The sequence below is a fragment of the Heteronotia binoei genome, chromosome 3, assembly GCF_032191835.1.
Source record: "Heteronotia binoei isolate CCM8104 ecotype False Entrance Well chromosome 3, APGP_CSIRO_Hbin_v1, whole genome shotgun sequence".
Taxonomy (NCBI): domain Eukaryota; kingdom Metazoa; phylum Chordata; class Lepidosauria; order Squamata; family Gekkonidae; genus Heteronotia; species Heteronotia binoei.
In genome coordinates, this window is record NC_083225.1 from 101,073,472 (window position 1) to 101,557,024 (window position 483,553).

A 483,553-nucleotide genomic window follows, 5' to 3' on the forward strand; every position below is an offset into this window, starting at 1 on the left:
TCTTGCTAACAAGACTTTGCAGTTTAGAGGGAACATTGGTCAGGATATTGCATGTTTTGGGGAACCACGCATGCGTCAAATCGGTTAAGACGCTCCCAGAACGTACTCCCGGAGAAATTTGTTATTAAGCCATCGAAGAAGAGAGATAAACTTCTGAAAACAGTTTGAAATATTTGTGAAAGGAAGCAAGACTTGGAGGGCATCAATCAGAGTGAGTCTTTGGAAGTGTGATTTCTTATCATCTCTTTACTCTCCGCTCCCTGGGAGGAGGCCAGAAAGCGAGAAGAGAACATGGCGACTAAAAAGGAGCTGAAGGATTTAACACAGCTCATTGCTTCTTCAGAACAGAATGTAAGGGGCGATATTAAAGCTCTTAAAACAGACCTGAGACAGATGGCTATAGAAATTAAGAACATAAAAAAGGTGGCTGATAAGGCAGCCAAAAAAGCTCAAGTTAATGAAGACAAAATTAAAGAGCTAACGAGCAAATTAGCGTTTGTAAGCGATCGTCAAAGGAGAAGAAACATTCGCTTATCAGGCATCCCTGAAGAGATTACACAGAAAGACCTTGAATCAAAACTACTGGAATGGCTTGAGCGATATGATTTAAGGATACAAACGGAAGATATAGAAAGAGTACACAGATCTCTCCGCCCCAAGCCAAGCCTGGGAGCAAAGCCAAGGGATGTTATTATGGCTTTTGCAAGAGAGAAAATAAGGGACAATATTTATAAATGTTTGAAACTTCAGAAGGATTTACAGTTTGATGATAATAAAGTTATAGTAAGACAGGACCTCTCTCCAGAGACACTCCAGCAAAGAGCAATACTAAGACCTTATACGCAAAGTCTTGTTGAAAATGGAATATTATTTTCATGGGGCTACCCGGCAGTGATTTTGGTTTTTAAAGAAGGCAAGCTGCTGCGAGCTAAAAATCCAGAAGAGGCAAGAAAAATGTTGGAGAGATTGGGAATCAACATGAGGCCGTTAGAACCAGGAAATGTGGAGGAGCAAGAAGACGAGCAACAGGAACCTTGTGAGAACACTTCAAGTAGCAGTGAAGAAGAAGGAGAGTCGAGTCAGACACTGCAAAGCAAGCCAAAGCGTTTGAGAAAAGACACTGGGGGCTCTTAGTAATGAGAGTCTCCAAGGAAATTTAATATTGCTTTCAATTTACTTTAAAAAAATCTTTTTTTTTTTGGAATAAGATGGCTTATAGAGAAATATTGAAATGAGTTATATTAATTAGATAGGGAGGAAGGGAAAGGAACGTGGACCCCAACTTAGCAACGAAGAGGTCAGGAGGTTATGCCACCTGTACACCCTTTGAGGGTTCTTCTTCGGGGAGGGGGAAGGGGAAAGGTAGTGACCATCAAAGTAAGAGAGGATAGAAATGAGCACATATGTATGAAATTTACAAAGGAAAATGGTTGAGACAATTAAAATATTATCTTTAAATATAAATGGGTTGGCTTCAGATTTAAAAAGGTATAGATTGAAAAATATGCTAAAAAAACAGGGAATAGATATAGTGTGTCTCCAGGAGACCCATAAAGGTAAAAAAGATAAAAAAAACCCTACTAAACTCTACACTATGGGAAACAAGGGTGGAAGCAAGAGGAACTAGGAAGGCAAGAGGGGTAGCGATACTTACACATTCTAGCTTGAAGTTAGAAGTACTGGATCAAATATCTGATTTAGAGGGAAGATATGTTTTTTTGAAATTTAAGTTGAATAGTAGGAAGTTTACAATAGTATCTATTTATGCCCCAAATATGGGTCAGGTAAGCTTCTTAAATAAGGTATTCCAGAAATTGCAGAACTTTTATGAAGGGGATGTGGTAGTGGCAGGGGATATGAATTATGATTTTAAGAAAAGTAAAACCTTGAAATTTAAGAAATGGAAATTGAAAGATGTGTTCACATATGAAGGGAACAATTCTCAACCTACATATTTCTCTAATAGATTTAAGACTTTTTCATATATAGATTACATTTTAGTAAAGGAATCAAATGAGTTAGAGGTGATGAAGGCAGTAACTGAGCCATTATGGATTTCGGACCACGCTCCTTTAAGGGTGCAATTTAGAATAAGTGAAGAGAGAAAAGAGTTTACTTGGAAATTTAAGGCATATCTGCCCTTGACAGGAAAAGATCGGATGGATTTAAGAAGGGATATAGAATGCTATTTTAGAGAAAATAGGAATTCAGCCACAGAAGGAGTAGTTTGGGATGCGGCTAAGGCAGTTATAAGAGGAGCTTATATAGCTAAGGAAATTAGAATTAGAAAGGAAAATAATAAGGAAAGAAGTAGGATAGTAAATGAGATTAAACGAATACAGAAAGACCTACAGGGAAATTATAATAGGCAGTCATATGAATTATTCAAAAAACTTAAAAAAGATTTAGAGAACTTGGATTCATTATCTATGTGGAAAAAGGATATATTAGTTAAGAATGAGTACCATAGAATTAATATAAATACAATGAGAAGAATGGCGAATTATTTAAAGATGAAAAAGGAAAAACAAAAAATTGGATGTATTAAGGGAAATGGGGATAAACAATTTTTTAAAAATGCTCGGATAAGAGAGGAATTTGTTACATTTTATCAACAACTATTCAATTTGGGAGAAAACCAAAGATTCGAGGAACAGCTAGATAATAAATTAACGATAGAACAGAGAGAGAGCCTGAATAAAGAAATTACCCGGCAGGAAATAATAGAGGTATTAAAAAGGTTAAAAAACAGGAAATCCCCTGGTTTGGATGGTTTTACGGCAGAATATTATAAAGAAATGGCAGAGTTAATAATACCAGAAATGCAAAGTTTATTTAATTATATTTTAAAAGGGGGGAAAATACCAGATTCATGGAAAAAAGCTGAAATTTTACCAATTTTGAAGCCTCAGAAGGATCCCCTAGAAATAAATTCATATAGGCCAATTAGCCTGATGAATCAAGACTATAAAATATTTACAAAAATTCTAGCTAATAGACTAGAAAAATATTTACCAAACTTGATTAAGGAAGATCAATATGGTTTTGTTAGAGGTAGATTTATTGCAGATCCATTGAGAAATATATTGAATGTTTTGTTCTGTAAGGATAAGAAAACTTTGGCCTTGTTAAAATTAGATGTGTATAAGGCGTTTGATACGGTAAATCACAATTATTTAATGCAGGTATTGGAAAACTTTGGTTTTGATGGGCCCTTTTTAAATGTTGTAAGGGAAATCTATAGGGGGGGTAAAGCAGTAATTAGAATAAATGATGGGCACTCTAGAGAAATTTCGATACAGAGAGGAGTAAAGCAAGGTTGCCCATTATCTCCTTTGTTATTTGCATTAGCAATTGAACCCCTAGCAGATAGGATACGAAATAGTGGTAGGATTCAGGGATTTCAAATAGGTAAGGAAGAATTGAAATTAAACCTTTTTGCGGATGATATTTTGTTGACAATAAGTAATCCACTGCAGGCAATACGAGAATTGTTAGTTATTTTAGAAGATTTTAAGTTATGTTCGGGACTTGGAATAAACATTAAGAAATCAGAAATAATGTTTATTAATGTAGGTGGGGAAACCAAGAAGGCAATATTAGCCTTAACGGGGATGAAATCAGGAGTTAGCAAAATTAAATATTTAGGAGTTTATCTTAATAAAAATATAGAGAGGCTACAAAAAATGAATTATAATAAGGTGTGGTTAAAGATTTTAAAGAAATTGAAGGAATGGAAGAACAAAAATTTGAGTATCCTAGGGAAAATTAGAGCAATAAAAATGTTTATACTCCCAAAGCTGCTATATTTATTCCAAGTACTTCCTATAAGATTAGATCAGGAAACGATAAGGAAATGGGATGAACATATTAAAAATTGGGTCTTTGGTCGGAAAAAAGCAAGAATACAAAAAAAGTTGATATATATGCCCCAAGATGAATTAGGATGGGGAGTTCCATATTTACAAGCTTATTATGATGCAGTTCAGTTGAAAGCACTGATGGAGTTAGAATGGAGGAAAGGGGATAAATGGGTAAGACTTGAATCTGCAGTCAATAAGGGAGCAGGTAGTAGTGGAATTTACACGAGAGAGATAAAAAAGGTAATGATACAAACCGAAGGTCCAAGAAAAATAGCTTTAATTGTGTGGAAGAGGTGGAAAAAGATCTTAATGCCTTTAACCTCGAAATGGACCCCACTTAAGGATATCTGGGAAAAAGAGATGAACCCAAAATTTTATGAAGAGCTGCAAAGGGAAGACATAATAAGAGTCAAGGATTTGTACAATAGCCAAGGGGCCTTATTACCACTTCAGGAGTTGAACTGTAAGATAGGGAAACAATATTGGTTAAATCTAATGGGATTATATCAAACAATCCGACAAGAAAAGTATAAAGATGCTATTAAAAGAGATGACAATTTTATAGAAAAGGCACTATATGTGGATGAAAGGAAGAAAGGACTGTCAGGGATTATTTACCTTGAATTGGTAAAAGATAAGGAGTTCATGTATAGAACCTTAAAGAACAAATGGAATAAAGAAAAACAAATAACTGATGAGGAGGTGAATAAGTTAATGATGAATTTGAAGAAAATTAAGATAGAGAAATATAGAGAACTTGAAAGGAAGATAATCTTGAAATGGTATAGGACGCCGGCTCAATTGGCATATATGATTAAAGGGATGAAACCAAATTGTTGGCACTGTAATGCAAAAGAAGGGTGGTACTCCCACTTATGGTGGGAGTGCCCCAAGGTTATAGAGTTTTGGGGGAAAATTCGGGGAAAAATAGTGGGGGCATGTAAGTTTAATATTGATATAGATGGGGAGTTATTATTTATGGGGGTACTGGAAAACAATAACATTGAGAAACAAAACCAGAGCATTTTCAAAGCAATGATATTAGCAGCACATGCAGTGATAGCATATGGTTGGAAGGAGAGCTTAAAATGGACCCTGGAAAGATGGAACAATTATTTGTATGAATATATACAATCAGACATATTAGAATGTTTAAAACAAGATAAGATATGGGATAGAAAAATTGAAGAGATAAAAGAGAAATGGGATATATACTTCTCATGGGTATTTAAGGGGGAAGCCAACAAAGCTATATTTGAAAAATTGGGAAAAGTGTGCTCATGGTTAAAAATTTAATTGTAACTTTAGTATGGTCACTTGGTGGGGGGGAGGGATATAAATAGGGGTAAAAATGGTGTCATAAGAGAATTGGAAATGTATTCTATGTAATGTAATATTTGAGACACAATAAAATAAAATAAAAAAAAAGGATATTGCATGTTTTGAACTCTGTTGATGGTATGATCCACAGAATGAGCCCTAAGCCCCATAGGAATGCATCTCTCAAGAGGTACAGAAGGACAAATCTATAGAGCACTTCAGAAAGTATAGGCTATCTCTTGTTTTATGGATCCTGATACATCAAAAATGAACATTTTATAAATTAGTAATGCATGAAGGACAATGGAAACCATGAAGCCTGTTAAGGTGCTGGATTCTGAACACTGACTGGGTCATATGTCAATGAAATTGTGGCTCTCAAACTGGATCAGATGTCAATGAAATAGTGGCTCTCAAACTGGATCAGATGTCAATGAAATAGTGGCTCTCAAACCCGTGAGCCAAGAACCACAGGCGAAGGTAGCTTCAGGCAGGTGAGATTATTTGCATCAATTTGATTGTTCCCAATAGAATTTGTGTCTGATGACATACAGGCCCAGCAATTCTAAATGATTTTAGGTGAACTGTCAACACTTCAGCACTCAGCTGCTAGTAGCTAGGCATCTATCTAGGAAAAAGCATTAAGCTCTGTTTGGGGAGGGAATGGCCATTATCCTAGAACTGTCAGTAAGACAAAAAGTAGAACCAAAATTGTATTGGGGCCAACACTCATTTTCCATGAACACAAGAAGGCACTTTTAACAAAGCCCACCCTTTAAACACATACCCATATGTAGAGATTCTAGGCTCAAATCAGTTTTCTAAGTACATGTACATGTATATATACAGTAAGCGCATTTATTGGGTCATTGCTGGAGCCACCCTTTGGTCTAAGGCTGAAAGTTTCAGTATTTACCACCAGTCCCACTAAGCATTTTAATAATAAAGTATAGCTCATGTATTTTAACTTATTCTATTTACTGTAGACATGGAAATTTTGTAAATATGCACTCCCTTGTGTTTACTTATGAGAAATAGGGACCCACACAGATATACAAGAGATCTGAAATTAGATGTCATGTAAATCCTGGGCTTGGACAATTAAATTTTGCCTTTCTTCATGGTTTGTTGCTTAGTATTGAGCACTGTATTCAGACACATTTTTCATTTTTGGGCTGAACACTGAGAAATGGAAGGTTGTCATGTTTTTCTGCAGGACACTGAACTAGACATTCCTTTGATGTCTTTCAGCTCCATGACACTTTGAATATTCTAGTGGATGCTTGCTTCCTTTACACATGAGGCCTTAAATTATTGATGGATGTCTTCTTTTGACTTATGTAGTAAGGATGCAATCCTACTCCTATTGAAGTCAATTGACCTTAAAAGAGCAGTATTGCAGCTTCAGACAGCAATTTTCTTCTGATTAAATTTTCATTAGTAATCATTATTCTATTACCTAACATTCTGGCAATGAACACTGGAGAGGGCAGTAACTCTAACTTCAAATATTGAATCACCTACAGCTACAATAGTGAAGGTTTATTTTCCACAATGGAAGCCATGTTTGCTATGCCAGTGAAAACAGAATTTCTACAGAAACTATAGACATTGTTGCCCCCTTGCCCTTTAATGTAACCCATCTTATTTAAATTGGGGATCAAGAAAACGTGCACATTTTGCCCTTTGATTTTAAAGGCATTTAAGCCAAGGAAGTTTTACTTCTTGACTTTTCCTTAAAAAACATGCTTTGCTAATCTCATACCCTACACCCCTTAAAGCAAAGCGTTAATAAACTTACATGTTAGCAGTATGCTGTAGTGAGTGACGTATTCTGCTTAGGAGGTTTGTTCTATTTAAAATACAAAAATAATAACCAGCAGCCTCTGCTTTGCTACCTGTTCTTTTTGAGGCCCAAGCTCTTTGTAGAGATGCTCCAATGTCTGTAATTTTCCCATTGTCCTTTTTCCATTCTTCCATTTCCATTTCCTTTTTCCATTCTTCTCCATGTCTGTAACATCATTTCTGAGACTGTTGCAACTAGTTTATACCCACACCATTTCAAAGTTGATCCTACCCTTAATCTGTATGACAATATTGCAGTAATTGATTTACTTTCAATGCCTTCCTTAATGATTCCCAAAACTAATGCCTTCCTTAATGATTCCCAAAACTATCTGTAGCACATTGACGATTTTAGTGAGCTGTCTAGTATGAACCCCAAATCTCATACTCATTGTGAAAACCAGTTTAAACTTCTGTGTATGTGTAATTGTTTGGTTTCCTGAAACACTTTGTATGAATTTATACAAGCATTATTATTCTGCTTATCTGCTTTTGGAGCCTATTAGGAATTTTACTGAATAGTTTCGTGCCCTCAGCTGCAAAGTGTGATTCCAGATCATTAAACAGCAGTGGATCATTAAACGCAGCGGCCAGGCTGCTATTAGGACTCCCGAAATGGGAGCATATACAGCCGGGGCTGCGTCAACTGCACTGGCTGCCAGTTGCATACCAGGTTCGCTACAAAGTGCTGGTCATTACCTTTAAAGCCCTATATGGTCGAGGACCTGCCTACCTGAAGGACCATCTCTCCCCATACGAGCCCCAAAGAGCACTGAGGTCAGCAGGGAAGAGCAAGCTGACTGTCCCTGGGCCAAGGGAGGCAAAATTACAGACCACACGGGCACGGGCTTTCTCCGTGGCAGCCCCCAGCCTGTGGAATCAACTCCCAGAGGAGGTGCGGGCCCTGCGGAGCTTAGACCAGTTCCGCAGGGCCTGCAAGACCATCCTCTTCAGGCAGGCTTTTTTAGAATGCTGATAGAGGATGACTGAACGGAGGATCCAATAAAGTGATTCTTCAATGACTCTTGCCACTATTTAAATATGTAACAGCGCCCAGAACACCTCTGCTGCTGTTAAACTATAGAATAAACTATAGAATAGATATATTATAGATTATAGATGCTGGATTAGTGCTGTTTTAAAAAAATTTTATGCTGTTTTATAATTTTAATGTGTCTATATGCTTAATGCACCTAATGTATTTTAATTACTGTATTTATAACATGTTTTATTGAATGTTGTTAGCCGCCCTGAGCCTGCCTAGGCGGGGAGGGCGGGATATAAATAAAATTAATAATAATAATAATAATAATAATAATAATAATAATTAATAATAATAATAATAATAATAATCCAACAGTACAAGTCTGCCTATGGAGAGCACAACTGGCTACTTCCTTCACTAATGCAAACTAGTCATGCCCACTCCAGTCTTCTCTTAGCATCCACCAATTTCCAGGTATGGCATCCCAGTTCTCCCACTCAGCGTCTTTCACCCATTCTTCTATAGTTTCTATTTCCAAACAGGCTTTTTGCCTTGCTAACTCTTAAGCACTGCATGAGAAAAGGGGGCAGAGGGGAGCTTGGGAGGATAGGCCAACAAATACAAACTAGATCCTGCCTGACATTGCCACATCATCTCAATCTGTCCTTCCCTCACCAGCTCATATCATTTTATATACTGTTAAAGTGCTACCACACTAAGTATCAGAAATTTTAGTCACTAATAATGCTGATACAAATAAAACCCAGTAACTTTTTATGTTGTCTTTGTTATTTTAGAGAGTTTGTTACCGAATAATTATTTTCCATGTGTTTCATGTGGGTCTTATTTGCACACTCAGGCTGAAGAACATAGTGCTAGCTTGCACATACAGCTGCCCTTTGTTCAGCTTTTTTTTTTTTAAACTAATTACTCAGGACTATGCGAGCCTTTTGGCAGAAGGTAATGTACACTCCAAACAGAGCTCCAGTTATACGGGGGCTTAAAAGTTGTTATATGCTAGCAGCTTAAAATAGTTAATTACTGACTTGGGGAGCAAACTCAGTTAATTTATATTTGTAACCGAAAAAAAGAAAGTGTGAACTGGGTATAAAAAGGGGGAAGAAATGAATGGGTATTAATGTAAACTGTTTACACACACATTTCTGATTTAGGGGAAAGGAATATTTAGAATATTTATAGTAGAACATTTTGTGGTAGTGCATAGGTTGAGTGGCCAAGATGTCTGATTAATATTTTGAAATTTGTGGTTCTCTCTTGACTCTTGTCAATTAGATTAGACATCAATAACTTGTTTCTATTCAAACATTTTTTAAGCCTGGTGGCCTGCTTTTACCTTAAGGGTGATATTTTCACAACATTCCTGTTTTTACTTAAATAAATAGAACATAGGTGCCATTAATTAAGACTAGACCAGGACATATAAAAGGAGGAAAGTAACTTTGCAGGGTCAGGATAAAAACATAAGAGCCCTGCTGGATCAGACCAGTGGACCATCTAGTCTAGCATCCTGTCTCACAATGGCCAACCAATTACAATGGAAGGCCAACAACAGGGCACTGAGGTAGAGGCCGTCTCCTGGTGTTGCTTCCTGGCACTATTCACAGGTTTACTGCCTCTGAATGTGGAATTTCCCTTTAGTCATTAATCCGTCTAAACCCCTGTTAAAGCCGTCTTTACATCTGTGACCATCACTACATCTTCTGACAGCAAATTCCACATTTTAATCACTTGACAAAAGAAGTCTTTCTTGTTATCTTTCCTAAATTTACTGCCCACCAAATTCATTGGATGACCTCAAGTTCTAGCATTTTTATACCTGTTCTTTTTTCATGCTGTTTAACCAATTTTTAATCCATAAGACATGTCCTCTTATCTCATTATAAGCTTATTCAGGAATCTTTGGTGAGGTACCTTGTTTTTATAGTCCAAGTATATAATGTCTACTGGGTTGTTGTTATCTATGTTTGCTTAGTTTCTCAAATAACTCCAAAAGAGCGGTGAGGCAGGACTTCCACTTATAGGAGCCATGCTGATTTTCCTTCAGCAGGTTTTGTTCCTCTATATGCTTAATAATTCTGTTTTTGATTACATACTCATCTAATTTGCCTGAGACAGACATAAGCAAGCAAAGGCAAATGGAACCACACTGTACAAACAATTGATGGCAGAAAAAAAAACAGGTTGCTTACCTGTAACTGATGATCTTCGAGTGGTCATTTGTGCAGTCACACACATGGGTCTTGCCTTCGGCAACGGATCCATACCTCGGAGATTCCAATAGCTCGCAGGAGCGTCTTTTTTGGTGCAACTGCCATTTCACTCTGGGGAGCAGGCATCGACTGTGCATGCCTGGAGTGACCAGAAGACGCCCCCCCCCCCACTTAGTTTCTTCCAGCCTCTACTGGCAAAGTAAAAAGTATGTGACCGGGAGGAGCCAGCAGAGGGAAAGGCTGGGTGTGACTGCACAGATGACCACTCGAAGATCATCAGTTACAGGTAAGCAACCTGTTTATTTTCATTGTGGTCTCTGTGCAGTCCCACACATGGGTGATTAGTAAGCTGAAACAAAGAAAGGCGGTGGGTGCTGGCTCATTTGCACACTCACAGTTTCAGCAGGCACTCACCTGAGGCTATATCAGCGGAAGATGGATTTGAAGACAGCTTGGCTGAAGGAGGCGTCCCGCCTAGCATGAACATCCAAAGCATAGTGAGAGACGAATGTAGACGGGGAGGACCAGAATGCAGTAGCGCGGATGTCCTCCAGGGGAACACCCTCAGGAACGCTGACAAGGTTGAGATGGCTCTGGTCGAGTGAGCTCTAAGACCTTTAGGTAAGGGTTGTTTCGCAGTCTCATAACACAGACAAATGGCATTGGCTACCCACTTGGATAGTCTCTGGGTAGATATTCTAAACCCCTTATGCAGGTTGCCATAGGCCACAAATAGGTTAGGGTCCTTACGGAAGGACTGCCCAAAGAACCACCTTGTTGTTGTGGAAAAGGACCACCTTGTTGTTGTGGAAAACCATGTAAGGTGGGTCGGAGCGGAAGGCGTTGAGATTGCTGGCTCATTTGCTCGACATGAGTGCAACAAGGAGAGTGGTCTTCCAGGAGACAAGATGCAGGGCTGCAGACGCTAAGGGCTCGAAAGGTGGCTTCATCAGTTGGGAGAGAACCAACGATAGACTCCATGTTGGTATAAGAGGTTTTACTGGGGGGTGCAGATGAAGCATCCCCTTAAGGAAGGATTTCGATAGACGGTGTGAGAAGACAGTTTGGCCCTCGACGGGAACATGGAAGGCAGAGATAGCCGACATATGGACCTTTAGGGAAGAGTAGCTGAGGCCAGATTGTAGGTGTATGCCGAGAAATAGGTAGTTGTTTATCCTGGAGTTGGTGGTGGCCAGGGAGTAAACTTTACATGCCACGGTGTCTAGTTTTCAGCCTTTGCGATCGGGAGGGGTAGGATGTCTGGAAGGTTTAGCCTTTGAGGCTGAGTGGACAATTACAAAAGTCAGCACTAGATGAGACATAAGGAACTTTGACTCTAGCATGGACCCTGTATAGGGAGCCGAAACGTTTTGAAGTTGGTGGCAAGGAGGCAGGCTTATCCCAAGGTTCTCTCAGACCTTCGAGGTGCACCAGAAGCATGGGGAGGAGTGACCCTACTGGGAAGTCCGACTGGACCAGGTCGTGGACTACATCCGATATCTTTGGAGAGTCAAATGGGAGCGTGATATTCAGGGCCTCCGCCATGGTTGTGACCAGGTTGAGGTAGGCCTTGGAACTGTCTGAAGGAGAGAGACGGCTTGGTTTGGTGATGTCTGAGCCCGGTGAGCGAGGCAGTTCCAAGTCCGAGCATGAAGATCGAGCCTCATCCGAGTTAGAGTCATCCGGATTCGGAGGAGGCATACGAGGATTGGAGGGGTCCGCCTCTGCCTCTGGTGTCAGGCGAATTGGTGCCAGTGAGACCTGAAGAGGGGATCTGGATGGCAGCAGGGTTGCGGTGGAGACCATGGCTGTAGTGGTAGGAGCTATGGGCTGACGCTGCAGTGGCTAGAGATCCCATGGGAAGGACTGATGCTCTCGGATTCAAGGAGGTACAGTTTCAAAGTCTCAGGTTCGGTAATACCTCGAGTCGAAGTCACGGATCCAATCATAAAGTTCATGATACCGAGGTCATCTGTATCCATCGTCTGAGGGTGATCGTGAATAATGTGTGAAGGTCCTATGGGACCGGGAAGATGGTGATCGAGGTGCCAAGAATAATCGCTATGTTGGCTGTGGTGGTGGTACTCTGTGGTCTCGATACTGTTCTCTATCATACGGTGAGTGGAAGCGGTACACGTCACGTTCATGTCTGTAGCATTGAGGAGACCTGTGTAGAAGACTCTCTGTACAGGGGAAAAACCCCGATGTCTTTGAAAGCCTCAGAACGGATAAGGTTACAAGGTCGTACCTGAGGTTCGGGTTCTAGAATGTCCAGAGGAACAGTGCTGTGAACTGAGGGTGATATGGAGGGTATAGGGATGATATCCATTGGGGTCATGGACGGGACGTGTGGCATGTCAGTGATGACGTCAGTCAGAGGCGAAAGCTCAGGTGGAAGGAAGCGCTGTATTGATAAGAGTCGAAGCCGATATTTGAGACGGGTTCGCAGGCTGGGTCGAAGTCGAGGTCAGAGACGATAGGGTAACAGTCGCCGTCAGAGTCGTCTTCGAGATGGTCATTGTAGGAGTTGACTTCGTTGTAGATGTTGTTGGAGCCAATTTGGACGATGGAGTCGAGACGGTTGCTAATGGTTTGGAGGCTGGAGTCGGCTGGGCTGTCGAAGCGGATGATTCCTGCGCTTTTTTGGAAGCCGAAGACTCAGGGTGGTGTCGAGATTTTTTGGAGGACTTATGTCCGGCCTCAGAGTGACAGGAAGATCCCTTGTCGGGCTTATGCTTTCTCAGAGACTTAACAGTGGCCATGGCAGCCAAATCTCCTGCTCTTTCTGGGGGAGGCAGCAGAGAAGTTGATGCAGGCATCGCCCGGAGGGATTTCTCGAGGAGGAAGCTCTGTAGCCATGCTGCTCAATTTTTTCGCGCCCGTTTCCCAAAGTTGGCACAGTGAAGGCAGGACTCGACTAGATGGGCTTCACTCAAACAAAACAGGCACTAATGTCCGTCAGTCGTGGGGATTTTAGTCCCGCACCTCTGACACTTTTTAAAAGTTGTTTTCCCTTCCATACGCTCCGGACAAGGGAAGGGCAAGGGGGGAAAGGAAAGCGCAGTAACAGGGCCTCATTTATTTTTTTTAGGGGATGAAGGAATATGAAGCAAAAGACACACCATAGAGGAAATACGATACCAGACGAACATAAATAAAATGAGGAAATACGATACCAGACGAACAAAGGAGAAAGAACACAAGCCAAAGAGAGGGAACGCAGCGAGGTAAGTGTTGTCCGGGCAGCGGTTAGGAAGAAACTGAGTTGGAGGGGTGTCTTCCGGTTGCTCCAGGCATGCGCAGTTGATGCCTGCTCCCCAGAGTGAAACGGAAGTCACACCAAAAAACGCTCCTGCAAGCTATTGGAGTCTTCGAGGTATGGATCTGTTGCCGAAGGCAAGACCCATGTGTGGACTGCAGAGACCACAATGAAGATCCATAAGCACCATGCATGCAAAATATAATGACACTCAATATTGAATGTAAAGAATAAATGAACAAACAAAACAAATCAATGTGTATATTGTATTGAAAAGAGTTACAGAAAGATTACCAAAGGTAATTATACAATTATATAAACATGTACACATACACATCAAATAAGAAATGAACACCAAGACGGAAAGATAAATCCAAAACTCTCAAGAAATCCAAGTAAGATGCTGACGTGCAAGAAGGTAGCAGGAGACTTTGACAGCCATTCAAGTAAATGGTGTTTCTGTTCCTTCTTCGGAAATCCCAATTAATGATTTACAAATGCACAGACTGGCAGACTTCACATCTGAATAACATAATACAAAAGATCCCCACAGTTGCAAGCCAATTTAAAATATAAAACAAATTATACTTTAACTTTGGTCCCTCAACTGGACATATGTTTAACTTAACACAATAATTCAGTGATAACTATAGATGTGTCCGAGTCAAATTCATTAAGACTTGGGTTTTTTTTTCTAATCTGATTAAGTGTTGTCAACAATATCTATGAGAATGTTCAAGTCTGTGGATGTCACATAGGATCATTCTTTCAAAGGTAGATGTATATGGTTTCTGGTTTTAACCATTCTGGCCACCATCAGAATGATTAAAACAGAATTTTAGAACATAAACCAAGAATAACCTGTGAGCCGCCCTGAGCCTGCCTTCAGTGGAAAGGGATGGATATAAATAAAATAAATAAAATATACAACAGAGTTTTAAGAGGCTACATTAGTCTCTCATTTTTGAGTCAACAATTAAATTAAGAATTCAAGTCAAGAACTGAATTAGGAATTCATTGTAGGAATTAAGAATTCATTAGAGTACTGAATGGACTTTGGAGAAATCGTGTATTAGCTCTTATATAAGAAACAATTCATCACTTGAATGGACTTTGTTGAAAAAAAGTACAACGTACAACAGCATCAGTTCTCAGATAATTTATTATTGATTAGTGGGTTTTGACAAAACAAATTCTTTGGACTTATGATAGTTTATTCATTTTGTAACACATATTTTTGAACTGTGGATACATTAGATCATTGAACAGTTAACTACTTTATTAATATGGCCAATAAACATAGTTTATTGAAATACCTTATGGTCATTATTTTTGTACAAAGTGTTTTTCCATTTTTTTCAGTTTCTTGCCACTGTAGACCCTTTATATCTTTGCTTCAATTTTTTCCTCAGTAGCTTTTGTTCATCATCATGCCTATTAATTCTCTTTAAAAACAGATTTCACCAACTGACCTGTAATTAATGTTAAACAGACTGCCCTGTAATTTCACGGATCTCCTCTGAAATTTTTTCTAAAGATGGCAGTTACATTAGCTACCTTAATGTCCTCAGGAATGCAGGCATATTTTAGTAACAGATTGCCTGTTTTTGTTAGGAGATTCACAAGTTCACATCAGAGTTCTTTCAGAACTCTTGTATGTATGCCATCTGGGCCTGGTGATTTATCAGTTTTTAATTTGTTCATCTTTGGTAGGACCTCCTCTCTTGTCACCTCAATTTGACTCAGATCTTTCAACACCCCTCCCCACTTGAAATCAGCAGTTCTGTAGTGGGCAGGCACCTCCCATCTTCCACAGTGAAGACGGACGGAAAAAAAATGCATTCTGCTTCTCTGCCATATTTTCCTATCATCCTTTCAAAGGAACGTTAGTGTTTGTCTTGATGATTTTAGCCAACTGTCCCTCAAATTCTCTTTTTAGATGCCTAGTTATTAACTTGCACTTCTTTTTCAGAGCTTGTTCCATCCACTTTGTTCACTCAATTGTGGCAGATCTTTCACTTTTTAACAGCTTTTAATGCTTCTTTGACTTGCATTGTTAATCATGCAGGCTGGTTTTAGACTAGACAATACCTTTCCTAATCTAGGAAACACATTTTATCTAGGCTTCAATATGAGTGAATTTAAATAGCTTCCAAGCATCCTCTAGGAATCTGACTTGTATTTCCCTTTCAGCTTTCTGACAGCCATTCTTCTAACGTTTGTAAAGATCCCTCTTTTGAAATCAAATGTTGCAGTTTTGGACTTTAGGGGTAATTTTCCAATGACATGAATGCTGAACTTCCAACTGGTGCAATAATATCTACATCTCTTACCAGGTCTTGAGCCCTGCTCAGAACAAAGTCCAAGATCATCACTACCCCTCTTGTTGGCCCTGTGACCAACTGTTCCAGTGCACAGTCATTTATGATATCAAGGAATCTCATTTTTACAGCATGACTTAAGCACATATTTACCCAGCCATTGTGAGGATAGTTGAAGTCACTCAGTATCATAATATTACCTGCTTTAGTCACCTTCTTCATCTCAAGATCTGGTTTGATCAGATAGACAACAGTACACTACGCTTTTAAGTTACTTCTAAGGTGCAGTATCTCCACCCATTATGTCTTCTGTCAGGGAGTTCTTTCTCCTCATGTTTTCTAATTTATCTGATCCAATGCCCTCTGATATATTTATTTTACAAAATTTATATCCCACTATTCCACCTTTCTGCCTTTACAAGGGCCACCAAGGCAACTGGCTATACAACACAATACTTCTGCTGGGAGAGGGAAGCCACTCCCAACCCAACCTGTCACTGGCAAGGGGGGGAGGGGTGATTGAATACATGAGAGGCTTCTTCTTACCCAGTCCCAAGGCTTCTGGGACTGAAAGAAGCCAGTGAATGGCTACTCAGCTGTGGAGAAGAGAAGCCATGAGAAGGAAAGACTGGCAATCGCAGCCAAGGAGGAACTGCTGCAATTGCTAATAATATCATCAGCCAGTGCCAGGTGCCTTGGAGATTCACAACCTTTGCCAACACCCTGTCTTGCCTACCAAGATTTTACATAGGCGTGACTGTATCTCATTGATTTTCCCCATTTCACCATCTTTCTCAGAGATCCACTATATCTAAATTGTCATTTATCACCAAGCACTACAGCTTTTCCATCTTGGTTTGGAGGCCTCCAGCACTGGCATATACACACACCTAAAATGCATTTCCTCTCCAACAGTCCCCACATCCCTAGGCCCTTTTGTCTCTGCACATGGCCCTCTGTCTCCATACACTTACTCCCAAGTTGTACTGGAAGATGTACATTGGGACTATCCCTGTTCTTACGTTCTAAATAAAGCATGCTCTTTAGCTTTAAGAGTTATAAGGATCAGTCTGGTGACTCTTCTGGGAATGGCTAATACTAGAGCAGCGGTGAAACTAAGCCATTGTTGACCACATCAGATCCCTAGCCTATCAAAGGCATTCTGATTGCATCCTTTCTCGAAGACATTCAAGGACCGTTCCCTGTGTTATTTTCACAGTAACCCTACGAGGTAAGTTTTAGTTCAGGGGTGTCAAACATGCATCCCATCAGCCACATCCGGCCCGCACAGGGCTCCAATCATGCCCTCAAGTAACCTCCTTCTTCTGTTTCCTTTTCTAGCTGCACTGTAGCTTGTTTCCCCCCCCAAACTCCCTCAGTAGCTTTTTTGCTTCCTATTTCCTGCCTATTAACTCCCTCCCCTGCTGTTCCTCTCTCTCTCTCAGACACACACACAGGCAGCTCTGTGGCTGCTTCCTGCTTCATGCAGGAAAGATACGAAGACAAGCCTCTCTCTCTCAGACACACACACAGCTTCTGCTTCCTTCTCCCTGGGTGCTTCTTTTCTTTTGGGGAAGGAGGGGGAGGAAAAAGAGAGAAAACAAAGTTAGAGTAAGTCCCAAGGCAGGTTTAAGACCAACAATGTTTTATGCCAGGTATATGCTTTTGTGTGTAAGCACACTTCTTTGTAGGGAGGGTGGGTGGGCAGGTGGACGGATGGATTCTTCTAACAAGCACAATGTACACTGAAGAAATTATTTTGGCGTATTTTTAAAAGTGTTTTTTTTTTTAAAAAAAATTGGATTTTTCTGCTCTTGTCTGGATTTATTTTCTTTCAAAAAAACAAACAAACCTTGATTAGGAATTAGACCACTTGGATTGGTCCTTATATCCTGAAGAGTGGAGTGATTTCAGATGCCAAATGATAATAGCACACATTGGTAATGAGACAGGAAAACTAGCTTTCAATTCAATCCAGCAGGATGCATTGTCTTCAGCTTCATTATCAAGTGCAATTCTGCAGTCCCTCTTTCTAATCTCCCTTTGAAATTCCTTTGTAAAAGCACTGTTACTTTTAGACCAGCAACTGAATATTCTGGTTTCTAATTCAGACATGTCAATTTATTCTTTGCATCCTCCTGGACTGAATCCTCCTGGACAGAACTGAGACCTAGGATTCCTGTCTCATTACCAACGCTGCTATCTCCATGCCTACTATCCCTCTGCATATCACATCTGAGCCATCAAGCCTGCTATATCACCTTTATAAAGTTTATATCTCCAGTGTACCTTGTGTTACATTTTATGGCACTCATGGCCTGGCCTAGCAAAGTGCCACTTGTGTCAGATCCATTCCTCATATCAAATGAGTTTGACACCTACGTCTTAGGTCCAATATTCTAACCATTACAACTTACTGAATGGGATGGGGGACCAGTAGAATCCCCAGTATAAGAACTATAATAAATTAACAAAAGGAATTACAGGTCTAAACTCTCTAATATATGTAGCCCAATAATAAAAAGGAGACACATTACATTTATTCACAGCTGTATTTCACTCTTCCTTTTCTTCTCAAGAGTTGGTTCCTGAACACAGATTAAAGTACTGAAGAATAACCAGATAGAAACTCAGTCAAGAATTCTCTTCTGGCTTGAAAAGGGAACAATGGTAGAAATCTTACTGAAGACCCGAAAGAGCAAAGAAATGAAATCTACAGAATAAGAACAAAATTGCTTTTAATCGGTTTATACACAGAAGATGCCTGGAGGACAGCACCGGGGAAGAATATATTTGTTAGTGCTGTCAAAGCCTACCTGTTGCTTTCCCCACTGTAACAACCAACTGTGGGAAGCTTAACACCTGGCCTAACATCTTCCCAAATGTAAACTACTATTTCACTTTGCTTTAAAAAAAAAAAAAAGCTAAAGCATACATAATGCATGTTCACCCACATAATTTCCATGAGTTCCATGAACTAACACCTAGAATAGCATTTATGTTACTGAAACTAAATCTCTGTTTTAGTCAAGGAACAGAACTGAGAACAGAGCACAGAAATGTTACTCTAACATTTCTTCTAAATTCTGTGTCTGCATACCCAACTTTGCGGTGGATTTGTAACTTGTCTTTTAAAATATGTCACTGTACACTACAGAGGAGTTTTACTGCTGTTTGTTCAAAGTTGTAATAGTCCAGAAACTGAAAGTTTTACAGCCTACTTCTATACATTTATTTGGAATCAAGCCCCATTTTGTTCAATGTGGCTTAGCTCTGAATAAGTATCTATAATATTGCAATCTTAAACAGGTTTCCAAACCTTTCTGAGTCTGCTGAATCAACTGGCTTAGAAAATTACAACTCTGTTTTGGATTGTATTGTTAATCTTCCAAACAGCAGATTAAATTTAGAAATACATTCATTTCTATCAATTTTCACACTAGCTATCAAATAAAAACAGATTGTTTGATTCACAACAAGAATAACCAACATCTCTATTGTGCTGAAATAGCATTATCAATCACAGTATTATGTATTGACTTTGCATATGCTATACATATGTGCTTACAACTGGATTCAGGTGGCAAAACAGTCTCCATGGCTTTCAAATCTTTATTTCTTCTTCGTATTCAGTTTCTCTTCATAGTTGACTGGGATTATACCCATACATTCTTCGGTCTTTATCACATCATGTTTCAAAACTGTAGACCTGATTACATCAATGTCACGTCCTAAATACTCCAACATCTCTGAAACAGCTGTTGTCGGAGAGACAAAGTCTATCAAAAAATACCTGTAATGAAAGACACACAAAAAAAATTCTAGATCATCAATCACAAAAGCTTTTTTATACCATACAATTTTTTCATATAACATTGTTTGGACTTTCAGAAATCAAAGTCCTAATAAGAAAAAACAATTTATAGGTTTTAATTGACTGAAAGAAAACAAACCAGCAATATACAAGGTCATATTCCTATTTATTTATTTATGTACATATTTATTGGTATTTCTATCCCACCAAGGCAGGCTTAGGGCCCATATAACATAACATTATTCTAGTTCTATGCAATACAGTTGCAACATTTGTTTCTAGGGTTTTACATCTGTGGTTTCAAAACAGTACACTAACTCTCCATAATAAAGATTCTTTACCTGTAGTTTACATTAAAATGAGTGTCTGTACAGTGAAAAACAAATGTTTTATATTGCACAGAGCATCTCTGGGTATTTTTTAGTCCTCTAGTTTTGTACATCTTCCGGTTAGCCTACGCCTGACTGGATAATGTAGCTTATTAGACTCTGTGAATTATACTGTATAGTTTTAATGTTAAGATTTTAATGTTTTTAGGCTTTTAAATGCTTTGATTTTTAAATGTAATAACTCTGCACTTTGTTTTATTGTTTTATCGTTTGCTGTGAGCCGCCCTGAGCCATTTTGTGGGAAGGGCGGGATATAAGCTATAGAATAAATATAGAATAGAATACATAAACAAACACACACATTCTCCTTGAGGGACGATTTATGATCAGATCTACAGAACAGTAGCTTTTCAATCTAATTGTAACTAAGGAACTTTTTTTTCTTCTCCATTGTCTCTGTCCAGACATACATTTAGGAGATTGGTGAAGAGTCCTCCATGGGAATGCTACTGTCTGCTCTTGAATGCATGTCTAGTACTTCATAAATAGATCCTGAAGTTGGAATGGCATCCATCCATTCCCAGTGTTGATACTGAGCAAATATTTTTGTGGGTACTCACAGATTGAGGTGACTTGGGTTAGTCAACTACTGAGCCCCTAAGAGCCACATATATCTCCAAGGCTCTTCCCCAAAAAGAAGTCCTAGATAAATATGTGAAATGGTTGTATATTAACAGCCCAATCCAGAGATACGTGGCAGCCGGCTGCTCGGGCGTGGACGTGGGCGGATCTACAGTGCCGCTCGTTAGCTTCCAAACGGGTTTGGGGCAACAGAGCACGGCGCACCCAAGCCCAGGCCACTACCTGTAGATGTAGCTGGAGCGTGGGCTCCCAGAGCGGTGCAAGGGCAGGGACAGGAGGGGGCGCTTCCACAGGGATTGGCTGGCAGCGGCCGGGGAGCCAGCCCACGTGACACTCAGCGGCGCAGAGAGCACTCCCCGACGATAGTCTGCCCACATGCCCCACCCCCTCATGCACACACCCAACCCCATGGTGTGGCTGTGTAATCCTTGGGGAAGTATCCAGTTAGCACTTACCGCTAGCTCCACGGAGCAGCCTACCCACCAAAGGGGCGAAGCCCAGCCCCTGTCAGTGTCCCTCCCGTGGGTTGCATGGCCAGATGGCATCCCAGATGCCACGAGAGCCCTCTGCCAGGGCACAGTAGGCCACTCGCTGCAGGCACCCATGCAGCAAAGGTGCCAGCAACAGTCGCCGTGGTGGCTTGCACTAGTGCCTGCCAGCAGAGAATCAGACACCCATGAGGAGCACGAGGCGGTTTCGAAGTGGCTGTGTGCAGGACTCACCTTCCCCAATCCCCCGATTCCCCTTGAATAAGAACTCAATGCAATGTGCAGGGATAAGATTTATTAAAGCGCCAGGCTGCAGAGGGGCTGCCGCCCAGCTCCCTCGCAAGAATAATACTTTTTTTATTTATATCCCACTCTCCCCGCCGAGGCAGGCTCAGGGCGGCTCACAACACATAAATAGAAGAAGCCGCCTCAAGCCACGGTGGGGAGATACAGCCGCCCGGGGGGTGGAGCTGTGGGGTGGTCAGGCCCGTCAGGGGTGGGCGTGGCATCCTGGACATCGTTCCCAACGGTGCCCGTATGCAGCGTCTCCCTGCCTGCCTCGCTGGGGGGGCCCATCTCGGGAGCGGCAGGAGCAGCACTTCCGCTGGCCACCAGGGACTGGTCGATATTGGAGAGCAGTCGCTCCACCCTCATGCCCCACTCCTGTGACTGCCTTGCCATGGCCAGGAGACTGGACAGGTGGCCAGTGGCCGTGGAAATGGTCCCCTCTATCCCCGCCATCCAGCGTTGGCCTGCGGCCTCCCGCCATTCCTGGTGCCCCTCCAGCTGGTCCCGCTCTATGGTTGCCCACATGGAGGACAGGGTTCTGGAGGTCTCCCAGTTGTCAGCCAGTCGCTGCCTCCACTCCTTCCTAGACACCATGCTTCAGCGCCTCCAGCAGCATGTGCTTTTCCCAACAGGTGAGGAGGAGCTGCGGATTGCCAGAGCTGGCTTTGCAACGGGGTTCCACAATGTCGTGGGGGCTGTGGACTGCACGCATGTCACCCTGCTGGCCCCGCAAGAGGATCCCATGGTGTACTGGAACAGGCACCACTTCTACAGCCTCAATATGCAGGCATCCTGTGACCACCAGGGACTCTTCACAGATCTGGTGGCAAAGTTCCCAGGGAGGGTACATGACGCCCAGATCTTCACATCCTCGGGCCTCAATCACCTTCTGGCAGCCTGGCCGGATGGGCAGGGGTGGTTGCTAGGTAAGGCCACCAGGTGGCGACGTGGGGCACCCTTCCCATCCCCTGCCCTCACCTTCCTATGCTCCACAGGTGACCGAGGATACCCGTTGCTGCCCTACCTGCTGACGCTGTACCAGGACACGCCCGAGGACCGGGCAGCATACAACCAGGCGCACAGGGCCACTCGCATGGTCATCGGGCAGCTGAAGATGAGGTTCCGCTGCCTGCACCACACAGGTGGCCAACGCAGCATGCAGCCCCTGCCTGTGGCTAAGCTGGTCACTGTGTGTGTCATGCTACACAACATCGCCACCCGTCAATGCCTGCCGGCCCCCCAGGACCTTCCCCTCCCAGACCCGGGTCGCCAATGGGGGAGAATGAGGCAGGGGCATGGGCCGCCCCCCCAGCAGGACTTTGGGGGGCACTTGCATCAGGAGCGTGTGCGAGCTCACATATGGGCCAATCGGCGCATGGGCAGGGTACCCAGGGACGACAGCATGCCGTGAGTGCGGCCGCTCACACACCCGGGGCCACTGGGGGGACACTGCGCACTCCCATGTATGCTGATGCCTCTTGGGCACTTCATTCTATAATTAAACCAGAACTGTCAGGACTACTCTCAGGATCCCTTCAAAAATTGATGCACTTGTTGGAAAAGGCATGGGGAAGATGATGGCAAGTCGCTGGTTGGCTGGGCTGCGGAAAGCCGGGACACATGTTGCACCCCCTTTACCCCTGCACAGGGATGCCCGAGACACAGGGTGGGTGGGCCACCAGCAGGATGGACGGCCAGGGTGCACCCCCATATGCACATGTGCAGTGGCCGGCACCCCGGCCGAAGCCGCAACCATGCTGGACGGTCTTGGGGGCTGGGGACTCCTAGCCAGACTTACCCGTCCATACAGGGGGCTCTGGAAGCGAGACTTGATAGGACTGGGAAGCACAAGTGGTTAAACAGGCAGCCCAAACTTAACTCACCTCCCCCCAAGTCCAGTTGCTCTAACTTAACTAACATCCTTCTCTGTGTCGTTCCCTCCACCAAGTGCACCCCTCCTTGTGCTAAGTCCACATGGCCTGGTCCTCCAGAGCAGAGTGCCATGCCATGCGCCCTGCCCTCCCTGGGGAGTTGTGCGTGGCAGGAGTCAAAACCTTTGTAGGGGGCGGGGCACTGATTGGGTGCAGGAGGAGGCCGTGCCCAGCCCAGAGCGAGAGGGGATTGATGGGGTGATAACACGGCTCCCAAAAAAGTTTGTGCACTGCCGCACCGGCATCACTGGCATGTGCTTCCTGCTTCCACTAGTGCCTATGGGGTACACCAGCATTTTGTATGTCGCAAGTTGGCACCTGGCAGAGGGGGGCATTCCCACACTCTGGGAGCCTACCAGCAGCGGTCACGTGTCTGGGTCGGCCCCTTCCTACGCCTAAGTGCTGCCCTGCACCTCTGCTGCGCCCCAAGTGCTGCAATAGCCGGAGAGTGGCACATCCCCCATTTCCGCTAGCGTGGAGTAGGATCAGCTGGTGTAGGTCTCCATACCGCTGGCGTAGGTCTCCATATCGTCGGTGTAGTGGTAAGTCTGCCTCCACAGCGCTTTCAGCACCCCCCCCCCCGGATTGTGCTGTAAATGTCAGGCAATGTTCTTTTCAGATAGAAAATAGGCAATGACTGCACCTATCTGTGGCAAGATGTTTTTCTCCATCACAAGTCTAGAATTTTTTACAAGAATTGCATGCTGGAAACACCCAGATGTTAAAAAAAAACAACCCTTGAAAGAAATGAAAAAGCAGGGAATTAGCTAGTAAAACGTACAATCAAGAGAAAGAAATGCAACCTTTAAAAATCAAAAGACACTAAACTTCTCAAAGGAAGAAACCCAGAATGCATTCCCTGTGTTGCTATTCCTCACAGTAGAATAAGGTCATCTGAGCAGGAAAGAGCTCACCCTCTCTCAAGCAGGTTGATCATAGATCATCCTCTGAAGAGAACACCAGTTTCCTGACTAGACGCCTAAAACGCTCCTGAATTTACAGAAACCATGTGTGAAACAACACCAAGAGTACAAAGAAACATATTTTGTAGAAACACTATTTTCCCTGGGAGATCACTATAGTGATGCAAGTGAAGATGCTCAGTATCAGAGATCTACTGTTACACAACAGGTAAGACAACAGTCTCATTTAAAAAAACCCCTGCTATGTCAAGAAGTGAATTCTTTTCACAAAAGGAAAAAATAAAAGAACATAAGAGAATACTGAGGTGATTGCAGATGCCTTGATGGCCACTGGGGTAGCTTCATGGGCCTTTCTTAGGGCAAAATTAGCTCTTTTGTCCACGGTGTCTTTAATCATGCCTTTGCCATCCTCAGGTAGGAGTCCAGATTATTGTAGCGCTGCAACTGGAGCATCCATTAAGAAAATCCATTAAAACTGATTAGTGAATGATGGCAATGCATATAGTTTTTTGATAAAACTAGGAAACTGCATGTTGGCCATAGGTTTTGCCCATTGTGCCTTTAGTTGCTTTGCTTCTCAAAGAATTTGGGAAAAGGGAACACTTTCTCCATTACACTAGATCTAGGGAGGAATTATTTATTTCCTTTTGCTCTGCCCTTGAATTCTGCTGTAGAAGACCCTTGTTCATCCCCTAAGGGATTCTCTTGTGATTCTAATGCTGCCATGGTCTTGGAGAGGAGGTAATGGTAGTCCTCTGACTTAAAGAATCTTATGGATTTACCTGGTACTTCTATCCTTTGCGAGAAATTCCCTTTCTTCCCTTTCAGTCAATTCACTATCTGAATCTATGTCTGGGTCCCATTAGACAGTTATCTCTCTTCCTTTTTCTACTGTAATTTTCCTTTCTAGCTGCCTTAGTGGGCCAGCTAGGTCTCTCACTATAAGAAGGAATTCTTTCCCTGTTCCTTTGTCTTGAAGAGGAGGGACTGGATGAGTGCCTAGAGCTGGTTCTATGACCTCTGTCTTCCTCTTGTCAGAAACTGGCACTCTTCTCCTTCAAGGTTTATCTGACTAAAGATAAAAATTCAGGGGGAAACGCTGCAGTTCCCGACCCTTGCATATTATTCACAAGTAGACCCATTGCATCAGTTTCAGGAGTGGAGGTGGCTGCCACTGCTGTGTAGTCTGAAGCATGGTTTGTATAACCTTGCTCTAGGTCCTGTTGCCTTTATATGGCTTATGGATGTAGGGAAACCCAGCCTCCTCCCAGTTGGTTGGCAAGCTTATTGCTAGGGGCAGGCTCAGACTTGGTCAGCACTAGCTCTGAAGAAGATATTGGATTTATATCCCGCCCTCCACTCTGAATAGTCTCAGAGTGGCTCACAATCTCCTTTACCTTCCTCCCCCACAACAGACACCCTGTGAGGTGGGTGGGGCTGGAGAGGGCTCTCACAGCAGCTGCCCTTTCAAGGACAGCTTCTGCCAGAGCTATGGCTGACCCAAGGCCATGCTAGCAGGTGCAAGTGGAGGAGTGGGGAATCAAACCTGGTTCTCCCAGATAAAGAGTCCGCACACTTAACCACTACACCAAACTGGCTCTCCCTGCAGGCAGGGAGGTATGGGGTCTCTTTTGGCGTGCTTTTGGTCTCACTCTTCTTTGATCCAGAGATGGAAGAGAAATTGGGTCCCAATTGGTCTGTAAAGGTCTTGTCAGTATTTAAAACTGGAACCTGCAATGAGAGAGGTTTCTAACTCCCCTTTGGAGAGGAAGCTCTCCACTCTTATGATGAGCCATTTAGAGCAATTAAAGATGCACTCAATGAACTGGCCAGTTGAAAATGGCTGCTGCCGCCAATAACAGCAGAATAAAGCAGTAAATATCTCTTCATGGAGGAACAAGAGGAAATAGAAATCAGAGTGAGAGATAGTAAGGAATGAGAAAGGCAGTAAACAAAGATAAGACTTGAGATTAGAAAAAAGCTCAAGATGAAAAGAAAAAAAAGTAGGAAAGACACTGCCTATTCCATCCTGCTCTCTCTGTCAAGACAGAAAAATAACTGGAGAGATGGGTGATATCATGTATTTGCTGTGTTAATAAACCGGTTATGTATCTGCTGTTTTAGTAGGCCTGAGCTTGAAGCATGCTTCCATTAGTCTCCAGGATCTAGATGCCTGCATTCTGATTGGCCATTCTCTTAGAAGTGGCCCATTGGGACATGAGGCATTTCTTCCAGGAAATGCAAATGAAGAATTCTGGAGAGACCAATAGGAGGGATTGTCGCTGACTAAAGAGAGCATGTTTAACTCATCCACAGTGTATATAACGAGTGAAGTGCCTGCGCTGTTTTTGATTGTTTCTTCTTGTAATAAAGTGTTTTTGGTTGATTCAGAGCTGGCTAAACTTACTTTATTTCAGGTCACTCCCACCAAGGAGACAGGAAATGGAAGACATTGTTCCTGCTTCCCTGATTGGAAGGTGGGAATCACCCACCAAGATGTCCTCTGCCTCAGATGTTCTTATGAGAAATTAGGTTCCTTATGTGAATTCTGAAAAAAAGATCAATTCTTATTGACAATTAGGGATTTACTCTTAGAAAAAAATGAACAGTTTTTAAATGAGATGCTTTAGAGCATTTGATCTTAAATAATTCTTGCAGCAAACTAAGGAACAGAGAACTTTAAGATGAAATTAAAAAAAAATTGGAAGAGATTTACTCCCAGTGTACCACTGGTAGTGTCACTTTAACACACCCCACCTCAAAAAGGTTAGTTTAGAACATCACATTGCCTATTCCTCACTATGACAGGAAGTGGAAATTTCCACTGATGTGCTGTTGATAACTAAAAGCAACAAGAAGGATGGGAGAGATTATTATCTTTGTTGTGCTAGAAATTTTATTTAAAGATATAAAACTGCAGCACTGGGAGAATAAGGTTTCTAGTTGTATCAAACATCCCTATTTTCAGCACAAGAGTAAGGCCACAGGTCTGACTGCATTTATGAACAAAAGGATTGTGAAAAATCCTCCTTTTCCCTTCATAATTATAGTCTAGGTATGCTCAAAATGAGCCAAAAAAAGATTTTAATGCATAATGAAGCTGCCTTATACTGAATCAGACCCATCAGTCCATCAATGTCAGTAGTGTCTATTCAGACCAGCAGCAGCTCTTTGGGACCTCAGGCAGCTCTCCAGGATCTTATCAGCTACTGCCTGGTCTTTTTAACTGGAGATGCTAGGGATTTGAACCTGAGACCCATGCACATGCAAAGCAGAGCCTCTTCCACTGAGCAACAGCCCTTCCCTGACATTTAGGAGGTGAGCTAAAATTCTGTTCATCAACATAAAATGTTTTCAAGACAACCATGGATGTATTTCTGTGGAATTCAGGCTGCTCTATAATACACACAGCGGTTTAATGTCTGCCTTCATTTAAAGCAACAAACTGATTGGGCACACATCCTTTATTTGCTAATAAAGCTGCTGTAAAAGCAGTTCCCAAGTCTCCAGAAGAAGTCAGCAGCATCAACCAAGCAAGAAAAAAGAAATCAGAAAAATTCCAGAGATTCATTGCAGAGACCAGTTATTTTGGCATTGTATATTGGACAACTGAAACTTAAGACCACAATATCTTTTTTTCCTGTCAAATACCAGAAAAAAAGATATGAAAATATATTTAATATTCACTTAAGATCAGAGAAATGATGGGGAGCTGAATATATAACCTTACCTAGGCCATGTTTAGGTTTTTTTAATTCTAAATATACTAAACTAGTGAATTCCCAAAGGGACTTTTCTTAATCAACACCAGAGAAGCACCTGCATCAAAGCTGGTTTTATAAACCTAGTGGGAAACAACTTTCAAATGATCTTGTGTGACTGAGTGCCCAAAGGAAAACTACATCTCCATATTTTGTAAAGAATAAACTTCGTTTTTCAAGTTCCACTGTCGTTTTTAGACTCCTCCACAGAAGCCTTATTAAATAAAAAGGACATCTATAAATCATAAGAATATAACCTACAGAATCACTTATCTACTGTCAGGCAAGAGCCAAATTAGGAGTCCCAGAGGTACTTGGCACTTCTGGTAAACATGAACCTGGGGGAAATCAAATCAGTCACTTTAACATCTTGAATAGTGTAAACTTTCACTTACAAATCAGTCCTATAGACCACTGAATTCCATGCAAGGTAAGTGGAGCAGAGCTCTCTAAGTCAGCATCTCTTAAAACAAACAAATAAAAAACAGGCAGAAATAAAAACTCTGGAACAGGGCAGGGCCTTTTTCCAGCACTGGAACAAAAGGACTAGGGCCTTTTATGCTGGAATGGAGAGACTGTAGATGCCTCAGCAAATTCACTCACAGGACAAGGCTTTCAGTTCCTCTTTTTGTAACTATTAAATTAAGTGTTCACAGACTTGCAAGCTAACATCACAAATCCATTTCAGAAAAGATCAGGTGTAATTCCAATTCAATGAGCTAAAGTAAATTTTGATTTGGTTTTATTTAATATTTTTAAAACAAGCTTACGCTCAGAAGAAACAAGCAAGGTCCTTGTAAGGACAGTTATATCTAGTAGCCAATATCAATTCATGACAATTTCTGGACTCCAATAATATTATTTGGTTGTTTCTGAACAAAAAGTATATTATGTGAAACAGCATACAGTGGAGTCCTAAGTTCCTAGCAGCGGGGTTCTATGAATTCAATCTGCTAGATAACCAACCAACATCATTTATGATATTGCTGATGTCAGTAACTGAAGTTTAAACAAATTAAAGACATTGCAGTGCTTCAGAGAAAAAGAAAACACAGCAATCCTTCTCAATATCCGGTGATTGTATTTTCACTGAAACAACAGGTACCTGCTTACTTGGCATTGTTCCCCTCTTTCCACAGTTAAAAGACCTTGCTAAAACACAGAACCTTCATGTGTGCACCTTAATACTGTGATGGCTACAGAAATGATGAGGTGCAATTTAAGCACATCACTGAAGCATACACCAAACACAATTAGCTTCTGATCACTGCAACAAAATGACTCATATCCAACAAAGTACTGCTTCTAACCTCTATCCCTTCTCACACAGGATATGATAATGGAAAATATGTTGATTTCATGTACATTTAGACATAGTTCAAACTATCACAGCTTGGCAGCCAGAAATAGGTGCAGCACTATAGCAAAGTAGGTGCTATAAAACAGAACTTGGTGTGCCTTTCCAGCTCACGCATATGCATCAAAACAAATGTATGCATGATCATTGTATGTGCCAAGCAATTTCTCATGTTCTTTTCCGCATGGGACTTTCTATTTAGGGTATTTGCAAACCTTTTCCCCCGTGTTCTTGTTTAGAAACTAAGGTATGCTGGATGTTTTCTTTAGCAATATACATGAAATTGATATGTTTCTTTAAAAAATATTCCAAAAATCTGAACCAAATTAAAGTTACCAGTTTAGAGACTTATCTCTGCAGTTTATATGACAGTGTTATGACATATCTGCCAGAGAAAAAATGATAAACTGCAAAGGCTTTCCATCCGGTTATACATATTTTATGTTACATTGTTAGATAAACATATTAGCTTATTTTTTTATTACTAAATGCAACCTCTATGCAATGTCAGTTGCCTAGTAACATTCCACCATACTTAATGAAAGGCAGTTTCCTTTCCAAAAGTATTCTAAAGGAATTTATCAGCAAACAAAACCTAATGATAAGCAAATTAAAGGTGAATTTTGTAGTACATCCTCATTATACCTCTAAAGCACCTTGATTTTTAACATGACAAAATTGTACATTTTCTTTCATTGAAGATAATTTATCTCAAAAGTAGCTAGTGTCATGGCTATAACATTTTATTCCTTTGTTTTCCACCAGGAAAACATTTTATTCCTTTGTTTTCCACCATTTTATTCCTTTGTTTTCCATCTTTAATAATTAAGCAATATGCCAAAATATGCTATTAGTTTATTCTAAGGAAGATAAACTAATATTCCAAATCAACATCATCATCTTTCCAATGTCACTGGCTACTGGGCAGGAAAAATGATCCCCCTCCCAGTTGAAAGCAAGGGTCTGCACAAGGAGGATACTATTCTGAACAAATTGCCAAGGGAAGTCTGAAATACAATTGAGCTACTGCTGGGAAAAAACAAACAAACCAAAATGCTATATTGTATTGTATTACATTAAAACTGGCAAATAAATCTGAGCAATATAACTATCTTCCTGGTTCCCAGGGTAACTAATTTTGTGATCATTGAAACAATTGATTTATAGAGACAACAAACAGAGGGAAAGTTAGATTCTCATACATGAAAGGGCATAGATTTCTAAGCTGTCCTGACTTCTTAATATTACTTTATTAATAAATATCTCCATTGGGAATATTTACTGCCCACTTTTCCAATAAGTTCCAATTAGAAGCCCATAACAATACTGTTCAGTCATAAACCACACCAAAAAAACACCCCACTATGGGCATGCAGAGGTGAACTACATATATAGCTCTGGCTGATGGCCAGCTTGTCTCCTGAGCTGTGGGAACAGCTGCTGAGACAACATCAAAGCTGCAGCTGCATGCACTGCTCTTCTGTACATTCAAAGATCACTTTTTTGGATGGCAGCCTTACGCATTTGTTTTTTAACAACAATACAAAAAAGGATGTGAGACTTATGTGACACATACCCTCCTCTTGTGTGGCGTTGATTATGCTTTGAGATTTTATACGGCAGGGTCCTTTCTCCCAGGCTTTCCAAATTCCTCACCACAGCTCCTCTCTCCAGCAAAGCCTCCACTGTGCGTTTCAGCGTTGCTGCCACCTCAGGCTTTAAACAAAAAAAGAAGACACAAATGTGTTTTATGATACAATAATGGCAGTTAGCAGCACCATACACTTACCTGGTGAGAAAAGATTTGCAAGATGATTGAAGAAACTAGAAATCACGTCCAGTGGGAATGAACTCGTGAACATTTCATTCTTTGCCATCCTCTCACTGCCAATATCAGTTAGTTATCAGTAACGAACATGGAGACAACCAGGGCTTCTTTTTTTTAAAGCAGGAATGCACAGGAACACAGTTCCGGCTAGCTTGGTGTCAGAGCGTGCAGTCTAATATGCAAATGAGTTCCTGCTGGGATTTTTCCACAAAAAGGCCAGTGCAAAATAACAGTGACATCAGTGGGTGTGGCCTAATATGCAAATGAATTCCTGCTGGACTTTTTCTACAAAATAGCCCTGGAGACAACTTTCAAAACACCTTTGGAAGCCACAACTCAGTTTACATTTCATTTCTCTTTCAGATACATATTCCTGACAGGCTGTTATTCTTGTTCTAGGAATTAACAGTTATGTAGGGTGCCAAGCTAAAGTGAATTATATCCCATGAGTACATCTTTAATACTCTCAATGGTTCTTATAAACATTTAAGCAATGAACCCTCCCATACTCCATATAACTATTAATCCACATAAAATGTATAATGCTAATTGCTATTCAGTACTGCAGCATCAGAAACAAAGACAGAATACAAGTTTGAGATACAACTTCTGAAGTGTGTTTAAAACTTCACCCATGTTATAATTATGACGTTAACATAACCAATACATTGGCTGATAATAATTTAGTCTCCAATTCCAGCTAAATATCATAGAACAAATGTAACTTTAAAAGTAGATATATTTTGGATGCGTCTGTAGAAAACAAATGATCATAGGAAAAGACCTCTATGGCAACAATGAGAAAGAATGTATACACTGTATGCACAGGTCATTTTGCACATTTCATCCTCTAATGCAAAAGGGACTAAGATGGAAATTAACATTAATAAAAGCCACTTGTCTAGGAAAAAAACTCATGACTACACTAAACTCAGGAATACAGTGCAACAAAAAGTAACCCACAAGTTCAAGAACTCTACTGAGCATACCGTACCAAGAAGCTAAGAATGTTTTAAAAATAATACCACAAAGATGTGACTAGCTAAGACTGCAGCACGAGAGTGATTTATCAGTCCTGTAAGAACTACGTGAAACACATGTAATACATTTACAGTACAAAGTTTTGTGAGACTTAGTGTTCATTTCCTACTTTTAGAGCCAGTCTTCCCTGTCAGCATCATACTATGAATAAGGGGACACAGATCTCTCATGATGCAAAAACAGGAAGAGTGTGCTCAACCTTTTCAATAACTAATCTACATACTAGAATCCAAGTTGTGAATGGGATTCCAGGGGATACAATATATTCTTCACTTGAAGCTGCTTTAAGGAATTCACAGGATAATCATAGTTTCATACCTTCCTAGCTTCCCTACAAGTGTGTCCCCAAACCTTCATATCGGAGATCCCATATGTATTACACCCCACATTCCCACCTTTATTTATTTACAATAAGCCTCACTGCTGTTTCTTTCTTCTGTAGTATTCCAGCCATATTGACTAGTATTTCTTCCTGCATGCCTCAATAACTAGACTGATTGCAAGCATTTTACCCACTTGCAGTCACTTCCATGCTATTTCCAGGCCACTTTTCTCTCTCCATCAAAGTTTGCACTCTCTTTCCATTCTGACCCACAATGCCTGCAGGACTCTTGTCTTGGAAGCCCATGGACCATGCTATGTTTCCATCATCTCTTTATGTTCCAGGCTGCTCTCAGACTGTGAGAAGAAGCTCCCACTTTGCTTGGACCTAACAAATGGCCTGGGAGTGATCACTGCTACAGCCTTTTCAAAGGTAAAGGAGTCTGGAATCTTAGAATATAGGCCATGAAGATCCATTTTAGAATGGGATACATTAAATGTATTTTTTTATTTTGATTCCACCTTGCATGCATGCTAATGTATTCACTATCTGCTGTTCGCTTTCTGCAAACTGTCCAAGAGTCACAATGACATCTCTCATGAACTACTCAAGATTCACAAACTGAAACTGAGCCATCTTTTTAAACAAAAAGTTTAAAAGCTTGATTATAGTGAAATTACTTCTCCTTTAAATACAGAATAAATAGCCATCTCAACAAAGGCAAGGTCATTATTTTAAATATGCATGAGTAAATTTGCAAAGTAATTGAAAACAGAACCTACAGATGTTACAACTCCACAGTACTTGCCAAATGATCAGGATGCCTACATGTGAAGGGTTTCATACAATAAGCTGTAGTGGGGCCAGTCTTCACTGTATAAAGCCTATGTCTGCTCATGGCCATATGACAGCAACAGGTATGGCCTACCTACCACCACCATTTTCATATCCTCAAACTACACCAATAAGCTGCTATTGACTCCACTGAAAAAAACTTCTGTGTAGCTGTGTAAGTAACATGATTTTTGCAATGGTGCCAATAGCAGAGCCATAGTGGCTCCATAGGGACTACAAAAAAAAAACCCACAAGGGACTGGAGGCTAAAACGTCTCCTTCCTGCATTCTTCAAGCAGAAAAGGGCCAGTGTGCACCTGGAAGGCACAAAACTCCCACTGCACACTAGACACAAAGTCTTCATGTTGTCCTCTGACAAACACAAGGACTTAGGTGAAGACTGGCCATTCTTACTCCACAAAAGCACACAACTAGCATCAAATAGCAAATCAAATCATTCATTACTTTTATGCATCTTAAATTGATGTTCCACTTTATCAGTATACTCGTATGTTTTATTTAGCTTGTACCACAGGGGACTAAAGATGGAAAACATTTAATTGCATACCACTGAGTGTTAGAAGATAGCATTGTTTGAACGGGAGGGGGGCTAAATCCAGGGGACATACTTGTATGAACAGCAATCTGCCCACCCCCAGCATGTTTGAAGTTCAATTGTGTTTAGATGAAATACAAATATTTCAGTGAAACAGTAAGGATTTTTCTTTTCCCTCTTTTTTGCTAACTGTGAACAAGACATGGTTTTGTTCATCTCTGAAAATTCCTTTTTCCCTCTTGATTGGAGTTTACTTCAGTTGTGGCATTCTTCACAAGCTCATAATCTGACCAAACATTTGGTTTACAGAGTAAATACAAATCTGTTGTTCAAATAAATGTATTTAATCTTGCAAGACTACGTTTTTCCAAGGGATATCATAAAAGGGGAAATACCTTAAATTTCCATACAAATTACATTTTGAATATATAATACTTTAAAAAGAGATGAGTCATTGTCCTTGCAAGTAAATGAGGTATTTTTACAGCACGTGCCCCCATTCACCCAGCCTTAGCAGCCGAGCATGGGTACAATTCATCTCTGTTTCCGCATCCTGGCTCTGAGAATCTCAAGGAGGTACACTGGACTCCCCCCCCCATCTCCACCAACAACAACCCTGTGAGGTTGGCCAGGCTGAAAAACCAGCCCTGGGCGACCCAGTTGACAGGGTCCGGGCTCCGGGGAGGGGATTCTGAACCTGACTCTCCCAGATTTCCCTACCCCAGCTCTCGTCCCTCCTGCATTTCCTACAAAAGTGTGTGGGGAGAGGGTGCCGAGGGGAAGCCCTGACAGAGGTGTTTTTGAAAACTCCAGGGAGTGCTTTTTGTCCTCCCCTGACCTTTTCCCTCATGGACTGAGAACAGGTGGGGGGAAAGAGGAGGTTGCTATCCCCCAACCACTCCAACATTAACTCTGCCTCCTATCTCTTTGGCTGTTCAGATGTGTGGCGGCAACATCAGTGCCCCTTTTTTCTCTTTGCAGCTCCCACTAGTTTCGTAGGCTGGGAGGTCTTCCCCCTCAAAGCGCATGTACAAGACAGCTCAGTTGTCTCTCAATTCACAGGCCAACCCTCCTCCTCCCCTCTTCCCTTCTGGTCCCATCCCCTTGTTGGCAAATTGCTGCTCTGCCTGCTCTCATGCTCACCATTTTAAAAACACGAAGCTGGTTGCTGAAGTGGTGGGAGTGCTAGCCACTCAGATCCATCCCCTATGTAGTGACTTCACCAGTCCTTGCTGAGATGCAGTCAGAGAAGGTGGAAGGGCAAAAGCACCATGCTTCCTCTTTTTATGCCTTTGCTCCCATTCCCCCTATTTTACTTCAGCTTATTAGTCCTACTTCCTAGCCATTTCCTTTCTGTTTCTTGACAGCTTTGACCACACACACACATGTTGCTTGTGGGCCAGGTAAGAGTGCTGGATGGACCAGTTCTATCCCATGGGTCATATGTTTGACGTCTTTGGTACAGGGCATTAACTTGGCAAAATTTATTGAGTAAAATGGTCCAAAATTCTCACTCTCCAATATTATATGCTTAGAGGCTCACAAAGCATCCGTTTATTAAATGCACTGAAATTGCTGCAATTTGTTTATGCACATGTGTATATTAAGTGGTATGAAAGCAGGCACTACTTCTCAGTACAAGAAGCAGTTTGGGGGCAAAGTAGAAACAATGATACTTTGAATAAATATCCAATTTAGCAGTGATGTGTTTTATGGAAAAATTAATTTTGATAAAAGTTTTTAACCCTAAATATTGTTACCTAATTTAATAAGTTTATTTTGACTTCTAAACTACACTAATCACATATTTTGTTTCAAGCTGCTGTTGCTGTTGAGACATAAAATTAACATGGGTTACTCTTTAAACTTGCTTACTGAATAAAAGCCCCATGGCGCAGAGTGGTAAAGCTGCAGTACTGCAGTCGGAGCCCTCTGCTCACAACCTGAGTTCAATCCCAGTGGAAGCTGGTTCAGGTAGCCGGCTCCAGGTTGACTCAGTCTTCCATCCTTCCAAGGTCAGTAAAATGAGTACCCAGCTTGCTGGGGGGAAAGTGTAAATGACTGGAGAAGGAAATGCCAAGCCACCCCGTAAAAAGTCTGCCGTGAAAACGTTGTGAAAGCAACATCACCCCAGAGTCGAAAACGACTGGTGCTTGCACAGGGGACTACCTTTACCTTTTAAATAAAAGTCAAAACAAACTTGTTAAATCAGGGAACACTATTTAGGGTTAAAAACTTTTATCAAAATTAATTTTTCCATAAAACACATCACAGCAACAAATACTTGAAACAAAATATGTGATTAGTGTAGTTTAGATGTTATGTTGACACTAATTATTTTCCTTTACTTTTTTTGAAGTTTGAAGACAGCAGGTTCCCAAATTTAGGCTGGAGTAAGTTTCTCGAGCCCTGACTGACCTGGATGGCCCAGACTAGCCTGATCTCATCAGAACATGGAAGCTAAATGGGACTGTCCTTGGTTAGTAGCTGGATGGAAGACTGCCAAGGAAGTCCAGGTGGCTCTGCAGAGGCAGGCAATGGCAAACCACTTCTGAACATTTCTTGCCTGGAAAACCCCAAAGGAGTCACAAATTGGCTTCGACCTCACATCACTTTACACACAAGTTCGTCCAGGCTAAGAAGCCTTCCTGCAACACAGGCCCTGTATCCCTTTCTCCACACAATTTCCTTTCCCTCCTCCTAGCAACCTCATTATCCTCACCTTTCCCTGCTTTCTTCTCCCCTTCCCACCTAGTAACCAACTTACCCTTTTCTGCCCCCCTCCATCTTGTTATATTAATTTTTCACTTCATTTACACCTAACTTCTCTCTCCAAAGCAGCTTACATCATTCTCCATTTTATTCTCACAAGAACCTCAGAGAATAGGCTGACAATGTGTAACTGGCCCAAGATCACTCAGAAGGCTTCCACGGTAGAGCAGCGGTTTGAACATGGGTCCCCCAGATCCTAGTCTGAAACACTAGACAATACCTAACACTGGCTTTTGTGGGGTGACTGTCCCCCTTCCATTTCATTGACAGAAATCCAGCCTTGAGGGTGAGAAATACTGTTGTGGTTGCCTAGTAATTCCCATAAAGGCCAGTGAAAGAAGCTACAGGTGCTACTTCTATTATTTGGGGGGGGGGGGGTGTTAAATTCAATGTATTTCTGGAAACTTTTTTCAGGTTTGTAGGAACATTTGTCTTGCCCACTTCTCCAGACTTCAGATTTAAGCATCCATCAATTTGGCCATGTTGAGGATTATATTAGCATAGTAGCAATTTTGTTAGTGATTTGTCCTCAACCAGCCTGCTAATGGTGTGATAGGGGATCCTGTTGCATCTGTCAGCATAAAAACCTAGAGTATTTTGCCCACGTGTATACTATTGTTTCCAGTTTAGCCCCAAGCCCCTCAATGTTTGTGTATATCAAACCCATACTTTACAGGAAGGTTCACACTTCAGTTGCTTTGGGAGTGGTTAATCTTCACATAGGCAAACAGGCAGCCACCAAGGCAAGAGAATTTTCTCACTAATCTCCTTGCCATGCTCCACTTTCCATGCAGAGGAGATCTGCTACCACCAAATATACTAGCTGCCAAAATACTCTTAACCCTTTCAACCACCTATCCAGCTTACTCTGACTATATTTTCTTCCTCCCTTCACTGTGTTGAGGGGGACAGTGAGGGGAAGAATGAGAGAGCAGCAGCGAGAAAGTGGGAGAGCAACAGCGATGAGGAAGAGCAAGAGAGCGGCAGCCAGAGAGAGAGAGTGTGAGAGAGAGCTGGGTCTGGGTGGGCGGCTCTAGAGAAGAAGCAGCCATGCCCTGCAGGGCTCCTCCACACAATTTTTTTTTTTTATCTCTGAGGCCCCTCCACGCAAAATTTTCTGGCTACAGGGCTGTCCCTATGGTAGGGTTGCCAAGTCCAATTAAAGAAAAATCTGGTGACTTTGGGGGCGGAGCCAGGAGACTTTGGGGGTGGAGCCAGGAACAAGGGTGTGACAAGCATAATTGAACTCCAAGGGAGTTCTGGCCATCACATTTAAAGGGACAGCACACCTTTTTAAATGCCTTTCTTCCATAGGAAATAATTAAGGATAGGGGCACCATCTTTTGGGGCTCATAGAATTGGAACCTCTGGTCCAATCGTTTTGAAACTTTGGGGGGTATTTTGGGGAGAGGCACTAGATGCTATACTAAAAATTTGGTGCCTCTACCTCAAAAAATAGCCCCCCCAGAGCCCCCAATACCCACGGATCAATTCCCTATTATTCCCTATGGGAAGCGTTCTCCATAGGGAATAATAGAGTGCCCAGTAGACATTTCCCTCCCCCCACACTTTCTAAAGGGGGGGAGGGCCTCTAAACCAGGGGATCCCCTGCCCCCTCCCTCTCTCACACACAAATACTTACTGCAGAACTTTACTCGCTGTGAAAAAGAAAGCAAAAGAAAGGAAGGGGCCGTTCTCCATGGAAACTATTACTGACCCTTTCCAATGAAGCCCTTCCTGTTTCCTGCGCAGCCTTAAAGGCACACATTTTACAAACTGATCAGTTTGCAGGTTTCTAAACCTGCAGGAGCTCTACAACTACATGATGACTGTGGGGGTGGGGCTTCCCCCACTGGCCAGCTGGCTGGGGGCGGGGAGAAGCCTGTAAAAACGGGGGATCCCCGGCTGGAACCTGGGGATTGGGAAGCCTACACGCATGTCCTTTTCTCTCACGGGCCCAGAGCGAGTGGCACCAAAATTTGTGCCGTTTCTCCCTCCCCCCCCCCCCCCCCGCTTCTGGATTTTTGGAGAGCGGGGGAGGAGGCTGCCAATCCGTGGGTTCCTTGCCAGGGCGGGGAGGGAGGGGTTGGAAAGCCTACCCTATGGAATGGAGTTCCTGATTTTTGTGAGGTGGGAACCCATCAGCAAATTATTCAGAGTTTCACAAGAGGACTTTTGAAGGTGGTTAGTGGCTATGTTCTTCAGCTCCTGCTAAATTAATGTATGGATTGTTAAGCTATTGTTTGTTGTAGATTGTTGTGACTTTCTCCTTCAACTTTTAAATGAGCCACTTAAGGTTTCACGGAGGGAGAAAACTAGAATCAAAATGATTTAAAATGATAGTGCAGTTGCTGAAAGCTACTAGTGCCAGGAATAAATGTGAGGTCTGCAGCAAAACCTTGTCTGTAAGAAACATGGGGCAGATAAAATGGATTCTCAAGCCTCAATTATACAGTTACTAATGCAGGAAGAGACCCTCACTTTTTTGCAGATTAGTATCAGGAATGCACACTGGTTCCTTTATAAACAGGCTGAAGTGTGAAGCATCCCCAAAGTTAAGTTTATCTGACACGTACTACGTAAGATATGTGTCATTAGAAACCTCTACAATTAAAAAATACTACTAATAACATAAAAGATGAGACATTGGCACATGCAACTTCACTTGATACTGTATTTCAAAAACAGCAAAACTACTTGTACATGTTTTTGTATTTTTATTGGAACTTTGTACATAAGTTTTTAAACATACAGTAACTTCAACAGGACAAAATGTTCTAAAGTAATGTAAACTGCAAGAAACAGTTTTAATTTATCAAAATACTCTAATAAGAGTTTTAGTTTGAAAACTAATGAAAGAAGTAAACAATATAAATACAGTATACACAGGGTGAGGAATGAGAACTGAGTTTTTCATCAGAATTTACTTCAAAGCCATTTATAGCAATATTTGATACACTGCATTAAACAATTCTATGACAAATTGAATAGTCGTTGGATAGTAGTAATATATGATTAAGGTATTACTTAACATTTCTAGATCTATATTCCTACTAAGTTTCACATAGATCTCCTTCTCCAATCATGGACATTTTTAAAAAGTGACCGAAAACTCTGGAACCAAATTGGATAAAAAATTATTTCCAGAGTTTGGGTAGCACTGAAATTTTTTTGACATGCTGCACAATATCATTCATTTTTGGTCAGTAATATCTTTTTATCTATTAAATGTCTCTTTAAAAAAAAGAACAGAAAAAGAGCAGGTCATTTAATTATCTTTTATATAAAAGCTGCAGAAACACAAGAACAAAAGGAAAACATTTCACATATCTAAAAACATTTAGAATACTTATATCAAAAGGTACAAGGTAAAAAGCAGCATCACATTGATACTGTACTTAAAAATAAGATGAAAAACAAGAATTTCTCTAGCAATATTAGAAAAGGATTTGCTTTCTTCCTGAAGAAGACTACTAACATTTTTGCACAGCAACTATTTTTATATCCTCATTGAAAAGTGTGACACTCAGTATTGTCATATATCTTCATCATCTTTACTCAGTGTCCGACTTTGCCCAGTGAAGCTGATAAATATCATGGGGAAAGTGTCACCAGATGTCACTACATAACACATTAGACTGGATATCATCAGAACAGAAATAAATTATTGGTTTTAAACCAAACATCCAAAAAGTTGTGTTTTTTTCAAAACAAAAACCTGTTCTATGGGGGAGGGGAAGAGATGTTATGCCAAGTGATTTCTCACAGTGAAAGTAAAAAATCCTAAGTATAACTACTTGTATTCTAGAGCTACTGTTTAACCTATAGCTAATTAAAAGCACACTGGAAAAAATATCAAGTTAGACACAAGCCATTTCTCTTAGAACATTTTACGCATCTTTGATTTTGAACATTACATGTAACAGTGTTAGCTTTATTTTCAAAACATTTACTTTTAAGGGCACAGAACATACAATATACTGAATAAACAATGAATATTTGCATTTTAAATACATAGGCATGTTTTAAGATTTCCCTTTTAAAAAACTATACTTGTGATGCCAATGTTTCCAACGTCTATGTATACATTAAGAAATATTACAACATACTATACCAACATAACCCCAATGAATCATAATTTAAAGGTTTAAAATATATCTGTAAGACTTATACAGCCAAACTTCTCTGACTTACAAGGACTTTTATCAGTGATAGCCCATCCCATATCCCTTTCCTTCTTTGGGGAAATTTTTACACTAGTCAGGTGATTGAGACACGAAAGTACCCCAGATGAATGAGACACAAAAGTACCATCCTCTGTTTTCCACAACAGCTAAAAAAAGAGAAAGGAGAAGAAACAGAAGAGAATACACAGACACATGTAGCCTTCTTCATTTTTAAAAACAAAAAACCAAGCTTTGGTAAGAAAGGGAATTTTTTAAATATCTTCCCAACACAGAGAACTATATCTTCTCTGACTACAGTGCAAGAAAAAAAAAGGCCTCATACTTTACAAAATAAAGCTATTATTATCTTGCCCATTTAAATATGCAATTAAAAAAAGATACACATTATTTTAAACCAAAATTGAGTCCAGTAGCACTTTAAAACCAATGAGGTTTAATTCTGGGTATAAGCTTTTGAGCAGACTTCAGAGGGTGGTAGAAGACAGGACGGCCTGGCGTGACTTTGTCCATGGGGTCGCAAAGAGTTGGACTCAATTGTGCAACTGAACAACAACGAATAAGCTTTTGTGTGCATGTACACTTCTTCAGATACAAACACAGAATTGTTTGTATTCTATTGCTTCCGACCAACACAGCTACCCACCTGAATCTAACATCATTTAAAAGCTATGAATGTCTGAATTAGTCTTAATCAAGTGTCACATTCATGTGCAAGGCAATAAATTGCCACAGAAGTCCAGAATGAACTCCTACAAAACTAAAAGGTCCATTGTTAGAATTTTTCCATGGTCCTGAACCTAGGCTATAGCCACTGATAGAGGGGCTGACACCAAAAGCTTAAGTCCTATGAGTCAGTAGCAGTTTATAGGAAATAGTCCCTTTACAGTGTGCCTCTTACAGAAAAAAGAATCTTAATAAACACTACTATGAGTGGTGTCTTCTATCTACACTAAAAATCACAAGACCAAGAAGCATATTTATGGAATAGTATGGAATGAAACCAATCTATATTTCGCGATTTAAGAGTCCAGGGTCACTATGTAGAGGCAAGGAAACCACCTCTCAATGTCTCTTGTCTTGAAAACCCTATGGGGTCACCATAAATCAGTTGCAACCTGAAAGAAATGTTGGAAGGATAAAGAAAAGGAGCAAAGATTTTACAGTTTATACGTTTATGAACATTTACTACTAAAACAGCTTCCACTTAGAAAACTGACAATAAATAGGGTCCCACTAACAAAGTTATATAAACTTCTATGGTTAGGAAGCAAAACAATTATGCTGCTGAACCATTTCTCTTAAGGGGATTTTAGAAGTTATACTTAGCACTGTTCAGACGAATTATATATCAGAGGGCTATACAAACAGAAATCTGGAGAAAATTTTCTGAAGAATAAAGTGTATTTGTTATTATTTATTCTACGTAACCAGATCTTCTGAAGAATAAAGTGTATTTGTTATTATTTATTCTACATACCCAGATCTTCTTTGAAAGCAAAACAAATCATCACTACCGAGCAATAAGCATTACTATTTAGCTTAAGCTACAACCTGCTGTGAAATAGGCTTTAGTCTTAAAAGACTAGAGAAGACACAAAGAAGTTATCTAGAAAAATAGAAATGCTCCTTCATGGCATAGGTAGACATGTAAAGAGCCATGGAAGTAATTTCATCACAGATGAGATGCACTAACCTAACAAGGTTATATTTTGCTACTAAAAGGCACTGTAACAAGCTACCACACACTTTCTTACTTTAAGAAAAAAGCATAATTACAATGTATTCTAGGAGGAATATTCAGTAGACATAGTAAAGAAATAGTAGAAGTGAAGACATACAGGAAGCCCAATTAAATATGGTTTTTGCAGCCATTGGAGGACTGAATCATGGGATACCCCATAAATTACACTTCAAATATTTTTCTACTAGACAAATCAACGGCAAGAAATATGATTGCCATGTTGCATCATAGAGATGATGCTCATCACCCTTGTGCACCACACAATGGTATGTAGAAACAGTTCCTCTCTCCCTATCATTCTAGCAATATACTATGCCACCCCATATTTTCCCCAACTGCTGTGGTAATCTGAACTAGAGTGGGCCCACTGATGCATTCCCTAACTACTTTTGACAAGTTAAATTATTGGCAGAGATTCTGGGTTAGAACCTGGCAATCCCCACTCAAAGGCAAATGGAGGTAAATATATTCCAAGAAAACCAATAGAAGTTGCCTTATTAGACAGATAATACTGTAGGCCACACAAGACCAGTACAGATTACTGGAGAAAGCCAATTTTTGAAGATCGATATACGTCAACTAGCAGGCAGTTTTCTTCCTTGGACTTTGGCCAAGTTCTGTGCTGCTGTCTGAACTGTCAAATGAACCAATATTGAGGTGTATATGCAGAGTAATGTCACTTGAACTATGGCAATATTGCATGAAGAGTCAACATAAAACCAATCAAAATAAATTATGCCATACATTCACAATACTGCGTAAGTATTAAGATAATTGGGATTAAGACAGAGGGAGTATTGGACATTGCTATTTTACTGTGGCAGTAAGGCCTGAAACATGGCTTAGTTTATACAAGGCATCTAGGGGAACAGCAAAGGGTGGGAGCCATACAAAGGATCCCTGAGCTAGCCCACCTGCACAGAACAGCTAGCAATGCATTCAACACAGTCATTTCTGCAAGTGCCAGCATAGCACAGCAACAGCCATTCAACTTAGTGACCTTTCCCCAAGCTGACAGATCTCATTCACTCCCTTTAGTCCTGGAAAGTCACTGGTTAAAGTAGGAGCCTTGGCCTAGTATACCAGGGAATCTCTCAGTTTGTCATTACTTGCTATGAAATTTCTCTGGTGTTACAGGGCATTCTGCTCATAACATTACAAAGCTAAATAAGGTTCTTTACCTGCATCTTTTATCATATTCTACTACCAGTTAATAACAAGTGTTACCTTACTAACCAAGGGATTCTGCTGAAGCACCGTGATTTCTCTCATAGTAACATGATTAAGGATAGCAACACTACCAATAATGCTTTCCCAGTTTGACCATTACTTATTCTATAACATTGTAAGCTACTCCAAGAGCCTGGCTCTGGGCTGAGTATTTGGGGGTGTAATTAACAGGAAAAAGCACTTTTTAATAATCAGATTTGAGACCTCTCAGATCTCATTACTATACCTCACAAAAATACACCTTTTCCAAAAAAATGGAGCACAATCTTAAACACATTTCCGGACCTCAAAAAAGCATAAAGGCTTCTTGGCACCAGAAGGTGCTTTTTAAGAAGTATATGCAAGACATTTTAGTCTCCCTCTATAGCCATGTTCATATATTTGATCATGTGCACACACTGAATGGCCAGAGAGGGAAGCAAGGCAGTGTCCACAGACCTCACCTCTGACCTCTGTATAAGTGGAAGGTCTGATAAATTTGTATGTAGGTTCTTCCACATGACCACAAATGTTATAGTAAGCAATGCCCCAACAGCATACACACTTGTATATGCATGACACCTTGGTCTTATATGCCCCTCCAAATCCACAGAAGTGGCAGCAGGGTCAAAAGGTGCATCCATTTCCTTCTATATACAACTATTTGAACATGGCTATTATCCATCAGCCAAGAAAAAACCCCAAGTTTTTAAAAGCAAAAAAGGCATACAAAATTCATTTTCCGCCTTCCAGTACAAACTCATTGTCATCTGACATGGAGTTGTGCTACTCTGTTATTCCACATCTCTAAACAATTTTAGAAAAATCACTATATGGCTGTTAATGTGGAAAAGACCTTTTAACACAGACTTATTAAAAGATTTATGTGGCTAGTTTTGTGAAGGGTTGCTAAATTGTTCTCTCTTAGAGTCTGTACTGTAGAACAAGTGAATAATAACGGACAAATTCCAATATCTGGAGCCCCATATCTAAAAGTATATTTTGTTTCAATATGCATTTATGAAGAAAATACTAAAGTCCATCTTCCCTCTCAATCTCCCTTCCCTCACCACCTAGAATCATCTCAGTCTTGTATGGACTGAGATCCACTCAATTCTTCATCCATCCTATTGCCATTTTCAAGCTCTTGGTCAGAACATCCCTTATCCAGCTAATTCTGATGAGAAGTAGAATGGGATGTCATCAACATTTTGATGACATCAGATTTCTGGACCAGATCCATATGTAGATGTTCTGCTATTATTCATTGCAACTTGGACATCAAATACAAGAAAGCAAGAGTAAAAGAACTTTTTTAAAAAGTTATCTAGAAAGGAGAAGCAATTTTAGGATTCTGCCATGCAGATCTTCAGGCCATTTGAAATACCAAGAGATCAGATAAAAATCATGTAAAATATGCTGATTTGTTGAAAACACTATTATACCTGGTGTTTGAAGAATACAAATGAAGAAAAAAATAATTTGAATAATCCAGGACATGACATCTGGCATTCAAAATATTCTAAAACATTCTTCTTACTTTAAACATTCTTGAAGAGTTACATTGTAATATCAACACAACTGTTACTTTTGCTTAACTTTTGACTGAGTACTTTCACATCCCACCTCCAAAAACTACAGATTTCTTTTTACTTTGGTATCTTAAAATCCACCATTTAGTACTGTACCAACCAACAGTGCTGTTCTAAGCAGAATTACACCATTCTAAGCCCACAGACTTCAATGGAATTAGAAGGCTGCACCTCTGTTTAGGATGGCACAGTAAATCCCTCAACATTCTGCACTATAGCAGCAGCTTTCTCATATTGGTTGAAAAATAATTTGGCTGACATTAATAGTGTAAAAGATGCCTGAGATGGATGACAGACAGACACACGCATAAGATATAGATAAATATTTTTCCAAGGACTATTTGTATTTGACCATGCCCTTAAACTCCTCATTCACTCACAAAGAGAAATAAACAAACATGAATATTCCAATTGAGCACACACAGACTAGTCCAGTATTTAGTAGTAATTTAACTTTTGGAGGCTCTTCCAGCATTTGTAGACAAACAGTCTCTTCTTCTTCCTTATCATGGTTACCTCTTTTGTTCATATTTTTACTTTTAAAGCCACAGAACCAATTTATTAATTTCCAGCGTTTGTCACTACTTTCAGCTTCTTCCTCAGTCTTCTTTTCACCCATAAGAGCTGCTTGCCCATTAGAATAGCAATCTACTGGTGTCTCAACTTCAGAGCTACTCACAGAAATCACTGGATTGATGTCATCTGTGCAAGTAATTAGAAGGTTGATATTTTCAGGCTGATCACTTTTAACATTTTCTTCAGATTTACCATTTGAAGAGATATGATTAGGAGTCTCGTATTTTAAGATGGTCTTCTCTTGTGCTTTGAATGAATCCTCTGCTGAAATGCTTTCCTTTACAGTCCTGTTTTTCACAGACCAGTATGTGGTTGTCCTGATTTGTTCCTTTGAAGGTGGTGCTGTAAGAAGGCTTACAACTATAGCCACAATTCCAGTGATCCAGAACAATGCAGTAGCAACATACATGTAATGAATACTTTTGATGAAGACTGGCCTAGTATCAGGTTGGTCACATTCAGGAACACGATAGATAAATGCAAGTATCAGTCGTATAGCTCCCAGGACAAATCCAGCTATTCCACCATAGAAGGCGCCTTGCTCATTGCAGCGCTTCCAAAATATGCCCAAAAGGAACAGAGCAGCCACTGGTGGGGTCAAATAGTCTGCTACCTCTTGAATATAGAGATACATTTGGCCTCCTTGCATTTCCACAATTATTGGGACCCAAGCAATGCTTATAACTACCATGAAAGCAACAAACATCCTTCCTACAACCATCAGTTCTTTAGACGATGCATTCTTGCGTATGAGGAGTTTGTAGACATCAAGTGTGAATATAGTACTGGCACTGTTAAATATAGAATCCAAATCACTCATTAATGCAGCAATCATGACAGCCATCATAAGTCCTCGCAGACCAACAGGAACAAGCTTCATAACCAAACGTGGATAGGCAATGTTAGAGCATCCAGCTCTGCTTCCACAAACTTGCATGCAATGTTCTGGATTAATACATGCAATATCATCAGCAAACAGTATTCGTGATATCATACCTGGAACAACTATAATGAACATTGGCAAAAGCTTTAGAAAGCCTGCCATTAGGGTAGAGCCTTTGGCATGAGAAATATTTTTTGCTGCTAAAACCCTCTGAACAATGACTTGGTCTGCACACCAGTACCATACAGAGGCTGGAGTCTGTCCCAAAAGGAACCCAGGCCAAGGAATGTCTTCGTCAGTTGGTTCCCGCAACATTTTAAGTGAATCAGGCTTTGGGTCAACATGACAGGAATTTGTATTTGAAAGATTGTATGTCAGCATGATTGATGTAATATTTGGTGATGCTAACATGTACCTTCTTTTAACTTCTTCGAACCCACCAACTTCTGTAATACTTATGATCATAAGCGTGAGGGCACCAATAATCATAAGCAAAGCCTGAACAGTGTCTGTATAGATAACTGCAACAAGACCCCCAGTCACTGTCAGCAATGCAGTCATTCCAATCAACAGTATAACTGACAAATAAAGATTCCAGCCTAGAGATTCTTGAATAAACAATGCACCTGAATACAAGTCTACTGAAAGTTTGGTGAAAATATATAGAATCAGAGACAACACTGCAAAGTATAATTGAATTCTATGCCCTCCAAAACGTTTGAACAAGTACTCTGGCATGGTGTATACTCCAGATCGTATGTAGACAGGAACGAAGATCCATCCTAAGAACTGCAAAAGCATTAAGGCGTTGAACTCCCATGCCCCTACTGCAAATCCACTTGCTGCTCCAGATCCTGCAAGCCCAATGAAGTGTTCACTCCCAATGTTGCTCACAAACAAGGAAGCACCAATCGCCACCCATGTCATAGATCGTCCTGCCAGGAAGTACCCACTTACAGTGCTTCGATTGTATTTCCACATGGCAAAAAAGCCTATGCACAGGACAAGCACAAAATACAACACCACAATGGCAATGTCTGCTGTTTCCAAAGCCGCCCTCATCTTTGTAAATAAAGTAATTCCCAATGTTCAAGTCCAGGTCACAGACCTTAAGCTTTAGTAACACCAATCAGTTTACTTTTACAAATACTGTGGATCAAATTCTTTGTCCATTGGTTTGCTGTCTTGATGGCAGTAGTTGTGGTACAAACTTTGAGAAGACAAATTTGTTTTCTCCGCTTCTTAAATACTTAGCGCGCACTTTTATTCGATAATCCACAAGAGCATCACCATTAACTTTGTTGATGTAGGAGAAATTCTTAGTTGCAGCTAAGTCTAGTGAGGCCTACTGTACCAACCCTGCAAGGCAGCAAAGACAAAAGATAAAGATTTTATTAGAGAAGAATTTCACTAATTATCAGAAAAAAATGAATTCTGTCATAGCAAGTAGTTGACTAGAGACTTTCTTCCCTTTTGAATTTTAGGCAGCATTTTGCATGAGAAGAAATGTATTTCAAAACAGTGATCAGGGTTCACTAACAAGCTACAAGGACAGTTGTTTATTTTGAATAAGAAGCCTGACTTGCAGCAACAAGATCCTTCTGGTTAAAACAAACAAACAAACAAAAAACTTCAACCAAAACACAGACATTGTCAAGCTTTTATTCTGGTCATATTTGAACATATTAAGTTTACAATTCATTCAAATATACAGTTTAAATTGTATCACTATACAATTCAAAGTCATTAGAAAATGTAAGATAGATGCCAAAATACATGGCAAGAACTCAGTTGCAAACTACACAATTGTGTTCTCACCAACTGCCTTCACTGACTTCTCTAAATTTTGACCACTACTAAGTTGCCCCTAAACAGAGAAATGTAACCCCACATGGCAGCTACATGGTGTATTTTCCCCCTCCCCCACAATTTACATCTCTACTTTAAAGCCTGGAGTGAGAAACTGTACTGCATTTATTCAACTGTAGTGCTGACAAAGTAGAGAAAATCCAGCAGGCCATGGGAAGTCAGATGGTACAATGGTGCATGGAGGGAAACTAGAAATGATGATAGCAGGGCCTCGGGCAACTAAACAGAAAGTATACAACTACCCAAGACAGACTTTAGCATCAGAAACAGTAAAATGTGTGACCAAGTTATGGCACACACAGTAACAATTTTTATTGGCTCTGACTAGGGCATATATCAGTTCTATACTTCTCCCCAACTCCCCTAGCTCAGTAAAAGAGATGAACCCCCCACACCACGCTGCTAAGGACTGTATACAGTAGAGGCATACTGTATACAGTACAGTACATACAGTTTCTCCTATTTTGGACTCAACATACTGACATACCTCAAGAAGAGATAGGTGGGTCTGCAATTAAGCAATAGGGAGAAAAGGAGAAGGAGAAGAAGAAGAAGAAGAAGAAGAAGAAGAAGAAGAAGAAGAAGAAGAAGAAGAAGAAGAAGAAGAAGAAGAAGAAGAAGAAGAAGAAGAAGAAGAAGAAGAAGAAGAAGAAGAAGAAGAAGAAGAAGAAGAAGAAGAAGAAGAAGAAGAAGAAGAAGAAGAAGAAGAAGAAGAAGAAGAAGAAGAAGAAGATGATGATATTGGATTTATATCCCGCCCTCCACTCCAAAGAGTCTCAGAGCGGCTCACAATCTCCTTTACCTTCCTCCCCCACAACAGACACCCTGTGAGGTGGGTGGGGCTGGAGAGGGCTCTCACAGCAGCTGCCCTTTCAAGGACAACCTCTGCCAGAGCTATGGCTGACCCAAGGCCATGCCAGCAGGTGCAAGTGGAGGGGTGGGGAATCAAACCCGGTTCTCCCAGATAAGAGTCCAGACACTTAACCACTACACCAAACTGGTGTAGGAAAGACCAGACAAAAGCTACAGAATTTATATGCAAGTTTAGGCTAGGGGTGGCCAAACTTGCTTAATGAAAGAGCCACATAGAATAAACATCAGATGTTTGAGAGCTGCAAGACAAGGAAGAAAGGGAGGAAGGAGGTGGAAAGAAAGCAACTTTAAATGCATTCTTCAAGCCGCCAGCTGGCTTGAAGAAGTGATTTAAAGAGAGAAATTACTTCTCCAAGCCAGCCAATGAGGCACTGGGGGTTCGAGAGCCACACAATATGTGTGAAAGAGCCACAGTTTGGCCACCCCTGGCCTAGGCTGTCATATTCTATGGCACTAAATGCAAATCCATCAGCTGTGGTTCAATATTTAAAGACACTACATTTACAACCCTTTCTAATACAGGCAAAGCTGCAGTTTAGCCTAGTCTACTTCAATCATCTATTCAGTTCTAGCCTTCTCCTACCTGTACATACATATATACATGTGTGCACACACACACAATATTTAACCCTATCAGTTTATAGTCCTTTGTGTACTTGGATAGGATAGGGAGACATTTTATCCAGAATATTTCTCAGTATAGCAACTTTAGAAAGCTGTGTCTTTCTCCTCACCCCTTCATTTAAAGGTCAGGGAACACATTTTTCTAGTAACACAAAACCAAACTATGAACACAAAAGACACACAAACTCATTAACAAGTGTAAAAGAGGCGGAGGCAATGTGCAAAAGGGATACAGGGTGAAAGTATGTGGGATGAGGAAGCCAAGCAGAAGAAAAGAATTTAAGCATGTGCAAAAGAAAGGAGCAGCAATGAATAAAGCAGAGTAGCAGACCATACAGAAGAATACAAATAGATATGAACTCAAGCTTAACCATTAAGTTAAGTCTTAGCTCATAATGTTCTCAAATCAGGTACAGAACATACACTATCTTTTATGTAAGAAACAAATTTAAGTAGCTGAAATTCCATTCCCCCTTGCGTTTAGGACAATGCTCCCACTCACTAGAAATCCAAAAAGCTCATGCCCTGAGTCTGGGAATTGCTTATAACCAGGAGTGGAATTCTAGCAGGAGCTCCTTTGACTATTGGGCAACATGCCCTGATGTAGCCAATCCTCCAGGAGCTTACAAGGCTCCTTTTAGTAAGCTCTTGGAGGATTGGCTACATCAGGGGATATGGCCTAATATGCAAAGGAGCTCCTGCTAGAATTCCACCTCTGCTTATAACATCATCCCTTCCTTCACCTAAAGATGTGTAAGCATATAAATCCATTTCAGGGCAGCATTACTGCAATAGGCAGTTGAAGGTACACACAGGGAAGAGAAGCAAACAGTGAGATGATCTGGAGTGACTCAGAACATCTCAAAGGGCAGCAAAAAGCTTTAGACAACAATTAAAGGTTGTGGAGACGGCATGCCAATATAGCACAGATATATCTGTGGCCACAGTGCAATATCAGTTTCTGGCTATCCCACCCCAGTTTCTGGCTATTCCCCCTTACATGCATAATACGGGGAATACACACAGGGAATTCTACACAAGGATTTACATTCTCTGGAGCAAACAGATCAATGTACAAATGTAATACCTGCAAATGTTAAATTCTATGATGCTCAAGAAAATTCAGTGGTCATTCCTGAATATATTTGTTGTAAGTAAGAACACAGCAGAAAGTTGTTAAATGTGTTCAGTAACACTTGAGACCAATTCAAGGGACAAACCCTAAGCAGGTCTACTCAAAAGTGAGTACCATGTTATTCAGTGGGGCTTACTCCCAGGTAAGTGTCCTTTGGACTGCAGCCTAAATCAATTAAAACAGCTACAACCGTAATGGGAAAATCATGTTGTCCAACGAATAGCAAATGTAAGCACATGGCAACATATATAAAACCTTATTTAACACTACATATTACAATGTTTGTGTGCGGGAATACATTTGTGTGTTTGTGTGCGGGAATACATTTTATTTAAATACTGTTTCTCAGCCATAGTTCTGCATTCTTTGTAATAATCCCAGCAAACCAACATCCAGAAATCAGTCAGTAATCCGTCATGGTCTACCTCCTAACCATCCCAGTCTTGCAGCATGACATATCCATTATTAATTGTCACATAAAAGAATTTGGCCTCCAAATAAGCCAAACAAGAATTCAATTAAAGTAAACAATTACTCTAGATAAGATTCCCATAGAGGTAATTTTACCTGTGCAACAAATTATTTATACACTAACGCCGTCAGTGAATAGTTGCTATCAAATATTCTCCCATAGCGACAGAGGCAACATCTTTTCAACATTACCATTACAAATAAACCAGGTAATTTAAATTGCTTTTCGTTGGCGCTTACTCTTGACTGGAAGTAAACAGCTATTGATCAGCAATATTAACTTTTAATGCAGATACAGATGCCACAAATAATTTTAGTATATCTTCAGAACAAACTTTTAGGATTCAGGCACAACATGCTAACACTGTATGATAACTAACTTTTAAATATTACTCAGTGCCTGTGAGGACTGTCACTTGCAATTTTCTTCATACGTTTCATCAACACTGACAAGCTGCAACTAACATCAGGTGGCAGATCTCAAAAAAACAAAACAACTTTGTCTACCCATTAACAAACCATCTTGCAGCTACTACAAAGCACTTTGTCCTAATCCTAAGTAGTGAATCCAAAAGAATATTATAAACAAAATGCTTTGTTCATCAATAGTACTGACTTTTTACATTCCAAGGATGCCCTAGTTCTGACTTATAAATGCCAAAACACAAACAATAGCACCTAACAGTACATACATTTTCTTGCTATGGTGCAGTTAAGTATAAGGAATGAACATATACAGGGGTGGCCAACGGTAGCTCTCCAGATGTTTTTTGCCTGCAATTCCCATCATCCCCAGCCATTGGCCATGCTGGCTGGGGCTGATGGGAGTTGTAGGCAAAAAACATCTGGAGAGCTACCATTGGCCACCCCTCATATATGACATTTTAGGCCATTAATCCTGTAGTTTTTTACTATAGCTTCATAATCATGGTTTACATCTTTTGTTTTATTTTCATGGTGGGTTTGATTTAAATCACGTAAAAAAAAAAAACCCTTCAACTTTATCACATTTTCCTACATAACTTCTCACACTGATTTTTTATTCAAGCAAGTAGGCCTTGCATTTCTTTGCTGCAGGGTTTGCATGCCTATCTTGTTGTTTATTATTTGTCATGTTTATTATTATTTGTTGTTTATTATTTGTCTATGTATTTTTTAAATTACTGTTAACAAGCATTTAATCCACAGTTTGAGAACTATAAAACTAAGCATCTCTGTGTGGCATATTTTAGACTGAGCACTCAGTTCTATTAGGTAGAAATGTTAACCTAAAAAATCTGTACAGAAACTTGTGGGAGCCCATAAGTGTGGATCCTAATCCTATTTAAATTCATCTACAAAACTTTTCTTAAATGTTATGAATATATATCACCTGACACTATAGAATCAAAATTTACAATCTCTATTCCATGTTAATTATCTTTGAGCTATGTGTCTTAATTAAATCTATCTTTTCAATCATTTACCTCAAAAACAATCCCTTTTAAAGACAGATTTAAAAACTATTTTAGTTGCTTTAAAATCACACATTTTTTATCCAACTTCTTTTCCCCATGTCATGCACTGCATATATATAAAATTGTTTCTAAGCTCCCAAATCATTTGAGATGTTTAACTTTATATTAGACATTTGAGTCAGTGGGTCACATAAGCAGTCTTGTGTGCTCTAGACAGATAATGGTGTGTTTTTTTCTGCCTTAAAACTGCTGTCACCCTCTCCTCTCCTGTCTATTACCCAGAGGAACAATGAAGGCTGACATCTCAAGCCTTTTAAAAGCATTTTTACTTCAAAGGGAGTGCCAATGGAATTAAACAACTTAATCCTAAAAAGGTTCTGGATACAAGCTAAAATACTCATCAGAGGCTAAACTCACCTCTTAGCCATGAGTGAGCAAATACTATGAATCTGTCTGCTTTACAACCATGTTGGGTATTGGTAGTAATAAAAATAAAACTTTACACCAATTGTTCCAAGTATATCAACCCAGAATTTATATGAATCACAGGGACCACTTATGGCACTTCATCAACTATGCCTACATCTCTAAAGAAATTAGAGTGAAATGGTGTAATACTCATGGGGGACTCTTAGAAATAACCCTGAAGTTACTGGCAAATAATCAAACCCAATCTTAAGCATGCATTCACATGTGGGGCTTGTGAAGAAATGCCTTTTTTTCCTTTGGAGGTTTAAAGCAAGTTTTATTGTGAGTTTTAAAAGTTTTTTTTTCTTTTTCTATATGGGCAGAGAACCAGAAGAAAGAGAAGAAATCAGTTCAATTGCTTTCCAGGCTTACCTCAGCCCACCTTCACACAAATGCTAATAGGTCTAAACAATGGGATAGTTAGGACTACCCCTGCCCCAAGCAGGGAACAGAGATTTGGAGGAATTAAATACTAGAGAGGCTCCAGGAAGGAAAATTCTAGAGACTTCAGGAAAAGCTTCACTGACATGGCCTGACCTGGTTAGTGGGTGGGGAAAGGAAAGGTGATAAAATTCAGGTAACATGGATGAATCCTCATCGGATAATAAGTCTAGCAGAGCAGAAAGAACTCTTAACTGAGGTCTGAAGGAGGCAGTTGTTAGCCATCATTGGCCTCAAGAGCTGGAGAAAGCTTCAAGTTAATGCAAACTCTGTATAGATCTGCAACTTCCAAAGCTAAGGAGCCTGTCATATATTTCAACATCTGATAGGGCATGTACAGAGAGAGGGACAGAGGAATTGTATTCTACCCATTTCTTTTTTAATCCCTTACACAGTCTGGTGCTGTACATGAAAAGTATGCTTGTGAGCTTTTTATTTTTAATTAATACTTTATACTTTAGATACTGGTAGTGGTTCTTTGTACCACACAGTCCTTCTCTATCTTGGACATGATATTTTAAAATGAGGGCCAGTTAACTGTCCCCGTGTCTGGCCTGCACAACGCTCTTAACTGTCCCTGTGGTGACCAGGTGCTGGGTAGCATAAGATACAATGGCAAGGCCTCAGAACTTGGAAGAGAAGTTGGGAGTCCACACTCTCCCAGTGGGTAATTCCTGCAAGGGTCAGGTGGTGGTTAACGAAGACAGAGAAAGGCCTAAGAGCCGGGTAAAAAGGGCTGCAGGCCAGAGCAGGTCCATTCAGCCATGGGCTTTTTCTCCCAATGGGGACCCAGAATTTTCATACCTGCTTACAACTTCACATATATTCATTCACAAATCTCCAATGAGGGAATCTTAACACGACCCCTGGACTCTGATCCAAAAATCCCACAAGCTGCTGTACAGGAAGATGGTTAGCACTGGCAGTTTAATAGCTTTTAAGTTTTCTGCCAGATATGATTACTTTGAAAATAAATCAGATGTAGTATGTGAATGACAACTTTTTCATACTTCAGAAATTACAGGTTTCAGAGTATCAGAGTTTTTTTGAGGCCACCGTACTCTAAATCGTGCTTGAAATATTACTGATTACTGTTCTCACATGTAGAAACTTCTGAGAGGATGAGGCAGGGAAATCAGATATAAAATTAATGGAAACATGCTGATACACAGAACAAGCAGAGAAGTAGGGGACCAAACATTCCAATAATTATGACAGTATGTTAAAAAAAAAATCCACAACACATATATATGGTCATTCAGCTGGGAATAAAATATTCAAGACTGTAATTTCTAACTTGAATAGCTCAACTATTCTTACAGAGAAATCCTAAACAGGTCTATTCAGAATCATACTCAGGTTTATTAAATTGGGCTGACTCCCAGGAAAATGTTCCTAAGATTTCCATAAGCACAACTACAGGCTTTCTACAATTCTGTCAGAACACAGGGCAATCCTTACAATGTCCATCAATTGCCTGTGTTATGAGTACACATTAAGCTAGTCTGAAGAATTTTCAAGAGACTACTTCCCACTACAAGTGATTTTTAACAGCATTAAGACACCCAAGAGCACACAGCAGCCACAGTTGCTAGAATTTTAACATACCACTATTTACACTCACATGCTACAGGAGTGGAACAATGGGCCTGCTTTCTACTTTCCAACATCACCATTAGTGGAATATCTCAATGAGTGTAAACAATGGCAGAAAATGTTCAGGAAAATTCCCTGCTACACACAGCCCTATCAAAACTCTTCCCTATAGACAATGATAAAATCTGTGTTTGCCAATTACTGGAAATCCAATCCTCCATAGAGGATTAAAGGGGTGATCTGTCAATAACATATTCCAGCATCTCTTGCAAATCCTTATAACTTTCAACAGCAACACAGAAATTACCGTACCTGTTCACCTGAAAGGAAGATGAGACTTTCCCCCTTCACATAAGTCGTCAAAAAAGAGTGTCTGTCTTAAATTCACATACCAATTAGAGTCATGTACAGTAATAAAAACCCATTTGCTGTATAACTTTTTAAAAGGAGAATCGCCTGAGATTGCAGGTCATCTTTCTTTCGGATAAATACAGTAACTGATGCGCAGCAGCGGCAAGCAAAGGCGGCAGACAGGCCGGCCAGTCAGCTATCGACACAGCCAAACCGGGAAGAGAGCATGGAAGGAAGCTCCTTCACGAGGTTGGGGGCCCTTTATGTTACACGGCTTATCGGGCACCCGCATAGACGAGTGCGAAAGCAAAGACACAAATTAAGTAGATGACCTTCTTTATAAACTAAGAAGCCCGCGTCTTTTGACACATGTGCCCTTTAGATGTTGAGGGAAGCGAAAGGCGGCTTCTGAAGTCGCAGGATGGTGCCCTCAGAGTCCAGAAAGCTCTTCTTCCAATAGTTGCTTCCCATCCTTACAAAAGGAAAGAGGACAGCAAAGAGTCCTTCCAGCGCCAAACGACAGCGGTGAAAACGGAAGGGCACCCCGAAGGGGAAGAGGGATCAACCCAACAAGCAGAGGAATGGCGAGAAGCGAAGCCGGGGCGGCCCACCGGCGAGGAAAGGTGGGAGGGGGCGGGAGAAGTCCTGGAGACCGCAGGAGCGAGGAAAGGCAGGGGCAGGAGCCGCCGAGAGGAAGGAGACGAGGACAGGGAGCAGGACGAGGGCCTCCCTCATGCGCACATTCACTCACTCACCCTTTGCATGGCTTTCAGGATCAAAGCCAGCTCGTAGCGAGGCATCCTTTGAGACGGGGCTCGGGATCCTGAACGAGGAGAAAGCGGCGGCTGTGCAAGAGGGGCGGAGGGAGATGACTGCGGCGCCCACCCGTCCCACTTCCAGGCTTCTGGACACACAAGGAGTCAACGGGCGTGTGTCGCTGTTTAAAAGGCGCCGGCAGCAGCACACACGGCCTGGGGCCGCCCCTTTTGCTCTCGTCAGGCGCCTCGGCTGCTTTGCGCCTTCCCTCGCCGCCGCCCCCCCTCCCTTTTCTGCCTAAGCCAAGTGGGCTCTTCCCGCTCAGCTCCTCTTCGCTGCGAGCGGGCGGCGGCGGAAGAGGGGAGCGATCTTCAGCCGACGCTTTTCCGTATGGAGGGAGGTGGCAGGACGCCGCGCGCGAAAACTGGGCTCCGAGCGCCGCCTCCTCTTCCCGTAGTCATGCCCAGCCCGCCTTTCTGGATTTTTCTGGGGCTGCAACTACTACCGCAAGAAGTGGAAATTTCCACAGAGCCGCCCTCCTCCCCAACGCTTTGCTACTCCCCTCCCTCTCGAGGCCACACATGGGAAGGCACCGGCAAACGAGCCCTTGCCTGTGCAGAACCGCCTCTCCAGTGTTACACTGGCAGTTTATGATACTGGAGGTATCCAAGCATGTTCAAAACGCCCACAGACAGAAAGACGAATCAGAACTGGGAACTGTCTTAACGTCGACAGTGCTAGACTTCTACTCGCCCGAGCTTCCCGGGCTTAGAAGCGTCTAGAAATACCTGCATCCTCCTAAAGGTCCTGCACTAGAGAACTCACAGAGAAAAGGATGTGCCTACAAGCAAACACCAGTGCCTCGGCCATTCCCACAATAAGTGATAGGAGGATGAGCATCTATAGAACTTGGTTCCCCATTTACCAGAGAAGCTGCCACACCTTTTCCAGCACTGCCATCTGTAACAAAGAAATTAGGACAAAGGTATGCTAGAAAAATATATGAAAAGTTACAAAACCACCATGCCCCCAAAGGACAATTGGTTGATACAGTCACTACACTATGGACAGATTGGCAACTTCCTGACAACCATGAATAGAATACCCTCACAATAAGCACCATACATACATTTCCAATATGTTCCAGGGGGAAAATTTGTAACATCTGGATCAAACTTTGTTGTCTTGAATAATGACAAATATCTAAATGGCTTGTATATTTTCTCTGCATGTCCATGGCATACACTATAGTCAGTGGTACTGATAATGCCAGTAAATCTCAACCACAAAATGTTTCCAAATATCCAATTAAGCACATAACATTTATTTAAAATGTGTTATGTGTCACCTTTCTGTGAGCATCTTAGGATCCAACAGGCCACAATACCTACGTTGTACCAGACATTAGCTTCCATATTATATGCACTTCAAACAGCATATAAAATTACATTCAAGGAGCGGCTGCAGGTATTCTGTGCTTTGAACATTTGCACACTTTATTTCTCTTACAGTGCAATCGTAATAACACTTTTCCCAGAATAAGCCCAGTTGGACAGATCTGAGCAGAATTTTAAGTAGACATGCTTAGGATTGTTTTCTTATATGCATTTACATGTGCTCCCTTCATCCATTTCAGTTCCATAACTATGATGATGACTTATTTTTAAAATGTATATCCCACTATTCTCTGTAACTGGGACCCAAAGCAGCTTATCACTTTGTTCTCTCTTCCCCCACCATATCCTCACACTAACAACCTTGTGAGATACGTTAGGCTGAAAACTCACCTAGTGAGTTTTCATGGCACAACAGCTATTTGGACCTTCATATCTGACACTAACCACTATGCCATAGTGGCTCATAAGACACCAGAATCCTGATTACCAGTCTATACAAGTGTTTTGCTTATAAAAAGGTGGCAGTGTTCCATAAAATGTATGTCTTAAGTGGTCACAGCATACACAGAAGTGCCAAAATGCTGAAATATGCTTTCCCCATACACTTACCTGAATTGCTTCCAGAGCACCCTTTAAGCTTCTAGATAAACAACTACTGTTGCCATTTCAAAATATTAAGATGGCATAATTATTAACTTTAAGATTGTAAGATGGTGCTATGTTTTCCAAATCCAGTTTGTAAAGTCCTTTTTCTCCTGAAGTTGTCCCCAGAACAGCAATTATGTTGGCATGGATCAGTTATGTCACCTTGGAAACTAAAAACATACAAATATGTGTAAAGACTGGCATCTCAAGTTAACTCTATACTTGACCCTTCAGAATTGCTGTGTGTTGACTTTATACCTTTCCATTCCTTCCCTTTTCCCTGGAGGTCTTTGGCCACTCTTCCTGGCATATCAGGTATGCTTCTGTTTTCAACTAGTTTCCATGGAGAAGGGAGAAGGAAAATTGTTATTTGGAACAATAATTGAATGTCACATATCAGTACAATTTCTCACATGGCTGAATTAAAACAAATATTCAAATTTTAGGGATGTGGAATGATATATTATAGTCTGACCTCATCAGATCCAGGAAGCTAAGCAGGGTCACTACTTGGATGGGAAACCACCAACAAAGACTTTGTGGGAAAAGGCAATGGTAAATCACCTCTGCTTACTCACTTGCCTTGAAAATCCTATGGGATCACCATGTCAGCTGTGTCTTGACCACTTTACACACAAACATTCAAATTTTAACAAGATGTATGACAGTGGCAGTAAAGCAACCTCACCCTTGGATGAACCACCATTCTTAATTTAAAAAAAAAACTAACTCTACCTGTGTTTTATGTTTGTTTTGGATGTTTCATTAGACCAGGGGTGAGGAACGTTTTTTCTGCCAAGGGCCGTTTGGATATTTATAATTTCATTCACAGGCCATACAAAATTATCAACTTAAAAACCAGTGCTCTGCCGAGGGAGAATGATTCAGGCTGGCAAAATTAATGTAAATAATCATTTTTCTATTTGATGTAAGCCGAAATGCCCTCAAAACGAGGTTGGGGAATTAGTTAGGTGGGCACCTGGCTCACTAGGGATCTTTTACCAATGTATACAAGAATACACGTCCAGAAAAGTGATGCTTAAATATTTGGGAACTCTAATTTAGTAAAACCAATTATAATTTATTAAGAAAAATATAGTCTTCCATACAAGATAAAAATACACATCCAATCACACATACAGTCCTAGAAATATAGATAGATGGATAGGGGAACATAAAGGGTAGACACACAGGGTAATATTACCTATCGTAGTCTTCGAGGAAGGCTCCAATGGCGACATAAGAGGACAGGGGAAATGGACCCAAAACTGTGGCCAGAATTGGGGATGGATCTAGACAGCGGAACTGGGGTACTGCTAGACGCACACATGAGTGGAGTTGGGTCAGAGGTTAAATAGGCTACCTTAGACCCTCGGGGGCTGGGAGGTAGGAGGGAGGAGAAAGGGGAGGCTCTGCAATGACCAGGAGGGCTGGACTATTGCAGAGCCAATAGCAAGTCCCTTGGTGGCACCCAATTGGGTACCTGCTCTTGACCAATGAACTTGCCTGGGTCCTGTGTACCTGAAAGAAGTTTCAGATTGAAACAGGCCGTGGGGCAGGCTCCAAAGTGATAGAATAGAAGTGATTACTGAGTGGGGAACACTTAAGATTAGATGGACTTATCTGAAAAGGTAACAATAGAGAATCAAATATTGACCTAGGTATCCCCCGGATTAGACAAAAGACTTGGCTCTAGCAGGAGATGGTCTTCCTCTATTTCTATCTTCTTCCTGGCACCAGTCTTTGTCCTGGGTTTCGTTAGACAAAAGCTTGAGTGGTCTGGCAGGATCCATGCCTGGATAAGCTTGATTGCCTTATGAAAAAGCTGAAGCAGATGCTGGAGATGGATTCAGGAAAACAAGATGGATTCTGGTGGTGTTAGCCTTTGGTTCATGGAAACAGGCTGGAAACATGGTGGCCTGGCTTCTTCCACTGCAGCGGCCAAGACTGGGCACACAAGGAGCAGAGTTCTGGCTAACACCCATCCAGAGGTGTAGAATGCTGCTGCAAAGCTGAGGCTTATAGTATCCACATAAGCCTTAGAAACCATGGGCAAAGTCCACTTCTTAGAGCAGATGTGTGAGAGTCAAAACTCCAGGCACCCTGGTGTGAGGAAAAGACCCCTCTTTCCCCAATATTATAGTCACCAGCATGGTTGCCAGGGCGCCTGGAGAAGTGAACTTGCACCCGTCTGGCCAGAGAGTGCGAGTAAAGCCATCCAGGAACCAAAAGGGACTCATGTGTACAAACAGTCTAAGTGTGCAGGCATTCTAAACAGGTATAGAGTGCTTCCAACATGCACAGACGTTTCCCCGTCACTGCGCGGGCCCGCCATGGTGGGGAAGAAGCTGCGCCGCCACGGAGCTTTCCAGGCGACCGGTGTTGAAGCGCTGAGCATGGAATCCACTGTGTGTCGCTAACACCACTCGTAGCCATCTTCCTGCCAGGCTGGACTTCATTCCTTCATAGTGGGGATCTCACGTACACACCCTGAGTCACTCCTAGCCCGCAAGCAACCCATTCGTTCTATGAATGGATCAACAGCTCAACTGTTAGTCCTAATTGCAGGGCAATACCCTCAACAATAACTCTTGCCCAGAAGATGATGAGAAAAGACGAAGTACATCTCCTGTCATGACTAAGTCTTTTGTCCACACCGGGGATACCTAGGTCAATATTTGATTCCCTATTGTCACATTCCCAGATAATCCCATCTAATCTTAAGTACCCAGCCATTTCCATACTGACACTCCTGGAGCCGCCTCAGGTCCTGTTGCAACCTGGAAGTTTCCAGGTTGCCCAGGACGAAGGTGAAGTTCATTGGTCAAAGCAAACACCCAATTGAGTGTCACCAAAGGACTCACCATTGGCTCTGCTGATGTCCAGCCTTCGTGGTCATCACAGAACCTCCCATCTCTCCTCCCCGTCACCTCCCATCCCCTCGGGACTCAGGTAACTCTTCATAACCTGTGGACTAGCTACCCACAGGTGTGCTTCTATTCAGCAACCTACCTTCCGCTGTATAGATCCATCCCCGATTCCTGATCAGTTTCGGATCCTCCCCCATTCCCTCAACTGTCGCCATCGGAGCCTTCCTTGGAGTCTGCGAGAGGCAAATATTGCCCTGTCTGTCTACCCATATATGTTTCCCTATCAATCTATCTGTATTTCTTAGACCTGTGTGAATGTGTGATTGTTTTGTATTTTTATCTTGTATGAAAGAACTATTATTCTAAATAAATTACAATTGGTTTTTATTAAATTAGAGTCCTTTTTATTGAGCATTTACCTTCTGGATGGTTGAGCCTGGTATATATTGGTAAAAAGATTCCTGATGAGCCAGGTGCCCACCTAACTAATTCCCCAACCTCGTTTTGAGGGCATTTCGGCTTACACTGGCAACCATACTGGTGATCACGATGTCCATATGTATGAAAAGTAGAGGGCTTTCCTTACATTGAAGGCATGTCTAATTTGGCAGACACACACCCCTGACCGCTGCCCTAGGCAAATGCGTAGCTCCAGGGCTTTTTTTTTTTTGTAGAAAAAGTCCAGCAGAAACTTATTAGCATATTAGACCACATCCCCTGATATTAGCATATTAGGTCACACACTAATATTAGCATATTAGGCCACACCATTTGGGATAATCAAGTGCAAATTGAACTGATGGTAGCTGGCTCCCCACCCCTGAATCCCTCCTTCCCTTCATGCGGAAACTGTAGCTGCTCCCAGCAGACCTTTAAAGGCACCCACATACCCCAGCAGCAGTCCTTCACAATGCCCACCACTCATGCTCCACAGAGAGAGAGGAGGGAGGAATGGAGGGAGAAAAGGAAAGAAATGGGGGAAGAAAGGGAAATGAAATGGAGGGAAGAAAAGGTAGTAAAGGAAAATAAAGAAATGGGGGAAGAAAGAATAAAGGAAAACAAAGAAATGGGGGGGAAAGGGAAATAAATGAAAATAAAGAAATGGAGCCAAGGGAAAGAAAGAAAGGGGGAAGGAAGGGAAAGAAAGGAAATTAAATAAATGGGCGGAAGAAGGGGGAGAAGAAATGGAAAGAAAGGGAATTAAATAAATGGGAACAAAGGGAAATAAAGAAAAGGAAATAAAGAAATGTGGGGAACAAATGGAAAGAAAGGGAAATAAAGAAATGGGGGAATAAAGGAAAAGAAAGACATGGGGGAAGAAAGGGAAATAAAAATGGAGGAATAAAGGGTAATAAAGGAAAATAAAGAAAGGGGAGAAGAAAGGGAAATAAAGAAAGGGGCAAAAAGAGGAATTAAGGGAAACAAAGAAATGGGGAAAGAAATAGAAAGGGAAATAAAGAAATGAGGGGAAAACTTACCGGAATTGTGACAGTGACTTTACCAGGCCCCTCAGCAATCCTGGCTGGTCCCAGGGAGGCCACAGCACAGCTGGGCCCTGCATTCCCTGCCGGCCAGCTGGGCCCCAGGGTGGCTGCTGCACAGAATGGCTGGGTCCCACAATCCTCGCCAGCCAGCCAGGGCAGGCCACATGGTTCGGCCCAGTGATCCCTGAGGACCAGTCCAAGTGGTATCAAGGGCCGTAAATGACCCTCGGGCTGGACATTCCCCACCCATGCATTAGATTCTAATCTTATGCATTAGACAGTAGGCTACTTATGGAGCAAATCAGATATAGAACTTGGTGTACTATGTTGAAGAAATTCCTGGAAAAAAATAGTAGTGTAGCATTCACCTCTACTATAGTCACAGGGCCATTTTGCCATTCAGGAAGAATACAGTATTGTGGTTTCTAGGCAATCCCCATGTAGTTAGGGATTAATATGTTACTTCTCTGCATATAACCCATCTGTTCTGCAATCTCCATACTTCACAGGGGTGCATAAATACACTTTCAGCAGACAACAACAGGTAAAATTGCTAATTCTCTGTACCAAAATTCTAAAGAAGAAGAAGATATTGGATTTATATCCCACCCTCCACTCTGAATTTCAGAGTCTCAGAGCGGTTTACAATCTCCTTTATCTTCCTCCCCCACAACAGACACCCTGTGAGGTGGGTGGGGCTGAGAGGGTTCTCACAGCATCTGCCCTTTCAAGGACAACCTCTGCCAGAGCTATGGCTGACCCAAGGCCATTCCAGCAAGTGCAAGTGGAGGAGTGGGGAATCAAACCCAGTTCTCCCAGATAAGAGTTCACACACTTAACCACTACACCAAACTGGCTCTCTCAATTGTATGCTAAGAAAACCCAGAAGGAAATCAGGTTGATAAAAAATATCACACAATTTAAAAAATATTGCCAATAAAATAAGAACATTTTTATGCTTTAAATTTTGTGATCTATTTTTAGTTCTGACAAGTTTTATAAAATTTGTATTTTTTAGCCTGGAGGGGTGTGTTGACATTAGGAAAGATATGGATAAGTAATAGGTATTACAGGTGCATAAGGTATGCAATTTGATTGGAGGCAATTTGGGAAGAAGTCATATCCTTACAGAAACACACACAAGCCCAGACCATTTTAATGCACAAGCCACCAATAAGTTTTCTTGCACAAGCCCCACTGAGAGCTTGTCCAGATATTTATGGTTCTGGGGCTTCTGCAAAAAAACTTTCTGGTAGACATCATCCATTGATCAGAGTTAGCCATGCTGTCCTAAATGATGTCCAAAACCATGAAATCCTAGGAAGTACATATCACATGGCTGTTAAGATTGCTTATTACTATCATCATCATCATCATCAATAATAATCATTTAATATAATATCCCCTGGTTTGGAGGCCCTCCCCCCGCTTCCAAGCTATCATAAAGCAGGGGTGGAGTTTTTGAATGTCTGCTGAACACTCCATCTCTACAAAGAAAAGCAAGTGTTCTGACTGACTTATCAGTGCTGCTTTATAGGCTGGACTCTGTATCATTATTCCCTGCTGAGGTTGTTTCCCTCCTGCTTTGGTTCACACTGTAATTTCAGACCGCTCACAGACTTTCAGCCTAACCTACCTCACAGGGTTGCTGTGCACACCAAAAAAGGAAGTTGCTCGAAACCAGAATAGGCATTTTTCATAACAGTCAGTATGGTGATTGAGTTTATAAATCTTTCAAAACCAAAACACCCTTCCTACCTAAAACAAACAAACAAACAAAATTAGAGGTAGTTAAATGCCATAGTGAAACATGGGTTTCAGGCTAGTTATATCCTATGGAGACTGGTCCCCATAGGTATAATGGAGAATCGATCCATGGACATCTGGGGCTCTTGGGGGGAGGCTATTTTTTGAAGCAGAGGCACCAAATTTTCAGCATAGAATGCTTCCCCTAAAATCTCCCTCACAGTTTCAAAAAGTCTAGGCCAGGGGATCCAATTTTATGAGCCCCAAAAGGTACCCCCATTTTTCATTATTTCCAATGAAGGGAAACATTTAAAAGGAGTGTGATCCCTTTAAATGTGATGACCAGAACTCCCTTTTGAGTTCAATCATGCATGTCACTACCTTGTTACTGGCTCCATCCCCGAAGTCCCCAGATATTTCCTGAAACAGCCCTGGCTACCCTAGTTTATACAGTAAACCATATCTAAAAATTCTACAATATATCAGTTAAAACCACAGTAACAACAATGACATGGCATTCTAAAATCATGTTATCCTGGGTCTGTTTCAGATTTTAATGAAAATGGTCTTATCTATGGGTTTCTAAGTTGCCAGTACAGCTCACCTCTGGCTACAGCTCTTTCTAAGCTCTAGATCGTTTGTAGACCAAGTAATATCTAGAACCTTGAGGATAGGAAGACATTTTCTTATAAAAACATGCAGACATTTAACACTAAGCGCACCAAATTATGAACCACAACTCTGAAAATAGATTAACAGGCTGTTTTGTATAAATAAACTAAGAAAAATTAAGAGGCCAACTTTTTTTTTAAAGTTGTTTCTTTAAGCCTCAAAATACAAAGTGACATTATGATTTAGTAATAAACATCACATAAAATCCCATCAGATCTACAATATACTTATATACTATTTATATTCTATCAAGAAGCTCCATGCCATACCTGACCCCAGCAAACTACTCTCAGATAGTATTTCAAGGTGGAGAAAGAAAGGGAAGCCACCCTACAGCTTCCAGTCAGTTTCACCCCCAGGAAGCTTGGAAACTGACTATATGCTGCAGCTCCACTATCCTGGACCCTGCCCTTCTGCTCAGTTTCCAGTGAAACTGACTAGGAGCCACAGGGGGCCAGGGAGAGTGGAGCTACAACATCTACTTAGTTTCACAGGAAACTGACCAGAAGCACAGGGGTCAGGAGAGCAGAGCTTTGGCCTCTAATCAGTTTCAGTGGGAAATTACCAGAAGTGCAGGCTGTTGGGGAGAATGGAGCTGCAGCTTCTAGTCAGTTTCATTGGACCGATGGACCGATGGACCTCCGCTCCATATGTTTATCCAATCCCCTCTTGAAGCTGACTATGCTTGCAGCTGCCACCACTTCCTACGGCAGTGAATTCCATATGTTAATCACCCTTTGGGTGAAGAAGTACTTCCTTTTATCAGTTCTAACCCAATTGCTCAGCAATTTCATGAAATGTCCACAAGTTCTCCTATTGTGAGAAAGGGAGAAATGTACTTCTTTCTCTACATTCTCTATCCCATGCATAATCTTGTAAACCTCGATCATGTCACCCCGCAGTCAACATTTCTCCAAGGTAAAGAGCCCCAAGCGTTTTAACCTTTCTTCATAGGGAACATGTTCCAACCCTTTACTCATTCCAGTTGCCCTTTTCTGCACTTTTTCCAATTCTATAATACAGGGGTGACCAACGGTAGCTCTCCAGATGTTTTTTGCCTACAACTCCCATCAGCCACAGCCATTGGCCATGCTGGCTGGGGCTGATGGGAGTGGTAGGCAAAAAACATCTGGAGAGCTACCGTTGGCCACCCCTGCTATAATATCTTTTTTTGAGGTTCAGTGACCAGAATTGCACACAGTATTCCAAATGAGGCTGCACCATTGATTTATACAGTGACATTATGATAACTGGGTGTTTTTTGTTTTCAGTTCCCTTCCTAATAATTCCCAGCATAGCATTGGCCTTTTTTATTGCAGTCACACACTGTCTCAACATTTTCAGTGAGTTATCTACCACAAGACAAAACTCTTGGTCAGTTTCTGCCAGTTCACACCCCATTGACTTGTATTTATAGTTAGGATTTTTGGCCCCAATATGCATTACTTTGCACTTGGTCATGTTGAAACTCATTTGCCATATTGATGCTCACTCGCCCAGCCTCAACAGACCCCTTTGGAGTGCCTTATGATCCTCTCTGGTTCTCCCCACCCTGAACTATTTAGTGTCATTCACAAACTTAGCCACTTCACTGCTTACTCCCAACTCCAAATCATTAATGAACAAGTTAAAAAGCATCAGACCCAGTACTGAGCGCTGTGGTACCCCATTGCTTACCAACCTCCACTGCAAAAATTGTTTCCTATTATTTAGCCAGTTTTTGATCCACAAGAGGACTTGTCCTTTTCCCCATGACTTACTAAGGAGCCTTTGATGAAGATCTTCTAGCTCTTCCTGTGACTCTTCAATATGGCTCCGCAAGATGGAGGAAGGTTCCTTAGCTGAGAGGAAGATTTCTGATTTCAGATAGGATGCAGACCACCAGATTCCTCAAGTGGATTTCTGACTCCTTTTTAAGATATCTTAAATATATTACCAAGAGATCTTTTTAAAACAACTGTGTCATATGGACAGATGAAGCTGCCTTATACTGAATCAAACTCTAGGTCCATCAGAGTCAGTATTGTTTACTCAGACTGGCAGCAGCTCTCCAGGGTCTCAGGAGCCGGCCTTCCACATTACCTCCTATACCTGGTCCTTTTTTAAAACTGAAGATACCAGGGATTGAATCTGGAACCTTCTACATGCTTCAAGGAGATACACAGCCCCTCCCTAATTTTTCCTTCTGTTGTTAGAGTTACCAGCTTTTTAGTAAATTTATTTATTAAATGTCTTGTATTACAGATTATGGTACAAACATAGCCCAAGGCAGAGTACAATAAAGCATCAGTAAAAAATACAGTGAAAATTAAAATAAAATAACAGAACAACTAGCAGATTCAGCATTTAAACTAATGGAGCCACCAGGCCATCATTAAAACAAGCAGAAAACTTGATGAAATTAATACATTTTCACTATGTGTTTTTAATACAAGTTTATTAATTTTTTTCATCAACAACAAGAAAATTCAAAATCAAAATGGGCTATAACAATATAGTATTACTTAAAAAACAGCAAGAAACCAGTACATGGTAAAATAGTGATTAGAGATTATGGCTGTGACAGGTTTTTACTTTGTAAACTGGCAAAATCCAGTTTGAAAGTGCACTGGATGTGGATTGAAACTGCATTATTCAGCATGTGTGATCACAGCCTTAGAACAATAAAGTTTTAACATTTGGAATACAATTACAGAAAGAAGTACAAACAAGTTAAATTGGTACCTCAATTATAAATAATCCAGGAGTTTTTAATTACCGTATTTTTTGCACCATAAGACTCACTTTTTCCCCAAAAAAATGTGGAGGGAAAAGTGTGTGCGTCTTAAGGAGCGAATACTGCAAAAAATTCACACAAATGCCTCTAAATTCACACAAACAGCTCTAAAAACTAGGTGCGTCTTATGCTCAGGTGCGTCTTATGGAGCGAAAAATACGGTAAGTAAGGAAAATATCTCTCAAAAATCATGAATTTATAGCAGCTGTGACTTTTTACTAATCAGATTGTGATCCAACCTTTCCAGTACCAGGAACCATTTGCTAACAAAATCTTGATAACCTAAAGAAGAATCAAATTGTGAAATATTAGTTGATATTTTGTCCATTATGAAATGGTTCCATGTCTTGCTATATCATTGTTTAATCACTGGGGGACCAGTTTCTTTCTACTTGCATGTGATGGTTGTTTTAGCAGCTAAAGGACAGGATGTATTTTTGACATTGCTACTGTTGTTTAATAAGCTTCCGATTTTTTAAAATAGATTTATTTAGCCAATGAGAAAAGCAATTAATGGTGATAAAATCTTAACCAGGAATCCTTATATCATGATCCTAGATTCCTAGGCCTAGTGAGGCCTACAGGTTCCAGGTAAGCCTGTGTTAGAGTAGCTACAGGGCCGACATTTTCCAGGATTGCTTCTGTCCTTCTGATTGGGAAAACTTGTCCAATGAAGGCTAGAGGGGTGGGACCTGGGAGGAGAGCATAAGAAGGCTAGCTATAGACAGAGAAGTGTTCTCTCTGGGAAGGCTAGGCTGGAGTGAGGTTGCAATTGGAAGAAATCCCCCACCCAAGGGGTGGTGAGTCTGTTTGCATAAGAGGAAGGGAAAAAAAGGCTGCTTACCTGTAACTTATAATCTTTGAGTGGTCATCTGTGCAGTCACACACTGGGGTACTGCGCCTGCGTCATGCCTTTCTTCGGGAAAGTTCCAAAGCTAAAGAAACTTTGTGGCAGGCTTTACCTCAGCACAGATAACAACAGTGCAGTTCACATGCTCCTCGCTGATGTAAAGCCACGCCCACCTCAGTTCCTTCCTTACACCACTAACCCATGCCAGGAGGGAAATATAGGAAGAAATGAAGAAGATCAGCAGTGGAGAAGGATAGGTGGGTGGATGTGACTGCACAGATGACCATTCAAAGATCATAGGCTACAGGTAAGCAACCTGTTTATCTTCTTCATGATCTCTGTGCAGCTCACACACTGGGTGATTAGCAAGCTAAGATAATGTGGAAGGTGGGTGCTGGGTGAAGAGAACCCAATAAATGAAGACCATGGAGACCAGGTAAGTACAATGGTAAGTTATAATATAATAAATATATAATATTTATTTTATATATAATATAAATATAAATTTTATATATAATAATAAAAATATAATAAAATAATAATATAAGGAGCCGCCAACGCGGTTGAAGAACTATACCGCAGAATAACTGTATTTATTGAACTGGTTTTTAATGTTATTAAGTTTATTGTTGATGTTTTATATTGTTAAACTTAAAGGTTTTGTTATTATTATTGTATGTTTTTATAAAATGTTGTTAGCCGCCCTGAGCCTGCTGAGGTGGGGAGGGCGGGATAGAAATAAAATTTATTATTATTATTATTATTATTATTATTATTATAACAGTTAGCAAAAAAGGTAACAGCAACAGTAAATTTGTTTTATGTTATGTTAAATGCATTTTCCTCTTTCCATTTGAACGGAAACAGTAAGAAAGAAATACAGAAATTGTCGTAAAGAACATTACTAATGGAGCACAGAACTCAACACCCAAATATGAACCCAAATGTCTAGAGCATAATGCGTGGTAAAAGTGGATGGGGTGGACCACGTAGCAGCCTTACCTATATCCACAAGGGGAAGACCTTCCCAAAAAGCAGAGAAGGTGGATACCACTCTAATAGAGTGACCCTTCGGTAAGTGTGGTAGTTCACAATGTGCAAATTGATAACAAAGGACAATCGCCTGAGACACCCATTTTGAAAACCTTTGGGTAGAGATTGGTTTACCCTTAGTAGGGCCAGAGTAGGAAATCAATAGTCTGGGGTCCAATCAGAACTCCTTGGTTCGACTAATATACACATCGAGAGCCCTTCAGACATCTAGTATATGTAAAACCCTTTGTTCCTCAGTGTCAAGCAATGTGACTCTTTCTTTTAATGATATAATGCTAATAGTATGATGCTAACTGAATGTATCTGTAAAGCTCCATGAACGTTACTAACCAAGAACTAAGCTGGGCACATCAAAGCGGGGAATAGCCAGAGTGTAGTTCGCGCTTCTTTTGCCTCTCTTGCTTTCACTAACAAATGCAGGAATTTACTCTTTGAAGATAAGCACCTCCAGGTTCTCAGGCCTGGTCCCAGGAAAAGAAACCACAGGGGAGATAAGAAGTTTACCGTGTGAAGATTCACACATGAATACAGCTTTGTTTAGAGAATGTAGCTTTGTTTAGGAAACCTTTGATGTGCCACCTTTAAGTATGCCCTCCACTGTTACTATGTATCAGTTCCAATACCTAGCTCAATAGAAGCATCTTGGATTATCAACAAATCAAGGCCTGATTACTTTGAGATCTAATTGCTTGACACTCAGTCTCAGGAGAAGGGGAAAAGGAAGGCAGGACAATGGGTTGGGACATGTGGAAAGAGGACATGACCTTGGGGAGGAAGGTCGAATCCGGACAGAGAATCACCATGTCCACATTGAAAACCATGTAAGGTAGGTCAACCCTTAACGCACACAATTCACTAGCAGGTCTAGCTGAAGTTAAGGCTACTAGTAAGGCCATTTTCCACGGTAATAAATGTATGGGGCATGTCGATAGTTGCTCAAACGGGGGCAACATCAGTCGGGACAGAACCAAAGAAAGACTCCAAGGAGGGGTTACATTTCTTTTTGGTGGTGAGAGATTACGGAGCCCCTCCAAAAAGATTTTAGTTAGATGGTGTGAAAATACTGTGGAATTGTCAATTAATACATGGTAAGCTGAAATAGCAGCTAAATGTACTTTAACAGAAGAAAAACTCAAACCAGAACCATGAAGTTCTGCTGCGTATGCAAGGATGTCTGTGAGAGGCATGTCTCTTGGAGAGAGTGCATTCTCTATGGCATATGATTGAAATCACCTCCATTTCAAGCAGTGCGATTTATTCTCCGAACATGTGACAGTAATTCAGTATGTGAGCTTGTAGAATGTTGGGTCAGGATGCAGCACTTGACCCTCCTGTTGCAGATCCGATGAGCATGGAAGATGTATGTAATTCCCCCTGATGAGGTGGAGAAGCATCTGGAACCAAGGTTGTCTTGACCATCAAGGGGCTAACAGGATACAAGACATCTCGTCGTGCTGTATTTTCTCCAGTATTCAAGGGATCAGAGGAGGGAATATATAATGAAGACGCCCTCTCCATGGACTCAGAAAGGCATCTCCTAAGGAACCTGGTAAAGTGTCTATCCTGCTTTGATACAGGGTACATTTGGTGTTGGTGTTTGTAGCAAACACATCAATCGATGGCATACAGAAAGTTTTGAACACCGGGACTAGATATTTTGAATTTATGGACCACTTGGTTGGGACAGAGATGCGACTTTTGCTGGTTGACCTGCAGTCCTAAGTCATTCAGCAAGTTCAAAACCATTTCTAAGTCATTGAACAATTTTGTGACCAAGGGGGCCAGAAGAAGCCAAACATCTGTAGATGGAAAAACTGTGATGTTTTTCGTTCTGAGGTAAGCCACTACTGCTCCCATACATTTCTTGAAGATTCGTGGTGCAGTCTCAGTGCCAAAGAGTAACACCTTGTATTGGTAGTGGATGTGTCCGACGGAAAATCGGAGAAACCGATGGTGCTGGGGACGTATTGTTAAGTGAAAATAAGTGTCTTTCAAATCAATTGACACCATCCAAGATTTTGTGGGGATGAGAGGTAATATGGTTTGTAAGGTCACCATCCGGAACTCTGGGACTTTGATGTAGAAGTTCAAGTTCCTGAGGTCAAGGATCGGCCTCTTGGAGCCATCGGATTTGGGAACCAGGAAATATCTGGAGTACATTCCCTGTTTCAACTGGCTTTTCGGGACATGCTCTATAGCGTCCTTCTGCAAGAGTTCTTGAATCTCTTGTAATAGTATGGTGGATGGTGGCATGATGACAAAATGTGGGGTATTTGGTCTGGCTTGAAATTCTATGGCAAACCCTGGACGTATTATGGTGAGGATCCATGGATCTGAAGTGATATGTTCCCTAGCACTTACGAAAGGAAGCAGCCTGGTGCCCGTATGTAGGGTGTGCGTGTCGGCTTCATTGTGGCTGGAAGGTGTATCAAAAGGAAGATTTCAACTGTTGAGTGGCCTTTTTAGGGACTGATGACTTCGATCTAGGTTGGTAAGATTGTTTAGGGGGCTGCTGCCACCTCTTCCAACCATCTTGAGCCGGAGTAGACTGTTGACGTCTGTCGTAAGACAGTTCCCACTGCTTCGTTTGAAAAGATCGTTGCGAAGAAGGGTGCGACATCCCCAAGTTTTTGGCTCTCTTTTGGCCCTCATCCACTGACTTTAGGGCATCATCAGTGGAGGCATTGAATAGACCCTCCCCACCATAGGGTAAATCTTCAATTTTATTTTTAGCATCTGATTGCAGGGATGTTGTGCATAGCCAAGTGTGTTGTCTAAAAGCTACTGTAGATGCCAAAATCCTCGAAAAACTTGAAACAGTGTGTTTCACCATTGAAATTTGCTGCTTGCAAACCTTTGTGAGGTGTTGAGTAATATCCAGTGCCTGAGTCTGAGATTCAGATGGAAGCTTAGACATCAAGGGCATCAAGTTCTTTAACAGAACATGGTTGTAGGCTGCAAAGTATGACAAGTATATTTGCATATGGGAAGCCAAGTAGGTAAGAGAGTAAACTTTTTTTGCCAGAGTATCAAGCTTACGCCCGTCTCTATCAAGAGGTGTAGTAGATCTAGATTGCTTTGTTTTAGATGAGGAATGTAGCACAACTGAGTTTGGTTCAGGTGGATTCTATAAAAACTTTGCTTCCCCCAGATGAATCTTATACATCAATTCATACCGTTTAGGCACCGGTGGGGTAGCACTTGGCTTATTCCAGGCTTCCTTCAGGGTTTCAGTATGAACCGCAAGCATAGGAAGGATTGGGGTCACTGGCATATCCGTGCAAAGGATGTCATGCACTAGATCAGAAATGGGAGGTATATCGGGTGTCAGCTGGATTCCCAAAGTAGAAGCCATCTTCTGGAGGAGGTCCAGAAATACCTTTGTTCCTGCAGAAGGGAGCGTGCCTATGCGGTCAGGGACCTCGGGTCCTGTGGTTGCTCAGGAGCAGGAATCTCTGGAGAGTCCTTCCCCTCAACATCGGAGTCGCCTTCACTCAATGGGGGTGTTGTCAGAATTTGGCTCCAGAGTATCAGAAGAAGCAGCAGCATCTGTTGGGCCAAGAGGTTTCATTGGCGCTGTAGGTTTCTTCAGGGTGGTGCCTTGCTGTGCATCAGAATTAGGATCAGTTGTGGCTTGCGATGAGGAGTTCTTTCCGAGCATGGTGATCTAGATCATTCCCAGTACCAGTAATGATGGGAAGGTGATCGCTGGTAATGGTACATATTAGAGTCATCATAATGGGGGTGGGCATAATACTGTTCCGGATGGCAACAGGAGCAAGGATGATGAAACTCTTCATAGCAGGTATCATTGTAACAAGGTTCTCTAAGCGGAAAATGCTGATACATTGGTCTGTAGCGAGGTGGAGTTTGCTATGGAGGTTCCCTTTCATAATCTGAGCCCGGATCATTGTACAATCATGGGGGTGGAGACTCCTCCCTTGGGTTCAGCGGGTGGGATGAGGAACATGGGGCTTGTCTCTGCTCCAAAGGTTGTTCACCTGTGGAGACTTCATGTGGCATTGAGGGCTGAGGGGGGAGATCCCTCGGGTTTGATGAGCCGATCGCCTTGCCGATGCTGTCAGAGCTTTGCTGATCAACAAGGGGGGGATCAGAAGTTTGTGCTGGTGCTGATAGAACTGAGGGTGTTGCCGATTTAATACCCGTCAGAATAATAGGCTGGATTTTGTGAAGGGCAGGCGCCAAGGCTACGGAGCCTGTCACCTTACACTTCATCTTTTTTGGTCTTGTCGGGGTCAATTTAGAGTGCTTCTTTCTCTTCAAAGGCTTTGGTGTCATAGCCTTATGTTTCAAAGCCTCGGAAGAGGAACTTCGGTTCCCAGACAAGGTCAAGGCAGCCAGATCTCCCCGCATATCAGGTGGGGGAGGTGCGAAGACCGCGGACCTTCAGAATGGTGCATAACAGGTCTCAGTGCGGTCTCAATGAGGTAAGTTTGGAGTCTAGCTGCTCTATTTTTCTTAGCCTGGCGTCCGAACTCCGCACAATGAACAATGAGTGCAGGCATCCACTCTATGATGTTCCTCCAGACAAAGGAGACAATTACTGTGCCCATCAATTGGGGGGATTTTAGCGTTGCAAGACAAGCAGCGCTTAAAAAATGGTGTTTTTTTCCATACACTGCCCCTCAGTGTAGTCCAAAGGGATAGGGAAAGGGGGGAAGGGGACTGTGGAGAAAACAACAAATGTGATGGATATATTATGTAACTTTATGTTTTCACTTATTTGTTTTATTTTTCAGGAAATCAAGTGACATTGATGCTAATCAACACGAATAAAGACCAGAGGAGAGATTTTTTCTAACCAGCCGGCAGGCGGTAAGGAAGGAACTGAGGTGGGCATGGCTTTAACTCAGTAAGGAGCATGCGCACTGCGATGTTGTTATCTGCACTGAGGTAAAGCCCGCAACAAAGTTTCTTTAGCTTTGGAACTTTCCTGAAAAAGGGAATAGCGCAGGCGCAGTACCCCAGTGTGTGAGCTGCACAGAGACCACAAAGAATATCATTTAGTTAGTCGCATCAGGGCTGGGTTTTTTTATTATTATTATTATTATTTTGCATCATCTTTACTGTTTCTACCTTTCATTGTTGCACTAATAATTAAAACCACTTGATCACTTAAAATAAACTTATTATTGTTATACTGTCTGGGTCCTCACACCTCTTTAGGCACGGATAAAAGGTATTTGCTAAAAAGGAAGACACAGGGATTAGGTGGGTGCTCTGGGCCCTCCCAGACAGACCTTTACCAGAGTGGTGGCAGACAATAGAAGGCCCTTCCTGGTCCCTACTGTGTGACACTTTAGGATAGAAAGTTTGATATGATGCTTTCTCAAAGAGATGGGTTGGAATGATAGTGAACTAATGAACTAACTTGATGGCAAAGAACAGAAGATTTGTGAGTTCTGAATAATGATGACCACGAGCAGTCTTCCTTGCTAAGTAGATATGCCATTTTTCCAGGCAAGGATTCAAAGACATCATTGGAAGATTAGTATCAGCAAAAGCGTATCTATGTGTATTTTAGTATTAGGGAATTGTTGGTGTCTGGACCATGTAAGTGAAATTAGTGGAAGGTTATAATTAGGGTTCCCAGATCCAGGTTGGAAAAATCCTGGAGATCTGGGAAGCCAGCATGACAGATCTCAGTGGGGCACAATGTCATAGAGTCCAGCCCTCCAAAGCATCCATTTTTCTAGAAGAACTGCTCTCTGTAGTCTGGGAATAAACTGTAATTCCAGGGGATCGCCAGGTTTCACTTGGAGACTGGCATCCCTAGTTATAATGCACTTACAGAGTTACATACCTTTAAGTCTTAAAGTCAATGGGTGTAACTTCTTAGGACGGTACCACTAGACACATTTACTTAATAAATATGCTTCTTATATTAAACCTTAATTCCTTCAAGCACACTGATTTATTTATTTAGTTTGTATCTAGGGTTGCCAATCCCCAGTTGGTTTGGAGGCCCTCCCCCTACTTCAGGGCCATCAGAAAGCGGGGGGGGGGGGGATGTCTGCTGGGCACTCCATTATTCCCTATGGAGAACAATTCCCACAGGGAATAATGGAGAATTGATCCACGGGTATCTGGGGCTCTGGGGAGGCTGTTTTTTGAGGTAGAGGCACCAAATCTGCAGCATAGCATCTGATGTCTCTCCTTAAAACACCCTCCAAGTTTCAAAAGGATTGGACCAGGGGGTCCAATTCTATGAGCCCCCAAAGAAGGTGCTCCTATCCTTCATTATTTCTAATGGAGAGAAGGCATTGGAAATAATGAAGGACAGGAGCGCCTTCTTTGGTGTGCTGTCTCTTTAAATGTGATAGCCAGAACTCCCTTTGGAGTTCAATCATGCTTGTCACAACCTTGTTCCTGGCTCCACCCCAATATTTCCTGGCCCTACCCCCAAAGTCTCCTGGCTCTACCCCCAAAGTCCCCAGATATTTCTTTAATTGGACTTGGCAACCCTATTTGTATCAGCTATTTTTCTATTCTAAAAGTATTATTTTTTCTTCAGAGGAAGTAATGTATGGGAATTGAGTAGAATGCAGTTGAATTCATATCCCTCCAAGACAGAGAGTAATCCCTTGCTAAACTGAGGGTGCAATGCCTTTATGGCTATACAGTGCAATCCTTTGAACACATTTCTGGGAGTAAGCCCCATTGAATAGACCTCAGCAGGTTGTCTGGTGAATAAAATTATTCTCCATTATATGATCATATAAGCGATCGGCCATCATTGAACATACCATAATTGTAAGATTGTTATAGCATCTGCAATATTTTAATGTTTTAATGTATTATGTCTATATCTGGGTTTTAGCGGTTTACGTTTGCTACGCAAAAGCTGCACCACTTCCTGTAACTTTGGCGCAGATGGTGGGAAATCCGACCGGACGCTGAGGAGGGAACAGGATTGTGGCTGCGAGGTAAGCTGTGTGCGAAAATGGTCATAGATTCAGATTGGCAATGTCAATCTGAAGCAACAGAAAAAGTTTGAGCACCTTTGAGACCAACAAAGTTTAATTCTGGGCATAATCTTTCATGTGCATGCACACTTCTTCAAATATATTGAAACAAACTTCACCAACCTTACATACTGTATAGGTGGAGGGGGTAGTTGCCCGAAAGGGTTAATTAGAGTCAAGATGCATAACTAACTGAGCAATAAGTATAGCTAATATTGGATTAAGGCAGTGGGTAAGACCTGTGAATAACTATTTTCAGGGCTTTTTTGTCAAAACAGCCCAGCAGGGACTCATTTGCATATTAGGCCACAGCCCCTGATGCCAAGCCAGCCAGAACTGCATTCCTGTGTGTTCCTGCTCAAAAAAAGCCTTGACTTTTATTTTAAGATCTGTTAACTCTCTTATTATCTGTATGCTAGTTTGCTGCTACTCAAAGGTGTACTTGTATTGGTTTTTTTCTGATTAAACAGTTTAAAAAATTTTAAGAAGTCTTACCAACTCCTTTAATCCAATTTTAGCTGTACTTATTGCTCAGTTACTTTGTTGGTTTTAAAGATGCCACTGGACTCAACTTTTGTTCAGTTATTAATGTCTTTTGGTATTTAAATTAATGGGCTTGACTGTGATTGATTTTTCATAGGATTAGACTGTGAATATTATTTATCCAAAGTATATATTAAAAATCTTAGGAACAAAATAGATTTGAACATGTGAGACAACTGGATTAGATTCTGTCTATAATGGGAGGAAAAATTGGTAATTGCATATGTTGTTTTTGTCCAGGCTATAAGATATTGGGTTATTACTTGAATACATTTTAATGAAAACTACAAGCACATTATGTTGCCTTCCATTTTAATCAGCACAGAGTGCTGCCTTTGTCCCCCACCCCCTGCCCCCACCCACTATAAACTTTACTAAATTAAGCTATCTGTTCTTTTTGTTGTTGTTGTTGTTAGGTACATCTACATGTTGCCTCAGAACAAACACCTGAGGGTAGATGTCTACTGAGGTTATGCAAAGTGCTCAGACAGCAGCCAGACTGCAGTGTCTTGGTTCAGTTTATTGTAACAATTTTGTTCTTGTTTGTTTTGTTTTTAAAGCTTTCCCTACCACTGGGGGAAACATGTGCAAATAGTTCTACACACATCTAAGGTTTTCTGCCAGCATTCATCTGAATACTTAGACATTGGGGACAAGGCCAAGAGCTCCATCTTACTCTCCTTTACATGATTTTAAGAGGTTAACATGAGAGAAGGATTAACTAATCTTTGAGGAAACCTTTAGTGCCATACAACTACCCGTATTTTTCGCACCATAAGGCGCTCCGGAGGATAGGACGCACCTTCCTCCTGGGGGGGCGATCCGCTGCCTCTTCCTCCGATCCAGCGCTTCCCCTGCGCCTGCTTGCCTGGCTCCATCTTCTTCAGGCAAGCACTGGGATTGCTCCACGTGGCCCCAGTGCTTCGCAAGCGCTGGCTGTGGAGGGGGCAGCGTGCTTCCTACTTGCCTGTGTCCTTGCCTTCAGCTGTGATGTTTAAAGCAAGCGCTGGGATCGCTCCCTCCCCCCTCCGATCCCAGCGCTTGCTTTAAACATCACAGCTGAAGGCAGGAACACAGGCAAGTAGGAAGCACCCGCCCCCTCCGCAAACGCAGCGCTTTGCGAGCGCCGGCTGTGGCGAGGGAAGCGTGCTTCCTACTTCCCTGTGTGCCTGCCTTCAGCTGTGATGTTTAAAGCAAGCGCTGGGATCGAAGGGGGGAGGGAGCGATCCCAGCGCTTGCTTTAAACATCACAGCTGAAGGCAGGGACACAGGCAAGTAGGAAGCACGCTGCCCCCTCCGCAGCCGGCGCTTGCAAAGCGCTGGGGCCACGTGGAGCGATCCCAGCGCTTGCCTGAAGAAGATGGAGCCAGGCAGGCAGGCGCGGGGAAGCGCCGGATCGGAGGAAGAGCAGATCGCCCCCCCCCCCGAAGGTACGTACCTTCGGACTATAAGACGCACACACTTTTCCCCCCACTTTTTTTGGGGGGGGGAGTGCGTCTTATAGTCCGAAAAATACGGTACATCCAGTGCTTTGCGGGACTCTTTCTGAAAATCTGTTACAATTTAATCCTGTCTACATTAAATTTTAGGGAGATTTTAGACATGGGGAAGTGCAGAAATATAAAAGAACATGCACTCACCTTTATTATAATGTGTTTAAGCAATATGTTTAACTGTTACAGTTAATAGGCTGGCAAGCAGAATGCAAGCAACAAGTACAGGCTGAGAAATAATATTTTAAAAAGAACCAGCATTATTTCAGTCCACAGTGTGAATTCCATGGGTTTGTGGGATCTGTTGGCAATATATGTATTCACAAGGCAATCAATGGTATTTATTCTCATTGTGCTATCTGGAGGGGGGAAAGCTAATGTTCCCTCTAAGCTGAGTTAGTGTGAGCTAGCTCACAATCTTTTAGCCTCCAGCTCACACATTTTTGTCTCAGCTCAGGAAAAATGACCTTAGAACAAATTAATTTATGCAGTAGCTCACAACTTTAATTCCAGCACCTCACAACTTTAATGCCAGTAGCTCACAAAGTAGAATTTTTGCTCACAAGTCTCCACAGCTTAGAGGGCACATTGGCTACAAGATGTAGCAATAAGGCAAAGACCTTTTTAAAACACTGTAGAACATAATTATTGTTTAACTTCATTAATTTTAAAAACACTGTATTCTTATTTAAGAAGGTATAATGTAATGTAAAATAAATAATGACCAAATACTGTATTCTGGCCCTCTCGCCATTGTAAAAGAACCAGTGTGTGGTTCAGTGAAGAGAGATTTGCACTTAGGAACCCGGGATCACTTCTTTCATGATTTCACCTTAACTGATCTTTATGGCATCAGTATAGAATTGTATGTATGCCAAACTGTGCTGCATGAAAATGCTCCAATGGTACTAGGCAGTCACTGAGATGGGAGCCAGATTGTCATTATATCTTGGGTGGGGGGAATTAATGAATTGTTGGGGGGAAAGAGGCAGATACCCCTTCAGTAGTGCCTCTTCCCTTATTCATGAGATCAGTCTCTCTATCCAAATGGGAATTTATAAAGGAATTTCAAAATAGATACTAAGAAAATTTATCTGAATTTATCCCATATCTTTGAAATTCCAGATAGAATATGTAAGATATCCATTTACCTAGAGTATTTGTTCCTATCCAGAATAAAAATGCTATTCAGTGGGTCATGCTTGCTGGCAAACAATTCCAAGTTTAAAAGTATATTTTCAAATGGGGCAAAAAAATTTAAAAACCTCAAATTGGTCTTGGTGAAATTCATATTGTTGTTCCTTTTTTCAGTCCTTGTTTCTCAGAGCAATAAATGCTATGGAGTTGTAGTGTATCAGGAGCTTCAAGGAAAGACCCTTTGTTTGAGAGGATCCTGGCAGCTGCACTCAGATTGGCCACTCTTGCAGAGTCAGTCAATCAGGAAATATCCATTTGAAAGAAGCGCATTGCTGAGCCAATTAATTAGATAATATCCATTTGAATGAAGCCCATGCAAATGAAGGATCGAAGTGCCTGTTTTTCTATTGGGCTGTTTATTGCTGGAGGTCTGTTTTGAGTGGAGTTTCTATATATATAATTAAGGAAGGCTGCATGGATAGTCAGTTGAGTTTTTGCTAATATAAGAGCTATGCTGAAATCACTCTAGCATCTGAACCCACTATTTTACAGAGTCTTTTTTAAAAACGTGAGTAGGATTTCTTTGTCTTTCACTATGTAATCCCAAGCCAGTGAGGGATCATGGAAAGAATTCATGATAACATAGTCAACATGCAGACAATGAAATTTTGCTATGTAACAGCATCACTGACGGCTAGTGAAACACTGCCCTCCAAATGGGGGGCGGGGTTACTCACCAAGTAATTAAATTGTGGGATTCACTACCAATGGCTTAGTGATGACCATAAGCATAGATGGTTCTAAAGGAGGGTAGACAGATTTATGGAGGAGAGGGCCATCAAATTAAGCCATGATGCCAGATGGGAACGGCAATATACAGAGGCAGCAAATCTTTGACTACCCATGCTAGGAGACAGCTGCAGCCAAGGGCCTCAGTCTCTGTGCCCTGTTTGTTTGGGCCTGTGGGGCAATTGGTTGGCCTCTGTGTGAGACAAGATAATATATATATTATATATATATATAATATTCCCAAAAAGTGGGGGGCATGTAAAATATAAATCTTTGTGATACAGTTATTAAATATACACTAGCGAATGAGATTTTATGTCACCTACTGTTTTATGCTAAGCCTACATGGTATATTCCCAAATCTGCATTTTCCCATATGTGGGGTAGCATTTGTAGAGCAGAGCCACCAAGTATTGAAAGAAATGCTTAAATTCTTCCACCCATGATTTCTCCTCTGGAAATATATTTTTACCCCTCTGTTTCCCTTTCCACCCCCCTCCTCCTTCGCTCCCTTTTTTGTGTTCTGACAGCCTAGTGAACAGTTTCGGAGAACCGAAAAGCCTGCAAACTATTCTATGACACTTTGGTTGGCACTAATAAATGTATTCATTATTTGTTTTTACAATTTTCTATGGACCAATGTAACCACCTACAACTTCTGTGCTTAAAAAAAGTTGTAAGATCTATTAGACGGATGCTTGCCAACAAAGTTTCTCAGGAGGATACAAAAGTAAACCCTGTGCAATAAGTTCTAAATAAGAAATAAATGATAACCATATGCTGCTCTCTGGATGTTAGTGTTTCAAAAGTTCTTCTGTGCAGAAGTGAAATTATGCAAAACAATATTGCAAAATTAAAATATTTACACATTGTGGATAGATTTTTTTAAAAAAAATCTGGGATCATAACAAGAAAACCAAGTGAACATGACTTCCAGTTATGCTCAAAGAAGAAGAAGAAGAATTGCAGATTTATACCCTGCCCTTCTCCCTGAATCAGAGACTCAGAGTGGCTTACAATCTCTTATATCTTCTTCCCCCACAACAGACACCCTGTGAGGTGGGTGGGGCTGAGAGAGCTCTCACAACAGTTGCCCTTTCAAGGACAACCTCTGCCAGAACTATGGCTGACCCAAGGCCATTCCAGCAGGTGCAAGTGGAGGAGTGGAGAATCAAAGAGTATCTCTCGTTTATGTTAATTGAATTTTCACCAAGTAATATGACTTGGGACCAAGGCTTTTTTTGAGCAGGAATGCACAGGAACACAGTTCTGACTGGCCTGGCATCAGGGGTGTGTGACCTAATATTCAAATGAGTTCCTGCTGGGCTTTTTCTGAAACAATGCTGCTGCCAGGGGCTGTGGCCTAACATGCAAATGATTCCTGCTGAGCTTTTCTACACAAAAAGCCTGGTTTGGGACTATAATGCGCGGGTGTTCACTCTTGCTTTCATTGTGCATGCTCATCATTCTGCATTGATTTTCCTCCCTTCAGCACTCAGTTCACTTTCTAGTCACTGTTTCTCCAGGTTTTCTTAGAGTGCTTTTGGACTGATTTTTCCCTTGTTTTACTTCCAAAAGTGTACAGATTCCAAAAATGTACAGATTCCCTCAGATTTTCCCTCTGTCCTTTTGCTCAAAGGTCATTCCCCGCCCACATGGTGGAAACATGATAGGGGATACAAGAAGCTATTGTGGATGAACCATGAACTCCCTAAGGAAGACAAAGGAAATGTTTGAGAAATGATGGGAAGGCTTTACCTCCAAACAAAGGTATCTGAGGGTTACTAGGTATGGTAGGTCAGCCATCAGAGAAGCCACAGGTCAAAGTGAGCTGAGGTTGGCCAGAGAGGCTCACCTCAGCTTTATCAGGAATAAACACAAAGTAAAAAGAGGCCATAGCCCACTGTTGAGTGAAAATGGAGAAATTCTCACAGAGTAATAGAGCATAAAGGCCCAGGGCCAATTTTGCCTCAGTTTTTTTCCCTGAAGAAAAGAACAGGCTTTTCTAAAGATTATCGTCAAGGCATGGTGTCTGGGCTGCAGGTTGACATGGACAGAGAAGTTGTTGAGAGGCACCTGACTGCATTGGATGAGTACAAATCTGTTATGTATTGGAACTGGAGTTTGGCCTTAGGGCCAGCAGAGCCTAGGCTGAGCTGGAGATCCTAAAACAATAGCCACCTGGATTCAGGAAGGAGGCCCATCAGGGATCGTTAGGCCAGCTATTAACCTATAGTTATTAACCTATAGTTGTGTGTAATGCGATGATGGTCATAGCTTTTTGGGTGGGGAGGTTTGCATGCATATAAACAAGGCCATTGGTCCTGCCAGACCTGTTCCTATCTCACTATGCTGAATCACTTAATAAAGAGCTGAACTCACTATCTCTTGGGTGTCCTCATGCTTTGAACCCAGTACATTTTAAAATCCATCAGGCCAGATGGTGTACACCCAAGAATGCTCAAATAACTATTTAGAGAGCTTGCAAAGCCTTTGTTCATTATCTTCATGACCTCTTGGATGACAGGGCATGTGTCACAAGACTGGAGGAGAGCAAATTACCCCCATCTTCAAAAAAGGATTTCCCAGGAAAATATAGACCAGTCTGACCTCTGTCCCAGGGAAGATACTGGAGCAGATTTTAAAATGCTTGTCTGCCAGCATCTGAAGGACAACTTGGTGATTTGGGAAAGTCAGCACAGATTTGTCCCCAATAAGTCCTGCCAGACCAACCTTTTTTCCTTCTTTGATCAAGTGACTGGCTTACTACATTGTAGGAATATCATTAATGGTGTTTACCTAGATTTTAGAAACACTTCTTACAGGGTTACCCATGATGTTTTGATGGATAAACGAGAAAACTGCAGACTCCAGGATAGTTAAGTGGATAGGAAACTGGTTAGAGAACCATACCCAAAGAGTAGTTATAAATGTCATTTTATCTGATTGGAGGGAAGTGTCCATTGTAGTGCCAAAGGGCTCAGTTCTTGGCTCAGTACTTTTCAATGTTTTTATAAATGATCTGGATGAGGGGACTGAGGGGCTACTCATTAGATTTGCAGATAACAAACTGGGAGGAGCAGCAAACACACCTGAAGATATAGAATTCAACAAGATCTGAACACACTAGAAAAGTGGGTAGATGTGAACAAGATGCAATTTAACAAGGATAAGTGCCAAGTTCTATATCTGGGTAACAAAAATGAAGAACACACATACTTCTGGGTAACATAGGGCTGCCAAGCCCTCGGAGGTTCCCAACCCACCAGCCCACATTGGTGCAATAGGTACCATAGAGTTTCCCCCTCCCAAATGGCTAGAGCATCTGGGAAAACCATAAGAGTTTTCCTGGAAACACCTAGAGCAGCCTCAAGCAACATTGCTGGCATGATGACGTCACTTCTGGGTGATGTCATTACGTGTGCTTTGTGCATGCACGAAAGTCCCCTGCCTAAAAAGGCTGGGGACTTGGCAATCCTAGGATAACAGTGTGTGAGGGGTTCAGGTATACTAGGGTAACAGTGTGTCTTGGGGTTCAGGTATACTGTAAACTAGATATGAGCAGTCAATGTGATGCAGCAGCAAAAAAAAGCTAATGCAGTTTTGGATGTATCAACAGAGGTATAACATCCAAATCACAAGATGTCATAGTCCTACAGTACACCACAATAGTCAGGCTACACCTAGAGCACTGTGTGCAGTTCTGAAGGCCTCACTTCAAAAAGTATATGAACAGAATGGAGTGGCTGCCAAAGAGAGAGATGAAGATGATTGGGGGGGGGGGGGGGCGGGCTGAGGGACTTGGGAATATTCGAACTGGAGAAGAGGAAGTTGAGGGGGACATGAATGCTTTCTTTAAGTATTTGAAGGGCCATCAACTTAGAGGAGGGCAGAGAGCTGTTCCTGTTGGCAGCAGACCAGGCAGAAAGATACCAGCTGGATATTAGGAAAACCATTTTTACAGGAAGCATAGTTCAGCAGTGGAATCAGCTGCCTAGGGAGGTGGTGAGCTCCCCCTCACTGGCAGTCTTCAAACACTTGTCAGAAATGCTCTAGGCTGATCCTACATTGAGCAGGGGGCAGGGGGGAGGGAGGTTGGACTGGGTGATCTGTATGGCCCCTTCCAACTCTATGATTCTATGATTTCCCAAATCAAATTGAAAATCAAGGAGCATGTAATATTCTCTAGGCTCATTCCCACACCCTGTATCCTATCCCTGCCTCAGTCCTCCAAGTCACCTCTCTTGGGTGATAGTCAAGTTAACAGGTGTGGACTAGGGATGTGCAAAAAAAAAAAAATTCGGATTGACACGGATTCGGAAGTATACGGGGTCGAAATCCCCATATACTCCTGAATACCGCATTCGGAATAGCCGCATATACGGTAGATGCACGGCTATTACCGAATATACGGCCCTATTATACCCTATGGGCCATTGAAATCAATGGCAAATAGGGTATATTTGAAGCCGCATGGAGGGGAGGGGGTTTGAGATAGAGCCCCCAAATTTGCAGGGGACCTGCAGGGGACTCTCCCCTCCAAGCCCCCCAAGTCCCAAAAAGATTGGGCCAGGGGATCCCATTCCAGGGGCACCCAAAGAGGGTGCCCCTATTCCATCATTATACCCTATGGGCCATTGAAATCAATGGCAACATAGGGCATAATTAGAGGCTACTGGGGGGCAGGGGGTTTGAGGGAGAGCCCCCAAATTTGCAGGGGACCTGCAGGGGACTCTCCCCTCCAACCCCCCCAAGTCCCAAAAAGATTGGGCCAGGGGGTCCCTGTCTTTGGGCTCCCCCAAAGGCCCATTGCTAACAATGATGGGGAAAGCCCAATTAGCCACTTCCTCACTGTAATTGTCGTGGGAAAAGTGGATCTGGGGAGCAGGGGGTTTTGAGGAGAACCCCCCAAACTGCTGTGCAGCTTCAGGGCACTGCCCACACAAAACCCACAAGGCCAAAAAAAATTGGACCAGGGGGTCCAATTCCTGGGGCACCCAAAGCCAAACCTAACCACATCAGAGAATCTCTATCACCCAAATGCACATCCCTCTATCTACTCTAACCCTGCAGGGCAGGCCTGGAAGCAATATAAAACCCAGTTGTCAATGTCACTGCCACACAAAATACAATCTGCTCAAGGTCTGCTCTGCAGACCTGGCTGCAGCAAACCCAGATGCCAGCTCTCCAGCCCTGCCCCAAACAACACGGGGAGAGCTGGCCAGCCACAACAAACCTGCTGGTTCTGGGTCTCTCACCCAGGTGCCAGCTTCCCTGCCACAGAACACACAATCTACAGATGCCAGCTCTCCAGCCCTGCCCCAAACAACATGGGGAGAGCTGGCCAACCACAAAAAACCTGCTGGTTCTGGGTCTCTCACCCAGGTGCCAGCTTCCCTGCCACAGAACACACAATCTACTCTATAAAAACAAGAAAGTGACCCAGCCCACACACACCCTCACCAACCCCCACACCAACCAGAGGCAATTTAAAAAAACCAAAACAAAACCAGCAGAATCACAAAAGGCCAAGTGTTAAACCCAAAAGAACCCAAAGAAAAGAGTAACAGCAGCAGCACAACACAGCAGCAACAAATCAAACACTGAATACTTTTAAAACAGTAAAAAAAATAACTTTTAACAATACAGGAACTTTGCCACCCCCTCCCCCCCCAAAAAACCCTTCACCCTAACCCCAAGAAATCCAAGCCACCCAAATCAGGAGAAGTAAAAGGACACTGCACTTTTAAAAGTCCTCTCACTAAATTAAGATATGGGCAAATTGGCAAACCCCGCCACCCCAGGCCCCCTCCCCAAGCAAAAACCCCCAAATAAGCTACCCCACCACCACCACCACCCAAATCTGGTTAAGTAAAGGGACTTAAGTCTTTTAAAAAGTCCTTTTACCAACAATAAATAAAAACAAGAACCCCAAGAGTGTCTTACCTTGTCTTCTCTAGTCCAGGGAAGTCTGGTAACTTGGTAAGGCTGAGTGAGAGAGCTGCAGGCAGCAGTTTAAGACAAGGGGCAGCCAGCCCTTTGCACAATCTCTCACACACAACAGCAATGGAGGAGTTAATCCAGCCAGGAAGGAAAACTCCTTTAAAAGCCCTTCAAAGCATGCATTTGCAATGCATTTTGCAAATGCATGCTTTGGATTGGCTGCTGGGGCTCCTCTTCCCCCTCTCCCCCCTCCCTGATCCCAGGGAGAGGCGGGAAGAGGCCACTAAAGGCACCAGAGTAGGCAAGCAGCTCCTTTGAAGCTGCAGACAGCCTTTTGAATTGACAGCCGCATACTTACGAATAGCTATTCGTAACTATGCGGCGAGCCGTATTCGGCTGCCGTATAATGGGCGCCTATGGGGATCGGCTTCAGCCTATTCCGCATACAGCCGAATCAGTGCTGATTCGGCTGTAAATACGGTTCGGCCGAACTGAATGCACATCCTTAGTGTGAACCTGGCATCTCTTCCTAAGGAATTACATGAACCATGCTTTCTTTGTTTGTTTTTGAGCCACAACACAGCAGAAAGTTTTCTGGTGCACTATCAACTTAAGCAGTCATCCTTTTCCCATGGTATAGACCAGCACACAAAGATTCTTAATTGCACAATCTGTATCCTGCAAAATAATAATAATAATCAGGGGTGGGATTCTAGCTGGAGCTCCTTTGCATATTAGGCCACACACCCCTGATGTAGCCAATCCTCCAAGAGCTTACAAAAAAAAGCCCTGTAAGCTCTTGGAGGATTGGCTACATCGGGGTGTGTGGCCTAATATGCAAAGGAGCTCCTGCTAGAATAATAATAATATTATTATTATTGTTCATGTCACACGATCTGAGATTACACACATAGTGACCTGAGAAGAAGTTACAGTAAATGCATGGAAGGCAAACAGTTTGGTGCTATCCAGACCATCACCCCTATACACATTCATATCTATTCAGTTTAACTGTCTGTATGAGGCTTTTGGCTCTAAAACAGATAATTCCCTAAAGGAGCAAGTTGTCTTTGGCAATATTGCTGTTGGGTCAGCAGTACTGATGCCCTCTTTATAGCTTACTGAAAGGCATAAGTAATTCCCATATGCAGAGTATTTAATCACCTAATGACCTCACTTACAGCTGCTTACACAGAAAGGGAAAAAGTATGACCCATACCTGAAAGTGGCTTTTGAATGTCTGTAAAATGTTAGAATTTGTCACAGATTAAAAATATTGGGCTTCTCTTAGTGGATTACGAAATTAATGTTAGGTGTCTTTCCTCTTGGCTTTCCTGCTGACTGTGTTCTGTAATTTGACACTCTTTTAGAGACTAGTTCTCTCAGGCAGAAAGGTGAGCAAGCACCTAGCAATGGAATTTTCCTTTGTTTCTTATGTATTCAAGCCAAGCCGGTGTGGTACATTGAGCTGTAAATGTACAGACTGGCAGGACAATCCTATGGCCCAGCAAAGATAGCTACCTGTTATGTATTGCATCCAAGTCTTCGGGTATAACACAACGAACGCTACAGAGGCGACCAGGGGAAACCCACTGGTCCCCGGATGTAGCTCGCTAATACACTCCGCCAATTAAGATCTGTGGCGGGAAGCTTAACTGGCCAGGACTGGACCTGGCCAGATGGAGGGTTGTTCCGGGGCATGTATATAATTGGGACCAGGACCACGTTTCACCCTCTTGTGATGTACCAGCTAATAAAGTATATTGCCTTCAACACGTCTCATCACTGAGTACATTACACTACCATTACGTCAGAGGTGATACTTGTCTAATTAACTGATATCCGTTCCTAAATTCTCTAAGCAGCATTATCAAAAGCCCATAGAAGCAGCAGGAGAAAAGAAAACTATCTGGGCAATTCAGTTGTGAATGGCTGTTACAGTGCAAAAGTGTAATATCCAACTGTGTGTGAATACAATCATACAAATAAGTACGGCCACTTCCACAGCAATACCAACATCACTCAACCATCTGAACTCCCCGCCAGCTAACATAAGCATCAGTCAACACAGAGCAATGGCAGGAATGCCATTATGGCCTCATTCCAAGTTGTCTCCCATACCCAAGGGACAAGCATGCTACTCAAAATGAGTTCATAGTGCCTTCTTCTGTACATATTAGTTGTTGGAAGCCGCCCTGAGTCACTTGTGGGAAGGGCGGGATACAAATCCCAAATAAATAAATAAATAAATAAATAAATAAATAAATATCAGAGGTGCAGTACCTGATGCCTGCAGCCAACAGTGTTCCCCCCATCAGGGTCTCAAATTCTCTAGCAGAAGAAACACAGGCAGCTGGCAAACAATCACCTTGTAGCCAGGGTCACACAGAAAAGGAAGGAATGGCATTACAATCAGAATAGTCAGCCAGATCTATCGATCATTGGGTAGGAGGCATGAATGTATAGCCTGTGACTTTCCAGAAGAAGGGTTACAGTTTCTTAGTTGGAACAATACCCACCCCCCCACAGGCACTAATCACAATATTCCATGCGACTCAGTTTTATTGGTATGTATAATATAGTGGGTTCTATACATGGAGGAGTCACTAGTATAGTGATAACAAGCTCTTTAATAGGTATGAGATAGTATAATGCTACATTGCAAGACTGGGGATGGGGGCCTACCGGCCCAACTTATATCTCTGGGCTCCCGTGCAAGCACATCATTGGGTCATTCAAACCAGTGGGGGCTTGTCATTGGTCTAGGGCTGCAGAGATGTGGATCCTGCAGCCCTTTGTTCCCAAGTCCCCAAGCCATATGGCTCCAATGAGCCCGGCAGGCACACCCAAAGTCTTCCCTTGAGTCCACATACATAACATCCCTCCATCCTTAGTTTGCAAGCCCCTAGTGGACAGACTTTTAGGTAGTGGGCTTGCGATACTCTCGTGTCGACTGCCTGAGCGCTGGCATGGTGGGGACGCGGCGGCAGCTTCCGACACCGTGGGTGGAGGGCTTGGCACCAAAGGGATCTCGGCTGGCAAGTTCCCCCCGGTATCTTGTTCTGGTGGTAGTCCCGGCTGCTCCACTATCTCGGGTGCATTCAGGGGTGTTGCTGCTGGTCTTCCTGCTTGCTCTGGCTCGTACGTGGCCATCGGATTTGCGATGCTGTCATCCCCCTCCCTTCCGGGCGACTCGCATGCCCGTAATTGGTCAATGTGCCACCTCATCATGAACACCCCCCCCCCCCCTCGGATGTAACCTCATACATGACGGCACCTAATGCTCTGGAGACCCGTGCTGGAATCCATGCTGGCCCACCCCTGAAGTTTTTAGCAAACACTAAGTCCCCTGTGTCAAACTCCTGGGATGCCCGGACCGCTTCTGGCACCTCTTGTAGGTCGGGAGCTCGGTCTGGGTGCATGTGGTCAAGCAGGGTAGTCAGCCGCTGACCCATGAGAAGCTCGGCTGGGCTGCGGCCAGTGACGGTGCTGGGGGTGGAATGGTGTCCAGAAGGCCCGTTCCACAATCACTAATTGGAAGGGGTGTTGAAAGACCTGAGTCAAATTGAGGTGACAAGAGAGGAGGTCCTACAACTGATTGACGAATTAAAAACTAATACGTCACCAGGTCCGGATGGCATACATCCAAGAGTTCTGAAAGAACTCAAAGTTGAACTTGTGGATCTCCTGACAAAAATATGTAATCTTTCATTGAAATCTGCCTCCGTTCCTGAGGACTGGAAGGTAGCAAATGTCACCCCCATCTTTAAAAAGGGTTCCAGAGGAGATCTGAGAAATTACAGGCCAGTCAGTCTGACTTCAATACCAGGAAAGTTGGTAGAAAGCATTATCAAGGACAGAATGAGTAGGCACATTGATGAACACAAGTTATTGAGGAATACTCAGCATGGGTTCTGTAAGGGAAGATCTTGCCTCACTAACCTGTTACAGTTCTTTAAGGGGGTGAACAAACATGTGGAAAAAATGGGGCCCAATAGATATTGTTTACCTTGACTTCCAGAAAGCTTTTGATAAAGTCCCTCATCAAAGGCTCCTTAGTAAGCTCGAGAGTCATGGAGTAAAAGGACAAGTCCTCTTGTGGATCTCTCCCTCTGCCCTCCGATCCCAGCGCTTGCTTTAAGCATCAGAGCTGGAGCCAGGCAGACAGGCACAGAGGAAGCACCCGCCCCCTCCGCAAACTCAGCGCTTCGCGAGCACCGGCTGTGGAGGGGGCAGCGTGCTTCCTCCGTGCCTGTCTGCCTGGCTCCAGCTCTGATGCTTACAGCAAGCGCTGGGATCGGAGGGCGGAGGGAGCGATTCTGGCGCTTGCTGTAAGCATCAGAGCTGGAGCCAGGCAGACAGGCACAGAGGAAGCATGCTGCCCTCTCCGCAGCCAGCGCTCGTGAAGCACTGGGTTTGCGGTGGGGGAAGCGTGGAGCAATCCCAGTGCTTGCTGGAAGAAGCTGGAGCCAGGCTGGCAGGTGCGGGGGAAGCGCCGGGATCGGAGGCGGAGGCAGCGGATCGCCCCCCAGGAGGAAGGTGCGTCCTATGGACCGGAGCACCTTATGGTCCGAAAAATACTATATATATATATATATATATATATATATATACACACACACACACACACACATATATACATATATACACACGCACACATATATTGGCCACTGTGTGACACAGAGTGTTGGACTGGATGGGCCATTGGCCTGATCCAACATGGCTTCTCTTATGTTCTTATGAGGCACTCAGCTAAGCGGGCTTCCCACTCCCCATGTATGATGCGGCAGAATGTTTCCTTCATAACCTACACCATTCTCTCTGCTTGGCTGTTGGTGGCGGAATGAAATGGGGCCAACCATATGTGCTTTATTACGTTCCGGCCACAGAAATCCTGGAACTCGGCTGAGGTGAAAGCCATCCCATTATCCAATACCAATGTATCCGTGAGGCCATGAGTGGCAAAAACCCTGCAGAGGGCCCCTAGTGCTGCCCGCGTGAATGTGGATGCTACTGGAACCACCTCTATCCACTTAGAGTAGGAGTCCACAATAATGAAGAATACCTGCCCTTGGAATGGCCCTGCAGAGACAAGGTGCAAGAGGGACCAGGGGTTGCGAGTGGACTCCAAATGTTGTGCTGGTCGGGTCTCCTGGCATGGCTGACATCTGGCCACCCAGGATTCAATTGCTTCGTCTATCCCAGGCCATCACACATAGCTGCGGGCCAGTGCCTTCATGTGCACAATTCCTGAGTGGGTCTCATGCAGGGCTGTTAGGACTCACTGTCGCAGTACCGTGGGCACCACCACCCTACTTCCCCACAACAAACACCCTTTATGCACCCTGCCGGACAAAAACACCGAGAATTCCGAGCCTACCCGGCCTTCCGGCCACTCCCTCTGCACCCAGTCCAGAACTCAGGATAGAGTTTGTCCTTAGAGGAGCAGCAGGTAATGTCCTTGGCGTGCACTGGGAGGTGTGGGAGGGACTCTAGCGACATGATCTGGAACACTGGGGCTGGATCCAGGTCCATTGAGGGCAGTAGCAGGCGGCTCAGGGCGTGGCTCATCGCCTTTCCCAGGCAGTACTTGAGGTCATACTGGTATCCCACGAGGAAGATGGACCACCTCAAAACCCAGAGTGAAAGCATTTGGGGTGTTTGGAGGTCAGGGGTGAACAGGCCTAGTAGGGGCTTGTGGTCCGTCAAGATGGTGAAGGGCCGGCCATACAAGAAATTGTGGGATTTTTTAACCCCCACCACGATGGCCAGGCCCTCTTTGTCTATCTGAGCATAGTTTTGCTCCAGTTTCTGTAGAGTCCTAGAGTTGTAGGCTACCAGGACCTCGCAGCCATCTGATAGCACATAGGCCAGAACAGCGCTTACCCCGTAGGGCAAAGCATCACACACTAAAATAACAGGCAGCTGCTTGTTGAAGTGCACCAGCAAGCTGTTGGAAGTTAAAATGTCCTTCACAGCCTGAAAAACATCGGCTTGCCAGCGATCCCAAACCCATGGTGCCCATTTGTCCCAACAGTCTGTGTAAGGGCTCTGCTACCACCGCCTTGTGGGGGAGGAAGGCATGGTAGAAACGGAGGATTCCCAAGAAGGATTGTAATTCCGCCTTGTTGGTAGGCGCCAGCACATCACAAATGGCCTTTATTTTATCCTGGGCCGAGTGAATGCCGCTCGTGTCCACCATATACCCCAGGAAGTCAATGGAGGGCACCCCCAACACACATTTCTCCCGTTTCACCTTCAACCTTGCCCCATCGAACCTCTGCAACACAACCCGGAGGTGGCCGGCAAACTCCTCTTCTGTGGCGGCTGCTATTAGCACATCATCGAAGAACGGCTGGACCCCGGGAATACCTTTAAGAAGTGAGCCCATCAAGTTCTGAAAGATCCCTGGGGCCATGCTGACCTCGAAATGTAAGTGCATTTCTTTGAAAGCCCCCCATTGTGTAATGATCGTTTGCGGCTCTGCTGTGGTGGCATTCACAAGAAGCTGTGAATGCTTGCATTTCACTTAGTATATAGAGGTTGTCCGAGGGTACACCTATGGAATGTATTTTCTTCTGGATCTGACTATACCAAGTGGAAATGAAGGAATCCGCTAGCATCATATAGATATAACTAGCAGGGTCTGCCCTAAAGTGTAGGCGTAGCCAAAACTTTATAGTTAGCAGCCATGCCCTGGACTCAATCAAATGGGTTCCAGTCTCTAGGCACATTGCAGCATAGCTGACACAGTTGGGGACCCCTAAAATAAGGCGTAAAAATGCTGCCTGAATTTGCTCAAGTTGGAAATTGAGGGCGCAAACCCAAATGGGGATCCCATATAACAACCGAGAAACTGTTTTAGCATTAAATACACGAATGGCAGCTGGGACAAATTGGTTGTCATTCTTGTAAAAAAAGCTAACCACCGCAGATGAACTACACCTTGCTGAGATGACTGCTTGCTTGCGTTGTACTGTACAGCTATGATTATATTGGAAAAAGACCCCCAAGTATTTGAAAGATTTCACCTGTTCAATATTATTTCCCTTGAGGCACCAGCTTTGTGGTTTCCAGGACTTTGAAAAAACTAAAATTTTGGATTTTACATAGTTTATAGACAGGAAATTTGTCTCGCAGTATGAAGTAAAAGTGAGTAAAAGGCTCTTGAGGCCTTTCTGCGAACGTGACAGTACAACTGCATCGTCGTCGTAGAGCAATAAAGGGATAACGGATGGCCCACGTTTGAGGGAGTGACTATCAATAGCATTTAGAGAGGGGGCCAGATCATTCAGGAATAAATTAAACAAATAGGGGGCTAAAATACAGCCCTGTTTGACTCACCAATTGGAAATGATCTTTATAGTTAATACACCTAGGTCGTTATATCACACTTGATAGCTATTAAGGGAATACATTTTATGAATAAGAAAAAGTAGGCGTTTATCCAGACCCATGATGTTCAATTTATTCGAAAGAAGATCCCTGGGAATAGAGTCAAATGCTCCTTTTAAATCAAGGAAGGCCGCAAACAGCCTTTTCCCCCCTCTACCACTGTATTTCTCTATTAGATGGTTAAGAATTATATAGTGGTCCATTGTAGACTTGCCAGGACAAAACCTGATCTGTTCCCTACTTGGGAAATTTTGCTCTTTCATCCATGGAGTTTTCTGAAGAGGTGTCTCGCATATAATTTGCCTGCTATGTCAAGCAGACTAATTGGGCAATAATTCTCTGGTTCCTGTGGGTCACCCTTCTTATAAATTGGGACAGCTATGAAATTTGTCCATGATTCAGGCATGGTCCCTGTTTTATCGATCACTGTGAAGAGTCACCAGAGGGGAAGCCCACCAGTCAGAATTATTTGTAAATAATTCTAGTGGGAGTCCATCTGGGCCTGGGGCCTTCCCTGCCTTCAAATGATTGATTAGATTATTAATCTCATTAGAACTAACGGGGCCATTCAGGTAGATCAGAAGGGATTTGTTCAGATCACGCATGAGCCCTAAGAAGATTTAAGGGCAGCAATGAGCTTTGTCAACCAGAAAGACTCTGCTGTTTGCCAAGTCTTTGCAAACAATAAATCTGTGCCTTACTTATCAGATCTGCTATCAGATGTGACTCCAGAGGAAGCAGGTATCCAAGATGCATTTGTGGAACTCCCCGAGAGAGAACAGCAATGGATCATAGACAGATTAGAGCTATTGAAAACCCAGTTGCTCAAGTGCAGATCAGAGCAGAACCGACGTGCTAGTTTTGCAGATGTTACGCTGCATGAGAGTATGGAGGCAGACTGTGCTATTCCTACTGCAGTCCTTTCTAACCAGGAGCCAGATGGAGGGCTGCTTAAGGGGTTGGCAATGCAAACAAATCTGCACCAGAACTGCGTCCCGGCCCTGCAGGACAGTTCTCAGATTGGAGTGAATAACAATTGTACAGTGACTACTGGTCCCCTGTATGGAAGCACAAGTTAAGTCCCCATGTCGTGACGTTGGAAACTATCCATCCTCCCATGATACTGATTATACTTCACTATCCTCAATAGAGCCCCAAATCATCTCCAATTCTGATGATTTATTACATCTACCCACAGAGGCTCCTCTCCCAATAATGACAGTCAAAAACTCCACCAAAAATGGCAGTGTATTTCTTGACCAGGGGAGATTTCTGGATAAGATATCAGAGTCCAACTGACTATTCAAAGGTGCCCAAGAACCAGCCCTAAAGATTTTATCCTGGAATATTGCAGGTTGGAAGAAAAAGGTGGCTAGCACAGATTTTTGGACTTTCCTCAAACAATTTGATATTATATCATGCCAGGAAACTTGGGATCAGAGTGAAATACAATTTGAAGGTTATAAGTCCTATTCCACGCCAGCAATTAAGCTTAAGCAAATGGGCCACTATAGAGCAGGGCTGTGTTGTTTAATTTCTTAGCAGATTAAAGCAGAAACTACCTTTCTGCCCCCTTGCTCTTCACTGGCCCAGGCACTTTTGCTTAAACTATCAGCCCTAACATTAATAATGGTTAATGTATATTTATCCCCTTGTCTAAACAGAGGAGACCTTTCAGCACAATGGAACAGTTTTAGCATATATATTGAGAACCTGGAGCAGGAGTACCCCTCTGCCAAATTTATAATTATGAGTGATTTTAATGCTAGAATAGGTAGTGATAATTACACATTATGTAAATCCTTGGGTCTTGACCTGCATGACTCCCTCCCCGAATTCCTGATTTTTTCAAAGAACTCTAAGGACCCCCATGTTAATGCAGCAGGAGTATTTCTGGCAAATTTTTGTATCCCCTCTAATAGATCTATATTAAATGGGTCTATGCAACATGACTTGCTGGGGGAGTACACATTTAGTTCCAGATTAGGCAGTAGTGTTGTCGATTATGTTATTGTTTCTCCCAATCTGAGAAAATTTATTGTGGACTTTTTAGTGGGTGAGAGCTTGGACAGTGACCATTTTCCATTGATTAACTTACTAAAATTTGAGGCTGTTAGCCATTCATCTCTGGGTCCTGTTGATATGCCTGCCCCTCCAAGAGTCAGATGGACAGAGACAGTTGGAGAAAGCATTAACCTGTCGCTCCAAACAAATAAATTAATGGAATTAAATCAGCAACTGGCCGAAGCTGCAGACCCTTCTGAGGCCCTTCAAATTTATAGCAATATAACTTCTTCTATAATTAACTTTTATAAACAGCAATTGACTGCTAAATCCAGAAGACAGACCCATGTCTGTCAGAAGACAGACCCATGGTATGATAAGGAATGCCAATAACTGAAACGCCAACTGCGTGCAGTATATCACACTTATCGTAACAGCCTCACTGCCAATATCTCCCTGAGCTACTTCGAACTGAAAAATAAGCTTAAAGATACAGTGGCTATAAGAAAAGACAATTATTAAGAACTGGGATTTACTTATTAGTGCCTCTACTGCCTTTAACAGTAAGCTTTTCCGGTCATTAGTTACTGGTGCTTCTGATGTGAAGAGCCACTGTTCTAAACATTCCATTCCTCCCGAGGTCTGGATAGACCATTTCCATAATTTACTTTTTGACCCTCTGACCATTTGTCAGAACTTAAGAACTTCAAACGGATCCCATACTTGGTTACAAAGTTAGGATTTTATTAGAGAGAACTAAGCACTGGAAGAGGCAAGATAACAGTGATGGCGAGAGCCAGCACCAGCTCAATTTTATACACGTAAAGCAAACATCTCACAAAGCCACAATTCACACCGTTACAGGCACATCTGTCTTCTCACCATCACTATCAGTAGAGAGGATGCCTCCCTACTCCGAAGGCCATGCTGTTCGGCTTCAAAGGGTCCCAGTGTGAGAATGTGCAGAGACATAACATAACTCATTCTACAGCCCCAAATATTTTGGATACCAGTGGGGCAAGGTTAATTACTATTCAAGCACTTTGGGTCAAGCAAGGGTTACAACATGGAGTCGGTTTGGTTCAGTAACAAAGCAGCTCTAAGCCACAGTAAAAGTACAATACAGCATTGGTCACATTATAGGGAACCAGCAGTAAAGATACAAGTTCTGACATACTGCCCCCCCTAAGCGCCCCCTCCCGCGGGGCCAACCTTGGGCTTGTGCGGGTACAGTAGGTGAAACTTTTTCAGCAGTTGCGGAGCGGCTACGTTCTGAGATTCGACCCACTCGTCACAGCTCGGGGGGAAGTGTTTCCACCTGATCAAATAATACAGTTTCCCCCGTTTGACTTTGGAGTCCAGGATCTCCTGGACTTCATGGTGACTCTGACCCCTCACTGTCGTCGGAGGGGGCGGTGGGGCCCTGGGATGGAAGGACGTAGCACCAGGGTCTTTCCGAAGCAAGCTGCAATGAAAAACAGGATGGATCTTACTTAGAGATTTGGGTAGTTCGAGTTCCACCGTTACTTTGTTTATTACCCTTTTTATTTTGAAAGGCCCAAGAAATTTCAGTGCGAGTTTACGGCAGGACTGGGGAAGGGGAAGGTTTTTTGTCGACAGGAAAACTGTATCCCCCACCTTTAGGTCCCACTCTGGGGAGTGTTTTTTGTCAAACTGCTTTTTGTAGGCTTTTTTCGCTTCCTCCAGGTTTTCCTGAATACCCTTCCAGCCTTCACGGAGGCCCTCCCACCATTGTTGGCAGGATGTGGGTTCGGACGGGCTGGCAGGGAGGGCGAGTGTGGGAAACGGCTTGCCCTCGTAACCATTGATAATTTGAAAAGGGGAGGTTTTGGTCGAGCTATGGAGGCTATTGTTGTAGCCATATTCTGCAAAAGGGAGGAGATCCACCCAGTTGGACTGTTGGAAATTAATGAAGCAGCGGAGGTACTGTTCCAGAAGACCATTAACCCTCTCCGTCTGTCCGTCCGACTGGGGGTGGTAGGCAGAGCTTAGTCCTTGCTCGATGCCAGCAAGTTTGCAGAACTCCCGCCAGAAGTTGGCAACGAACTGCGTCCCGCGGTCGCTAATGACCTTGTCTGGGAATGAGTGTAGGCGTACAATGTGGGTGAAAAAGAGCTGGGCGAGTTTTTTGGCCGTGGGTAGCTTTTTGCACGGGATGAAGTGGGCTTGCTTTGAAAATGTGTCGACTACGACCAGGATGACTGTTTTGCCCTGTGAAGGTGGGAGTTCGACAATGAAGTCCATGGAGACTACCGACCAAGGCCGGGTGGCTGTAGGGAGGGGAACCAGGTGGCCCGGGGGTTTACCCCCCCTTCGTTTTGCCATGAGGCAGGTGGGACATGAAAGAACAAATTCCGACACATCTTTTTTAATTTTTGGCCACCAGAACTGGCGGGTGAGCAAGTTGAGGGTTTTGACATAGCCAAAGTGGCCGGCCAGGCGACTCGAGTGGCAGCGTTCCAAGACTTCTTTTCTGAGGGGAGTGGGCACATAGATTTTTTCATTGTGCAGCCAGAGCCCGTTTTCGGCTTTAACCAAATTAGGTGGGCGGTCAGCCTCCTGGTTATATTCTGAGAGGAATCGAGGCAGCAGGTCTGAATCCGGAGGGCTGGTCTGTTTGCCGGAGCGGGTAGTGACCCCCCCCCGAGATGGCTGAGGGGGAAATTAGTGAGTCCACTACCTCCTCCCGGAGACTGTCGTGTTGTGGCATGCGAGAGAGGGCGTCTGCTAAAAAGTTCTTTGAGCCTGGGATGTGTTTCAGCACAAAGTCAAATTTAGCAAAGAAGCCTGCCCACCGGATTTGTTTTGCAGTCATTTTGCGGCGCCCGGTGAGGGCTTCAAGGTTTTTATGATCGGTCCAGATTTCAAAGGGGACTCTCGCTCCCTCAAGCCAGGAGCGCCAGGTTTTTAGGGCAAACATGACTGCAAACGCCTCCTTGTCCCAGACCGACCAATTTCTCTGTTCATTGGAAAATTTCCTTGAGATATAGGCACATGGTCGGAGCACCCCATTTCCCCCTCTCTGCATTAATATGGCTCCCACTGCGGCGTCGGAGGCGTCGCATTGGACCACGAAGGGTTTCAGTTCATCGGGATGAGCCAACACGGGTTCGGATGTGAAGAGGCGTTTCAGTTCAGTGAAAGCTTTTTGGCAGTCAGGCGTCCACGTTAGGCGCGCGCCTGGCTTTTTCGCCTCGTCACCCTTCCCTTTGGTTTTGAGGAGTTCCGTGAGGGGGAGCATGACTGTAGCGAACCCCTTAATGAAGTCGCGGTAAAAGTTAGCGAACCCGATAAAACTTTGTAATTGTTTGCGGGTTCGAGGGGGCTCCCAGTCTAGTACCGCTTGGACCTTTGCGGGGTCCATAGACAATCCCTCCCCCGACACCCGGAAACCCAAGTAGTCCAGTTCGGTCTTGTGAAACTCGCATTTCGACAATTTGGCATACAGTTTGTGTTTGCAAAGGGTGCTTAACACTTTTCTGACCAGGGGCACATGAGACTTTAGATCTTGTGAATAGATAATGATGTCATCAAGGTACACCACCACCCCCTTAAAAAGGAAGTCCCGTAGCACTTCATTGATAAAGTTCATGAATACACCAGGGGCCCCTTGCAGTCCGAAGGGCATAACTAGGTACTCAAACTGTCCCAGAGGGGTGTTGAAGGCTGTCTTCCACTCATCCCCCTCCTTGATGCGGACGCGGAAGTACGCGTCTCGGAGATCAAGCTTGGTAAATACTTTCCCCTTTGCTACGGTGTTCAACAAATCCTTTATCAACGGGATCGGGTAGGCGTTGGACATGGAAATCCCGTTTATCGCACGAAAATCTGTGCAAAGTCTAAGAGACCCGTCCTTTTTCTTTCGGAAGAGGACGGGGGCGGCATGGGGGGCTGTGGCCGGTCGTATGAAGCCGCGCTTAAGATTCTTGTCCAAAAACTTTCGGAGTTCAGCTTTCTCCGCCCAACCCATGGAGTACAGTTTCGCCTTGGGAAGCTGCTGCCCTGGGATCAGCTCAATGGCACAGTCCGTAGGGCGGTGGGGCGGTAGCTCGTCTGCTTCTTTCTCGCTAAACGCTAGCCTTAGATCCCGGTACTCCTTGGGGATTGAGGCGACTTCCTCGAGTGTGAGGCAAGCCCGCATGTTTTGGGGGGGAGCGTGCGGCCCCCATTCGGGGCGCCAGTGGTGGTGCTCACACCTCCAATCCGGGAACCGGACGATTTGTTCCTCCCACCTTATGTCTGGTTGGTGGCGGGTGAGCCAAGCCGAGCCTACCACCACGTCGAAAGAGCAAGAGGGGGCAATTACGAAAGTCTCAATCCCCCAATGCTCCTCGGTTCCTACCGGGACCGCCTGAGTCTCTAAAGTACATGGCTCCCCCCTCATGGGACCCCCGTCCATCTGCTGGAACTGCATCGGTTGTGGCAGGGGCGAGGTGGCTAATCCCAACGCCTCAACTAGGCGGGGGGTGATCAGGTCCCTGTTACACCCTGAGTCGATCAGCGCTCGGGCGTGCATGAATCTCTTCAGGTTAGGGTTAAGGAGGGTAACGGCCATAAATAGTAAACCCCCCGTGGCTCTCACCGTGAGGAGTGCCGGCTGTTGTTGGACCTGCTTTGCGGCACCCATTAAAGCAGGTCGCTGTCGTTTCCCGCCGACTCGGTGTCGTCCGACTCCTCGGTCGATTCTTCCACTGTCGCCAGGTCGGTGGTAAAATCCTCGTCAGTCGCCAAGGAAGTGGCGACGGAGCCCCGACTGGGCTCCTTCGAGCGGCTGCTCTTTTTCTTTTTCGGCCCCGGGGTGGTTGGCTTCGCCGTGGGTGGGGTGGACCCCGCTTTCACTGGGCAGTTGGCGGCGAGATGATCTGGGTCTCCGCATTTGAAGCACTTGCGGGCGGGAGACGGGGTTAAGGTCGCCGGGGTCTTCCGCCCTTCGGATTTAGTCGGGGTGTGTTTGGCCCCCTTCTTCGCCAGCTGCTGTCGCCGCATCCCCACGTGTTGGAGGTTGGTCTCCACTTCTCCGGCCAGTTGGATCCATCCGACCAACGTGTCGGGCCTCCCTTGACTGTAGCAGCGGTCGAGGATGTTCGGGTTCAGACCATTGATGAACGCGGTATATTTCATGACCTCGTTCCATCCCCTCGCTGCTGCGCAGTACCCCAGGAACTCGGTGGCATACTCGCGAGTGGAGCGGTTGCCTTGCTGTATGCGCTGAAGGGCGGCGACAGCCTTCTCCTCCCGTAGAGGATCGCCATACTGGCGGAGCATCGCGTGCAGGAACCCCGCCACGGTAGCTAATTCGGGCTTTCTCCCCATGAAGAGCCCCACGTACCACTTGCGGGCCGAGCCTCTCAGTCGGGACGCGATGTGGTACACTCGGCTGGCTTCGGTCGGGTAATCTGCACCCCAGTGGGTGAAGAACGTGTCGCACTGTATCGTAAAGTACTCCACGTCCTCGGGATTCCCATCGAAAGTAATCTTCAACTCTCTTCCTCGACCCTCGACCCCCCCCGGGGCTCGAGGCACCACCGGCGGTGGCGCTGGGCCCGGTAGGGCCGGCAGGATCGGGGCGGGTGGCGCCGGGGGCCCCGGAACGGGCAGAGCCGGTGGCGCCGGAGCAGCCGGGGCCGGCGGGGCCGGGGCCAGCGGAGCTGGTGGCGCCGGGGCAGGCGGAGCCAGCAGCGCCGGGGCGGCCAGAGCCGGCGGGGCCGGGGCGGCCGGAGCCTGCGGGGCTGGGGCCGGTGGAGCCGGCGGGGCTACGGGCGGTTGCCCCAGTGGTAGCCCTCCAACCGGGACCCCCAGGACCGCCGTTTGCAAAGTGCGGAGCTGATCGTAAATCGCGCCCAGGTTCTGCTGCAACTCCTCGGCCATCGTCACGCGGGACCGATGCACGTCGTCGTGGATCTCCCGCACCCAGTCGAATAAGTCGTTGCGGAGGGTCCGGATCTGGTCGTCTCCCCCTCGGGGCTCCGGGCCCTCTGCCTGGTCGTCGTCGCCGTCTCCGGCTCCCCCTTCGCCCAACATGCTTCTGTACCGTTGCTCCGCGGCGTCGATTGCTGCCGTGGACTTCCGCGGGCTCCAGGTTCGCGGGGCGGGGAACGCGTTGACCGAGAAAGGCGCTGGGACCTTAATTTTGCGCCGAACCCCCGTCACTTTTGGGTCGAGCGGCGGGTCCTCCGTTGGGGTGGTGGGCTCTCCGTCGTCTGGCACTTTTGCCGCCATCAGGCCAAGCCTCCAGTACAGATAAGCCACGAAACAATGGGATCACTGTTATAATGTCAGAACTTAAGAACTTCAAACGGATCCCATACTTGGTTACAAAGTTAGGATTTTATTAGAGAGAACTAAGCACTGGAAGAGGCAAGATAACAGTGATGGCGAGAGCCAGCACCAGCTCAATTTTATACACGTAAAGCAAACATCTCACAAAGCCACAATTCACACCGTTACAGGCACATCTGTCTTCTCACCATCACTATCAGTAGAGAGGATGCCTCCCTACTCCGAAGGCCATGCTGTTCGGCTTCAAAGGGTCCCAGTGTGAGAATGTGCAGAGACATAACATAACTCATTCTACAGCCCCAAATATTTTGGATACCAGTGGGGCAAGGTTAATTACTATTCAAGCACTTTGGGTCAAGCAAGGGTTACAACATGGAGTCGGTTTGGTTCAGTAACAAAGCAGCTCTAAGCCACAGTAAAAGTACAATACAGCATTGGTCACATTATAGGGAACCAGCAGTAAAGATACAAGTTCTGACACCATTGTATCTGGAACCGGCAGGTGCGTCGCTCATGCGGTTCCCCACAGCTGACGCAGGTCTTGGGGGTGGACGTTTCTGTTGCCCATGCCCGTGGCTTTTGTCGAACCACCTGATGCAGCTTAAGGGCATCATCCCCATCAGAGTCTTCTGACTCTGTGGCTGGTTGCAGCTGGTGAGCGTTGGTACCCAGGCGATGGGCCTTCTCCTTACTCGCATCCTTGGCGGTGGCAGCTATCTGTAGGGCCTTCACCTGGGTAGGATCTTCTTCCGCAGTGATTTTCTGACATGCCTTCATGTCCCAGAGGCCATGAGTGAACTTCACGAGCAGGGCATCTTCAAGTTGTGTCCTGTAGTCAGCCTTCCTTCCCATGTTGCACAGGCGGGCTAGGAAGGTTGCTGCTGTCTCATTCGGTTCCTGGAATCTGTCGAAGAACTGTAGCTGCCGGGTGAGGCAGGTTGGATTCAGGACGAAATGGCCGGTCACCGCCTTGATGATCTCATCAAAGGAGGATGCTTCGAGCGTTCCTGGCGGGACCAGGCCCTCCACAAGCTGTAGGGTTGGGATCCCACAGTTGCTCAGCAGGATAGCCTTTTTGATTTCTGGTTTGTCATCCTTGATTTGTTGCACCATGAGGTGGTACTTGAGTCTTTTGACCCAGGCTTCTCAGGCTGTGCTATGTCAAACCCCAGAATGGAGTTTTGTGATCCAGACATGGTGTACATGTTCGGGCCAGGTGGTGGTGCCTGTTGCGTGGTAATACTGGAGTTCTGCACGCTTGGCAATGCCGGTTGGTCCTGGGCCTTGCTCATCCGGATCCCATCCTCATTGCCACTATAATATAGTGAGTTCTATGCATGGAGGAGTCGTCAGTATAGTGTTAAGCTCTTTAATAGGCATGGCAAAGTATAAGGCTACATTGGAAGACTGGGAATGGGGGCTACCGGCCCAGCTTATATACATCTCTGGGCTCCCATGCAAGCACATCATTGGGTCATTCAAACAAGTGGGGGCTTGTGATTGGCTAGGGCTGCAGAGATTTGGATCCTGCAGCCCTTTGTTCCCAAGTCCCCAAGCTCAGTCTGTATGGCTCCAATGAGCTCAGCAGGCACACCCAAAGTCTTCCCTTGAGTTCACATACATAACAGTGTGTGTGAGGAATAAGGTTTTTTCAAGGATAAGATAAGAAAGAATGAATGCTCTACAGAATGAAGGATAAGAAAGAATGGATGCTCCACAGCAAGCTCATAGGAACATCCCTGTGAACTGTCTAGTAGCCCAGTAGGCAGAACATTTACCATGGGAAACAGAAGGAAGTTTGAGTCCCATCCTAATGAGATAGAAATGCATTCACTGTGTGCTCCCTATTGACCTTCACAGTGCATGCTGAGAGCCTACGTATATTTAGGCAAAGTCTACCTTTGGGGTCTACTGGTGAGCTGGGCACGGGGTGGAGATAGGGAATATCTCTTGCCTTTGTAGATATTGAATAACCTCCTGATTGCCCATGAAGACAAAATGAACATGGAAATAGTTGTGAGTAACGGGTAGCCATTGCAAGAGTTGGCTCCTAAGTGTTCATTAGAAAGTTGCTGAGTATGACTAAGTTTCCGTCACCTCAGTGCTCTCTTGCATATATATTTCTCAAGTTATCAGGAGAGCAATATTGTGTTGCTGATGCCTGCATGGGGCACACTTGTCAGAGTATAGTGTGTTGGTGTGTGGACAATATTCTCCATCAATTAGAGAGAACCAACTTGTGGATTGAAGCAAATAAATAAATAAATGAACAGTTCCATCTACTCATGGCAACTGCAAGGGAATACACTGCACGTGGTTGTTTGGCCAGTATATCAGCCGTTGAATTAGAGTGCTGAATATTTACCAGCAAAAGAGCCTGCATACCCCTTCTTTACGTAAAGGTTCCCGTTCTTTAGGTAGAGGTTTATATGCATTTGCATGAGTACCCAGCTTGCTGGGGGGAAAGTGTAGCTGACTGGGGAAAGCAATGGCAAACCACTCTGTAAAAAGTCTGCCATGAAAACGTTGTGAAAGCAACATCACCCAAGAGTCAGAAACGACTGGTGCTTGCACAGGAGACCTTTCCTTTCCTTTACATGCATTTGGGCATCAAAAGGGCCCATTTGTGCAAATACTGTTACCCTGTATCCTTAATGCAGGGGGCACAAATACTATCCATTAAGGCAGGGGTGGGGAACCTTTTTTCTGCCAACGGGAATTTGGATATGTATAACATCATTTGTGGGCCATATGAAATTATCAACTTAAAAAACAGTTCTCTGTCAAGGGAGAATGATTCACGCCAGCAAAATTAATGTAAATAATTGTTTTTCTATTTGAAGTCATGTGGAGAGAGCCTAATTTGGCACACACACACACAGACACAAACCCCTGACCTGCCAACCTAGGCAAATGCCTAGGTCCAGGGCATTTTTTGTAGAAAAAGCCCAGCAGGAACTCATTAGTATATTAGACCACATCCCCTAATATTAGCATATTAGGTCACACACTCATTAGCATATTGGGCCACACCATCTGAAATAATCAAGTGCAAATTGAACTGGTGGTAGCTGACTCCCCACCCCTGCCACCCCTCCCTCCCTCCCTTCATGCACCCCGGCATGTGCGAAAGAGAGAAAGAAAGGGGATGGGAGAAGGGGACAAATAAAGAAATGTGGGGAAGAAAGGAAAATTTAATTTAAAAGAAAATTTCTTTTAAAAGGGTTTCAGAGGAGATCCAGGAAATTACAGGCCAGTCAGTCTGACTTCAATATCAGGAAAGCTGGTGGAAACCATTATTAAAGAGAGAACTAGTAGGCATATTGATGAACAAAAGTTATTGAGGAAGACTCAGCATGGGTTCCGGAAGGGTTAGTGTCTCACTAACCTGTTAGAGTTCTTTGAGGAGGTAAACAAACATGTGGACAAAGGGGACACAATAGATGTTGTTTACCTTGACTTCCAGAAAGATTTTGATAAAGTTCCTCATCAAAGGCTCCTTAGTAAGCTCAAGAGTCATGGGGTAAAAGGATAAGTCCTCTTGTGGATCAAAAACTGGCTAATTAATAGGAAACAGAGTGTGAGTGGGCAATTTTCACAGTGGAAGGTGGTAAGCAGTGGGGTACCACAGGGATCAATACTGGGTCCAATGCTTTGTTCATTAATGATTTGGAGTTGGGAGTTAGCAGTGAAGTGGCTAAGTTTGCAGATGACACGAAATTGTTCATGGTGGTGAAAATCAGAGAGGATTGTGAAGCACTCCAAAAGGATCTGTCAAGGCTGGGTGAGTGGGCATCAACGTGACAAATGAGTGCAAAGTAATGCACATTGGGACCAAAAATCCTAACTATAAATACAAGCAGATGGGGTGTGAACTGACCGAGCCTGACCAACATGGCCGGTGCATAGGAGTAGGCGAGGTAGGCAGCCGCCTAGGGCACCACCCTCCCTCACCCTGCCAATCTTCAGCTTGAAATATATCACACTGCACAGGATTATTTGAAGTTATTTGTGTACTACAACTATTTTCTACTTGAGAAATAAAATCAAAGACTGATGATATCATATTACTTACTCTCACAATTTAAAAAATAAATAAAATTAAAAATGGTAAATTTAAATTTAAAAAATGGTAAATTAAAAATGTGAAAGGTTTCAAGTTTGGTGTTCTCCATTTTTCTTACATTTCCCCTGTTTTTTAAAATTGGTGGGTGGGGACTAGTACGAGTCTTGCTTAGGGCGCCAAAAAGCCTAACACCAGCCCTGCTGACCACGAGAGAGATCTTGGGGTCATAGTAGATAACTCTCTGAAAATGTCGAGACAGTGTGCAATAAAAAAGGCCAACACCATGCTGGGAATTATTAGGATGGGAATTGAAAACAAATCAGCCAGTATCGCAGTGCCCCTGTATAAATCGATGATGTGGCCTCATTTGGAATATTGTGTACAATTCTGGTCACTGCACCTCAAAAAAGATATAGCATTGGGAAAAGTGCAGAAAAGGGCAACTAGAATGATTAAAGGATTGGAACACTTTCCCTATGAAGAAAGGCTAAAACGCTTGGGGCTCTTAAGTTTATTCCATTTTAACATATCTTCATCCATTTTACGCCATAGCTTCTCATAATTATTTTTAAACAGATCAATATTCTTCATTGTTATCTCCACACCTAAATATTTTACCTTGGAGGTGACTTCACAGCCCGTTAGTCTCTGCAATTCTTGTTGCTTATTTATTTGCATATTTTTACATAGAAGTTTTGATTTTTCTTTATTAATACAAAGGCACGCCAACTCCCCATATTCTTGTATTTTGGCTAACAACAAAGGTGTAACTTGTATGGGGTTTTCATTTATAAACATTATATCATCTGCAAATGCTCTGTATTTGTAAGTAAATCCTTTTATTTTTAATCTTTCTATTTCTTTTTCTTCTTGAATCTGCATCAGTAATATCCAAGAGTCGTTATAAACAACAATGGGGAAAGTGGACAACCTTGTCTTGTACCTTTGCTGATAATCATATATTCTGTAAGATCTGCATTGATACATAGCCTTGCACGTTGTTCAGTGTATATTGCTTTTATCATTCTTATAAAGCTTTCTCCCAGTTCCATTTTCTCCATTACTGCAAACATAAAGTCCCAATTTAAATTGTCAAATGCTTTCTCTGCATCCGTAAAGAATAATGCTACTTCATTTTCTGGATGTCTTTAATAATATTCTACAATATTTACAACAGTTCTGATATGGCCTCTTATTTGCCTTTTGGGAAGAAACCCCGTTTGATCTTCCTTTATAAAATTTATCAAATGTTGTTTAAGCCGTTCTGCCAAGATTCTTGTATATATTTTATAGTCATTATTTAATAGAGAAATTGGTCTATAATTTTTTACATTTGTGACATCTCTATCTTCCTTAGGTATCACGAAATAACAGCTTCCTTCCATGTGTTTGGTATTTTCCCTTTTGTTCTTATCATGTTCATCAACTTCTGCAATTTTGGTGTTAACTCATCTTTAAAGGTTTTAAAATATTTAGCTGTATATCCATCTGTCCCAGGTGCTTTTCCATTTTTCATTGCATTAATTGCTGCTTCAACTTCTATTTTTTCAATTGGATTATTCAAAACTTTTCGCATATTTTCAGTTAAGGGTTCTATTTTTATCTTTTGTAAATACTCATCCATCTTTTCTTTATTTATTTTAACACCTTTAAACAACTTGGCATAGTACTTAAAAAATTCTCTTTTTATTCCCTCTTGGGTAACCACTTCTCTTCCATCTACCACAATTTTATTAATAATTTTATTTTGTCTCTTTTTCTTCATTTGCCAAGCCAAATACTTTCCAGGTTTATTTGCTCCCTCAAAAGATTTCTGCTGCAGTCTTTTCAAATTCCATTCCAATTCTTTATTTAACAAATGTCTCATTTGTGTTTGTAATATTGTAATTTCCCTTATAAGTTTCTTTTTCCCTGGCCTTTTTCTCAACTCCCCTTCTTTTTTCTTTATTTCATTTTGAATGTCCAACAACTGTTTTTCTTTTGCTCTCTTATCTTTATTATTCAAAGTAATCAATATTCCTCTCATTACTGCTATATAGGCATCCCAGACAGTCTGAAATTCTATATCCTCTTTGTCATTTATTTGAAAGAAAGCTTTTGTTTCATTTCCTAGATATGTCACTATTTCTTTATTCTGTAGCAAATCTTCATTCAATCTGCATCTTCTCAACTTCTTGGACAATTTTGTAATCCACATGATTGGGTTATGATCAGCCCCAATTTTGGGTAAAATCTCTATTTTCCTTGTTATAAGACCTAAATCTTTCGTGCCCCACAACATGTCAATTCTGGAAAAAGTTTTGTGTCTTGCTGAATAAAAAGTATAGTCCCGAACTTCAGGGTTAAATTTCCTCCATATATGTTCCAAATTTTCTTGTTTGACCAATTCAAAAAAAGACTTTGGCAATTTTTCTTCTTTGCTGTTATTTTTTTTTCCCTCCAGACCTGTCCAATTAGTTCTTAACTGTTCCATTAAAATCTCCCATTAACAAAACTTGGTCATAAGTCAGTTCATCAAGCTGTTGTATAATGTCTTTAAAAAAACATCCTTTGCGCCATTAGGTGCATACAATCCCAATAACAACTTTTTTCCCATTTATCTCTGCTGCTACAAATCTTCCATCTTTATCTTTAAACACTAATTTTGGCTCCGATTCTTGTTTAATATAAAAAACCACTCCCCTTTTCTTCTGTTCAGCCAATGAAAAAAATTCCACTCCCAATTGTTTGTTCCATAAAAATTTATAATCCTTTTGTTCAATATGCACTTCTTGCAAACAAATTATATTACAATTTGGTTCTTAATCCAATGAAACGTTGCCCTTTTTTGTGGTGAATTTAGTCCATTAACATTCCAAGACAGTAATCTGTAATCCATCATGGTGCAAATTCTTTATTTTCTTCAAAAAAATCTATGCATATCCTGTGCATTTGTAATTGTGATTCTTTTACCCTGGAGTTCAAAACTCAAACCTTCAGGTTTATCCATCTAAACTTCATTCCATTGTCTCTCAATTTTTCTGTCAACTTTTTATATATTCTTCTATCATTTATCACTTGCCTTGGCAACTCCTTCATGATTCTCACTCAACTGCCTCCCACTATCAGTGTCTTTTCAAAATTTTTATTCATGATTCTTCCTACCATTTCATTTGTCATAAATCTTATGACAACATCTCTTGGTAAGTTATTTTTCTTGGCATAAAGTGAGTTCACTCTATACATATAGTTATACATGTTTTTAGTCTCTTCAGGGTTTTCCTCTAAAAATTCTGCAATTATTTTTATTATAAATTCCTTTAAATCACAATCCTCCTTTTCAGGTACTCCTCTCAGACGTATCTGAGTCTCCATCAATTTGCAGTCATGGATTGTCACTTTTTCTTGCATTTTCAACAAGGTGGAATCATATACATTTATTCTGCCTTCTACCTGCTGCACTTTCTTAGAGGTTTCCTCAGTTTCCTTTCTGAGATCTTCCATGTCTTTTCTAATCTCTGCAATAATTTCTTTTTCCAATTCATCTATCATCTCTCTCACCCCTTTAATCATTCTGGCTTCTATTGCCTCTAGTTGGTCCTGCATTTTTTCTAATGAAGTAGCCCTTGTACAGGGCTGCTTGTGTTCATACATTTAAAAACAGCAAAAATTTGGACCTCACCAATATCAAATTCAATTATCAGATTCAAAAGAGTAGGACTTGCCCTTTACAACAAGCCCAATTTCGCTGTCCTCGGAGCTCCCAAAATCAAGATATTTATTTTTAATTTTTTTTAAATCTTCCAAAATGGCGTCCGCAACTTTTTACTGCTCCCTTCAATTTTTTCCCCCTTTTAAAAACGTTCAAAGTCCACACAAATAATATGATCAATAGTATTTATCTTTTTACCCTCTTCTCAGTTAACTCCAACAATTTTTAATGTCCCAAATTCTTTAAAAACATTGTTTTTATTTTGACCTCCCAGCAATGGCTGCCGATGTTTCTCAATGGTATATATTCCTAGAGTAGGTTTTCCTTCCGCTACTTCCTGCTTTTGTTGCCACAAAGTCTCATTCACACTGGTAAGGAGATCTCATGATACTTGACGTACTTCCTGTCTTGCTTGAATGTACTGCAGGTCTGTGACGATGTGACAATTGTTGCTCTTTTTTCAAAACCGCAAGTAGACTAAACAATACATTCCTTTCACCTTTTTAGCTCTTTTTAACACTGTCCCTTATATTTATAAAGTCCAAATTTCATCTCTTCCTCCCCTCTTCTTCCGGACTTTCTAGATTTTCCTTTCCCACCTTTTAAATTTACTTCATTAAGCTGTAAAAAGTTCCAGAATGAAAGATAGTAATCTGCTGGGTAGAATAGCTGCAATTAAAATGAATATTCTACTAAGAATAATGTATTTGTTTCAAACTATTTCCATTGTGAAAGATAGTAAACAATTTGATAAATGGTGAAGGAAAATTTCAGAATTTGTGTGGGCTGGGAAGAAACCAAGGTTTAAAATGAAAATTTTGACAGATGCAAAAGAGAGAGGTGGCTTTCAACTACCAAATTTAAAATTATATCAGGAAGCAGTTTGTTTAGTGTGGATAAAAGAATGGATAACGTTGTTAAACAAAAAACTCTTAGTGCTGGAAGGTCACGGAAATAAATTTGGCTGGCACGCATATTTGTATTATAGAAAAAAGAAGATGGACGGTTTTTTCTCTCACCATTATAGAAATAATTTGCTAAATACATGGATGAAATATAAGAAATATGGAGATGAGAGAAGACGGTTATGAATAGTGCCAGCTGAAGGAATAAAAATAATGGCTGAGATAGGTGAAGAAAAGCGGTTGTGAAATAATCAATTATTAAAAATACAAAGTGGCAAAATAGAACTGAAAACTGATGAAGAGTTGAATAATAAATATGATTGGTTCCAAATGCAACAAATAAAGAGCTTGGTGGATAAAAATATCAAAACTGAAGGAATAAGAAAAGAACAAACAGAAATGGAAAAAGTTCTGCTTGGAGATAATGAAAAATTAATTTCAAAAATATATAAATTACTTCTGAAATGGTCTACGGAGGATGAATTAGTGAAATCTCAAATGATTAAATGGGCAATTAATGTAAATAAAGAAATACAGATGGAAACTTGGGAATACTTGTGGAAGAATTCTATGAAGCTCTCGACGTGTCATAGTATTAAAGAGAACTGTTTTAAAATGATGTATAGGTGGTATATGACTCCTAAAAAATTGGCAAAGATGAACAATAAGATGCCAGACAGATGTTGAAAATGTAAAAAACATGAAGGTTCTTTCTACCATATGTGGTGGACTTGTGAAAGAGCAAAAAAGTATTGGCAGATGATTCAGCCAGAAATTTCTAAGATCTTGGGATATGAATTTAAGAAAGTTGCAGAGACTTTTCTATGGGATTACAAATGGAAAAATTTCCAAAAGAAGATGGAACTGTAATTTGGCACTTGCTTTCAGCTGCTAGGACATTATATGCGCAGTTGTGGAAGCAAGAAAAAAATACCAGAGAAATGGGATTGGATTATAAAAGTTATGACATGGAGTGAAATGGACAAATTAACAAGAAGATTAAGAGACTATGATTTAGAAGTTTTTAAGATGGAGTGGGAAAAGTTTAGAAGATATGTAGAAAAAGAGTGGAAAATAAAAGGACATAGGGCAATTTTTGATAATGATTAAGTTTAAAAAAAAGAATATAAATTTTTGTTTTAATAGTTAAGGGTACCTTTAAATATTAGCATTTTAAGTAAATAACACCGGCGTGGATCAAGTAATGGGGGGAAGGGTGAGTAGAAAGTAATATATGGGGTAGATAAAAGAAGTTTTTAAAGATGTAAGAAATAGATTTATTACCATATGTTACCAATAAAATTGTTTTAACCACAAAATGCTTGGGGCTCTTTAGCTTGGAGACACATCGACTGAGCGGTGGCATGATTGTTTAAACAGGCTTTTGCTGTAGATTGAAAAAGGGCTGCCACCGGACATCTTATAGAATGCTGGTGATCACAGTCAAGAATTCATTACCGCCTATATTGTACTGAAACAGCGCCATAGAATGGTTTTAAAACTGAAATAAGTAAATTATGGTTTTATATGTTTTATTGGACTGATTGTATTTTATGATGTTGTGAGCCACCCTGAGTCTGCTTGCGGAGAGGGCGGAATATAAATTGAAAGTAATAATAAATAAATAAATAAATAAATAAATAAATAAATAAATAAATAAATAAATAAATAAATGATAGAGGTTTACAAGATTATGCATGGGATAGAGAAGGTAGAGAAAGAAGTACTTTTCTCCCTTTCTCACAATACGAGAACTCATGGACATTCCATGAAATTGCTGAGTAGTCAGGTTAGAATTGATAAAAGGAAGTACTTCTTCACCCAAAGAGTGAACACACACATGGAATTCACTGCCATAGGAGGTGGTGGCGGCTACAAGCATAGCCAGCTTCAAGAGGGGGTTGGATAAGCATATGGGGCAGAGGTCCATCAGTGGCTTTTAGTCACAGCTTATTGCTGGAACTCTCTGTCTGGGGCAGTGATTCTCTGTATTCTTGGTGCTTGTGGGGGCACAGTTGGAGGGCTTCTAGTGTCCTGGCCCCACTGGTGGACCTCCGGATGGTACTTGGTCACTGTATGACACAGAGTGTTGGACTGGATGGGCCATTGGCCTGATCCAACATGGCTTCTCGTATGTTCTTATGTTCTTAAAGTAATAGAGGGAAGGAAGGGGAATAAAGGAAAATAAAAACAGGGCTTTTTGAGCAGGAACACACAGGAACGCAGTTCCAGCTGGCTTGGCATTGGGGGTATGACCTAATATGCGAATGAGTTCCCACTGGGCTTCTTCTACATGAAAGCCCTATGTGAAACAATGGTGACATCAAAGGTGTGACCTAAGAAACAAATGAGTTCCTGATGGGCTTTTTCTACATGAAAGCCCTATGTGAAACAATGGTGACATCAGGGGTGTGACCTAAGAAACCTAAGAAGAGTTCCTGCTGGGCTTTTTCTACAAAAGAAACCCTGAATAAAGAAATGGGGGGAAGAAAGGGAAATGAAATGGGAGGAAGAACAGGAAATAAAGGGAAATGAAATGGGGGAAGAAAGGAAAATAAAGAAATGGGGGAAAGAAATAGAAAGGGAAATAAAGAAAGGGGGAGAAAGGGGGTGTTAGAGAATTTACACGCAGCAGAAGATACTGAAGAAGAGGGACAGAGAACACAGGAATTAATAGACAAGAGAGACAACTGTATGCAACGGTGGAATATATTTACCAGGACAGTATCCAATATTCAGAGTCGTTGCCAGGCCAAGGTCACACACAGTAATCAGTTTACACTACAGTAGATCGCAGTATACACCAGTAAGTATACACAGAACAATCCAAGCACAGTAGCACAGGATCAACACCAGCAGTGTTCTCTGCCACCTGGATGGTAACTAACACAGTACCCACAATCCTTACAGGCAGGAAGAGCAAGCTCACTGAGCTTCCCTTAATACACACATCAATCATGCAATCTCACCAGAGGTTGCATCAGCTCTGTGAGTCAGCACAAAGCCTAATTACAGGTGAGGTCATTCCACCTTACCTCAGTAACAAGAAACAGCTGGTCCATGATTCAGCATGACTCAGCATGACATTTGCAGAAACAACATCACAATTACTAAGATGGAGTCAGTCAGCCATTTTAGAACTGATTCCCAACAGGGGGAATAAAAGGAAAGAAAGAAATGGGGAAAGAAAGGGGAGAACAAAGGGCAATGAAGAAATGTGGGGAAGAAATGGAAAAAAAGGGAAATAAAGAAATTGGAAGAAAGGGTAATAAAGGAAAATAAAGAAATAGGGGAATAAAGAAAAATAAAGGAAAGGGAAAGAAATGGAAATAAAGAGGAATAAAGAAAGGCAGGAAGAAAGGGGGAACAAAAGGAAATAAGGAAAGAAAGGGAAAGAAAGGGGTGAACAAAGGGTAATGAAGAAATGTGGGGAAGAAATGGAAAAAAGGGAAAGAAATGGGTAAGAAAGGGTATGAAAGGAAATAAAGAAATGAGGGAATAAAAGGAAATAAAGGAATTGGGGAAGAAATAGAAAGAAAGGGGAATAAAGAAATGAGAGGGAAACTTACCTGAACGGTGACAGTGACTTTTCCAGGACTCACAGCAAACCTGGCTGGCTAGCCAGGCCCCAGGGAGGCCGCCGCACAGTGTGGCTAGGCCCCACAATCCTTGGTGGCCAGCCAGGCCCCAGGGAGGCTGCCATGTGGCTTGGCTCAGCCCAGCAATCCCCAAGGGTCAGACCAAATGATCTCGAGGGCCATAAATGGCCGTCGGGCCGAACATTCCCCACCCCTGTCATAGGGTATAATGGAGAATTGATCTGTGGGTATCTGGGGCTTCAGAACAGCTGCTTTTTGAGGTAGAGGCACCAAAATTTCAACATAACATCCTGTGCCTCTCTTCAAAACACCCCTTAAGTTTCAAAAAGATTGGACAGGGGGTCCAATTCTATGGGCCCCAAAAGAAAATGCCCCTGTCCTCCATTATTTCCTATGGAAGGAAGGCATTTAAAAGGAGCACAGTCCCTTTAAATGTGATTGCCAGAACTCTTTTGGAGTCCAATCGTGCTTGTCACACCCTTGATCCTGGCTCCACCCCAAAGTCTCCTGGCTTCACCTCCAAAGTCCCCAGATATTTACTGAGTGGGACTTGGCAACCCTAGTCATCACATTTAGGGACCGCATACCTTTAAAATGCCTTCCCTCTACTGGAAACAATGATGGATAGGAGCACCTTTTGGGGGGGCTCATAGAATTGGACCCCCTGGTCAAATCTTTTTGAACCCTGGAGAGTATTTTGGGGAGAGGCACTGGATGCTATACCGAAAATCTGGTGCCTCTACCTGAAAAAAACAGCTCCCCCAGAGCTCCAGATACCTGTGGATCAATTTTCCATTACACCCTATGGGAATTGGTTTCCACAGGGAATAATGGAGTGCCTAGCAGACATTTCCTCCCCCCCCCCCACCCCAGCTTTCTGATGACCCTGAAGCAGGGGCGGGGAGGCCTCCAAACTGGGGGATCCCCTCCCTCCACCTGGGGATTGGCAACCCTATCACCACTCCAGTCAGCTAAGTTTGAAGCCTTCCTCCAGCCTGAGGAGCCTGCCTCCAACTTCAGTAGTCTGAAGGAAGGCTCCTTAGGCTGAGAAAAAGAGTAGTAGCATACTGTGATGAAAAGGCCTAGCATACTCTGCCTATGAACATAAGGAAAGAGTGTCTACCTAATTCATCTGTACTTTGGCCTGTAATGCTGGCAAGATTTGTTCCATGTGGTTTAGAAAAGTTTTTCAACCAAAGTGTGTAGGAATGAACAGAAAGTATGAAAAGAATATTTGTAAAGTTAGAGAACCCTTTGGCTTTAAGTTAAATATTTTGAAATCTGAAATTGTTCTAGAAAGATTCCATGCTCTGCTAGATACCTGAGCAGCTAGACAATATCAGCAACATGCTGCATTTTGAATATTGTACAAAATAGGAAACAGTACTACATATTAAATGGCAGTGGACTAGAAGAGATATAAACATAGCAGAATTTAAAAGATGTTACCACATATTTTACTTTTGCAATCCAATGGATGTATCATAAAATTTTTACTCTGTCAAATATCAGATAGGTCATTTTCAACTCCACCCTTCGTTGTTTATGACATTTCCCTAATTCCATTACAGCTCACCATTAATAGCTTGGGTGATACATTAGCCCTTCAGATAAAATCTATACATCTAGGAAAATTCCACTGTCTGACTGAACTTATTTCCTGTTTGATTGCAATTATCATCTATCTCTGTCTTTCACACACACTGTTATAACTGTCTCTGCTTCCTAAATGAGCTGGGGAAACCCTATGACAGGACCAGTGTTCTAATAAGTACAAAGAGAAGAAACTGTTGCAAGAAAGGGAAATAACAATAGCATACAAATTGCTGGGGAATATTGGACTAGATCCAAAGAACTATGTGAATATCTTCATACACCTGAGAGAGTTTTGGCTTCATGTTTCTCACACAGCTATCTCCACTGCTGCAAGGCAAATGATTTCTGAAACTGAGGAGAGTTTGAAAAAAAAATTGTAAAATGCACCAGGGTAGTGTGTGTAACTAATTCATTTACAAAAAGATGGTCAGAATGCAAACTTATGCTTCTAGCACACACCAGGATTTAGGTATGTTCAGTGGAATTTTGACATCTGAAGAATATACCCAGAAGTCTCCCTTGAATGCATAGAACTGGTCACATTGTTCTTGCAATCCAGTATCTCATGACTGGATTAACATCCTGAATAGATATTGTTTTCCCAGATATCGTCTCTATAGAAAGTTCCCTTAACAGTACTCTGTTTAAGTAGACTCTCATTTTTCAAATAGAATATGCTGTACTTTCAAGGGGACTTTACTCACTCTCCCAACTTTGCCAAAATTATCTTGCTCTGCCAGTGTGGTGCATTTCAATAAGAAGTGACAATTGGATCAGACCCATTTATTATCTCTTTACCATCCCATTTAGAATCAACCCAGCCATATCTGTTTTCTCCCAAATCACAAGTTGAGGAGAAAAATTATAATACACACAGAGCACTGGTTATGGTATAGAGCAGGGGTGGCCAAACTGTGGCACGGGAGCCACGTGCAGCTCTTTGACACATATTGTGCAGCTCCCAAAAGTTCAAGAGGAACTAAATGCAGGCTTACTCTCAAGTAAGTGTGCTTAGCATTGGGACCTTAGTCAGCTTCTGAGTGCTGATCCATACGTAGGTGACTATTTGAATTTCCATCGTGTGTTAAGTGGGGAAGGAGGGGGAAATAGGCAGGCTTGCAAGCTCTTCTCCTACACTACAGAGGTCACCCGGAGACCTAGAGTGGGGAAAGAGTGCAAGAGCCAAGGAAGCAACTGGAAGGAGGGATGGAATTAAAGAGGGTGGTGCAGGGTTTCCCCATAATTTCATAGCTCTTGCAGGAGCTGTACTTACTAACCTTAGTGTCAAGGCAAAGAGAGATGCATAATTTTTTAAAATTTAAATCAGAGTTTATTGATAGATTAAGGCATTACAGAAATTAAAAAAGAACCAAAAATGATACTTCATTTTAAAGCAATACTATGCACTCCTAAACAATTATAGAATCAAATTTAAGAATTAAGATACACACTATAACTTCCTGAATCATCTATTCCCTCTACCCCCCCCCCAGAAAAACCCCTCCACTTAGAAATAAATCAGTAGTGCAAATTATTGGGTAAGATATCATGATCCATTAGGTATGTGACTAAGGGGAACCAGTCAGATATCACTCTCCGTTCATAGCAATCTGTTGGATAATCAAACATGTTATAGGCTAATTTGTGAAATAGGAATAGATCTCAAAGCTTAAGATGCCATTGTTCTATAGGTAGAGGGTTTTTGTTCACCCATTTTGAGGCTATTAAGAGTCTGGTGGCAGCTATTAAAATATTAATTAATTCAGTTTGCTTTTACTAAGAGAAGAATCACTCCAGTTATGAAGTAGAAAATAATCTGGTTTTAACAGAAGATGATGACCCGTTATGAGAATTATTTGTCTTTGTTACCAAAATTCTGATATAGATATGGACAATTCCTCCATCCACGTAAATATGAAGCAATTTCCCCACATCCCTTCACAGATGTTCAGTTTATCTTAGGATCCATCTTGTTTAATTGTGAAGGAGTTTGATACCATCTCATCATTGTTTTAATAAACTGAAATTTGATATTAAAAACTTTTATCTTCAGGCCATATGAGTTTCATATTCTTTCCCAGTGAGGAGAGTCTAAATGTATTTGGCAATCTTGGTTCCAACATAATTGATAACCAAAAGGTTTGGTATTTGAGGATTGCAGAAGAATTCAGTAAAGATAAGAAAGAAGTCCCCTGAATTGAACTTTAAGTTTATTAAATAAAGTTTCAAAGGTGGTAAGTGGTCTGTTACATATGTCTTGGATATAAGAGGAATGAAACATGTTTTAGTTGATGATATTGGAACGAGTGCAAAGCTGTGTCAATTTTTTTCTCCAGACTTTTATCTAAGAATCTACCTTTGTACGTAAGATCTGTAAGACGATAGTAACCTTTGTTTCTCCATCTATGTATAAAAAATTTGTCTTGATCTAAGGGGAACCAGCCCTGGTTTAGAAAGGACATATACAAGGAGCAATCAGTTGTTAGTCTATTCTTTTTGTGATGCCAGATAGTGAGGAAAGCTGACAGAAAGAGATTCTGTGATGCCTGTGTAAGAGCCATAAATTTGTGATTCCACATTAAGTCTGAGTTATGATAAAGAACTATATATGTCAATTCTATTTATTCCCAATCTGAGGGAGAGTCACTTTTTATTATTTGTATTGATTGAGTTAGAATGTTTGCCTCATAATAGGTTAATAAGTCAGGGAAGGCCATACCACCATTTGAGATATTGCATATCAAAGTTCTGTGGCTTATTCTAGCTGGTTTATAATTCCAGAAAAATCTATTTAGCTCTGCTTGCCATTTAGCAATCTTAGTTTTAGGAATAAGTATTGGGAGTGCACGAAATAGAAACAAGTATTGGGCAAGATAAAATTTTTAATTAAAAAGTATCTATCAGGCCAAGACAATTTCAAATTGTCTCAATTTTTCAGTTGAGTTTTTGCTTCCTCATTAAGTTTCTGAAAGTTGTGTTGCATAATTACTGAGAGATCGAGTGGGATATGTACTCCTAGCAATCTCCAAGAGGTTTTTGTCCAAGTCCAATGGCACACCATAATGATGCATAATGATGCAAACAGTGGTCAGTTATGTGTGTTTCCTTTTCCCACTGGTGCCAAAAAATATTTCCTTAAACTTTCCCTATCCTCGTCTTATGGGAACTGTTATTCCCAGGTTTTGTTTTGTTTTTTTTTAAAAAAAGTCTCCTTCTAGCATGGTTGTGTTGTAAAGTACATGCATATGTATTTTACCTTTCTGTGCAAGGAAAGTATTAAGAGTTTTAATAAGACATGTAATTTGTTCATAGGAGCCCCATGGCGCAGAGTGGTAAAGCTACAGTATTGCAGTCCAAGCTCTCTGCTCACAACGTGAGTTTGATCCCGGTGGAAGCTGGGTTCAGATAGCTGGCTCAAGGTTGATTCAGCCTTCCATCCTTCTGAGGTCAGTAAAATGAGCTCCCAGCTTGCTGGGGGGGAAAGTGTAGATGACTGAGGAAGACAATGGCAAACCACCCCATAAAAAGTCTGCCATGAAAACGTTGTGATGCACCCCAGAGAAGGAAATGACTGGTGCTCACACAGGGGACTACATTTACCTTTTAAAATATTTGTTCATGTCTTGCAGCTCTCAAACATCTAGCATTTATTCTATGTGGTTCTTATGTTAAGCAAGTTTGGCCATCCCTGATAAGGAGGAAGGAGATGAACCCATCTCATCCTAATTAGCCATACACTGTGTTCATGCCACACATCAAAGCTACTACTGATAATAAACATATTGTTGTAAAATATTGATATTAAATTAACAATTTTAATACATTAGGTTTGAGGGCTGCAATCTTCTTTAAAATGGCAGACTTAAACAATATTTGTATATCTTTCTTGTCTTCCTAATGAGGATCCAAAGTAGTTTACAACTTCATTTGCTCCTCCTTTGTTTTATCTTTGTAACAACAAGCCTATAAGACAGGTTAGGCTGAGAATATGTCACTGACTCAGGTTCATTTAACAAGCTTCCATGGCAGAGTAAGGATTCAAACTTGAGACTCATAGATCTTAGTCCAACACTCCAACCACTACATCACATTGGTTGTCTCATTATAGCCTTACAATGGAATTCTGTCCTCAATTTATATATATTATATCAGTAAGGTGCCCGGTGGTGCAGAGTGCTAAAGCTGCAGTACTGAAGTCGGAGCCCTCGCTCATGACCTGAGTTTGATCCCAGCAGAAGCTGGTTCAGGTAGCCGGCTGCACGTTGACTCAGCCTTCCATCCTTCCGAGGTCAGTAAAATGAGCACCCAGCTTGCTGGGGGGAAAGTGTAGATGACTGGGGAATGCAATGGCAAACCACCCCGTAAAAAGTCTGCCGTGAAAACATGAAAGTAACATCACCCCAGAATCGAAAACGACTGGTGCTTGCACAGGGGACTACCTTTACCTTTTAAATAAAAGTCAAAACAAACTTGTTAAATCAGGGAACACTATTTAGGGTTAAAAACTTTTATCAAAATTATTTTTTCCATAAAACACATCACAGCAACAAATACTTGAAACAAAATATGTGATTAGTATAGTTTAGATGTTATGTTGACACTAATTATTTTCCTTTACTTTTTTTGAAGTTTGAAGACAGCAGGTTCCCAAATTTAGGCTCGAGTAAGTTTCTCTAGCCCTCACTGACCTGGATGGCCCAGACTAGCCTGATCTCATCAGAACATGGAAGCTAAATGGGACTGTCCTTGGTTAGTAGCTGGATGGAAGACTGCCAAGGAAGTCCAGGTGGCTCTGCAGAGGCAGGCAATGGCAAACCACTTCTGAACATTTCTTGCCTGGAAAACCCCAAAGGAGTCACAAATTGGCTTCGACCTCACATCACTTTACACACAAGTTCGTCCAGGCTAAGAAGCCTTCCTGCAACACAGGCCCTGTATCCCTTTCTCCACACAATTTCCTTTCCCTCTTCTTACCAACCTCACCTATGGTGCAATTGGGGCAAAGGCAGTTACACCGCATATGAGTGGGCTGCCCCAGGGGCATGGCCAGCGTTAGTCGGCTCCCTAAGATCTTTCAGCCTAGGAATGCCCCCCACGAGAGGCATAAAGTTACGACAAGGAAAATGCTGATGTATCCATAGAGACCCATGTATCCTGAAAACAAAGTTTGCTGCTGCTCTCAATGCAGCCTTGAAACCCCTTAGGGAGCCAACTAAATGGTGCACCAATCTCCACACACCCTGGACAGGATGAGCCCCTTCTCCAGCACCAAATCATAGCCCCCACACACAAAGCCTTCCGCACCAGCCCTGTACAACTCTTTAGGTAGGACGTGCGGTGCGGGACTCTGCCACAGAGCTCCCTGCCATGCGGACGTAGAGTGATTCGCAAGGAGGAGGACGAAATCTCTCCTCTGTGGCTAACCTTTCCCATTTCCAAGTCCCAACAGGTACCTGGCCTCTGGGGACTCAGTGCACAGTGTACTCAGTGCACATGGACGGGTAAGTGCAAGTGCGCATTCCAAAACTGCCCCCCTTCCCTTGCTTGAGGCAGGGCGGCATGGCAGCGTATCCGGCACTTGAACAGGGCAGCGAGCTCAGGCAGGGGGTGGTTGCTGTGGCCCTTGTGTGCCGCTGGTGGCCCCCCCTTGGTCTGTCTTCTGCCTCGTTCCCACCCTGGCAGGGCACCGGGGGGGGGGCTCTGGCAGCTGCTCCAATGCCTGTGGGGAGGTGGGTCAGAGATTGTTCCTTTAAGAGAGTCCCTGGCCAAAACATAGCCTCATGCTGCGGCTGCCACCCCTTTGGGTGCTCTTGGCCTCTGTCTCTGTTTTCCAGGTGGGGATTCAACAGAGAAGCTTCCGTTTGAGGTGATTCAACCCCCCACCCCATGCTCTACTCAGTCAGCTGTTCCTGCCCTCCTATCTGAGTGGAGCCTCACACCCTGCAAGACTATCCAAGTTGCACCCAGGATGCTGTTGCACTTAGTTCCAGCACAATAAAGTCTGAGATGTGCACTACTTTGTCTCTCCTGCTTTGCATCTGCTGCATGTTCCCTGTGCCCTTCTCCCTCTCCACCCCCTCTGCCACTCTGTCAGTGGGCTCCCCGAGGAAATGTCTGGGAGGGAGGGTTCACTTGTTTCTTGAGAGGAGGCAGGTGGAATTATGAGTCATCTTGCTGCTGCAAAACTGGACAGGGGAGGGGGGTTCTTTGCCCCACTCATCCCATGTGAGGGAGGGTAGCCTTGGGCCGGGTGCCGCACATCTGCCTGGCTGGCCCAAGAGCCTGCCCAACCCCACGGGGATGTTCAGCTTATGGCACAACCTATGGGGGGCGCTAATGGAGTGGATGCTTGGCTGGTGCCTCACACTCTGAGTTCTGCGGGCCCTGGGGGAGGAGTTCCATGCACACAGCAGGGGGCATTTGGGCAACATGGAGGGTCTCCGCTGCCATGTGGGGGGAGCCCTGGCAGGGGGCAGACTTCTATTCTTCACTGGGAGAATGCCCATATCCCATACTGGCATGCAGGGAAAACAGATGGTCAAATTGCTCCAGATAATCCTTAAGTGTTTTTTCTTGACAGGGAGCACCCGTCAAACTGGATGGCACATTTTCCAATTAAATGTTTGAAGGGTACTCAGTTGTTAACCCTTACATCGCAAACTGAAACAGGCCGGGAAACAAATCAGGCCTGAGTATGACACACAAGGCAAAGTCCCATCTCCCATTTATGTCAGCAAACTAGGTGTCATAATTAAACACACACCCAATGAAGTAACTGGAGACCCACAATGCTCAGCTGTCTCTACCACACATGGTACAGCCTCAGGTGTCTAATATATTTTCATATTTCTCAGAGTGGCATATATAGTTTTGCCTTCCTCATTTTATTCTCACAACAATCCTGTGAAGTATGTTAGGCTAAAAGAGAGACAGGCCCAAGGTTACACAGCAAGCTTTCATGGCAGAGGATGTGAACTTTGATCTTCCAGAACTTAGTCTGACCTTCTAACTACTATAGTACACAGGTATATGTGTTTTGTTCCCAAGAAAGCTCCTAGGGAGTATTGCTTAATTCACCATTTATCCTACCCAAGAGGTTTGTTAATGGGGCCCTCATAACAAAATGTGATATTCAGTCTGCTTTTTGCTTTTCCCTGTACACCTCAGCAATCACTGCTTATTGGGTTTCAAGCTGAATGGATTATGGGCTGTTCTGTTGTGGTGGTCCTTGAGACTTTGAGCACTTTTTTTGGAATCAGCAATTAAATGTTGTTCCCATTGTTCCACTCACTACTGGATGACTTTTGGTTTGCTGAGCCAGAAGACAATCCTGCATATGCCAGTTATTTAGTTGCTTTTCAGGCCTCGGCTGAAGAGTTGGGGGTACCTCTTTCTCATGAAAAAAGAGCATCCTTGCACACATCTAGTATATCTTCAAATCTTACTGTATTCTGAGGAGAGCTCCTCCTAGTTTCCTGAGGATAAACTAGTGCACCTGAAAGCTCTGATAACCCTTACCCTGGCTCGAAAAAAGTGCACAGTTAAGGAGATTCAAGCCTTGCTGAGCCACCTTAATTTTGCTTATAGGGTGTATAATATAGGGGTTCAATGCATGGGGGAGTTACCAGTTGGGTGATAACAAGCTCTTTAATAGACATGATATAGGATAAGCTACATTACAAGACTGGCGATGGGGCCTACCGGCCCAACTTATATACATATCTGGGTTCCCATGCTAGCACATCATTGGGTCATTCAAACCGGTAGGGGCTTGTGATTGGTCTAGGGCTGCAGATATTTGGATCCTGCAGCCCTTTGTTCCCAAGTCCCCAAGCTCAGTCTGTATGGCTCCATTGAGCCCAGCAGGTACACCCAAAGTCTTCACTTGAGTCCACATACATAACATCCCTCCCCCCCTTATTTTGCAAGCCCCTAGTGGACATAGTCTTTTAGGTATACGGGCTTACAATGCTCTTATGTCGACCACCTGAGCGCTGGTGAGGGTGGAGATGCGGTGACAGCTTCTGGCACCCTGAACATAGGCTGGCGGAGCCGGGTTCCCCGCAGCCTCTTGCTCTGGTGGTAGTCCTTGCTGTTCCGCTGTCTCGGGTACCGGCAGAGGTGTTGCTGCTGGACTTTCTGCTTCCTCCGGATCATATGATGCAGCTTCTGACGAGGTTGTCGGATTTGAGATGGTCTCGTCCCCCTCCCCTCTGAGCGACTCGCGTGCCCGTAATTGGTCAGTGTGCCGCCTCATCATGAACCCCCCCTCAGATGTAATCTCGTACATAACGGCACCACATACTCTGGAAACCCGTGCTGGTATCCATGCTGATCCACCCCTGAAGTTTTTAGCTGAGGTGAAAGCCATCCTGTTATCCAATACCAACGTATCCGGGAGGCCATGCATGGCAAAAATCCTGCAGAATGTCCCTAGCGATGCCTGCATGGATGTGGACGCTACCGGAACTACCTCCATCCACTTAGAGTAGGAGTCCACAATAATGAAGAATACCTGCCCCTGGAATGGCCCTGCAAAGTTGAGGTGCGAACGGGACCAGGGCTTTCGAGTGGACTCCCAATGTTGTGCTGGGGCACGGGGTGGCACTGGTTGGGTCTCCTGGCATGGCTGACATCCGGCCACCCAGGATTCAATTGCTTCATCTATCCCGGCCCACCACACATAGCTGTGGACCAGCGCCTTCATGCACACAATTCCCAGGTGGGTTTCGTACAGGGCTGTTAGGACTCACTGTCGCAGAACCGGGGGCACCACCACCCTTTATGCACAGACAGTTCGTCCCTGCAGGACGCAAATACCACAAATTCTGAGCCCACCCAGACTTCCGGCCACCCCCTCCACACCCAGGCCAGAATTCAAGACAGAGTTTTGTCCTTAGAGGAGCAGCGGGCAATGTCCTTGGCATGCACCGGGCAATCTGGGAGGGACTCTAGCGATGTGATCTGGAATGCTGGTGCTGAATCTGGGTCCATTGAGGGCAGTGGCAGGCAGCTCAGGGTGTGGGCGTGGCTCATCGCCTTCCCCGGGTGGTACTTAAGGTCGTACTAGTATCCCGCAAGGAAGATGGACCACCAAAACACCCGCGGTGAAAACATTTGGGATGTTTGGCGGTCAGGGGTGAACAGGCCCAGTAGAGGCTTGTGATCCGTCAATATGGTGAAGGGCCAGCCATACAAGAAATTGCGGAATTTTTTAACCCTTGCCACAATGGCCAGGCCCTCTTTGTCTATTTGAGCGTAGTTTCGCTCCTGTTTCTGTAGAGTCCTCGAATAGTAAGCTACCGGAACCTCGCGGCCATCCGGTAGTACATGGGCCAGCACGGCGCCCACCCCATAGGGTGAAGCGTCACACGCTAGAATGACGGATAGTCTCTCGTCGAAGTGCGTCAGCAAGCTGTTGGAAGTTAAAATGTCCTTTACAGCCTGAAAAGCAGCAGCTTGCCTGCGACCCCAAACCCATGGTGCCCGTTTGTCCAACAGTCTATGTAAGGGTTCCACTACTGCCACCTTGTGCGGGAGGAAGGCGTGGTAGAAATTGAGGATTCCCAAGAAGGATTGTAATTCTGCCTTGTTGGGGGACGCCAGTGCTTTACAAATGGTCTTTATTTTATCCTGGGCCTGGTGAATGCCGCTGATCCACCCCTGAAGTTTTTATACCCCAGGAAGTCAACAGAGGGCACCCCCAACACACATTTCTCCCATTTCACCTTCAACCCTGCCCCTACGAACCTTTGCAACACAGCCCGGAGGCGGCCGGCGAACTCCTCTTCTGTGGCGGCAGCTATCAGCACATTGTCGAAGAACGGCTGGACCCGGGAATACCCTTAAGAAAGGCGTCCATCAGGTTCTGAAAGATTCCTGGAGCCACACTGACCCCGAACTGCAAGCACTTTACCCTGAAGGCCCTTCGGTGCGTGACTATCGTTCGTGCCTCTGCTGTGGCGGCGTCCACAAAGAGCTGTTGGTATGCCTGTGCCAGGTCCAGTTTCCCAAAAATCTAGGCCCCCGCCAATAACACTAGTATGTGGCTCACCACCGGAACCGGGTAGGTGTGGTCCTGCAGCGCCTTATTGATCGTGCATTTGTAATCAGCACAAATGCGGATGCTGCCATTAGCCTTGATCGGGGTGACGATGGGGGTTTCCTACTTCACATTCGCTACTGGTTCCAGGACCCCTTGGGCTACGAGGTGGTCTAGCTCCTTTTCAATCTTGGGTCTCAACACTAGGGGCAAGCGCCTGGCCTTCAGCCATATGGGCTGCATGTTCGGGTTTAGCTGTAGCGCTACAGGGTCCCCTGTGTACGTCCCCAGGGTTCCGTCGAACACAGCGGGAAATTCCTTGCACATGGTTTGCAAGTCTCTTTGAATGGGGACGTGATGGATACCTGTTACTCGTATCTCGAGGGCCTCGAACCAGGCGCACCCTAAGAGACTACTCAGTTCCCCCTCCGCTATGATTAGTGAAAGCTTGCCCTTGAACCTCCCGTAGGTAACCTGGACCAGGCCCACTCCCAGGACCGCTTGTGGAAATCGCGGACTATGAATGGGGATGGCTGTAGTTTTGCCTCTTCCCTTGGGCATAACCTTCTAAAAGTGCGGGCTGAAATGACCATCTGGCCAGTCCCCGAGTCTACTTCCATTTCTACAGGTGTTGCCGTCAATGAACACAGTCACGTGGTACTTATCAGGGGATCGAAGGGACAGTTGGCATACCTGGGTCTCCGTCGTGGAGAGTGCCTGGATGTCGTCCATGAGTGCGACCTCGTGGTGGTGGCCATCTTGTTGGCATGGAGGTTTCCCTTGCTGTGGCACCGATGACTGGCAGACCTGGGCCAGATGCCTGGCCTTTCCCCACATGTGGCAGGTTGTGCTCCGGAACCTGCAGGTGCGTTGCTCGTGCAGCTCCCCGCATCTGGCACAGGTCTTGGGGGTGGTCGTTTCTGTTGCCTGTGCCCATGTCTTTTGTCGACTTGCCTGATGCAGCTTCAGGGCGTCGTCTCCATCGGAGTCTTCCGACTCTGTGGCCAGTCGCAGCTGGTGAGCACTGGTGCCTGGATGGCGGGCCTTCTCCTTACTCGCATCCTCAGCAGCGGTGGCTATCTGTAGGGCCTTCACCAGGGTAGGCTCCTCTTCAGTGGCAATTTTTCTACATGCCTTCGAGTCCCGGAGGCCATGAGTGAACTTCACGATCAGGGCGTCTTCAAGTTGTGCGCCGTAGTCCGCCTTTCCTTCCATGTCGCTCCGGTGGGCCAGGAAGGTTCCAGCCATCTCGTTTGGTTCCTGGAATCTTTCGAGGAACTGTAGCCGCTGGGTGAGACGGGTAGGCTTTGCGACAAAATGACCAGTCAGTGCCTTGATGATCTCGTCGAAGGAGGATGCTTCGAGCATTCCTGGTGCTAACAGACCCTCTGCGAGCTGTAGAGTTGCAATCCCGCAGTTGCTCAGCAGTATGGCCTTTTTGATTTCTGGTTCGTCATCCTTGATTCCTTGCACCACGAGGTGGTACTTGAGCCTTTTGACCCAGGCTTCCCAGGCTTCAGGCTGCACTATGTCAAACTCCAGAATGGCGTTTTGCGATCCAGATGCGGTGGCCATTGTCGGGGCGGGTGGCGGTGCCTGTTGCATGGTGGCACTGGAGCTCTGCATGCTTGGTGATGCCAGTTGCTCCTGCGCCTCACTCATCTGGATCCCTCCTTCATCACCACTATAATATAGTGTGTTCAATGCATGGAGGAGGCACCAGTTGGGTGATAACAAGCTCTTTTATAGACATGATATAGGATAAGCCACATTACAAGACTGGCGATGGGGCCTACCAGCCCAACTTATATACATATCTGGGTTCCCGCACTAGCACATCATTGGGTCATTCAAACCGGTGGGGGCTTGTGATTGGTCTAGAGCTACAGAGATTTGGATCCTGCAGCCTTTTGTTCCCAAGTCCCCAAGCTCAGTCTGTATGGCTCCAATGAGCCCAGCAAGCACACCCAAAGTCTTCACTTGAGTCCACATACATAACAGGGTGGTTACACTTGAGCATGCATTTGGTGCCCATTTAGCCAAGTCCACAGCTGGAGTCCCTTCCCCTCATCACCATATTTAGATCACCAAGGGCATAAAGGCAGATCTGGCACTTTAGCATTCCACCTTCAATGGCATTTCTAGTTAACAAACCCCATTTGATCTAGGTTCCTCCATGCAAATTCATTCTGACACTTCAGGCAGCATTGATTTTGGTTTATATCTTACTGGCCACTGGTGTGCTCAGTGTTAGCCTGCCTCCTGGTCTGGGTCAGACATACTGAGAGATCCCACCTTCTTGGAATTCTTTCCAGGGGTAGAATTCTAGCAGGAGCTCCTTTGCATATTAGGCCACACCCCCTGATGTAACCAATCCTCCAAGAGCTTACAAAAAAGGAGCCTCATAAACTCTTGGAGGATTGGCCACATCAGGGGTGTGTGGCCTAATATGCAAAGGAGCTCCTGCTAGAATTTCACCCCTGATTTCTTTGCAATATCTGTAGCTGTCACCATCTGGGATGAAGACCTCAGAAATCAAAAGGTCTGGTTGGTGTGGTAACCAGGCTGCTGTTCAGTTAATCAGTCACCAGACTTTTTGTTCTGAGTGGGTCGTGCTTCTTGTGTGCAGATTTGACCTCTGATGCTTGTCATAACATCTCTTTTTCAGCATAATATATTGCAAGCACAGACAATGACATTGTGGACACTGCATGTTACTGTCAGGAGAGGTTTCAGACCTTGGCCCATTGGCAAACCACCCCTCCCCCAGACCCCTTTTTGAAGGACCTGTAGCCCCTTTGCAACATTTGATTATGTAGGGAGTTTTCAGTTCCATTGCTCATCAATCTTATTTGTGGGCTGTGGTGGCCTTCTGGCATTCTCTTCTGCTAATGTTGGCAGTGGGTCAGAGGCCTTGGTCCTTCAGTATCTAGTTTCATTAAAGGAGTGGGGGCTAGCACCCAGGACCATGGCTATACACCTTGCAGCCATATCATTTTTAGCAATGCACAGGATTACATGGACCCCTGTAACACTCTTTCAGCTCATAGGGCCACTGAGGGTTGGAAGCAGCTTACCCCATGTGCATCTGATGCACACGCTCCTTTGTTGGCTTCGGATTTTTAGGAGGTTTGGTGGGAGCTGGGCAGTTTTATGCATTGGGCAGGATCCATTTTGCAGGGAGGCTGTGCCTGCATGCCTGCCTCCTATGATGGGGACCCCCTTAAGGGATCTTGGAGTCAAGCTTTATAGCAGAATGCCCAGCTTGGAGGCAGTTGTTCAGCTCCACTTCCAGGTAGCAAGAATTCCATACAGAAGCTTGTGGAACCACTGCTACTCCTGCCCCCTCCACTGCATCAGCCAGGCTGGGGTGTATTCCATCAGCTGACACATGGGTCGCCCAGTGTACTGGATCCAGTGTACAACTCCAAATCCTGGCATTCTCTGTGTTTGTGTTTTATTCTCCTTCCTTTTCTTCCTCCTTGATGGCCCATCTGCCCTTACAATCACAATTCAGATGCATTGAATATGGCTGCTGTCCAGAAGGTATACCTCACCAGTTCCACCTTTCACCAGGCATAGTGGTGCATCAATGGGAACCACAATGTGTAATTCTAACATTTGGATCCATTGGCCAGGTAGTTGTGGCGGAAACTGCTGTTAAGTCACAGCCATCTAATACTGAACCCATAGGATTTTCAAGGCAAGAGATGAACATAGGTGGTTTGCCATTCCCTACCATTGCATAGCAACCCAGGTCTTCCTTAGCGTTCTTACAATCAAGCAGGGCTTTTTTTCTGGGGGAATATGGTGGAACGGAGTTCCAGAACCTCTTTGTGGATACAAAATTCTTTTTAAAAAATTTGAAAAGTTCATGAAGGGCACCTGTGTGTTTCATTTCCATCTTGAGAGTTCTGGTACCTCTTTTTTCAGGGAAAAAAAAAGTCCTGCATCCAATTACTACCCAGGGCTGATCCTTCTTATTTTTCCAGATCTGACAAGATCAGGCTAACCTGGACCATCGAGGCCATGTAGTTATATTCTACCAAATTTATGACAGCTGGTTTTGATAGCCTAAAAGAGGTGGTCTCCCCTGCAATGCCTTAATATGTCAGGGGAGTGCTTGGGCTAAACTGCAGATCTGTCAATAAAGTTGTGGCATTGTTAAACCCAAGTCATGTGTCACATGCTCCTTCTTGGTTGCTGGGCATCCCAGGGCTGTACTGCAGGATTTATAGCACAATCCTAAAAAGAGTTGTATCCTATATCTAAGGGTATTAATCTTCTTAACAATTGCATAATCAGTTTCATTGGATGTGACCTATGTTCTCTTCGTCATATTTGCTCTCTCCCCCAAGGTAATTCAACTTCAGCCAACTTGTAGCATTAAAATGTTTTAAAAGGTAAAGGTAGTCCCCTGTGCAAGCATTTGGTCCTCTCTTATTTACTGAGTAGAAATTCAACTGCATAATTTCTTCTCAATAATATAGGGGGGTAAGTGTTTTTACCTTTGGAAGTTGGATTTCAAATCAATAGGAAGAATATTAGAAATGCACTAACACAAGCACACCCAAGTCATTATAGACCATTATGTTTTGAATTGTTACTGTTGTTATTTGTTAATTTCTGCATGACCAACTGAGGATTTATCAGCCAACCATTTTGGACCATTAGCCCATATCAGTCAACAGATATTAGAATATACAGATACATATCTCAGAAAAGTCAATTTGACAGCTGAGCTTGATATATGGTCTAATATTTCCTGTATTCCATCGCAGCAGTCAAAGTGGAGTTGAAGGTGCAAGGGAAATATGGAAATATTTGCCTTCTGTTTGCATTATCTTTAAAGTCACTTCCCTAATGCACATTAAATAAAAAGCCACTTGTTCCTTTTAGGAGTGAATTTAAACTCTTACATTTTCAGCCATAGCTCTTAATTTAAAAATTACTCCCTCGTGATAGCTCAGGGTTCCAAAGGGTAGCCAAGCAAATACCCCAGAGTTTATAGTGTGACTGTGCCAATTTCAGTACTGATTTATTGAAGCTCTGACTGGAGCATTTAGATTTTGCTTCTGCCAAATAATGTGGTTGGAATGCCTAGTTATTTTCCCATGAGAATAACAAGGATACAAAAAATAGATCTGGAAAACTTCTGCAGTTCAGAGAATTAACTGTCCCTTGTGTGCAAAACTTAACCTCTCTACCTTTTTGACTGTAAATTAAGCAAATTCTCCATTGCCTTTTCTTTAAAAAAAATAATTTGTGGTTATATAATATAAATAAAACAACACAGTTTTGAAGTGATAGAATCATAGAGTTGGAAGGGACCTCTAGGGTCATCTAGTCCAACTCCTTGCACAATGCAGGAAATTCACAAATACCACCCCCCCCCCCCCAAATTCACAGGATCCACATTGCTGTTAGATGGACATCCAGTCTCTGTTTAAAAACCTCCAGAGAAGGAGAGCCTTCTCCCCCAAGGAAGCCTGTTCCACTGAGGAACCGCTCTGTCAGGAAGTTGTTTCTAATGTTCAGCTGGAAACACTTTTGATTTAATTTCAACCTGTTGGCTCTGGTCCTACCTTCTGGGGCCACAGAAAACAATTCTGCACCATCCTCTATATGACAGCCCTTCAAGTACTTGAAGATGGTGATTATATCACCTCTCAGCCACCTCCTCTCCAGGCTAAACATGCCCAACTTCTTCAACCTTTTCTCATAGGACTTGGTCTCCAGACCCCTCACCATCTTTGTTGCCCTCCTCTGGACCCATTCCAGCTTGTCTATATCCTTCTTAAAATGTGGTGCCCAAACTGAACACAATACTCCAGGTGAGGTCTTACCAGAGCAAAGTGATACCATCACTTCACGTGATCTAGAGCCTATACTTCTGTTAATATAGCCCAAAATTGCATTTGCCTTTTAAGCCACCACATCACTCTGTTGACTCATGTTCAGCATATGATCCACTAATACCCCTAGAACCTTTTCGCAGATACTACTGCTAAGACAAGTCTCCCCTTTCCTATAACCATGCATGGGATTTTCTTACCTAAATGCAGAACTTTACATTTATCCCTGTCAAAATTCATTTTATTGGTTTCAGCCCAGTTTTCCAGCTTGTCAAGATCATCCTGGATCCTATTTCTGTCTTCTACTGTATTTGCAACCCCTCCCAATTAAGCATTCCCTCTATTCCTAAATCCAAATCATTTATAAAGAAGTTGAACAAAACAGGCCCCAAGACAGATCACACTGCCCAACATACAATTTCAAGACCCTTTTCCCTGTGTTTTCCTCCTCTCATCTTCTGCCCTCTTTTACTTGATTTTTTGCCTAAAACTGTAAATGCTTCTGCCAAACTGCTCACTTTGGGCTCTTACTATGTGTGCTACCAAGTGGGTGGGTATTTTGGTTTTTTTCTGTAATGAAAGAGCCAATTTATATCCTTTTATGGACCTTTTAGTACTAACTGCAGTGGAATGATTTTCTAAAATAAAGACTCTTTTGTTTATGAGCCTATTGTGTTGCAACAAGCAATACCACTTGTTACATTTGGGAGTGTCTTAGAAACTCTGTTAAGGACAACAATATTTCAGGCATCTGTGTATACATTACTTTTCAAAGGATTACATACTCCTGTATACAGACTGATGACCTAATAAAAATATATATAGTAATCCATTATTCTGTGTTTGGGATTAGGCAGAAATATACATAAATGATGAATAGGATGATCAAATGTGTCTAAACTTACCTTCTTAAAAATCTAGAGCTTTCTTGTTTCAGCCCCCTTTCAGTTGAACACACTGTTATGATGTATATGTGGTGGGGGGTGACTTTTCTTGCTGTGAAATTCCCTTAGAGCAAGTTTCCTGGAAAACACGCTGGTAACCAGCCACCACCACCCAGTGCCTCCTGAAAACATCTAGACTGTCCTGTTGAGAAGACATCCTAGCACAGTACCAGAACAACAATCCAGTGACAGGGTAGAAAACTTAGAAAATACTTTATATTTAGCTATGTAGCACCTGTATGATCTAGCATGCAGGGAAGAAATTCAGAGAAATACCCCTGGCATGTAAATTGTACTAAAACAAGCAAAAAAAAAAAAGGTCTTTATAAAGAGGTTTGTTACAAAAGAAATGGCGGAGAGGGAAAAGGTGTTTGGATTTTTAAAAAAGTGGTGGGGAAAGGGAAAAACAAAATACAAAGAAGCAGCACAGACAGATATGTTCAAATTTATAATAATAATAATAATAATAATAATAATAATAAATTTTATTTGTACCCCGCCCTCCCCCGCCGAAGCAGGCTCAGGGCGGCTAACAACACAGTGACCAATGGTACATTAATAAATAAAACATTAATAAACAACATAGTAACCAATGGTGCATTAATTAAAACCATTACATTAAGAACATTAAATTAAGCATTAACTTAACCTTAAAAACCAGTAGAACATTAATTAAAACAAACTATAACATTATCATTGACGCTATTCTAGTTAGTGTATTTAAAGCAATACATTTGAACTAGTTCCACTAAACATATATTACCTTGACTGTAGCAGGTTCCTTGGAGCATATACAGAGTTCATAGTACTAACATGTGCCCTTAACTGCTACGTAACCTTCTGGGGACCCCAGCCTGAAGATGAAAAACTGCAGACAAGGGAAAATCTCAAATGTCCAGATATTTATGGTAAATTGAATTGGGCCTGAGCCAGCCTCCTTTCTAAGAGGTTCATGGTGAGGTTGTATGTTTAGTACTGTCCTTTATAAGAGTGACATGCTGCTTTAGCAAATCCCAGGCAAAGCTCCATCTATGATGTCGGAGACTACTGTTACCAATCAGAGACATATAAAATATAGTTCCATCCCCATCAATTATCTGATAGTCGCTCAGAAGTTGCATGGCAATTGGAGGTTTAGCCCAAACCAGATTGTCCTTTGTCCAAAAGGGATTAATTCTGTCAGGATGGTCCAGTGTAGAATGGAAATGAATGGGTCATTCTAATGTAAACCCCAAGGGGTCCAAGATCCCAGACACTCTAGGGCGGGGTTTGTTATGAGGGCCGGATCTGACATAAATGAAACCTTGTTGGACTGGGCCATGCATGTCATAAAATGCAATGCCAGGTAGCAGAGATATAAACTTTATAAAGGACACAGACAAACACAATTAAATATTTTTTTTAAAAAAAACTTTAAATAAAACTTGCTTAAAAGATTAGTACTCTGCAATATTTTGTTTATTTAACCATCTCTGATAACTGACACCTCTTGCTCTGAATAACTGCATCAAAATCTGGAGACAATGTATGTGCTATAGCAATCTTGAGTATGCTGTTCAGGTATGTAACTGTAGGTTGTAAACCCACTTTTGATTTATTGACATTAATTACAGAAATCTCATGGTCAATGCTTTGAGCCTAAGACCCAGAGGAAAACATGAAATGGCTGGGCATTGTGAGCTTTTGTACACAAGTTGTTTCATATGCTAGTCAAAAACATGTGAAGGCACCATGACACAGACTGAAGGCTATGTGCCTACAAAAGTATAATCATCCCTAGATAGATAACTACAAATTCTAAGAGGCAGTACAAGAATACAGAGACAGCAATGTGTAGTGGTCAGCAGGGCTTTTTTTTTTGTAGAAAAGGCCCAGCAGAAACTCATTTGCGTATTACCTCACTGTTGTTATTCCTCATCTAAATAGTTCACATTGCTTTCCTACTAAAAAGACTAGATCACAAAGGCATGAATACAGTGAAATGGGGGAGGCAAACTCAGTTGTACCTAGGAGTATCTCTACTGTGCAATTGAAGAGCCTGGCAAAGCAAGCTCTCCCTCCCCATCTTCCTCTGCAAGGGAGGAGCCTCAGCCAATAGAGAAGATAGAGGCTTTGCTCTGTAGTTCCTGTGCGATTGAGCAAGCCTGGAAAAGCAAACTGTGATGCAGAAGGAAGCAAGGAAGAGGAAAAAGGAAGCAAACTTGCTTGTGGTCCTGATAGGAGCCCTCTGGGGGCCTTATTTGGCCCCCAGCCAACATGTTTGACACCCCTGCTCTCTCTCTCTCCCTTTCTCTCTCTCACACACACACACACACACACTCTTACAGGGCCATGTGTCTTGCTGCTTCTGGGAGGAAGGATCATGCCATTGGAGAGAACATATGAATAATACAGCCATTTGCTTATATTACTCCAGATATCCTTAAAACACAATGCCAGTCTTTTCAATCTGATTAATACCAAGAAGAAAAAACACCAGTTGGATAGGAGAGATGAAAAACCTACACCATTTGCTCTTAATGTTTTCTATTTTCAACATTTATTTTTTCCTAGCTCTCAGATGGCAAAAACTATAACAGTTTGCACTTTAGAACTGAATTTATTTGTAGTTTTGCTTGTAGAAAATAAAAATTAAGGCATTTATACTAAGTTTGCCAAATGGTACAATTTTATATGGTAACTAAGACCAGTTCCCCACTTGCTTTGTCCTGGTATCATGCTGCTCTTCTCCGTGGAGCTTCCTTCCAATTTCATACAAGCTGCCCCAACGCTGCAACTCGCTCTGCCTCTTTCATGTGGCAAGCAAGATCCTCTAAAAACCGGTTTCTGCTTGCCCTGGCTGCAAAAGAGGTGGAGTGAGTTACAGCTCCGGGGCAGCTTGTGTGAAATTGGAGGGAAGCCCTGAGGAGAAGAGGAGCATGAGACCAGGACAAGGCTAGTGGGGAATCAGTCTTAGTTACAAATTATTCATTTTATGATTTAAAGCAATAAAATAAATTTAGGCTTGATATGAAAGTATTGCATATATTTAATTTTTCTCTAAATGTCCAGATTTTTTTAAAAAAGAAACATTTTCCCATTCTTTTTAATTTTCCAAAAATGTTATATCTCTAGTTTACTTTAGCCACATAACGCCAGGTCAGAGAGGACCGCAGAGAAAGGCATAGCACAATGGAAATGTGCAGGTATAACACACTTATGGCTCCAGAGTCAAGCCCTATAGGAGCTTACCTATAAGCTAGCCCTCAAGTTTACTTGGAGTATTGCACCATCAAATATAGTCACAAGGTATGGACCACTGTTGACTATTCCGCAAGCTGATCATTTGGTAAGCAATCCCCAAACATCATAAGAACATAAGAGAAGCCATGTTGGATCAGGCCAATGGCCCATCCAGTCCAACACTCTGTGTCACACAGTGGCCAAAAAAAATTTACACACACACACATATATATATATATATATACACACAAACAGTGGCTAGCCACTGATGGACCTCTGCTCCATATTTTTATCCAATTCCCTCTTGAAGCTGGCTATACTTGTAGCTGCCACCACCTCCTGTGGCAGTGAATTCCACATGTTAATCACCCTTTGGGTGAAGAAGTACTTCCTTTTATCCGTTTTAACCTGACTGCTCAGCAATTTCATCGAATGCCCACAAGTTCTTGTATTGTGAGAAAGGGAGAAAAGTACTTCTTTCTCTACCTTCCCCATCCCATGCATTATCTTGTAAACCTCTATCATGTCACCCCACAGTCAATGTTTCTCCAAGCTAAAGAACCCCAAGCATTTTAACCTTTCTTCATAGGGAAAGTGTTCCAACTGTTTAATCATTCTAGTTGCCCTTTTCTGGACTTTCTCCAATGCTATCCTTTTTGAGGTGCGGCGACCAGAACTGCACACAGTACTCCAAATGAGACCGCACCATCGATTTATACAGGGGCATTATGATACTGGCTGATTTGTTATCAATTCCCTTCCTAATAATTCCCAGCATGGCGTTGGCCTTTTTTATTGCAATCACACACTGTCTTGATATTTTCAGTGAGTTATCTACCACAACCCCAAGATCTCTCTCTTGGTCAGTCTCTCACAGTTCACACCCCATCAACTTGTATTTGTAGCTGGGATTCTTGGCCCCAATGTGTATTACTTTGCACTTGGCCACATTGAACCTCATCTGCCACGTTGATGCCCACTCACCCAGCCTCAACAGATCCCTTTGGAGTGCCTCACAATCCTCTTTGTTTCTCACCACCCTGAACAATTTAGTATCATCTGCAAACTTGGCCACTTCACTGCTCACTCCCAACTCCAAATCATTTATGAACAAGTTAAAGAGCATGGGACCCAGTACTGAGCCCTATGGCACCCCACTGCTTACCGTCCTCCGCTGCGAAGACTGCCCATTTATACTCACTCTCTGCTTCCTATTAATTAGCCAGTTTTTGATCCACAAGAGGACCTGTCCTTTTACTCCATGACTCTTGAGCTTTCTAAGGAGCCTTTGATGAGGAACTTTATCAAAAGCTTTTCGGAAGTCAAGGTAAACAACATCTATTGGGTCTCCTTTGTCCACATGTTTGTTCACCCCCTCAAAGAAATGTAACAGGTTAGTGAAGGAAGATCTTCCCTTACACAACCCATGCTGAGTTTTCCTCAATAACCCGTGTTCATCAATGTGCCTCCTCATTCTGTCCTTGATAATGGTTTCTACCAACTTTCCCGGTATTGAAGTCAGACTGACTGGCCTGTAATTTCCCGGATCTCCTCTGGAACCCTTTTTAAAGATGGGGTTGACATTTGCTATATTCCAGTCCTCAGGAACGGAGGCAGATTTCAATGAAAGATTACCGTATTTTTCGGTCCATTGGACACTCCGGACCATAAGACGCAGGTGCCTGGCTGGCAGACAAGGGCGAGATCGCTCCCTCCGCCCCCACCACAAACCCAGCACTTCGCAGGGAGCGATCTCGCTGCTTGTCTCCCAGCCAGGCACGCAGGCGCTGGCGTGCTTCCCCCGCGCCTGCGTGCCTGGCTGGGAGGCAAGCAGCGAGATCGCTCCTTGCGAAGTGCTGGGTTTGCGGTGGGGGTGGAGGGAGCGATCTCGCCGCTTGTCTCCCAGCCAGGCACACAGGCACGAAAAAAGCATGCCGCCCCCTCCGCAAACCCAGCGCTTCGCGAAGCGCTGGGTTTGCGGAGGGGGGGTTGTGCTTCTTCTGTGCCTGGCTTCAGCTGCTGTTTATAGCAAGGGCTGGGATCGGAGGCTTGGCTGCCTCTGATCCCAGCCCTTGCTATAAGCAGCAGCTGAAGCCAGGCAGACAGGCACAGAGGAAGCACCCCCCCCTCCACAAACCCCGCGCTTCGCAAGCGCCGGCTGTGGAGGGGGCGGCGTGCTTTCTCCCTGCCATGGCTTCAGCGCTGATGCTTAAAGCAAGCGCTGGGATCGGAGGGCAGAGGGAGCAATCCTGGCACTTGCTGTAAGCGTCAGAGCTGGAGCCAGGCAGGCAGGCGCGGGGAAGCGCCGGGACGGAGGCAGCGGATCACACACCACCACCCCCCCCCCCGAGGAAGGTACGTATGGTACCTTTGCTCCATAAGACGCACACACTTTCCCCCCCACTTTTTTTGGGGGGGGGGGAGTGCGTCTTATGGTGCGAAAAATACGGTACATATTTTTGTACAAGATCCACAAGTTCACCTTTGAGTGTTTTCAGAACTCTTGGATGTATGCCATCTGGACCTGGTGACTTATTAGTTTTTAATTCGTCTATCAGTTGTAGGACCTCCTCTCTTGTCACCTCAATATGACTCTGGTCTTTCAACACCCCTTCCAAAATTAGTGGTTCTGGGGCGGGCAAAAAGTTCTCATCTTCCACTGTGAAGACGGAGGAAAAAATGCATTCAGCTTCTCAGCCATTTCTCTATCCTCCTTCAGTAATCCTTTTACCCCTTGGTCATCATCATTTTGCTGCAGCTCAGTAGGTTCATTGCTGTCACGTGCTCTTATTCTTCCTAGCAACATTTGTGCTCAACTTTTCTTCCTACCCATCATGCAGGATGCATGGCTTATAAATTGCCAGATGTGATTTGGGGGCTTGTGTACTCTGAAAAGCCTCCCCCACCCCTTGTTGGAGCACAATAGTGTGGACAGCAGATGAAACCCTCATCCCTTGAGAGGCAAGTCTGATACTAAAGACACCTGAGGCCAACTGGGAGCAGGCAGCAGACACTAACTGATACCTATCTACCAAATTGTGAGCAGATTTAGACACAATCTGAACAGCATCATGCATCTTGAAAGGAAGCCAGATGAATGGGTTGCCAAATCTTTTGTTCCGGCAGGGTTTCTGTGCCTTTGCAAGCTGCACTCAAAGAATTTAGGAACATAGAGAGAACTGCCCCTATCCCTGAATGCCCATGAGAAGTGCAACTATGCTGGTCATACTGTGTTAAGCAATGGTGCAGGAGCTAGGCTAGAATAAAGGAGCTGGCAGGACAACTGGAAATACTCTGGGGAAGCACTAAAAGCTATCATTGCCTGAATCTCATCAGGCAATATTAAGTGGCACATACCTGTTTCCACAGAAATGCTGAATAGTGTTTTGTTAGCCTATAGTATATAGGACAATGATGAAGGCAGTAAAATATCTGAGTAACTTTCTGATCAAATTACCCAAAGAAACTGGAGATTTTTCTCTCCAACATATAAGCAAGAGAGATTTGCAGTTTCATCCTTTGAATGGTTATATGGTTATTGTATATAAGTTCTACTAATTTCAATTGAACTTAGGACAACTGGAAATACTCTGGGGAAGCACTAAAAGCACTAAGAGCCAGTTTGGTGTAGTGGTTCAGTGTGTGGACTCTTATCTGGGAGAACCGGGTTTGATTCCCCACTCCTCCACTTGCACCTGCTGGAATGGCCTTGGGTCAGCCATAGCTCTGGCAGAGGTTGTCGTTGAAAGGGCAGCTGCTGTGAGAGCCCTCTCCAGCCCCACCCACCTCACAGGGTGTCTGTTGTGAGGGAGGAAGGTAAAAGGAGATTGTGAGCTGCTCTGAGACTCTTCGGAGTGGAGAGCGGGATATAAATCCAATATCTTCATCATCTTCTTCATCTTCTAGGTGTGGACAGGACTGCAACCCTGGCTGCTCTTCCACCATACACACATCCTGGGAATTTGGCCCTTCTGAAATCAAGAGAATGTACTTCCAAGGGAAAATACTTAACAAGTCTGCAAGCTTGATAGTTTTCAGGAATGTAGCCTTGACCAGTGTGGTACACATTCCACACTAAGTAGGTTGAATCATATATTGTGGAATTTCACCACCCCCTTTTTAATGAGAGTTTACAGATCTGTTATACTAGTTGTTTAATTTCATAATTTTTTAAAAAGTGAAAACACTTTTAATAAAAATTTGAAAGATATAACATGTAAAGCAATCAGTTCTTTACTGGCAAACCTATTACTGGCACATAAACATCTGCCCTGAACCCATTCCAATCTGGGCCAGGGGACAGAGACGGTACTAGTTGCCCTCACAGATGACCTAAGAAGACATCTGGACCAAGGCGAATCAGCGCTGCTGATTCTTCTCAACCTGTCAGCAGCATTTGATGCGGTCAACTATGATCTATTGACCCACTGGCTCGCCGTCAACGGAATATGGGGGTAGCTTTGCAGTGGTTTTCCTCTTTCCTCTGGGGATGAGGACAAAGGGTGATGCTAGGCGAGCAGACTTCCCTACGACACCCACTTATATGTGGAGTGCCACAGGGAGCTATTCTCTCACCCATATTATTTAGCATCTATATGCGTTCCCTTGCTCAGATTGCCCAAGGTTTTGGACTGCATTGTCATCAGTATGCTGATGACACCCAGCTCTATCTGTTGATGGATGGCAGACCGTCTTCTGCCCCCAAACATCCATCTGAAGCATTAGGAGCCTTAGCAGGATGGTTACAGCAGAGCCGACTGAAGTTAAATCCAACTAAGACGGAGGTCCTGTGTCTGAGCCGAGGGGGAGTGGGTTTGTGCACCCAGCTCCCAGCCTTGAATGGTGCTGTTTTAGTGTCAACCCAACAGGTGAAGAGCCTGGGAGTGATCCTGGATGCCTCACTTTCTATGGAGGCCCAGGTTACGGTGGCTGCCAGGTCTGCTTTCTACCATCTATGGCAGATCAGGCAGCTAGCACCATATCTATCCCCCCAAGACCTGGCCACAGTGACCCATGCAATGGTCACTTCCAGACTAGATTACTGCAACTCGCTTTACACTGGCTTGCCCTTGAAACTGATCCGGAAACTGCAGCGGGTGCAGAACACAGCAGTTCGCCTGCTGACTGCATCACCTGTATGGGTGAGCATGCGGCTGCTCTGGCTACCTATAGCGTACAGGATCTGTTTCAAGGTGCCAGTTCTGACTTTTAAAGCCTTATGTGGCCTGGGACCAACATACCTACAGAACCATCTCTTCCCATATATGCCCCGGAAGTTGCTTCGTTCGACTTCCCAAGATAGGCTGACTGTCCCCAACACAAGAGATGCCCATCTTGTCTCTACCAGGGCCATGTCCTTTTCGGTCCTGGCCCAAACCTGGTGGAATCAGTTCCCTATGGAGATCTCGGCCCTACCTGGCTTGTTAGCCTTTCGTAGGGCCTGCAAAATGGAGCTGTTCCACCAGGTCTTTGAGTGAGGCAGCGGACATCTATCCATTAGATCAGTTGGCCTCCCCTACCACACTACTGTACTACCCTACTGCGCTGATTTGCTGTACTGTCCACTACATCATTTTATTATACTGTCCTACTGGACCATTTTGTTGTACTGAATATTGTAATTGGGGGTTTTATTATTATACTGTTGTTATTTTATAGTGGTTTTATTATTTATGTTGTACCTCTGAGCCCCTGTGGGGGAATGGACAAAATATAAATAAACAAATAATAATAATAATAATCCCCCCCATATCTATAACTGTAAATAGAAACAATCAGCTAGCAAGTAACTACAGAAAGCAAAATAAAACTGACAGAATTATAACACTCCTGTGGGGACCTTCATAATTTCTTGATACAAAAAAGATAATCAAGGGGTTACACAAAAAGCCACTTCACAATATTTTGAAGTAGACAACCGCCTCAGATTTAGCAGCAGCTAATAGTTTTTCTTAGGGAATCAGTCTTAATTCTAGATGTTACCATAAAGTAGGTATTCTTGGTGTCAAAAATACTCTTTACAAAGACTAGGAAGAGTCAAGCACCAGGCTTAGAAGAGGCTCCACTGATTTGTTTAAAATATCCATCAATGGCTTGGGCTCTTTGGCAACAATTGACTTGGAATTTGACTTTGCAGAATGATTTCATCCCTGCTTCTCCTTATAGTACAATATGAAACTAAATCCATATGCTTCTGAAACATATTGTAAGCAAAGTAGGTTGTTTCTTGTCCAAGCTCTTCTGGTTTGGACTAGTTATTAATCTAACTAAATAAAAATATGACCCTATCTGTAAGGAGACCACTCTTTTGACCACTCTGATGTCACAATGAGCCAGGAAGCTGAATATTTTGCAGCACTAGAAGATCTCAAAATTTTATTTCACAGTGCCTTGACAGTTAGTTCCATATGACATGAATACTTGTGGGCTTGGGTATGCCCAGAGGAAATTTTTTGCTTATATTACTTCTAGGGTGGCCAGAACGTCTTGCCCTCCCGGGAAAGTCCCGCCCCCTCCTCCTGAATCCCGCGTCCCAATTGGCCAAGCTCGGGACTCATTCAGAGTCCCGGATTGGCCAGTGCCCCTGTCCGTCATTTTTTCTCCATTATTTTTTTAATGATGAAGCCAATTACAAGGCAGACTGCCTCCCCCAGCCAATCACAGGGGCACCAGGAAGGTGAGGGGGGGCATGCCAGGCACCAGGGCTCTCACCAGATTGGGCCCTGGTGCCTGCCCTGGAGGCTCTGCCTCCAGGCTTCCCACCCGACTGCAGTTAACCAGAGAAAGAAGAGAGGAGAGAGAAGACGGTACGATGGGGAGGGGAGGGGGAGGGAAAACTGGGGTGTTTGGGGGAGGAGGAGAAGCCCCAGGACCATGTGCTTTTGCACCTCCTGTGGCAGCAACTCGTGAGTAGGGAGGCCAATCCCCCCTTCAGAGGCAACTAGCCAGGAACGGGGAGGAGGGGAAGCCCCAGGACCATGTGCTTTTGCACCTCCTGTGGCAGCAACTCGTGAGTAGGGAGGCCAATCCCCCCTTCAGAGGCAACTAGCCAGGAACGGGGAGGAGGGGAAGCCCCAGGACCATGTGCTTTTGCACCTCCTGTGGCAGCAACTCGTGAGTAGGGAGGCCAATCCCCCCTTCAGAGGCAACTAGCCAGGAACGGGGAGGAGGGGAAGCCCCAGGACCATGTGCTTTTGCACCTCCTGTGGCAGCAACTCGTGAGTAGGGAGGCCAATCCCCCCTTCAGAGGCAACTAGCCAGGAACGGGGAGGAGGGGAAGCCCCAGGACCATGTGCTTTTGCACCTCCTGTAGCAGCAACTCGTGAGTAGGGAGGCCAATCCCCCCTTCAGAGGCAACTAGCCAGGAACGGGGAGGAGGGGAAGCCCCAGGACCATGTGCTTTTGCACCTCCTGTGGCAGCAACTCGTGAGTAGGGGGAGGCCAATCCCCCCTTCAGAGGCAACTAGCCAGGAACGGGGAGGAGGGGAAGCCCCAGGACCATGTGCTTTTGCACCTCCTGTGGCAGCAACTCGTGAGTAGGGAGGCCAATCCCCCCTTCAGAGGCAACTAGCCAGGAACGGGGAGGAGGGGAAGCCCCAGGACCATGTGCTTTTGCACCTCCTGTGGCAGCAACTCATGAGTAGGGAGGCCAATCCCCCCTTCAGAGGCAACTAGCCAGGAACGGGGAGGAGGGGAAGCCCCAGGACCATGTGCTTTTGCACCTCCTGTAGCAGCAACTCGTGAGTAGGGAGGCCAATCCCCCCTTCAGAGGCAACTAGCCAGGAACGGGGAGGAGGGGAAGCCCCAGGACCATGTGCTTTTGCACCTCCTGTGGCAGCAACTCGTGAGTAGGGAGGCCAATCCCCCCTTCAGAGGCAACTAGCCAGGAACGGGGAGGAGGGGAAGCCCCAGGACCATGTGCTTTTGCACCTCCTGTAGCAGCAACTCGTGAGTAGGGAGGCCAATCCCCCCTTCAGAGGCAACTAGCCAGGAACGGGGAGGAGGGGAAGCCCCAGGACCATGTGCTTTTGCACCTCCTGTGGCAGCAACTCGTGAGTAGGGGGAGGCCAATCCCCCCTTCAGAGCCAACTAGCCAGGAACGGGGAGGAGGCGAAGCCCCAGGACCATGTGCTTTTGCACCTCCTGTAGCAGCAACTCGTGAGTAGGGAGGCCAATCCCCCCTTCAGAGCCAACTAGCCAGGAAGGGGGAGGAGGGGAAGCCCCAGGACCATGTGCTTTTGCACCTCCTGTGGCAGCAACTCGTGAGTAGGGAGGCCAATCCCCTCTTCAGAGCCGACTAGCCAGAAAGGGGGGGGGGGCGGAGAGAGGGAAACATCTTCATTTCCTATGAAAGGAAGACATTTTAAAAAGGTGTGCTGTCCCTTTAAATGTGATGGCCAGAACTCTCTTGGAGTTCAATTATGCTTGTCACACCCTTGTTCCTGGCTCCACCCCAATGTCTCCTGGCTGGCTTCACCCCCAAAGTCTCCTGTCTCCACCCCCAAAGTCCCCAGGTATTTCTTGAATTGGACTTGGCAACCCTATCCTTAGGCCAGCTTGCTTTTTAAAATTGGGGTTTCCTCTCCCACTTTGCCGTGTAAAATTGTCTATCACAGGGTGCTTAGGCTGTTTGGTGTAAAGGTTGCTTGTTGGCTCTCTGGATGTTGTTATGGTGGTGGTGGTGTATATTTTTTTAAAAAAAGAGAAATAATATCTGTCTCCTCTCCGACAAGAGGCTTGTTGTGGAAAAGACCAACCCCCTGTTGTCTTTTTTCCCCTCCTTCTCTTTCTTTCTTTCTTTCTTTCTTTCTTTCTTTCTTTCTTTCTTTCTTTCTTTCTTTCTTTCTTTCTTTCTTTCTTTCTTTCTTTCTTTCTTTCTTTCTTTTGTTTGTAGGGATCCCTGGAGGTCCCTTCCAACTCTGTGATTCTTTGATTCTAAGCAAGTGCTCTGCCACTGAGCCACAGACCCTTCCAGTCTGATGTAGACTGACCTTTTGTCTAGCGAGATGGGTATTGTCTGCTCAAGCTAGCATTGGCTCTCCAGGGTTTCAAGTGGAGGTCTTCACATGACATGACCCTTTTAACTAGAGATGCCAGGGTTGAACCTGGGACCTTCTGCATGCCAAGCCAAAGCCGCTTTCTAGCTGCTTATACTGCTTTCTAGCTGTCTTATACTGCTTTCTAGCTGTATCAAGATGGGTATTATTCAGAGGTGGAATCAAGATGGGTATTATTCAGAGATGGAATTCTAGTCGGAGCTCCTTTGCATATTAGGCCTCACCCCCTGATGTAGCCAATCCTCCAAGAGCTTACAAAAAAGAGGGTCTAGTTCCATAGAACTTACAGCAAAACCCAAAAAAGAGTTATAGTGTTTCAAAGGCAGTCTTTATTTGTGTGTGAGTGTGTGTGTGAAATCCTTTTCTGTTTGCCATTGGAAGTTGTGGAAAGTACTTCTGAGCATCTTTTAATAGAGGCATGTGAGAGTCCTGAGATCTGGGGTGGCAGGGTGGCATCAGGAAATACTTCTTAGTTTTAGGAAAGGAGAATCTAGGTTGTTTTTGTAATAGTTATTTGAGGGTGGAAGATAAAGTGAGTAAAAGTTTTACACTGCCCACAAATAACGTTCCTGAAATGACCAATAATATTAGTACTGGGATGAATGACTAGGAGTTGTTGCATTCATAGGATGTAATAGAATGCGGGCAGAATGAATTACTACAGAAACTCTGAATGTGCCAGTATTCTCTTAAATATTATGATCAAGTTTCACTGTCTTGATTCTGCACTTGCCCTGTGCATGCATAGAGACCATGTGATCACATTTAAAGGATTGTGCATTATTATTATAGTGAATAATAATCCTACAGTGGAAATCTGTTGCTCATTCTAACCAGTGTATGTGCTGCAGTATCTTAATTCTTGCTCCCAGAGTTGTGGTTAACCAAGAGAAGACTGTGCAACTTTATTCAGTTTTCTTTCTTTTTTGACAGAGCAAGCAAAGCCCTTCTTTGCATCAGATTGCATGTCAGCAGCATTTTTGAAATTATTAACTTAAAGGGTCTATGGTGTGATTCCAAGAATAGTTAAGCAAGCACGTTGTGAGAAAATACAGTCAGTTTATGGCATAGTTGACCATGTGTCTATTTTTAAATAGAAGAATAAACTTTTAACTAAATTGAAGTGGTCTGAGTATCAAAATCTTCTAAATTTTGTTTCTTAAAATGAGGCTTCAGGTTATGAGCTCTTCTGCCAGTAGGTAGAAATGTCTTTTTAGGTTTTGGCTAAGCAGGATTGGCATTTGGAAGACCACCAAGGACAACTGTGCAGAGAAAGGTAATAGCAAACCACCTCTGCTTCTCACTTGCCTTGAAAGCTCTTGCTGGTTTCGCCATAAGTCATCTGCAACTTGACTGCACTTTACACACATGCACACACACAGTTGAACAAACATTCTGCTGGGATATGGGACCTTTAAGGAATTCTTTATATCCCCTTTGGACACTGGGTGTACTGTTTTCCACTTTGGGAGAAGAAAAATGAAACTGGCATATGACTCATCCGTGGGAAGGGAAGGTGGCATGGTATAGCTAGATCTTGTCAGTCTTAGTTAAGTCTTTGGATGGGAGACTTCCAGGAAGGCTGCTGAGGAAGACAATGGCAAACCACCTCTGCTTTTCACTTTCCTTGAAAGTCCCTTGCCGAGGTTGCCATCAGTTGACGGCACAGTACACACACACAGCTTATCCATTACACTGCATCTGGCGATCTTTGCGGACTCCGCTTCCTTCAGCTTGCGTGTTTGGAAGCTCTCTGGGGCGGGGACCTGGCAGAAGTCCGGCAGCTGGAGGCGGATGGGAGCACCCCTAAACGGTGTTCCACCCCCGCTCCCCGAAATGCGAATCTGGGAGCACCCTATGGATTGCAAAGCAGGTCTCTCTGCTGGGAGGGAGGGCTGCTTTTGCTCTTTCCCCAGGATCGGAGGAGCGCCTGTGGGGGGAGCGCGGCAGGGAGGAAAGCCGGACGAGAGTCGAGATTGGCCAGCTGCTGGCCGTGAAAGCAGTCTGAGGGGATAGGGTTGCCAATCCCCAGGTTGGGGGCAAGGGATCCTCCAGTTTGGAGGCCCTCTCCCCACTTCAGGGTCATCAGAAAGCAGAGGGGAAGAGGGAAATGTCTGCTGGGCTCTCCATGATTCCCTATGGAGACTGATTCCAATAGGGTGTAATGGAGAATTGATATAGGGTATAATGGAGAATTCTCGGGTGTCTGGGGCTCTGGAGGGCTGTTTTTTGAGATAGAGGCACCACATTTTCAGCATACCATCTGGTGTCTCTCCTCAAAACACCCTTCAAGTTTCAAAAAGATTGGACCAGGGGGTCTTATTCTATGAGCCTCCAATGAAGGTGCTCCTAGCCGTTATTACCAATGGAAAGGAAAGGTCCCCTGTGCAAGCACCAGTCGTTTTTGACCCTGGGGTGACGCTGCTTTCACGTTTTCACGGCAGACCTTTTTAGGTGGTGGTTTGTCATTGCCTTCCCCGGTCATCTACACTTTCCCCCCAGCAAGCTGGGTACTCATTTTACTTCCTGTTTCCGGCAGTGGCATTTGGGGGAAATGATGTCACAGGAAGTGATGTCACTTCCTGCTTCCAGCAGGTGGCGCAGGGAAAACAATGTCACAGGAAGTGATGTCACTTCCTGTTTCCGGCGGTGGCATGACGTCACCAGAAGTGACATCACCGGAAGTGATGTCACTTCCTGTTTCCGGCGGCGCGCACTTTGCGTGCGCACACACACATTCATTCCCCCCTCAAGGTGTCCCTGGCTGGCCTGCAGATATTATGGCCACCCTAATTACTTCAGATAATTTATTTTTGAAAGTGTGCATTATATATTAACATGTGAACTTTGTAATATTACTGTGTCCAATAATAATTTTCAATGTATTTTCAAAATAGCATAGATTGTAGCAGAAAGCAAACTATTGTACAATTTAGGGAATGGGGGGGGGGGGAACCAATACTGGATTATAGATCATTGCAATGAATTTAAATATCTCATGTATTTAGTACATTTTGTCCTTCTAAACACCTTTCATCTTCCATTTTAACTGTATAGCAGAGTGGGGAGTTGAATGGGAGACTTCCAGATACTAATTTAACACTCTAGCCATTCTAACTGTAAATATGGTGGGTTTTTTCCTTTTATAAGCTGGATAATTTTAATAATTTCCACCATTTCAGCAGATTTCCATAGCCCATATGTATTTTCCACAGACTATGAGCTTTCAGAAGGTACTTTGAGGGTACAGATAAACTGGGTAGATTCAAAACCCGTCAGTAACAAGACTGACAGGTAAATGACATTTGCTACTTTCATGGATGATAATAGTAATAGTGATACTAGTACAGATTTTTAAATCTACAGTGCCACTGAAACAAACTTGTTTTACACACAGCAAGAAATATCCATATTGGGGTAGTTGTATTTTTGTTGACTTCTTTTTAGTTTTTTTCACCTTAAAGTTTGTCATGAATTGAAACCCATAGAGCATCTGATTGTATTGGGTGGTTTGTAATGATAGTTAATTTTGATTTTATGGGGTTTTTTGTGACACACCCCTGACACATTAAGGCATTGCAGGGGAGAGAGGCTACTGGCCACCTATTTTAGGTTGTCAAACCAGCTGTCATAAATATCCTTAACAGAGTGGTACCAATGTCAGTCTAGCAGAGAAGGAATATACATTCTCTTTCCAATCATAAACTAGTATCAATAAATATTCTGTATGCACAAGGGTTCTCAGAACAAGATACAGATGTGCTTTGAACTTTGTACCAGTCAAGAAACTGGGGACTGACTGGAAAGCAATGCAGCTATACTCCATCCAAGGCTATTTTTAAATAGAAGAAGCAATTATGCCACTGCAAATGTACAATACAGAAAGCAAAAATCACTTCTCTGAGAGGCAAAAAAGGATCATCATCCCAGAAAGCAAAAATCACTTCTCTGAGAGGTAAAAAAGGATCATCATCCCAGAAGGCTCTCATGGCTATTACTGAACTCTGACAGACTTTTTAGTGAACAGGTATAAAGAGAGGATTAGAAAATCAGAGGCCAAAAACAAGATGCTAGAGATGGTTGGCCTTCAGTTAAAGAAAATTCAGAGATAAAGGAGTGACAGTATCTGCTTTGGGAGTCTCCCAAGTTCCCAGGCTCAAGGTTATTCCCAGCATTCTTCATCAGGGCAGCATAATTTACATTCCTGTTCCTAACTATTTTTTTCCACAGGGCTGAGTGAAGATTCCAAACTCAGGAGGCAACTCAATAGTCCTACAAGGTAGTTCAAACCAGCCAATAACAAGATCTGAGTGGAGAACCTGGCCCTTTTTAAAGAGGAGAGAGGGAAGAGGACCCACTAATGAACTAGTGCAGAATGTAGCATGGAATATTTTTGTAGCATTATCAACTTTTCCAAACCTGAAGCAGGAGACCTGGAGATCTCCTGCTTTTACAATTGTTCTCCAGCTGGCAGAGATCAACTTCCTTGGAGAAAAATGGCTACTTTGAAGAATGGACTGTATGGCATTTTACCATGCTGAGGCCCCTCCCCTCCCCAAACCCCACCCTCTCCTGGATCCAACCCCAAAGTCTCCAGGTATTTTCCGACCTGGCAACCCTAGAAGCAGGGGGAAAGAGATCAATATTCTATTTGGTAGTAGAGACTATATTCTTCTGAATGTGAATATGTATTTATTTAATTTATACTCTTCCTTTGTCCCCTTGCAGCATTCTCTTGTCCTCCATTTTAATTCTCACAACTCTGTGAGGCAGATCATGCTGAGACTGCATGACTGGCCCAAGGTGACAGCGTAAGCTTCTGTGGCAGAGTGGGAATTCAAATCTGGGCAACCAAGATCCTAGTCCAATACCCTAACCACTACACCACACTGCTTCTCACTCAATACTGAATTATTCAACATGGGAGAAACAATTGGAAGTATAAATGGTTTATAGGTTAGTGCTACAAGAATCTCAGAGGAAAAACAGAAAGTCGTTATAAATAGGATACTGTTCTTTTTTTTTGTCCTTAGAACCACTGAACATAAGCTAAATCGATAGAAAAATATATCAGCAATCTGTTCTAGTCATTTCAAAATGAGATATGCTCAGAACTTTGATGGCTTACCTTGATCGAAGCTGAGATGAGCCTCTTTACCAAATGACCTTGCCATCAATGTTCAGTGCTCAACTTGGACACACTGCCAAGCAATGTTGCATCTGTGAAGCAGCTGCTTGTGCCTTGGTAGGTAAGTTTAATTAACTTCTGTATTGCAATTTATAGTTGCAAATCAGTCTTCTGCATTACTGGAGAAGACAGTACATATTCCCCAGGGTCATGGTCAGGTCATTAAAGGGACTTGGAAGTACAGATCACTTACAGGTCATCTCCTCTTTACACAAATTTATCCTTGATCAGGACAGTTCTGCTGCCTTTATTTTTGGTTGTTAGAGTGGACCCTTGTTCCAGGAACACTGCTTTGCAACAAACTCTAAAACATGTCCCTTTAGTGATTTTAAAAATAATGTTTCCTATGAATGTGGGGGGGAGGAAGAGGAAAACCAATTACAACTCTCATGAGGAAGTATCCCATGTGCAAATTAATCTGGGCACCTCCACAGCCATTTGATGGTAATGTTGTATTAAGGCACACAGAGATATGAAAGGAGTGAATCTTCATCCAAAATGTCAAATGTTATTCTTTTCCCTTTTAACCAAGAGCCTTTTATGTAGGAGGCAGCACAGTACCAGGCATGGGGGCAGGAGGATGGCAGCTGTTAGAGGATGTCTGGTATAGTTGTCTTTCCTTACAACCAGACACATTTGAGCTATTCAGATGTAAACATTCTGTCAAACATTTGGCTTCCATGATTGCAATCAACAAGTAGGATGTGAACTCACTTGGTGGGTAATATTTGATTTGATTTCTTAGATTTGTATCCTGCTCTCCCAGTAGCCAGGCTCAGAGCAGGTAACTTCTATTATCAACGCTCATATAAAACTTCAGTCATAAAGAGGTAAGATAGATTTCACAATAGCTGTTGCTTATACCTCTTTTTGGCCTCATCTGAGACCATAGTGCTAGAGGAAGATTTGTAAAGGCAATAACCGATTTCCCACTTGCCTTATGCCACTCTCATGCTCTTCTTCTCAGCGGGGCTTCCGTTCAATTTCACTCTATCTGCCCCAGGGCTGCAACTAGCTTTGCCTTTTTTGCGCAGCAAACAGAAACCTCTAAAAACCAGTTTCTATTTGCTGTGTGAAAAAGGCAAAGCTAGTTGCAGCCTCGAGGCAGATAGTGTGAAATCAGTCAGAAGCCCGCTGAGAAGAGGAGCGTGAGAGCGGCATAAGGCAAGTGGGAAATCAGTCTAAGTCTGTGGTAGCCCAGGCTAGCCTTGTCAGATCTCAGAAACTAAACAAGTTTATCCCTGGTTGGTATTTGTTTGGGGTTTTTTGAACAAGAATGCACAGGAATGCAGTTCTGGCTGGCTTCGTGTCAGGGAGTGTGACCTAATATGCAAATTAGTTCCTGCTTGTTTTTTCTACAAGAAAGCCCTGTGCAAAACAATGGTGATGTCAGGGAGTGTGACCTAATATGCAAATGAGTTCCTGCTGGTTCCTGGAGACCACCAGGGAATGTCAGGATCCCTATGCAGAGGCAGGCAATGGCAAAACACCTCTGGACATCCTTGAAAACCTTACAGGGTTGCCATAAATTGGCTGCAACTCGACAGCAGGGGAAAAAAGGTCTGTGTGGTTGAAGGGGGCTACACTTCATTTAATTGTGTGAGTGGTGCTGTCAATGTATTGTATTGGCAGAGGGAGATAATTCAGGGAATGGCCAAAAGGCATTACATCTTTGCCACATCTCATTTTTCTGTTTGTTCCTGTGGCTATAAGCCAGTCAAAGGTGAACAAACATGGGATGGCTTCTTTTAGTCCAGTTTTGGTAAAGATCTTTCAGTCCTCACCGTATTTATTTATTTGGTTAATTTATATTCCTCCTTTTCCCAGGCGGGCTCAGTGTCATGCCTGCCCCTGACCCAGCCCCTGCTAGCTCAGAGCAGGCGCCTTTAACAGCCCTGGACGTAAGTCCTGAAGAAGCAAGCCGGCAGCAGGAGCCACCTGGAACTGATCAGGCCACACCGGGCCCCAGCTCATCCCCTCCGGAATCACCACCACCTGTTAGCCGGCTCCGTGAAAGGAGACGACAGGAGATACGAAGCAGAAGAAGTGAGGCACACATGCGGGGGAGAAGAGATCTAAGCCCGGCATACTAATGAGCTAACAAGCCAGCACAGTATATCTATAATCTTGGCCCTAGGGCAAACTGTGCTGGCAACGAACGATCCTACTGGGACGTGACCACGCTCTGCACCCTCTTGCTTGCTGAGAGAACCCGTGTACTCCTGACCCGGCTTGAACCTTGGACTTGAAACTCTGGACTTTGACTCTGCTTTGTGGACTGGCTTAGGTATTTGGACTGTATTTGGCTTTGCTTTCTCTGGCTTCCGACCCTCTGCATTCCTGTGACTACGCTCTCTGTTTCATCCTTCGGCCGGACTGATTTACGGTGTTGAGTAATTGGACTGTTTATGATCACCCCTGCGCTACTCCCCAGCCGGCTGCGAGAGTTCTGGCCAGCTGCCGGGACGTTGGCAGCCGTCGTTCCTTATCTGAGACTCGAGCCATGACACTCAGGGCGGATTACACTCAAATAAAACCAAGCAAATGCAATACAATAAAACCAATAAAATACAATTAAAACAGCAACACAACACAGTACAGTATACAAAGGAGAGCAGGCTCATAGTGCAGGTTGGCGTATAATCAGTGGCCCAGATACAATTGTTCAATAACAGATCACTGTGGGGGAGGATAGCCGATGATATAGGCAATAAAGCAACGAGCGTCCGCCCGCCTCAACCAAATGCCTGGCGGAACAGCTCCGTCTTACAGGCCCTACAGAAAGGTAACAAATCTGTTAGGCCCGCATCTCCACTGGGAGCTGCTCCACTGGTCGAGGCAAGACGGACGTCCTTTGGGCCAGGGATAACCAGAAGATGTTGGTTGGTGGATTGCAGCTGCCTTCGGGGCTCATATGGGGAGAGGCGGTCCCGCAGGTATGTCGGTCCCAGACCATGTAAGGCTTTGAATGTCAGTACTAAAACCCTGAAGCGGATCCGGTACTCAACTGGTAACCAGTGCAATGTGCACAGCATAGATATGGGCCAAATTCTCCATTCAGAAGCAATGTGCGTATGAAACAAAAGTAACTTTAAGCCATTTTAAGCCTTTTATTTCCCAATCCCAACATGCCTTAAATTATGCTGCTTTTGTAACAGGCCCTTAGGGATAGCTATGCAAACCCAAAACAATTCATTGTATTGTGTCCAGTACCCTCAGGCTGTCTTTTCAGTGAAGGCCTGTGGAGCTGTGGTGTGGAACTCATTTAGCAGACAGGCCTAACTCTCTTCTTCACTGACTATTTCCCTCACTAGTGCTGCTTCCATTCTTTCATCTTGTCTGGATATGAGCCAATGCCTTTCTAGTCTATGCATCTCCATCACTCCAATCCAGTTCTTTCTATGGACTTTGATTTTGGGCATATAGCTAGCCAACTGAAGGCAGAATTACAGCTGCTGCTTTGAGGTTCAGGAGGGAGCTTTATAGCAGAGAGTGCTTAGCCCTTTCTTGCCTGCCATTTTGCTTTTGCAGCTTTCCTGCTCCCATTGGGTTCCTCCCACAGAGACACAGACACATTTAATTCACAGCCACTTGTCTAAAATATCACAGGATGAAATATGTTTGCCAACTCCAGGTTAGTAAATTCCTGAAGATTTTTTTTAGGGGGGCGGAGTCTGGGAAAGGTGGGGTTTGTGGGGGAGGTCATCTTCAGTGGGATATAAGGCCACAGAGACCACTCTCCAAAGCCACTGTTTTCTCCAGAGGATCTGATCTATGTGGTCTGGAGATCATTTGTAATTCTGGGCAATTTCCAGGTCCCATGTGGAGGTTGGCAACACTAGGAAGAAATGCAGCCAGTTCATAAATGAAGCATTTTGCAACAATTTCCTCCTGCCATTTCTCCACAGCCACATCACTTCCTGCATCTACTTTACCCAGAAGCAGCAAGAATTCTGGGAAGCCGGTAGGTGCCTAGTCCAGTCTGGGTAGCCAGTCCAGGCTGACTCTGCTTTATCTCTTTAAATACTTCCCAAAAACACAAACAGATGAAATAAGATTCTGAATCTTTTCATTGCATATTTTAAGCTGCCGGAGTGTTGACTGCCCTGGACTTTGACTTAGGCTGATAATATCTTTATGATTAATATAATCTTGTTGCTATGCAGCTGGCAACCCTACTTAGTAGGCAGTCACCAAGAGGTCACTTGAAATTTACACAGCTGGGTCTCAGGAGAACACACCTATACCCATACACTCCCCTGAGGTAAGGGAGGGGGAAGATCACAATGGCACAGGAGTGCAATTGGAGATTTTCAAAATAGAGACAGGGAAGTGACTTATGGGGACCTGGCCCCATCAAAGATAATTCAGTCTTTCTCCTTGAGTGTTGAGCTTTAGTTTTATAAAACAATCTTTTGCTCATAGAGATTTAAAAAACACACAAACCCTGCTCCCACTTGCCTGTATTCTGGCCAATGAGCACAAAGGCAGTGGAACAACTGTTAAGAAGTTGGCACTTATTTTTGAATGTTAGAAAATTAAATGTTGTTTTATTCATACCTAATAAAGTTCAATAACTTAGGCGAACCTGAATTAGATTGTGGTAGTTCTTCTCCCCATGTCCTTGAGTGTGGGAGGGCACCTTGAGGCCCCTTCACCACAAATTATCCAGTTACAGGTCTGCTCAATAAAAAATTCCATTGCAGGTTTCCCTTGTGTTTAGGAGCAACCTTAACCCTTTACCATTTGGGGATGCCTTCTTGCCTGGGGAGAGCCCCTTCAGGGATCCAAGCCCCTTTGCCAGGTTTCCACAGGGCCACTTTCTCTAGGATTGCCAGGTCCGTATTGCAAAATACCTGGAGACTTTGAGGCTGGATCCAGGAGAGGGTGAGGTTTGGGGAGGGGAGGGGCTTCAGCATGGTACAATGCCATAAAGTACACCCTTCAAAGCAGCCATTTTCTCCAGGAGAGTTGATCTCTGCCAGTTGGAGACCAGTTGTAAAAGCGGGAGATCTTCAGGCTCCACCTGGAAGCTGGCAACCTAGTCACTGAATTGTTAGGCAGCTGCTGGTGCTACCTGCAGAGAACTCACAGGCTCTCCCTTGTGCTGGATGATTCTTGCTTGCATGCTGGGTGGCCCCATTGAAGATAATTCAGTCTTTCGCTTGAATTTTGAGCTTTAATTTTACAAAACATAGAATCATAGAGTTGGAAGGGACCTCCTGGGTCATCTAGTCCAACCCCCTGCACAATGCAGGAAACTCACAAATACCTCCCCTAAACATAATCTCTAAGTTTTACTCATAGAGGGTTCTGGGAAGGGTATTCTGACAATGGCTGCTCAGGAGTATTTTATCTTCCTACAGCAAGATTGTGGGGAAGCCCCTGGATTCTTCTGCATCCCCCTCACACATAGGTTTGCCTTGGCCTGTCAGTCCTTCCTTTGGTAGCTGGACATGGCTGCTTGTGTTGATCCATGAACTTCTAACAAGAAAGAATAAACAAGTGGTTCTCTGTTTTAGAACATGACAGATAAAACTAGATGAGAAAATTAATGGAAGTGAAAGCATTTGGGGAGAAGAAAGAGAAAATGCTGGAAAATTTGTGCAAGGTAAAGTTTTCATGTATAGTCTATTTGATTATTAAGTTTTAATGCTGAATTGCAGTTATGTTTCTGAAAGATTCCATGTTCTCTTCACCAAAGAACCTGTATAGTTAGCACTACAATTAATACAGAACATATTAAAATACTTCTCTAATTCTGAAAATAGAAATAATACATTGTTAGGAAATTATAGTTAAATATGTGCATTAAACATTGTCAGTATAAACCCAGCTAAAAATTGTTTTCCTACTGATAAAGTGATGCCAATCATTGTCATATTTAGCACTAGCCCAGTGGAAAGGCTGTATGAGTCAAGTTTAAATGGTTGATAAAAGCACAACACTTTTATATCAGTGGGATGTGGGGGGAAATTGATTGTTAAATAAATTAACATGTTTGAAGTAGAGTTTTAGGTAGTCAGTGCTGCTATAGCTGGGAACGGGGTAGGCAGGGGGTGTGGCAAGGCCACTGTCTGCTGCAGACTGGACAGTGTTCCATGGTGGTGGTGGGGCGTTACCCAAAGGAAAGAGATGCAGAGCCAACAATGTTTCAGACTCATCTCCCTTTTATTCTACTTCAGAATACCACAGAGTATCCTAAAATGGGGCCAGGAAGTAGCTTCTGCACTCTTCCATCCAGTGCCCTTCCTATTCTAGCCATATCTCCTATTTGTCTGCCCTTTTAAAGTCCCATCCTTGTCTATGCAGTCAAATAGCTCAATGTGCCACTGCCCCATTAGCCCCATTAGCATCCTCAATGTCTTGGCCCACCAAGCGTGCATCCTCACGTACTGGGTGGCATGCCTCAGGCTAGCCAGTCATGCCCTAGACCAGGGGTGGCCAATGGTAGCTCTCCAGATGTTTTTTGCCTACAACTCCCATCAGCCCCAGCCAGCATGGCCAATGGCTGGGGCTGATGGGAGTTGTAGGCAAAAAAAATTTGGAGAGCTACCATTGGCCACCCCTGCCCTAGACATCCTGTCCACAGCCACACCATGTCTACAGGGTTACCTGTCTGGGTCCCTGCACCTTCATCCAGGAAACCTCAGTCGCAAGATTCTCCCATCTCTGAGAGCTTACTGAAAGACAGAAAAGTCTACTGATTTCTTTCACCACACACACCAAGGGCTTTCCTCATTAAGAATAAAGGTTTTGCCACAATCAATCAAGCAAGTAAGCAAACAAGGGAATGACTGGGTGCTGATTTAAACAGGTGACAGAGAAAGGCTAAACATCTTCTGTTGCATGAGTCTCCCCCTTAAAACTGCAGACCAGAGACTATGTTTTTTATTGTCATGAAAAAGTATCATAGTTCCTTCAGTAAATCTGAGCTAAATCAGCTTTTCCCATACATTGTGGACATTTCTACACATGTTATCTGACCCGCATTCAATACTTTTGGGAAGCAAGTATTTTTCCTCCTCCTGCTGCTTTTTTTTTTTGCTGGCATTTTGCTGATCTTTTGCCATCCTGCTTTGCTTCAAAGTTTTGGGAAAGATTACAACAAAGCTTGGTAGATGCGCGGCTGTTTCCATACGGCCCCATTATACCCTATAGACCATTGAAATCAATGGCAAATAGGGTATATTTGAAGCCGCCTGGAGGGAAGGGGGTTTGAGGGAAAGCCCCCAAATTAGGAGACCTGCAGGGCATCCAGTTTCCCTTACAGTCCCTGTAGCAGCCATTTCCTCCCCTTCTAAAAGGTAAAGGTAGTCCCCTGTGCAAGCACCAGTCGTTTCCGACTCTGGGGTGATGTTGCTTTCACAACATTTTCATGGCAGACTTTTTAAGGGGTGCTTGGCCATTGCCTTCCTCCCCTTCTACCAGGAAGTTTTTTGTTCTTTTAAAAATCAGCACAAGAAGATTGTTATACCAATATAGCACTGTTACAATAGATACTACAGGCTTCCTGAATTTTCAGCTTTCATTTTTAAAAAGTAAATTTTTATGTTTCTCCCCAATTCCGGAGATGTAAGGGGAAAGGCATATCATTACAACAGAAGGAGAGACTTCCTTATTTTAATGAAAAATTGATATATGAATATATAATAAGCTATCCATTGTTATTTTGATTTCATTTCATGCAATTCCTTTTCCATCATGCTGTTTTATTATTTCCTTTCCTAAAATAAGGAAATCTGTTTTCTGTTACCTGTTATGACAGAAGTGCTGTATTTGACCTCAGAGTTTGGAAGAGTGGATGTTTGGTTATTTTTAAATTAAACATGAACAAGGGCCAGTTGCAATCAGTAAAAGACAGTTCCACTATTTACTGGTCAGAATTCAAGTCTCTCCCAAGCCTTTCCAGCATATCAGGCTACAATATATATCAATGACCAGTGGCCTTTGTAGCCGGTTCTGCCATTTGCATGGACTAGAGGCAGCCTTCTAATGTAAAACGATGGAAGAGATGCCCCTATTGCTTGACCATAATCTTCTCAACTGATCTTCTTCAAGCATACCTGAGTAACACCTCTTCTCTTCATTTTCTTCAGTTTCAGTTTAGCAGAGACAGTTTTAGTTGTCCTGGTACATTCATGTTAAGTATTTAGTTCGATTGTTAATGGATTTAATAGGCCAATCTGATAACTATGACCGATTTCGCACTCAGTTTACCCCGCTCTCCCATTCGTCTTCTATGCAGGGCGTCCGTCAGATTTCCCACTATCTGTGCCGGAGTCATAGGAAGTGTTGCAGCTTTCGCACAGCAAACGGAAACCGGTTTTTAGCAGTTTCCGTTTGCTGTGCGAAAGCCGCAAGAAATCCAACGGACGAACGGGAGAGCCGGGTAAGCTGAGTGCGAAATCAGTTTATAACTCGCTTTTTCTTCTTCCCTCAAAAAACACTGTGACTATTGAAATGGTGGCAATTTTTTAAAAATCTGGCTTCAAAAAGGCAAGATATACGTTAATTGAATTAAGTACTCCTTATCTTCTGTATACTTCGTAGCATATAATGCCAATAAAGGTGGTGGTGCTGGTAGTGGTGGTGGTTGTAGTAGTTGTCCTGGTAAACGATTCCCAATTATAAGCAAATATGGTGAATTTTCCTATTACTTTGTTAGACCTTTCAGATAGATTATCATTTGATCTTATTAGGCTACTTATGAGATAATTTTGAGAGTTCTGGAACCATTCTGTGATGCTTTCAGTCTTTTGGTCTCTCAAACAGATAGATGATAGTTTCCAACAGGGTCGGTATGTGTGCTTAAGTATGGTGGTCCCAAAAGGTTCCATTCTTTCCCCTATACTCTGTAACAACCATCACTAACCTTCACTGTTTTATCCCACCCTTCCTCCAAGAAACTCAGGACAGCACTACTTCACAGGGTAAACTCCACAACACTCATCTGAGGTATGTTGAAAGGAAGGGGCCAATGTCACTCAATAGCTGGTTGGGGATTTGAATCCTGTTCTCCCGAGCCCTAATTCAAAACTCTAACCCAGGGGTGGGGAACCTTTTTTTGCCAAGGGCCATATGGATATTTATAACATCATTCACGGGCCATACAAAATTATCAACTTAAAAAACAGTGCTCTGCCGAGGAAGAATGATTCAGGCCAGCAAAATTAATGCAAATAATTGTTTTTCTATTTGAAGTCATTTGGGGAAAGCCTAATCTGGCACACATACACACACACACACAGTCTGCTGCCCTAGGCAAATGCATAGGTCCAGGGCTTTTTCTGTAGAAAAAGCCCAGCAGGAACACAGTAGCATATTAGATTACATCCCCTAATACTAGCATATTAGGACACACACTCATGAGCATATCATCTGGGACACACTATCTGGGATAATCAAGTGCAAACTGAACTGGTGGTAGCTGGCTCCCACCCCCCATCCCTGCCACCCCTTCCTCTATCCCTTCATGCAGAAACTGCAGCTGCTCCCAGCAGACCTTTAAAGGCACCCACATACCTCAGCAGCAGTTCTTCACAATGCCCACCACACAGGCTCCAGAGAGAGAGAGAGTAGAAAGGGAAAGAAAGAAATGGGGGGAAGAAAGGGAAATGAAATAAGAAATGGGGGGAAGAAAGGGAAATGAAATAGAGGGAAGAAAGGGTAATAAAGGTAAACAAAGGGGGGGGAGAAATGGAAAGAAAGGGAAATAAAGAAATGGAAGAAATAGAAAGAAAGGGAATAAATTTTATTTATTTATTTATTTATTTATTTATTTGGGATTTATATCCCGCCCTTCCCACGAATGGCTCAGGGCGGCTTCCAACAATTAATCAAACTTAAAATTTAAACAATTTCAAATATAAAACAATTGAATATTTAAACAGTTAAAAACATTAAAAACAGAGTAATTCAGTTTCCTGTAAACAGATGGCTGGCCAGTCACCTCAAGTTGTTATCCTAGCTAAATATAGGCTAGGTATAGGCTAGCCGGGAGAGGGTCGTCTTACAGGCCCTGCGGAACTGCGCCAAGTGGGAGAAGAAAGGGAATAAAGAAAGGGAATAAAGAAATGTGGGGAAGAAAGGGAAATAAAGAAATGGGAATAAAGGTGAATAAAGGGAAACAAAGAAAAGGGGGGAAGAAATGGAAAGAAAGCGAAATAAAGAAATGAGGGAACTTACCTGAAATGTGACAGTACCTTTTCCAGGCCCTGCAGCAATTCTGGCTGGTCAGCCAGGCCCCAGGAAGGCTGCCGCACAGTACATCTGGGCCCTGTGATCCCTGCTGGGCCCTGGGGAGGCTGCATAGCACGGCTGGGCCCCACGATCCTTGCTGGCCAGCAGGCCCCAGGAAGGCTACCACATGGCTCGGTTCAGCCCAGCAATCCCCGAGGGCCACATCAAGTGATCTCAAGGCCCTCGGGACGGAGGTTCCCCACCCCTGCTCTAACCCCTATGATAGAACATGCCATCAAGTCACAGCTGACTTACTGTGACTTGGTAGGGTTTTCAAGGCACTAGATGAACAGAGGTGGTTTGCCATTGCCTGCCTCTGTGGAACAACTTTGGACTTCATTGATGGTCTCCCATGCAAATAGTAACCAGGGCCAACCCTTCTGAGATCTGACAAGATTGGGCTAGCCTGGACCATCCAGATCAGAGCACTCTGACCACTGCAACACACTGTATAACCTCAGAGTAAGATTATCTAGAAGCTGGTGTTATCAATATGACATTGACACCTATCTATACATTTGATTAACAAAACTTCTAGATGCTGGCTGAAAGGGAACAAGTTGCCACTGAATACAGACTAGGCAGGGATGGTGCTGGCTGAGAAAGCTGATGTTCAGTATAGGAGGTCTATCTGTAATGATTAAGTGGTGTAAGGTTATAATTTTATGTATTTGTTTTTTACTTTATCTGTCTCTTCCTCCAAGATGCTTTGGGTGGTGTACATCAGTCTCCCCATCTCCATTTTACCCTCACAACGACCCTGTGAGGTGGGTTAGGCTAAGAGTTTTTGACTGGAGGTTACCCAGCAAGCTTCCATGGCAAAGTGCAGATTTCAGGTCTCCCAGATCCCAAGCCAATACTTTAACCACAATAGCAGACTTTAGCCAGTAAACCTCATGAGATCATTAGAACTTGGTAAAAAGTCTGGGAGAGCTCTTGCTTTTGAAAGATCAGGTTGGTGTAGTTGCCTGGATTGCTTTTTATTACCCATGCACAATTCATAAGCTACCTTTCCTTCTAACTTAGCTATGTTGCTCCACACTTTTGCAAGTTTAAGACTGGATTACTGTTATGTGTCCTCTTTGGGGCTCTCTTCTAGTTATATTTAACTATGCTGTAAGCCATTTTGAACATTGGATGAATGCAAGATTATTTTATATATAAATATATATATTGCATATAAATGCAATATATATTGCATCCTTCCTACCTATTTCTTGTCTTTGGCTATCGAAAGTAAGGGCAGCAGGTTCTGAGACAAAAAATTTCCCCATCTTTTCTCAAGCTTATGAGAGCTGTGAGATATATTCATGTGCAATCATCACATGTTCACAGGTTGCACACCAGCTCATACAAAATTCTCTTAGTTTAGATTGATGCAAAACAGATAAATAAATTAAAATTCAGAGCTTTGTTTATTCTAAGAGCCCATTGAGGAACTACTGCTATTACTTCTACTTCTACTCCATGATGTAAATATTTCTGATGCTGTCTGGGAACTGAGCTCTGACAAGCTGCATTTCTGATATTTGCAGTGGCTCCTTTCCCATTTGACAAAGGAATAGCTGCTGATCATATTTGTGATTGCCTGAGTATGCATTATGTTTGTCCCCATAAACATCTTCTTGGAATTGTCATGACCACTTAAATAGTGAAAAAAAATATATTGTGCAAACTGGCCCTTAGAAGACATGGAAATAGGTATTGCTATACCAGAAAGGGTATTTTGTGTCAGGTTTTACTGTTTGTTTACCTGATCACCACACAGAACAGCAAAGACTAGAACAAAGTCTCTCTGATAAGAGATCAGAAAGCTTGTGTTTGATACTCTAGAGGCCAACTTACTTTGTTTGATCATACAGGAAGAGAACCATGGTTCTTTATGGTCTGCTTACACCTGGACCCCTTTTCTGTGTCCATCTAAGTGCCTCCTTTCCTTCCTTCCTGTGAGCCACTTGCCAACTGTTTTGCAGAAGTTCCACTACCACAGCAGTGTATGTAGTTTTAGTGTCCACTGTTTCTGAGCTGCTGGCTTGGATAGGAGCCAGCCCTCCCCAGTTTTCTCCTCCTAGTAACTGGAGGCTGCATTAATGGTTCAGCAGAGGTACAAATCCAGCTGCAACTGGAACTGGAACTGGCTAGGGTCCAGGAAGAAGTCTGAAGAAGACTCAAAAACAGAGCCGGTGTTCCAGCCACCCCAAGCCTCTCAGTTATTCATATACTGTCCCATGGGAAGCTAAAGAAAAATGGCATAAGGCAACAGATATTCTACATTTAACTTTAAAGCTGCTCTTACAATCCCACAAAAACTAACTGGGAAAGGTTTTGTGTATGTGTGTTTAGAAGAAGAAGTGAAAAACAAATAGCTTAAAAAGCAACAGCTGCATAGAATGATATTGCGTTCCTATTTAGTTATTGGCTAATAGTATAATATTTGCTTAAATGTAGACTCAAAATATGTACTTTAGCAGCAACAGAGAAAGCAATTTAAACAATCAACCTAGAGGCAATAAAATCCAGTGTAGCAACACTGGCACCATAGTAATTGGTGGAAGAGAGACTGATGCTATCCATGCATTACGGCTCATGGGTGAGATAAGACTGCTTCTCACTTTCCCTGCATCGGCACATAATGCTATTTTGAGGAGAGAAAATATACAGTGGTGTAATGCTGCCATTTTACCAGTGAGACATTGCCACCTACATAACTCTTCCACTGGCATAGCATTACCAGCGCCATAGAGAAAAGTAGTTGAGAGGGGACAGGGTAAGGGAGAAGTGTTCAGAAGAGAATCTGATCCTTAATTAGGACTTGCTTCCATCCTGTGAACATAATATTATGCCTGCAAAAAGGATTGCATAGTTAAAACACTTCAACCAGAGGCATAGATGACTTCATTAGGCTCTAGACTTCATGACCTTTTAGTTTTATTCTAAGTGACTATATTTCCTGAGGACTATGCAGTTGACTGGGAGGAAGGAAGTGGATTTCAGGGATCTTAGGTCATAGAGCCTTTGTAACAGCCCATCCGCTCCTGTGTCTATGCAATTAGAAAGATTTGTGGTAGAGTGGAAGATCTGGCTTGAATTTTGCCTCCCCCCCAATCAAAGCCCATTGTTGTTATCTCCAAGGCAAGCTTTGCTTTGCAGAGATTACTTTAAACCCTTCCAATAATGGGTCTCAGCTCCATGCTTCTTTCGTTTAGCATTGTTCCTTCTCACTAAGCAACCACAGGGTTTCTGGTACTAATTTCTAGTGTTGGTCCCTGGGATCTTCCTGTCATGGTTTTCCCTCTTCTTTATCTTGTGCACAAGGCCTTCTTCCTTGCAAAACACTTCACTTCATGAAGACACTGCTACCAGTTGGTTTGTTATGCCATTGGCTATGAAGGAGCATGATTCTAAGCTACATAATCTTCATGGAATAATTTTCCAGGGCCTCTGCCAGCATGCAGCAGTATTGAGGGCCAGGGCTTCTCACAGAGCCTTGCCATCAGCTCCCCCTGTGCCTCTCCTGTCACCTTCCTGTGTGCCTTTCACTCATCCATTTGCTTGTGAGAGCTGTGCCACCCAGCATTGACAGAAAATGGATAGCATAGTGTAGGTCACTACAAACAGGCCATATGAAGATTTGCAAAGGGGGGTAGGCATGGCTTTTTTGTAGCAGGAACTCCTTTGCATATTAGGCCACACACCCCTGATGTAGCCAATCCTCAAAAAAAAAATAGCCAATCCTCCAAGAGCTTACAGGGCTCTAAGTACAAGGCCTACTGTAAGCTCTTGGAGGATTGGCTATATTAGCGGTGTGTGGCCTAATATGCAAAGGAGTTCCTTCTACCAAAAAAAGCCCTGGAGGTAGGCATGCAGGTGAGTGGGTTGCCATTTCCCAGCTGGGTCCTAAAGTTCTCCTGGTATTACAACTGATTTCCAGACTACAGAGATCAGCTCTCCTGAAGAAAATGGCAGTTTTGAAGGGTGGACTCCATGGCATCACAATTGAGCTCCCTTCCCTCTCCAGACCCCACCCTTGCCAGGTACTTTCCCCAAATCTCCAGGAATTTCCCAAGTCAGAACTGGCATAAGGCTGCTGGTGTTCTCTCTGCCCAGGGCCCCATAATACTCTTGCACAGATATTACTCTTAAACTTATTTATGGCTACCTCACTGTGTTTCCGTACTTCTGCCATACCAATGGGTATGGTCAAGAGAAAAAAAGTGAGTACTATTCCTGTCACAACATTCAGTTGGGTCCTAAGTTCCTGCCATTGGCTATGGAACCAGTTGGTTGGTATTATTATAATGATCCCCATTCTTTTTCTGCTGCCCCTGCCTATTGTTACGGCAAATGGATAGTTGTTTGTAGGTTATATACATTTGTGCTCAGAGGGGATTAAAACTCTTTTATAGAGTATGCCTTGAACTCAGCAACTAGAGGCGTTAATTGCTCTCCTCCTACCTAATGTGTTATGTTGGATTGCACTGAAGAGGGCACTATGACCTATTTAGGGCTGCCTCATTGTGTTTTATAAGTGTTATGGGCTGGGTACAGGATAACCCCATCGTTGCTGTGCATTGATTAGGTGTCTTTCTCTTCATGGCTAATTGTCATGAATATTTAACCGATGAACAGGTATCATTGAGTTTTCCACCTATTTTTCATGCAGTTTTTCACCTGTTTTTCTGGTTACAGCTCTGTTCCCTCCTAGCTCTAAAAATATTTGTAAAGAAAGCAAGAGAACAAGAGAAAATGATCACAGTTACCTTAGAAGAAAGAGAGGGATTGTATATGTCAGCTGTTTGCTGAGTCATGAAATAATGGTCGATAGGCTTAATTCAGACTTCATAAAATTTTATTTGTCATCTCTTTGTTACCTGCCATAGGAGAAAGAAATTGAGCACACAGACGTTCAGATCTTCTCAGATAAAACATGAAGAATTGTATGCTTCCTGCTGCTTTTAAAAAACCTTAATATTAAACTGAGCAATACAGCCACTTTATGGTAATTACACAACAGAATTTAGATTTGACAATACTAATAGAACAAAAATCAGAGTCAACATACATAGTTAGAATGATCTAGTTATTTGTTTTTGGCTGAGTAATATAAGGTTATTTTTACATCTTAAATTCAAACGTTTATTCTCAAAGAATAAAGGAAAATCCTTTTTGTCTAAGTTTTAACAATGATTTTTCATGGGATACAGGGGAAGTAGTGTATAAATAGCTGTCCAATGTGTATCAGAAGTGATGCTTCATTCATGATTCCTTGGGACACTTAACCAGCTATTGGATTTGGGAATAAGACATGCTCCTGATCAGCTTAATACTTCTGAATCACTAAACTTCTCAGATCTTTGTAATTTTTTTTTTGTTCTATGCAGTGATTATAACTGTTCCATATTTGAAATAAAGTAAACATTTAAGGAATTGTGTCTCTTGAGTCTTGGTATAATTACATATAAACACTGCAAAAAGTGCATCTCCTGTTCACCGTGGCTCAGTTAGAGTTGCCAACTCTTGGTTGGGAAATGCCTGAAGACTTTGGTGGGGGGGGGGGGGGAGTCTGACTTGGGCTTATCCAGAAAGGGACCACTGTCCCCCCCTCACTCGCCTTGGTTGCTCCTGGGAACGCCAAATAGAACACTTCAGGGGTTTTATCTTTTTCTTTAAGATCACACCCCCTTAAATTGGGAGGTGCTCTTTTCCCAATCCAGAGGTACTAATCCAATCAAAGGATTCCTCATGGAGGAGAAATCTTACCCCTGTTTGTGGGGACTTTGTTCCCAATCTTGCTATAGAGGCTGCCCAAAGACATTGCCTATTTGGGGAGCTTAATTAACACAGAGAATCATGGATAGCAGGATGGGACTCATGACAAGGATAAACACATGTCTGAGTTTCCTGAATAGCCAAAGGTCAATCTTAATAAGATAGATGTGTTACTCATACTATAGGAGGCAAACATATATTGCAGCTGTTGGTGAAAGGCAGTGGACTTAACAAACAGGGTAGTGTTAGGGTAGAAGGTTTCTCTGTGATACCCATTGGTATGTGGAATTCCACAGAAAGCTATCCTGTCCCCAGTGCTATTTAACATCCTTATGCACCCCCTTGCCTAGCTGGTGTGAAATGATGGGCTGGGCCCATGTCACTAGTATGCTGATGATACCCTCCTCTATCTGTTGATGAGCAGCTGACCAGAGGCTGCCCCAGAACACCTAGCCAGGGGTTTGGAGGCCATGGTTGGTTGGTTACAACAGAGCAGGCTGAAACTAAATACAACAAAGATGGAGGCCCATCAAGAGTTTGGGAGTGATCCTGGATGCCTCCCTTTCAATAGAAGCCCAGGGCACAAAGGTGGTTCAGCTGGCATTTCACCATCTTCGCCAGGCTAAGCACTTGGCCTCATCCCTGTCACCCTCTGACCTAGTAATGGTGATCCATGCAATGGTCACCTCCAGGATAGATTACTGTAACTCACTCTATGTAGGGCTTCCCTTGTAGTTTGTTTGTTTGTTTGTTTGTTTGTTTGTTTGTTTGTTTATTTATTTATTTATTTATTTATTTATTTATATTTCGATTTATATCCCGCCCTTCCCACCAAAGTGGCTCAGGGCGGCTCACAACACGTAAAAATTTAACATAGGGTTTAGCTTTTAAAACATCAATTAACCATCATTTTAAAACAATAAGTTAATAAAACATAAACATAAAACCAGCGGTCTATCAGTGCCCCTACCACCATCCGAAATTCCCAGTGTCAGTTAGTTGTAAGCCAGCTGGAAGAGAGCCGTCTTGCAGGCCCTGTGGAACTGCCCAAGATCCCGCAGGGCCCTCACCTCCTCCGGCAGCTGGTTCCACCAGTAAGGTGCCGTTACTGAGAAGGCCCGATCCCTGGTAGATTTCAACCGGGCCTCCTTTGGCCCGGGGATTACGAGCAGGTTTTGAGAGCCCGATCTCAGTACTCTCTGGGGAACATGTGGGGAGAAACGGTCCCTAAGGTAGGCAAGTCCTAAGCCATATAGGGCTTTAAAGGTAATAACCAGCACCTTGTACCGGACTTGGTATATTATCGGCAGCCAGTGCAGACCCTGAAGCCCTGGCCAAATGTGCTCCCATCTTGGAAGCCCCAATAACAGCCGGGCAGCGGCATTCTGTACTAACTGCAACTTCCGGGTTCGGCACAAGGGCAGCCCCATGTAGAGGGCATTACAGTAGTCCAGCCTCGAGGTGACCGTGGCATGAATCACCGTTGCTAGATCGTCGTGCTCCAGAAAAGGAGCCAACTGCCTCGCCCGCCTAAGATGAAAAAATGCAGACTTGGCAGTGGCTGCTATTGAGCCTCCATTGACAGTGAAGGCTCCAATAGTACCCCCAAGCTCTTGACCCTGCGCGCCGCTATCAACGGCACACCGTCAAAGGCTGGCAGGGGGATTTCCGTTCCCGGGTCACGGCGACCCAAGCAAAGGACCTCTGTCTTCGCCGGATTCAGTTTCAGCCCACTCAGCCTAAGCCACCCAGCCACCGCCCGTAACGCCCAGTCCAAATTATCTGGGGCGCAGGCAGGCTGGCCGTCCATAAGTAGATAGAGCTGGGTGTCATCAGCATACTGATGACAGCCCAACCCATACCTTCGGGCAATCTGTGCAAGGGGGCGCATATAGATGTTCAATAACATCGGGGAAAGCACTGCCCCTTGAGGCACTCCGCAATCAAGCGTGTGCCTCCGAGACAATTCATCCCCAATCGCCACCCTTTGTCCCCGACCGTTAAGGAAAGAGGAAAGCCATTGTAAGGCCAACCCCTGAATCCCCACGTCGGCAAGGCGGCAGGCTAGTAACCGATGGTCGACCGTATCGAACGCTGCCAATAGGTCCAACAACATCAGCACCGCCAAGCCGCCTTGATCCAGATGCCGTTGAAGGTCATCCACCAGGGCAACCAACACCGTCTCTGTCCCATAGCCCGGGCGAAAACCAGACTGGCGGGGGTCCAGGATAGAAGCGTCCTCCAGGAAACCCTGTAACTGCAACGCCACTGCCCTCTCGATAAGTTTGCCCAAAAAGGGCAAATTCGAGACCGAAAATGTATCCAGAAAATGCAACGCGTCCAGAATGCAGCTGCAAGGGGACACCCTTTAGAATGCATATCCAACCAGTTCTCTTTCAGCTCCAGATTAATGATCTTGACCTTCAAAGCCCTTAACAGTCAGGGATCAGCATACCTTTGTGACTGCCTTTCCTGGTATGTCCCTCGTAGGGTGTTATGCTTGAGTGATCAACATTTGCTGATGGTTCCCAACCCAAGGGGTGTCCAACTGTCCTCAGCCGGGGCCAGGGCATTTTCAGCCTCACTTCCTAACGGGATTGTTTCCTGTCCTTTTCTTGCAGCCACTGCCAGAGACTTCGCCATACTATATTCAGCCATATGACTTAGATATGTAATGACACATTTCATGTTGGTTTTCTGTGAACTCAGGAGGGAAAGTTTGTCTATTCTGATTTGTTATGAATGTTTTGCTATTGTAATTTTGACACATGAGACTGTTAGGATAGCAGACCAGATGTGGAACAGAGTGAATCACTCCATTCTCATGACTTTGCTTGTTTTCTGAAATTCTTCACTGTTACCTTTGAAAAACTCTGAGGCTACATTTATTTTCATTTTTAAGCCCATCTTTGGCCCTAAATTTGGCCCCTTAAGGAGATTTGTAACTCCAGTTAAAATAAATTTAAAGTACAGTTTATTACAAAAATGAGATCAAAAGTAGTATCAACATTGAAAGTATTTGCCTCTCTACACATTCCATTAAGGATGAATGTTTTTATTACAGTAAATGGTATATTTATGTAACTTCATTTCTATTTTCCATGCCCTTTTGCTTCACTACTCTTTTCTGGAGACTTTTAGATATTATTGTATTTCTTTCAAGTCTGTTCTGTTTATGGAGCAACAAAAACAAATACTGATTTGTTGTGTAAGATCCTGAACTGCTTCTATTTTGGGGGCAAAGCATTTTACTATAATTCAGAGTGTGATTGCTGGGAAAAAGTGGAGTCTTTCTCAAGTGAATGCCTCCATTGCCATAGATATTTCTATGTGACATGTGGGTTGGTCTAGCATCATTGAGCAACTCAGTCCCTGGCACAATTGAGTGCAGGATTTAAGCAATAGAGGAAAGGTTTGGAAATGGTGTAATGCTGATATTGTAAAAAGAGAAAGATTGAGGAAATGACTGGCCAAATACAATATTTGTGCTATGCCAATTGGTGGAAAACAGGACTAAGAACAGAAATTTTAAACATATAGAAGACAAAGAAAAGCCTTTTTGGGAGAGAATCAGCGTGGCTTTTACAAAGGAATGTCTTGTCTCATCACCCTCCTAAAAGTCTGTGATGATATCATAAGAACATAAGAGAAGCCATGTTGGATCAGGCCAATGGCCGATCCAATCCAGCACTCTGTGTCACACAGTGGCCAAAAAACCCCAGGTGCCATCAGGAGGTACGTCAGTGGGGCCAGGACACTAGAAGCCCTCCCACTGTGCCCCCCCCCAAGCACCAAGAATACAGAGCATCACTGCCCCAGTCAGAGAGTTCCAACAATACGCTGTGGCTAATAGCCACTGATGGACCTCTGCTCCATATGTTTATCCAATCCCCTCTTGAAGCTGTCTATGCTTGCGGCTGCCACCACCTCCTGTGGAAATGAATTCCATGTGTTAATCACCTTTTGGGTGAAGAAGTATTTCTTTTTATCAGTTCTAACCTGACTACTCAGCAATTTCATGGAATGTCCATGAGTTCTCGTATTGTGAGAAAGGGAGAAAAGCACTTATTTCTCTACCTTCTCTATTCTCAAGCATTGCACTCATTCCTGTAATTTATACTGTGCACTTACAAACCAGAATTCAAAGAAGCAGTTCAGAACTGACAGCCAGATTAATATAATAGAACCTGGGTTTGGAGCAACAAGCATCTGAAAAAAGGCACAAAGATCAATGTTTACAAAGCGGTTGTGATGACAACCCTCATCTACAGCTCCGAATCGTGGGTTTTATACCTTCATCACCTGCGACTCCTTGAGCGCTTTCATCAGCGCTGCCTTCGCACCATCCTCAACATCCACTGGAGTGACTTTGTGACCAACACTGAAGTCCTCAAGAGGGCGGAGGTTACAAGCATCGAGGCACTGCTGTTGAAGACGCAGCTGTGCTGGGCAGGGCATATTTCTAGGATGGAAAACCACCGCCTTCCCAAGATTGCTCTGTATGGCGAACTTTCCACCAGCCATCGAAATAGAGGGGCACCAAAGAAGAGGTACAAGGACTCCTTGAAGAAATTCCTTGGCACCTGTCGCATCAACCATCACCAGTGGTCTGACCTAGCCTCAGATCGCAAAGCATGGAGGCACACCATCCACCAGGCTGTCTCTTCCTTTGAGAACGCACGCATAGCTGGTCTTGAGGACAAAAGGAGATTGAGGAAGAATCGCACTGCTACAGCACCAACCCCAAATCAGACTTTTCCCTGCAGCCACTGTGGCCGGATCTGCCTGTCCCGCATTGGTCTTGTCAGCCACCAGCGAGCCTGCAGCAGACGTGGACTACTGCACCCTTCTTAAATCTTCATTCGCGAAGTCAAGCCGAGAAAGAGAGAGGGGGTTTCAGTCTCCACTCAGCAATGAGGATTACTGGGAGATGTTGGGTCAGTTAGTTTCCTGGCTGATAGGATGGCTGTTGTAAGGAGAACCATGTATACTGCCATGAAGTCCTTGGAGGAAGGATGGGAGAAGCTGAAACATGTAACATATGGATAATACATATGCACACACCGTAGGACTGTGAACCTGGAAACAGTTTGGTATCTTTTAGATTCAGATTTTGGTAAGGGCTTAAATACCAGTATTCTGGGTTAGTTGTGCCCCAGTACTGGTTTGGTGTTCAGACTGGTCTCGGGTGATTGGAGGGCCTAAAGGAGCAGACAGCTTTTTTCAGGAGGACTCCAGCTTGTAGTTCTCTCCTACAAATGGGCAGTAAGCTGAATGATATATTATTCAGATTCAGGTGAGGTAATCGTGTGTATCAGAACAAAGTTTGAGTCCAGTGGCGCCTTTAAAAACAACAAAGTTAGAGATTTATTATTCAGATTCAGGTGGGGTAATCATGTTCTTCTGAAGCAGCAGAACAAAGTTTGAGTCCTGTGGCACCTTTAATAACAACAAAGTTTTATTTATGGTATAACCTTTAGTATCACTGATAGATCCAAGTGGGCAGCCGTGTATCTGATGAAGTGTGCTTGTGCACAAAAGTTATACTATCTCCCTGTTTGTGGAGAGGAGAGGAGGTTGCATGTGGTATTTTCCTCAGTTCTGTTTCCTGGAAAATTAATGCTGTATCAGTGAGTTTACTGGAGATCTATTTGTGGAACTGGTGTTACCATGCTACTTTAAAAAACCCTTTTAAAATTATTAGCCAGTGTTATTTCACAGCAAATTGTCAGGAGACGTTAATCACATGCCACAGAGCCATCACTCCCAAAGCATTAAAGTCCAAACACAAACTAGAATTTGGACAGTAGTCAAATTAAGATCCACAAAATCTGCATGTATGATACAAAGGAATATAGCTCTTCTCCATCTTTTATAGTTTTGCAAAAAAACATTTGGTGGAAAATTTTGCCATTACATTTTTGTTCGACTAATGAGATAATTTCAAAACATTAGAAAGTATATTAATGATCTCAGTCAGGACTTAGGGATGGTTCCATTAGAAAGTACATATGAAGGCTCCCTGTTTATGATATTAAGCTTATGTTGTGTCCTCCATTGCTGCAAGTCAGTTTCAATAACACACCAATTTGTTACCACTCCCACTCATCAGGCAGGACACATGTTAGATTTGGTCTTTGCGGCTGGGGTTTTGGTGGACGGTATTACTGCTGAGGCGGTGCCATGGTCGGACCAAAGAAGGACTACTTTGCGGCTAAGATTGCATCTGCAAATTTGCGTCCAGCACAATTATTTAGAATAATTGGGAACCTTACAACACTGCCTCAAGGCAGACCAAATATGAGAGAATTAGAGATTGGCTGTGAGGCTTTTGTGAAATTTTTTACAGACAAAACCACGTTGCTCCGCCATGACCTTCCCGCCACATTGGATACAGTGCAAGAACTCGAGGCTCCATGCCTGTCTTCTGGTTTAGTTCTGGATCACTTTGACACACTTAGCCTGGGGGAAGTTGACGGAATTCTCTCTACTGTACGCCCAACAACTTGTGATCTTGGCCCATGCCCCTGTTGGCTGATTAAATCTTGCCAGAGGGAACTTAGATGTTGTAAATAGATCCCTCTCAGAGGGATGTTTTCCAACACCTCTTAAAGAGGCTATGGTCCACCCTCTCCTGAAAAAGTACAGCAGATCCGGCCAAATTGGCAAATTATCGACCGGTCCCAAATTTACCATTTTTGGGTAAAATTATTGAGAGGGCAGTAGTGTTACAGTTGCAGGGTTTTCTGGATGATGCTTTCATCTTAGATCCTTACCACTCCGGCTTTCGCCCGGGTCATGGGACGCAGACAGTGCTGGTCGCTTTGGTAGATGACCTCCAGCGGCTTCTGGATTGAGGCAGCGTGGCAGTGCTGATGTTGTTAGATCTGCTGGCTGCGTTCGACACGGTCGACCATCAGTTACTGACCCGCCGGCTTGCCAATGCAGGGATCAGGGGGCTGGCCTTACAGTGGCTTTCCTCCTTCCTTGACGGACGGGGACAAAGGGTGGCAATTGGGGGAGAGCTGTCCCAGAGGCACTCACTAGATTGTGGGGTGCCGCAAGGGGCAGTCCTCTCTCCGATGTTATTTAACATCTACATGCGCCCCCTTGCCCAGATTGCCCGGAGGTATGGGCTTGGGTGTCATCAATATGCAGATGACACCCAGCTCTATCTACTAATGGACAGTCAGCCTGACTGCGTCCCACAAAATCTGAACCTAGCATTGCAAGCCATGTCAGGTTGGCTCAGGCTGAGTAGGTTGAAGCTGAATCCAATGAAGACGGAGGTCCTTTGCTTGGGTCGTGGATCTCTAGGAAGAGAAGTCCCCCTCCCAGTCTTTGACGGTGTGTCACTGAAAGCGGCACACAGAGTCAAGAGCTTGGGGGTTCTACTGGAGCCTTCACTGTTAATGGAGGCCCAGATAGCGGCCACTGCCAAATCCACGTTTTTCCATCTGAGACAGGCGAGGTAGTTGGCCCCTTCCTGGAGCGTTATGACTTAGCAACAGTGATCCATGCAACGGTCACCTCGAGACTGGATTGCTACATGGGGCTGGATTGCTACATGTGCCGAACCCGGAAGCTGCAGATGGTGCAGAATGTGGCAGCTAGGCCCAAAGTGAGAGCACATACAGCCAGGGCTGCGCGAGCTGCACTGGCTGCCAGTTGTATATCAGGTTCGTTACAAAGTGCTGGTTATTACCTTTTAAGCCCTATATGGTCGAGGGCCTGTCTACCTTAGGGACCATCTCTCCCCATATGAGCCCCAGAGAGTACTGAGGTAAGCAGGAAAAAACTGGTTGACAATCCCTGGGCCGAAGGAGGCCAAATTGAAGACCACACAAGAACGGGCCTTTTTGATTGTAGTTCCACACTGGTGGAATCAACTTCCGAATAAAATGTGGGCCCTGCGGAGTCTTGATCAATTCCGCAGGGCCTGCAAGACCACTCTTTTTAAGATGGCCTTCGTCTAAATATGGAGTTAAGTTAGATCCGCTATTGACGTTTCCGCCACTAAATTCACTGAAAGTCTGAGATGTAGCACCATAAATATTAATTTTTTAATAGTAATGTTGGGTTTAAATGATGGTTTTATTTAATGTATTATTTATTGAATTGTATGAATGTTTTATTGTATATCGAATTTACATGTTGTGAGCCGCCCTGAGCCTGCTTTGGCGGGGAGGGCGGGATATAAATAAAATGTATTATTCTCTCTCTCGGCTTGACTTCGCGAACGAAGATTTAAGAAAGGTGCAGTAGTCCATGTCTGCTGCAGGCTCGCTGGTGGCTGACAAGACCAATGCGGGACAGGCAGGTCCGGCCACCTTTTTATTATTATTATTACACCATCAGTCAGCATGGTGGGAGAGCAGGAGGGAGAAGTATTCCTTAGCTCATTCTGTACTTGGCATACCATTTCCATCTTTGACACCAGAGTTATAATCTTTGACATCAGAAATGTCTGCACATTGCTGCATTGCCCAGTTTTATTCACAGTTCTGCATGTGTCATTGAAATCCTATGTTTAATGTGATGTGGCACCCACATGGCCGGTGTGTGGGAATACGCCAAGTAGGCAGCTGCCTAGAGTGCCACTTGGCCTAGGGCACCCCCTCTCTGCATGCACAGTGTGTGCGCTTCTTGGAGTCTGCCTCCCCTAATGGAAAGCAGGCTCCATGGAGCACAGACACCACCCAGCCAGTTTCTCATTCCCTGGGTCAGACAGCCCCTGCGCAGTATGTAAAAGCTGAAGAAGAGCCAATTACAGTTTCTAAAAATTGGCACCTGTTGAAGTTATATGTTGCCACTCATCCTTTCTACTCTACTTTAACAGAGCCATGCAGTGGGAGTCATAGCTCAGTGGCAGAACATCTTTCTTACATGCACAAGGTCTTGTCACTGGCACCTCCAACTAAAAGGATCAAGTAGTATTTTCAGTTTTTATTGCTTAATCTCACAATTTTTTAAAAAACATTAAATTTAAAATAAAAATCTGTAAATTAAAAATGTAAATAGTTTCAAGCTTCTTCATTTCTCCTACAACTCTCTGTTTTTTACATTTCTGGGGCGGCGCTAGTGGGCAGCTTGCCTAGGGCACCAAAAACCCTAGTACCAGCCCTGGGCACCCAGAAGTCCTGTTTTACCCACAAAACTGTTTCCTGGAGCTTGCATGCTCCTTGAGTCTTGGGGATGAGATGGGACAGAAAAAAGGGGCATTTTTAATCCTTGGCAACTGAATTCTAAGACCATCCTAGGCAGGAGCATCATAGCCTTTGGCCCTCCGTTTGGCCATAGTCACAGACTTTCTTCTCAGGAAGGCAGCCATGTTGCTCTTCAGTAGAATAGCTATGTTCAAGTTCAGTGGCACCTTAGAGACCCACAAGGTTTTCAGGGTATAAGCTTTTGAGAGTCAAAGCTCTTTGATATCTAATGAAGGGTGCTTTGATTTCTGAAAATCTTGTGAGCCTCTAAGGTGCTACTGGATTTGAATCTAGACTTTCTTGTACCTCTCTTGTATCCACAAAATATCCTGAGACTGGCTGCTGCATGTCAGCCATTTTGTGGCAAGTGCCAACTACCCTTTCCATGCTTCCCAGAAGGGACTGCAGTTCAGCAAGGCTGGGGCACCACAGATCTAGGATTTAATCATGTTATAATCTATGATAAAAGAGGGCTGCATATGTGATTGTACTGCTACTTAGAGCTGATTAGGTTCCCAAGATCTGTAAAACCGCCCTAATCAGTTCATCAGATATAGGGAGTAGTGCTGCAGGCTGATCCTAAATGTTAGGCTTGGACATTAAACCCCATGGCTTGCTTGTAATAAACAAGTTTACAGTCACAGCTTGGCTTATCTTTTCCAACCCAATGTGTTCACAGATTTTTTTAAACATAGATTTGCCTAACTTTCCATCTTCCTCATAGCAGAGTAAGCATATTATTAAGTAACTGCTACCTTCAATAAGAGCATGCAAAATATGCACTGCAAGGATTTTGAATTGTAATTGCCAAGGCTATTGAGAGTAATTTCACAGGCTATATCCTGTGGGGACCTGTGTTGTGCTGGCAGGGGGTTGATGAGCTAATAGATTTTCCCATCATTATATTATATGATTATCTTTTCGAAATCACCTAGAGGACCAGTAGGTAATTCATCACACCCAGATGTTTCATATTTGTTATTTCAACACCTCTATCCTAAGTGCCTATGCTGCCTTGCACCGACCTAGCCACTCAGCTCCAACAATCATGTTGTACCTGCATATGTGTAATATTGTGGTGTTTGGCCTTACATGAAAAGCTAGTGGGCACAGAGAATGGTATGAGCTAAGGCCAAGAGAAGATGAATACCTACTGCAGGAAGGAAGGAAGGCTGTTTGATAGTAAAGAAGGGGCACTTAGTGAGTTTCCCTTCTGCAGGAGGCTACTCAGATTGAGTTACAGCAGCAGCACTGGGAGTTTTATAGCAGACCAATGGTGCAAGAGTGGCTCTCTGGTATCACTTGACTACCCCAGCCAGTGGATGATGGGTTATGATGTGATTGTTCTAGCTGGAATGGGAAGCCCTGAGTGAATCCCCCCACACACACACACACACCTTTTACTGAGATCTGCATTTATAGTTGTGGGATGGAGCACAGGAAACTTCTGGCATGGACACTTCATCAGTATATCTGGCTGTCCCACTGATCACAGGCATGGATGATTCTTTGGAGCATTACTGGATTTTCTCTTTTGGCCATCTACTGACGCTTTGCACCTGCATCACGAGCTTTACCATTGTACAGCATCTAATGCAGACTCCTGCAATTGAGTCCTGCACACTGAATAGCAGTGCAGTTATGAGTAACCGTAACTGAAATTAACAGCTCTCTGGCATGTTGTTGGTAAAAGCAAATTCTAGCATAGTTGTGCCTATTTTGTTCCCTTTATAGAGCAGAGCAAACCTCTTTCCTTATTATTTTAATACCACTGGAAAATATAAGGTTTATTTTCTTCCACCTGCTTTAATACTTGCACATAAATGCCAATTTGCACAACGTTACCTTGAGGGGAGTTTGCACCTTTCATTCATTTTTACCCCAGGCGTGAGAATTATTTGTAGTTCCTGAATTTCCCCCATATTTTATTATACATTGTATAAAACTCAGCCTAGGATTACCTATAGTCTCCATTAAGTCAACAGGAGCTGTGTGGCACAACTGGAAAGTAAGGGGTGGGGGGAAATAAACTCAATCTCTTAACATAGTTTCTATTTGCAAATTGCAAATTAATATTTTACAGTTAAAGAAACAATAACTGAGATTTGACCTGCACAACATAGTAGCCAGCTATATGCATGATGCATATAGCCTTGCTGCCTAGAAGTGTTGCTAAGCAACATGGCATCATCCAAGCAAAATCCAGCATTAACTTGAAGTGGCTGGTAACCAGGGCTGGTTAAACGTGACACTCAGCATGCCAAGCTACACAGAAATAGCTGTGCACATTTTGCTCAAGGAAATGTTGGCAGAGTCTGGATATTATTTCATTTTCTTTCGTATTCCTTGAGGAATTGTTGGACTGCATCTATTATATAACATTCTATAATTATTCTTTGATGGAAAAATACCCTTCGTCTCTTAATTCTCTAAAAACCTGATTTGAATAGTGGAATTTTACAGCTTAATCCCATAATGCTTTGTCTTAGTCCCTTGGCCTGCATATTACCTCAGCCTAGCCATGCATTCAGATCACAATGATGTGATTCACTATTGCAGCTAAAGATAGACATTGTCGAAGAAGTCTTGAATTCTGTATGCCAAGTGCATTCATTTTCCTTCTTTTCTGAAGTTCATTATGACATTCAGGGGAGTTTCTTTCAGGTTAGCAAGTGGATGAGTAAGCAGGTATTGTAAATATTGTTGCAAGACCGAGAGAGGGAGGACAGACTGTACACATGAAATGCTTAAGGGCAGGGCTAAGCAGAAGGAGGCCATGCACAATTCAAACTGGGATTTTTAAAAGCAGCTGAATGTCTGATCACTATCACACCTCGCAAAACTGCAAATCTGGAAACCTTAGGGTAGAGGGGAAAGGATGCCAACAACATGGCAGCCTAAAATATTATTTAAAAGGTAGGGGGATGAAGCATTGAATGTAAACCCTAAACCTGCATCCCAATGCACTCATAACCCTATGATTAAAAACAGTGACATTGTCTGGTTCTCAGAATTGCTTCCCTAAGGATATAATTGTTTGATTGTTATGGGAGGTCCTGTGCAATTATACATAGCCATCACAACTCCCTGATGGCAAGAGACAAAAAATGAGCTAGAATCTAGTCTGCCATCCTAAAGTAAGCCAAGTCTCATTCACATCATCCCATGAAATGATTTCCCTCTTGTGTATTTCATGCTCACCCCATTGCAATCTATTGACTTGAATGGGGATATAGAGGAGTGATTAAATTCCCTTGCTCCAGCAGGGATCAAAGCTAACAGAACTGCCGAACTAGTGTGATGTAGGGAGAATAAGAGTGACTTCCCAGTGCCCTGCAGTTTGGAATGCCCCATATTTCACCACAGAAATTATCAGTCACCTGGAGGATGGGCTGAGTACAGGGTGAGGTTGGCGTTCAGGGTCCATGTCAGCATGCACTTTCAGTCCCAAGCCTATTGCTAACCCATCTGTGAATACTGCATTAATTGCCAAGGTAACAGAAGTCTTTTAAGACCTGGAAGTCTCACCAGGCTGGTGGGAGGTAGGAGGAGCCCCTCACCCTTTAGGGACAGACTTGACTTCTGGCAGAAGGCGCACAAGTGGGCAGAGGTGAGGCAGGGTTGGTGGTCACTCAGAGGCTGGGTCCATCCTGACTTGGTGCAGATCCTATAACCACTGTGCTATGGTTTATTCTAACGTCAGTCGTTCTTCCTCTGTGTATCCCTGGCTGCATTCCTGGCAAAAGAGTGGTTGTTAGCATTGTGCAGGATGGCAGGCGGTTCAGACTATTTGAGAAGGGTCTGGACTTTTGGGGTGGAGTTTACTACTACTACCTTCTTTTCACTGCACCATGGGGGTTGGCTTGGGAGAAGTGGTTGCTTCCCTAGCTATTTGCTTGTGAATTGTGCTTTCATGGGGGAGATCAGCCATGACAATACTTTGATTAGTGGCTTCCCTTGATGGGTAATGTAGAGACATCATTAGTGCACAAAACTGCAATTGGTAGGTGGCAGCAGAGGTGACATAAACACTGCAGGAGTGGCTGGCAATATTGAGGTATTGGCTCTTGTTTCTACTGTTATTTGTGTGTATTTATTCTAGAAGCACAGTGGATTGTGACTACATTATGCCCGTGTAACATTGATACCAGGAGAATATCTTACAGTCCAAAGCAATGTATCTGAAGAAATGTACATACACATGAAAACTTATACACAAAATAAAAACTTTGTTGGTCTTAAAGGTGCCACTGGAGTCAAACTTTGTCCTACTGCTTCAGTCCAACATGGCTGCCCACCAGAGTTCAAAATATTGACTGTTTTTCTGTAGCCAGAACAATTTCTTAATGGTATCCATTGCTAGTTGCTATGTTATACTGTACCTATTCTGCTCTTGACATTAACTGGAGGTGCACTGACCACTTCATGAAACCAATAAAAATATGTGCTGCAAGAATGTTGTAGCATAAACTGAACTTTAAAAGCCCTCCATCATCAAAACAAGGACTATTTGCTCATTATCACCTGTCCAGATAATTCAGGCCATGAGGCCTGCTTGGTGGCTACCTTTAGTGGGAAGGCTTGTCAGATGCCTACAAAAAAGGAGTTCTCATCTTAAACAAAGAGGCTTATTTTCAAAAGATGAAGTAAGTCCAAGAACTATGGGATTTGTTAGGAGTATTTACGCCTTACCAGTTCTTGAGCACCAAGGTCAAATGAGGGGGAACAGAATTTTCATTTTACTGGATTTAACTCAAGCCAAGTTTCCCCCTACTTGTGCGTAGGCTGTTCAGCTTCACTACAAAAACAACTAAATTGTAGCAATACCAACTTTCAGCTTTATTCATGCTGCTTGGACATTGCAGACAAAACCCTTGGAACTTGTTTCACACTACATTCAACAAATGGAATGTGAAAAAATCCTATACCTGTCCTTTGAAGTGCACAAATGCACACTTGCTTTGAGGAAAAGAGCGATTTGTCAAGTTTGCTGTGTGCAGTATGAAGAGAGAGATGACCTTATTCTGGCATTCAGTTGTCTTGTGGTGCTCCTCCTGTCTTATCCTCCAGTTCATTATAAGCAATAAGGTCTCAGTCCTGAAAATACACAGGTGCCCTCCTGCCCATTGATTAATAGAACAACCAAGAGCCTGTTAATGCCTATAAAGTCTTGCAAACTAATTTGCTCCAGATGCTTCCTACTACTAGATATAACCAGACTGCTTGGTATACCTCACACACACAATAATAAGCAAGGGTTCTTCTCCAGAGTAATTCCATTATCTTTAATTAAAACCCAGCAGGTATACACAGGTAGGGCAGATTGCCCTGCAAGATCAAGAAGGAAGGGGGGGGGGTATTTGTTTTTGTTCACATTTGAGCTTTGAGGAAGAAGAGGAGGAGTTGTTTTTTATACCTCACCTTTCACCACCCAAAGGATTCTCAAAGAAGGTTACAATTGCCTTTCCTTCCTCTCCCCACAAAAGACATTCTGGGAAGTAGGTGGGGCCATGAAAGTACCAGAGAACTTTGACTGACCCAAAGTCACCCAGCTGGCTGCATGTAGAGGAGTAGGAAACCAAACCCCATTCTCCAGATTAGTTTCCACTCTTAATCATTACACTGCACTGGCTCTCAACTACTACACCACATTGGAATGCCAGCAGAGTAAACATCATCAGCTAAAACTGTACATGATAACAAAGCAATGGGGGTGGGAATTTTCCAGCCTTGGACTCTTCCCCCCCCCCCACTCTGTATTTCTGGTTTTGATGGGCTTCCAGTAGAAATGTTGCTCATTTATCAGTTTCAAGAGGTTCCCTCTCCTTTGCAGGAGGTTCCTTTGGGTTCCCTGCCCATTTTCTTGAACAGAGCTTGCAAAATCCCCCCTCCCACACACACACACACACACACACACACTTGGAGTGTGTCCTGTTGAGCTGGCATTGCCACAATGGCACAGGGTTCCGCTAGACACTCTTTGATTGCACTGGTACTGCTGGGCAATCTGTACATTGCATTGGTTCTGCTGGGCTTGCAAAAATACCTCTAGTGCAGAGATTCTCTGGCTTGACTATAGTCCTGTCGGATTTCCACTGACACAATGGCACTGGTTTTACTGTGCTTGAAAAAATGTCCCCCTTCACTTTGTATTGCAAAGATTCTCTGGTTTGACATCAGTCCTCATTTGCTTGCATTGCCACAGTGGCACTGGGTTCTGCTGGGCTTTCAACCTCCCCCTCCTGCTTGGGAGTGTGATTCTGTACTTCATATCAGTCTTGTTGAGCTGGCACTGTCACAATGACACTGGGTTCTGCTGGGCACTAGTACATTGTACCGGTTCTGCTGGGCTTTCAACCTCCCCCTCCTGGTTGGAGTGTGATTCTGTGCTTCACATCAGTCCTGTTGAGCTGGCAATGCCACAATGGCACTGGGTTCCATTGGGGAGATGTACTAAAAGGAATAACAGGATTTCCCATTCGAAATAATGGCAGCCAGGAATGCCAATTGACTTGCATGGGCTCCATTGAACTATATTACAACACAACATAGCTGCAATGAAAATGAGTGGATTTTCATTTAACATCTCTGGTATGTCTGTGGTATACCAGCAGCCTGACTAAATTCAGAATGTGGCCACTGTGAAGACTAATCCAGGACTACTGGAGCAGACTTGTGAGGTCCCTCATGGCTTGGTGTTGTTGCCAGCACTCTTTAATACAAATAAGAAGCTGCTGCGAAAAACCATCTAGGACTCTGGGGCTGGGGGTGTCATCAATCACCTGATGACATCCAGAAACAGGCAGCCATTTCAGTCCTAAACCAATGCCTGGATGGATGAAATTAAACAAACTAAGATTTAATCCAAATGAGACTAAGATGACGGTAGGTAACCACAGTGTGATTGAGGAAGTTGTTAGGTTTGCTTTGAGTAGAGTGGTGCTCATTTTGTCAGAGCCAGGTTTGAAGCCTTAGAATTCTGAACTCTTAAGTAGTAAGCCAGGACCAGGAGTGCCTTTTATCAGCTGCTCCTGATAAATTAATTAAACTTTTGAAACAGAGGGATCTTGCCATGCTTATCCACACTTGAGTAACCTTGAGATTTACTACAACAGTGTGCTTTACATAGGACTGTGCTGGAAGATGATTTGGAAGTTGCAGCTGGTGGTTCAAGACACAGTTAGCTTTAAAATGAATATGGGAAGTAATAACATATGTCACCAGTTTTGTGCCAGCTGCATGTGTGGTTGCACACTTTAGGGCCCAGTTCAAACGATTTAATTTTATGGGTCAAATTGGGCAAACTAGCCTCCCTTTTTTCTTTTTCTTTTTTCTCTTTCCCTCTAATTTTTTATTCTTTCCCTTTGTGTCTAAAAAGAGGCACCCTTTCTTCTCCAGTAACCTTCGTTAGAAACTTCATCTGAGGCAGGACTTCCCAGAGCTCCAGAATTTCTTTTAGTTTTGCTGTTCAATAGTAGAAGTAGCAGTAATCCATAGAGTCACTATGAGTCTCTGCTCCATATGCCACTGTCAACCCAATCAAAAACCAACATTAGGATAAAGGGCTTCCAGGTCAGAAGTACAGTTTCCAAGTGTTATTGAACCCTAACTCTTAAATATCGTCTCTGGAATAAAGGCAGGAAAGAGGAGGAAGGAGAGACCGGGTTGAACCAGCAGTATTAAGTGATGTTTATTTTCTTCTTACTGTCTGACTTTATGGCAGCTTTTAACCAAGCCTAAAGTATTTCAATAGCATCGTTCTTCAAATTTTACTCTATTAGTGCTCAAGTCTCTCAGATCATAGCAACAGCAACATCTAGTGTTGAAAGAACCATCCGCACAGTGTGTAAGATACAAGTTAAAGAAAATTATCTACACTTGAATACTAACATGTATACAACCTACTTCATTATGAACCTACCCAAGCACTAAGGGCATATTAAGAGGCCCTGCTTCAGGCGCCCCAGTCTTCTAAGATAAGATGGGTGGCATTGCAAGCAACCAGAAAGTGGGTCTTGATAGTGGCACCAAAACTCTGGAACTCTCTCCCCCAGGGAGATTTGTCTATCCCCTTATGTTGCCTTCTTCAAGCAGCAGGTGAAGACTTTGATTTGTTTGGCATTCTCTCAGTGATCCCTCCTTCTTGCCAAATTTTTAAACTTTTTTTTTTCTTGGTACATATTTTAGCTCTGGTTTTAAATGTTTTAAAGATGCATTTTTGTTTGTTAAGATGTGGTTTTGTTATGCAAGTTGGTGGCCTTTATGAGGGCAGAAATATAGGATATGCATTTTTTCAGAATAAATAAATAACAGTACAATCCTAAACAGAGTTACATCCTTCCATGACTGACTTCAATGAACTTAGAATTCTGCTTTGGATTGCAAGTAAGAGACCTGACCTGCTATATAGAAAGCCTAATGATCTATTAAGCAGTAACATAAGGCAGACAGGTCCACTCTCCATGGGTGGTCTGAATAATTCTGTGACCATGGGCAGAACTAATAGATAGGGCCCCAGAATCACTATGGGGCTCTGCTCCTTAAAGAAAAATGAGGAAGACAGGACGAAAGAGCCAGCCCCCAGCCTGCCTGTCTAGCCAGTCATTTGGGCTTGGCCAAGCAGAGCACATTACTTGAGTCTCTGGGCTTGGCCAGGCTGGGTGGGCACATCCTTCATGTTGGAAGTGAAGGACTTTGTGCTTTCTCTTAGCCTCAGACTTCAGAGGGGGGTTTATGGAAAGCCAGAGTGACAGATTGGTCAGAACCTATGTATCTCTTCCTTTCTGCTGCTCTATAGTGTCCCTTTGATGTGTAGATTGCTACTTTCAGGGAACCTTCCTTTCAGCTAACACCTTCTGTCTCTCCTCTCTCCCCCTTGCAACCAAGAGAGCAGGACATGCTTTCTGTAGCCCCTTTCATATTTTATCTGGATTTTATCTGTTGTTGGCCTGGTTCCAAATAAAGTGATACAGCGATGGAGGTTTCATACAATAAATTCCATTCCATCAATGAGCCATCTCTGAAGCGATCTGGCCCTTTCAAAGAGCACTGCACGCCTTTTCCCAGGCCCCTTTTCACCACACAATCTTTCTTGAACTTTTTTAAAAAAAATTCTAAGTTGTGCCAAGGCATCTCAATGGTGCTGCTGTAGCACTGAAGTGTGATATTGGTCTAGTGCTATAGCACTCAACTTAGAACGTTTCTTTAAAAGTTTGACAAAGATTGCATGGCACTATTGAAAGCACTGCAGGCAGCAGTGCAGAAATGCAAAGAAGAGGTGAAAACAGAAGAAAGCAGTTTACCTCAATAACCACTCAACCATGCTTTGCAAATTGGACACAAACAGCTTTGTATAAAAAGGTAAATAAAATACATTAGTAGCTGGTTGCTAAAACAGTTGAGTCAGAAATGACACAAAAAATCCATTAGTAACTGGCTACCAAAACAGATTATTAAAGCTGCCTGAAAGGGCCCTGCATCTCCATCCATCCGACTTTAGCTAGCTAGTTTAGAAAGCTATCTCTATCCTATCTAGAATGGAGTTCCTTAATAAATTATTCATATTAATTTACCAAGATAACTTTATTTCCTCAAACTGCAACCTTACACAATTCCATTGTGCTTTATGTACTGTCACTCTGCAAATCCTGTCACTCCACATATGGTAAGGGGCTAGGGCAGGCAGTTGCCATCTGTCAAGAGACTGGTCATGTCATAGCCATTTCTTAGCCTTCTCAAAACTTTGGCTCAGGCTTTTGAGCCTAGTAAGATACAGAAGACCCCTCCCTCCCAAGAAACTAATGTAATGATGTAGGCTTCCCAGTCCCCAGGTCCCAGCGGGGGATCCCCCGTTTTGACAGGCTTCTCCCCACCCCGAGCCAGCTGGCCGGCGGGGGAAGCCCCGCCCCCACAGTCATCCTGTAGATTTAGAGCTCCCGCAGGTTTAGAAACCTGCAAACAGTGTACCTTTAAGGCTGAGCAGGAAACAGAAAGGGCTTCATGGGAAAGGATCTGTAACAGTTTCCTCAGAGGATGGCCCCTCCCTTTCTTTTGGTTTCGTTTTCAGAGTAAGCAGGAATATTCTGCAGGAACAAGACCCAGTAAGTATTCATGTGCGTGTGAGAGAGAGGGAGGGGCAGGGGATTCCCTGGTTTGGAGGCCCTCCCCCGCTTTAGAAAGCATGAGGGGGGAGGGAAATGTCTACTGGGCACTCTATTATTCCCTATGGAGAACGATTCCCATAGGGAATAATGGGGAATTGATCCGTGGGTATTGGGGGCTCTGGGGGGGCTATTTTGGGGGGTAGAGGCACCAAATTTTTCAGTATAGCATCTAGTGCCTCTCCCAAAATACCCCCCAAGTTTCAAAAACATTGGACCAGGGGGTCCAATTCTATGAGCCCCAAAAGAAGGTGCCCCTATCCTTCATTATTTCCTATGGAAGGAAGGCATTGAAAAGGTGTGCTGTCCCTTTAAATGTGATGGCCAGAATTCCCTTTGGAGTTCAATTATGCTTGTCATACCCTTGTTCCTGGCTCCACCCCCAATGTCTCCTGGCTCCACCCCCAAAGTCCCCAGATATTTCTTGAATTGGACTTGGCAACCCTATAATGATGACTTGCAAATTCAGAGAGAGATAGGAGTTGAAATGGATGCAGGCAAAAGTGAGATCATGGGAGCTTCAAGACTGAGACTAAGAGGGAATCTTGCACTTGCATTCTATCTCATTACCACAGACAACCCAAACAGGGGCGAGTGTTTGCTTGACTATATGGCCTGGGACCTGCCTACCTGAGGGACCGTCTCTCCCCATACGTTCCCCAGAGAGCACTGAGGTCAGGAACACAAAATCTCCTCTCTATCCCCGGGCCAAAAGAAGCCCGCCTGAAAGTCACTCGAGATAGGGCTTTTTCCGTTATGGCCCCCACTTGGTGGAATCAGCTGCCGGAAGAGGTGAGGGCCCTGCGGGACTTGGCTCAATTCCGCAGGGCCTGTAAGACGACCCTCTTCCGGCTAGCTTACACCTAGCCGGGATGGAACTTGACGTAACTGGCCTGCCATCTGTTTATATAAAATGATATGTTATTGGTTTTAAGCTGCATTGTTTTTATGAATTGAAATGTATTGGTTTTAATGTTTAAATGTGAAGTATTTAATTGTTTATATTTAAATTGTTAAATTGTTATTGTTGGAAGCCGCCCTGAGCCACTCCTGGGAAGGGCGGGATACAAATCCCGAATAAATAAATAAATAAATAAAAATAAATACTAGCTGCAGAAATATGTTGTTAGGTATCTTAGTTGTACGCCTGATTTGTCAACCAGGAACAGGCCACCCGCTGGCAACTTGGCATAAAGAAAGATAATTCATTCTAGTTTGTACCTTTGGGTCATCCTGTAATGAGAATTTGCTAACCTCTCCCCCTCCCTTATCTGAGATCAATCTGGGAGAGAGGACTCATTCAAGGATTTGGCTGACAGAGCATACAATTCTATTAAGAATGATCATTCTTACACAAGATGAAGTTGTAAAAGCTTGTATGGTCCAATGGGCAAAAAAAATTGGTCCTATTATTACATTAGAAGAATGGGAGAGATTGTGGAAGCTTAATGTTAAATTAACTAGGTTAGCAACTTTTAAAGAAAATTTGTATAAGATGTTTTATAGATGGTTCTGTAAGAAAAAGCCCCTACTTTTCATACACATGGACATGATCACCAGTATGGTTGCCAGGGTGCCTGGAGTTTTGACTCGCACACATCTGCTCTAAGAAGTGGACTTTGCCCACAGTTTCTAAGGCTTATGTGGATACTATAAGCCTCAGCTTTGCAGCAGCATTCTACATCTCTGGATGGGTGTTAGCCAGAACTACAGATGAGCTTCCAGCTGTTCTTTGCGTGCCCAGTCTTGGCCGCTGCAGTGGAAGAAGCCAAAGGCTAATACCACCAGAATCCATCTTGTTTTCCATTACAGCAAAGCAAGAAACTCACGTATCCAACAGCTGCTTCAACTTCTGCATAAGGCAATCAAGCTTTTCTTAGGCATGGATCCTGCCAGACCGCCTAAGCCTTTGTCCAACGGAACTAAGGACAAAGACTGGTGTCAAGAAGAACTCTGAAGAAGAGGAAGGCCATCTTCAGCCAGAGCCAAGTTCCTTTGTGTAAACCGGGTGTTACCTTAGGTAGCAATTTGGCCATCTATTGTCACCTTTTTAGATAAGTTTAATAGTCTTAAGCACACCTCCACCCAGTAATTTCCCCCATTCTTTTCCCCAACAGTCATCCTGGAGCCTCCCCCTTGGCCCATTGCTACCTAGACAGCCAATCAGGTAACTAAGGCCAAGTCTGCTCATTGGCTAGCTATGAGCGTCCAATCAGGGGTCGCCAACTAACTGGCTATTGGCTACTGCACTAGTCCAGCCCTTATGGTCACAGCAGAGCCTCCCCTTTTCTTAGGTCATGTACCAGCTGATCACCTGTCATGCACCCCTGTACCTCCCATCCCCTGAGGGTCTAAGGTGGTCTATTTAACCTCTGACTCAACTCCACTCATGTGTGCATCTAGCAGTACCCCAGTTCCACTGTCTAGATCCATCCCTGATTCTGGCCACAGTTGAGGGTCCCATTTCCCCCATCCTCTTTTGTCGCCATTGGAGCCTTCCTTGAAGACTACGATCGGTAATTATCACCCTGTTTGTCTACCCATGTGTTGTCTCTATAGCTCTCTCTATTTTTCTTAGGACTGTATGTGTGTTTTGTGAATTACTTGTCTTGTATGTAAGCGTATATTTTTCTGGAATAAATTTTAATTGTTTTTACTTAATTAGAATCCCTAATATTTTTAAGCATTAATTTCTGGACGTGGAATCCTGTATACAGAGGTAAAAGATCCTTATTAAGCCAGGTGCCCACCTGACAATTCCCCAACCTCGCTTTGAGGGCATTTTGGCTTACAGTACCTGACCCCACAGAAATTGTGTAAGATTTATACTAATATGTCTAACAAATGTTGGAAATGCACTAAACAGGTTGGTTCTTTTTACCATATGTGGTGGACATGTGAGATGGTGAAGGGCTATTGGAAAATGGTGCATGAAATATTACAGAAGATTATGAAGACACAGATTCATTTCAAACCAGAACTATTTTTATTGAACATATTTCCTGAGGACTATTCCAAAGAAATGAGACATTTGTTGGCACACTTTAACACAGCAGCTAGGAATCTCTTGGCGCAGAGATGGAAATCTCAGGAAATTCCCACGAAAATGGACTTGGTGGGGAAAATTCTGGAAACAGCAGAGCTGGACTTTCTATCCCAGCTGTTGGTTGGGAAATCTAAAGAAGCAGCAAGAAAATACTGGATGAAATGTTATGCCTTGTTAGACATTCAAGACTCTTAAGACTCTCTGGTATGAACTTATTTCTCCTCCCCCCCCCCTGTATGTTATATTATAAAATTGCCTTTACTGGAATTGTCAAAACTAATAGATAACTTTAACAAAAGATTTATGCTACAAATTTTAAAATGTGGATAATGTTTAGTTTAGACATAATAATATGGGACAATTTATGTAAAGAAAGTATTGTAAAACTAAGCTTTTACTTTTTGAAAGTATTTTTATGCAGAACAAGGTCAAAATGTATTGTGCTTTCTACTCCCCCCTATTCCCTACCCTCACTCTTTTTGAAACCAATAAAACTTTTGAAAACTGGTAAGAATGATCATTCTTGATGCAAAGCTCAGGAGAGTGTTCAGGTCTTCCTACCCAGCTGGCATACTGAACAAGATTCAAAGTTCTTCTTTTATAGGATAAAAAAGGCAAAAAATCAGGGCCTGGGGTTTTTGGGGGGGCAGGGGGGAATCTCCAACCATTCTGTTCTTAAACATAATTCATCCTGCTCTTTGTTTACAGTACATTCCACATTCCTAAGAGACATAAAGAAAACAAAATACACTTTTCTTTCAGCAAGATAACATGGGATCAGCCCTTGACTAAGGTATAGTTGCTTAGAAACCAGAAGGTCAACGAACAGATTTTGGTAAGGGTGAAGGCGTAAGAGGCTGGTGGTGGCTCATTATCCTGGGCAGTGAGGATTTACCCCTCAGTCTCATGTGTTTGTTCTGACCTATCATCATCCCTTGACACCTCGTCCTCACAGGGCTCAAGGTGCTGGCTCTCATGCCCCGTAGACTCTGGACAGCTGATTCCGCCCCCCCCCCATCAAGAAACTGTAATCCATCTAAGTGTTTGTGTCATGCAATGGTCTTTGTTTGTATGTAAGTTTACCAGGATTTGCACCAGCATTGTGCTGAGAAAACAGGTACTTACCTAATTAAAGCAAAGGTAATCTGTCATACCTATGGAGTCATCCTGAAGTGACAGGTAGATCATTTTGATCTAGCCTTGACAGTTTAGTATCTAGATCCAAAGCTAGATGACAGCTCCTTAATTGAATCACATCAGTGATTGGGTGGCCAATTGACTAGCCAGGATAAATTCAGGCTAGGTGCCCACCAACATTAGTCAAGTGTCAACCTCAAGATATCATTACAACAGAAGAACCAGTTCAAGAAGGATGTGACTCTGAAACATCTCCTGAGGCCACTGGCATTCTCCCAGCATAAGTCCACAGAAGCAGCCATGTTAGTCTGATGTAAATCACCCAAAGCCTGGCCTTGGCCAGGATAGGGTGATTAATTAAATATTATTATTAAAAATAAAACAGAAGTCCACTAGCACCTAAAAGACCAAAAACATTTATTCCAACATGAGCTTTCTTGAGTCAGAGCTCACTTCCTCAGAAGTGAGAAGTGCAATGAAGAGAAAACCCCCAACATTCTTGTTTAATGTGTATGTGTGGCCAGTCAGCTAATAAGGGAGCTGCCAATTACAATTGATTAAAGTTAAAGAGGCTGTCTACTGTTCCCACAGTTGATGTTGCCATCATCTCTTTCGCTTTCCCCTCAAACCAGTATTTGCCCTCCAAACATAATATCACTATGGAATATTTCCTGCTTTTTCTTGGAGTAATAAGACTCTCACAACAACTTAATTAGAACATTATTAAATATCAGCTATAAATGCAAATAATGAAGGCCAAAGTTTTGCCCAACAAAGATTAGAACTGATGCTTTATGCATCCCGCTACCTATCTCTCTGTGAGGGCTGACCCACCTCAGTCTGAGAGAACTACTAATTTGTCTCAGACTTGAGACCCTGGAGCAAGACTCTGATAACATAACCAAGCCTATCTCAGGTTTGGGCAAGTGAACTCACAGCAACACACCCTAAAGCTAAAATAGGCTTTATTGTAAAGAAAATAAAGGAAAAGCTTTAAAAACAACCCTTCTAGTGAAGGGTTCAAGGACACCAAAATAACAAAGCTAACGTCTTAAATACACTTACTGAGAAAAGCTCTTGCAGTACAGATGTTCTTAAGGTACTTCTTAAGGCTCTGGCTAAATTCAGTTCAAGAGCAAACATGTGTTCGATACACAGCTGTCACTCACATCCAAATATATGTAACACGTGGAACTTGAGTGATAAGGGGTAAAAGAGGGGGATTGGGTAGGTCTAACAAAATACACTACATTTATAGAAAACTTGGGCCACAAAAACTTTTGATATCTTTCAACCAATCAACACACTGTTTTGAGAGAGCCTTCTGGAAAATGACTGAACTCACCCCCCACTCCTGTTTTTATTCCAGTTGAAACCAGTGAGCTAATTAGCAGGCTTGCTCAAAAGCCCTTGGGATGCTAGCAGTTATGAACACCTGTTGTTGGCTCAGTCCAACAGGAAAAAATATTGCAAGTGCCAAGTGGAATTTTACTTAGGTTGGCTCATGCCCTTGACACCCTTTTTCCAATAGAAGTTGTATTTGGAAATCATGCAAGATCCTTTCACTCTGTAAAGTTAGCTGGGCAGATTACTGTGGCAGCAGAAACAGCAGGGTCAAGGGACTTTGTAAAGGCATGGATCAGCAGAGAGAGAGAATCTGATTTGTTTTTGCTTTCTACTTTATTTGATGATGGCAGACTATATCACAACTATATTTAACTATTGCTCTCATATAATGTAGAAGTTTCATTGAAATATATAACTAGCTAGATGGCCATCTGACAGTGATGAAGATCCCGTGAATTTGGGGTAGGTATTTGTGGATTTCCTGCATTGTGCAGGGGGTTGGACTAGATGACCCTGGAAGTCCCTTCCAACTCTATGATTCTAAATCGAGTCTCCCAATTCAGGTTACTGTTTCTTCCCAATATTTATTATGTATATATTCACATAAGTAAATGAACAGTTGTTAGTAAATATGTTTGAATTCTGATGAATAAATACTCTGCTTTATGTCAGTACTAAATACACCAGGAACTACAAACAAGGGATCAAGAAACATCCTGGCCCCCATCTTAGTTCTTGGAGAACGCAGGGAGGGCTCTCCAAAAGGCACCTCAGTGGATGCTGCGGAGTAGTTTGTGCATTCTCTAGAAGACCCAGGAAGAGATCACAAAAAAGCTCTAGGCTTTTTTTTTTTTTTAAGTTTTCCTTTAATAGGATTTTCTCTGTACTGCATTGCTTAATGATAGCTTCTTTTCTGGTTCTTTTCCTGGTCCAAGTTCTTTTTCCAGGAGTGAATAAAACATAACATGGGTCATAGGGGATAGGGAAGGAATATTTCTCCACTCATAAGTAACTCTAATTAAAGAAAAAGTAGGCGATCCCTGCTCTGTTTTAAATATACCGGGTGAGAACAGATGGGGACGGGAAGCAGGCAGACCAAAAAAGCGCGTCCAACGAGCACATCTGTCTGCCGTCCACGTCCAGCCCATGAGTTGCCAAGAGCTGGCTCGAAAAGGCACCACTTTTAAAGTGATGCCTTTTCGCCGGAGCTCGTCCGAGGCGCCTCTCCGGCCGTCTGGAAGGCCGGGAAGTGCCCGAAGAGCCGCGGACTGGGCGCGTGAACGCTCCCCGGGGGCGACTATGGCCTTTCCCTCCACCTAGCGCCTTCGGGACGCTGTATTTCCGGCCGACTCTGTCTTATATCAGCCATCAAATGCATTTCTGACAAACATGGAAGCAGAGTGGGAAGGATCCTACCTCTAAAGAAAGTAGTCTAAATACAGCCATTGGGGTTTAGGGAAACAAGTACAGCAGTAAAAAGGTAAAGGTAAGCACCAGTCGTTTCCGACTCTGGGGTGACGGTATCAGGAAGTAATAAGCGAAGGCCCAGCTACATGAAAAAAAGACATCATACAGTTCGTTTTTATTAGGCATTCTTTGTGGCAAAATTGGAATCTTACGGGTGCAGCAGAGTGTTAAAAACCAGCAAGTCTTGTCGATTTTCTGAAAATCAAATTACAGAGGATTTTTTTTAAATGTGAAAAATCGAATATATTAATATTCGTTACACTACAATACGTTTTGCATGTGTTAAATAAACGTGATTGCAGAGAACACATGAGTTTAGCTTACAGCTCAGACCGTGGTGCTTCTTTTCGAAAGGGGAAGGGAGCCCACGCTGATTTCTTGAGGGAATCGCGCACCCGTTTTAGCTTTATTAGAACTGCTGATGGCAAAGCCGGATGCTTTGAAAGCGAAACTTCATGCCTCGTTGATATACCTGGAATCACATGACGTCTTATCTACCCAAGATCATTGTCCCTCATTTTGTTGACCTTGACGGCACTATTGGACTCAAACTGTGTTCGATACACAGCTGTCGCCCGCATCTCATTTTTGTAGGACGCGAGGGTAACTTGCTCTAGAGAAACTATAATTCCCAGAAAGCTATTTTCCAAGGTACCCTGCGCCGAGCCGGTGCGCATGCGTGTTTGTCCCCTGACTTGACCTAGAAGAGAAGATGGCAGCCGCCGTGGGGTTGTCTCAAAAGGTGAGTGGTGGAGAAAAGGCTTTGGGGGTAATTTTTTGTGTACAAGTCTCATTGTCTGAGGAGGAAACAGGAGCGGGTGGCGATGGGGACTGCTGTCGAAGGGCTTAGGTGTCCTTTTCCTTGCTTTTGAGATTTTAATACAGAAAGCAGTACGTTCCGGTACTTGTTAGGACTAGGTCGTGTCTGTCCGTGTGACTCTCTGCGTCTAAAGTAAAGGGCTTCCATTAGTGAGGATCTGCAAAGCAAACCCTTGGTTGCTTCCAAAATGTTTTACGACGCCCTCATGTCTCTCCATTATACCCTATGGGAATCAATTTCCATAGGTAATAATGAAGTACCCAGCAGATATTTCCCTCCCCCCCCCCCAGGTTTCTGATGACTCTGAAGTGGGGGAGGGCCTTCTCCCACCTGGGGATCAGCATCTCTGCTCTCAAGTTGCTGAACTTCCAACTTCTTCAAAGTAACACAGAGCAACCAAAGGTTCAAGTTTACCTTTCCTATGCAAACAACCTCTGAAAAGATTGTGCAACCAATGGAGCGTCTGAGCTGCTTTCACAGCTACTGGGAGCAACCATGTTGTTATGTCTGCTTTCCCTGCCCCTGTTCAGCCTTAAAGACACAGACACACCATCCCAAGAGGAAGCCTTTACAAGTGGAGTCTGAAGCCTCCGGAGGTGGAAAGGCACATGGTGGCTGTGCGGGTGGGGCTTCCCCCCACCAGCCAGCTGACTGGGAGCAGGAAGGAGCCTGGGAAAGTGGGAGAAATCCCGCTGGGAACTGGGGATTAGCAAACCTAATTTGACTTCATTGGTGTTACTTCAGCCCCAAACCCAATTTGCCAAGGCATCTGAATGTGGGGCTCTTGACGGAGGCATGCAAAGTTTCTTTCCAGATGTAGCATGGTAAACAATAAAGAAGATCCAGGTTTCCAATAAATGATTTAAAAAAAAAATCCAGTGTAAATGAAGAAAGATGCAGCAGCTATTTTGTGTGTACTTTTGTTTATGTTCTTTGTAGGCCGCCTTTCTCACTGAAAGTGCATTATAGAGTGTTAATCAATGCAATATATCTATTAAGAACTATAACAGGACTAAAAATTATAGAAATTTGAAATGGACCTGTAGTCTGAATAGAGCATAATTATTAAACATGACATGTTAAACAGTTCAGAGCATGATACTGTATCAGTAACAGCATAGTGTATTTTCCTGGGCCTGTGATTTAGCCCTATAACAAGAATGTTCTGTAGTTCTGTTCTGAACAACTCTGTAGTTTGTGAAATACCAGGGGTGTGGGAGCTTTCCTGATCCCTTCTGGCAGCCACTGCAGAGTTGGGGCTACTACAGAGAAGGAACATGTATGAGCTGCTGTGGATCTTGCCCATTTGCAGGGTGCCACCTCTAGAAGGCCCTGCTCTGATGACTGAAATTGTTGGAAAGTGGTAGGTAGGGAACTGGTACTGCAGATATTTGGGTCAGAGGTCTTTGTAATAGCCAGTACCTTGAATTGAGCTTGGTAACTCATGGTGTGATTGCAGAATAAATATATGCATGTAGAGCCTTCTGCGGGTGCCACCTGTTGTTGATCTTGCCCATCTACAGGGTACTGCTCCCTGATTACTGCTCATATTTTACATTCAGTTGAATAAGTTGCAAATGAAAAGCTGATAATCTGACTATCTAATGCATGATGAGGCCTGTGTGTTTTGCTTGAGTATGAAGAGTAAATTCTTTAGTGACCTAAGACTTCTTGATGTTAAGTAAGAAACTTATTGTTAACTAGAATAAGATCTGTTGTGGAGAAAAATACAATGGGCTCTAGAAAGAGGGTCTGGGTGAGTGCCTCCCACTCTTGCTGTCTTCCCACCCACCCAAGTGAAGGCATTCACTCCCCCCTCCACCTCAAGGGGAGCTGATCTCTGCGATCTGGAGAGCAGTTGTAATTCTGAGTTGTCCCCAGCCCTCACCTGGTGATTGGCAACAGCAGTTCCCCAGGAGGAGGTGGCTGATTTGGAAGATGGAGTCTATGGCATTGAACCTGTCTGAAGTCCCACTCCTCCTCAAAACCTACCCTTTCCAGGCTCCAGCCTTCAAATCTCCAGGAGTTTGCCAAACTGGAGTTGGCAACTGCTAAGTCACACTGGCTGTCATAGGGGAGCTGCTGCTGAACAGGAGCAAGCATCCAAGCCTAGTTAAGTCAGGCCAGTCAGGTGGCATCACCCAGAGGGTGCTGTCATGCCTAAGGTAGCCAACTCCAGTTTCCAGATTTAGCATGGTAAACAATAAAGAAGAAAATCCAGGTTTCTCATAAATAAATGATTTTTAAAAAAAGAATCCAGTGTAAATGAAGAAAGATGCAACAGCTATTTTGTGTGTACTTTTGTGGAGCGTGAAGATCTCCTGGGATCACAACTGAGCTCCAGACAACAGAGCTCTCTCACCCTGGAGAAAATAACTGTTTTGGAGGGTGGACTCTATGGCATCTTATTCAGCATAGGGCTCTCCCTTTACTGACAGAAGCAATAGCCTCTGGCTAGCAGCTTCCCCAGGCTGAGGGGAGGAGGGAGTGACAAGAAAGAGGCGGCTACCATGGCTTCTGAGAAAATGCTTTGTGAGGCCACAGTAAAACAGCAGCCCTTTCTGAGGCCTTTTGATGGAGAGGACACAAAAGCATCAGATGTGTCTGAGGTAAGATTGTTTTGGTGGTTTATTCAGTGTTCCCAGGCCTACAGGGGAGTCAACCAATGGGAACCCAGACTGATGCATGTTGGGTAAGCGGTTTGTTGAGTGCACCTGTCAACCAATGGAAGCACTCCATTTGGCTACCACCATAGGGGAATTATTATCTATGATACTTGTTTCCTTTTGTCATTTGGTTGTAAATAGGAGTGTATATGTGATTGTATTTGCCAGCATAAATAGTTGGAATCATTTGCCCCATTGACAGGGCTGCTAAAATATCATGTCCTGTCCCAAAATCCAAACATGTTTCTGCCCTACCCTTCCTTCAAGGACCCCAGAGTGACATATATGTTCTTTCTTCCTCACTTTACTCTGTCTGTAAGCCTGTGAGGTAGTCTAAGAGTGACTTTCAGAATTTGTTTGCTAGCTGTGCTTGTATCTCTGAAAATCATCATGGAAATATGTGTATTCTCCCCTCCCCCACTTAGTTTTAGAAAATTGAAATTGTTAATTTCTTTTTATAGGTGCGGCATTTCAGCACCTCTTTGGTCAGGCCAGCATCAAAGTTGGTGCGGGTAAGTTTGCATAACATTTTTCCCCATTATATTGACAGATTGCTCCAAAGTTTTAAAATTCAATTTACATAGGGAATCTATAAGATGGGAATTTGGAACAGTAACTTAGTTTATTATATGTCTTTACATGGTGTACTGTAACTACTTAGGAAGCTATGGCTCAATGCAAAGCTAGATGTATATGAACACATTATAAATATTTCAACAATCCTGGGTGTACATACTGAAAATGCAAATGCATTTTGTATTATGAACATTGCCTAACTGGAGGTTGTTGATTTCCTAGGTCAGGATCCAAAGACCTACACCATGGGTCCCCAGACTTTTTGGGTCTCAAGGCACCTTTGGAATTTTGAGAGGGGGTGGTGAGCATTACTCCAAAATGGCTTGTACAAGAAGTAGTGTGGAAAAAAAAAAACTTGCCTCCTCGCTTTGTCAAATAATCACAGAAGGGAATAATAAAATGAAGGCAAGCCTATGGGAAAGAGAAGAGGGAATAAAAGGAAGAAAAGCTTGAAGGGGAATAGAACCATAAGCCTGGGTACTTAGTAGTCCTTCTGATCTTCTAGTGGATGCAGCTGCTACTGCAGCTGTGGAAAACACTTCCGTTTGAGTGGGGGCCAGCAACAACGGTGGGAATAGACAAAAATATAAGGGAAGGAGACAGAGACGAAATGGTGCTCGGCCACCTTCCAGTCTACTTCCCATCCCAATGGTAGCAGGTAGTGGGACCAAGAGGAAATGCTCGCCTCTGTCATTGGTGTTATGTAATGCCAGGTCCATAAATAATAAGACCGCAACCCTTAGGGAGTTTCTGCTACGGCAGAACATGGACCTGGCTTGCGTGACCGAGACCTGGGTGAGGGACGGGGAGACAGTAGCCCTCTCCCAGATGTCCCCCCCGGGATACTCGGTCTTTCACCAATCACGGATGAGCGGGCGGGGGGGAGGGGTAGCACTACTCATACGGGAGGATTACTCCTTTCGGGCCCTCCCGGATCCAAAGATTGATGGGATTGAATGCACCGGTCTGGCATGGGATGTTGGAGAGGGGTTGGCGGTTTGGCTGGTGTACCGTCCGCCCAACGCACCAGCTAACGCCTTACCATCACTATTGGAGGCAGTGGCGGGCTGGGCGTTGGAGTACCCGAGGCTTATGGTCCTGGGTGACTTCAACGTCCATGCCGACGACACGGCCTCCACTCAGGCGATGGACCTAGTGTCGTCCATGGCGACACTGGGACTCTCTCAATTTGTCACGACTCCCACGCATCAGGCCGGGCATACATTAGACCTGATCTTTGCAGCCGGGATTTTGGTGAACGATATCGCCGGAGAAGCGGTACCATGGTCGGATCACCTAGCCCTTAAGGCCCGTGTGGGGATGCCGCCCCAACCCTGTATGGGCGGAGAGCCTATTTTGGCTCGCCCTCGGGGCTTGATGGACCCGGAACGGTTCCAAACGGCCCTAAGGGATCCCTGGCCCACTGGCAATTCCCTCGATGACCTGGTGGAAATCTGGCAGGGCCAGCTGTCCAGGGCTATCGACGAAATTGCACCCCGGCGCCCTCTGCGCCCTCGCACGAAGCTGGCTCCATGGTATACCTTGGAGTTACGCCAGCTGAAACAAGGGCTCAGACGACTAGAGAGGCAGTGGAGGCATACTCGGGACGAAGCAACGAGAACATCCTATAGAACGTTTATGAAGTCTTATGAGGTGGCAGTCAAGGCTGCAAAGAAAGATTACTTTGCAACCAAGATTGCATCTGCAAACTCGCGCCCAGCACAATTATTTAGAATAATTGGGGATCTTACAACGTTGCCACAAGGCAAACCAAATGTTAGAGAATTAGGAATAGGCTGTGAGGCATTTGCGAAATACTTTGCAGATAAAATCTCGCTGCTCCGCCAAGACCTGCCTACCACATTAGATACAGTGAGTGAAATTGAGGCTCCGTGCCTGTCTTCAGGTTTAGTGCTGGACCACTTCGACCCACTCAGCCTGGAGGAAGTCGACAGAATCCTCTCTGCTGCTCGCCCGACAACATGTGATCTGGACCCTTGCCCCTCCTGGCTGATTAAATCTTGCCAAGGGGAGCTTAGATGCCCTTTACGGGACATCATAAATAGATCCCTTTTAGAGGGGCATTTTCCAACACCTCTGAAAGAGGCTTTGGTCCGCCCTCTCCTGAAAAAAGCTACAGCAGACCCGGCCGAATTGGCGAACTACCGGCCGGTGTCCAATTTACCGTTCTTAGGTAAAATTATTGAGAGGGCCGTGGCGTTGCAGCTACAGGGGTTTCTGGATGACGCTTCTGTCTTAGACCCATGTCAGTCTGGTTTCCGGCCGGGCCATGGGACGGAGACGGTGCTGGTCGCCTTAGTAGATGACCTCCAACGGCAACTGGATCGGGGCGGCGTTGCGGTACTGATGCTGTTAGATCTGTCGGCTGCATTTGATACAGTCGACCATCGGCTACTGACGCGCCGCCTCGCCGACATTGGGGTCGAGGGGTTGGCCTTGCAATGGCTTTCCTCCTTTCTCCTAGGTCGGGGACAGAGGGTGGCTATCGGGAGCGAGCGGTCCCGGAGGCGCACACTGGATTGTGGGGTGCCCCAGGGAGCAGTTCTCTCCCCGATGCTGTTTAACATCTATATGCGCCCCCTTGCCCAGATTGCCCGGCGGTTTGGGCTGGGTTGTCATCAATATGCAGATGACACCCAGCTCTATCTACTAATGGATGGCTGGCCCGGCCCCGCTCCAGGGAATCTCGACCGGGCATTACAGGCTGTAGCGACATGGCTCAGGCTGAGTGGGCTGAAGTTGAACCCAGCGAAGACAGAGGTCCTATGCGTGGGTCGCGGCGCTCTGGGAAGGGAAATAGCTCTCCCGGCCTTCGATGGTGCGCCATTGAAAGCAGCGCGCCAGGTAAAGAGTCTGGGTGTTTTACTGGAGCCTTCATTATCGATGGAGGCCCAGATAGCAGCCACTGCCAAGTCAGCATTCTTCCATCTGAGGCGGGCAAGGCAGTTGGCCCCTTTCCTTGAGCGCCGGGACCTCGCAACAGTGATCCACGCAACGGTCACCTCAAGACTAGACTACTGTAACGCCCTCTACTTGGGGCTACCTCTGTGCCGGACCCGGAAATTGCAGCTAGTGCAGAACGCGGCGGCCAGGCTGTTGTTGGGACTCCCGAAACGGGAGCATATATGGCCGGGACTACGTGAACTGCACTGGCTGCCGATTATATACCGGGTCCAGTACAAAGTGTTGGTCGTTACCTTTAAAGCCTTATATGGCCGAGGACCTGCCTACCTGAGGGACCGTCTTTCCCCATATGAACCCCAGAGAGCACTGAGGTCAACGGGGAAAAACTTAATGACTATCCCTGGGCCGAAGGAAGTTAAATATCAGAGCACCAGAATACGGGCCTTTTCGATCGCGGCCCCTACCCTATGGAACCGACTCCCCGAGGAGGTGCGGGCCCTGCGGAGCCTTGAACAGTTCCGCAGGGCCTGCAAGACCATCCTTTTTAAATCAGCATATTCGGACTGCTAAGAAAAATGGTAATTAAAGATCCGCCAATGCGGTCCAAAGATCTATACCGCAGTATAATTGTATCTACTAGACTGGTTTTTAATTTAATGTTTTAATGTTTTATTGTTCTATAATGTAATTCTAATGTTTTATTTATTATGGTGTGTTTTTATGGATTGCTGTTAGCCGCCCTGAGCCTGCCAAGGTGGGGGAGGGCGGGATATAAATGAAATAAATAAATAAATAAATAATAAATAAACCCCTGCCTTACAAACAGACCCAGCCACTTTCTGAAAAAATTGACACCCATGGGCACAACATTGGGGAACCCTGAAGTGTTACAATGGTTCTGCAGATCTAAGGAGGATTTGAGTGTTTCTCAGAGAGCAACCCCTGCCACAGAGGAAGCTGCTCTTGAAAATGGTGGGCTTTGGAAAGGATATTGTATTATGGCATAAGGTAGATATAAATTTATTGTGCAATCACTTCTGGATTCTCACAGAGGCATAACCTGTAATAAATGACAATGTACAGAAATGTGTGGGAAGTTTTTGTAACCATACAACCACTCGCTACAGAAAAACAGCTTTTTCTGCACTTGCTGCTGCCATGAAGTAAATTTACTGGCCACCACATATTGCACAGTCCTGATTGGCATACTGGTAAACCACAAATATATTCCTGTTGGATCAGCTAATACTGGACTAAGTGTTCCTTGTCTGGTCCTTAACTTGCAGTGTTCTGTGTATACATTGTTCCTTTGTAAACAAAAAACCTGTCATGGACAATGGGATTCTAACAAAAGCAAAAACACCATACAATACTGAAGTTGGCCTATGTTGGTTTTATAACTATCTCATTGATTTAAGGTTGTAATGTGTTAATATTTTGAAAACTATCTAGCATCTTCATTGTTGTATGCATTATTTTTGCCATTTACTGTTTTGTATTCTTTGTCTAATTTTTTTTACTCCCATGAAGCCGCCAATCCAAGTGTACGGACTGGAAGGCCGATATGCCACTGCACTCTATTCTGCTGCTTCTAAGCAGAAGAAGCTGGATCAGATTGAAAAAGAGCTGAGTCGAGTGTCGGTAATAAGATTTGTTGCATACACTAATTATACCCTCTTTGTATTTATTTCCATTGAAAATGTTGGTTCATTTGGGAAAGATCCTGCCTATATGTTATTTCCTCCCATTTTATTGCTGTCAAGTTACATCTGACTTATGGTGACCCCTGTGGAGTTTTCAAGGAAAGAGACAGTTGAGATGGTTTGCCATTGCCTGTCTCTGCATCATGACCCTGGTCTTTGTGGTGATCTTCCATCCAAATTCTAACTAGGGCTGACCCTGCTTAGCTTCCAAGGTCTGATGAGATTAGGCTAGCCTGGGTATCCAGGTCAGGGTGCCACACCAATAATAAACCAAAATTATGTTCTTTAATACACTTTTACATATGTTCTGAAAACATTAATTGTACAGTTGGTTGGTAAATTAATATATTGGAGATTTAAAATCAGTTTTTCAGATAAATTTTGGAATATTTTATTTGAATACATGTAAATTGGTGTGAGTCATTCATGTAATGTTGAAGATGCTTTCTGAACATTATTTTGTCCATGATAGTGCCAATTGTCATATCATTAAGCAGCCCCTTACATTTGAGATACTTTTAAACTAAAACTACATTGTGAACAGTTTTGATTTTTAGAACTAACTGGAAGAACTTTCTAATTTTGACCATAATATTTCTGTTGTTCCCATTGCAGGCACTTATCAGGGACCCTAAATTGTCTGGTGTTGTCATGAACCCTCACATAAAGGGCACAGTAAAGCAAAAAACTGTGAATGATGCTTTAGTGAAAGAGAAACTGTCTCCTATCACTGTCAACTTTGTCAGTAAGTAGTCTTTCTGGAATAGGAACTACTAGTCTTGCTGCATCGACTTGTTATTGAAAGTACAGTATTTCTTTGTTCTTTAATAGTCACAGTGTTAAAAGTTATCTTTATAATTTCTCATTTTGTTGTACTTTCTATACAACTTGTTTATAAATTGCTGGTAATCCTTTAATCTTTTCTTTAAGATGTGCTTGCTGAAAATGGTCGCTTACGTTACACTCCAGGTGTAATTTCTGCATTTGGTAAGATCATGAGTGCGCATCGTGGAGAAGTGCTATGTTCTGTTACCACTGCCCAGGTAAGCTAATGGCACTGAAGACTCTCTTTAGCTATTTCTGTGCTGTCCAATAGCTTCCTATGGTGAAAACAAAACAAACAAAAAGAAAAGTCCTACATCTGCCAAATGAATGGCACTTTATTGATGATCCCTGAGGGGATTGTTTTGAGGTAGCTATTAAAAAGGTAAAAAGAGCCACAGTAGTTATGGCAGAATGTATCCTTGTTTGTTCCTTTGGTTTGCTTGGTCCATTCAATCAAACTTAATCTCTGTTAAAAGCCAGCAAACATTTCTCCTTCTGGTACCTTTGGCTGCCTGCCTTCTTTTAGACATTCTGGGATAAGAGTTTTCATCTGTTATGTGTTACACCTGAAAAGCTAAACATTTACCTTTCTATTGTACCTTATTATTTAACTTAGAGACCTCTCTCTCCTCCCACCCTTGTTTCTCTTTTGTTTTTGGCCTGCATTTTGTAGCCCTTGGATGAGGCCAGTCTTACTGAATTGAAAACAGCTTTGAATGGCTTCTTGGCTAAAGGAGAAATACTGAAACTGGAAGTCAAGGTATGGGAGCTGTCTTAGCAAACTACCTGTAATTAAAGCTTTGAAAATATAATTACTATTGATCAGACAACCAAAATGCAAACATGCTAGTTTTTTCCTTCTTTAAAATAGGAGACTGATGTGAGTATCCTGCTTGATTTTTTTTTCTAGACTGACCCATCAATCTTGGGAGGAATGATTGTCAGTATTGGGGATAAATACGTGGACATGTCTACAAAGTCCAAGGTTCAAAAACTGACCAAGATAATGAAAGAGGCTGTCTAGTGTTCATCACAAAATGTTTTCCCATTCAATGTAAGGAAAAATTAATAAAGATAATTATTTAAAAAATGGTTATTTCAATGGAACTTAATTGGTACTTGGAAAAGATCAGTATTTCATTAAAGCAAATCCCAGTATCTAACCAGTGTTCCACCAGCTTTCCACAGTTAAGAAGACACGTCTGGCCATCAGTCTCTGTTTTTGATATGATTTCCTTTACTATTCCCCTCCCCCCAAATTAAACCCAAACAAATGGTGACCATATGTCCCTGAGCAAGAATGACACACAAATTCGTGGTGACCTTATAAACTGTTATTCCTGTATGCTAATTTGCTGCTCATTCTCTACCTATATGTATAGACTGGTAAATTCCATTTCAGTGTATCTGAAGAATTGTGCATGAGAGTCAGTTTGGTGTAGTGATTAGGAATAAAGACTCTGATCTTGGAGAACTGGGTTTGATTCCATGCTCCTCCACATGCAGCTGCTGGGGTGACCTTAGGTCAGTCACAAGTCTTCTCAAAGCTGTTCTCTCAAGAGCAGCTCTCAAAAGACCTCTTCCAACTCCACCTACCTCACATGGTGTCTGTTGTAGGGAGGGCAAAGGAAAGGAGATTGTAAACTGCTTTGAGACCAAGTGAAGGGTGGGTAATAAATCCAATCTCCTCTTCTTAATCCTTTAATAAAACTTTGTTGGTCTTAAAGGTGCTACAGGAATCAAACTTTGTTGCATTGTGTAATTCAGCTATTGGATGGGATTTACAGGGGCAGAGATGTGGACAGCACATTTCATAGTGAGCAGAAATGGTTCTACAAGTCCTGCTCAATTATTTTTTAATTCATAAAGGATATAATTAATGGTGGCATCCTGCATTTTTTGCTGCTTGCACTAATGGACAAATTTATAAGGCACTGTCCATGGAACAGGTGTACACTGGTGCAGTATTATTTAGTGAAAGTGTGATTTCTCTTAAAATGCACAATCACCACCAACCCATCAACTGTGAAAGTGTTTTCTTAGGGCACAACATTAAGAACTACCAGTCTACTTTGTAAATAACGAACATTTGCATACATTTTACAAGATGTTTCAGACTTTAGGGGAGGACAGTGTGTGGCATGATATATACACTGCTTCCTATACCATGATCTCTGGCTAGGCAAAAGATTTGTGAACTGATGAGGAGGAGGAGGGGGAAGCCTTGGGGTATGGAGGAAGCGCACAATGCAGTAATTGGTGTGGGCCTGAACCGCCACATTTATGGCCACTGACTGGAAAGCTGGGATAATTGATCTTTTTTATTGGCTCCAAAGGGAAACAGTGATTTAGATCTGACAGAGTGACTTTTTAAAAAAAACTCTACCAAAGAGTTGTGAAATTTGTCAGCCTGTGCTCAGGATGCTGGCTTGTACCTATATTGTGATTTTAGTTTCTTTTGCCATATTATTTTTGAACAAAACACAGCTACATACACCTTTACAAGCCTTTAGTAAAAAGTAGGACAGCCATAGAAGGTTAGAGTAATGACATTTAATATTGTTTTTCCACCAATAGAAGTATTTGTACCTTTTCCCCTCTACAATGTGTTATTTTCATATACATTATATTTCATAAAATGTACTGATATGGAAAAAAGGAAAACATGGGTTTTGTTCTATTTACATACTTTAATTCAAACATTATATAACAACATTGAAAAATAGAAACTTAAATTCATTTTAAATTGTTTTTCAGCCAGTCAATTGTATGCCTGTAAGTTAAACTTCCTCTAAAACTTGGTCAGTCAAAAGTTTCTAACTGAAGTGTGTCTCTGTTCAAAAGAATACATAAGTATGTCATTTCTCATACAAAATTCTACACTATCTTAAATAAATAATAAAGCAATTAAAAGTATGAAATGTAAACTTTTTATCCTTCCAACAAACAGGATTTTTAAAAAAACAATTGCTGAAAATAATATAGTGGTCTCCTTGGAAATAATAGTACACAGACACTTTCAAGCACAGTTTACACTTATCACCAGACTGTAGCTACCTATCAAGTTATCCTAATTTCCTAATGGAAATCAAAAAAAGAGTTTCTGTGCTCAAGAACACCATCTCTATAGGAAACATGGAAACTGGTACCAAAACATGCAAACAGCATCAAAGCCAAAACGTCTTACAAGAACATTGACATGCTAATAGAACAGTCAACACTTCCAATTCTGAAAGTCATTACAAATATACCCATTTATGCATGATCCTTGGGCATCAAAATGAAGGGCTGGAAATGAGAAAGTATGTACTTGGTACCAAAAAGAGCACATAATGTCTACCATTGATGTTCCTACTTCAGCAGAGTTCAAAGAACATGTTCCTGCTCAAAACACTTTTTTGAGCTAAGATTTTTATGTACATTACAGTGAACAAATCCTTACATTTGCAACATAAGCTCTTTTGACGTTGGGATGTCTTACTTTGCAGAATCTTGTCACACCTACTAGTAAAACTGACTTGTTTACAGTGAACCAGGATAGCAGTTGTCACCTTGATGGGCTACCATCCTGATTAATAGACAAAGGTATCCATGTTATTTAGGCACAGTACAATGTAATCATCCCTTCTGACTGCTTTTTCAGTCTTGCCTATATAGAAAATAAATTAGCAAACCTGAGCCAGAGGAACCACTTCCTTTCCAGCTTTTTCAAAATCCAGCAGTTCAAATGAGTTAGTGGTACAGTAAAACACACAGCAGGACTCAGTCATCTTTACTAATTGCAATTACAGTCATTTACGTACCCATTAGAAACATAACTGCAAAAAGCACTGAAGTGCGGACGCAGGCTAATCACTTGGGGTGACATACCTCAGTGCTGATGACGAGAACAAAGCATTGGTCCCATTCAAAATCTAAGGGAGCTTGGGTACAGAGGCCCTTGGACCTGGAACTCAGACTTTAATTCACAATGCTTTTGTTTTTTTGCAAATGAGATCAGCTCTTGAAAGCCTTACACACTGTGCACTTGTCATTTATACTTTGATTCATTATATTATCCTTGAGATTATTTTTCTTCCTTTTTAAAAACAGATTCAAATATTCATCACAAACTTTCTAAAAGAAATTCCAGTATCTTACATGGCAAGAATGCTTTCATGTTATATGCATTTTCTATATAAATATATTCACATTTATACACCACTCTGTGGGGCAATAGGCACAACGTTTCTAGAGGAAATTTACAGAGGGCCGCCAAAAACACATCAGTAGCACCCTCTTTTGATTAATTTGTATACTGCTGTAACCAGAAGGAGGTGCGTTGTTTTGTTTTATATGCGTGGGTCAAATGGTTACATCCTGAAAACTATAGCAAAAAGTTCCACAGAGAAATAAAACAAAAATATAACAACATTTTCCTCACAAAGTGGGAATTAGGTTTTCTATAGGGATTACCAAGGTACAAAGTGTGTTCTTAGCATTGTGGTATTTATAATCTTTTTGACAAGTATTTGTCTCCTGTAAGAAGTATAAGGATTTCTAGACAGATTTGTGGACACATTGCAATGTCGAAGAAGCAGCTCCATTTCAAGGTTCATCAAACAGCTGCAAATCCAGCCGGACAACTATCTCTCCGGTTGGTACTTCATGGAGAAGAAGACACTTCGTAACTGGTCCCTTTGAGCCCTGATCTTTCTTAATATCTGCTACCCGGATTTCTGTTCGGCCCAAGAAGTCTGAAATATAATACATACACAGTGATCAGAAATACCACCTGAACTCACCCAGAGATCAGTCTTTGGCAAAAATGCACAAATAGCATGAACCTTCGAAGTCATATCGAAAACTAAGCTTCAGTGACAACTGGGAATAAAACTCTGCCTTGTCTTCAGGAATCACCCTATTGCTTTTTCTAACTCTTCCTGCACTTCCTCCAACAACAACTTTTACCTTGCCTTCTGCACTGGATGAGCAGAAATGGCCAGTTTTCAAGGAATCATCTGTATGGTAGATTTAAGCACTATTCTTCACATCTCTAACCTCAGTGCCTTCAGGAAGAAAAAGGACAGCTCCACCAGCTTGTTTTACAAGCACTTTTCACCACCACCAGAACTTAGGAAAAGCAAAAGGGGCACTACTTACCATCTGGGGAGAACTGATCCCTCTCAAACACCGTTATGCAAAGGACATCCTGCTCTAAATCTTTGATAAAGAACTGGCAGTTAGAATTCCACTTGGGGTTGAGAGTGTCCTGTATAGTCTTGGTGATATGACACTGAGAGCCCATCGTCACTTCACAATATGGGTTACTTTTTCCTGAAAGAATTCGGATAGATGCACAGCTGTGATGTTATTTTCCCATGTCTGGGTTTAGCAACTTGTCTCTTGTACTTCACCTTCTGGGCATCAACAAACTGAGTGCCCAAACCAGAATCTGGCATCAAACGAGGTTGATCCCAATGGCAGGCCCGTTCAGCTTGTGATCAGCAGCTATCAGTGGTGACCCACCAGGAGCTCAAAACTCCTCCTGAGTTTATTGCTTGCCTATGCCTGCAGAAGGGTACAGTTGTCAAGCTTTCTCAGACTCCAACATGTGCCCAGTGAGACATGTGAGGCTAAGTAAGTCCCAAGTTGTGCAGGCCTCCATTATATGTACCAGCTAATGGAGTCCAGATAAAAAGAATTAAAATAGCTTTTTGTCTGGTAGTTTTGTTTATGTTAAATAGATCAGAGCAAATCCCAGAGAGAAAGCCATGTAAGTCAGCCATAGTCAAAACAAATAATCACAAATTTATTGTAGCACAAGCTCTGTCTCTGATGGAGCACATTCTTACTTGTAAATGCTATGCCACAATTATGGGTTAGTTTTTAAGTTGCCACAAAACTTTCTTCTTCTGGAACAAAAAAATCTATGAAGTCTTACCATGGGATCTGCATGGCTTCAGTTCAATACCTTCAACAATGTTCACCATTAGCCTTCCAATACCAGTTGCCCTCTGGGACCGGACTGTGGTAAGAACAGGCAAAATGCATTAAAATACTCTTTGTGACATTTCTGGAAATCTTATGAAGGCAGTCCCCAGTGCCATACCTAAGTACGCCTTTTCTCTTTTCTTCTTCTCAGTTTCTATGTAAAGTTCAGAAGCTGCTTTGATTTTCTGAACCCAAGCCGTCCTTCAGTCAAAACAAAACAGAACAAAAAAGGAAGACTAGACATCAGCAATTATAAAATGTATGCAGAATGAACAAAGCTGTTGTTTTCATGTGACAGATAGCATTAATCCTTTTGCCCGTGGGCAACAGGTAGGATGAAAGCATTCTCTTGAATTAGGCTAGGTTTTCAGTGGCAAACTTGGATCTGGGCTGGATGGCTTTTGACGGTCAGTGAAGGAGGGCTCAAAACATTGATTGCTCCTCCATATAAAAATGCACTCTGCAATGCTAGCATAGGCAGCCAGATATCTAGCCACTTTCCCTCACATGCTAACCTTTTCATGTACAGGACATTTTTTGGTAAGGAACATTCAGTCATTCTGAATTGTCACTTGCAGTCTGCAACCCATTCACAGGCTAGCATTATATATACAGGGTCCTCTTGGTATTTCTGGTGGATATGAACAGCCTAATACATTTCAAATGTGCTACAGCACACCAGATGTTTACAAAATTTTCCTACCTTATTCATTTCTAAGCAAAGTAGATTACATCTGAATCATAATTTCTATCTATGTTTTACAAACTTTCACTAGGCCTTTATCAGATTATTTGGTAAACTCATGCTTAACTATTTATTTATTCAAAAACATTTCTATGTTATTTTTCAAACCAACTCAAGCATTAAAACATTCAAAAGAAAAAAGAGGGAGGAAGCCCTTCAAACAAACAAAAGTACAGAAGGGTATAACACATAAGTGGAAAAAATGTTCAATAAACCACTTTGAGCCCTTAACTGAAAGTGATAAATATATTCATATAATATATACAAAGAAGATAAGCCAATTTTTACCACTTCCACAGTACATATGTAGTATCAGATGCATAAAAGAAACATACAAAAATGAATAGAAAGAATTAAAAGGTGACAAAGGCACAGGAGAAGTCTTTGTCAGCATTGGGAACTGGAGGAATGCTATACTGAAACAAAGCATGTGCTGTTGTGTGTAAGAGCTGTTTCAGTGGTTCAGTTCAGCGGTATCTTACCTTTCATTTATGCTTTCCGCACGGAGTGTATAGACTCGATCAATGTGAGAAATGTGAAAGATGGGCTCATCTCCAGAAGGATCCGTGGGTAGTTTAACCAAGACCTCATTTAAAAATATGGGCTGCAAATGCATGAGGCAGTGTTAGATTAGGCAAACTCAATTAATACAGTACAACAGGTATACTGCTCATCATACAGCTGAGTGGCATGTTCATTCTAATAGGTATTATTTCTTTACTTTCACAAAAGTAGTGCACTATAGTGGTAGTACATTATAACTGAAAGATTATAGTCCCATCTCACAGAGGTCTGAGAGGAGCAGAACAGAGCAGAGCAGCTCTGATAGCTGAGACAGCTGGAGAAGTTGCTGAGAATTTCTGAGTTTTGAAAGACTTCATTCTGAGGTTTGTGGGGCTGCCTAAAATTCTGAGTTGTGATAGCTGGGGAACTGCTCTTTGTTTGGTCTTTGTTTGGTTGAGTGGGCTAAAGGTGAAAGAGATTGAGAGTTATTGCTGCTGATTGCTTAGGAGTGCCTCTGCTCCACCCTCTTTGCATTTTAAGCTGCGCCTTGCCAGGCGCGAGCCTTTGGCGCAAGCCGAGGGCTCTTGGCCTGTGGCTCTTCGCCTAGGGGCTCCCTAAGGACGAGGAACTCAGATCCCTGATTTCCTTGTTCTCCCAATAAGGTAAGTAGACCCTCCAGAAGGGGAGCCACATAAACAAACAGCATTTAAAGAGAACTGTATATTTATATATATATATATAATATATAATGAAGATAGAATGCCAGCAGGGGGTTGGGGGCTTTCCAGTGTTTTGCACTGAGTGTCACATGTACGACTATCTGCCCAAAGGACAGAAGTCTTGGGTGTGTGCTCGATGCAAGGAACTCCTGGTCCTCAGGGAACTAGTTTGTACCCTTGAGGTCGAGGTGACTGCCCTGGAGAAGCAGAGACGGTCAATTAGGCACTTGGGTAAGACTCTCGGGGGCATATTAGATGAGCCCCGCTCTGAACGTAGAAGCCCCGTTGCTGCCAGAGAGCATGAGGTTTGAGAGAGAACAGGGCACCGTGCTGAGGATAAGGGGAATGCGCCCTCAGAAGGGACCTCTTCTTCAGTTGATGAGCGGGAATCCTTTCGTGCCAAGGAACCATCCCTGGGCAGGGAGAGGGGGGGTTGGTAGTTGGTGATTCGATCCTTAGGCAAGTAGACAGCTGGGTGGCGAAACCGCATACTGACCGTATGGTGACTTGCCTGCCTGGTGTGAAGGTAGTGGACATTACGCATGTACTAGATAGGCTGATAGACAGTGCTGGGGAGGAGCCTGTGGTCGTGGTGCATGTTGGCACCAACGATGTGGGGAAATGCAGTCGTGAGGTCCTGGGGGGAAAATTTAGGCTGCTATGCGGGAGACTTAAGGCCAGGACCTCCAAGGTAGCCTTCTCAAAAGTGCTACCTGTTCCACGTGCAGGGCAAGAGAGATAGGCACAAATTAGAAGTCTCAATGTGTGGATGAGACGATGGTGTAAGGAGGAAGGGTTTAAGTTTGTTAGGCACTGGGATGCTTTCTGGAACAAGCGGGAGCTGTACAAAAGAGACGGTCTCCACTTGTCCCCGGATGGAACCAGGCTGCTACCGCTTAAAATAAAAAAGGTGGCAGAGCAGTTTTTAAACTAAATCTTGGGGGAAAGCCGACAGGAGATGAAATGTCTTTGGTTCGGAAGGACTCGTCTCAAAGAGATGAAGGGTTGGCTGCTATTTTTCTACTGGGTAACGGATCAGAGTTGTCCACTGTGATGGTGATAAACAGTACGGACTGTCTGCCAGAGTCTCGAGGCGGCAGGAGGAAGGTGGCGGGCCTAGCTTGCCTGGGAAATTATAGATGTTTGTATGCAAATGCTAGAAGTGTTCAAAGTAAAATTGGTGAATTAGAATGGGAGAAAACTTAGACATTGTGGGAATTTCAGAAACTTGGTGGAATGAGAATCAGTGGGACACGGTGATTCCTGAATATGTTATATCGGAAGGATAAGGAGGGAAGGGTTGGAGGTGGGGTGGCTCTGTATGTCAGAGAGGATATACGGTCCAGTAAGACTGAGGTCAGAGAATTAGATTCACTTTTAGAAATGCTTTGGGTTGAAATAGAGGGCCCAAAAGGAAATTTAACTATGGGAGTTTGTTATCGCCCACCAAATCAAAAGAGAGAGGACGATTATAATATGATGGAAGGCTTAAAGATAGCGGCTAAACGTAAAAACTGTGTCGTAATAGGTGATTTTAACTACCCGCAGATTGATTGGGTCAATATGTGTTCTGGTCAAGATAAAGAGATTGAGTTTCTTGATGCTCTCAATGACTGTGCTATGGAGCAGATGGTCTCAGAACTTACCAGGGGTGGGGCGATCCTGGATTTGGCCCTAAGTAATGCCCAATACTTGGTGAGAGATGTAAAAGTGATTGCGCCGCTTGGGAGCAGTGACCATAATGTTATTGATTTCACCGTTTGTATAAATAGGGAGTTGCCCAAAAAGACCGCCACAACCACGTTTAAAAAGGGTAAATTTGGCGGGGGAGGGCGGGATATAAAAATAAAGTTGTTATTATTATTATTATTATTATTATTATTATTATTATTATTATTATTATTATTATTATTATTATTATTATTATTAAATTCACTGAGATGAGGAGGCATGTGAGGAGGAAACTGAAAGGAAAGGTAAATACGGTCAAAACCCTTGGGGAAGCTTGGACACTATTTAAAACTATAATCCTAGAAGCTCAGATAAAATACATACCACAAGTTAGGAAAGGCACAAACAGGCATAAGAAAAGGCCTGCATGGTTAACAAACAAAGTAATGGAAGCTGTAAAAGGTAAGAAGGACTCCTTTAAGCAGTGGAAAACCAGTCTAAGTGAGATTAGTAAAAGGGAACACAGGCTGTGGCAAATCAAATGCAAGACTGTGATCAGGCAGGCATAAAGGGACTATGAGGAGCATATTGCAAAAAACATAAAGACCAACAATAAAAATTTCTTCAAATATATTAGAAGTAGGAAACCAGCCAGGGAGGTAGTGGGGCCCTTGGATGACCATGGGGAAAAAGAATTACTGAAGGAGGATAGGGAAATGGTTGAGAAGGTGAATTAATTTTTTGCCTCCATCTTCACTGTGGAAGATGAGAACTTTTTGCCCGCCCCAGAACCACTAATTTTGGAAGGGGTGCTGAAAGACCTGAGTCAGATTGAGGTGACAAAAGAGGAGGTCCTACAACTGATGGACGAAATAAAAACTAATAAGTCACTGGGTCCAGATGGCATACATCCGAGAGTTCTGAAAGAACTCAAAGTTGAACTTGTGGATCTTCTAACAAAAATCTGTAATCTTTCACTGAAATCTGCCTCCGTTCCTGAGGACTGGAAGGTAGCAAATGTCACTCCCATCTTTAAAAAGGGTTCCAGAGGAGATCTGGGAAATTACAGGCCAGTCAGTCTGACTTCAATACCGGGAAAGTTGGTAGAAAGCATTATCAAGGACAGAATGAGTAAGCACATTGATGAACACGGGTTATTGAGGAAGACTCAGCATGGGTTCTGTAAGGGAAGATCTTGCCTCACTAACCTGTTACATTTCTTTGAGGGGGTGAACAAGCATGTGGACAAAGGAGACCCGATAGATGTTGTTTACCTTGACTTCCAGAAAGCTTTTGATAAAGTTCCTCATCAAAGGCTCCTTAGAAAGCTCGAGAGTCATGGAGTAAAAGGACAGGTCCTCTTGTGGATCAAAAACTGGCTGAGTAATAGGAAGCAGAGAGTGAGTATAAATGGGCAATATTCGCAGTGGAGGACGGTAAGCAGTGGGGTGCCGCAGGGCTTGGTACTGGGTCCCATGCTCTTTAACTTGCTCATAAATGATTTAGAGTTGGGAGTGAGCAGTGAAGTGGCCAAGCTTGCGGATGACACTAAATTGTTCAGGGTGGTGAGAACCAGAGAGGATTGTGAGGAACTCCAAAGGGATCTGTTGAGGCTGGGTGAGTGGGCGTCAACGTGGCAGATGCGGTTCAATGTGGCCAAGTGCAAAGTAATGCACATTGGGGCCAAGAATCCCAGCTACAAATACAAGTTGATGGGGTGTGAACTGGCAGAGACTGACCAAGAGAGAGATCTTGGGGTTGTGGTAGATAACTCAATGAAAATGTCAAGACAGTGTGCGTTTGCAATAAAAAAGGCCAACGCCATGCTGGGAATTATTAGGAAGGGAATTGAAAACAAATCAGCCAGTATCATAATGCCCCTGTATAAATCGATGGTGCGTTCTCATTTGGAGTACTGTGTGCAGTTCTGGTCGCCGCACCTCAGAAAGAATATTATAGCATTGGAGAAAGTCCAGAAAAGGGCAACTAGAATGATTAAAGGGCTGGAACACTTTCCCTATGAAGAAAGGTTGAAACGCTTCGGACTCTTTAGCTTGGAGAAACGTCGACTGCGGGGTGACATGATAGAGGTTTACAAGATGATGCATGGGATGGAGAAAGTAGAGAAGTAATTTTCTCCCTTTCTCACAATACAAGAACTCGTGGGCATTCGATGAAATTGCTGAGCAGACAGGTTAAAACAGATAAAAGGAAGTACTTCTTCACCCAAAGGGTGATTAACATGTGGAATTCACTGCCACAGGAGGTGGTGGCGGCCACAAGCATAGCCACCTTCAAGAGGGGTTTAGATAAAAATATGGAGCAGAGGTCCGTCAGTGGCTATTAGCCACAGTGTGTGTGTGTGTGTATATATAAATTTTTTTGCCACTGTGTGACACAGGGTGTTGGACTGGATGGGCCCTTGGCCTGATCTAACATGGCTTCTCTTATGTTCTTATGTCCAAATATGTGACAATTTTTAAACTGCAAATCTGCACAGTCCAATTAAAATACATTAACTAGAGCCACTGCAGTAGTTGGGCTACTATCCCCTTAAAACTGCCAGAGCAAGACTTTTGATGTCAAAGGTGATTGATAGAAAACACAAGGGGCATTATGTGCTCTCAAGAGGGAGTCCAAGAAGCAAAAGAAGCAGATGCTTTGCCCCTACCATTAATGAACATGGCTGCCAGTGCAAAGCATGGAGAACATTTATAGTCCAGCTTCATACAGAAAACCTGAACTTAAGGAAGGTAAGGGAGGAGTCATGCTTTGGCCTCTGTAGGATGAACCAGCTTTGCACACCTTATCTTTAAGACATTAGGAAATGATGAGAACTTCCTTCCAATTGCTGCTTCAGCGGAGGCCATAGTGTGGATCTTATAGTGTCGAGTGAAGGTTGAATGGAGGACCAGGTTGCTGCTTGGCACACCTCCTCAGCCAATGCCTGATTGAGAAATGCTGCATTGGTGGCTGCAGATCGTAGAGAATGGGCTGTAACGCCTCGAGGCGCTGGAAGCCCTAATGCCTTGTAGGCTTCTGCAATGCATAATTTCAATACTTAACTGATGGCACTCTTGGACATCTTGTCCCCAAGCCTGGGTGGTGTCACGTTGATGAACAGGCTATCAGATATGCAGATGTCCTGAACTCTGGCAATGTAGACCTTTAAGGCCCTCCTGACGTCCAAGGTATGTCACACAATCTCCCTTGGATGCTTCGGTTGTGGACAGAACATTGGAAGACATGAAACCTCGATGCTGACTTAGGAAGGAAGGAAGGAAGGGTCCACCTTATCTCTGTGGAAAACACAAAGTCCATATTTGATGGATAAGGCACTGATCTCCGAAACTCGTTGAGCAGATGTGATAGCTAGCTACCAGAAACATTCATCTGAAGCCACTTCAGCCCGACCTCTCTGATGGGTTCAAAAGGAGGCTTAGTAAGGGCTGTAAGGACTGCATTGAGTCTCCAGATAGGGAACCTATGAACCTGAGTAGGATACTTAACAGTAGCATCCTGCAGGAACAACTTGATGTGTGGATGTCAAGACAATCTGTACCCGATAGAAGGAAGGATGGTAGATAAGGCTGCGACTTGCCTACAAAGTGTGGCTGGCTTCAGACTGGTCTGGAGACCTTCTTGAAGGAAGGAAAGGATTGCAGAGATTGATGGAGACAAGGCATCCACCTTCTTGCGTCTGCACCACCGGATGAACGCCTTCCAAGTCGTGTTATAGATGCAGACCGTGGATTGGCAACGAGCTGAGAGAATGGTTTCTGTGACCTCTGACGAATATCCTAATCGTTGGAAGTTGCCCCGCTCAGCCTCCAAGCAGACAAACGCAGCCACTCTGGGTTGGGATGCCAGACCAGACCTTGGTGTAGCATATCCGGAGACACTAGGGGATCCTCAAATGACATCTCTTGTAGCATGGAAAACCAAGGGCGACGTGGCCACCAAGGAAATACTAGGATGATCTCTGCTCTCTGTTCCCATATTTTCTGGATCATCTTGGGTAGAAGAGGCAGGGGAGGAAATGTGTAGAGCAGTTCCTGTGGCCAGATGGATGTTAGAGCATCGATTTGCTCTGCTTCCTGATGCTGGTATCTGGAGAAGTGGGGAAGTTGTCGGTTTGATGGAGAGGCAAATAGGTCCACTTGCGGATGGCCCAGCAACTGCTGAATGAGAATAAAAATTCATCGGTGGAGACTCCATTCTGCTTCACAGATGGTCTGTCTGGTCAGCCAGTTGGCTTGAGTATTGTCTAGTCCCCTGATGTGTTCGGCTCTGATGGATTGGAGATTTTTCTCTAACCACTGTAGAATGTGCAGAACTTCCCGGTGAAGTTGGGATGACCGAGACCCTCCCTGCTTGTTTATGTATGCTTTGGCGGACATGTTGTCTGTCCAGATTAGCATGTGGTGATTGATGATTTGAAGTGATGGAGAAACAGACGGATCGCCCAAAGTTCCAGGACATTGATTGGTAGAGCGGATTCCACTGTAGACCAAAGCCCCTGAACCGGAGATTCTTGCAGTACTGCTTCCCAGCCCTGTAGGCTGGCATCTGTAAAGATCTCTTTGAGAACAGGAACATGAAGTTCCCTTGAAGTAAATTGTTGAGCTGTGTCCATCAGGAGAGACTGACTGACATCCTGTGATATAGTCAGAAACATGTCCCAGCGCTCCATGATCGCCCCCTGATATGGTCTCAGGAATCTCTGAAGCTTTCTGGAATGTAGACGTGCCCACTGGATCATGTCGATGGAGGAGATGAGAAGGCCCATGAGCTTGGCCAAATGGGCAAGGGAGGAGGAGGTGCTTCAAACAACCCGAGAGCTGACTCCTTTATCTTGTTGGCCTTGGTCACTGGGAGATACAACTTGTTGTTGCGGGTATCTAGGATTGCTCCCAGATGTTCCAGACACCGGGAGGGTTGAAGAACGCTCTTGGAAAGATTCACCAGGAATCTGTGGGACTGTAGGCACCTGATGGTGGTTTCGGTATCTTCCAAGCACGCCTCCCTTGTGCTCGATCGGATCAGCAGATCATCGAGGTACGGATAAACATGAATGCCCTGCTGTCTGAGGTGGACTACTGGGTTGATGAGAAGCTTGCAAAAAAACCTCAGAGCTGAGGAAAGACTGGATGGCAGTGCTTTGTATTGGAAGTGTCAACCCTCTATGTAGAAACGCATAAAACACCTGTGAGATGGGTGGATTGGTACATGAAGATAAGCTTCGGTCAGATCTATGGATGATAGGAAGTCCCCAGATTGAAGGGAGTCTATGATGTATCTCAAGGTTTCCATCTGAAAGCATCGCAACCTGACATGACGATTTAGGAATTTGAGGTCTAGAATGGCCCGCCAGTTGCCATTTTTCTTGGGTACCATGAACAGGATGGAGTATACTCCCTGGCCTTGCTCCCGCTGAGGAACAGGTTCAGTGGCTTGGATGTCCAGGAGATGTTGTAGGGCCTTGGTGATGACTGATCTCTTGTTGAGATTCCTGGCTGGGGGGGGGGGATCTGATAAATCTGTCCGGTGGAAAGGAGGAGAATTCGATGGAGTAACCCTGAGAAACAACCTCTATTGCCCAAGAGTCTGCCTGTGAAGCCTGCCAGGCTGGGAGAAAATGTAGCAGACATGCTCCAACTGGAGGGATGGGATAGACATGCTTGGTTTTGCTTGTTGTTGTCCCGGTCAGATCTGTCAGACTCGTTAAAGGTGGACTTGCTGAACTTAGATCCATACGAAGTTCTTTTGGAGTTGGACCTGGCTTCCTACGAGGACTTCTTAGTATCTTGTTGGAATCTGGACAAGGTATGGTGGGAACGAAAGGACTGGAGCCCCCTTATTTCGGGACGGCAGATATATCTAGGCATGGCCTTTTTCTTATTGCAAGTTTCCACCAGGATGCTCTCTAGGGCTTCTCCGAAGAGCTTTTCTCCATAGAAAGGATAGGCTGCTACAATGGACTTAGAGTATAGGTCAGCTGGCCACAATCTCAACCATAGTAGTCTTCTGGCCACTGTGTTGGCTGCAATGGCTCTGGAAGCACCTGAGATGATGTCAAGGGTTGCATCAGCAGTAAAGAAAGTCGCCTTATGGAGGCAGTTGACTCCCTCTAGACCACGCCTGTTGTCTTCCGGAATTGTCTCCAAAAGTTTGCGAAGCCAAACAATGGAGGCCCTGGAAACTAAGGTGGCTGTGGAAGATGCCTGCACCATCATGGCCACTGACTCATGGACTCTCTTGAGTGCAACCTCCACCTTCTTGTCCAAGGCATCCTTGATGTTGCTATGCCCGTCCTCTGACAACAGACCCAAATACTGCAGCCCTGCCACTGGACCATCCACTGTTGGTACCTGTAAGAACTCAGCAGTACACATGGGTAAAGCATACAATTGTTTCATTAAGTGAGAAAATTGCTTAGTGGAAGCCGGTTTTTCCTACTCAGACCTGTTTTGTTTCTCAGAATATTGAGGGAAGGGGAAGACTTTTTCTGATGTTTCCTCCTTGGGTAAAAATTCAGTGTTGCCACTGGTTCTAGACCTAAACCTCCTAGCTTGTAAAGGTTTAGGTTCCTCATCAGTAAGCAGATCACATATTTCTAATGCAGTCTGTGTCTTCGCCACCAAGTACTGCTAATCCTCTGATTTAAAGAGGCGGCTGGGTAATTCAGGCACATTAGACTGTTCCTCTTGTTCCTCATCTGAGAGGAATTTCCCCCTCCTCCCTCTCAGACTCTGAAGAGTCTGACTCAGTCTCTGCATTAAGCCCGGGGTTAGGTAATAAGGGTGCTGCCTTAGTCAGCCAGGGATGGCGGGGCTGAAGATTAGGAAGCCAATAGGTCTTTAAATGAAAATTAGAGTAAGGTATAAAATCAGAAAAGCAACTTCCTGCATAAGTTGCTGCAGGGGGAAGAGGGAATCGGGGCTGCCTGGTTCCGGGGTTGCAGGGGAGTTACCCGATCCAGCACAGGTGGAAGCAGCCGCACCAAAATGAAGATGCCGCCAAGCGCTACCTCTGGAGGCGTTATCTGCAGAGAGGGGGCTGGGCTGGGAAAGTGCAAACTGCTGGCTTGCAGAGCAGCTGCCGCCGCTTGTTTTCGTGCACGCTGAAGGCCCTGGGTCATCCTCTGTCCTGCGCCGCTTCTTTTTGGGCTTGGCGACCACAGCTGCAGCTCCTGCTGAGGAGATGCACTCATGCCCTGAAGGCATGTCGGCCACGTTTGTCTCCTGCGTAGCCGCAACAGCGGCTCTGCAGCTTCCTTCCTCTCCCTCCAAGAGGAAACCGTCGGAGTGTCTGCCGGCCATGGGCAGCTGCACTTAGTTCATCTTCTCCGTGGATGGTGGAGGAAGATTGAAAGTGAGGGAAGGAGAGAGAGGGTTCAGGAAGAGAAAGGAGGAAAGGAGCTTAATGGAAGCTGGAAGAAGAATGGGTGAATTTTGGAAAGGTTAGAGGAGAGGCAGAGCCTAGCCCTACTTGCTGCTACTCCCTGAGAGGCAGGAACGAAACTGAAAGTCCAGGGTTATTCCGACGGCGCCAAAGGGAAGAAGAAAAAAAGTATTTCCTGTCTCCCAAGAGAACCATGGGAATAACCCACTAGGATGTCTTCCGACTCTGACGGAGAACAGCAGGATTAGGGGATACATATTCCTTTCACTCTAAACTCCCTGACAATTCAGGATGCTGTAAATGTGAGAGATGGACAAACCTTTCTGGGCTTGGACAAATAGCTGCCAATCAATCAGCAAACTAGATTGGAATAGGAAGATCTGACCTAGGCTTCCCATGTCCTCACCACCTTGTGGTGACAAATGATAGCATATGGCTTGTAAACTACATTTGCAAAGGTCTCCAGATACTTTCATGATACCACTGAAACAGTGCCTGAAGCACTGGGCTGGCGTGGAGAAGGGTGAGTGTGGCTGGGATACTTCAGGAGAGACCTTCCTGCACATTCATAACCCAAGAATTTTCTTCAGTGATAAAGGTTCTCTAAAGTAGGCATGTGAAGAAATGCATTTTTTTCCTGGGAGGTTTGAAATTAGCAAAAGATCCATTTTGAGTTTTAACAGGTTTTTTTCCCTCTGGGCAGGGAACAGGCTTGAAAGGAGGAAGTCAGTGCAACTGTTCTCCAGACTTACCTTCATACAAATGCTAATAGGTCTAGTCAATGCGATGGTCAAGCTTCCCCCTGCTCCCCCCTCCTAGCAGAGAACAAAGATGTGGAGGACTTTAGGCTAGAATGGATCCAGGAAGAAGCCCTAGGAAATGATTCTTTGACCTGGGTTGACCTGGTCAGTGGGTGGGGAAACAGATATGGTAAAAAGTCCTTGCAGCAAGAAGCAGGTCTCTTTTCCTTGGATGCTGAGTCCAGGAGTGCACACTGGTAAGGCAGCCATTAAACTTGTCTCAAGAACTGGAGCAAGCTTAAAGGTAATGTTAACTCTACTACAGGGATCTGTAGCAGCCTTAAGCAAAAGATGCCTGTTCTATTTTAATATCTGATATGGCATAGAGAAAGGGACAGAGTATTTGGGTTTTACTCAAATACTGCAGGCCAGAGCAGACATGTTCTGCCACAAAGTATATGAAATCAGAACTGAGGAATGCATGCAAGGCCTGATGAACATCTTCCTTCTCAGCAGTCCTTCCCCTATAGGCCAACCAAACTACAAGCACTAAGCTTCTGAGCTTTAAGTACTAATGAAAAGGAAGCAACTCATCTAGCCCTGGATTGTAACCACTTTTTATACAATTGGGAATGACAGTCCAAATCAGTGATGGCATATAAACACACAAAATAGCGTAGCCAGGTCCCCCCCAACTACCAGTGGGGAATGGGATAGCGCTACCAGATTCATGTTAGGAAACTCCTGGAGATTTGGGGATGGAGCCTGAGGAACCTCAGTGGGGTACAATGCCATATAGAGTCCTCCCTCCAAAGCATCCATTTTCTCCAGCAGAACTGATCTCTTAGTCTAGAGATGAGCTGTAATTCCAGGGGATCCCCAGGTCCTCCTGGAGGCTGGCATCTCTAACATAAAATTCCTCATGGTCTCAGTTTGTTCTCTCTATGCTTTGTTTCTATATGTTATGCTCCAAAAGCATGGAGTTAACCACCATACAGATTTGTGTCAGTGATTCTTTTTAGTGGCATTTACAGACTTCACTGGTAAAATAACATTTCACTAACCATGGAATGCAGGAGCCCAAAGGCCAATCCAAAGGGATGAACAAAACTAACCAAGCATACCACCTATAGACAGTTAACAAAATACAGTGGGAAAGGTAAATTTTAACATGGGTTAAGATCTAAATTATAATTGCATTTTTCTCGCTGAAGTTTAACCACAAGTGCAAATATTTGCAAATTTGTAATTTGGGCCTTGACCAATGTCCACATACACATTTTACCACAATAATGCTAAGAGAAGGGGGAAGGGACACTCTCTCACAAGTAATATAGTTAGTGATGCTTAGGCTTGCCAATCCCCAGTTCCCAGCGGGGGTTCTCCCACTTTTCCAGGCTCCTTCCCACTCCCAGTCAGCTGGTCAGCAGGGGGAAGCCCTGCCCCCACAGCCACCATGTGCCTTTCTACCTCCGGAGGCTTCAGACTCCACTTGGAAAGGCTTCCTCTTGGGATGGTGTGTCTGTGTCTTTAAGGCTGAATGGGGGTGAGGAGAGCAGACAGAACAACATGGCTGCTCCCAGTGGCTGTGAAAGCAGCCCAGACACTCCATTGGTTGCACAATCTTTTCAGAGGTCATTTGCATAGGAAAGGTAAACTTGAACCTTTGGCTGCTCTGTGTTACTTTGAAGAAGTTGGAAGTTCAGCAACTCATGAATAGAGATGCCAATCCCCAGGTGGGAGCAGGCCCTCCCCCACTTCAGAGTCATCAGAAACGGGGGGGGGGGGGATGTTTGCTGGGCACTTCATTATTCCCTATGGAGGATTCCTATAGGGTATAATGAAGAATTGATCTGGGGGTATCTGGGGCTCTGGAGGGGCTGTTCTTTGAGGTAGAGGCACCAAATCTTCAGCATAGCATCTGATGACTCTCCTCAAAATGCCCTCCAAGTTTCAAAAAGATTGGACCAGGGGGTCCAATTCTATGAGCCCCTAAAAAGGTGCCTCTATCCTTCATTATTTCTAATGTAGGGAAGGCATTTAAAAGGTGTGTGGTTCCTTTAAATGTGATGGCCAGAACTCCCTTTGGAGTTCAGTTGTGCTTGTGATGGCTCCACCCCCAATGTCTCCTGGCTGCATCCCCAAAGTCTCCTGGCTCCACTCTCAAAATCCCCAGATATTTCTTGAATTAGACTTGGCAACTCTAGTGATGCTATAAAATATTTTAATGTTGCTCTTTGTTTCAGTTCCCATCCCCTCATTAATCATAACATGTAGTGACTTCTCCTTAGAAAGAGAAACATCATGTATTTCCATGTGAAAATCGTCAGAACTTGTTGATCAACATCACTCAGTATGACTTTCGTAGGAATTCAAGAGATAATTGACTGAGGCAGCAGACGCCCTTGTATAATGACCTTCCCTGTCTCCCACACTGCCTTGCTTCTCCCCTGTATGGAGATAGGTTATAGGTGGTCAGTATCTATTGCCTAACCCAATCCATTTGGCATATACACTGTCTCAACCAGGAGTTTCTGGTAATTGCCATCTTGATAATGTTTTGTTGTCCTGATATTGTGTTGTGATTTATTGATTTCTTGGAGCTGTATTCTAACTATTTTGATTGGTTGTAATCTGCCCTGAGCCCACTTGCAATATAGAAGTATAACAAACAAACTACATTTATCATGATATGAACAGAGATTAGCTAAATTTATTTACCTCCTAAATGGACATTTATCTCTGCTGTATACAAGTATGGTGAGTTCATGGTTATGTGACACATTCACCTGTCTATTTCACTGCATTCATGTGCAACAGGAAACTGTGAGTGAAATTTGGTTCCTCACTACATATACATAGAGCACAACAGACCCATTTTGGTTTGTTACATATTGTAGTGTATATGTAGTGTGTATGTGGTTTTTTGTGCACAAAAGTGAGCTCTATATAAGAATTATGTCTAATGAGGTAGCCCATATGCAGCAACAACCAGCATTACTTTCTATACTTTAGTCTTTGGATTGTCATCAAAATATCACCAGTTTACTTTGAAGTAGTACTTACTGTTTTGTACATTTTATACTGCAGATTTGACTTGGGGCTAAAAACCTTATCTGAGCCAGATGAACCAAGAGGTTTTATTATCTGTGTTAGCAGGAGGAAGTCGTTGAACAGAAAGCCATACAATTCCTTGTTGCTCTTGGCCTTGTAGAGTTTCCCGCTGTGCAGAAATTTGCGTGGCCCCAAACAGTTTGTAACAGAATTAAAAACAAGTTGCTGAAGGGGAAAAAACAACAACAGTGAAATGTATAAAATATACTTATTGTTGTATTATTGGATGCTGCTGAAATTATGACAACTACTTTGGTTCCTTTCGCAAAAATGGCAGCTAATATTATGGTCTCATCAGGAAATGCATCTGCTTAGTGGTCTGGCAGAACTTACTATTTTTGCTACAGCTGCTCCTTTGGACTTATGAAGGAAAGTTGAGCTTGCTTATGAGAGTGAGGAAGAAGGTACAAGTATCAATGCCTGATAATTTTATCTGAGGCTGTGGTTGGCATAGAAGACAGGAGTAATGAGTTATTAAAGCTAGAAATGTTTATTTAAAATAAACTGACCCATGCTGACTTTTTTGCTACTTGCTGACCCAGTTCTGCTTTTTAAGGTTACCTTATACTTGACTTTCACCTGGCTTCTCTACTCAACAGCGCTCGCGTAAGCAATAAATATCCTCCCCAAGTGATCAACAGGAATTGGAATAGCAGCCTGTTAGTATCCTGCTCAACCAAATTTTTCAGAACTGGCCATTCTCAAAGCAGGATTTCAATACATTCAGCACATTACAAATTACAGCTCCCTCGTTTAAAAAAAAAATCCATGTGGTGCTTCTGCAGTTTGTTTTGTTTTTGTCACTTAAATGCTCCAGAAAACTGTTATATTACATACTGCATTCATGGTTAGCATCACAGTCAATGCAAAGCACCACACAGCCATCCCACTTCTCCTTCCTTCTATCCCCCCCAACCACAACAGATGATTCAAAGTACCGTATTTTTCGCACCATAAGGCGCTCCGGAGGATAGGACGCACCTTCCTCCTGGGGGGCGATCCGCTGCCTCTTCCTCCGATCCGGCGCTTCCCCGCGCCTGCCTGCCTGGCTCCATCTTCTTCAGGCAAGCACTGGGATCGCTCCACGTGGCCCCAGCGCTTCGCAAGCGCCGGCTGCGGAGGGGGCAGTGTGCTTCCTACTTGCCTGTGTCCCTGCCTTCAGCTGTGATGTTTAAAGCAAGCGCTGGGATCGCTCCCTCCCCCCTCCAATCCCAGCGCTTGCTTTAAACATCACAGCTGAAGGCAGAAACACAGGCAAGTAGGAAGCACCCGCCCCCTCCGCAAACGCAGCGCTTTGCGAGCGCCGGCTGTGGCGAGGGCAGCATGCTTTCTACTTCCCTGTGTGCCTGCCTTCAGCTGTGATGTTTAAAGCAAGCGCTGGGATCGCTCCCTCCCCCCTCCAATCCCAGCGCTTGCTTTAAACATCACAGCTGAAGGCAGGCACACAGGGAAGTAGGAAGCACGCTGCCCCCTCCGCAGCCGGCGCTTGCAAAGCGCTGGGGCCACGTGGAGCGATCCCAGCGCCTGCCTGAAGAAGATGGAGCCAGGCAGGCAGGAGCGGGGAAGCGCCGGATCGGAGGAAGAGGCAGCAGATCGCCCCCCCCCCCCCGAAGGTACGTACCTTCAGCCTATAAGACGCACACACTTTTCCCCCCACTTTTTTTGGGGGGGGAAGTGAGTCTTATAGTCCAAAAAATACGGTAATTCTGCAGCTTATCACAGTATACCACAAGGAGTATTTAAAGCTAAGCCCAGGAACACAGATATCATGTTTCAATGCATGACATGAGGCTCTTTCCCATTTCATTAGAACTATGAGCACCTTGGTGATGGAGAATGTTAAACAAAAAACATATATTAATTTTCCCCTTCCTAATTAAACTTCTCAGAAGGCTTACAAGAATCCAGTCTTATAGATCCAGATACTAGCATCTGCCTGGAAACTCAACTCTACTATTTCACCTAGTGTTCTAAGGACAAGGCATTCTGTACTGTCAAAGGAGAAACCTGTAGAGTGTGTGGCAATAGGGTTCAATTGTTGCCTCCTGTTCTCTGGGCCTTGCAGTCTTCTGCCAAGGGACTCAATATTCACTCTGACACAACGGATACCAGCACTTGACCACAGCCTGCTTGCCTCTGAAGTAATTCATAAATCCTTCTTGCTGTAGCTTGAAATGGAAGTGTTACTTAAGACATTGCTAGAACTCACAAATTATATTGGAGTGATACAGAAGTAATAGTTCATTGGGTTTTTCCCACAATCTGGGATGAAAATGAGCTTCAACAAACTTGATGTAAAATTAGCTTATTAGGAGGGTGGATATACTACTACTATGAAGAAAAGTTATGGACTGAACAGAAATGGCAACTTTAATTTCATCATGGGAGGAGAAGGCAATATTTGGGTAGAAGTCAATAAAATAGGGGAAAAGAAAGAGAAAATTAGCTGATTTAAAAAGATTAGTGAAGAGCAGTGCAAAATTTTAACTTGTGAAAATTGCTACATTATTTCATAAGGCTACATTGGAAAACTAATAAGCATACTCTGATGCAATACTTTTTAGCAGAGCTGCAGGTTTACCTCAGATAATCCTTCACACTGAACGTGAGCCTGTATCCATTCAAGTCTGTCTGAATTCTCCTTCTCACGTACACCTTCATTGACCTGAGAACAAAGTTCCTCTGCTTTCTCCAACGCATGTTTCAAATGGCTATGATCTGGATGGTTTTCAGGAGTATTTTCTAATATCTTCAGGAAGATGAATAGTTTCAGTTTCTTACAAAGTTACAAAACCTATTCCTTTTACCAGATTTAGTCCATCTTGCTCTACCAAATACGCATAAATAAGCATCCAACAATGTTACAAAATGTTTGTTACAAAACAAAAATTATTAAACAAATCACATCTCTAAATAAGTTTAAAAAAATCTTAGTTTACTCTCTGCTTCCATTAATGGAAAAGCATCAATTTTCACCAGTTCTTCCTTGTACTTACAAACTTGCAATTCATCCCTCATGCAGCTCTTGTCATTCATTGTCACTCAGGAGGAACATTTCAGGGAGCTCAGTAGGCTGCAGTGGGAGGGGAGAGGTTGGAAAGTGCCATTCGAGTGATGGGAGCACCTTCTACTAGCAGAAAATTACTGCTGGATTCAGCCCCTGGATCTGATCAGCACTCATTTGAATTATCTCCCTATCCAGAAACACGGGGTCCATTCTTCTGATAAAGCTATTTTACATCAAATGGGTACCCCAATTTTAAAAAGCAGAATTTGACTCTCATTTTTCAATTATAGCAGTTCTGATACCTCATTTCCACATGCCACTAAAAATACTTACATTTTTTATTATTAGAGGATATCGCGTAACTCGTTGCATAGGCTTTAGCAGAAAGCTTGACAAGGGCATCCCTTTGCAGCGAGGGTCCATAGCTAATCTCTAAAATAACAAAAATGTTCATAGCTTGTTTATCGAAGTATAACATAAAATTGCCTCTCTCTCTCTTTCTGCACACTCTGCATTTAGCCAAAGGTGGTGTCCTGATAGCACTTAGAATGGAAAGGACATGCTGGAAATCCTAGAATTCATTGTTAGTGGTTGTTCACAGCTTATGAAAGCATGACAAAATGTGGGCATCCTCCAGAGAATCTGAAGGACTTGGCTTCTTGAGCCACAGTTGTGAATAGTAAAAGATGAAGAAAAGAAAAAGTTGAAAAGTGAAGGTGCTTTGTTTACATTTGTTACACATCAAGGGTTCATAACACACCAAGAAGTAAGTGAGTGAGCTCCTGCAATGAACATAAAGTACCAATACTGATATTCTCTTACTTTAACAAATTCCTTGAACTCGGGAATTTCATCTGTTTTCTGCTGGATGAGGGCAGCCCCATTAAGCTGACAGCTACAGAATCTGATGTAAGGCTGCATGTGCGGAAGCTGAGCTGTCAGAATGTCTCCTATCATTTTTACTGGCATCCTTTCTCCTGACATTTTCTTACGAACACGCAATGCCCTAAGCACAAAGCAGAAGAATAGCAGAGAGATTATTAAATGTGCTAAAGGTGAATAAATGCACATTAAACCAGTAGAAATTTATTGCTGTAATAAAAATTATGGAACAACTGAACTGCCATCATTTGAGTAGTAAATTAATGAAAAGGATAGCATGAGCTCTAATCTCCTCTAGCTAACTGACTTCTCCTACCGGAACATCTTTCAATATATCTTTAAAATGGATTGGATTCAGATAATAATGTAATGAACCATGTACAGAACAGAATTATAGATGGTGACCAGTTGGTTATTTAGGCAACCAAGAGAGTTAAGTGGTAACCAACTGAGGGAAGGTCATTTCTTCTTTCTGGGGTATGGGAATGTGGTTGAGGTAACAAGACAGAAGAGGTAAGACTAAAAGACAAGGTCTTTTGCTGAAGATGATAAGTAACTACACACCTGGAGGAAAGAAAGTCCACGCCTCCAGTATAAAGATAAAAATGGAAACTATCTAAAACCCTCAAGGGGAACAACCTGCCCTCCTTCCTAAGACAAGCAAAACTGTGGACAAAAACTGGAAGGATCGAAGACCAGGTTAGGTGAGCTAAGACAATGTTCAGAATTGTGAGGCATAGCCCGATGAAAACATCTCAGGGTGAGGGGAGAACAGGATATTTGTACTGTTATCTGTACACACCACAATGTGTTCTAATGGTTATAATATTGGATTTGGACTGTGGAGAGCTAGATTCAAACACCTCCTTGAACCATATTTTGAGTAACTTGGAGAAAGAGTGGGATATAGATTTAGAGAATGAAGGAAGGAATGGTTGTATTTATTGTTGTTCCTTCTGTCAATTTTCCCATTTCTTTCTCCTCTAAGAGTATGTTGGTTTATGTATGTGTATTGTGTCATCAAGTCACTTCTGACTTATGGCAACCCTATGAATTAACATTTTCCAAAATGTCCCATGTTAGCAGCCATTCTCCTATGATGTTGGCTTATATGCACACTTTTGCCTTCCTCTCTCTTACATGATATATATACTTTGTCACATGAATACGTTCAACTTTGTGATGGTTTCACTGTTATGTTGCCACTAGTTAGAAATTCCAGGGATGTGGAATGGCAAAATATTTGTGAATATTTTAAAAAATCTACAAGTAGATCTCTTCCTTACGAGCTTGTCCCTGCCATCCTACTTCTGATGTGGTAGAAACCTCAAAAGCTTTCTTGAATTCAATTAAAATATAAAACAGTTTGTTGTGGTCAAAGGAGCTTCAGGATTCTATTGATTTTGCTACAGCTGAGAATTCATCTCAAATATATAAGAAATGATACTTAGCAAAGCATTATATAGTTAATTAGTGTGCTTCACATGTGTCATCTTGTTCTAAGCCTTATGACATCCTGGTATGCATGTCAGTACTATTATCTACATATTGCAGATAGAATATTGAGAAAGGGTAGCTTTCTAAGGCTACCTAATACATTTATGGAAGTGGTAAGATTCAAACTGGGGACTTTCTGATTAATAGTTTTAGCCATCAAACCACAGCAGCTCTTTAAGCATTACAGTATTTGTTTTTTTCAAAATAGTTTATGAAAAAAACAGGACTAGTCTAGCACCGCAGATCTGTACCAAAACCAAGCAAACGAAACAGCTTGAGATAAGGAAAACAAAACAAAACTGGCAAGTAGGATTTGTAATGGTAGTTACCTAGGACAATTCTGTAAATGTGCTCACTTAAATCTGCCTTTAATTTGGATCTGGTAGAAGCTTCCTTCAAATACACATTATTCTTAAAGCACTGCATTTTGCAAAACATCTGTACTTTCCTATCTACTGAAAGCTATAATGCCTATATATTGTTCTTGACTTTTTAAGGAAGGAAATATTTGAGCAGTGATTCCAATCAGAACAAAAGGTGACTAGAAAAAGAAAATTTCTCTTGAAACATGCAAAAATTTACCTAGGATGCATGTCATCACACCTGAATTGTGTTCATAGAAGCCTATGAGAATTTTCCTGGCTGGACTGCAATTATTATCCTCTAACCAGAGACTATGAGAATTATTATGTTAAAATCTGTAAACCCAACTTGTGCCAGATTGTAATATTTGCACTGTGTAATAAGTGTGTTACTTCTTTATATTGGTGAATGAATTAATATAGTGCATACTGAAGCGTCATCACACAAGTCTTAGTGGATCATACGCTGAACATGAGTCAACAGTGTGATGCGGTGGCTAAAAAGGCAAATGCAATTTTGGGCTGTATCAACAGAAGTATAGTGTCCAAATCACGTGAAGTGATGCTGTCGCTTTACTCTGCTCTGGTAAGACCTCACATGGAGTATTGTGTTCAGTTTTGGGCACCACATTTTAAGAAAGATATAGTCAAGCTGGAACGGGTCGAGAGGAGGACAACGAAGATGGTGAGGGGTCTGGAGACCGTCCTATGAGGAAAGGCTGAAGGAGCTGGGCATGTTTAGCCTGGAGAGCAGGCGGCTGAGATGTGATATGATCACCTTCTTCAAGTACTTGAAGGGCTGTCATATAGAGCAGGGGTGGCCAACAGTAGCTCTCCAGATGTTTTTTTGCCTACAACTCCCATCAGCCCCAGCCAGCATGGCCAATGGCTGGGAATGATGAGAATTGTAGGTAAAAAACATTTGGAGAGCTACCGTTGTCCACCCCTGATATAGAGGATGGTGTGGAATTATTTTTTGTGGCCCCAGAAGGTAGGACCAGAACCAATGGGTTGAAATTAAAAGAGTTTCCAGCTCAACATTAGGAAGAACTTCCTGAACATTAGAGCGATTCCTCAGTGGAACAGGCTTCCTCGGGAGGTGGTGGGCTCTCTTTCCTTGGAGGTTTTTAAACAGAGGCTAGATGGCCATCTGACAGCAATGAAGATCCTGTGAATTTGGGGTAGGTATTTGTGGGTTTCCTGCATTGTGCAGGGAGTTGGACTAGATGACCTTGGAGGTCCCTTCCAACTCTATGATTCTATGAAATGGAGTGATTTGTCCATGGTGTTATCTATGTGATTGCTCAACCTTACACTGTGTTGTTTCTTGTTTTGTTGGAACCTTCCTATCTAGAAGCACTTTTCTTATGCCTCACCTTTTTGCCCATATTTCAGACTTCATCAGCAGCCAAACATAAACTACAGTAAAAGCCAGTTATTTTAATTTTCCACAATACTTTTTCTTCCTATGTCATGTTAAAATATTGCAAATCTTGAGAAGACACCCTCCCCAATAAATCTTACTGCTGATGATTTTTTTCAAAAAGCAACTTACTTCAGTAGTTTAATATTGCACATAATTAGCTCCTTCCAATTTACAAAAATCATAGCACCTTCCTTTTCTGTCAACAGCTCTGAATCCATTAGTGGTTTCTGGAAGATCTGTAGATTCAGAAGGAAAAGACTGTATAATAAACTTGTTCATGGTGTCTACATTACCTTTGAGATCTCGCTTTAAAGATCTGCAAACCCAGAGGTTGCTGCTCCCCCAAATCTACCACGAGACCACTATTTGCTCAACTGTCTTTCAGATTAAAATCAATGGGACCTTAATAACCGTAAGTTCATCTGGATCACATCCAAAGCAATCAGAATAAAATGAAACAACAATGTATGTCCTGGCAGTACACAAACACAGAAGTCCACAAAGCAGTGGGCTCTCTCTTACTCTCAATGAGTAGCTATACAGCCTATTATTATTATTTTCAGATTTATATCCCACCCTCTCCATGAACAGACTCAGGGTGGCTAACAGGCCAAACATACTGGACCCAAACTTAGCTCTCACATCTATTTGTTAACTCTTGTATTTGTATGCTAATTTGCTGCTATTAACAACTGCTTTAATCCAGTCACAGCTATACTTATCACCCAGTAACTTATGTATCCTCCTGATATATAAGTAACTGGGCAATAAGTATAGCTGTGAACTATGTTCCCTCTAAGCTGCAGAATCTTGTGAGCAAAAATTCTACTTTGTGCATTACTGTCACATTCTCAGGGTGCAGGCAGGCAGGAGTCCAAAGCCAGTCCAAGGTCAAAGTCCAGGAAGTCAAGCAGGAGCCAAGTCACCAATGCAGAATCACAAATCAGAACCAGAAGTCAATGTCCAAAAGCCAAGGAAATCAAGCAGGTCAGGATCAGGAAGGAGCGTGGATGCAAGCAGAGAACAGATTTGTTGCTTCCACAAGGTTACCAGGACCTTGGTGGGAGCTATATGGGAGTCTCAATCAGCCTGCTGCCTGGGAGGCAGTGACTCTGCTAGAACTCAGGGCTGAGAGACCTGAAGCATTGGCGTGCCTCATGTCTTCGCTCTGAAAGTTCTTTCCAGAGCCTATTTCGAACTCTTGAGATGGGAGGAGGAGAGCTTGGAGGAGACTGATTGTCAACAGCTGACACCAGTGCCTAGAGAGTGATTGATGGGCCAGCTGCTGTTTGTTCAGCTGAGGAACTGGCTGGCAACTCTTCCAGGTCTGTTAACCCTTCCAGCTCCTCCTTGTCAGGGCTCATGACAGCTACTGGTATTAAAGTTGTGAGCTACTGCATAAATTGTGTTCAGGGGTCAATTTTCCTGAGCTAAGACAAAAATGTGTGAGCTGGAGGCTAAAAATCTGTGAGCTAGCTCATGCTAACTCAGTTTAGAGGGAACACTGGCTATGACTGGATTAAAGCAGTTGTTAATAGCAGCAAATTAGCATTCAAATTAGCATACATCTACCCCCCCACACACACCTTTTCTCTAGTCTCTACCTACATATAAGGCTTGAGAAAAACTGTTTCAATGTATCTGATAAAGTGTGCTTGCACACTAAAGCTTATACCCAGTCTTAAAGGTTTTAAAGTTGGTCTTAAAGGGGCCACTGGACTCAAACTTAGTTCAGTCCTAAACAGAGTTAAATCCTATTACTTTCAATGGACAGATGGCTGTAGCTATGCTAGGATTATATTGTGAAAAACATAGGTATTAGGCATTAGTTAACCTTGCTATGAAATTTGTGAGGATCTGTTAATGTTATTGATCCCTTGTCAGTGATTTCAGTGCAGTTATAGTTAACTGAAGAGCCCCATGGTGCAGAGTGGTAAAGCTGCAATACTGCATTTGGAGCCCTCGCTCACGACCTGAGTTTGATCCCAGCAGAAGCTGGTTCAGGTAGCCGGCTCAAGGTTGACTCAGCCTTCCATCCTTCCGAGGTCGGTAAAATGAGTACCCAGCTTGCTGGGGGGGGGGGGAAGTGTAGATGACTGGAGAAGGCAATGGCAAACCACCCCGTAAAAAGTCTGCTGTGAAAACATTGTGAAAGCAATGAAACACCAGAGTTGAAAACAACTGGTGCTTGCACAGGGGACTACCTTTACCTTTTAACTTTTATAGTTAATTGTCCTTGTGTTGATGAATTCTCCAAGACTGCGCCCTTGAAAGACTTTCTTCAAATTATCCTGATTACAAAACAACTTATATTTTTGCCTGTATGCACTAAGACTGTTAAAAATCAGCTGCATTCATATTGGTGTGATAACCCAACAACAGATTGTAAAAGTTCCCAGAGAAGCACTTCTAGGCATCTTTCCTGCAGAAATGAACGATCTCCTTCTGCTGATGACAGCTGGAAACATAAGCTAGGAAAGAAAAGGAAAGGTCCCCTGTGCAAGCACCAGTTATTTCTGACTCTGGGGTGACGTTGCTTTCACAACGTTTTCACGGCAACCTTTTTATGGGGTGGTTTGCCATTGCCTTCCCCAGTCATCTACACTTTCCCCCCAGCAAGCTGGAGACTCATTTTACTGACCTCGGAAGGATGGAAAGCTGAGTCAGCTACCTGAAAACCCAGCTTCCATCAGGGATCGAACTCAGGTCATGAGCAGATCTTCATAATAGGGTATGTGAGATCCAGGTTTAGATCCCCATCTTGCTATAGAGGTTCAGGGGGTGATTTTGGACCAGTCACATATTTTAAGCCTAACCTACCTCACAAGGTTGTTGTGCTGATAAAAAACAGGAGAGGAGAAGGCGCTCTGGCATCCACTGTGGAGAAAGACTAATTTTCTTAGGTAAAGGGTGCAGGTGGGGAGGAGACAGAATGTGGAATGCCCTCCCTGAAAACAACAGGGCCCTGCGGGACCTGCCACAGTTCCGCAGGGCCTGTAAGACCAAACTATTCAAACTCGCCTTTAATGGTTAGGGGGAGGTGGCTATTACCTCCAGCACCGACAATCTCACTGAACTAATATAATGGAAATCAGAAGCTTGCCATCTTGGATTTTTAATATGTATGGAAATGTTTTCTATACAGTTAATTTTAATATATTTGTAAATTGCTAATGTTTTTTGGATTTAGAAGATTTTGGATTTATATCCTGCCCTATACTCTGAATCTCAGAGTCTCAGAGTGGTCACAATCTCCTCTACCTCCCCCCCCCCCCACAACAAACACCTGTGAGATAGGTGGGGCTGAGAGTGCTTTTACAACAGCTGCCCTTTCAAAGACAGCTTCTATGAAAGCTATGACTGACCCAAGGCCATCTCAGCAGGTGCAAGTGGAGGAGTGGGGAATCAAACCCGGTTCTTCCAGATAAGAGTCCGTGCACTTAACCACTACACCAAACTGGCTGTTGTTAGCCGCCCTGAGCCTGTCGGTGGAGGGCGGGATATAAATCTGATAAATAAATAATGTTAAAGACAGGGACAGATAAAGGTAGGCTGGCTGTTGGGTGGGAAGGAAACAGTGTTGCCAGCTCCATGTTGGGAAATTCCTGGCTATATGAGAGGTGGAGCCTGGGGAGGGTGGGCTTTAAGGAGGGGAGGGACTTCAGAAGGGTATAATGACATAGACTCCACCCTCCAGAGCAGCCATTTCTTCCAAGGGAACTAGCATTAACAACATCCAGGTGAGAACTGGAGGTCATCTGGAGTTATAACTGATCGCCACATGACAGAGGTCATTTCCCTTGGAGAAAATGGCTGCTTTAGAGAGTGAACTCTATGGCATTAAACCCTACTGAATTCTCTTTCCTCCTCAAACCTCACCTTTCCAATCCCAAATCTCCAGGAATTCCCCAACATGGAGCTGGCAACCCTAAGAGGAAATGATCTCTGCAGTTGGGAGAGCCATTGTGATTCCTGGAAAGCCACTGTCACCACTGTTGCAGCTGTGAGGGGGGAGGAAAGCAGGTGGGTGTCTGGGAGGATTGCTCACACTGCTGTTGCTGTGGGGGAGGAGAAAGCAGGAGACCAAGAGAGCGGTAGAGGGAAGAAGAAGGAGAAGAAGAGTTAGATTTATACCCCATCCTTCACTCAGAGTCTCCGAGTGGCTTACAATCTCCTTCCCTTCCTGCTCCCACAACAGACACCCTGTGAGGTAGGTGGGGCTGAGAGAGCTCTTTCAAGAACAGCTCTGAGAAAACTGACTGACCCAAGGCACCCAGCTGGCTGCATGTGGAGGAGTGGGGACTCAAACCTAGTTCTCCAAATTAGAGCTGCTCTTAACCACTACACCGAGCTGGCTTAGAGTGATGGGGTGGGGACACAAAGAGAGAGAAAGACTGATGGAATGGGGAGGCAGAAAAAGAAACAGAGAGTGATGACTGCAGAAAGAAAGTGACCAGCATGGAGAGAGAGAGTAAACAAAAGGACGGTGGGGTGGGGGAGAAAGAGTGAGATTCTGAGAGAACTAGTGGGAGAAGCAAAGGTGAAGGGAATGGGATTGCTACTCATGCAAGTTTCTTACAACACACGTAAAAACCAGTAAAGAAACAACAAGTATAAAGATATAAAACAGCAATAATTTCTAAAACTAGCAATGTAAACCTCAGAACTAGAACAAGAAATGAACAGACCCTTAAAAAAAACACAAACCTTTCACATTACATGGTTTGAAGAACAAATGAATCTTCACCTGTGCCAATAATATATCTGAACTCGTGCCAGGCAAAGCTCCAGGGGAGGGCATTCAAAAATTGAGGTGCTGCCACTGAAAATGCCCTGCTCTTTGCTGTGATCTGCTGAACTTCCAAAGAAGGGAGGAGGCCTAGCAGGGCCTTATCTGATAATCTTAAAGGATGGGCAGTAAAACATAGAAGAGTAGGGTTGCCAGCTCTGGATTGAGAAATACCTGAAGATTTTGGGGATGGCGCCTGAGGAGGATGGGGTTTGGGGTATAATGCCACAGAGTCCAACTTCCAAAGCGACCATTTTCTCCGGAAGAAAATCTGTGCATATGTATTTCAAGAATCATGGCTTAATGAACAAAAACAGGTTTCTTTAATAAATAAAGCAGGTTATGTTGCAAGTTTCATAATTGGTCACTGAACTGACTGGTTTGGTTTTACAAACATTAACCCACAGAAATTTTCATACAACACTCAACATGTTACTAGAGCTCAGAACGTTACAAAATTCATTCACTTATGACCCAAGCTGAACAATTTATAAAATATGCACAATTAGCCTCACCTCTGTTACTAACTGAAGGTCATTCACATAGTTTTCTTCTGTTACAATGAGTTCATGGATATACCCCTGCCGTTTCCTTTCAATAGGAGTCAACATGTCCAGGAGATGCAAATCAGCACACCCTGGAAGGGACATAAAATTCATAGTGTTGAACATTAACAATATTCCTAATAAACACCATCAGACTGAAGTGGTATTGCCTAGATAGCCTAAGCACCTATCTAGGCAGTACTAGGAGAACTAATTCTGGTAGCTAATATTTATGATCCCAGGAAAATCTGTTCAGAAAGCTGAGGAGGAGATTGGATTTATACCCTGCCCTTCACTACCCAAATCTCCTTTCCCTTCCCCTCCCCACAACAGAGACCCTGTGAGGTGGGGCTGAGAGAGGTCTCCCATAACTGCTCTTGACCAGAACAGCTTTGAGAGAACTACTGGGACAGGAAAGGGGAAAATATAAGGCACTGTCTGGGAGCACCTTCATTGCAAAGCTCTGTTACACATTATGACTAAACACACAGGGAAGAAAATTCTCCCAATTGTGTATTCTAGGATCCAGCTCTCAGTTGATACATCTAAGAGGTATCTTCCTCTAAGAATTTTCTTCCTGATGGTCAATGTTATATCTGATCAGTTCCCAGCAGAATATACAAGGAGGTGTCAGAGAAAGCTTTCATATTGGCAGTGAGAAAAGACCATATGGTTCATGGACTTTAAAGAAGGCAAAGGAGCAACATCCATAATATCATGCCTGACAAATACACTACAAGGATCTTCCTAGGGATAAGTCTGAAGCTATGAAAAAGGAGGCCATAATATTTAATTATGTAATGATAAAATGATAACTACAAAGAGATTCAAATCTCAAGCTTATGGTGATTGCTGAACAGGAAGGCCCCCCCCCCAGCAGAATGAAAATTGTAAACTGATCTTGATTAAAGTCTTCAAGGTCATGGGATTTGATATTTTTCTTTTCATGAGATTTCTGTGGTAACTTTTTCTGATAGTTTCGACAGTATTCTAAGGAGCAGACTAAATAAATAAACCACTAATTCATTTTTCTTTTATTTTCACAGAACAGAAAAAAAGAGTATCACATGCAATCATACTAAGTATGGATCTAATAATCCACTATACTCTAGGTTAACCAGTCCCATTGCTAGATCAACCTGTTTCTATAGTATCACTTTTTTTGTGGGGGGAGGTGGTTCTTTAAACCCACTATTAATTGATAGTCCTTCAGCATAATGAGAAGCTAGGGACTTGGAAGGAGAGACTTTCATGAAAAGATCAGGAATGTTTTAATACTACATACTCTAGGAGTCTCCAACCTTTTCTAGACTGTGAGCACCTTTAGAATTCTAATACAGGGTGGTGGGTGCAGCAACAAAATGGCTGTCACAAGAGGTGGAACCAACCACAAAATGTCAGGGAGTGAGATTATGCATAATTCTAATAGTAACTCCCTAACATTTTAGGCAGAAACTTTGTAATGGGATGCCTTTTAAAACGAACATATTGTTTGAAAATATTTTGTTGCATACACAAAGCTTACCTTCAATAACACAGCAAAGATCCTTGTGCTATGGGGGCAGCTGCTGCCAAAGTAACTTTTTTAAAAGTCTGCAAAGCCAACTAGATCTTCAGTGGCCAATCAGAAGCCCTCCTGGCTGAAAACCCCCACCTGCCAAGCCCACTCAGTAAAAACACTTGGCAGGCATGAAGAAAGGTGGCAGTGGGCGCCACAGCACTCACAGGCACAATGTTGGGGACCCTTGCTTTAGAAGATGGATAATCTGTTCAGAGGTTATGTAATGTGGACAAAGTACCCAAGCTGTATTTGGGTCATCACAGCTGGTGCAGTTTATTACCTACCTGCCATTGTTAGGGAAACACCAGATTGCCAGTTCCTCCCCAACCATCCCTTGTCCTAATGTATCAATGTCCTTCCAGTGCACTGGTCTTCCCACCAGTCATACCAGGGAACAAACTAGGGGAGAATCACAGTGTCTTTACTCAGAGGCACTGTCTCCCTGCTCCTTTGAAGAGTCCATGATAGCTTTCATGCTTCATGTCTTTTTTCTGTGCATACCTCAATGAGAGAGGAAGGTGAACCTTGCCAGATCAGTGACAGACTCCTCTTTTGGCTTTCAATTATAGAAACATGAAAATAAGCTGGGCTTTTTTTTTTAGCAGGAACTCACAGGAACACAATTCCGGCTGGCTTGGTATTGGGGGTGTGGCCTAATATGCAAATAAGTTCCTGTTGGACTTTTTCCTGTTAAAAAGCCCTGTGTGAAACAATGGTAATATCAGGGAGTGTGGCCTAATATGCAAATATTATTCCTGCTGGGCTTTTTCTACAAACCCTCCTGAAAATAAGTATCTCAAACATAGAATGTAAATATTTTATTGATCCAAATTATGTTAGCAGTGAAGTAGACTCAAAAAATACACTTCTTAAGTAACATCTACCTCTAGATCAAACTAGAGTAGGTTTTTCAGGTTGACTAGAAATGCATACCAATCCATTTACAACCCTGAGTTGCATTAAATTGATAGTTTACCAATATATTCCTATTTATGTCATGGCATTTACCCTAGGAGTACATTCACCTCCCACAGATCAATATTTTTAAGGTACATGCTACAATTAAGGGTACAGCTGGCCCCTCAAACTCTAATTTCCGTCTAGAACTCTATACACCATACCAGTCTTTGCAAGCTTCATTTCTTGGTGCTCTTCCCCATTGCTGGCATTTCCTTGTCTCTTTCCTGCTGTTTATAGTTGCTAGCAAATATACCAAATTAGCATGACATACCTTTGTAAGGAGTATTGCCACTGCTGCTATAAAATAAGCACTGTTTGTTTACATTGTACACGTGTGAGGTTTGCACAGAAATGTCTTAGTCTAATACGTCCTCTTTCATTTTACAGTATAGGGATGCTACTATCCACAGTTTCTCCCCCACACCACATATACATATTTGCCAGCTGTTAATAATACTTCACACGAGAGCCAGTTTGGTGTAGTGGTTAAGTGCGTGGACTCTTATCTGGGAGAACCGGGTTTGATTCCCCACTCCTCCACTTGCACCTGCTGGAATCAGGCCCGTAGCTACATTAGGGACTTGGGGGGGGGGCACAGCCCCTCTGTTTAAACCCTCCTTCCCTCTGTAGGGCCCCTCCATTGGAGCTGCCCTCTAGGAACCCGATGCACTTTCTTTCCAAGCAGGGTCTGCTGAGTGGAAGTGGTGAAGCTGAGTTAAAAGGGGGGGGGAGGACAGCGAGTGAGCAAGAAAGAGAGAGAGAGAGCAACAGCGCACCGGGGGGGGGGAGGGAAGTAAAAGAAAGATGGACAGCGAGAGAGAGTGAGGGGGAGAGTGAGAGAGAGAGCGACAACACCTGGGGGCTGCAAACGCCACAGACATCTTGGGGCCCACGTGAACAGGGGCTACGTGCTACCACAGGCCCTTTCCCAAACTGTCCTCTGCCTCTGAGGCGGCGGCAAAGATCTGGAAAGGCAAGCGAGCTGAAGCAGGAAGTGGTTGCCTGTTGGGCCAAACAACTTGCATCCTAAAAGGGGGGGGGGGAGAGTTATGTCCTTCCTGAAGCCCTGTGCAAAGACAGTATGAAGAGTTTTAGTAAAGATGTGTGTAAATATTTGTTCATGTCTTGTGGCTCTCAAACATCTGACATTTGTCCTATATGGCTCTTATGTTAAGCAAGTCTGGCCACCCTTTGTCTAGGAGGTGAAGTTTTTCTCCATCTCATAGTCAGGTTCTAGTTAACTCTTTACTATCATTTCTCTACACAAATGACTTCTGAAAGGAATAGAAAACAAACAGAGGGACTGTGCTCCCTTCCTCTCTCACACACTCATCAGGAAGAACAACATGGCTTTGCCTGCTCATCTGCCCATGCAGCTTTCATGTCCTGCTGAGATTTGAAAGCACACATCCATTCCAAAACACAAAAAGTTTACAAGCTTTTTCTTAACCTGCCAAGATCTAAAGGCACATCTTGACTGTTGGGTCAGGTCTTCCCTCCACACTGGCCAGCTGGCTGAATGTGGGGAGGAGCCTGCAAAACCAGGGGATCCCCTGCCCAGACCTGGGGTCTGGCAAGCCTACCTATTTAATGGAATTAAAATATTTATAGGCCACTTTCTCTCCACTGATCACTGTAGCTCAAGAATAGGAATCCGAACTCCAAGTTGGGAAATTCTTGGAGATTTGTGAGTGGAGCCTGGGGAGGGTGGAGTTTGGAGAGCAAAGGGACCTCAGCAGGGTATACTACCATCCACCCTCCAAAGCAGCCATTTTCTCCAGGAAAAATGATAACAGTCATCTGGAAATCAGTTGTAATTCCAGGAGATATCCACAGTGTTCCAAGTGGGCCTAGAGGTTTGCTGTGGAACCTTCCAAGCAGGAAGGGGAGCAGTTGGGCAGTGCTGAAAAACCAACTGAGGGGACTGAGAACCCAAACCAAACCTTGACTGAGTGTTCTGGAAACAGTGGGACTAGGGATGGCTTGGAGGAATAGATGGCAGAAAGTCTGGGGGAGCCAGAAATGTTCCTGTCCGAGGTTCAAAGTGACCCTAGTCTGGAATAGGGCTGCCAAGTCCCCAGTCCAGGCAGGGAATCCCCCGCCAGGAGGTTCCTCCCCCTACATCGCTGGCACAAAAATGTCACCCGGAAGTGATGTCATCAAAATGGTGGCACCCGTGCGGGGACGCTCTAGCCGTGCGGGGACAGCCCTCTTCCGGCAGGCCTATAACACCTAACTGATAATGAGAACATCTCTGGGTGGAACAAAATGCTTCTATAGACCGCTGGTTTTATCTTATCTTGTTTTATTAATTATGGTTTTAATTGTATTTGTAAATGTTTTAAATCGAATTGTATGAATTATTATGCTGTGAGCCGCCCTGAGACACTTCGGTGAGAAGGGCGGGATATAAGTCCACTAAATAAATAAATAAATAAATTTGGGAGAGAAAACTCTATGGTACAAGAGGTGATTATCAACAGGTCCTTAATTGAAGAAACCTTTCCCACACCCCTTAAGGAGGTGGTGGTACGCCCTCTCATCTTCAGACTTGGCTGTATTGGCAAATTACCGGCCGATGTCGAACTTGCCCTTTCTGGGTAAAGTCATTGAGAGGGCAGTGGCAGTACAGTTACAGGGATTCTTGGATGATGCTTCCGTCTTACACCCATTTCAGTCCAGCTTCCGGCCAGGCCATGGGACGGAGACGGTACTGATCACCCTCATGGATGATCGCTTGAGACATCTGGATCAGGGTGGCTTGGCAGTGCTGTTGTTGTTAGATCTGTCAGCTGTGTTTGACACCAGCTTCTGTCTTGCTGCCTCGCCGACGTAGGGATTTAGGGGTCTGCGCTTCAATGGCTTACTTCTTTTCTCCAAGGCTGGGGACAAAGGGTGGCTATAGGGGAGCAGTCGTCCCAGAGGCATCCTCTTGTATGTGGGGTCCCTCAAGGGGCAGTCTCTCCCCGATGTTGTTTAACATCTATATGTGCCTCATTGCCCAGATTGTCCAGAGATTCGGGCTGGGTTGTCACCAGTATGTGGATGACATCCAGCTCTATCTATTGCTGGGAGGCCAGTCCAGCTGTGCCCTGGAGGATCTGGACCTGGCATTGCAAGCCATAGTGAAATGGCTCAGGCAGAGTCAATTGAAATTGAATCCAGCGAAGACAGAGGTCCTGTGTCTGAGTTGCAGCGGCCTGGGTAGGGAAATCCCCTTGCCGGCCTTTGATGGGATGCTACTATCGTCAGTGTCAAGGGTCAAGAGTTTGGGGGTGCTCCTGGAGCCTTCTCTGACAATGGAGGCCCAGGTAGCAGCCACTGCCAAATTCTCATTCTACCATCTTAGGCAGATAAGGCAGTTGGTTCCATACCTGGAGCATGATGACTTGGCAACAGTGATCCATGCAACGGTCACCTCGAGAATAGACTACTGTAAAGCCCTCTACATGGGGCTGCCCTTGACTCAACTTCGGAGGCTGCAACTGGTGCAAAATGTAGCAGCCAGGTTGTTAATGGAGCTACCTGTATGGGAGCACATTCAATCTGTGCTGAAAGCGTTACACTGGTTGCCTGTGGCGTTCCGGATTCGCTTCAAGGTGCTGGTTATAACCTTTAAAGCCCTATATGGCCTGGAACCTGTCTACCTTCGGGACCGCCTTTCCCCATACGCATCCCAGAGAGCACTACATTCAGGGTCTCAAAATCTCCTTAAGATCGCTGGACCGAAAGAAGCTTGATTGACCAGCACTAGAGCCACAGCGTTCTCGGTAATAGCTCCCGCTTTGTGGAATGCCCTCCCACCAAAAATCAGGGCCTTGCGGGACCTGCCACAGTTCCGCACGACTGGTAAGACCAAACTATTCAAGTTCGCCTTTAATGGTTAGGGGGAGGTGGCTATTACCTTCAGCACCGACAATTTCACTGAACTAATATAATAGAAATCAGGAGCTTGTCATCTTGGATTTTTAATATGTATGGAAATGTTTTTATGTACTTAATTTTAATATGTTTGTAAACTGCTAATGTTTTTAAACTGTTGTTAGCTGCCCTGAGCCTGTCGGGGGAGGGCGGGATATAAATCTGATAAATAAATAAATAAATAAATAAATAAATAAAATGCTGTTTGTTTACAGTGGAGTCCCTCTGTACCACATAGTTCCACCAACTGCTTGGTACACTAGGAGTGGGTTGGGGAATCCCTAGGGTGGGAAGATGGCACAGCAGCTGGTTGCCAACTTTCTAGGGGACCCCCAAAGATCCATGGGAAGCCCTGGGCAGGGTTCCTAGTGAGTCCAGAGTCTCACCTAGCTAGAGCCCTAGACAGTGGTGGCAGTGAATACCCTGAGGCAGCAAAGTGGAGCAGCCCTTTCAGGTTAGCATACCAGGAAGGGCTGGGTAAGGCCAGGGCTAGCAGATGCAGGACCAGTCCACCACACATGATGTGCCACCAGCACACAAACTTCTAGCAGTATCATTGAGAGCTCTTCTGCAGGCCACAAGTCAGGAACACCTGGTTTTCATAAATACTTGTGGAGTATGAGCTTGCGGTGAGCTATCTGAAGAAGTGAGCAGTGGCTCATGAAAGTTCATACCATACCACAAATTCTGTTAGTCTTAAAGGTGATGCTGGAGTATTACTTTTTTCTACTGCTACAGGTAGACTAACACGCCTACCCATCTTGATAAATACTTGGATATGCTTAACGAATGAAGCTGTTTTGGGTCAACACACAGCTTTGAGGAAGTTCAGAAAGGCCAACAGGCAATTATATGTATGAGGACTTTGTTAATCATCATTTCTGATACATTGAAGTCATGACTGAAAGTACTAAAAGTGTGTTATATATAAGTTTAGGGGATTTGTGGGAGAATATTCAAGTACAGGCAATATTTTAAGGTGTTTTAAGTCTGTCAAGAAAATTACCGTAGTTAAGAATGAGAGACCAGTTAAGTGGGACAGCTAGGTAATGTTGGAGACAATTTTGATATGAAGTAATCTTTTTAAAATGTGTTAAAAATTAGCTGCTTCAATCCCAATGTCCCTTTCCAGTGTATCTGTTGGGTTGGGAGCTGCATTTATACAAAAGGCCATCATAGACTCATCTGTGTGGAGTTTGCTGTTAGTATTTTTATTTTAAGATAGCAAATGTTGAAGGATCATAAACATGGTGTCAATCAGTTACTGGGAAGTTAAATAAAAGACTATGAAACAGAAACTGTTATGCTAATTAACATTACAGGTTGATAGCAACATGATGCATTAAGGGAGGGATGGTGGCTCAGTGGTAGAGCATCTGCTTGGGAAGCAGAAGGTCCCAGGTTCAATTCCTGGCATCTCCAAAAAAGGGTCCAGGCAAATAGGTGTGAAAAGCCTCAGCTTGAGACCCTGGAGAGCCGCTGCCAGTCTGAGAAGACAATACTGACTTTGATGGACCAAGGGTCTGATTCAGTATAAGGCAGCTTCATATGTTCATGCATCAGAACCTTTGACATTTGGATACTTCTTCATTAGCCTTCATTTGCAAAGCAGGATTGAACTAGATATTTATCTAGCTGGTTACGACTGCAGAGTTTTAAAACTGGAAAACATTAAAAACCAACATTTCAAACAAAAACAAACACAGGTACACAAATGTTTGGCACTCTTTTCTTTGGAGAAAGCCTGAGGTGATAAGAGGTATTTTTCCTTAGGCCAAACAACAAATTGGAGGTCCAAAAAACAAAAAAGTACTAAAGCAAAGTGTATTAACATATTAAATAATTTAGCAAGCTATACATGGTAGTATAGACCACAGTCATTAATATTTATCCGAATAATTTTGTAAAACCTTTAGTACAGTGTATTACCTGAGTGGAAAAGCCTTCTTGAATAATTCAGCTTTGCATAGTTTGTGGAAAGCCAGGCTAGCAGGAGCCATCCTGACATCTTCAGGGAGGCCATTCCATAAGGTGGGAGCTGCAGTTGTTGATTTTGCCCATTTGCAGTTAGCAACTGCAGAAGACCCTGCTCTGATGGGGGGAAGAGGCAGCCTTACACATATAAGGGTCCAAGGCCATGTCATAGCTAACACCTTAAACTGGGTTTGGTAACAAATGGGCAGTCAATGGAACGTGGGAAGAACAGGAGTATGATGTATGCTCCATCTAGCTCCTACTAATAGCCAAGGCCACAGTATTCTGGACCAGCTGGAGTTTGAGATGATTTTGAGGGGAAACCAATTATAGTGCACTACAGTAGTCTAGTCTTGATGTTACTGTGGTGTGGATCCAGGTGGCCAGATCAGGTAAGGGGCCATCTTTTGGTCAACATGGAATTAGAAGAAAGCCTTTTTTAAAAGCAGCTTTAACTTGCTTCTCCAGTAATAACTTTGGGTCCAATACAACCCCAATAAACCAGAGTCAGCAATGGTCAACTGAACTCCATCAAGAGTGGGGAACACAATTACCTTCAAGATCTCTGCAGTTAAGCAGTGGTGCAAGATATCTACACATCATCAGGGGATCTGGATAAGGCTATGTGAAGCTGGGCATCATCTGCATATTGACTTTAGTGGTACTCTGTTGTCACTGGGTTTGCAGACCTGAAGACTATTCATATATACATACGCACACATTCACAAATGGAACCATTTTCTTTCTTCAATGAGTATAACTTTCACAAGTAACAGAAATTAAAAGCAACTATTTTGTCTAAAGGGATTCAAGGGGTGGTGGATTGAGGGCTAAAACAGATGATTCCATGGGATTCAAGGGGTGGTGGACTGAGGGCTAAAACAGATGATTCCATGTGCCCCTGAATCCACCATTGTGAAATGGCGCCATGTTATCTTTTTGAAAGTAGGCTTGTTTGGCCCTCAATGGGGACCTCTAACTGAATAAGCTGCTAAAACCCACCTTATCCAGTAAGTAGTAACTAAGAAGTTGATTCATTTGAAATGTAATGAAGAAGAATTTTAGAGATGCCATGGCCTGGCAAAAAAGACAAATCACTTGGTTCTAGATCATATTCCTAGAAGCTGAAACTCTCCCTAGAAGCTAAAATGACTGAGGCTATTATACTTTGGTCACATTATGAGAAGACAAAGAGTCACTGGAAAGGACAATAATGCCTGGAAAAGTTGAGGTAGCAGAAAAAGACCCAACATGAGATGGATTGACTCAATCAAGGAAGCCACAGCCCTCAGTTTGCAAGACCTAAGCAAGGCTGTTAATGACACAGGATGTTTTGGAGGTTCTTAATTCATAGGATTGCCATAGGTTGGAAACTACGTGACAGCACTTACCCCACAAAGTGTCTATGAAAGCTATCTATCAGTGGACACTTTCAGTCTTCTACTTGCTCTGAAAACTATCCTTGTAAACTTTTGTCTAGTAATTTCCCAAGCATATCTTTTTGTTTCCAGCCACTTAACAATATCAAGTCACTGCTTGTTGGGTAAAAGCAAAACATATGGGCTCATTTAAACCACTAGGAATTATTTCAATATGGGAAGAGATTTTTATTCTTCAGATGACTTAAAACTAGTTTATTTATCTACAATATTTCTATTCTGCTTTAACACAATTCATCCCTAGTTTAACAAATTTATCTTCACAAAACATAATGAAAGCCAATAAAAATAAAATTCAGTCAACTGACGATTTTAAAAAATCAAAACCTGAAGCAAAATAACTTAATTGACAATAGTCACTTCCAAAGGCCCATTGGGACCGATACACTATCAGGTCAGGACCACCTTGATTCTGATGGATACCAGCCTTGCATACATACTATCGTAAGAAAGGCCTCACTGGTTACAAAAGCTATATTCGGATTCACTACGCTCTGCATTCTTCTCCCTTTCTGTATATTAGTGATTAAATTTACTTTATCATGAGTATTCATATTTCTATGGAATTAAAAGTATAACAATCTAGTACAGTTTTACATTAACAGCCTATCTATGAAGTTCATTAATATTCCTCAACTGAGGTTCAAAATATAATTTTCCAAGGCTGCCCAGTGTTTTATAGCTTAATAGGATCTGAACCCAGGTATATTAATCCAAGTTTGATTTTTACCCACAGTTTCTGTATAAAAGAGAGAAACAAAGATTATTAGAGAGTTGGGGTATCTTTTCTAAGGAAGAAGAGATTGGATTTATACCCCACCCTTCACCTGGGAGTCTCAGAATTGCTTACAATCGCCTTTCCCTTCCCCTCCCCACAACAGACACCTTATGAGGTAAGTGGGAGCTGAGAGAGCTCTGACAGAAACTGCTCTTGAGAGGACAGCTTGTAGCTAACTCAAGGTCACACCAGCAGGTGTATGTGGAGGAGAGGGGAATCAAACCTGGTTCTCCCAGATTACAGTATGTGCTCTTAACCACTACACCAAGCTGGCTGGAGATTCTGGGACTTTACAGTCTAGGGAAAAATGGATAAGGGGAGACATGACAGATTTATAAAATTATGCATGGGATGAAGAACCTGGATAAACAGAGCTTTTTCTTTCCTCTCCCATAATACTAGAACTTAGGTGCACCCAATGAAATTGTTGGGAAATAGGTTCAGAATGGACAAAAGGGAATACTTCTTTATTCAATAAGTAGTTAAATTGTGGGATTCACTGCCATTGGAGGTAATGATGGTCACCAGCATAGGCAGTTTTAAAAGGTTAGACAGATTCTTCAAGAAAACGTCCATCAATAGCCACTAGCCAGTTACATAGTCCCTCTGAATACCAGTGCAGAGAGTCATCAGCAGGAGTGGGCCTCGGCTTCTGTGTCCTGTTTGTGTGGCCTCTACAGCAACTAGTTGGCCACTGTGTGAAATGGTGTGTAGGACAAGATAGGCCTTTGCTCTGATCTAGCAGGCTCTGATGTTCTTACTGATGTTCTGATGTTTCTACATAGCATGGTTCCTTTAGTCCAATGCAGGACAGAGTGACAGAGGTAATAAAAGTATTTCCCTCCCCCTGCCCCCAACTATGGAGATACTTTTGCATCAGCCTGCTAAAGTTTTATAATGATATTTTAAACACCATTAATCTCAGTATCATACTAGAATGCTCTGCACAGTCATGAACACGTAGCTGAAGAAAAACAGTTGACATAGAACAAATAAATATTAGACTAAATGATCTCAAACAGAAACAGCTGGAGAAAAGCCAGCACCATCACAGGCAAGCTGTGTACTAGTAAGTGACTGAAAATCCGTATCAACCATTTTAAGCTGGCCATTTAGAAATCTGAGAAGCAGGTTGGAAAAAACTGCAAGTATTAGCTGTATACAAGGTACTGCTGTAGATTACTTTTAGTAGGTGAAATCTGAGATTTCAGTATTCTCTTTTAAATAATGTGACTTCCTACATTCGATATGAACTCAACCAACAAGAACACAGAGACGTTTATTCTAGATTTTATATGAAGAATTTAATTATCTATACATGTAGCTAATTGTAAAGGCTGTATTACAGTTGTTAAAGCTGCAAGTTTTATATATTTATATATTTTACATTCATATCAATGAAAATACTGAAGTGCAATTGAATAAGGAGCTTCACTTGTTCTTTGCACCACATCAATGGAAATAAAATAATTCTACAACATTGCCAGAATAAATTTAAGAACATAAGAAATACATAAACAGAAATGTTAAAGTCATTAGTAAAGTTTCTATATTGTGCTTGAGGCATAGGGCTTTTCTACCCGTGTGCTGGCCACACCAGGCATTTCATTAAAAGCTTATAACTAATGTATGAATGACGAACATAGCTTAGACTACAGAGCATCTACACAAATTTCACTGTAAGCTCCATTTAATATTACTTGTATAAATTCCACAGTCTAGTTTTAAAAAATGTAAACATTGGAAATTAATTGCAGGAATATATTTCTATACATTCTTTTTGTCAAGATAATTGTTCAAGGGATGCTGTTCCATAGTCATAAAAAAATAACAGTGATAATAAAACTTTACTTAACTTGAAAAAGGTTATGTTAATTCTCAAGAAATGTATGAGTGTTGTGATCTACTGATTTTATATGAAAATGTAAAAAAAAAAATCAAATCTGAGACAGAACAAAAAGGTGCTTACTATATGTAGTTACATGTGTGCAAAATATACCGTAATGGGAATAACTGCATTATACATGGATATTCTCTCTTGTACATGGAAGGAAATTAATTTCTTCTGTCCATGATGTATTACAAACATATACTACACCACCACCCAACACATAACAGTACAAGAAAAAAAAATCTTAGCTGAACTTGTGACTGAGAATATTTTAATTTCCTTTAAACCAGACTAAATTCTGTTTGTTTTTAATAATGTACAAAAGGAAAAAGAGACAAAGACACCAACAACACTGGACAAGTGAAAAATAAAAAATACAAGTCCCAGATTTATGAATATTTGGAACAATTCTAATAGCACATGCAGCATTCCTTGATAGTGGGTCTTTTTGCAATAACAAAAATTGCAGTGACAAAAGGTTTTCCTTTAAAAGACTAAAATAGGCATTTAATAATAATTGTACTACTAAAGCACCTGTGGGAAAAAGGTGGATAACTAATGAAAGCCACAAAAGGACCCACTATCCTGTGTTCTTAATTTTTTAATTTTTGTAATTTTGCTTCTATATCTGTAGATATTAAGAAAACATTGCGATGACATGCAACTAATGTAAAATGAGGTAAACTGCTCTGCAGTGTGTTCTTCTACTCAGAAGGCAGTAGATGATCATGCTGGAAGTCACATGATCAAGGCTGCATCTCCCATCATCCCTCTGGACAGTGATATGGGATAGTGGGTCTCTTTGAGGACTTTCAAGCCTGAGTGGGGGATGGACAACATATGATTCCTAGAAAAAGGAGGAAAACAACACATAAGCAAAACAAAACAATGAGCATAATTCAAGCTAGGAAAATGAGCCAGGCATGTAAACAGCATGGTGCAAAAATGATAAAGGTAACATGCTACAAGGGGAATGGAACTAAAAACCAACACATGTTTAGGCTTGCAATACAGAAGGTCTTCAAAGAGAGTTAGGTAATAGCAGTGGCCAAGCTCCAAGTTCTGCAAAACACAGCAGAATACCAGCAATGCTGCATGTCTTATAATACTATGTAAGCAACTACTATGAGAAAATAGTCACTTACATTGCTGGCTTGGGTCCATATCTGTTGTCAGTTTCACATAGTTGGATGGGAAGAGACCCACTTGCCCATTCACTTCTCCTTTCCACCAGTCAGGGTCTTCCTTATTAAGGACGTTAATGATCTGGCCTTTGTTGAATGCCAGTTCATCATCATTCTGTGCAATGTAGTCATACATACCAATTACTTGGCACACTGTAAGACAACAAACAGCATTTCAGACTGAAACTAATTATCCATAGGCTTAAGATGTTCTGGTTTACTTATTTTGGCCTGATAGGGCAGTGCTTTAAGCACTAGGCAAAAGTATTATTCTCTCACAAAATACTAAGCCATGGGGTCAATGGTGATCCTTAGTCTTCTGGCAAGTTTTTGCCTTCTGAGGGCTTATGCAAGCCTATTTCACATGAACAGTAAACCCCACTATGCAAGCACACTCACAATGTTTCATTCAAATATGCAATCTCCTCTGCAGGATCAAGCTCAAGGAGAACTAGTACTACATGTCTATTGCAGAACTCAGCTGTGTACACGGCTGACAGGGGGAGGGAGGAGCAGAGAAATGGTTGCTTAAACTGGAGAAGCAGAGAAATGTTTAAGGTGAATAAATGTATGATACTTTGACCATTTTTTAAAAGTGACAAGAAAATCCAGCTGAGGTATGGGGATTGAGTCAAGATAGACAACTAAATCAGTACTTGGCCAGTATATTTGTTAAATGTGTTGCAGTGGGAAGGGAAGAGAAAGTTCCCATATATCTTGATTTGCATGTACTTTTTTATATAGACCCTTGGAATCAATCCCTTTTCTAGGGATTTTGAAGAAAGTTGGGAGTGAGATTTTCCTTTAATGTGATTGTTCCTTTGCCAGCCTGAAGGAAGAAATGAGAACTGACAGGCACATAAGTAATTTGTTACCATTTTCGCACACAGTTTACCTCATAGTCACAATCCTGTTCCCTCCGCAGCGTCCGGTTGGATTTCCCACCATCTGCGCCAGAGTTACAGGAAGTGCCGCAGCTTCTGCGTAGCAAACATAAACTGTGTTTTAGCGGTTTACGTTTGCTACGCAAAAGCCGCAGCACTTCCTGTAACTCCAGCGCAGATGGTGCGAAATCCAACCGGACGCTGCGGAGGGAACAGGATTGTGACTGTGAGGTTAGCTGTGTGCGAAAACAGTCAGTGTTTTATCTGAATTTGGAAGATATCCTGTTGCATTACAGATTAGTGTACTGCACTATTCTTCTATTAAGAGATGTCCTAAATTATGTGGTTTACATCTATCTCAAACCACATTGGGCATATGCCATACTAACAAACAGGCTAGCAAGGCAACTCTCTGTTCCACCCATTTCAAAATAAAGTTATCACTAATATAGTTAAGAAAGAAGAGTAATTTTTGGTAAGACATCTGTAAATGCTCATTAAACAGCTGAGGTTTCACTCTATATAAATATGTTTCCTGTTAATGAGCAGTGTTTTGAGCCATATTGAACCACCTCATGATTCTACCAGTCTTAAACCATATTCAATACTGTTGTATTGAATGCCACAAATAATGGCAGCTTTAACTACAAGGTTTTGTGATCTCAGAAAAGATACGGGAATTTGATAATTAAAACCATATAATAAAGAGGGACGATATATGAACACCACATAAGAATTAATGTGTACAAAAATATCAGATCTCTAAACACGAACACTTAACAGGCAACAATCTCACACACAATGAAAAGTGAAAACTGTCCAATATATGAATTCCAGGGAAAACAATTAACACCTGATTAAACCATGACATTATTTGAAGGGGATTAAAACACAAATTGTGTAGCACATCAGTATTGAGATATATACAGCCTAGAATGCCATCAGGAACAGGATGCATATCCATGTAAAGCCACTGATGTAAAGCCTTTGCTCACAGCCTGAGGGAATGTGGTTCTGTAAACCCATCTTGAGTGAGCAATTGTGATTATGAATCCACAGTGCATCATGAAAATATTTCAGCAGGGCATCAATGCAAAGTTAAATAAATGGATATATAATTCATCTGAAGCAAAGTTCCAATAACATAATAAACTATTGTTCTTACTGAAGAGTCATCTTGATTCAATCACAGCCTGCTGAAGAATTTAACTGATCGTGCTAATCCAAGTGTTTACTGGCAATATTAAGCAGTTTCCATTTGGAGACTGACATCCCTGTTTCATCCTTCAAGCTGGGTTGGTGAAATGCAATACACACTGGTAAGAATGTATATTGTTCTCCATATGTACTCTTTTTGAATTGATAGTATTTTAAGCCACCAAATCTTATTTGTTAAAAGCCTGAATAAAAATGTAATGCTAAATTATTGAACTACAGCCCTCTTGGTAAATTCTCCTACAGCCCTCTGCAAAGACAGTTAAAAATGAAAAAATAGTTGTTACTGAAAAGGGGAAAAAAACTACATATGCTTTTAGAGAAGCAAATATTGTTCAAAGACCTGTGAGAACAAGACACAACTTCATCTCCATAACCTATCTGAGCAATTTTCCTTAGAAGCTTACCAAGGGTTCTTCAATGAGAACATCAATAACTGTGAACAAGTTTCCTGAACAGCAATTTATTCCCCACTATCAATATTATCCAAGGTGTGGGATGTATTTTAAGGTCTACTCTCTAGTCTCTTGGGATAACAAAAGGCCTGGCTAGTGCCACAAATGAACTTATCTGTGCTCTCTGGAAGATGCCCTAGAATCTTCTGCAACAAACAGTGGTTTGTGGCACAGTCTCATACAGCAGACTAATCCATGTTAAAAGGGTTGCCTGAAGGGAGAGAATTCACCTAAATCAAAGGTAGAAAACTTGTGGTTAAATATTGCTGTTCACTTACCTGAAGGTAATGCTACTGATTTAGGTGGCTCGGTTGGTGTTATTTTACTAGTACCAGGGCTCAAGAGTTTCACGTAATTAGCTGGAAACCAACCTATCTGCCTTTTTTTCCCACGAGCCTAATGAGAAAATACTACTTTAGAATTCTGTCTATGAACATTACTCTACACAGACAACCAGAAGCAAAACAGTCTAAATGGCATATCTGAACTTCAAACAAGCAGACAGATTATTTAACATACTGTGCCATCCTAAGAACAGTTACATTGTTCTAAGGCTACTAATGTCACTTGGTTTCATAGGTTCCAATCCTGTTTCAAATGGCACTGAAAATGAAGTATTCTCAGCTTTTCAAGAGTCTAGAGACTCCATAAGAATATATCAATATTTTTAGTAGTTTCCCAAAACATCATTCTCCAAAAAGCATCACTTTTGCCATTATTTATTTCTGTAAATATAATTCTGTTCCTGTATAGGACATGATTAAGTCCCATGAATTCAGTTTCTTCCATTATTGCATTGCACAAAGAATCAAGAAAACTATGCCCTAGCAAAGGGGTGGCCCAACTTGTTTAACATAAGAGTCACATATAATAAACATGAGATATTTGAGAGCTACAACATGTGAACACATCTGGATTTGCTTTGGCCTGCCAACTTGAGACACCGACCATACCCCCATCCAATTCACTGTGGGATTATATATTATTACACAGAGAGAGAATAAATATATATCCAGGCAAGAATAAAAGACAGCTTTGAGCTGCTGGCACAACATCTTATTCATTTCAATGTTTTCTGATCTGTGATGTTAATAAACTGAACTACTAGATAACTAGTTTGTTTCCTGAAATTTTTTTTGAAAGTGATATATTTTGGCAGGTGTTCTCTAGCTCTCTCAATTGGAAACAAATGAGAAAGTGAGAGAGAAAAAGAGAGGTGGAAAGAAAGAATGAATGAAAGAGGAAGGAAAGAGATTGAGAAAGGGGTGGAAAGAAAGCAACTTTAATTTTAAATGCCTTCTCTAAGCCCCCTATGCCAGCTGGCTTGCCTTGGAGAAGGGATTTAAAGGGACAAATGCCTTCTCCAAGCCAGCTGACAGGGGGGTGGGATCTTTGAGAGCCACACGATATGTTTTAAAGAGCCACAAATGGCTCCTGAGCCACATTTTGGCCACCCCCTGCCCTAGCACATCAAAGGCCAAGCATATAAAGTACCTGTGGTCTTTTAACTCTGACCATAAATTACAAAGGCCAAGAAGTGAATTCATTTTCTATCATTGTGCTATTTTTCCCCTCTATCTACCTCTGACTACATATTTAATTCTTAAATATATACCATCTTTGCGGGTCTGGTTTATTTTAGGCTGGGTTATCAACAGTATTTCTATAGATATTTCTTTGCTCTACACTTTAGTGCTGTGAAATGCAAAATATGATTAAATGTAGTTATAATGTAAGATGTATGCATGTAGGATTTTTTTTCAAAGTCGAACAGCACAATGTCAGGGAACCTCTCTCTTCAACTATGAGAGAGCTACCAGCCCTTTCCCTGTTTTCTGCCCATATTCTGTGGTATAAGATATTAGCCAAACAGGTTAACAACTTAAAGCATTAGGATACATTCTTTCTCAATCAAGTGCCTGAAAAATTAGCCCAAGAAAATGCTGACAACTGAAAAAAAATGTGTCTGGTTTGAAATGTCATCTATGAATTAGTAGTGATGTGAAGAAAAAGTGGGGAAAGAGACCCCCCCCCCCGGACTTTCCCCTCAATTTTTTAGCAAAAAATTTCCAGCAATATTTCTGTGAAATATTTTTTTTTGAAATAAGAGAAGTGTTTCTTCAAATTAAGTTTTACTCTATCAAAATTTTAGTATATACTACATAAAATATACTGCATTAGAAAATTATAATTTTGGGACTTCCGGAGTTGGAACATGGAGAATCGAGCCACTTCTCTTAAGAGGAGTGGACTGGAGCCTCTGTTCTATGTAGAGAAGGCAACTTCAACGCCTGCTGCCTACTTTTCTCAGCTAGGGAAAAGGCCAAGACATGCACAGGAAATTCTGAGGGGATTTACTTTGGCTGACCAGGAGTCCCAGTGGGGTTCCTTTTAGGCTTTGAAGAGTCCCCGGCGAAGGATTGCATTCCAGCATCTACAGAGGGTCTCCGTGGTCATTAAATCGACTTAAATTCATCATGATTCAAGCTTTCTTTGGACTATTTTAATATCTTAATATCTATTTTTACAAAGGACGGTGTGAAGAAGGATAAATCTGGTTTCAAGGTAAAGATTTTTATCTATCATTCCAGGACTAAAATAAATTTCATGTGGGATAAAGATTAAGATTCAAATATAATATCCTAAAGTTAAGAAGAAAGGAAAAGGGGTAATTTTGGGACTTTTGGAATTTAAGAAGCAAAGTTAAAAGACGAAAAACAACTTTTGTTTGGAATACTTGCGGTTTCTGCAAAAAATACCCATCGTCACAGAGTTGATGAACGGGAAGATGTCACAGGAAGTGGCGTCACAAAAGTATCGTGGGATTTCTCAACCATCGAAAACGAGAATTCGTGGCAAGAAAGGAAGGAAGTAGCCATTGGAAGAAGGGAAAGTTTCAAGCTTCCTGACCTTCTTTAGGACTAAAGTCCATAGAAAAACGTTGGCAGCCATTAAAGGAAGGTCAACATTTTAAAACTTTTTTTAAAAAAAGAACGGGACTTTAAAAATCAGTGGAGCCAGCAGATATTATCATTGCAGGGTGAAACATACTGGAGTATATAATTGGAGCAAATTTCGGAGGTCTCTAAGAGAAAAAAGGAAAATTTTGCAAAAAGGAGCAGAAAAACCGCGAGCACCATTTTGTGCAAAATTAATATCTTGGGCTAGGAGGCTCTGAAGATGACGATTTTGGTCTCATTGAAAAGGGCATGCTTTAAGCTACAAGACCCTGGGATTTATTTCTGATTTGGAGAGACCAACTTTTGAGCCTATTTTTTTATTGGGAGGACAGTAATGTCTGAACACAAGCCGGGACCAAAATTGACATGTGCAAGGGCCAGTTCGCTTGAAGAGGAAAAAATGGCTAAAATACAAGAGCAACTGGATGCTATGGAGGCAAGATTTGTTAAAGTGATGAAAGAGCAGATAACTGAAAAGCAATTAATTAAAGAGTTAAAAAAAGATATTGAATCAAGTGCAGAAGTGGTGAAGACTGAAATTAAAAAAGAAATTGAGGAACTCAGAAATGATTCACAAGCAACATTAAAGAAAGTACATGTGGTTGAAAATAAAGTGAAAGATCAAGATTCCATTATTAATAAACTGCAGGAGAAAGTAGTTCTACAAGACTGTAGTTAATGGAAAACCAGTTATGTCTGAGAGGAGTGCCTGAAAATGAAGGGTCTGATTTGAGGACTTATATAATAAGAATTATTGCTGAGTTTTTTGGTGTGGATCCTGATGAAACTAGCTATCTCTATGACTATATATACAGGGTCAATTCAATGTTTGCCAAGAAAAATAAGTTACCAAGAGATGTGGTAATAAGATTTGTATCAAGAGATACGGTTGGAAAAATCTTAAGTAAACAATTTGAAAAAACAATGGAAGTAGATGAAAGCAGAGTGAGAATTATGAAAGAGTTGCCAAGAAAGGTCATAAATGACAGAAGAGTGTATAAAAAATTAACTGACAAACTGCGAGAGAATGAAGTGAGATACAGATGGATACTGCCAGAAGGTTTAAGCTATGAATATGGTGGGAAGAAGATTACAATTACAAATGTTCAAGAAATGAGGAGGTTGTATGAAGAACATAGGGACTTTGGGGATATAGACTAAAAGAAGAATCACTATGGATTACAAATTAATATCTTGGAATGTAAATGAACTAAATTCACCGCAAAAAAGAAAAGCTAAATTTCATTGGATTAAAAAACAAAAATGCAGTATAATTTGTCTTCCAGAAGTACATATCAAACAAATGGATTACAATTTTTTATGGAACAAACAATTGGGTATGAAATTTTACTCGTTGACTAAGGAGAAAAAAAGGGGAGTGATTTTTTATATTAAACAAGAATTGGATCCCAAATTGATTTTTAAAGATAATGATGAAAGATACTTAGCAGTTGAAGTGATGTTGAATGCCAAAAAGACGTTGTTACTGGGACTGTATGTCCTAAATGGGGCAAAAGATACCTTCTTTAAAAACATTCTGAAACAATTAGACCAAGTGATGTATGATCAAATAATGGTAATGGGACATTTTAATGGAATAGTTAAAAATACTTTGGATAGATCTGGGAAAATAAATAAGGAAGGGAAATTACCAAAGTCATTTTTTGAATTAATAAAACAAGAAAGTTTAGAAGACATATGGAGGGAGTTCAATCCCAAGGTGCATGACTATTCCTTCTTTCCAGCAAGGCATTACTCTTTCTCAAGAATTGATATGCTAGGGGCTACAAAAGATCTTAGACTTATGACAAAAAAAATAGAGATTCTTCCTAAAATTGGGGCAGACCACCATTAACGTGGTCTGCAAAATTTGTGAAAAAGACTAGGTGGTGGAGGATAAATGAAGATTTGCTACAGAAACAGGATACAGTGGTGTCTTTAGAAAAAGAAACCAAAACTTTCTTTCAAATAAATGAAAAAGAGGACATTCAATTTCAAACTGTGTACAAAGCAGGAATGAGAGGCATTTTAATTACACTGAACAATAAAGATAAAAGATCTAAAGAGAAACAAATGTTAGACATTCAAAAAGAGATTGGAAAAAAAGAAAAGAAACTCAAAAAGAGACCGGGAAAAAAGAAAATCATAAGGGAAATTACAGGGAAATATTACAGAACCAATTGAGACATTTGTTAAATAAAGAGGAAGAATGGAACCCTAAAAGATTACAACAGAAATCATTTGAAGGAGCAAATAAGCCTGGAAAATACCTGGCTTGGCAAATGAAAAAAAAAAGGCAAATAAATGTATTAATAAAATTACATTGGGAGGTAAAGAAATTGTGGACCAAGCAGGAATTAAAAGGGAATTTTACAAATATTATGCTAAGTTATTTCAAGGTCAAAAGGTGGAAAAAAGTAAAATAGATACATATTTGCAGAAAATTCAAGTAAACCCCTTAACAGAAGATATGGAAGAGGTTTTAAATGAACCAACTGAAAAAACAGAAATTGAAGCAGCAATAAGTTCAATGAAATTGGGAAAGGCACGGGGCCAGACGGTTTTACAGCAAAATTTTATAAAGTCCTCGCTGAGACGTTAGTACCAAAACTCCAAAAATTGATGGATATTATAAGGACTGAGGGGAAAATACCAAATACATGGAAGGAAACAGTAATATTATTGATACCGAAGGAAGATACCGAGACACCACAAATGTAAAAAATTACAGGCCAATTTCATTACTTAATAATGACTATAAGATATATGCTAGGATACTAGCAGAACGACTCAAACAGCATCTGAATAACTTTATCAAAGATGAGCAAGCAGGGTTTCTTCCCAGGAGACAAATCAGAGACAATATCAGAACTGTTATAGATATTGTTGAATATTATGAAAAGCACCCTGAAAAAGAAGTGGCATTATTTTTTGTGGATGCAGAAAAGGCTTTTGATAATTTGAATTGGGACTTTATGTTTGCAGTGATGGAGAAAATGGGATTGGGAGAAGATTTTATTAGAATGGTTAAGCCGATATATACTGAACAACAAGCAAGACTTCGTATAAATGCAGATTTGACGGAAAAAATGGTAATTAGTAAAGGAACAAGACAAGGTTCCCCTCTGTCTCCATTGATATTTATAATGACTTTAGAAATTTTGCTTATGCAAATACAAAAAGATAAGGAAATAGGGGACCTGAAATTAAAGGTTTTTCTTATAAATACAGAGCGTTTGCTGATGATGTAAAGTTTATTAATGAAAATCCCATTGATGTAACACCACTGTTGCTTTGTAAGATACAAGAATATGCAGAACTGGCAGGTTTCTATGCAAAAATATGACAAGGAGCCAACAGGAAGCATTACAAACTGTAACTGAGTGTGAAGTTGTTTTAAAAGTAAAATATTTGGGTGTGGAAATTAGTATGAAAAATATAGACTTGTATAAAACAATTATAAGAAGCTTTGGCGCAAGATTGATGAAGATCTGATAAAATGGAATAAATTGAACTCGTCTATGCTGGGCAGAATTTCTGCAATTAAAATGAATGTTCTACCAAGAATTATGTTCCTATTTCAAACAATTCCAATTGTGAAGGATAATAAAATATTCATTAAAGGAAGATTTCAGAATTTGTATGGGATGGGAAAAAACCAAGAATTAAAATGAAAATTTTGACTGATGTAAAAGAAAGGGGTGGTTTCCAATTACCTGATTTAAAGCTCTACATGATGCAGTATGTTTGTTGTGGATTAAGGAATGGATGTTGTTATTAAATAGAAAACTACTGGTACTAGAAGGTCATGGAAATATTTTTGGTTGGCATGCTTATATGTATTATGGGAAAAATAAAATGGATGGTTTGTTTTCACACCATTATATAAGAAGAAATTTGTTAAATACTTGGTCAAAATATAAAAAGTATGGCGATGAGAGAAAACCACTATGGATTGTACCAACAGAAGTAATAAAGTTATCTTTAGATACTGAAGAAGGGATGCAGATAACATATAAACAATTATTAAAAATACAGGGAGCAAAGGTAGAACTTAAATCAGTTGAAGAATTACAGTATAAATACAATTGGTTTCAACTGCAACAAATACAGAGTTTGGTAGAACAGGACATTAAGAGTGAAGGTATAAGACAAGAACAAAGAATTGGAAAGGATGCTGTTTGGTGATAATGAAAAGTTGATTTCAAAAATTTATAATCTATTATTGAAATGGTCTACAGAGGACGAAGTAGTTAAATCTCAAATGATAAAATGGGCGATTAATATAAATAAAGAAATACAAATGGAGTCATGGGAGCACTTAAGGAAAAACTCTATGAAGATATCGACATTATAACATTAAAGAAAATTGCTTTAAAATTTTATACAGGTGGTATATGACACCAAAGAAACTGGCAAAAATGAACAATCAGGTGTCAGATAGATGTTGGAAATGTAAAAAACATGAAGGTTCTTTCTACCATATGTGGTGGACTTGTGAAAAGGCAAAACAATTTTGGCAAATGATTCAGAAAGAAGTGTCAAGAATTTTAGGTTATGATATTAAGAGGTCTCCAGACATTTTTTTGTTGGGATTACAAATGGAAAATTTTCCGAAACAAGATAGAACGATTGTGTGGTATCTGCTTTCAGCTGCAAGGACATTATATGTGCACTTATGGAAGCAGGATAAAATACCAGAAAAATGGGACTGGATTTTAAAAGTTATGACATGGAGTGAAATGGACAAACTTACAAGAATCTTAAAAGACTATGACTTGGAGAAGTTTAAGAATGGGAGAAATTTCAAAGATATGTTGAAAAATACTGGAAGGTAAAGGGACATTTAGTGATTTTTTATAACAGTTGAAGTTTTGTGGAAGAATGGACTAAAATACTAAAGGAACATTTCTTTTTTGTTTTTTATTATATTACTTTTCTTTGGAAAAGGGATAAAGAAATTTTCTTTGGAAAAGGGATAAAGAATGAAGATGTATTATAATTATTATGTTATATGGTTTTTCTTTTTTTCTCTTTATATACTTATTCTTTTCATCTTTTTATTATTTGTTATAAGATTTTTTTAATATGAAGATTCTATAATGGATAAAACTACCTTGTAGTTAGATCTTAGTTAAAAACACTAGCGGGGGTCATGGAAAGCGGGGAGGGGAGGAAGAAAATGTAATGTATTAACTTTGTATTAGTTTGTTTTATGAATATTTACAATATATTACAGAATAATAAAATTGTTTTACACAAAGAAAAAGAAAATTATAATTTTGGTACATATTTTCAAGATAACGTTTATTTGTTAGCAGGGCTTTTTTTGTAGCAGGAACTCCTTTGCATGTTAGTCCACACCCTGCTTATGCAGCCATTCTCCAAGAGCTTACAGGGCTCTTAGTACTGGGTCTACTGTAACTCTTAGAGGATTGGCTACATCAGGGGTGTGTGGCTACAACAAAAGTTCCTGCTACAAAAAAAGCTCTGATTGTTACTATTCACAACACGCTATAGTGCATGATGACAATAAACCTCTGAAGAAGTAAATTTTGTAAATTTTGTAATATTCTGCTTGTCTTATTGTGATTGTATGAGATATTTTCTGTCAAAATTATCTAATTCTTTTTGTTTACTATAAATTGGTATTTTCAACTTTTTTTTTTCCTACTGCACACACAAATTCTAAGATATATGTGCTAAGGTAGCAAAGGATGCAGCAGTTTTCAGTGCACACAGTCTGTAATATTGGGTATAATCACAACATGGTATTTTTTGTTAAAGAAGTACAAATTATACACTAACTAAATTACAAAATGATTCCTTTTGTGTTTTTAACTATGTTCAGTTTTGATTTAAAAAGTACTGAGTATATTTCAATTTTTCCCAAACTCAAAGAAAAAAAATACACATATCCCTCTGAAACAAATTGTTTTTCCTTCCTCGACTTTAAAATTCCTATAAATGTTATATCTCCAATTAAGGTGTAACACCTTTACTTCAGAATGATGTTTAATTAAAATTATTAGCTTTGTATTGTACTCAAACCAACAAAAACTTTTGCCTTATATAATATAAAATAACAGAGTGACTCACTTGAAGCTCTCCTTCCCACCATCCACCAGGATTCTTCTTTCTTATAAGAATCAGCTGACCAGGGGCAAGCGTAAGCTGCTCAGGGCCTGTTGCAGTATATGAGGCAATAACCTGAGCAATTTCTGTTAATTAAAATAAAAAATTTCATTTATCATTAATCTGAAAAAGTAGTATCATCTAATTTAACATGTTTACTGTGCCAGCATGTAAACATGCTGGCACAGTACACCGCAATAGAGTTAACTTAAACATTCATGTTCCGATACATCTTAATGTTTTATTTATTTATTTATTTATTTATCTATCTATCTATCTGGGATTTATATCCCACCCTTCCCACCGAGTGGCTCAGGGCGGCTTACAACATATTTTCACTATAGCATAAATTGTTTAGAAAGCATTTAGAAGAAAAATACTAGAGACAGTTAAATATATTACTCAAGGGAAGAGTGGTAACTGTCACATTGAGGGTATTAGATCCTTGAAGAAACAGGAACTGTTTTGCCGAAATGGACAGCAATCCCAGAAAATGGTTTGCTCTGGGCAGTTATTAAGGTTACCAACTGAAATAAGAGATCCAGCCGAGGATGGGGGAAGGAAGGGGGCAGCTAAAGCTGGAGCTTGCTGATATTGGACACAAGCATGATACTAAGCACAACATTTTAAAAAATGGAAGTAGCTGCAAAGAGAGTAGAACTACTGGGACAGTGAGAGAAAAGACTATAGCTCAATGCAAAGCAGATTTAGAGTTTCAGTAACTGAGATCAACCAAGGAATAATGCCTCATTTCTGAAGAGTTTTCACAGGACAAGTGAAATACCTCTATGGCAAGCTGATATCCATTCTGGACATAATCCACTATATATTTTCAAGTATAAAAACTTACTGAGTCTTTTAGTACTTTTAAAATTATCCTCTTGCCAGTGGTTTGTAAATTTAAAAAAAAGAATATTGATGCCTTAGAAATCCAAGTAACTGTTGGATGGAAAGAACTAAGCAGACTTTGCCTGTTTCCAGCTCCCTGAGTCTCTCTTCCCAAATCTGCTGCTGAGGGTGAGAGTGATGCAGGCTCAGCAGAAATCATCCCTCATTTGAACTATCTCCTGCCCTGCTTGTGCAAGTACTTAACAGGGAGGAGGAAGGAGAAAAGAAGTTGGTTTTTATACCCCACTTTTCCCCTATCCTATGGACTCTCAAAGTGGCTTACAAACACCTTCCCTTCCTCTTCCTACCACAGTCACCTTATGAGGCAGGTGGAGCTGAAAAAGTTTTGAGAGAAGACTATGACTGACCGAAGGTCACTCAGGAAGCTTCATGTGGAAGAGTGTAGAATCAAACCTGGTTCTCCAGGTTAGAGTCTAGCACTCTTAACACTAGCCATGCTGGCAAAATGGGTCATTTCCTACTATTCTTGAGGGATCACACTTTCAGAAGCACCATTTTGGGGCACAAAGGGGGAAGAAAGGTGGTAACAATATGTTTTGTGAAAAGCACTCCACTCACAGGTCTCTAGATTCAGCCCATGCAATAATTAAACATGAAATTCCTCATTTTCACTCACTGTTTAGCTCCTCTGATCTATTTATTTACTTCATTTGTATCTGCCTTTCTCCCCAATGGGAACCCAAAGTGGCTTACATCATCCTTATCTCCTCTATTTTATCTTCACAACAGCCCTGTGAAATAGGTTAGGCTGAGACAGTATGAATGATTGAAGGTCACCAAGCAAGCTTCCGTGGCATGAAGGGGGATTCAAATCCAGGTCTCTAAGATACTAGTCCACACTACACCACACAGGCTGACTGTTTTGCAAATATCTGTGAAGAGACTTCAAAATTATATCCCCTTTCCTTGTAGATGAATATATTTAGCATAGATTAGCACAGAGCCAGTTTGGTTAGTAGTTAAGTGCATGGACTCTTAACTGGGAGAACTGGGTTTGATTCCCTACTCCTCCACTTGCAGCTGCTGGAACAGCCTTGGATCAGTAGCTCTTGCAGAGTTGTCCTTGAAAGGGCAGTTTCTGTGAGAGCTCTCTCAGCCCCACCTTCCTCCCTCATTTGAACTATTTTTTGTTTGTTGTGGGGAAGGAAGATAAAGGAGGTTGTGAGCCGCTCTGAGATTCAAAGTGAAGAGCAGGCTAAAAATCCAATATCATCATCTTCTTCTTAAATATGATTCTTAATGAAAGTGCAATATAAAAATGTAATTTCTAGTCCCAGTCTTCCCAGCATAGGAACAATGTTAGATGTAAATCTAAAGAAAATATTCATTAAAATACATGGCCATAATAAAAACTGAACATATATTGAAACAAAGAATTTTCAAGGAAGGGAGGAATTTAATCAGAAGTATATTTCAACCAGCAAGCAATTTCATTGGTAAGTAGAAAAAGAATTATTCTTCAACTGAACAGGCATTTTTGCATTCTGAGTGCCTTCCTTCCAACAGTTCTAAAGACAGCTGTCTTGCCTTGTCACTCAATTAAAGATTTACTTGCAATTGAGAAGTGCAACATGGCCCAAACATCCTGCCACACTATTTGAATTTACACTTCCTCTCAGCTGGTTTTCTAAAAGTCAGCTGCAGGCCTTGAATTCAGCAGGAGCTCACAGAAGCACAGCTCCTGAACCTTTCTGAGGGTTCTCCCCCCTCCTCCCCACCTACCTTGTCCATTGAATAGTAGGTGCAGCTGCATAACAATCCCTGGATTATGAGAATGGGCAGCCAGCCAGCCACCAGGGGGTTTGCCACATGCTTAGCAGCCCTCATTAACCCCTGGAGAAACCCATGTCACCCTTTCTCCATTTCATATGTGATTATGGTTATGGGTGGCTTGCTAGCCTTTTGACCATGAGGGGGGGAATAGGCCAAGGAGAGCCCCAGGTGAGTGAGGCCTGCTTGGGCTGGCTAGAAAACCAGCCAGCCGAAGTAGGCCATGATCGCCTAGGGCTCTCCTTTCTAGCGTCAGGTTGCTTTTGGCTGGTGGGGGGGGGCAGCATATGCTAATGAGCTCCACCACCTGTTTGTCTACAAAATGACCCCCAGTCAGCTGTAACAGGAACTCGTATTTCAGCTCTGAGTAAAATGTAAAACCAGTCCTCAAAATGTATGTCTCAAAACAATGACTAGGGTTTCAAACTGGAAGTTAAATAATCAAAAATCTCTAATCTAAACCCTTGTCACTAACATTAAAAGGAAGTAAGCTATTTCAAAGCTATAGCAGACAGACTAGCCATGAAAGCAGTGAGAATGACATTTTATAGGCATTATTTTAATTTCCCTCAGAGCAAAACTCACCAGGTTTCTTGCCTAGGCTTCCTGTTTTTCCAGTAGTTCCAGGAACCTTAAATAATAAGAAAAATGTTATTCATATTTTCATAAAGCTATGGTTGTATACTGAGGACAGGATCTATAAAACCATACACAGGAAACTGCCTTATTCCGATTGACTGGTCCATTGACAAAGATTCCAGCAATGAAGGCACAATTTTTACCAACTCCTCCCCTCCCATGGCAGACCTAAGACTCACACTCCCAGTAGTTCCTGGCATTTTGGGCTGCAGTGGTAAGTGAAGAAGTCCTGCACCGCTGAAAAAAATCCCTTCCACCCGCAGAGATTGTGTGGAAACTAACAAAAAATTGGTACTGTATTCTGTAACTGGCAGCAGCTCTCCAGGGTCTCAGATTGAGGTCTCTTACAATACCTAATACCTGACCCTTTTAATTAGAGATACTGGGGAATAAGCATGGGATTTCTGCATGTAAAACAGATATGAACTAATGAGCTGCAGCCGCACCCCACCGCGCCCATGTAAGCCTTTAAATTTGCATTTCATATCAAAACTCTACTCCTCTCCTCCCACAGTGATGCATGACAGAAGACAGGTTCCAAGATAACATGTGGCATAACAAAAATTCACCAGAACACACCAAAACTCTCTCCCAAGCCTAAATGCTTTGTTATGGAAAACTTGTCAGTGTGGCATTAAACTTTGTATCTAGAGCATGTTAATTTCATCTCAGATTACAACTTTGTGGTCACAGGCTGCGCTTAAATAATTACCGTATGTACCTAGACAAACTGCAGCCTGCACCAAACCACCTGTTTCCTAAAGCCTACATATATCCTGCAAACTGAATGTAAATTTGCAAAATTGTTGCTTTATTTTGCACTTTTCTGTTTAGCATAATTTAATCTGATTTTCCTAGTCAGGATAAGAAGTAATGGACCTAGCAGAACACCAAAGCTCCACCTCAAACACTGCTGTTCCTATTCCTACTTATGACTTCTGAGATCTCAGGATATCATATGTGTAATATGTTTTAATATTGCTTATTGGTTATTGTGTATTTTATGTTGTTAGCCTCCTTGAGTCTGCATAGAAAGGGCGGGATATAAATACGTAAATAAATAAAATAAATAAATATCAATGCAGCTTTTTAATGTGTTCCCACATAATTGTGGAATACACAGAGCTATGGTCAAAGTGGATGTATATAAAAGAATCAGTAATACGCATTCTGTAACATCACAGCACTGTTGAATGAAACTAGTAGCCTATCTAGTCCAGAATCCTGTTTCACACAGTGGTCAAATAGTTGTCCTGGAAAGCCAATGAACAGGGCACAGACACCACTGCCTTCCTTGACATTGGTTCCTACAACTGGTATTCCAGAGGTTTATTTTCACTTAAACCCTTTCATAACTACAAACTGTCCCACAGACCAGAAACAGCAATTGTTTGGAGACCTGCAAGTAACCTAACATTCATTTTTTTTTCTTTTTGCTAAATTCTTATTCTAAATGTATCCTCAGATATTCAAGTACACAAAAAACATTAAGATGGTATTCTTTGCACTGAACAATGACATTCCCTATATAAGTCACAGCTATAGGAACCAATGTATATGAGACATCCAACATGTATATACAAAGCAATTTTACACACAGGTAGAACTGTCACACTGCCTTGCCCATTTATATGCTAACCCTTTTAAACCTGTTGCTTCTGTGTTCAAATATTATAAAATGTACAGCAATGGAGATGGGAAGGAATACCAAAGGGGGTGCTAAGCGGCAAGGTGATGGCACTGGAGGTGGGCCCCTTTGGTGATATTATTCATTTATTTACGATGACCAGGCTAAAGCCCAGATGCTAGCAAAGAGCATTCCAAGTTTCTGCCTCTGCATAGTGCTGAAATCTGGTGGAAAACTATCAAAATACCACCAGAACTCCAGTCAGACTAGTATACCATTTTTTGAGAAATTGTCATCACTGCGTGTCTGTCATTTTTCAAGACACATGGGAAAGATCAATGATCCCTGTACCCACAGATCACTGGGTCTAATCTACAATGAGTAATGTGTGTGTTTCAGTTAACAGAGATTAGATTTAACAATTTGTTCTATTTCATGTTTGCAACAGTATATTGAAAAAATCGTAAATCTGCAGTGCTGAAGGGTTTAGAAAAGTGAAATAACCCTGTGAATAAGTTTTATCTCATTAGGAACCAGACCTGGTACTTAGATTCACATGAAGGATTGTATTTGTCTTTTAAAAAATGAATTAAATGAATTAAAAATGTTGAAGATTTAGTAATATTATAGTTGCCAGCCTCATACTTTCTCAAAACAAATAACAAGATTAAACACTGGTCACATACCATCAACTTACATTGCCTAGTTCAATGCGGGAAATGGTGCATTACAATCCAGAAGCAAATGCTAATGACTTCAGTGGGATGTATGTATTACGTCATTCACTAATTCTGCAGGAAGAGTGTCTTCTTAAGAGTTCAGTCACATATGTCCCATGCTGAGAATTCCCTAGTAACATGGGAACTGTACAACTGCTAGGACCTTGTTCAATCTACGATGGCCCATTTGTCTTAAGACCTCTCTCTTTGGCTGATAAGACAAGTAGTTGAGATCATTCCTGTAACTACTTTCTTCCCCTGGTGAAAGCAAATGTCAGCAACAAATCTCACACTGCGCTGTGACCACAAAGAACTTCTGAGTCCCTGTATGTTGCTCACAACATGAAGATCACCCAATTTATCACAGGGGTGAGGTAATAATAGTAACAGTTGTGTCCTGTCAAGTTGCAATTGACTTATGGTGACATCAGGACCATGGTTTGCAATAAAAAAGGCCAATGCCATGCTGGGAATTATTAGGAAGGGAATTGAAAACAAATCAGCCAGTATCATAATGCCCCTGTATAAATCGATGGTGCGGTCTCATTTGGAGTACTGTGTGCAGTTCTGGTCGCCGCACCTCAAAAAGGATATTATAGCTTTAGAGAAGGTGCAGAGAAGGGCAACTAGAATGATTAAAGGGCTGGAGCACTTTCCCTATGAAGAAAGGTTGAAACGCTTGGGACTCTTTAGCTTGGAGAAACGTCGACTGCGGGGTGACATGATAGAGGTTTACAAGATAATGCATGGAATGGAGAAAGTAGAGAAAGAAGTACTTTTCTCCCTTTCTCACAATACAAGAACTCGTGGGCATTCGATGAAATTGCTGAGCAGACAGGTTAAGACGGATAAAAGGAAGTACTTCTTCACCCAAAGGGTGATTAACATGTGGAATTCACTGCCACAGGAGGTGGTGGCGGCCACAAGTATAGCCACCTTCAAGAGGGGTTTAGATAAAAATATGGAGCACAGGTCCATCAGTGGCTATTAGCCACAGTGTATGTGTGTATATAACATTTTTTGCCACTGTGTGACACAGAGTGTTGGACTTGATGGGCCGTTGGCCTGATCCAACATGGCTTCTCTTATGTTCTTATGGTATTTTCAAGGCAAGTGAGGAGCACAGGTGGTGTGCCACTACCTTCCTCTTCATAACAATCCCAGTCTTCCTTGATGGTCTCCCATCCAAGGACACAAGCTGTAGAAATTTCATGTACCCAGCAATCCTCTCTGCTGATCTTCTGGCTGATATTAGTGACAACAGAGGGCTTCCTGCATACCTTCATGTAGCTCTTTGCAAAGCATGGAGGTATCAGGGCTACCATGTACTGGCATCAGGAACAGGCAGCCTAATTCAACACAATTGATGACTGTCTACTTATTTCTTCCTGCAGTGAAAAGAGCATGAAGATTTTCTATTTTCCCTAAATGAGTGCAAATACATCTAATGATTCTTTGTGAAATTTAACAGATTTTTTTCAGCATTGTCAGATGCTGGCCTCTATGGTTCTATTTACTCTTTTGACAGATACACATATAATCAGTTAGAAATGGATATCCCAGGATTGTCCGATCTTGGAAGCTAAGCAATGGTTAGTACCTGGATGGGAGACCATCAAGGACGTTCAGAGTTGCAACACAGAGACAGGCAAAGACAAATCACTTCCATTAATCCCTTGCCTTAAAGAAACCCTTTGAGGGGTCACCGTAAGTTGGCTGTGACTTGATAGCAAAGGGGGGGGGGAGGAGTTGACACACAGTGGCTGGCAATAAGCAGGAGTCCAAGGGGGGGGGGACAAATGCAATTTTGGGCTGTATCAACAGAAGTATAGTGTCCAGATCACGTGAAGTGATGGTGTCACTTTACTCTGCTTTGGTAAGACCTCATCTGGAGTATTGTGTTCAGTTTTGGACACCACATTTTAAGAAGGATATAGACAAGCTGGAAGGGGTCCAGAGGAGGGCAACGGTGATGGTGAAGGGTCTGGAGACCAAGTCCTATGAGGAAAGGTTGAAGGAGCTGGGCATGTTTAGCCTGGAGAGGAGGCGGCTGAGAGGAGATATGATCACCATCTTCAAGTACTTAAAGGGCTGTCATAGAGAGGATGGTGTGGAATTGTTTTCTGTGCCCCCAGAAGGTAGGACCAAAACTAATGGGTTGAATTAAATCAAAAGAGTTTCCGGTGCAACATTAGGAAGAACTTTCTGACCATTAGAGTGGTTCCTCAGTGGAACAGGCTTCCTCGGGAGGTGGTGGACTCTCCTTCCTTGGAGGTTTTTAAACAGAGGCTAGATGGCCATCTGACAGCAATGAAGATTCTTTGAATTTGGGGTCAGTGGGTTTCCTGCATTGTGCAGGGGGTTGGACTAGATGACCCTGGAGATCCCTTCCATGATTCTATGATTTTCCCACCCAATTCAGCTGTGGTTCAGAGGAAGATCACCAGCTTGGCATGAAAAAGGTCCCAGGTTCAATCTCCGGTATTTCCAGTTAAATGGATCACGTAGCAGATGATGTGAAAGAATTCTGCCTGAGACCATACAGAGCAGCTGCCAGTCGGAGTATACTGACCTTGTTGGACCGATGGCCTGATATAAGGCAGTGTAAGACAGCTTCATGTGTGTTCATGTGTACATTTCTCCCCAAACCATTCCAGTTATTCATTTTGTCAGCTTGTGATTATCTACAATAATAGATGTGAAGAAAGAGATTGTGCATTAGTGTGCACATGCGCACACACTGACTTTACCTCAGAATCTTTCAGTCTGACATAGTTAGATGGAAATACTCCTGATTTTTCACCCAGTGTTCCTGTCCACCAATCTCCATCCTTCTTGGTCACTAGAATTAAATCCCCTTGTTGAAAAGTTAAGTCTCCTTGTTCTGAGCTCTCGTAAGTGTACATGGCAATATATTCTAAAAATGTAAAAAGATACAGAAGTGAGAAATGGCTGTGAATTATCAGTTACATTGCACATCTATTTTACAAATAAGAAGTGATGCACTATAATTCTATTTCTACTCTTCAGTTTTCTGAGGAACAGTATTTTTCTTCTCTCAAACTGACTTTAAGGTATTACTTAAAAGGGAGCAAGGCCGTCTTCAGTGGAAAGCACTGTACCAAGTTCTTCAAAGAGGACTTAATTTCACTGTGGTGGGTAGATCCCCCCCTTGAGTTATCAAAACTTCAGAAACTTACACAAATTATTGTTCTGTAAATAAATTTTACAGTCAGAACTTAGAAAGTGTTCCTACAAAAATAACCAATACATTTATACATACCACACTTGAACTACTAACAGTTCTATCCTAAGGACAGTTCCATAGGAATAAGCCTAAAGGAATGGACTTGTTTAGGATTCCTAGTAGACCTGCTTATTAGCTAATCATCACAGAGCCAAATTTAACTGAAAAGGGCAAATTTTTGCCTGAGATATTAAGAGTTAAGGACACACTTGTTTGTTTTTGCTTCTGTACTATTTCCTTTATACCACAGGTTAGATCCAAATGTGCAGGGAAAGACACTTCTATTTGTGCAAGGAAAATGTCCAGGATTTCCCAGGAATTTACATGAAAGGTGCAGCTTTTCATTCACGAAGTTCCTTAAAGTCCCACAATCTTTAGGAATAGTTTTTCTGGTGGCATGGGAGTAAGGGACACAGAAGAAAGGGGAGATGGGTATAACAGCGCGCCTCGCGGTCTCACTGGATCACTTCTATATGCGGCTTATGGCTAGCCCAGCCCCTCTTCAGCCTCAGTTCTTCCTTTTGAATTTTACCTCACGACTATGAAACGCAAGGGGTGGGTGTAATATGGATTTCTCACTACTAGTCTCTTCGGGGGTTTTATTTTGCTTTCAGATGGATATAAACTCAGTTTGTAGGGGACCACCACAGCTTTGATAGCTTTCCCAATATACTGGCACCAGAGAACTTTAAAGTAAACCACAGAAGTTTATTAACGTACACACACCGTCTTCAACTGGGGGAATGGGAAATATATACATGGGCTATATTGTATCTCAAGCAGTTAAGAGTTTCTTCGTAGATCAGGCTTTATAATATCAAATTCACTTAGGTCTCTCAGGTTTCACAGATCATACAGCTTCCACTCTCCAACACTATTCTGGGTTGCCCTCTTGGGCATAATGTGCCAAGTCCCTTAAGTCGACTGGTGTCTCTTCTCCCAGCCCTTGAGACTTCTAGACCCACATCTTTCCCTCAACCACCTCTTTATCTCTTAAGAGAAGTGCCTCTGTGTCTGTGACCTCTCAGGTCTTTTACAGTGACTCTTCTCTAGTCACACACAGCCCCTTGGCTGTCTTTATAGAGTGAACAGTGAGCTTTGCTTCTCTCAAAGACTTTCCTCAGCTCCTGTCTCAGCTCCTTCTCAGACCAAATGCTCTCTTCAGCAGTCTCCCTCAGACTCTCTCTGACACTAACTGCCCTCAGCCGTTAGCTGTCAATCACCTCTGAGAGTTCCGAGCACTCTGGCCCCCACCCTCAGATCATCTGACGAGTCCTTAGTTTTCTTGTTAACCCGTTCATTACCGTCACAATGGGAAAGATCTGTTCAGGTGGTACTCTGGTTGCGGTACTTTGGATTCAACCAATGAATGGTTGATTTTGCCTTTGAAGTTTAAAATACCTCTTAAAATGGCACCTACGTTGATATTTTAGACATACACAAGTATATTTAAATGTAAAATCATTTTAAAAGGTGATCAAACTAAACATTCTTCTTTTGGTGAACAAATTTAGTTTATGTTCTTCCATCTATTTATGCATTCTACCCAATCCAGCAACTCTTCATGGTACACAAGCTTCCCTTTCCATACAGCTAGTAGCTCCAGGGAATAAAGGAAAGCATGCATATGAAGCTTCCCTTTCTAAACAAAGGCATGCATATGCAGGAATTCAAAGTTCTTATCACAATAAATGAGGGCTGGAATGAACCCTCTCAGAGTGGACTTCTCATTCTTCACATCTATTTTTACCCCATATATTTCATTTTAGAGTCTTGGGGTTTTTTCAAGTATGTTTCTCTAGATATTCTTCCCATTATAGATAGCCAAAACACTTAACATCTTTCTGTATTCCTTACTCATGGAAAATTGTTAAAGATGAGCTATAAAACAGGATGTGAAGTGTATTTGCAAACCACGGCTAACCATTACCTCATTACCTCTGCATTGAGCACTAGGTTGGTCATCCAGATGAAACTTTGGAGCTTACCTGAAGGTTTATTCTTTTCAGTGGGGTGAATTCATCAAAACTGGTTAGGTCACACCTCCTCTCACTCTAGGTAGGGCTATGCAAATTTGTACTGGCTCAATGTGAGGATGCACCTCCAGTTTTAGTATAGCCCAGTTTAACAACAGATTTTGTTTCCCACTAGATTTTTATTTTATTTGTTTATTCATTCATTCATTTTGTGATGGGGTATGGATGACTTCACCTAACTGAAGAGAAGAAACCTTCAGGTAAACTGGTTATATACCCAAGCTACAACTTGGATGAGATTTTTATTTTAATTTTTATTCTGTTCCATCAGTATGTTGTACATCCTTCTACTAAATGAAGTCTCTGCAGATTTTAACTAGTCCAACCTATAGGGTCTCACACAGGTATAAAGGAGGATCAGGTTGCAGCTCTACAGATTTCTTCCACTGGAGCCCTGGTGGAAAGGTCACTGATGTTGCTGCATATCTGATGAAGTGGCCTGTAACATCATTTGGAGGTCTCAGGCCCAGCACTTCATATGCTTTTCAGATACATGGCTTGATCAATAAGGTGATCTCAGATTCTGAGACCTTTTAACCTTTACACTGTGAGACACAGACACAAAATCCTTTGCCTTATCTGTGCCATCCTATTTAAGCAAATGTGTGGAGTGCTGCACACATCTAATTTGTGCCAGACTCGCTATTTGAGATAACATGACACAGGACAAAAGAATAGTAGTACCAATTCTTGGTTCACATGATCAAGGGTAAATACCTTTGGCACAAAGGAAGGATCTATCCTGAGCAGGGCTTTCTTTGTAGAAAAAGTCCAGCAGGGACTTATTTGCATATGAGGTCACACCCCCTGACACCAAGCCAGCTAGAACTGTGTTGCTGCTTAAAAAAAAAAAAAAAAAAGCCCTGGTCCTGAGTACCACTAAGACCTTGTGAAATATACACAATTCCTTCCTGACCACTAAGACCCCTAATTCAGACATTCTTCTTGCAGAAGTAATCTCTGGGGAAAAAACGGTAACTAGATTACGATGATTTGAAAGGCTCAAATGGTGGTTTGTTCAACTCTGTAACACTTTAGAAAGGTTTCCAGCAGGAAACTTATGCCTAATGGGAAGTGCCAATTGTATGGTTCCTTTGAGGAAACTACTAACATGCCTATGAGAAGAAAAAATTATTGAATCTTTGGCAATTCAACATAGAGGCCAGTGCTACAATCTGTCTTTTAAGGTTTCCATTCTTAGAAACTGATTCCAGTCTTAAGGAGATTTTAATGGATCCAGCTTTTTAGTACTGGTCCACTTTTGAACGTCAGCCATGTAAGAGTATGCAGATGACTGAAAACAGATTTGTGGACTGCACCAAGATATCAACTACTTAACTTCAAAGGCCCAATCCTTCTAAATCCAATTGTTCAATTTCTAATTTGTCAGTTGGAGTTTGATATGATCTGGGTGGTGAGCTGATTCTTTTACCTCCTCAGAGCCCATTTGGGAAAGGGTGGGCTATAAATAGAAAATAATAAATAAATTTTACATGAGAACCCATCTGCCTGCAATCTCCATGGTGGAGATACTGTCATCATTAGTTATGAGGCCCAAAAAAACTTGTGTGCCAGAAGGGAATTATGAAAATCTCCTCTGCTGCCTCTTTTGACACCTTATTCATGCCTCTGCTGATCAGCATGGTTGGAGGGAAGGCGTAGAGCAGACCACTGGGTCAATGGCAAGTGCATGCATCCTCGCCACCTGCTCTGTGATCATAGAAACTGGTTAGAAACCTGGCAACTTGATTGTTATTTGATAGTATAAAAGGATCGAAGATATGGATCCTGAAATGAAGTGTGATTTTGCTGAATGATCTTTTTGTTTAGACTCTATTCGCATCAATCAAAATCCTTCCTGCTCAAATAGTCGGCTAGGAGATTTGTAATCTCCCCTGCTAAAGTCATCATTCCGACACAGCTCAGATTACACAAATCCTCACAGTCCAGCAGCACTAGTTTGGAGACTGTGCACGTAATAAATGATGCAATTTGTTTTTAAATTGTTTTATTTTAATGTGTTTTAATTATTTATTAATTTATATAATTATAATGTTGTTGTGCTGAATGGCCCAGCTATCTGTTGTGATTTGCCCTGAGCCTGCTTGCAGGAAGGGTGGAATATAAATTTGAAAAATAAATAAAGAGTTATTCTACTCTTAGAACCACCCCAATTTTTTTCTACCCAATCGAACAGAATTCTGGACTCCCAGAGTAGCACCACCAATCTGATGCTTTCTTGCCAACTGATGTTCAGCTTGGCCAAAGTACTGTTCTTCAACAGGTTCTGGAAGACAATCAGTGCTAGTCTGATTGTCCCAAGTTCCAGCCAGTTTATACTGTTCATTTCTTCCAATGGGTTTCTTCTGCCTTAGACAATTTGATCTTTAACGTGCTCTCTGGTCCCTTCTGCCAGTGTCCATAATTACCATCATAAGGAAGCTGGAAGAAACTGACTCCCCCCTTGTCAGATTTGGAAACCAGCTTAGTTATTCCTTTGTGGGGGAGGGGCAGTACCTCGACCTATTTGTGCTTTTTTTTTTGCTCCTTCTGAAAAGGAAGAAGAGTTCATTGAAAAATGCCTGTCGTGGAAGCAGGCCAAAAGCACCAGATCAATGGTCTACATCATCAGCCCCAGTATTGCCAACTGGTGCATGAGGTCCATCAACCCCTGTCAGATTGTTTTCACTGTTTCCAACAATTTTACCTGCTTCTTTGCAAATGTGAATCCTGGCCACTAAGTGGACTATTTCCCTGGAGGATGTAAGATGACTCTTGTTTTTTACATTGATCAGGCAGCTGTGTGCTGAAGAGACTGCATAATGGACCTGGTGTCCTTGCTCACCTCATCTACCTCCTCGGCTCTGTGTAGCATATCATCCAGTTTGTAGGTAGGCTATTAGAACTATCAAGAACTTGATAAACACCCTCAGAGATGATGCCAGCCGAAAAGGTAAGACCTTGTATTGAAAATGCTGGCCCTGAATGTCAAAAAGGGAAGAACTGTCTGGAAGGTGAGTGGGTGAATTGCAATATCCAGGTAAGCATCTCAAAGATCTAAGGACGTCATGTAATTATCCTGCTGAATTACTCTACAGAATGCAGTGAAGTGATTTCATACAGAACTTGTGCATCTCTACCATAGGTTCAACTCTTTTTTTTAAAAAAAATTTCCCCCTTCAGTCCCCAGATCTCTTTGGAACTACAAATAGAATGGAATAATTCCCATGGAAATGGTGTTGTAAGGGTACTGATTCCACTGCAATAAAAGTTGAATAGGTCTGAACAGAAGAAAGGCATCTCTGTTGTGTTTTGGGAAGTGGGAAGTACAGGAGCGATGGGTGGGGGAAGAGGGAAATTCTATCCTGTATTCCTTCCAGATGATGGAGAGTACTTACTGGTTGGTTGTAGACTCTATCCAGCTGTTGGCAAACTGCTGGAATCAACCCCCAACCATACAGTCAAGTAGTTGCTCTTTGTTTTGTTGGTTCCTATTTGTTAGGAGGGAACTGACGCTACTGGAATCTGGACCTATAGCTGCAGGTGCAGGAGCTCCTAAAATCCTTTTTTAAAAAAATTGATAGACCTGAATTAGGCACCTTCCAAAGCTCCATAGTTTCCTATTAACCACTATATTGGTGGCCTGTTCTCTTGCACAGAACTACATGGCCTCTTGGGATGTGTCTGCTGCAAATTTCACAGCCCTTATAATTTTTAGGATGGATCTCATAAGCATCATAGAGTCAGTATCTCCTGAAAGAGGTTATCAGTCCAAACCATAATGGCCCTGGTGAAATTTGAGAGCATTGTCAGACAGGCTGTCCCATGGAATTGCCTAAGGCTGTCTTATTATTACTTTTATCCACTGAATCCTTAAACATCCCCACACTTAGACAAAACTGCTGCTGAATGTAAGACTACTACTAGAGCATACAGCAGGGGAGCCTGAGGTCTTCCATGTTGCTTGCTGGAAGGGTGAAGATTTTTTTTAAAAAAATGCCTGTAATAAAGTGCTGCTGTTTGGAATTGCCCATTCTGCCTTAAAAATTCAGAGAATGGACAAACTTTGGGTCTCTTAAACCTCTAGTATCTAAATTGGCTGAAGCTGATGGTCTAGATTTTACTGTTGTATCCAACTGGTAGTTAAAAGCAGGGGTGGGGGGAACTACCTTTTTAATTTCTAGAAAAGTTCTGGCTGGAAAGGCCTAGAAGAATTTCCTGACCACTTCCTTTTGTCTTTATCAGAACTTGCTGTCATAGATCATATATTTGAAAAGAGCTCCTACATCCCTGAACACAGGTGGTGAGAGAGAAAGGGAACATCTATTTTGACCAGCATTTGAAAGCTCCAGATGTCCCTAGTGCTAGCATCTTTATGGGAGATATTAGCCACAGCCACTGCTTAGCCAGGTGCTTCTAGACACAGCAATGCCAACATGATTCTTGGTTGGATACACATGGGATTGGGGGAGGTCCAGGCGGGACTAAAGGCATGCATCCTCCAATCTGCAGAGGGATGGCAGAACCCCCCCTCACCAACTACCCTACTGGAGTTTTCCTGAACTGCTGAACCCACTGGGAAAGGCACCAGGGAAGCGGGGAGGGGGGCTACTCTACCACACTGCTGCCCCTGCTTGGATCGACCCCTTGTTCATACTGGAGGTCTTTATCCCACTGCCCCTATGTAGCTTGGGGATAGGGGTCACACCTTCATACAATCCTCTCACTCCCTGTAGGCCTGGAAGCCTCTGAGTTTGTACATGGCGAGCCACCTGCTGTGATTTTTCTCGTGGCTGTTCAGACGCAGCAGAGCTCTGCCAGGATTTTCCAGCACAGCTGGGGGCCAGCTGCAGAATGACTTGAAGCCCCAGATCTGCCAGCACCAATGACAGTCCATGCCACTGCAGATGCATCTGCTGTTGACCAGTCTATGACACCTGAAGCCTCAGGCAGACAAGGCCTGTCTCAACGATCTCCCTGTTTTTTCTAAGACTGACAATGGGTCCATTCCTGAAGGCCTTTCTGTCTACTGTACCAACAAGGTAAAAAACTCCAAGAAAGTGGGCCAAGGCTCAGACCCAGTATATCTATGTAGAACTTTTCCTGTGCAGTTCGGCACTGGCTGTGGAACAACTCAAAGCTTTGGAGGGTTTGTCAGTAATGATGGCAGCTTGTGCCACTGTAGATACAGTTGGCCAGTCTTCTGATGCTTGGAACCTCAAGCTGGAGAGGCTTGTCTTAATAGTCTCTTTTTTCTTTTTTAAGAATGGCCATGGGGCCTTGCTTCAAGGCTTTTCTGTCTTCAATACCAATAAGGTGGACCTAGGCTCAAGTGTCCTGCTGGAGTGGCAGGGCTACTGAAACTGAAGTGTCAGCCTCATTCTGAGCCAATACAATCTACACAAATTTGCATAGCCCTGCCTAGAGTGAGAGGAGGCATGACCTAGCCAGTTTGAAAGACTTCCCCTACTGAAGGAGAAAATCAGGTTCACCTACAATAAAATATTTCTAAGTTATATTTTAAATGCGGATTTAGGCTACTTTAGAGTAATAGTGCTCATATTTAGCTGTGATTAATTTAAGCAAGGATTCTGCATAAAACAGTACCTCTTTATATCCCTACAAAATAAATCCCTACAAAATAAATAAAAGGTTAACATCACCATCAATATCAAAAAGTTTTCTGATTGGGCAATATAATAAGAATTTTTTATCGTACTTCCGGAGCTGGGAAGATTATATTCTTACCTTCTCCTGATACAGCAGATTTTGCAACTGGTGATACTCTCTTTAAATTTGCAGGACTCTCTGAAGATCCTGAATCCATGCTTAAAGCAAAACAAGCATATATTGGTAAATTAACATTGCTGTAACCAGGATGATCTGAAATCAGCAAATTAATGCAAGTAAAAATATATATATTTGATAAAGTTACCAGTGAAAAATAAGATAAAATTCAGTACTACTTCAACAATGTTTTTAACAAATAGACTATAAATTACAATTTTACACAACCCCTTTTCAAAATTGCTTGCTAGCTTTGCTACTGTACTGATATTGCTATTTTAGGATAGAAAGAAATCTTATCATCTAAAGCACATTAGGATGCTGGCAACTTAAAGATCTTGTAAAAAAAAAGGCAAAGGTAAAGGTAGTCCCCTGTGCAAGCACCAGTCATTTCCGACTCTGGGGTGATGCTGCTTTCACAATGTTTTCACGGCAGACTTTTTACCGGGTGGTCTGCCATTGCCTTCCCCAGTCACCTACACTTGCCACCCAGCAAGCTGGGTACTCATTTTACCAATCTCAGAAGGATGGAAGGCTGAGTCAACCTCGAGCTGACTATCTGAACCCAGCTTCCGCCGGGATCAAACTCAGGTCATGAGCAGAGCTTAGACCACTCTGCACACGGGACTCTTATAAAGCTCTTGTAGTGTCTAACTAAGACAAGTAAAGAAAATACCTTGTTGATTTCCTTATAGGACCTGAAATAAGCTTCACATATGATTTAGGAAACCATCCCTTTTGACCTTGAACCTCTCCAAACCACCACATATCTTGCTGTTCTAATACCGTGATTATATCATTCTTGTTAAAATTAAGATGGTTGTCCTTCTTGGCTCTCCAAGGATACAGGGCTTGAGCTTGAAGTCCCTCCACTTTTTCACCCTAGTTCAATACATGAAGAGAACAGTAATTTATGAAGTGTCTTTTAAGAAATGTTGTGCTTGAAGTGATTGACATGGTTTAGCCACAACTCCATTATATATAATGTCAGGTTTTAGTTCTGAGTTGTATGACATGTCTATTATATGCGTTCATGTAATTATTGTATAAGACACTACTTTGCTAACATGGGTTGGATTCTATGAACTGTGAATGTACAGCAATCATGGATCTCTTTTGCCTCCCCTAGGAGCCACAAGGCTTCTAAAAAGCTGATGTAAGGAAGACTGTGGGAGCATCATAGATGAAATGTAGTGAGGTCAGGGACTGCAGAGAGAAAGGAAACTCAGCAAGATCACCGCCAATCCCCTCTTCTGCCAGCAGAAACTGTTTGTAGGAGAGGGAGTTGGACTGTGTTGCCTAATTTCCCCTCATTTCTGCTGTCTCCTGTGCCCAATGAAATTCCCATGATTTCCCATATCAATTTTGTGGAGGTCTAGTGAAAGAGAAATGGAAAATAGCATTTAATCATTATTAAATAATGCCAGTATGTTTTCCAAGCACTAAATCAAGACAGTATTACTATGCATTTCTCACACTTAATGATTAGGAATTCTTGTTTTACCAAACTGCTTTTTGAATTTCTGTTGCCCACACATATTGCTGACATGTCTACTTTTAGTGTTTTGAACACACATGATAATGAGTCGGTCCACTGTCCTACCAAAGTTAGTATTGTCTACTCTGATTCGCCATGGATCTCCAGAGTCTCAGAGGTCTTTCACTTACTGATTAACTGAAGCCAAGGATTCAATCTGAGACTTTCTGCATACAAAAAAAAAGTTCCACCTTAACAGTCACAGCCTCAGGATCAATGAAGGATTAAATAACCATATATGGAGAACATATTATTTGACATATACAGTACACAAATGTAAAACATCACCAGGCACAGAAGTGTGTAATGCTTTTCCCATAAAAACAGCAACTCACCTGACCCAAAACTGGAGAAGGAGAAGATCCAGTGACAGTGGCAGGAGTGAAGGCAGATCTCTGCCTCAGCTGCCCTGCACTTGGCACAGTAAGGGAAGGCTGAGTTGCCCAGGCATCCCAGTTATCTGTCTCTTGCTTATCATTAGTACTCACTGGCCATCTGAAAAAGAAAGATAGTGGTACAACTACAGTCAAGAAGAGACCAGAATGCTATTTTATTTCTGTACAGATTGTGACTATGATATACACTTCAAAATATTGGCTTGTGTCCCAGATGTTATTTAGCTGAAAGCCATTCCACATTCCCCTCTTCTCTGAAACACAACTACTACTGTGACATCTGCCACAGTAATCAGAAAACGTATGAGCATGCCAGGCTAAACTATTTTCATTCTCCTAGCTTTTTCAGGTGATTCCCTTTCTCAAGCAGTATCAAACATATCCAACCTCCTTTATTCTGGTGATTGGGGATGTTCAGCTGTGAGAACTGCAATTTTTAAAGATGTTTTTAACAGTTACCTGCTTCTTTTTTAATATACTTGTTTTTTGTATGTTATAGATTACTTATTTTATTATTTTACTCTGGTACGCTCAAGCACATCATTATGAAGAGTGTTGGATACAACTATTTTAAACAAGCTGGTAAACACAAGAAGCGCTCGGAAGCAAGATGCTTTCTGACTCCACTTCTCATCTTTGCATGTAATCTCACTGAAAGTCATTACTGCTGTTTTTGGCAGCGAAACTGTGTGCCACAGTTCTTACTGTGCTTCTTCCACAGGTCTTTTGCCTCTACCTTGAAACTTTGGGGTATTTATAATATGGGGGATACACTTACTGCTTTCCTTCCTGTATCTTTAGAGTGGTCAGAAATTGCTTGCACAGCATTTGAACAAGCAAGAAATCTGTTTGTAATACACTACATTCTGCAAGGACCCTATTCTATACAAATACCTTTAAGAGGATGTCAGCCAAACTTTGTGCGTGCACACGTACACACAGCACACAACCTATAAACATGGTTCAACTGGAAAAAGGTTAACTGTGGCCTAAAGTAGATAGATCCAGGTGGGCAGTCGTGTTGGTCTGAAGCAGTTAAACAACGCAGGAGTCAAGTTGCACCTTTAAGACCAACCAAATTTTATTTAGAGCGTAAGCTTTCGTGTGCTCTCTAAGCACACTTCATCAGACGAGGGGATCAGGTATTGTGGCTGGAATACATGTGGCCTAAAGTGTGACATGTTGCTATTTTTCTAAAGAGCAAATTCATTCTTTTAAATCATGATCCTATTCACTTTGCCCATTTCCAATTTATTACAACAATCTCTTTGTCTCTTTGATTCACTAAAATCAATTTTAGATTGGTAAAGTACAATATAATCTCTGGATACCAATATTCAACCAGACTTGTCATTACTCGGGAGAACTCAGACATAACAATGGCAGATTGCTTCCTTGTGTTAGGTGATGACTCCCAAGCTCTGAGCACATCCCTCAGCAGCAGCAGGTATCTAAGCCTTTAAAATTAAATCCACTTAACGTAAGCAATTCAGCAATGACTGAACCCTCCTTGGTTATTCATTCAAGCCAATACATTGTGTCAGAAGCCCCAAGAACAGTGCTCTATTTGTAGCCTTTGTACACCCTATAAAGACTTAGTAAATTACAACAATGGCTAATCAGTAGATTGTCAGAACTATGTGAAGACAAAACTAGCTCTATAAAATTTCTCAAAATTTTGAAGCTATGGGGGAAAAATAGAAATTTGAGTGGAAACAAATGTATGTAATACTTATCAAACAAACTTTTTAAACTAACAACAAAAATGCATCATTCATAATGGAGTTAATATATAAAATTGTACTATTTGGCATATTATGGAATTTAACAAATATGCACATTATTTGAGAGCACATTGCAAACTTTGCCACTCTATACTACCCTGCACATTTTTCCCATCTGAGAGATAAGGAAAAAATGAATGTTGAAGTTAGAAAACAAAAGAAAGTATTATTTCAACAGAAGCTGCCTCAGTCAGAACAGGTACAGCATATATGGATATTCTAGCATATCAATTTTGCCAAATTATTTACTTTTAAACCACAAACAACTTTTGAGAATATATTGTATATCTACAGTATACTCAATTAATATTACCTAATGCTATAGATAGCCTTACATAAACATTTTCATACTAACTTTTTGAATAAATCCTTGTCTTAAAATCCATTTTACACATCGCAAAAAATTTAAATATTTTGTAGAAATTCTTTTCAGTGTACCTCTGTTTTTCTGAAGAAAAATCAAAGAAGTCCTGAAAAAAACAGTATGAGAACCTGTGTCCCTTCCCACCCCCCCACACTGGGGATTCGATGTTTCCACCCGGGACCATCAAATCCCTACATGTAAGTAAAAGATATACAGCAGATCTACGATTTTATAACATCTAAAATAAACCGGATGGGGGGGGAAGGTACTGGATTAGGGCCACAGTACTAGAAAGCTTAATCTTCCCCTTCCTGGACACAACTTCCTGGGTAGAAAAAATGGAATTTATTTTTTCCTGCTGAGGCTAACGGCAACTTTGAGGAACAAGAGGAAACAACACAGGGGGAATACAGTAACGTAACAGCAATAATAATGCTGTGTGAAATCCTATTAATGTCACTGAATAAAATTGACTGAGTTTTAATAAATTTCAGTCTCATATGCTCTTAATTCTATTTCATAAATTTCAACAATAATTATCAAGTAACAATTCATGCAAACATTCAACAACACATATGGAAACAACCAGTAGAAAATCCCTTTCGAACGGAATTTACAAAATCTCCATAGTTATCAGACTTCATGAGAAAAATATTTCTCCACCACTGAAGTGCCCAGTATGTGTTGCATAAAGTAATTCCACTAAGTCCAACACAATATTTTCTTCCTTGGAATCTGTTCAGGGTAGAGTGCACCAAAGCACTTCCCTCCAAAGCAGAGCGTGCCAAAATTTTGTTTTGTTATTGAATGTCTGGTATGAATTATTATTTGATAAGCATTGTTGAAATTTAGGAAATAGTATTCAGAGCATATGAGACAACTTTATTAAACTCAGTAAATTTTATTCAAATATCTGTACAGTGGCATTAATAGGTTATTAGGCAACTTTGGTAGTAAGCAAATGTTATCCAGTGCAAAGGACCCTGCACCTAAGCACTATGGCCCCAATCCAAAATACATCCACAGCTGCTTTTAAATAAATAAACTGAAAGATGCTGATCTCTCACATCTCATCTAGTTGCACCCTTTAGTGAAGAGTATATTTCCTTGATGTTGAATCATGGGTTGTGAAGTGAATTCTAATCAGGTTTGTTGATTCAAAAAGCGTGTGCTGCTTCCTTAAGATTATGCCTGTGTAGCAGGAGTTGGAGGATAATGCAAGAGGGTTTATAGTTACCTTATGAGTAAAAAAAATACTTAAACAATGTTTAGAGACCATTTTTACATCTCATGTCCCTAGACAGAGTCCAGGGGAGGGGGGGCAACAACTCTAAAGTGCAGAGAGGAGAGGAATGTTTTACTGAACAAAAGAGGCAACTAGGACAAAATATTACTAGGTTAAGATAACAAATATATTCATCCACCTTGAGGGGTTTTTTTAAATTTTCAAACTTTTATTAACTTGCTATTGTACAACAGGTTTACAACAATGTGATTTTCAATTACTAATAAAATACACAACACAGCTTATTACCTGCACAAAAGAGGAATTTACACTACACCTTTTCATAATTAGAAACAACTTATCAGTGTTACTATAAGCTATGCTATTTTACTATTGTTTCTATTAACTTTTATAACATATGTTATATCTTATAACATAAAAAACAACTCCAAAAATAAATCATTTTTTCATAAATGGATTTTTTTGGCAGAATCTGTTCTTCAGAAAGATAGGAGACCACTGGCAACCATTGTATTATTACATTATTTTCATGTGTTTTCGCCGAAACAGACTGGTTACCATACGCTATTTTAGTCAAAATGAAGTACTCCCAAATTTTTTCTTTCCAGGCTTGTAATGTAGGTTTTTCCTTCCATCTGATGGCTATCATGGACTTTGCTATAGATAGTAATAACAATATAATGTTTCTCTTATTCTTAGGCATATTGTTCGGGGTCCAGTTGTCCAATACAATCACTCCAGGTTCAAAGGGAATATTTACTTGCAGCATTGTATCTACAACCCTAATGATCTGTTTCCAGAATTGTTGTGTAGCTGGGCATGACCACCAAACATGTAAATACGCAGCAAGTTGTCCACATTGTTTGGGACAATATGGGGAGCTGGATGAGTTGAAACAGTGTTGCTTTGATGAGGTTAAATACCATCGTGTTATTAATTTGTTTGATTGCCATTTTATTCTTCTGATTTTTGCTGTAAAACTAGGCAATGGCCAGATATTAGCCCAGTTAGTTTCATTCAATTGGATTGTGAGTTCCATTCAGGATGTTGTATAGTGTTGTAATTAAGCATGGTTCTTGCATTCTGTTTTGGTGTAAAAGTTGTTCAAAAGTGGTAGGAGTACCAATGAATTGGGAACTGAAGTTTTTGTTGTGGGTTTGCTTTGTACAGCACTTTCCCTTTTTCGCATAGGTGTATTACCTTTGAGATTCCTGCCGTTTTCCACTTATCAAATTCACTAGGGCTTTGACCCAGGGGAACCAACTTTGATTTAAGAACAAGGCTTGATTAGAGATTTCTGGAGGTTGTCTGTTGCAGTTCCATATTTTGATAGAGTGTTCTAACAGATTATAGTGTTTATTTGTTACGTTTTAAATCAAACTTTTATTCCATAACAGGTCATATATTGCCTTTTCCGGTAACGGGGCCAAATCAATACCGACCCAGTCTGGGGGTTGGTGTGAGGTAGCCGTTCTCATAAGGTTTCCAAGGACTGCTGCATGGTAGTATAGCCTTAAGTTGGACAAGCCCAGGCCACCTGTCTGGGTAGCTCTGGTGAGCGTCTTAAAATTAATTCTTGCCTTTTTATATTGCCAAAAGAATTGACTTAATTTGCTTTGTCATTTGTGTAGTGTTTCCTGTTTGATATAAATTGGTAAGGCCCAAAATAAAAAAAAGGTATTTGGGTAGAAAAAAACCTTTTAAAATATGAATCCGTTCTAGCTTCGGGTTTGCCTTGGCATTCCATTTATTTAAATGTTGTTCAATTGATTTTTGTGTTTGAGCGTAATTTTCCTGCAAATAAATCTGTCAATTTAAGCAGTATGTTGATCCCTAAGTACCTCCATGATTTGGAAACTAATTCGCAGGGGAACTGGGATAAGAGCTTTCTTTAGCGTCTATTTAATGGATGTAATGTCGATTTCTGGTTACTGAAAGACAGTCCAGAAATTTTTGAGAATTGTTGAAAGCATTCTTGTAACACCTGAATTGACTGTTGGGATTTTGTGAGGAGTAACACTACATTGTTTGTGTATAATGCAACTTTATGTGTTTTGTGGCCAACTTTTATACCATGTATATTTGCTTGCGTGCGTATTAGTTCTGCTAGTGGTTCTAGCGCTGTGATAAATAGGAGATGGGAAAGGGGGCATCCCTGACGTGTGCCCTGTTGTAGAGACAGCCAATTGGAATAGGTATTGTTGATTTTTAATTTTGTTACTGGGTTGCTGTATAAGGCATTGATAGACTTTGTGAAGTTATTTCCAAAACCCATTAATTTTAAGACTGTTTGTAAATATATGATATTGACGCTGTCGAATGCTAAAACTGCTGCTTTTTTCCCAGTAGTTTCACAATGGGATCTTAAACTGGTGACTTGTCTGGTGTTGTCTAACAGATTTCTACTGAGAAGAAAGCCAGTCTGGTCAGGTTTAATGTAATCAGGTAATACTAGTTTTAATCTGTTGGCCAAGATTTTAGTAAATAGTTTATTGTCTGCATTTAATAGGGTGATTGGTCTGTAAGATGCTGGAGAGCTCAAATATTTGTCAGGTTTTGGAATAGGGATGGTTTCAGATTGCAACCATGACTTAGGTACTTGGCCTGAGTCAAAAATGTGTTTACATAGCGTTTCAAATGGTACAGCCAATTCGGACTTGAAGGTTTTAAAAAATTCTGGTGGGATTTGAAAAACTGTCCGTTCCCAGGGCTGTATTATTTTTAAATTGCAAAACTGCTGCTAGAATTTCTTTAGCATTGATTGGTTTCTCTAAAATTTCCTTATGGGATTCTGATATAGATTGTGACGCTTTATGTTCTTGAAAAAAGGATTCAATTTCTTTTTGTGAGATGTTTTGGTGGGAATATAATTTTGAGAAAAATTGGAATAATTCTTGAGCAATATGGTTGGTGTTCGTATATAATTTGCCAGATTTTGCTTTTATACAATGAATTTGTCTGGCATTTGTTTTTTCTTATAATTTCCACGCCAATAGTTTGATTTGCCGTGGGAACTTTAGCCAGTATGATTACTTAACGTAAAGTAGATCTTTTTGGATTTTTTCAGTTAGTAATGATTCTAAGATTTTTCTTTCTGCCAGTAATTTTTTGTAAACTTTTTTACTACCTGATTTTTTGTGCTGGGATTTCAGAATTTTTATATTATCTTGCAATAATTTAATTTTTGTCTTTTTCAGGGAGGTGGTGGTGGCTATAGCCTGGCCCCTAATAACTGCTTTCATGGTATCCCATGTATTTTGAGCAGTGGTGCCTCCAATTTTGTTTTCTTAAAAAAGAATTGTGATATTTGTCGCCATCTGTTCTTTAATGTCTGATTTTAATAAAATTGATTTGTCTAAGGACCATTTATTTGAGTTGTTTTGTTATGTTTTCAAATGAAAAGTAAAGGATATTGGAGTATGATCTGACCAGGATTTTTGTTCAATATTGGTTTCTGTGATTCGACTAGCTAGAGTCGATGAGGTTAGCAGGTTGTCTATTCTGGTGAAAGAATTATATTTAGCAGAATAGTAAGAGTAGTCCCTTTCACCTTGATGTTTGTTTCTCCATACATCATGTAGACCTGCTTTGTTTATGACATAGAATAACTCTGTCGGGGAGTCCTTTCTGTTTCTTCTCTTTTTGAAATTTGACCTGTCCCAACAATTGTTCATGACCTGATTGAAATCTCCACCTAACACTAATTCTCCTTCCTGAAAATTACTTAGTTTGTTTAGAGTCTCTTTTATAAATTGAACCTGGTTTGTGTTCGGGGCATATATGGATCCTATTGTTATAGGTTCCCCTTTCAGCATGCCTTTTATAAAATGAAATCTGCCTGGGGGTCTGAGAGTTCTGCTTTTAGGTCAAACCTAACGGTTTTGGCTAGCAGAATTGCTGTGCCTCTAGATTTGGACGTACCTGGTGAGGTAAATTGGGCAGTGTACCATTTGAATGAAAGTAGTTGACAATTCTTATTGGTATGATGGGTTTCCTGTAATAATATTATCTAAGGCTTATTTTTTAAGATATGACCAGTAATTCTCCACCTTTTGACATCATTATTTAGGCCTCTCACATTCCAGGACCATATTGAGATCATTGTGATAAATTAAGTCAAAATTACAAACTCAATTTGCTATTACCAATCAGAATTTACAGATGATTATCAAATGGTGCAATAACTGCGTCTATTGAACAATTACAAAGTAGACATGACTAACTGAACAAACTCTGCCTGTCACTTTAAAATGCTGCTTATGTTATTTTACCAAGCTAACAAAACACTCTAAGCACAAACAACACAAAACAGACCCTCTCCCTCCCACCCTTGTTGACTTAGTTTGTGGCCTACCTAAACCTAGAAGAAATTTTTCTTAGCCAATATCAACACTTTCAGAGGGGAATTCTTACATTCCAGGACCCTCCCTCCGCCCGCTTATGTATAATACAAAATTATCTTTTGTTGAGCATCTCAGTATAAACCAAACTTGTGACATATTTACGTATTCTTCCGGCCAGTCTGTCAAGCTTTCTGCGAGGTAGCAGAACAAAAATCATGGGTGTTCTTTTTCAGGAGAATCCGATAGTGACAACTTTCTTTTTGCAGATTTTCTATTTTGCGATGATGGAAGATCAATGTTCAAAGCTTGTAGCAGTCCTATTCCCGAGTCTTCGTCAGTTGCAAAATATTGGTTCCCATTTTTGTAGCCCATCAACTTTACTGGAGAAATCCATCAATATGAAACACAGGCTTCTCTCAGACTTGTTGTGATTGCCTTGAGTTTCTTCCTTGTTTCCAGTGCTGCTGCAGACAAATCTGGAAAGATCTGTATTCTGATATCTTGGAATAAGAGGTAGCCCAGTTCACGTGCTTTGTCTAGAATAGCTTTCCTTTGCCTTATATCCGCAAATGTGACTAAGATGTCCCTCAGGAGTTTACTCTGAGGCTTGTTTGGTGTTCCAATGCAATGAGCCTTCAGTAGAATAGGGTATGTATCCTGTTCCAGGTGCAGAATTTGGGCCAGCCAGATGCTCATGTCTTGCAATAGGGTTGATGCTTCTTCCGGTATCTCTGTGAAGCCTCTAAATTTCAAATGCTGAGAGAGGGCTTGTGTTTTTAATATTATAACTCTATCTTTAAGATCTTATGTTTCTTTTTAGAGTATCTGGTTTTCTGTTTGCAAAGTCATACCCAAAGTCAACACCGATTCTGCTTTTGCATCTGTTTTTTGACTTGGAGAGACAGGTCTTTAAGCTGTTCTGCTATGGGTGCTATTTTCTCATTCAGCGTGGAGTCCATTTTGGAGTCCAGCGTGGAGTCCATTTTTCCATGTTCTCCAGAGAGTCTTTTAGAATTTTCTGAAGGAGACTAGGAGATACAGAGTCTTTCTGAGGGGCTTTCTTCTCTGCGGACTTTTTGGCTGCCATTTTGTGAATTGTTCTGTTTGCGCTATTTCCAACTACTTCCCTGGCTGATTCTAAATGTCTCCTTGTTTTTGCGGGGGTTTTTTTGTGGCGATTTTTGTAGGGATTTACTCACTCCATTCTTCTGTTGCATGCCAGGGAGGTTTTTTTGAGTTTCCCCACGATTGTTGCTGGCGGAGGGAGGTTCGGTTGGGAGCTGAAGATTCAGGCGTCCGCCATCTAGCGTCCCAATGCCCCACCCCCATCCATCTTGAGTTGAGGTGCTTGGGAGAAAGTGGGCATACAAGTATTTAAAGTATATTCCTTTTTAAAAAGTCATTTTGTTTTGGCTAGACTCTAAAGGGAAAACAACACTAATAATCCCTTGGGCAACTATAGCCATTTGTTGATCATATTTCTTTATACAGTGTTAATATTACATTAAGATAAAAGTCAATATTCCCCCCACTGTTAAAACTGAAACTCTAAAACTGCCAGGCTTTCTAATTTTTTTCCTTCTAAGGTCATAGATGAAAAATGTTTTAAAACAGTTTTTAAATTGTCATATAACAAATCTACTAACATCTTTCAAAACTGTAATTTTTGTTATCCTGAACTAGCTACATTGTTCCGTGAATGTGCCAAAAAGCACTATGTATGAGTAGGTGGAATTGATGTATGATAATTTATTGGCAATGGTACATAACCCTCTATGGATAATTTCATTCTAGAATTATAAGGAGTATTGAACCCCAATGAAACCGTACGTTGAACTGAAGTCTGCCCAGTTGTTGGCAGCAGTACTTGATTCTGCAGGGAGAGGTGGTGCCAGAGGAGTTGTGGGGGTTTCACGCACTGAAACTTTAGGGGCAGCTGCAGTGTCGATAACTGGCTTTACAGAGTTTGGAGTTTCACTTTCAGAAATTCTTTCTGCATAGTTTGCAGGAAACCATCCAGTTTTCCCTTTCAATTCACCTCCAAGCCATCCAGGTTCTCCAGTTTGGCTCTCATCCACCTGCATGCAAAGTAACAGTTTAGCAATATGGAAGATAAAGATATAATGCTATTCATAATTAATTATATTCTTCAAAACCATGACATTCAGCCAATTAAAGGTACTATAACTACTTGCGTGAAACTGAAGTATACATATAGGAAACATGGCAAAGGTCTTTGATACAGTCCTGACAGGAAAGCAGAAATTTGGAAATGCTGCTATTTCTTCAAAACAACCAATTTTTTAAAAAAATTATTATAGGCTGTAAGCTTAAATAGCAGTGGAGTAGATCTAACCACCAAGGAGTCTGCCTTCAACCAAGAAACCCCTTACACAGGAGGAGGACTTCAAACATAGCTCAACAGAATGGCAGGATAGGAACCACCTCAATAATTTTGACAAGGATTATTTAAGTAACTGGTTATTCTAAACTTTCCTGAGCAATAAGCCACAGCACTAAAATATACAATGTTGAACATTTCAATCTGCAATTAACATTTACACATTACTGTCTTTTCCACATTCTCAACTAAAACTTGCAAGTGTACTTTCAAAAGCTAACAGGTTATGCTGACTGAAGAGCAGCTTGGATGACCAGATCTGAATCTATAGTAACAGGAACCATTTCCATCAGCAGTATGGGAATATCTCACCTCCCCCTGCCAAATGCAGCTCAATAAGCTGCCCCTTGGGGGACAGAAGGCCCTCAGGACTCACAGTTTAGTTCCCTTTCACCATCCCACATGTTTACACTTTTTTGTTCTTACATTACCAAGTTGAATACCTTTATTGGTTTGTTGCAGCAGACACATAAGGAAATCGTGTCATCTTAAACACCAGGATATTTATTTAAAATAAGCTTTCACAGGCAGCAGTCTAGTTTATCAGTAAACCTTTCAAAAACCTAGCATGCCTTTCAAAACCTTTCAAAAACTTAGCATCTTTTCAGTCATTAGAAGCTAAAAGTTCTGCCTGAGTTAGGCTTGCACATATGGCACTGACTGTGGCACTGACTGAAGCCCAGTTCATCACTGAAACTTGTCACATGAATTTCTTTCTTAGAATTATCTAAACCAGGAGTCAAACAACAGCCCGAGGGCCATATCAGGCCCATGAGCATTTCACTGTCATTTGATTCCTTCTCTCTCTCTCTCTCGCTTCCTTCTACATTACAGCTTGCTTTGCCAGGCTTGCTCAATTGCACTGGAGCTACAGAGCAAAGCCTCTATTTTTTTCCATTGGTTGACTAGCACATGAAGCCATTTCATGTCTTCCGCTGGGTCTTAGGCTCAAAGCACTTACCATGAGATTTCTGTAATCAAAAGAAATTTGCAACTTACACACATCTGAACACCTGAACTGCATATTCAAGACTGCTATAGCACAGATATTGTCTCCAGATTTTGATGCAATAATTCACAGCAAGAGGTGTCAGTTATCAGAAACTGTTAAATGAACAAAATGTTGCCAGAGTGCTAATCTTTTAAGCATTATTTATTTTCTTAAAAAAATCTTTGTTTGTGTCCTTTATAAAGTTTATATCACGGCTACCTGACATTACATTTTATGACACACATGGTCCAGCCTGATGAGGTCTCATTTATGTCAAATCCAGCCCTCATAACAAATGAGTTTGAAACCCCTGATCTAAACTATAAAGAAGTTATCTTCACCTGTGTTTTTCTTCTCCATTAAGGAAGCTATGGAAGAGCATCAGTATGCCTCCCCCCTAAAAACAAACTATAAAGGTTAGAGGGGGCATGCCGAACAAGCTTTCTGCTATGTGATTGCCTCTAATAACTACATCTCCCCCTTCCAACTGCCTCAGAAATTGAATCCTTTGTGTTAGAGCTATTCCTGTTAATAAGAAATAAAAATTAATCAATTTGTCAAACTTACAGAGCACTGGAACAACATCTTAAATGTAACTAAGAGTAGGCAAAGAGTAACCAACAGTAAGCTGGTGTCTTATGATATGAATAAACAGTAACAATCAAGTCAACTTTCTAAATAATTAAGACAATGGAATCAGTAACAGTCAATTAAATATAAAACCTGCTTAGCAGCAATAATAGCAACCATTCAAATGAAGAATATAATCAGTTAAACTAATTCCTAAAAGCCTGGGAGAATAAAGCATACGAAACTTAGCAAAGCTTACATATGGTAAATCTCACCTATCCTTCGTATCCATCTAGTTCACTTTGGTAAACAGTGGTACACTCAACAGCCTCTGAAGCAGATCTAATATTCAGGCAGATGATATGGGAGATGCCAGTTGTTAAGATCTCATTATGTTGAGATTATCAACCATGCTTGGTAGGATTTACAACTCAGCATAGCTATTTCAGAACTGGCAAGCCATGTTAGTTTCAGGGATGTTGGCAGCCTTGCTGCTGCACTCTGTAACTAATGGATGTGCTACTGGTAGCCAAAAAGACTGACCCTGGGACTGATGTGTCTCCTGTTCTGGATAGGGTTGCATTCCCCCAAAGGAGCAGGTTTGTAGTTTGAGGGTGGGGTGCTGCTGATCTACTGCTGAATAACAAGGCAGTAATGGTCAGAGGTGCCTTTCACCAGCTTCATCCACTTTATAGTGGTTCTTATTTAGCTTTTGGGTCCAATTCAAGGTGCTGGTATTAACCTTCAAAGCCCTATACAGATTGGGGCCGTAATATCTGAAGGTTACCCTACTGTCTGACCACTGCAATTATCTTCAGGGTCCCTTCTTTGGGTGTCATTGCTGTATGAGGCCAGATGGTTGGCAAACTGAGAAAGGGCTTTCTGAGCCATGATACCAACATTATGGAATTCCTCCTCAGAGAGATTTGTCCGTTTCCCTCTATCATTAGTTTCCACAAGTTTCATTTGGCATTGCTTCACTGACTCTCCTTTCTGTGTTTTAACTGTGGTTTGTATCTGTCTTTCAATAGCTTGTTCTGATGTCTTTGATTGTTTGCCATCTTGGGGACCATAAACTGGGTGTAAAGGTGGCATTAAAATGCTTTAAATAAACATTTTGAGTAGTCTTCAAAGGCAATCCCATGTAGAAAGATTTACAATAATCAAATCTGGATGTAACCAGAGCCCCATCCGTACACCTTTATTCCATAGTCAAGCACTACTTTGTTAACCAGTGAAACCTCAGTTTTTCTGGATTGAACTTCAGTTTATTGGCTCTCATCCAGCTCATCACCACAAGGCACCTTATCATAAGTAGTGTTAAAAGTCTGATTTAATAATGCTACATTATTTCCTTACCATGATGATGTCTCCTGGCTGGATAGTGATCTCATCATGGCTTCGGGATTCAAAAGGATATAGTGCTCGATAATATACTATTTTTACATCTTCCTGAGCAGAAATTGTTAGTGGAGCCTTTTCTATATTCATGAAAACAAAAGTATTTAAAAAGTTATATTTTATGTGAAAATCAGGTCCTATTGACTTGCATAGAAGTGTCTGATGAGTTCTTATGCTACCATAATACTTCATGTTTTTATCCCCTGCTTCACCGAGAAGAAAAGCAGAAGTACTCTACCAAAATTAATACAATTTCATGTGTAAACTTATACATGCATATTAATTGTCTCCCATTATTTTGTACCTGTGCTTGACCAAGGAGCTTGGATAGTCAGCTTTGCTGGATCTTTATGCTGATGCAAAAGTTTATTCAATTTTTCTTGTACTTCTTGTTTGTTCTTGTCTTCATGTTCTTTCTTTTTACTTAACTCTTCCCATTTTTGCTTTTCTTCTTCTTGAATTTTTTTTGGCCTCTGGTGCTCTTCTTCCTGCTGTATTCTATCAAGCCACTGTCTCTCCCGTTCTTGAATTCTTCTAATGAAAATACAGAAAAATAAAATGGGTATGACACAAAACTGTATTTTAGAATCTGAACATACCTCTTGTGACTATGTATTAGTATCATTAGCAAAACCTACTGAAAGCACTATAATAAACACATTCACTATTGATAGAAATTGACATATAAGAGAAACTTATTATGAAGTTTCTCTGTTGAATGAGCAAGAGGACAAGACAGGAATGTTTATGCTTCTTCCAGCTAACACGAAGTTAACACCAATTCCCTGGAGAAGTATGTCCCTCCAAGCTTCAGAATGACCAAACAGTAGCCTGTTTTTTAAAAAAACAAAAAACAAACCAACCCCGCCATAGAACAATAAATAAGAAATCAACACACTTTTATTCTTGTACAAGCTATCAACAAAAGAAAGACAAAGATGTCTTGTTCAAATAAAGAATCCGCAGATTTTGTATGATGAACATACAAAACTCCTAAGACTTCCCGGGCATCCCTCCAACAGTTCAGGATCTACCAAGGTCCCAGGCTACCAAGAGAAACTGATATCAAAGCTCAGGCTGCAACATTATAATGCTGAACAAATTATGGGGCCCGTAGCTGCTCTTCAGATATCTTCCAAAGGAGCATTTATTTATTTATATTCCATTTTCACAAATATGTTCAATTTCACTTCCATGGGCAGTACTATGCAGAGTATAGAAGATTTCAATGGACGAGTGGGTTCATATATCAACAGATCAGGGGTGTCGAACATGCAGTTTGGGGGCCGAATAAGGCCCCGCAGAGCTCCTATCAGGCCCCTGAGCAACTGGCTGCTTCCTTCTCCCTATCTCTTGCTTCCTTCTGCATAACAGCTTGCTTTGCAAGGCTGGCTTAATCATACAGGAGCTAAACTTCTATTTTCTCATTGGCTACAGCTGCTCCCTTGGGGAGGAAGTGGGGAAGAATAGCTTGCTTTACCAGGCTCTCTCAATTACACAGTGGAACAACTGAGCCAAGCTTCTCTTCCTTCTATTGGCTGAGGCTCTTCCTCCCCAGTCCCCTGGGGAAGGAAGGAAAGAGCCAGATTTTCCTTTGCCCAGTTCCCTGGATCCCATGGGAGAAATACAAGGAAAGCATCTTTAAAACCAATGAATGCTAGCGTTTTTAGCATGCTTTAAGTTTTAAAATATATATATTTGGGTTTGTCTGTGTTCCTTATAAAATTTATATCTCTGCTACCTAATCTTAAATAGGTACACACAAAGCCCAGTCTGGCATGGCTCGGTCCAACCCGACATGGTTCGGCCCCAAAAGGTCTCATTTATGTCAGATCCGGCCCTCATAACAAATGAGTTTGACACCCCTGCAGTAGATAATACTTCAGGAATCCTGGGCCTAGGCTACACAGAACTTTTAGTACATTTATATGCACCCAGAAATAAACTGGGAACACATACAGATCTTATTCAGGGCTAATATGATAGTTTCCCTGTCAACATCCTTTCTTAAACCCAATAAACCAGCTGAAGTTCCCAAGAGATTTCCAAAGGCACAGACTATATTACAATAATCTAATCTTAACAGTGCTGAGAATAAGGGCAATCACAGTGAGGGTTTTTTTTTTGGAAAGGGTGCAGTTGGTATATAGACTGGAGAGGTTCAATAGGCCAGGTCACTATATACCCTTATCTATATGTAAATAGCGGATATAGCAAGCCATGAGCTCGATTTTTAAGACACAAGGAGTGCAACGTCTAGATGTTACCTAGACCAAGCCCTGCATATAGTTAGGTGGTGCTAGAAATTTGCTTTCTGGGTAAATGTGCAGAAATCCTGGAAAACCATTTTTGGACTGCTGTGAAAAACCATATTGAGAAATAAGGAACTTTCAGTGCAATGCCTCATGGAAAATGACTAGTTCTGATAGGGTTTCCCAACTCCCCACCTTCCTGCCTGACATGACTGAATATGTACTCATCTCAATTGCACAAGGTCATAGCATGAACTACAACAGATTCAATGGACAGAATATATAGCAGCTACTATGTTATTTATATATTTTATTGAATTTTTTGAAAGTATACAAGTTAATATCAATATTAATATACAATTAAACTTATGGAATCAGGTTATAAACAAGCATAAATACTTACATGCATACAATAAAATATTGAGTAAGGATTTTAAGTTATAAAGATGTATCTAGATATGTAGACCATTTTCTATCCAAGGAGAGAGGTCAAGATGAAAACAAAATTAAAATTAAGGCAAGAATTCCTGTATCAAAATACAATCAATCTAATTGAACCCATATCATCATTAAACTATTAATTTTGTATTGCTATGAATTCTAAACTGCCTAAATATTCTCTATGAAAACTATTACAGGTTGTGCCAAAATTTACTATCAGGTAATTATAATTAGGAGCAATCCATGACTAGCATAGTAAAAGAAAAGGGAGAAATAAAAAAGCGTTACTAAATAGAAAAGAAACAAAAAACACAACTGAAGGAAAATATTAAAAGCTTATAAGTAGAGAAGATCAAGATATTCTGGTTTGTGGTTGAATGTCATCTGCTGTAATGAACTCAATAAAAGGAAACCATTTCTCTGTGAATTTCGAGTTATCATTGTCTGAGTTTGAATGTTGGATATGATCTGTAATTTTTTCTAGTATGAGATTTTTTCTAGTAATTTTTTCTAGTATGAGAATGTCCCAAACCTTGGATAACCAGCTGGAGACTGATGGAACATTTTGAAGCAATTAGGGTTTTTGCTGCTATTAGCATGTTAGTTATCAGTTCTCGCCTAAATTGAGGTACTGCTGGATCTTGCCAGATGTCCAGGAAGATCAGTTGAGGAAGAAATGGAATTTCATATCCCATTATAATTTTGATTTGTTGCAAAATCTCATGCCAGAATGAAGTAATATGAGGACACTTCCACCAGCAGTGGGCAAAATCACCGATTTCACCACAGCACAGCTACTATGTTTATTTAAAAGCAGTGTAGCTTTATGGTCCAAATCACACATTCTAATGCATGTTCAAGGAATGTCTACTTACTTCTAAATGGACCAGTACATACAGAAAAAAGGACTTAAGCAAATGTTGAAGTGCATTCTCTCAGGAAGATGGGATAGACAGGCTCAAAGAAAGGGCCCAATCTAAAGAACTAGGAAATTCCAGATAGGGAAAAAAATTATGAAGAATTGGGGGGGGGGGGGGGGCGGAATGAGAGAATGACTTCTTTCAGTACATTTGTAACATGAGTGGTGGGCTGAAATATATAATTTGCCAAGACATCTACCCCTCATAAAGACACTATCTAGAGATATATACTGATAAGCTATGCCCATGTAGGAATTAACACAGTATGTTTAGTAAACCAAAAACTGGAGAAACATGACCCTATATTAAACTTAGTCTTCTTTCTATACATAAAGGGAAGTGAATAAGAGACTGGCCTTTCATACAGAGTCTCAGAGTGGCTTACAAACTTCTTTCCCCTCCTCTCCCCACAACAGACACCCTGTGAGGAAGGGGGAGCTGAGAGCGCTCTGTCAAGAAGTGCTCTTAAGAGAATAGCTCTGAAAGAACTTGTGACTGACCCAAGGTCACACCATTAAGTGCATGTGGATAAGTGGGGAATCAAACCTGGTTCTCCCATATTAGAGTTTGTGCTCCTAACCGGTATGCCAAACTGGCTCTGGATCGTCTTCAAAATGTCAAAGTTCCAGGTGTTCAAATTTGCGGGAGTCATGGTGGGAGGGCCATGACTCAGTGATAAACGATCTGTTTTGTATGCAGAAGGTCCTGGGTTCAATTCTGGTTATCTCCAGCTAAAAGTATCAGGAAGCAGGTGATGCAAAAGACCCTGGAGAGCAACCACCAGTCAAGACCAAACAGCTGATTTAGTATACGTTAGCTTTATGGTCCACAGCAATTATGAAATAAAGTTTCTATAAATTAACTTACCTCTGACTATCTTTTTGTTTTTCCAGTTCTGTCTTTTTCTCTTGCTCCTTTTGTTTTAGCTTGTCAGCTTCTATGCTTTTTTGCTTCTGCAGCTGCTGCTTATTATGTGTTTCCCTCAGCTCCTGCAATAAAGGAATAGTCCATTACCTTATACTACACAAATATATCTTCAATAGCTCCATGTTTCTGAAGCGTGAGGAACCATATTTTGAGGAGCAAAGTAATCTTGCATCAACCACCAGACCGTTCAAATTTATGATGCTTTAGTCCAGTGGTCCCCAACCTTTCTGGCACCAGGGACCAGTTTTGTGGAAGACAATTTTTCCATGGACCGGGGGAGGGTGATGGTTTCGGGATGATACAATTGTGCACTTTATTTCTATTATTACATTGTAATATATAATGCAATAATTATACAACTCAAGGTCTGGTTGCTAACAGGCCACGGACTGGTACTGGTCCGCGGCACGGGGACCCCTGCTTTAGTCTATTAGTTGTATCAAATGTCTTCAAACTACCACAAGTCACTGTAGGTTCATCAGGTACTACAATAGGAAGATACACTGGTTTCTTTTCAGTTCACATAAATTGGAACAGTGGTTTTTAACCTTTAACCCATTGCCACCTCCAAATATCCAGTATCACACCACTGAATACTCCCAATGTATTCAAGTATTTATATGCCACCTTTCCTACAATCACACCAGCTCACAAAAAGCCTATTTCACAGAAAATTAAAAGCAGCACAAAACTACATAGCTTTCCCTCAAAATAATACCGTGATATTAACAGAAAAATACCCACCTAAAAAGAATCATCTAACATTTATTATGACAGATAAATCATAGCATAAGTATTAACATTATAAAAATTACATAATAGGATCCAACTTCTAATATGCTATACACAGCAATAAAGACCACAACTCTCAACCATTTAGCCAAGTAAGTTTGCAAAACTATTTTGTAGTGGGCAGTCTTATTAACCGTGCAGAAAAGCCCTCTTGAATTTTGCATTGTTTGTGGAACATAAGAACATAAGAGAAGACATGTTGGAGCAGGCCAGTAGCCCATCCAGTCCACCATTCTGTGTCACACAGTGGCCAAAAAACCCAGGTGCCATCAGGAGGTCCATCAGTGGGGCCAGGACACTAGAAGTCCTACCACTGTGCCCCAGCAAAGCACTAAGAATACAAAGCATCACTTGCCCCAGACAGAAAGTTCCAACAATAAGCTGTGGCTAATAGCCATGGATGGACCTCTAATCCATACATTTAACCAATCCCCTCTTGAAGCTGGCTATGCTTGTAGCTGCCACCACCTCCTGTGGCAGTGAATTCCATGTGTTAATCACCTTTTGGGTGAAAAAGTACTTCCTTTTATCAATTCTAACCCGACTGCTCAGCAATTTCATTGAATGCCCACGAGTTCTTGTATTGTGAGAAAGGAAGAAAAGTACTTCTTTCTTAAAAAGGCGTTGGCCTTTTTTTAATGGCAGTCACACACTGTCTCAACATTTCCAGTGAGTTATCTACCATGACCCCAAGATCTCTCTCTTGCTCTCTACTGATTTATTTAAAAATGTATAGCTTGAACAGATTCAAAGTAGTTTGTAGCTAGATTATCACAATTTAAAAAAAATCACAATTATCCCAAAGTGCCAGGCAATATATTAATCAGGCAAAACAAACCTAAAAAACTGCATTTTAGAATCATACTCATAAGAGAAGCCATGTTGGATCAAGCCAATGGCCCATCCAGTCAAACATTCTGTGTCACACAGTGGCCAAAAAAATTATATATATATATATATAAACACACACATATATACACACTGTGGTTAACAGCAACTGATAGACCTCTGCTCCATATTTTTATCTAACCCTCTCTTGAAGCTGCCTATGCTTGTAGCCGCCGCCACCTCCTGTGGCAGTGAATTCCACATGTTAATCACCCTTTGGGTGAAGAAGTACTTCTTTTTATATGTTTTAACCCGACTGCTCAGCAATTTTATCAAATGCCCACGAGTTCTTGTATTGTGAGAAAGGGAGAAAAGGACTTCTTTCTCTACTTTCTCCATCCCATGTATTATCTTATAAACCTCTATCATGTCACCCCGCAGTCAAAGTTTCTCCAAGCTAAAGAGCCCCAAGCGTTTTAACCTTTCTTCATAGGGAAATTGTTCCAAACCTTTAATCATTCTAGTTGCCCTTTTCTGGACTTTTTCCAATGCTATAATAGCCTTTTTGAGGTGCGGTGACCAGAATTGCACACAGTATTCCAAATGAGACCGCACCATCGATTTATACAGGGGCATTATGATACTGGCTGATTTGTTTTCAATTCCCTTCCTAATAATTCCCAGCATGGCGTTGGCCTTTTTTATTGCAATTGCACACTGTCTTGACATTTTCAGTGAGTTATCTACCACAACCCCAAGATCTCTCTGTTGGTCAGTCTTTGCCAGTTCACACCCCATCAACTTGTATTTGTAGCTGAGATTCTTGGCCCCAATGTGCATTACTTTGCATTTGGCCACATTAAACCTCATCTGCCACGTTGACGCCCACTCACCCAGCCTCAACAGATCCCTTTGGAGTGCCTCAGAATCCTCTCTGGTTCTCACCACCCTGAACAATTTAGTGACATCTGCAAACTTGGCCACTTCACTGCTTACTCCAAACTCCAAATCATTAATGAACAAGTTAAAAAGCATCGGACCCAGTACTGAGCCCTGTGGTACCCCACTGCTTATCACCCTCCACTGTGAAGATAACCCATTTATACTCACTCTCTGTTTACTATTAATTAGCCAGTTTTTGATCCACAAGAGGACTTGTCCTTTTACCCCATGACTCTTGAGCTTACTAAGGAGCCTTTGATGAGGAACTTTATCAAAAGCTTTCTGGGGGGCGTGGCGTCGCACGCATAGGGAATGGACGCCTGAAAACAGAGCTCCTTACTTACCCCTGCCAAATCCACTTAAGCAAGCGCCCAGCGTTGTTGTTTGTTTTCTTTTTTTTCTTTAATTAGTATGGGAACAGTAGATGGTCAAAAATCCAGATCAAAAAGAAACTCAAGGAACTCTGTTAAAGACTATTTTCCCAAAAAGCCTAAGGCTAAGGCCTCAGGAAAAGCAAGCAGCCCTGCAAGCAAGATGGCGTCGGGAGAAGGGGAAAACACAGCAGCAGACCTAGCTTCATTTCGTTCTGAGGTAATGGAGGCTTTTCAAAAACTGGAAAAAAATATGACTGACAAAATATCTGCCATGATCCAGCCCCTTTCTGCTCAGTTGGAGGGTTTCAAAACGTCCTTAGAGAAGGTGGCAGAGACTGCAGATTCTGCTTTTAACATGGCATGTGCTGTGCAGGAGGACACTCAGTATTTTTATAAAAGAGATGAATGGGCCACTGATAAAATTATTGCACTTGAGAACCAACTGAAAATGGGGAATGTTAAAATTCGCGGGCTCCCCGAGAACTCTGCCTCTCCCTCTGACCTAAAATCTCTTATAGCCTCCTGGCTATCAAAGGCATTGGGTTTTTCTGAATCTGATCTTTGTGCCCTGGAGGCTGCATATAGAATTGGCCCTTTGCGCACACAGAAAACTTCGTTGCCTAGGGACATTTTAGTCCGTTTCTCTTCTGCCTCAGTTAAATCCAAGCTGCTGCAAAAAGCCCGGGCTATAAATCCACTTCTGCTAGGAGATTACAACATCCAAATTCTACAGGATTTGTCTTCTGAAACCTTGCAAAGGCGGAAAATTTTGAAGCCAATTATTGAAATCCTGAACAGGGAAAACATCAGATATCGATGGGTTGCTTCGTACAAGCTGCAAGTTACTGTACAGGATCGGTCGTTTGTCGCTGGAGGCCTTGACTCAGGCCTAAGCATGCTGAGAGATTTGAATCTTCCTGTTCCCACCGGCCTTATAGAAGCAGTCTCACATGTTCACTCAATAACTTCAGACACTAGATGGCGTCGTGTGCCTATGAACCGTCCTGATCGGCCTGTTTCTCCTAGAAGCTAAACGCTGGAACTGTTGCTATGCAGAAATCTTCCCTTTTTTGTGTGGATTCTTGACGTCCTCTTTTTTTTTTTTTTTTCCTGACATATAAGCTTTGCCTACTGAACTGCTGACTTATAAGCTTTGCCTACGTGTAACTCTGTCACGGCTTAGAAATATGCTGATGATTGTTTCGTGCCTATGAAGCAATGTTTATATACGAAATTGGGGGGTCCCCCCCCCTTTTTTTTGGTTATTTATATCTTTTGAACACAATGTTATGAATGTGAGGGAGTTATTAATTCAAATCAACTCATTAAAGGAAATCTTCTTGGTTGATTGGGTATGCATGATTGGAAGAATGGGGTGACTTGGAATATATGGTTTGAGTAGGAGCTGGAATGGGGAGGCTGGGTGTTGAGTGAGGGAGTGGGAGAGAGGGAGGGAGAGAGAGTGAGTGAGGGGGGGTAGATCAGAGTGAGAAACTTGAATAGTATGATTAGGGTTTTATATCAATATATTTCTTTCTACTATGAGTTAATGAATTGTCAGGACCTTTTCCCTTCCTGTGTGAATTGTTGAATGGAAATGAATCTGTGAGACAGAGGGTGGGTAGGGAATGTATGTGTGTGTCAGTTTGTGCCTTATGCTACTATGAAGGTTTGGAAACTTGTTTCCCTCACCATCATATCTCCCTACATAGGCTTATAAGTGGCTGAAGGATAGTTGGTGGGGAGTGTTTGGGGAGACCAGTATTTAATAGCGTTCATAGTTCTGTTTAAAGTTTCATTGTATTTTTATCATAGTGTCTTAAGTCTTACAATAACTTTGGGATCGAGATCTGATGCTGTTACACATGGTATATTAGTTTGCCTGTAATTATCTTTAATTCACTAACCTGAGTTGGTAAAAGGCACAGGTTTTATTATATGTGGCTTTCTAGGCATTTTAGCCTTGACTCGATCAGCTTTGTTTGGCCTTTCATTATAAACTTTCTATACATTCGGCTCTGTTATTCTGTTTATAAATTTTATTTTTGCTGGGTTGATAGTGTTAAATATAAGCATTTTTGGCAGAGAGGGAGAATGGAGAACTTCAGTTTTTTTTAATTAGCTCCATTTGGTAGTTGTTGCTAGTTGTGTGGTGTCTTCAGTAACGAAGACTTCCGCTTCAAATTTATCCTTTTAAGTAAATAGTTGTTGTTTTCCCAAGTTTGGGTTAACAGAGTTGGAGGGTGAGTTAGTGGCTAGTGTCTGTTAATGCTAGACCACTGGTGTTGGTTATGGTTTTTTGTTTGTGTTACGGGCAGCATAACTGTATTGAATTATTATGGATTTAGTTGGAAGTTTTTTAAAGCCTTTGATCTGAAATCTGTCCTCATACCTTTGAAATTTGATCTACAGGATTCGCCTCGAGCTATCCTGGTGGCACCTGGGTTCAAAGCTATGAATTGCAATAATTTTGATAACCTTGGTTATTTCCTCTTTCAATTATGGCAGAGTGCCACTTGAAATTTCTATCTCTAAACTGTAATGGGCTAAATAATTTAATTAAGAAAAAACGGGTTGCCTCTGCCATCTCTCATCAGAAACCAGATATAGTTTTTTTGCAAGAAACTCACCTTAAGGGTAACCAGCCCAAGGTCTTCCAGTCAAAATTTTTTGCTCATCAATTTCAAGCTTACGGGTCCTCCAAAGCAAGAGGTGTGGCCATCTTAATAGGTAAATCAGTCCAATTCACTTTTGAAAATTCCTCAATTGACCCTAGGGGTCGGTATATTTTTATCAATGGGGTCTTTAATGGTAGCCCTTATACTCTGGCATCGGTGTATGCTCCAAATGATGGACAAATTGCATTTATTAAAGATACGTTGTCACAACTTCAAACTTTTCATAAAGGGCCCATTATTTTGGGAGGAGATCTCAACTATGTTGTCAATCCTTCTTTAGATAGATCTCAAAAAAGCCTGCTACCTCTATCTGCCAATAAATGGTCTCAATCAAAAGATTCGAATGGCCAAAATGATTTAGCTCAAATCTTTCAATCCTATAATCTGTCAGACATTTGGAGAAGCAGGCATCCAAAAGAAAGAGACTATACCTTCTTTTCTTCTCGTCATCAAACTTATTCCAGAATAGATTTTCTTTTAGTTTCGGATTCTATTTCTAACCTTTTTTTTAAAGTAGACATTGGCCCAATGATTTGGTCTGATCATGCATGGTTGGAAGGTTATATGTCAGGAATCACTGAAAGATCTTTTTCTTTTAATTGGAGATTGGATAGTAAACTTCTGTCTATGAAATCGGTTACAGATTCCATTGAAAAAGACATTAAAGAATTTTTTCAATTCAATACTGAGTGTGGAGTACCTCAGCATATAGTTTGGGACTCGTTTAAAGCTGTAATTCGTGGCAGATTTTTGGCTATTGCCTCTTCGTATAAAAAAGAAAAAGACAAAATTAGATCAGATTTGGTTGCCAACATTACCAAATTGGAAGAGAAATTTAAAAAATTTGGTAGCAAAAAAACTTATTCAAAACTTCTTATAGAAAGGAAAAAATTAGAATCTTTTGACGTCTCCAAGATTCAAAAACAAATGGCTTATATAAAACAAAAATATTGGTTTCGAACTCCTCAATCCCTTTAAACTCCTATCATGGAAGGTTAAAAAGAGAATATCCTCAATGGCTATTTCTTCCATTCGTTCTAAATCCGGTACCTTGAAACATTCCACTAAGGATATTGTAGGAGTTTTTAAAAAATACTATTCATCTCTATATTCCTCCCAGCATCCAGCATCAGACCTTATTTCATCTTTTTTAGACACTCACTCAGTTATTAAGCCTGTTTCTCCTGAGGTTAAATCCCTTTTGGACAAACCTTTTACTGCACTTGAAATACAGGAGACTATCAAGTCTATGAAATCCAATAAATCTCCAGGCCGAGATGGCTTTATACCAGAATTTTATAAATTTTTTAATACTTTGTTGGCTCCCATCTTGGCGGACGCCTGTAATCAGTTTGTACAGTCTGGTTCTTTTCCAGTTACTTGGTCACAGGCAAAAATCATTCTTCTTCCAAAGAAAGACAAAGACTTGCTAGACCCTAGTTCATACAGGCCGATATCGCTCCTTAATTGCGATTACAAGATTTTTACAGCAACCCTGGTGGCTAGGCTTAATACTTTTATAGGGAACTACATTCATCCTGACCAATCGGGCTTTATCCCACACCGTGAGTTAACGGACAATACTAGAATGGTCCTTGATGTTATTCAATACTGCCGGAAATTTAATATTGAGTCTTCCTTTATCTTGTCTATTGATTTTGAAAAAGCCTTTGATTCCGTTGAAGTTCCTTATCTTACAACCTTACTGCAGAAAATGAATTTTGGCCCGAATTTTCTGAAGATAATCCATTCTTTATATAAGTCGCCTTCTGCTATTCTTTCTATTAATAATTTGGATTCTGAAGAATTTAATCTTTTCAGAGGGACGAGGCAAGGTTGCCCCTTGTCTCCTCTGCTTTTTGCAATCGCAATTGAACCTCTTGCTAATGCTATCCGTAATACCAATATTATTGCTGGTATCCCTATTAGAAAGAAACAAATTAAGGTGTCTTTGTTTGCAGATGACCTAGTGCTTTTTGTTACAAAACCTAAGACTTCTTTACCAGCTGTCTTTGATTTATTATCTGTATTTTCTTCTATATCGGGTCTTCGAGTAAACCCATCTAAAACCATTCTTTATCCCATCACAATTTCAGATGCTCTCCAAGATTCCATCTACTCAAATTATCACTTCAAAAAAATGGATAGATATTGGACATATTTGGGGATCAATATACCTTTAAAATTGGGAGATATTTTTAAAGTCAATCATCATTTATTGATTAAGGACATTCTTACTATGCAAAAGAATAAAAATTCTTCACTCATTCCCTGGAATGAAAAAATTCAGATTATTAAATCTTTTATTTTTCCCAAATTTCTGTTTTTATTTCGAGCCATTCCTATTCTTATTCCTGAGGACTTATTTGTGGGTTGGCGTCGTTCGTTCTTAAGATACATTTGGAACAAGGGCTTATCTAGAATAGGGTATGCAACTCTTATTCGTTCTAAATCCTCAGGTGGTCTGGCTCTTCCGGATCTGCATAAATTTTATGAAGCTGCCATTTTAGGAGGCCTTGTCAGATACCATGATGCTGATTTAAATTCAGGCTGGAAGGTCCTAGAAGATACCTATCTAAATAACAAATCGTTTCAATCTACATTATGGGAATTTCCAAAGAAGAGACCTCCTAATATCTCCTCCAACCTTTTCCTTAAAGCCATTTTTCAGATTTGGGACAAACGCCGCCTCTTTTTAGCCCCTCCTATGTCTCCACTATCTCATTTTATGGATGTTTCTTGGTTTCAACCGGGGTTTTTTTACAAGTCTTTTCCAATTTGGAAAAAATATAATCTTTATAGGTTTGTGGATATTTTGTCCAATGGAAAAGTGCTCGACAAAAAATCTTTAGAAGAGAAAACTGGTGGGACAAAAATCCCATGGTTTGAATACTTGCAAATTAACAACTTGGTGACATCACTCTCAAAGAAATACAATTTCAATCGACCTCTTACTTTCTTTGAATCCTTGCTACAATCTCCTTTTTTAAAGCGGAAGGGACTGATTTCATTTATCTATAAGGGTTTGCTAGACATTGATGCTGTTGATTTGTTATCCTATCAAGAAATTTGGCAAAGGAATAGTTCAATTAATTTTCAGGAGGATGTTTGGCAACAAATCTGGTCATCTCCTTCGTTTGTTTCAAAATCATTGAATATACAATTACAAACTCAAAAAATTTTGTTCCGGTGGTATTTAACACCTCAGAGATTAAGCCATATGGCGATAAATCAATCCTCCAAATGTTGGGAAAATTGTGGAGAGGTGGGCACATTTATACACTGCTGGTGGTCTTGCCCGAGGGTGCAGTCGTTTTGGGCAGTAATTGTGGCAAAAATCAAGGATATCACGGGCTATAGTTTACCCTTAAGATTGGAACTCATTTTGCTTGACTGTTGGAAAGGTATTTCTATTACTTCTCTCAATAAATCCCTGATATCCCTTTTACTAGCTGCTGCTAAAATGGTGTTAGCCCAATTTTGGAAATCTCCCAATATTCCTCCAGCTAAAGCCTGGTATGCTAAAATCTGGGAGGTCTATGCTATGGACAAGATAGCAGATAGTTTATGCAATATAAATAATTCAGAAGGTAACGATTCTCTGATGTACAAGTGGCTTCCATTTCTTAAATTTTCTTTTAGTCCTGTAGATCAGATGCGTACATGTATTCCTGGTAGATATTATGACATTATTAATTTGATGTAATTAACATATGGACAGAGTACTTATTTTTTAATTCAGCTGCCAAGTATGTATGTATGTGTGAATGTATGTATGTGTTGTTTTGTTTGTATTTTGTGTATATATATATATTCTGTTTTCTGCTGGTATGCTATGCTTATACACAAAGAATGATTGCAGATACAGTCATTGATTGCTTTATTTGTATGTTTACTAAATTCAATAAAAAAGTTTTTGGACATTAAAAAAAAAAAAAAAAGCTTTCTGGAAGTCAAGGTAAACAACATCTATTGGGTTCCCTTTGTTCACATGTTTGTTCACCCCCTCAAAGAACTGTAACAGGTTAGTGAGGCAAGATCTTCCCTTACACAACCCATGCTAAGTCTTCCTCAATAACTTGTGTTCATCGATGTGCCTACTAACTCTCTCTTTGATAATGGTTTCCACCAACTTTCTTGGTATTGAAGTCAGACTGACTGGCCTGTAATTTCCCGGATCTCCTCTGGAACCCTTTTTAAAGATGGGGGTGACATTTGCTACCTTCCAGTACACAGGAACAGAGGAAGATTTCAATGAAAGATTACATATTTTTGTCAGAAGATCCACAAGTTCAACTTTGAGTTCTTTCAGGACTCTTGGATGTATGCTATCCAGGCCTGGTGACATCAGTTTTTAATTTGTCTATCAGTCATAGGATCGCCTCTCTCGCCATCTTAATCTGACTCAGGTCTTTCAACACCCTTTCTGAAATCAGCAGTTCTGGAGTAGGCAAACACATCTCATCTTCCACAGTGAAGACGGAGGCAAAAAATGCATTCAGCTTCTCAGCCATTTCCCCATCCTCCTTCAGTAATCCTTTCCCCCCTTGGTCATCCAGGGACCCCACTGCCTCCCTGGTTGGTTTCCTGCTTCTAATGTATTTGAAGAAATTTTTATTGTTGGTCTTTATGTTTTTTGCAATATGCTCCTCATAGTCCTTTTTGCTTGCCTGATCACAGTCTTGCATTTGATTTGCCACAGCCTGTGTTCCCTTTTATTAACCTCACTTGGACTAGATTTTCATCGCTTAAAGGAATTCTTCTTACCTTTTACAGCTTCCATAACTTTCTTTGTTAACCATTCAGGCTTTTTCTTATACTTATTTGTGCCTTTCCTAACTTGCGGTATATATTTTATCTGAGCTTCTAGGATTGTAGTTTTAAATAGCCTCCAAGTTTCCCCAAGGGTTTTGACTATATTTACCTTTCCTTTCAGTTTCCTTTTCACATGCCTCCTCATGTCAGAGAATGTACCCTTTTTAAAGTTAAAAGTGATTGTGTTGGTCTTTTGGGGCAACTCTCTATTTATACAAATGATGAAATCAATAACATTATGGTCACTGCTCCCAAGTGGTGCAATCACTTTTACATCTCTCACCAGATCTTGGGCATTACTTAGGACCAAGTCCAGGATCGCCCAACCCCTGGTAGGTTCTGTGACCATCTGCTCCATAGCACAGTCATTGAGTGTGTCTAGAAACTCAATCTCTTTCTCCCGATCAGAACACATATTGACCCAATCTCTGCAGGTAGTTAAAATCACCTATTATGACACAGTTTTTCATCTAGCTACTATCTTTAATTCTTTCATCATTTTATATCATCCTTTATCTTTTGATCTGGTGGGCGATAACAACCTCCCAGAGTTAAACTGCCTTTTGGGCCCACTATTTCAACCCAAAGCATTTCTAGAAGGAAGGTTTTGCATTGTTTGTGGAAGGCCAGCAGTGGGAACTTTCCTGATCTCTTCAGGTAGGCCATTCCACAAGATGGGAGCTACAACAAAGAAAGCACATGTATGTTGATTTTGCACATTTGTAGACTGGCACCTGCAGAAACTCTTGCTGATATGAGTAGAGGAGTTGTGGTGGAGCATAGAGAGATAGGTAATACTATAAATAAAAGAAACCAAGACCATGAAGAGCTTTATATGTGATAGCCAATACCTTAATCTGAGCTCTGTATCAAATGGGCAACCAATACAGGGTAATGTACATGCTCCATCTAGCTCCCACTAATAGTTCAATTGTGGCATTCTGGTCCAACTGGAGTTTCCGAATTGATTTTCAGGGGTGACCAAAGTACAGTGCATTACAGTAGTCTAATCTTGATGTTACGGTGGAATGGATCCAAGTGGCCAGATCAGCTGTATCAAGGTATTGAGCCATATTTCAGGCTGCAATGATTTGAAAGAAAGCCTTTTTAAAGCATCATTACCTTGCTTCTCCAGTTATTCATCGGGTCGAAAATAACCCCAAGGCTCTTAACTAAAGTAAGCAAGGGTCAGCTGAACTCCACTGAAAGTGGGGAAAACAATGTTCATCAGGGCGTCCACCTTCCCAACCAACATTACCTCTGTCTTTTCAGAGTGTAGTTTCAATTTGTTCATTTTTAGCCAGTTAACCACTGTGGTTAGGCAGTGATTCAGGACCTCTATGATATCACCAGAGGATTTGGATAAGGATTTATAGAGCAGAGTATCATCAGCATATTGATAACCAACCTCAAAACTACAAATGATCTCTCCTAAGGGCTTTACACAGATTCTGAAAATCATGGGAGACAGAACCGTGTGCGTACACAAAAAATATTATTTTTCAGGTTTGGGTATATTGAACTCAAAAATATTGGTATTTCCTGATATTCCCAAATTCCAATATTGGTATGGTATTGAGATTCAAGAAATATTCATGACTGCCTAATTTTATTCTGTTCCAATATACCCTAGGGGGACTTATGCTCAGTGGTCCCCATTGGCTATAATGGAGAATCGCTCCATATCTGGAAGTATCTGCAGCATAGCTGCTGGTGCCTCTCTTCAAAAAACCCATCACGTTTCAAACAAATTGGACAACAGGTTGTTTCCAAATGGAGGGGGAAAGGCGTTTAAAGGAATGTGGTTCCAAGAATCTGGAGTTCATTCCAAAGGCATTTAAATGGACTGAGAGCCCTTTAACTGGTGGCCCTGAAAAATCCCAGATGTTTTTGGTTTTTTTCAGGATGGCCATTTTTGGATAACTGAATCACAAGCCCACTCGGTGATTGGCTGAGAAAATACCTGATAAATACTGATAAGGTATTTATTGGGTATTTTTTTTCAGCTCAGTTTATATTAAGTGTGGAACTCCACACTTAGTTTATACTTATGTGGAACTCCATAAGATAGGTCCCACACTGATGACAACTAGTTTCCAGTAGCAACCCTTTGAGGAATGTTTTTAATTAGTTCAACACACAGCTCTGATTCCCTACTTCCATCTACAGGCACCTCAACAAGATGGCATGACCTACCACTGTATCAAAAGCTGCATATAAATCCAGTAAGAGCAACAGAGAGGCCTGGGCTTTGTATACACTTAAGACAGATAAGTGGCAAACAGGCCCATGACAATATAAAAACAGCATTCTTGGCAACTTTCTTATATATCTGGATAAATAAACACAGATCTTAATAATATTTAATTTATATCCCGCCCTCCCCGCCGAAGCAGGCTCAGGGTGGCTAACATAGCATAATATAAAATGCAAACATTACAATAAGACAATAATAAAAGTTCACTGGTTACATGTCAATATATATTACAATTCAATTATATGTATTATTACATTAAAACCATCTAATTAAAACCATCAAATTTATGTAAACATTCAATGAGATGGTTGGCCTGATGGCCATTTACTCTGTGTCATTTTGTAAAGGGCCTGTGACAGAAATCTAAGCTCTGGGATTCCAATCTTATGGCTAGGTGAGCAGAAAAAAACTGTCCTTAACTTGCTGTCACAGAAGCTATTGGAAGTAGGAAGGAGGAGACTAAACAAAATCCCGAAAGCTGCCCAAGCAGGGGTGCACCATTCCCATAAACCTTCACTCCAAGTTTCTGGGCAATCCATCCTCCCCAGCAGATAAGTTCTTGTACTAACTAAGTATATTCAGATGCACTGTCAGGTTGAAAGCTGGTACATTTCTGTTGATGCCAATGTTGGTTTTAGGAGCTGTACTCAAACATTTACATAATTTATTCTGCTTCTTCTGAACTTGCAGAATTGTATTTGCTTGACTATGTAATCAGGACTTTTAACTTGCAGAAACAATAAACTAAAATGTGTCAATTATCTAAGTCTATTCAGTAGTCAAAGATATTACTTTATCTACCTTATAGCATTTTAGATTTACTTGGACAACAGAAGTTGACATGGTTACCTTTAGCTGATTATTGAAAATATCAATCTCTTGAAGTTTTGATCTGGTTTCTTTCTCTACTTCATCTAACTGGTCACGAAGCTGCTGGCGTGCTAACTCCTTCACTTCTAAGGCTCTTTTGACTGTGAGAAGTGAATCTCCTATTATTGAAAAATAGATATTGTATTACACTGAGATATTCCTTAGTGGTCAGGGACCCCCATACCTTTAGGGCTACCTTTCCCAGTATGCCTGTTACACTATGCTCTAGTAGTAAGAATCTTCTGGTGGTCCCCAGCCCAAGAGAGGTCCAGCTGTTCTCAGCTAGTGCCAGGGCCTTTTTGGCTCTGGCCCCCACCTGGTGGAACTCTCTGCCTAAGAACATCCTAAGAACAGGATTTGTTACCTTTCAGTAGGGCTTGTAAGGCAGAGATGTTCCACCAGACATTTGCATGAGAACAGTGACGGTTTGGCTTTCTCATATCCCACCACCTCCCTCCTTATTCTTCCACATCCCCATTACCCAGGGGTTGGTGGATATTAAATTTTTTTCCTGACATTTGGGTATTATAGTGATTTTCTGTTGATGTTTAACATTTTTATGTTGTTTAAATTCTTATATTTATTGTACATGTTTATGATGTAAGCCGCCCTGAGCCATATTTTTAGGAAAGGATGGCCATAGTTTTAGTTTTTAAATTGAATTTAATAAATAATAAATGATGAATGAATGCATTCCAATTTCAGAACACTTTTTAAATAATGCCATTAAGGGGCTGGAGCCTAAGAACTATAAAGTGAAATTCTGCTTGCGGAACTATGGTTTCTGGCTTCTCTGCAGTCTTGTTCTACCCCCTCCCCCTTCTGGAAAAGGATTTAATAGAGCACTGAAGAGGGAAAATTGGCAGAGACCCCCTTGCATAAGTGCCATCTACTCACGTTAAGGCACTAGTGGATCTACACCAAGGTTTGTAACACACACTCAGGCACTTAAAGTATAAGCAATGGGTTGCAACCCACCAGCTTTTTTGCTGCTGAAAATGAGGAAGGGCTCACATAGACCACCCAAAAACAACCAAAACCTATGCTGGATCTGAATGTTCAAAGTCCATATTAGATGGGGGCTCTATAGGGAAGGTGACTGGGTGAATGAAAAAGCTGGTTGAAACCAGCCCAATGTTTAAAATATACTTACTGTGCAAACTATTTTGTTGAACCTGTTTTAAATGATCATTAAGTAGCTGTTTTTCTGGAATTAGCCTTCCAAGCATTTGCTGAGATTCCTGAAAAGAATAAAATAGGAATGCTTGCTTATCTTCAGTTTTGCCTCAGCCATATTTTAGACCAATTTCAATCATACATGGAAATAATTTGTTCATACTTCATTAACAAAATACTTAAACTACATGTGAAAGTAAATAGTAAAACTTTTTATCCCACTACTATTAGTATTAATAATTAGACCCATGCCAGTCCGGCTTCCGCCCGGGCCATGGGACGGAGACAGTCTTGGTCGCCCTCATGGATGACCTCCGACGACAACTGGATCGAGGCGGCTCGGCAGTATTGCTGCTGCTAGACCTGTCGGCTGCGTTCGATACGGTCGACCATCGGCTGCTGACCCGCCGCCTCGCCGACGCAGGAATTCGGGAGCTAGCCCTACAATGGCTCTCCTCCTTCCTGGAAGGTCGGGGACAAAGGGTGGCAATTGGGGGGGAGCTGTCTCAGAGACACCCACTTCATTGTGGGGTGCCTCAGGGAGCAGTTCTCTCCCCTATGTTGTTTAACATCTTTATGCGCCCCCTTGCCCAGATTGTACGGAGGTATGGGCTGGGTTGCCATCAGTATGCAGATGACACCCAGCTCTATCTATTGATGGACGGCCGGGCTGGCAATGTCCCAATAAACCTGGACCGGGCGCTGCAAGCCGTGGCTGACTGGCTCAGGCTGAGCGGGCTGAAGTTGAATCCAGCGAAGACTGAGGTCCTTTGCGTGGGCCGCGGCGGACTGGGAGGGGAGATTACGCTGCCGGCTTTTGACGGTGTGCCACTGATACCAGTGCGCAGAGTCAAGAGCCTGGGAGTGCTACTGGAATCCTCCTTGTCAATGGAGGCCCAGATAGCTGCCACTGCTAGATCTGCCTTCTTTCACCTCAAGAGGGAGAGGCAGTTGGCTCCCTTCTTGGAGCGCAGCGACCTAGCAACTGTGATCCACGCAACGGTCACCTCGAGACTAGACTACTGCAATGCCCTCTACATGGGGCTGCCCTTATACCGAACACGGAAACTTCAGGTAGTCCAGAACGCGGCGGCCAGGCTGCTATTGGGACTACCACGGTGGGAACATGTGCGGCCTGGGCTGCGGGATCTGCATTGGCTGCCGGTTGTGTACCGTGTTCGCTATAAAGTGCTGGTCATTACCTTTAAAGCCCTATATGGCCGAGGACCCGCCTACCTAAGGGACCGCCTCTCCCCATATGTTCCCCAGAGAGCACTGAGATCTAGCTCGCAAAATCTCCTAATAATCCCTGGGCCAAGAGAGGCTCGATTGAAGGCAACCAGGGAGCAAGCCTTCTCCGCAATGGCCCCTCGATGGTGGAATCATCTACCAGAGATGGTACGAGCCCTGCGGGACTTGAATCAATTCCGCAGGGCTTGTAAAACATTTCTTTTCCAGCTGGCTTTCGAAACAGAACCTGGCTAAACTGATGAGATTGATGTGTAGCCATCCAGCCATCTTGTGGATATTACGACCCATAGTATAGCCACCTTCAAGATGGGTTTAGATAAAAATATGGAGCACAGGTCCATCAGTGGCTATTAGCCACAGTGTATGTGTGTATATAACATTTTTTGCCACTGTGTGACACAGAGTGTTGGACTTGATGGGCCGCTGGCCTGATCCAACATGGCTTCTCTTATGTTCTTATGTAATGTAGCACCTTTTATCTATTTTAACTAACTTATCTACTATGTTATTGATTATTTAAAATTGTTGTTGTATTGTATTGTTTTATTGAACCATGGAATTCCATGCTTGTGAGCCGCCCTGAGCCCGCCTTTGGCGGGGGAGGGCGGGATATAAGAATAAATTTATTATTATTATTATTATTATTATTATTATTATTATTATTATTATTATTATTATTATTATTATTATTATAAGCCAAATATGGATGAAATGCTTTTTAGATGTCCTTCTGCTTATAAAATGTCATGATACTTCATACAGTCCAAATTAAACCTAGGCCTAAGGACCACTTATTTGTCTTTATATATCAAGCTTTATATATCAAGAACAGATTACATACCTAGAGAAGCCTATTTTCCTCAGGATACAGAATGAAGAATTTACTAAAAAGGTAATAAATTCTCTCTTTCGTAACATGTTGTGACCAACACTGTGCGCCACATACAGCTACTACAGTGGCCAGTGCATTGCTGTGTAATGGGAATGTAAAGGCTGCATGTAAAAATTTACAACCCAGGCCTGTTCCAAGCAAGACCGGTGATAGATAGCAGCAACCTAGTTAAGTTAATAAATGCTCAACATGGCTAATGACCCTGTCACTCTGCCTCTATGCCTGACTTAGAACCTTTGCTCCTTATCGCCCAGCTAACAAGACTTTCAGGATAGCAGAAGAGTTCACAGAAAGAGTTGTCTCCCTCTTTTCCAAGAAGCATACTATTTATCCCCAAATCCCTCTCTGAGAATCAGGAGAACCCCTTGCAACCAAAATGTGCCACAGATGCAGGTGCAGTGTGACAAGATGGGGAGAAGACAACTAAAACTGCCTCCTCCTCCATCCTCTACTGATTAAAGGCACGACTTAAACAGAGAGAAAAAGGCAATTTTATTTAATGTTCCATACTGCTACAGAGCCCCATCCTGTGGTGCATTTTTTTTGCAAGGCTCATCTGATCCTCAGATACGAGTTTTAGGACAGAGTGGAGGAAGAAGTCAAGCTGGAGAAAGTTCTACAAACTCTACCCAGTATCAGTTCAATCTTCAGTGAATTTTACCCCACACATGGACACTTCTTGAGGGCTAGCCTTTATACCCCCTGAACCTATATTTCCTAATACAGGTAAGCAAGTCTAGGCAAAGTTTTTGCTAATTCCAGCTTCACACAACATGACAGTTTTCAGTCTTATGTATTTCAATGGAAGAGATTCAAGCACAGTTTTAAATCTATCATTGAAATCAACAGGATTTAAGAGAGCCTTGGCTGGACTGAGACTTGAGACTTGAAAATAAAAAATATTATTCCATGTGATACAAAAGAGAAAAGCAGAGTCTCAGAAATGAATGGAATAAGGAGTTAGATCGACCTACTTCGCCAAAGCAACAGGATATGTCCCTAAAGTCTATACTTACTCTCTATGAATCTTGAGACTTATTCAGCAAAACATTATATTTAGGATATACTAGACATCGAAGTGACTCTTTAGCAAAGGACTGAGTAGAGCGTCTGTTGGCATTGTAACTTCCTGGCTATGTCCCTTAAACATACGCTTTGGGAATGTCCGGTTCAATGTTTCCTCTAAGCGGAGTTAATGTGAGCTAGCTCACAGTTTTTGTGAGCCTCTGGCTCACACATTTTTGTCTTAGCTCAGGACAAATGGCCCCAGAGCAAACTAATTGATGCAGTAGCTCACAACTTTAATGCCAGTAGCTCACAAAGTAGAATTTTTGCTCACAAAACTCCACAGCTTAGAGAGTGTATTGGTCCAGTCATTTAGTATTTCTGTGAATAAGTTATTGCTCATATTGATCTTGTATTAGAATGTATTCATTGATTCATTGATTTTTGAGGATCCTTATGCACTTTTAAACTATATGCCCATCTTTTGAAGGCTGATGGTCAATGAAAATGGAACACCCTCCGTCGCCTTTACTACAACACTAGAAAGATTTGCCTCCAGTAAATCAATAGATTGAAGACCTTCTATCAACATTTGAACACATAGCATATAGAAGGCAATGACATATGGACATCTTTTTTAAATATCTGGAAATGGTTTGCAGAGACTTATGTGTAGAGCTGCCATCACTGTTATATTTTTCTCCTGTCTTTATTTTATTTATTTTCTCCCACCCCCATTTCTTTCCCATGTTCTTTTCCCCTGTATCTGTGAAAGAAATTTTAAAAATGGGAACCAAAAGGGTTTACAAAGTCAAATCAATAAATTTCATTGTTATGCTAACATTTTTTATAATTACCAATTCATATTATTGTCTACTATGTGCCATTCTGCACTGTCAATATAAGAACAGAGTGGATGTAATAGCTGAATATTTCAAGACTACCACACACTTACTTGTAACTGCTGCTGCAAATGTGTAATTTCTGCTATTCTTAGCTCTCTAGATTTGTTTGTGCTCTCAATTTCTTGTCTTTGGGTAGATAATCGACACCTGATATCCTGAAGTTTACCTTCCAGTTGATGCTTTTTATCATTCTTCAACAAGGGAAAAAAATTGGTTTACTCAAGTTTGAATTAGAATGCAATATGGCTACAAATATTCTTAGTCTAAGCTTAGTCTGTCCTGTAAATTGAAAGAAAAGATGATTATTTTATTTTTATTTATTTTATTATATTTATAATGAACGCATTTTACAGCAGTTTTAAATAATCAGTATGGAAAATGGAGCATCAAATTTCTTGCAAGCAGTTTCACTTACTAGAGCTTCCAATTCAAATTCTAAAGTTTTTTTCTTGGCTTTCAGAACAACTATATCCTCTTGTTCTCTGTTCCTTTGATTCAGGAGTTCTTGTCGGCGATTGCGTTCCCACTCAAGCTGTCTTTGCCTCTCAAGTTCCCTTTTTGCAGCCTGCAATAGAGTGCATATGAAAGTAATTCATTGCCTTTTATAATGCGTCTCTCCTTATAAACCAGTTAAACACAAAACTAGTATTTTGGATGAACTGGATAACAGCATACTCTTACAGTCTGTTCAGATATACCTCCCACACACACTGTTTTGCCTCTGTGGTTCAACAACTGTGAGAACATTTCTGTGCCTCTTCACTGTGTGTAAACAATAATGTTTGAACTGGAAAATTCTGTGGTTAATACATCACTTTCACTATGCTGGATATATCATATTTATTATTTCACATTTTTATCCTGCCCTTTCCAAAATGGGTCAGGACCGGTCACATCAATAATAAAAAACAATTATAAAGGTTTTAAATCAGCTAACTAAAACATACAACCAGATGTATGCTAGAGAATTCAATGTAATGTCTAAACAGGCTTCCCAACCCTCCCGCTCTGGTGGGGGACCCCAGGATTTCCACCCTCTTCCCCCGCTCCCCCCAAAAATGGAAGCGGGGGGAGGGGGGGAAATGGCGGGCACCAGTTCTGGCAGCTTTAGTTGGTCTCAATAAAAGATACTGCGTTATTACTAGAACTTAGCTCCAGTTCCTGTTTGAGAGTGCGCATGCGAGAAGGAAATTCAGTAAGTCCTGCTTGTGTGACTATTTCCTCCCGCGCAACAGTTAGAATTACGAATGACAGCAGTTTTTTGAGTGAAGTGCTTTATGGGAGTTGTAGTCATAAAACGCTTTCACTGCATTTGGTATATGAGCAGGGAAACTACTTGTCCCGGCATCCCTCGCCAGCGAGGGGTTTTACGACGACTGCTGCTTCTTCCTCGTGTATCCCTAGTTATGCGGCGAGCGTGTTTTGGTGCATCAACATGCCGAAAGTGGAGACGAAACCACGGTCGCGGCAGCAGCGCCCTGAAACAAAAGCATCGGGACCAGGTGGGTCCCTGCTTGGTAGTGAGAAGGAGATTCCTGAGTGAGGACAGGCTTAGAGGGCAGGGCAGCCATGGCTCTTCCCCGGAGCAGGCAAAAGTTGTGTGAACCTTGCTGGTCTAGAATCAAAAGACGAAACGCAAACTGTTTATTAGAATTAAGAAAAATGACACAAATCTCTGTACAAGATTTCGGAGCCCTTGCTGACTCCTGTAGCCAGCCGTTCTGTCCTGTACCGACCTCGACAGGCAGGAATTTTAGCAGTTGCCGCAAAGTTCTCAACTGTAGATGTATCAAGAAAGAATCCTGTAGCACTTTAAAGAGGAACAAATTTATTATGGTAGATGTTTTCGTGTACTAGATCCATTAGATGCATGAAGACCTCAACTGGCCATACTTGGTCAGAATGAAGTGCCGTTTATCTGATGGTTGAAAAGCTTCCATCACAATGAAACTATTACCCTGTAAAATGACACAAGCTGAAATAGGAAGGCCTGGTTTTCTTTGATGGGCAGGACTGCCTCTTCTGATTTTATTATTCTCAGCCTTCATATTTCAAATAGTCCCTTGGTTGGTCAATCTGTGTGTCGTTGCTAATCCTTTGGTAGGCTCTTTCTAATCTCTCTTCAGTTCCTTTTGCCACCTTTCTCTGCCTTCAAATGTGATGGCCAGAACTCCCTTGGAATTCAATTATGCTTGTCATAGCCTTCATCTTGGCTCCACCCCAATGTCTCCTGGCTCCACCCCCAAAGTCCCCAGATATTTCTTAAATTGGACTTGGCAACCCTATGTCTAAATGTAAGGAGATCCCACATAGAAATTATATATACCATCTCCTTAGATGCTATTACTATAGAGCTGAAGGTTAAAAAAGTAGAAAAGGAGACACAACTGAGATACGGCCTGATGAAGAATCATTTGGGCAATGTTAAAGCAGGCTGAATTAGAAATAATACATTATTTCTACAATCATAAATTATATATTTGAAATGAAAGAGAAGTCAGGTCAGATAAAGAACAGTCAACTTAGAAAAGAAAGCAAACTGCTCTCTACTGATTTATTTTAAAATGTATAGCTTGAACAGATTCAAAGTAGTTTGTAGCTAGATTATCACAATTTAAAAAAAATCACAATTATCCCAAAGTGCCAGGCAATATATTAATCAGGCAAAACCCCCCTAAAAACCTGCATTTTAGAACCATACTCATAACATAAGAGAAGCCATGTTGGATCAAGCCAATGGCCCATCCAGTCAAACATTATGTGTCACACAGTGGCCAAAAAAATTATATATATATATATAAAAACACACACATATATACACACTGTGGCTAATAGCAACTGATAGACCTCTGCTCCATATTTTTATCTAACCCTCTCTTGAAGCTGCCTAGCTTGTAGCCGCCGCCACCTCCTGTGGCAGTGAATTCCACATGTTAATCACCCTTTGGGTGAAGAAGTACTTCCTTTTATCTGTTTTAACCCGACTGCTCAGCAATTTTATCAAATGCCCACGAGTTCTTGTATTGTGAGAAAGGGAGAAAAGGACTTCTTTCTCTACTTTCTCCATCCCATGTATTATCTTGTAAACCTCTATCATGTCACCCCGCAGTCAACGTTTCTCCAAGCTAAAGAGCCCCAAGCGTTTTAACCTTTCTTCATAGGGAAATTATTCCAAACCTTTAATCATTCTAGTTGCCCTTTTCTGGACTTTTTCCAATGCTATAATATCCTTTTTGAGGTGCGGTGACCAGAATTGCACACAGTATTCCAAATGAGACCGCACCATCGATTTATACAGGGACATTATGATACTGGCTGATTTGTTTTCAATTCCCTTCCTAATAATTCCCAGCATGGTGTTGGCCTTTTTTATTGCAATTGCATTCTGTCTTGATATTTTCAGTGAGTTATCTACCACAACCCCAAGATGTCTCTCTTGGTCAGTCTTTGCCAGTTCACACCCCATCAACTTGTATTTGTAGCTGGGATTCTTGGCCCCAATGTGCATTACTTTGCATTTGGCCACATTGAACCTCATCTGCCACATTGATGCCCATTCACCCAGCCTCAACAGATCCCTTTGGAGTGCCTCAGAATCCTCTCTGGTTCTCACCACCCTGAACAATTTAGTGTCATCTGCAAACTTGGCCACTTCACTGCTCACTTCCAACTCCAAATCATTTATGAACAAGTTAAAGAGCTCAGCCTCTGGCGAGGCACAGCTTAACAATGCCAATACTCAACTACAAACAAACCTAGAAGGCCCCTCTGAAGAACAAGCACGCAGCAAAGAACCAGCTCCTTCAATTTTGAAAGCAAGATTCCTTGGATACCTTTAAAGCATTCAGAGATCTATACAGGAGTACACGGTCCTTCAGGGAACCTGTTCACAAACCACATAAACCTTTAAGGGTCAATAGCAGCAATACAAATCATACCCACAAAATAAATTGGGAGGCAGCATAATGCAGCTGTCAAGGTAACAAACATAAATATGAAAGGGCTTGGTTCAGTGTAGAGTCAAATCTCACATGAATGTATAACAACTTCAACAAGTGAGAAATGGGTAAAAGAAATTTACACCTTTAAGAAAACCATGCATGGAAGTTAGATCATTTCTTCCTGTTACAATTTACTAAGGAATGGATTTCCTCTTATACATTAAAAACAGGTGCATTAATATATGTTTCTCAAAATCTGTTTTAGACAAAATAGGTATTTCTTGAAACTGTCCAATTACCTCACGTCTTTCTATTTCTTTCCTCCTTTCTTCCTCCCTTTGACGTTCCAACTCACGTTGTTTTTCTAACTGTTTCTCTAACTCCAGCTGTCTTTTCCGCTCCTGTTCCTGTCGTTCACGTTCCTTTCGTTCCTGTTCTGCCCTTTCTAATTGTGCAAGGCGCTCTTGCTCTTTTCTCTGCTGTTCCAAAAGGGCTTGTCTCCGCTTTTCAAGCTCCAGATTGCCCCGTTCAAAGTTCTCACGTTTTTTATCTTCAAACGTAACTTACATAAAAAGAAAGTTACACAAGATGGTGTTAACTAGAACATACTTTGTTTCACATTTTTAGGAATGAGCGTTTTACACAGTTTTAGTACCAAAGATACTTAGAGCTTCATAATTTTCCATTTGCCCACAGTGTGCCCTCATGGTGACTCCTGTGAAGTATGGAGACAAGAATGGACAGTTAACAGATCTAGGAATAAGTTTTCAGTCATGTTTTCAGATATGCTTTTCCTCTTCATATATTCTGGTAGTTACTTCAGACATTCACAGTGGAAAAATAGGAACTGGTCTCCTGGCCTACGAGGGTATTTCTGTCATGCATTCCTGGCAAAATAACAAATATGAAAACCAGAACAATTCCTTTTGGACAGAAATATATACCATAAAGTACCCAAATAGTTTGGTAATCCCTTGGAAATTTATTTTACAATGTAGAAAGAACTCACACATTATTTATTTAGAAAATTATTATGTCACTTCTCTAGGATCCTGCTTGAGACAACAGCTCCCATGCTGCAGAAGTAATGTCAGAAAGCCCAATCATGTGGGAAACTTATTTTCAAACCCAGCACCTGTGCTGGGGTACCTGCCACCCTAGGTAAGGCTCCCACCTCACCCTCAACTTTCCACCCCATCATGTGCCCTTCCTCTCTCCCACCCACGTGCAAAGCCAGGGCTCTAAAACTCACCCTAGCATGTCCCTGAGCAGGGGGAGGGGGGGCTGGAGGTGGCGAGGATGAGTGCAGTGATGGTGGGCCCACAGTTGCCACCCCCATCGGGAAGGGCTGAGCAGCTGCTGTCTGTGGCTCCTCTCTTGCTGCCTCTTTCCCTCGGCAGCGGTGGTGAGAAGAAGCTTCTTCAGCCTCAGAGGCCTTAGCCAAGGCAGGAAGATGTGGAGCAGTGGCGGGGAGGAGCTCAGAGCAAGGACACTGAGTGGGCATGGTGCTTCCTTCCCACCACGCCACCTCTTGATGCCAGCTGCATTTTATTTGCGGCCGAGCTGGGGAAACCAGGCTGGCAGCTCAGCCTTCCACAAAGGCTGCTTGGGCTGCCTGTGGGGAGGAGGAGGGAGCACCCAGCACCCCTGTAGGCCAGGTGGTGCCCTAGGAAGTCACCTACCTGGCCTACTCAGTAGCACCGGGCCTGTTCCAAACCTGTAGTGTTTCAAATCCAAAAGCAGTGGCACTAGAGTGGGAAGAAATTAGGATGTGGACTCCTTCTACATGAGCAATCAAATCATGGGTGCTTCTATATCACTTACCAGTGTTCTCCCGGGCATGCTCAAGGAAGATCCAATTCACCAAAATCGTACAACACACAACCACAAATTCTGCTGTTGGTTCCAACCCCCCACCCACAACTACAGCTTACTCTTATTTAAACATGAACTCACCAGGCAATTTCTTTTCCAGCTGTTGCTGTTCTTCTTCTAATACTGGTTCTTCTGGTAACCTTTGGTCTACAGACACTGAGCTTGTGACAGATACTCCACTGCCAGAACGAACTCTTCTGCCAGTAAAAAAAAAGGTTGTAAGTTCTAAATATGGATCTATGCTCTGCCACTCAACTACTATTCCACTCAATAATTTTGCTGTGATAAATTTTTGCCACAGAATTAGCTACTCAAAGTATAATAAAGATTACTAATTTCCTGGTGGATATGCTGCTTATGCTGTCTCTGAGTTTGTTTTATTAATATCATTTCAGTTGTAACCTGCTTCAAGCAGGATTCTGAGAATTTCAAGCCTGTTTTGCTGTGATGCAGCTCCTTCTCAGAAACAAGCTATGGATCAGTTCATAAATGCACTTAACATATCTTGATTTCTTATCAAGTGATTAACACAAATACGTGAACTAAATCTACTTAAATGCAGGGCATTCAAGAAGATGAAAACATTCGGTCTTGAGATGGTTCATTCACACATGCAAGTTGTGATGTGACCAGGGCCAGTGCGTGGGAGTAGGCAAAGTAGGCAGTTGCCTAGGGTGCCACCAGGCCTAGGGGGCGACACTGGGTGCCCCCTCCCTGACATACGACTCTGGCTCCTGACCGCTGTCACCTTGTCCTCTCCCATCACCAAGCTGCCCTCAACAAAGCCAAGCCACCCCCCTCTCTCCGATGTGTGACTTGGCCTCCCAACTCATCCTATCCTGCCACCCTCCTTCCTAATATGACCGGCAAGCACTTATTCTCACAATTTCTTTTTATAACATCATTTTTGAAAAAAAATTAAAATTAAACATCAGTAAATTAAAAATGTGAAAAGTTTCAAGTTTGACACTCTTTAATTTCCCTATTTTTTTAATAATGGGAGGGCGCTAGTGAGTGATTTGCCTAGGGCGCCAGAAAGCCTAGCACCGGCCCTGGATGTGACTTTGCGGCAACTGATAAAAGCCACCTTAACTGTTTACAACAGACTCAGGAGACATTTTTAGTGTAGAGTAGCTTTAGGCAGACTGAATTCTTGTGAAACTGCCATGTATACAAGAGAACAAAAAAGCCAAGTTCACAAATTCAAAAACTACTGTGGATGGCTGCTTGTCTGTCAGTCCCTTTAAAGGTAAAGGCGACTAGTCCCCTGTGCATGCACCAGTCGTTTTTGACTCTGGAGTGACATTGCTTTCATGTTTTCACGGCAGACTTTTTATGGGGTGGTTTGCCATTGCCTTTCCCAGTCATCTACACTTTTCCCCCAGTAAGCCTTGTGATAAATTGGTCATCTGAAACATTTGTTATGATATCACACTTCTGTGCTCTACCACTCAATAACTTTAAAAGCATTTGCCAAGCCACAACAAATTACAATTTGCAATCCTGAATAATGATTCAGACAACCAGTTGGATGTGAACAAAAGAAAAGCAGTAGGTCACAAGCACAGAAGAGTGAACTGATCTCATGAGAATTCAAAAACAATTAACCTGAACTTCCAAAGGGAACAGAATATTGAGGTCATCTGTAATAAATGAAACCATTATGAAAAACCATAATAAAGCATGCTTTCTAGGGAATTCATCTCCACACATGATAATACTAAATCCTTTTACTGAATTCCTCACAAAACACTGTATGTATTGCCTTCTAGTTTACTACTAAACATGTCAGAATTAAATGCAGTGTTGCAGTAATTTTACCTAAATGAGGGAGGAATATATTCTGGAGACAACACAGGTGGCAGTGGCTGGCCTGACATAGCCATGTCGATTAAGTGCATAGCCAAAATGAATTCTTCTGCAGTCAATTTTCCATCCTGGTCAATGTCTGAAAGATTCCTATTGAAATAAAATATATTTTGGTCTTTTGTCTCTCAAAGCCAGAAGACGACATATCTACATGCCTCCTCCAAAACAGTAGAGTCCAGTAATACCTTTAAAAAAACAAATTTTACTGTAGGATTATGAGTGCTGCTGGACTCTTTACTATTTTGCAGCAACAGACTAACACAGCTAACTCCTCTGGATCTATGCCTCCTCCAGTATCAGCTGGGAGTTGCCTCAATTGATGCCCCTAATCCCCATGTTCAGACAAACTAACATTTCTCTGTGTGTGAGAGATGAGGGTTTTGCCATTATCAATAATTTACAGTTGCTTTCTACATTATTACCTTATTTTCCCCCTTCCCAGGTCCATTTATATTGTGAGCATCTTTTAGGGGAATATGTTGCCAGTAGATACGCCATTCACTCACCTGAAGTAAAAATTAAGGGGTACACTAGAAACTTCTGAGTTGGGGATAAGTCTGTCCTGTAACCTTGCTTTTTGGGAAAAAACACATTTTTTTGTCCTTTCCTAACAATCTTTATTATTTATGCACTTTTGCTAGAAATAAGGCCTGTTGTGAAGCAAAATACAACAGGCTCTAGAAAGGTGCTCTGGGCGAGTGCCCCCCCAAGTGTCTTCCCACCCAAGTGAAGGCATTCATTCCCCCCCACCTCAAAGGCAGCTGACCAGATATCTGGAGAGCAGTTTTAATTCTGAGCGATCTCCAGCCTTCACATGGAGATTGGCAACAGTGGTTCCCCAGAAGGAAACAGTTGGTTGGGGGTGTGTGCAGTGTATGGCATTGTACCTGGCATTGTACTCATCCCTCCTCAAACCCCACTTTCTCCATGCTCCATCCCTTAAATCTCCAGAATTTTTAACCTGGATTTGATAACTCTATCTCCTTCCTTTTATCTGCCCCTCTGACTTCAGCTTTCCATTGCCTCCCCCCTCTCTGCAGCCTCTACATAGGAAAAGGACAGTCTTGGGGGGGGGCAAAGTAGCTTACATTCTTCTCTCCCCCCACCCTTGATCTGCACAACAACCCTGTGAGGTAAGTTAGGGTGAAAATCTGTGACTGGTCCGAAATCACCCAGTCAGCTTCCACAGAAAGAGCCTGGGTCTGGCAGACCCCGCTTTGAAGCCCTAAATCCTATGTCTTCCTCAAACTCCACCACAGAATCTCCAGGAATTTCCCACCAAAATGGAACTGGCAGCCCTAGTCAGGACTGACCACAATGAGTTTTCCCCCAGAGGTCTTTAGTGATAGTTTTCAAACCAACACTTTGTCTCTGATAATGTTGTTGGTCTTAAACACAGGACTTCAGTCTCTCTCTGCTTCTCACTTTCCCTATCTCTATCTCTGTATCTGGTCTGCTGCCACAGGATGCCATCTCCCCCCCCCCACCATCTCTGGCTGTTTCCCTTTCAGAAGAAGATAGGGAGGAGCCCTCAGCCAATCAAGAGAAGGTTTTCTCTGGCTCTTTCCCTTCTCCTCCATCCCTCAGCCAACTGAGGAAAGGCTTTGTCCTCCGCAAAGCAGTGTAATAAGCAGCTCAGCCAATGGTAAAGTAGGGAGAGCCAGAAACTGCCAGAACCAAGACTGGGTGCTGTTTACTAACAGAATCAGCTTGGCTGTCAGGCAATAGTCACTCAGGCGGGAGAGAGGAGCAGACTCAACTAATGGCACACAAGTACTCTTGATTGACGGTTTGATGAGCCAAAGGTTGATGCAACCAATAAGGGTGCTCCATTTTGCCACCATGAAAGGGGTTTTATTATATAAAGGATTACACTATTTTATTCTGTCCTGGAGGACATATAGTTGTCCCCCTCCTCCATTTTATCCTAATAATTGCCTCATGAGACAAGTTGAGAGAGAGTAACTGGTTCAATATCAACCAGTGAGTTTCATGGATGATGCAGAAATCTAGAAAATAACTTGCTAGTGAAAATCTTCTTCCACAAAACTGAAATGCGTACTAAAGAGAACAAGGCCTGTGCACAATTTACAGGCTATACACGTTTGTTCACTTAAAATTTTAATGTTGAGTCCTAGTATAATGCACTGTATCAAATTAACCATCTTCTCTACCTAGAAAGTCATGGGACCCACATGAAAAAAGTCACTTGGGTCAGGTGCTAAAACAACAAAAAAACTGAGTATAAACTGCCCCTTTCCTCCTGCCTCCACACAATGAACTGTTTGCAAACAATGGAGAAAATGGCAATTTTACCTATCTCTTTCTTCTCACTCATATGACTTTTTTCCAGGCAGGTCCTGTGAATCCAGTCATTAATGGTGATTGGTCTTCAGCTCAAAACGAAGTGCAGACTAGGCTAGCTATATGTATATAGCTATATATATAAACAACTCACAATTAGACATATTAAAAAGAATTTAAAAGGTCCAAATGGAAGATATCTAATCTTAAAAATGAGACTCCCTGAAGGCAACGTTTACAAAATAGCAACAAGTATTAATTTTATTGAGATTTTTTTCCAAATTATGCTAGAATTTCAAGATGAGGATGTAATGATCTTCAAAAGCATGAATGGAATACTAGATCCAAAGAAGAAGAAAAAGAAGATATTGGATTTATACCCCACCCTTCAGTACCTGAAAGAATCTCAGAGCAGCTTACAATCTCATTTCCCTTCCCCTCCCCACAACAGACCCTGTGAGGTAGGTGGGGCTAAGATTTCTGACAGAAGCTGCTCTTTCTAGAACTGTTATGACTGATCCAAGGTCACTTTTGCATATGGAGGAGTGGGGAATCAACAGTTGTATGTAGAGGAGTGGGGAATCAAAGCCGGTTCTCTCAGGTAAGAGTCCCCACACTTAACCACTACACTAAACTGGATATATCAAGAAATCTTAACGGTGGGAGATTACCCCAAAACATATTCCAGTATGGGAAATGTTGAAATTAGAAGATACCTGGATGATCAAACACCCAAATTGTAGAGATTTTACATTATTTTTAAATAGACATCAGACATACTCAAGAATAGATATGAGCTGGATACCAAAAAGTCTGCCAATAAACCTAGACAAAACAGAGATTCAACCAAAGATATCTACAGATCAAAGTTGTTTGGCAATGGAACAGAAAGTCAAGAGACAGAGACTAAATTATGCTCTTTTACTTCAAGATGATGTAGTAAGCAAATGTAAAAAGATTTTGAATAATTTTAAAAAATAATATGGAAGGAATGTCCTCAGCTACAATTTGGGAAGCAAGCAAAGCTTTTATTAGAGGAATTTTACTAGCAGCTACTGGCAAAAAAAGAGAGAAATCAGAACAAACCATGATAATAGTAGGAAAAAATACAGAGATTGGAATATGAACATTTTAAAAACACAGAAAAATCTTAAACAAAACAATAACGATTCAAGAAATTTCCTAGGCAATAAAAATATGAAAAAGAATAAAATTCCAGGTTAACAGCAACATATTACTGTCAGGCTCTGTAACTTTATCATACTGAAATTATAGAATACTAACCAAATGGACTCTCCATACTAACCCATAGCCTTTTGTTATATTGTAGCTAGCATGCATATCAAAGGGGGGACGTTTGAAGTGTTAACTTTGTTTAGGTTGTAAAGGGAGCAAAGGAATGTGACCGTTAATAGATACCACCGGTGGCCACCATCTTCCCAGAGGCAACGAGATAAGCAGAAGCTCTCGTGTGAAAGTTTGCACCATCACTCCCTGTTGTTTTGAGAATAGTGCCTTTGTTTAGATATCACTTTGATGTAGATTCCATAAGACTAAGAGACACCCATTCCCAGGTATTAGTCTCAACTTTTGTTTCCAGCTATGAGTTTCCAATAAAGTATTACATTGTCTCAATGAATACCGCCTTGAGTCTCCATCGCCTGACAATTACAAACATTTTGAAGATACCATTACAAAAAGTTATGAATTCGATAAAAAGGAAAGAAAGTTCTGTCAGATGCGTTTGATACAGCTGACCACCAGTTACTGACCTGCCACCTTGCCAACACAGGGATTCAGAGGTCTGCCCTTCAATGGCTTACTCTTTCCTCCACGGTCAGGGACAAAGGGTGGCAATAGGGGAGCAATTATCCTGGAGACACCCACATACGTGGTGTGCATCAAGGGGCAGTTCTCTCCCTTTTAAAAATGTTAAGTTTCCATACAAACAGAAATAAGGGGCAAAGGGGGAGAAAGGATATAGAGAAGAAACAGTATACAGATCGACAGGAAACTAGTCCATTCTGCATGACTATCTGTCCTTCATCATACAAAAAACCATAACATATTTCTGTATTTTCAGCATACCATCTCAATGCTCAGTGTTGTGTATCGTTAATTCTTGCTTAAACTTTCTTAATTTGGATCACTGTCTCAATATACATACAATGCCGGGTAATAGTAGTAGGTGAAAAATAATTATGTTTCACATCAGACAGTCTTAATCAGAAAATTAGCTAAGAGTGTCAAACCAAACGTATAATGGCTCCCAATTTTTTCTTGCTTCTTCTTTAGATTTGCCACTCAGTAATGAAGACAAATAATCCATCTCAGCTGTCTCCAATATTTTCCCAATCAACTCTTGCTTTGTAGGCACTAGTTGTAATTTCCATTTCTGCGCGAACAAAATTCTGGCTACTGTATTAAAATGTACCATTAAATGTCTTGTCTCTTTTGTATATTCATTGGAGTATAAGTTCAATAAAAATAACTCTGGTTTAAATTGGATCTGTATTTTCAATATATTCTGTAATAGTTCTTGCACCATCTTCTAGTACCTTTTCGCTATCTTGCAGGTCCACCAATACGATAAAAAGATCCAACATGGGTCATACATTTCCAAAACTTATTTGAAATATTAACATACATGTTTGATAATTTTTTTGGGGTTATATACCATCTGTAAAACAACTTATACATATTTTCTTTAAATGCAGTTGCCTTAGTCAATTTAATGTTAAATTTCCATACTGCCTTCCACTTGTCTAAAGTAATATTACGACCAATATTCTTGGCCCATTGTAATATACAATCTTTTTCGGTCTCATCTTGCATTCTCATCTGCAGTAAATGAGTATATTTTCACAACCAATTTCTCCTGGGGCCCCAGAAGAATTTTATCAAATGCATATTGTTCCACACTAAAACCTGTTGTTTTATCTTTTAACATATCAAGATTCCAATTGAGTTCTCAACCACCAACTCATAACAATATTCATACCCTCAAGTTCTTGCCTGGATTTCAACTGATAGTCTTGTTTCAACAAGTCTTCGTACCTACAGATCTTATTTTGCATTAGAGGATTTGGTTATGTAAAGGCTTCAATTGGTGAAACCCATCTTGGTATCTTCTGATAAATCTTTGGCTTCAACCATGCCCATGTCGAGTAAAGAGATTTCCTTATCCAATGATTTTTAAAATAAAAGTGATCTTCCAGTCTTTGATACCACAGATACGCATGCCAGCCTAGAGTAAGATCATACCCTTCTACATATAACTGTCTTTTATCTTTCAGTAACACCCAATCTCTTACACAAGTGAGTACACAGGCTTTATAATATAACTGCCAATCTGGGAGATCCATATCTGCTCTGGCTTTAGAGTCCTGTAATGCTTTTAGTTTAATTCTTGGTTTCTTCTTCCTCCAAATGAACCTCCAAACCATCTTATTCAATTCTTGAAAGAAAGTACTTGATAATAAAACCAGGATGGTTTGAAACAGAAACAGTCTTGGTAAGAAATTCATTTTTACTGTGGGTATTCTTCCCATTAAGGATATGTTCAAGTCTTCCCATTTCTCTAAGTCTTTTTAAGTAGTTTATCATAGTTATGTCTTTAAACTACTACATTTATTTGAAATATAGATTCCCAAATAATTCAGTTTTTTCTCATATGAAAATCCTGACTTTTCTTGAAATAGATGTATTTGATCTGCATTCATATTTTTGGCTACGAACTTTGTTTTTCCATAATTTATCTTCAATCCTGCCCAATGGCCAAACTGATTAATCTTATTCATCAAAAAATCAATAGAGTCCAATGGTTTGTCTAGGATAAACACCAGATCATCTGCAAACACTCTCAATTTATGTTGTTCCCCTTTAATCAGGGTGCCTTTGATATCTGAATCCTCTCTAATTTGATTGTTCAGTGTATTCAAACATAAAATAAAGAGCAGTGATGATAGCAGTCAACCTTGTCTAGTCCCCTTTCCAATAGTAATTGCTTCTGATAATTCTCTATTTACCATGATTTTTGCATTCTGAGAAGAGTATATGGCCTGTATAATTTTTAAACAGCTCTAACCGCAATCCACCATACTCAACTGTTGTAGCATTGCTGTAGCTCATGTTGTCAAAGACCTTCTCAGCATCTGGACAGATTAGTTCTAATTGTTTCCCTGGGTGACTTTCATAGTATTCCAATGCTGCATATTGCTATGACACTGTCCTTCAAATATCTTTTTGGAAGAAATCCTGCTAGATCTTGATGTATGAAAGACGATAAAACTTCCTTCAGACGCTGGGCCAGAATTTATTTATTTATTTATCTATCAGATTTATATCCCACCCTCCCAATAGCAATTTACAAACATATTAAAATTAAATAAATAAAAACATTTCCATACATATAAAAAATCCAAGATGGCAAGCTTCTGATTGCCATTATATTAGTTCAGTGAGATTGTCGAGGCTGAAGGTAATAGCCGCCTCCCTCTAACCATCAAAGGCGAGTTTCAATAGTTCGGTCTTACAGGCCCTGCAGAATTGTGGCAGATCCCACAGGGCCCTGATGTTTTTGGGGAGGGCATTCCACAAAGTTGGGGCTATTACCAAGAATGCTCTTGCTCTAGTGCTGGTCAATCAAGCTTCTTTCGGTCCAGCGATCTTAAGGAAATTTTCAGACCCTGAACGCAGTGCTCTCTGGGGTACGTATGGGGAAAGGTGGTCCCAAAGGTAGACAGGTCCCAGGCCATATAGGGCTTTAAAGGTTATAACCAGCACCTGGAAGTGAATCCGGAACGCCACAGGCAACCAGTGTAACGCTTTCAGCACAGGCTGAATGTGCTCCCGTACAGCTAGCTCCATTAAGAACCTGGATGCGTTTTGCACCAGTTGCAGCCTCCGAAGTTGAGTCAAAGGCAGCCCCATGTAGAGGGCGTTACAGTAGTCTATTCTCAAGGTGACCGTTGCATGGATCACTGGTGCCAAGTCGTAGCGCTCCAGGTATGGAACCAACTGCCTAAGATGATAGAATGAGAATTTGGCAGTGGCTGCTACCTGGGCCTCCATTGTCAGAGAAGGCTCCAGGAGCACCCCCAAGCTCTTGACCCTCGACGCTGGCACTAATAGCGTCCCATTAAAGGCCGGCAAGGGGATTTCCCTACCCAGGCCACTGTGACTCAGGCACAGGACCTCTGTCTTCACTGGATTCAATTTCAATCGACTCTGCCTGAGCCATTTCACTACAGCTTGCAATGCCAGGTCCAGACCTTCCAGGGCGCAGCTGGACTGGCCTTCCAACAATAGATACAGCTGGGTGTCATCTGCATACTGGTGACAACCCAGCCCGAATCTTCGGGCAATCTGAGCAAGGGGGTGCGTGTAGATGTTAAACAACATCGGGGAGAGGACCCCACATATAAGAGGATGCCTCTGGGATGACTGCTCCCCTATAGCCACCCTTTGTCCTTGGTCTTGGAGAAAAGAGATAAGCCATTGAAGGGCAGACGCCTGAATCCCCACGTCGGCGAGGCAGCAAGACAGTGTCAAACGCAGCCAACAGATCTAACAACAACAGCACTCCCGAGCCGCCCTGATCCAGATGTCTCAAGAGATCATCCATGAGAGTGACCAGCATCGTCTCTGTCCCATGGCCTGGACAGAAGCCAGACTGAAATGGGTCTAAGATGGAAGCTTCATCCAAGAATCCCTGAAACTGTACTGCCACTGCCCTCTCAATGACTTTACCCAAAAAGGGCAAGTTCGACAACGGCCAGTAGTTAGCCAATACGGCCAGGTCCAAAGATAGCTTTTTGAGGAGAGGGCATACCACTGCCTCCTTAAGGGGCCTTCAATCAGGGACCTGTTGATAATCACCTACAACGGGGCTCGCAATTCTGTCTAGCAAGCATGTATCAACCAGGAGAGACACGAGTCCAGATTGCAGGTAGTGGGATGTACAGTACAAAGGACTTTGTCCACTTCCTCCAAGCTGAGTGGAGTGAAATGGTCCAGGATCAAACCAGAAGACGCGCTTGGGGCCTCAAGTTCACTCACTGGTATCAAGGTTGGCGGAGAGATCACAGTGGAGCAGCAGGACCTTATCTGTGAAAAAATCAGCAAAAGCCTCACAGCCAATTTCCAATTCCTTATAATTTGTTCTGCTCTGCGGCAAGTTTGTAAGCATCCGAATTGTTCTAAATATTGGGCCAGGCGAGAATTCACAGATGCAATCTGGGTTGCAAAGTAAGCCCTCTTTGCAGCCTTAACTGCCATCTCATAGGACTTCATAAACAGTCTATAAGATGTTCTTGTTGCTTCGTCACGGGTGCGCTGCCATCGCCTCTCTAGCCGTCTTAGTTGCTGTTTCATCAGCTGCAATTCCGTGAATGGCAGTGAAAAAGGCACTGGGGAGTGATCTCGTTGATGGCTGTGGAGAGTTGTTGATGCCACATCTCTGCTAGTTCATCCAGCGAGTCGCCAGGGGGCCAAGGATCCTGCAGAGCCATTTGATGCTGCATAGGGTCCATCTGGCTTTGCGGGCGAGCCAAAATATGCTCACCGTCTAAACAGGGTTGTGGCGGCACAACCATATGGGCCTTCAGGGCATAGTGGTCCAACCATGGCACTGCCTCAGCAGTAATCTGGTCCATCGCAAAGACTCCCACCGCAAAGATCAAATCCAGCGTGTGCCCGGCCTGTTGGGTGGTAGTTGTTACATATTGGGAGAGTCCCAGTGTCGCCATGGATGACACCAGGTCCGTCGCCTGTAAGAATTGAAGCAAATATCTTATAATCCACATTCAACAGTGAGATTGGCCTGTAGTTTTTATATCCTTCAAATCTGCCCCATCCTTGGAATCAGCGATATAGTAGCCTCTTGCTACGAGGTAGGTATCTCAAGGGGTGGTTCTCTCCATGATGCTGCTTAACATTTATATGCGTCCCTTTGCCCAAATTGTCTGGAGATATGGGCTGGGATGCCATCAGTATATGGATGACACTCAGCTCTATTGATGGGTGGCCAGTCTGTCTACACCCTGAAAAATCTGGACCTTGCGTTGGAAGCCATGATGAAGTGGCTCAGGCAGAGTTGAGTGAAACTGAATCTAGTGAAGATGGAGGTCCTGCACCTGGGTTGTGGTGGTCTGGGAAGAGAAGTCCCCCTACCGGCCTTCGATGGGGCAGCGTCTAAAGTTAAGAGTCTGGGGGTACTCCTAGAGCCTTCATTGACAACGGAGGCCCAGGTGTCAGCCACTGCCAGATCTACTTTTTTTCACCTTAGGCAGATAAGGCAGTTGGTCCCTTTCCTAGAGTGCAGCAACCTGGCAAGTGATCCATGCTATAGTCACCTCGAGAATAGACTACTGTAATGCCCTCTCCAGGGGACTGCTCTTATCTCAAATCTGGAAGCTGCTGCTAGTGCAGAAAGAAGCAGCCAGGTTGTTGTTGGAGCTGCCTGTATGTGTGCATATTCAACTTGTGCTGAAAACACTGCATTGGCTGCCTGTGGCATTTTGGATTCATTTCAAGGTGCCGGTTTTAACCTTTAAAGCCCCATTTGGCTTGGGACCTGCTTACCTTCGATACCACCTCTCCCCACATGTGCCCCAGAGAGCTCTGTGTTCAGGATCCAAGCTTTTAATCCCTGGGCTGAAGGAAGCCCAACTAACTACCACCAGGACCAGGGCTTTCTCTGTAGTAGCTCCTACGTGGTGAAATGTGCTTCCCGAGAACCCATCACAGTTCTGTAGGGCTTCCAAGACTGAACTTTTTTGCATATACACTTTTCTTTTGCATATATACTTTTTCTAATGTATACAATTACATCACATACTCCGGTTGAATTCTCTTTATATTATCACACTGTTTTCTAAAATAAAAAAAAATTAAAAAGGGATTGATGTGTTGAAGAAGATCCTCAAGACACCCACCAGCACCTTGTTGGTGACTAGATAGATACAACCCAATAGGGAACACTCTGGAGTGCACAATGAGTTTTGTTGCGAAAAGACAAATGAGAAATAAATTAAAGTGAATTAAAGGTGACTAGAAGACTAAGTAATATAAGAAATATTTACCAAATTGTAGCCAGCTGGGTTTGTGGTAAGCTTGATTGCATAAGAATAGTTCTTGCTTGTGGACCTAATGAATTAGAAGTATCAAAACATGTAATATACAACACAGATTTAGTCTTTAGTACACAACTTTCAAAACAACCACATGGAATAAGGCTCATATGATTTATTTACAGTAAACAGTAGTGCTAGCATATCAGTTCTTTAGAGGCACTCAAGTTTCGTGAGAAATCAAGAAAGTTACTATATTCTCTCCCTATATTCATTTTTGAACACGGCTAACTACTGGTATGGAGATGCTGTATAAATGAATGAGTGCAGATTTATACAGCATTTAGTTCTCAGAACTATATATGGTCTTATTTTAGATATAAAAATGTGGAGTGTACCTATGTATGCACTTACATGAGATAGCAGTCTTCATAAACATGGGATAGCATTCTTTATATATGTTTTCATCACATACACTGGGTACCAACACACAATTTGCCATATAATTATAGTCTGCCTTTCTCACTATGACTTAAGGTAAATTATATAATATAAACCAGTACAATCAACAGGATGAGGAGAGATCTAATCAACAATGTAATAGGATTGGATTACAGAAATCTGAAATAAGTCATAAGTATTAAACATGACTTATTAAACAATGCAAAAAATGATACCCAATTCCAAAAATGCAAAACAAGTAGAAATATAATACAGCAAGAACAAGATAACAACATATAGCAACACATATTAGTAGTAAAGTCTACAGTTCTGTTCCCTCAATTGAAATGTCTTTCTGAATCATTCTGGTGTAATGCAGCCGTATGTCCTATATAAAAATGTCCCCTGTGGGAACCATAGAATTTTCCTCCCATATTGAATCCGAGAAAACCATAGAGTTTTCCCAGAAGCTCCCTCAACTATGTTAGCTGGTCTCCAATAATAACCCTTTGAGTCATGCCTATAAGAAATAATTTAAACCAATACAAGGACATTTCCCAATATCTGTTTCTCTCTCCAAACATTTCCACATGTTAGCATGGCCTACTGTATCAAAGGCATCAAATAAATCAGTTTAAGGCAACAAAGAGGCATGGCCTTTGTCTACATTCAACAATATTATCAACTAAAGCCCCCAGCACTATCTCTTTCCCATAGCCTGGCCTGAAGCCAGACTGAAAAGCTTATAAGTTATCCAAGAGAACCTGGAATTGGTCCACCACTGCTGTCTCAATCATCTTGCTCAGGAACGGCAAATTAAGAGACTGGGTGATAACTGGCCACATCACACTTCTAGGTTTTTTGTTTGTTTTTTAAGCAGAGGATAGATTGCCCCGTCTATGAGGAACGGTGCCCTCAGTGATTGATTTATGATAGACATAAATGACTTATGTGGTTAGCACATGACTTTAGTAACTGGGTCAAGCTGACCCCAAAACATGAATCAGCCTTCTATCACAGATAGTGACCACCCTAAACCAACAGCTTATTTGGATAGTTATGGAATCAAAGTATATTATCAAATGTGATCTGCTGACAGAACCAAGGCGGTTAAGGGGTATAAAAGTTTTCTCTTTTTTTTTAAAGGTAATGTAAGGACAAGGTAAACGAGATCTGTTCCATTTGCACCAGTTCTATACCTCACCTTCAGACAATCAATGGGAATTTGGAACTTGCCTAGCCTTTGCTGGCAAGAGGCTTTTAGCACACAAATGTATCCTGAGTACGTTTCTTTTAAAAAAAAAATATTCACTCTGCATTGAAATAAAAACAGTCCATTGAGTAATAGGCAGCTCTAGCAATAATAACAGAGATGAATGAAAAGGGAAGGCAATTGCCATGTTTGCTTTCCCATAGATCAGACAGTTTTATGACTTTTCTATAATGGTATGATGCCCTCAAACCAGCTAGCTTGGAGCATAAGTAGTCCATGGTCTTGGGATGGAGTGAGGAGGCTGCTCTGTGTTGCTGCAGTTTCTTTATACCGAGCCAATCTGTATACTACAAGTACCTAAGTGCAGCAGGCTCTAGGGCTAGAGGTGGCCAACTGTGGCTCTTCCACACATATTGTGTGGTTCTTGAAGCCCCCACTGCCCCATTAGTCAGCTTGGAGAAGGCATTTGTACCTTTAAATCACTTATCTAAGCCAGCCAGTGGCTTGGAGAATGCATTTAAAGTTGCATTCTTTCTACCTCTACCTCCCTCCTCCCACCCCTGTTTTCTTCCTTTCTTCCCTTCCTTCCTCCCTTCCTTCCTTCCTTCTGGCTGTCAGACATCTGCTATTCATGTCTTGCAGCTCTCAAACATCTAACGTTTATTCTATGTGGCTCTTATGTTAAAGAAGTTTGGCCACCCCTGCTCTTGTTTACCTTGTCCTTGCATTACCTTTAAAAAGAAGAGAAAATTTTTATACCCTTAACCACTTTGGTTCTGCCAGCAAATCGCATTTGATATTTTCAATCTAGCAGTCAAATGAAAGAATGCAAACAGAAGTTAGTTCATTCTTTCTGATAGTCAACTTTATTCACAGCAGAAGCCAGCAAAAACAATACAGATAAAACAAATGTTGGTTACAGTAACCCATATAAATTATGCTGAGAGAACAGAAGTAAAATTGCTATAATCAATTATAAAAACATACATACAGTTTATAATGGGATTAAACATTTTAAAAGCTACCAACTAAGAAAGATAGAATATGTATCTATTACCCTTCTGAGCTATGAGTGACTTTCTAGTTCTGGTGGCAAGCCAGCCAAATTTAGCTAATTTGAGTATAACCATAGGGTTCCTATCATTCAGAAGATCCTTCAGTCATTGCATTTTTTGATTAAGAGTGATAGGCAAGATTGCAGGAAAAGAGTGATAGGCAAAGATTGCAGTGAATGTTGTACACCTTGCAATTATACAGGATATGCACTAAAGATTCTATCCCTTCATTACAGCAAGGGCATATATGATCTCCAAAAGGTATTTTGTTATATCTTCCCTCCAAGACTGCAAAAGAGAGGGCCTTCCACCTCAAAATTCTCCTGTACTCATTATTTTCCAGCTGGTATAAGTATGGCATGGGTGCTATCCTGTTAACCGGTTCTACAGGAGCATACCATTTCGAGGCACTATTAAGATAATTCTGTCTGGTAATATCTGATATTCTCTGTTTCACCAGCTCTCTGGCTTTATTGTATGTAAGAGAGCTAAGATATTGTTTTGTAAGGCCAAAATAGGGAAGTTTTTCCTCTACGACCCTAAGCTATGGTGCAACCGAGATGATGATGATTATATTTGTTTATTTATATTCCGCCCATTCCCTCATTGGGGCTCAGACCGGAGTACATCAGTTTAAGATAAAATCACAATAAAATCACAGTAAAACCCATCTCAACATTCAGTAAGGTGCAACAAGATGATACAACAGGATAACATGGCAGCAGATGATTTAGTACAAGATGGTATCACAACATAGTAGTAGTTCAGTAAGGCAGTAGGGGGAGGCCGATCGATCTAGTAGATAGATGCCCGCTGCCTCATCTGAAAACCTGGCGGAGCAGCTCCATTTTACAGGCCCTACGAAAGGCCAACAAGCCAGGTAGGGCCTGGATCTCCCTAGGGAGCTGATTCCACCAGGTTGGGGCCTGGACTGAAAAGGTCCTGGCCCTGGTAGAAGCAAGACGGGCATCTCTGGGGCCGGGGACTATCAGAAGATCCTGGGAGACCGAGCATATATGAGATATCTTGGAAGATTAAGCTTGTCAGTCTTGTCGGGAAAACGATTAATTTCAGCCAATACTGTATGGTCATGATCTAAAGTCTCGCCTCCACTGAGATCATACCTGTTTCTATCCGAATCAAGGAGTTTGGAATGCCCTGAGGTATCTGAAGAATTGAATGCAAAAATTTAAATTGAACAATTTCCAACCTTTTGTGTTTTGCTGTGCTATTAATTGGGGCACCATATGTAAGTTGATTAAATACTTTGGCTTTAAACAACCTGAGGGCTGCTATTACGCATCTGCCACACTCGTGTCAAAAAAAATTTTGGATTGCTCCCATGCTCCTGTTAGCCTTTTTAAAAAGTTGCATTCATATTACATGATCTTGCACCATTTGCCTGGAAGTATACCCCAGATATCTAAAACTTGAAACTTGATCTATAGGATTATCATCTAATGACCAAAGATATACTCTGGGGGACCTTTCTGAAACATGATCTTGCTGAGGCAGCTATTCTGGTCAAAGAGACATCATACTTTGGCATTTGAAAGCACTTTTCAGTGTGTATTATAATCACCTTCAGTGATTCCCAAAACAAACTTGCAAATGGATGCCAGTTTCACTACTGCTGTATTACCAGGGTAAGTGTATGTGCTAAGAAATCAGGGGCTTACTTAAGTTTGCCTAATAAGTAGATGATAAAGCTAAAGACTTCAAAGTGCACATTTTATCCTGTTAACCATGATATTAAAACATCATCAATCATATTTATTTCAGAGTCCTCAATTCTAAAATTAATTATTTTAAACAAAAGCATTTTCTAATACCTGTTAAGTGTCCACTCATTGTTTTATCATGGCTATTGAACAGCTGCCTATATTTCAATCTTGATGACTGTGGAACAGCCCATTCTGCTGCAGGAGATGTACTAGAATTATTTTAGAAGAAACAAGGAATTACATTCTTACAATCAAAACACAACTGAGTAAAAACAGTTATGGTTTTAAAAAATTCTAACAGCTTCTCAATTGCTTTTATTTACCACTGAAAATTATTAAATGAGCTTGCCAAAGTCAACATGTTTTTCCAAAGAAAAGTTCTCATCCACCTAAAAGGCTTTTCTTATGTTCTTTTGGTGCTGACCTCTCCATAAACATGCACATGTACTATACAAACACTCCATACAGCCTTCAAGCTTGTCCCTTCTTTCCCTGTGCCCCATTTTTCTTTATCTTAATTTGTTCTGAACTGAGTTTGTTGTGCATTGCTTTTGGCTTTTTTAATAACAGAAAATCAAAAGTTAAATCAGTTGCCACTGAAAAAATAAATATTATCGAAGATAATACAGGCAGCTATAATACGCTAGCAACACATAAAGTATGATCAAACAATAAGACAACACCTAGACAATATGTAAAAATGTCAACAGGCAGGCCTTACGTGGCATTCCAGAGTGTGGCACAACTTATTTTATTTGTTTTTATTTTATCAGATTTATATCCCGCCCTCCCCAAAACGGGCTCAGAGTGGCTAACAGTTAAAAACCACATAGAATACTAAAAAAACAATATACAATAAAATCAATTTTACATATATTAACCATAAAATCCAAGATGCACGTTGGTGTTTCTCAATATCTATATTTGTCCAGTGGGACTGTCAGTGCTGTAGGACATTTGCTACCTCCCCTTAATTATTGAAGGCAAGCTTAAATAGTTCGGTCTTACAGGCCCTGCAGAATTGTAGCAAGTCCCGCAGGGCCCTGATGGTTTCAGGGAGAGCATTCCACAGAGTGGGTGCTATTGTTGAGAATGCTCTGGCTCTAGCGGTGGACAATCTAACTTCTTTCAGTCCGGGAATCTGAAGGAGATTTTGGGACCCTGAACATAATGCTCTCTGGGGCACATATGGGGAAAGGCGGTCATGAAGGTAGACAGGTCCCAGGCCATATAGGGTTTTAAAGGTTATAACCAGCACCTTGAAATGAATCTGGAATGTCACAAACAACCAGTGTAACGTTTCCAGCACAGGTTGGATGTGCTCCCGTACAGGTAGCTCCAACAACAACCTGACTGTTGCGTTTTGAACCAGTTGCAGCCTCCGAAGTTGAGTCAAGGGCAGCCCCATACAGAGGGCATTATAGTAGCCTTCTTGAGGTTGCATGGATCACTGCTGCCAAGTCATTACGCTCCAGGTATGGAACCAACTGCCTTCTCAGCCTAAGATGAAAAAATGCAGATTTGGAAGTGGCTGCTATCTGGTCTTCCATTGTTAATGAAGGCTCCAGGAGCACCCCTAAGCTCTTAAGCCTCGATGCTGGCACTAGTGGCATCCCATCAAAGGCTGGCAAAGGGATCTCTCTACCTAGGCCACCGCGACTAAGGTACAGAACCTCTGTCTTCGCTGGATTCAATTTCAGTCGACTCTGCCTGAGCCATTTCACTATGGCTTGCAATGCCAGGTCCAGATTTTCCAAGGCACAGCTTAGAGAACTTAGCTTCTCTTAGATTCCAGAATGATGCCAGAGAATTCCGACATCATGCCAATCACAGTTAATGTCAAAGGCCCACAAAATGCACTCAACAGCTTACGGATGGCCAGCATGCTTTTTAAAAATTATGGTTGGATTCACCTCAACACCACGAAAAGAGCAAGACATTTTCCTGACATTGCTCTAAGCATCAGAGAGGTGTGCGCCTGCTTTTTTCCCTAAACCACACCAAAGCTCAATGCAACAGGAATAAGTCACTACTCCCCTTGGCCTTGGAGAAAACTGGAGTACCTATGGAACTGAGTATGGCACTCAGTGGCAAATACAATTTTTGGCCAGCTATCAAGGCTAGTCAAGATTTGTGAACCACTGGTTAGCACAAACCAATGTTTATAAATTCACTTCAAACTCTGATTCCTCAACTGATCACAAAACAGTGAATTCAGACATCACTCAAACCATAGTTAAGCTACCTTGACTACAGTAATGATAAATTGTATTTCCACATGGGGACATGTTTCTGTAGTTGCTTGTTGCTGCTGCAGGTGTCAATACAGCATAGCAGCAGTGGGACTTGAACATGGCAGGTTTCCTTGTAGTTTCCCTGCCCCAGTTCCCCAGTAATGGTCAATTTAGAACATTTTTTTAAAAAAATCTTCCCTCCCCATGGCAAACAATTGATGTAGGGAGAAGGGACATGGCACCCTACTAGAGTAGGGCCAGGAATATCTAAACCTTCTAACCCACATGGCAGCTCTTCAGGCTTTGCAGCAAAGCAGGTCTGGGAAAGATCAGAGAAAAACTAGGGAAAACTTGGGGGGGGGGGCGTGGATACACAATGATGCTGTGGGGAAGAGGGGAGAGACTTTTGAAAAGCACTGAATCTGAGTAAAATAACTTGCTGGAAAATGGCCAAAGTCTGGACTGAGCCTGCCATTGTTACCACCAATGTCCTACTTCAGTCCACCTTTATATGTTCTTAGTGAGGCTGAGGTACCCCACACAAAATGTTCGCTATTCATCTTCAAGGATAGGGCAATTCATATGAGCAAGGAGGTACCTAAGATATGCTGGACCTGGGCCTTTATAGGTTATAACAAACATAATGACTTTTACTTAGAATTCTGAAGGCAACCAAGTCAATATTGAATTAATCACTTTAATAGTTTATTCTTGACAATGGATAAGGTATTTCATTTTGCACTACTGAAGCTTCTGGGTTAACTGTCATTTAGTGAGAAATAATACAGCAGTAACAAATTAAAAGGTTTACTATAGTATGAATGAACACACCCAGCTCCTCACTCTTAGAAAATGGGTTCATTTGTGCACCAAAGGAAATGAAGAAAACACTCCCGGCAAATGGCAAACTTTGTCCTTAAATAAGCATGAGATACCATTCAATTTTTTTAGACCCTGACCAGCCCATTACATTCTCCAGAGTCCAAGCATTTCTTCAGATATACCATTGACACTGCCAAATTGGTTTAGAAAGAAAGAGATGGTGGTCAGGTCAATATAACCAGGGAGACTACACTAAGCAGATGTTTCACTTAACGAGCTCATGCAGAAACAGTTAACACCACAGTTCTTAACAGCAAATTCCATAATTTTGTTATGTGATTGAAAAATACTTTCCTTTTACTGTCTAAAAACTACACAAATAAATTTCATTAGACAGTACCAGTTTTAGTGTTATGAGAGGGTATAGTGTAAGTCATGGAGCTGGAGCTACACCCAAGCTACAAACCACTGCCTCAAGAAATCTGCAACAATCAGACTAGAATTGTCTATCATAGCTACTAATGTAATCTCTGCTATGTCTCAGCCTGAATCCAGAGCAAAAACCAGTCATATATAATTTCTTTAATCCAGAAATGGAAACTCAACACCCTGCCCCTTTGAGCAGGGGAAAAGGTTACTGATGCAACAGAGCCTTCTGGAGTCATGCTATCTCCTCAGGTGATCAATGGCCACAGGGGGGAGACGGAGTGGTGTAAGGGCCAGGTTTGGGAAGAGAGCCCAATGTCTAAGGCAGTTCTTGCAACCTGCCTACTGCCAATGCAAGACATTGCACACGTTTAAAACAGGGCTGGGAAGGTGTTTAAGGAGGAAGTATGACTTCCCACTCAAGGCAGCATGTGACAGAAATCACCAGAAGAAAAAAGATCTGAGCACTATAAACATTCTTCTCCTTCAAAGTTGAAGACCCAGGGAAAGCCAGAATGCAAGGTATGTGTTAACTAAGGCAAATTAGGGGCAGGCTCATCTGCATTGGGCACTCTACCCAACACCTTCCTAAAGGTATCACTTTGTATTTATCAAACTTTGTGCATACCACAATTTGCACAGTAAACTGATGTTCCTCCCTCTTCCCATTTTTTTTCTTTTTATTCTATCCTTTGAAAAATTCTAAGTACACCTTTAGGTGTTCCTATATAAAAATAGGAAATGTCTGTTTTAATCAGTTTATTGCAATACCGTTAGAAATAAATTGTGATATAATGTTTATTTTTCCTTTTTTTATTAGCTGCCGTTGAGATTCTTATTGAAAGTTTAGATATTCCCCAAACCCCAGAATCCATGTTGTAACTGATAGAAGCAAAATTCTTCATTAACAATAAACCATGTACAATATCAGAGGAAACCAGTAACTAGCTCACACTGCCACAGCAGATGATTTTTTAAAATAAATGCATGGGAGGAAGTAAAATGACAAGCATAAGAAGGAAAACATGGAAATCTAGAGTACATGAATGCAGAGAGGTTCTGCCGCTAAAAACAGAAATGGAGGAAAGACAACAATTTTAACAAAGCAATGGTTCAGAGCTTAGTCCAAACAGCAATGGCAAATTGCAGAACGTGGGCACCATCTAGAAACTGAACAGTGAAAACGATTTTTTTAAAACAGCTGAGAATTCACAATTAAAGACAGTGCACACATTACCAGTTTTGTATAATAAATCTTTAGGTACATCTTTCTGCAACATGAAAAGGGATGGGATGTGCAATATGATATGTCTTTCAGTATGTACATAATTATGGTTACATACAAACATCTCTGACTGTGACAGAAATGCATTCTTCTAATTTTACACTTCATTATTTTGAATTACACCATTATATTCCAAGCTCACATCCCTTAAACTGCATATTTGCAAGTAGCCACTTCCCTCAAAATGAATGGGGTATCTGTGCTCAAGTAGCTGTTGGACTGCCATCTATGACAAAGTGGCCAAACTACATAAAGAAAATCAGACACACTTACCCAGTAACATCAAAAGATTGCGCCTTTTGCAATTTTGCATTTAACTGAGAACCTGCACCAGATCTACTGAAGGAAGAACTCTTTGGCAATGTGGCTGAAACACAAAAATTACATTTTAACCACATTAAGGTTAAGTACAGTCAGTCAGCTGATGGTAGGTGATTAATCCCAATAACCACATCATGTACTGACCCACCCATTCAGCAAACAGTAGCTGCTCCCATTTTATTTTGAACTTTTGATTTAAGGACATTAAAATTCACTTAAACTGATTAATATTAGCAAACATGTCCATTTAATAAACTACAATGACAAGCTACGTAAATCTCTCAGTGCCTCAGAGATCTGACCTGGGAACTGTTTTGTTAACATCTTTATAAATTATTTGGATGAAAGAATAGAGGGAATGCTTATTACATTTGCAGATGATACTAAACTGGGAGAGTAGAAAATATAGTAGAAGACAGAGTGAGGATACAGGATGATCTTGACAGGCTGGAAGAAGAAGAAGACTGCATATTTATACCCTGTCCTTCTCTCTGAAACAGAGACTCAAGAGTTTTCAGCTAAACATTAGGAAGAACTTCCTGATAAAGCAGTTCCTCAGTGGAACAGGCTTCCTCGGGAGGTGGTAGATTCCCCCTCTGGAGATTTTCAGAGGCTAGATGGCCATCTGACAGAAATGCTGATTCTGCGAACTTGAGCAGCTCATGAGAGAGCAGGAAGGGTTGCATCATTGCTAAGGTTGGTTTTTTGGTGGGTTTTTTTTTTTTGCCGGCTTCTGGACATGGAGCAGGCTAACTGGAGTGTGGGGGAAGGTATTTGTGAATTTTCTGCATTGTGCAGGGGCCTGGAGTAGATGACCCTGGAGGTCCCTTCCAACTCTATGAGTCTATCAAGGACCTATGTGGCCAGCACTATTACCAATTCAGGAGGCAAAGTAATCCTGCTACTTAGGAAAGACCTACGTTTGTTCATGGTTATGTCTGCAATTTTTCTAATACATAAAAATGAATTTTAAAAGTATATTAAAATTGGTTCTCTTTCAGAGCTTTAATATTATAAGGTTTGCATTCATACTGTACATTCTAGAACTTCAGCTACACAAAGAATTGCAAAACAATCAGCAAACTAGTGTAAAAAATTCAAGCATACCAGGATGACCGAAAGCAGGCAGAGGTTGAATAACAGCAGGTGCTCCATTGGCAAGAGGGGGTACAGCTGCTGTAGGTACAGAAGATACTAAAGGTGGAGACATTCCCACTACAGGAATGGTTGCCATTGGCACAGCAGCAACAGCTGTAAGAGGTGGCATACTTGGAAGACCACCAATCCCTGTAAGGAAAGATAATCTACACTTTGATTTACGTTATTTACAAAGCAAAGAATTATAAGTTTAACATCAGGCTGCAGACTGAAAGGAAAATAAAAAGGTGAAACCCCCTATGACTAGCCTAACAATGACCAGGGGAAAGGACCACCGCTTCCAAAACAAATGGTTCCATCAAATTGTTAAATGCAATTCTGAGAAAGGATAATTAAGATCTGCTTTAGAGAAAATTATTCACTTTAAACCGAGCAAAGAATGTTATATAGCAGCATGTAAAGACCCTGATACAGTCTAAACAAATTAACATCAGGAGGGCATTTGCTCTTACCAAATCCTGGTGCACTAGAAATGGCAAGGGGAGGCTGTTTCATAATAGGAGGCAATGCAGAAGGGAGCTGATAACCTTGTAGTTTTAGTTTGATAAGCTTCATAGCTATAGAAAACTCCAGTTGATCCATCCTTCCATCATTGTTCATATCTGCAAGAGCCCTATAAAAAATGTTTGATTTAAAAAAAAAAATCACCTTGGAAACACCTCCAAAACAAAGACAGATTCCGAATTCGAAACTCTGAACATACGAATTATTAGTCCATCTACTCCAATACCGGCTGCTCTAACTGGCAGCAATTCTCTGAAGTCTAAGGTACAGGACATTCTCAGCCCTGCTACCTGAGATCCTTTTAAAGTGGAGATGCCAAGAAAGATAACTAGGATCCTCCACATACAAAGTCTGGGCTCTGTTACCAAGTATAACTGTCCTTAACTATTTAGTCTAAACTATCATATATGCAAAACTGTACACCAAGATCCAAGTCTTCTGAATGTTTGCATTTCCTACATTTATGTCTCCCAAAAAGTTACTTTTGCAAATTAATTCCTTTTGTATTTAAACTGTAACAACTTAGGACCAATTTTCCCTCTAAGCTGAAGAGCCTTGTGAACAAAAATTCTACTTTGTGAGCTACTGGCATTAAAGTTGTGAGCCACTGCATAAATTAGTGTGCTCTGAGGCCATCCTTCCTGAGCTAAGACAAAAACATTTGAGCTGGAGACTAAAAATCTGTGAGCTAGCTCACACTAATTCAGTTTAGAGTGAACACTGCTTAGGACTAACAAGAAAGCCCTGAGGAGCATGATGAAATATTTTGGCAGTACCACATTTTTGGAACAGCCTCCCCTAAGAAAAGTGCTGAGAACATCTTTATTGTCATTTATATTCCAAAAGAAGGCATTTTTGTTTCAATTAGCTTCTGGTAATATTATGGTATTAGTTCTTTACTACTACACTTCATTTTAGTCAATTCCAATTTATTTTTCAGCTGGTTTTTATCTACTGTTTCAATATGAAATTTGGCTGATTTATCTTCTGCTTTACGTATATTTTATGCAGCTTAAACTAGTTTAAGGAATCTGCTGTTTTCATCTGTATGTCACTTTAATGTATTTTTATTGTTATGTGTCATCTTGGACATCTTTTGGAAATTTTATTATACAGCAAAGACAATAAAACTGCCTCAAATGTTTTATATATATCTAATAAACTTATAATAGATTTACTAATTGTTTTAAGTTTTTATAAGTAAATAAGCTAGGAGAACTCACACTGATTCTAACATTCATGTTATTGAGTTCAATGCAAAACCCATGAAGGAGCAGTGACAGCAGATAAGAAACTACTACTCAACTATTTTTGCATCAGCTAGTTCACAACCATTTGAATTGTTTAAGGTAACATAGCATCTATCAATTTCAAAATTTAAACCTTCATTGTATAAGGACCAAACGATTAGCTGTGATTCATTTGCAAAGTTTTTTTGCTGATAAAATATCAAGAATATGCTCTGATCTAGATGCCGACTAGGGGTCTGCAACGCCCCCCTCCCTTGTATTTTTGGATCAGGTCTATTGGAGGAGAAGGAGACTGCAGATTTATACTCCGCCCTTCTCCGCCCTGAATCAGAGACTTAGAGTGGTTTACAATCTCCTATATCTTCTCCCCACCACAACAGACACCCTGTGTGGTGGGTTCTCAAAGCAGCTGCCCTTTCAAGGACAACTCCTGAGACAACTCCACTTACAGCCGCTGGAATGGCTAACCCAAGGCCATTCCAGCGGCTGTAAGTGGAGGAGTGGGGAATCAAACCCGGTTCTCCCAGATAAGAGTGAGCACACTTAACCACTACACCAAATTGGCTCCTTTGATTTTTTTTTTAATCCAGATTTCAATATGGTATTTGGATCTGGGATTTTTTTAGAACTCCCTTTTTTTTTTCAGATCCAATATATCTGAGAAGAAAAATACCAATTTAGAAAAGCCAGCCCGACCCTAGGGCTGGCTTGGTTTCTCCTGTGGCAAGGTTTAAATTGTGCTGCAGAAGAAGCCAGCCTAGGATCTGCATGTGGTGGGAGGCAAGAGATCAGCTGAGGTGGCAGGAACCAAGAGCTCTGCACCACCTTGGCTGGGACTGGCTCCTCTTGCAGCTCAATTTAAACATTTTAAAAAACTGATCTTGGGCTGGCTTATCTTGCAGTTCAGTTTGAACTGGCCTGTGAGAGGAGCTCACCAGCTACTTGATATAGCTGAATATCCCCACCTTTCCCCATACGTACCCCAGAGAGCACTATGTTCGGGGTCCCAAAATTTTATGATCACTGGACCAAAAGAAGCTCGATTATCCATCACCAGAGCCAGAGCATTCTCGATAATAGCCCCCGCTCTGTGGAATGCCCTCACCAAAAACATTAAGGCCCTGTGGGACTTGTCACAGTTCCGCAGGGCCTGTAAGACCAAATTTTTAAACTTGCTTTCAATAGCTAAGGTAAGGGGAGGAGGCAATTATTCCACAGCACCAGCAATCTCACTGAACTGTAAGAACTGAAGTTAAAAATATCGGAATGATCAGAATATCAATGCACATCTTGAACGTAATGATTGTAAAATGCATGGAAATCATTTTATTGTACATCTTCTTTTAAATTTTATGTTGTTTTAACTGTTGTGAGCTTCCCCGAGCCTGTTAAGGGAGGGAAGGATATAAATTTGATTTAAAAAAAAATAAAAATAAAATAAATAAATTATACCCAAATAAAAGTCAGAAAATAATGGCTTTATTCAGGCTCAGCTATACCGGTAGTCAATCAGATTCTCTGATCTATAAAGCTGTGTTAGTCTGTTGCTGCAAAACAGTAAAGAATCCACTAGCACCTTTAAAACTAACGAATTTTACTGTAGCATAACCTTTTGAGAAACACAGCTGTCTTCATCAGATGCATGGAAGGTACATAGAAACTGGCCAGAGATATATAGGGGGTAAAGAGAGGGGGGAGTATATGCAGTAATTGAGAGCCATGTAAATGTAAAACAGTTGCAAAATTCCTGAATAAGAAAAGGTAGAATGCCCAGTCCAGGCTGGGTGTAACCACTTCCTTCTATTGATGGAATACTTGAAAGGGAAAGGCAATTACATCTGGTAATGAGGAAGTCCCTATTCAATCCAAGTCTGACTGAGTCAAATTTACATATGAATTCCAGTTCAGAAGCTTCCCATTGGATTTTGTTTTTGAAATATTGTTGTTGAATTATGGTGACCTTTAAGTCCTTGATAAGAGCCCCATGGCACAGAGTATTAAAGCTGCAGTACTGCAGTCCTAAACTCTGCTCACGACCTGAGTTCGATCCCCAGTGGAAGCTGGGTTTTCAGGTAGCTGGCTCAAGGTTGACTCAGCCTTCCATCCCTCTGAGGTCAGTAAAATGAGTATCCAGCTTGCTGGGGGGAAAGTGTAGATGACAGGGGAAGGCAATGGCAAACCACCCCGTAAAAAGTCTGCTGTGAAAATGTGAAAGCAACGTCACCCCAGAGTCAGAAATGACTGGTGCTCGCTCGGGGCACCATTTCCTTTTTCTTAAGTCCTTGATGGAGTGTCCTGGTAGACTGAAGTGTTCTACTGGTTTTTGGATAGTCATTTTTATGTCAGATTTGTGTCCATTTATTCCTTTGTGTAGAGGTTTGTTTGTTTGTCCTACATACAGAGCAGAGGGGCACATTGTTGGCACATGAGACATATATCACATTGGAGGATGAGCAGCTGTAGGAGCCAGAGAAAGTGTAGTTGACATCATTGGGTCCTGTAATCATATTTTCTGGGTAGATATGTGGGCAGAGTTGGCATCTGTGTCTGTTGCATGGTCTGGTTCTTGTGTTGGTAACTCTGTTAGATGGGCCATAGTTGTTAGTGAGAAGTTGTTTAAGCTTGGGGGGGCAGTCTCTAGGGACAGAGAGTTCTTCCACCCATGGCTTGTGAGGCATCATTTTCTAGGATGGGCTGTAGATCACTAATGATACATTTGAGCTGGGAACTTAGGTGACAACCAGTGGTGTTCTGTTGTTGGTTCTTTTTGGTTTGTCCTGGAATAGGATGTTTCTGGTTATTAGTCTGAGCCTGTCAGTTTGTTTCCTCACCTAATTTGGTAGGTACTATAGTCCCAAAACTTGGGACTTGGGTCTACAGCCAAGCTTTATGTTACAATCACATCTGCTCAAATACTCTTGATCAGGATTTTCACTTAAGGAATTTACAAGGATTTTGGGGACTGAAACTTGGTTTCAGACTGGACTATGGGACAAAGATAGCTCTGGTGGCTTTAGCTGACTTTCTCTGTCTAAATGTAGACAAAAGGTCATGCCTCCTTGTTGCTCCTATTAATCTGCTGTCTCTGACACAGTGGACCGTATCATTTTATTGAGGTGCCTACAGGCAGACATATGCATTGAGGTTGTGCACTGTACTGGTTCAAATCATTCCCCTTGGACTTGATCCAAAGAATTGCCACTGAAAACCAATTATCAGTGTGGGACCTATCCTTCAATCTTTACGTAAAAAGCCCTTAGGCCAAATTATTTATAGTTTGGGGATTGGCTGTCATTAACATGCAGATGATACACAGTTAAATATATCCTTATCAAAATCTCCTAGTGCTGCAGTAGAGATCCTAAATTGCTATCTTGCTGCTTTGGTTAAATGGCTAAGAGGGAACAAACTGAAACTAAATCCTGGAAAGAGAAGTAATGATGGTAGGGAAGGCAGAGATCTTAAGGACATTGTGCCCCCTACATTTGATGCAGTTCATCTGACCCTTTGCTAACTCAGTTAAGAGCTTCAAGTTATTCTGGATTCAAAATTATTGCTGAAGAAGCAAGTTAATGCAGTCACAAAAAAAGCATTCTTCCAACTCAGCCTAGTTCAAAAAAATGGCCCCCTACCTTGAAAAAGCTGGTATGGCCACCTGAAACTATGCTGCAGTGAAATCAAGACTAGACTATTGTAATGCACTGTACATTGATCTCACCTCAGAAACAATTTGGTGCAGGATGCCTTAGCTCTTTACTGGGAGCTAGATGGAGCATGCATATTAATCCCATTCTGCAGCCACTCCACTGGCTACCTATCAGTTACTAGGTCCAACTTAAGACACATTCAAAGCTCTTCATGGCCTTGGGCCTTCTGGTATGTGAGACCATGAGCAAAGCTGTGCAATGACAGCTTTGCTTATCTAAACACAGCCTTCTGCGGGTATCAACCTACAAATTGGGAAAAATCAGTAACAGCCCATACACATGCCATCTCCACTGTGGCCCCCACATTGTGGAATGGTATGCCTGAAGGGGTCAGAAAGGCTCCCATTCTCCTGGCTTTCTATGAATATGAAAAACTGAATTATTCAAAAAAGCTTTTCTATGCAGGCAATAGACAGAACTGTATAAATGATTCACAAAGTTACCTGGACAAATCACTAGGGACTGTGGTCTATACTATATTATTGTCGTACATTGGATATGAATACACAATATTGCATCATGTTTTGTGTCATGTTAACACATGCCATCCTTCAATTCCGTTTTTTAGATTTCTGGTTGGTTCTCCAACCTAAATCCTATTTCATTGTTTACTGAATGTCACATCCTGATGACTGTATTAACTAGCTCCGTGTAATCAGCTTTTAGTTCCAGAGAGAAAGGTAGACTATAAATAATGCAAATAAATACTTTAAACAAATAATAGTTTATTACTCATAACTAAGAGATTTTCATCATTATTACATACAACAGTTTTCTGCAAGTATGATTAATAGATCCTCTAAAAAAAAGTTTGGAACATCTTGTATCTCATTAGCAAGCAATTAAGTTAGCATGAGATAGCTGACATTTAATGCTTTTCTTGTTCTTGCTTTATTATTGGAGAGAATCACTTGCTTCATCTTCACATCTCTGTGGCCTACTTGCACATCCCAAGTTCTTGAAAATGTCAGGGTGGATAAAAGCATGATTTTTTAAAAATTAAAATGGTTTTAAAATGTTTCAGCCATAAATACATTTAAAAATAACCTAGTTTAAAATGAGATCTGCAGTTAATCCAAACGTAAATGTTCTTAAAATAGAGTCTATGACTCTCTTATGAATACATGAAAATTGTGGGAAAACATTTTGTAAGTCATCATATGGTACCATTGTTCATGTTATACTATGGCTTGATATGGGAGTGGGGCACTGGCAAGTTACCCCAGGTATGTTTTGCTGATCCATCTGATTGAATTTACACTTCTTTTATGTCTTAAGAATTACTGAATCTCAGCAATTCACTCTGTAATCTAATTATAAATCAACATTTTCCATTTATTAGCTACTACTGAATAAAAATGCATACTGATTAATTGCCACTATTGTAAAATGCATAAGGCTTTGTTTATAATCTGCTTATATATTTAACTTCACATTTTTACCATTTTAGAAAACTATGTACAATGTTTGTTTTCAGATAACAATGCTTGTAACTTCGAAGAGGATTACCTTTAGCTCACTCAAGATGGGTAGCCATCTGTAGCAGTAGAAAAGAATAAAAGTCCAGTAGCACAATAAAGACTAACAAGAGTTGTGGTAGGGTATGAGCTTTCATGAGTCACTACTCACTTCTTCGGATACAGCTAGAATGTGAATCCATCTGTCCAATATTTTGGAAAGTAGAGTGACAATGCATCCACCTGGGTTGAACTGAGACCTAGGTTTCCTGTCTCGTTACCAATACTAATTTCTCCACACCTATTATATCTCTGCATACATCTAATCCAATCATGCCTTCCACTGTCTTTTGCCCACTAATGTAATTTGGCATCTATAATCACGTCACTTTCCAATATATAGGACAGAAGGATTCACATTCTAGCTGTATCTGAAGTGAGCAGTGACTCATGAACGCTCATACCCTACCATTCGTCTTTATTCATCTTTAAGGTGCCACTGGACTTTTACTCTTTTCTACCTGTAGCTAGTTTTAACAGGTTTTTTTGCAGACATGTATTGGCTGAAATCAGCAGTACAAGATGTTTCTTTCTTCTCCTGTTCCTTCATTTTACTCTGCCCCTTTTCTCTTATAACCACTTTATAATTGCTCAGTCTCACCCCACAAAAGAAAACAAAACCTCATCCAGAAACAACTGATTAAACTTAAATCAATTATTTAAATTGACCTTTTATTCTTGATGAATAAACCAGCACATAAAATACCTCACCTATGATACACCCCTGAAAACCATTGTCTTTTAACTTGAACCATAACTTTCAGGCTGCTCAACAAACTGATGGATTCAGCCACTGCTCACCAAAGTCTGATGCCATCCTCCAATTTAAGACACTGTCCTTTTGGAGGAAAAAGCATTTAAATTAGAGGAATGCCCCTAATTTTGATGGGCAATGTCTGTATCCTCTCAACCTGAATGCATTTAAGAGCTCCGGCAGATCTATGAATCTGGGAAATTACTATTACATTGGCTGGATGAAAAAGACATTGAATTAAATTATTTTAAATTGTATTAAATTTAAAATAATTTCATCAAAATCTAAATGGAATTCGTGGCAGGACAATGTGGTGCTTTTAAAATTCTGATTCCATTCCAGATCTGTCAGATAATGCATCAAAACAAAAATGCATAACATATGTACAAGGGAAAAAAATTAGCAGAATTTTCTATATTTATTCCTGCCAGGTGTCAAATTAATGTCATTCATCAAATAACACATTATATCCCAACAAGAAACATAACTACTTTTCTTTTTAGCAGCTTTTGTTATGCAAAGATCCATACAAGGGAATCTTTTTGGAAGTCTGTTTTATTCCCATCCAGACGTCAAATGTTCTCTGTCATAAAACTGATGTCAATGATGGCTGTGTCCAGAAATTTGGACATACAAAAGACAAAAAAATATTTTTGACAAGAAATATTTAGTGCAAACAGGAATATATTTCACTGAAATGTTAAAGTCTCTGGTTTCAAAAGGAAAAGTATAATATAGTCTACTTGTCCTTTCTTTCCAAGGTTCAGCGTGACTAGAGCAAAACTCATGCCTACTTCAATTGGGTTACTGTCTTTAGAAGCATTAGAGCTTGATTTGAAAGCCTACATAAAACACTTCTTAATGGATTATGGGCTTGCCAGCCACAAATCCCATAAAGAAGAGGCCAGTACAAGAATTATGAAGAAACCAAAAGCTCACTGACAGTTCTACAACAGCAAAGGGCCTTGTGGGACCTTAAAGACAAATGCATCACAAGAGACTATTGTTTTGGCTGCAGCAAATTGCTAATTTTCAGATTTTTTAAAATAAAAAACTTACCATATCTGTGCTAAAATAGGCTGTGGTAACCCAGACTGGAAAAAAAAGTTCCTAGCTTGATCCCCTGTAAAGAAGGAAGAAGTTATTTCAAGTAAGAGCTATAAAAAACTGTCTAATAACAAGAAGCATTTAGAGTTTAAAGTGCTTCACACACATTTTCTGAACAATCTTTATAATAACTTTACAAGTAGGTCAGTATTATTATCCCTATCTAGCAGACAGTGGGAGGGATGATGCCGAAAGTGTGATCCTGCTAGAGGCAAGGTATGAGCCGGTAACTTGCTAGACCAACTTCTTAGGGCCAAACTACACACAATATTTAACATGTGGTCCTAATACGGATTTGCAGTATGACACCAGCACTGAGTTCCCTGTGGCAACTCAGTTTGGAAACACCACAGGGGTCTGACTACAGCTTGAAGGAAGAGGGGGCTCTTGTCCCCTCCCCCCAATGCCATTTCTCTAACCTGAAATGACCCCAAGGAGTGTTATTCAACCCACTGGGGGGTCACATGTGCAAGTATTCAGTGAACATGCAGCCCTCCCAGAACCATTCTGGATTGGAAAAAACAGTGCACACGAAGGCAAGAGCACCTCCACCCTCCACACCAGTGTTCCAACCAGAATCAGGCCCTTGCAGTGTTTCTAATTTGAATTGCTATGGCAGACTTGCAGATGCTGAAGGGCTGCAAGTCCCTGTGGCAAACAAACATAAAATGTAACATGTAGCCTGGGCCTAAAAGAACAAGATCATATACCCACAATAAATATAATATTCTGTTAACAAGTTAATAATTTGTATCCCTCTTGATGATTTATCATTATTGGAGGAATCTTATATTTCTAAATTAATCAAACAACAATTATTTGACATTGAGCAGCAAAAGCTATTCCCCACCCAACCCTATATCTGTTCTCCTGCTATGCTCAGTCTCACAAATCAATTTCGGAAAATGCCCCATTATTTTTATAATCTTGATATTCCTCTCCAACGCAGAGTCTTTCTTCTGGCAAGAGTTAACACATTCCCCTCTAGAATGCTCAATGGTAGATACCATCAGATCCCGAGACAACAACAGCTATGTCCTTGTAGTCTTAACTGTCTGGACACAATAGAGCACATAATTGTGGAATGTCCTCTGTATGAGTTACCCCATGAAAAACTGCTCTTTTGGCTCTATTCCCAAAAGGTATCTGAATACTAAGTCGAAATATCAATTTTTAAAAAATGATTTGGTCCCTGAGATCACTAATGCTGTCGCCAAATTTCTTATAGAAGTTCTTAAAATTCAAAATTTTAGATAGCAATGTTCATTACTATACTTATTTGTATGAAATCCTAGATCTGATTCCCTCAGCGCAATGTTTTATATGCTGCCAATTTTCTTAAGAATTTCTTAAATTTCCAACAGTACTGCTTGTAAATGTACTTAATCTTCCCTAGACCTTATTGTTATGTTACAATGCTTTATTTGCTTTTGACTGTAGATATGCCAATAAAGGTCTTTGAACTGAATTGAAGTTATTACCCCATTACATCTCTTCAGTATTTTTAGAGCAGGGGTGGCCAATGGTAGCTCTCCAGATGTTTTTTGCTTACAACTCCCATCAGACCCAGCCATTGGCCATGCTGGCTGGGGCTGATGAGAGTTGTAGGCAAAAAACATCTGGAGAGCTACCGTTGGCTACCCCTGTTTTAGAGGAATAGGAAAATGAGAAATATGCACGAGTACAAACTGAAACATCTGTGCTTTAGTCAATAGGAAATTCACACTATATTAACATCAACTTAGATAGAAGAAAGGGAAACATATGGTTCCTGCTGTCTAGTCTATTTTAATTACTTTAATTTATTGGGATTTATGCCTTGGAAAGCAAGGAAGCAAAACATTTTCTCCACAGGACGTATCCTCACCAATAAATAAACTACACAGATTTCCGTGTATTTTAAAGGCATCACATGTAAATTCAACATTACTATCAGCCAAAGATGTATAGTGAACAGGCAAAGCAGCCCAAAATAAGGCAACACTTGAACAAAAACATTTGTTACATTCCAGGAAGAAATTTCCACTTGTATGAGTGTGAATATACCCCTTCCTCTCTCCTCAGTCTCCTGATCACCCAGTCAAGTCCATAATACTTTAGTGTTTCATGTGGACAGATGACTTAGTCAAGGAGATGTCATATGCAAATAAATGCATTGCAAATCAGTTTAAATTATTTCTAGACTATTTCCCAAAGTTCAAGGCAGCTCACAAAAACATAAATGCAAATAAAATCTGATAACAAAAGCATGTTAAGTACAAAGCCTGGTTAAAATTCTACAAAGGAGCAATAAAAAATAAAAAATAAAAATACTGAAACTTTTAAAACATCACCAAATACTCAAGAGAACAAAAGAAGTCTTCACTTAGTGCCTAACACAACAGCAGGCAGCAAGAAGTAGCAAGAAGTGAGTTCCACAGGTAAGCAGGCCGGCGCTAGCGATTCTCTCACCCCAGGCTGAACCCCCTGCACCCCCCAAGTGTTCTATTCAGAAGTGACATCATCAGGCATGCAAAGGTTGAATGCTTGGCCCACCCCCTGCCTAACCCTCTCCTGCTTCAAAGGGAGCTGGAAAGACCTCTTCCCAACTCCCTCTGGAGAGGTCTGGGCGAGGTCAGGAAGGCAGCAGGAGTGCTTAGAGCCAGGCTTTGAGCATGCTCACTGCCGTGCCTCCCCCCAATTTCGATGAGGCTTCCTGAGCCTCATGAAGCCTCAGCAAAGTCAGGAAGGCAGCGGGTATGGGGCGTGAGGAAAGGGGCGCTCCTAGGCCAGGTGGTGCCCTAAGCGGCGGCCTACTCCCATGTGCCAGCCCTGCAGGTAAGGCACCACTACAGAGACGGCCTTCTTCTCTTATGGCCCTCCATCTGATTTCAGAGAACAGGGCTCATTAAATGGGGCCCCTGACAATGATTCTGACATCCATGCTCGTTCGTCAGGTAGGTAGCAGTTCTTAAGGAGAATTTAAAAAAAAGAAAAAGGAAAGCCTGTATCTAGACTAAAACTAGCTGAGGTATCTCAGACTGGGTAAAAAGTTCTTTGAGCTCCTTATGTGGGGCAAGCTGTGGCCCCAGATTTTTCCTATGAGCCATAAGTGAATAACATTAGAGAGTAAGAAGCCTGCTTTTTCTGCTTCTGCTACTCATACAGCCTCTATGCTTCCTCATGACTACTGAAGCAGCACACAAGGATGGGCAGAAAACGTTAGTGACAGAGATGGTCTTCTGGGTGGCCAATCTTGCTTAACGTAAAAAATGTTTGAGAACCACAAGACAGGAACATCAGATGTCTGAGAGTAGGCAGGCAAGAAGGAAGATAGTTGGAGGAGAGAGAGAGGTGAAAAGAAAGCAACTTTAACTTTAAATGCATTCTCCAAGCTGCTGGTTGGCTTGGCTTGGGGAAGTGATTTAAAGAGAGAAGTGCCTTCTCCAAGCCAGCCAACAGGGTGATGGAGGCTTCGAGAGCCACACAATATGCGTGAAATAGCCACATGTGGCTTCTGAGCCACAGTTTGGCCACCCCGGTATATACAAATGATTATTTATTCAGTGCATACAACATATAAAGCTACATTATTAAGGCGAGGGGACAGAGGGAAAATCAGTGCATATTTATTTTTATTAGAGATTTTGTCTGTAAGTCCTGGTAAATATCAAGAGGTTTTGAAGTTCCAGTTGGCAGAACTGCACAATTGGGATTTTGCAAGACTTACACCTTGCCTGACATTACAAATGACATTAAGATACACAGACACCTGTGCTGACAAAGAACACAGGCAGGCTGCTTAAGAACATAAGAGAAGCCATGTTGGAACAGGCCAATGGCCCATCTATTCTGTGTCACACAGTGGCCAAAAAAACCAGGTGCCATTAGGAGGTTCATCAGTGGGGCCAGAACACTAGAAGTCCTCCCACTGTACCCCCCAGGCACCAAGAATACAGAGCATCACTGCCCCAGACAGAGGGTTCCAACAATACACTATGACTAATAGCCACTGATGGACCTCTGCTCCATATGTTTATCCAATCCCCTCTTGAAGCTGTCTATGCTTGCAGCCGCCACCTGTTGCAGTAAATTCCATGTGTTAATCACCTTTGGGTGAAGAAGTACTTCCCTTTTCTTTACTGACATGGATGGTTGCTATCATAATGTTTTAAAAGTTTCACACATTGCTCTGTACAAATCCTACTTCTGAGGTAGCGGAGACTGTTGCTTAAGCCAAGCACTTGTAGAGTCATATGGGACCTTTAAAAAGATTAAGTTCAAAGTCCCATATGCACAAGACATTGAGACTCTAGCAGCTTAACCTGGGTCCTGTCAAGCCAGATAAGAACAAATTCTGTGCCGAAACATAATTCTTAGGCATGTTGTACCCATGATTCCCCATGAAGATAAGTGGTCTAAGTCTCCTCACACATTTTCTAACCTGGAACAGTCCCATAAAGCTATTTGTACTATTGGGAAAATTTGCACGCAGTTCATCAGTACTGCATTATTTTCCTGAGGGGGCAAACAGGAGCACTCTGCTATCTGCTTCTCCCTCTTGGTGTAGGATGCAATCAACAGTCAATAATCCATTTTTCCCCCCATGTATGCCAGAAAAAGAAATACTGTAGTTGGAACAGAGAGTCTGTCTCTTGTCTTATCACCCCAGAATCACAAAAACCAATTGCATTATTCTCTCATTTAAATTCTTTAGCATTTTGGGCAACATAGTTTTAAGAGTATCTTTACAATCACATTACACAGTAGTATTGAGCTTACTGCAAGCATGTCTGGGCTTCTCCACCCTGTAGTCTTGGGTGTACATGGCCTGGGCTGCGGCAACTGCAACTTGCCTCAGGGAAGACCAAATTACATGGTTGTGGAATGGACATTATATAAAACAATGTATTACCAGTGATAAATCCAGATACTGGTTTCAAACTGTGGAACTGTTGGTCATGCTTAGCTCTCTCATCCACAGTTACAGCCCATATGTCCAGATTGCCTATTTGTAATGAAGAAATTGAGAAAACAAAAGTTAGCTTTATTATAGAAGAATCTCTATTATTTCCAATATGTTTACATTTCACAGCACAATCCAATTAGAAAACATGTTCCCAATCCAGAAAATAGCTTAGACAGTTCCTAAAGATCCAAGCCATTCTAAAAGTCTGGAAGTTCAGAAAGAGAAACAGGCAACTGTGGACCACTCTGGAGGTCTGCCCACAGATCTGTGTACATCTGCCCATATAAGTAGGTGATGCCTTGGTGCAAACAACATGAGCTTGCTGGTTGAAAGGATCACCAGCAGCAACCTTATACTTTATTTCGATGACTAGCAGGGACACCTCTAGTATAAGACTAGACCGGCCAGTTATTTAAAAAAAATACTGACAACAGCATATGGATAGAAGAACTGCCTCTTTCAAAACACTACTGGGCTGCATCTTGTGCCATCACTATCACAGACTGGAGAAGGGAGGTTCTTGCAAAACAGCCTCTGAAAATTTCTCTCAACAGATAACTGGTATGAAAGGGATCCAATCATGGTATTATTGCAGACTGGCCAGAAAGAACGCTGAACCAGAGGTTGCCATGACTTCCAGATGCACACACAAAGAAATACAAAAATATATATAAAATAAAAAGTTTAAGACAAATATTTTTCGTTCTTAAATTCAAGCTATTTGGATCTAATGGAAATATGTTATCTACCAAAGGATTGATTGTATACATTTTTGATTAGTTAAATGAATAGATCCGGGAGGGAGAGGGTTTTAAATTAATTAGTAGTATAGAACCTTTGGTAGTAGGAAATAGTTTTAGTAAACCTTGGGAGATATTAGTAGATAGAGCATAAGGTTGAGCAGGTGGGCTTGGAGCAGGATAAATATTGAGGTATACACTAACAGCGATCTGAGACTCAGTAGGATTAGAGAGAGATGTCTGGTCAGGGGATTCCAGTGCTCCTGGGGAGGGGAAAGTACAGCGGTGGGAGAAGGTGGGGTTGGAACAGAAGGAGACTGAGACATAGGAGGGCTCGCTCACCTTCCAGCCTGTGTCCCATCCCAAGGATAGTAGGTATGGGGGCCAAGTGGAAACACTCGCCTCCATCCTTGGTGTTGTGAAACGGCAGGTCCATAAATAATAAGACCTCAGTGCTGCAGGATTTTTTAATCAGGCAGGACATGGACCTGGCTTGCATGACGGAGACCTGAGTGAGAGACGGGGAGACGGTAGCTCTCTCCTAGGTGGCTCCACCTGGGCTCTCCGTCCTTCACCAGGCACAGACTAGTGGGCGGGGGGAGGGGTGGCGTTTTTCATATGGGAGGCTTGCTCCTTTCAGGCGCTCTCACCTCCAAAGATCAGGGTATAGAGTGTGCTGGATTGATGTGGGATGTTGGGGAGAGTTTGGCAATCTGGCAGGTGTACCATCATTGACAACTTTGCTGCAAGGTAAACCAAATGTTAGAGAATTGGAAATCGGCTGTGAGGCTTTTGCGAGTTTCTTTGCTGAAAAGGTCTCGTCGCTCTAACACGACTTCCCTGCCACAACTGATACAGTGAAAGAACTCGAGGCACCGAGCATGTCTTCTGGTCCATTTCTGGATTCTTTCGCCCCACTCAGCCTGGAGGAGGTTGACAGGATCCTTTTAGCTATATGCTCTACGACCTGTGGGCTAGATCTGTGCCCGTCCTGGCTTATAAAAGCTAGCCAGGCGGTCTTAGGAGAACAACTATGAGTCATTGTCAACAGATCCCATATAGAAGGGATCTTTCCTACGCCCCTTAAAGAGGCTGTGGTCCGCCCCCTCTTGAAAAAACCATCTGCAGACCCAGCCATAATGGTAAATTATCAGCCGGTGTCAAACCTGCCCTTTTTGGCAAGGTCATAGAGCGGGCAGTGGCAACTCAGCTACAGGGATTCCTAGAGGACACTTCCACACTGGATCCATTCCAGTTCGGCTTTCAGTCAGGTCACGGGACGGAGACGGTTCTGGTTGCCCTCATGGATGACCTTATGTGACATCTGGATCAGGGTGGTTGAGCAATGCTGTTGTTATTAGATCTGTCAGCCACATTTCATACGGCTGACCATCAGCTACTATCTAGCCGCCTCGCCAATGCAGGGATCCAGGGGTCAGCCTTACAATGGATGGCCTCTTTTCTCCAAGGTCGGGGACAAAGGGTGGTCATAGGGGAAGAATAATCCCGAAGGCACCCGCTTATATGTGGTGTGCCACAGGGTACGGTTCTATCCCCGATGTTATTTAACATCTATATGCGCCCTCTTGCCCAAATTGTCAGGAGGTATGGGCTGGGATGTCACCAATATGCAGATGACACCCAATTCTATCTAATGATGGGTGGCCAGTCCGACTGTACCCCAGATAATCTAGACCTGGCTCTTCAAGCCATAGCCTCTTGGCTCAGGCAGAGTCAGTTGAAGCTGAATCCGACGAAGATGGAGGTTCTCTATCTGGGTTGGGGTGGCCCAGAAAGGGAGATCCCTTTACCAACTCTTGATGGTGTGCCATTGATACTGGCCCCTAAGGTCAAGAGTTTTGGAGTGCTTCTCGAGTCCTCTTTGACAATGGAGGCCCAAGTTGTAGCCACTACCAAATCTGCCTTTTTCCAAATTCGGCGGGCTCGGCAGTTGGCCCCCTTCCTGGAACACAACGACATAGCAATGGTGATCTATGCCGCGGTCACCTCGAGAATAGATCACTGTAATGCTCTCTACTGTTTATTGTTTGAAGTTTGAATGTTAATGTAATTTGTACTTATTGTCTGAAATTTGGACTGTTAGTTGCCGAGTCCGCTTGCGGAGAGGGCGGGGTATAAATTAAAGGTAATAAATAAATAATATTTGTTTGAGTAATTTTTTAAAAAACAAATTTATTAAAACTAAGTTCTAAAAAAATGTCCTGGTGCTTACCCCCATAAGGTGTTGGAAATTGAGCCATGGTTCAGTCAACTTTCCATTACTATTCGATGCCTGAAATAAAAGTAGTACATTGGCACTGGCATGCAACAAGACCAAAAACAGTAATAACTTATTTCAGAGCCAATTTACTATATTTTACATATTTGCTATATTATATATAGGATCACTTATTATACCACTCATTGATATACAGAAAAAGTCTGAAGAAATGTGTAAGTTGGGTAAATATAAACTGTAGCAAAAGTTCAATCAAATATGACAAACCCCCATCTTCCACCTTGCTGCTGACTGCACCAACACTCCGTTTCAAACCATATTTCTTCTCTGAACTATGGCAAAGTCCTTTAGTTCTTGCTTAGCACTTGCTCAGCCACATCATTTAAACCTTCACCACCACCTTACTAGAAGCTGGATAAGGCAAAACATCTTTATGTGTGAATTTGCAGGGGCTTGGGATAACAAAAGAAAACAGGCACCAGTGCAGAGCAGCTACATGTACTTGATTTACACACCACAGATATATCTAATTGTGAGAGATGTTTTGCTGCTGTGAAAACTAAGGAACTATGGCTGCTTTACACAGGTCAAAGCACTGTTTAAATGATCCTGAGCCTTTGCAAAGTTGAATGAACAAGGCCACTGCCCTGTCAGCTTCGCCTGTCCTCTGATGTACTGCCTCATTCCCAGTGTCAGTTCTTCTGCAGGACTAATCAAATCTGTACATAGTTTGAATAATATAGATTCCTTAACTGATTAATATTTTCCCCAATGCTAACCTTCAGTTTTGGAGTGAAAGAACAGCATGTTGTCACCAAAATGGCTAAACTCATCATTATGCTGGAGATCCCTTAGCCTTAAAAAGCAGCTGCAGGGAGGCCTAGTTTGGAACTAACAACATGCACTTTCTTTCTTCAGTTCTGTTTTTTCGGTTTAAAACAATTTATTAATAACATATGGTAACAATGTCAAATTATATTGTTACAATCCCTAACCCATGTGATATTTTTCTAATCCCCCCTCCCTCCTTTACTAGACTTCCGCTGATGTTATATACTTAAGTTCACTTATAAAGGTACCCTTAACCCATCAAAGTTCTTTCTTCAGTTCTGCTTTAAAATTCCAAAGGGGCAGCCATTTTATTTTATTGTAGTGAAAATTAACAGGGCTCCTATAGCACCTTAGATGAACAATTTTATTCCAGTTTCCGTTTACATGGACTACAATTCACCTGTTTTTATTTCATGCTTCCAAGAATTTCATCTATAGATTACAACAGGTTTCCCAATGTGGTGACCATGGGCACCATGGTGCCTGCTGAGCTTCCAAGAAAGCATCCAGGGCCTTTGTAAGACGGGGCTTGTTACTTGCCGCCCTCATTCTACTGAAAGGGTTTTCCATGGATGCAACAGCAGCAGCCACCACAAAAAGATCAGGAGGTCTAATAAGCATCCAGACCTGTTATTCCATTTCTTTCTTCCTTCCTTCCCTCATGATTTCTTTTCTTTTAATACACCTACTGCAATTCCTCATTAGTAGACCATGCAAGACGGATATGCGAACCACACTTTCTCAACAATGAACTAAAGTTACTAAATCATCTAAACCACACACTTCAAACAAATGGCTACTCCAAGAATGAAATCAGAAGAGCGATTAAACCAAAGGTGAAACAAACTGAAGAAAAATGGTCTCCCACAGGAAAAGAGCTTTTGCCATGTATCAAAGGAATCACTTATCAGATGGGAAAAATTATGAAGAAACATAACCTACAAACAGTATTCAGACCCATCAGAAAAATACAACAGATGCTATGATCTGCAAAAGACAGAAGAGACCTCCTCACTTCTGCAGGAGTATACCGAATACCCTGCAGTTGTGAACAAGTTTACACTGGGACCATGCAACATAGCACCCAGACAAGACTAAAAGAACATGAAAGACACTTCAGACTTGGCCAACCTGAAAAAGCAGCAGTGGCTGAACATAGCCTAACTCAAACAGGACACAGGATCTTATTCCAAGATACTGTAATACTGGACAACACATCCAATTACCATGTTGGAGCTGTTTCGCCAGGTTTTGGGGTGAGGCAGTGGGCATCTAGTCACTAGATTGGTTGGTCTCCCCTACTGTACTATCCTACTGCGCTATTTTGCTGCATCATATTGTTATACCATCTTGGTCCTGCTGAACTATTCTGTTGGACTGAACATTGCAATCGGTTTTTACTGTCATGCTGTTTTATTGTTATGTTGATTTTATTGTGATTTTATTATTCATGTTGTGTTCCGCTCTGAGTCCCTATGGGGAATGGGCAGAATATAAATAAACAGATAATAATAATAATAATAATAATAATAATAATAATAATAATAATAATAATAATAATAATAATAATGTCGGATTACACAGGGCAGCCATTGAAATCCATAAACATAAACACAATTTCAACAGGAAAGAGTTTAAAAATGAATAGGACATAGTTTCCTGTCCTGAAAAATACAAAATTCTCTACATCTTACAACAACACTACATAAAAGATTAAAATTTCAACAGCTCATCCATATGCAAAAGAACCTCATCAAGGAAGCTCTTTCATTAGCATGTCACAGCCTGGGAAACTTCTACAAGATAATGAGACTCAGCCCCATGGCTTTTTTGTAGAGAAAGCAACAGGAACTCATTTGCATATTTGGCCACACCCCCAACATCAACTTTGTTTCACACAGAGCTTTTTGGTAGAAAAAGCCCAGAATGAACTTATTTGCATATTAGGCCACACCCTCTGATGCTAAGTCAGCCAGAACTGCGTTCCTGTGCGTTCCTGTTTTTTTAAAAAAAAGCCCTGCTCAGCCCTACCCCCACCTTCCTGAGTAAATATAAATGACCTGCCTACCATCTTCTTCTCACTTTGACACAGAGAGAACTCTAGCCTTCTGTATTATACCTCTGACAATGCCAGTCACAGCTGTTGGCAAAACATCAGGTTCTACAATGCCAAGACCACAAACATACAGCCTGGAAAATCTATAACAACTAATGAACTCAGCTGTGAAAGCCTTCGACAACATAAGCTTCCATTGGCTGTGACATATGGATATTGAAACTGGTTTGCTCTCTTGCTTACAAACCAGCATTAAACTGTAGTTTCAAATACTATTTCTAAACAAGAGAACATTTTGCTTGCCTGATTCAGACAACTAACAGCACCTTCTTCCAGACCAAAGTGTACCAATTTTGTGTTTATGATTGTGTCTGTCATAGCCAATTATTACTCTGTATTACAATTTCAATCTCAAAGCTATAGCAGTTAACCCTCCCATTTACCACACATAAACAAAATATGCATATCTTGCTACCATACTAGAGCAAGCAATAGCAGCAAAGTGCACAATGCAGAATAAAACTGCTATTGACAATAACTTAATAATTCTCTAAATCAAAGCTATTTTTATTCCACAATGTGTATATATATATATATTTCTCAAAACTTTTGTATATTATATGATGCCTAGGATTGTTCTGTTATATCCAAATAAACAATACAGTTCAAGTATATTTTTGGTACAATTCTGACTTGTACTTGACTAACTCAACCAGCTTTCTCTTGCTCTTGACAAGTCCCCAGTTGAGCTTTCCAGTGTGTGCAGATCTGTGATCAGCGACTAGTGATAGATTAGATCATTCCATTCAGCATTCTTCTAGAAATTTGTGGTTTCATAATTTTCCAACTCATAGAATGTATTACTCCTGCGGAAGATTACCAGTGAATGAAATGAGTGTGCTCACCTGGGGACTTCTCACGAGCAAGAGAAAGCTGGGTGAGTTGGTCAAATAGAAGTGGTCAGAATTGGACTAGAAATATACTTGGACTGTATTGCTGTGAGACACTATTTGGCTATAACAGAACAATGATAGATAGACAGACAGACAGACAGACATATATATAATACATACACAAAGAGAGAGAGAAGATATATTGCAGAATAAAAATATATTTGATTTTTGGAGAATCGGCACGTTATTTTTAATAGCAGCTTTTCCACGAGGTTTGGTTTCATAATCTACCTCATTAGAGCATGCAGAACAGAAAATTTAATTTATTTATTTATTTACTTTATATTTTTATCCCACCCTCTCTGCAAGCATAGGATTTTAATTTTGTTTTGATGGACAGAACATTTATGTCTCATGTTCAGAAGTCAAAGATTTCTAAATATATTTAGGTTCTGTACCACTTTAATTTGACACGAGCCAGGGCCTTCTCGGTGGCAGCACCAGAGTTATGGAATGCTCTCCCGGAGGCCATAAGGGCCCTGCGGGACCTTCCTATACTCCGCAGGGCCTGTAAAACCGAATTGTTTTGACAGGCCTTCGATGCTTAAACTGAGAAAGAGCTGCCACCTGACATCAGCTAGAGTTCCCGGTGACCAACCATCTGAAAAGCAGAACCGCCAATATAGTAATGGTACAGCACGGTGGAATAGTTTTCAAATTTTAATCGTATTAATGTTTTATAGATTTTATTGACATTGTTTTAAATCGTGTAAACGACTGTTGTAAGCAGCCCTGAGTCCGCTTGCAGAGAGGGCAGGATAAAAGTCTAATGTAAATAAATAAAATTTCCAATCATGTACATGTTCAATCTATTTCCATTTAGCTGACTAAATTGCTTGCATATATGTTTAAAAAGTCAACAACAAATAAGTTATAATAATAAATATAATAATTATAATTTTTTATTTCTATCCCGCCCTCCCCGCCGGAGCGGGCTCAGGGCGGCTCACAACATAAAATAAACACTACATCGGTTTTACATTATAAAACATGGTTAAAACAGTTATAAATTATTAAAAAATTAACATAACATAACAACATGACGTTATAACGTTAGATTTGGTAGACTTCTAAGAATAGGACATTAAAACATTTCCAGCAGCATGCCTAGCTTTGTCATTGATTCTGTCACTAGTTGAAGGCCATCCTGAAAAGGTGGGTCTTACAGGCCCTACGAAATTGATCTAAACATCTTAGGGCCCTCACTTCCTCAGGAAGTTGGTTCCATAGTAGTGGAGCAGTGACAGAGAAGGCCCGATCCCGGGTGGCCTTCAGTCTGGCCTCCCTTGGCCCAGGGATATTCAACTGGTTTTTCCCAGATGACCTCAGTGCCCTCTGGGGCTCGTGTGGGGAGAGACGGTCCCTCAGGTAGGTAGGTCCTCGGCCATATAGGGCTTTAAAGGTAATAACCAGCACTTTGTAGCGAACTCGGTATGCCACTGGCAGCCAGTGCAACCCGCGCAGCCCCGGCCGTATGTGCTCCCATCTTGGGAGCCCCAGCAACAGCCTAGCCGCCGCGTTCTGCACCAGCTGCAGCCGCCGAGTTCGGCACAAGGGCAGCCCCATGTAGAGGGCGTTGCAGTAGTCCAGTCTTGAGGTGACCGTAGCATGGATCACCATTGCTAGGTCACGGCGCTCCAGGAAGGGGGCCAACTGCTTCGCCTGTCGAAGATGAAAGAACGCGGACTTGGCAGCGGCCGCTATCTGTGCCTCCATTGATAATGAAGGCTCCAGAAGAACCCCCAGGCTCCTGACCTTATGTGCCGCTTTAAGCTGCACACCGTCAAGAACCAGCAAGGGGATTTCCCTTCCCAGGGCACCGCGACCCAAGCAAAGGACCTCTGTCTTCGTTGGATTCAACTTCAGCCCGCTCAGTCTGAGCCAACCTGCCACGGCTTGCAATGCTAGGTCCAGGCTTTCTGGGACGGAGCCAGGCCGGCCATCCATTAGTAGATAGAGCTGGGTGTCATCAGCATATTGATGGCACCCAAGCCCAAACCTCCGGGCAATCTGGGCAAGGGGGCGCATATAGATGTTAAACAACATCGGGGAGAGAACTGCCCCTTGTGGCACCCCGCATACTAGTGGTTGCCTCCGGGACCGTTCCCCCCCAATGGCCACCCTTTGTCCCCGTCCTTCGAGGAAGGAGGAAAGCCACTGTAAGGCCAATCCCCCAATCCCCGTGTCGGCGAGCCGGCGGGCCAGTAGCTGGTGATCGACCGTATCAAATGCGGCCGACAGATCCAACAATATCAGCACCGCCACGCCGCCTCGGTCCAGATGCCGCTGGAGGTCATCCACTAAGGCGACCAGCACTGTCTCCGTCCCATAACCAGGACGAAAGCCGGACTGGTGAGGGTCTAAGGCGGAAGTGTCATCCCAAAAACTCTGCAACTGTAACGCCACTGCCCTCTCTATGACCTTACCTAAAAATGGTAGGTTAGAGACCGGTCGATAGTTTGCCAATTCGGCCGGATCTGCTGTACTCTTTTTTAGGAGAGGGCGGACCATGGCCTCTTTCAAAGATGTTGGAAATTGCCCTTCCAAGAGGGATCTATTTACGATATCCCGTATAGGATATCTAAGCTCCCTCTGGCAGGATTTAATTAGCCAGGAGGGGCATGGGTCAAGGTCGCAAGTTGTAGGGCGTACAGTTGAGAGGACTTCGTCGACTTCCCCAAGACTAAGCGCGTCAAAGTGATCCAAGATAACATCAGGAGACAGGCACGGAGCCCCGGGTTCATCTACTGCATTCAATGTGGCAGAAAAGTCCTGGCGGAGTGACGAGATTTTATCTGCAAAAAATTTCGCAAAAGCCTCACAGCCTATTTCCAATTCTCTCATATTTGGTCTGCCTTGGGGCAGAGTGGTCAAATTTTCAATTATCTTAAATAATTGTGCTGGGCGCGAATTTGCAGATGCAATCCTAGCCGCAAAGTAATCCTTCTGCTAGAATAAAATTTTAGTTCTGCTAGAATAAAATTTTAATCTAAAATCACGGCCATGTTTAGACAGCAATTCTAAACAGAACTACTCAATGGTATTTACTCCCAGGAGAGAGTTTTTATGATTGCACTGTTACACTTACCTAGGGCCAGCGCAACCCAGTAGGCCAGGTAGGTAGTCGCCTAGGGCACCAACTGGCAACAGGGGTGGGCAGCGGGTTTCTCTCTGCTCCTGGTGCCCCCTCCCCGCCACCACTGAGCTCATCCTTGCCACTGTCCACCTCTCTGCTGCCCTCCCCCGCCCTGCTGTCCAGCAGCTGCAGAAAAGGGTCTGACCAGGGGCAGTGGGTAGCAAGGGAGGGCCAGCTCAAAGTGCTTCCGAGTGCATGCACCGCCCTGCCCCTGCTCAGCCTTCTGAGACCCAGCTGGATGGTAAAGTGGGGGAGGGCAGTGGCGAGATGGGCGACGGGGAAGGGGCTGAGCCAGGGCAGCAGGTCAGTGTAGCAGTGGGTGCACCACAGCAAGGAAGACCGGCTTCAAGCACCTCCAAGTGCACACACCACACTGCTGCCCCTGCTCAGCCTTCCTGGGTCCATGCACAGACCTGGGAAGGCTGAAGAGGGGTGGCAGGGCAGCTCATGCATTTGAAGGCGCTTGCTGCCCAGGGTACCAGAAACCCTGGCGCCAGCGTTGCACTTATCTTTACAGTAAAACACTGCAATCACAAACATAAGCAGCATTAAGACTGTTATTATACAACAACTAAAATTAAATTTAAATGTTACAATAATTTACAGAACAAATAACATGCTAATGGCAGAAAGATTTAAACAGCAATAAACAATTTTATGTGCAATTCATCCAAGTGTATCTTTATTTGCTATAAAGGTGAAAATAGCTGAGAAAGAAAAATGGAAAAATAATGTATAAAACCCTAGGCACAAAAAGGAACTCTGGAGAAATATATAAAGTTGTCAAAAATAAAAAAAAAATCATGCAAATCTTTTCAGGTATTTGAATCCAGTGGCACTTTTAAGATCAACAAAGTTTAATTCTAGCTATATGCATGCATGCTTCTTCAGATACTTTTCAGGTGTTGTGTATTTTGTTAGAATTTGCACATGATCACATCTGCATTAGAGCCCAAGCCAGGGATTTGGGGACATTAGACTTCGCACAATATCACATCTGCATTAGAACCCAAGCCGGAGAGTTGTGGATAACCAAGCAAAGGAAAAAATGGGAATCAAACACAGTATGGATAGAAGCAAGAGAGTTCTAATTTTCAGTAGGTACTTGGCAAAGTGCCCAGGCCTGGAATGAACACAAGCATTTGAACAGTGTACCCAGCAAACTGGAAGCTCATTCAGCCTACAAATAGTGCAACAGGGAGAGAGAGATTTTGAACGTACAAAGCAGAGTTTCTGGGATAGCAGGAGTTCATATCGAACAGCTAAGAGTTCATTAACTTCAGAATTACATTTTAATATATACAGGACCAGAGCAAAAAATGTTGTACAGATTTCAATGTTAAACTATGCATGCATCAGCCAATGTAGTATATTGATTAGACATCAGAGCATAAGACTAGGACCAGGAAAACCTGGGTTTGAAAATGCCAGGAAGGTCAACAGGTGGTCTTCAACTTTCTCTCAACCCTACCTGCCTACAAACACTGTTGTGAGAAACAAAGAGAGAGGGACAGTCATGTATACTGCACTGCTCCTTGGAAGAACAGTAAAATATAAATGTGAAGAATACGTTTAGCATCTTCCAAAAGACAGTTGATTACCAGTCACAAGCACACAGCACTAGCAAGAATCTTAGAAATAAGGAGGAATTACACAAATCAGAAAACAGACAAGTCTAAAAGTGCAGCAAAGAATACAGGAATGAAATTGACTGTAAGATTATGCTACGTGCTGCTTCTCAACAATGATGGGGAGTGCTTTAACTTAGCACATACACTGTGCATGCAGAATGTCCCATATTTAATCATGGGTGAAAAAAAAGATAAAGGAATGTCCAGAGCTGAAATCTCCATTCTGAAAAACAGTAGTCACTGGATACAATGAATTATTTTATATTCAGTTGGAAACTAAGTGCCTTTTTGTTTCCAAACACATATAAAGTACAAACTTCAACAATTTTCATGCAATTTTATATAAAAACAGGTTGCTTACCTGTAACTTATGATCTTCGAGTGGTCATCTGTGCAGTCACACACATGGGTTTTCCCGCTGGAACGAACCCGACCTCGGAGAATTCAAAGCTAGCCTTAGGCGTTATTTTTGGCGCGCGTTTCCTCCCGCTCTGGGGAGCAGGCATCCACTGCGCATGCCTGGAGTGAGGGGAAAGCGCTCCACCCACCAGTTTCTTTCACGCCGCTGTATAACGTAGTAGTGTCCATAAGATGCAATCAATTAAAGAAACAGCAGTGGGGCTGGATGGGCGGGCGCGTGTGACTGCACAGATGACCACTCGAAGATCATAAGTTACAGGTAAGCAACCTGTTTATCTTCTTCGTGGTCTCTGTGCAGTCCCACACATGGGTGACTGATAAGCTAAACTGCATGGAGGTGGGTGCTGGTTCTGAAAGAAAAAACTTCAGAGATTACGCAACAAATCAGTCAAGTTAGTCCACTTACCATGAGAAATCAGTGTAGGCTCAATCGAAGATGGAGCGTAGCACAGCTTGCCCAAAGGACGCATCTCGCCTTGCACGTACGTCTATGGCATAATGCGTGGCGAAGGTGGATGCGGAAGACCAAACTGCAGCCGCACAAATGTCCTCAATGGGCACACCCCTGGAGAAGTCTGAAGACGTAGAGAGGGCCCTAGTAGAATGGGCTTTTAAACGTTCTGGTACTGGTTGCTTAGCTAACTGCTAGCACAGTGCAATAGCATCAACCAGCCATTTAGAGAGTCTCTGGGTGGAGAGTCTTTGTCCCTTTTTATGAGTTCCATAGGATACAAACAACCTGGAGTCCTTACGGAAGGAGGCTGTTCTATCCAAATAAAACGCTAGAGCTCGACGCACATCTAGATTGTGGAGGGATCTTTGGCCTGCATCCATGGGATTCTGGAAGAAGGATGGCAAGGTTGTGGACCTCTGCAAATGGAAAGGTGACACTACCTTAGGTAGAAATTCAGGGTCCGGTCGCAGAACCACTGTCATGATGGAAGACAGTGTAGGGTGGATCTGACCTAAAGGCACAAATGTCACTAGCCCGTTTCCCTGAAGTGACTGCCACAAGCAGCGCTGTTTTCCACGATAGGAGTTGCAGTGGAATGGATGCCATCGGCTCAAAGGGAGACTTCATCAGCTGGCTGAGCACTAGGGATAGGCTCCAGGTAGGGTAGAGTTGACGGATTGGTGGTTTGAGATGCAGAATTCCCTTGAGGAAAGACTTTGTGACGGGGTGTGAAAACACTGTATGGCCTTCTATGTGCTGGTGGAAGGCTGAGATGGCTGCAAGGTGGACCTTTAGGGATGAGTACGTAAGGCCAGACTCTGAAAGGTAGAGGGTATAAGAGAGTATTTGCAATATCGAAGAGGAAGCAGGGTGGAAGTTGTTGTGCGTGGCGTACTGGGAGAATCGTTGCCATTTGGATGCGTCAGACTTCCTAGTGGACGGTTTCCTGGCGTTTAATAGAATATGGCGAACTTCGTCAGGGAAACCTAAAAATTGATTTTCCAAGCAGTCAGCTTGAGAAGGGAGGGATCGTGATGCAAGACCCTGCCCTTCTGTTGTGACAGGAGGTCCCGTGCTTGAGGGAAGCAGTGGTAAAGTTTGTTGGACAGGAAGAGAAGGGATGTGAACCATGCTTGGCGAGGCCACCATGGTGTGACTAGGATGCAGTTGGTTTGGTCCAATTGTATCGGGGCGGTCCGGGGAGAGAGATCCAGCTGCCGGCCCTTGACGGGGTGCCACTAATACCGGTCCCCAAGGTCAAGAGCTTAGGCGTGCTCCTCGAGTCCTCCCTTACAACGGAGGCTCAGGTGGCAGCCACTGTTAGATCTGCCTTTTTCCATCTTCGGCAAGCACGGCAGCTGGCCCCTTACCTGGACCGCAGCGACCTAGCGACGGTAATCCATGCTACGGTCACCTCAAGAATAGATCACTGTAATGCTCTCTACATGGGGCTACCCCTGACGCTAACCCGGAGACTACAACTAGTGCAGAACGCTGCGGCACGGCTGTTAATGGGGCTACCACGATGGGAGCACATTCGGCCAGTGCTGAGAGAGCTGCACTGGTTGCCTGTTGTGTTCCGAGTTCGCTTCAAGGTGTTGGTATTAACCTTTAAAGCCCTTTATGGTCAGGGACCTGCCTATCTACGGGACCGCCTTTCCCCATATATCCCCCAGAGAGCACTGCGATCAGGGACAAAAAATCTGCTGTCCGCCCCTGGCCCAAAAGAAGCCAGGCTATCCGCAACAAGATCTAGGGCCTTCTCGGTGGCAGCACCAGAACTCTGGAACACCCTCCCAGAAGCTATAAGGGCCCTGCGGGATTTGTCGGCGTTCCGCAGGGCCTGTAAGACCGAACTGTTTAGGCAGGCTTTTCTGGTTGACTGAAAATGGGCTGCCACCGGACATCCTACAGAAGCTGGTGGTCATAGTCAGAACCTAATACCGCCAGACTAGACTGAGATAGCGTAATAGTTTTTAACCTATAAATGTATTATGGTTTTATATGTTTTTATGGAATTGATTGTTTTTATGATATTGTAAGCCGCCCTGAGTCCGCTTGCGGAGAGGGCGGGATATAAATATGAAGTAATAAATAAATAAATAAATAAATAAATCTTCTGGATTGTTTTCGTTATCAATGGAATGGGTGGGAAGACAAAATGAAGTGGGCCGTTCCAACGTTGAAGAAAAGCATCCCCAGCTGACAGGGTGGAGGGAGGTCCCCGCATGTAGAATGTGGTGCATTGGGCATTGTCCGGAGAGGCAAAGACATCGATGATGGGGGTACCGAATTTGCTGAAGACAGGTAGAAGGTAACTCTTCTTGACTGACCACTCGTGGTCGTTGACTATCATCCTGCTCAGTGTGTCTGCTTGTGTATTCTGTATCCCTGGCAGGTGCACCGCTGTAAGATGAATGCCGTGTGCGATGCTCTGGTGCCAAAGATCCAGAGCTCTCTTGCAGAGGTGAATGGATGCGGTTCCTCCCTGTCGGTTGATATAGAACACGGTCGCCATGTTGTCTGATGTTACTTGTATGTGACGGCCGTGTAATGATGGAAGGAAAGATTTGAGTGCCCTGTGGACAGCAAGGAGTTCCAGGCAGTTGATGTGTAGAGACTTCTCGTATGCTGTCCACAGCCCTTGCACTGTAAGTGAATTGAGATGGGCTCCCCACCCCCATCTCGAAGCGTCTATGGTAACAACGGCCGATGGTGACTGCTTTAGGAAGGGCATTCCTTCCAGCAGGTGGTCTTGAACTGTCCACCACTCCAGAAACGGCAGGATGTGGTTTGGGACCGTTAGCAAAGTTCGCTGAAGTTGCCTTTGCGGGTGAAAGGTTCGAACGAACCAGAGTTGTAAAGGTCGCATGCGAAGTCTTGCATGTGGGAGGACTGCGGTTGTTGCTGCCATAAGGCCCAGCATGCATTGGAAGGAGAAGGCTGTCTGCGTTGGATGAGATATGATTCTGTTGGCCAACGACTGTACATTTGCGACTCTGTCCATTGGTAGGTAGGCCTTGTGGTCTGTTGTAGAAAGACAAGCCCCTATAAACTGTATGTTCTGTGAGGGGGAGAGTTGGGACTTTTGGTGGTTGACCTGCAACCCCAGGGCTGATAAAAGTTGGAGAGTTGTCTTTATGTATTGTTTGAGCTGTTCTTCCGAATGTCCCACCATGAGCCAGTCGTCTATGTAGGGGTATACAGCGATCCCTCGTTGGCGAAGAGATGCTGCCACCACTGCCATACACTTTGTGAAAACTCTTGGCGCTGTTGATAGGCCAAATGGAAGTGCTGGGAACTGATAGTGGGCATTCCCTATTGCGAATCTGAGGAATCTTCTGTGGCAGTGATTGATGGTGAGATGGAAATATGCGTCCTGTAGATCGATGAGTGCCAACCAGGCATTCTTGGGAATGAGTGGTAGCGTGGACTGTAGGGTGATCATGCGGAATTTTTTGTAACGTATGTATTTGTTGAGTCTGCGAAGATCTAATATTGGGCGTTGTCCCCCATCCCTCTTTGGTACCAAGAAGTATCGGGAATAAAAGGCCGTGCGATGGTATTGAGGTGGGATTGGCTCTATGGCCTGTTTGGCCCGGAGAATGGCAATTTCGTCCTGTAGAGCCTTGGGGGGGGGGGGTTGGTGTGAAACGAGGGTTCTTTGGTAGTGAAGCGAACTCTATGAGGTAACCCTTTTTATGATTTTTAGTACCCAAGAATCTGTTGTTATGGTCTCCCATACAGGAAGGAAGGGGAGTAGTCTGGGGGCAGTCTGTTGTTGCAATGGTGTTAGAAGGGCGAAGTCAAAGAGACTGTTTGGTTGCAGTGGTAGTCTTCTTGAAGGGCTGTGGTCTTTGGCGTTGTTGGAAAGGCTGTTTAGTAGGCGGTGCCTTGCGTTTCCAGTAATTCGATTGTCTAGGGGAGCGAGGCCTTTTGTAAAATGGTGTTTTCCAGGGCCTCTGCCTGTTGTTGTGAGGCTGCTGCTGAACGACTCCTAGTCGTTTTGCTCTTTTCCTGCTGTCATCCACAGTTGTGAGAATATCATCTGTGGTCGCATTGAAGAGTCCTTGCCCATCAAATGGGAGGTCTTCGATTTTAAATTTAATGTCCGGTTGTAATGTGGACGAGCGCAGCCAAGCATGTCTGCGCAGGGCCACTGCCGTTGCCATTGATCTGGAGGAACAACCGACAGAATGTCGCACAGTATTAATCCGTTGCTTGCTCAGACGGTTGAGTTCCCGTAGGAGCTTGGTAGGTTGCTTCTGAGATGTTTCAGGAAGCGATGGAACTAGGGTACTGAGTTGAGATGAAATGTTGTGAGAGTACGCAGCGAAGTAGGCTAGGTAGTTATTTATTTTGGCTGATGCCGTGGAGATGGAATAAAGCTTTCTTCCTAAAATGTCAAGCTTCCTACCCTCCCTTCCGGGCGGCACGGGGTGGCGTGTCTGCTTCGATTTTGACGATGAATGCACAATCATAGAATTTGGTGCCGGGTGATTGAATAAGAACTTGGATTCCGGAGCATGGATTTTGTATAGAGCCTCGATGCGCTTTGATGTAGTTGGAATAGAGGCTGGCTTATCCCAAGCCTCCTTAAGCGCTTCTAGATGGACCGGCAACATTGGGAGTGAGGAACCTGCAGGCAGGCCAGCATTAATCAGGTCATGAACGACGTCCGTTATTTTGGGGAGGTCAGTCGTCAACTTGATGTTGAGGGCTGTGGCCATATCAGAGATGAGATCAAGGTAGGATTTAGCCCCCTCAGACAGGGAGAGGTCGGCAGGCTTTACTATCTCGGATGCTGGTGATGCTGGTTGCGATGCTGAATGGGATGAACCCGAGGTTTCCGAGTCCGAGTCTTCGTCTTGTACATCTGGTACATTTGGAGTCAAAGGTGTCGGTACCGATAGAGGCTTACTAGCCGGATGGTTGGAGTGCTGTTTAGAAGACGAAGGCGTCGGTGAAGTCTGATCCCGGTGTCGAGGTAGTGCCCCTTCCTCCAGCGGTTGAGTAGGTAGGGTCTCTTGGTATCGAGGCGATTCGTGGTATCGTGTTCCCTGATACCGTGTTTCTTGGTACTGATCAGAACGGTACCGATGGTGCCGATAGCGGTAGGAGTCGACTGAGGGAGATCTCGATGGCGTGTAACGTTGATAGGAGTATCGCGATGAAGACCGTGATCTGCTATAATAACGGCGACATTCGTCCCTACTGAAGGATCGTCCTCGGAGTCGTGTGTCTCTATCCCGGCTAGGGGACCTTTCGTAGTACCGATGTCTTGGCATCTCTCAGTGTCTAGGGGACGTGATCCGTCTATCTCTAGAGAGAGATCGCTCATGACGTCTGTAGGTTGTATGGTCTCGACGCCGAGGGGGGTCAAACTGTAGAGGGGATACCATAGCATCCCTTTAACCGCGAGGGGCAGTGATGTCGCGGAAGGAATCAGGGTCGAGCTGGTGCTGCAGCATCTGTGTGGATGGCTGAGTCGGCTCGTCGGCTAAAAGATGTTCCAGCATGGATTCGTGAACCGACGGTGGTGAATGAGATCGGATCCGAATGACTTCCGCTTCGATAGTATCTGTCGGAGTCAGGGTTTGCATCGGGTTGGGTGGTTTCGGTGCCGTGAGCACTCTTAGAGAAGAAACCGCCGCTGAAGCCCTTGCATCAGAAGCTCTCTGGTCCGGTGGGGTCGGTTTCTCTTTGCCGGCCGATTCCAAGTGTTTTTTCTTGGAGTCGTGGTGCTTTTTTAGATGTTTCCCGGGCTTAAGCTGCCTGGGAGTCAGAGCCACTGAAGCTGCCGGAGCCGTACCGTCCCTTTGTAGAGTTAGGGAGGGCGGAGACCTCTGGGATTCAGAGGTTTGAGACATAGCCGGTCGCAACAAAGCTTCTAGCAGATGGCTTTTCAGTCTCGCGGCGCGGTTTTTTCTTGCCTGTTTCCCGAATTGGGCACAGTGAACACAAGTGTCCGTTCTGTGAGTCTCGCCCAGGCAAAGTAAGCACAACGAGTGGCCGTCTGACGAGGGGATCTTAGTTTCACAGCGGATACACTTTTTAAAAGTGATTTTAACTTCTTTTCCTTCCATACGCCCGGGGGGGAAGGGGGAGAGGGAAGGGAAAGGAAGGGGACGACAGAGGGTAAAGTAATTTAATTTTTTTTTAATATATACAATACCAGGTGAAGATAAGAAGGAGAAGATGGAGAAGAAAACGGAGGAATTTCTTTGACGATAAGGTGAAAGTGAGTAAGGTAGGCTAGATCTGAGAGGAGACGCAACGAGGAAGGACTATCCCAGGCGGCGGTCGGAAAGAAACTGGTGGGTGGAGCGCTTTCCCCTCACTCCAGGCGTGCGCAGTGGATGCCTGCTCCCCAGAGCGGGAGGGAACGCGCGCCAAAAATAACGTCTAAGGCTAGCTTTGAATTCTCCGAGGTCGGGTTCGTTCCAGCGGGAAAACCCATGTGTGGGACTGCACAGAGACCACGAAGAAGATCTTAATTTTTCCACATTACTAAAGGTGAAACTATTATTCCTACACCCATGTAGGGAATGTCATGTATGAAGCAGCTAATTGGTAAAATTATAATGCTGCCAGCAATTAGCCAAGGAGGTACACTTTCTTCTCTATGTTGCTTACACATGAACTACCATGGTAACGAATCAACTTCTTGGCATTATCTTTGCATTACCCTGGACACCTCTTTGAGCTACAAACACTATCTCATCAATGTAGCAGCAAAAATATGTACGTGAAACAACATCCTCCAAAAATTATGTCGTACAACGTGGGGTACACATCTGCTACAACACTTAGATGCTCAGCTTTGGGGTTGGCATATAGTACTGCCAATACAGTGCTTCATTGTGGCTCAAAAACCCCCTTGTCCACAAATTTGATGCCCAACTCAATACAACAGTGAAAACTATCAGCGAATGTATTACACTCACTCTGACCTATCAGCTGCCTATGTTGTGCCACATCGCTCCCCCACATCTCCAAAGACAAGATGCTCTTTTTCGTGAATATAGAAAGATCACTAAAAATGACCACTGGGTACTTACCGTGAGGTACTTCTCCCCTGGGTACTTCTCCTCTGAAGACAGGAGGACATCTTGTGGGTGATTCCTAACCTTCTTGTAGGGAGGCAGGAAATGAAGTTTTTGTACTTCCTGTTCCAGTTAGGAGTCACCCAAACCTCAGTTTGGCAACTCCAAGAAGCAGTAGTACTTAAAGGAAACTAGATATATAACTGGTAATGACACTCAATGGAGCAAAGAATTAGTGTAAGAAACAGGAAGAAACAGTAGCACTACTTAACAGAGAACACAGCAAATGGGCCTTAACTGGTACAGATGGTAGCATCCAGAGTTATACTGAATCAGTGAATAATGCTGAAACTATGGTTCCTAATAATATACAAATTTCTAACCCCTCTGATCCTGAATGCCTACTGAGAGAAACTCATCCAATAAGTGGTGGAGGAGGAAACATACCCTGGGAGGGCCAAGATGTCCTCCTGTCCTCAGAGGAGAAGGATCCCTCATGGTAAGTACCCAATAGCCGTTCTCCCTCTGAAGTAGGAGGACATCTTGTGGGACATCCTAAAGCACTGTCCCCATTAGGGCGTGGAATTGCTGTCTCCCTCCTCCAGCACGTTGCAGCACTCAGCAACTGAAGGCCGCATCCACTGAATCATATATATTGACCTTGTAATGCTTTATGAAGGTAGACAGAAAAGACCAAGTAGCTGCCCTGCAAACCTCCTGAACTGGAAGCCCTCTAAGCAAATGTGTTGTTAGTGGCCGCACTATGAAACAAATGAGTTGTTATACCCTTGGGAACCGGAATCTTTTATATTTTGTATGCCTCGGCAATGCAAAGTCTGATGGTCTTACTAATGGCTGAACTGGACATCTTTGTTCCCCAAATACGGAGAGGAGATATTTATTAAAAGAGTGTCTGTTTTTTGCATACTTTCTGTTCTAGGGATGTAGCACTCAGTGCACATCTGACATCTAAAGTATTTCATATTTTTTTCTTTCAGGTGAGTAGGTTAAGGGCAAAATGATGGTAGATATATCTCCTGTTCCAAATGGAAAGGTGATGAGATTTTAGGTCTAAAGACAGGATCTGTTCTCAGGACCACCTTGTCTTTATGAAAGACACACAGTTCAGATTTGACAGACAATGCTCCAATTCCTGACACCCATTGTGCTGGTGTTATCGCAGTCAGAAACAGGGTATTCATTCTGAGGTGCATCACAGGGGATTCTTTGATGGGCTCAAATGGAGGTTTGGTTAAAACTGAAAGTACCGTATTGAGATGCCAAGTGAACTTGAGGAGGTTGCAGCAGCCTAGCCCTCCTGAGGAACTGTGAAATGTGAGGATGTCTGGATAGCGGAATATTGCTGATCTTGGGAATGACTGAAGCTAATGCCGCAATCTGCCTTCTCAGTGTCGTTGCCCGCAAGACTAATGAAAGCTCCTCTTGAAGAAAGGCCAGAAACGTCCTTCAGCTTTGGAGTGAGACAGTTAATGCCCTTTCTCCGCCCCCATTTAAGAAAAGCCTTCCAGGTGACACCATAGATATGTTTAGATGGTTTTCTGGAAGCTAATATTGTTTCTGTAACAGGTTGAGAATAGCCTAAGCAAAGTAGCTTTTCCCTCTCAACTTCCAGACTGTTAAGCGAAGCCAACCTGGACTCGGATGGAATATTGGACCTTGCTGGAGTAGATCATCAGAGACTGGAAGAGTCAATGGTTGGTCCATAGAGAGTTCCTGTAGGTCTGCAAACCAAGGCCTTCACGGCCAGTAGGGAACTATCAGCATGACTTCGGACTTCAGCTCTCTGATTCTCTGGATCAGTCTGGGTTTAAGTGGAATTGGTGGAAATGCATAAAGCAGTTCCCTCGGCCATGAGGCTGTCAGACCATCCATCACTTTGGCCATCGGGCAGAGATATTTTGTGAAGTGGCTCAGCTGGTAGTTTATATGAGAGACAAACAGGTCCACTTGAGGCTGGCCAAAGTATTGGACAATATGCAAAAACACCCTCCATTTGAAGGACCATTTGCCCTGCCTTATCTTCTGACGGCTAGGTCAATTTGCCCTCACATTGTCTGTTCCTTTCACATGCTCTGCTCTGATGAAAGACAGCTGTGTTTCAGCCCAGTTGAATAGCTTGCAAGCTTCCTGTGGAGATTCTCTGACTCGGAACCCCCGTTCATTTATGTAAGCTTTTGCCAAAATATTGTCTGTCTGTATTAAGATATGAGCCTTGTGTAACTTGGAAGAAAAGTGGATCAGTGCTAGTCGAACTGCCTGGAGCTCCAGGTAACCTGGTTTCCTCTTTGGACTATTCCCCCAGACAGATGAATTCTGGAAGGTGGCTCCCCAATCTGACAGGCTTTTGTCTGTAAATATTTGGAAATATCCCTGCACCCAAAATATCATAGAATCATAGAGTTGGAAGGGACTTCTAGGATAATCTAGTCCAACCCCCTGCACACTGCAGGAAAGTCACAAACACCTCACAAACTCACAAACACCTAACTATCTTTCCTCTGGACAATTTGGAGATCTTCATCCACCTAAGAAAACTGTGTTTGACTAGGAGTGGGACCCAGATAGGCATGTCCACTTTCTTGGATATCTTGTATTCATAGGGTAAGAGAAATGCTTGGAGCTTCCTGGTATGAAATCTGCCTCACTGAATCGTGTCAATTGTAGAGATCAACATGCCCTGCAATTTGGCTAGGCTCATCAGCGTGGACAAATTGTTTTAGATGACTACTGTCGCCGCTTCTCTGATCTGTATGGTCTTTGAAGTAGGAAGGTAAAGACGTGTCAATTGAGTGTCTATTGTCACCCCAAGTGCTTTAGGTGATAACTTGGTACTAAGGAGCTCTTTTGGATGTTCACAGTAAACCAAAGGTTCTGGAGACAATCTATTGTGTGCTGGGCATCTGACCTGGCCCAGTCCAAAGAGGGGGCTCGAATCAAGTTGTCGTCCAAATAGTATCCCTTTTTCTCTAAGCAAACAGAAGAGCCCTGAACTGAAAATGCTGATTCTTGTAACAGAAGCACAGGTACTTCCTGTGTCCCACAAATACTGGCCTGTGTAGGTAAGCCTCCATGAGAGCTATGGACATCATAAGCTCATGGGGCTGTAACACCTCTGCAATAACCCTGAGGGTTTCCATTCAGAAATGTTTTGGAACTACAAGTCTGTTCACATATTTTAGATCCAAAATAGCATGCCAATATTGTGAACTCTTTGGTACCGTGAAAAAAACTGTTCTGGAACTGGAACCCTCTCTATGGCTCTTATGTCCAAGAGATGTTGGATTGCTTACAGAGTTCGCACAATCTTTTTTGTATTTCTGTGTTCTGGTGAGAGAAGAAAGCGGGGAGGAGGAAGAGACTGACATTCTATTTTGTGCCCATCGGAGATAATTTCCTGACACCAGCTGTTTGAAGGAGAAGAGCTCCACTGTAGAATAAAATGTTGAAGTCATGCTCTGACGGGAAGCTCATGTCTTATTTGGCTTGGGATCTTTATCAGGTGTGGTTGACTGCTTGCTATCTGTTTTGTTGAAGTGAATGGAGAAACTTTGCCTACTAAAGGAATTCTTAGAATTCCATGATGATCTTCGAGAGTCTTGGCTGGATCTTGGAAGAGTATGTTGTGTCCGAAAGGAGGAAGAGTAAGACTGTCTTCTGTCCTGTCTGCAGAGAAATTTGGGCATCGCCCTTTTATCTTTAGTTTCTATGAGAATTTTATCTACATTCTCCCTGAAGAGGTGCCCGCCATGAAAGGGATATGCTCTAACTATATTTTTGAGCGTGTGTCAGCTGACCAGACCTGAAGCCACACCATATGCCTTGCTGCGGTTGAGGAAGAAATTACACATGAAGCAAATACCATAGAATTCAATGTTGAGTAAGAAATGAAATCGCTTTCAAAACCCCATTAGCACCATCAAGTGCTTTGGAATTGTCCTCTGGCAACATCTGGATCAATTTCCTCATTCAGACTATGTTTGCCCTCGCAATCACAGAACCTACTGCAGATGCTATCAAAATCATAGCTGCACCTTCATGAGTTTTGCGTAGTGCAGTCTTTATTGACCAGGGGTGTTGAACTAATTTGTTATGAGAGCCGGATCTGATATAAATGAGGCCAGGCTGGGCTACATTGGGCCAGGCCATGTGTGTACCTATTTAAAATTAGGTAGCAGAGATATAAACTTTTTAAAGGACACAAACACAACTAAAAAACACACACCTTAAAATAAAATATGCTTAAAACATTAGGATTTGTTGGTCTTAAAGGTGCTTTCTTTGTATTTCTCCCAGGGGATCCAGGGAACTGGGCAAAGGAAGCTCTGGCTCTTCCTCTCCCTTCCCAGGGGACCAGGAGGGGGAGGAGCCTCAACTAAAGAAGAAAATTGAGATTTTGCTCTTGTAGTTCCTGTGCAACTGAGCAAGCCTTGTAAAGCAAGCTGAGATGAAGAAGGAAGCAAGGGAAAGGGAGAAGGAAGCAGACAAAAGCCAGTTGCTTGGGGGCCTGATAGGAGTCCTCCAAGGGCCTGATTAAGCCCCTGAGCCACATTTTTGACACCCCTGGTCTAGACTATATTTTAAGGTGCTATGGACATCCTCAGATGTCAAACCAGAGCTTTGGAGGGCTGTAACTGGGCCATCCACTACAGAGGCCTTCAGAAATTTGTTAGTGAATTAATACAAATGGTATAATTTTTTCAAGAAGTCTGGGTATTGTTTGTTTACAAATAGCTTTTTTCCGGCTCTCATTTGTCTCTCAAAATATGAAAGGAATGGAAATGCTTTGCTGGATGCTGCTTGATTATGTCATTTTCTAGACTGTTCCTCTTGACCCTCCTCTATATCATGGTCATCATGTAGATCTAAGGCCATTAGGTTTTAGAAAGTAAGTAGTTATAGTCTTCTGCTTTAAGAAAACCTAACTGAAGGCTCAGGGACCTCTATTTCCATCTCTTCCTCCCTTCCATTCCCCTTCTTCTCCTATCCCTCTTGTTACAGCATTTAGAAATCCCTTCCAATAACGGTTCAGACAGCTGAGCAAAAAACTTATGGAGAAGAACCACTGGGGCTGAACTGCCTGAGTAAGTACCTGATGCAGTTGCTAGTTGGTCTCCTTGCAAGTATGTCGTGGAAAAGGACATGCCTGCTATACTATGGATCTCAGTACCAGCAGACCCAAAGATGTCTTGCCGGCTTGCATTGCTCACTGCTCGAGGCTTGAGATGTCATGCTGTAGCCTCTGTAGGATCCCTAGCTCTTACTCTGCTCTGCACCGCCAAGAAGGCTTCTGCTGCATTTGTGACGCAAAATGGCGGCTGTGTCGGGGAGATCCACTGTCTTGTCAGCCCCTGCATAAAGCCTCCTGCTCACTGGCAGAGAAGAACCCGTCAATGCTGCTTCCTTGCCTGAGTGAAAACTCAGTAAGTGGCCCTCAGCAGACACACAATCAATGTGAGGAGAAAAAATGGCTGAGGCAGGTGCGATACAGAGAGAAATAGACTAAGACTAAGTAGAGGAAAACAGAAATAAGATTTAAACGAATGAGAACAAAATATTAGGGGAAAGGCGAAATCTGACCAAAATACTCTGCCTACTGAGGTAGGAAAAGAACTGAGGTATGGGTGACTCCTAACTGGAGCACGAAGTACAAAAACTTCATTTCCTGCCTTCCTACAAGAAAGTTAGAAACCACCTACAAGATGTCCTCCTACCTCAGTGGGAGAACAGAACTGCCCTTCACAAACATATGGCTGATGTGGACCTATCCAAACTAAGGTCCTGACACCCAGCAATCAGATCTGCAGAAATCCTGCAATTACAAAATTTCAATCTAAGGAATGGGCCCGAATGTGGATGCAATCAGCTCCACCCAATATCCATAACCTGATAAACCCTAATGAGAGGCCCACAGGATTTGATTTGCCAGTTCAGCTACCTTTATTGGCATTAAAGAGAGAGAAAAGAGAAAAAACAGATGTACACACATATACATACAAATAGATAAAACATGCTATTGTTAGATCATTTTAGACAGCCGCCTTCTTACGTTGTACGTTGGCATAGAGATTGTGATATGATTCTTGATGCAGACCACTGGGATTCTATATGGTCATCAGAAGCTTTTAACACCAATTCACTCAATACTTTGCAGTTAAATTATAAAATACTTTTAAGGTGGTATTATACTCCTATACGTTTAGCACGTATTTTACCAGACTGTTCCCCTTTGTGTTGGAGAGGGTGTGGCCAGAAAGCTTCTTTTTTCCATTGTTGGTGGGAATGTGAGAAAGTCGTAAGCTTCTGGAAATGTATTATCCAAAAGGTGTCAGAAATTACGGGTGTTCGCATTCCATATACTCCAGATTTCATATTATTGTATAACTGGTTAGATTCGAAAATTCCATCTAGGCATCGCTCATTGTTGGTAACTCTGCTGACAGCAGCGAAATCTGTCATAGCTACCACATGGAAAAGCCCTAATTATTTAAGTGTTGATCAATGGTTTTCCAAAATTTGGGACCATATGGCCATGGAAAAAATTGCATCAGGTCTTAATTCTACAGATCCCTACATGGCCCATGAAAAGTTTATTGCAAAATGGTTTCCGATAATTGAAAAGTTAGACAACGATCCTTGCTATGTAAATTCACTCTTGAAATGTGAGAGTTATAAATTTCTGTTACCAATGTAAATATGGTTAGTTTTAGGCAGGCCTTTTGGTTGTAATTCAAAATATTTGGTTACAATTTGTTTAGGGGTTTATGAGGATATATGTACACATATTTTTAAGAAGGATTCTTTTGACTATTTTGTATGTATACAATTTTATTTTTTGTTCGTCTTTCTGTGGTGTTGAATAAAAATTTAATTAAAAAAATAGATAAAACATGCCAACATGAGTCAAGACAAAAGAACATTCTAAAAGGGTCTAAAATCTGTACAAAAATAAGTAAAAAGTCAATCTAATACAAATTTAAATTACAATACATTACTGTGTATAAGAAGAGCAGCCTGCAAAAACTTTGCCATAGCATCAGTTGTGTTCCCATCTTTGTTGTTTAATAGATTCAGCAGTTTATATGACTTGCCACATAAAACATGGAAGATGGCTAACAGAATACAAACAGGCTTTGAGAGATATGCAGACCTGTTGTTTAAATGGGGTAAATAGCAGGACACAAATATGATTGTGGTCCAGTCTGCAAAACTATTTTCAATTGTGAAGATGAAGAAATTAGATTTTTATCCCTCCCTTCACTCTGAATCTCAGAATGGCTCACAATCTCCTTTATCTTCCTCTCCCACAACAAACATCCTGTGAGGTAGGTGGGGCTGAGAGAGCTCTCACAGAAGTTGCCCTTTCAAGGACAACTCTCGCAAGAGCTATGGCTGACCCAAGGCCATTCCAGCAGCTGCAAGTAGAGGAGCAGGGAATCAAACCCAATTCTCCCAGAAAAGAGTCCACACACTGAACCACTCCACCAAACTGGCTCTCAGGAACTGTCACAGGAATGTGAGCATTACACTTTCCAGGGACACAGAGCTCTTTGAACTTTCTCCAACTGTGACTGAATGAACTGAAAATTTAGATAGTATTTGGTGGGATTGCTCAATCTGTCTGTGCACCCACTGCATCAACTTGATTGTGTATTTTGTATTACCATGTTTCCTACATGTAATTCTGCTATACAAAAATAATAACACTATCTTACTAAGCACTGAAGAAGATATAGACTAAGTAACAACACAGAAAACACGAGCAAAGTATCCAAGTAATAAGTTATATATATATATACCAGAATATACACAGTACTGTTCTCTGCTCAAGGCACTCAAGGAGCTCTTGGGGAACCAGTCAGAAGATGGTGCCCACAGCAATACAAGAAGTGGAGTCGTTTCCTCTCAGATTAGTGCTGCTGCCACATGGATTCATGGTAAGACCCTGATGCCTTGCCTACACCAGTAGACATAAGAACTCAAGAAGATACCTGCTGGATGAGACAAATGGTCTATCTGGTTCAGCATCCTGTCTCACACAGTGGCAAACCAGTTCCTCTGGAAGGCCAACAACAGGGCATAAAGTCCAAGGCCTTCCCTTAATGTTGTCTCTTGGCTCTGGGATTCAGAGGTTTAGTGGAGGTTCCCCTCAGTCACTGTGGCTAGTAGCCACTGATAGACTTATCATCCATGAATCTATCTAATCCCTTTCTAAAGCTGCTTATCCCTGTGGCCATCACTACATCCTCTGGCAGCAAATTCAGCAAGACAGTGTGCGTCTGCAATAAAAAAGGCCAATGCCATGCTGGGAATTATTAGGAAGGGAATGGAAAACAAATCAGCCAGTATCATAATGCCCCTGTATAAATCGATGGTGCGGTCTCATTTGGAGTACTGTGTGCAGTTCTGGTCGCCGCACCTCAAAAAGGATATTATAGCATTGGAGAAAGTCCAGAGAAGGGCAACTAGAATGATTAAAGGGCTGGAGCACTTTCCCTATGAAGAAAGGTTGAAACACTTGGGACTCTTTAGCTTGGAGAAACGTCGACTGCGGGGTGACATGATAGAGGTTTACAAGATAATGCATGGGATGGAGAAAGTAGAGAAAGAAGTACTTTTCTCCCTTTCTCACAATACAAGAGCTCGTGGGCATTCGATGAAATTGCTGAGCAGAAAGGTTAAAACGGATAAAAGGAAGTACTTCTTAACCCAAAGGGTGATTAACATGTGGAATTCACTGCCACAGGAGGTGGTGGCGGCCACAAGTATAGCCACCTTCAAGAAGGGTTTAGATAAATATATGGAGCACAGGTCCATCAGTGGCTATTAGCCACAGTGTATGTGTATATATAAAAATTTTTGCCACTGTGTGACACAGAGTGTTGGACTTGATGGGCCGTTGGCCTGATCCAGCATGGCTTCTCTTATGTTCTTATGTTCTACATTTTAATCATGCTCTAGGTAAAGTAGTATTTCCTTTTATTCTTTCCAAACCCATCAGCTTCAATGGATGCCTTTGAGCTCTAGTATTTTGAGAGGAGAAAAAGTTTTCTTTGTCAATTCTCTTCATCCCACGCATAATTTTATTAACCTCAATCATGTCCTCCCTTAGTCATCTCTTTTCTAAACTGTAAAGTCCCAGAGTATTCAGCTGTTCCTCATAGGAAAAGTGCACTAACCTTGATTGTCCTCCTCTGTACTTTTCCCAGTTCTGCAATGTCCTTGTGGAAATATGATGACAAGAACAAGTTGATGGGGTGTGAACTGGCAGAGACTGACCAAGAGAGAGATCTTGGGGTCGTGGTAGATAACTCACTGAAAATGTCAAGACAGTGTGCGTTTGCAATAAAAAAGGCCAACGCCATGCTGGGAATTATTAGGAAGGGAATTGAAAACAAATCAGCCAGTATCATAATGCCCCTGTATAAATCGATGGTGCGGTCTCACTTGGAGTACTGTGTGCAGTTCTGGTTGCCGCACCTCAAAAAGAATATTATAGCATTGGAGAAAGTCCAGAAAAGGGCAACTAGAATGATTAAAGGGGCTGGAACACTTTCCCTATGAAGAAAGGTTGACACGGTTGGGACTCTTTAGCTTGGAGACGTCGACTGCAGGGTGACATGATAGAGGTTTACAAGATAATGCATGTGATGGAGAAGGTAGAGAAAGAACTACTTTTCTCCCTTTCTCACAATACAAGAACTCATAGGCATTCGATGAAATTGCTGAGCAGACAGGTTAAAAAGGATAAAAGGAAGTACTTCTTCACCCAAAAGGTGATTAACATGTGGAATTCACTGCCACAGGAGGTGGTGGCGGCCACAAGCATAGCCAGCTTCAAGAGGGGTTTAGATAAAAATATAGAGCAGAGGTCCATCAGTGGCTATTAGCCAGAGTGTTGGACTGGATGGGCCATTGGCCTGATCTAACATGGCTTCTCTTATGTTCTTATGAACTGTCTGCAGTATTCCAAATGAAGCCACACTACAGATCTATACAGGGGCATTACAATATCGGCTATTTTATTCTCAGTCCCTTTCCTAATAATTCTCAGCACAAAGTTTGCCTTTCTTTCCTCTGCAGCATACTGGGTTGACACTTTCATTGAGCTATCCACTACAACCCCAAGATCTTCTTGCCCTTCAGTCTCAACAAGTTCAGACCCCATTAGCTTGAACATGGGATTTGTTTTGTCCTAATGTGCATCACCTTACATTTACCAACATTGAACTTCATTTGCCATGAACTTCATGTTGCCCATTCACCCAGTTTGGATTTATATCCTGCCCTTAACTACCCAAAGGAGTCTTAGAGTGGCTTACAATCTCCTTTCCCTTCCACTCCCCACAACAGACACCCTGAGGTAGGTGTAGCTGAGAGAATGCTAACAGAATAGCTCTGTGAGAACTTGTGATTGACTCACGGTCACATCAGCAAATGCACATGGAGGAGTGGGGAATCAAACCCAGTTATTCCTGATAAGAGTCCACACACTTAACCACTACACTGAACTGGCTCTGTGGAGGTCCTCTTGGAGCTCTTCAGTAGGGTTGCCAAGTCCAATTCAAGAAATACCTGGGGACTTTGGAGGTGGAGCCAGGAGACTTTGGGGTGGAGCCAGGAACAAGGGTGTGACAAGCATAATTGAACTCCAAAGGGAGTTTTGGTCATCACATTTCAAGGGACTGCACATCTCTTAAATGCCTTCCTTCCATAGGAAATAATGAAGGATAGGGGCACCTTCTTTGGGGGCTCATAGAATTGGACCCCCTAGTCCAATCTTTTTGAAACTTAGGGATTATTTTGGGGAGAGCAACTGGATACTATACTGAAAATCTGGTGCCTCTACTTCAAAAAACAGGGCCCCCAGAGCCACAGATACCCGTGGATCAATTCTCCATTATTTTCTATGGGAATAAGTCTCCATAAGGAATCATGAGTACCCAGCAGACATTTCCCTCCCCTCCCCCTGCTTTCTGATGACCCTGAAGCGGGTGGAGGGCCTCCAAACTGGGGGATCCCCTGCCCCCACCTGGGGATTGGCAACCCTACTCTTCAATCAGCCTTGGTTTTCACCATCTTGAATAATCTGGCCTCATCTGCAAACCTGGAAACTATACTACTCACCCCTAATTCCAGATCATTTAAAAACAAATTAAATAGTACCAGCCCCAACACTGATCCCTGCGGGATTCTACTGCTTACTTCCCTCCATTTTGAGAACTAAGACTTCAGCTTGCTCTGACAAATAGGAGGCGTGTATAACTATTTAGGGTAGCAAAATACCTCGAGCTGACTCTGGACATAGATTCAGAGTTCACAGTTTTGCCTCTAAAGCATTAAATAAAAGAAGAATTTCAGATTTATATCCCACCTTTCTCTCTGAATCAGAGACTCAGAGCGGCTTACAATCTCCTTTATCTTCTTTCCCTACAACAGACACTCTGTGAGGTGGGTGGGGCTGAGAGAGCTTTCACAGAAGCTGCCCTTTCAAGGACAACTCTTGCGAGAGCTATGGCTGACCCAAAGCCATTCCAAGCAGCTGCAAGTGGAGGAGTGGGGAATCAAGCCTGGTTCTCCCAGATGAGTCCATGCATTTAACCACTACACCAAACTGGCTCTCTAATTACACTTTTTGTATTTTTCCTGTCTGGACTCCAGGGTGATCCCCAGGTCCCACCTGGAGGCTAACATCCCTATTTGAAAGTTTTGACTCCTACAGTTTCTTAAGGCAAAGCAAAATGCTTAGTAAGAATTCTGTATAAATAAAAGACTAGGATCTGCCATACCCACACATATCACAGTCAATAAAATAAAATGTGGTTCATTAAGAGAGACCATTGTACCATTTTTCTGATAGAAGAAATTCCTTTCTACATCACTGAGTGTGAGAAGCGGCAGACACGGCTATTAAAAACATGTATGCTGGCTATAGAAATTAGAAATGTGGTTCTTGTTCGTAAGAACATATCAACCAAAGTTGGCATTCTTCACCAGAGTTTCTTCCACACAAAAAGGATTTTCCAGGTAGCACTGGGATGGGATGAGGGAATGGCAGCCATTGGGACTGAGGTAAAGAAAATGGCATAAATGTTAGCAAGATGTGCAAACATACACACCTTCCTATATACATGGCATCCAAAGATGTTTTGACTGAGATCTTTCCAAAAGAACATATCAAACTGGGTTTGGGGAAAGCTGCAGTAAAGAGGAGGAAAATACAGAAGCACAATGAATAGAGAACAGTGTCACATGGATGCTCCTGGGGTAGCAGAGGGAATGCTTGAAGGAAGCCAAGGCAGACCATATGGAAAGACCCCAACTATCTAGCATCATAAAAAGAACAAAGAGTTAACAAATAGAAAAGAAAAAAGCAACCTTAACTATGGTTCTCAAATCCTGTACAAAAAATATAGAAGCAGCATCCTTAGTATGTATGCTATTGTGCTGCGCAAAAACAAAACTGATAGTTTTTCTCACTTGAGCTAAATTTTACTTCCATCTTTGGTTTTATCCCATTCTTATTTTACTGTAGATTAGGTATTTCTGCTGTACTTTTCTCTAGGTTTTAGTTCCTAGCCTCTCTATATTTGTATTTTCAGTTATATGACATGAAGATTAGACCTCAACAGAAATGGTTCAAAATTAAGTCCAAACTACATAATAGAAAATTAGAAAATACGTGTGACACAAAATATCCATTTTTGTGGTCTCCTATTTTTAAAAAAGATTCCTATTTTAAAGATATTGGAAGTACAATGCAGGAAATTCACAAATACCTCCCCCTCCCCACTGACCCCTGCTCTATGTCAAGAAGATGGCAAAAAAAACCCCTCCAGGATCTCTAGCCTAGAGAAAAAATACTGCCCCAAAATGGCGATCAGCATTTCCCTGGATTAAACACTGATGCAACCCTTCCTGCCCTCCCACTCATGATCTGCCTACGTTTCACTCTCAAAGAAACCCTGAATACAAATTAAAAATGGAACTGCTAAAAATATCCAGCATTTTAGAAGTCAACAAATATATTCCCCAAAACAATATAAGTAACTCCCCATTTAAAAAGTAAATTTACATTGCCTATGTCAGCTTCAAAGTAGGTACTATCATCAGTGTTAAAACACTCAAAGTCTACATCTTCTCAGATGGCTTATAAAAGAAAGGCAGAGATCATAAAACGTTATTATTGAAACACTGGTGCAATCCTAAGCAAATCTACAATGAACCTTCAAAATTTAACTGCTTAGAATTGTGCTGGTCACCAAATAAATACCAAATTAAAATGATAACTGAAGTTCATACTGAAATATCAGCCAGATAAAGAGTCTGTGGTAAATTTTCTGAACTTTGATAAAGAAGTACTGCATTTTAAAAAAAGTAGCATATAGACAGTGGTTCTCAGGTACTGCCTCAAAATTATGAAATTTTCTTCCGCTTACCAAACTTTTACTAAAACGGTAAAGGTAAACTGCTGTGCAAGCATCAGTTGTTTTCTACTCTGGAGTGATGTTGCTTTCACAACTTTTTCACGGCAGACTTTTTACCGGGTGACTTTTACGGAGTCAACCTGGAGCCGGCTACCTGAACCAGCTTCCGCTGGGATCGAATTCAGGTCGAGGGCTCCGACTACAGTACTGCAGCTTTACCACTCTGCACCACGGGACTCTTACTACATGATTACTTACACTTTTACTACATTAATATAAAAGAAATTACCGGCACAAATGATAAAAGGTTTAGGCACGAGTAAATATTCAGGCAATGATGAGCAGGAGTTAGTAAATAAGCTTAGTTAGTAAATAAGTAAATAATAGTTTTTTATAGCTTATTTACTATGTTCACTGCACAACCACCTCGATCCATAGATTAAACTCAGTACGCACATCAAGACAACAAGGAAGAATTCCTTACAATGTAATATGTATAATGGGAGGTATAAATGCAGCAGACTTCCTGCGCTTTCGTTTTTACAATGGTATCATTTTCTCTTGTATGCTACAAGTTCATGTTACTTTACATTTAAAAAAACCAGACATATGACAATGCAACACCATGCAAAAAGTTTATTAAAGATGAGAAAGAATATTACACATACAGTCTTGTGACACTTCGAATTTCTTATCCACACAAGATTCCAAGTGGTAGAGAATAATGGTGTCAAGGATCAAATCTCAACATTTATTAAGGATACTAATTCTTCAGCCATTTCATAATACAACATTACATACCTACTGATACCTTGTAAGTTTACTTCCACTTCTTCATGCATACACCGAAGTTTTAATATCAATTTGTCAAAGAACTAGTGAGCACAGGCATATTAAGACTGTACTTCCTGTGTTTGAACGGGAAACACCACAAGAACAGTATTTGGTTATAACAACTTGTTTTTGGATTACATAATTACATATTCTATAACATCACAATTTTTCAATTAACATGCTCAAGGTGCTAATTTAACTACCCCTCTATAAATTCAAAAGAAAGTGAACAATTTTAATAAACCAGCGTCTTCCATTTTTTCACACATAAAGGCACGATGATGCAAGATTCAGGTGATTGCCAGAGTTGGTCTGAAGCAACAGAACAAAGTTTCAGTGCAGTGGCAACAAAGTTTTAATTTAAGACCAACAAAGTTTAATTCTGTGTATAAGCTATTGAGTGTATGCACACTTCAACAGATACACTGAAATCTGATGAAGTGTGCATGCACACAAAAGCTTATATCACAGGGTTGCAAATCCCCAGTTGCAGGCAGGGGATTCCCTGGTTTGGAGGCCCTCCCCTTCACTTCAGGATCGGCGGGGGGGGGGGATATCCACTGGACACTCTATAGAATCAATCTGTGGGTATCTGGAGCTTGGGAGGCTGTTTTTTGAGGCAGAGGCACAAATTTTCACCATGGCATCTGATGCCTCTCCTCAAAACCTTCCCCCTCCCCACCCATGTTTCAAAAAGACTGGACCAGGGGATCCCAATTCTATGAGCCCCCAAAGAAAGAACCATTTAAAGTACCAAAGTAAGGCATTTAAAAGGAGCACAGCCCCTTTAAATGTGGCCAGAACTCTGTTAGAAGTTCAGTCATGCTTGTCACCACCTTGCTCCTGATTCCACCCCCAAAGTCCTCAGATATTTCCTGAGCCAGACCTGGCAACCCTAACCCTGAATTAAACTTTGTTGGTCTTAAAAGTTGCCATTGGATTCAAAGACTCTCCCATACTCTCTATGTAAAAGGCAGACAAAAAAAATCCATACAAAATCATACAATTAAATAAAATCCATAAAACAGTGTCTCATGCATTCTCTGATACCATGGGTTAAAGACCACACTATTATTACATGGGTTGAAGACCACACTTCAGTTAAGATTACCTTAACATGTGGAACTTGTGCAAGAAACAAATAATATATTCAGCCATTTCTCCTTTTTGCCTATCAAAATTATAATTAAGGACTCAAACACAGTTTAGCAGAAAAGACATTTACTCATAACTATTCCACTGAAAAGGAGTTTATCATCAAGACAGCAATTTAGATTACACTGTTTATTCAGGTTTAGAAAGTTTATGCATATGGCAAGTTGGGTTTTAAGCAGAATTTTCTTTTGATCTCATGGTCTTGATCAGAACTGCCAACATACACTGGCTTGTATCATAAAGCACATACATATATATATAGCCACAACACATGGCTCTAATTTATTATATAGCTACAGATTTTCAAGTAGGGATAAGACAAAAATCTGAATATCTCTGGCAATCTTCAGGGACATGTAAACAATGAAACTTCTGAGAATGAGACAAGCTTGAGGGTCTCTTCTTTCTATCCATGCCAGCAGTATTGCAAAGCCTCCCACAGTGTTGACATCTAGCCAGGCTTTGAAATCAAAGCTCAACATTCAAAAGATAGTACTTGCAGTTGTTTAAAACAGATTGACTTGGTAGAGCATTCTACAAAGTTAACAAATTTCTGAAGGTATGCCTGATCAGGGTTCTTTTTCTCGCAGGAGTTCCTCTGCATATAAGGTTACGCCCCCTGATGTAGCCAATCCTCCTGGAGCTTACAGTAGGCCCTGTAAGAAGAACCCCGTAAGCTCTTGGAGGATTGGCTACACCAAGGGGTGTGGCCCAATATGCAGAGGAGCTCCTGTTAGAAAAAGAGCCCTGTGCCTGGTATTATTTACATTAACAAAACATTCAAATTATGTGCGACATATTTTCAGTGCTGGCTTTTATGTTGGGACAAGTATACAGTAGAGAAGAAGAATGGTTTATTTGATGAAGATTAACAATTTACATTATTTTCACAGCAATATTTCCTTTATAAAGTTGCCATCTATTCATATTTATTTAAAATACTTCTATGCTGCCTTTTCAGGGCCCTCAAAGCATTACTTTCCCAAAAAAGTTCTGAATATTTATACAGAAACAAACAGGAAACTTTGTATAATTTAATAATGTTGGAAGCATCTTTCAGGAAGTATCAGAGAAGTAACTGATGACTTTAGAGCAACAATGTATATAGGACTTCTGATATTTAGAGCAAGAATTACTGGAGGAAATTGTAAAGCATAACCATATTTAATGTTTAGTCCAGTGACACCTTTAAGATCAACAAAAGTTTATTCAAGGTACAGGCTTCTTCAGAAGAAGGCACACTTCTTCAGATATATAAAAATGGAAGCTAACATTTAATCTATGAGGGTGAGTCAAATGAAAAACTTAAAATGCCAATAAAATTTAGAAACACCTTGCCACTGTCTGTAAGTTGGCAGTATTTTTATCAATTACATAAGGAATAATATGTTGTCGAAGGCTTTCATGGCCAGAGTCCATTGGTTATTGCGGTGGTCTTGGCATTGTGAGATCTGACGTTTCGTCAGCAACTGTGACTGGCATCCTCAGAGGTGTAACCCAGAAAACTGGAGTTCTCTCTGGGTCAAATTGAAAAGAAGTTGGTAGGCAGGTAATTTATATCTACTCAGGCAGATGGGGTAGGGCTGAGTCATTATCTTGTGGGAGCTTTCTGGGCTGTGACATGCTAATGGAGGAGCTTACCTGAGGGGGGTTCTTTTGTATATGGATTGGCTATTGAAATTCTAATCTTATCTGTAGTACCGTTGTAAGCTGTAGGTCATTTTGTGTTTTTCGGGACTGGAAGCCATGCTGTATTCATTTTTAAACTTACTTACTTCCTGTTGAAATTGTGTTTATGTTTATGGATTTCAACGGCTTCTCTGTGTAATCTAACATGGTAATTGGATGTGTTGTCCAGCATTATAGTGTCCTGGAATAAGATACTGTGTCCTGCTTGAGTTAGGCTATGTTCAGCCACTGCTGCTTTTTCAGGTTGGCCAAGTCTGTAGTGTCTTTCATGTTCTTTTAGCCTTGTCTGAATGCTACGTTGTGTGGTCTGGATGTAAACTTATCCACAGCTGCAGGGTATGCGGTATACTCCTGCAGAAGTGAGGGGTATCTTCTATCTTTTGCAGATTGTAGCATCTGATGTATTTTTCTAGTGGGTCTGAACAGTGTTTGTAGGTTATGTTTCTTCATACGTTTTCCCATCTGAATCCTTGATATATGACAAAAACAATTTTGAGGGAGACTGTTTTTCTTCAATTGTTTGTTTAATCCTTGGTTTAATTGTTCTTCTGATATCATTCTTAGAGTAGCCATTTGCTTGAAGTGCGTGATTCAGATGATTTAGTTCATCGAGAAAATGTGGTTCACATATCCGCCTTGCATGGTCTACTAATGTTTTTATTATTCCTTTTTTGTGTCAAGGGTGGTGGTTGGAATTTTTGTGTAAATAGCGATTTTTGTGAGTTGGTTTTCTGTAGACCTTGTGACCTAGTTAAGTAAGCTCAGGTAAGCTCCTCCATAAGCATGTCACAGTCCAGGAAGCTCCCACAAGATAATGACTCAGCCCTACCTCACTTGTCTGAGTAGATATTACCTGCCTAACAACTTATTCTCAATTTGACCCAAAGAACTCGTTTTCTGGATTACACCTCTGAGAATGCCAGTCACAGTTGCTGGAGAAACGATAGGTTTCACAATGCCAAGACCACAGCCACGCAGCCTGGAAAATCTACAACAACCAATCGACATAAGGAATGTCCTACAGGTGGCAGCAGAGTGTAATACGCCATCACAGTAGCAGTGCGTAATGATGGCCTTTTTACTTGGGACATGCACCGAAGAGGAGCAGCAATCATCTATTTTTTGAGTACTGAAGGAGTGAAACCTATTGCAATTCATCAATGAATGAAGTTGCTATATGGTGATGCATGTCTGTCACTGCAGTAAGTGCACGAGTGGAGTAGGAAATACCAAGTTGTGATGCCAGAGTCCATTGCAGCAGTTGAAATCTTAGTGCTGGAAAATCACCGAGTGACGGTGAATGAAATAGCTGCAATTCTGAAGATTAGTCATGGTTCAGAATACATTATCTGCTCTGATTTCACTAAGCACCTGCAAGGTGAGTACCACAGCAGCAGACTCCAGAAGTAAAACAGTGACATGTTGATGCCTCTGAATAATTGTTACTGGAGTTGAAACTTGGGTCCACTACCACCACCTGGAAACCAAGAGCTCGAGCAAGAAACAGCACCATCCCTCCTTGCCAAAACCAAAGAAGTTCAGCATGCAGCAAACTGCAGGGAAGTTTATGCTGACTTTCTTTTTTGGTATAAATGAGGCACAGTTTTGAAGCACTATATGTCTAGAGGGGAAACTGTCACCAATGCCTCACATTCAGATCTTCTACGGCAGGGGTGTTGAACTCATTTGTTATGAGGGCCAGATCGGACATAAATGAGACCTTGTTGAGTTGGGCCATGTGTGTCATAAAATGTAATGTCAGGTAGCAGAGATATAAACTTTATAAAGGATACAGACAAATATAAATATTTTTTAAGAAATTTTTTTAAGTACCAGCACTCTTGTAGTATTTTATTTATTTAACAGTCTCTGATAATTGACACTTCTTGCTCTGAATTATTGCATCAAAATCTGGAGACAATATCTGTACATTCTTGAGTATGCTGTTCTGGTGAGTATCTGTAAGTTGAAAACCTACTTTTAATTTATTGACATTCACTACAGAATTCTCATGGTCGATGCTTTGAGCCTAAGACCCAGCAGAAATCCTGAAATGACTGGGCATTGCAAGCTTTTGTACATAATTTGCTTCATGTGCCGGTCAAGAACATGTGAAAGCACCATGACACTGACTGAGTGCTATGTGTTTGTTTACAAAACTATAATAATTCCCAGAGAAAAAACTACAGCTCCTACAAGGCAGTGCAAGAATAGAGAAACAGCAATGTATAATGGTCAGTATCAGCCTTCTTATCTGGGAAGCCTAGGTTAAAAATTCCCAGTCTACAAAGGAAATGTGCTGGGAGGAGCCTCAGCCAATGGAGAAAATAGAAGTTTTGCTCTGTAGCTCCTGTGAGATTGAGCAAGCCTGGCAAACAAAGCTGTGACGCAGAAAGAAGCGAGCGAGAGAGAAGGAAGCAGACCTGTTTGTGGGCCTGACAGAAGCTCTCTGGGGGTCTGATCTAGCTCTCAGGCACATGTTTGACACCCCTATTCTAAGGAATCATCTTCAACCTGCAATCAAATCCAAAAGAGATGGATTTCTGAGTATAGGTGTTATTCTGCAACATGACAATGCTTGGCCCCATATTGCTCATGCAACAGTTGCAACCATTCAAGACCTGCACTTCAAGTGTCTTCCACATCTGCCCCAGTGATTAACGCATTTGGACCACTCAAAGAGGTGATGTGTGAAAAGATTTTCAGGTCCAATGAAGAAGTACAACAGGCAGTATATGAGTTGCTGCACATGAAACCAAAATATTTTTTTCTAGAGGAATCAATGCACTTTGTAAGCACTAGATGACTTGTATTGAACACAATGGAGACTATGTCAAAAAAATAATACGTTGTGTATCAAAGTTCATTCAATAAAGTACGAAACAAAAAAAATAAGGTTTTCATATCGTCATATATAGGCAGACGCCTCTACATAGATGAACAGCAAATTAGTATACAACTTAATGAAAATGTTTTGACATATGCAAAAACTAAATAGCAACAAGATAGGGTTATAGGTCACAATATTTTGGATTTAATGACAGGGAAAAAATCAGTGGAGCAATAAATATATAAAAGCAGGAAACTAATGCGTAAAAGTGCCTTTCTTAATCGTTAAGAGCAATTGTAACTCTGCTGTAATGCATCATTCATCTCCCAGTTTGGAAAGAGGCAGTTTGGTGTAGCAGTGAAGTGCGCAGACTCTTATCTGGGAGAACCGGGTTCGATTCCCCACTCCTCCACTTGCACCAGCTGGAATGGCCTTGGGTCAGCCACAGTTCTGGCAGAGGTTGTCCCTGAAAGGGCAGCTGCTGTGACAGCCCTCTCAGCCACACCCATCTCGCAGGGTATCTGTTGTGGGGGGAGAAGATATAGGAGATTGTAAGCCGCTCTGAGTCTCTGATTCAGAGAGAAAGGCAGGGTATAAATCTACAGTCGTCGTCTTCTTCTTCCCCTCATGCATGCAGTTAGCTGACAGCATCCTTTCCTTTGAGGTGGGGTGCTGTGTTATGTCAGAGGGACATATTCCAGTATTAATTGAATGGAAAGAGGGGAAGTATAAAAAGACTAAGAGTCTATATGATAAGATCTGTGGAAATCAGTTAAAGGGGAAAAAATTAAATCTATTGTGCCTAACTAGTAGCAAAATCGTTATTATACTCTAAGCAGAAGTATAAGCTTTTGAGCATGGTAATAAACCAAGGGAGGGAAGGTATTGCAAGAATTTTAGCAGAGAGAAGAAATAGGACTTCCCCAATGGAGATTAGATCTGTTCCAAGAAAATTAATACAACTTCCAACACCAATTGTAGAGGAATTTAAAAAGGAGTATGAAAACTGTAGAGAATGGAATACCCTAATTCAGATAAGATCATTTTTGCAATCATTGCCTACTCCAAAAATTTCAGAGCAGTACAAAGAATGGCTGAATAGGCCTATCACAACATCAGAAACAACAGAAGTAACAAACTGAAATGGGGCAATCTCCTGGACCAGACGAGTACATAAATGAGTTTTATAAGGTCTGTATTTAAAAAATATCTCAATTATTGGAAGAATTATATGTCCAGTTTCTAAAAGAAAGCCTTCCTCCAAAAACCTGGGCAAAGGTGAATATTACAGAGAGCCATAAGAGCACAAAAATCTAGGTTTAGTTTTACCCTATTGTCCTGTTTCCATACGGAATACCAATTATAAAATCTTTAAAATGACCTTGGCTAACTGATTAAACTCTTTCCCCCCCCTTAAGTATACCAAATTCTATCAGACTAGATTTTTTTTTATTTGTCTGAGTGTGTTTGTGCGCTCCCAGGAGCCATGGTAACCTCTGGTAGCAAACTGTTTCTGGGGGCCTGTGGGATATTCAGGGAGGTAGCTAATTAAAGCCTTTTCCTGCCTCTCAAATCTGGTATTCCAAGGAGATCTCCCATCCAATATGCACCAGCATTGACCCTGTTCAGGGCTGGTGCATGAGTTGGCCAAGTAGGCGGCGGCCTGGGGCATTATTATTATTATTATTATTATTATTATTATTATTATTATTATTATATTCTGCCCATTCACCCATGGGGGAATTCCTTCCCTTATAAAGCTAGAATGGGAGAAAGATCTACAAACAAATATTATGAATGAAGATATCATACATATGACATTTAACAGAGAAAACTGTTTTGAAATTATTTGAAGATATGGTAGTAAAGATGGCCCATTTTTCATCTTTGGTGATTTTACCCAGTGGCAAAGGTATTTTGGAAGAAAGTGTTCAATATATTCAGAAACATACTAGGGTCTAAATTTTCAATGCATCCTAAACTTGCCTTACTAAGTATAGTTCCCAGCAGTCAGAATTCAGAAAGAATGCAACTGATAAGAAATTTACTAGTTGTAGTCCAATTAACTCTGGCACAGTACTATTTCAAGACATAACATATTAAAAGGTAAGACTTCGATCCAGCAAGAACAGCTGGTGCTAATATTATTCAGTTATTAAATATTATTAGGAGGCATTAGCTTGTGCACTTCCTATTAAACCTTGCCATTTCTCCCCACTTCTTCATACTGGTTTAGTGATGCAAATAGTTAATATTATCCTTGGTCAAACAAGTTTCTAAAACCTTGGTTTCAGCCTGGGTTCAATGGTGCTTATATTTAAATGGACTGTACTGCAAATCAGCATGCAGTAGGCAATTTACCTCATCAAGTTCTTAACAATTCAAAAACATTCTGAATGCACCATGTGAATAGTTCCCAAAATAACAAAGTGATACAAACCCAAGCACAACTTTATCACCTCACTTCAGTAGCCTAAGGGCCAAGCTAGATATTAGGGGGAGCAGCTCCACTTGTTTAGCCAACTAACCTTCCCTATCCACACCAAAATTATCAGTGGGACTACTTTTTAAAAAACTATGCACATTGACAAGCTTTACTCTGCCCTTCCTCACAGCATTCCAAAGGCACTGAAAACTGTTGACACACCAATTTTGGCACATGCAAAGAACTGCACATAATATGCTTGGTTGTTCACTTACCTATTTCAACAGAATTTAACTGAGTTCACTTACCTATTCAACAGAATAAATAGTTCATTTCAACAGAACTTAACTTTCAATCGCACAAGTCACTAGGTCATCACTTGCATTACTTCTTAGTTCCATACCAGATTAGTGATTACAGTATCCATTTTGTCAAATACCAAAATTTTAGCTGTAGTTTTGATTTGACCTTCACAGCCAATCAGGTGAATGCAGACATTGATTTTTTTAAAAAAACATACGTATTTGTAATTTTATTCCCCACCTCAGCTTGGCTTACAAATCAGTAAAAGAAACATGAACCCTCTTGCATCAATTTCCAAGCACAACTGAAAAATATTAATTACAGCTTTGAAATGGCAAAATTCACCTATTATACTGGCAACAGCATCAATTCATTGTAATTAATTGTATGAAATAATTAATCTTTAGAAATGGAACATTTTCTGAAGAAAAAAAATAAAGTACTGGGAAATACTCTGCCTCATATCTAAGAGAGGAGGTGGCTCTGCTAAGTCACAGGAACTTTTTGCTGTAAACTTCATTGCAAACGTGAAGAATGAACACCCTCAAGTCCTTAAGCATAATGGTCAGCTCTGTGTTAATCTATTCATTGGTGCAACCAGATTTAAGCCTGTTAACTTGGAAATCAACTCTATTAAATCCTATGGAATTTCATTGAGTGTATGGAGGCCTAAAATTGGAACATAAATCTAGTTCTTAGGAAGCAATCCTGAACAGATCTTCTACTCAGATATAAGTACCACACTATTTGACAGGGTTTAGTCTCAGAAAACTGTCATTAGGATCACACTGAAAATTCATAAATTCTAAGGAAATATACCTTTTATGAAGGAATAATAATGTAACTGTTCGCTACTGAGGAAAAAAAGAAAGACTAAAACCATCAATTTCTTTTTCTGAAACTTTAAGCAACACTTTTTCTGTATCTCTGAAGAAAAAATTCTGGACTTAATACACTGGAGAAATTGTTCTGAAACAGTTCATCTGTGTGAAAACATGACTGCTGAAAAGCTGCCAAAAGTGAGAGCATACAAGCCTGGCCTGTGAGCTGTTTTCACTTAAACGCCAATGGTTCTGTGGTATGAATTAGAGATCATTTTCATCTTTTTGTCTGTGGGTCTTGCTAGAAATATGTATTTCCTCACACATGCTACTGGCAGGTTTCCCAACACCTGGAAGAATCTATAGTCCTGCTTTCCGTTACACAGAAGTGTAAAATACAGTAGTTCTTTCTCCTATTATCTCCTAGTCTGAGCTCTGCCATTTTTTAAAACTACACAGAAAGTAGGGTTTATTTAAAAGAAATACTGGAATCTGAATTTAGCAATAATATGGCAATGAAGCAAAGAACAAATGCATAACACAAGATTACATTTCAAGGATCTGATGAGGAATTGGTATAGCAACAAGACACAATCAAATATATTACCAAGCCTGTGCATCATACACAAAAATCAAAAGCCTAAATTAATTTATTTAAACTTCTAGGCCACCTTTCCCTGCAAGCAGAGCTTAGAGTGGCTTACATCAGAATAAAGCACTCCAAGAACAGCAATAACTGAAGTCAAATTTACATTAAATAACATTCCAATACAGTAAAAAAATCTAATTTAAAAAACAATTCAGATGGCAAATAAATTAGATTACATTGCCACTCTCTAGCCTGAGGGTAGGTAAAGCAGATTGGAGAACCTGAGAGCACCAGACTATTTATTGTCCCATTGCCGTCCTCAACCAAAGGCCTGGCAGAATATCTCTGCCTTGTAGGCCCCCAGAATTTAGGATGCTATCCTAAGTACACATAATTTCTGCTCAGATCAATGGATCTTATTTCTGAGCAAACATACATAGGAGCATACTGTTAGTCCAAGATAAAATACTCCAGTTTTATAGGAAACAAGTTGCACTGAACAAACCAAGAAGCATCTCCAAACACTCCTTTTGAGTATCTAATTTTGTGAATAAAGGTTTCCTATAAGCATTCTAAATACTGGCTCAGAATATTTTTAAAATTATTTTCTCATATTAAGATTAAAATTATTTTCTCACATTAACAACAATAACATCCACTATGCACAGGTATACACACAACTAGAAAACTTATTTAAATGAATTAGTTGTGTTCTACTAACCCAAAGAAAGTAGAAATGCAAGAATATAATGGTTCTGCCTCTTCCAAAACTAAATGCCAATGTCCCCAGTGGTCAACGTTCCTTTTCCACCATGAAGGGAACAAGGAATGGAAAGAGTAAGTTCAAGTCAAAAACACAAACGCAAACACCCTCCCTTTCCGTTTTGTTAGAGAACGACAGAGTGTAACACGCAGATTTCCTTTTAAGAAACTATGGCTGCCCTTAGGCAGAGATTTCTGGCTTACCAGGAATTCCCAATCACGGGCACTAAGCAAGTTATTTCTGCATTCTCCAGTTCAGACTCCTGCTGCATCTCTTCTTCTGCCAGAATGTTCGATTTAAACAGACATGAACAAGCCGATTCGCAAAAAACATGCAATTGAAATGTAGATCCCGATCGACTACGTTCGCCCTTTGCCTGATCCCGGTAAAGTTTTAAAAAGCTACCCAAATCACTCTAGGCATATCCTATGGCAGGGCCCCTGGTCCTCACTTCGCTTATTACATCCTCCCGCAAGAAGAGTCTCAAGAAGGTTGGGGGCGGTCTGCATTAAAGACCAGCAGCAATAAAGATAAAAGAAATCAGAGGCCGTCCGCAAAGAACTCCCGGTACCCGGACAGGGTCGCCTGTCCTGTTGTACATCAGAAACCTAAGGCAAGGAGGAAAGGATTAAGAAAACAAACAGGGGCTCCAAGAGACTGTGGTGGAGGCAAAACCGAGTAGAAAACAATGGGTTGGCCAGAAGCACCCCTGGAAAGGGCAGAATAGAAGGACTAGTTTGGGCAGGCAGCAGCGGGTGAAACAGATGTTGCCCCCACAGGCAGCCACAGGGACGGAGAACCCCGGGAATGTGCTTTGGAGAAGGGGGTGGGGACCCCATCAGCCAGGTTCCCATCAGCGCGCCTGCGCTTATCTCGCCAGGGTGACCCCCCGTGCTCCCCCTCCGCAGCGCGCCGCTACCTCATATCTGTCGGGTTTCGGGCGTTCCTTTCACACCCAAGGCAAGGACGGAGAGGCAGCGGCAAAGGCCACCGCCTCTGCGAGACGCACCATCCCCTCCCGCGTCTGCTCTTGCCGTTACCGCCGCTTCCGCCCCCTCAGCCACCACCGTCTCGCCAAGGGGAGGGGAATGAGCTGCCCCGCTCCCTCTCTCAAGCGCCGGGGCACTGCGCACCCTAACGCTCTCGTCTCTTGCACGAGCACAACCGAACAGAAACCTAAGGCAACCAACCAAGCTTCCGCCAACCTACAGATCCCGCCTTCTTCCTGATGACAGACGCGCCTATTCCCCATTAGGAGAACGGAAAAGGCCATGGAGTTGCCGCTTACGGAGGACTCTGGCAGTGACATATATTCATACAGCGAATAAGCAAATTATAAGAGGGGAGGTATTGAGCACTTTGTTCGTTTGTATACTTGATAAACGGAAAGCAACCCTTTTTGTCTGTATGAACCACATGATATAATATACAAGAACCACATGATATAATATACAAGTACTAATCACGGGAGTTTCGAAGGCGTAATCAGGGGTGTGGAACGCTAATGAGGTAACATCGCCTTTCATTCAAAAGTGAACTATTCTCCATCTCACTCACGGCTACCATTCCTCTTCTCTCCTCCTTAAGCCGTTGCAATGTCAATGTGTGTTGCATCTTGGGACCAAGAGGCACTATGAATTGCTCTGCATGCTGGGAGCTGTAGTTTTTACGGGGGAGCTGCGGGTGGTATGCACAGGCCGAATTCATTCTAGTAAGGTTTGACTCTTCGATTTCCATCTCCCTCACGAACGCTGCGGCAGCGCAATAGTTGTACTGCCTAACTGTGTTGTGTTGTTGTTTTTTTGTGGTGGTGGTGGGGTGTGTGTTTTGTTTGTTTTGTGGCTCCGTTTTAGGGTTTCCAGCCAGGATAGACGGTTCCGCGGGGCCTGTGAGAGGTATGGGTTTGTCATAGTAACCGGGGTCGCTTCGGGTGGAGTGAGTTTAAGTGCTTGGCAGCCTTCGCTAGCTTTTCCACTGTTGGCTGCAGTCCATTCACGTTGTGCCATGTGGCTGCTTAAGAGTCCTAGTCATTTAAGAGGAACGGTCCTGAACGTGAGCACCCTCCATTCCGTATCTCCATACCCTTCCTTTTTCATATTGTCATCGTGCGAATATGTAGATCTCCGAGACTGCCTGCCATGTAGCGGCCCTTACGGCTCGTGTCAGGATTGATGAGACCCTCACTCAGATAAGGTGCTGTAAATGAAATGGGATGTTACAGTGTTCGCAGAAACTCATGCATTTTCGAATACTGTTTTGTAGCAATCCGTGTTAAAAGCTGCCTGTTCTTTTTATACAAGGCTAGTATAGTCTGGCTGTCGCGCCTGACATCTCATCTGCTTGCAGCTCAGTGTAAAATCCCATGTTTATGTCACTTTAGTACATTGCAGATAAACCTGAAAATGAGAAAAGAGAACAAGGGACGTTGATAATTAGTGAGGATTCAAGAGTGAAATTGAGGAGGAGCAGTGAAGATTACAGAGAGCAATCTGTAACCTACACAGATCTTCATTGTCATGAAGATCAGAAACTTGGGGGAATGGTTATGGTGTAAAATGAACCTTTAGGATGTGAAGCATTTGGGAATGCATGAAACACACAAGACTGTCCCAGCACTTCCTCAAGTAAGTGAATATTGAGAGATGACATGTGAATCTCCTTTAGGGTTGCCAAGTCCCCTGCCTCCTCTGGCGGGGGATATTCGCGCGTGTGACGCAAGTGATGTCATCATGCCGGCGATGCCTCACACAACTGCTCTAGGCGTTACTGGGAAAACTCTATGGTACACCATTGAGTTTTCCCTCCCACAAGGCTAGAGCATCCAGGAAAACCATAGAGTTTTCCTGGAAATGCCTAGAGAGGCCAGCATGCAACGTTACCGGTGCAATTACATCACTTCTGGGTGACATCATGGTGCTGATGACATGGGGGGTTCCCCCCACTGGCTCAGTGTGGGCCAGCATGTTGGGAACCTCCCAGTTGGGGAAACCCCAGACTGGACCGGGGGCCTGGCAGCCCTTATCTCATTGGGGCTTTTAAAGCATCTGAACTATTGCCTTCAGAAGGTACTGAACTGAAATTGTAACAGGTAAAGAAGAGAGGGCAGAACTGCTCAATATATTTCCTCAGTCTTTTCTTTTGAGGGAAACGGCACTCAACATGGCAAAAACAGAACATATAATGAGGGTATGGAGTTCGAACCTAGGATCAGCATAGGGGTAGCACATAAACACCCAGTTTCTTTAAATAAAACCTAGTCCTCAGGGCCAGATGAACTGAATCCAAGAGTACTAAAAGTGCTTGCTGATGTAATTTCTGAAACTCTGGCCATTATTTTTGAGAATTTTTGGAGAACAGGTGAGGTGTCAGAAGACTGGAGGCGGGCAAATGTCCCCATCTTTAAGAAGGGGAAAAAGGAGGATCCGGGTAACTTCCAACCTGTTAGCTTGACATCTATACCTGGAAAAGTTTTAGAACAAATAATCAAACAGTCAATCCTGGAACATTTAGAAAGGATGGCTGTGATTACTAAGAGCCAGCATGGGTTTCTCAAGAACAAGTCATGTCAGACTAACCTGATCTCTTTTTTTGAGAAAGTGACTACCTTGCTGGATCAGGGGAATGCTGTAGACATCATTTATCTTGATTTCAAGAAGGCTTTTGATAAGGACATAGTATCCTTGTTGACAAGTTGGTAAAATGTGGTTTGGATCCTGTTACCGTTAGTTGGATCTGTAACTGGTTGACAGATCGCACCCAAAGAGTGCTTGTGAGTGGTTCCTCATCCTCTTGGAGAGGAGTGACAAGTGGAGTGCCTCAAGAATCTGTCCTGGGACCTGTTTTGTTCAATATCTTTATAAATGATTTGGATGAAGAAACAGAGGGTATGCTTATTAAATTTGCAGATGATACTAAATTGGGAGGGATTGCAAATACAGTAGAAGACAGAAACAGGATCCAGGATGATCTTGACAAGCTGGAAAACTGGACTAAAACCAATAACATTAATTTTAATAGGGATAAATGTAAAGTTCTGCATTTAGGTAGGAAAAATCCAATGGATGGTTATAGGATGGGGGAGTCTTGTCTTAGCAGTAGTATGCTGAACATGAGTCAGCAGTGTTATGTGGCTAAAAAGGCAGATGCAATTTTGGGCTTTATCAACAGAAGTATAGTGTCCAGATTACATGAAGTGATGGTATCGCTTTACTCTGCTCTGGTAAGACCCCACCTTGAGTATTGTGTTCAGTTTTGGGTACCACACTTTTAAAAGGATATAGACAAGCTGGAATGGGTCCAGAGGAGCGTGACAAAGGTGAGGGGTCTGGAGACCAAGTCCTATGAAGAAAGGTTGAAGGAGTTGGGCATGTTTAGCCTGGAGAGGAGGTGGCTGAGAGGTGATGTGCTCACCATCTTCAAGTACTTGAAGGGCTGTCATATAGAGGATAGTATGGAATTGTTTTCTGTGGCCCCAGAAGGTAGGACCAGAACTAGTGGGTTGAAATTAAATCAAAAGAGTTTCCAGCTCAGCATTAGGAAGAACTTCCTGATTGTTAGAGCAGTTCCTCAGTGGAACAGGCTTCCTCAGGAGGTGGTGGGCTCTCCTTCCTTGGAGGTTTTTAAACAGAGGCTAGATGGCCATCTGACAGCAATGAGGATCCTGTGAATTTAGGGGGAGGTATTTGTGAGTTTCCTGCATTGTGCAGGGAGTTGAATTACCCTGGTGGTCCCTTCCAACTCTATGATTCTACTGAAATATCATCTGGAGCACACTTGCTATTCAAACAGACAAAGTGCTTAAATAGCAAAAATATTGGACACACCCATTGACCATACGCAAAGCAAGGGACACATGACTTGTGGGGCGTATCTAATTCCCCCCATTACCATATTCTCTTTCCTGAAACACTCCATAGATTCACCCCTTTTCTTGCTTCCTCTTCTCCTTCCCACCCAGCATCCATCCTATCTTTATCTTCCCCTGTCTTCAACTCCACCCTCCCCACAGCGTCTACCAGGAACACTATGGACCAGGTGCACTGCTAGCTGCTGGGCCAGGTCCAGTTGCACAGTGGAGAACTTGCAAGGACTTGAGGGGGGCAAACTTCCCCATATTAGTTCCTCTCCTCTTGGTAACCCCTATTTCTTCAACTTTCCCTATTACCTTCTGTCCTTCTCGCCATCAAAATAGCTTCCTTTTATGGGCCCTATCTTTAATTATATTTATTATTTCATTTATATTTCTCTTTTATCCATAATGGGGACCCAAAGCAGCCTACATTATTCTCCTTTCCTCCATTTTATCCTCACAACAACCCTGTGAGGTCAGTTAGACTAAGATTGTGTGACTGGCCCAAAGTCACTTAGCAAGCTTCCATGGCAGCCTGGGGATTTGAATCTGTGTCTTCCAGACCCTAGTTCTACATTCTAATAACTGCATCACACTGGCTTTCTGTATTTGTTGTTTCTTCGTGAAGGGTATTCTATTTTGAATCTGAAAGTGGTATGGTCCAGATGCAGGTTTACCATATCTGTGAAACAGGCCAGAGAGTCCTGTGGCATGTTAAAGCCTAACAAATGTATTGTGGCTTTCTAGTTAGACATTTCTAAACTTAAAACATCTAACACGGGGGTATCAGACATGCTGCCTGGGGGCCGAATCAGGCCCCTGAGCAACTGGCTGTCATCTGCTTCCTTCTCCCTGTCTCTTGCCACCTCCTGCATCACAGCTTGCCTTGCCAGGCTTGCTCAGTAGTACAAGAGCTACAGAGCAAAGTCTTTGTTTTCTCTATCGGCTAACGCTCCTCCCTTGGGAAGGAAGGGGGCAGGGATAGCTTGCTTTGCTAAGCTCTATCAATTGCGCATCTGTGCTACAAAACCAAGCCTCTCTTCCTTCTATTGGCTGAAGCTCCACTCTCTCCTGATCCCATGGGGAAGGAAGGGAAGAGTCACAGCTTCCTTTGCCCAGTTCCCTGAATCTCACAGGAGAGATACAAAGAAAACACCTTTAAGACCAGTGAGTGCTAATGTTTTCAGCATGTTTTATTTTAATTTTTAAAAAAATCTTTGTGTTTCTGTTCTTTATAAAGTTTATATCTCTGCTACCTGGCATTACATTTTATAACAGTCATGGCCCAACCTGACAAGGTCACGTTTATGTCAGATCCGGCCCTTATAACAAATGAGTTTGACACCCCTGAATTCTAACATTTCTAACATCATTGAGTATATTTGAAATAGTAGACAGTGCAATCCTTTGTAGCCGCTGCAGTCTAAGCCCACTAAAATCAGGGAGGAATATACCTGCCTAGGATTACACAGATAATCTAGCAAATGATAGGCCTTTTTTTTTTTAAGCAGGAATGCATAGGAATGCAGTTCTGCCTGGCTTGGTGTGACCTAATATACAAATGAGTTCCTGCTGGAGTTTTTCTAAAAAAAAGCCCTTTGTGAAACAATGGTGATGTCAGGGGTGTGGCCTAATATGCAAATGATTCCTGCTGGGCTTTTTCTAACCAAAAAATTCTGGCAAATGATATTTTATACAGTATAAAGGGGGCATAATAAGGGACACAATCAGGACCGGCCCTAGACTGTCTGGAATCCTAGGCAAGGCACTAATAATGTCACTGAGTCACATGGGGGTGCCCAGTTTGGTGCCCCCATTTGGCTAGCGCCCTGGGCAATTGCCTAGTTTGCCTGGTAGCAGGACCGATCCTGGACACAATCCACTCAAAGCTAAGTATTTTAAAATTCCTGTTGTCCTGAAAGGAAAACAGCGTACATTTAATTCTCCCACTAAAATCACTGGGAGAATTGCCACAGAATCCTAACCATGTTTACTCAAACTAAGTCACAGTGAGCTCAGTAATACTCGCATCGGTAAACATGCACAATCTTGCAGCCATTAAATACTTCTTAATAGCAATAAAATGCCTGCAGTCACCAGGACTTTGCAAAAGAAATATGCAAGGCAGATACCTTGGCTATATCCTACTCTCTAAGGGACTTGACTATCTCCAGACTCTTCAGTCTTTTCTCCACCATGACCCTCCCCACCAAGACTTCTTTCTCACTTTTCTTTAGTCCTGCCACCATCTACCCCTATAGTCCGCTGGGACCAACATGGGAAGCTGGCTGATTGACTGTAAAAGTCTCTCCCTTTCCAGCTTTCTTCAGCAGAGCCAATGGGATTTCTGCTGCATGGTGGATTGGGTTGTTTTTAAACCTTGCTGGATGTGATGAAAACAAATAGATGGGGTGTTGCTGTTTTATCAAACCATAGATAAAAAAAAGTGCATGCATGGAGTTTGGTTGCACTAGTTACCAGCTTACATAATTAGAAAATTGTGGACACTTACAATATTTTCTCAGTTTATTTCCTGGGCAGAAATGGAAAATACTGGACTGTCTGGTTCAAAACGGACATCTGGCAACCCTATGCTTAAATGATCTATTGATCTGAGTGTTGCAGATAAAGGTCAGTAATTTTGAACATTGTCCCAAGCTAGTTTTCAGGTCACTTTAAATCACTTTAAATCTTCTCAAAAATTTTGAAGGGACCTCAGAGTTCTCCAGAACATAATTTTAAAACCTTTGATCTATTCTCTCCCTTACTCAAATATATTTTAGTGGGTAGACAAGCGTCATCTGATTCCCATGATAGTGCAGTATACAGAATATGTTTAATCTGGGGATCCTGAATTCAATTTTCAGTTTAACCAAAAACTCCCAGACAGGTTTAGGACCAAGTCAATAGCTGACACATTTCTATTTTTATCTGGGTGTGGGGGAATGGAACTATAACTGTTTTAAAGAATTACCAAGCCTATAAACAATAATGGAAAATAATTGTTTTATACTTACACCACAAACATGAACTTGTTTACTAAAAAAATTGTCCCCATTGATCTCAATAGATGTTAGTGAATCATACGTTATCCATAAGAAAAATAGGTGGCAACATTATTCTTTCTTGTTTTGCAATTGTTAAATAAGGAGATTCATTAGCAGAGCCTATATTGTTATGATGGGACAACAAGTTTTAAATATTCACTTCTTTGTTTAAGTGATGCGCCAGTGATAGTAACATTATAGATGGGGGAGATTTGTGAAAAGGATTTAGGGGTCTTAATAGACCATACACTGAACATGAGTCAGCAGTGTGATGTGGTGGCTAAAAAGGCAAGTTCAGTTTTGGGCTGTATCAACAGAAGTATAGTGACGAGATCAAGTGAACTTATGGTATTGCTTTCTGCTCTGGTGAAGCCTCACCTAGAGTATTTTGTTCAGTTTTGAACATCACAATTTAAGAAGGATATAGACAAGCTGGAATGTGTCCAGAAGAGGGCAATTAAAATAGTGAGGGGTCTGGAGACCAAGTCCTATGGGGAAAGATTGAAGGAGCTGGGCATGTTTAGCCTTGCGAGGAGCCAACTAAGAGGCGGAGCACCATTTTCAAGTCCTTGAAGGGCTGTCATATAGAGGATGGTGTGGAATTGTTTTCTGTTGCCCTAGAACAGGGATGTCAAACTCACGAGGACTGAATCTGACATAAATGAGACCTCATCGGGCCAGGCCGTACTGGGCCAGGCCATGTTGAACTGGACCATCTATGTACCTATTTAAGATTAGGTAGTAGAAACATAAACTTTATAAAGGACACAGACAAACACAATTAAATTTAAAACATGCTTAAAACATTAGCACTCATTGGTCTTAAAGGTTTTTTTTCTTTGTAGCTCTCCAATAGGATTCAGGGAGCTGGGCAAAGGAAGTTCTGGCTCTTTCCTTCTTTTCCCAGGGGTTGAGGAGGGGGAGGAATAGAAGGAAGAGAGGCTTCACTCAGTAGCTCTGCTGGGTGATTGAGAGAGTGTGGCAAAGCAAGCTCTCCCTCCCCCACTTCCTCCCCAAGGGAGGAGCCTCAGCCAATGGAGAAAATAGAGGTTTTGCTCCGATAGAGTTCCTGTGTGATTGAGCAAGCCTTGAAAAGCAAGAAAAGGGAGAAGGAAGCAGATGACAGCCAGTTGATTGGGGGGCTGACAGGAGCCTTCTGGGGGCCTGATTCAGCCCCCGGGCTGAATGTTTGATATCCCTACCCTAGAAGGTCAGACCAGAACCAATGAGTTGAAATTAAATCAAAAGAGGGAGGGAGGATTGCTAAACATTTGGAAGAACTTTCTGACAGAGCAGTTCCTCAGTGGAACAGGCTTCTTTGGGATGTGGTGGGCTCTCCTTCCTTGGAGGTTTTTAAGCAGAGGCTAGATGACAGTGATGCTGATTCTGTGAATTAGGTGAATCATGAGAAGGAGGGCAGGAAGGGTTGAATCAGTGCTTAGTTCTTTTGGCCCTTTTTTACCTGCCCAAGGAAATGCTGATTGACACTTTGGGGTCAGTCAGCATTTTTTCTCCAGGCCAGTTTTGCAAGGGATCCTGGAAGTTTTTGCCATCTTCTGTGCATGGAACAGGGGTCACTAGATATGCATGTGTGTATGGAAGGTATTTGTAAAATCCTGGATTGTGCAGGGGATTGAACCAGATGACCCTGGAGGTCCTTTTCGACTCTATGATTTTATGTTATTTAGGAGAAGTATATTATTTTATATTGCTTTTCCACCTTTGTTATGAAGTATGTTCATGAACTTAACTTTATTTCATTTTCCTCTCTATTTTAAGATAGCTATGAAGGGCTTATATTGGCAGCTGACTTCATCTGCAGAAGAAACAAATTTTGTCTTCTTAGAGAAGGTGAGTTATGCTGCTATCCTGAGAACACTTTGCTGGGCATAAATCTAACAGAATATTCCTGAGCAAAATTTGTGTCCAATGGCAACTTTAAGCCCAGCAAAGTTTAATTCTGAATATAAACTTTTGTGTTCTTAAGAACAATTCTGCGTAGACCTATTTAGAATTGTACTATTATTTGCTTAAAAGAAAGACTATGTCTTACAGATGCAACATATGTGACACACACATATGACATGTACTTTCACAGGTAAGGAGCATATAACTTCATGACCATAATGGTATTCTGTTGCTAACCGTAAGAGTCTATATATTTCTGTCTCCAATAGTTGATATAGAAAAGACATTTTTGATAGATGTAATTTCTCTTCCCAGCACTGAAGTTTCAGAATTCTTTCTGTGTTAATGGCACAAGAACCCTGTCCTACACTGAATCAAAAACTCCAAATTATTAACTGTGGAGGGATATAAGTGGAAAGACTATGAAATGATCTTTGAATCAGAGTGCAGTTTAGATGTAAATTCTGAAGAAAGATAACATTTTGAATATAGGTTTCCAAGGTATAGTAATATAGTAGAAATAGATTTTAAAAAACCAATAAAAATAATAAAATAAAATAATAAAAATAATAATAAAAGATAAAAGCAATTAAAAACAACGTAAGAGATTTATTTAACTGTCATTTCAGCCACAAACTAATATTTATACAAAAGTCACAATATTCGATGTGACTCTATGCATGTTCAGGTTAAAAGATTGTGGCGTTGCAGTTGCAGGATTTTCTGGATGACGCTTCCACCTTAGATCCATATCAGTCCGGCTTCCGCCCGGGCCATGGGACGGAGACAGTTCTGGTCGCCCTCATGGATGACCTTTGGCGACATCTGGATCGAGGAGGCTCGGCAGTATTGCTGTTGTTAGACCTGTCGGCGGCGTTCGACATGGTCGACCACCGGCTACTGACCCACCGCCTTGCCGATGCAGGAATTCGGGGGCTAGCCTTACAATGGCTCTCCTCCTTCTTTGAAGATCGGGGACAAAGGGTGGCGATTGGAGGAGAGCTGTCCCAGAGACACCCACTTAATTGTGGGGTGCCTCAGGGGGCAGTTCTCTCCCCAATGTTATTTAACATCTACATGCGCCCCCTTGCCCAGATTGCCCAGAGGTATGGGCTGGGCTGCCACCAGTATGCTGATGACACCCAGCTTTATCTATTGATGGACGGCCGGACTGACAATGTCCCTATAAATCTAGACCGGGCGCTGCAAGCCGTGGCGGATTGGCTTAGGCTGAGTGGGCTGAAGCTGAATCCAGCGAAGACCGAGGTCCTCTGAGTAGGTCGCGATGGGCCAGAAGGGGAGATCTCCCTACCAACCTTTGACGGTGCGTCACTGATCCCAGTGCGCAGGGTCAAGAGTTTGGGAGTGCTACTGGAGCCTTCCTTGACAATAGAGGCCCAGATAGCTGCCACTGCTAAATCCGCCTTCTTCCACCTTAGGAGGGCAAGGCAGTTGGCCCCCTTCCTAGAATGTAGAGACCTGGCAACTGTGATCCATGCAACGGTCACCTCGAGGTTAGACTACTGTAATGCCCTCTACATGGGGCTGCCCTTGTACCGAACGCGGAAACTGCAGCTAGTGCAGAATGCAGTGGCCAGGCTGTTAGTGGGATTACCTCGGTGGGAACATGTGCAGCCTAGGCTGCGGGACCTGCACTGGCTGCCAATTGTGTACCGAGTTCACTACAAAGTGCTGGTTATTACCTTTAAAGTCCTATATGGTCGAGGACCTGCCTACCTTAGGGACCGCCTCTCCCCATATGTTCCTCAGAGAGCACTGAGATCTAGTTCTCAAAATCTTTTAAAAGTCCCTGGACCAAGGGAGGTTAGATTGAAATCAACGAGGGAGCAAGCCTTCTCAACAACGGCTCCCCAATGGTGGAATCAACTACCAGAAGAGGTGCGAGCCCTGCGAGACCTAAATCAGTTTCGCAGGGCTTGCAAAACTGCCCTCTTTCAGCTTGCATTAAGATGAAACCTGGGAAATGACATCTAGCCATCCTATACACAGTTGAATTGTAGCACTGAAATTTATACTTTACAACGGTCTAATTGTCTATCTAATTTTAACTTAATTTATGAAAGTAATTTTATCTGTTTTAATTGTTTAATTGTTTGTAGTAATATTGTATTTTACTGTAATCATGGTGTATACCATGTCGTGTTAGCCGCCCTGAGCCTGCCTTTGGCGGGGGAGGGCGGGATATAAAAATAAATTTATTAGTAGTAGTAGTAGTAGTATGTTTAAGCTTTAAAATATTTTTTTAAATTTTATTTCATATAATGTAATGCATTTAATTTATATTTCATGTGATTTAGAAGTTATCGTAAGTCAAATGAGATTAACAGTCCAATCCAGACATATGTGGCGGCTGGCCACGGCGCACATCAGGCGGCGCTCGTCGAGTCCCTAAGGGGATTGGCATGTGCAAGCGTAGGTGCGGAGGGGGGAGAAGAGGCGCAAGGCGGCTGCAGGTCCGGCGGTCACCAAGGCAACCCCGCTGGAGCTTGCGGGCAAGGCTGACGCAGGAGGAGGGGAGGGTCAGCCCAAGCCCACTGATTGGCCAGGCGCCATGTCAGATAACAGTTGGGGGTGGGAAGAGGCTGCCCCGGAGATGCTGATTGCCTTCCCCACCCCGCATCGGCAGACACCTGAGCCAATCATGGCCAGATGGGCACAGTCAAGTAAGAGAAGTCCCACCAATACGGCAAGGGGAAAGGGGTTGGGCTGGGCATGTGCGCAAGAGAGACAAAAAAGCCTGGTGCGCTGCCGTGGTGAGGGTGGGGAAAGGGAAGGGGAAGTGCGGAGCTGTGGGATTGCCCAGTCCCGTGGCCTCGCCCACTGTCAGAGACTTGTGCCAATGGGAAGCAGGCGAGAGAAGTCATGAGCCCCCCCCCCCTCCCGCCATATGCAGACAGGGAAAATATTGGGCAGGAATCTGCAATCAGGGAAACCAGGCAAAATGTGTATCCAGGGAAGAGGAGACAGAGTTGCAACATGTCCAAGTCCCACAGGACAACTCTGCCCATCACAGACACAGAGTCCTATGCCCCCCCTTGCCGGGAACCCCGCCCCCATCGGCAGCAGGACACAGAGTGCAAGGCGCCAGCCGGGTGCCCAGTGCATGCCCCCCTCACTCCCCTCTGCTCTGTGCCATGGGATGAGGGGGGGAAAGACTCTCAGACTCCCCTGCCACTCTATCGCAGAGGTGGCTCATAGACTCGGCCCCTCCCCACCCACTGACAGAGGGAACACTGCACACAGCACACTTGGAAGGGGGTGGGGCAAAAGGAATGTGCAGCAGACACCATGCACACGAGACAAAGAGCGGCACATCGCAGCACTTTATTGGTCAGGAACTGGGTGCAACAGTTTCCTCGGAACACCTCAGACAGCCTTGCCGGCACGTCATACTTCACTCCGAGAGGAGGGTGGGAACAGCTGACGGAGGAGTGGAGGGGAGGTGCCCCACATGGAAGCCTCTCTGTTGCATTCCCACCTGCAAAACAGAAACAGAGATCAAAAGCACCCGAAGGGATGGCAGCTGCAGCCATGCACACGTGTTGTGCTGAGGGAATCTCTTATAGGGACAGTCTCTGACCCACCTCCTGCATCGGGGCAGCTGCCAGATACCGCCCTCCCCCCCGTGCCCTGCCAGGGATTGGGAACGTGGCAGAGGACAGACCAAGGGAAGGGAGCAGGCAGCAACACAGGGGAGCGAGGTCAGCAAATGCCGCGAGGGGATTGGTGAGGCAATTACACCGCTCCCTAAGGGGTTTGTGAGCTCCCGCAGCAGCAGGGACAACCTTTGTTTTCTGTTTCAGTGAGTGCCTATGGGATACGCCACCATTTTCCTGGGCATAATCTTACGCCTCTCGGGGAGGGCGTGTCGTAGCCCAAAGGTTTTAGGGAACCACCTAAGCCTGGCCATGCCCCTGCTCTCCCTCTTCCGCCGCTGCGGCCTGCTCCGCCAGACTTACGCCTCCACTCAGGCACAGCCCTCTGGGGTCACCACATTCAGGCGGGCCGGCGCTCACGTAACTCCCCTCTGTTGCGGTGCCACTGCACTTCCACTGGCATATGTGCCACTTGCGCCAACGTAGCGTTAAGTCCACTCCCAAAGCATTTCCACCCCCATAGGATTGTGCTTTAAATATTCTATGTGAGACAAATAGACTATAAGTAACCAAATAAATTATCTGAATCAGTGAAATAAGCCAACTATAAAAATATGTAGTAGTCATAATTACTAAACAGTTAACTTTATCCCTGAATTATTAATTCTTTAAGCCAATTTAATTGATATAGTCATAACTAGAAATACCAGATAGATTCAGGTGGGTAGCCATATTGGTCTGAAGCAGCAGAACAAATTTGAGTCCATTGGCACCTTTAAGACTAACAAAATTCTTAAAGGTGCCACCAGACTCCAGCTTTATTCTAGAAATACCAGAATCATTATTCCCTGCTCACACAACACCTCTGAAATATCTTACAGGCTGTATTCCATTAATACAGCCTGTAAGCCCTTTAAGAAACTTAAACAATCAAATATATCAACATTTAAAGGTAGTTTCTCATCCCAAAAATAAAAAGTCTTCCAACTCTCAAAAATACAGGTCCTGTTAACCCTTCCATATCATTTCCCAAAATTTATTTATCCAAGATTTAGCATTTAAAATTTCCACATTTTCCCAGTTTTGTGGTAATAACAGTTTTGCTACAGTCATAAAATCAACAACCATTCCTTTGTGCACCCTCAGAACATCTTTTGGCAAATGCTCCAGTAATAAACATTTTGGATCATTTGTCAATGTGCACTCCATTATACATTTTATTTGTCTAAGAGCCCTGACCTGGATAGCCCAGAACTAGCTCAGTCTTCTGAGATCTTGGAAGCCAAGCAGGGGTGGTCCGGTTAATATTTCGATGGGAGACCACCAAGGAATATCAGGGTCACCACACAGCGCAAACCACCTCTTTTGCCTTGATAATCCTCAGTGGGCTGCAACATGACAGCAAAAAAACAAGAACCACAAACATAACTAACTACTTCTGGGCATGACGTCCAGAGCATGTGGTCAAAATCCTCTACCTTATAGCCAGATTTCCAGACATGTGATCCCGTTTTCCTTTACAAAATGTGCTGCTCTCAGGTTTTTAATGTACCCATACACGTTTTGTAAATTCCTTTTGTCATTCTTAGTGTTCTTTTACAATATTTTATTTGTACATTTTTAAAGAGAAATAGCAGTTTGGACAATATCTTCATTTTCAAGGAGACTACCATTCCGAACCATGAAAGGTTAAACAGTATCCGCCTTTCTAAATCTTGTTTAATTTGTTGCATAATGATAAATAGTTATTCATATACAGAGCCTTTACATTAAAATTTTGATTATATTCAGAAGTATTGTACAGTAGACAGACCACTCAAGGTTAGTCAGTTTTGAACAGCTTTGTACTTTTTGATGTATATTTCCATCTTTATTTACAACAATTAAGCTGATTTTAGCTTAATTAATCATATTCTTTTATACATCTCAGATTTCTCAGCATTTTGAGTGACAGAAGAATATCATCAGTATGCAAACTAATCTTTAAATCCCTTTCCACATTTTATCCCTATTATCTTTGGGTTACATTTCATCAGTTCTGCACATAGTTTGATGTCAATGGCAAACAGAATGACAGACAGATGGTAACCTTGCCTCATACCTCTACCAAGTGTAATGGGCACTGATAAATTTTTATTCCCTTGTAGATGTGCTTTGGGCCAATTGTAAATCGCTTTTATTATATCATAAAAATCATAGAGCTGGAAGGGGGACCTCAGGCATTTGCCTTTTGTTGAATGTCTCTAAAGAGTGAATGTTGAACTAATTTGTTATGAAGGCTGAATCTGACATAAATGAGACCTTGCTGGGCCATGCATGTCATAAAACGTAATGTCAGGTAGTAGAGACACAAACACAACTAAAAGATTTTTAAAAAACTTAATAAAACATACTTAAAATATTAGCACTTGCAATATCTTGTTTATTTAACAGTCTGTGATAACTGACACCTCTTGCTTTGAATTATTGCATCAAAATCTGGAGACAATGCCTGTGTTGTAGCAATCTTGAGTATGCTGTTCAGATGTTGTTCAGGTGTGTGTCTGTTAGTTGCAAACCTACTTTTGATTTCTTGACATTCATTACAGAAATCTCATGCTCAGGCTCAGTGCTTTGAGCCTAGGACTCAGAGGAAAACATGAAATGGCTGGGCATTGTGAGCTTTTGTACATAAATTGCTTCTTGTGTTGGTCAAGAACATCTGAAGCCATCATGACACAGAGTGAGAGCTATGTGCTTGTCTACAAAACTGCAGTCTCCTCAGGAAAATAACTGCAACTTCTATGAGGCAGTGCAAGAATAGAGAGACAGCCATGTATAGTGGACAGTATCAATCTACTTATATAGGAAGCCTAGGTTAAAACCCCCAGTCTACAAAGGAAATGTGCTGGGTGAATTTGGTCTAGACATACACTCTCAGCCTAATCCATGTCACAGACTTGTTATTCTTCATCTAAATAGTTCACATTGCTGTCTTACTAAGAATGGATCATGAAGGCATGAATACAATGAAAAAAGAGGAGGGGAACCCAGTTGCACCCAGGAGACCCCTGGCATAACAGCACAACTAATTAATCTCTCTCTCTCTCTCCGTAGCAAGGCAAAATTTTCATAACTTGAATAAAACTTTTTTGGTCTTAAAGGTGTTTTCTTTGTCTCTCTCCCATGCAATGGAGGCAGCTGGGCAAAGCAAGTTCTCGCTCTTTCCCTCCCTCACCAGGGGATGAGGAGAAAGAGGAGCCTCAGCCAATGGAGAGAGGCTTGGCTCAGTAGTTTTGCTGTGCAATTAGGAGATATTGGCAAAGCAAATTCTCTTGCTCTGTAAATCCTGTGCTATTGAGAGAGCGTGGCAAAACAAGCTGCGAAGAAAGCAAGAGAGAGGGAGAAAGAAGCAGATGACAGTGAGTTGCTCACGGGCTGCATACAAGCCCTGTGGCGGCCTGTAGATCACACATTTGGCACCCCTGTTCTAAAGAGTGAAACAAAAAGCTCCACTCTGTCTTTTGAATGCTTTTTAACAGCATTAAAGCCATTTCTATGTTTTTTCAACATGATATAAAATTGTAATTGGTGTTATCTGTTAGTAACAACCTTTAATAAACTAGTCTGATCAGAATGTGTATATTTATGTAATACATTGTTTAGCCTTGCTGCAAGAACTGATTTGAATGTCCATTTAGCAAAGATATTGGTTGGTATGAATTAGGTATAGCTGGCATCATTCCAGGAATTTGAAAAGTTGCCGCTCTGTAGATGTTCATTTTTAGCAGACTCAGTAGAAGTTGTTGCAGGACATTCATTATAATGCTCAACTGTTAGGCCACTGGGACTGGGTGATTTATTATTCTTGTTTATGTTTATAGACTTAAGCTATATATGTTTATAGACTTAAGCTAAAGCTATCCAAAGTTGAGAAACTGTTTTTATCTTTTAAGTATTTGAGAGCAGGAGTTGCTTTCTATATAGCACAGAAGAAGAACTAAATTTGTTTGTAAAAGTTGTTTCTCAGATTAGAAAGTAATTTGAGTTGGAATTGTGGAGAAATTCTGAGTAAGAGCACAAATCAGAAAAAGTAAAAAGTAAAAGTAAAAACATCACAGTGTTTATATGTTTTTTTGGCCACTGTGTGACACAGAGTGTTGGACTGGATGGGCCATTGGCCTAATCTAACATGGCTTCTCTTATGTTCTTATCAGACTTTAGGGAAGGGGAATTGAAATGTATATGTACTCTATTCTGTGTGTTGTTTCATAATGTTAAAGTCATGAACTATAGCTATTAATCTTTGCTGGGTGGAACCTTACCTTTATAATCTGGTGAGAACCTAGTCCTGTTTACAGAACAAACTGAACTGTTTAGACAGAAGGTGATCTAGACTCTGACTGTAATGCTGTGTTGTTACTCAATTTTAAATGTAAAAGACATGAATTTACTGAACTTACTGCAGCAAGATGTCAGATGTATCAGTAAAATGTTAGTACATCTGTTGCACTGGAATTGTGAATTTTTTTAACATGTTGGTTGTGATACATAAAGGTAAAGTTAGCAGCATGAAGTGTCAGTAGTTAAGTAATTATGGGTTCCCTTGCTTGCTTGTCTCCTACTAGAAAGTATCTTTATCCAGTGAAAGCAAGTGTAGACGGAAGGGAAAACTGTGCATCATCAAAAGTTTCTTTGAGTGGAACTGAATGTTACATAAAAATGTGTACACAATTATATTAGATAAAAGTAGCTTTCAGATGCATATTTGCTTTTACAAACATGCACATGGAATCCCATAAGGCAAAAAGTAGCTTTGGGATCAGGAACTGCAGTAATTCTTTATCAGCCAGGATACCCTCTTTATTCAGTGCAGGAAGTGTGCACTGTTGTACCCCTCAGAGCATGGTCCTTGACTCTTATTTTGCCTTATAGATATTTAATTTCCTGTACAAAAAAGATTAGCAGGTTATTGTTGCTCCCTACTTGCATGCTCTGTAGTATGCTATTTACTATGTATGTCATTTAATTTCATTCTAGGATAATCTTGCTGTTTTACAAGACAACCATGTAAAAGTGCAAGTTAAAGCCTGTGCTCTCAACTGGATTGATACGAAGGTATTACTTTATTTTTTAGAAAACCGAAAAGTGTGAGTTCTTGTTCTGGATTTGCCTTTATATTGTAAAGGTGGATATGTAAATGAAAGTGAAATCCTAAACCGAGTTATACTCTTCTAAACCAACTGACTTCAGTGATTTGGAAGTGTAGGGTGCAACTGTATTGCACTGGGCATTACCTATTTCACTTTGTACTTTAAAAGAAACAGAAAAAGACAGGGATGGAGTAAAGAAAATAAAGATTCAATCCCTTGCTTATTAGGATGTAGGAAACTGCTGTTGTCTCGAATGAATAGAATTCCAGTCTTTGTTTTCAGCCTCTACATTGTTTTCCTTCAAGTAATGTCAGTTTAGCCATTTAGAATGGTTACTATTTACACAGTTAATTTTTATGCAGGGCTTTTTTGTAGAAAAAAGCCCAGCAGGAACTCATTTGCATATTAGGCCAAACACCCTGATGTCACCATTGTTACACACAGGGCTTTTTTGTAGAAAAAGCCCAAAAGGAATCACTTGCATATTAGGCCATGCCCCCTGATGCCAAGCCAGCCAGAACTACGTTCCTGCTAAAAAAAAAAAGCCGATTTGATGGATTTGATGCCCCCTGATGCCAAGCCAGCCAGAACTACGTTCCTGCTAAAAAAAAAAAGCCGATTTGATGGATCTAGGTTCGCTTCCCTGAAGCCTTATAATCAAAATTTACCTATTTCATCAAAAAAGTAGTATGAAAACAAAAACTTCTAATACTTAAATAGCTAGTTTCCATGTTACAGCAACTTTGTGCAAGGTGTTTGAAATCTCATGGTGATCAGCCTACACAATAGTCATAGAAGACAGAGCAGCCTGTGTAAATCTCATCCATCACCTGGAGAGTTTCCCTGCAGTCATTAGCTGTCAGTGATGAGACTTTCCATACTGCAGGGGTAATCTATGCATTGACATGACGAGGGAGCATAGAAAAGTCTATGTTCAAGGAAATTAAGGGAAGCCTATTTGTGCAGTTACGTTCACAGCATTTCATCAATTAGGTAAACCAGGTGAAATCCTAATTGAAGATGGAGATTGTATTCATATTGCAGCAGTTAGGCAAACTTTCTTTTGTTTACTTCATTTCATAGTCTGCCTTTTTCACAAAAACTCAAGGTAGATTCTTTCAAGTATTCAGTATTTACTTTGTTAATTGTCCATAGGCAGACTTATTTTTTTACTGAGTAAAAAAAAGGAACTGAACTTCTGAACCACACTTAGTTTATCTTATCAAAGGAAGAACTTTTTTTTTTTAGCAGCGCCACACAGGAATGCAGTTTCGGTTGGCTTGGTGTCAGGGGTTGTGGCCTAATATGCAAATGAGTTCCTGCTGGGCTTTTTTGTAGAAAACAGTCCTGATCAAAGGTATTGGATTTTCAGGGACATGTCATCTACCCCTTCCATCCTCTTACTCTTGACTGATTTATTTGAACCAAGCAAGGCTCTTTTTTTAATAGCAGGAATGCACAGGAATGCAGTTCAGGCTGGCTTGATGCCAGGGAGTGTGGCCTACTATGTAAATGAGTTCCTGCTGGAATTTTTCTACAAAAAAGCCCTGTGCAAAACAATGGTGATGTCAGGGGATGTGGCCTGATATGCAAATGAGTTCCTGCTGGAATTTTTCTACAAAACAAGCCCTGGAGCCAAACTTTTTATACTGGAGACCATATTTACTCCTTCCATATCATATTTGACTTCTGCAATATATGTACTAATCTTGGCAACAGACATCCTAACTTTTAATTTACTTAGCTTTTTTCAGAAATCAAAATGGAGAAGGAATTTCTACCTATTGGGAGGGAAATCGCTGGTGTTGTGCTGGAGAGTGAGTATACTTACCAACATAATGTTACTGTAAGCTATGAGAGCAAAAAATGATTATAGAGATCTGTGAGCATCATTTGAACTGTATAAAATCGAGCCATTCATATATAAAATCAAATTCCCCATGTTTATATAGCTCCCAATGTTCTGTTACATTTGCAGGGGTCATTTTGTAGAAAAATAGGTGGCGGAGCTCATTAGCATGAGTTCATTAGCATATGCCCTCCCCAGCCAAAAGCAATTCAATGCAAGAAAGGAGAGCCCCAGGTGAGCGAGGCCTGCTTGGGCTGGCTAGAAATCCAGCCAGCTCAAGTAGGCTTTGCTCGCCTGGGGCTCTCCTGGGCCGCCCCCCCCCCAGTCAAAAGACCAACAAGCCTTCCGCCACCCAAAATCACATAAGTGGAGAAACGGTGGTGTGGGCTTCTCCAGGGGTTAATGAGGGCTGCTGGGGGGCATGGCAAAGCTCCTGGTGGCTGGCTGACTGCTCTCCTAATCCAGAGATTATTATGCAGCTGCACCTACTATTCAATGGACAAGGTAGGTGGGGAAGAGGAGGGGGAACCCTCAGAAAGGTTCAGGAGCTGCTCCTGTGAGCTCCTGCAGAATCTGAGGCCTGCACGCTTGAATAAGAAACAGAGCCCAGAACTGGTGCATGCAGGCTTGAATCAGTTGTTGGAAGTAATTAAATGCAAGAAGCAGGCTTAACCCCACCCTGTTGTACCTCTAATCAGGTGATCCAATTCTGACCCCATCTATTATCAACCATAGGAAGGAATACTTAGGCAAAGTATGCGGATGTTGCCAACTTTTATCTCTTGCATTTGCATAAGGAGGTTTCTGCATACATGGCTCAGACTCAGGCAGGGAATTAAGCCGCATTGTCTCTTTTCTTATGATTCATCACAGAAATTCATGATGCTGGACATAACTAATCTACTTTCCTTCTATTGGGGTGGACACTGAGCTCCATCTCAGAGAATTTTGCCAATATTTTTCTTCCTCTTTCACCTTCATAGTTCTTAACAATGTCTCTCACTTTCTGTTTATTTGAGACCAGGAATCATAGACTGTATTATAACTCTTTTTGTTAGTATATATGAGTATTTCAAAAAGTACAATTTGTTTCAACTGAAATTTGTTTTCCCTTTGTGTTGTTTTCTCCAAGTTGGGAAAAAAGTGTCCTCCTTTCAGCCACAAGATGAGGTAGTGGGTAAGTGCTGCTGTGTTTTGTAAATCACTACAATGTTTAAATTTTAGAATCACATCAGAACCACTGGTTAATTTGTTATAAGCTGTCACTCAACATTGGATTTTTGTTTTAGTTTTCAAATATTGTTCAGTTTTTTTGAGAATTAAAACATTTCCATCATTACAAGCTAATGAAAATGTTGCTGTTGACACTGGATTATTTATTTGTTACATTTATATGCCATTGTTCCTTCAAAATAGCCCAAGAAGTATTTTTAGTTTCACATCTGTGCACCCAGAAACAGTGACTTGTCCTATACCAATAAACTTAATAGCTGAGCAGGAAATTTGTATCTAATCTTAATAATCAACTGCAGCATTCTCTCTGATGGATCAGACTGATTCATGTTGACATTGGGCCTCACAAGGCAACACAGTGATTTCAGATAATTTCCTGTCTCCCTCAGCAACCCACTGAAATCCCAGATTGCTGATTCTAGGGTATAGGGGAGCCGGCGCCGCAGAAACAGCATGAGGGGTGAGTTTGGAAGTGGGGACTGCAGCAGGAGTGGGGAATTGGTAAAAATCACATACTTATACCCTTCTGCTGACAGAAATTGCTGTTGACAGCCAACAGTGGTATGTTTTATAGGGAGTTGTAGAGAAGAGATGACCAATCTGCCTATTATATTTCTATCACAGTAACCCTAGCTATTCATAGGGTGACTGCAGTTGAACAGTCCCGGGTGAGTCATTCAGGTAATATGGTAGCAAGTTGCCTGGCAGTTGTTGTGAGGCCTGACCTCCATAAGTACTCCTTTAGAGTCCTGAAAAGGATTTAAGTATCCTTAGATGTGGCCATGTTGAGCATTACATACTCAATACAGATCAAAATGTGGTGCAAGCTAAAAGAAGTGCCTACAAGGCAAAGACTTCAAAGGACATGCAGAACACATTGAATAATTAGGTGCCATGAAATACAAAACTCCCCAAAGGTCACTGCTCCAGTATGATCCATGGAAAAACAGTTCAACAAAAAAGCAATGAGTCTGATACAGAGTTTGAGTAAAACCCGTGTTCTGCTCAGTCCAAGATAAGTTCAATCAGGTGAACTGACATAAGCTAACAGTGATATAGGGAGGGACGGTGGCTCAGTGGTAGAGCATCTACTTGGTAAGCAGAAGGTCCCAGGTTCAATCCCCGGCATCTCCAACTGAAAAGGGTCCAGGCAAGTAGGCGTGAAAAACCTCAGCTTGAGACCCTGGAGAGCCGCTACCAGTCTGAGTAGACAATACTGACTTTGATGGACCCAGGGTCTGATTCAGTAGAAGGCAGCTTCATATGTTCATATGTGATTTATTTGGCTAATGATTCTGCTTGGAAAAGTCATATTCGTTCTATATGGCTTGAACAGTATGGTTTTGTTTTCATAGGAATTTTGCCTCTGGATTCAGAAGAATCTGGTTTGTGTGAAGTGATTGTCATTCATGAGCATTACTTAGGTATGTATCTCATATTAGCTAACAATTCAATTGTATGGGTATAAAGGCCTAATTGACAGTTAAAAACCATGCTACTTAAAGCTGAAACGTTGGAATTGGTGTGTAACTAGCAATGGCTAAATGCCCTCAGATGCACACTGTCTTAAACTGAAGCTTTAAATTCTGTGTAATCAAGCCTTTTCTGAACAATAGTAGCAGTACATTACTAGTCTATGAGTTAACATTCTAAGAAGAACCACAAGGGCTGACTCATCTCTTTTACTTCCCTTCTATGGCTTCTCTTCTTGCTTCACACTGTCTTCTTGCTGACTGATCCTGAATCTCATCAAAACAAGTAGTTTTTAAAGCAGTGTCCACCCTTGCTTTGCGCTTGCATTTTCTTTCAGCTGTTCACCTTGCATTTTCTTTCACCTGTTATCTTTTTTTTCTCCCCCAAGGGTGTCTTTGTTTTACTTTTGGAGAAATTATTTACATACTAAAGAAGAAGAAAAAAAACACTTGGCAAATCCAAAAGATCAGAAAGCGGGGGGGGGGGCAGCATTATATAATAGAACAGGTAACTTTATTGCTTGAGCACAGCCATAGCAATCATTATATAATACCAATATTTCACTTACTTGATGTAGGGATTTCATTCTTTTGTTTGTTGTTTTTATTCAGTGGGTAGTTGGATTAGGAATTCCATAGTCCTTCCACCCCCACTCCCAATTCTGTGATTAGACTGTTGCTTGGCATCAGACAAATCAAAGTGATGATCTGCAGTCCCTTCCACACGGTGCTTGTTCTCTATATTCAGTTGTGTTCATTCTGAAAATAGTAGTTACTGGTTTTGATCTAGACCAAAAGTCATTTTGCAGTTTTCCACCTTCTAGTGCAGACTACACTCTGCTGTTTCTAGGGTTGCTCAGCAGGGCTTTGTTTTCCCCACAGCAGACTCTCTCAACTGCTTCCCAGTTTTGTTTTGTTTTTAAATCAGTGAGGATAAGGCCACTATTAGTAAAATAATGTTGAAAGTGGCTTTGTTTCTACATCCCTTTAAAGTTCCCACTGAATTGGAGCATTTATTTATGAGCAGCTGTGCACACTTCAGACATTTAAATTTTTGTAAGCTGTTCTTCATGAATTGAATGTAGGCAAATGATGTATAATTAAAATTAGAGTACATATAGGCTGTCAGGAAAGAGCCTAAAGTTCTTCCTAGTTATAATTCCTTGGTCACAGCAAATAGACCTTTATAACTGGCACTTATATCTATGTATATATTCGTCACTTGTTGACAGTAGGGTTGCTAGCCAGTGGCTGGCTACCAGCAGGAATCCAGGGGGGCAGAGATACTGGGGGTACCACTGAGTGATGGTGTTATGTCACTTCTGGAGAAAACTTGAAAATGACATCATGCCTCTCTAGGAATTGCCAGAAATCCTGTTATAAAACTGTGGTGCTTCCAGCAATTCATGGAGCAGTGTAACATCACCTCTGTGTTAACCCTGGAAGTGATATGATGCTGTTACTAGAAGGTATTCGTATCAGTGCCACTGCGCAATAGAAGTTGTGGGTGCAAGTTCTTCTATAGCCAACAGGCACATGGCAAGTTTAGTTGACACTAGGGTCAAATAATGACTGACATGTGTGAATGGGCCATACAGATTAATCACCATAGACAGAACTCTTATGTCATCTTATATCAACTCAAATACTGTTCAGTGAAGATTGGTGGTCTTCAGGGGAACAGTGTTGAAGGACGCTTTGTTCCTTTTATATCAGAAATTGTTCAGAATGGAAACTAAGTGCATCCTTAAGGAGGCCATTTGAATGAGAGTCTTTTTACATCCACCTTTAAAATCCATAGAAATTTCTGCCAGATATCAAAACCCTGGGAAGCTGAAATGTTGCTTTAAAAGTCTGCCACCAACACACCCCAATTTAATTCTGCCCTAGTGGATGGTGTAATAGTTCGAAACTCTGTTGTGTGGTCTTTAATAAATGATTAGAGAACACGGTTGGGATTAATTATACACATACTTATATGTGCTCTAGGCCCTATGGAAATCAATTTGCCTCAATGTATTGACATTGCTTTGTTATCAAGATATAGGTTTTCCAGTAATTTGCAGTGTAATACTATGCAGAGCAGATTTCAGTGGATTTAAGATGGGAGTAACTCTGCATGGAATTGTACAGTAGGATTTTTATTATTATGAAACCTGAAGCGGCAGAGAGAAGGAAGGGAGGAGAATGGAAGATTGGATGAAGAAAGCACTATTTATTCAAAGTATTCCAGGAAAGACAAGCCTGTGTAATACTTGCCAGCACAAATTTGGTCCTCACCCAACAAACACAATCAGGCTTGGTTTAGAGTTAAGAGTGCCCAAGTTAACTGTCTGCACTACACCACTGCACCAATGATTGTGGAAAGGAAACAGGCATTCATCATAATGTTAGAAGTCTCAAGCTAAGTACTTTTTCATTGATATTTTGAATACTATGGACACTGGGTATATCTTCTTGCCCCCATTCTACTAGCACAGTATTTTGTTTTGTTTTGTTTTTTGTTTAGTAACAAAAGTTGACATTTAGGTAGCCTAGGTTTCATTTAATCAGGATCAGATTTCCCCATGTATGTTCTCCATGTATGTTCCAATATGTATATTACATCAAATCTTTAGTTGGTGTGGAATAATTGCTGCCAAACCTCAGTGAGACTTGTCTTGGGATTACCATTATTCAAAGGCATATTACGCTATGCGACACAGTATCTTAACATACAGTGAACTCTAACATAAAGAGCCTTGAACTCTGTCATAGTTGTCAAAGAAGCTGTTTGATTATAAATACTTACTTTTTTTCCTCTTAAGAACTACTTTAAAGCCATGGTCCCCAACCTTTTTGGCACCAGGGAGTGGTTTCATGGAAGAGAATTTTTCTATGGACCGGGAGGGGGGGAGCAATGTTTCGGGATGATACAATTCTGCACTTTATTTCTATTATTACATTGTAATATATAATGAAACAATTATACAACTCATGGCCTTCCCCAGTCATCTACATTTTACTCCCAAGCAAGCTGGGTATTCATTTTACCAACCTCAGAAGGATGGAAGGCTGAGTCAACCTTGAACCGGATACCTGAACCCAGCTTCCACTGGGATCAAACACAGGTCGTGATCAGAGTTTGGATGCAGTACTGCTTCTTACCACTTTGTGCCATGGAGCTCTTACAACTACTTTACAAACTACAGTACTTAGTTTGCCAAATCCTGGTTTCTCCTTTTGATTATAAAATCAGTTATTGCACTTTTTAAAAAATGCTGCAAAATAACATTTGCTATCAAACATACATATCTGCTAAAAATAGGCTTCCCAACCCTCCCGCTCTGGCGGGAGTCCCCTGGGTTTGCAGCCTCATCTCCCGGTCTTCAAGAAGTGGGAAGCGGGGGGTGGGGGGTGGAGGGAGGGGGAGAACATACCTGTAGGCTTCATTATAGAGCTCCTGAGCCGTTTGTAAAATGTCTGCCCCTTTAAGGCTGGGCAGGGAGCAGGAAGGGCTTGGGAGAACAGCCCCGCCCTTTCTTTTGCTTTCACTTTCACAGCAAGAGTTCTCCAGAAGAAGATCTGGTAAGTGTGTGTGTGTGTGTGTGAGAGGGAGGGGGCAGGGGATTCCCTGGTTTGGAGGCCCTCCCCCCTTTTAGAAAGCGTGGGGGGGGAGGGAAATGTCTACTGGGCATTCTATTATTCCCTATGGAGAACGATTCCCATAGGGAATAATAGGGAATTCATCCATTGGTATTGGGGGCTCTGGGGGGGCTATTTTTTGAGGTAGAGGCACCAAATTTTTAGTATAACATCTAGTGCCTCTCCCCAAAATACCCCCAAGTTTCAAAACGATTGGACCAGAGGGTCCAATTCTATGAGCCCCAAAAGATGGTGCCCCTATACTTCATTATTTCCTATGGAAGAAAGGAATTTTAAAAGGTGTGCTGTCCCTTTAAATGTGATGGCCAGAACTCCCTTGGAGTTCAATTATGCTTGTCACATCCTTGTTCTTGGCTCCACCCCAATGTCTCCTGGCTCCACCCCCAAAGTCCCCAGATTTTTCTTTAATTGGACTTGGCAACCCTAGCTAAAAAAGTTGCCACCTTAAAGAAAGCTGGCAAATTTGCAAAATGTTTTATTTAGTTTACTCTTGAAAGGCATCACTGGACCACTCACCAATATTATTTTTTACTAATAGACAAGATAATGTTCTTTTAGAAACAGCAAATTAAACATGTATGCCAAAATGGATAATAGCAAACAGGTAAAGCAAGCTTAAAGGTTGGTTTTAAACTTGTTCCAATATGTATGTTACTCTTTCCAGCATGGTGTAGTGGTTAAGAGAGGCAAACTCTAATCTGGAGAACCCTGCTCCTGCATATGAAACCTGCTGGGCAACCTTGGACCAGTCACAGTTCACTCAGAACTTTCTCAGTCCCACCTGACTTCACAAGGGGACTGCTGTGGAGAGAGAAAGTGAAGGCTATTGTATGCCAATTGAGACTTCTTAGGATAGAGAAAAGCAGGGTATAAAAACCAACTCTTTTTGTCCTCATTTTCCCTTATGAAACAGTTAATAAACCTGAAAAGGTCTCCTGGCCAAAAGCAGTCGGGACTATACGTGATGGTGTTCGTGCATACACAGCTCTACACTACCTCGCCTACATCTCTCCTGAAAAAACTGTGCTTATAATGGATGGAGCAAGTGTAGGTAACAGATATACTGTTTTAATGAAATGCCATGAAAACTGCTTAGGAAACAGTTATTTTTGTTAAATGCTCATTCAGTGTACATTTGTCTTGCTAGAATGGGTGTGTGGAATCCCATGAAACCTTATTTATTTTTCATCCAGGGATGCCAAAAAGGGAGGAAATTTTTAATAAATCACTGTTACTGGGATCCCTCCCCATAATCCATGGTTTATTAGGTTTATTAATCCATATAGATTAATATTTTCGTCCACCTTAGCTTCCAAACTATAATGAGTATTTTGGAATATCCATACAAAATCATTCTCCAGTTATCCACTTTACAGGTTTCCCTGCTCTCAATACATTCTTTCTCAACCTGGTTTGGTTTGAACTTCCCAGAAAGAAGTCCAAGTACATTACCAATCATCTGGCTGTGCCTCTCCAAACCCATAACTGACCCACTCACTCTTTCTCCTGGGTCACATGCTCAGCCTTCTTCCTCCCCAGCCTGGCCTGGAAGCCTCCCTTTTATCTGACCCTAAGCCCTACCCACCCCTTTTCTGGGCCCAGTCCAGCCCTATCTCCAGCTTCCTCTGGAATTGATGATAGTCAGTTAACCTGCTGTCCAGACTGCCAAACCCCCTCCACTTCTTCCTGTTGCTTAGGGCTAGAAGACACTGTTCCTTGTCTTTCCTCTGGGTTTGGCCTACCTGCAGGCTCTCATTCCCTTGAGCCCATGTGGTGGGTTAATAAGCTTGCCAGTCCCCAGGTCTGGGTGGGGGATCCCCTGGTTTTGTAGGCTCCTTCCTGCTGGCTAGGGCTGCCAAGCTCCCACTGGGGGTGGGGGATCCCCCAGTTTGGGGGACCCCAACCTGCTAGCAGGGAGGAGGTCACCAGGGGGATCCCCACCCTCGAAGATCCCTGTCACTGCACAGCGTAGTGACATCACCCAGTAGTGACATCATCGCACCAGGCATGTCACATGAGGGACACTCTAGAAATCACAGTGAAGCTCTATGGTACCACAGAGTTTTACTGTGATTCCTAGAGCATCCCCTCGTGCGACATGCCTGGCATGATGATGTCTGGGTGACATCATCGCGCCACAGTGTGTGTGAGAAGTCCCCTGCTGCTACAGCAGAGGAACTTGGCAACCCTACTGCTGGCAGTCAGCTGGCCAGTGGGGGGAAGCCCTCACCCCAACAGCCTCTGTGTGCCTTTAGATCAGGGGTGACCAATGGTAGCTCTCCAGACGATTTTTGCCTACAACTCCCATCAGCCTCAGCAATTGGCCATGCTGGCTGGGGCTGATGGAAGTTGTAGGCAAAAACATCTGGAGAGCTACCATTGGCCACCCCTGCTTTAGATCTTGGCAGGGTTAGGAGACGCCTGCAACTCTTTGTGTTTCCAAATGTGTGTGTGCATTTAAGTCAGCCAAGAAAAGTTGCAGGGGGGCAGGGTGAGCAGGCAGAGTCATGTCACTGTGAATCAGCCTATGAGAAAAGCAGAGGAACTAGCACAGTCCCTCTGTTTGTTTGGATTTGCTTCAGAAATTGTTGCTACAGTTAAATGGATAGTAAAGAGTTAAACCCAATTATGAGAGGGAGGAAAACTCCACCCCCTAGGCTGTTCTCCATTTGTTTTCCTGTGTTTGAAGAAGCTGGTTGAAATACAGCAGAATGTTGCATTGAGGAGCTCCCAGTGAGATTATACAAAAGGGACATGCACACACAAAAAACTGTGTTTATTTTGGCTGCTTTTTGAGTGTTCATGCATGTCCCTTAAAAAAGCCATACTTGGAATTGCTTCCAAAGCCTGACAAGAGAACTTGTAGGGATATGACAAATTTTACTTTCATTTAATGAAAGTGCAGCTGCTAGGATAGGCAAAAAAAAGAGGATGAGGAAATTTATTTAGGAAATGGAAGAGTCTCCTGGCTCCACCCCCAAAGTCCCCAGATATTTCCTGAGTTGGACCTAGTAATCCTGTGGTTTAGTTTCCTCATCTTTTTTCCTGCTTGCAGTGGTGCTGCTACTGCCAAGGGGGTTGGGGCCCTTGCCTCCCCCCAGCCACTGCCTCACTGACTGGGTTCAGCAAGCCAGACAATGAAGTCATCAGCTAATGCCTCTAGTGTAGCCGCACAGCTACAGCTGCCGCCTCCTGCTTCCTCCATGTTCCCACCCACTGGCCTGTTACTGTTTTTCTTCCTACTTGCCTAGATAAGTTCTCCACCATCCACTTCTTGCTGCGGGGAGGGTCAAATGGGGCATAGACCCAGACAGTGTGTGTACATACTCGATGTGACTGCTTTTTTAAGAAAAATTGTTTTCCATCCTGCAGCCATTTGGTACAATAGCTATTCAGTTAGCACAACATAGAGGAGCCAAGGTCATTTCTACTGTGTACAGTCTTGAAGACAAAAAATATCTTGAGAGGTTTATGCCTTCTTTGGGTAAGTCATGTTGTTTGATACTAGTCAAGAGTACAAGATAGCTAAACTGAAATACATTTTTTAGATTTTCAAAAGTGAAATCTGAGTGAAATCTCACTAGGTAAAACTTTTGACTTTGACAACAATTTCTGTTAATATTTCTTCTACTTTATGTAGGAGAAGGTGGCAATTGGGCTACACAGACCTGTACAAAGTTGTGACCTGCTAAGCCAACTTGAAATCAACCAGCATGGTTGCCTGTCTGAGGTTCAATACAGCTGCAATCCTGTCTGCATTTTCCTAGGAGGAAAGCCTATTAAATAAAATGAGACTTACTTCTAAGAACACTTGCTTAGGATTGCTCCACAAAGGTCTTTAGACCTTTCTTGGATCTGACAAGAAAATGGCAGGCCACAAACCACAAACCACTGGCAGGCCACAATGCATGCCTCCTGAGATGCATTCAGTTTAGTGTATGTCACGAATTGTGTAAGCAAAAGCTATAGGATTTTTATAAAACTCACATAAGTCCCTGTCATAAGCATTTATTCCAGTTGTACATATGTTCAGTTTATAAAACACTCTTTAATAAAAGACAAAACATGCCATACTTGAGCTCAGCATTGTTGTGTTCATCCTCTTATTACAGTAATCAGCAATATATATTTGTAAAATGCAAGCAGCTTTCTTTTCTTTGTAGCCTTTTAATTTATTGGTAGCTTACTTTTTTTTGCTGTCAGCCATCTAAAAAAAAGTGCAACTGCACCAGTTTTATAATGTTTGCTGTTCTGCTGAATGGCACACTAACTAGTCACTGCTGACCTGTGGGGGCTCATATGTCATAATATTTCCTTTATTATTATTCCTGTTCTGCTAAAAGAAGAAGGTAAAACAGAATTCAGGGGGGAAATTGCACAGATGGATTATGGCATAATTAAGAAATTTCACAGATGAAACAGCTGCAAAATTTCTCAATCTCCCAAAGACTTCCCTTGTTGTATTAATGTCATTTTTTTAGAGGATCCAGTTGTCTCTCCTTTTTTGTTTATTTTTTTCCTAGCACACTTCCCATTTTAAAGGCTTATCTTTTTTAGCATTTCCTTGAAACTAATGAATGAATGCCTCACTCACCCCCTTTAGAGTAGCCCATCTTCATAAGGCTCTACAGTTCCTCATTTTGTCCCTTCATTCTGAAACTGTGTTTTGCAAACTTCATATAAAGTGAATGGCAGTCATCTCCTAGGACAGCTTCTGTGCTGTATGTTGCTATATATTACAACTATGGCATCTAGTGTGAGATGAGAGCTGATCCTCTTGCTTTTGTAAAAGTGTGAGAAAGGATGCAAGGGGAAAAAAGAACTGAACTGAACTGGTAGTTGCTAGTTAATGACGCTTCCCTAGCCAGACAAACTACACTCTGAACCAGAAATTGTTTTCACAGGAAATTTAGGTATGAACGGTTGGACTTTGGACTAGAACAAAATTATAGAATAACTATAACATAGCCAAGCCTTATATAGCATGGCAAAGAATATCTTCTGATGGTTTGTAGGCACAGTGAATTTTAATCATGGTACACAGTGACCCAGATTAAATGTTTCATGTGAGGTTTAAGAAGTTCCTGTTAGCCTAAGAGAACAGCCAAATCAATAATATTATGTTATTTACTTTATAATTTTAGAGGGCTGTCAAACTCAGACAAGTTGAAATAACAAATTCCCTACCTAGGAGATATCCAGAGCTGACCTTACAAATTTTTTAAAATTGAAAACTGCCCATCTTTGGTAAGATGATACTGACAGGTCAAGCTGGGCTTTCTTTGCACCTCATCTTGGATGCTGCTGTGTGGCAAAGAAGGAGGGTGCTTGGGGAAGCTGAATAACTTATCCTAATCCTAGGTATGGTGGTGCTTTAGATTTCATTGGAAGAAAGTGGCTGCAGCAATTGGACCTCAGTGGGAGAGAATAATTAACCAAGAATGCCAAGCAGATAGCAGACAGGCAGGAATTATAGCAAGTTTGCACTTGAAGCTTGACTGAGATCTCAGCAGCAGCACAGAAATGTCACATGGAACAACAAAACTGGTGAACTAAATAATTCCCTTCCCCAGCAAGGTTTTTGCATGGGAAAATGGCTGGGTGGAGAGAGCTGTTCCAAGCCTGTTTAGGCTCTTCTTTTTTCTTTTAAAGTTACTCCCTGAAGTTGCTGTGTAACTGAGGGGAACAAGTTGGTCCAGGGAACCCGAACCCATAAAGTGTATCATTTAGTTTGACCATAAAACAATAGCAAGTAACTATCTAACTAGCAGCTCCAGTGTTGTCATTGGGGGACCATGGGGGCAGGGTATATTTTATTTATTTATTTATTTATTACTTTACATTTATATCCCGCCCTCTCCGCAAGCGGACTCAGGGCGGCTTACAGTATCATAAAAACAATCAATTCCATAAAACATATAAAACCATAATACATTTATCAGTTTAAAACTATTACGCTATCTCAATCCAGTCTGGCGGTATTGGGTTCTGACTATGACCACCAGCTTCTGTAGGATGTCCGGTGGCAGCCCATTTTCAGTCAACCAGAAAAGCCTGTCTAAACAGTTCGGTCTTACAGGCCCTGCGGAACGCCGACAAATCCCGCAGGGCCCTTATAGCTTCTGGGAGGGTGTTCCAGAGTTCTGGTGCTGCCACCGAGAAGGCCCTAGATCTTGTTGCGCATAGCCTGGCTTCTTTTGGGCCAGGGGCAGACAGCAGATTTTTTGTCCCTGATCGCAGTGCTCTCTGGGGGATATATGGGGAAAGGCGGTCCCGTAGATAGGCAGGTCCCTGACCATAAAGGGCTTTAAAGGTTAATACCAACACCTTGAAGCGAACTCGGAACACAACAGGCAACCAGTGCAGCTCTCTCAGCACTGGCCGAATGTACTCCCGTCGTGGTAGCCCCATTAACAGCCGTGCCGCAGCGTTCTGCACTAGTTGTAGTCTCCGGGTTAGCATCAGGGGTAGCCCCATGTAGAGAGCATTACAGTGATCTATTCTTGAGGTGACCGTAGCATGGATTACCGTCGCTAGGTCGCTGCGGTCCAGGTAAGGGGCCAGCTGCCGTGCTTGCCGAAGATGGAAAAAGGCAGATCTAACAGTGGCTGCCACCTGAGCCTCCATTGTAAGGGAGGACTCAAGGAGCACGCCTAAGCTCTTGACCTTGGGGACCGGTATTAGTGGCACCCCGTCAAGGGCCGGCAGCTGGATCTCTCTCCCCGGACCGCCCCGACCCAGGTAGAGAACCTCCGTCTTTGTCGGATTTTGCAAATAATATTACATAAGCAATAAAACCAAATTTAAATGGTACAGGCTGAAACAATTGCCTCTCTCCCACATTATCTCACCTTCCTCAATAAAAGAGGTTTAATGTGTGTGAAATAATAAAATAAACAATTTAACTGAAATTAAAAGCTGCTGAAAGCCTATAGTCAAATAAAAGAGGGGACTCAAGTTTTGATTAAAGAATTGGTAGTGTGCAAGCTATATGTTCCCTAAAGTTCTCATTTGGGAACCTGCTAGACCAAGGCTGTACTTATTTGTGAGGTAAATGGATTTCAGTATTTCCAAAGTATTTGACTAGACAGACAAGACACAGATGGAGATGAACAAAAAAGGTTTATTTATCAGAAAATAAAGTGTTTAATAGAGTAAATACCTTGCGTGGATGGCTTTAACATATAAAGTATAACTGGCTCTCAGCTTCACCCCACCCCTGTAATGGCAAAGTGGAAATGAAAAAACATGTAATAGCTTTACAAGCTTCTTCTGCCAGTGCTCTATTAAGAAGGGCTGTGTTGGTGGACGAACTACACAAGGAATGTACCATAATTCTGGTAGGTGTCTCCAGGCCAGAAGCCTTGTAGGCTGCAATATTACAAGCTTTGAGAACTAAGCTAATGGAAGCCTTTGACATTCAACCTCCAAACCTAGAGGGTAATACGTTGCTGAAGCAGCTGTCAGTTTTCCTGATGGACTCTGTCCTTGAAATCTAGACATTGAGTGTTCTACATATGTCCAAAGTATGCCATATGAATTCCTCAGGATGCTTGGACTGTGGGCAAAATGTGGGAAGACAGATCTCTTGTGATCTCCCTCGGGAGGTGGTGGGCTCTCCTTCCTTGGAGGTTTTTAAACAGAGGCTAGATGGCCATCTGACAGCAATGAAGATCTTGTGAATTTAGAGGGAGTTATTTGTGAGTTTCCTGCATTGTGCAGGAGGTTAGACTCGATGACCCTGGAGGTCCCTTCCAACTCTGATTCTGTGATCTGTGAAAATTCAAAAAAAACTTAGGCAAAAATGTTGGATCAGTCCTGAGCAATACCCTATCTATGTGAAGGTTGCAAAGGTTTGATTTTACAGATAAGGCACTTATCTCTGAGACTCTGTTAGCTGAGGTTACAACAGTTAAGAAGACAATCTTCATATGTACCCACTACAACTTTCCTGAAAGGCTCAAAGGGAGACCTTGCGAGGGCAGAAGATAGGACAGAGATGTACCAGAGAGGGAGCCTAGATTGTAGCACTTTGCAGGAAAACACAGGACGTGATTATGTATGGTCAGCTTGTACCCTCTGTATATAGGTAGCACTGTGGTAAGGGCTGCAATCTGTCTGCGGATAGTGCAGGACTTCAGCCCTGACAACAGAGCATCCTGAATAAAGACTAACACAGAAAAACAGTGAAAGGTGCAACAGTTAAATCTGTTTTTGTTTGTACCATCTCACAAAGGCTGTGCAGATAGTGTTGTGAATGTGAGGAAAGGATAGTGTCTCTTACCCTAGAAATATAACCTAAATCTGAGAACATTTTGCTCTCAATCTCCAGCAGGAAAACAGAGCAGGTCTGGCTGGAGGTGCCAGATCAGGCTTTGATGAAGCATTGGAAGGAACAGGAGAAAAGATCTCTGTAATCGCCAAGGATGACAAGCCCAGCTAGGGGCCACCAGTACGACCTTGGCCTCCTGCTCCCAAATCCTGCAAATGGTCTTGGGAATGGGTAGAATCAGAGGATAGCAAAGAGGAGTGCTGGGGCAGGAAGATGTGAGAGCATCACCTCCACCTTCATGCAGTACCTCATGAAGGAATCAAAGAAGCTGATGAGTCATGCTCGATGCAAACTGGCTTAGTAGAGGACATCCTAGCATTGGCTCTGCGCCATGGGGCTCTCAATAGTCTCATGAAAAATATGGCTAAGAATTTTACAGCTCCTACACACCAGGTCAATAGTTTTGGCCGATACCTTTGAAATTGATGGGCAATTTATTTATTATTTATTACTTTAGACTTCTATTTTGCTCACTCCGCAAGCGGATTCAGGGCGGCTAACAATCAGTTCAAACATCTATAATTACAGTTTAAAAACAATTAAATACAATTAAAACATTTTATGGCGCTGTTCAACTTCGGTATAGGTGGGATCTTCCTTTTCTAGCAGTGATCCTACAACGATCGTAATTGCTCAGCAGTGTAGGGTGGCAGTCCTCTCCCGGTTTAGGTGTTAAAGGCCTGTTGAAATAATCCAGTTTTGCAGGCCCTGCATAATTGAGAGAGATCCCGCAAGACCCTTATGACCTCTGGGAGGGCATTCCACATTTCTGATGCTGCCACTGAGAAGACCCTGGCCCGTGTGGAACACAGCCTGGCCTCCCTTGGCCTGGGGATAGCCAATAGATGTTGTGACCCTGAATGCAGTGCTCTCTGGAGAACATGCAGAGAAAGGCGGTCCCGTAGATAGGCAGGTCCCTGATCATATAGGCCACGCTGTAGTGTTCTGCACTAGCTGTTGTTTCTGAGTCAGGGTCAAGGGTAGCCATGTAGAGAGCATAACAGTGATCTATTCTAGAGGTGACCGTAGTGTGGATCACCATTGCTAAGTCGTCATGTTCCAGGAAAGGGGCCAATGGCCGAGTCCGCCAAAGATGGAAAAAGGTGGATTTGGTAGTGGCTGCAACCTGGGCCTCCACTGTCAGAGAGGACTCCAGAAGCACTCCCAAGCTCTTGAGCTTAGGGGCCGGTATCAGTGGCACCCCATCAAGAGCTGGCAAAGGGATCTCCCTTCCTGGGCCACCCCGGCTCAGATAGAGAACCTCCGTCTTCATTGGATTCAGCTTCAACCAACTCAGTCTGAGCCAGGATGCACAGAAATACTCCAAATTCTAGATGACTTCCGGGGTTGAAAAAATGGCGACCTGTGTTGCTTTCCCTAACGGGGGCAGGCTAGCACTTCTGTTCAGGGTAGTAAAAGGCAAATTAATGCCTTCTGCCTACATTTCTCAGCTAGAGAATGGTCCAAGATACGCACAGATACTTTGAGGAGACTTACCTAGGCTGAAAGGGAGTCCCGGGGGGGCTCCTTTGAGGGATTTCCAGAGAGATGTTGTATATTCATCGTCTGCAGAAGTTTCCAGAGTCATCAATTTGGCAAAAGCTCAATAGGATCCAAACCTTCTTTTACAATTTTAAACATCTAATCTACAAAGGACTGGTGTTGATTTGGATAAACTACAGAAAAAAGGTACTGATTGCTCTCTCTTCATTCCAGGACTAATTAAAGTTAAACAAAACAAAAGTAAAAGGTGGGAGTTGGAAATACTGAAAGCCTGAAAGGAGAAGAAGATAAGGGGCTAAATTTGAACTTCGTAAACTTAAAAGACAGTGTTAAAAGAAGAAAGGAATTTATTGTTTAGTCTATCTGTGGTTGAGGAGGCAGCTCCATCGTTACAGATCTGCAGCGTTCACAGTCAACACAGGAAATACGTCAGATATTGTGAGATTTCTCTATCAGTGAAACGAGATTTGAAGGCAAGAAAAGCAGGAAGTATTGGAGGAAAAAGAAGGAAGTCAATGAAGTAAACAGCCTAGGATTATAATACCAGAGAGAAACATCGGTGGCCATTGTTGTTGGGAGGACTAAGTTTTAACATAGTTTTTAAAGTGATTGGGACATTAAAAATTGGTGTTAACAGATTTGGCAATTAAAAATTACTACTGTTGAACAGTAGATAAGAAGACTTGAACTGGTAAAAGGGAAAAAAGAATTTTTTTTTTAAAGTGAAGCAAAAGTTGCGACTGCCATTTTGGGAGAAATAAAAGCTTTAAACATTAATATCTGAGCCTGGGAGGCTCAGAGGACAGCGAAATTCGGTGCATTAGAAAAGGCAAGCTTCACTTTATCAAACCTGATGGTTCAAATTTAATTTGGTGAGATCAAATGTTTGATCTTTTTTTACATGTCAGACCTGAAACAAACTCATAAGAACATAAGAGAAGCCATGTTGGATCAGGCCAACGGCCCATCTAGTCCAACACTCTGTGTCACACAGTGGCAAAAAATTTTATATATACACACACACTGTGGCTAATGATGGACCTGTGCTCCATATTTTTATCTAAACCCCTCTTGAAGGTGGCTATACTTGTGGCTGCCACCACCTCCTGTGGCAGTGAATTCCACATGTTAATCACCCTTTGGGTGAAGAAGTACTTCCTTTTATCCGTTTTAACCTGTCTGCTCAGCAATTTCATCGAATGCCCACGAGTTCTTGTATTGTGAGAAAAGGAGAAAAGTACTTCTTTCTCTACTTTCTCCATCCCATGCATTATCTTGTAAACCTCTATCATGTCACCCCGCAGTTGACGTTTCTCCAAGCTAAAGAGTCCCAAGCGTTTCAACCTTTCTTCATAGGGAAAGTGCTCCAGCCCTTTAATCATTGTAGTTGCTGTTTTCTGGACTTTCTCCAATGCTATAATATCCTTTTTGAGGTGCGGCGAACAGAACTGCACACAGTACTCCAAATGAGACCACACCATCGATTTATACAGGGGCATTATGATACTGGCTGATTTGTTTTCAATTCCCTTCCCAATAATTCCCAGCATGGCGTTGGCCTTTTTTATTGCAAACGCACACTGTCTTCACATTTTCAGTGAGTTATCTACCACGACCCCAAGATCTCTCTCTTGGTCAGTCTCTGCCAGTTCACACCCCATCAACTTGTATTTGTAGCTGGGATTCTTGGCCCCAATGTGCATTACTTTGCACTTGGCCACATTGAACCGTATCTGCCACGTTGACGCCCACTCACCCAGCCTCAACAGATCCCTTTGGAGTGCCTCACAATCCTCTCTGGTTCTCACCACCCTGAACAATTTAGTATCATCCGCAAACTTGGCCACTTCACTGCTCACTCCCAACTCTAAATCATTTATGAACAAGTTAAAGAGCATGGGACCCAGTACCGAGCCCTGCGGCACCCCACTGCTTACCGTCCTCCACTGCGAAGACTGCCCATTTATACTCACTCTCTGCTTCCTATTACTCAGCCAGTTTTTGATCCACAAGAGGACCTGTCCTTTTACTCCATGACTCTCAAGCTTTCTAAGGAGCCTTGATGAGGAACTTTATCAAAAGCTTTCTGGAAGTCAAGGTAAACAACATCTATCGGGTCTCCTTTGTCCACATGTTTGTTCACCCCCTCAAAGAAGTGTAACAGGTTAGTGAGGCAAGATCTTCCCTTGCAGAACCCATGCTGAGTCTTCCTCAATAACCCGTGTTCATCAATGTGCCTACTCATTCTGTCCTTGATAATGGTTTCTCCCAACTTTCCCGGTATTGAAGTCAGACTGTAATTTCCCGAATCTCCTCTGGAACCCCTTTTAAAGATGGGGGTGACATTTGCTACCTTCCAGTCCTCAGGAACGGAGGCAGATTTCAATGAAAGATTAAAGATTTTTGTTAGAAGATCCACAAGTTCAACTTTGAGTTCTTTCAGAACTCTCGGATGTATGCCATCTGGACCTGGTGACTTATTAGTTTTTAATTTGTCTATCAGTTGTAGGACCTCCTCTTTTGTCACCTGAATCTGACTCAGGTCTTTCAACACCGCTTCCAAAATTAGTGCTTCTGGGGCGGGCAAAAAGTTCTCATCTTCCACAGTGAAGACGGAGGCAAACAATTCATTCAGCTTCTCAGTCATTTCCCTATCCTCCTGCAGTAATCCTTTTACCCCATAGTCATCCAAGGGCCCCACTGCCTCCCTGGCTGGTTTCCTACTTCTAATATATTTGAAGAAATTTTTATTGTTGGTCTTTATGTTTTTTGCAATATGCTCCTCATAGTCCCTTTTTGCCTGCCTGATCACAGTCTTGCATTTGATTTGCCACAGCCTGTGTTCCCTTTTACTAATCTCACTTGGACTGGTTTTCCACTGCTTAAAGGAGTCCTTCTTACCTTTTACAGCTTCCATTACTTTGTTTGTTAACCATGCAGGACTTTTCTTATGCCTGTTTGTGCCTTTCCTAACTTGTGGTATGTATTTTATCTGAGTTTCTAGGATTATAGTTTTAAATAGTCTCCAAGCTTCTCCAAGGGTTTTGTCCGTATTTACCTTTCCTTTCAGTTTCCTCCTCACATGCCTCCTCATCTCAGTGTATTTACCCCTTTTAAACTTAAATGTGGTTGTGGTGGTCTTTTTGGGCAACTCCCTATTTATACAAACGGTGAAATCAATAACATTATGGTCACTGCTCCCAAGCGGTGCAATCACTTTTACATCTCTCACCAAGTCTTGGGCATTACTTAGGACCAAATCCAGGATCACCCCACCCCTGGTAGGTTCTGAGACCATCTGCTCCATAGCACAGTCATTGAGAGCATCAAGAAACTCAATCTCTTTCTCTCGACCGGAACACATATTGACCCAATCAATCTTTGGGTAACTCATGCTAGATCTGCTTCAATAGAGAAAATGCAAGCCCAATTAGATGCAATGGAAGCTAGGATAATGAAGGGGGTGAAATAAATGATAACTGCCTCTAAAAAAGAAATAAGAAAGGATATTGAGGACTGAAAAAAAAGAATTAAAAAAAGAAATAGAGAATCTCAGAAATAACACTGTGGTAATAACAAAGAAAGTACAAGAAGTGGAAAAGAGAGTGAAAACACATGACTCCACCTTGTTAAAATTACAAGAAAAAGTGACAATTCATGACTGCAAACTGATGGAAACTCAGATCCATCTGAGAGGTGTACCTGAAGAATCAGACCTGAAAGAATACATAATAAAAATAATTGCAGAATTTTTGGAGGAAGATCCTGAAGGGAATAGAAATATGTATGACTATATGTATAGAGTAAATTCACTCTATGCAAAAAAGAACAGTCTGCCAAGAGATGTGGTCATAAGATTTATGACAAAAGAAATGGTGGGAAAGATCATGAATAAAAACTTTGAAAAGTCATTAATAGCGGGGGGCAGTAGAGTAAGAATTATGAAAGAACTGCCAAGACAAGTGCTAACTAATAGAAAGGCATATAAAAAATTGACAGAAAAATTACGTGACAATGGAATGAGGTACAGATAGATAGTACCTGAAGGTTTGAGCTTTGAACTTCAAGGGAAAAGGATTACACTCACAAATACCCAGGAACTGTGTAGATTTTATGAAGAAAATAAAGAATTTGCACCATAATGGATTACAAATTGATATCTCGGAATGTAAATGGACTAAATTCACAACAAAAAAGAAAGGCAACGTTTCATTGGATAAAAAAACAAAATTGTAATATAGTATGTTTACAATAAGTGCATATTAGACAAAAGGATTATAAATTTCTGTGGAATAAACCATTGGGACTAGAATTTTTTACATTGGCTGAACAGAAGAAGACAGGTGTAGTCTTTTATATTAAATGAGAATTAGACCCGAAATTGGTATTTAAAGATAAAGATGGAAGGTATATAGTGGTAGAAATTACTTTGAATGCCAAAAAAAGTTGTTGTTGGGATTTTATGCTCCAAATGGTGCTAAAGACATTTTCTTTAAAAATATTACACAACATCTTGATGAAGTGGCCTATGAGCAAATTTTATTGATGGGGGACGTTAATGGAACAATTCAGAACACGATAGATAGATCTGGGGGGAAAAAATGATAAAGAAGGGAAATTGCCAAAGTCTTTTTTTTTAATTGGTTAAACAGGAGAGTTTGGAAGATATATGGAGGAAGTTTAATCCTGAAGTACGGGACTATACCTTCTTTTCAGCTAGACATAGCTCTTTCTCTAGAATTGACATGTTATGGGGTACTAAAGATTTGGGACTTATAACAAAGAAAATAGATATATTACCTAAAATAGGAGCTGATCATAACCCAATAATGTGGATTACAAAACTGCCGAAAAAGTCAAGAAGATGATTAAATGAAGATTTACTACAAAATAAAGAAATAGTGACATCTCTAGAAAATGAAACCAAAGCGTACTTCCAAGTAAATGACAGAGAAGATATGGATTTTCAGACGGTATGGGATGCCTACAAGGCAGTAATGAGAGGATTACTAATAACATTGAATAATAAAGACAAGAGAGCAAAAGATAAACAGATGTTGGACATTCAAAATCAAATTAAGAAAAAAGGTGAATTAAGGAAAAGGCCAGGAAAAAAAGAAAATTATAAGGGAGATTACAATATTGCAAGCACAAATGAGACATCTGTTAAATAAAGAATTGGAATGGAATTTGAAGAAATTAAAACAAATCTTTCGAGGGAGCGAATAAACCTGGAAAATATTTGGCCTGGCAATTGAAGAAAAAGAGAGAAAGTAAAATTATTAATAAAATTGTGGCTGATGGAAGAGAGATGGTAGATGAAGAAGGAATAAAGAGAGAATTTTTTTTAATATTATGCTAAACTATTTAAAGGTGTTAAAGTAAAGAAGGAAAAGATGGAAGCGTATTTGCAGAAGATTAAAATAGCACCCTTAACTTATTATATGGAAAAAGTTTTGAATGATCCAATTGAAAAAATAGAAATTGAAGTAGCGATTAATGCAATGAAAATTGGAAAGGCACCTGGACCAGATGGATTTACGGCAAAAAAATTTAAAACGTTTAAAGAAGAATTAATACCGAAACTTCAAAAATTAATGAATGTGATAAGAATAAATGGGAAAATACTAAATACATGGAAGGAAGCAGTAATTTCGTTGATTCCAAAGGAAGAAAGTCACTAATGTAAAGAACTATAGACCAATCTCATTATTAAACAATGATTATAAGATATACACAAGAATCTTAGCAGAACAGCTTAAACAATATCTAATAAACTTTATAAAGGAAGACCAAGCGGGTTTTCTCCCTAAAAGGCAAATAAGAGACAATATTAGAACTGTTGTAAATATTGTAGAATACTATGAAAGACATGAAATTGCTGAGCAGACAGGTTAAGACGGATAAAAGGAAGTACTTCTTCACCCAAAGGGTGATTAACATGTGGAATTCACTGCCACAGGAGGTGGTGGCGGCCACAAGTATAGCCACCTTCAAGAGGGGTTTAGATAAAAATATGGAGCACAGGTCCATCAGTGGCTATTAGCCACAGTGTATGGAGCACAGGTCCATCAGTGGCTATTAGCCACAGTGTATGTGTGTATATAACATTTTTTGCCACTGTGTGACACAGAGTGTTGGACTCGATGGGCCGTTGGCCTGATCCAACATGGCTTCTCTTATGTTCTTATGTTCTTATCCAGAGAAGGAAGTTGCATTATTCTTTGCGGACGCAGAGAAAGCTTTTGATAATTTGAATTGGGACTTTATGTTTGAAGTAATAGAAAATAAAGTTGGGGAAAAACTTTATAAGAATGATAAAAGCAATTTATGCTGAACAACGTGCAAGGTTATGTATAAATGCAGATCTTACAGAAGAAATGACAATCAGCAAAGGTACAAGGCAAGGTTGTCTGCTTTCACCATCGTTGTTTATAATGACTCTTGAAATTTTATTGCTGCAAATACAAGATGATGAAGAAATTGAAGGAACGAGAATTAAAGGATTTTTCTATAAATATAGAGCGTTTGCAGATGATATAATGTTTATAAATGAAAATCCTACGCAAGTAACACCTTTGTTAGCCAAAATACAAGATTTTGGAGAATTGGCAGGACTTTGTGTTAATAAAGAAAAGTCAAAATTTTTGTGTAAAAATATGCAAGTAAATAAACAAAAGGAATTGCAGGGATTAACAGGATGTGAAGTTACCCCCTAAAGTAAAATATTTGGGCATGAAAGTAACAATAAAGAATATTGATCTTTATTTTGTAGTAAATTGTTTAAAAACAATTATGAAAAGTTATGGCGTAAAATGGACGAAGATATGATAAAATGGAACAAGCTTAATTTGTCATTTCTTGGTAGAATAGCTGCGATTAAGATGAACATTTTGCCGAGAATAATGTATTTGTTTCAAACTATTCCGATTGTGAAAGACAGTAAACAATTTAATAAATGACAAAGAAAGATTTCAGAATTTGTATGGGCCGGGAAAAAACCAAGGATTAAAATGCTAAAGAAAGAGGAGGATTTCAGCTACCAGATTTAAGATTATATCATGAAGCAGTTTGTCTAGCGTGGATAAAAGATTAGGTGACGCTGTTGAATAAAAAACGTTTAACATTGGAAGGTCATGGAAATAAATTCGACTGGCATGCTTATATGTACTATGGAAAGAAAAAGTTGGATGGGTTTTTTTCTCACCATTATATAAGAAATAATCTAAATATTTGGATGAAGTACAAGAAATATGGCGATGAGAGAAAACCACTATGGATAGTGCCAGCAGAAGTAATAAGAATAACAGCTGAGACAGGAGAGGATAAAGGGATGTCATATAATCAATTACTAAAAATACAAAGCGGTAAAATAGAATTGAAAACTGCTGAAGAGTTGAATAATAAATATGATTGGTTTCAAATGCAACAAATAAAAAGTTTGTTGGAAAGCGATGTTAAAACTGAAGGAATAAGATGAGAACAAACAGAAATGGAAAAAGTTCTGCTTGGAGATAATGAAAAATTAATTTAGAAAATCTATAAGTTACTTTTAAAATGGTCTACGGAAGATGAAGTAGTAAAATCTCAAATGATTAAGTGGGCAATTAATGTAAATGAAGAAATACAGATGGACACATGGGAATATTTGTGGAAGAACTCTATGAAACTCTCAACATGACAGAGTATTAAAGAAAATTGTTTTAAGATGATGTACAGATGATATATGACTCCTAAAAAGTTGGCAAAGATGAACAATAAGATGCCAGATAGATGTTGCAAATGTAAAAAACATGAAGGTTCTTTCTACCATATGTGGTGGACTTGTGAAAGAGCGAAAAAGTATTGGCAGATGATTCAGCAAGAGATTTCTAAGATCTTGGGATACGAATTTAACAAAGTTGCAGAGACTTTTCTGTTGGGATTACAAATGGGAAAAATTCCAAAAGAAGATAGAACTTTAATCTGGTACTTGCTCTCAGCTGCTAGGACATTGTATGCGCAATAGTGGAAGCAAGAAAAAATACCAGAGAGATGGGGTTGGATTGTAAATGTTATGACATGTAGTGAAATGGACAAGTTAACAAGAACCTTAAGAGACTATGATTTAGAAGTATTTAAGATGGAGTGGAAAAAGTTCAGAAGATACGTAGAAAAAGAGTGGAAAATAAAAGGACATTGGACAATTTTTGATAATGACTAAGTATAAGAGGGAGGAGGATATTAATTTTGGTTCTTATTAATTAAGGGTACCTTTAATTTTAAGTATATAACACCAGCGGGGGTCAAGTAATGGGGGGAGGGGTGGGTAGAAAGTTATATATGGGATAGATAAAAAAGGTAATTATTAATGATGTAAGAAATTGAAATTTATTATCATATGTTACTAATAAAATTGTTTGAAACAATGATAAATAATAATAATAATAAAATTTTATTTATATCCCGCCCTCCCCGCCAAAGCGGGCTCAGGGCGGCTAACAACATATTCATATAGTTATACAAAGGTTTAAAATCACATTAGTTTTAAAACATTCCAATTTAACCAATATAATACAAAAAAAATTCAGGTGCTAATTCTATTCATAAGATAGTGGTGACAAAAGTCACCCAACATCAATCGCTCAGCTGTCAAAGGCCATCCTGAAAAGGGTGGTCTTGCAGGCCCTGCAGAACTGGTCAAGGTTCCGCAGGGCTTGCACTTCTTCCGGGAGCTGGTTCCATAGGTGTGGGGCTGCCATAGAGAAGGCCCGTGTGCGAGTATTTTGTAGTTTGGCCTCCTTTGGTCCGGGGATAGTCAGCTAGTTCTTCCCTGCTGACCTCAGTGCTCTCTGGGTTCGTATGGGGAAAGACGGTCACTCAGGTAGGCACCCAACTCAGGTAGGCAGGTCCTCGGCCATATAGGGCTTTAAAGGTAATAACCAGCACTTTGTAACGAACCCGGTAAGTAACTGGCAACCAGTGCAGTCCGCATAGCCCTGGCTGTATGTGCTCCCACTTCCGGAGCCCCAATAACAGTCTAGCCGCCGGGTTCTGCACCAGCTGCAACCTCCGGGTTTGGCACAGAGGCAGCCCCATGTAGAGGGCATTACAGTAATCCAGTCTTGAGGTGACCGTTGCATGGATCACTGTTGCTAGGTCCCGGCGCTCCAGGAAGGGAGCCAACTGCCTTGCCCGCCTCAGGTGGAAGAACGCCAACTTGGCAGTGGCTGCTATCTGGGCCTCCATTGATAATGAAGGCTCCAGTAGGATTCCCAAGCTCTTGATTCGGTGCGCCACTTTCAGTGGCACATCGTCAAAAACAGGGAGAGGTATTTCTCTCCCTAGAGCGCCGTGACCCACGCAAAGGACCGCTGTCTTCGTCGGGTTCAGCTTCAGCCCACTTAGCCTAAGCCAAGTTGCCATGGCCTGCAATGCCAGGTCCAAATTCCCTGGAACGCAGTCAGGCCGGCCATCCATTAGCAGATAGAGCTGGGTGTCATCTGCATATAATAATAATAATAATAATAATAATAATAATAATAATAATAATAATAAATACTTTTATTTATATCCCGCCCTCCCCACCTCGGCAGGCTCAGGGCGGCTAACAACATTTTATAAAAACATACAGTGGTTAAAAGCCTTTAGATTTAACAATATAAAACATTAAACACTAAACTTAACAACATTAAAACCAATCCAATGAGTACAGTTATTCAGCGGTATAGGTCTTCAAACGGCATTGGCGGATCCTTAATTACCGATCTTCTTAGCAGTCCAAGTGTGCAAGCTTAAAAAGGGCGGTCTTGCAGGCCCTGCAGAACTGATCAAGGTTCCGCAGGGCCCGCACCTCCTCGGGGAGTCGGGTCCATAGGGTAGGGGCCGCGATTGAAAATGCCCGTGCCCTGGTATTCTGGTATTTAATCTCCTTTGGCCCAGGGATGGTCATTAGATTTTTCTCAACTGACCTCAGTGCTCTCTGGGGTTCATATGGGGAAAGACGGTCCCTCAGGTAGGCAGGTCCTCGGCCATATAAGGCTTTAAAGGTAATGACCAACACTTTGTACTGGACCCGGTATATGATCGGCAGCCAGTGCAGTTCACGTAGCCCCGGCCGTATATGTTCCCATTTTGGGAGTCCCAACAACAGCCTGGCCGCCGTGTTCTGCACTAGCTGCAGTCTCCAAGTCCAGCACAGAGGTAGCCCCAAGTAGAGGGCATTACAGTAGTCTAGTCTTGAGGTGACTGTTGCGTGGATCACTGTTGCGAGGTCCCGGCGCTCAAGGAAAGGGGCCAACTGCCTTGCCCGCCTCAGATGGAAGAATGCTGACTTGGCAATGGCTGCTATCTGGGCCTCCATAGATAATGAAGGCTCCAGTAAAACACCCAGGCTCTTTACCTGGTGCGCTGCTTTCAATAGCGCATCATCGAAGGCCGGGAGAGCTATTTCCCTTCCCAGAGCGCCGCGACCCACGCAAAGGACCTCTGTCTTCGCTGGGTTCAACTTCAGCCCACTCAGCCTGAGCCATGTTGCAACAGCCTGTAAGGCCCGGTCGAGATTCCCTGGTGCGGGGTCGGGCCAGCCGTCCATTAGTAGATAGAGCTGGGTGTCATCTGCATATTGATGGCAACGCAGCCCAAACCGCCGGGCAATCTGGGCAAGGGGGCGCATATAGATGTTGAACAACACGGGAGAGCAGTGCTCCCTGGGGCACCCCACAGTCCAGTGTGCGCCTCCGGGACCGTTCCCTCCCGATAGCCACCCTCTGTCCCCGACCCAGAAGAAAGGAGGAAAGCCATTGCAAGGCCGACCCCTCAACCCCAATGTTGGCGAGGCGGCGCATCAGTATCCGATGGTCGACTGTATCAAATGCAGCAGACAGATCTAACAGCATCAGCACCGCAACGCTGCCTTGATCCAGTTGCCGTTGGAGGTCATCTACCAAGGCGACCAACACTGTCTCCGTTCCATGGCCCGGCCGGAAGCCAGACTGACATGGGTCTAGGACAGAAGCGTCATCCAGAAACCTCTGAAGCTGCGACGCCACGGCCCTCTCAATAATTTTACCTAAAAACGGTAAATTAGACACCGGCCAGTAGTTCGCCAATTCGGCCGGGTCTGCTGTGGCTTTTTTCAAGAGAGGGCGGACCAAGGCCTCTTTCAGAGGTGTTGGAAACTGCCCCTCTGAGAGGGACCTGTTTATGATGTCCCGTAAAGGACAGCTAAGCTCCCCCTGGCAAGATTTAATCAGCCAAGAGGGGCAAGGGTCCAGATCACATGTTGTCGGGCGAGCAGCAGAGAGGATTCTGTCGACTTCCTCCAGGCTGAGCGGGTCGAAGTGGTCCAGCACTAAACCCGAAGACAGGCACGGAGCCTCAATTTCACTCACTGTATCCAAAGTGGTAGGCAGGTCTTGGCGGAGCAACGAGATTTTATCTGCAAAATATCTCGCAAATGCCTCACAGCCTATTTCTAATTCTCTAATGTTTGGTTTGCCTTGTGGCAGCGTTATAAGATCCCCAATTACTCTAAATAATTGTGCTGGGCACGAGTTTGCAGATGCAATCTTGGTTGCAAAGTAATCTTTCTTTGCAGCCTTGACTGCCATCTCATAAGACTTCATAAACGTTCTGTAGGATGTTCTCGTTGTTTCGTCCCGAGTATGCCTCCACTGCCTCTCTAGTCGGCTGAGCCCTTGTTTCAGCCGGCGCAGCTCCAAGGTATACCATGGAGCCAGTTTCATACGAGGGCGTAGAGGACGCTGGGGTGCAATTTCGTCGATAGCCCTGGACAACTGGCCCTGCCAGATCTCCACCAGGTCATCGAGGGAACTGCCAGTGGGCCAGGGATCCCTCAGGGCCGTTTGGAACCGTTCCGGGTCCATCAGGCCCCGAGGGCGAGCCAAAATAGGCTCTCCGCCCCTACAGGGTTGGGGCAGCGTCCCCATACGGGCCTTAAGGGCTAGGTGATCCGACCATGGCACCGCTTCTACGGCGATATCGTTCACCAAAATCCCGGATGCAAAGATCAGGTCTAATGTGTGCCCGGCCTGGTGTGTGGGAGTCGTGACAAATTGAGAGAGTCCCAGTGTCGCCATGGACGACACTAGGTCCATTGCCTGAGTGGAGGCCGTGTCGTCGGCATGGACGTTGAAGTCGCCCAGGACCATAAGCCTCGGGTACTCCAACGCCCAGCCCGCCACTGCCTCCCATAGTGATGGTAAGGCGTTAGCTGGTGCGTTAGGCGGACGGTACACCAGCCAAACTGCCAACCCCTCTCCAACATCCCACGCCAGACCGGCGCATTCAATCCCATCAATCTTTGGGTCCGGGAGAGCCCGAAAGGAGTAATCCTCCCGTATGAGTAACGCTACGCCTCCCCCCCGCCTGCTAATCCGTGATTGGTGAAAGACCGAGTATCCCGGGGGGGACATCTGGGAGAGAGCTACTGTCTCCCCGTCCCTCACCCAGGTCTCGGTCACGCAAGCCAGGTCCATATTCTGCTGTAGCAGAAACTCCCTAAGGGTCGCGGTCTTATTATTTATGGACCTGGCGTTACATAACACCAATGACAGAGGCGAGAATTTCCTCTTGGTGACACCCAAGCACATACCTCCGGGCAATCTGGGCAAGGGGGTGCATATAGATGTTAAATAACATCGGGGAGAGAACTGCTCCCTGCGGCACCCCACAATCTAGTGTGTGCCTCTGGGACAGCTCACCCCCGATTGCCACCCTTTGTCCCTGTCCCTTGAGGAAAGAGTAAAGCCATTGTAGGGCTAGCCCCCTAACCCCTATGTCGGCGAGGCGGCGGGTCAGTAGCTGATGGTCGACTGTATTGAATGCGGCCGATAGATCTAGTAGTATCATAACCGCCACGCCGCCTCGATCCAGATGCCGCTGGAGGTCATCTACTAAGGCGACCAGCACTGTCTCTGTCCCATGACCTGGGTGAAAGCCGGACTGGCAAGGGTCTAGGATGGAAGCGTCATCCAGAAAACCCTGCAACTGCAACGCCACTGCCCTCTCAGTAATTTTACCAAGAAACGGTAAATTAGAGACCGGTCGGTAGTTTGCCAATTCAGCCGAGTCTGCTGTACTTTTTTTCAGGAAAGCGCCCCTCAGAGAGGGATCTATTTATGGTATCCCGTAAAGGACATCTAAGCTCCCTTTGGCAAGATTTAATCAGCCAAGAGGGGCAAGGGTTCAAATCACAAGTTGTTGGGCGTGCGGAAGAGAGAATTCCGTCAACTTCCTCCAGGCTGAGTGGGTCGAAGCGATCCAGAATGAAATCGGAAGACAGGCATGAAGCCTCAAGTTCCTATACTGTATTCAATGTGATAGGCAGGTCCTGGCGGAGTGACGTGATTTTATCTGCAAAATATTTCACAAAAACCTCACAGCCTATCTCTTAATTCTTTCACATTTGGTCTGCCTTGAGGCAGTGTAGTAAGACTTCCAATTATTCTAAGCATTTGAGCTGGGCGCGAATTTGCAGACGCAATCATGGCTGCAAAGTAAGCTTTCTTCGTGGCCTTTACTGCCATCTCATACGACATCATAAACATTCTATAGGATGTTCTCGTCGCTTCGTCACGAGTATGCCACCACTGCCTCTCTAGTCGTCTGAGCCCTTGTTTCAGCTGGCGTAACTCCGAGGTGTACCATGGCGCCAGCCTCACACGAGGGCGTAAAGGACGTCGAGGTGCGATCTCATTGATTGCCCTGGATAGCCGGTTTTGCCAGGCCTCCACCAGGTCATCAAGGGAATCGCCAGGGATCCCGCAGGGCCATTTGGAACCATTCCGGGTCCATTAGGCTCCGCGGGTGAGCCAAAATAGGCTCTCCGCCCCTACAGGGTTGAGGCGGTGTCTCCATACGGGCCTTGAGGGCTACGTGATCCGAACATGGTACCGCTTCTACCACGATATCATTCACCAAAATCCCGGACACAAATATCAGGTCTAATGTGTGTCCAGCCTGATGCGTGGGTGTCGTGACAAATTGAGAGAGTCCCAGAGTCACCATGGACAACACCAGATCCATCGCCTGATTGGAGGCCGCGTCATCAGCGTGGACGTTGAAATCACCCAGGACCATAAGCCGTGGGTACTCCAACGCCCAGCCTGCCACCACCTCCATCAGGGATGGTAAGGCGCTGGCTGGTGCGTTAGGCGAACGGTACACCAGCCAGATCGCCAACCCCTCTCCGACGTATCATGCTAGACCAGCACATTCAATACCCTCGATCGTTGGGGCCGGGAGAGCCCGTAAGGAGTAACCCTCCCGTATGAATAATGCCACCCCTCCCCCCCGCCCGCTAGTCTGTGATTGATGAAAGACCGAGTAACCCGGGGGGGTGTCATCTGGGAAAGAGCCACTGTCTCCCCATCTCGCACCCAGGTCTCGGTCACGCAAGCCAGATCCACGTCCTGCCGAAGCAGGAACTCCCTGAGGGTTGAGGTCTTATTATTTACGGACCTGGCGTTGCATAACACCAATGACGGAGATGGGCGTTTCCTCTTGGCCCCACTACCTGTCACCGTTGGGATGGGAAGTAGACTGGAAGTGGGCCGAGCACTGTTTTGTCTCTGCCTCCTTCTATTACACTTCTGTCTATTCCCACTGTCATACCTTCCCCTCCCCAGGAGCACTGGAATCCCCTGGCCAAGCATCCACACCTATGCCCGGTATGATTTTTCTAATCCCGGACAGTCTCCCCCCTCCCATCCAGATTCTCAGTCTGCAGTTTGAGTTCCTGCCTCACCATCTGCTTCAACCCCCTTGTTGTCTGACTCACTATATATTAGGTCGAATTAATTAATTTAAGAAAAACCCACCCTACTATTCCCTCTAATTGATTAGTCAAGTTAATTTATTAATTTCCATTTCCAGCACATTAATAAATAATCCCGACTTCCGGTGTAATGGCGTGGTGTCGCTAAGCACTTTCCCGAGCTCCGGGAATTGCTTTGCTTTGCGGGGCATTTGGGGGGACTTCCCGATTGGGAGTACCCCCTAAAGAAGCGTCAGAAGACGCATCGCAGTTTGGGGTGCCTTTTGGAGACTGGACGGGTAGCGGAGGCTCTCCGCCCGGCTCCATTGAATCCCTGTAGCCGATGCCCAGCAACACTGTGGTGACGAACCGGGCCACCGGACAAGGGAGCAGACGGAGACAACATCTTTTATCCGCTGCATCAACCAACAAGAAAGACTTGTAAGTTGAAACAATATTTCCAAAAAGTATCCATCGAAACTGGGGACAGTGTTGTGAAGCGAGTACTGATATCGGGAGACGCAGAAACTAGAAAGCAGAAACTAGAAAGCAGAAAGTGTGGAGAGAGTGTGGAGAAGCGGAGAAGCGGCGCGGAGCGAAGAGACGAACGAATGATACAGATGTCTGTTTAATGACTAAATTATGATATAATTGGACTTTGAATATCAAGAATAAGATCCAAGAAGAAGGAAGAAGGAAGAACTTTGAATATCAAGAATAAGATCCAAGCGAGAAAACAGGCGGAGCTGACCGGGCAGAGAAGCGGACGGCGGGTAGACGCGGCGGCGGCAGAACTGCGCTCTGGAAGAAAAAGCGGCGGTCGGATCGATTGACGGACAGAGTAAGTAGCTGTTGGCAGGAAGATAGACGGAGAAACTTAAATGGAAAATAAACTGTAAAATGCTAGAGGCGGTAGGGTAAAGAAAGTGCAAGAGACAGGAAAGAAGAGAAGAACTGCTTGAAAGTGTTGTGGGCAAGATAGCTTAATGGTGGCAATGGTGTTGTTGAAAGTGAAACCATGAGGTGGGAAGGGAATGGCGTCTATCTTGGAGAGTTAGAGCGTTCAGGACTTGTATTGGTTTCCAGAGGAATGAAATTAAAAAGAGACTGAGTATATGATTTAGAAGGCATACATTGGATAAAGGGTGGAGAGATGGTTTTTAGCAGTGATTCCCTGCGGCTATCTCTCCACTGAAGATGGGTTTTTGACTATAAAGGAACTGTTTGGAATAAGCTGGAATAAACCCCCTAACATGGACAATTAAACTAAAGTGCAACAGGCCGGAAAAAGAAGAACAGAAGAAGGATAAACAGAGCTAACTGGAAAGGGAAAGTATAATATCAGATATATATTAGAAAAGACAATTATATTAAGGGTTCTGCAGTGATTGGGGAAGAAATTTATGGTTTATGATTTATGGTTTATGGTTTATGATACAGTTGCTGAAATAGGAGTAGTAACTCCACTGTGTAGTGGTATATTTTGGGTATTAGGGTAATGGTGTCATATATGAAATAGAAGTTGGAAAATTAATGAATTGTAGTTAAGGTAATTTGATGTGCTAAACTGAATGAACTGAACTGAATTGATTTGTTTGTGGCTATATATGGACTGAACTAATTAGTTGCATTAATTTAACTAACTGTATTGACTGTATTGATCTAATTAATTAAGGGGATTCTCTGAGTAAGGGGATAGAAAACAGTGGGTTTAGGAAGATAAAATAACATTAATACTTAACCAAGAGGTAAAGGAAATTTTGTAGAAAATAGAGATGGGACCAAAAAATTGGGACAAGGTACCCCCTCACCCACACCTGGGGGAGGGGGGAAACTAGTGTCAGAGGCAACAAATCAAGATGCCATCGAGAAGCTACAAAACATAGTGACGGATGGCTTTAAACAAAACCAGGAAGCATTAGAGGTGATGAAAGCAGACCTAATGGGACAGATAATAAAAACTAACAAGCAGGTTGAAGAATTCCAAAAGCAATTGCTAGGGAATACTCAGCAGATTCACAGTTTGACTGCTAAAGTGGATAAGATAGAGGGAAAAGAAAAAGAGATGTTCAACAAAGTTCAAGACAATGCAGAAAGAGTGGCCCAACTAGAGGAAAGGGTAATAAGACTAGAGGTGGAGAAGGCGGCCCACATATTACGCTTCCAGGACATGCCGGAGGAAAAGAATGAGAATATAATAGAGAAGATTATGGAGATGTTGACTTTCGAAGACGAGGAATGTCTGGAGGGGGGAAGGAGAGACATTGAGTGGGCTAGAAGAGTCTCCTCCAACTACACGCGACGACATAACTTGGCAAGGGAGGTCCATGTCAAATTTGTGCACTCTGTAACGTGTGAAAGAATTCAGAGGAAAGCCAAAGAGCAGGAGTTGAAATGGAAAGATGTCAAAATTAAAGTGTTGAAGGATGTCCCCTGGGAAGTTCGACAGCGTAGAATTAAATATCGTAAGCTGTCATCATGGCTGATTAGACATTCAATACAATTCAGATGGCTAATCCCGGAAGGGGTTCTCTTTACATATCAGTCCAAAAGGCATAATATAAACTCGATGGAAAAATTAGAAGAATTTTGGGAACAATTTGTGGACTTGAGCAGTCGAGAATCGGAAACAGGGGACGAACAAGAAGAAGAAGAGGACTGCCAGAGCAACCCAGAAGAACGAACCGTACAGAGGTCGCAGAGAGACAGAGTCAGGACAAAGAACAGAATCAAAAAAGTCCAGAAATTAATACCTGATAGTATAGATATGTCAAAATGAGAACTAAGCCTGGATTGCAAATAACATCAGTGAATGTTAACGGCCTAAATGACCCACGAAAAAGACGAAGAATCTTCCAGCAACTGAAAAAGACCTCCTCCTCAATAATTTGTTTACAGGAGACCCACATTCAAGAAAAAGATATAAAATACCTGCAAAATGATAAATTAGGAATTCTCTATCATTCATCGGATCCGGAAAAAAAAAAGAGAGGAGTGGCTATTTATGTATCCAGATCTATTCACTCCAAATGTCTTTATATGGATAAGAAGGGAAGAATAGTGATAATAGAGATAGACCTTAATGGTAACAAAGTCATACTAGCCAACATCTACGCTCCTAATGAGAATTTAGAGAAATTCTACCAAACGCTACATAGAAAACTGATAGAATTGGAACCGAAGAATTGTTGCATAATTGGCGATTATAATGCGGTGTTCGACATGGAAAAGGATAAGAAATTTGAGCAACCAAAAAAAAGAAAGATACGGAACATCTTGCCAAAAGCTTTCTTAAAATTAGCAGACGAATTCAATCTATTAGATGCGTGGAGAACGAAGAACCCTTCAACTAAAGATTATACATTTTATTCATCGGCACACAAGTCCTGGTCAAGGATCGACATGTGTTGGATATCGGCTGACTTAGTGTTGTCGCTCCAGCAAGTGGATATTTTACCAAGTACTTATGCTGATCACAATCCTATACAGGTGAATTTAATAGGAACCTCAAAAAATTCTCGCTGGACTCTTAACTTGCAGATCCTGAAAGAAGAAAAATTTTTGGAAACAGCCAAGAAGGAAATCAAAGAATTCTTCCAATACAATTTAGTCAAGGATACCAACATGCATATTATCTGGGATGCATTTAAAGCCTTTTTTCGGGGAATTGCAATAAGATATGCAGCTGGAAGGAAAAAAGAACGATTGAAGTCCTATAAAGAGCTGGTTCTTAAATTAGGTGAGCAAGAGAAGCAATTAAAGGAAAGAAACACAGAAGAGATAAGGCTAAAGATCTCAGCCATTCAACATCAGATCAATTTATTATTAATGGAGGAGGTCGAAAAGAAGCTGAAATGGATGAAACAAACCCATTTTGAAAGTGCAAACAAAACTAGTAGGTGGTTGGCATATAATCTTAAGAAAGAAAGAAATAAAAAAATAATAAAGTTACTTAAGGATGAAGAAGGAAACGAGTTCACACAAATTAATCAGATGAAAATGATAATTCAAAAATTTTACCAAAAACTATATAAAGGCCAAAATATTGACAACGAACGACAAGATGACTACATAGCAAAGACCAAGCTGAGACAGCTATCAAAGGAACAAAAAGGAAAATTGGAAATGGCAATTACTACACAAGAGATTGTGGAGGCGATAAGCCAGCAGAAAATGAATAAAGTACCAGGCCCCGATGGGCTACCAATTGAATTTTATAAAATATGTGCAGAAGAATTGCTCATTCCATATAAAAACGTAATTGAAGATACGCAAAAATATCATAGAGTCCCAGCATCTTGGAAGGAGGCGTTGATTTCGTTAATATATAAAGAAGGCACAGACCCAGCAGAAGTGAGAAACTATAGACCTATCTCCTTGTTGAACGCCGATTACAAGATCTTCGCCACAGTGTTGGCAAACAGACTTAAAAAGGTTATCGGCACCATCGTTCATGAAGACCAAACAGGTTTCATCCCAGGCAGACAAATGAGGCAAAATTTGAGATTCTTATTAAATGCTATTGAATTTTATAAAGAGCACCCAGAGAAACAAGTGGCGTTTATATTTGTCGACGCAGAGAAAGCCTTCGACAATGTGAACTGGGATTTCATTTTGAGATCATTAAAAGCAGTGGGCTGTGGAGAAAATTTTTGCAACATGGTGAAGACTATCTACACAGAACAAAATGCCAAGATCAATTTTAATAATATCAATTCGGATCTGATTGAAATAGCACAAGGTACAAGACAGGGATGTCCCCTATCCCCCCTCCTATTTGTTTTAACCTTGGAACTCTTGTTGCAAAGAATTAGAGATGAAGACAAAATAAGAGGTATCAAAATCAAAGGAGAGGAGCTGAAGGTTCAAGCTTTTGCAGATGATCTATTGTGTGTTTTGGAGGATCCCAATTTATCCATTCTTCATTTGAAAGAAACATTTAAACAATATGGACAAGTGGCGGGACTCAAGATTAATGTACAGAAGACGAAATTTTTCACCAAAAATATGAATAAAGAACAAGTTAGTCAATTTGAAATTCAATCGGAATTCGTACACGGGAAAAAAATAAGATATTTAGGAATCCAAATGACCAATGATTTGAAAGACTTATATCGAAACAATTATGAGAAATTAGTGAAAGATATACAGCAAGATTTAACTGGATGGAAAGATCTACATATCTCACTGCTGGGAAGGATAGCAACCATAAAAATGAATGTATTGCCAAGAATACTATTCTTTTTTCAGATGATCCCTATCTTGCTTCCAAAAATTTTTTTCCAACAGATCAACAAAATAACCTCACTGTTCATCTGGCAGAACAAAAAGCCCAGAATTAGGCTTAAGGTACTTCAGGATAACAAACTTAGGGGGGGTCTTTCTCTTCCAGAATGGAATTTATACCATATGGTTTGCCGAATAACTTGGCTAACAGACTGGTTTACACTAAAAAATAAGAGAATCTTGGTGTTAGAGGGAGCGGGTCTGGAGAGAGGATGGCATGGGTATCTCTGGTACCAAAAACCCCCACAAAATAGCTTCTTTTGGAGACACGAGATAAGACGATCCCTCTTCAAAGCTTGGATAGAGATTAGGAAGTACTATTCTTATACGCCAACGTGGCTATCATCAGCTGAGGCATTTACCCACCCGAATCTTTACAACTGGAAAAATTTAACTTATCAAAACTTATTAGATGGACAAAATAATTTACGAACAGAAGAAATGGACCAAATGGATTGGTGGCTGCAATGCCAAATAAAATCAAGATACCAAAAAGACAAAGAATTTGGTTTTTCCAAGAAACCAAACGACCTTGACCAAATAATACAGACTGACCAGAAATTAATCTCCAAAACCTATGAGTGGCTGCTTAAGGAGAAAATGCAGGGAGAAGTGGTGAAAGAATCTTGGGTTAAATGGTTGAGAGACTTTGGCTATAGTATTGCTATAGAAGACTGGGAGAAATTATGGAAAAGAAATGTAAAATTAATAAAGCCAGCTCTGTATAAGGAAAATCTTTATAAAATGATCTATCGCTGGTACTTAACCCCAGATCGATTGGCCAAAGTCCACCCCAGCTATTCTGACAAATGCTGGAAGTGTAAAAGGGTAAAAGGGTCGTTATTTCATATTTGGTGGAATTGTGAACACGCCAAAAAGTATTGGGCGCTAATTAGTATTTGGACTCAGAAAATTTTAAAAATTACATTACATCATTCCCCAGAACTATATCTTTTAAATGTCTGTACTGAAACCTTTCCGCCTAAAATAATTAAGGTGTTAATGTATATTGTTACCGTTGCAAGAGTATTGTACGCAAAATACTGGAAGTTACCAAAGATACCTTCCAGAGAAGAATTTATTGTAAAGCTTATGGAAGCTGCAGAGCTGGATATAATGACTACAAGGTTACGTGATGGCAATATACAAAAATGCAAAGAGAGCTGGGAACCGATATTTTGTTGGGTAAAAAGTAAAGGTATAGTGTTGGACTAATGGGAATATACAAGCTATTCTCTGTCTACTCCCGGGATGTTTGGGAGGATGTTTGTGTGGTGGAGGGAGGTTGATATGAAGATGTGATTGTGAGTTTAGACTGTGAGATGTATGTATTGTATATGTATTGTATGTCAAATTGTTTTTGTTTTTCACCTGGGTGTAATAAAGAATTATTTACTATAAAAAAAAAAAAAAAAAAAAACATTAATAAATAATCCCCCCTTATAATTTCCCAATCAATCTGCTAAAAATATAAATATATAAATATATCTATTTCAATATATAAATATATAATAACAATCCAATTACTAATCAATTAGTTAAAATCTAATTAATTAATAATATATTCCAGATAGTGGTCAGCAGAGTCTTTAGTTCAGTGGAGTGAAAGATTAAGATATTAAAACAAGGAGGTAGATAACAGTTATAAATCTTAAGATGTTATTTTAAAGTGCAGTACTTATAGTCACGGTTGTTCTCAGACTGTGCTCTCAAAGTGCAGTGCAGTTCTCAAAGTGCAGTGCAGTTTGCAAGTTGCGGTGCAGGTCATATCAGCATGACTTCCTTGCGGACCTGATAGTACTCACAGCTTAGGCGACCCAAGTGGGGGTGAGACCTCCCCTGTTTCCTCCCAGCTGTTCAAGTTAGCCCCTGTAGCCTCAGCCTGAAAAATCACAGCCCCGTGGCACCGCTTCTGATCTTTTCGTGGGTCACCCGCACACTCTGGACCTCCCCGTGTCACTTGGGCCCGCACAGGCCTCTCAGTTGGGGAGTTCCCAGCTGCCGGCTCAGCCATGCCCTAACTAGCACCCACAAGGTGGAAGGATGAGGAGGAAAGATGAGAATTGGAGGTGCCCTCCGGGACCGATGTCCCGGGACCAAACTCGCCCCTCCAGCTGCTCACTGCACCCACGGTTCGGCAGCCTCCGTCGCGGCAGCCTCCGGACCCCGCTACACAGCACGCTCATCGCACAGATGCACTCTCGCCGCTCCGCCACACCACATGGCTCCACACTCCTTTCCCCGGCGTCACCCGGGCTCTCTTGCACACCAGTCCACGGCCACACCCTGACTCCACTTCAGCGTCGGCCCAGCCAGCAGCAGTGTTCCCGATCTCTCTGCGGGGCCCAGGAGACGTCGGCATGAGTTGATTCTGGATGGTATTTTGTAGATGTTGTTGTAGATGTTGGTGTTCGTTCGTTCGCTCATTAGGTTGTTCAATTTTTTTTGTTGTTTATAGCGGCTATAGCTACAACGGATGGGAGCCCTAGCACCTAGGCTTCTACCGCCATCGCCATCTTCCAGAACTGCCTTAAAACTTTCCAGGTTTTCAGTGGGTCCAAATCAGAAAGGAGAGACACCATTGTCTTAAAAAAAAAAAATTGGCACAATGCAAAACTGCAAAGAGATCTGGCCAACAAAAAATACTCCAAACTGTATGTCAAGGTAGCAAGTAAGCTTGCAGCCTAATCTTTGATAATTATCTTGTTTCTTGCAATCTTAGTGACCAATTGTACATCTTGTTGAGAAAAAGAAAATATAGCTCTCCTTATGTCCTCGGTTTCTGAATCGCTTTAACGAACAGAGGCTTCATTTTTTGCAGAATTTATTGTGGAATTGTTCTTATCCCATCTAGCTCGCATTATAGATGAATCAAATGGAAAGTATGACCTGACAGAAAGCTGTTTGGAGGAAACTGGAGGCTTGGGTGTGGATATTATCCTTGATGCAGGAGGTCTGTAATTTCTCAAAAACTCTTATTAAACATTATATTTAAATATATATTATTAACAAATTCAGTAATTCTCCATTAATACATCTGTATATTATTTATTGCCATATGCCATGCACAATGTCATCTCTCCGTATATAGGCTTATTATAATGCCACAAGAGCAGCTCTAGAATCGTTGTGTGAGGTGTTCTCTGATAAAACCATAAATTCTGTTTTGATTAAATTGAGATTATATGTCCATAAGAGAGTAACTTATTATGGGGGATCAGTTGGGTGAGAGAGGCAAGGTATATTATATATGCTGTTACCACTAGTGAAACCTGTATGGTCTATAGGAGGGCTAGCAGCTGCATGAGGGATTTTCTGTGCCTAATTATACTCACTATAAAGCCTAGGTGATGTGTTAATGGAGGAGGGGTGTCTCTTTGTGTATTAAAAAGTTACCTCCGCAAAAAAGTATAACTTCATTGAACATCACAATATACATTGTAGGAACATGAACATCCTGTGGTAGTATTCAAATGAAGACCAGAACTTAGATTCATAACTTCTTTTTTAAAAGAAGTCTATGGAACATAAAGGGGGATTCAATTTTTTTTTACATTTTGTGTGTGTGTGTCTGCATCTGGAAGCCCTGTCAACCTCTGGTGACTGACCCCCTACTGGGGGTCTGGAGGATATTCTGAGCAGTGGCTGAATAAAGCCTACCCCTGTCCTCCTGACTTGGTATTTCAAGAAGGTCTCTCATCCAAGTACTAACCAGAGTCAACCCTGCTTGGCTTCAGAGATCTGACAAGATCAGGCTTGCTTGGGCTATCCAGGTCAGGACAGGGAAACTTAAAAATTTATTAAGTTTAAAATTTGCTATTTCTACCCTAGAATATTTTATTTATTTATTAAAATATTTATATCCTGCCATTCTGATCATCAAACTATGGTTCAAGGCAACTTACAAAAACCACACCACACACGGACAAACAAAATGACCCTAAGTCTAATTCCACAGCACATTCTACCCAGGTGTGTACAACACTACTTCCTTTCAAAGACTAGTTTCAAAAGCTTTTTGAGGACTAAACTACATGATACAATTAGCCACCGGTTGGATTCGGGGAAATCCTGACTTGTCACACTTCCCTTGCAGCCACATAGAGGCTGTGAGGAACTTAACCAAGCACTGCAGGGTGTGATTGGGATAGAAACATTGGGGCAGGAGGACCTCCAGCCTTCCCTCATTGCATTTTTTTCTCCAAACCAAAACGGGTCCATGGGAACATTACTGATGAATACTGCAGATGCAGCCCAGCAGCAGGGCAAAAAAGTGCCCCCAGTGTGTTTCTGCTTAGAGAAAATTGGTGTGGGTGGGTAGGCTGAAGCTCCTCATCCCCTGGCACTGTAGTTATGATCCAAATTGGGCCCTGCAGTTTTTGGTTAAGTTCCCCACAGCTGCCATGTTAGGGAGTCAGGACAGCAGAACCCTGACCAACTAATGGCCAAATGTATCATGTAATTTGGCCCCAAGTGTGCCTCCAGAACTGTACCAACATGAGAATCCACCTGGCCTTCTCTGAGACACTGTTCTAGAGAACAGCAGGCTGAGAAAGTATGTGCTCAAAGTGTGGCAGATCTAACAGACTTCAGAGATGGGACACTCAAGAAAAAGCACTACATTGAGGGTCTCATTATGTGGAGGCCATATTTCTCACCTTTTACCTCCTCCTCCTCATGATGCTAGTGGCTAGCACCACTGCAAAAGTGCCATTTTGGGTTGCTAGGGCACTTCAAAATTCTGTCCAAGCTCAAGTGTTTTCTATTTACCTTTTACTGTTTTGTGGGGAGAGTTCCCCTACAGTTTGTAAAATAAACTTTTTCCCTGCTTTTGTAGAATCCTAAATTATAGTTGTGGCTAGCACCATGTGGACAGATTGTCTGATATGGCTGCTGTTCATGTTAGACATTTGCAGCAGTTCCTGGGTGGAATTCCTGCTATTCCTACTAAGGTTATGCTGTTTGCTTCCTTCTGCAGGCCTTAATCCATTCTCATTGCTTCTTACCAGAATAACAGAAGAGAAGGGTGAATTAGGAATCACACTGAAATCAACATGATGTAGGTAGCATGCTTTTGCAGGGGGAAGAGCTTGCTGCCTCAGCATGGTGCAGTGTTGAATCCAAGCCATTGATCCTTCTCCCCTTGCTCCCAGCAAAAGAGAGCTACTTGCATCATTTCTGCAAATCTTAATCTGTATTCTTTGATGCCCATGAACATAAGGAAAACAGTGATGAAGCCAAATCAGAGATCATGCTGGGCCCTGGGCAGCCATCCACATTTGCCAAGTGTTGTCGACCGTTATGAATCACCAACAGTCAGGGTAGTGAGCTAAGAAATAATCTTCACAGCATAATTTTCAATTGAAATACCACACAGCAAAAATTAAAGTCAGTGCCAAATATTGATATAGGATAAACATAGGTGAATCCTGAATATATTAAAAAGGAGTAATGAAATTCTTAAATACCATGGTTGTTCTCTTAGGAAATGTGTTCCTTTTTTCAGTGAGATTATACAGTAAGGAAAATGAAACAACTTCACAACAATTGTTACCACACAAACATGATATCATTACGCTGCTCAGTGTTGGAGGCCATTGGGTTACCACAGAAGAAAATCTTCAAGTAAGAATAAATATTCTGTATAGTCATTGTTTGGGGAAGGCAATGGCAAATCACCCCGTAAAAAGTCTGCCGTGAAAACGTTGTGAAAGCAATGTCACCCCAGAGTCGAAAACGATTGGTGCTTGCACAGGGGTACCTTAACATTTTTATAGTCATTGTTAAATGTTGGTCTCAGACTTACTACAAATAGTTTCTAGTACTTTTTGCATTATATGAATAAAATAAGGAGTACTGGGAAATATCAGCAATAATCAATGAATAAAAAGCATGAAATTAGGAGTACGAGAAGAGATCACAAAAAGCTTTACTTGAAAAGTATGTCTTCAAGAAGCAACCATGTGAAGTAGGGAAGGTGATTTGTTGTTGTTGTTCAGTCGCACCGTTTGGTACTTTCTCACAAGCAGGGAAGGGCAAATCAGGAAAAGAAGCATAGATGCAACAGTAGATGTGATTGTGCAGATGGGAAGAAGAGAGGAAGGTCACAAGAAGATCTCATGGTACAGATGCAATCAGGCCAGGGCACAAAATGGAGATTTGCAAAAAACAGTTGTTGGCAAGTTGAATCTTTTAAGCCCAGTGGAAGTCATTGATGGTTGCAGAGCTTTTCCACATTCCCATCTCTCCAGCAGCCCCTTCCAGCCATAGGAGAACTGACTGCTGTGGCTGAGGGATCTTTGTGGCCTAAGCCACAATTGTCAGGAGGCTTCAGTGAGGCAGGAGTGAAATTGTCCACTCCTTCTCTTCCCCCAGCTCAGGAAGAGCAACTTCAGCTTCACCCCACTGCATCCACTCCCCACAATATCCTGCATGGCTATTAATCCACACAATCTCTATGACTCTGGGAATCAACTTTCCCAAAGTCAGAAGATGCTGCTGTGGCAGGGCCAACCCTAGTCTGTCTGATATCCTAAGCAAGGCTAACTTTTGACACACACACACACACCCTGCACTGATAACATCACCAAGTCACATGGGGGTGCCCAATTTGGTGCCCCCAGAAGGCTGGTGCCCTAGGAAATTGCACAGTTTGCTTAGTGACAGGGCTGGCTCTGAGCTGTGGGGAGAGGAACAAAGTTCTCACTTTCTCTCACTCTATTTGGTATTTCGAGGAAGTCTTCTATCCAAGTACTAACAACAGTTGATTCTGCTTAGCTTCTAAGATCCGGCTTGCCTTGGCTATCAAGGTTAGGGAAAGTTCCCAATTCTTGTGAGCAGGGATACTGGGATTCAGCCTTGAAAGTGAGGCACAGTATAAAAGGAAGAATCTACAAAGCAGCATTTGATGGTAATTATGGTCCTTCCCACACCACAGCATATGGTCCAGCTCCTTTACCACCAGTGCTTGCCATGTAACAAAGAGGCTTCCAGACGACAGCAAGCAGTATTTTTGCGTAGTCTATGTGCAAGATATTTCCTAGAAAAGGTAGGAAAGGGGTTACTGCAAAGGCAAATTAATCCAGTAGCTTTCAAGGCAAAAGAAGGACAAGAAACACATGCAGCCACCTTGATACTTCTCTGTACTTCCAGTCATGATTTTCTGGAGGAAATTCCTAGTAACAACCAGTCAACTAACCTTTGTGGCACAAGGTTAGCAGACTAAACTATTAAGTATTTTGTATAATAATAAGGGCACTTCATTTGAAATTGTTACTGTAACATGAATCCATTATTACAGCATTCAATAATAAGTATTCTGAGTGCATAATAATAACAACTAGATCCAGACGGGCAGCTATGTTGGTCTGAAGAAGTAGAACAAAGCTTATGTTCTGAATAAAACTTAGTTGGTCTTGAAGGTGCACTTGGCTCCTTCTTTGTTCTAATAATAACTAGTTCGGGGGCGTGGCGTCGCACGCATAGGGAATGGACGCCTGAAAACAGAGCTCCTTACTTACCCCTGCCAAATCCACTTAAGCAAGCGCCCAGCGTTGTTGTTTGTTTTCTTTTTTTTCTTTAATTAGTATGGGAACAGTAGATGGTCAAAAATCCAGATCAAAAAGAAATTCAAGGAACTATTTTCCCAAAAAGCCTAAGGCTAAGGCCTCAGGAAAAGCAAGCAGCCCTGCAAGCAAGATGGCGTTGGGAGGAGGGGAAAACACAGCAGCAGACCTAGCTTCATTTCGTTCTGAGGTAATGGAGGCTTTTCAAAAACTGGAACAAAATATGACTGACAAAATATCTGCCATGATCCAGCCCCTTACTGCTCAATTGGAGGGTTTCAAAACGTCCTTAGAGAAGGTGGCAGAGACTGCAGATTCTGCTTTTAACATGGCATGTGCTGTGCAGGAGGACACTCAGTATTTTTATAAAAGAGATGAATGGGCCACTGATAAAATTATTGCACTTGAGAACCAACTGAAAATGGCGAATGTTAAAATTCGTGGGCTCCCCGAAAATTCTGCCTCCCCCTCTGATCTAAAAACTCTTATAGCCTCCTGGCTATCGAAGGCATTGGGTTTTTCTGACTCTGATCTCTGTGCCCTGGAGACAGTATATAGAATTGGCCCATTGCGCAGACAGAAAACTTCGTTGCCTAGGGACATTTTAGTCCGTTTCTCTTCTGCCTCAGTTAAATCCAAGTTGCTAGAAAAAGTCCGGGCTATAAATCCTCTTCTGCTAGGAGATTACAACGTCCAAATTTTACAGGATTTGTCTTCTGAAACCTTGCAAAGGCGGAAAAATCTGAAGCCAATTATAGAAATCCTGAACAGGGAAAACATCAGATATCGATGGGTTGCTTCGTACAAGCTGCAAGTTACAGTGCAGGATCAGTCATTTGTAGCTGCAGACCTCGACTCAGGCCTATGCATGCTCCGTGATATGAATCTTCCTGTTCCCACTGGCCTCCTGGAAGCAGCCTCTCATGCTCACTCAATAACTTCAGACACTAGATGGCGTCGTGTGCCTATGAACCGTCCTGATCGGCCTGTTTCTTCTAGAAGCTAAATGCTGGAACTGTTGCTATGCAGAAATCTTCCCCCTTTTCTTTTCTTTTTTTTTTTGTTGAGGATTCCTGGCGTCCTTTTCCCCCCCTGACATATAAGCTTTGCCTACTGAACTGCTGACTTATAAGCTTTGCCTACGTGGTGCTTATGAAGCAGTGTTTATATATGAAATTGGGGGGTTCCCCCCCTTTTTTCCCCTTGTTATTTATATTTTTTGAAAGCAATGTTATGAATGTGAGGGAGTTAGTAATTTAAACCAACTCATTAAAGGAAATCTTGGTTGATTGGGTATGCATGATTGGAAGAATGGAGTGACTTGGAATATATGGTTTAAAAAGTAAGTGGAAGTAGGTGTTTGAATGGGGAGGCTGGGTGACGAGAGAGGGTGTGGGAGTGAGTGAGAGAGTGAGAGAGAGTGAGGGGGGGGGGTAGTTCTGAGTGAGAAACTTGAATAGTATGATCAGGGCTTTATATCAATATATTTCTTTCTACTGTGAGTTAATGAAGTGTCAAGACCTTTTCCCTTCCTTTGTGAATTCTTGAATGGAAATGAGTGTGTGAGACAGAGGGTTGGTAGGGAATGTATGTGTGTGTCAGTTTGTGCCTTATGCTATTATGAAGGTTTGGAAATTTGTTTCCCTTACTATCACATCTCCCTACATAGGCTTATAAGTGGCTGAAGGATAGTTGGTGTGGAGTGTTTGGGGAGATCAGTATTTAATAGTGTTCATAATTCTGTTTAAAGTTTCATTGTATTTTTATCATAGTGTCTTAAGTCTCACTATAACTTTGTGATCGAGATCTGATGTTGCTACACTTGGTTTATTAGTTTGCCTGTACTTATCTTTAATTCACTAATCTGAGTTGATAAAAGGCACAGATTTTATTATATGTAGCTTTCTAGGCATTTTAGCCTTGATTCAATCAGCTTTGTGTGGCCTTTCATTATAAAACTCTCTATACATTCGGCTCTGTTATTGTGTTTATAAATTTTAATTTTGCTGGGTTGATATTGTTAAATATAAGCATTTTTGGCAGAGAGGGAGAATGGAGAACTTCGGGGTTTTTTTAAATAGCTCCATTTGGTAGTTGTTGCTAGTTGTGTGGTGTCTTCAGTAACGAAGACTTCTGCTTCAAATTTAACCTTTTAAGTAACTAGTTGTTGTTTTCCCAAGTTTGGGTTAACAGAGTTGGAGGGTGAGTTAGTGGCTAGTGTCTGTTAATGCTAGACCACTGGTGTTGGTTATGGTTTTTTGTTTTTGTTATGGGCAGCATAACTGTATTGAATTATTATGGTTTTAGCTGGAAGTTTTTTAAAGCCTTTGATTTGAAATCTGTCCTCATACCTTTGAAATTTGATCTACAGGATTCATCTCAAGCTATCCTGGTGGCACTTGGGTTAAATGCTATAAATTGTAATAATTTTGATAACCTTGGTTATTTCCTCTTTCAATTATGGTAGAGTGCCACTTGAAATTTCTTTCTCTAAACTGTAACGGGCTAAATAATTTAATTAAGAAAAAACGGGTTGCCTCTGCCATCTCTCGTCAGAAACCAGATATAATTTTTTTGCAAGAAACTCACCTTAAGGGTAACCAGCCCAGGGTCTTCCAGTCCAAATTTTTTGCTCATCAATTTCAAGCTTATGGGTCTTCCAAAGCAAGAGGTGTGGCCATCCTAATAGGTAAATCAGTCCAATTCACTTTTGAAAATTCCTCAGTTGACCCTAGGGGTCGGTATATTTTTATCAATGGGGTCTTTAATGGTAGCCCTTATACTCTGGCATCGGTGTATGCTCCAAATGATGGGCAAATTGCATTTATTAAAGATACGTTGTCACAACTTCAAACCTTTCATACAGGGCCCATTATCTTGGGAGGAGATCTCAACTATGTTGTTAATCCTTCTTTAGATAGATCTCAAAAAAGCCTGCCACCTATATCTGCCAATAAACGGTCTCAATCAAAAGATTTGAATGGCCAAAATGATTTAGCTCAAGTTTTTCAATCCTATAATCTGTCAGACATTTGGAGAAGCAGACATCCAAAAGAAAGAGATTATACCTTTTTTTCTTCTCGTCATCAAACTTATTCCAGAATAGATTTTCTTTTAGTTTCAGATTCTATTTCTAATCTTTTTTCTAAAGTAGAAATTGGCCCAATGATTTGGTCTGATCATGCATGGTTGGAAGGGTGTATGTCAGGCGTTACTGACGGATCTTTTTCTTTTAATTGGAGATTGGATAGTAAACTTCTGTCTATGAAATCGGTTACAGATTCCATTGAAAAAGACATTAAAGAATTTTTTCAATTCAATATGGAGTGTGGAGTACCCCAGCATATAGTTTGGGATTCTTTTAAAGCTGTAATTCGTGGCAGATTTATGGCTATTGCCTCTTCGTATAAAAAAGAAAAAGAAAAAATTAGATCTGATTTGGTTGCCAACATTACCAAATTGGAAGAGAAATTTAAAAAATTTGGTAGCAAAAAAACTTATTCAAAACTTCTTATAGAAAGAAAAAAATTAGAATCTTTTGACGTCTCCAAGATTCAAAAACAAATGGCTTTTATAAAACAAAAATATTGGTTTCGAACTCCTCAATCTCTTAAACTCCTATCATGGAAGGTTAAAAAGAGTATCCTCAATGGCTATTTCTTCCATTCGTTCTAAATCTGGTACCTTGAAACATTCCACTAAGGACATTGTAGGAGTGTTTAAAAAGTACTATTCATCTCTATATTCCTCCCAGCATCCATCATCAGACCTTATTTCATCTTTCTTAGACACTCACTCAGTTATTAAGCCTGTCTCTCCTGAGGTTAAATCCTTTTTGGACAAACCTTTTACTGCACTTGAAATACAGGAGACTATCAAGTCTATGAAATCCAATAAATCTCCAGGCCGAGATGGCTTTATACCAGAATTTTATAAATTTTTTAACATTTTGTTAGCTCCCATCTTGGCAGACGCCTGTAATCAGTTTGTACAGTCTGGTTCTTTCCCTGTTACTTGGTCACAGGCAAAAATCATACTTCTTCCAAAGAAGGACAAAGACTTACTAGACCCTAGTTCATACAGGCCGATATCGCTCCTTAATTGTGATTATAAGATTTTTACAGCAGCTCTGGTGGCTAGGCTTAATACCTTTATAGGGAACTACATTCATCCTGACCAATTGGGCTTTATCCCACACCGTGAGTTAACGGACAATACTAGAATGGTCCTTGATGTTATTCAATACTGCCAGAAATTTAATATTGAGTCTTCTTTTATCTTGTCTATTGATTTTGAAAAAGCCTTTGACTCCATTGAAGTTCCTTATCTTACAACCTTACTGCAGAAAATGAACTTTGGCCCGAATTTTCTGAAGATAATCCATTCTTTATATAAATCGCCTTCTGCTATTCTTTCTATTAATAATTTGGATTCTGAAGAATTTAATCTTTTCAGAGGGACGAGGCAAGGTTGCCCATTGTCTCCTCTGCTTTTTGCGATCGCAATAGAACCTCTTGCTAATGCTATCCGTGATACCAATATTATCGCTGGTATCCCTATTAGAAAGAAACAAATTAAGGTGTCTTTGTTTGCAGATGACCTAGTGCTTTTTGTTACAAAACCTAAGTCTTCTTTACCGGCTGTCTTTGATTTATTATCTGTATTTTCTTCCATATCAGGCCTTCGAGTAAACCCATCCAAAACCATTCTTTATCCCATCACAATTTCGGATGCTCTCCAAGACTCCATCTACTCTAATTATCACTTTAAAAAAATTGATGGATATTGGACATATTTGGGGATCAATATACCTTTGAAATTGGGAGATATTTTTAAAGTTAATCATCATTTATTGATTAAGGACATTCTTACCCTGCAAAAGAATAAAAATTCTTCACGCATTCCCTGGAATGAAAAAATTCAGATTATTAAATCTTTTATTTTCCCCAAATTTCTGTTTTTATTTCGAGCCATTCCTATTCTTATTCCTGAAGATTTATTTGTGGGTTGGCGTCGTTCGTTCTTAAGATATATTTGGAACAAGGGCTTGTCTAGAATAGGGTATGCAACTCTTATTCGTTCTAAATCCTCAGGGGGTCTGGCTCTTCCAGATCTGCATAAATTTTATGAAGCTGCCATTTTAGGTGGCCTTATTAGATACCATGATGCTGACTTAAATTCAGGTTGGAAGGCCCTAGAAGATACCTATCTAAATAACAAATCGTTTCACTCTATATTATGGGAATTTCCGAAGAATAGACCTCCTATTATCTCCTCCAACCTTTTTCTTAAAGCTATTTTTCAGATTTGGGACAAACGTCGCCTCTCTTTAGCCCCTCCAATATCTCCACTATCTCATTTTGTGGATGTTTCTTGGTTTCAACCGGGGTTTTTTTACAAGTCTTTTCCAATTTGGAAAAAATATAACCTTTATAGGTTTGTGGATATTTTGTCCAATGGAAAAATGCTCGACAAAAAATCTTTGGAAGAGAAAACTGGTGGGACAAAAATCCCATGGTTTGAATACTTGCAAACTAACAACTTGGTGACATCACTCTTAAAGAAATACAATTTCAATCAACCTCTTACTTTCTTTGAACACTTGCTATATTCTCCTTTTTTAAAGCGGAAGGGACTGATTTCATTTATTTATAAGGGTTTGCTAGACATTGATGCTGTTGATTTGTTATCCTATCAAGAAATTTGGCAAAGGAATAGTTCAATTAATTTTCAGGAGGATGTTTGGCAACAAATCTGGTCATCTCCTTCATTTGTTTCAAAATCATTGAATATACAATTACAAACTCAAAAAATTTTGTTTCGGTGGTATTTAACACCTCAGAGATTAAGCCATATGGCGATAAATCAATCCTCCAAATGTTGGGAAAATTGTGGAGAGGTGGGCACATTTATACACTGCTGGTGGTCTTGCCCGAGGGTGCAGTCGTTTTGGGCAGTAATTGTGGCGAAAATCAAGGATATCACGAGCTATAGTTTACCCTTAAGATTGGAACTCATTTTGCTTGACTGTTGGAAAGATTTTTCTATTACTTCTCTCAATAAATCCCTGATATCCCTTTTACTAGCTGCTGCTAAAATGGTGTTAGCCCAATTTTGGAAATCTCCCAATATTCCTCCAGTTAAAACCTGGTATGCTAAAATCTGGGAGGTCTATGCTATGGACAAGATAGCAGATAGTTTATGCAATATAAACAATTCAGAAAGTAACGAATCTCTGATGTACAAGTGGCTTCCATTTCTTAAATTTTCTTTTGGTCCTGTAGATCAGATGCGTACATGTATACCTGGTAGATATTATGACATTATTAATTTGATGTAATTAATATATGGACAGAGTACTTATTTTTTTAATTCAGCTGCCAATTATGTATGTGTGAGTGAATGTATGTATGTTTTGTTTTGTTTGTATTTTGTATATATTTTTATATTTTGTTTTCTGTTGGTATGCTATACTTATACACAAAGAATGATTGCAGATACAGTCATTGATTGCTTTATTTGTATGTTTATTAAATTCAATAAAAAATTTATTTGTATGTTTATTAAATTCAATAAAAAATAACCGTATTTTTTGCACCATAAGACTCACTTTCCCCCCCCAAAAAAGTGGAGGGAAAAGTGTGTGCGTCTTAAGGAGTGAATACTGCAAAAAATTCACACAAATGCCTCTAAATTCACACAAAGAGCTCTAAAAACTAGGTGCGTCTTATGCTCAGGTGCGTCTTATGGAGCGAAAAATACGGTAGTTCAACATTTGACTGAATATAAACTTACTGAAAACAATTAACAAATTTAGTATCTGTATCTGATTGCTTATTAGCTGCAGGTTTCTGTCATCCACATGTGTTTATATTGTTTTGGATAATAACTTCAACTAGTTTTAATTTTTTTTATAAGTTGGATCCTCCAGATATTCGTTGCCTTTTCCTCAAAGGTGCTACAGTCTCTTTTCTGAATGAAGAAGTGTGGAATCTGTCAAATTTGAAACAAGGAAAGTATCTTTATATCCTTTCTAAGATTTGTGGGAGTGATTATCTAATTGATGAATAATTTACCTAAACAGAGTGGTAACAATATTGTTATTAAGGTTAAAAGATTAGGAGCAGTAGTGTTAATGATGGTTAAAACCAGTACAAATTTTCACTAGAGTCATAAAGCCCATTCTTGGCCTCTTAAACATGGTAAAGAGAATCAGCATGCTACTTTTGAACAAGCCTACACTATAAGTGTAATAGTACTTTATACAACTGCTCCATATTTTTATCTAACCCCCTCTTGAAGCTGGCTATGCTTGTAACCGCCACCACCTCCTCATGCTCTCAGCCTGGGAAAACATGAAATGGCAGGCAGGAAGGAAGGAAGGAGAGAGACAGGGGGAAAGAATGACAGAGAGAGAGAGAAGACAGGGAAAGGACTGACTGACAGAAAGAGAGAGAGAAGAAAGACAGGGGAAAAGAGTGACTGAAAGAAGGAAGGAAGACGGGAAAAGACTGATTGTCAGAAAGAGAGAGAGAAAGAGAGAAGGAAGACGGGAAAAGACTGACTGTCAGAAAGAAAGAAAGAAAATGAAATGAAATGGCAGGGCAGGGCAGGGCATTTCAAGCTTCCCCCCCCCCCCAATACTCAGATTAGTAATGGGAAGGAAGGAAGGAAGACAGACAGGAGAAAAGACTGACAGAGAGGGGGGAGTGGAAAATAAAGCAAATAGGGTTGTATTCTGGCGCCCTTCCAGACATTGAAATTGACCTTGAAATTGGCAAACTAGGCATTTGCCTCCCCCCCTCCCCATGTCGTGCCACTTCGGCAGGGCCGGCCTGATTGGAAGTTATTTGAAGAGCACACTGAAGGAAGTGAGGGAGGGGCAAAACTCCTCCTCCAGCCTGCTTTTCAAACAACATCAAATCAGGCCAGACCCTGTCAAAGCAGGTAGGGCCTCTGAGCCTCCTCTGATTATGCAGGTTGGGGAGGGGGGCCCTGGCGGTGGTGGCGACCCGAGCCTCATCATGCTGTGAGGGTGTGACAGAGTGGCGTGTTGCGGCACTGCAAAGGCAGGGGGGTGGCGGCAGTGGGGGGTGGGTGTCAGAGGGCAGGGATTGCTGGCCTGACTGCAAACAGGCCACGGACTGGTACCGGTCTGCAACCCGGGGTTTGGGTACCCCGTGTTATTGTATTTCACTGAAGACAACAGATTCTGCTGAATCATCGTTTGTATTTCAGTAAAGTGGGCAGGGACAGTTACTTAGAGTAGGGGTGTTGAACTCATTTCTTATGAGGGCCAGATCTGACATAAATGAGATCTTGTTGGGCTGGGCCATGTGTGTACCTATTTAAGGTTAGGTAGCAGAAAGAGAAACTTTATAAAGGACACAGACAAACACAATTAAAGATTTTTTTAAAAAAAATAAGCACTTGTTGGTCTTAAAAGTGCTTTCTTTGTATTACTCCCATGAGATCCAGGAAACTGGGCAAAGGAAGGTCTGGCTCTTTCCTTCCTTTCCCAGGGGACTAGGAGGGGGAGGAGCCTCAGCCAATAGAAGGAAGAGAAGTTTGGGTCAGTCCTCTGCTGTGTGATTGAGAGAGCCTGGCAAGCTCTGCCTCCCCCCCCTTCCTCCCCAAGGGAAGGACCTCAGCCAATGGAGAAAATAGAGGTTTTGCACTGTAGCTCCTGTGCGATTGAGCAAGCCTTGCAAAGCAAGTTGTTATGCAGAAGGGAGCAAGAGAGAGGGAGAAGGAAGCAGATGACAGCCAGTTGCTCAGTGGCTTGATAGGAGCCCTCCGGGGTCCTTATTTGGCCCCTGGGCCACATGTTTGACACCCCTGACTTAGAACCTTGTTTAATTTCGTCATTACAGGATGTAATCTAAATCAAAAGACTTTTGAGGCGAGGACAGTTTCCCATTTCACCCACCAAACAGTACAATAAATAACCAAAGGTAAACATACTGTCAAGACCAGCAGGGTGTTATGGGAAGGTTGAGGAGTGAAAATTTATTGATATCCATTATATAAAGTGCTGTTAATTTCTGTTTCAGTGCAATTGATTTGGGCATAATTGTCCCTTATTTTTTTATTTAAAAACCCCCTGTTAAGAACATATAAGGGGTATCCTTCTGGATGGGACCACAGAGTAGTCAATCAGTTGCCTTTGGAGAAGCAACAAACATAGCATAGAGCCTGCCTACATCCCCTGATGTTGCTTCCCAGCACTGGTATTCAGAGGTTTACCTGTTCTGGAAGTGGAGACTTCCATTAGTCATGGCTAGTAGCCACTGATGGACTTATCCCCCATTAATCTGTCTGATTCCCTTTTAAAGTTATCAATGCTAGTGGCCATGACTGCGGCTACTGACAATAGACTCCACAGTATAATTATGCATTGTACAAGCCTAATAAATAAATAAGTACATTCTTCTGTCCATCCTGAACTTATGACTTAACAACTTCATTGGGTGCCCCTGAATTCTAGTATTATGGCAGGGGTGGGGGGTGGAATTCTCTATATATATCCAGTTTCTCAGAGAACTCCAAAATTTTGGTGAGGCAAGAACTTTCCTTTGCAGAACCCATGCTGCTTTTCTATCAGCAGACTTTGTTCCATAATGTGCTTAGCCATTCTGCCTTTAATAATAGTTTCTACTAATTTACTCAGAATAGATGTTAAGCTAACTGGCCAGTAATTTCCTGAGTCCACTCTGGAATCCTTTTATGACTAGTATAGCATTTGCTACTTTCCAATCCTTAGCCAATTTAGTGAAATCCCATACTGATAACAGGGGTTAAACTTTATTGCTTCATTTACAAACAGGCTCTCAGAGCCACTATCCTGAAGTATGTTAACAATTGCTGCACTAAGGAATCCTCACATACCATGCTTATCCTTATACAAGATACCAGTTCTATTGAATTTTTCTGAAAAAAAGTTGATCCATAGATTATCTTGCTCTCCTGTGCCTGACATTAGTGTTAGGACTGGTGGGAAGAGGAGTTTTTCCTTTTTACTCTAGAGCTCTCTCCCAATACAGCACTTTGCTTGCAAGCAAGCAAACAAACAGGCTTCCATTGATTTCTAGAGGAGAAAGTAAATGCTGCCTACCACATTGATGGGCATGCTACTGGTGGGTAAAGGAGTAAAACTCTGATGAGTTATGGGTTACTTGATTGCTATTTAATACAAAATACATTGCTGTTGTTTTAAAATAAAAGTATTTTTATATATGACCTAATACAGCCTATAAAAGAACAGTAATGATGAGAGTATTAGCACATACACAAGTTGAAGACCTGCTCACAGATATGTTGTTTTCCTTGACAAACTTCTTATATACGCATTCTAGAAGATATAATGGAGAAGTTATCAAGTGGTGTTTTTAGGTATGACATATTCCTGAAACAGAACTCCACAAGCTACAACATAAACAATGCTTGCTCTTTGTGTAGCTCCACATCTCTGAAAGTCATGGGTATTTCTTGAATGCACATGTATGATACATAGCTGCAGCTATTGACCAGGATCCAAAGAACCATGACATTAGTTACATGAGTCGAAGAGGACTGTAGACTGAAAGAGCAGCCAAGAAGGTCTGAGCGCCTGCTCCGGCTGCAACGCCACTGAGGATGTTCTCTGCAGCTGAGAACGAAACATCTGGAAGAAAAACTTTCTCCAGTAGAACACGGCACTTGATCCCGAAAGATTCTACAAACCCTAACCAATAAGATTTGTTCTGCAGCTTCAGACTAACACATCTACCCACCTTATGCAATAAAAATGATTATCTTTAAAACTATAAAAAAAACTTGTGAGAGTGGCTATTCCATTTCCCTCGCTCTTGCTTTCCTCTTCTCCCCCTACTTCTTTCAAGTTTCTCTTTCTCCCCCCTTTCACCCCTTTTCTTACTCTCTTTCCTCCATGCCTGTTACATCCTCTCACTTTCTTCCCCCACTCCATCGCTGTTTCTTTTTCTGCCACCATCCCATCACTCTCTCTTTCAGCCTCCAACCCCATCACTTTCTCTTTCTGCCCCCATCACTCTCTCAGCCTCTTACCTACTTCATACCCCGCACAGCAGCAGTGATGGCAGCAGTGCTCCCAACTCCCCACCTGCCCCCCCATCAGCAGTGGTGGGGTGGCTCTTTAGAAATCACAATGGATCTCCTGACTAAAGAGATCAGTTCCCCTTAGAGTTTCTAGGTTGGAAATTCCTGGAGATTTGGGGATGGAGTCTTGGAAGGGTGAAGTTTGGGGAGGGAAGAGACCTCAATAGGATATAATGCCAAAGAATTAGGAGAAATTATGTCTCATCTGATCAGTTATAATTCTGAGTGATCTCCAGCCCTCATCTGGAAGTTGGCAATACTAGTTCCCTCAGAAGAAATGGCTGCTTTGGAGGATGGAGTCTGTCATTATACCTTTCTAAAGTTCCTCCTCTCCTCAAACCCCATCCTCCACAGGCTCCACCCCTCAAATCTCTAGGAATTTCCCAACCTGGAGTTGGCAACACTATCTCCTTCCTACCTGACAGCCAGCCTACCTTTATCTTCCCTGTCTTCGCTTTCTGTCTCCTCCCTCTCCATAGCCTCTGTCTAGGAAAACTACAGTCTTTCTCCACAGTGGAGACCAAAGCAGCTTCTCCTCTCCTACTTTTTGTCCACACAACAACCCTGTGTGGTAGAGTAGGTTGAAAGTATGTGACAGGGCCAAAATTGCCCAGTTAGCTTCCACAGCAAGATGAGGATCCAAACCTGGGTCTCACAGACCCTATTATGAAGCTAAACCACGCTGGTTTTTGTAGGGTGGATGCTATTGAACAATAGCAAGCAGCCAGCCCTACTTGAGTCATGTAAGTCAGGTGGTATAAAGTCACACAGAGACTACTGTTAGGCCTAGTGTTGCCAGCTGGCAATCCCCCAGAATTACACCTGAACTCCAGACAACTCTGGAGAAAATGGCAGTTTTGGAGGGTAGACTCCGTGGTATTATACTGTGTTAAGGCCTCTTTCCTCCCCAAACCCTGCTCTCCTCAGACTCAACCACAAAATCTCCAGGAATTTTCCAACCTGGACCTAGCAACTTTAGTCAGACCTAGCTCCTATGAATCCCCCCTCAAAGGCCAAAATAGGCCTGGAAGGGTCCGCCCTCTCCTTCTGCCTTTTTAATCACAAAAACCAGGCAACTGTGGTTGCCTAGCAACAAACACTGAAAAAATCTGTTTTTTAAAGCTACAGGTGCTTCTTTTATCAAATCTGAATTTTTAAACTCCCCGAAGATGTGTGTTGCTGTTGTTTTATTTTATATTTTTTTGCAAACCTGGAGCCCTTTTCAGGTTTGCAGAAAGATCTGTCTTACGAGTTCACAGGTCTAGGCACCAGATTTAAGTATCCAAAGATTTGCTGACTTTCCTGTTAAAATATGTAATATAAATGCTTTCTATTTGTTGTATTTCTCTGTGTGGTTCCAAGGAGCCTAGTCAAACTATCACATTCATTTTCCTTAAGCAGAAAGGTTTGCACTACTAGAAAGTAAAGTCTATTGCAATTGTCCTGAAATGTGTTTTTTTATCTAAACATACATTCCAGACACTTCTGATTGTTCCCTTTTAGGCCTTATTTGGATGAGCCAGTCCCATTGTATGAAGCTAAAGTTGCTATGGAAATGGTTCAGAAGAATCAAGCAAGAAAAAAACAAGTTGTCCAACTGTGAAGCACAGATTTCTAGCTTCTAAGGCTGCACTTTTGTATAGTGTGTATGTATAAAATAGTGGTCACTGAATAAGTAAATCTTCAGCTAATTATGCAATTACTATTTTAAAATTCTTTTTAAGTCTTAGGGGAAAATGGGAGGTTTCATTTTGTCTGTAGCCATTTCTAAATTATAAATTGAGTCTTAAACTTCTGTCTCTCTTCCCACCTCCAAAGTAAAATCTTTGTCTTGAAGTGGTGATATGTTTCTGTTGTAGTTTTTTTTTATATATTTGGTAGTGCTTTTGTTTTACTGAGACTTCTGCATACTATATTGGATGAAACCAAAAGGGGGGAAATCCTATTAAAATTGAAGAGTGTACTGGAAAACTGTTCATGTTGGCAAGGACATTCAGAAGCACTTTCTTAAACCAACTTGATTTTCAAGGTGGTTTTGCTATGTCTTTCTGATTCTCCTGTGATATTACTACTGTTTAAGAGTTATAATTTTGACCAACTCTGGAACAAAATCTCATAATTCAAACAATCTTTTTTAATGTTTACTACAATTTTGTTTCATTGTCATAGAGGCTAAAAAAAATAAATGTACATGGAAGTCCTACATAAAGGAACGGGATCAGGTTCTGTGTAAACAAGTGCTGCATGTCATCTGATATCCCACTAACACATTGTACTTACTCCCTGGCTCACAGAGAGCCACATTAGCAATTACCAACCACCAAAAGATCCACATGACTACTGCATGTCCTGTGTGCCAACCCACCCAACACAGTTAATTTAAAAGGTTATTATCAGAGTATCTCTTGAGCATGTAGAGTCGTCTCTCCCTCGCACTGTTGATTGAACTCTCCTTGATGCTTGAACTTCTATCAAAATTCAGTATATACTCAATGGAGTTGCAAGTGGACAGACTATTCTGTGCAAACCAATTAAATTGTCAGATATGTAGGCTGTTATGACAGCTATTGGAGGAGAGGTGGAGGAGACCCTGAGGCAACTGACTGCTGGACTGGAGAATGTACAATCCTCCACTTCTGGTTTCTCGTATACACACTTTAAACCCCAACCACTCAAAATCAAAGTAAAAAGGGGAACACAAGCTTTGATTAAAGGGCTGGAAGTATGTGCGCTATGTACTCACTAAAGGTCACTTATTTGAGAATCTGCTAGATCAAGGCTGTACTTATTTATGAGGTAAATAGAAATTGTTTTTTCCATAGATATTTGACCAGACTCAGATAAAGATTAACAACAAAAAAATTTTAACAAAAAATAAATTTTGAACAGAACACATAAAGTAAATGTTTTGGATGGATCGCTTCAGTATATAAAGTGAAACTGGGTCTCAACCTCCCCCACCCCCCTGAAGGGTTTTGAGGCTACATCAGCAGCAGCGGACTTTATTTTCGTGATCCATGGGAGTGAATGGAGCATGCCAGTTTTTTCGTTGTCATAACTTTATGCCTGTCTTAGGAAGCCAACTAACTCTGGCCACGCTTCCAATGCTGCCCCCACCTACGCCGGCATAGCTGTCTATGCCCCAGTTGTGGTGGCGCCCAGTTGCTGCGCTCCTTCGCCAGGAACTGCCAGGCACCTGAGCGCACCTGCACTGACATAACTCCCATTTGCGCTGGTGTAACATGACTTACACTGCCATAACTGGCACTTATGCCCACGTAGGAGTTAGTTTGCTTCCAGAACAATTTCACCCCTACCTTCAGATTGTGCTGTTAAATATCTAAAAACAGCCTATTATTTTTGCTACATGTGTTGTATTGTAACAAAGCTAGAAACGGAAACATTTTTACATACTATTTTTGTATATAATCGTTGGCATTAAACAAATGCATACTACATAACGATTTCAGACCAATACATTCCATCTTTCCCTTCTCTGTCTACATTACAGTTATCCTTCCTGCCCCAACCTTCTGTCTTCATAGGCCTTTAAAGCAATACTATTATAGGGAAGAGAGGGGATAACCTTTCAGTATTTTAGTAGATTCAGGTGGGTAGCCATGTTAGTATGAAGCTGCAAAACAAAATTTGAGTCCGGTGGTACCTTTAAGACCAACAGTTTTATTTGGGGTATAAACTTTTGTGTGCACACAGCCAGTTTGGTGTAGTGCCGGTTAAGTGCACAGACTCTTATCTGGGAGAACTGGGTTTGATGCACCACTCCTGCAGTTGCAGCTGCTGGAATGGCTTTAGGTCAGCCATAGCTCTAGTAGGAGTTGTCCTTGAAAGGGCAGCTGCTGTAAGAGCTCTCTCAGCCCCACCTACCTCACAGGGTGTCTGTTGGGAGGAAGGAAGGTAAAGGAGATTGTGACTGCTCTGAGATTCAGAGTATAGGGCAGGATATAAATCCAATATCATCATCTTCAGATACATTAAAACAGAACAAAAGGTTGGTGACTTCTGTTTCAACATTATCTGAAAAAAATGTGTGCACACAAAAAGCTTATAGATCCAGGTGGGCGGCCATGTTAGTCTGAAGCCGTAGAATGGATTTTGAGACCAGTGGCACCTTTAAGACCAACAAAACTATTCAAGGTATGAACTTTCACTTCTTCAGATACATAAAAATGCATGTATGTGTGCATGTGTATGGATGGACCAATACATAGACAGCGAGAGAGAGATGCAGATGCCTCTACATAAGCGAACAGCAAATTAGCATACAATTTAATGAATAAGAAATATACTTTTACACATTAGTTTTCTACTTTGACGTATTTATTGCTCCATTGTCTTCCCCCGCCCCCAGTGTAATTAAATCCAAACACATTGCTGTGTCCCAAACCCTTAGCTTGTTATTGCTATTTGGTGTTTGCATACATCTGAACATCTTC

General features: G+C 42.1%; 5 protein-coding genes across 8 annotated transcripts; 2 read left to right on the forward strand and 3 right to left on the reverse strand.

Moving 5' to 3' along the window:
* Positions 1–18,545: 18,545 nt before the first annotated feature.
* MRPS6 (mitochondrial ribosomal protein S6) lies at positions 18,546–57,359 on the reverse strand. Its single transcript, XM_060234291.1, has 3 exons — positions 56,939–57,359; positions 30,934–31,073; positions 18,546–19,617 (listed from the first exon to the last, which is right to left on the reverse strand). Exons 1-3 carry the CDS (start codon positions 56,981–56,983, stop codon positions 19,437–19,439), a joined length of 366 nt encoding a protein of 121 aa, XP_060090274.1. The 5' UTR covers positions 56,984–57,359; the 3' UTR covers positions 18,546–19,436.
* Positions 45,794–48,253, reverse strand: SLC5A3 (solute carrier family 5 member 3). Its single transcript, XM_060234290.1, has one exon. It carries the CDS (start codon positions 47,958–47,960, stop codon positions 45,816–45,818), a length of 2,145 nt encoding a protein of 714 aa, XP_060090273.1. The 5' UTR covers positions 47,961–48,253; the 3' UTR covers positions 45,794–45,815.
* A 136,525-nt stretch (positions 57,360–193,884) lies between the features above and the next one.
* ATP5PO (ATP synthase peripheral stalk subunit OSCP) lies at positions 193,885–205,991 on the forward strand. Its single transcript, XM_060234312.1, has 7 exons — positions 193,885–194,302; positions 197,508–197,558; positions 202,078–202,188; positions 202,866–202,995; positions 203,181–203,293; positions 203,749–203,835; positions 203,986–205,991. Exons 1-7 carry the CDS (start codon positions 194,273–194,275, stop codon positions 204,097–204,099), a joined length of 636 nt encoding a protein of 211 aa, XP_060090295.1. The 5' UTR covers positions 193,885–194,272; the 3' UTR covers positions 204,100–205,991.
* A 1,253-nt stretch (positions 205,992–207,244) lies between these two features.
* Positions 207,245–405,004, reverse strand: ITSN1 (intersectin 1). 4 transcript variants are annotated; one of them, XM_060234313.1, is made up of 39 exons: positions 404,708–405,004; positions 362,402–362,461; positions 359,375–359,467; positions 354,433–354,496; positions 346,094–346,254; positions 345,591–345,770; positions 344,436–344,529; positions 339,504–339,604; positions 334,975–335,038; positions 324,539–324,676; positions 322,799–322,914; positions 321,142–321,404; positions 317,317–317,466; positions 316,952–317,092; positions 312,826–312,913; positions 311,652–311,791; positions 298,057–298,178; positions 293,881–294,110; positions 293,535–293,656; positions 290,044–290,291; positions 280,417–280,576; positions 279,221–279,426; positions 278,506–278,585; positions 270,225–270,391; positions 265,075–265,120; positions 261,775–261,896; positions 252,994–253,111; positions 250,123–250,314; positions 236,424–236,545; positions 231,249–231,355; positions 227,775–227,958; positions 227,286–227,384; positions 226,527–226,694; positions 223,898–224,110; positions 210,276–210,397; positions 209,167–209,249; positions 208,999–209,082; positions 208,218–208,391; positions 207,245–207,811 (listed from the first exon to the last, which is right to left on the reverse strand). In XM_060234313.1, the coding sequence occupies exons 2-39, from the start codon at positions 362,427–362,429 to the stop codon at positions 207,663–207,665; spliced, it is 5,139 nt and encodes a 1,712-aa protein (XP_060090296.1). In that variant the 5' UTR covers positions 362,430–362,461; positions 404,708–405,004; the 3' UTR covers positions 207,245–207,662. The 4 variants fall into 4 exon arrangements, with proteins under 4 accessions (XP_060090296.1, XP_060090297.1, XP_060090298.1 ...); XM_060234314.1 differs by having other exon boundaries at positions 322,799–322,911; positions 404,708–404,869; XM_060234315.1 differs by lacking the exons at positions 354,433–354,496; positions 362,402–362,461; positions 404,708–405,004 and having other exon boundaries at positions 359,375–359,469.
* A 378-nt stretch (positions 405,005–405,382) lies between these two features.
* On the forward strand, positions 405,383–480,940 carry CRYZL1 (crystallin zeta like 1). The gene is made up of 13 exons (XM_060234319.1): positions 405,383–405,499; positions 413,464–413,535; positions 422,229–422,306; positions 424,086–424,158; positions 425,323–425,367; positions 426,779–426,847; positions 431,454–431,587; positions 433,913–434,024; positions 463,274–463,372; positions 465,926–466,044; positions 474,903–475,008; positions 478,331–478,376; positions 480,603–480,940. The coding sequence occupies exons 2-13, from the start codon at positions 413,470–413,472 to the stop codon at positions 480,700–480,702; spliced, it is 1,047 nt and encodes a 348-aa protein (XP_060090302.1). The 5' UTR covers positions 405,383–405,499; positions 413,464–413,469; the 3' UTR covers positions 480,703–480,940.
* Positions 480,941–483,553: the final 2,613 nt, after the last annotated feature.

Bases quoted from the DNA above. Each gene is read 5' to 3' on its own strand.
- SLC5A3 (XM_060234290.1), bottom strand. From the start codon at position 47,960: ATGAGGGCGGCTTTGGAAACAGCAGACATTGCCATTGTGGTGTTGTAT.
- MRPS6 (XM_060234291.1), bottom strand. From the start codon at position 56,983: ATGCCTCGCTACGAGCTGGCTTTGATCCTGAAAGCCATGCAAAGG. The intron at 31,074-56,938 runs GTGAGTGAGTGA...TTTTGTTTAAAG, and splicing joins TCCTGAAAGCCATGCAAAGG to CCTGAGGTGGCAGCAACGCT. The intron at 19,618-30,933 runs GTATGTGTCACA...CTTTCATTACAG, and splicing joins CAACGCCACACAAGAGGAGG to GTATTTTTTGATAGACTTTG.
- ATP5PO (XM_060234312.1), top strand. From the start codon at position 194,273: ATGGCAGCCGCCGTGGGGTTGTCTCAAAAG. The intron at 197,559-202,077 runs GTAAGTTTGCAT...ACTCCCATGAAG, and splicing joins CAGCATCAAAGTTGGTGCGG to CCGCCAATCCAAGTGTACGG. The intron at 202,189-202,865 runs GTAATAAGATTT...TTCCCATTGCAG, and splicing joins AAGAGCTGAGTCGAGTGTCG to GCACTTATCAGGGACCCTAA.
- ITSN1 (XM_060234313.1), bottom strand. From the start codon at position 362,429: ATGGCTCAATTTCCAACACCTTATGGGG. The intron at 335,039-339,503 runs GTATTAGAAAAT...CTAATTCATTAG, and splicing joins AATGAGTGGACACTTAACAG to GTCCACAAGCAAGAACTATT. The intron at 270,392-278,505 runs GTAAGAATATAA...TTACATTTTTAG, and splicing joins ATCTGCTGTATCAGGAGAAG to AATATATTGCCATGTACACT.
- CRYZL1 (XM_060234319.1), top strand. From the start codon at position 413,470: ATGAAGGGCTTATATTGGCAGCTGACTTCATCTGCAGAAGAAACAAAT. The intron at 424,159-425,322 runs GTGAGTATACTT...GTTTTCTCCAAG, and splicing joins CGCTGGTGTTGTGCTGGAGA to TTGGGAAAAAAGTGTCCTCC. The intron at 463,373-465,925 runs GTCTGTAATTTC...TCCTTTTTTCAG, and splicing joins TATTATCCTTGATGCAGGAG to TGAGATTATACAGTAAGGAA.